The sequence below is a fragment of the Ambystoma mexicanum genome, chromosome 3p (assembly GCF_040938575.1).
Source record: "Ambystoma mexicanum isolate Mex_15411 chromosome 3p, UKY_AmexF1_1, whole genome shotgun sequence".
Classification (NCBI taxonomy): Eukaryota; Metazoa; Chordata; class Amphibia; order Caudata; family Ambystomatidae; genus Ambystoma; species Ambystoma mexicanum.
This window is the reverse complement of record NC_090925.1, coordinates 1,076,327,386-1,076,900,321: the sequence shown is the minus strand read 5'-3', so window position 1 is coordinate 1,076,900,321 and position 572,936 is coordinate 1,076,327,386. Positions and strand designations below refer to the sequence as shown.

At 45.8% G+C, this 572,936-nt stretch overlaps 1 protein-coding gene across 2 annotated transcripts; it reads right to left on the bottom strand.

The window, feature by feature from the left end:
- Nucleotides 1-85,947: 85,947 nt before the first annotated feature.
- DPYSL3 (dihydropyrimidinase like 3) lies at nucleotides 85,948-492,145 on the bottom strand. Of its 2 annotated transcripts, none has more exons than XM_069652430.1 (14): nucleotides 491,659-492,145; nucleotides 215,908-215,996; nucleotides 210,634-210,818; nucleotides 205,926-206,090; nucleotides 203,591-203,652; nucleotides 203,065-203,145; nucleotides 180,756-180,824; nucleotides 153,251-153,371; nucleotides 148,218-148,374; nucleotides 112,401-112,542; nucleotides 98,256-98,426; nucleotides 97,141-97,320; nucleotides 94,482-94,641; nucleotides 85,948-91,530 (listed from the first exon to the last, which is right to left on the bottom strand). In XM_069652430.1, the coding sequence occupies exons 1-14, from the start codon at nucleotides 492,010-492,012 to the stop codon at nucleotides 91,439-91,441; spliced, it is 2,028 nt and encodes a 675-aa protein (XP_069508531.1). In that variant the 5' UTR covers nucleotides 492,013-492,145; the 3' UTR covers nucleotides 85,948-91,438. The 2 variants fall into 2 exon arrangements, with proteins under 2 accessions (XP_069508531.1, XP_069508532.1); XM_069652431.1 differs by lacking the exon at nucleotides 491,659-492,145 and adding an exon at nucleotides 271,250-271,505.
- Nucleotides 492,146-572,936: the final 80,791 nt, after the last annotated feature.

Genomic DNA, 572,936 nt, shown 5'->3' with positions numbered 1-572,936 from the left:
ATAAAAGATCTAAGCAGACGTCTGTTTCACCCCCAGCATAAAACACATCCTTGGTAACACGACGTACAGGGAGGGATAAATTAGAGATCAGAAAGCCAGGGTGGCGACCTTGAGTGCGAGAGGTGTGGTATCAATGAAGCCCAGAATGTGTGGTTCAGCGTGACTGTATTTCATCCTCACTTCCCCCGGCACCAACCCCGAGTCGCCCAGGTGCATGCCACAGTGTTGCAGTAGTAGGTTTGGCGTGTTAGTATAAATCTAACATTTGAGCGATCCGACCTTTACCAGACAGGAGGATGAGCCCAGCTGACCCACGTGGAGAGCCTAATAGATGGTGAAGAACCTAACCAATAGTAGCCTGGCATCGCCTATGGAGCAGGCCCATGTATATGTTCTTGCCAATCAGTGGCACCAGTTTTTACTGTATATGATGACCCAACACAGCTTTTTAAAACTTCTGCTTTTTCTCAGACTAGGCAGAATGTTCTCGAGCAGCAGAGTGCTAATGCTGATATTTGCATTCATATTATTAAACCTTCTTATTTTTGCAATGCTATCTCCTGGCCTTTTTCCCTAGTGGGGTGTATTTATTCTGGAGTGTGCGTAAAAAGGGACTTGCCTTCATTTGGTGACCATTGCAACATGATTCCATCGCCCTTCTGCCTGCAGAGGTATCAGGCAGTCTCTCCAAAAGGGCCATGCCCACCTACGGGCACCAGTCCCAAAATGCGTACGCTGAGTGGCCTTGTGGGTGCTGTTTTGCAGAATCCCGCCTTCTCTTTAGAGCGGGTGCTGCCCCAAGGAGAGGTGAAGGTCTGTTGTGGATCCCCATGAATGGAGGCTTTCGGGAGAACGTGAACATGTGAGCAAAGCCTGCAAGGGATAACAAAGTAGGGTTGGGTATGTGGAGCAGTGTGAATAAATTGAACACACAGTGAATGAAATTGAGTGTGTTTTGGTTTTTGGATTGTGTTGATTTTGTCTGGCCATTTTTATTAACTTTTTTAAGGATATTAAGGATAAGGAAAAGGGAATTCAGGAGTTCCCCCACCTCCGAGTGAGAGGGGAAGGTGGCGCCACATGCACTGTTTTGACTAGTGCAGCAGAAAAATAAGGAGAAACATAGGAGCTAGGTATATAGAGCTCGGGAAAGGTAGTGGTTAATGTTTTAGCTTGTTTTTTTGGTTTGTTTTGTTGGTGTACTTTAAAGTGTAAAGGAGGAGGTCCAGGAGGGGCGTGTATGGTATGCCTGTGTGGGCGCATCAGGCGAGTTTGTAGTGGGTGTGCAAAGAAGCTTTATTGGGGAATAGTGGGGGGGAGTGAACTAATGATTTTTCTGTGAGTCCATTGACAGTATTGACACGTACTAAAAGACCAGACGAAAATGTATTTGCTTTTAACGTGTTAAACAATTTTCTGTTTTGATTGTGGTGCAACAGAATAGGTGTAGCCTCAACGCAAAACACACGCCAGACATGACTATGGGGACAAGCAAGCCCTTAGGGGATATATGTAAGGCTTTGCCCTTACCTGAGAGAAAATTAAAAAGCACCACAACCAATGAATGACTGAGACTAAAGGGGAGGGGATGTCTCATTCCTGGCCAGAGCAGGGATCCTTTGACAAATGTGCACTGGAATACATGTCTACCTTTCTAACAGCAAGGTATAAGGGGAGACGGTTACAGAATAGGAGGGATGCATTAAACCTCTGGAAAATGTCAGAAGAAACAAAGGATTCAAAGGTAGAAAAGGCTGCACTGGACAGTAACAAGGAGACGGGCGCAGGGGAGGGTGAGAAGAAACTGGAGATTGAAAAGGGGGATATACCCACTAGCAACTTGCCCAGCAGAAGGGTATACCAACCCGACATATGTGTCGGCAGGCACCATGGTGGCCGCACCTAGCACAGCCCCATCCCCGCCATATGTCTCACCTCCGGAGGTTAGTGCCCACACCGAGGTGAGCGTGAGAGACCTAGAGGTAGCAGTATGTGAAGCGACTATGGTGGGAGAGACACAATGTTGCCTGCAGGGGCACCCCAACAGTCACCCTGGGACGAGTGGAAGTCAGGTGACTTCCTATTTAGAATAGACATTGTGCCTATAAGAATGGCCCACGTAGAGTGGGACGGGAAACAGGCAGCTTGGGATACGAGAATGTAGGGTCCCGAAGAGGGGACAAGGAATACTGGAATTACTTTGATGGCACTAAAGAAGAAGGAGAGGGAAGGGGCGAACATGCACCCAGGCCACACTGAGACTAGAGAGTCTATGGAATGGAAGGTTAAGAGAAAGATTTGGCAGAATAGCATTATCACAGAAAAATGGAAGTGCAACTATGTGTGGGAAAGGAAAACTAAAAATGCAAATGCTGCTTATACACAAAGGCGCTGGGCGAACACACTATGTACCCCAGGCACAAATGAACTAAAACACCTCCTCAAGGGGCTCCCACAGCTCACAGCGGGGGTGGGGAAATGGATCTATGCATTTGGAAAAAACACAGCAAGGGTACCCTTAGCAATAGGGGACATGAAGAGTTTGTTGGTAGCAGCAGTAGGAGACCAAGCGGAGACAGTGTGAATTAAAGCTGGGTACCCGCGAGTAACGTTAAGTACCGATGCCCATGATGGAGCATCATTCAATAACATTAGGGCATGAGTATGGGATGCACTGCAATGCACATTCCCAGTCACCCCAAATTTACAATTAATAATGCAGTGCACAATGGGGAATGAGGAAGAAGCTGCACAGTGTATTCTTAGGGTCCAAGAGATATGGAGAGCAGAGACAGGCAGCGCCTGGGATCAATCAACTTCAATTTTTTATTTCATAGTAAAAAGAGAGCTTCCCAACGCAGTGCAGAAAGCCCTTGACAAGATAGCTAGGGTGGAAGCAAAGGGGTGGCCTGAGATCCAAAGCATTATAGTTCACCATTGTAGGAGAATGAAAGAGGGGGGAAAATAAACTATACAAAGGTGACAGGCAGAGGAAGCGAAACTAGTTCAAAATAAACTGGTAAAAGTGGCTACAGTATTGATAGGGCCACCCCCAGATCAGAAGGGGGAGGAAGGGTGTGCTTCTAACGCAACCCAGGCAATAATAGCAGCAGTTTGGGCTGAAGGAGGACAAGGGCAGTGGGGAGGAAACCAGCAATTTTCTGGACCCCACTGGCAAGGAGGACAGCAACGAGGACAAGGTGTGTTCCAAGGGTCTAGAGGAGGGGGATTTGGTGGTTCAGGACCCAGAGGAGGGGGGCCTGGGCAGTGCTGGACATGTAGGATGTGGGGCAATTTTTATCACAGCAGGCAGGGAAGGAATTACAACCACCAACATTATGAGTGTCACCACCTAGGTAGCCCCTAAGGGCTCACTTCCCGAATGACTTTGATACCCTACAAGATTCATTAGGACTGCACACAGTTGCCCCCACAGATCCCCAGCCCCTGCCATCCACCACACCAGCAACAAGCAGCACAGCCATATATGCCTGCCCTAACTGGCAGCCAGCAGAGAACAGACACACTTTTGGCACTGCACCGAACGGCACAGCAGCCCCATTTCAAGGTGCTACAGTAGTAGGGGGAACCCTTTTTTCATTGCCTGGGACAGACAACTACCCTTTCTAGCACAGTCCACATAGAACACTTGCATGTTCAGTCCTGTCAAGGACCCTGAATCCAGAAGAGGAACTGTTGGTAGGGGGAGGGATAGGGAACACACAATTCACCTTTATGGTGGACTCAGGAGTGGAGAAGTCATGCTATCAGGAAAATCTCTCGACATGCAGGGATTCTCTGGGGCTGTTTCTATAGTTCTTTACACAAAAGATCTAAATGTCAAGGTGGGAGGGAAGGGGGAAGGTTGCACGAGCCCCCTCCTATACTCTGAGAGATCTCCTGTAATCTTGCTTGGTAGGATCTGCTTAGCAAATTGAACATGACGATTTCATTTACAGACCGAGGTATTGTCTACGCCACACCTGGCAGGTGTTCCCTAAGCACATTGCTAGTGATATAAGCTGTGGCGAGTGATGTGGCAGTGTGAGGTATCCCTGTCAACCCTGACATGTTGGTTTAAGGCATCAAAGTACTTGCACAAGCTTTCCCCCAGATTACCAGAAAGGAGTGGAGAGTACCCACTGACTTCATTTTTCAACCTGTTGTTCCCCCCTCAGCTGGTTGTTGGCACAATCCTATCATTAGATTTGGAAGGCCTTTTAGTGTCTGCAAAAAGGATTGTAGTGCTAAGCACTGACCCCCACGGGTGCCAATGGTGCCCTGTATTATGCATTGACCCCAATGTGCCCTTAAGAAAATTGTCATATGAAGAACTTTTTGGGAATGACAATAATGATGGAGAAATTATCCATGAGATTTGTATACCCTGTGAAATCATGTTGCAATACAGGAAGGTGCAGAGCACACTGATGGCACCACCCCATTAAGCCAGGCTGATTTGCAATATGTCCTCACACATTTATGGACCAAAAAACCCCACGATGTAGGGATGCTAAAAGAGGTGACTCCTGTAAAAATCACACTTAAAACCAGGGGTTGTACTTCCATGGGTAAAACAATACCCATTGTCCAGAGAGGCGGAGGAAGGGATTCGAGAAACACTGCAGGCCCTGTTGCACCAAGGGTTTATGGTACCCTCTACCTCACCAGGCAATACGGCCATATACCCCATTAAAAAGGCAACAGAGGTAGTTGGACGATGAGCCAAGATCTCCGTCCCATCAATGGCATATTACAGAAGGAGTTCCCACTTGTCCCTAACCCAGCATCCATTTTGTGCAGCATCCCCAGGGAAGTGACCCATTTCACTGTGGTCGACTCGAAGAATGCATTCTTCTCAGTACCTCTTCACCCAGAGTCACAGTACCTCACAGCCTTTACCCTGGCCGGAAAGCACTATGAACACAATTGTTTGTCCCAAGGGTATTGTGAGAGCCCTATCATTTTTAACAGGCTAGTACATGAAGACTTAGGGAACATCCAAGTACCTAGTGTTAAGACGGATTTCTGAACTCTGTCCTGGTGGCGCAGAAGTTCAGAAGGCCAACCTAATTACTTGGAACAGGGTAACCTCTGGACGAGCCAGACCAATCAAGGTAGCGATCGCGGCGGTCAAGACTAGGTCTCAAGAGGGGTGAGGGTGACTGAAAGCCCGCAATGAGCACACAAAGCAAGAGCGCTTACAAACTACTCCAAACAGGTGTTATATCAAAAATATAAACACATTTATTTTAAGGCCTTTAAAACAACGACCGTAGCGAGAAAATCACAATATCACAATATTAAACCAACACATACCATATCAACACAATATATATACAAATACTACAGTCACAAGCGTTATATGCACGAAATGTGTAGTCCACCTAAGAGGGAAGGAAAACAGGCAGTGCGATAATGCTTTAGACTTAGTTCGCCTTCAGAGGCACCTAACTAGATGGAAGTCCAAGCCCTGCGAAGAGTGGAGCCTTGTGCTCAAAGTACCTGCACGCGCTGGTGCCAACGGGCAAAAGGAGAAGCTCTTCGGAGGAAGTCAGGCAGTTCGGGTTAATGCACAACAGAAGAAGAACAGGTTCCGCGACTCAAGCGCAGCCTCCACAGCGAATAGAAGCAAAGCGCGAGTACGGACGAAAAGGGTGCTGTTTTTACACAGCGGGGAAAAGCAATGGGCTACTGCAGGAGGGCGACCAGATCCTAGCTATACTACTCACCGGTCCCCGAAGCAAGCAGACCCAGGCTTCTCCACGTTAGTTTCAGCAGCTGGCAGGTTCAGAAGAGCAGGGAACGCCTCGTAGTCGTGTAGAGCAAAAAGACGTCCCAATCGACGAAACCGGCACAGTTTGTTGCCGCAGCAGGACAACGGAGCGGCCGTGCGTACCTGAGTCAAAAGTACACTCCTCCCTTCAGACCTGGGAACGCCAAGTGCACGAAGCGTGGGAGAGTGACAAGGACTCGAGATACTACACAACCTGGCGGCGGTTACAGAGCAGGACTCCCTTGTAAGCTGGTCAGTCAACTGGATGGCCCAGAGACGCTTCCGAAGGCTTACTGCTAGGAGATGATGAAGTTGCCGAGAATAGCTGGTCCTGCTATTCCAAAGGTCGAAGCACCAGTACAGGCCTTCTGGTTCGATCAAAGGAGGAAAGGGTTTCACAGGATAACAGCAGTGCAAAGGAGGATTCCTTCAGCGGGTCACCAGCGATTCCTCGGTCCAGCCTCTTGGTTGCAGGATACTTGGCATCCAGTATTCCTTCGTTCGTGAGAACTCAGGAGATCGACATGGTAGTGGTGTTTCTAGCCCCCTCTTATCCACGGTTCCCTTCGCGCCAAAACGGAGGGGAGCCAATGGGAGATCCGCTCATACACACACACCATTCGTGGACCAATCACGGACCACGGTGGTCCCAGGCATTCACACCACCCTAGACTCTCTGGCACCCAGGATGTGTATTGGGACCAGACACCCCAGCCCAAACCCTGGAGGCACACAAACGACATGTAGAAGCCCGCGAAAGCATCCGTGTTTCGCGTGAAAGTACATGCCCAAATAAGGAAGGCCCCGGGTCGGCTCGACCCGGGGAAGGTGAAGGGAGCAAGACGGTCAGTGGACAAGACAAAGGAGCCTCGTGGTCTGGCCATTTTGGGAGCCAGGCCACCATTTTGGGTTCAGTGCGAAAAACGCGCTCAGAACGCCAAAAGGAGCTCAAAATACACAAAACGATCGCTGCCACCATTCCAGTCCCTGAATGACTTGCACCGATCAAATACCATCCTAAACGAGTATCTAGGGCCTGTAGAAGGCTAGAGACCCAAGAGAACTGTAACTTAGCGTACAGTGCCCTCTTGTGTCATGTTGCACTAAAGCTGCAACACGATAAAAGAAACTACGGGAAACAGCGTTCCCCGGTACTGACTGTCTTAAGGGCATGTCAGTTTCCCCGTAAGAAAGGAGCGAAAGCCCAGAGGAGTGCGGCAGAAGGCTGCACTTCTCTGGCAAAGTCAAGAACAAGGTGAAAAACAACAGCAAAAAGTTTAGGGGTTGCCACATGGAAGGAAAATTACCTACAATTACGAAATCTTTCCTAACACCTAGCACGATAAGTCAATTTGTAGATGACCTACTGGTCTGCAGCGACAGTGAGCAAGGCTGTCGAAGGGACTCTATCGCATTACTATAGTTGCTAGCAAGGAAGGGGTACAAATTGGACAAGGCAAAACCCCAGTACTGCCAATTATAAGTGCTTTACATGGGGCAATTCATTTCCAAACATGGAAAAAGAATTATCCCGACAGAGCAGCAACAGTGCGTGACACTCCCAAACCACTCACAGTAAAAAACATGCAAAAATTCTTAGAATTGTGTCATTATTACAGGACGTGGATTCTAGATTATCTAGATTATACAGCATACACAAGGGCGCTCTTACAGGGCCTCAAGGAAGCACAAAAAGAGAGAAACAGAATAGATTGGACACCAGAGATGATAACAAGTTTCAATGACTTAAAAGAAGTGATTTCGAGAGCGCCTACCTCGCCTCCCCAGATTACATGCAGGAGTTTTACATTTTTTCACTCTCAAATCGTACACTCATGACAGCAGTACCTTGAAAAGCACAATGGGCCATAAACCACTGGCTTATTACAGTGGCACACTCAATCATGTGATGCAGGGGCAGTTTGTGTGTGAACAAGCTCTTGCAGCAGCAGCTTTTGCAATTGAAAAGAGCTCTACAATTGTGATGGGGTGCTCAGTAACGCTGCATGTGGAACACTCATTATTCGTGATTCTGGTTAGCTCAAAGTCCCACACACCACACAGAGAGCATCATCTTATGAAATAATATTGTCAAGCCCCCACGTCCATGTTGTAAGATGCGATACAGTGAACCCAGCCAAGTTTCTCACACAACCATGCACCGCCAAAGTATTGCAACAGCATGAATGTGCATCTTATGACGGCGAAGACGATGATAACCACAAAGCAAAAGACAACCCATCTTCATTGGTGGAACAGCATAAATTAATCAAAAGACAGGTGAGAGACATGTTGGGGCAGCAGTGGTATGCCTAGAGGAGGGAGTATATGAAACACTTGTAATGATGAGACTACCCAAAAAGTATTCATTAATAGAAGCCATGTGGGCCTCTAAAGGGTGTTATGTTACCATCTATTCAGACTCTGCCTTTGTAACTACCAGAGCACATGCAGGTCTGTCGCGCTGCAAATGAAGGGGGTTCAGGAGAGCAGATGGCTCACCAGTACAGCATGCTGCCCTGCTCAACACACTGACTTCCGCCCTCGCAGAACCCTCTGTGGTGGCGATCGTTAAAGGCGCAGTACATACACACAAAACAGACAAATTCTCACTGAGAAATGCAGCCGCAGATGCGGCAACGAAAGCCACAGCATATCTCCCCGTGCCCACATCTGCTGAGTATGCTGTAACCACAGTAAGCACCAGAACAGACACAGAAGCATACACAACTCTCTCAATCGCACAGATAATTGAGTTGCAGCATAGAGCACCCCGCGAGGAACAGGATATATGGCTCAAACGTGGGTTCATGCAATCACCCACTAACCTGTTATGGAGACAACAAGTACAGGAAAAGTAGTGAGGTGAGTAGAGTTATTGCACACTGTGTTTGAGCAGTTCAATTACCTGTCTCATAGCTCTACACAGCACATTGCAGCAGACATCCAAGAAGATCTGTATGTCCCCAACATGCAGGAACACCTCTCGACTATGGTCATTCACTCTACCCCATACCAAGTGTTCAGTACAGAAATGATGTTCAGAACGCTGCAAGGGACTCTGCCCTGCCCTGTCAGCCCATTCTGTGAACTGTCCATTTATTACACAGACATGGGGGAACGATACAAATGGGCATGATATCTGATTGTGCTGGTGTGTCCATTCCCCAGGTGGTTTGAGGCTGGCTCATGTGCCCACCCAGATGCCAAGTGTGCCGCAAAATTCCTCGTCAGAGAGGTCCTCCCCTGCAGGGGAGTGTGTGATGTTTTAAGATCATATAACGGCACCCATTTTTACAATGTGCTCTTCAAGGAAATAACTACTCTGTTTGGAATCAAACATCGGATGTGTTCAATTTACTACCCACAAGCGAATTGGGTGGTAGAAATTATCAACAGACTCCTTAAGAGCAGGCTCTGCAAACTATGTAACACCCTAAAAAAGGACTGGGTGTACTGCTTGTCCCTAGAATTGTTTAATCTGCACACACAACCCAGTAAGGACCACCACTTGTCCCCCCACAAAATAGAAACCAGAGTCAGCACGCAGCCCCGGAGGGGTAAAGAAACGTGGAGCAAGCTACGTTGGCAAAGAAGACTACAAAATTAGACACGGCGGCCATCAGTGACCATAACATTGCAGTGAGTACATTGCACACCAACCTTCCATACTCCCACTGCAGCAATGCAAGCCTTCATCAGATACCAGTGGGCTCCCAATTACGCTGTAACCACAAGGAAAATAAGGCAAATGGAAAAATAAAGTGGGGAAAGACCACGTAAGGGCAGGGGCAGTAAATACAGTATGAAATATGGGCCTACTCACCCATTATCACCCCAGTGGCGAACCCCTCAACATAGAGGGAGACAAAGCATAGGCTCACCCACAGGGCCATCAACAATAGCAACCAGTTCCCAACCAGAAGGGCGCCAACAGGATTACGAAGAAACAGAATACTGGTGCGGACATGGGCAATGGGCCATGCAATATCAATCTAACAGCACATAGAGCTCCAGTGAAGGGAGTACAGGCAAGGGGGGGGAGTACATAGCAGGCCGCAAGGAATGACCAATAAACCCGCAACCGGGCCCTCTGTACCATGAGACAATATGTGGCATCAGTGCAAGGGCTTGACGAAATCGAATCTAGAAGGGAAATCACCCCCCTAACCAAAAGGAATGAGTATCAACCCTAACCTTATGAGACAATCACAAACCACAACAACAGGAGGGTAAAGGAACACCATACCAGCAAGGTCTCATCAGGCGCAGGGGAAACAGACAGATGGTGCCCTGCCGAACACATAATCACACACAACCAAATATTTAAATAGGAGACCGAGCTCAATAAGAAAAGAACAGGGAAAAGACCATCACGCCAGCATTTATGTCGAAATCTAGAGCAAAAACCACAACCCCAGCTCAGTTCCCCGCCCCCTCACCCAAAGAATACAGAATAGAATCTTGAAACAACTCTGGAGTGCCACGACAAGTAAAGGGGAACCCACAAGAGAAACACAGCACACAGAACTGCAAGACATGGGGGACAACTCAATGACCAAAGCGGACATGCAAAACTGCTTCAAGTAATTACAGTCCATTTTTGCTTTCCATTCAATTACATTTCCAGACGCTAGCAGAAGACATGAAACAATCCATCCAAGAGGTGAAGATGGACATTGCAAAGCTGGAAGAAAGGACAGAGACACTGGTAAAAGTAGTTAAACAGGTGGAAGAAGACACACAGAAATCAGATGAAATAGTCGAACAACTTGTGCGCATCTCCAATAATCTCGAACTCCAATGTGAGGATTTGGAAAACAGATTGAGATGATCAAACATCAGAATCAAAAACTGGACGGAATCAGTACAGGACAAAGACCTCCAGGGAACAGTCATCCAACTCTTAGCGGAAGTCTTGCTGGAGGAAGCAGAAACACAGATAAAGGTGGACAGATTGCACCGTGTGGGACCAAGAAGATTAACCAAACCCGGAACCAGGCCAAGAGACGTGCTAGCAGCCATATCCTCCTACACACAGAAAGAAAAATAGTATGAAAAACAAGATATGCAGGCCCGATGCAAATAAATGGTCAAGAAGTAAAGCTGTACCAAGATCTAGCACTATCAACATTAATGAAGAAAAGGAAAATGGGCCCCATGGTTCAATATCTAATGGCCAACGGTGTCCAGTCAAAGTAATGTATACATAGTTTCGAAATGCAATATTTTCGAAACAAAAGGATCAGAAAAAAAAGTTTGAATGCCTTTTTTTTAATGTATTCTTTTTTTTTTTGGTTTCGTATAGAAAACAATAGTGGTATTTCCCCAAAAAACAGGGGTTTGGACCCCCCCAAAAAAAACAAAAAAAAACATGCATTCAAATATTTCATTTAGATCCTTTTGGTTCGAAAGTATTGCATTCAATCCTTTTGAATTCAACCCTTTGACTATAAACCATGGTCAACCAGGTGAAATACCAATGGACCTTCCCGTTTGGCTTTCTCTTCACCTGGGAAAGGAACCAGCTCGGATAACATCATGCAAAAAATTGGAACAGATCCTAGGAATAAAACAGGATGACAGGGATGGCCAGGCTCGGGCAGAGGGAAGACTAAAAGGCCCCAACAAGCAAGAAGGATGGAAAACAGTAATACGGAAAAGCAGGGGAGGGAGGAGAAGATGAGGCACATCGAATCTCTGATGAAGTATGAAAAAGAGCATAAAACAAACACAACATTAGGACAAGCCAAGGGGCGATGCCTCACCCAGAAATCCTAAAGACAGGGCCAACAGTGAAGGAGGAAGGGCGTGTATGGAATCCGAAGTGGAGGTTGGGCTCCCCACAACTCGAACCTGAGGTGGATAGGGGGTGAGGTGCGCGGGACACTTCGTCTGAACTTTCATAGGAACCTAGCCCCCCTCAGGGGGGAAGGAAGTTGGGGTGGGGCTGGGGAAGGGGATTGGGCAGGGGGAAAGGGTAAAGTACCAAGGTTTGTAGGGATGGCAGTGGAGGCACAAGCAGAAAAACACAGCAGACAAGAAAGGCACCAAAGGGGTGAAGGCCAGGAAATAGACGATCATGGATAGCAGGACCTTGAGACAGATAAAGATCCTGACACATAATGTCAGGGGGAGGAACACCACAATCAAAAGGAATAAATGAGAACGACAGGCCTGGAGGATAAGAGCAGACATTATTATGTACCAGAAAACCCATGTAAAGAAAGGTGACAAAACACAGGTCAAGATAAGGGGGGCCTCTCAAACTCACCAGGCCAACGTGGAAGGTAAGAGGGTGGGAGTCCTAATAGCCATACAAGACAGACTTAAGGCACATGTCCAGAACTCGCTGGTGACAAAGAGGGGTGCTACCTCTTTTTAAAAGTAAAAATAAAGGCCGACATATATCCCTAGCATCAATATACGCACCCAACACAGGGCAAGATGGATTCCTGAAAGGGACCCTTGTTGCATTAGAAGAATTTGCTACAGGGGACATTATCATGGGGGTGATCTCAATATAGCATGGGACCCCAAACTAGACAGAAGCTCGAAAATACAGTCGGGCACAAATGCTCCTTCGAAGGCATTGAAGAAAGCCTTGGAGACACTGGCACTCCATGATATTTGGCATGCTGGGAAAGGGGCCTCGCTTCTCTCATATATATAATTCACAGTCTAGAAAAAACTACTTCTGGACCTCAACAGGTTTAGTGGGAAAAGTAGCAGACATAGAAATCTGTCTGATCACCCTCTCGGAGCACAATCCGATATTAGCGTCATTTAACATCAACAGAACTGGGGGTGGGGGTTATGGGCCTGGAGATTTACATCCAATATCCTCCAAGACAGCATACTGGTGGAAACAATAAGGGAAAGATTGAACTATACTTTGCCCAGAATGACACAGGTGTTAACCCACAGGTAGTGGTATGGGATGCATTTAAGGCAGTAATGAGGGCAGAATTAATAGCCCTGAAGGCACAAAGAGACAAACAATGTATCCATTTAGAAGAAGTACTAGAGGGGAAACTCTCGGAAGTGCAAAAAGAATTGGTGAAGTTACCAAGCAGGAAGGCAAAACTAGCCCTGAAACACATACACTGCCAAATAGGGATGCTACAGAACAACAAAGCAGAGCTAGCACTCTTATGAACGAAAGATGTACTATATCTGCGCCAACAAGGCGGACAAACTCCTTGCAAGACAACTCTGCGATAAGGGTCGTACTACAACCATACTGAAACTGAGGGACACGCAAGGCAACTTGAAAACGACCAATGAAGAAATGGGAGAAATAATGGGAGCCTATAATCAGGCCCTATATGAATCGGAACACCCGAAGACAGACAAACAGAAGGTCTACCTCGACAACATTACCCTACCCCAGATTTCGGAAACTGACAAGCAGATGTTGGATAGAGACATCCAAGTAGAATAGGTCATTCAAGCAACCAAGAAACTCCCGAGAAAGAAAGCGCCGGGCCCAGACGTCTATTCAGAAACATTCTACAAACCATTCCAAGTCATACTGGCCCCAAGACTGACCAACTTGTTTAACAGCTTCAAAACACAGGGAAACATAACAACTCAATGAACGAGGTGAAATTGGTCATTTTCCCCAAACCAGGAAAGGACCTGACCCTACCAGGCTCATACAGCCCAATAGCGTTAATTAATCTGGACGCTAAGCTCTACACAAAGATTCTGCCGGAAAGACTCCAGCAGCTGCTATCAACAATCATAGGACCATATCAATCAGGATTCATCCCCAGGAGACAAATGGCAGACAGCACATGAAGGGGGAGCCATCTAATCAAAAAGATCAAACATACCAGCATCCCAGCGATACTTGTGTCGCTAGACGCAGAGAAAGCGTTTGACAGAGTGGAGTGGACGCAGTTGTTCCACACAATGGAAATCATGGGCTTCGAACAGACCTACATGCAGATGATCAAAGCAATCTACAAAACACCCTTGATGAGAATCTCACTCAATGGCACCCTATTGAACCAAATACCCTTAACCAGAGGCACAAAGCAAGGATGCCCACTCTCACCTCTGGTATATGCAATTTTCCTAGAGCCATTGCTGATAATAATTCACGAGACACATCAAATAATAGGCATAAAAATGGGAGGAGAAGAGCACAAAATGATGGCCTTCACAGACAACATGCTCCTAGCCTTGTCGAACCCAGAACATTCCCTCCCAGAGCTCCTGAAGGAACTGGACCACTTTGGGTCAATCTCCGGCCTAAAAATCAACAGACACAAATCCGAGATCCTGAATCTGTCGGCAGATCCAGTAATGGTGGACAATTTGGCCCGAACAACTCATTTGAACAAAGTGAAGGATCGCATCACGTACCTGGGGATACGATTAACACCCTCAAAAAAGCAGCTCTACCATACTAACTATCCAAATCTTTTAGCAAAACTAAAGGCAGACTTAGCAAAATGGAACCCCCTCAGCATCTCACGGTGGGTCAGACTGACGGCAATAAAAATGTCGGTCCTACCAAAACTGTTCTACTACTTCCAGATGGTCCCAATAAAAATTCCAAGGACATTCTTCAGGGCACTCAACAAAATGGTATCCACCTTTATATGGCAGCACAAAATTCCAAGAATAGCGATGGCGACCCTCAAAGCGCAAAAGAACGAAGGCAGACTTATGCTCCCCCACTTCTGTATGTATTATGAAGCAGCACAACTGCGAGTCATAAAAGAATGTATTGGGCAGCCCCCCCAACATATCTGAAAGCAACAGGATAAAGCAATGGTGGGCGCCCCCGTTTCAAACCTGTTATGGCTTCATCAAAGATACAGACACCCGAACAGGAAAATCAGCGAAGTGATAGGAGTGGGAATTGAAGCATGGTACAAAGCGATAAGAAGGGGAACTCTTACAACATATTCATCACCCTATACCACAATGTTTGGGAATCCCGACTTCCAATTTGGAAGGGAGCAGAAAGCCTAACGCAGCTGGATACACGCAGGGTGCACCAAAATATGGGACATGTACAAAGACAAGGACATCATGTATTTCAGGACTCCCTACAAAAGGTGGGGATAAAACCCACAGACGAATTCCAATATACACAGCTAACACACTGGCTACTACCACCCTGAACAAAGATGCAGCCGCAAGACAGCTGACTACATTCGAAATGTACATGACAACGGACACAGGTTCCCGCAAACTGATCTCAAACCTATATAAGCTTTTAAATGAACAAGGAGAAGAAATCGAATGGAAATATATGAAGAGGTGGGAAAAGACAGTAGGAGAGCCAATAACTCGGGACCAGTGGAGAGACCTATGGAATAAAGTCCCGAAACGGACATGCTCCAAAACAGCTGAGAGAAATGTGGCAGAAGGTTATCATACAATGGCACAATACCCCGGAGAAACTTCACGCAATGTTCCCCGCCGCAAGCGACACCTGCTGGTGAGTATGCTCGGCAATAGGAGACTGGAATCACATATGGTGGAGCTGTCCAGCGATATCAAGCTTTTGGGAAGAGATAGGTGTGGGACCCGAAACAGAGGACATATACAAAAACCCAGCAAAGATGGGTGATGACACTGATCATAGCACCAGATCGTAAGATGGGAGCTGATCCAGCAGGCTAACAACACCGAACAGGGGTGCAATGTCACAAAAATGGATCTGAGGGCCCTAAGACTAATGAAAATCCATAACCGGTATGTACTGGATCTCCTGACAGCCATGGAAGGAGAAGTTTGCAAAAAGATCGGGTTCATGTTGCACATTTATCTCTTTTGAAGATCCTGAAAATGTGACATTGTCACACGTCATTGCAGCAGTACATGAACTAGGGGTAAAGATGAAGAATGCAGCAGGTGTTCATAAAGAAGATTGATTTACCATGGCCTTCAGCTGGGTCCCATCATGGCTTAGAACATTGGTGAAAATGTTGGTACCCATCATCGTGTTCTACTTGGTGATTTTCTTGACTGCCAATTGTGTCTCTGGTGCTGTGCCAAAGCTGTGCCTAACAGCGCAATAATAATGGTTACTATTGGTAATACTGAAGTACCTGGTGATACAAAGAAAGTAGAAATACATACTGATTAGACTGACCACCCCGTTCACCACATGGTCCTGATCCCTGTTGGAGATGTAGTAGATACCTTATACCACACAATCATTGCTCCTCCCCCTGACCCTGAAAAATACAAAGAAGGATTGGTTGACGTGGATGGGTGTGGGGGATGCATTCACATGACCTGTCAGTAATAGGAACATCTCCATGGGAGGAAGCAGTAAGGTGGGAAATGAACATAAATATAGGGGAGGAAAATTAGTTACGTTAGAAGTAATGAAAGGGGGGAATGTTGGAATGGAAATTATTATATCCCAACCCCCTAAGTGCTTTCAGGTGAGGCGAATCCCCTATGAGATAGTGTAGTGTGTAAGGGGGAGAAAACCACACTCTGAAACTCGGTGCAAAAAGCAATATAGCGTGAAAATTAGATGCATGGCATTAGGAGACACAGAGAAAGAGATGCCATTTTGTATTTATGACAAACGCACAGGCTTGCATAACCACACTGCACCAGCTGAGCTCCATGTAAAGATTACACTAGGCCCAACATCATTAATGCAGAATGAATCTGTGCTACAAGTTCTTACTTAAGTCCACTTCCCCCATGTCCCTTCACTGTTGCACACATTTAGGAATGCACCCTGAAAGAGCGTGAGACAGCACCAGACTCCATGCTGCATCCATTCATCACCAATAAGCTGCCAGCTGGCCTCTAACCCCCACCCAAAACAGAAAGGTAATGGCTGGAAGGTTTTGAATTAATCATAACCACGGGCAAAGCTCTGGGCAACCCTCCAGATCATCGTTTTTCAGCCTGCCAAGCCATTACAGAAGCGGAAAAAACATACGCAAATCAGGCCTGGTCCTACCCCAAAAGGGGCAGTCCAGCCTGAACTGCTAGGTCACATCCCTTCTGCACGAGACCACAAGCATCCCCAGACATGTTTCAGCCTTGTTGGGCGTCATCAGGAGTAGCTTGGGTCTCTAGGCCCGGCAGACTCAGGACCCACGTCTGGGCATACCCGTCCCACTCGGGGTGACTTTAGCAAAACAGAAAGGTGATGGCTGGAAGGTTTTGAATTAATCATAACCAAGGGCAAAGCTCTGGGCAACCCTCCAGACCATTGTTTTTCAGCCTGCCAAGCCATTACAGAAGGGGAAAAAACCCCACCCAGCCAGCCCAATGCCAACCCCATAAAACTGACCCGACCCCCAGACCCCTGAATTGTATGATAAGCAAGCGACCCCCCGGTCCAAGCACAAATCAAGCATCCATAAAAGATATAAGCAGATGCGACTATTTCACCCCACAGCATTAAACACATCCTTGGTAACAGAAGGTGTGGGTCAGCATAACGGTATTTCATCCTCCCTTCCCCCTGGCACCAAACCCTGAGCCGCCCAGGTGCATGCCACAGTGATGGAGTAGTAGGTTTAGCGTGTTAGTATAAATGTAACATTGTATTTTATGAGCGACCCGACCTTCACCAGACTACAGGATGAGCCCAGCTGACCCACGTGGAGCCTAATAGACGGAAAAGAAACTAACCAATAGTAGCCTGGCATCCCCTATGGAGCAGGCCCTTGTATATGTTCTTGCCAATCAGTGGCACCAGTTCTTACTGCATATGATGACACAACCCAGCTTTTTAAGCTTTTGCTTGTTCTCAGACTAGGCTGAACTTTCTCGAGCAGCAGAGTCCTTTTCTGATATTTGTATTCTGTATTATTAAACCTTGTTCTCCTTGCAACGCTATCTCCTGGCCTATATCCCTAGTGCGGTATGTTCACTCTGGAGTGTGCGTAAAAAGTGATTTGCCTTCAAGGCATAGAACATATGCTTTGGTTCAACTATGTTTGCAAGTAAATTCTTCAAAATGAATAATGTAGACTATTGTCAGGTGTTGTGTCTTCTCAGTTCTCTAGCTGGTATTTTCCATCCAGTGGATTTGTGGCATCTAAATACGGGATCTCTTATATAATCCTTAATAGGTATTTCTCTTGAGATTGGGAAGGTTTACCCGGCACCTCTCCCAGACTATCTTCGGAATGTGAATCATCATCTGGGCTTTCGAAAAGACTTGAAGACACATCTTTTTTAGCCTTGTCTTTGGTTTTTAGTTCCTAGATTCCTTTGGGCCATAGTCTTGTGTTTTATACATATTATAGCATTACATTACACCTGGTCCTCCACCTCAGGTTCCTGCGCTGTGCCAGGCAACTCTGAAGTCATTGAGTCCCATGCTACCAACGTAGGGTCCTTACTGGCTACTGGTCACTCTTCTGCAAGAATAGGTGGCTCAGCAGTCTGTGGCACTGGACCAAGGGCTACCGGCCACACTGGTGCCTCCAACAAGCCCTCTGGAAGCACTCCAAGCCCTAAGGCACTGAGAGTCTTCAATCTGGCATCCTCTTTAGCCCTCGATCTGGTAGCCGCTGTGACTATCTTGGGGTCAGGAAGATCATTACCCAACAGACATGGACAGGGATTGAGTCTTTCACTGCTACTTGGTGCTCTCTGAGCTGGATTGTATACCGGGTCCTAAGTCTTTCGGGTCCGGGGCATCCTCCTCTCACCCTCCCCTGCTTGGAGCTGGCTTGGAGCTGAAGCACAGACTCTCCAATTGGCGAGCTTGCTGTGATGAGTCCTGGACCATTGGGGGCACGAGTCCTTTGGGAGCAAATGGGTAAATGAAGTGACCCTCGACCTTGGGATTATGCAGTGTTGTGGGATGAATCACTTTGGAGAGCTGTGAGGTCGATGAGTTTGGGAGTAAAGGAGTGGCTGCAGCTGGAACAGCCAGGTACGTTGAGGAGATCTCGAGCAAAGGAGTGGTGGCTAGAGGAAGCAGTGTGGCTGCAGCAGCCTGGTGGGCAACAGGTCCCTGGGCCTTGGTGTATTAGAGAGAGAGAGGAGGAGGAGGGGGAGATGGGAAGAGGGTCACACTGGTGGCCCTTGAGATCTCAGGGAGTTGCGGCAGGGCAGCCTCCATCAATATGGCCTGGATTACTAGCAGGGCCATGGGGGATTAGTGGGGATCTAGTTCCCCCCGTCACGCTGCATTTTATTGCTTCTCACCTTTGGAGAATCGGAGGAGTTTAGGCAGTGGTGCCGCTATTATTCTGAGTGGGTCTCGAAATGAAGACACTCAGGAGGAAGCCAAGTAAATCAAAAGAGAAATCCTCTTCCTCTATAAAGGACATGTGGCAGACTACTGAAGCGACCCCTTTGGGGAGGATGCTCCAGTGCGGTTGTCTGTGGGAGATGATTTCCTAACTGCTAGCAAAACCGATATAACTCGGCTGTTACAGACTATTCAAAAAGATATGGCGTCCACACTGAAGGAGCTGAAAAGTTCTTTGCAGGAGTTGTCTCGTAATGCAAAAAGTGCCAAACAAGGTCCGGAGGAACTGGAGGATGCTTATTGTGAGCAGGAGAACAATTGCTCTAGAATGGAGCAGGGAATTCATGACCTGGAAATACATTGAATAGTTCTGGAAGAAAAGGTGAAGGACAGTAAAAACAGGTCACATAGAAATAACGTACGGATCAAGGGTGTCCCCAGAGAAGTAGCCAATTGTGACTTGGAAGATTATGTTTTACATTTGTTTGCTGAAATCCTGGGTGATACTGCTGTACCCTGGAATGCACGCCTAGGGTAATCTCGAATTTTTAACAACAGAACATGTTGGTCTCGGATGTTCTTACTACGGGACATTTTTTCAAAACGAAGGAACTGTATTTCCAGAAGACACAGGCGCAGGATCGTATCTCCTTCAGGGGGAGCACCAGAGACCTTTTTCAAGATCTGGTCCCCATAACGATTCAGAAGCATAGGCACATAAAACCAATTACTCAATGGTTGCATAATGCGTCAATTACAAATGGATGGGGTTATCCCTTCTGGATCACCTTCACATATGAAGGGATTCAACATCAGTTCAGCTCTCTCTGGGCAGCGGTGGAGCTGCTTAAGAATCTGCAGTATGAGATTTGACTGCCAGACTCTGGTAGTTCCTCTGCTTCACAATCAGACTGGGTTTGCGCAGGCTCTCGGAAAGCTAGATGCAGGGATCACCGGAGACCATCCATGGGTAAAAGAGAGTGGAGCCCTGACTCTTTAGCAGCAACCTGAGAGGCTATAGGGGTTTGAGTGATTGGGACTGGAGCCTTGTTTGCTGGGTTTATGGGGTGGAGAATGGTGCGGTTCATGGTTTTGGTGATAGTGGCTTGAACAAGCTGAGATGTTATGGTTAGTGTTGTGTGTGTATGTTATTTTGCAGTTGTATTGGGAACACACACCCTACGTTAGGTTGTATACCTAATGTTTCCCCATTACAGGGCGTTTGTCCTTTTCATTTTGTTTTACAGTTCCAAGGCACGGTGGATTGCAAGTGTGAGGATGTGAGTTCTTGTTGGGCAAACTTTTTTTTGACATGGAAGGACAGGCAGGAACTTTCAAGGTGGCATTGATATCTTGCAAGAAGGGTAGCCTGGTTTGCAAATTGAAGTCACATGAGCAGTCACCGCTACTTGATTTAGGCGGAGGTTTGGTATGGACCATTGGCAGGTGTGGGCTGAGCTCACTTAAGGAGATGTTTCATGGGATAGATGGTGTTAACAATGGTTTCTCTTAAAATAGTCTCCCTGAGCGTTCAGGGACTAAAGCAGAGCAGATTGGCCATGTTTACGTAGTAGATTGTTTCCTCATCAGTTGTTTGCGTCCTGTCAAGTTAAGAAAAAAGGGGGTGGCGATTTGAATTGATAAGACACAGAATTTTAAGAAATTGGCAGTTGGGGGGGGATTTATAAGGCTTCCTTGCACCTAGGGGAGTTGGAGCTCTCCTCTTATCATTGCATGGCTCTAATCAGTATCAAGAAGCTTTTTATTACAGGCTTTTTTCACACATTGCTCAATTTGTGTTGAATGTGGACGTGGACAGGTATAGCGTTAGGTCTAATCTGGTTTCGCGTGGGATCGAATCTCTTTTATTTGCAATTGTGGATCTGCTGGATGTTTGGTGGTATTTTAACCCCCAAATGAGGGATTGCATGCATTTTTCTCCCTTGCAACATAGCTATTCTAGGCTAGATAACTTCCTGGTCATTCGGTCATTGGTACCATTGGTTGTAGCCCCTAACATTGAACTTAGATTGATTTCAAACCACGCCCAATTACAATGCATTGGAGGTGCAGGGTCCCTACTCCCGGAAGTCCACACTGTGGACGATTAATGATTCGCTTCTGAAGGATATGGCCTATTGCACAACGGTGGCGGACAGGATCTTTCACTATTTTCAAGAGAATATTAGGTCGGGTATCTCGTTTGAAATGATCTGGGAGGTGTTTAATCCCACAGTAAGAGGAGAGACTATTAGCTTTGATTCTGCACAGAAGAAAGTACTGATGGTGCAGAGGCTGGACATCAACAAGGAGTTCGAGACACAATTTAAACAGGGGTTTGAGGAGAGTATTTAGGCAATTACAAACAGCGAGGGCTGAGTTGACGGCATCATGGGCTTCAGTCATATCATATACAGTATTGAGAGCTAAACATTTGTATTTTAGTGCCTCTAATAAAGCTGTACAGCTACTACCATTTAATTGTAAATCATTACACAGTAACACTGTGATAAGGGGGCTCCAGGGTGACAGGGGACAACCCCAGGAATAGGAATTGGCTACGATGGATAACCTTGCATCATATTACTCTGCAATGTTTGCGGAAGAAGCTTTCGACTTGCAAACTCTGCAAGCTTTTCTCTACTGGGCGAACCTTTTCGAAGATGTTGTTTAGGTACAAAGAGTTATTATAGGCCCTGATACAGTAAGAGGAGGTTTCCCAGGTCATTTGTTCACTTCCTACTAATAAGGCACCAGGGCCAGATGGATTTTCTGTCCTTGTTTATAAACAGACGGAATTATGAAAAAAGACCGTAATGGAATCTCCGCCCTCCATTGAACAAGATACTCATGTGGATTCAATGAGAAACGTACACTTGTTGTGCATAAAGAAATGGAGCTTTTTAATTTGATCTGAATGCAAAAAGTAATTTGATGTTGAGGCACATCTGGCGTTTGAAGAAAGCAAGGATCAGAACTGAATAGTCTTTGTGCTTGAACGGTTCAAATAACCCTCTACACGTGTTTCTCCAAATTGAATTGTTTATTTCTTCAGGAGGGTTTGTTGGTCTTAATATTGGTCAATAGCTGTGGGTAAAATACAACATACAAACAATAAATGGAATCTAATATTATTAATAACATAATTGAATATTGCAAGTCGCTCTGACAGTAAAAATGTATGCTTGACAACAGTGTAATGAAGTTCTTACTTGGGGTCCAAAATGAAAAGATAGAATACTCAGAACTACTATACTAGACCATCTGAATGTTGCACTTCCTTAAAATCCCTCCTTACCCTCTCCATACATAGAGAAACAAGGAGAAATCCATCTTCAACAACCAGTGGAGCACAATTCCTAGTACTCTTCACATATGCCTGCCATGGCTCAAATCGTGTCCAATGGACAGCATCATGTTTCCTTGAATGTTACAACACATCAAGAGCTCTTATTCTATGTGAGTACCACTTTGTCAGCCTGTTCCTTGTGTAACTGTGTCTAAACAATACATGTATTCAATCAGTATGACTTAGCAAGTTTGCACCTTCCGTCTCTCTATCTTTTCATTTTGGACCCCAAGTAAGAACTTCATTACATTGTTGTCAAGCATAAATGTTCACTGTCAAACCGACTTGCAATATTATGTTATTAATAATATTAGATTCCATTTATTGTTAGTATGTTGTATTTTACCCACAGCTATTGACCAATATTAAGACCAACAAACCTTCCTGAAGAACCAAACAATTCAATTTGGAGAAACAAGTGTCCAGGGTTACTTGAACCTTTCAAGCACAAAGACTTATCAGTTCTGATCCTTGCTTTCTTCAAACCCCAGATGTGCCTCAACATCCAATTACTTTTTGCATTCGGATCAAATTAAAAAGCTCAATTTCTTTATGCATAACAAGTGTAAGTCTCTCATTGAATCCACATGAGTATCTTGTTCAATGGAGGGCGGAGATACCATTAAGGTGTTTTTTCATAATTCAGTATACTTTTAGGACACTGGGCAGCCTCAGTGACATAACACCCATTGCTCCAGTCCCCCCCCTTATTTTTCAAAAACACTTCCTACAGTACCTGCAACATATAGAAATTGCCAAAGGCTGTTCAAAGGCTGCAAGTCTTTACTTTTTTATAAGCAGTTTGCAGACTTGTTGATACCGCACTTGGCCAGGCTATTTAACAGCATCGTTGCATCGGTTGTTATCATTCTTACTATGGGTGAATCTGTGCTATTGTTTCTGGGTAAGCAAGGTAAAGACCCCACGTAAAGTGAATCATACAGACCGCCTGTGGTTCTTAATTATGTTGACCGCGTCTAAACTAAGGTTTTAGCCAATCGGATAGCGAAGGTGCTGCAGAGTATTATACACCACAATTAATCCTGATTTTTCTTGGACAGTCAAGTACACGATAAAATACTCAGGGCAATAGATGTGGTGGAATGGGCACATCAGGTCAACCAACCTCTCGAAATGCTGTCAGTCAATGCAGAAAAGGCATTTGGCAGGATCAACTAGCCCTATCTTAAAGATAGTGCAGGGATTTGGGTTTGGTGATACTTTTATGATTAGGGTCCTGGCTTATTTTGTCCACCCCACCATGAGAATTAAGTTGAACATGGAGCTTTCTACTCCACTCTCCCTGTTGAGAGGAACTCGCCATAGGTGTCCTCTTTCTCTTTTTCCATTGATTCAAAAGGATAGGCAACACAAGAGTATCCAGGGAGTAGTAATTGACGGTACCCACCGCCAATTGGTGTTATATGCTGATGACCTCTTGTTCTCTAGGGGTAATTCTTCACTTTCCTTGCCACACACATAGTGTCCCTCTTGAAATCTTTTCCAACAGTATCTGGGTTTAAGATCAATTATACTAAATGTCACATCATCAATGTATCAGGACAGCCTAATGCAGTGGTGGGTTGCAACCAGATTTAAGCTTCTAGTTGAAACCAGACACTTAGAAATATTTTGGGGTGTATCTCAGTCTGAAATATGAGCAGTTTTATAAGTATAATATCCTGGGGATGTGTAGAATGCTGAAGGAGGATTTGGTGTGATGGGGGAAGTCCGAAATGTCATGGCTGGGAAGGATAGCGGCAGTAAAAATGACCCTCATGCCAATGTTGTTGTACATCCTACAGGCCCTGCTGATATTAATCCTTAAGAAAGCCATAAGGGATTTGCAGACGTGTGCTTTTTAAATTCATTTGGGCTAGAAGGTCCCCTAGGGTCTCAGAGTCTCTCAGCATAATATGGTGGCTGCTAAGGACAATGGGGGATGTGGGATACCAGACGTGGAGAGTTACTGTCATGCAGCACAATTGGCCCTACTATTATATAGTAAAGCAGAGGATTTAGGTGTTAAAAACTGGGTGGGTATTGAGCAGGCAGGTCTGGGGGTTTCATTACAGCAGGGGTGCTGGTTCTCTCTGGGGGTCAGAAGAGGCTGTGTAACAATGCTCTGGTCGACTAAGGCGATGATGAAGCTTTGGGATTGGGCAGTAAAGAAATACACTCTCACAACATTTCGGTCACTCCTTACTCTGATCTGGGGGAATCCAGAGTTCCCGTCTGGGTTGCATACTGGTCGGTTTACTCAATGGGTTGAGGAGGGTTTACAGCACTTAGCAATTATTTGAGGGAGGGTACTGCAATGTCTTTTGATGGGTGCAAATAGGCTTTTTTATTGACGATGGCTGATAAATATGGATATTTGCAATGTCGAAGTTGGATTAGCAATGTGAGAATTACGAGACAAGCTGGCAGGGATATGACTAAGCTGGATGACTTGATTTTGGAGAACTCACCGGCTAGGAGGATTTCATTCTTATATAAGATACAGACTAGTAGTTGGTTTGGTCCACTTCACATGTATATGTCCAAATCGGAGGAGGAGATTGTTAGGCAAATTGATGATATGGAGAGTTTCAAGATTTGGTGCAGAGCAGAGGGGTCATCCAACTGTGTGCAATTGAAGGAGAATGGCTACAAGATATTATATTGTTGGTACCTCACCCCGAAGAGTCTCCGCCAGATTAACCCAGAGGTTCCAACATCATGTTGGAGATATGGACGGGAGATTGGCTCGTTTTTCCATGTCTGGTGGGGGTCTTATTCTCATTCAACCCTTTTGGAAGGAGCTGTTTGCCCATGTAAAGGCTATATGGGGGTAGACCTTCCGCTGCAGCCGCTGGTAATCTTAATGAGGAATGAAGATGAGGGAGGTCAATATAGGTTGTTGTCGAAAAGCTCTAAATTGGTTTCCCCTTTTTTGGTGGCAGCCCAGGTCGTTGTAGCTCTGAACTGAAAGTCTAACGTCACTTTGAACACCAGAGAGTGGGGGCTGCAATGAGCAAAATTGGGGCCTCGTTGGAAGGCGACATCTGGAGATTTGGGGTCCTTTTGTTCAGTTTGTCCAACTGCCTGATTAGCTGTGGATACATCACAAACCCCAGAATTTGGAAGCTTTTACACTGTTATAGTTGGGCAGGTAGTGATCTCAGAGTTCGTTACATTGGTGAATATGCATGCTGGGTAATGATCACTCCTGCATTGTTCTAATGCCTTGGAATTGTATTGGTGTTTATTTGGCGTGTCATGATGTCACTCACTGTGCTGGTGACTTTGTAAAAGGTTACGGTCATAGATTTGTTTCAAAAGCTGTACTTGCATGTCCGATTATTGTGACCAATAAAACTTTGAATGAATGAAAAATGGTCTCGAGTAATCATGATTTCTTGGGCCTTCAACTTCTCTGCACTTCGTTCCCTCAACATAGATTGGCATCCGTGAGCAGCCAACTCTTCAGCCATCGCCATCCATCCAAATCTTCCACCTTGTTTTCAGCCCAACTTCCCAAAGAGCCTAAAGTGACCAGTTAACCAGATCTCAGTTGGCAGTGCCTTTATTGTGTCACTGACTGTTTGACTTATAAGGAGAAAAGTAAGTGCTACTTTACCGCCCTCCTTGGCCAAGGAAATAAGAAGTTTACACAACATATTTCTATAGTAAAGGCATTATTCTTGGCTTTCGCTAATGATGTGATGCCTTCCCTCACCATTTGGGAGGATCTTCCTATCTTTAAGTCAAGAGTCTGCAACCCGCAGCTCTCCAGATATTTTTAACTACAACACCCATAATTCCTCATCATTGACTATGCTGGCAAGAGATGATAGTAGGCGTAGTCCAAAACATCTGGAGAGCCAAAGGTTGCAGACCCCAGCTAAGTTAATTTTCTCCAGTATTTCTCCGCTGTTGCCTCCGCACACTCTTCTTCTTCTTACTCTTCTCTGAGCATCGCTCCACCTCTTATTTCTCCTTCACTATTGTTACATCATCCTGCTCCCATCTCTTTATTTACTGCTCTCAGATTCGTTCTGATCCAGCCATGTTGGCATGTCATCCTCATATCACCCTGTCAGAAACCCTTACCCCAATCATCGGTCAGTTCTGTCCTGGCTGGGATCTCTGTCCTTGAAAAGGTCATCACTTGCTCCTTTCCTTAAGAAACCTAGGGGTGGATTTAGAAGCGGGTGCAGTACACTAAAGTGCTTCTCAATCAGGTGCATCAAGTGTTCTTTAGATTTGCAGATTGAACAGCGCTCCCTACAAAGGAGTGCTATTCACGGTGGTTAAAGTGCTGGTTGCGCTGCACTATGAAATTGCCATGGCACCCGTCACTTGTTAGAATATTTGCAACATTGAGTTGTGCACTTTATTTTGAGGCTGTGGATGCAGAATGTGCGGCCTTTTGACGAAGCAGTGCACTAGTAAACATGTGGCCCACGTTCTGCTGTCACGCATGCTATTGCCATGTTACTGACAGACAGCTAGTCTACGAAGAGCAGGAACAGGAAGTACCCGAGAAACTCCTCCCCTGGTGTCTTTAAACAAATAGGCGGAGTCCTTTATAGAAATAGGACACATTCGTGTGATCTTGTTCCATGTATTTGAAGAAATTCATTGAACAGGGAGTACATAGAGTTGTGGCACTGTGACAATTAATTTCAAAGCACTACTCTGTGTTCTGTAAACATTGGAGATGGAGCTTGAAGCGTTTTTTGTCTCCCTTCCCTTTTCTTCTACGTTCCTACTTCTCCCCAGGTGCAGTAGTATAGAGCAGCGCACGCATTTATATGGTGCTTCCCCAAGCACGCTCCCGCCCCAACTTTCAATTAGGTGCGCCAGAAGGCCGCACAGATTGTCGCACTTTGATACACTGCATTTGCAGCACTGAACACCCTGCTGCACCCCACTCAATTCAGCACTCTAGCCTTGTACTCTAATTTCTTCTAATTTTCTCACAAGTTCATTACTTCCTCTCACAACTAAAATGACAGTACATCAAGATGCCTTTATCCTTTGCATCCATTTAGATTATAGCGCTTCTCTCGACCAATTCCAAGCAGTTCTATGTTCTTAGATCAGCAGGCTATTTTTGCAGTTTTTTGCTGAAAATGTTTGGCTGAAAAAAACGTATCGAAATCTTTTTAAAATATATTTTTGGGGTTCGCCCCGCTAAGTCCTCTGTCCCTATTTTGTAGTCCCTATACCACACACCCAATACCCCTTATATGCCATTACCCATCCATCCCCTATAATTTTCAATTAGTTTTTCGGCCAAAAATGTTCGGCAAAAACGCTGCGGAAAAAAGCCTGGTGATGTTATAACGTCTTACCTTTGAAGCAGTCGTTCATCCTCCTTTGGGTGATTAATTGGTGCTGGTAGCAGTTCTGTGGCCCCAACCTGTCTACTGATGGCAACAGTGTCACTGTGTTTCTAAATGCATGCTCACTGACTAGTGTAGTCTGATGGGCCGCACTCTTTCTAGCCTCTCAACATTTACATTAGGTGTTACAGATTGGCTCAAGACCACAAGTCTCGAAAACGATTCAACCTTTTCTTATAACTTAATAAGGGGCTCACCAAGGGCCATCCTTCTCTCTTGTCTCCCATATGTGTTCCCCTCCCTAGCCCCGGTGGCCTTAAACCCCAAGGTGTTCACTAGAGATCGGCAACCCATACTATGTAATAACTCTCTGGCTAGTTGAGATGTCCAAAAGTCAAACACCTTATCGAGCTGAACTCCTACTCCCATTCACCCTCCTTTCACTCTTTCACATCTCCAAATAACTCTCTGGTACACTTCATACACTCTTCCTTAGTCTTAAGCACTCGCCTTATGCCTAATCTCACACCCAAGTATCACTTTCTCTCGCCAACCAATGCCTCACCTTGCCCACACCTTCTATGATCTCTTCCATTCTCCATTGCACTATCCTTCTTCTGCCTGGTCCTTTCACCTCACTCGAACAGCCCACGCTGCCACGTCCTTTCTGCCTTTTTTATCCAACTCTTTCTTCGGGATTGGTCCCGTGTTTCGGCTGCTTGCCCCTGTCAATTGATGCCTTCCTTTCCTCACCCTGGAATGGCTTACAGGAATCAGACAACATAAAATGGACGATAAGCGTATGTGGGTCCGTCGGCTAAAGGCAATGATGGCTCGCTACAATTATAGCAGCCTGTACATTTCAAAGTGTTTTCCCGCTTTGAATGGAGCATCTGGACTGCCGGTCTGACGGCTGTGGCTCTCTGCAACATCCTCGCTCTCAACTTCTTCTCTCTCCACTGAGCTGCATCGTCTACTCTCCACTGGAGGGACTTCTGATGGCTGCAATCCTACAGGAAAAAAAAGAAAAACACTTGCTTGAATGTTGCACAGCAAGTATGGGGCAAGTAGACTTAGAAAATTCAAGCAGCCACATGTAGAAGGGACAGTGACTGGGGCCGTCCATTTCCCTTATCCAAATTTCAGGACATGACTGGCTCTGGCTGCCCCAGGTTGAGAGGGGTTTCCATCACCTCTTGATAGGGTCAGGTTCCCGGAAGGCCTCTTGCACGCCTTTGGCTTCTGTTTATTTCTCACCCAGATCCTTCTATGGCTGAACTGGGACCTTTGTGCCAGTTGAGAGGTTACATGTAAGCCATTGTTAACAGGATCAATAGCCACAGATTCAACTGAAAACAGATTAAAACAAGGTGCTCATTATAGAGACCAACAACTCCGATGTCAACTCTGACAGCCAACTCGGATTGTTGGCCATGGGGTGCAGGATCTCCCCCAATTCCTGTCGCATGTCCAGTTGAATTGTTTTCTTACTATGCCAGTGCTTTTAACCGCCCATCCAAGATGGATACTCTTACTAATGGTTTGTTCCCCAAAAACATATTAAGTGCATCCATCCTTTCACCCCCCCACAGCACCCCCATGTGCCAGTCATTTCTGCTACTGTCTCATTATTCTTAACTACGGCAACCTACTTCTCCCCCTTTATGTAGACAGATGTCAACTGATCAACTATAAGACAGTCACGCAAATTCTAGGCCCGCTGATGTCATCACGTAACAGCTTTAAACCCAATCCAAAATTGGCTCCCATTCAAAGATCGGATTGACTTCAAAGGCCCTTCTGTTGACCTTCTGCATTCTATGGCAGCTGTCCTATGTTTCTCAGGCCCGATCTACTAAAGTAGTTTTTCCATAGTTGTTCCCACGTGAGGAATTTCCACCATGATTTTGAGTTATTCAGGATCGGCAATCAAAACTGTCCTTCGAAATTGCAGTGAAAACGGCATACTCCATTCACATTGTAATCGCAGTGACAAGATACACATGTGAGAATATATATTCTAGAAATCCTACTATACCTTACCATATCATACCATAAGAGAAACACCAAAGAACACTTTGTAATATGTACCCAACCACCAGGATGTAGCGTTCCAGTCTGATGTCCGGTCCTTTCACTTCATGTTATTACTTCAGTCACACATATGACCTCAAAGTGGTTGTGATTTGATGGCTTACATCTGGGATGAAGTCTCCCGCCTTTCACTGGGGTTCTGGATGTGTTGGGTTCAGCCGAGGTTGGATGCCACTACCTGTGGCCTGATGCTGGGACCTGGCACACCATATGAGGGATCCCCTGGACCCCAACAGCACCCTAGTTCTGTGTCAGAGGACGTTTACAGGTATGTGCCCCTGCTGTGCTAGTCCCTTTCTGAGATGCTCCAGTTAAGAATTAATTTCACTGTTACACAGTCTGTTGTTATCCTATGGCAGGGGTCTGCAACCTTTGAATTCCAGATATTGCGTACTACAACGCCCATGATCCCTTACCATTGAATATTTAGGCAAGGGCTAATGGGAGTTGTAGTCCAAAACATCTGGAGAGCCAAAGGTTGCAGCAACCTGCCCTATGGTGTCTGCAGATCAGCCCGCAGGAGATGGGAGTGGACTTAGATCTGCTCTCATAGCCAGATTGCTGGTGCCTGCTATGGCAGTGTGCAGGCAAGCAGAGACAGCGCATTGGCAAGAAACTGTGAAACCCCATGTGCCCATTCTGTCCCACAGCAAATAGAGAGCGCATGTCCCATTCGAGGCATAGGACTATGCTCTTCAGAGATTTGTCCACATTCCGCCATTTTCTTGATCTTTGCCTGTGGGTGCAGTGGGATAAAGTTACCCTATAGGCCAATCAGTCTTCAGTTCCTTATCACATGCAGTTGCACATGCTTAGAGGAAGCATGGCCCAGAAGGTGGGGCAGAAGCCTAATAATGACTGCGCATCCACTGATTGGGGAGAGGAGATAGAGAGTGAAACACAGACATGTGGAGGAGAGTGGGAAGGAGGTGGTAGCATTGTGGGGGAAGAATGCAGACAGAAAGCAGCGTAGAGAGAATACCCACAAGATAGCTGAAGGGAACAGCAAGGCGCTGCATGCAAAACGTTGTGAGTATGTTGGTAGGAGGGTGGCCAGAGAGGAGGAGCTGTGATGTGAGGAGTGTGGAGGAAGGAACATAAGAAGGAAGGTGCCAGTGTTCTGTAAGGAGGGCGGTAGACTCAACAGCCTGGAGGTGGTGCTCAGGGTGATGGAAGGTATATCGAAGAGGATGTTAGCTGGAGCTTTGAGGAGGAAGTTGAAAGAGAGGAAGAAGGAGAAGACACTCCCAAGGAGGAGGTTAGAAAGTGTATCAAATGCAAGATAAAAAGGGGCAGTATAGAGGAAGTGGTAGTGAACCAAAGGAATGAAGTTAAAGCGAGGAAAAAGTAGACGTTCCACAGGGTTCCTATATGAGTGGGTGAGGATAGAGCCAAGGAAGGAGACAAAGAGAAGGAAGGGTAAACGGAGAAGAACATTGATGGGGAGGCCCCTTGGAAACAAGACTGTTGCAGACTGTGCAGGAGGTGCATAGGGTTATGGTTTCAGTGGACAGAACCGGGATCCTAGGGAACATATATGGTACATAAGAAGAGACGAGGCTATCTATTCCCTGGTGGATATTTTATGGACTTTCCAGCCTGCAAAATCACAGCCCCGGTCCACTGCCGGCATAGATTGTTGGCACATGTTGACTTGGAGGGCTGAGAGTAGGCCCTTCCACCGTATATCCCGGATGAGAAGATGATGACAAGACCCCACCAATCCAGCAGACAACAAAAAGTGTCAGTGACACTTAAACGGCCCAGGACTCTAAATGGCTGCAGCCGCCATAATTGGGAGGTGTGACCAAGAGTACTGTTGAGATTTACTAAGTTGAGCTACAGGAGTTATTAACATAGGCTATCAGAGGGCCCTGGATAAGTTTGCATTGTAGGGGAAGCCATCCTGCATTTGATACAGAATATTATTTTATTTTGTTTCGCGTTGCCTGTTTGTCCCAACCTTGTACATATCCCTACGAGGCCCTGTTTGAAATACATACCTTTGAGTCTGCCTTCTGTAGACCCTTCTTGGCTTCATGGACACTTCGATATTGATCCGATATTAGGAACTTTACAGACTTTGCTTTTTTTGTATAAGGCTTCATGTTTCAATGTTAGCAACTCACTACTAGTAGTTGTGCTTTGATCACTAAGTCATATCTATATTTTGTATTTGTATTTTATTGGCGGATTCAGAAACCTGTTCTTTTAACAAAAACCTTACATAAGGCATCCCATTCTGCTGGCCATTCCCTTCTGGCGTGCAATTCCAATTCTATGGTTTTTTGAGGGTATAACGAAACAGAACCAGAGTGGATTTGTCGTGAAAACATTTTGACTTTGCAAGATTAACAATGGGGAAGATTTGGGAAGTGGGCGACACTGAGAAGCAGTCCTAGGAGGCGGGTATAGAGGGCGGAAACGCAGATCCAGGCAAGGGGAAGGGCAGCAAGGAGGAGAGGTCATGGAACCCATACCCAGCCCGGGAGAGGAAGGGGAAAGATGGAGAAGGGGGCGAGGAGAGGCATAGCCAGCCCAAGGGAGGAAGTGGGAGAAGAAAGGGCCAGCTCAATGCCTGAATAAAAGCCCTCTCTTCTAGGAACTGATGCAAGTCTCCTTCCCTTGCGTGAGGAAAGGCCACGCGAGTGTCTCATCTTTATCAGCTTTACATCGAAGGAAGCCTGGCTAAACTCATTTTCATTGGGATATAACATACTTCCCATGAGACTGGCAATACGTCCTCCCTTTTCTGGAGGTAATAACACAAGCATGAGACAGCATCTCATGGGATTGATGGTTTTCATCTGCGCAGCTTTCTAGATTTTGCATTAATCTTTCTTTTTCATAAGGGTGAGCAAGATTGACAACCACAAAGACATTAGTCTTAGTTAGGGGTTCATTACAAATCAGGAAAACACACATTTCTTCACAACATATGGTAACTCCCTAGGCTATCCTCTACCTCTGTGTTCCCTGGCTCAGGATGAACAAACACCCTACAGTTGATGATCAGGGTGGTGGAAGGTACCTCGAAGAGGAGGTTAGCAGGAGTCTGGAGTTCAATGTCTTCTGTTGGTTTGGGTACCCTCTGGTGGGTGTCATTTCCTTCTCTGCTTGTTATCAAAACAATGGACATGTTTTTGGGATCCCGTTGAGTTATATAGCAGGTCTACAGCCTCATCTCTTGAGCCAAACCTAGGGCCTCATCACAAGTCTGGTGGTTATCCAGTGCAATTACCAGTGTCGGAAATAGCGCTACCCCTGGGTCGTGCAGTGAAATAAACGTTGCATCACAACCTGGAGTGAACATGCCTCCATCTCCAGCGGTAACGCTATTAGCGCCCAGCGGTAACTGCATGGAAATTAGAGCTACCGCTGAGAAAGCAGCGCTAATAGCGCTACCCCCGGAGAACCCGGCGCTATTAGTGCCACCGGAAATTGCATCACCGCCGGAATGGGAAGCATCGTGGCGGCCATTTCGAAAAACACAATCCAATAAATATATCCACTTCCTGCAGCCATCTGGCCCTGGTAAGAAGTACAAATGTATTAGAACCGTTAGCCAAATATTTGAACAAATTGATACAACCTTTAATCCAAAATAGTCCCACTAACATCAGAGACACCACAGACTTCCTGTCAAAATTGGCAGGTATTACATTTTTGTAGAACATGACATCCTATTTACGATGGATATCACGTCACTCTATACTAATATCGCTCATGAAGTGGGCATTGAGGCCATGGCGTGCCTTCTACTACAGACAGGATGACGTGGAAGTGACAAAGTCTTCATTTTAAATCTGCTGAAACTGATACTGAGGAATAACTTGTTCAGATTCAAGGATGATTACTACTTACAGGTGTCGGCACTAGCATGAGGGCATCGATGGGCCCATGCTATGCCAATACCTATATGCTGTATCTTGAGACGGAACACACGCTCAACTCAAACAGATGGTTGACACATCTCACGGAGTATGTAAGGTAGACAGATGTCATTTTCGGGATATGGAATGGATTGGAGAAGGAACTGGAGGAATACTTTCAGATGATGAATTTGATGCATCCACGCATTCAATTCACTACTGAACACGGCAAGTCCAAAATACACTTTTCGTAAGTAGAAATCTACAGTACTGAAACAGAGTTACACACCTGTATTTTCACGAAACCCACAGACAGAAACAGCGTGTTAATAGCCACTAGCTGCCACCACAGAACGACGATAGACAGTGTCCCTATCAGTCAATTTATGCAATACGGAAGAAACATCTCGGAGGAGGGGGAATACGGAAGACAAGTAGAAACATTGAAGCTGTAGTTTCATCAAGCAGGATATAAAAAAAGAACACATAGAACAAGTAGTGGAGAAAGTAGCGATGATGCCAAGAGCGTCCTTATTGAAATCACAACAAAGAGGAGTAAAATCATTTGTATATGTTACCACTCACTCGCTACAAAGCGGTGAAATCAAAAGAATAATAAAGAAAAACTGGCCGCTATTGAAGATGGATCCGACCCTTGAAACAACCATAATGGCTGTGCCTATATTTGCTTTTCGTAACAGCCAGGCACTTCGTAACACACTGGTGAGGGCAGAATTAACTGAGAAAAAAATGCCAGGAACGAAACATAAAGGCACAATACCGTGCTTGAATTGCCAGCATTGTGATAACATCATAAAGGGGAATGAAATCAAACATCAGTATTCTGGGAAAGTTATTACATTGAATCACTCATGCACTTGCGATTCCTGCAATGTGGTGTATGCATTGAAATGTCCATGAGGATTGTTTCATGTAGCGATGACGACATGCAAAGTAAAAACACGATGGACGGAGCATAAAACTCATATAAGAACTAAAAGCTTAAAGTCACCAGTTTCAACCCATTTCGGGGAAGCAAGGCACAATATTGCACACATGATATGTGTAATTCTAGAGCAAGAAAAAGTTAGCAACAGAGGTGGAGATATTAACAAGAAACTTCTACAAAAAGAAATAACATGGATCGAGGGACTAGACTCCCTCTCACCGAGGGGATGAATTGTGAGTTTGATTTGATGTGTTTCTTGTGATGAGACATGTTGCCCTATACTGGACATCTAACACATGTAGCTTGGTGGGGTGTTGGAATTGAAATGTTACTCTAATTTGCAAAAGCCGGAATATCATGGCCAAAATGAATGTGAGCCATCACTTTGGACAGATGGACTGAATTCTGAGATGTAACTGTTGAAGAGGGCCACAGCCACTTGGAAATCGTATAAGTGGGGAACATAACACATGTGAAGTATCTATATAAGACCCGACCCTGACGTGCAAGGAACTTTGATATAATGTGATGTAATGAAGACCATGTTGATCAGAAGGTGACAATATCCTTGAAAGGGTTCATCGCATCCTTTGAGGACCTGACTACTCGTTTTGGCCTTCCCAACACTGAAAAATACTGCTACCTCCAACTAAAGCATGCACTGCACACACATCTCCCCCTACTATCTAACATGCCAGAGCGCAGACCAGGAATATAGTACTTGATCACATAGCCAGTAAAGTTACTTCCGTCATGTATAATGCTATATCCTCGTTTTCTACACCTGAACTCTGCAACTTGAAACTCAAATGGGAGGGGGATGTTGGTCCAATACTGCCTGAGGACTGGGTGACAGTGTTGATGTATCCACAGGAAACCACCATTTCTGCTAGACTCTGATTGATACAACTCAAAGTCTTACACACAGTGTATTATCCACGAGTAGCTCTCTATCATTAGAACCGGGCCACTGACCCTAACTGCTTATGCTGTTTACACGTAGAGAGTACCTTTTTTCATATATTGTGGGAATGTACCCGGATTCAGGTATACTGGCAAAATTGTTGTGATAAACTGTCCGCAGTCCTGGGTGGCACCATCCCGAGAGACCCTAGGATGTTGCTGCTTGGTATTGAGGAAGAAGGGGATACAGCACGCTTTGAGAAACTGTTTCTTTCCTCAACCACAGGACTAATCAAACACAATATAGCAAAACTATAGGGGTGCAATATGGCTCCGCACTTCACACAATGGGTAACAGATGTGAACATTTGTATGTTGATGGAACAGCTTATCTATACAGTCAGAGGTTGCCCTGGGAAAGCAAAAAAAATATGGCAGAAGTGGGAAGATGCACAATAACTAAACAGACTCTGATCAAACTCTGCATAATACTGGATATGGGATGAATGTATGCTGTGGGTAACGCACAATGTACTATTGGAAGGTCCTGGATCTGTGTCTGTTTTGTTTTGGTTTGGTTACCATGTAATGTTCAATGTGTAAACTCTACTAAGTACGTTCAAAGCTAATAAAATGTTTTATTAAAAAAAAAGAAAAGGTTAATCGTATAATCCTACGAGTAATCAACCCCGGTTTGTAATACCCTGTAGTCACGGTCTATGGAAATGTGGTCAATATATATCCCACTCTAGGAACTTGGATATCATTTGTCAAAATATAGGCCTTCAGTTTGAGAGACTGTGAGCTATTATGTTGGACAGACGGCGAGAATAGCCATTATATTATCCTACAAGTAACCGATCTGGGTTTGGAATGCCTGGTAGGCACATCCTGTGGAAATGAGGTCGACCAGCATCCCAAAACTACTCAGTATTGTATGAAAAGTGGAATGATAGTGTCGTGATGGTGAAATAATTCATGAGGACATTGTCAATGACTGCCCCCCCTCCTCGCCATACAAAAAATGTAAACTTAATAGGGACATTGAGGAGGTGAGCCCAATCTGAATAGTAGCCTCATGGGAGGTAAGCCACAACTAAAATCCACGCGTCCCCAAGCAAGATGGCTGACATGCGGTGTCATGGATATCTGAGCGCATGCGCACAGTGTCCTTGACAACCGAGTGTTGATCTACATGCGAAGCAGGACGGGCCGGCTTTTGCTGTCCAGCGCTCCATGCCGAAGATTCTCCACAGAAAGTGTCTGTGAGGTAAGCTCACACTAATACTCTTTGAGACCTGCCTGACAGTATTCGAGCATAATTATAAGTTTACACTCCACCTCAGTACGAGTCCTGCAGGTGAATGTTATGCTTTAAAAATGCTGCAGGGGTCTCACGAGGAATACAGTATTGGGGAACCTGCATGTAAGGCCAGGGTAATATATGTTACGAGACTTTTTTAATTATTTTACATCCCACGTAGTAGAGTTGGCTAATTGTAACACCGGCCGTAATACCGGTTCTGTATAACTACTGAAGTGTGTTTCAGTGTAAATTAGCCCACGCGAGCTATGTTATTAGAACAACGAATGTTGCAATAAGAGACCTCTTATGTCTCCTGGGTTTAACCTGTGCTGGGTTGACAAAGAACCAGTTCTACCTCTCTCACCGGAGTTGGTGAATCAAGAGGTCAATACCGGCTGGATACTGCTGTATTCATGCCCAGGTAGATATACTCTAGACTTCCCATAAGGCCTAACATAGGCTACATGTTCTTGGGTTAATTCCTGAAAGTGATGTATGTTATTGTTTCATGTAGGTTAAACTATTTTATGAAAAGTGAAGAATATTGTGAAAAGAGACTCCAGAACCACGCCTCATACTGCTATTGAAATAGAATCCTAGAAGGTTAGTCAAATACAAACTCTCGTAAGGTACTTATACTTGGCTCTTAATGTATCACCAACACTAAAACAAAGATTATTATTGATTTCAGAAATACAGATGAAATTGAATGAATGTACCATCAATAAGTCATTGTTGAACAAGCCCTGATGAAGCATGTTATATCTGAAACGCGTCGGCGAAATGTTGAATGATTGGACTCTGATTAAGACCATGTATGGTCTCATCACTGCATCTAGGGAAAGGAATCTGGTTGTCTCAGAAAACTAAAAACTCTAGAAGCACAGTTTTATGAAAACCTGTCAGTCTGAAGTAAATTTGACTGTATTTTTGTTTGTTGAATTGTAACCATGGACATTGAAAGTTCTGTTTGAAATTGTATTTGAATTTAAGTAAAAAATGTTTATGACACTTGGAGAACGGTTGTACTGTTATTTTGATCGGTGCAACAGAGAACATCTCCTACAAGGAAAGTAATTGAACATTAATATGCATTTTAAGTGTTTATATGCTACCAAATAAAACTAGGAGGTCATTTGACCCCATTAGAGTGCATAGGTGTTGCCTGTTGCCAACAACAGGTTGTATGAATGTTGTGTTCTAATTTGAACTCCAAGGGCCAGGCGACAATACCCCCTTGCACCAGAAAAGATTGAATTTCATTCTTATATACATGAACTTTATTTAACACACATATCTATCAGTTTCGAGTATATTAAATAGGAGTGACCCTCGACGTATCACCATGTTACCCCTTTCTAAGAAGTACAAATGTACCAGGAGAGGATAAGAGGCAATGTAGCCGAATATTACCTTTGCAAACCGAAATTTAGCAAGGGGGAGCTGGTGGTCCTCACAGATGAAGTGAATGCCCACTGTGAGGAACTTTACGGCAGTCACCAACTGAAGACCACTTGGCAGCGCAGGACAGCCATCTGGAATTCCATCTGCCAGAAGGAACAGCAGTTTCCAGTGTACCCCGTGATGGAGAGGAGAGTCGCAAGCGGTGGAACGACCTGAGGGTCAGCGTGCAGGGAATGCCATCCGAACACCTGTGGGAGTCCCTGGCAACTGGAGGAGGCACTGATGAGCCATTGGTCCTCATCGCCTGGGAGGAGAAATGCAGCTCGATGCTGTACCTCAAAGAGATAGAGGGAGTCGGCAGTGTGGAGGCAGCTGCCACCAGCCACCAGCCACGAGGCAGGAGGTGAGTGCAAAAATTTTGCATGCAAAAATGACAGCCCATCATAGGATGCTGCAGTGGACAGTGGCCCAAGTCAGCAGACCCTGACGCAGCGCATGCCAACAGGGCAGAGTAACTGGGTGGCCCATCATCCACCCTTCAGAGCAGCCATGGGGCAGGGCACCAAGGGAACCCCTGACCATCAGAGCAGAGGGAAGGGTAGGCAAGTGCACCAAACAAATGGCATGTGCACCACAGCCCTATTGACGCACCCTGTGCCAGTGGGATTGAGGTGCGTGAGTGACCACAACACTGTGCAGCAGTCACATCAGCATGTTGCGGGCCGAGTAGACCTGCCCCATGTTGGCATGGCAGACAAGCCACAGGGTAGTACACGTCCCACACACCGACATGTGCCCAGCCTGCCAATCACCTTGCATCTCAGTGCAGCCCTTCTGGCTGCACAGCAGTTCTTTATAGAGCCATGACAATGCCATATACTAAGTCCCTCCCCCATCATGTGAGTGCCACCTGGGGAGGGGTCTTGGGGCCATGAAGGACCACAAGCATGCATGTCAGACATAAGCTGCCCAAGCATGGACACCCTGCCCTATCCACACACAGGCCAAAGACCAACAGGTCATGGGTAACGCACCTATTGCTACAAGCAACCCCATGACTCTTGGCCCACATGCATCCCACCATGACCAAACATGCTCATTTGGCCATATCTGTGGGGACAGAGCCTGTACCATAGCAATTGTGGATTGCATGCCAACGCACATGGGGAACCATAACTGACATTTCCTATGTCCCCTACAGGCACACAGACATAGCCAGAGGCATCAGAGAAGGTGGTTGCAGGCTCATCAGGAAGCAGCGCTTACAGGCCCTCAATTTCTGCCACCACCGCCACCACCACCCCACAAAAGGCCCAAACAGGACATAACGAGGCGGATGTCCCAGTGCATTATGCTGCAGCAGAGCAGGGTCAAGGCAACACCCACACCACAGGCCACCAGGAGCAGTGGAGGGCACACTGCACCCACACCCACAGCAGGAGGCACAGACACTGAGGCTATACCTGCTGGCAGGGCAACTGAGGAGCCACAGCGGGAAACCAGCCCGATGTTGCCACCTGCAAAAGGTTCATACTCCCCAGAAGGCCCCCCACGCCGCCAGCACCAATGCTCTCCGGAGAGCCCTCGATGCCGCCAGCGGCAACAATCCCCAGAGACCCCTTCATGCCACCAGAGCCAACTCTCCCCAGAGAGCCCTCCATGCCACCAGTGCACACGGACACCAGAGCCGGATGTTGACACTCTCTCATATGGCTACCCTGAATTCAGCCCTGGGCCAGTGCAGGGCCCATCACCCACAAAGCACACTCCAACATGCAGCATGCTGTTGCAGAGGCTCAAGGACATGGAGCGCAGACAGTGGGAGATGGAGGAGATTGGCCACATGCACTCTGCACATTAGGGACAGCATCCAGGGGACTTCCCTGAGGGTTCTACATGCGATCGCACGGAACAGGGCTGAAACAACAGCCAACAGGGCCCCCTTGACACTGTACGCTCAACGGGTCAGGGAAATGACAGAAGGCATCTCTGCATTAGCAGAGGCCATCCGGCAGAGCACAGAGGGGCAACACCAAAAAAACCTGGGAACAGGGGGGATTTTGTAATGGGGAGACGTTGGCGGGAGGGTGAGGGGGAATTGTGTGATGGGCAGTTGGTGGTGGGAAGGGAGGGGGATTGTGTGATGGGGAGTTGGTGGTGGGAGGGGGAGGGGGATTGTGTGATGGAGAGTTGGTGGTGGGAGGGGACAGGGGAGATTGTGTGATGGGGAGTTGTTGATGGGAGTGGAGGATTGTGTGATGGGGAGTTGATGGTGGGAGGGGGTTGGGGGGATAGTTGGGGCACTTCATTACATAAAAGAACATTTCACTACATCAATGCAAGGACATTCCTGATTGTGTCATTGTCCTGTGTATTGTTTGGGTGGTATCTCACAGTCGTGCATGGCTTGGGCCATGTGAAGGTGTCAAAATAATGTGTCCATCAGTCCCTGGCATCCCACTCTCCCATTCCTCCATGTCATCTCTGGCAATGCGTGCATTCGCCTCAGCCACAGGCACTGCTTCCTCATCCTCTGGGGGTGGCATGTCTGCATCAGGAGGTAGTGGGACATTTTTACTTAGGCAGATGTTGTGCAGCATGGCACACACAAGCACAATTTGTCCCACTTTCTCTGGAGCGTACATCAGGGCTCAACCAGTGCATTTGAGGCAGCATAAACGTGCCTTCAGGGGGCCAGGTGTATGCTCGATGCACACACAGTTCCTGCTTTGAGCGTGGTATTAGGCAATATGCTGCAGTGTTTTTGGATCAAGCACAGGAGTCATTGACCAGGGCAGCTGTGGGGATCTGGAGGCACCTGCATGGGGGAAGACACACGCATTAGGCACGAGATAGGGTGTAGGGTGGACATACACTATATGAGCTCAATATACTACTTGTGCGTTCACATGGACCTTCGGTTCATGGTATGAGTCTATTCCATGTCTGTACATGCAGTAACACACATGTCAGGCATTGTTGGTGCTCCACGTGCACCCACTTCCCTTGCAGCAGATGTTACATAAGGTGTCTGTCAGTGACATGTGCAGCGGGCATGGTGGCTGTCATTCGGCAGTGTATTTCCACCATGCATGTGGCATTCTGGGTACCCCATGGGCCCTCCTGTGGCATGTGGTGCCAACGGGTGGGCATTGTGGCCTGGCCACACATTGGTGCATGGCTGTGTTACTGGCAGGTATTTTGTTGTGTGGGGCAATGTGGCCATTTGTCAGCATTGATCGGGTTAGCTCATGTTGCCTTGGTCATGTTGGTGCATATGATTTCTACTCTATGTGCACTACTGCTTCTCCGTGCAGGCAAGTCAGACATGTGCATGCTGTCTGGCCTGTTCTGTGACAATGGTGGGTAAGGGGTGAGGTACAGATTTCTCGTTCACTTGTCATTCTATCCTTTGTGTAGTCATTTGCACCCACCCCCCAATTTGGGCGAGTGATTCACAGCGCATGTGTGCTGGCTTTTCTAGTCACCCACTATCTAGGTGCCTTGTCCTCTGTGCCACTCCATGTATCCTGGCAGTGTGCTGTCCCATATTCGTATGCCCATGGCATCATGGTCATCATGGGTTAAACCAGTGTAGCGGGATTAGCAGTGGGTGAGATAGCAGTTGGGGTCGCAGGTCGCCTGCACCTTCAGGGAATGGTTGTGCTTGCGGTTTTAGTACACTGCTTTGTGGACCTTGGGGGCCACCAGCGCAACAGGGGTACAGTCCAGGGCAGTGATCACATTTATGTTGGGCAATGGCATATAACTGTATCTTCATTGAGCTGGGCTAGGGTGGTGGGGATGTGGCGTTGCACTTGCCACAGGAGGGTTTCAAGCACCTGGCCTAGCACTGCACAGAATGTGGGCTGTGCCATGCTGTGCATCATGGCAACAGAGTGCTGGAAGGTGCCAGTTCCAAGGAATTGTAGGACAGATAATAGCTTCAGCAGTTGGGGCACAGCTGTCCAGATGTTGATCCTGCTCCCTATGTTGTCCTGTATTGTGGTGGGCAGCTCTGTTATGGTCTCCCTGTTGAGTTCTACAGGATGACCAAACTGGTTGTCGGTGAGGGCCTATCCCTTGGTTTTGGTCTATGCCCTTCTTGGGCTCTACTCCTCCTTCTCCCCCCCTGTACTACCTGTGCCCTGGTCTAGTTGTCCTGCCTCTTTACTTACAGGTGCAGCATGAGCAGCTGCCTGTCCCAGCTCACAGTGGCTAGTGGCAGCATGGTGTTGGAAACAGTGTTTTGGGTAGGGGTGTGCCTTTTGTAGCCCTCTGGGCTGGATTGGGATCACCTGTGGCTTCATTTCAGGCACCTGTGTTAATTTACCTCCAGCTGAAAGCTAGAGGTAACAGCGCTGTGTTTTCAATGGTATTAGCGCTGTTTTTTGGCGCTAATACCACTGAACATGGACTTGTGATGCATCTGTTTTTGCGCTTCGTGTGGCCGGCTATAATAGCGCCAGATGTAATAGCGCTGTCTGTAATAGCACCGGCTTATTTTACAGTCAGCGGTATTTGCGCCGGTTTATGATCCAGCGGAGCGGTATTGGCGTGGATAATACTGTTACCGTCACTTTTAAGTGTTACCACCAGACTTGTGATGAGGCCCCTAATCTTTTGTCTTTTATTGCAACAACAATTAAAAACATGGCTCCTTTGCTCCCCAAAGAAAATCATTAGGTCAAATAAAATATCTTTCCTCTATGAGACATTTCTCAGAAACAATTGTCAATTTCACAGTCACTCTCAGTGTGGGATGTTTAAATGTGCCCACACTTCTTTCTTGGTTCCTAGTTGCATTGATGTGTATCTTCACTCTTTCCCTTTGGTGTCTTGTTTGTGGGTTTACCTCTCTGCCATATTTCCGGCCTATGTGCACTTGCACCTTAGGGCTATGCTGCTGCAGAAGGGAGAGTTTTGTGACTATGGACCAGTGTGTCTGCCAAGGTTTAGGCGATAAACATTGGTAGGTAGTCTGTGTTCGGTATCGCACCCATTCTTCTGGCCTGGGGTGTCCACCTCAGAGTCCTCACACCTCGTCTTCATCACCCTCCTTGAGAATTCAGCATGACCCCATACCTACCTTCCCTTTCAGCCAGTGGTCAAGCTAGGTGGGAGCGGTTAGTGGGACTCCTCTCCTTTCTTTAGTTGCCTGCATGAGACAAAGCCCATTCCAAGGCCCCATCATAGCCCTGCTCCTGCACTAACCCAAATGCATCTTTTGACTTCAAGCAACTTAAAGTGAGAATGCTGCAGACACAGCTGTGCTTGCAGTTAATGAGAAGGTGGGAGGGGTGGTTTTAATCTTTAGCATGCCTCTTAAGAGTTGCAAACTGTGGGTGATTATAAAAGGGGGTGGGTGTAAATCTGCATGCTGTGGGGGACAATGAATAAAAGGCAATGGGGGTTGCTTTAAATGCATTTTGCATTTTCTTTCACAGCGATTTTTTCAGCCTTCCCACAGTGGTGGGGGCAGAATGGAGGGAATGCGGGACCCAGGTATGGGGTTTGCGTAGCATGTGTGAGGGGGTGTGAACATGGGGTTTGTGGAGAGCGGTGCACAGGCCATCAGGGAACATAGTTCCACTACTTCTTTTCGTACACTTCGACCACTGGTTTCAACTTCCACTATCTTACTTTGCAGACTCTCCCAGCACCTCCTCGATGCCCCACGATGTGGGTACCTCCTCCCCCCCACACTTTCCATTTACCAGGCGAATAATGTGCCCAGCCTTTCCATCTCTCTTCCTCATGCCTCCGTTGTATTCACAGTTTCTCCTTCTCCTCCATTACCTGTCTTCCACGCTCCTTCTGTCTGTCCATCTCCACTGTCCCCGAACTGTCTTCACCATTGCTGTTCTCTTTCGCGGTTGCTTCCCCTCTTCCTCTTCTCCTTGGTATTACTCCTTCTTATTCTGCTTCTTACTTGCCTCCTCCCCCTCAATGACCACTGTGTGGTTTTGCTCGGTCCTCAAACCGACAGAGGCACATATCACGCAGGAGCCGTTGTAGAGATAACCTGCTTTATTAACTGCCAGGCATGAACTCCCGAAACCCCTCACACCCCTCCCACACCCCAACGTCACTTCCCGTGTGGCGGGAAGAAGGACCGCAACGGCGGTCCGCCCACCTAACGAGGTGGACGGGCAGTATGCCCATAGGAACAAAATGACATCTCCCCCCCTTTTTTTAACGTGCAAGGTCCTTGCCCCTTTTCACTCCATTTCCTCAATGAGTCTGTGAGGTTTTATCCAGCTTCTCTGTGGCCAGCCTGACCTTCGCGGGGTCCACCCCATCTTGTCATGTTGTATTGTGCTGTCTTCGCTGTCAGAGGCCTCACCATCTCCCAGATAGGGGGCGTGCCACCCTCTGTTATCGCCACTGTCTTCAGCTCTGTCCTGTACGTCTTGTGGGAGTGTTGTCCGAGGCTTGAAGTGTGATACGTTCCGAGTTACTGAGGATTTGTCCCTCCTTTGTGCTGTGATCATCGTTCCTTTCCTCTGTGTGACAGTCAGCGATTCTTTTGCGAATGTGGCGTCCTCCTTTCTTTGCTTTGGCTGTTGCATCCACACTTGGTCCCCTGGTTCAATGTTTGACTCTTGAGCTTTCCTCTTATGGTCAGCAGTCTCTTTCATTTTGGCTTTTGCTGTGTCATCTTTGGCTCGGGCCTCCTGTTGTAGCGGTGTGGCCTCTGCTGAGTGGGTGTCTTCCAGTAGCCTTGTTTGGACCGGTCGCCTGAACATCAAATCAACCGGGCACATTCCCGTCGTGCTATGAGGTGTGTGTCGTTTGGCATCAAAGTAAGCCATGTCCTCCGCTCTTGTGATGGCGTCCCGTATCTCTTCGAATGCCCTCTGACAGTCCGTGGACCATGTGTAGGGTTGGTCCTTTCTCGTTAGTAGATGCAGGGGGTTGCTGATCGTAGCATAGTCCTTAAGGTATCTGGAGCAGTAGCTGGCCAGTCCAAGGAACGACCTGAGCTCGGTCGCGGAAGTCTACCACTAGTTCCTCCCACACGTGTCCTGGTAGGGGTGACATGTGTAACGGATTTGGATGTGGGGGTGGTGCCACTTGTGCGCACGTCGGGCATTTGCCCACTATGTCTTCCACCATTGCGTCCAGTCTGGGGAACCACACTTTCTGCCTTAGTAGCCTTTTGGTGGCTACCACCCCTCGGTGACTTTCGTGCGTGACATGTATCGTCCTGGCTCGTAGCGATTTCAGGAGGAGTACTTTGCACCCTTTTAGTACTACGTGTTCATAAACTATGGAGAGTTCATCTCGGACTTGGTCTATGTGTTTGACGTCATCTTGGACATCCTCCGATTCCTGCTTCGCTTGCTGCCGCATATGTGCTCTCCTTTCTTCTTGTATGCAGTGGCGTATGATGCGTAGCGCTGGGTCCTGCTCCGATTGTGTGATTACGTCTGCCCATCCCACGGGCAGTGGTTGCAGGTGATGGACAACGTAGTTGAGATATTCATCTGCAATGGATAGTTGAGGACTGGCGGGTCCAGTGGGGTGTCGAGACAGATAGTCCGCCAGGTTGTCTTCTTTGCCCGGGCGGTGCTTGATGGTGAATTTGTAATCCTGTAGACGTAGGCCCCATCTGGCTATTCTCGGGGGCATTCTTGATTTTCTGTCTTCTCTTGCATACGAGTTCCTTCGGGTTCTATCTTCTCATTTTGGTCCTATTTGTTCTTCTTCCCCCCTTCCCGTGGGAGGGCTGAGTCGTGAGCTTCTCCTTCTTTCATGTTGTCTTGGTCTGTTGGTTACAGGTCCCGGCGCATTTTTGCAGGCGGCTCTGTATTGGTCCATTCCGCCGCAGGCGGCACATTTCTGTCCCATGGCGGGGCACTCGCCCACGTGTGGATATTCGTATCCGCATCGATAGCACATGCCGTCGGTGGGTTTGCCGCTCTGTGAGGGGGCGGCAAAGAGTTTGTTGATGGTGTCCGGATTGGATGATGGTTGTTGGATGGCGACCTTGCCTAGACTACCCAGCTGTGACTCTACAGCCGCCTCCATTCTGGCTAATGCAAGGATTTCTTCTAGGGATCTTTGCTTTTGGAGCAGTTGTTTTCTGAATGATTGTGACGTGCAGCCGGCTATGACCTGGGATCTCAACGCCTCTTCATTGGAACATTCATGAAATTCACAGTATTTCAGCTTGATGCGCAAGCGCATCACAAAGTTGCCCAGCGATTCTCCTTTTTCCTATCTGCTAGTGTGGAATACGTGTCGCTCATAGTGAATATTGGTGTGGGGGGTGAAGTATTCAGAGAGTTTTCCGTGGAGTTCATCAAAAGTGATGGTGTCTATGTTCATCAGCTCTCCTGCTATGTCCCTGACCTCTGGGTCTACCGTCATGAATAAGGTGTTTTTTAGCCTTGCATCATCAATTAGACCAATTGCCCCCGCATAGAACTTAAAGTCCCTCAGCCATACGATCCATCTGGGTCCCAGATTGGAGGTGTCCCTGACATCAAATGGGCCGGGTATAGGCAGGTTTTGTGAGTTGTTACCTGATCCTTGCGCCTGTTGAGGATCATCCGCGATGGCTCCTGCACCTCCTGATGACGATGCCGCAGGGCTTGTAGGAGACGACATGGTGTAGATGGCTTGATTAATTCAGGCCGGTGCTTACGTACTGTCTGGGGCTCATCTTTGCCCTGCGATATCTTGAGGTGCTGATACGCTTCAGCCTGCCCGCACGTGCAGAGTGCAGCTGCCGTTCGTGACGGACTTTCCTCCTTTGTAGGGTTTCCCATCGTTTCCTGGTTCCCGCGCTGTCGCAGGCAGCGTGTGATGGATGGGGGGGGCAGGGCTGGGTCAGCGTGCTGCGCACGTGCTGGGGGCCGCCCCATGGCTAATCGGGCACTCCTGTGCTCCATGTCTGCTGGGGCCGGCGCTCGCTTCATCTGCGGCGCTTGAAGTGAGTCCCTCCGCCGGGGCCTCTTTCCCGAGAGGAGCGCCGACGCGCCGCTCGACCGCGGTCCTCTGCGTGCCTTCCCGGGCCTTCGGGCCTCAGGGTTGGAGGTGCGCCGACGCGCTGTACACCGCTCGACTGCGGGCCTCCCTGGCACGGGTGGGTGTAACACACACTTTCGTCACCAGATGTGAGGTTTTGCTCGGTCCTCAAACCGACAGAGGCACATATCACGCGGGAGTCGTTGTAGAGATAACCTGCTTTATTAACTGCCAGGCATGAACTGCCGAAACCCCTCACACCCCTCCCACACCCCAACGTCACTTCCCGTGTGGAGTGAAGAAGGACCGCAACGGCGGACCGCCCACCTAACGAGGTGGGCGGGCAGTATGCCCATAGGAACAACATGTCAGCCACCTCTTCTTGTTTTTCTCTCTTCTTCTCTCTAGCCGACTTTCTCCAGTCTCCTCTCCCCTGCTCCAACACTACACCCTCCAAATGGCCTGTGCTTCATATAAGAGCTTAACCCCGCCTCCAGGGACTGCCCTCACTGAATTATATTCTGGTGCATATATTTTTGTGCCTCAAAACTGTACAGTTTCCACCTGTTCACGTTTTTATTTGTTCTGAAGCTCAAGATGTTCCATTTCGATTGGCTGTAGCAGCGCAAACTAATCCTTTAAAGAGGCTGGCCGCCATCTTCATACTGTGCCCTCATTGAATGGGTTGCTGCAGTGGAGCCAAGAGCTTGGCAACGCTTTTCCACACTGCCTCTTGTTGGCAGTCCTTTGTAAGTCTAAATGACTTTTGGGCATGGAGGCTTGTGCATATTGGTTCGTCATTCACTGATTTCAGGGTTCTCCACGCGACGCCCCTAACACAATATTCTACCATATTTAATGTCAGTGATCATTTCTTTCCAGCTCTGTACTTCGGGGAACACGTCTTATTAGACTGGTAAAAGGCAAGGGGAGGGTGACATATCTAAAGGACACATTCTGATGCTGGATTTTTCTTAAAAGGACAGGGTCACAGGCTTGTATCTTGGTGATAAGCCCCTGCCGCAGCACAGGGGGATTGATGGAGCGATCCAGGTGTTTCCACCCACTCCACCGCCCTCAGAAACAATTATCGGGCAGCGTCACATGGACTCCATGGCCATTTAACCTTTCACCCTAAGAGACAGACATGGGTTCGTTCTAAAATTCCCAGCACTGATGTCTATTTTCTTGGTTGATCCACCCCTTCTTTTCTAGTCTTCAGGTATCTGAAAGGTGCTCTTATATGGTTTTAACCAACTTCCATTCTCCGCCTGTGTGGGTAGGGTCTTCGAGCCGGGAACATATCACTCGCGTATGTCCATTTACATTGTGGTCTTTTCATGGTGCAGAGCACGTGTGTGTACCCCAACACATTCTAAGATCTGTTCATCGCCAATGTTTGTTCTCACTGCTGAATACGAGCATTATTTTAAATCCTTGATATCCGGGTGATCCAGGACAGGAACGCTACCTGGTTTAGCCTGAACTCCCCAATTGTTACAATCTTAGACTACGACAAGACAGACACAGATCATGCCCACTCTTGTGCATGTGAAGAGTGCAGGCAGGCTCCACAGGGATCCGTGACGGGGCTGGTAGCCGTGACTGATCAGCAGTGATCCGGTCTGCGTATTCGCATGGAACGGGTGCTCTCACAGTAACCAGGGGATCTGCCATATTACCATGCAAACCTCGACTCTGTTCGGTTACTCACCAAAATCGTCGAGTTTCCTAGGGTTGAAACCAGTCTAGGTCACTGTTGCGATGTATTCATGTTGTCCTGTTAGTACTAGCAGCCATCTGCGCAAATGTGGAATGTTGATGAATGAGGTGATTGGCAGCTTGGGAGAATGTTGCTGTGTAAATGTTGATGAGTGTTCTGTGAGTGGCAGTTGGGCCCAAGCTGTGGGTGAGTGAGGATGGCCGGTGGGCGTGCTCCTAGTCTAGTCCCTGTCCTGATGTATTTGTATTTGTATTTGTTGTATTTGTATAGCGCAGACCAGGCCCGGAGGCAACCGGGTGCATATCTAAGTTGAACGTTACATGTATGACATATAATCACAGTGGTCAACAGAATTGTCAAAAAGTATACAATTGACGTTACAGGTCAGGGTGACAAGCAAAAGCATTAATGAAAGAGTACAACAAAGCAGGGTAAGTATACACTTAAAGAGTAACTGGTGCTGTACACATGTATATAAATAAAGCCGCCTGGAACTAAACCCTGGCTCAACAGGTGGACTGTGTCTTGGCCTTGTTACATCATTCTATTACAACAGTCACATTGTTCATCCTACCACCGGTATAAGAAAGGCCCCAACGTGTGCTGAGCCCATTCGGGTTTGGATAGGATCTCGGGGATCCGAAATTCTCCATGAGATTACCAACCCTCCCAGTTACTGTTTAAAGTGGCATGGACGACGTATCACAGTGTAGCACAGGCACTGGTAATGTGAGCCTCACCGTGTAACAACACACCAGTGTTGAGGTTGTGAGAATTACTGTCGAGCCCGCCCATACAGCGAGGTATGTGTTCTCTAGAGGTGAATACACATAGGTGCCCACAGAAAGTATTCCTTTTTTTTAATTAGTAATTGTTTCTGTGAGAAATTATTTGGTATTAACAAATGATCTCTTGCGTGACTTTTTTCATGTATTAACCAAAATCATTCTGAAAAGATCAAAAGTTTAGAAGAGCTTCCAGCCTTTCTCTGCTTTTTTTCAGTTGAAACTATTTGTGAGACCTACTTTGCTATTTACGTGGTTTTGTCACCTCCTGGTGGTCAAAATAAGCACTGCAGCCATAGTTTGGGAATTTGACCAACGCCATGGATATAACACTACTTTATATTGTGGTATGTTAACATTTTGTCATGTTATGTTATGTTATGTTATGCCATGCCATGGTGTTGGAGCGCTGCAGGATACAGGACCTTTCAGCAGACCATGGTCTGAGAAGACAAGAGACAGGAGCAGCGCAATGCAAGCAGCTGAATTGGTAGTCACTCTAAGGAAAGCAGAGAAATCCAGTGTGGAGACGTTGCGTGCTGAAGTGTGGATGGAAGAGCGGTAAGAAGTGTATTGAAGATAGAGTCTATGTGACAGGAGGACCGAATATTTTGTGGGTCTCAGCTGTATACTATGGGGCGCAGCACAACGGAGGGACGTAACAGGAATGAAATAGTGTATGAACCCCTATGGCAACTGTCAACAGTTGAGGGAACTGCTAAATGTTGCATGCTGTGTACAGCTGGGCCAACTATTTTGTGGGATCAACTACAAATGGTTGTCTTCACATGTGTCTGTTGCATACATTTCAGCTCACACGTGTTTGTCAGATGTCACCACCCGTGAAGTTAGTTAACACACATGCTAAGCCCCTTACGGTTCCATAGATTTCAATGGGCTCCCAAATAGCAAAGACAAAATCATCTGATTTTCTCTGCCTCGGTAACTCAGAAGGTTGAGGGGAATGCAGTGAGAGTACACTCGCCTTATTCGAGATGGAGGATCGATTTTGTAAACTGCCATTAACATTGACCCGTGGCCACCTGGGAATTCTCAGGCGTCTGTATCTCTCTCCTGCTTTCCTGTGGCACCGCCTCTAGAAGGAGAATGCGATACACCCACGTGTGGGACTTGCATCTGGCAAGAGCGGGATTCACCAGACATGGCTTTCTCTCCTTGCTTTGCTGAGGAACAACAATGTACTAGTACTGCAGAACCAGAGCGTCGTTTGGCTGACATCTAGTGGCTGACTGCGAACTGCAGTTTCGGCGCATTATAAATGTGCGCACAGTAAATAATTGAAGCTTTAAATGGAGCAAAGGTGGAGATACATTCTGCATCATCTATGAAAAGAGCCTGTGCAAATGCGATTCGCAAGGATTTGCTCATAGGCATCTCGGGGATGCTCCAGGCATCTATCTCCAAATTAGCTCACGCTGTAGGCTGTGTGATGAATGTGCGTATCCTTAACGATCAGGCCCAGGTTGCTATGTTTTGTTTTAGACTTTTACATAGATTATACCCTCCAGGGTAGGTGTTGCCACAGCATGCCATCCAGTTATAAAATCACGTTGATGTTTATTTGAGTACATCAGCCATTATTTTCAGGTTTTGCCATCATTTTTGTAAAGTGTTTTTTGCATTTTTGAGCTTCGATGTCATTGGACTGGACCAAAGTCCCATGATTTCAAAATCACAGTCTTGTGTGTTTATTTTTATTTTTGTTGTTAAAGTCGCTCATTTATAACGCCTTCATGACTGATTCCAGCCCCTCGTCATGGGACCCGGTATCGAACCTGGGCTGCGGAGTGTTGTCTAGTTTGCAAGATAGGTGCCTTGCCCCTGAGCTATTCACCAGCCCCCTTAATCATACAGTCGGAAGAATGCCTATCCATAAACACTTAGAATAAACCTGGGTTCGAGCTATGAAACCTCAAGTGGTGTAGGCGTTTTACCAGCTTTCAAGAAATATCTAGACCCCTGATATTCGGTTTCATGTTAAGGGTAGATGTTAGTGTTTCTGCCATACTGTAATGTGATTGGATAAACTGCCTGCCAAGTCCATGCTATGAGCCAGTGGGATGTGAGGGTGCACACGGGACCATTCCTGAGGCCTCATCTGGAGTATTTCCCAGGTCTAAATGGCCCATCAGCTGTATTGTGCTCAGTTCTGTGGCTCTAACCTGAAGACTCGTGTCAAGTTCTGGCAACCGCATCTGTAAAGTTGTGCCTAGTTCTGGTTCCCTGACCACAAAAGTGATGGGTGGAAGGTTTCGAATGAATCCAAACCACTGGCAATTGCTCTGGGCAACCTTCCACACCACCGTTTTTTAGCCCGTCTGCGCCATTGCAAAAGGGGACCAGCCATGTGCAAATCAGTCAGCAGCTGCCGCCACCGAAGGTAGCAGCCCAGCCCGAACTGCTAGGCCAGGTCCCCTCTGCACAGAAAACCAAGCAACCCCAGACATGTTTCGGCCTTGTTGGACCTCCTCAGTGAGGTGCAGCCTGGTTCCCTGTGGCGCAGCGAGCAAGGGACCCACGTCTGGGCATACCCTCTCTCACAAGGAGAAACAAACTGACCACAAAAGTGATGGGTGGAAGGTTTCGAATGAATCTAAACCACTGGCAATTGCTCTGGGCAACCTTCCACACCACCGTTTTTTAGCCCGTCTGCGCCTTTTGTGGTCAGTTTAGTTCTGGTTCCCACCTGATAAGTACTGGGTCCAGTTCTGGGGGCCTCCTCAGGTGCTCTGCGTCTATCTCTGCAGGCCACACCTGCATCCGTTCACCAGAACACCAGAGTCAGCACCTGTAGCATGCTGTCCATTTCTGGAAGTCGCATATACAAGGAGCACTCCTGGCATTAGATGCCACGTGTCTGCATGCGTGCAGACACCCACAGCCAAGCCCACCTGTGGAGGGAGTCATCCCAGATGGAGAGAGAGCATCAAAAGATGGAAGGCAACAAGAGCTCCTCCCCCCATGAGTGGGATGCAGGAGATGTTGACCTGTGGGGACCTGTGACTCTGTAAATAGAGTACGGTGCACCACGACACAGTGTGTGTGGTGTGTGGAAAGACAAACAGGCCCTTCACGTGGCCCACCTTCACCCACATTCGCTCAACATTAGTACTAGCATGTGAAATTGGTGTGCATCCAGAGGGTGACAGGTTGTGATGCAGAAGTAAGCATAGAACGTGTTTACTTACACCACTGCAAAATGATATGCATTGCTTCCCCTACAGAGCACGCCACAGAGGGGCACACGCGCCATGTAACTACCAACACAGTGCATGGCTGCACATGGTAACTTCAGAGGAGACACTATGTATGGGTTATCTGGATGAACAAACTATGATGGTTTGGATGCATGCTATTAGTATATACCTGAAGCAGCAGATTAACATCATAACCTCGACCCCACCACTAATAAAGGGGTGGGTGTCTTGTCATTTTGCAGAAGTGCATTATTTCGGATCACTGCCTGTGGGTAATGCTGCTGGCAGGTCCAAACCGGCCTGCCTTAACTGCCATACCCCAACAGGTGCTGGGTGAAATGATTGTGAATGTTGGCAATTACACAAGCATCGCAAAGGAGACCGCCATCGTCAATAACATCAAGTCAGAGATATACACCGTGGCAGGACTCCCCAATGTTGTGGGTGTGATTGATGGAACACATGTGGTTTGCATAGCGCCAAGGCATATGAGCATATTTTGGAACTCTATATGAAGGTACCAAAGTTCAGGCCGCATGTAATGCAAATGTGTTAGCCACACAAATCTGAGCAACATTCCCATGATCAATCCAAGACTCTGTCATAATGCAGAACAGAATTCTTCCAATCTTGATGTGGATGAAATATGACCAGCAGGAGAACATGACTGGTTGTTTAGTGTCAGAACATCACAAAACACAATATAGATGTTATAACAATGAACATGTGTCATTCCAGAAATGGCAACTCCACATACGTGTGGGCCCTATTTCCACATGTGATGCAGTCTATGCCTGCAGACCATGGGTCCTGGCTCCTATTTGCAAAGCAGAAACACCTGCAGGCCACAGCTACAAAGAAGCACTCTTAAAAGCATGCAACATGATTGACGCATCTTTGCATTCTTCAAGAACTCTGGGCGCTTTATGCATCATACACGAGGCACAAGCACGCATGTGCCAGGCAATGTGTCTAGTATAATACTAATGCATGCCTAGACTTGTGGCCTTACCACAGGATGGTATGGAAGACATTGATAATGAAGAAGACAAAACATAGGCTGAAAGAGGTGAGGGACCACTCACACAATCACAGGACAGTGCATCCCTCAGATGCATTATCATTGTTATAGGTAGGTTAGGTGCAAACCAATCATGCTGTCACCCAGCGGGAAGGAGCCCCAGTTCCAGGAAGGGCATCCTGTGCGCCATGTGACACTTTGCTATATCACATATCTAGTGACTCACATCGGAAAGTTGTAAAGGGAAAAAAGGAACACAATGTTTGTTGCCACTCATGTTTTACTGATCATTAGCACCCTGGAAGGGGGCACTGGCCAATCAGGATGCTCGCTGGGAATGCGGGCTGTATTGAGGCGATAGTACTCGAGGCAGAGGGGTGACCCTGTTTGTAACAGCCCGCTGTACAAGTAACGGGCCTGTGCTACACGAGTGTCCCTTAACATGGACGATGGTGCCGTTAGCAACAGGGTCAGCCCACTGCCAAAGGTAACATTGCCATTAGCACCTGCGCATTTACCTACGCAGGTGTTAATGGTGTGTATTGAAAGAAAAAAAAGAAACGTACCTTTTTTGTTCAGCCCAACACCGCGTCCTGGTTCACAGTCCACTTTCAAAGTCGATGACGTTGATGTCATTAACATTAAAAACAGACTCTGGGAACCACAGCGCTGTGCCGAGCCATGTAGAAAAGGTATGTTTCTTTTGCTTTAAAAAAAACACACACTCATAGTCCCTGGGTAATTAACTACACGGGTGCTAAGAGGTGAGGGGGGAGGGAGGAGTGGGCAGGGAGGGGAAAGGACGTGGCGCTGGGCCATGTAGAAAATGTAATGTATTTTTTCTTTCAATGCACACCATTAGCAGCTGCGTAGGTAACTACACAGGTGCTTATGATGATATTACCTTTGGCGGTGGCCCGACACTGTCGTTTCGCTCGGGCCCTTAACTTGGGTGGTGGGCCGATACTGGCAGAGTTGGCCCACCACCTCAGGTAATATCGCCTCATTATGTTCAAATGTGAGGCCACCATTATGTAACTTTAGGCAGACGGTAATGGTAACAAAATCAAAAAAGCTATTTATTCAAGCTGCATGATCTCATCCATACATGATGCCTGCTCGTATCACACAGGGCAGTGTTGACCCATCAGGGGCTATCAGCTAACCAAACAGGGGCTTATTAGGATCCCATGTCTATGCAAGTTATTGCAAGTGCATGCAGTGTAGAATTGTTTAGCTGAAAAAATGTCCACTGATGGGCACATTTTCATTCTGGCAGGACGCTCCTTCTAAGTGGCCTCTGGGCCTCATACCAAATCTCTGTTGTGCTTCGATTAGAGAGGCTTCTGGCCTGGGGCTGGGATGTGTCCTGTGGAGTCATGCTGGACACTTATCATGTTGAGAAGGTGGTCACTGCAGCTAAAGCGGGACCCATTCGACCGATTGGTCCTTGCAATCTGCCACAAATGGAAGATGGGCCTGCATCATAGGTTTGGGCTCCATAGAGAGGTTTCGGATACATTTACCAGTCCCAACAGAAATTCCCTGCATCACAAAACTGCATTTCAGCAGTTACCCAAAAACGGCTGTGCTTTCTTTCCCTGGCACATGGGTGGCGAGGGTTGTACACTGCCACCCCAGATAATGGCTGCATTTGTTTTTGCCTCAAATCAAAGCCCAAGAAAATGACCTATAGGCAGAATGGCATTACATTTGCTGTTCTGTTTTCTGAATACTAAAGCTGCACACGTGACATCTAAGACGGCTCTGCAATTTGCTCTTGATTTCATTTTAAAACATCACAAAGTTGTGCTCTTCATAAAAACACACCCTGCATGCTTTATTTCTTAAACACTGCTAAGCAATGAGGCAGTAGATCTCAGGAACAGGCATCGCTACTGAGAAATCACAGGAAGAACAAATAATTCTGTGTTTATCATTCAACATGGCTTGTGTTTTCATATTCTAGAAATCTTTGCACAAAAACACAGTAAAGGAAAGGAATGACGCAGTGTCAGTTTCAAAGAGATGCTGGAAATATATCTCTTTGTGTTCAGAAACTGACCATGTCTATAAAAGCCTTCCAGAAGATTGAGTAAAGTGAAACTATGTTCATAAAAAAAAACACATTTGGAAAGTGACAGAAAAGAAAACTCAACCCACGTATAAAACGGTGCTTTTGCGAAGCAGGTGAATGTCGTTTTACAGTGAAATACAATTACAACTTGTGCTGACACAGAAATGGGAATAAAAATGTGGGAAACCAGCAGAACAGGTTGGCAGGCATTTACTTCAAAGGTGCCCTGCCTCCCATGGGACATAATTGTGAACCAGCCCCCCATGGGTACATGAAAGGCCCAGAGGTGTGGAAAGTCGCGACCTCGTCAGACTAACAGGCATTTCTGCAGCAAGGGACAATGGACCAAGGGGATCTAGCCCTGTCACAAAGAAGTGTGAATTCCTTTGACACCTCTCCTCAGCTTCAACTGCCTAAAATCAAAGGGCGCCATGGAAACCCTGTTGTTCAGACTGATACAGAGGGGGCAGGTTGGATGTGGAGATTTGAAGGACCACCCATACAGTGACAAATACCCTCCATATACTTTAAAGAACTTTTTACATTAAAACATTTATGTCCATACTCTGAATAAGCATTAGTGCAAAGTTAGGTCAGTTTTATGGGCTTTTTAGACACACAGAATGATACTGGGTGTGTCTTTGGAGCCTCTGGTGAACTAGAATGACAGAAATATTGTATTTCGGTGTGAATCATAAGTGGTACAGACATGAAACTTGAGTAAAATATGCCCAATACTAATATACATATATGGAGCCAGTTGCAGAATGTTGTTTTGTTTCCCCGGAAAACAGTGAAATTGTGCCCAAAGGGTAAAGCAGCATCACACGGAATTGGTGTTTTTTACCGGAATAGTCCTTGTGAAATATGGGATCTGCCTATTTGATTTGTATAATGGTGACTATTGAAAATATGAAGTTGTATTCCATAACTCCTTTTGTGAAAAATGTGGCTTGTGGGACAAAAGGGTCATAAATTGCATACACCTAAGGGGAGGTCACTTCCTTCAATCCAATCAGCTCGGAGGGAGGTGGCGACATTAATAGCTTGGCCTATCCTACTCAAGTGGTATGTCCAGATTACTTACGCCCAGATTGTAAAATTCTCTGATGTCATACTGCCTTTATAGAGCTAGGCAGGAGGACTTAGAGAGATTTGAAAATTCAAGATTCAACATTCAAAATTCACCCTGCAAGATTCCAAGACTGCAGAACCAGTTCCAGTAGTAGCTGATCCACAATCACCTATCCAGGACCACTGATCCAAAACCACACATCCAGAACCACCCATCCAGAACCAGATCCATATCATAATTCAGGGAGATAAAGGCTGCTGATCTCTTTGGGAAAATCCAGCAACCAGACCCTCTTCCCAGCTGATGCATCCCACTGCCCACAGTGACCAGACCCCTGTTTCCCAGCTGTTCCCAGAAAGGAGAGCCTAGCCACTGCCCAATGACCAGATCCTTGACTCGTTGTCCAGACACCCGGTTAGCTATCCAAATCACCCAACTCAAGTACATTTTGTAAGTATCACCCACCCTAGTACCCAAAACTGCATAACCCGCTCTGTTACCTTGCAATCTGTGCAAATCCTATAAAAATCCCATAAGCACCCTAGTAATTTCCCAAATTGTCAGCATCTTCTGTTTATTGTGTCCATAGAAGAATCTGTGCTAGTCTTGATGTGTAGCGTAATTCTTTTCAAATTATTTTCAGTCATCTGTGAGATAAATTAATTAATTCCCCTATAAGGAGGTACGCGGCGTGAGCTGGTTAACATTGCAAATTAACCCCCGTGCGTGCTGTGTCTTTCATTAATAATCTAGCTGCTAAAATATAGTCTCAGTAGAACCTGTCATTTTCCTATCAAAACCGTTTTTTTGCGTGTGTCATTGATTTCCATAAAAAAATCTGATTTTCAGTTCCTATAGAGAAACCCATACTGTCACCCCATAAAGAGTCATCCTTCACTTCAGTATCCTATCTGTTATGTGCTTTTGTACCCATCATAAAAAACGATTTCCGATTTTGATTGTTTTAGCTATTTCCTTAGCTGTTTGCTTGTTTGAAGTCCATGTAGAAAAATAAATTGTAATTTTGCCATGTGTGATTTTTGCTGCATTGCTTTCCTTCCCAAAGTCGATTTTCTCACCTGTATCCATGTTGCTTTATTACCTTGCCCAGTAGCTTGTAAGCTGTCTTGCCTCTTTAGTACAGCCACACATATTCCTGTCCTATCTCTTCTCCCGCACATGTAAACTGACCTCTATTTATCCAGTGAACGCCAGCTGTGCCATTTTGCTCCCTTTTCAAGGTTTTCATTTTCATTTTGGCCTCCCATTCTGGGGAGGTAGGTCAAATTTCAAATCTGATTATTCTCTCTTATTTGTGACTCCTTGCTACTCCTTTCCACCCACAGAATTTAGTTAGCAGGAGTTTGGGGCATCGGGGGTTTGCAGGGCGAGTATCTAACACTAGTGCTATCTATGATTGTGTCAAAAAGTGATCTTGCTTCCATTCATATTTACATTGATCTATCTGATGTATTATAACATGTTGCTGTATATTATCATCACACTGGTGATTGCTGCCCTAACTTTGATTTGTTTGATTTTGCATTTGAATTTTAAACACAATTAATATTTCGTTTTGCACACCGGCCTGGTTCATGGTCCATTGTGACACGGGCTGTTTATCAAGGGGGGTGTGAGACGGGGTGGGTGCCTTCTCAAAGCAGAATAAAGTGTTCAATAAAATTAAACATGTTTTTATTGTGCGCCACATCCCTTTCCAGTGGAATGAGTCCTGGTCTGGAGTGTGCCGTGTCGTAAATCCATTACAGAGGGCAATGTCAAGGTGCATACCCTGCAGCAGGATGACTATGCAGTTATGGCGCAGGTGAAACATCTGCAGGAGGGCATAAGGATGGTGTTCTACCACTGCAGTCCATTCTTGCCTCCCATTGACTGCTTACTGTCCTCCCTTGATTACTGGAGACCACGTTTTCAAGCTCTTTGTTGCATTTTAATACCATTTAATGAAGAAATTCTTGGCACCCTCGATGGTTTTCATTACACCTCAAATAGGAGCTGAGCTTGCTTCTCGTATTTTTGTATCTTCTTGAGTACATGGCAAGACTCTCGGTGGCCCGACTCTTGCCACTGGGCCAGGCAAGCTTTTCCAGAATCTTCCTTTGCCGTCAGCTATTATTCTGCTGTGTCACACTTCCAACCCTTTCATTCACTGGGTCCAAGTTTACTAAAGTGCGTTGTGGATCATCCAGATTCTAAATATTCCTATGTATATACATTGGTGCATTCCCGCAATCTATTCACTACGTAGCAAACCTTATGATTACTTTGTCTACTTGTGTTGCTGCGTCAGGACATTTGTAAAATGGTTTTTCATTTACTTTTGTGTTTCTCCGCACATGCAATCTTCATTTTGCTGCCGAAATGTTGCATACTTCATTACTTAGTCAACAGGTTCTATAAGGTCTAAATTCGTACTTCATTTTGTCATGGTTTTATAACACCGCACACTCCAGCCAGGGACTCCTTCCCTTGACAATGAATGTGACGCACAATAAGAACGCTTTTTATCTATAATAAACCACAGATTCGTTTTGAGTAGACCTCCAACCCGTCTTGCACCCACCTTCACCAACACCCTGTGTCACAATGGACTAGGAACCAGGCCGGCGTGTTTCAATAAGATATTTATTAATTTATTATTTAATGGAAAAGGAAAAATATTCAAAATGCAATTTCACAGCAGCCACCCTAGTTCAACATTCTAGCACAGTTCACATGAATCTTTAATGGAAAAACAGGAAAAAAAGTTTTAAAACATGTAATCGCACTAAGGTTAAGCACTCCCCCTGCAACACTCACCCCCAAACATCAGCTAACTTAATTCCTTTTGAATGGAAGGCAGTGGCAAGGAGTAAGAATAGAATAAAGGCCACCACCCAAGATGGGAAGTCAGAAAACAAAATGGAAACCCGATTTTAGAGCAAAACGTCAGAATCGGATTTGGATGATTACTCGGACAGCAACTTGCAACCGCGGTGGGACAGCTAGAAAGGAAATGTGTATTGCTACACTTTTAAGCGATATGGACGCTCAAAGACTACTACTCAGCACACCAGGGGAACATGGAAACAAAGTAGGAAGATCAATTTCGGGGAGAAGGCAAATGCAAAAGAAAATACACATGGCAAATGTAAATTTGTTTTCTACAAAGGATTTGTAATGACAGACTGCTAAGAAAAGAGTTTAAGTTTCAAAATCGGAAATCAGTTCTCAAAGACAAGGACAAGGACACATGCAGGTAGGATTCTAGACAACAGGGATTGCTCTTAATGGGACTGCGGTTCAGGTTTTCAATGGGACAAATCCAAGCTATGAATTTGGGGTAATGCAAATTCAGTTTTTACTGACAATGAGACTGTTTCTTCGAGACTATATTTTAAAGACTATACTTAGTAAAAACACTCAACAAAATTGTTGATTTCGAATGGCAACAATATTTAACGTGAATTTCAATGGGGGAATTAATTGATTTATTTCGAAATGATACTAAGGACTTATACAGACAACTGAAAGATTTATCATAGGATTCTGGGCAGCCAGTGGGATCTCAGGTCACTCTGGACAGCTAGGGCAAGTGATCTGGTCACTGCACTCTCCTGGATGGGATTCTGGACAGCTAGGCAAGGGTCTGGTCTCTGCATTCTCTGGACGGGATAAGCTAGGCAAGGGTCTGTTCCCTGCACTCTCCTAGATGGGATCAGCTAGGTAAGGGTCTGGTCTCTGCATTCTCTTGGATGGGATCAGCTGCCTCCTTCCTCTTCCTCCTGTCTCCCTGGATTCTTGGTTGTGTGTCTCATGTGTGTTCCTGTGTCTAGTACAGTCCCCCCTTATATATCCCAAATGACATCATTCATTTTTACAATCTAGGGGAGTATACTAAAATTAGCCCTACCCCCAGGATTGGACAGTCTATCATTCCTCTCTCCACCCCCTGGCCTTATTGGTTCAGGGTAGAGAGCATCATTTGTCTGTTTGGTCATTTATGACAGTTCTTTGTTTCACAGGTCCACTGTTTAGCAAAACTGAGTTATGCATCATAACTCCAAACTTATACTAGCCACCGCCACAGGTAGTGGATAGGTGGTTTCAGTGGGCCACGGGGAATTAGACAGTCCAATCGCCAAGTCTGTGTGAGGTAGCATAGCCCTTTGGTGCATTTTTGCCCTTTTCATGGAATGCCTTATAGTTAAAATTCTGCAATGAATTAGACATGTTCATAACCTCATTTGTATGACCATAAAGAAGGAAACCCACAAGACACTATATTAGCACCTTCTATAATTTCTGGGAAGAATAAAGTATTAGATATGGGCAAATAGAACATAAAAGGACAGGTCATTGCGTAAATATTTTCACAAAAGTAGTTTAATCATACAAAAACATTCATAAAACCCAAATGTAATCCGTTAGAATTTTCTAAGGCAAAAGATGATCAATCATTTTTCAAATTCATTAATAAATTGACAAATGATGTCCCTGTGGTCACTCTGTTCTTTTACAGAGATAAATGATCTCTCGACATGTTTCAGTTCACAATATCTTTTGTACGGAACTTTCATCAAGAGGAAATAGTGTGCATCAAATTCCTATTCTGCATCCATCATGAGTGAAGATAAAACCAATAATTCACAACCTCATTTCCCATCTATTCACCAATATTCCTCTTTGTCCCATTTATACATTAGCCAGAAATGAGCTTTTACTGGCAATTTCAGTCTATAACGTGCTAGAAACATGTACTTAGTCTCTTATCATCCGCCTGTAAATTGCATGGAAAAATAGCATAAAATTACATTTCTTTCTGATTCTGAGTGCTGGGAAAAATGCCTAAAGTAAATCAGTCTTTTAATGTCAATTTGGATGATCTTCACATATGGGAGAGTGGTGCTTCATTCCCCACAGCAAGTGTCTTCCCCTGGCTCAGCTTGCAACAAAATACTTTTATGGCACCCTTTTCAGTTTGTCCTTGGAGTGGGTGCAAAAGGAACTTGCACTTCTTGGTCAAGCTCTTAGTCACACTTGCTTCTTTGTCCCCCCTGCCAGTGCTGCCTTCTAGTCTGGCAGAGCAGGGAATTATAACGTCCTCATCCACCACATATGTCACTAAGGAATAGTTCACTTATGGGTGCGATTTCCAGTGGGAGGAAAGACTTCCAATTGAGTTTTTCCTGCCTGAGCCAAAACTGGTTTGACTGGTATTTCTGAGCCTCTGCTAAGTTGATTAAAGTCTTGTGGGGGGAAAGCAAAATGTACATGGCTTCATCAACCCCCCATGACATATTCACTGATCATTCTGTGGGAGCAAAGGTACCCTTTCACAGTGGCTTTTAAGTAATTTTCCTTTTTCCTCTTTCACACTAGCCATTTTTTTCTAATGTTTAAAATGCAGTTCTGTAAGACATGGGATAATTTTAATTTGTCTTTCTCAACTGGGTTTGCATTTGTAGTTGATCCATAGACATGGAGGGGAGACCCTCTGCACAGGGTTCTTTAATTTGACACTGGAGAAAAGAACAAACTAGGTTGTTTTCTTTGATTTGCAGTGTTTTGGAATGCTGCCGTTCACATGAAAGGGAAACAAAAACTGTGTCGAGTTGCAATGTAAATTCCTTTCCCCTCATGTGAATGAACAGTAAGACAATGCTGTTTTCGGAAGTATTGCTTAACTTTTTGGCATTCAGATGACATAAAGCGAACGCATGGCCATTCTTCAATTCAGTACATAACATTTTGTTATTCAGACGAAAGAGAAGAAAAACGCAGGGCCGTTTTTCGATGCAGTGTTCAATTGCTTGGCACACACGTGCCGCGGAAAGCAAAGCACAGGCATTTTTGGTGGCACTATTTAATGTGGTTTTTCAAGTGACAGGGATTTTTGTTAGGGCCTGTAAATGCACCCGATAATTTATAACTCTTCTGTGTGTGTCACCTCAAATTCATGTGCTGTCACCAGTTCTTTCTTCATTCTTTTCACACTTCTTCTGGATCTTCTTACAGAAGATCATCATTTCTTCGTGGATACACATAGGGGTTTCTCAATGGACACCTTGTTTCAAGGACTTTTCACTGTATTGGCATTTTCGCTGGTAATGCACATCTCGCAATTTCCGGTTGCCAATATATAGGCAGAATAGGGGCAGAACTTTCGGTAGAGGTACTTGGCTCCTCCTCTACACTCCCCACTCTGGGTGATTCATCGACCACTCCCCCATCAGTCTTCACATCCAGACATCCTCATCTGAAGACATGTTTCTTTGGTTTATAGTCATAATATCGAAAAAATAATGTCGAATTACAAAAATGTCGAAAAAAAATGTCGAATTCAAAAATGTCGAAAACACATACATATAATAGAAAAAGTCATTAATTTGAAAATAAAATGTCGAAAAAAAATCGAAAAACCAATGTTAAAATAACTATGTAAAATGTCACACATACTAACGTTTTTTATTGGGGGGGTCCACCCCAAACCCCCCATCCCAAACCCCTACCCCAACCCTCCACTCCTCCCCATCCCCCCCCAACACCCCCATGGATATACCTTTAATTTTTTTAAAAAAGTATTTAATAAAACATTAATTAAATAATTAATTATTAAAAAAAACATCCCAAACCCCTCCCCCAACCCTCCCCTCCTCCCCATCCCCCCCACCCACCATGGATATACCTTTAACCATTTAAAAGAATTACGTTTTATAAACTATAATTAATTAATTATTTATTTAAACATTAATTCGAAAAAAAATCGAAAAAAATTCGACATTTTTGTAATTCGACATTTTTATTTTCGAATAAATATTTTCGACATTTTGACTTTCGAAATTATTGTATTCGACATTATGACTGGACACCGTTTCTTTGGAGTCCATATCTTTACTACTCCTTTAAGGCATCCTGTTGTCTTTACATGTTCATTAATATTCCGGGTCTTAAGACTTCACTTTCCATTCGGACTGCAGTAAATCCATCTTCCCACATACTTCTTGTGGTTTCTCGCATACAGGAATTTTGTTCCCTCAGGTGCGTGAATACTGGCCTTTACATAGTCTCTGATTTCTTCATCTGTCAGCTCTTTTGGTTTGAATCCAGACTCAACATAAATCATGATTTTAATTCCTGTTGCTTTCTTTGCAGTCTTTTTGCACTGTACGAGTATAATTCTAAGCACACAGAATCCAAACATGATCATTACTAAAAGGGCTCCAAGGAACTTAAAAATGTTTGACATCCATTGTGGAACCCATGAGAAGATTGATGCAAACCAGCTGTCATCAGCAATGTCTTCCACTTCATATTCTATCTTGACGTGCAAGTTTGTCAGCATCGTTATGGCCCCTGTCAAGGTCCCATTCTCATCATCATGAGAAGGTATGAATGTGCAACATGATTCTCCAATTTTAGCACAAACACCTCCATCCATAGCTGTAATCATGTCCAGAGCATATCTCTTCTGAAGAGTCATCAGTCGTATGGCTCTCAGCTCTTCCTTGAGAGCATTGAATCCCTTTAGGGTAGTGTTGATCATCTGCAAAAGCTCCCATCTGGTTATTTGTAACTACTTGGCATTTGCCATAGTCTGGATCCCGGGCATAAAGATAACAGTGAAAACATAAGCAGTCTTGCTGAATAGTCTTTGTTCATACGGAATAGCATCAAAAGCTTCCATTGACTTAGCTGAGAAATAATGTTCTCTCTTCATTTGATCAAGGAGTTCAACAGATATCTTCTTTCTCAGGTGAGCATCTGCATTCAGAAACTCGCCAATATTCAGGTCACTCTTTTGAATCACTAATGCTGGGACATGAATAATCACCACAGAACATAGTCCTTCGCAAACTCTGTGCAGCTTCATCTATGCTCTGGATCCACAGGGCCAGTAGTGATTCGCTATCACTACGGTCCCATCCTTCATTCCTGGCACATAGAAAATTCTCCCACACTGTTGATTTTCTCCAACTTTTCTTGTGCCATTATTTCTGAAGCGCAGTTCTGCACTAGCCAGAGGCACTATCTGCAACGGGCCTCCTCGGTTTTTGACCCATGTCAGTAATTTCACAAACCTCAGCCAGAGAGTGTTGCATCCTTTTTCCACTCGATCTGTAACTGGTTTATGATGTCCAGTTATGCCTCTGCATATAAGTATGCCTTCTTCCCAGCATTTGGAGAAAGTACTGTTCCCCAGATCTGAATCTGTCCTCTTTCCTTACATCTTTGTATTTCTTCATCAGTCTGTCCTTGGCAATTGAGCTTTCTATCTATTTCCCATCATATTCCTGCTCCTTTCATGCCTGGCTGTTCATATCTAATCACTTGATCTCTGGTGGGTGCTCTTGCTCTTGTATTTAAATCTTAAACATAATCATCTTCTTCTGGCGCTGTCCATTCAGTTGCCCATACCAAAGATGCTGTTCGACCCTGGAATTTACCTCTTGTATGGCACAGTGCAAGGTGAGTTAAGCAATGCGCTGTTTGGACATCTATCTCTATAGCTATGAATATCTTAGACTTTTCCATAGCATAAGGTTGGAGAGCACAAACATAGCAATCCTCCTCAGAGGTTCTCTTTCCTACCTCTCTCATGTGTTGATACCACATGTTGTTCCCCAAATGTGCTGTGCTGTCTAAATAATCATTTATCTCATAATCGTCCTCTCTTGCACTTCTCTTAGGTCTTTTTCTTGCCAGGTGAGCTCTCATAAGCATTTCATTGAATACAACAATATACATTCTTCCTACATAGGGAACCATAGGAACACTTGTCAGTGAAATAGGTGCCCTTATATGTCTCACTGGTGTAGGGATAAGCACATACGGTCTTGACTTGCTTACAACCTCTAACTATGCATACGTCACTGGAGTGGGGAGAATCAAAAGGACTTCTATCCTTCTGGAACCCACACGATATGCAGCATGAATCAACAAAAATAGAAAAACAATAACAGATGCACCAATACATAAAGCACCACCATTGATCTCTCTCCACACGTCGTTGAGTTTGCTCACTTTCTGGAACCTCATTATACTCAATAAATCTCATTGTGCCTGTGTACCTATTTTTTTATAAAGAAAAAAACCTTTTTACTCAGGCCGCCTCGTTAAATGCTCAGGTATTTATCTAATTTGCTCAATTATTGCTGCCAATAATCTTCTAATTGCAGGGCCATTTTTAGGATCCTGCACAAAAGTGTGCACATCAGTACTGCGCCCAACAAGAGCAGGATGAGCTCTGAGTATAAAAACAAAGACAACAAGAAGGAGTCTATGGACATCACAATCAGACAGGACCATTTATGCGTCCAAAGAGAAATTCAGTGAGAAACGAATCTGGGAACTGCACCCTTTTTCAATCATCAAAAAGGAATTCCAGATCTGGCATTTTTCATTTATCTCAGCACTTTCTAAGGTCCAATTTCAATTAATTCCTGTGGCTCAAGAACAGTAACTTTCTCACTTCCTGCTAAAATATCTATAAGGAGTGTCCAGGGGAGCCACAGTCCAAATGCACACTTGCATTTATTTATTCCACAATCGTTGCGTCCTTCTTCCTCGTCATAGATCGAGTCTGCACGCTCTGAACTACTTAGTCTTGACTTGCTTCCGAATAGGGTGGGGGTGTTCTGGTTTCACCAGCATATGGCTTCACATCGTTAAGATGTATCCAGGCACGTCTTCCTTGAACCTTTACTGCAGATGGAGTAACATTCTCCACGATAAAAGTACCACTAAAGCGGGGCTCATGCCACTTCCTAGTGAAGTTGTGGATTAACACAAGATCTTCATTAAATAGTTTTGGTACTGATAAAAGTTGTACATATTCGGTTGCTGAATGGTCTTCATCTGTGTCCTGAGACCGACACCCCTTACGCTTGAGTTGATCTGAAATAACAGAGCCATGTAGCCACCATACATGTTAAATACGCATGTAACTAATTTCCTAACAATTCTGCAGTTGTCTGGGCATCACTCCTAGTCCTCGATGGAGGAGTCAGAGGCTTTCTCATTCGCCTCTCTGTTACTAATTCATGAGGTTTGAGGTGGTGGTCTGACCTGGGCTGATTTCTCAATGCATATAATGCAAGGGGCAGACAATACAGCCACCCCTTCTTCAGTGTTTGTTTCAACTTGGCGATTCTCTTGGCTTGCGGGTGATAAGCAGATGAAAATGTATGTTTAATACTAAGCAATAGACTAATTTGCTCAAACACCTCATTAACAAAATGGGCCCCATTGTCTGATTTTTGCACCTCACATACTCCCCATCTAGGAAATACTTCTCAAACTAAAAAACTGTGTAGCACAAGTGTCATCAGGGTGTGTACATGGACCAGCTACAATCCATCTTGAAAAGGGACACACCACCACTATCATATACCTACATCTACTACATACTGGCAGCATATCAACATAGTCAATATGTAAATGCTGAAAAGGGCCATTCGGTCAAGGAATCTCTCCTCTAATTGTTCACAATGTGTGCCCAGCAGTAAACATTGGACATACAATGCAATTTACTACATAAAATGCAATGTCTTCTAACAGGCTTGGTACAAACCAGTCTTCTGCAATATCTGCAGCGAGACTCACTCTAGTTAAATGCACTGCGTAGTGCAGATGTTCTAACACGACCCTTAATAAGGCTACAGGCATCACTGCTTTACCAGTTCTGTCCTGTTTCCACAATGCTTCAGAGGGGATAAAGAACACCCCCTCCATGTCCACAGCTCCTTTTCTTCCTGTGGAGCACTACCTTGAACTTCCCTCAATTGCGTTCTAGACAAATGATAAAATCCTTCATTTACAATCATAATTGTAACAATTTTTCTTTCACATTAGGGGTATCAAAACAAAAGATATCTGGTGAATGTGCAACCCCGTTGGCCTCTTCGCCTGTGGCTTTGTTTCCGTGGGAAATAAAGTCAGTTCTCTTAGTATGTGCTGTGCATTTAACTATTGCGATGGCTACTGGGAGTTGTAGTGCTCTAATAAGCCTGTACAATAATTCAGTGTGTTGCACTGGAGTGCTGTCCGCTCAGAGTTAGCCACTCCTTTTCCAATGTGCTAATCCTGCATGTAAAGTTGATGCCATATAGGCGGAGTCACTATACACTGTCACTTCCTGCCCTGCATGATTCTCAAGCGTGACGATAAGCGCCACCAATTCTGCAGCTTGTGCCGAAAAATGAGATGGTAGTCTCGCACTTGCTACTACTTCAAATCCCCCATTAGCACAATGCCTTACCACAGCTGAACCTAAATGCCTTTCTCCATCAGTTTGATCAATTTTCGAAGACCAGTCAATAAAGAGAGCGTCCCCCCCTGCCAGAACATTCTCCTTTACCCTCGGGATTCCGTCATAAAACTCCTCATAATTTGAGCAATCATGCACCTGCTCGTCCTGTGTTACAGGTTTGGCTACAAACATGGCAGGGTTCATGATTTTACACCTATTTTGATTGCTGTATTCGATATAACTACCTGATATGCAGAAGCAGAGACGTCAGTGTACCCTTAGGTTTCTCCAAAATAGCTAGCAAAGCATGCTCAACAAATAAAATCAAGGAACACCCCATCACAATGCTTGCAGACTTCTCAATAGGGAACCAGCTGCTGGCAGCGATTGTTCGCAAAGAAAAGTGTCCTCCCATAACTCTAAAATCCCAATATAATATGCCAAAGGTTTATACCCAAGTGTGGTTCCTTGTGTAAGTACTGCTGTCATAACTGTTCCAATCATGTGTGAAAACAAAACAAACTCCTCATAATAATTGAATAATTGGGAATTTCTAAAACTAGAGCTGTAAATATTGCTTTTTTCAACTCCTCAAGGCCCTCCTCCATTTACTCTCTCCATTCTATCTTCTCATTATTCACTTGGGCTTTCTTTAAAGCCTGCAGAAGAGGTCTTGTATATGAACTATAATCAAATATCCACACTCTAACATAGTTACACAATCCCAAAAACTGCTGCATTTGCTGTATCGTGTGCCGTTTTGATGTTTTCATTATCGTCTCTGCTCTTTCAGGTGTAACCTTCTTTCCCTCATCTGAAATCAACTGACCTATGTACAACACCCTCTTTCTGGCAATATTGTAACTTCTCCTTATCTACCTTGTATCCTTTGTCTGCCAAAATAGTCATCAATCGAATTCAATCTTGCCTACTCTCATCTTCTGTCGTGCTACAAACTAAAATATCATCTACGTACTGTAGCACAACGCTTGGCAAATCAATATTGCTTAGGTCCATCTGCAGGACCCTATTAAAGATTGATGGGGATTCACACTACCCCTGTGGCAAACAAGTACTTTTCAGCTTAGTCTGGCGGAACGTAAATTACGTGATGTCTTGAGAGTCCTTATGCAACAGTATTGAGAAAAATGTATTTTTCAAGTCAATCACAATGAAATGAAATATCGTGCCTCTGTGGGAATACTACATAAAATCGGCACAGGATTCTGAACTAATGGAAACTCTGCCTCTACAATCTGGTTAATTGGCTTCATGTCCTGAATTAAATGCCACAACCCCCCTTCAATTTCTTTTCACAGGATACACAGCAGCACAGTGACTCTGAAATCACCAAAATGCCTTGTTCCATCATAGCCGATATAGTCTTAAAAATACCATCATCTGCCTCTCGAGAAATTGCACACTGCCTTGCTCAAGGTAAAATTGCTCCTGCTTTCAGCTTAATCTTATCTTCTCCCACGCCCTCAATAGACCTACGTCATAAGGGCCATGTGGTCCATAAGGAGGTTGGCACCTTTTCCATATCCTCATCGAACAGCTCCACCATCTACCTTTAAACTTAAGCAGAGGACGTCATTGCAGTGTGCACATGTAGGGGTACCTATGACTGGCCATGATATGATATAATATGATAGGTTATTTATAATACACGGGAATCGAACCTGTGTTGCTCTGTGTCGGCTTGCTTCCAGGGCGAGCAAGTTGCCCCTGAGCTATCCCGCCGAGACCATGATCTCCACTCACCTCTTTTGTTAGTTCTATGGGCATGGGTTTTATTTTTTCCCTCCCTCTTTATGTCTTCAGTCTCGTGACACTACAGGACACTTCACGAGATGCACTTGAAACTCGCGCCTTGAAACCCTTGTGTATAGGCGCGTTATAAATGTCATATCATATTATATCATATCACTCATGGTCATCCAGGTTTAATGAACAACACCGTTGTTCATATCGATCTATGTTTGAGAGCACATTCATTTCTTCTTTCTTCATAGAGTTATTGTGGTTGTGCTTGTGCTGAGGTTTGGAAGGTCACCTACATTGATATGGCTAGTATGTTGATACAGGTAGATCTTCTGGCACACACGCATAGTCACGCATTTTCCAGTTTGGCATGCATTGGTATAATCCATTGTATGCTGATGTGCCATCGCCCAGGGGATGTACCTACCCTGCAGTGTCATAGCATGATCCAGGGAAGCATGCACAGAAATTAAATTGTGAGTTCTTCAAAATATATTAGCTGTGCATTTATGCTGTGATGCATGTTTGTTTCCTGAATACCCGGTCTTTTACACTGGGTAGCATACATTTCTGGTGGATACGTTTTACAATACGAAGGCTATTGGGAAAACCAGCTAGTCTATAGCATGTTGTGTTGGCTTGGTGCACAGTCGCTGCAGCCCTGTTGAAGGTGGTGCATGTGACAGCTATTTGCTGCATAATTTGGAAAACATGAAAGACGAAATGGGAAAAAGAAGGCTGCTCAGAAATGCACCAGGGAGTTTTCCCATTGGCAGCATTGTGTTGCCAATTGTTTCCCTCTTTGAGGTCCTATTCTGCCCCTAACAGTGTAAGTGATTGTTGCCATGGCACGGCTGTGATGAATCAACGTCGGGATACGAGTGGTCCAGGGGCAAATATCGGTTTCTAAACCATCAATCAGCCCCACACCTCTAGTACACCAGAAGGGATCTGAACAGATTGGAAACACAAGCAAATTATAAACCTCCTTGTCCAATCTTGGTAACGTGGATGGAATGGCAGGCTTATCTCTGAAAGGTCGTGAACTGTTGGTTTGTTGCAACACAGCAAAAATCTAATTATTACCCAATGATAAAAGGGACTGTCCAGTCAAGGTTATATCAAAACTGTCGACCTTATTTATATCACAACAGGCAGTTCTATCAACACTACGAAATACAACCCACCCTGTAAAGGAATGCAGATGACAGACATTTTCAAAGAAGGAAAAGGGATGCACTCTGGATACGGACAATATGGTAGTCGGTATGGTTAATAAAAATCAACCGTTAAAGGTTACTTGGCTTCAGCACAAAAGGAGCAATGCTTATTAGTATGCCTCTAGGGGGCTTCTGGGAAGGACCAGGGGGACAAAAGCACAATGTACCTTGTGCTGTAGGTGTTCCTGGTGTTTGACAGGGTTGAGTCAGCTTCAGTGCACTTTGCAGGCTTCTGTGTCAGAGTTCGAGGTGGGAGTCAGATGTGGGTATCTGGCTTCCCTTATGTAAAGGGGAAAAACGGCTGCAGGCTGTCTGGCACGGCACTTCAGGGCCAAGTATCGCTGTCTCAATGCTGGTCGGTGGTTCTGAAATACTGGTCAAGATGTCTCTGATGTCCTTAAGCGACTGCAGAGTAACAATGATCAGCATTGCAGTCGGTTGAAGCTAGAAGGACTCGGCTGACTCAAAAATGTCCTTGAATGGGGATGTCAGTAGATGCTTGTTGAGGCACTTCTCCCAGCTTCTTCAATAGGCTTGTGTCGCCCTTTAAGGTGGACGGCCCACAGCTGTGGAATGTGTTACAGGCAGTTGCCTTGTCCTTGGTTTCAAGTTCAGAGACCTTCTGGCACTTCCCACCTAGGAAGCCTGCTACAGAGCCTAGCAGGGCCTGTTGTGTGCTGGCTGGGTACAGGTTCCTGAGCAGCTGGAGAGTCTTCTGGATTTGATATCTCCCTCTGTTGCCTGGGAGATATTTAGGGGAGGGATCTTGCTTCCCTCTTGGAGGTCCTGGCCTTTCTTCACTGGCAGAAAACGAAAGGCAGACTGTACTTTCAGCCACTGTCCAATGCTGAGTTCTTCTTGCTACTCCTTGCAAAGTCTTCAGATGATCTGCCAAAAGAGGGGTTCAGCACTCTTTTAAATCCAAATGGACCACAGGGATTAGTGTTGGCTAAGCCTACCTTAATGAACCAACCTGGGTTCCCCACAAGCAATCTCCAGTATGAGTGAGGTCATAACCAGAGTGCTTTGCGACAGAAAAGGTAAAGGTGTGCAAACATGTAATACTAAGTCCGACCCATCTTCCAGTCTGTTTTGGATCAAAGGGTCTCTCTAGTTAATGGAGCTGTCTGTGGTTCCTGATAAAAGCGATATTTCTCTCTTGAATCTTCAGTGAGACTAGACTCTCTGGCCCCTGCAAAACACATTCTCGAGGTTGATCAACCATCATTCAATTTCATTTAAAATTTCAAAAAATCCCAGGTGAATGCACTCCCACCTTGTGGATGATCGAATTCCTCACAACGACCATGGATACTAACGGTATAGTAATCTGTCTCATCCATTGGCCTGAGTCGGGATGACCTCTGTCAGTTCCAACGTGCCTTCTCTTTGCTATGATGGCCTGCTGTCCACTCCCCTGTTCTTCAGGGGCAGAGTGGCCCCAGAGTATAGGTAGCAGGATTCAGATCAAGCAATAACCTTTAGCAGGCTTTGGATATTCCTGTGGTACCCCTGGATTTACAGGTTTGCGCTACTCTATTGACTCTACTGTCTTCTGAAAACTGTTTAGTACATTCGTTGCCACCATTTTTCCATAGTGATATGCATGGCTGCGCTTTTTATGTGCAGAGGGATTTTACCAATAACACTCCTTTCATTTGTATGATCTTATTTTGCGACTATCCACAACCTAAAATCGGGTGCTCTTTTTTGCAAAAGTATGATGCTATTACTGCTACTTTTGCATATTCCCTACAATGTAAATGAGAGGTTTTAATGAGTTAAGATTATACACTGCTATCCAAGCAAGGGACTTTGGGTGCCATGACGCTCTTGGCTCAGGATGAACTAGAAGAGTTCCTGACAGATTGATCAGCAGTCAAGTTTCTTCACCTAAATCAGGGGTCTACAACCTTTGCCTATCGAGATGTTTCAGACAACACCCATCAGACCTACCCAGCATAGTCAATGGGCAAGGAACATGGAAGTTGTAGTTCAAAACATCTGGAGAGCCACAGGTTGCAGACCTGTGATCGAAACCAAGATGTGTTTTTTCACATTTATTTTATTTATTGGGCATTTATAATGCATCTATACAGAATGTGTCTCAAGGCGCAACGAGACAAGAAGGAGGTACAGGGATGATAAAAACAAAAACGGTCCTACTAGGCATTGTGACATTCAGATTTTGCAAGTAAATAACAGGAAGTGCGGGGGAGAACGGACAGGGAAGTGCCGGGCGGATGGCAAGTGCCAAGTGCCAGGGGAGGCTAGGTGGACAGAGCCAGCGAAGAGAAGAGATTGAAGGGTAAGAAGGTCCACTTGCTAAGTGCGAGGAACTGGCTGAAAGGGCTTTAGAAGGGGGGAAGGCCCAGCAAGGCTAGTGTCGGGGGGTGGGATCCCAGAAGGCCAATTGAAGGTTGGGAGGTGGGTCAGGAGACGCCAAGTGCAGGGTTAGGCTGGTTGAGGGGGGCCTCGTATCATGTAAGAATCTGAAGGAACCAGGCAGCCAGTAAGGAGGCAGAGGAGGACATTAGTTAGGGGAGCGGAGGGGGGGGACAAAAGGAGGGTATTGAGAACCTTCCAGAACTTAAGGAGATCTAGCTCAAATCTGAGAGGGGCCGGCAGGCCATTCCAGAGGGAGGCACCTGTGGAGGAGAGAGATCTACCCCCACTCTCACACTCTCAGCTTGGAAAAGCGTCTGATCTGCAGAGAGTTGGAACTAGAAGACTAAAGGGTTCTAGTAGGGAGGTATTTAGGGAGAGAGAGTTGGATTTAGCAGGGTCCCATGCCCCAGAAAGCCTTGTGGATGATGCATAGGTTCTTGAACATGATCCTCACAGCAACCGGGAGACAGTGGAGAGATGTTAGGGCTGGAGACATGCGGTCCCTGGTCTTGAGGCCAAGGATACATCTTGCAGTACTATTCTGGATTAGCTGAAGGGGGTGAAGGGAGGAGTTAGGTAGGTTGAAGAAGATGGTTTTGCAATAGTCCAGCCTGGAGAGGACCAGAGATCTGGAGACATTGAGTTTCTGTGGGTGAGGAAAAGGGAGAATGCCTCTGAGGAGGGGCAGTTGAAAGTGGACCTTCTTGTCAAGGTCAAGGTGATGTGAGGAAAGAAGGAGGGAGAGGAATTGAAGATGACACCAAGGGTTTTTGCCTCGCAGGAGGGTGAGGGCAGGGGGCCCATGGAGGGCTGCCACAGTGTAGGAGGAAAGGAAGGATCTGGGGTCCCAATGAGAAGGCTGGCAGTCATACGGTCATTAAAACAGACATTATTAGCAGTACACCATACCTGAAGAGCAGACAGGCAGTCAAGAATGAGAGATGAAGAGGGTGAGGCAGAGGAGGGAAGCTTGAAGGAGAGCTCTGCATCATCAGCATAACACTGGTAGTAAGAAGAGAAGGCGGAAATCAAATGGGCTAGAGGGGCAAGATATTGATAGAGGTTGAAAAGCCAAGCCAAAAGGATAGAGCCCTGAGGGACACCATAGGTGGAGAGTGAGATGGAGGAGAGAAAAGAGCCCAATTGAACCTGGGAAGGACGGTCAGAGAGGATGGGGATCAGCCAGTCCAGACCCAGGTCTGGGATGCCAAGGCTATCACGGAGCCGATTAAGAAGGGTGGCATGGTTGACCATATCAAAGGCCGACAAGAGGTCAAGAAGGAGGAAAACAGAAGGAGAGTTGGAATCGAGATTAGAGAGCAAGATTTTATGGGTGTTCAGGAGTGCAGTGTCTGTGCCTCTGGCAGCTCTGAAGCCACACTGGTGGTCGTGGAGACAACCAACAGATTCAGTGTGGAAGATAAGATGGGAGATGGCCAGCTTTGCCTCAAGTTTGCCCGGGGGGGGGAGGGGTGGAGATAGGGCTGTAGTTAACCAGCCAGAAAGGGTTGGCAGAAGGCTTTTTGAGAAGAGGGTGAACCAGGGAGTGCTTGAGGAGGAGCAAAGCGAAAGATCCAGTGGCAAAGGAGTTATTGCAGAAATCAGCCAAGGCTGGAGCAAGGGAGACAATGTTGTCCTTGATAGTTCTGAAGGAACAGAGGATCACCTGTTTGGGTGACACTTTCGTAGAGCGCGCCTGTCTAGAAACTGCGTCAGGTGATATGGGAGACAAAGAGGAGAATAGGAGGGAAGTGGGAGTGGTGGCATGAGAGTGGGTAAAGGAAGAAGGGTGTACAGTCGAGGAGAGTGAGGATAGGATGGACTGAGTTTTAGGAATGAAGTGGGAGGCCAGTGAGGTGCAGAGGGCCAGGGAAGGAAGAGGAGAAATGGAGACTGCAGTAGGAATGGTAAGTACCCTGCAGATTTTGAAAATGTCAGCTGTGTTGTTGGTGAACCCAGAGACGCGGGATTGGATATGGACCCTCTTCTTTGAGCAAATGGAAATTCTGTATTGCCTTCGGAGCAGGGGACAGGCCAGGTTGTCTGAGGATGTGCTTGAAATTGCTCTGCACTTGCAATTCCGAGATGCCTGGTCAGAGTCATATCAGGTTTTATGCTTGGATGCAGGCTTCATACAGATCCTCATGAGAGCAGCAAGGATGTCCAAAGTATTGGAGATGGAGAGTTGAAGGTTAGTAAGGGCTGAGTCATAGTGAATGTCGGTGGAAGGAGTAGGAGGGGGAATGAAGGTGGCAGCAAAAGCAGCAACTGACACTCACTTCAAAGGACAAATGAAGGGGAATGAAACTGGCAGTGCGAGCGGAGGCTCAGCTGGGGGACACAGGAGGTCCAGGTGAGAGGACAGGAGAGCATAATCAGACCAGGAGAGAGGAGTAATGAGAGGGTTGGAGATTGAGATGTATGCAGGGATGAGAGCATCCAGGGTGTGTCTGGCTGAGTGTGCCGTACCGGAGGGAAGAATGCAGAGCGAAGGAGAGTCACAGAGGTTGCGGAAGAATCCAGAGGCTGCATCAGGGGAATCTAGGTCAATGCTGAAGTCTCTGAGGGGAAGCTTGGAGGTGGAGGCTAGGAGAGAAGAGGGAAGGTCAGACGGCTCAGAGGAAGAGGGAGACCGGGCCAGGGGGCATATAGATGGTGGCCAGAGTCAGGATAGAAGAGACACTAAGCATACAGACAAGGCATGTGAAGGAGTAGTATGTCTGAGTGGGTATGATAGTAGCAGGGACCCATTTGGGAAGATCAAGGCCACTCCGCCCCTGGACCGGTTAGGCCTGGGTTTAGAAAGGATATTGTAGTGCTTCGGGAAAAGTGCTGGCCGTGAACCACATCTCTGTGAGAGCAAGGACGTTGATGTGTTCAATGGGGTGGCAGATATCAGAGGAGTGTTTGACAGCAGAGCGAGAGTTGAGGGTAGCTAAGTGAAGCAGGTTGCCACTTTTGAAGCTCTTCCGAGGAGGGCTACAGAAGTGTGATACACCCGTCAGAGGTGGCAGAGGGGTGGTAGAAGGAGGAGTGGCAGTAGAAGGGAGGAAGTTGATGAGAGACAGAAGAAGCCTATTAAGAAGGAGGAGGTTGGGTTGAGCACCCTGGACCATGACAGTGCCATTTAGGTTGACATTAATGATGGCCATAGAGGAAAGGAAGGAAGCCAAGAGTATGTCCCAGTGCGTGCCGTCATTAATGGGAGAGGAAGAGAAAGGGGAGAGCACTGAAACTATATGGGGAGTCCAAAGGTCAAGAGAGTGAATGACAAAGAGCATGTCATTGACAGTCTCTCTGGAAGAAGCATTGATATAGGTGTCAGCAATTAAAGGCATATAGCAGTTTGCATATTCAACACATAGGGCCTCATTACACGGTATGCGGTAACCATGGCGCTGTTAGCTCCATGTTTGCCGCCGGTATTTTACTGTGTCTGCCTTGATGGATGGCGGAATTACCGCCCTACTCCAAGGTGAGCGGGGGTGGTAATTCCCCATTCACCAAGGCACTTCCCCATTCCCATTTTTCCCCCATAGGGCTCAATGGGAATGGGGAAGGAGCTAATTACGGTACCGCAAATTGCGGTACCGTAATTAGCACCAAGGTCCCTTTGCGGGCCCGTTCCTTAATGGCTGGTAAAACCAGCCGTTGAGGTCGGGTCCCGCAAAGGGACCTCATAGTAAGGCGATAAGGGTTTAGGTACCGGTGCGCTTACCGGTAAACCTTTACCGCATTCCATGTAATAAGGCCCATAGATATTTTATTAAAGGTAAATAAATATCTGAAAAATAAATAATAAACACCTTCATTCATTTAAACATGTCTTCAATACCCGAGATCTATTCTATCATGACTCGAAAACTCTTCATGCGAGTCCTTGGGTTGTAAGTATATGTATTTGCTCTGACACTTCACACTTTTGAGTTCTACTGACCCCAAAATACTTTCCTTAAGAAAATATACAAGTTTTATTTTGTAAGCACTTCACCCATCCTATACCTATAATGCTTTAAAGATGTCTGTGCATTGCAGACTCTGCATGCACACAGCTCCAGCTCTAAAATCCATCGAGACCAGAAGCGGCACAGTTCTTAGACCCAATGGAGTATACGATGTTGCTGCCATTTTATCATAACGTCCAAACTCTGAGGCATTCCAAATATATATGGTTCATGAACTCAGAAACCTTGAGGTGAATGATGGCAAAAATAAATGGAACACCAAGCCTGGGGTGCACCTCATTCGTAGTTATTCAAGCAAACATCCTTTTATCACTGCCATATTTGTCAAATATTAATGCTTGTGCTCATTGTTGCCATAATGCGCTTCCATTTTAAGCAAAACAATCAGGAACCCTGATTGGTGAAATGTGTACCTGTCTGCCTTCTCATAGGGGTATTGCAATAGAAAATATTGAATTTGTTTATTCTCGGTTTTGATAATGTGCTTTGCTCAGTAAGACAAGCAAAACTTTCTTGTCATGACAACAATATATACTGGAAGTGATTATTAGAAACAAACATGGACAGCTCTCTCATTTTAAAATTCGACCATGTTAGTACAAATAAATAATGATGTGTGCTGACCACTGATTGGTTGGTTATGTTATTGTACATGTCCATTTGCTACAGAATGCACAAACTTTAATAAATCACACAAAATAGAAAATAGCAAATGCAGATGTAAACCCTGCTGTCTGGTCCTTTGATCTTCTACAACTTCTGCCAGTGTCCCAAGCATCCCGACTGCATTTCCACATCCTCCACTCCCTCCCTGTATGGACAGTAGAGCCACATCCCTTCAGGGCACACGCAATAACAATGTATGTCTCCAAATCCCAGGCTGGTTTCCATCTCAAGAGTTGCCTTTACCACTGCTGATCCCATTCTTCTTTTAATCATTATAGTCAAAGCATATCCTCCTTCTACCATCCTTCACGATATCTGCATCTCTGTTCTATGGTTGTGCTGTTGTCAGCAATGGATGGGGTAACCGCTAGCAACCAGGGAGTAAGTGATTTGATGGGGGATCATGGGTATGCAAAGCACATAGTGCTGGGGGTTTTCAGAGACCACCCATCCTCTCCAAAGCTATCTTAAAGAACTATCACTTCAGATTACTTCTGTGAGTGGTGCCCGGCCTGCACACCGCCCCAAATAACAGCGCTGAATCATTGTTCACTCACACTGTTTAAATCAAATTCAATGCAATAACACTTTAATGCCATGACCTCCATTTGAGGAACACATTTTTAGAATTCAGATGGCCTTGATTATCATTCCAAGTTATGCGCTCGTAAGGTATGTGATTAAAAACTAGATAAAATTCAGTTTCTAACCCCACCCTCCCTCCTTTACTTAAGTGTCCTCCTCCCTTTGTCTTGGTCACCCCAGTCAAATTGAAGTCCTGTGTTTATGTTGTTTATGTTGGTAATTCATCTCAGTTTTGTTATTTGGAACATCCTTTCACTCTAAATATACTGCCCTATCTCTTCCCCTCAGAAAATTCTTTCCAAGAATGTATTACACCTTCCCTTATATTACACACCACAAATGATTGCTAAAAGACAGCAAGACTCTCCGGCTTGCTACCACTCCACTCCTCCACTTAGTCCCGACTTCCATCATATCCCAGAATGCCTTGAGGTGGAGGGGGCTGGAAATCAGTGAGATGCTCACAGTGAAGCACAGACAAAGAAAGGAAGAGATAAGGGATTCAAGTGAGTGCAGAAGTGAGATTGATAGATCTCTGTATGAGTTGCTTACATTTGATAAGCTACATTTTTATGTGCTACTTTAATTGAAGTATATGGCTTGCTCATCAGAAAATAACCTTTTCATGAGGGCTTGTATGTGCACGGGTTTTCATCAACGGTGGCACAGAATTTGATGAAAGTTCTAGGTCGGGTGCAGTAGTAGTCTCCTGAAGGATTGTGCCAAATTCTTGCTTTTGTGGAAGGTGAGTCATGCCAAGTCGAGTACAATTGTATTTGATCAGCAGATTCGTTTTAGCAGCAAGTTGAGTATCTTGGAGGGTGATGATATGGATTTTGTTGGAGGAACATTTTCCAGTGTTTGTCCAGTTGCATCACCTTTTAGCCAGGAGATGCCATCTGCAAGAGATGCTGGGCATTAAGAGGTAGTGCTGGGAGATACTTATTGAGGGTGCCATATGCATGTAGCGAGGTGAAATGTGGCTTTGAGAGTAGATCGGATATGAGCAGGCCAGCAAATATTCCCTTCCAGAGCCCAGGCTGGAAAATGAAGCCATTTGTAGACTTTTTCTCAAATATGGCCTCAGATTCATGTTATGCAATATGTGCATGTTGAGTGAAAGTCGGGCTATACTTTGGCTCCCAAGGAAGCCCAACCATGACTGTAAGGGACGTCGGGTGTAGTACTAGGAAGCTATAACCCTTTATATAGTCTGGGGTAAGTGAGGAATCCAAGAGAAAATTCCCCATGTTGGGCACCCACTATGCAGCGGCCAGACCAAGATGGTGGCTCATCTCACTGTGGCAGATAATGCAGTGTTGAAGAGGTACTGAATAGAGAGTGGTCCTTTCAATGTTGCGCCTTGTCAGATTGTCAGACTCAATGTGCTTTGCGAAGATGTGATGAATAAAAGCTAGAAAGAAAATATGCTGTTCTTCTAAGGGCCTAATTCACAGAAGCGTTTATAATGCTGCAATCCCATGGGAAAACACCCTGTGAATCAGGGCCGAAGTCCGCTAAGCTCCCATCTTCCATGAGCTGCATTCTTAGCTTTTCCATGTATCGTTCGCTACTCTCCCTTTGCAGAGAGTGCTGTGAGTACATGCATTTCTTGAAATGGCTCTTCCAGCTACGAGTGCCCAGTGTCAAGAGTCAAGGGGCCTCATTATGAGGTTGGAGGTAGCCATGATGGTTTTACTGACATAGCTACCCTCAGACTCGGCTCCGGCACCCGTGAAAGGGGACTCACCCGGCCATTCCGACCTTGGCGGACCCGGTAATTCCCCTTGCGCGGGTGCCGGAACCGGTACGTCCCCATTCCCATTGAGCCCGCATTGGGCTCAATGGGAATGGGGAGGATGGCAGCAGAGGCACAGTTCATAATGTTACCATCACTTCCATGAAGTTCTGCTCGCGGGTGCCGGTACGGCCACCTCGTCAGACCAGGTTGCTGCAAGGGCACCCTCGAGCAGAACTCCTAGTATGGCGGTATGGTAACAACGGTGCTGGTAGCGATACCGGCACCGTTGTTGCCTTACCGCCGTACTCCTAACATGGCCCAAGTTCTGGAGCGTAAGTCTCTTGTGGGCATGGCAGCGATAGTCCCTGAACCTGATTCTTTCAGCATAGCCTTCAGCAGTGGACAGAAGTCCGGGTTATCCCAGTTTTCTGCTGGAGTCCCAAGATGGGTGAATAGAAGGGTGTCACGACATCTCTGCCCTTGGAGAAATTGTCTGTCAATGACCCAGTGATTGGCAGCTGCCACTGGGGCGGCAGAAAACTAACGTATGACTTATGTTCATGAGCACGTGCATTCCTCATTGTGGAACAATGAAGTATAACAGCTTCCAAATTACATTGGAGATGAATCTTCAAAGCCAGCAACTATTGCGCACTGCTCGTAGGAAGCAAGTCCCTGAAGGGTCCTGCCTGGACATTGCCTACTGAATGTTAATGAAAGCTCCTTTGCTTTCTTCCTAAACAGTTTGGCTAGGTCCTGTTCGTGTGTAGGTTTGATACAGCTTATTTTAGCATTAGCATCCCGTTTAATGTCTTTTCCTCATTGCCGCAAATCTCCAGCCCAAGCACCTTAAACGATTGTAGTTAATTGTAAGCCCTCCTCCTTTAATTTGTAAAGTTGTCCTTGAACATTGACAATTATAATTACATCTTTTGCCTGAACACTTCTGTCCATCAAATCAGAATGCCACAGATTCTCAACTTCTGCATTCCTTGCGTTTCTTTTAAAAGTGTGAGTCTTTAATTCTTGCGGGTATCCCTGCTGGGCTATACCCGTTTCACCTTTATTATTGGGATCACTGCTGGTTTAGTGGTCATGTGGGGCTGAGTAGGCAGTTTAGCCTCTGCTCATCTCTGCACATCAATTCATCGCAAGGTCAGAAATGAGGAGATGATGGTTCAAAGGAGAAAATACGCTTGGAGAGAGAAGGACAAAGAGAGGAGGCGGTAGTGTGAGAAATGGGGAACAATTCAGAGGAAGGAAGAGAGAAAAGAAGAGGTGATCAATGAGAAAGGGAAGGTTGAGGGCGAGGAGGAGGAACAAGAGTAGGAGAAAGATCAGGAGGTGGTGAAACAAGAAAGTAAAGTGAAGGTGACTAAAAAAGAGGGAGAGTATAAACAGGAAGAAGAGAAAAGGCAGCAGATAGCCAACAGTCATAGAGAGGAAATGGATCCAGAAGAAGTTGACAAGGTTGGGAGTCATCCCACAGGAGGAGAGAGGGAGAAAGATACAGCGCATGGGAGGCTAGAAGACACAAAGAGGAACACCAGACATGGCTGAACCATGAAGGGAAGGGAGGCTGGAGGCAGAATGAGCCTGCGGTGGAACTTTGAGGATGTGGTGGCCGAGAGAAGTGAGGGGGGCATGGGAGATCAGGGCAGAAGAAGGGAAGTAGTGGTCCCCTTGGGAATTACATTATCACGGAAGGTCAAGGAAGCAGAGGATGGGAGGACTGTGGGAAGGAAAAGCTGCTTCCGTGATGAACTCGTACACCACACCCAGTTTCTGAGCTTAAGTGGCCTAGCTGGAGATGAAAACACTGGGCCCTTTGCTAGAAAAGGTCTCCTGTGATCCAAAAACCTAGAATCAGTAGCAGTCTATGACCAAGGAAAGCAACAACCAAGAAAGAGGACTATTTAAATCTCTAGGCTTTGAATGACTGAGAGTGCTCCTGCTGTATCCCTGGACAGGGCGACGTTGTATCACAGTAAGATAACCTTTAATGAACACACAGAGACGTGTTTCTTTATTGAAATCAAGGAAACACCACCCTATGTTCATGTTTCCTTATCTTTACTTAACCCCAGTGGTTGAAGTGTACGAAAAGAAGTAGTGGAACTATGTTCTCTGCTGGCCCGTCCCCATTAGCCCCATTGCCATGCATCCTTCCCCATGTGCCACACAAACCCCTAAACAAATGCGTCTGCTTTTAAGGGACCGTTCAGTGCAGTACAAGTTTCAACTTCTTCCTACACTTTCATTTTAAAACAAAACCATTCCAGAACGGTTTCTTTTTCAATTAAAAGTATATTAAAAGTAAAACCTAACTTAAATAAGCAGAGGAGTGCCGCTCCCAATCACTCCCGCGCACTTCTGGCACTGCTTAACGCAAAGCTTCCAGGGAGCTTTCACTTTCACTAAGAGATGTTTTGCTTTTCTGGGACTCATGTGGAAGTCCTCCAGTGGTAATGTTGATTTCCCTCTAAATAACCCAAAAGCAAGAGGCTGCAACACAGAAGCCAGGTTCCCTGCGAATTCCCAATAGAGGCTGCAGGGGGTGCTTGGGGACTCAGAGGGGCTGTGGATGTTCTATGTACATTATTTGAATGCATCTAATGACCATCCTGAATCCATATTGGTAGTAACATATGCCTGTGTGTTGCTGCTCCTGCTCTAACAGAGCAGCTGTGCAGTGTGTGTGGCTTTATGACTGGTACATACATGTTGAGACTCATCATCAAGCCCTGTTGCATCTTATCTGAGCCCTGGATTAAATGGGCCCGCTGGGGCTGGTTACCCGATGATGGGCACATAAAGGGGTTCATATTTTGGATATGGTTCTTGACATGTTTCCCCTCTAGAAATTGTTGACAATGTTCACTTAGTCACAGAAATCTTTTCGAGGCAATGTGTGGTTTTTTCTATTCATAGTCATATGTGGCGGACATTTGCAACTTTGCAATTCTTGTAAGTTTGCATATGCACTTGGTTACTTTGTTCTGGGTAGACGCAGTAGTGAGCACTTTGCACTTTTGAAAGCATTTGAAATCCAAATTAAATAATTAATACCGGCTGAAGGATGAATGGACTAAATGGACTTCTTATTATAATGGGGGCTCCCAGTTTTCAGTCTTTGCTGATTTAGACACAAATACAGACAGAAATCACTCTGTTTCCTTTCTGTATTTCTAAAAAATGGATCAAAGTAGACATTCCTGTGCCCTGATTAGCTCTACAGGTTGTCATTTATGCTTTGGAGACCAAATGGCTGTGCAAAGGAACACAGTTGAGATGCAGAAAAAGTGTTGTTTTTAAAAAATAAATTATGTGGAAAAGCCCCAGTTGCAAATTATTATTTTTACAGAGTGAATTTAAATGTGGTAAATACTGATAAAATGGAGAAAAGATATAATGGGAAAATACTGTCAGAAATGTTGTAAAAATAAATACCAAAAAATACGAGCAGCCTTAGTTATATGCTCAGTGCCGTGGAGTGCCCCTGTTCATTTGAGGGTACAATCCACAATGACAGGATCCCGAGGATGCCCCCTCTCGTCTTGGGCAGAGGCGGATTTAACGGTCGCCAAGCAGACAAATAGCGAGCGGGCCCGTGTGCTAGGCCCCGCCCCTTCCACACAGCACAGGGCCCTTTCTGCTGTGACGTCAGTCCAGCTCCTAGAAAGCCGGGATATCAACTTCGCCTTGGGAAAGGTTGTGGTCAGCTTCACCCCACCTCCTTTTCTCCTTCTCGGCACCCCTACCATTTCCTCCCCTTTTCGGATGCTTCAGGAAAGCGGAGCGCCGATCCACTTCCCCCTCTGCTTCCTCCCCCACCCACAGCGGGCCCGGGTCCGAGACCGGGGGGGGCCCGCGAGCCGTCAGCCATTGGTGCACCGCAGGCGCCCATATGCATGTGTGGACCAGCTCTGTGACAGCATGTTTTACCAGCATAAGTAGAAGACTGTGGTCCAGGGGTGGGCAAAGTATTCACAAAAGAAGTAGAATCGCCAACATTCGCCTAATGTTACACTTCGGCATACGGGCAAATTCTTCTCGGTGTTAGCTGCTTTGGGTCAAAGTGACCTTTGACACGGTTCTGCCTGACGCATAAAAAAACATGAAACGATAAATATCCCTTAAGGAAAATTCATGAAATTGCTGATTTAACCCACCGCGCAAAATGGTGAAGAACATTCATTCTGCAGTTTGTAATGGCATCATTTCTCCCAGCCCTGCTATTGCAATGCCACGTTGCAATATATGTATTTGATTTCTGTAAGGACCAGCATGCATGCAAGTTGCTTCAGGGGGCAAAAGAGGTGGTGGAGGGAGACAGAAAAGGGTAAGTCGAGGCGATGAATCAGCCTTTTGGGAAAGGACATGAACATTAACGGCGCTCTTTGAGCGGCACATCTCGGCCTATTTATTTATTTATGGATGGATGTATGAGCACAAGGGGCTCTTTAATGGGTTTATTACAGACGGTTTTGGAATGCCACCCATTCATCCTTCTTTCCCCTTTCCTCACCCTCTGTGTTGGACAAGGCGAGTTCCCTGGTCCTTAGGAGGAGAATGGGGAGGTGTAAGGAAGGAGGGGTGCAAGGGTTCAGGTGCTAGCACCTAGGGTGCTCTGATTTGCTGCCGTTAGATGCAATGAGCGGTGAGCCAGGTAGTGTTCCCACCAGGGGGCATAATGTTTTGCCTGCCGAGAGCCAGCACCTCTGCATGGCTCCCAGTGAGGGAGAGATGGGTGAGCAGATGTACGGGCCAGCCCTTGAGTGGGTGAATGAACACACGGAGGAGCAGTGAGGTTGTAAATGGACTGATCAGAATATTGTAAAGGGCTCTGTAATTCCATACTCTACAGTACACCAACCGCTATACAGATCCGAGGTTTTCACTCTCCAAGCCGTGCAGCAAAAGCTTAACACTGTGCAATTCTTCCGTTTTGCAATGCACGGCTGCAGCATCACCCGCACAAACAGAATGACATAACTTTTCTGCTACAAGGACGCGTATGTTCTCTAGGTTTAGAATATTTAGCATTCATAGCAAAGCCTGCAGTGCTGAGGAGGCTCAGCGGTTTCCAGTTAGTCAGACCACTAGGTAACTGTAATAAAGACAACTTAATAAAAAATAGCTTTTGTCCCCAAAGTTTGCCATTGTGCACTTGTGACCACAATTAACTCCGCCCACCTAGGGCCCTGTATCAGGTGCTGCCCACGGGGCCCCTTGCCTTAAATCTGCCACTGGTCTTGGGGTGAGAACGCAGCCGATGGATACAAGTTGAAGCAGAGAGTTGGTGGACAGTGTTTTAATAACCAAGTACTGTAACAGGTAACATTAAGAAGTTGACATCCCACACCCAAACCCTTCCCCATCCCCCCAAACACACCCCAACACAGTTGTCATGACATATATAGGATTCGTCAAACTTTACTTTCCACATACCGCTATACAGCTGCACGACTGGCACAGTGAGGGCTTCGGGCTGTTTTGACCTGGCAGGGTGTACTCTGCCTTTTATGTTCACCGGTAGCTTTTTGGGAAAGTGTGCTTTATATAAAATGAAGGACGACAAGCTGGATGCTGTGATGCAGAATGGAAGACGTTGGGACCAGCCTGAAGCGCGTTTCCAGGAAAACTCAAATGTTATCATTTTGTGGTAGAGGGTGGCACGAGGAGAATCCTGAATGGATAGGGACTGTGTTCTTGTATCTCAAAAAAAGTGTCTAGTCGTTATTTTACCTGATGTGCCCTATGCTGTTTCAGCGCGTCTGAGATTTTAGGGAAATTATGATGTTTATTGTTTGCGTTCCAAACCCTCCCTTTGCTTCTCCAAGAAGATGGAGTCTTTGTTTATCAAATTGAGCAGGCACGCGACAAAAGAATGAGGAAAAGAATGAGGCTGCTACCGTTCTGAATTCTCGCTTCCCTAAAATCCTTCTTTCTCTACTCAACACATGATCACCATGGGACAACCTTCTGTGATATTAATATGATATTTGTTATATAGCAGTTCATGCCAGATTCCTCCTGTTTCCAAATGCTGGAACAATAGATGCAATGAGCAGCCACTTTGTTGACGTTTGCAGGTAAGATGCCTGCTGTGATTCCAACTTGTCATTTCAGGCTGCAGGCAGATCAATCAAGCAAGTGCAGAAGTTGCTGTGCCACAGGCTGGCATCCATTCTCTCAGAGCATCACAGCCAGCATCCAGGTAACCAGAGCAACCAATTTCCACAGGACTTCTGCAAAAGCCTATGCTTCCAGTACACGTATGGGAATCGTTAGGTTTCACCATCAAAATGTATTGAACAAGTGTGGAATCACTGGTGATTCTATAGTGCCTGGCAGTTTTAACTGTTTTCTTTACCATCATCAAGTGAAAGTCAGCAATAAACATAGACAACAGACTTGAATGTATCTTTTTTCTATGTGCATGTATGTATTCGCAAATAATGGACAATCGTGATCTGGTACCGGGCACACATTTAAAGGATCCTCTACTGAGTGGATGGCACAGCATCTAAGGAGCACCAGAAATCTGCAAATGGAGTGTGTCTAACAAAGAGCCTGAAGAGAACGGCTTGTGAAACCTAGTGCCCTGTTGGTGCCCTTCCACCTGTACTCTGTATATATGTGTTTGCTAGATGGTCCTCTCCTCCCGCCCCCATCAGAGAAGCAAGAACTGCTCAGCTTGGCTTCATGGTTCTTGCTTCCTTGGTGAACTTGATGAGGGACGAGTTCTGTCCCATGTTCCTGCGCCCCCAGAAGTTTTTTGGTCCTTATTCTTATGTAAATAGCTTCTCTCTCATGGAAAGCAGTGCGCACCTGACTGTAAAATGGCTATGTCCATTGGATACAAGGCATGATGTGGCACTAAGCTTTTCTTGCCTTGCTCAAATTGTGCCACCCAGTGGATCAGACACTGTATAGAAGAGATGGCGGCAGACATGTAGTCATTCCACTCAAGATTCCACGCACGGCCTAACATGGCCCATCTTGTTTCGACTAGCAGACTTACTATTATCTCTTTACTTCTTTAATTAGAAATAGATGCCATGCAACGTGCTCGTTTGAGTGCAGCAAATAGAGGTTTACGCGCTACAGACATATTTTCACGGGACTGCAGGCAGTGGCAGCTGACCTTCTCAGGTTTGCTTAACTCCTTCATGTCTGGGCAAAGAAACGGGGGAACAGGTAGTTCAGGTACCTCATGATATGATATGATAGGTTATTTATAACGGGCTTAATACCCATAGATTTCTACGCGCGGACCCGGGGATCGAACCTGTGTTTCTCCGTGTCGTCTTGCATCCAAGGCGAGCACGTTGCCCATAGGCTATCCTCCCGAGTTTGACCATGTTGTTTGGTTTGACAATGACAGATAGGGCACATTTCACTAATGTGGCTATGTGGCTATTGAGAATTAGACTTGGGCTGTGCACCCAGGATAGGTATGAGTTTCATTCACCTAAATTTATGGATTTTGCTGTTGAACTTTCTCAGAAGGAAATGTCACAGGGAAATACAAGAGTGCACATTTTCTCCATTTTCATATAGCACTCTAAGCCACTTTCAGCGCTGCGTTATCCCTATTTCATTTAATGGGCCTCGAGTCACTAAGCTCCGGGCGAGCTGGGCCGGGTTACTAGCATTGGAACTTGTGACCACAGGTTGCACACAGGTTTAATGCCCACACTTTACTCACGTGCCCAGCTTAACAGCAGTAGCTGACAGGTGTCTGGTGGCCAGCTAACACTCTGATCCACCCTCCGGCATCACAATCCCAGGGGATCAAACCAGATGATGGTATATTCTGGCACAGTGCAACGAGGGTATGCACTTATGCCATAATGAGGTATTCGGACGCAAAGATGGCATGTTCTGGCATAGAGATGGACATTCTGCCGCAATGCTGGAATACTGTCAGTAGGCCGGATGGAATAACCTGGCACATTGATGGATATTCTGGCACAGTGAAAAGCATGGACAGGCTAACACGCTGCGGGTGGAGGGGGGCCTGTTACGTGTGAAGCAGGCAACCTGCATCAGTTTCTTGTTTCAGGAAAACAGATGTCCCTATGGCTGACCCCCTTCTAGACCGCAGACGTGGGCAATGGGCCGCAGTGTTTCTTGGCGTCAGTGCCTCTCTCCCAGGTCTCGAGATGCGTGAACGGCCTTTGGATTATGGGCAGCGCAGGCTATGGAATGTCTTCGGGTATTAGTAAGACAGACAGACTAGGGGTAGTACCCCCTCCCCTCCCGCACCTCCTCTTTGCCCAGGTAAACTTATTTCAAACCCACTCGTGGCACAGCCCTGATATCCGCAAGCCGAGGCGGGACGTGCATTTGGTATGTTCCTCGGACGCCTGGGAGCACATGACCGTTCGACAAGAAAAAATGGCCGAAGATGCGCAGTAAACAAAACAGAGCCCTCCTGCGGGCTCTTCAGAGTAACAGGGCTTAAGCACCTGTGCTCCACTAGAGGTCGCCAAGAGACCAGGATTTGAGACAGTGTTTAATGAACATCTGTGGTCAGGGACCTGCATTTATTTTACCTCGCAGGACCGGCGTTAAAACGTGAGATTTTACAATATGTCAGGCCGGCGCTATGTTTCGGCTTCTTGTGAGTTGACTGTGGAAGGCCATTTTATTGTTCTCGCTCGATTGGAATGTGTTGTGGGCGGCTTCTGCCGCGATTGGACGAGTGTAGGGTCCCCTTCACGTTGCCACGTCCACCCTGTGTAGTGGATGTCATGTTAATATCACACTTTGAGGTCTGTGCAGATCTTGCCATCTGATTGACGTCTTTACTCGTCTACTTTGTCCAACTGCGGAGCCGTCCTTGGCACCAAGCTGTGTCTTAGTTTTCCAGGCCTAGTGTGGATGAACCTGAACACAGCCAGGAAGTGTACAGCCTGATGAAGGCATGGGGCAGGCCAACATTGTGCTGTGTGGGTGTTGGGTGTGAGTGACACGTATTATTATTAATATTATTACAAAGAGCAACGAATGACCCTTCACCTCCCGACCAGCATTTCAAAAGCACTGGCCTATTGGGAGATCTCTGAATTACACTGTAGGCCAATCTGCCTTTGAAAGCTGCACCTAGTGTCTTGTGTGCCAGTCGTTGGCAAGCCAACTTTGGGACTGGAGAACGTGTCTATCAAAAGGAGAGAAAAAAAACCCAGTAATGGACAAATGCTCCTTAAAAAATAGCATAGTCTTAGAGTGTTCAGCATAAGAAAATTATATACAAATAGTCAGGGAGGCAATGCTACAGCGTTTACATGTACAGCGACTGCTTTACGTGTGCTTGGGTGCCGTCAGGCGGTAATTATGGTGTACTGCAGGAAGACCCTGAATGACGCACAAGCACGCGCCCCAGAAAAAATAGAAAGGCGGGCAAGGAGAGCTCTTTGGAAGTCGTCTCGTCGAGGTATGTCAAAAGTTCTCCCAGTCAGTAGAAAAAGTGGACTGCAAAAAGTGGGCGAGGGGAAGTCAAATGTCAAGTGATAGTAAGACAAACACACATACACCCTCAGTCAGGGACACCGTGTCTTCACGGAGACAACAAAGACTTTGAGGCCTGAGGCATTGACTGGCACTTTTTTGTTCTACTGTGCCTCCCTCATTTTTTACTCATAATTACAAACGCCTCCTTGTTTTCAAGCTTCTCTGTTTCAGGGTGATAAAAAGACGGGCTGGAAGTTTGCACAAAGCTAGTTTGGGGGTAGCGGGACAGCAACACTGGCTGAAAAAAGGCAAGCCACAATTCTCAATAAATGCCTACCTCACTACATCTTCCAGCCCCGCTACTCTAGGGCAGACATGCTGTTGCTAGTGATTGCGGCCTGGTGCCTGAGACAACATGGCACACGCAATCTGATGACAGAACCGGCAGATTGAATAGGGCTGCCTTTGCACACAGGTACCAGGGCTGGCCGTGCTTTTAAACTGCCTAGTTTGGTGGAATATGTATTGTTGTGTAGGATTGGCCCCTGGTGCGAAATGTGATAAGAGGCCATTCTGTTAGAGGTGGGGCTAGATAAACGAACCCCTCGCATTCCCCCCAACAATTAATAACTCACCATACACATTTTGAATAATGTGTTCATTAAACAATATCTCGGTGGTCTTCTGCATCATAAAAGGCTACTTAGTGCCTTAGTGGCACATGGAAATCCACCTAGGAACGATGAATACCTTAGTAGCCATTGTCAAGGAATCCACAACTGTTCCATGCACACAGAAGACCACAGTAAGAGGCGCACACCCAAATAGCACCACCTCACCAAAGTTTGCACCTAAAATGACCTGATGTGCAGTTATGGCAATTGAGAGCGCACGGTGAAACAAACTACATCTGCTTTACTTGTCAACTAAAGAACCCAACTGTAGACTGAACAAGGAGCTGCTCAGCCAATCGCATAGACCTTTTGGCAGAATGCCCCCTCGTATGCTGCTGGGTTCCATACAAGGAGGTCAAAGGGCATTGCTCGGTCCCAGGACAGCCACGGAGCACCCGAGCAAACCACAATGAAAAAAAAGGCTACATGTTAAAAAAAACACAAAAAAACAAAAGTGACATCCTTAAAGCTAGGTTACGAACAGTATTTGTGACAGATAAGGCTTGAGGCTTCTTGATTCTTCACACTGAAGTTGGTTTCACCTTTGATTTTTGTATTTTTGTTCCTTCTTAAATATCATTGTACCAATGTGGCTTTATTCACCCACACCCCGCCCCGCCCCTTCCCCCCGCCCTTCATCTCGCTTCGGTATATTTAGCTCAGGGATGTTATATTGGACCGGCCACCGGGGGGCACCACAATTCGTCGGCTGGCTACTCTTGCTCCGCTGTCATCACCCTGGTTACCTGCAGGAGAAAACAGTGAAAAGAAAATGTTTACTGGGATGCAAATTCGAGATTGTTATTTATTTGCAAACATTCCAAAACATGCACGTACACATTTAGATGCCTATTTCTTCCCAGTGAAAGTAACCTATCAAGAAATTGCAAGCAGCAAGTGCAATGGAAAGACTGTACGGCCTGATACGGAGTCAGTTGTCTGTCAGGCTTATGGGTTAAAGGTTCTAATACCGTGCACTGTTGCCACCTTCGCGGTTTCTTGGCGCCCTGGCGGATTTATGAAACAAGGGGGGACGATGGGGAGTAAGTTAGTAGGTCAAAGTGGGATAAAAGAGCAAGGGAGCTGTGATGTGCTGTCGGCAGCTTCCGTTCGATTGACACTGTTCACTGAGCGTTGGCGTGATTTTCAGTTGGTAGCCGCCGTGTGATGTTGGGCGAGGCTTTGTGTGGTTTGTTTCATTGTTGTTCAGCATAAAAAAGTGACTGACCGAACCTGACCATTATTTCATATGCTGGTCTGTTAGCAGGTCTCTTGATCATCTGATGGTGGCCCATTATCTTGGTAGAGTGATGTAGGGAGGAAGGTGAGAAGCATTTCATGATGTGCTTTCGTCATACTGAGGGGTGAGTGTGTATATGTAAGTGTGGGTTTTCCTCATACTGTGGGTGAGTGTGTTTGGGTAAGTGTGGGTTTTCCTCATACTGTGCAGGGCTACTAAGACTTGAAACGTGTACCACCTAAGGGAGCAAAGAGGGAGCTAGGGGAGCTGCAGAAGGGGTGCAAAAGATTCTAGGTAAGGAAGAGAACAATCAAGCACACCACCTTGCACCTGCAATTTAGGGGATCTAAAGAGAAAGCAAAGGACCTGTTGGTGTTACAGAGCCAGACACATCTATGGACCATGCAGTGGACATGATGCGATATGCGTGTTAAGGCACACCTTGCCATTCTGGCCACATGTTGGCTGTGTTCAGAGCTGTTCATGGCAGCTGAGGAGGGTGCATGTTTGCTTGTTTGATGCACAACAAACATGTTACTTTTATGTGGAACTCATTCCGGTGTCAGAAAATGAATGGATCAATATGAGCCTGCCACACAATGCCTCCTGGAGTGTGTCTACATCTTGAAAGTAACTTAACTCAATAGCCAGGACCTGACCTTGATCCAGGCCTGGTGTGGTCTAATCAATCAGTCTTGGCTTTTAAGCACACATCAAATTGCTTTGTGGTACTGTTTTTCTGGACTGCACGGAATGCAAAATACTATGTCCTAACAATAGCAGGACCTACCGAACATGATTTCACAACTTTATTTCAGCATGTAAAATTAAAAAAAAAACAAGCATTGACAATGCCAACAGTTTGGGCTTTTGTTTAGGCATTGGAAAAGCACTTGCCAGGCACAGCCATAGTGGTATTAACTATCCATTGGTGGTAGCAGGTGCAAAATGGTGCGGGTACCTGGGCATCCAAGAGCAGTGTTTGGCAAAAGCTTAAAACGTATGCACAAGCCAGAAATGTTAGCTTTGCCAATGCTTGTTTTTAACAGGACTTAAGTGAAGGACACACAAAGGGTTAATAAATCGAGTGGCTGAAGGAAGGCTTGGCAGGACATTTTTATTATACCAGTACCGTGTTTACAACTCCAATTAAGTCATTAACTCTCAGAAGACTGCTTTGAACAAACACTGGCAGGCACTTTCAGTGCAAAGCCCATTGGTAAGGCTTGATTAAAGTGAGCTCAAAGCGTTCCCATGAGGAGATGATTTGGGCGGGGAGGGGCAGGAATGGGTGGGAATGGCCTAAGGGATTAGTGTGGCGTTGGGCAGGCAATGGGAGGGCACAGAACCAAACAATACATAGAGACTGTGTCCCTCTACTGATATATCATTCCTCTGTGCCCCTCATTATATGCCATTCCTCCCTATCTGTACTCCAGTGCAATAGTTTTGGCTTATAGGCGTCGCAAGCACCACCTAATAGCCCAAACATGTTTTAAAATGTTTTTAACAAAGAGTATGGATGAGATAAAAGTCTAAGAAAAATGAGCATTTGTTTTTCTGCATTACTAGTTGTAGAATGTTCACACCTGGAAGTTAAATGTGCATACAGATTAATGTTGTGGGTCAGAAGGGAAAATAGGTGCATGTTCATCTCTGCATGTATATCACTTATACAGCCGACACCTTCACTTATATAGCAGAAACCTAGCTACCAAGCAGCAGATCACAGTTTAAAGAGTGGCATTGTGTCAAGGACAAGAATCAGGGTTGATCCCGTCGGGGCAAGATTCACATGTGAACATGTGATGCCTGCATGCATACGTCTGATTCTAGCAGGATCACTTCTGTCCATTCTTACACATTCAACAAAATGAGTGCTATTTATTTGAGCGATAGAAGTATCTGTTTTTACAAAAAAAACACATACATATACAAATGCCTATAGTTTACAAGGCAATGAAACCAGCCTGTACATGATAACAGTTTAGAATAGTACAGAAACGCATGTAAAAGAAAAGACCCTGAAAAAGAGGAATATACCTCTATTTTAAGGAGTTTGGGCTCAGGGAGAGAAAGAAAGGGATTGGCCACGTCTAACACTAGTTTGTCCAATTGGGGGTTGGGGACCCTACTTAGCACTCTGGTCTGCTAATTCCATAGGTGGCAAGTGTGTAATTAGGATGCAAGCCATCCCCTATATGCATTGTGTAATGAGTTCATGAACTTTTCATGAAGTCCAAGCATGTCTCAGGCCAGGGCAACCTATCTAGACACAAAGATGAGGGAAAGATGCTAATTAACAAAAAGGCACAACTCCAAAGGTGCATTTTCTTTTAAAATAAAGGACGATCTATGGGGATGGCATAGGGAGGCATAACAATATCCCAGGGCTCCTCCCGCCGCACCTGGGCATGTGGGATTCGATTCTAACGCGAACGCTATCCATCAACTCACCAGCCAGACTGAAGGCGGAGTGGTGGAGATTTCGCACAGGAGGGGTCTGTCTGGTCGGGGATCCTTTGGTGGAGCCGGCCGGCGTTCCTCCTTTGGGCGTAGCCAGGTCGAAGACCGGTCCATCGTACATTCCCCTTGGCACAGCGCGGAGTTCTGCCAGCTGCAAAAAGGAACATAACGGGGGGTTAAAATGCATCATATTAAGAATACAGGAAGGATGTCAACAGGCGTGGGTTTGAATACTTTGAAGCCGTAAAGCAAGAGAAGACTGTAGTGGGCGAAGCCTGTAAACAGAGTAGTGCAGGTTTAGCCAGGCCGGTTCCTTTGAAAGACCAACAGGGCAGAGAATCAAAAACAGATACATGGCAAAGAAATGTGACATGTGGCAAAAGGCCCACTGCCCACCAACTTCATGGACGCCTGTGTCAGGATGAGGCCCATTATTGTGCTGCAGGACTCTGTGCATGAATAGGTAGCACTAACCAATGGTCTGGTTATGTTATGTGTTCTTAAATAGCAACTTGTCTAAGACTCAGTTAATTCCCTTCACTCCTTTTTCTTTTCTCCATCCTCTTCTTCCTCCTTTTTCGTCTCCTCACCCTCCTTCCCCCCTTCTCGTCTCGCCCACCCCCTGTCCACCACTACCTTCCTGCTCCTAGTTTTCCCCTTATTTCTTAAATTCACAATTGACAGAGTTCTTAATTCCCAGGCACGCATCATGCACATCACGCATCCTGCTGCTACTATTTCCACCTCTTGAAGCAAATGGAGCCTTTTCCATCGCCATCAAACTTCCATGTAAGCCCTAGTGTCTTCCAGGACAGTGGGGGCGCTGTTCCCTCGGTTTCTTCTCTTGCACAATTCTCGATACTGCTGCTTGTCTTATTTCTGACCCTAGTGTGAGCATCTCACGCCCAGTCTTGAGTGGCACTAGCTATCGCTCCACCCACTGCTGTGCTGTGTGCATCACCAAACACACCCCTGCCATGAGAGACCTCACCTATCCAAAAACGGAAGCTCTCCAGTGGTTGCAGGTATGCACAAAGTCGAGGTGTCTTGTGCTTGGAACTCTCAATAATAACCTGCAAAACATGTTCCTATCAGCCTGTTCCCCCAACCCCCCAGGAACTCTCACATAACGCATTCATTTGCACCCATAAGGATCTTCCATCAACGGCGCCGCTGGCCCTGCTAGGACCAATGCATTCAGACAGGAATCACACTTAGCAGAGCAAGCCACATGTCTTTTTGCCTGTGTATTACTCCCACCCTTCCCTATAATCTAGACAAATAACTGTCTTCCATTCCCTCAGTGCCAATCAGTCTTCTCCTGTGTTCTCTTACAACTCTCCATACTCCACACATTGATCTGCCTCATCATTAGACCCTTATCCTTCGACTTTCTGGAAATTATACACCTACAAATTTGAGGCAAAAATCCTTATGCGGTATACCCATCCTCTGCAATGGAATTGTCCGTTCCCGGAAAAGCCATACTATTACTGGCCACTAGATGGCGATGCTGTGCCATCAGCTCCCTGTCTCCAATGCCATAGAGTTTTCAGTAGACTAGCCTTTAAACAGTTTGGTTTTGAAATCGAGTCGAGATACAGCATCTTTTAACTGGATCTAAGACCCGAATATAATCATACTTGCCAGCCCTACAGATTTAGGCAGTGGGCTACTGCTTTTTAAGCAGTCCTACCGCCTACAGATTTCAGTGACAGATCCTACTGCTTTTTATAGTGGCAAATAATGTACATGACTATAAGGCAGGCTCCAGGACAAAGCATGCAATACATGAATTAGTCTGTCTGTACAGTGTCTGGTAGGTGATTACTTTGATTGGGCTCAGACCAATCCACTGACCTGACAGCTACGTGACTGTCCTGCACTCTGGCCGGGACAAGCCTTAGGTGAACCACCAGCGAAGGCAAGCGGCAGAGTGTAACTCCATCACACAGCATCTGCCTATCAGACTAAGGGGGGTATCAGTCACCAAGTCATTCAGTGTTCAACTTGCAATAAATATGTACTTGCTGGGCTGCTGCTACAGAGCAGTGGCAAACGTCGCCCACCAACTCTGTGTAATTACCTTCTGTGAAGTTAAGTAATTGAATTTGGTGTTAAGTTACCATTCAGAATTATACATTTTTAACATTTGAACCACATTTGAACATCTTTCCATATCGTGCTGTTTGATGGGTTGTGTATTTTAGAATACTTCAATGGTGCCAACAATGTATGTTATGTATTTTCCCGTGATGTCATTGTTATGGGAATTATTAATTTTTGAAACTTCAAAAATCCTACATCTTTCTGGTCACAGAATGTTGGCAAGTATGTAGAATGTGCACCTGCAAGAAATCTTTATTGCTCAGGAAGTGCAAGAATGATTCTGCAGTCAGTCAGAAGTTTCACCAGTCACCTGGACTGGCCGGATGGATTGGTCTTTCCGGAAATTGAGACGCACCATGACTGATGAAATGCGGGCAGGCCTGATGATGACAGTTGCAATGTAGCCGCTATACCTGACACGTGACTTACTGCCTCAGTATTGCTTGCTTTTGCAAGGCAGTGTGTTGTGAGGGACTACCCAAAACTTCCCCTGGAGCGGGAGCTTCTTGGTAGAGATGTAATGGTTGACTCTATGCCTTACCTTGCTCCTGGCCTTGATGCGCTTGTATACAAAGTCTGGGAAGGGAGTGCATGGGACAAAGCGCCCGCTGCCCTGCGTGGCGTGCAGGTTCCCCTCCTCCAACACGATCTTGCCCTGAGATATCACCACCAGAGGGGCACCTCGAAGCTCCATCCCTTCAAATATGTTGTACTCGGCTGCCTGAAAATATGGGAAAAAGAGAACACAACTGAAACAAGAAGAAATCATTTGTGTGCTTTTTATGAATAAGACCTCCAATTAACAGCACCTGCCAGGCCCATTTGTGAATGTCGTGCTAGTTATACTCCATTCACAATGTTGCCGCCATTTCTGTGCAGAACTTTCCTGTGTACCTTGTGAGCCTACATCTGACATGAGGTTTATTTACATCTCTCTGTTACATCTCTCCTCTACAGCTGCTCTTCCATAGTGTAAATGTGTGCATAGTGGAAACACAAACTTGCTTTTCTACTGGTCGTATCTCTCTAGCGCCACCTTAAACCCCCATGGGTCTTTGCACTGTAAGCCCACGCTGCAGGACAGATGGACCCAGGAGCACAAGACTGCTCAGCCAGCACCCAAACCCTCTGAACGAACGTTCGATCCCGCCTCGTATTCAAGCGTCTACTGCAATGCATTCTGGTCCCTGAAGTTCTGATGTTCCCAATGCGCAGTTTCAATGGCAAATTCGATATGAGCACCAGATTGTGAGCACACCCTTCAAATTGGGCCTCTTAAGCGCTCCACTGTTGGATCCTGGGCTAGGTGCTGAGTTTCTTCAAACCAAATTTGTTCGTTATATCCCGGAACGCAATCTTCGTTCCCTGAACACCAACCTCTTGGTGGTTCCTAGGTATAACCGGGAAAGACTCGGTGGCAGAGCCTTTTCCATTGCTGCGGCCAGGCTGTGGAACACCCTCCCACTACCACTCAAGTCTACCTCTAACCATCTGGCTTTCAGGAAAGCTCTGAAAACTACTTTATTTTAGCTTTTTGACTATTACTGTTCTTCCTGTTTGGTAGCTTCCTCAACCAGCGCCATGATGCCCTTGGGCGACCATGCGCTCTACAAGTTCAGGTAACATAACATAACATAAGCGCAGATTTGTACTCACGGATTGGTGGCTTTTGGCAGAGACGATTTTGACGGCATCTGAATCCCAAATGACCAGGTCGGCGTCTGAGCCCACGGCGATTCTCCCTTTCCGTGGGTACAGATTGAAGATCTTCGCTGCGTTGGTACTCGTCACTGCAACAAATTGATTTTCATCCATTTTGCCAGTAGCCTGTTCAGATAAAAGACAGGGTGGCATTTACTCAAAATCAATCTGTGCCCATGATGTAACCCTAGAAGTAATTAAGAAACCAGGTAGGCCGTAATACAGCAGCAGATGAGAGGGCAAATGGGAGAGCCAACATTTTATATTTTAGGGCAAATACCTCTTATAGGCATACAGGCCTACCTGCAAACCTTGAAAACCTAAGCCTTTGAATGGACAATTAGGCTCGGGGGAATTTACCCACACATCAGCCTGTACTGATGACTACTTCAAATGTGTGATCCTGGCCTTTACCTTAGATGTTTCCATATCGTGTGAGTAGATTAATACACCTTCTTTGAGTCCAAGTTTTATATTTAACAGCTTTGATTGTTTTCTTTAAAAAAACGCCCTTCCTTATAGGCCTATGTGTCAATCTATGTTTTCGCCAATCCCAGCTAATGTTAAATCACTCGTGACATCATTTCATCCTGTGTCAAAATGCTGAAATGATGTCACATGAGATAGCTGACACTACCCGCAAATTGCAGTCGACGAAAGACAATTAACGGCTATTGGGATAAATAACGGTGACGATTTGTAATAATAATAAGAATATATGAACAATATTTTAGATGAAATAGTCCACCCTTTTTATAAAATCTAAAATATAACGTATATTAATCCTGGGAAAAAACGGAGCTAGAAATAGGGAATGATAGATATACAGCTCCTTCAAACTCTTTTCTGATATATATCTGGACAAAATAATTTGCCATTTGATGAATATGCACGAAACATACACCAGAGAATCATTTTTTGGGAAAGTTTAGTGCATTTTCTTCAAGGGGGCGTGCAGGCAATTTTAGAGGGGTCTCCTAAAAGGCATGTATTCCCAATGTTTCCAAACAGCACATATGTGTTAGTGCACATAGCTTCAACTGCTGAATGTATGCCTGTCAAATCTTTGCAAGGGAGGGGTGGGGGGAGGGGGGGTCTGGTCCCAAATACTTGCTTTGGCAAATGTTGTTCAATCTATTTAATGGCTTCTTTTAAAAGTGCCCAATAGTGAGCAAAAGTCAACCAGTGATATCCAGGCTCAGCCGAAAGGATTAATTCATCCTCTGGCTGGCTCAGTTGCGTTCTAGCCGGAGAAGACTCTTCTGGGGGATGACCACCCATGATCGTGGACCTAGAAAGGGGCCCTCCAGATCAGCTACTTGTAAAACAGCCAACCTGGTTACATAGGGGTACATTTTTTTTAGAAAGGTCACTGTTGTGCTTTCTGTACTTTTTGCTTTATCGAGAGGACACTACACTGTATATCTTCTGAAAGGGGGTAATTTTTAGCCCTCTTGGCCCCCTTGACGCAAGGCAAAATTGGGGTGGGGGACAAGGGAGGGGCAGGGGATCACGGTGGGGTGCATTTTTGCCACTGGTTTAGCAGGCATGGACTCAGGTCCCAGACTCGATCTATGGACCCAGAGTTAACCTATGGATTAGCAGGACCTGGGCATATCCTAAGGGTATGCCCCAGGCAAAGTGGTACGACCATAGCCAAATGCGCCAGTGGGGGTAACGTTGCAGTGAGCCTGGCCGCAGGTTATGCCCAGTGACCTCTTCAGGTGGCTTGGCAGGACACCCTTGGCAAAATTGCCATTGGCCATGTCCCATGAAATGGTATAAAGTGGCTCCTGGGCCCGGCCACAGGCTTGCAGCCACACCCAGTAACATCTTCGGGTGGCTTGACGGGGCTTGGTTCATATGTTGCTTTAACAACGTTTTTTCACTGCATATATGTAAACTTGTGTTCTTTAATGCTAGCGTTAATGAGAAGTGAAAGAATGTGAAATATCCATTCAGAAAGGTGATTATTATGCAGGAATAAGGAAGACCAGTTCTAGATATGCCTTTTTTCAAGAAATGTAGAGCCTACAAATAATAAAGTCCATCACCCCCGAGGTCCGTTAAGTTATTTATCGGTCAGAAATACTAAAGTGAGGTACTTACATGGAGAAATTAAAAAGGCAGTTGCTAGTGATAGGCTTTGTTTTTCAAACAGAAATATTGGAGCCAAGTGCTGAAGGAATAGGGTGAGATGGTCTCTTTTAGCTTTTAATCACATTCAAGTGATAAAATAAATGACCAAATAGTCCCTTTAATCAATCATTCAATCAATCAATAATAACCTTTATTCAGCACAAAGCCATTAAAAGGAAATCATCATAATACATTCAAAAACAATGCATAGGATACAAAAATACAGCAATACATTTAAGAACAGATTTGATCACCAAAGGACACATAAAAAACATTAAAAAAGGAGTCTATTAAGGATAATAAAAAGTGCACAATACATTCAATTAAAGGTTAAATCTGCCAACAAACATTTCACAAAAACAGGGGGAGAGTAGTACAAGGCCAGATCTCGCAACCCCCTTAGTCTAAAGAGCAAAGCGCGGTAGATATACTATGCCACTTTATATACTCTTCCCAGATCTTCAGTTCTTTTACACAAGTCCAAAGCCTCTCTGAAAGTTCGAACACCCGAGGATCTCAGTAGAATCTACAGATTTAAAATTCTAAGGTGTCGCATTGCAGAACAAAAAAACATTAAATGTGTCACAGATTCCTCAGAATTATTGCATAATGGGCATTGACTCAGGTCAACCGGAGCCCATGTCATAGTGAACCTTGCCACCTTCAATGCACCAGTCCTAAAATTCATGAACAAGGTTCGAGCAATCAGAGGATCACTTAGGTCCAGATACTTCTCAAGTCCAAAGTTGAGCTTAAGTCTCACAAACACCAGAGCCACCTTTAACATTCTGCAGGCAGTCACCATTTTCTCTTTATGGCACTCTTCTTGTAATGTTCTCTTAATGTTCCCAGATTTTGTGTTATTAATCAATGAGGGGTTTAGCCGAATATCATGTTCCTTCAGTTCATTAAACCCTTTCCTAACTTCCAAATTACGCTGTTTCTGGAATTAGGGCTTGAAGAACAGCATTTTCATTTTTTGTATATTCAAAGACAAACCCAGTTGCTCACATTTATTCATAAATTAAATTAATGTTGATCTCAAACCCTCTGGGGAGCTAGACAACATAACAGCATCATCAGCAAAAAATAGCACAGGGGACCTTCTGTGGACCAGTTTTCGAAAGTCTTTGCCTTCAGCAAGCAATGTGTGGATGACTTCCTCTACAAAGATGAAAAAACAAGAGTGAAGCCAAGACACATCCTTGTCTAACTCAATTTTTAACATTAAATTGTTCTGTTACCACTCCACCCAGACCAACTCGAACAGTGGCTTTATTTTCCCTATACAACATCTGTGCCTTGGATATTAGTCCTCGGGCATCTTTTTCCTCTACAAAACTTGCCAGAGAAGGTCCCTCGGCACACTATCAATTGCCGTCCTGATATCCACAAAAATGGCATAAAACTTGATCTTTTTCAGGACAGCATATTTTTTAATAATGTTGAACGGGAGGAAACTCTAATCAACTGTGCCGATTCCACGTCAGAAGCCTGACTGTAACGTGCTTATCACCCCACTTTCTATTACCCAGGTCTGAACATATTTAAAAACCACCTTTGCAAATATCTTGCCAGAACTATCCAGCAATGATATTGGGCGTTAGTTTTCTGGGTTCTCCTTCACACCCTTTTTATAAATTGTGACGATTTCCGCCAATCACCTGGAGTCCAGCACAATGTTGGAGGTAGTACAGGCACCAAACAGGTTCCACAAAATTGGTGCCCATATTGACTGTTCTTTCTTTAAAAACAAATTCTATCAGCACTTGTCAGGGTCTGCAGCCCTCCCAGACTTCTGCGAGACAATTGCATTTTCTACATATCCGATACTAAACAGACAGTCCCCCATGTTTCCACTGACAAAGGCATCAATTTCTCCCACAGGGGCTATCTGCCCCCCTGCATCATATAGAGCAGAGAAATGGTCTAACCATTCCCTGGCCGTTATGGAACACTGAATGTCTGTGTCTCCCCTGACCTCTATACCCGAGACCAACTTCCAAAACGCTACATAATCTTTTACCCAAAAAGTATTAGCCAAAGATTCCCAGTTAGACTTAAGAAACAATTCCTTCTTCTGTTTAATGATCAACTTATACCTGAGGCGTTTCAGAGGTGAAACGGATCCATCTACGTGGGTACCCTGTTTTAGTACATCTGTTAGCTCTTGTTTAGCTAAGTCACACTCTGCATCGTACCATTCAGACCTTCGCACTGCCTTAGATCTGATTTGCCTGGTAGTTTGGGTAAGAAAAGGAAACATAGCTTTAACCATCTTCTCAAAACAATCTATAACCTAAATCCCATTAGTCTCATGAGAGCATACCTTCTGTAGGAGCGGCTACATTGTGCATATAGTTGCGAACTAAAGTCACTCTGACTCAATTTAGACCATTTGACACACTTACGTCAAAGATCCTGTACAACCACAGGTTGGTTTAGTGCCTCCTCTATGTGACCTGTATCAATTAGCCGATTCAATGTAATCATTACTGTCAGCGGTCTATGGTCGCTGTCAGACTCATTTAAGACTTTAAACTTCAGAATCTTAGACCATGCCCCTGCCGACACAAAGATATAATCAATCAAAGAGGAGCCAAAAGGCCCCTCACATATCTTAGCAGCCGGTTGCTCGAAAGGGAAACGTCTGTTACATGCACTTAACTCCATCTCATAAAACATGTTGCTTACATCAATGGCCGCCCCACTTGTCCTCTTGGCATACAGGGCCTGCACAGATGGGAGATCCATGCCTTATCTTGCTCATCCCATGTACCCTCAAGTTCCCGGAATGGCTCCCACTGCATGTTGAAGTCCCCGACAACAACTGTAAGTCTTTCTTTAGAGCCTATACCCTGTACTTGCATAACACAGTCAGAGTTCTGAGAAAACAGACGAGGAATTTGGCATATTATAAAAATTAAATCTAGACATGCATAGCCCTTTCTCAGTTGTTAGTACCAAATAATGCAAATCTGGAGATCATACTATACAGCTTTTATCCTATAGTTCAACCTTGTGTCTATCCAGATCAATACTCTACTACTAGGGCGTCCCCTTGATCCTGTACTAGCCAGTACACTATAATTCTCATAACCCTGGAGGTCCACTGGGCCTAATGCTGGGGTTTCTTAAAATAAATCTGAAATTGCCTAATGAACGCAACACAGCCTGGTATATATAAATGTTTATGCAGGCCTGCTATATTCAATTTCCATTCCCTATCCTCGTTCCCTCCCTCCTCCCTCCTCTCCTCTGACCCTTGATTGAGTGAGCAGCCCATGGATCGTGTTGTGTTGGGTGTACCTAGCCTGTGCTCGGCGCGGCTTTACTTTCTCATAGAGAGCAGATGAGCAGTTATATACAGCAGCTGCAGCTTGCCGTTGAAAGTATTTTTACGTGTTCGCACCATCTTTCACTTGCCGCATCGCAGGCTGCCTGCTCTTGTGCTTCCTGTTCCCTTTTCTTCTTCCCCTACCCCGACCCCTGATTGGGCGAGCAGCCCTATGTAGCTGTTACCACTTCCCTTGCCGCATTGCAGGCTGCCTGCTCTTGTGCTTCCTGTTCCCTCTGCTTGTTCCCTCCCTCCTGCCTCCCCTGCCCCGACTGATGATTGGTCGAGCAGCCCTATTTAGCTGTTACTACTTGGGCAGCCCCTCTGCCCGTTGCAGCCTCCTCCCCCTGGCAAAGTGTCCCAAAGCTAAGGGCACCTCCAATGAAGCAGCTCCAGAGGGTGGCTGCTGGTGTTTGCTGTGGGAGCATGCAGCGCAGCCGTCAAGCAGCAGTGACTGTCAAGGAAAGTAAAATCTGTGTGTTTTTTCATTGCTGTTGTGTTTAATAACTATGCCTTTATCCCCTCTCTCTACCATCTGGGTGTTTTGCAGTGCGCGTAGTTCAACTTAAATGACTGTTTTTACTGTTGGTTCTATTGGATACTGCTGTGGCCACTGCCCCCCCCCTTGTCAGTCCATCTCTCTTGCTCACCCCCCTGTCTTTCGTCTACGCTGTGTCCTGTATTCCCCTTCAGGTGGGTCACCTGCTTGTGCCTCCTACTGTGTGAACCCTCCCTTCCTATACATCCTGTGTTGTGCGGCGGTGGGATGTGCTTCTTTTCCTCTTTCTCATTCTCTCCTCTTTCCTCCATGCACCCTCTAAGGTGCTCCCAATTTCCCCCATCTTCTCAAACTGCTATCCTATCCCTCTTACTAAGTTTCGAAGGAAAAGTTTCTTTAAGGATATCCTGGTCTCCAACCCAGGCTTGCCCATCGCTGATACCTACATCAGCGCTTCCTCCAGACAGACTTTCACTGACATCCTCTTTGTTGTTCCCTCTCCAGGCCTATGGACCCCTGATATGATCTCTGTTCTCTCTCCTTTCTTCTCCTCTCCCATTAATGGCGGCACCTGATGGGATGTTCTCTTGGCCTCCTTCCACTCCTCCATAGACATTGCCATCATTAATGTCTATCAAAATGGTACCGTCATGGCCCAGGGCTCTCAGCACAATCTCCTCCTTCTGGATAGGTGCCTCCTGTGTCTTATCAACTTCCTCCCTTCTCCTGCCACTCCTTCTACCTCCTATCTGGCCCCTTTGCAACCTCCTTCTCCCTCCTCTGCCTCCTCTCGGGCACACCTGCACCTTCTCTCTGGCCATAATGCACCTCCGCCTATTGCCTCTGCCCACCCTCGAGGCCCTCTGCCACTTCTGCAGGGAGTTCCCCAGTCCTGTACCCCACCCCAGAAGTCTTTAAAAAGTGGAATCCTGCTCCACATAGTTACTCACAACTCTTGCTCTGCTGTCAAACACTCCTCTGACATCTGCCAGCTCCTCGAACACCTTGATCTTGATGTCCTCGCTCTCACCAAGACATGATTCATGGCCAGCTCTGTCACAAGCTTTGACATTCTCCTCCCGGAGGGTTACAAGATCCTCTCCAAGCCCAGAACCAATTGACATAGAGGTGGGGTGGCCTTGATCTTTCCTGAATGGGTTCCTGCGTCTGTCAATACCAAGCAGGCCTATTCCTCCTTTGAATGCCTGGTCTGCAGGCTCTCTATCTCTGCTGGCCTGTCTCTAACTGTGACCACCATCTACAGGCCACCTGGCCAGGTCGCTCCCTTCCTATCAGAATGGGCGGACCACAGCTTTTCTCTTCTTGTCTCCTCCTCCTAACCTGTCCTCCTCATAGATCTCAACATCCATTTGGATGCCTCTGACCCCTCCTTTGGGCTTTTCCACAACCTTTGAGACCCCCTCTCCCTTTCCATTCTACCCTCTGGTCCGACACACTCTCCCAGACACACCTTTGATGTTCTCACCTCTTCAGACATTCCCCACCAAAACCCTCTCACTACTCCTCTCTCTTGGACTGACCACTTTTGGCTCTCCTCCCACCTGAAGCTTCTTGTCCCCCAGGCGAAGCCCAACCCAGCACTGCCAACTTTCTTCTCGATCATTTGGCCCATGAAGCAAGTTTCAGTGGCTGCCTTTGCCTCCACTTTCTCTGCTCCTCCTACTCCTGCAGCGGACTGCCACTCTGACACATCCCTTCCCGACCTGCATCTTTCTATCTCCAACACTCTTGACAAACTTGCCCCTCTGATGAGGATCTGTCTTAAGCCTACCTCCAAGTGCAACTCTTGGTATGACTTGGCCACCCTGAAACTTAGGTGCAGGATAGCTGAGCGGAAGTGGAGGGCATCCGTGGTTTTCTCTGACAAACTGGCTTGCCGTCTGCTCCAAAGGCAATACAGACTTTTTGTCTTCTCCAAGAAGAGGGCCCATATTCAAGCCTGTGTCTCTGCGGCCTCTAACAACATGGTCAAGCTGTGTAAAGTCTGCAAGGAGCTGGCCAATCCTATTGTGGCCTCTGCCTCTCCTGTTCCACTCTGGCTTCTCATTTCACCACTAAAACCAAAAGACATACTGTCCTCACTTTCCTCTTCCTCCCTCTCTCCCTCTACCTCTTTCAGGACCCCTTTGGTCACCTATCCCCCCTCTTCTCCTTCTTTCCTCCTTCTGTCCGATAAACTAATGATGTTTCTAGACAAGTCTGATCAATGAAAGTGTCTTCCAAACATGTGCTCCCCTGCTCTTCCAAAACTATCAAGGACCACATTGCTTCCCTCACTCCAGCCTTGTCCGATTTCTTTAATCACTGTTTCTCCACTGGATCTTTCCACTCTCCCCACAAGCCCTCCCTTTTGCACCCCCTTCTAAAAAAGCCTCCTGCCGATCGTTCCTGTCCAACAAACTATCTTCATCACTCCTTTCCTGGCAAAGCTCCAGGAAAAGCTGTCCATCTACCAGCTAACCCCCCACACTGAATCTATTGGCTGTCTACCAGCTAACCCGCCACACTGAGTCTGTTGGCTGTCTACATGACCATCAGTCTGGATTTAGAGCAGCCAGAGGTACGGAAACTGCTCTTCTTAAGCCCCATGAAAATCTGCTCTCTTGACTGCATCTCTCCCGCTGCCGTTAACCTCCTTGACCTTTCCTTTGCCTTCAAAACAGTCAATCACGCCATCCTGATTAATCGACTGAGAACCTGGGTATCACAGATCAGGCGCTGGCGTGGCTAACTTCTTCCTCTTGCACTGACCCTCCCAGGTCCAACTTGGGTCCTTTCTCTCACCACCTCTCTCTCCACCTGTGGCGTCTCCAGGACTCTATCCTATCACCTGGCTTTTCAATGTCTACTTGGCCCCTTTGGCCCACCTGATATCCACCTTCTCTTCTAACTTCCAGTGTTATGCGGATGGCACACAGCTCTCTTTCAGGCTTCCCTAAGTCTCCTCTCCTTCCTTGATCATTCCTGACCGTCTATCCTCGATTCAGAAATGGTGCACCTCCAATGATCTCTGCCACAACCCCAGTAAGAATGAGATTCTTCTCATGTGGATGCCTGCTCCAGCTTTCCCTCTCACACTCTGGCCACCCTCCATGGGCCCTCTGTGCTCACCCTCCTCAGAGGCAAAAAACCTTGGGGTCATCTTCAACTCCACTCTCTCCTTCTCTCCTCACATCACGGACCTTGCCAAGAAGGCCTACTTTCAGCTGCCCCTCCTCAGAGGTATTCTACCTTTTCTCACCTTCCCCCAGAAGCTCACTGTCTCTATAGCTCTGGTACTCTCCAGGCTGGACTACTGCAACAGCCTCTTTCCCAATCTGCCTACCTCTACTCTTTGCCCCCCTTCAACTTATCCAGAACACGACTGCAAGACTTATCCTTGGCCTCAAGCCCAGGGACTGCATCTCTCCAGCCCTGTAATCTCTGCACTGGCTCCCAGTGGCTGCAAGGATTAAGTTCAAGACCCTTTTGCATCATCCACAAGGCTTTCTGTAGCCGGGGCCTGCATTATATCCAACTCTCTCTGCCTAAATACCTTCCTTCTAGAGCCTTTCGCTCAACTACCTAAAAATCTCTGAGGGTCAGACGTTTCACCAAGCTTAGAGTGGGGGGTAGATTTCTTTCCTCCGCAGGTGCTTTGCTCCGGAACGGCCTCCCTGCCCACCACATTAAGTTCTGGCAGCTGCTCAAGACCTTCCTTTTCTCCTCTGTATTTTCTTTCCCTTCCTTGTAACTTTCCTGTCTGCCTGCCCTGACTGGTTGCCAGGCACTCTCAGAGTCTCACAGGGTACCAGGCCCCTCCATGACTAGTCTTCCTGCACTGCTTCCGGGCCTACTGCACCTGTAGGGGCTGTAGCTGTAACTTCTACAGCCCCCTGCATTCCATGCACTTACCCAGAGCCGCGCTGCCCTGGCTGCACTTACTCAGAGCCCTGGCGCCCTGATTGCACTTTCCCCTTCCCCCTCCCCTGCAATTCCCCCTCTCCCTTTCCCTCTTGCACTTTTATTGTTGCAGTTGCACGATCCAAATGACACAAGGCCTAGTAGAATCAAGGCCTAGTAGAATCGTTGTCCGATCTTCCCTCTCGGCCCCCTTTTCTTAGAAACCTAGAAACACTTGTGTACAGGCGCGTTATAAATACCAAATCATATAATATCATATCATATCATGACAACAAAGCACATATGCTTCACAGCCTCCTTCCCCTCCTGAGGACATGCACTGTTTTTGCCATTTTCGCCTTCTATAGCACAATGGAATACAGTTAGTTGGAGGATTTAGAGAAGCAATACTCTCCAAACCTGTACCTTTGGTCCCCTGTATACCACTAGAATCAAGTAAGTCAATGTCCTGTACTAAATTCCTAATCCCAGCAATCAGGACATTGACATCATTGACGGGGCCAAACATTTTAGAAATGTTCCTCTGCCGAAAATGAGGAGGTTGCTTTCCTCTTACACATGTTAAAAGTATATTAAAAGACCCTTAGTAAAGCCCTTCAGTACAATAGATAACGTGCATTATGGGGAGTAAGATATAAAAATTTAAACACATACATATATTATATCCCTCCCTTCTTTTCACCAACACTTTAATAGACCTTAAAAATTCTTCGAGATAGTCCTTAAAAATACAAATCAACCTTTAGCGTCCCTTATGCAATCCTCGTACAGAGATTTAAAATGCGTAGATACCGAAAATACTTAAAATATTGCAAAGAAATCAAAATATATAAAAATGTCAAATATGGTAGCCCTGTGCTGCTTATACAAGGTCCCACGAGCAGCAGATCTCCCCGGCTGTGCGATTACACACACATCCGTTCTAACCGCTACATAACTCTCAGTACACACTGCTGATAAAAGTCTCTCTTCCCAGGGTGCCTGGTTGTGTTGACAGAATCCTCCAGCCAGCGTGGTCAACCCGTGCCGCTAATGATTGCAAAAAACTGGGCACTTAATGTGCCCAATAGTCCTGGTGCAGGTAGGACTAATGAAACAAGTGATACTGGTCACTGCTTAAAGCGAAAGGTAACAATATCTCGGGAGGAAAGCTCAGCGGCAACATGCTTGCCCTGGAAGCAAGATGATGCAGAGCAACACCGGTTCGATTCCCAGGTCCGCACTTAGAAACCTCTGGGTAGTAAGCTGAGTTTGAAATAACCTATCATATCATATCAAATGTACACAGTGTACGCAATGTTTGCAAGGGATTATGCAGGCGCTTAAATGTGCATGAGCAAAGGTGTACAGAGTGAACAAGATGTGCACAGGAAGTCCAGTGGTCAAGCTGTCTATCATAGTCCCCAGTTCAACACCGCAGTTACCATAAACGTCAATCTCCTGTGATGCGGCAACCAAACCTCACCTCAATCAAATAGCAATAATGATTAATGTGTTTAAATGCTGCGGGAAGTGTGCACTGCCCTGACCGAGGAACTCTTGGATAGTTTATGGGGCACCCTTAGTTCGGCACCCCATCCTAGGGACAGTGGCAGAAGCAGTAGTTATTGAGCAGTTGTAGGCGACGTCTATACTGCTGCCAATCATATATGCATTGAGGTAATAAGGTAGAATACTGCCAGAAACAACTGCAGAAAGAAAACCTCTAAAATAATCACACAGTCACACACCACCCTCTAACCTGGTGCTTGGCGTCCATACTTGGAGGTTCAGGGGCTGGCCAGCCTTCAGAGGGGACGATAGAGAGACAGCCTGTATAGCGGATTCCCCCCTCTGGCAACCCCCTCTGGGTGTATGCCGCACCTCTCCTCCTCCCTTGGAGGCGGAAGGGGCATCCCCGGGCCCAGCCGCATCCAACTTTGGGCTTCGGGAGCATTTATTAGGCGAGGAGGGGCTGCTGGGCTCTTTTGCTTTTTTGCAGCCCCACGCCCAAAGTCCCGCCCTCCCTCTCCCTTCTATTAAGGCACCCAGCAGCTGTTTCCCAACTAGGTAGAGGTAAGGAAGTGAATGCATTGATGGGGTTGTAGGAATTGCTTCAATTGTAAGAAATTGTGAAATCTGAGGATAACATTTACTTTTCAGTGGCAGGTGGAATGTTGTAGGTTAACAAGCGTTGTTGTACATAAAACTGTGCAATTATTTTGCTAACTTTTCTTTTTCTATCACAGGCGGAGTTCTGGGGTGGACCTAGCCAGGGAGGAGCTTTGATGCTGCGGTTTTGGCAGCGGGCGGTACCCGATGGCCGCACTCGAGCCAGGTTCGGGCAATGGGCACTGAGTCCCTTATTGACAGTTGAGATTCCTCGTCAACGAGATTCAGTGGTTCCGGGATATTACTGCTTGGCAGTTGCTAACCAGAGGCAGACATCCACTACTCTGCAAACCCGAAGTGTCAAGTGTCATCCGGTGACAATAAATCTTGTTGCAAGCCCGTGAAAAACCCAAAGGGCTACCTTATAAGCCTAAGGAGATTAATTTTCTTATGTGGCTGGGACCGCCCCAAATTTTTTATGACTCCAATAAATGTGATCTTGTGTTTCCAAAATATATACAAGTGTCTCTGTAATTATGATGTAGAATGTAACCTTTGAATCTATGTCTTGGACCCTGGGAGAAGGGGGAGAAGCACAGTGGGGGATGGACCCGCTAAGGCTTCCAGCATTATCAAGCGTTACCAAAGCAAACACCAAAGGGCTTTCAGAGTAGATATCGGCTGAGATTGCAACTCCTTACCCTCGAAGCGGACACCACAGGCTTTGCTACTGCTGGCCTCATGAGTGAATTTTAAAGCTGGGGGCGTGCTTCTCAGGTGCCTTCAGTGTGTGGAGTCATCAGAACCCTTTCCTCCAGAGAAACGCTGCAGCACCAACACCGCGCCCTTGCGTACCGCCTGCTCCCGTGTCAGCTCGGGTAACAGAGAGCAAGAGACACGTTCTCCAGGCACTGGCAGCGGGGCAGGCGCTGATATCCTGGGTTAGGGTGCCGTTGGAAACCCGTATCCCACGATAGATATCAGTGCAGATCAGCATGTTGGCTACGGGGGTGGCATAGGGGAGGCCCATGTCTATGTCACCATGGCAGGTGGAATGCTGTAGGTTAACAAGCGCTGTACATAAAACTGTGCAATTATGTTGCTAACTTTTCTTTTTCTATCACAGGAGGAGTTCTGGGGTGGTCCTAGCCAGGAAGGAGCTTTGACGCTGCGGTTTTGGCAGTGGGCAGTACCCGATGGCTGCACTCGAGCCAGGTTCGGGCGACAGGCACTGAATCCCTTATGGACAGTTCAGACTCCTTGTCAACGAGATTCAGTGGTTCCGGAATATTACTGCTTTGCAGTTGTTACCAGAGGCAGACGTCCGCTACTCTGAAAACCCAAAGTGTCAAGTGTCATCCGGTGGCAATAAATCTTGTTGCAAGTCCAGGAAAAACCCAACCTTATAAGTCTAAGGAGATTTATTTGCTTATGTGGCTGGGACCGCCCACATTTTTTATGACTCCAGTAAATGTGATCTTTTATTTCCAAAATATATATAAGTGTCTCTGTAATTATTATGTAGAATGTAACCTTTGAATCTATGTCTTGGACCCTGGGAGAAGGGGGAGGGGTATAGTGGGGGATGGACCCGCTAAGGCTTCCAGCATTATCAAGCATTACCAAAGCATAGGGGAGGCCCACGTCCATATCATGCCCTACAGAGATTTCGGGCAGCAGTTTCGTGCTAAGAACGCGTCACCTTCTCAGTTTAGTCCTGGTCAGGGTTATCACTTCAACAAAAAAGCTGGACTGTTGGATAGACATTTAGGGTGTTATGATACAAAGAAACGGTAAAGAAGTGATTCAAAGTTCCTTTTCTAGTGCAGACATATCAATGACCTTTTAAACCCATCTTTTGTGTTCGCTGTAAACAATGAAAGCAACGCAGTGCCAGACTGAGCCTTAGGTGTCATGATGCACAGTGAAATAAGCGGCATCCCAGGCAGGCCCATTGCACTCCATCACATGGAGGCACATACTTAATTGGCCTTACAACATGCCATCAAGCACATATTTGTAAAAGTAATCCCAGTAAAATGTGCGCACGCCCCTTTACAGACACCCCACCTCCCCAGAAATGGCCCCCACATGGTTGTTCCATGCTTACCACAGATTTGTCCCAAATGACAGACATGCGCTCCTCGATGCCGTTGGTGCCCTCGGGGATCAGGGTGAAGTTGTCCTTCCCTATGGCCTTCTGTGCTGTGCTGAAGGTGCAGTGCGCGCTCCCCACCACCTGCAGGTCACCACTGTGGAGAAAAAATGAGATGAGAGTTCAGCAATGAAGGTGGAGGCTCAAAGCTGGTTTCATTTATTTATTTATTTATTTATTTATTTATTTATATCGCGTCAGGGCAAGCTCGGAGGCGCCAGGGCGCTCACTAAAGACAACAAAAACACTGGTTGCCAAGATTCTGGAACACGTTCTAGAGTTCACTTGCATATCTAGCTGCAAATTATCTTGCTACTTCCTCATCACAGTACCTACGTGTGAGTGGGCCACACACACCAGACACCCAATATACATATAAAAGTGAATCACTCCTTTTGCTGGAGGGTATTTCTCCTTCCTTGCCCTATTACTTCACGTTACTTCCTCTCGCCAGATACAAAGGATCTATGGCCTGCAGATGGGTGATCAGACAGAAGTGGATGATCGTTCCTAGTGTGCAAATTCTGCACCACTCCCTCCCTCCCTCTCATGATTGATTGACTGATTTATTATGTATTAGGAGCCTATACACAAGTGTTTACAATGTGTAACCAGGAAAGGGAGGGGGAACAAAGGGAAGACAAGACAAACAATCTTATTAGGCCTAGTGTCATTTAGACCATACAAGAGCGCAACAAGAAGTGCAGGGGGAAGTGCAACTGGAGCAGCGGGGCTCTGAGTTGAGTGCAAGGAAGTCTGGGGTTACAGGGAGCAACCCAGCCAGTTAGTGCAGGCAAGCCAGTCGGCAATGCAAGGTGGCGAGGTGGCAAGTGCATGGGGACTGGTCGGGGGGGGGTCTGGTGCCCTGTGACTCAGAGGACACCACGCAGCCAGTCTGCAGATGAATGAGTGAGGAGCAAGGGTAGGTTGGCAGGGGAGAGGGAGTGAGAAAGAGGAGGAGTAAAGGAAGGTCCCGAGGAGTTTCCGGAACTTAAGGAGATCCTCAGACCTGTACATGGTCATTCAGAATCCATGTGCTCCCTCACAAGGTTAAGCTATAGCTCCAGTGGTATAGGTTTCTGTGAAGGCACTTTAAAAGCCAACCAGTAAATTCAGCAGGCTACTCTCCATTATGCCCTCAGTTCCTTCAAACCTACATCCATGTATTTAATAAGTACATGGGCTCATTAAATACATATTTAACTAGCTAGCAACAGAGATGTAGTCTCTGGAAGACTAGAGGTGGGGCGATATAATAGGCATTTAAAGAGCTCAGCAAAGTAAATAGAGGGTAGGAAGTGAGCATCTTCCAACAGAACTATAGCTCTAGGTCCCCTGAACGTGACATACGATTGGTCGAAGGAGGGTGGACACAGAGGTAACACGCAGATGTTTGTCATCAGAAGATAGGCGACATATGCAAGTAGCGAGTTTCGAGCATCATTGATGGGGTGCAATCATTCACAGTCTTCACAGTCTGGGCCGAACATTTAAAAATGCTGTGAAGACAAAGACAGACCTGGTGACTAATTAGCCAGGGCACTACAATTCAGACAAGTAAAAAGGTAGACTGGATGGTCTTATGGCCCGTCCATGCCTTGGTATCTATGTCTTGCTCTTGGGGCCGGCCTGAGGCATGGGCAGTCTGTGCGGCCGAACAGGGACCTGCAACCATAGGGACCCCACAGCCATAGGGGTCCCGCAGGCACCAGCTGCTTGCTTCCAGTATAGAAAGGAATATTTTTTTACAAAAGCAGCTGTCCTAACCTCTTTGTAAGAGGCTCAGCTCACTTTCTGTCTGTCCTGGTGATACAACGTGTCACCTTGCCACCTCCTGCTGCAACTCTCTCCAGACAAATACCCCCATCCCTGCGGCTCACTAAACGGTGAAGGCCACGTAAGCACTGCTCATTACTTTCTTACTTAAAGCAGAGCATTTAAAGTGGGAGCGATTTACAAGTGATGACCTATTTAAGAGACCATTGTTTTGAACAAGATGTTCTTAACGATCCCTTGTTAAGAACTACAAAGGGACATTTCTATTTTGAAAGCACATGCAAAGCACCAGTTAACTGTCTAAAATGTGTGCCTTCCTCGAGGACAATTAAGCATATGACACAAAAACATTTGAAAGGATCTGCCTTATTTTGACATGTTCATATTTACCACGCCACAAAACGTTTATTTTAGGTAGAATGTAACATTTTCCACAAATTATATATTAAGCATGCCTTTTTTAATTTTTTTTATTTGTGTTTTTCAGCACAAAAGTACCTTTACACAAAAGGAAGAGCAACTGTAAGCAAATTATATTGCAATCAAAATATATACAAAATAAAGTAGAACTATAACAAGATTAATCTTGACCATTGATCACGCTCCCAAGCATGCCTTTGTCAAACATTGAAACACAAACAAGTAACCTTTTCCCACATTACCTTTTGTTATGAGTCTTTAAGTCTTGAAAGTACATTTTCAAATAGTGTGCAGGGCTGTTGGAGGAGGGTTTCCATTTTTTCACCTGTTTGGTACTCTTCAATCGCCCAGGACGAAAAAAGCCACGGGAAGAGCAGTCCCTGCAGTTGGTGCTCTAACCTCACCCCCTTGGAACGTATTGTTAAAGTTAAACAGACAATGTTGATATTCTGAGGTCTGTACGGCGCTGTGCGATTGGCGTGGTGGCGTGTATGGTGGAGACGACTGCCTGGAGCCGGTGAGGGAGCTGGAGCTGGAACAAAGAGGGCAGTCTAGTGTTCAAGTGGGAGAAACGGGAGAAGCCAGTGGGTGATGCGGTCAAGCTTGGAGTCGACGCTGCACTGGGAAATTTGGTTTTCCTTTCCCTCCCTCGTTTGGAGGTGAGAGGGAGTGAGAGGGAGTGTTGCAGAACAGCCTTGGATAAATCCAAGCTTGCTCACCTCGTACATGCTAACCCTCCCGATTTAAGCGTGACACTCCTGAATTTTCGATTAAAAATGTTGCTCTTTTTTACTTACTCCCACCTAAATTAATGAAATCCTCAATGCAATCCTATGGGGAAATTCCTTTCTCCCGTATTCTGTCGCAAAATCTCCCTCCCTGATGTTTGCATGTATGTCACCGTGCCTCCTGGGCAGGCGGCTCAGTGTTTGTTTGTTTGTTTATTTTATTTATAAAGTGGTTTGACTCCCCATGAGGTTTTGTGGCGGGGGGCTGGTTGTTGCCGCTAGCTGCTGTCGCGAATAAGGCTCCAGAAGCCTGGAGAAACATCAGCAGATAGAAGGTTAGGCAGATAGAAAGGTGCTTCAGAGAGGGGTTGGGGGAGGGTCGGTCTAAGCTAGCTCCATAAACCACTTTGGTATTCCTCTAGCAGTCAAGTTTGGATCTCATATTTTTCTTATGATCTTACACCTTTAATTCAACGCAACTTTTTTAATTGATGTTTTAAAATTGTTTCTGCTTAGTGATCTTGCTAATTTTGCTGATGTTAACTCATGTTAATTGTAGATCTTCGATATACTCATTTAGTGGTGTATTCCTTGCATTATTCACCCACTATATGTATTTAATGGAATGCATCGGTACATGTATTTGCTGCACCTTACTGCACTTTATTGCAACATAAGGGACATTATTCAATACTTAGTCATTTTAAATATTTACTGAGCAACTTCAAATATTTGAATATTTCTTGGGTATTTATATTTAGTGGAAAATAGGGTTTAGGCTCCCTTGTGTATACTAAGATGTCAAAAAGGAAAGCCACCTCCCAGATATCCCCGATGCCTCAGGGCTGATTGCGTGCTATACAAATTAAAGAAATAAATAATCTCCCGGCATAAATTACAAAAGGTGCGCAAGAGCGATGGCTTCAATTAAAGACGTCAACCTCAGGTTTTGAAATAATATGGGTATTACTCGATGACACTGATCAAGGAGAGAAAGGGGCTAATTCACGAGCCCCTCAGGGGAAAGGAACTGGAGGGGGCAGTGGAGGGAGCTAAGGGTGGGTTAAAGGGGAAACTTCCACAGTGTAATCTATCACAGAGTAAATTGTCATTTTCTAACCTAGAGACTAAACTCAAAGTGGGAGATGGGGGTGAGAGGAGGGAAACATTGTATGACTGCAAACTAGTTGCCAGTCAGAGGCTATATCATCAGCACGGGGTGTTGAATTACACATTTCCTATTGAGATTCTCCTAGCAGCTGATAAATTGAATTCCCCCCACTGGCAGATCCGGTGGATGGGTGCGCCAATGCAGTTGTTAGCCCAGATAAGGGACAAGCAGCCCCGCCACCTCCACTGATTGTGATAATTTGAAAACCACTTCCAATTCTCAACCGGTTTCTGCCATTGGTTGGGTGGAAACAGAGGTTGCTGGACAATATACTAAAGACCCTGCGCCCCAGTGTGATGTCTGCTTGTAAAAGCGAGATTCCAACACCAGGGGCAGTGTGAAACGCTAAATTCTAAGGTCCCCACTTTTCTGATAAACGAACTGAAAGGAGAAATCAGGGATATGAAGCGGTCCATGGCCACAGGGAGAGTAGTATCCCCATGTCAAATAAAACAAATTGGGGATCCCTCAGTTAGCAAAAACCCCAACCTGAATGCTGTCAGTAAAGTAATTGAGAACCACGTCCAAAAATGATCCCAGCCCAATTCATGGAATACCCCACAGGCCGCATGTTCATAGGCACCCTCAAATATAACAGGGTTGGGGAGTGGAGTTTGACGGAGCACCCCATACAGCAAGACAGAGTGGTTTTAGCACAAGCAACCAACAAGCACATAGGAGTGCCGGCCCTGGGGAACATGTCATATATCTAACAAATGTATAAACATTGAAGCATGAGGGCAAGAAGAGAGAGATAGTGTCATTTAACAAATGCACTCACTTGTTAAGACATAGAAAACCTCTCTGTGATAAGATCTGATATCCTGAATGCAATATGTTTATGTCAAGATCCGCAGTTGCGGTTAGATTTGATCAAATGAAGCCTGAGGAATGATCACTTAAGTTTGGTCTGCTGTCAATAGAGGTGAGAGTGATTCAAGCACGTAAGTGACTTGAAGAAAGGGTTAAGAGGCAGACCCCTATTTCATAGTCCAAGGCAAACCCAAGCCCCCTCGCTAATGACCATCGCACAGGCTCCCGCCTCGTTTTGAAATGTCTCACCCTACCCACCCAATTGCCGGGTTGGAAATACCACTCAAGATGAGACCGAGTCGTCACACAATGAGGTGAATCTAGCATCATGGACTGTGGCAGGCCTTCTGAGACACCTGGTCCATCCAGACTGGGTACAAACTATGAGCGAGTTTGATGTATTTTGTTTCCAGGAAACTTGGGCTCTCAATTTACCTATGTTGGAAGGTTTTTCCGCATTCCAAATCCCGGCGTTTAGATCAAGGAGTGGGGTAAGGCATCCGAGTGGAAGGCTATGTGTTTGGATTAATCTATCACTAAATGCACAGGTTACTGAACTAGAGACCCATTCCCATGATTTGCAATGCCCGACATTCGAGCTTAATCACGAAACCAGAGTCTGCATTTGTAACATCTATAGTAGACCATATGGTAAAAGGGCGAGGGCAGTCTTAAACATCCTAGAGAGGCTGATATCAGAAGTCGACCAACACTATGGGGGTCAGCTGAAATTGGTGGCGGTAGGGGATATGAATTTGCAATTCGAGCCTCATGCGGAATTGCATGAATTTATCACCAAGTAGGATGCAATTTGGGTGATCCCCGAATGTACCACCCCTATAAAGAAACTAGTCTATAAACATGCACTCCACGGTGCAGAAATATTGTTTTGTGTGGGGCTGCGAGCATGTAATGGCCAGGTTCCCCCAGATGTTCCCCCTGATCCAACGTACCATAGCGGTGATAAGCACAGTCATATTGACTATGCTGTGGTAAACCTGGATACATGGGCCTTGGTTACATTTTCTGAGGCACATGGGAAGAGTGATAGTGATCATAATCTGCTTGTTTTGACTTGTGAAGGTACAGAAAAGAGCAGTCAATTGCAGCCAAAGTGCTTGCCATATTTAACAATAGACGGAGGATGAAATGGGGAGAACCGGCACTTGAAAACTGTTTGGATGAGACATACTCACAGGCGATGGTATTGAGTTTGTAAAGGGTGCAGGGCCTGGAAATGATCACACTGTATTTGAGTCCATAGTCAGGATTATAACCATCTTTGGCAAATGACTCACTAAAGACATGAATGATCTCCAACTAAGAAAAAGAGGTTGGTATGACCAGGATTGGAGGTCTTCCAAATCCAAGTTATGCGATGCTCTAAGAAATAGATCATATGAGTTGAGAAATGAAATTCAGATTCTTGGAAAAGATTATAGGAAAACCATGAATGGGAAGAAAGCATCTTATTATTTCAACATGGGGCTGTCTTTAAAATGCTCCCTGGCTGATAATGGGGTTTGGAAGTGTGGGAAAATCCTGACGATGGGTGCAAATGAGCAGCAAAATCTTCTCCACGGTGCAATCCAAGAAAGGACGCGGTTTGACCACTTCTAGGGATTGTATCACGAAAATTGATTTGATTTCTTAAAAAACCAGAAAGTAGTCAATGGGTCTGCCCCCTGGTGTTGGGATATACCACCACTTTCAATGACACTGGACGAAGTCGCACATGCTGTAGCTTGTCTGGTAATGGTCAAAGGCCCGGAGCCCGAAGCTATGCCGGCAGACGCATACAAGAAAAGACAAGAAATATATGTGCTTTACTTGCATACTTTTAATGCAATCTTGCGGACTGGTCTTAAACCACTGGCATGGAGCCTCTATGAAATTGTACCAATATTTAAAAAGGGCGATCCCAGGAAACTATCGGCCAATATCTCTGCTATGTGTTTTTAGCAACATTTCTGGCAAGGTGTTGCAAATGAAATTGGAAGCATGGGCGGCTGACCAAAATGAAATGAGCCATTTGCAGGTCGGCTTTGTGAAACATTTGATTACTATTGATCAGATGTTGAGATTGAGCCTGATCCGGGATAAGTATGCAAGGCTAAACATGCACTTGCCACTGGGTGGTCACACTTTTTTGTCCTATTGTTCTTATTAATTTAATTTATTTAATTTATTTATTTTACTGTTGATCCTATGTATTACACTGCCCCTTCCCCGTTCCCCCCGCACTTTTCCCTTTGCCCACTCCACGACTTGCGTGATCTCAATGTCACTTGGCCTAGTAAGATCGATGTCTCTGTCCTCCCCCTGTTCCCCTCCCTTGCGTTGTCGCGCCTTGAAACACGTGTGTATAGGCACGTTATAAATGCCATATCATATCAAACAAGGGCACAATTTATCTCCTCTTTGTCGATTTAAAGGGTCCTGTTGAATTTGTTGAAGGCAATCATCGAATTGTATGATTCCACAGCCAGGGTAAGATAGGGCCTGGGGGTAAAACCCCTGACACCTTTGGAGTAATGAAGGGTGTCAAGCAAGGATGCACGTTAGCCACATTACTTTGTAATTTATTTTTGAAGGGAGTGCTGGATGATTTCCCGATGGGGTTATCAGACGCCTCCATGTTGGCAGGTCAGAAAATAGGAATCCTTTTTTTTTTTGTTTTTGCTGACAATATTGTTGTCCTCGCATGCACCCTGATGGGCTTCAAGAAGCAGATTGTCCATTTTGTTCAGTTTTGACAACAAAAAGGTTTGGAGGTGAATGCCTCCAAAACCAGATCTATGGGGTGTGGCAGAAGTTCAGGGTGGCGTTCACATATGATTCCTGAAATTAATGAGGCCCAGATAGAAGACGTTTGCAGCTTTGAGTGTCTTGGTGTAAAAAGGTCCTCTAATGGAATGTTGTCACAGCACATCGCAAAGGTTCACGTGTCCATGGGGAGAACATGCAATGGAATCTTGGCCTTCTTCAACAGAGCGAAATGCAGCTCTGTGCCACCTGCTGTTGAAATGTGTAGAGCCCAGGTTTTAGCAGGTGCCCTCAAAGGAGCAGAAGCGTGGGGGGCAAGTAAGAATAAAATGTTGGCAGTGACAGAAAATCATGAGGCTCCCGAGCAGCACCCCAGATGTACCACTGCATTCAGAATTGGGTCTTTTTTGTTCATCAGATTTCATTGCCCTTAAGCCCATTCTTTTGTGCATATGCATTTGGGTGTGGGAATGGAGAGATTTGCTGTCTCAAAGTCATGTGATTGATTTCTCTCCAGTGTTTCAAGCATATAAAAGAGCGTGCCCTTAGGTTGCACCTTGAGAGGCTCTGGTATCACCCTGAGTCAATTGCTGCTTCTTGTAAATCAGTAGTTGTTGCGAATTACACTCAACCTTTTTGGGGTGACTATATTACAAAATGTCTAAATTTAGCTATGGGGTACGAATAGAGAATGCATTTCTCTTGGAAGATCCCATGATGCGCATTTAACTAATCAAGATGCTGCTTGGTAATTTACCTTTATCCTCAGTGGTTTCCAAGTACGATGAAAATGTGACATCTATGTGTCCTTTCTGTCCTGCTGAGAGAGAGTTGTTGCAACATTTCCTTTTTATTTGCCCACAATATGATATAATTAGGAAAAGGAACTCAAAAACCTGCATGTGGGATTGGGACATGTCATCGATGATGGTTGCTGAACATCTCTGCCAAAGTTTAAAATCTGTGGATGTCATTTTTGCTGTTTCCGCTTATTAGTTCATTGCTTGGTATAAAGCACAAGTTCTCGTCGGCTTATCATCCAGAGGGGAATGGGATATGTGAACGGATCAATGGCTTGCTTAAAGAAAGGATAGCCAAGTTGAAGCTCACATTAAAAAAGGGATAGCTGCGTTCCCTGCCACTGGCATTGTATGCACTTCGGAATCAGCCAGGCTCTGACGATCACCTCACGCAGCACGAGATAGTTACAGTGCATTGAAGAAGAGGCTTTTCATTGAGAGATGTGCAATAGTTGTATTTATTTGTGATGTGGAAATTATTGTTTTGTGCACCACTTTTATCTGACTTATTTTATTCTACTTTGATGTTGTGCAACTTTTAGGAATTCATTTCCAGATAAAGTTGTTTTCATGGTGGTGATTTTTTAAACCAGTCACAGAGGGAGAACCTATATACGACTGTGCGAATTATGAGGAATTCTATGATGAGATCCCCAGGGTAAAAGAGAATGCCCTGGCGAGTGAGGAGATCGTCTTTATTGACGGGTCTTCAAGAATCGACCAAGAAGACGGACAAAGGTATACAGGCGTTGCCGTGATAAAACACCTAGCGAATGGGGAGTTTCAAGTACTCGTTAGTGCACGAATACCATCTCACTATTCTGCGCAAGCTGCAGAACTGCTGGCACTGATACTCGCCATTGAGAATCATGCAGACCAGGAAGAAACTGTGTACAGTGACTCAACCTATGTGACGTCCACAGTACATGCAGGACTAGCGCGATGGATAAGGAGGGGCTACCTCCGAGTAGACGACACGCCAGTGCAACATGCAGCCTTATTGGACAGGCTGATAAAAGCACTACAGCTCCCAGTGGGCATAGCGGTCGTGAAATGCGCCGCTCATACCAAGGAGACAGATTTCGTGTCACGCGGAAATCATGAAGCGGACACAGAGGCCAGGTGCATGGCATCCAAAACTGAAACAATCATGGACGTGGAGTTGGCACGTACCCATGAACGAATGATGGAAGCGCGAGCCACACCGGAGGCCTATAGCAATATGGGGCAGACCCAGCTAATGAAGGTCCAATGAGAGGCACCAAAAGAGGAGAAGAATTTATGGAAGCGTCAATGGTGTTTTTTAAACCCCTCTGACGGGCTGTGGAGGCAAGACAGCACTGGTAAACCAGTAATGCCTGTCGCACTCCTGAAGGTAGCATTAGAACAACTGCACTACCCCATCTACATGACAAAAGAAAATCTTGCTGCAAAGCTCGCAGAAGACTGGTTCACGCCGAATTTAGCGGAGCATGTTGCATTTTTTATGGTGAACTGCATTATCTGCAAGCAATTCACCGCTGGGCACACATTAAAAGTAGTGAGAGGAATCATTCCCAGACCAAATGGACCATTCCAGCACTTACAAATCGACTACATCGATATGATTCAAGTGTGCAACGGGTACAGGTATTTAATTGTGGTGGTGTGTCCCTTCTCTAGATGGATAGAAGCAGGCCCCTGTACACACCCCAATGCTGCCTGTGCTGCTAAGTTCCTGGTGAGGGAAGTGTTCCCTAGATGGGGGGTGTGCAAGGTAATGAGATCAGATAATGGGGCCCACTTTGTAAATTCAGTGTTAGAACATATTAGTTCATTGCTTGGTATAAAGCACAAGTTCTCGTCGGCTTATCATCCAGAGGGGAATGGGATATGTGAACGGATCAACGGCTTGCTTAAAGAAAGGATAGCCAAGTTGAAGCTCACATTAAAAAAGGGATAGCTGCGCTGCCTGCCACTGGCATTGTATGCACTTCGGAATCAACCAGGCTCTGACGATCACCTCACGCCGCACGAGATAGTTACAGACAGAAGGATGAAGATCCCTCTTTCCCCCAGAGATAGAACTAGTTGTGATGCCCAGCCGACTAGGGAGGTTCTGGGAACAGAGATGCAAAAGTACCTGAACTGTTTGACATCCAGTACCTCTGTCATTTCAGGCCAACTGCAGCGACGGCGAAAAGGGGGTGGCGCAGCACAAAACGCAGCAGGGAGGGCTGAAGCAGACACCGAACAAGGTGTACATGCGCCCCTCGTCTTCCCTGGTGACAGCGTTCTGGTGAAGAACTTTACCAGGAAAAGGTGGGACGAGCCAGGATTTAATGGCCCTTTCATTGTAGAAGACTGCACGCCCTCCGCCGTCAAGCTCCAGGGCAGAAGGGCATGGATCTTCCTAAATGACATTAAACCCTACATAGGAGAGAGCCCTCCTGCTGCATCCAACTGCAAAGAAGCAACAGACAACAGGGAAGAACCTCAGCACGTGCAGACAAGATCCATGGCGAGGAAGAAGGACGCATGAGCAGAAAACCAAGACAAGGAACCCGAATGCAAGTGTGGCATAAAACTGGACAGGTTCACCAAGCAAAGGGGAATAAGGACATAGCGAACACTCTGTACATCCCAGTGGCAGGGTAAAGGGAAGCACATCCAAAGCCACAACAACATTGATAAAATGAACTGTTGAAAGCACGACATGCCCAAAGTGATACAAGAATCCAGACCCTGATAGACTGTAACCAAAACCTTGCCTGAGAGTGCAACACAGTATCCTGAAGCAACCAGTATCGAGACTTTAATCACAGAATTCATGGTACATTCCAGCAGAAATCTCAAGTGGGATGTGCTAACCTACTTTCAACTCGTGGAGTTATCATACCTGTCACTCATAGGGAGAGGAGCCAGTGTCACAGACTTTATTCGAGATCCCGCAAACAAGAAGGTTATCTGGCAACTGCTGACTGTCATAACAGAAGCCTTCATCAAACTGCCCGAGCACAGCGAAGAGGACACTAATTCTCCCACCTCAAGTGATCATTGATGAACTTACATATACCCTATTTTTCCGCATCATAGAGGAATGCCCAGGACTCGTCGGGAGAACCACAGATACCCTAACCTTTATCAGAGATCCAAGAAACAATGAATTTCTCAACCAAGTATGGTACAAATTGAATTACGTGGTTGCAATCCACGCAGCAGGAAAGTGTAAAAACTGTGCGAATCAAAAGAAAAGCTTGTGATCAGGACACAACCAAACAGGGCAAATGTCCCTATCACCCGAGGACACCCGGCTGGTGCACAATGTCCTGTTTAGATTAGTCACAGACAATCCAGAGATGGTGGGGAGGCCTGCAGATGTTGGCGTCATCACTTTTCTTAGAGATCCGGCCAACACCCCACACATGGGCACACTCCTCCAAGGCATAATGCTCCAGGTGGAGCTGTCCAACTTGCAGCGAGAATTCCTAAGGAGATTCCAGTGAGACTTTTAGCCGAGGGACAGTTCGAGGAGACAAAAACTGTTAGTGCTGCAAAAAAAGGCCTGTGATCTAGAGGTTAGAAAATCAGAGCAAATGTCATTAACACCAGAAGACAGACAATATGCATACCGTGTTTTCTTCCACCTCATTGAAAACTTTCCAGGACTAGTGGATAGACCCAGCAATGTTGACATACCCGCATTCCTCAGTAATCCAGCAAAAAACACGCAACTGAACAGGCTCCTGAGGGCTATTGCAGCGCAACTAAATAGCAATTATGGACATCCACTGCTGAGGAGAGCCTTAGAAGGAGGAAATCCAAAATAGAACTTTGTCGTCATCATTTCACTGTGTAGCAGATAGAGAAGAGAGACACTGTTCCTCAACTTGTTGCCGAGAGACCGAATAAAAGGAGCAGACACAAGAACTCCGCCATCGTATTTTTCCTGTTCTGCATCCTTCTCATTTTTTCTATTTTTTCATATAGTGACTTCTGCTTTTATTTTTGTTCCTGTTGAACAACATCTTAGTTTGCGAATTTGACTCAGTTTCTATTTTCTCCACATGATCATTTTTATTTTTTATTTTTGTTCCTATTCTTACAACTTTCTTTTTGTACGATTAACTCATTATTTCCTATTTTTGCCACACGTTAATTGTATTATTTTTAAAACAAATATATTTTTATTTTTATTTTTCATGTTCGCTTTTGTTTTTATTTTTTATTTTTATTTTTACAACATTTTATTTTTGTGTGATTTCTAGCAGTTCCATCTTTTCATTCCTTCGCATTGAACAGGTTCCAGCATGTCCTCAGAACCAAAACAAATTCGAGGAGTGCACTGAGACCTTACCTACTATAGATATGCATTACCTACTATAGATATGCATAATAAATGTGATGTATCAGAACTGCTAGCCTAACCCTTTTCCTTAGCCTAGCACAGGAAATGTACTGGGGACCCAGAGACAACCCACGTCACTTCCGTGAGGGGGGACATTGGAGAAGCCCTCGTCACTCTGATAGTAACGAACTCTAGAAATAAGAGACCAGAGCAAAAGAAGGAATAAATAACTGACTATGAACTCATTCGAAATGGGGGCCCAGAACAGTAACTTGGTTTTACCCCCAACAGAAGGGTGCCCCGCTTTCCTGGAAGAAAATGCTGCAAACTTTCACTCAGAACGATTATGTGTATATGTACAGTGATCATAATTGTTTTTCTATTATTAACAATCAGAACTGCTTTCTTTATTGGTGCACGAAGTGTCCCCCTATCAGTGCACCCACCAGATAATGAACATCTGGGGCCTACAAAAGCACCCAGACCCTACATAGTGATTCCAGTTCCAAGAAAAGCTAATGATGAAGCAAATGATTTAAAATTTAATATAAATGCAGTGATACATATACACACGAGGTGATGAATGAGAGAAAAGGCTGGAGACAGGGTCAGCACGTTATGAATGATAATGTAGTACTGGCCACGGCATGCACCCACACTCAGAATGCACACAAACAAGGGCAAGTGTCAATGGCTACAAGGCCTACAACGAAGGCAGCAGAAAAGGAGAGACTGCCTGCCGAACTTTCAATTCCTGAGAATAGTGGAGATAACCAAGAAAAGCCAAGTGAAATGCCAAAGAAGGAGGGAATAGCAAGATCCCTCAAAAGAACAGAAGTGGACACAAAAGAACTCACAGAGAAGACCCACATGCTAATAGAGTATTTTTTCCCATTCATATTCCAAGCAAAGAAACTACATGAGGAGCTGAAAAACAGAACTATAGAAACTGTAAATGCAGGCACACCTGCTCCAACGCAAGGAACAAGCCGCAGGCCTACAGCACAGCCACAAGTTGGGAGGTTGATGAACCAATGGTAGTTATGGGAAGTTTATGGAAGAATGCAAAAGGGAAGGAAAGGAAGCACAAATCCTCCCCCTACCACAGCGTTGCAGTCGAGGCAGCCTGCTCCATCGAGATACCCGAAGTGGAAAAGCAGCACAGATGCATTCAGAGACGTAGTCATAGCAAACTACAGAAGAATGCTGAGAATCAAGAGAAGCCCTCATGAAGATAACAATGAACTTAATGACTACCTGGACAGCACAGCCCATCTCGGAAACAACATATGGTACCAACACATGAAGGAAGTAGGACGAAGGCAGTCAGAAGGAGAATGCTTTGTCTGTGCTCTCCTACCATACAGCATGGGAAAGTCCAAGATTTTCGTGGCTGTAGAAATTGATGTCCCTACAGCACACTGTATGTCACATGTAGCAATGTGCAACACTAGAGGACAATTTATGGGAAGAGATGCCTCGTTGATATGGGCCAACGAAAAGGATTACCCAGATGAAGATGGCTACGTCCAGGACATTAAAACAAGAAACCGAGCGCACACCAGAAATCATGTAATCAGGTACGAGAACCCTGGTGTCAAAGGATCAGGGATGAGATGGGAAATAAACCCAAGACTGAAGGTTCAAGGAAAAACTGCAGAGGAGGCTCAAATCTAGAAGAAGGGAGGCCAAATGCAGAACTGGGGGTCAGTGGTCTCCCCAGATGGATGGGAAGACGGAGTAGTAATCTGCCGAGCGTGGATGGACCTTGGAGCCTGCAAGGAAGCAATAGAGAATTCACAGAGGTTATGCAAACCTCTGTGGCCAAAGCTAGTAAAGTTACTAACATGGGTCGAAGATAGAGGGGGACCCCTACAGATAGTGCCACTGGAGAGCCCGAAACTATGCTTCAGAAACAATGGCACAAGGAAGATGGGAGAGAATCAGAACTGCGGACGAATCTTTGAAGCTCCAGGAATGACACAAGGAACCGCAGTTATTATGGACCATTACTGGGCGTGTGGATCCAAAGAATACATAAGGCTGCCAAAAAACTAGGGAGGCATATGTACACTAGTGAACGTCCATGTTCCCGCACTAGTGATCCCTAAGAATGACCTGAAGTTGGACAGTTTCCCGAAAGCAGATGCTCATCTAAGAAGAAGTAGATCTGTGGAACTGATATCCAGGATGAAGAGGGAAAATTACTTTTCTCCCAAATCAGAAGAGGCATTCCATGCAATCCCGTACAAACATAGGCTTTTCAGCCTCACCTTAACGGTATTCACAACACTACTCCTACCCCACATCCAAGTTGGAGTGAATGCTAAATGGTTACAGATAACCAGGTGGGAGTTATTGCAGACCATCAATACCACTATAAAAGAATTCATCACGATCAAAGAAGAGCTGCGAGCAATGAGACTGATGACCCTCCAAAACAGATATGTGCTTGACATGATCACAGCAATGGATGGAGGTATTTGTGCAAAAATCAGAGAATCATGTTGCACATTCATACCATCACACGAGGAAGAAAACGGAATCCTAACAGAGGCCATAAGCATGCTGACAAGCCTGAAAAACCAGATGATCGATGAAAGTGACGAAGTAGACGATGACAGCTGGCTTGGAGACCTATTCTCATGGGTCCCACATTGGATGGCAGATATATCCAAGTTCCTGGGAGCTCAATTAGCAATGATATTGCTAGGATTCTGTGTTATCAAGATAATCATACCACAGTGCCAGAAAACTGCAAAGAAAGCCATAGGGATGAAAATAATGATTGACTTCAAACCAGGATGGAAGCCCAGAGACCTGACTGATGAAGAAATAAGAGACTTTGTGAAAGCCAGCAAATTTGCGCCAGAGGGCACAAAGTTCACATACCCTAAGAAACGAAGAAGGTATGAAGGAAAATGGATCTACTGCAGCCCAAATGGACAATGTCAGCTAATGACATGGAACAAAGATGAACATGTGAAGACAGCAGGGAGTTTGAAGGAATGATAAAAATATGGACTCCAAAGGCTCACACATTCACACCATCATGTACCAACGCAGAGGACGATGAGCATGACACTGAAGAAGCAAAAGAAATGAATGCAAAGGAGATTGCAGAGGTGGTCGATGAACTGACCAGAGGGGGGAGTGTAAAGGAGGTCCCAGACATGGCCTGCACCCCTTCCCCTCATTTCAAGGTACCAGGAACACGCTCGCCAAGGTATGTGATGTATGAAGAGCAAATGAACCTACAAAGAGCTGCAGTGGGGCTCTGCCCAGTATACATCAGAAGATCCATACCGGTTGAAGCACCCATAACCAGACAACCCTGGGCAGCACGGTACTCTATCAGACAGCCATACCAGCCGCTGATACGAAATGAAGAGTACCTACACATGGTCCACGAAGAGACCCCAAAAGCCTTAATGGAAGGCCAGTGGAAATGACACAAGGGCCTGAACAGATTTGAGAATGAACAAGAGTAGCTATCGAAGATAACACGCCAGTGCGAGTAACTACAAAATTGAATGGAATAGGCACAGAGAGGAGACAATGTTACAACGCCAGGAAACAGTGTTACGAGACAAGATGGAAGCAACCGTCCTGTTAAACGTGTGTAAATAGGCTTGAAACGCACGGTGCTAAGAAATCGATATTGCTTGCAATAATTAGTAGAAGATAGAGCGGCAGCGCCAACCGTATATCTACCTCAATAAGGCACATTATACAAGTGCGACTCCATTTTGTAAAAGCAGAAAGGTACCCAGGCGGCCATAGGCCTGCCAGGCCAAGTTTCAAAACCCAGACAAAGGCAAGAGAAGGAGCCGAATCGAAACTCAACAAAGAGCGGCTCATGCCTAGGAAATCGAGGTCAAACGGAGAAGGGGAGGAGAGCATCATCTCACAATACTCCAACTTCAGAGCATACCATCCTGCCTCATGAAGGTCAAGATAAGGGGGGCCCATGCAGGTGGTTAGGCTGACACAGAATTAAATGCACTAAAAGCTGGAAACTGAAGCAGATTCATGGTGAACCAACACGTGTCCAGCCAGGCGCGAAGATGTACCATCGACTGATGTCATCCAGGACCGAGGATGCCATAACTTTTCCCGATAAGAGACTACAGTTTCGAGGCCATCCTTATCCAACTAATTGACACGTCGCCCTAAAACACTGATGGATGGAAGGGAGGCAGGGTGAAACTTGGGACACCAGGCACAGGGGTGTCCATTCTGCATGCTGCTAATTAAAAGTGGAAATGTATGTCTAGGGGTGTAACCTGCCCCATCACAATGGACCAAGTTATCTTAAGTCCTATAGATATTGTAACCAATAGGACGTCATAGTTGTAGTGACGTCTATCTCGCGTGATGTAGAGGGATGGGCGTAGACGCCCACCCGATAAGAGTTATCCAATCCACATGCCCTATTATCATATACGGATATAACACCTATACTTAAGTTACCGTTCCTAACCAATTATATTGCATGTCGAGTTTTGTAAAGTTAGACGTCAATGATGACGAACATTGCCTATAAGAATCTCTGTTCAATTGAAGTTCGAGGAAGTCGGAGCGAGACCGGTGATCGCACTACAGCTGATTCCCATTTGTTTCCCTGGTTGATGTATGTATCATTAAACAGACTTCCCTTTTGCCAAACTTCTGAGTCCTCATTATTCAGTCGTGTCAGAGTAAGTGAATCGTGAACCCCTGTCCTCACATGGTGCAGCTATCTTGTCTTACAAGTTCTAGAGGGTTAGTGATGACCAATGGACCCATCAGCGAATTCCTCTCCTCGTGAACAGAACCTGAATGGAGTTTAACTTTATCTGTAGCTTCTGAAATAAAAGCACATTGCTAGTTTGGACAATATGGTCAAATGTATCCACAATAAAAATAAAAACAATTGGGAAATGCCTGCAAACATAGCAGTTAACTTAACTTAGCATATACAATCATATATGTTTGCAATGCTTTCCACAGTCAGATGGTGTTTTCTAACAACAATTTCAAAGAAACCTTTTACAAACTATGTTTCTATCCATTACATCTGGAAAGAGATGTGTTCAAGTTCCTGAATTGCAGACTGGTCTCAAATCTCTGCTTCGCCATCTAACCCAAGTGTCTGATCTCGGCCAAATCCTTTTATCTCACGATTCCTTATCTTCCAAAATTAAATGTCTATTTAAGGTATTAGGCTCACACACTCTGCTACTTAAAAAAAGGCTCACTACTGATATTTCCACATAGGTACATATTAATAGTGACAACTCATATACTGGACGTCACTGATTTTTTCCTTTCCTGCCTTATGGCAACATGTTTTTAATTTAACTTCCCCTGATACCGTTGCATATTGAAGACTCAATCTATAATATTTTCTGTAATATCACTGATTTCACTATGTATGCAAATAAATGAGGGGCCCACACACCTTTTTCCAGGCCTGGCTGAAGATATGTGGGGGCCCATTTCAACATGATGGTTGGGGGCTCGCTGCTAAGAACAAAAACAATCCGAGGCACCCGTGGGATGCATACATCACAATGGCGACACAGATATGGTTAATAGCCGCCGATTATCACGGGACGGCCAGCCAGCAGGGAGCTTAAACACTAAATGCCCACTGAAGAGCTATAAGCCTATCTTTGTCAGCAAGTGGGTGATATGGAGGAACCAGTGTTAGAAGGCAATGAGGTGATACCATGTATGTATATCCCGTGGAAATTGACAGCCATAAGGGCTCAAGGAAACGCAGCTTGTAATACGAGTGTTGCAAAGCATACTTTTTAAGTCCCAGAACTAAAATTGAGAAATTAATATATTGCTGTGTTACAAGAATTATGACAGGCAGCATGGTGGCAGCTTCTGAGGACCCCTGAGGTGTGAGGCCCCTTTCATTTGAAAAGGTTGAAAGGCCATAGCACTGTCCCTGCCTTTTGCTACCCAGGGCCCTGCACATCCTAGAGTCACCCCTTCTTGCACTCTTTCCCAGAGAGACAAGTTCGGAAGGAGAAAGGAGACACAGGAGCAGTTCAGTAGCTGGTCTCACCGATGTACAGTGCATACACCACTAGATGGCAGGAGTGCCTCGCTACTCAGATACATACATAACACAAAGCACTACAGTCAAATTCTAAGTGGCAATTGTGAGGAATTCGACCATCTGCACAAAGGGTGTGCACTCGCCTGGGCTTTTTTGATATTTTTTACGACAATTGAATGTTGGTAGATCAACCTCAGAAAAAGTGTGGGGCTAATCACCACACATAGACCCATGTACTCTGGGTGAATACACTCTACAGGTGCTGCCCCCCACACCCGTCCTAATTAGAGTACATAAAAGCACATCAGGAGGAGGAGGGTCAAACCTTCCTCCGGCCATGGCCAGCCTAATTAAATATCAAAGGCTCCATGGATCCACCCTGTACATTGTCAGTTCTGTTGGTGGCAGCGCATACTGATGAGAGTTAATTGAAGCAGGCCTGGAAGAAGCCTGGTCACAGAACTAACAAAGGACAGGAACACCAACACCCCTTTGAGATGCAACTGTGTCAACCTGAAGCCAGCTCCTGCCATAAAGGATCAATGACAGTGAGCTGTCATGTCTGGTAGATATGTTTACAGTAGGCAACCCCCAAAGGGAGCCCCATTCAGAGGGTAGAAGTATGCGACTTGATGGAGACAGAAAGTCTGTTCTCGCTACAACTTAAAGAGAATCCTGCGCTTTGTTAAGGAACTACAGAGAGCTCAATTAACCAGAGAGACCCTTTGATCCACAACAGACAGGAAGAAGGGTGGGACTTAGTAGTACATGTTTTCACCCCTTTACCTTTCCTGTTGTAAAGCAGGCTGGTTATGACCTCACACATAACAGAAGATTGTTGGCAGGGACCCAGGATTGGTTCATTAAGGTAGTCTTAGCCTGCACCAATCACTGGGGCCCATTTGGCTTTAAAAAGAGGGTTGCCCTTCTTTTGGCAGATTAGTGAAGACTTTGTAAGGAGTAACAAGAAGGAATCATTTCGACCCTGGCTGAAGTTACAGTCTGCCTTACAGCTTCCACCAGTGAAGGAGGCCAATATTTCCAAGAGGGAAGCAAAATCCCTCCCCTAAACATCTCCCAGGGAACAGAGGGAGATACTGAATCCAGAGGACCCTCCAGAACTGTTACCCAGCCAGCACACAGTGTGCCCTGCTAAACTCTGCAAGCAAGCTTCCTAGGTGGGAAGTGCCAGAGAGTCTCTGAACCGAAAGGAGGACAAGGCTATTGCCTGCAACACTATCTTTTGCTTTGGGCCGTCTACCTTAAATAACAACACAAGCCCAGCGAAGAAGCTATGAGGAGTGCATCAACAAGCATCAGCTAGCGTCCTTCTGAAAGGACATTTATGAGACAGTTGAGCCTCTCGAACTGCAACCGTTGTGGGTTGTATATGGTAGTGTGCTAGAACTGTCTGTAATAATAATAAAGTAGATATTTTTATACAACAATTTGGTAATAATTGTATTTTCGCTGTGTTGCAACTAACCAATGATCCACAGCCTTGCAGAGATAAGCCTGCATTTACCTCCACATTACCAAAATTGGACAAGGAGGTTTATAATTGATTTGTGTTACCAATCTGTTTGGATCCCTTCTGGTGAACTAGAGGTGTGGCGCTGATTGATGGTTTAGAAACCGATATTCATCCCTGAACCCCTGGTGCCCCATAAGTTGATTTGTCACAGGAATATTTATTGGTTTTGCTATGTGTTACCCTTCTCAGGCTCAGCGACCTTAGTCTTTTTCTTCCCTCTACACCCGAGCTTTTAGAGACTTTTACCTTCAGTAGCCTGCCAGAGGCGGATTTACTACTCGGATGACAGACAAAAGGCGAGCTGGCCTTGCCGTTTCCTGGTCCGACTCCTTCCCATCTCATCACATCAGCCACAACACACATGCCCACCTCCCTCCTTGCTGGCAGTCAGGCACATTGGAATAACAAAGAGCAGCTTTAGCGCTCACGCACAGGGCCCAGTTAAACATTTGCCATGGCTCGTGGGGAGGTGATTTCAATATGATTGAGCCCCCTTGCCTACATTTAGAGGGTGGACAGAGTAGGCAGGCACCCTTGGGTTGCTTAAATAAGAATGATTACAAAGGAATGCCCTTTTATCTCACGGGGCAGGCAGCCAAAAGCCAGCTGAAACACTAAACTGCCACTGAAAACTTTGTAATTGCTCTGCCAGCAAAGTGTTAACGCAGATGAAACCAGAGTAAAAGGCAAAGAGGTGTAAACACTGCTGGGCGCTGCTATCAAAGGCAGTCTGAAACCTGCTGCCAATCACACATTTAAAGTCTTCAGTTAAGGCAGTGGTCTTCAATCTAGCGGGCCCAAAGGATATCAGCGGGGGGCCCAGACTATTTACAATAAGATTAAGATTAATGTTTTTTATTATAAAAAAGAATTGAGGTGACTTGTTTTAATAAAAAATACAAGCAGTAGAAAATCTGCCTATATTTTAAAGAGCCTGGGCCCCCCTCTGAACATCCTTTGGGCCTCCTGGTGGGGGAAAACGCCTAGGTAGAGGGACTTTTATCTACTGGGGGGCGAGGAGATTGGCTTGGTATGAAAAAGTTTAAATGCCACTGAGTTAAAGTGACAGCAGCAAGAAAAGGGCAGCCTGTAACATGCCCACAAGGCAAAGTGCACATGTAATGCTATGAAGAAATATGTTGCTGTGCCAAAATAGGGGCAGCTGCATAGGTCCCCCCTCCCTGAGGCTCTAGAACACAAACATAGCACAAGAAATTCACAACACTGCGGTACTGTTGGGTATACAAGTCACTCATGTGTTCTAATTTGTCTTCCAGACCTGTCCAGCAAAAGATACACAGAACCCTAATCTGCAAGATATGGATTGACATGAGCAGTAGTGACATCACAGTAAATATCATTACAAGCAATGACATCAGTCTTCAGTACTCTAGGACACCTTTGGTAAAGACATTAAAAGAAGTTTTTAAGTGTAAGCCAAGAGAATAATATGCTGTGCAATATATAAATATTCACTATCATAAATACATAACAACTGAAATGTTTAGTAAACCATGAGGGTTTTCTTCATAGCAAAAATTGCAAACTAAATCACTTCTAACGCCATTCAATGTCAGCAGAGCAAGCAAACTGAGATTAAAAGATTTGCCCTGGATCACACATTTTGTTAAAGTGGTGAAATCAGTATTTGGACCCACACTTTGAATTAAGCAGTTGACTACATATATTCACAGTGATCTGTCACATACATATTTTTTATGGTTTGGGTTTCCAAAAACGAAATTATTAGTTGTTCTATCAATGCCTTGAAAACTACACAAATCACAAAAGGAACGAACCTGACATTGCATATATTGTTATAGAAATAGGTCAAGCAAAAAGACATGTGTATCTTTATTTTCACTACCTTGAATGTGCAATAGAGGTAGTAGCTTGCAAAATAATGTGGACCTAAAAATATAATTTGGTTTTTAAAAAGGTATGCACAGTGACGGAGAATTCAATATAAGGTAACATGCTTGAGCCATCATTTTACACAGCATGCAGCATTAGGCTCCCCTCTCATGTATTATCACCAACCAATCACACCTTTTAAGGGACAACATTCCTTACCCGGGTGCCCCTGTGTCTGGATCATCAACCTGTGGTAGCCAATGTATTACATTTAGAAGTGTTTTCAAGGGTAGCTAATTTATTACACTCGGAATATTTCTGAGGATAGTCAATGTAGTGTACTTAAATGAAAAATGAATTGTGAGGGGAGACAATGTACTAACCACCCCTGCCTCCTCTCGAACATACCTGATAAGTACCACACACGCCCTTTGGCCAGCTAAACTACACACGAAAAACACAAAACACACATTCAACACAACTAACATTTGCAAACAACTAACAATCCCAGACAGTGGGCCTTACCCCTCTGGATACAAGCCAGTAAACACACCCCAACATGCACAGACATCAGTTTCTCCTGGTACAACCTCTATGCTATCCCTCTCCCCTCAGTAATTCACTCCGCCCTCTTTCTTACAGAGACACGCGAGCGCCTGGAGACCATACTAATGGTGTGCGGTACAAGTCAACTTAAAATAACATAACATTGGCCTTGTTGCAAATGTGGCTGACTGTTTGGGTGCCAGAATTAGGCCTAACCACAGGGCTCTTAATCCCCCACACCACATGGTGTGGATTCTACACATTAATTTCCCTGTGTGTGGTGAACTACATTTAATGATTTAGTGATGCGTGTGCTTTGGTTTCACAGGATATAATTATGGTGTCAACTGGAGAGGCTGGGCTTTTCGCGTTCCAAGCAGTGCATGCCTTTCATGCAGCCAGCAATCACAGGACCACACAAGCACCCGAAATCCCAATGACTTCTCAGAGTAAACCTTTAAAACAGAGGGGACTTCACTTCATTATGACGTACTCTTGAGCAGCAGTAGTCTCTCGGTGTTCATGGTTAACATATAGGACAAACGTTCTGTTTTGGAGTGGTATATAATGATGATGCATTAATAAAACATTAACTTACTAAAAAACAGAATTGGGTAAATAATTGCTATATTATAATGCTGTGTATTTTTGTTGCAGGTTTTACATTAGAAATACAAACAACATATCTCTACATTTACTGTTACTTTGATATATTACGTTGTGCCTTTTAATTAACTCAATTTATATTTGTATCTTGGATTATTGGTTAGCAAGTATTATAATGGTTAATTGTTGATGATTAGATCCTGTATTTATCCATTAAAAAGCCTAATAAAAATAAATTGCTTAATAAAAAAAAATAAAAAAAATAAAAATAAATACAAACATCTTTTTTTTACAAACAAATCAAATGAGCGCGGATATCATCTCGGGAGGATAGCTCAGGAGCAATGTGCTCGCCTTGAAAGCATAACGACACAAAGCTACACGGGTTCAATCCCTGGGTCCACGCTTAGAAACCTCCGGCTATTAAGCGCGTTATAAATAACCTATAATACCATTTCATACAATGATTTACTGCACATGATTTTTTATAGTGCAGCTACTGAATATTTTGAGTAGTGTTCTTTAAATATTTTTCTTAAACTAGCATCATCAAGGTAATGTTAATGTTAAAGGATATTTATACCGCACACTATCACCACCGAAGTGGTCCTGTGGCGCTCAAGTGAGTGTATCTAGCGGGCACACACCCAACCAGGTGGCTATAAAAGTATTGTCCCAGAAGTATCTTTTATTTAAACAAATGGGTCCAAGCGGTGCGCTTTAAAGCTCAACCTATGGCTGAAATTCGAGAACATCAAGCTATAAGATCCATGAGCAGTACTATAGAGGAAGCAATGAAATATGACTCTACTGTAGATATAAGGTAATTGACAGTATAGAGCACAGGGGCATTTCACCCCAGCAACACATACATGTGTACCACAAACACTGGATGCATGGTGGACAAATACACATTTGTGTCACGCCAATTAAGCAGTGCGCGCTAAATTGCATCCCTTCCACCTTGGGAACATGTCAAATCATATATTGTAATAGCTGGCCAGTGCTGTTCCTCTCTGCAGCTGTGGATCTTGGAACACAGGTCCAGAGTGTGCCAGTGCTGGTGTGACTCATTGCAGTGTGGGTGCTGCTTGGGGAAGGTTTTTTTTTTTAATTTAAGACAATAAAGAAACCTTGTTTTGAAGAATCAAAACATGAAAATGCCACGACTTATAGACCCCAGACCTTCCCCTTGCCGTGACAATGGCCCCAGAGCTACTCATATCACAGACTATGCCCCTTGAACTTCTCTGATGTGTCCATTGCCCCTGAACGGCCCGTGTGATATCCATTGCGTCAGATCTGCCCTTTGTCATGCCCATAACCCCTATTTTTCCAATTTCCACAGGCCTGCCTGTGTCACGTTGACTGCCCCCAAAACTGTCTCTTGCAAGTTCCATTTCCTACTTTAACACCCAGAGGCGTAGCCAAGATTGTCTAGCAAATGGGGCCTGAAGCTAATGTAGTTGGACCCACTGCACTGACCAAAAGATCTGTAAATGCCCACACAGCGCTTCTGACTGGACATTTACAGATTTTGGGTGGGTCTAGCCCCTCAGGCCCTACCCTGTCCATGCCTCTGGAAAGCACTTGTTAACATGGAGTTAAAAATAATGGCAGCCCATTGTGGGTTCCATTCACCCCCTGACCCCCACTGGGCACCCTTTTTTCCCTCCTCAATGTCCCTTTTCCCCACATTAGGACCTGCCTTTACACACCCCACCCTCCACAATTCACGGCCCTCTTCCCCCATGACACCCTCCCCAGGCCTGACTTATTCCCTGCCTCCCCAGGGCCCACTTTATCCTACATCCCCAGGTCTCTCTTGAGCTACCGCCACTCACCCAGCCCCTCCTCCTCTCCACAGGGACCCAGTCATCCGGCCCTACCACCCCTGCCATCCCCCCCTCCTCCTTTACCCTGCACTTCCTCGCCTCCACAGTCCCGCCTCTCTGCTTTCTTCCACCCTCACCTTCACCAGGTAACCTACTCCATGCCCCTCTAGACAAGTCACCCAGGCCCTTCTCCTCTCCACAGGGACCCAGTCATCTGGCCCTACCACCCCCTTTAGCCTGCCCCGCCTTGTCCTTTACCCTGCACTTCCTCACCTCCACCCTCCCTTTACCATTGAACTCTTTTCATAACCACTGAACCTTTTAGGAGGAGTGTGGGTACCGACAACTGTAAAAGTAGATTACCCAACTATTCTGTTTATGTGCCAAAAGTAGGACTCGAACCCAAGCAACCAGCACTGTAACGCAAGCACTTAACCTCTAAGCTACTGCAGTTAGCTGGTATTTGGTGGAGCTTGGGGGCCAGATGTTCTGATGTTCTTTCCTCGTTGGCTTAAGTGAACATGATTCACAATGCAAATGTGTATGCTCACAGGGGCTTGCAGGAGAAAGATATACACGCCCAAAAGCTACCCTCAGAAGCACAGCCACCAATGCCTCAAGTGGTAAGTGCTTGGGCTTGGAATGCTGGAGACCTGAGTTCGAGTCCCATGTCTGGTATCTCCGTGGGATGTTTTTTTTTTTAAAAAAAAGGTTTTATTTAAATGGGTATGCATTGCGCTGTGTGATCAGATAACAGCTAATGCCACTTCAATAACTGCATTCCCACTAACAGTTGTGCCTTTGTTTTCTGAACTCTGGCCTTGGTAACACCCATACAAAAGCATGTCTCTCTGGCCCCAACTGACTGTGAAAAATGAGGGGAAAAAATGTAATCTAAGGGTCATGGTTGATGAGATAATTACACTGGGACTCAAACAGGACACCTTCTTGAGGTGCTTTGAGGTGACCACCGGCCCCTGCATAGCAAGCAAACCTGTATGAACATCTCACCAGCAACTGAATGTGTCGCCTGTAGGTTACACCTAGGAGGCTGCAGTAGGTGCATTAAACCATTGGGCTGTTCACCCTTCTTCCTCTGAGAGCAGGAAACTGAAGTTCCATATTGCCTTCCTTTGGCACATTACATCTATCTTTCACCCCAATGAAGAGGATGTTGTGCTTCACAGAGAGATGATAATCATTATGAGGTGTGAGCCACTAATAGCTAAGCAGGTCAGTTAAATCTTTGCCTTTGTCATTGGGGTGTATTGATATGCGCAGATCAGTCTTTTGTCCTCTGCTACTCCATGCTTTCTTATTGCTGCTTCTTCATGATTTTTAAATGTAAACACTCTGTTCTCATAAGTGAAAGCTTTGAAAGACTGTTGCTGTAGCAAGCCTTTCTCACTCTTTGCCCTGTGGGTGAGAGGGCTGCTTTCTGCCTTCAACTTCCTCACTTTTGGAGTGACTGGCTCCACCACTGACAATCAGGTTCTAATCCTGGAGGGAAACAGGCAGAGGTCAGTGCCCTGCGTCCTCCACGCGTCCCTAATGCTCCCAAATGCGACCACAGTCCTTACGGGCACAGCCCTATGTCCTATGCAGCCCCTCTGGTGCAGCCACCCACACAATTTGGGGTTAGAATCTGTGCTCTTCCACATAGGCCTGACCACCTAGGCCCCAGAAAGTGTCACAGCTTACTTTGTAAACCTTTTTGTTTTTTTTTAAAAACAGTTTTTATTAAATTCAAACAAACAAAACCAATACAAACCAAAACTCGCAGTGCAGTTATCACTAGTACAATTGTGCACAATGTTCTTCGCATAATTCAGTCACTGCTCCCCTTATCCAACCCCCCCCTTGCAAGCATATTCATTCCAGTCACTCTGTATCCGCCCCGCGTAGCAGGGTTTCATTTCTCGCGGATTCTGTCCGATCTTGTATCGTTCCAAATAGTTCCGCTATCAACAATCTCCATGCCATCAGGGTTCCCATTTGTTCCTCTCCCCCAATGTTACTTGCCTCTTGCCACACCGTGGTCTCTGCCTACGCCCACCTCTGCAACCCTTTCCACCACACCTCCACCTGTGGCCTATGACAGGTCTTCCATTCCATGGCAATCCTTGGTTTTGCTAGCACATACGCTAGATGTTTTAGTTTATTGACATGTTTAAGTTTCTGTGATCTGGGGAACCCCCCAGGTAAGCAGGCCCAGGCTGAATTTATGACAATAGTGATCCCCTTTTCCACAAGTCTCCACGCCACTACACCCCAGAAGCGCTCAATTACCGGGCATGACCAGAACATGTGTACCATGTCAGCCTGTTCCTCGTCGCATTTAGGGCATGTTTGTCCTCCTGCATTTTCAAACCTAGAGATCCTCAGGGGTGTCATGTATGCCCTGTGCGTAACATATAGTTGTATCAGTTTTAATCTTGCGTTTCTGGACACCTTCTTATGGTACCCCAGGGCACGTTCCCACATCCGGTCCTCTATCGGAGCTCCTACTTCTGCTTCCCAATCTATTCTTAGTTGTAGTAATTCTTTCCCAACTTTAGACGTCATCATTTTGTACGATCTAGAGATCTCATGCCCACCTTCTGCAACATCATATATCTTGTCTATGGTAGTGTCTAGTTCTTCTTCTAGTATCGTTTCAGGCCATGTTTTCTTAATTCTCTGCACCATTCTAAGATATGTGATATATTGGCCCAGGTGTAACCCCACCTCCTCTCCCAACTCTCCAAAATTTATGATAGTCCGCTCTCGCCAAATATCTCCCATCGTTACCAGCCCCACAGATTCCCAGTGGTTCCTAATTTTCCTCCGTAGCTGTTCATCTCCTCCTGTCAGTGCAACCAACGGTATCTGCGGGGAGCATGGGATTGGGTTTTCCATCATCTGACATGCCCAGCGCCACATCTTCCATCCAAGCATCATCATTTTAGGGTGCTCTTTCATTTCTGTTTTTGGCAGCCAGATCATCTCTTTTAGATAGAATGGGGCACAATCTTGACCAAACAGCCTGGATTCAGGGGTCGATTCATCTGAGAGGCATTTGGCGACATATTGCAGTTGACCCGCTACATAACAGACCTGGTAATTAGGCAGTTTCATTCCACCTTTTTCGTAAAAGTTCTGCAGCTTCCATAGTGCTACTCTGTTCCTGGTGCCATGCCATAGGAAATCCCTGCACATGCTGTTAAGTCTAGTGTAAAACTTCTTAGGTATCAGGTAGTGAATGTTCCCAAAATAATGCAGGAGCCTTGGCAAGACCACCATCTTGAGCATTGCCCCTCGTCCCATCATTGCTAGAGGCAGCTTCACCCAGAATTTCATACACTTCTCAATTTTCCCTACGGCTACTTCGGTATTGTGCCTATGTTCTTCTTCCACTGTGTGGTAAACATCTATCCCAAGATACCGAAAAGTACTAACAGCCAAGGAGTCTGCAGCACCGGCAACCGTCTGACAGGGATTCCCCGATAGTTCCCCAGCGGGAAGATGATAGATTTCTGAGGATTCACTGCTATGCCCGACAACCCCGCATACCTCTCCAACACCTCCAGGATGTACTGGAGATTCTCCTCCGGGTGTCTTAGGTACAGTGGCAAATCATCTGTGTACAGTGAAATCAAGTGTTGCTCCCCTCCCACCTCGATGCCTATAGGTTCATACTGTTGTCTGAGGTATATCGCCAAAGGCTCCAAAGCTAATATGTATAACATAGGGGACCATGGGCACCCCTGTCTGGTGCCTCTTCCTAGTTTCCATCTTTCAGATATAACCGCTTCTGTTTTGACTCTGGCCAATGGTTCACTGTATAGCATCTTTGCCCATCTTATGTATCCAGACCCCATACCATAACCTGCCAAGGCCGCCAGCAGCCATGGCCATTTAACAGAATCGAAGGCCTTCACAGCGTCTAAGGACACAATTGCTATTTCACCCTCATTCCTGCTCACCCATTCAATAACCCGATGAAGACGTCTGTGATTGTGAGTTATGTTCCTATTCGGGACATAGCCCGTCTGGTCGGGGTGTATTAGCTTGCCAATGACTCTTCGCAATCTATTTGCCAAGACAGCCGTCAATATCTTACTGTCTTGGTTCAGCATTGACACTGGTCTGTAAGAGCCACAGCAATGCCCAGGTTTGTTGGGCTTGGGAAGCAGTATTATAATCTCTTCTCTGAGCGACTCTGGCAGCCGTCCTGCCTCAAACGCTTCATTTAGCATATTCAACATCGGGGGGAACACCTCCGCTTTGTAAACTTTATAAAACTCACTTGGAAACCCGTCTGACCCCAGGGTCTTACTAGTAGGTAGCTGCCTTACTACTTCTTCTAACTCCTCTAAGGTAATCGGTGCATCTAGCTCCTCCCTTTCTTCAGCACTTATTGTAGGCAGACCTATGTCTTCTAGTGTTTCTGTTATTTCTTCATAATTGCTTCCCTCCTCATCCCCGTAAAGTTTCCTATACTATTCTGCAAACTCCTGATTCACTCCCTCCTGGGTGTCAACTACACTGCCATCTTCTCTTGTTATCATCCTAATGGTGGGTCTGGGGATCTCTCTCTTATATAACCATGCCAAGAGCCTCCCTGTTTTATCTCCTCCCGCATGCTGTCTTTCAATGTATTTTTTATAGTTGAGGTTGCACAGTCTGTCCCACTGCTCCGCACATGTCTGTTGTAATTTAAGAATCAACTCCATGTCCCTTCCAGTGACCTCTCTATCCCTCAGCACCTTTTGCAATTCCCTTTCTGTCTCCTGTAGATCGGCCAGGATCCCACCTTGCAGGCCTTTAGATTTTGCTATGGCTACGCCCCGCATCACCACCTTGAAAGCTTCCCATAGCGTGCTCGCTGAGTCCACACTACCCGTATTCACCTCAAAATAGTTTATAATCTCTTCTCTTATGTCTTCCCTGAAGAGGGAATCCTTAAGTGGCTCTGTCCGAAGCCGCCATGTTGGAATCCTTGCTCTCGGGGGGCAGTACTGCCAGCCGATAACCAGGGGCGAGTGATCTGAGTGGACCCTCGCCTTGTACTCTGCCTGCGCCGTTTCCATCAGTATGTCCGACATGGCAAAGACATAGTCTAGCCTCGTGTGCGACTGTTGCGGGGTGGAATAGTGTGAGTACTGCCTTTTTGGGGATGTTTTGTGCTCCACACATCTGCCAGACCAAAGTCATCTAGCAGCATCTGTAGCGCTTTAGCCGCAGGGGCGGGTCTATCCATCTTCCGATCCGATCTATCTATCCTAGGGTTTAGCACACAGTGAAAATCCCCACCACAGATCACTGCACTCCCCATACACATACTAACATTAGTACTCAGGGTCCTAAAATATGTTGCTGTATTCTGGTTTGGGGCATATGTATTCACAATGCTTATCTCCCTATTCTCCACCAATCCCCTCAATATAACTATCCTCCCGTCTGTTTCCGCAGTTTCCTGCAACAAGTGAAATGGGACATGCGGCGCCACACATGTGAGCACCCCTATAGCATAGGCAGAATATGTCAAGCCCGTCACAACCCCTTTCCATTTTTTCGCAAGCGTTCCCAACTTTTCTCGTGTCAAGTGTGTCTCCTGCAGCAGTGCAATATCTATCTTTTGTCTGCGCAGGTACAACATAACCTTGTTCCTCAGGCCCCTGACATTCCACGTAATTATTTCAAGGTCCCCCATGGCTTGTTGGAATCCCCATTTTCCCTTCCATCATTGCAGTCCAGTTCCTTCTTCCAATTCTGTTTATATAGGCTCGCTCCCCTGTTTAAACTACCCTCAACCACAAACACCCCAAACACCCCTCCTCCTCCTCCCGTCACCCTTCCCTTCCCCAACTTTGCCCCCCCCCCAACAATTGCCCTGCTCCATTCCAGGATCTCAGGCCCCCCGCATCTAGCCCTTTCCGGCAATAGCCTGTACTTGAAGCTCAGTGGGGTGAGGTAGCCCTAATGACTATCCTGCTACTTCTACTACTACTTGGGGGGTAAGGTGCCTGTGTTCTGCCGCTCCTATTTGCCACAATATTACAACATGCTAATATCCAGTTTGGTAATACGCTCAAGGCTCTATATTCCAGTCCAATGCGCTTCAATAGAATCAAGGATATCATAACCTAGCTTCCACATCTCTCATCGCCACTCATCTCTTAGTGTTCGTGTCGATTCTCTACTGGGATACCTCACAATGTGATATACCAGTATGCATAAATTGTTTTAGTCACTTATCTTGTTCTCCTTGGGCTTGTCTGGCATCTTGTTCTGGGCAGCCCTGTAAGTCCACCCATGCTGCCGCCTCCTCTGGGGTATCAAAGAAAAACATTCAACTTTTGTGTATCACTTTCAGTCTCGCAGGGTATAGAAGCATATATTTGATGCCAGCCGTGCGCAGCCGTCTCTTCACCGCTACGTAGCTGCACCTTTGTCTCTGGACTAGCATCGTATAATCAGGATAAGCTGTGATATTAGCCGAAGCTCTATCATCGTACCCCCTTTCCTGAAATACTCCAATATTTTCTCACGATCTTTGTAATTCAGAATCTTGGCAATTATTGCGTGGGGAGGGGCTCCATGCTTTGGTTTCCTCGTGAGGGCTCTATGTGCACGCTCCACTGTGAATCCTTGTGAGAGTTTGTCAGCTCCTATTTCTTGCAGGATCATATTCTCGACATAGTTTGTAGGATCCTGGCCTTCTTCTCCCTCCGGCAGACCAACCACTCGAATGTTGTTCCTTCTCGCTCTCCCTCCGCCTCCTCCGCATGATTCTCCAGGTTAGCCACTTGTTGTTTTAGTATGTGGACTTCCTTCGCATTGTCAGTGCTGGTGGTTGTGGTAGTTTTGACCGCGCTTTCCAGATTGCTTTTTCTGTCTGCCAGCGCTCTGACATCTTGTCGCAGCAAGTTGACGTCTATCCCCACCGCGTCGATCTTAGCCTCTAGGGAAATCTTTAAGTCCGCCATTGCTATCCCCTAAGAATCCTTTAGTTCCGTTATGGCTGCCAATATCTGGTGATTTTCAGTCCCCGGGGAGCTTCCTGTGGGTCCGCATGCCCTCTCCAGCGTCGACGCAGCCTGGGAATGCTGCATCTTGGTGAACGCCTCCATCGTGGGCTGCTTGCTCTTGCCCTTGATCATTCTTCCTATCATATTGTGATCTGGGGCAAGCACCTCACACTGCTCTGTCCGCGGTACCGCAATGCTGTTGTTCAATTTTGCAGTGTAGTCAGCAGGTCGCCACTGGTTCTGATTATTGTTCCGAGGCGTCTGCAAGGATTCCCGCACACTGAGCAATGCGCCCGAGTGGGTTATGTCCTCCCACGTATCAGTTGGCTCATCTGCCACGCAACGCAATTTATGTCCCTGTGTATGTGGGCTTCACCGTCCATGGGCCACTCCCACACCCCATCAACCTCTGGTGCGCGAGTCTCCCCCTCACGATAGTTCAGACCAGTATCAGCCGTGAGCGGCCGTGAGCGGCCAGGGGTTCTTTGCTGCAGTGCCCTCGTCCTTATATTTCCATTAATGCGGCCGTGACTCCCCCATCAGTTGTTACAGTATATGGGCATGCTTGTCCTGCAGATGTAATGCACAGCTAGCAATTAATGTCTGCATGTATCTAGGCTCCACCTTTTACAAATTGCTCTGCACCCTACCAGCATTTAGTGCGAGAACCCTCCTCTCTTGAGCAGTTCAGTCCAATATTGGCCATACACAGTGAGGGGCTCTTAGTTACAATGCCCTCATTTTTATGTTCCATCTACATTGCCGTGCCTCCTCTCAGTATTTATTGCAGCGTAGAGCCTGACTTTTTTCCAAGCACACCATTCAGCAAGCCTCACCTCTCCTCCTCATAGTTCAATCCGGCTACCAATGTGTATAGCCATGCCCGGCCCGACAGCCCCACTTGCAAGGATGCCTTTATGTACTTCAAAAGTGCCCAGCCTGTACACATGGGATCTTTAATTCTTGCCAGCACAGTGCTCGGCGGCGGCACCGGTGACGAGTCCTTTGTTCACGAACCACTTCATTGCACAGGCCCGTGTCCCCACAGTCCCCTCACATGAGGGCGATAAGAGGCCACCCGCTTGATAGTTGCTGCTGAGCGGGGCCACACGGCTTCAAGCAGCGGCCACCCCTGCACTTATGTGCTTATAGTAAATCCGTCTTGCTTCCAATGCTCCTCCCGCTCTGTTCATCTAACGAGCCATCCACCGCTCATTCTCCTCAGTGCGCGGCCCCCCTGCTCTCGTACCATTCAAGTCAGCGGGCAGGGGGGGCCGTTCTCACGGCCGTCACAGTGATTGGGGGGGCGCACAGGCACCCAATGCCGGTCCCATTGTCTCCTGCTCACGCAGTCACTGTGCACGCTGCACGGCATACCCACTCCTACAAGCCCCACACTGCAGCACGCGGCACCGTCTTCAGTCGCTGTTGTTTCATAAGGCCATGGGTACAATGTATCCATTTCGCTTCACTGCCGGATCCATCCCACAAATCGCACAGTCACTGCAGCTGACCCTTTGTTAGTCGCCATTTTGGATACATAGTCGCAGGGCCGTCAGGAGCTTCGTTGTCACTTTCACCGCCGCTGCCCGTACAATCAGTTCAGCATTTTCAGCGATGGCAGAGCATCCCTTCACACGCCCGTGTCGTCATTTTCAGAGTTGCTTGTAAAGTTTAAGCGCATGTTGTCACGGATCTGTGTCGGATCTCTGGAGCAGCTCTTCTCAGGCACGTCCCGTTACATGGCACGTTAGCCACGCCCCCTTACTTTGTAAACCTTAGTGACGGTGGCCTAGGTGAAGAAGATCATGCTGGAATACTGATGCCTTTTTCCTCCCAGAAGCCACCCGGGAGCATAGTAAAATGAAGGGGTGTTCCTGCTCAGTGCCCTCTGTTTACCCTCTGCCTAAGTGACATTAGTTCTGTGCTCTCCAGGCAAATATATCCATTCGGGAGAGAGCTAGGAATAGGATGTCTCTTTCTGCAGGCACAGTGGGGCAGACTCAGAGAGCTGCATGCCTGAGACATCTTTCCTTGTCCCTCGCTCATTGTTGTGTTCCCTAACTTCTAACTCTCTGCCAGGCCAGGCCCTGTTTCTTTTACTGCCAACCCCCCGACCCCTCGTCTTCCACCTACTTCCCGCTCTATTATGACTTCTCCTTATTTGCTTTCTTCTATGGCACTTTGAAAAGGAATGCAGGCCTAACTAAGCCAGATGAAGGAAATCTACCAACAAAAGATGCATTCCTCACTTATGGGAGGTGCTGTGAGATGGGTAAGAAGGGCTGGGGTATGATTGGGTTGTTGAGTTGGGAAGCACCAGAGGCGTAGCCAGGATTGTCTAGCAAATGGGCCTGAAGCTAATGTAGTTGGGGCCCACAGCACTGACAAAGATATCTGTAAATACCCACACAGCGCTGCTGAGTGGGCATTTACAGATTTTGGGTGGGTATTGCCCCTTAGGCTCTACCCTGTCTACGCCTCTGTTAGCAGCACGTGCCTGGAACGCATTACCCTCTGAGCTTCGGTTGAATAAGCACCTGGTAGCGTTTCGAAGGTAATTGAAAACGTTTCTCTTTGAGTAACTGACTTCTGGCTCTCTTTTCCCAGGGACTGTCTCTCTGATATAGCTCCTATCCAGGTCATGTTAACTTGTTGAACCTGGATCCACTCTTCGGCCTTGATGGCTTTTGTTGTCCCGTGTCACATTGTCAATTGTGTCTGTGTATTCACCCTGGTGCCTGTGGGCTTTCGACACGATATCAAAAAATAAATAAAATGAAAAATGAAACATAAAATTGCTAATGTCACGTATTTGCACATACAACTGCCCCATGCTGGCTTCACTGCGTGGGCCAGTCCCATATGAACACAGACATAAAACCCCTGCCTCCCTTCGCCCCCCCACACACACAGAAACATGTTGTCTCCCTTGATCTGGTTCCCATCATTGCCCACATAGGTGTAGGCACGCCACACATGGGCTAGGTTGAGAGCTCACACAGTTCAACGCTCGACTCCTCCCTGAGCGGGGCTGGAAGCCTAGCGCTGCTCAAGGTGGCAATCACTCCATGCTGGAGCCTCCCTTGTGCATCAGGATTGGATTGGATCAGTGAGCTGGCCCCACCTCCAGCCCGGGACAAGGAGTGACATAAAAAAAGGACAAAAGCTATTCAGTCTTCCGGAGGCACTGTATCAGGTGCGCATAGGAGAACATAATACTGCTGATGTTATTTGGCAGCCCTCGGCTGTGTGACACCCTACACTATGCGGAACATGGATGAGTGGTAGGGGCACACTTAGTGCACTTCGGCCCCTGATCCATGACCAGTAAAGTTCAGGGCTTCCAGAATCCTTCTGCCCCAAATGAACTCGCTGAACTTCGATGTTGGTCCAGTAAAATAGAATGCCCCTCAACAACCAAGTTAAATTAGTGAAAGCCCAGCATCTAACCACGGTTACAGTGTGAGCAGGACAAGTGAATTTGCAGTCCATCACTTCAGGCTGCGGAGAGGGAGCTCTACCCACCTGGCCAGTAGCGAATTGATGTAGTCTGGGGTCGTCTCGTCCGGGCTCAGAGGCGGGGAGGTCACAAATGCAGCTGCCTTTGCCCAATTCTTACTCCAGTAGTGTGTGCCGTCTGTGCCAAGGCTGGCAGTGATCGGTTCTCCATACACCACGCTGCCTGCGGCGGAAGAATAAAAGGGAGAGGGGTTAACATAGACTCTGCGGAGTGGAGAAGGCCTGAGCTAGATATCAGCCCATGCAAGGAATACATACAGTTGGTTGTAGGTCAACTGGTAGAATTTAAATGGTCGGCAGGACAAATGGTCGACACCAAAAGGTCGACAGGTCAAATGGTCGAATGTTTTATTTTTGTTTTTTCACATTTGTTTTTTTTTGGGGGGGGGGGTCCCCCTCCCAACCCACTTTTTTTTGCTAAAATCCCCTTTTTTTCCCTAAACGAAAACCTAAAAAAAAATATAACTAAAAAAAAAATGTGACCATTTGTCCTGTCGACCAAATTGTGTCGACCGTTTGTCTGTCGACCATTTGTCAATCGCCCATTTGACTAGACACCCATACAGTTGCGCCACCCAATTTATTGCAACAGAGGATCTGTTTGCACAACAAGGTGTGACTATGAATTCTAACAGCTGATTAATCCCTGCAGCTGCGCCTGCGGTGGAACACTTGCAAGGACAAATGTACAGATGCGCACTGGGCTGTAAGTAAACAGGGAGATTCCCTGATAGGCCAGGTCCTAGGTAAGGCCGGCCACGGTGGGGAGGAGTTAGTCGATGTTAAGGCTTGACTCTGTTGCCATCTATTGGTAGCCTCCCAAAACATTCTTTTGGAGAAAAAAATGGCCTGCCCCCTCATCTTCAGGAGAGTCTTAAAGTCGAGCAGTTGCTTTAGCAGGAAAGCTGCAATCAGGATGCATGTTATGCAGTGGATTAAGTGGGATGCTAAATTGGCGGTCAGGCGGGTTCTCATTAAGGGCGTGGCCTAAGTATTTGTACTTAGGCCACGCCCCCTCACGAGAGCCCCACCCTTGTCAATGGCGGAAAGGGAGGGCTGGGGAAAGGCTGGGGCACACTGGCATCATTACCTTTAGTGCGGCCAGCCACTCTGGCTGGGAGCAGCAAAGGTATGACACCATTGTGCCGCAGATCTGATACGCAGCAGGCAGCCCTTTCACTCAAGGTGGCGTGTGGTCAAAAACAACGGGCTCCTTGAATAAAAGGGCTGCCTGCTGCATGATGACTCTGTACTCTGAAACAGGAGGAGGGCTGAAGGGCCCTGCCTCTCCTTTTGTTTCCCAATAAAGAGTCATCACGCATCATGGTGCCTCGTTTCAAAGGTTTCATGCTGCATAATGACTCTTTACTTGCAAACAAAAGGAGGAACTAGGCCTTGCGGCCCTCCACCTGTTTTGGAGTTTAGGGTCATCTAGTAGCCGTGTAGGAGAAGCCACTGTTACACTGGCTGTCTGCAGATGTCAGTACTTCCAAAGTGCTAACACCTGCAGGCAGTCTGTGTAACTGTGCAGAGCTTCAGCTAGACGGCTGCCCGAGGTGTCGGCATGACTGGGGGGTAGCCCCGGCTTACTTTAAGCCCTGATGGTATATCACTTTCTAAAGCTTTTAGAAGAAATGTTGCAGGGAAAATAATCTGAACATCATTGCAGCAGCTTTTTTACGGTAGTGAGACTAAGAAATTGTAGATAAAAAGACCATTACATCCTTCAAGGGGAAACTTGGATATCTCTGTCATGAGTTGGTGCAGAAAATAAAATATAATTCTGATTGCGGCCCAGAGGCTTTAGCGCAGAAAGGCCACGTACCCAATACTGCCAGCAGGACACCGGCGGCAGGACATCGCTGGGAGAGGCAGTCGTTAAGGTGCGAGGCAGGTAAGTGATGTGGGTGGGAGTAACACAGGAAGGGGAGGAGCAGAGAAGAGCGGGGTGAGGGAGATGGAGCATGGGTTGTGGTGCCGTGCACAAACTAGGTGTGTGGGTGGACCCCACCACCAATTGCAAAAAGTGCAGGTAACATTGGGGACATGATATGATATTTTATTTGTATTGCGCCCATACACAATTGTTTCAGAGCACGACGAGGCAAGGGAAGGGAACAAGGGACGAACAAAACAACGATGTTAGTAGGCCCAGTGACATTGAGAACGCACAAGTGCAGGGGAAGTAAAATAGCGATGTTGCAGCAGTGTGGCCTTAGGTTGGAGGCCTGCCAGAGCCTCACTCTACAGAGTGGGGGCATTGAGCATAGACCCACATTTCTCAGGTCTGAAAACTACAGGCAACATTCTCCCTAATGCATTATTGTTTTTACATATTGGGGCACACGCGTCATAAAATGCACACGCGTCATAAAATGCAACCACAGAGATTGTGGTCTCATGCTCATATTGTGATACTTGCACAAAGGGCAGTCGTCAAACTGTTGGAACCACATGCTGTATGCTGCTTTCCAACATGGGCAAAGAAAGCATTATGCCACATGGAGGATCAAGTTCCTCACAGGCAGACAACAGACACAAATATCGATCTCCACTATTATTATAATGCCCAATTAGCATTTCGAGCCACTTTCCATGGCATGGTGCAGTAGCGTTGGGGAATGACTTTCTCTACATATGCAGAGAACACTGCCTCCCATGGTGCGGGATAGACTTAGGACTTAGTGATTAATGGAAGTGTTTTATAATGGCGCAATCCCATAGGAAAACGTTCCATGAATCAGACCCTTAGGGTGTAAGAATGTCCTTAATATCTTGGTGAAGGGTAGCCATCTCTCTAGGTTACCCTTGATGAAGGTAGGTGGGGTGCTCTGGCACCATAGTGCTCGGGAACAATAGTGTGAATGTTTTGTGAAGACGTGCGCTTCTTCACAAGTTAAACATTTGAAGCAACACTCACATCCAGAATGGAATTACTCCAGCATTTTATTCACCATCCAGTTAGTCGTCGGAACTATTTATAAGTGACAGATGTGTTTTGGCCGACACTGCTTTTTCAAGGTTATTACTACAGTTCTGATTATTATTTCCGACGTGTACCAGCAAACATAAGATATTCGCAATGGCTAATGTACATTGATGCCTGGCCATAAAGGGTATGAAAATGTTAGAGTCAAAAAAACACTCAAAGTAACCAAAAGAGGAACATACCTCGACAGTCCTTAATTTCGTATAAAGAAGTGCTAACAAAATAAATATAAAATGTGGTAGCAAACCAGATAAAAAAACAACACTGCTAAATAGGGCAACAACTCAGAGAACCTTGTCAAACTGACAATGGAATGCTCTTTGCTACAATAATTTGTATAAATATGTATGTTAAACTTGGCAAGACAGAAGGAAGTTTGAGACTCCTTGTGTATATTTTATGTTTCTATTGTTTTGTATAGAGGTTTGAATATTGCTGTCATAGTTTTGTGATTTTATGACTTAATGGAAGTTGGACATTGTTGAGAATATCTTCTGTGTTCATTATGTAAAACGGACTTGTGTTCCTAAATGTGACAACAGCCCTGATGCGGCTTTATGAGGGTGAAACTCCTCCAGTTGTTAATACATGTGGTTGATCAAATTGATGGATTACAAGCCTTTTGGGGGAGATTTCAGCTTTCATTTTTTCTCATGGCTTGTTTTACCCCTACAAGATGGTGAACTGGGGCATCTGTGGTTTGTGTGGCACTCCCAGGGCAGCTCTTGGTTCCTTATCTGCATATTCACCCTGACAGAAGTTGTAGGAGATGGAGAGGCGTGCCACGCACCAGGAGAAGGGGTTGTGTGAAGACCTGAACAATTTTGCGTATGCAGTTTGCTAAACTTGCTTTCTTCACCCCTACCTGGTTCAGTCACCATAGTGCCCCAGAGGTCGAAGTGGGTGGGAGCGGTCGGGAGCGGTGCTCCTATACTTTTTATTTTTCAGTTTCACTGTTCCTATTATTTTATTTTAGGAAGAAACCGTTCTGGAATGGATTCGTTTTAAAATAAAAGTGTAGAAAGAAGTTGAAGCTTGCACTTCAGTGCACTGCACTTACTTAACATTCCCTTAAATAGCAGGTGTCTGTGTTTGGGGGCTTTCAGTGGTGCGTTGGAGGGGCGCAGCAATGGGGTTTGTGGAGAACGAGGGTAGGCCAGCAGGGAACATAGTTCAACTAATTCTTTTTGTACACTTCGACCACTGTAATGCCCCAAATAATGGCTTTGTATGCGCAGGCTGGGTGAGGTTTGCGTAGGCTTGGGTGAGGTTTGAATAGGCTTGGGTGAGGTTTGCATATGCGTGGGTGAGGTTTCTGGAGGCTGGGATGAGGTTTGTGCAGGCTTGGGTTAGGATTGTGCAGGCTGGGTGAGGTTTGCGCAAGCTAGGTGAGGTTTGTGCAGGCTGGGTGAGGTTTCTGCAAGCTGGGGTGAGGTTTGTGCAGGGTGGGGTGACGTTTGCACAAGCTGGGGTGAGGTTTGCACAGGATGGGGTGAGGTTTGCACAGGCTGGAGTGATGTTTGAGCAGGCGTGAGTGAGGTTTGAGCAGGCTTGGTGAGGTTTGCGTAGGCTTGGCTGAGCTTTGTGCAGGCTGGGTGAGGTTTGAGCAGGCTCGGGTGAGGTTTGAGCAGACTCGGGCGAGGTTTGTGCAGGCTCGGATGAGGTTTGCGTAGGCTTGGGTGAGGTTTGTGCAGGCTGGGGCTACGTTTGAGCAGGCTTGGATGAGGTATGTGCAGGCTTGGGGGAGGTTTGTGCAGGCTGGGGTGAGGTTTGCGCAGGCTGGGGTGAGGTTTGCTCAGGCTCGGGTGAGGTTTGTGCAGGCTCGTGTGCGGTTTGGAATTACACGCCTCGATGAGTTACCTCTATCCTCGCTCTGATTGGCTAGGGTATCAGGCATAGGAAACCCCTCTTTGATACGCTTGCTGGGCTGTTTATTAGCTAAGCAGAATTCGATATATGCTGGTGTGTTTCATAAAGCTGTGGGGCCAGCTGGTGGAACAGGAACATGGCGTACCTGCTGGTTCAAAAAAGGCCCGGCTAAAGCCCTCACCTTTTTTCCTGGCTTGGGAGATGATGTCGACAGCACTCTTGCTCATGACTTTCGTCACATACAGGGGGCAGTTTGTTTGACTCGCAATGGTGATCGCTCTAAAGACGGCTTCAGCCTCAAGCTGCAATAAAAAAAAAACACATTAGACTGAGAAGTCGCCCAGTAGAAATGTTGCAAACTCAGAAGTCAAGTAACGTTAGATCTTTAGACCATCCATGCCCTGTGGCTCAAACCACGTGTTACAGACGGGAGGGACCCCCTATTCAGACGGGAACTGGGGGATAAACTAGCATCCAAAGAGTTGTTACAGTTGGGAATGGTTTTAAAAATTATTTTAGAAAAAAATAATATACAAATGAATGTGTTCATGAGATGGAGGCAATCAATAATATTAATAGTATTGATATAATATTCCACTGATACTGAATATCAACGTTTTTTTAAAATTGATGATATAGTCATAGATATGTTTGCTAGTGTTATAATATCAAATTGAAAACAGCATTAGAGATACAGATATCATTAAAAAATGCACAAAAATTAATATAGTATCAAATTCAGAAAAACATTAGCAATACAAATATAATAGAAAATTGCACAGCAACGGTCGAAAAGGCAGGACTGGTCATAAACATAACATGAAAAACATGAACAAAATAAAGAGAGCCAATTGTCATGATTAATATTCAATAAATATAAAAAATAATGTAAGTTGGTCTGCAACTGATACGTTTTTTTAGGAGAGGTAAACATACGTTAGCGTCTTCTTTAACTAAAAGGTTGACATGAAAGTATGTTTCGGCGCAAACTTAATTGACCACCTTCATCAGGAACTAAGATTCTTCTGACAGTGTAAGTTATTAAAAATACATATATATGATGTAATTAATAAAGCATCTTGAATTGTAAGGTAGTGTTTAGATTTCCTAAAATTAAGGGGTGAAGAAACCATGTGGCTCGCCGTTTGTATGTTATTTCAGGGTAGAGCGATTGAAAATGTGGCAGTTCCTTGACTGCAAAGCAGTAGAGCTCAAGAGCATAATTTAGAATCTAGAATATAAAATATATGGTATTTTGAGAATGACATTGAAATATACAATGAATATGCATATAGCATATCTATGGTCACGCTGGCGTGTATTGACGTGGTTCTATGAACCTTTCCCACATTTTTTTTTGCCAAATGGTGCACTTTTTGGCAGCAATACAGCCTTTTGCGACAGAAAGAAACTGCAAACCCATTCTACAAAAATGCATTCAGCTAAAGTGGGCTAGACCATTGGCATAGCTGCTTAGTGGCTGTAGGGTCTCACAGGATGGGAGTACGGAGTACTTTAATGGCTCAGGGATGTGCTTGTTTCTTTGTTTCTCCTGGAGAATACAAGAGGGAACCCTCATAGTATTATTTCCACTCGGTTAAAGAGTGAGGCACCTCCGATCATCCATGAAACGTGTTCTTCCCTGTAGGTCAGCATGGCATTCTCTGCCATAGTAGACAGATGGAACGAGTTGCAATTAACAATTAATCAAATGCGCCCAGGGCTGTCGACCTATAGTAAGTCTAGATAGAGAAATAAGAATGTAAGAAATGACATCAAAAAGAGAAATAAATAAAGGCTCAAGGCAGACAGGATATTTGGTAGGCATGATGGGAATGTTGGCCATTATCTGCCATTGTATTCTATGGTTTCTGCTACGAAGACAACATAGTTTGAGTGATCCTGCAGAAGAATGTCTATTTTTACAGTTGCACAACTGCCACGTGTCGCGATGTTGGATTCACACAAGTTCTCCTCATCTTACACACACACACAAGGTCCCCATCTGTGATGTAGATTACAGGCTATTCTTGACCAACCCAACTTTCCACAAAAACACGGAAAAGCCCCCCTGAAAGCCCAGCAGACTCTTATTTTATTTATTTCATTTTTTACTTTTATAAAGCGCACAAAGCAGCCCTCGGGCATCATGGCGCTGTTACAGGCAGTGCTTACTTAGTTACATGATACAGAGAAAGTACATCCAACCTGTGGTTCGTGGTTACAGTGAACTTAAAGCCTGACAGGTAAAGGTTAAGCGTGACAGGTTTACATCAGCAGGAGGGCTCTACGGTTCAAAGGTTACAGTGGAACCGGTTACCACTAATACCTTCTAAGTGCAGGTAACGAGGGGGCAAGCCCGGATGTGTGAGGTGAACTAGTTGAGGAGCCTCATTTGAGGGCTCTGCGTAAGGGACATGTGCGAGGTTTCATTCCTTAGGGGGGTTGGTAGGGCATTCTATTGTTTAGGAGCTATGAACTGTTACCCTGATTTGTATTTCAAGCTTCACAAAAAAAGGTTCAACATGCCTCCACCCGCCATCGAATTAGATACAAATGTCAAAATGGTGGCCATGTTGAAATCTCTTTGTTTTAAGTAGGAGACACCAATTTAGCTCAATACTTTCCACTTTTTGGGTTATGTTGATTAAGGTTGTGTAAGTCCCATGCCCGTCCTTTAGCACTGTTCGCCGCTATTCACTGTGAATACCATTTTTTTTTAAGTATCTCAACTGTCCATCTGTTAGGGTTTGGCTGAGTCTTACGTTTTAGAAGCAAACTAACGTCTACTTAAAGTTCGCTGTCTCCTTTTCTTCCCACCTGTTCTTCCTTCATCCTCCTGGTCAGGGATAGATTTTCACACCCAAGGAAAGGTTTATTTCGCATTTGCTCGTCAATTGCGACTGAATTATGGGAATGTGTTTGAAGGTTACAGTAACAAGGTTGGTTATATTTCATAGGACTACTAGGGTAAAACGACCTTTGTTCCCCAGAGCTAACTTTGATAACCGTAAAGTGAGTTGGATGGCCGGCTTGTCCATTAATCCTCCCATCATGATCTTCAATTGTTAGTGGGTAGCAGGGTCGGACTGGGACAAGAAATAGGCCGGTCACCCAAAAAAAAGTGGCCCACTCCTCACCTCAAAAAAGTGGCCCACCGCTCGCCTCACGACAACTGACCTCTGATGACATCACCGTAAGTGATGTCATTTGACCCCACCCCAAAGTGACATCCCAGGAAGGGATGAAACAAAACCTTTCACCCCTTGACAAAACAGGAAGTGGCATCAAATAGCATTGTTCCTAAGTACACTAAATTACTGTGAATCCAAGCAGACGTCCAAGGCCAAATGATAATATGTTATTGTATAGCACTTATGCTTAGCTCTTTTTTATAGAAAAATATGCATACAATATCACCCAACCTGTGTTGGTACTCACGTATTGTCATAAGAAGGATGAAAGGATTTTTGAAAAACAAAGAAAAAAAAATGTGGGAATTTTTATTTTATTTTTTACATTTTTTTTAATTCCAAACCGGCCCAGGCATGGCCGGAAACCGGCCCCCACTGCCCAGGGATGATTTCGGCCTGGCCAAGGGCCGGAAGGCCGAGGGGCCAATGCAACCCTGGTGGGTAGGTCCGCAATGTCGCATCTGAGCAGTAACTCTGTGACTGGTGGGCCTACGGTGTTGCTCTTCCAAACCCAACACCCAGTCACCCTCTCCATCCGTCCTCCTGCTCCCGCATCAACCGAATAGCAGAGCACTGCGGGCTGTTGTGCTGCTGTTAGGTACATGATTGTTTTACCAACAACAATAGGCAGCACTTAGAATCTCTGGCTATGTTCTGCCGCCATAATAATGGGGGGTGGGGCCGTTCAATTGCAGGAGCGCCTATGGACGTTGTACTTGTGAATGTCTGAGTTGGGTTTGACCACCTGCCACCACTTTGATGGGTAGGTTTTGGTGACATAAATGGTGTTGTAAACCTTAAAATGTCAATAAAGTGTTCCCAAAGGACAATCTGCCGGTTATACACACCAGCATAGCTTACTGGGCTGCTCCAAACACCACATTCCAAGCTTACCTGCAGGGAAGAACATACCCACATCTAATCCCACTGCCCGCCGCGGCAGATCTGTATACTGCCAACAGTCCTTGCGTACGTTTCTCCCACCAATTCCCCATTACTGCCCGGCGGATTTAAGTTTTAGCAGCGGGCACCTGCACACTCGTGCAAATGCATACACCACAAAAAGAGTGGGCATTACCCCAGGAAGTAGAAAACTCTAACTTGCCTGTTCTACAGGCATATAAAGCTATTACTTGCGTACACTATTAATGCCCTTTTAACTCTTTTTTTTTCCTTCTTATGAAAGAGCTGGGGGTGTTGTATTAGCTTTATAGACCCTGCCCTCAGCTCGTACCAGATCTTGTGGGCCCTGATGGGCTATGCTCATCTTTTAACTCAGTTTTAAGGGCCTATAATGCCTGGTACTGCCCTCGGTTAAGGTAGGGTGAACCCCATCAGTAGTTTACAGAAAGCGTTGACCGACAAGTCGAACGGACGCCAGCAACAGAAGAACAAAGAGCTGAAGCAATTGGAGAGTTAAGGAGGGTGATAATTTATTTATGAATTTATTTTAATTTTTATAACGCGCCACTCACCCATAGGTCTCAGGGCGCACATGAAAGCACAGACAAACAACTGAAAAGGATGCACAACTATCTCAGAACCCCTGCGCCGACACACATGGCAACCTCTTTGCTTACTTTGGTGGAGTTTAGCACTGACGTGTCCAGCACTTATGCTGGGCTGGCTCCACTTCACAGCGAAGTGAAATGGATATGTTTATTGGAGGAGACCCTTCCCGCCTGAGCCCCTCATTAGCTCACAGCCCACCCGCCGGCACGCTGGGTGAATATGTGCTGAATCGGTGCTCTTCGGTACTAAGCCCTGCGCTGAGCAGGCCACCATCTTCCACCGGGACTTTGCCAAAATATGGGGTCATGGTGGTCCTCATCAAAATGCTGAGACACGTCATTTTCTTTTCCCATTGCACTGGTTTATGGCCGCCACCCTAGGATGGGCACCACTCCACCCAGTCCCTCCACCTTGAACCATGCTTTTTTACTACTGTCACTCCTGTCTGTCTTGACTTGACTTTTGACAGCTACTAAGCATAATGTGCTTTCCCTGACTGCTTATGGTTGCTTGTCAGTGAGAGAGAGAGACAGACCTGACAAGGGAAAGGCCGGGTGACCTGGGCCTTCTGGTATATGCCTGCTAAGATGACTACATATATGTTTGCTGTAACCAATAAACAGCCTTACATTGGGGTTACGTCAGTGAGTCATCACTGCGTGCATCCTTGAGTAACACATTAATTGGAGACGAGGTAAACCAGCCGCTGGGAGGCGGGGGTGGAGGGGTGTGGCAGCCGAAAATACAGCCACCGCCCCCAGCAGATCATCCATCCACCCTGGGGCAGGAACAGGAATTCAACGAGAATTCCATTTACTAACAGGGTAAGCAGGCCAACAAGAAGTAGTATGGATAAGTAACAAAGGAGCCAGTGGGGCCCATAGAAGACCACTCAAGTGCCAGCAAGCACTAACTTCATAGGTCAGGAACAGTGAGTGAAGCGCTGAAAAGTGAGGGGCAGGCACTTTCTCTGGAAATTATGTATTTATTTATTGTTTATTTATATAGCGCTTATACACAGGTGAAGTGCTTCAAAGCGCTCCAAGGCGGGAAGGTAACAAGGGAATACAGTCATCATTCTTAGGCCTTGAAGATTCCGAGTGATCTAATCAGAAATACTAGCATACTAGGCCTGATGACATTTCTCCTAGTGCTAAATTCGGGGAGCGGGGATGGAAAAAACGGTGGGTGGGGGGGGGGTTAGTGGACAGACAAACTAACTGGTCCTAGTACATTTAGGTCATGCATGCACAGAGGTGCACAGAAAGGGGGGTCAAAGGGTCAGCAGGGCCCTGAGTTAAGTGCAGAGAGGTTGCCCCGCTCAAGGAGCGTAAGCTGAAAGTGCAGTAATGTTGAAGAAAGTGCAGCAGCACAGAGTCAAGTGCAAAAGACTGGCGGGGGAGCCTGGGACCTGTAGGCTCTGGAGATGAACCAAGCAACCAGTCAGCAAAAACTGAACAGAGTCAGTGAGGAGAAGGAGGGTGGAGAGAAAAGAAAGGAAAGGAAGTTAGCAGGGTAGAGGGAGAGAGAAGGAGGAAGAGAAAAGGAAGGCCTTGAGGAGTTTAAGGTGCTCTGGCTCAAGACGGAGAGAGGGAGGGAGGCTGTTCAAGAGGGAGGCACCTGCAGAGGATAATGATTACCCCCAAATCTCTGTTTGTGAAAGTGGCTCACCCACATAGAGTTGAAGGAGGATGAGCGGAGGACTGTAGAGGTTGTAGATAGAGCGGGACCCGGCCCCAAAAAGCCATGTGGATTATGCAGAGAGTGTTGAACTTGATCCTTGCAGCCACAGAGAGCCAGTGGAGGGATTTCAGTGCCGGAGAGATGCAGTCCCTGGGCTTGAGGCCAAGGGTAAGTCTTGCGGTTGTGCTCTCTATGAGTTGTGGAGGATGGAGAGTAGAAGTAGGAAGATTGAGAAAGAGGCTATTGCAATAGTCCAGCCTAGAGAGAAACAGGGCTCCCTAGGTGATGAAAATCTGAGGGAAAGTAAGAAAAGGTAGCATACCTCTGAGTAGGTGCAGTTGGTAGTTGGACTTTTTGGAGATGTCTGAGATATGAGAAGAGAAGAAGAGTGTGGAGTCGAAGATGACCCCAATACTTTTTGCCTTATTGGTAAGTTAGGGTGCAGAGCTAAGGGAGGCAGGCCAGTGAGAAAGTGGGAAAGCAGGAGCAGGGGTCCCAATGAGGACGATCTCTATCTTATTGGCATTCAGGCATAGATCGTTCGCAGCACACCAAGCCTGAATCACAGATAGACAGTCAGGGATGAGCGAGGAGGAGGAGGCCGATAGCCTGAAAGAACGCTGTGTGTCATCCACATAACACTGAAAGTTATAGGTAAAGGTTGAGATCCTGTGGGCCAGGGGGGCCATGTAGATATTGAAGAACCAGGGGGAAAGGTAAGATCCCTGGGAGACACCGCAAGTAGAGAGAGTGGTAGAGGAGAGAAAGGGCCCGAGTTCCACCTGGCCGGTCAGAGAGAAAGGAGGTGAGCCACACCAGCGCCTGATCTGTGATGCCCAGGGTATCACGCAGACGGGTAATCTGGATGTTGTGGTTTACCGTATCGAAAGCAGAAGAGAGGCCGAGAAGAATGAGGACAGAGGGAGAGTTGGAGTCAAGATTTGAGAGTAGGTCTGAGATAGGCTTGCAGCCAGGAAGGTGGGCAACCATTTTTAGGCATACAGAATGCCTGGCAACATGTTCGAAAAAGAAGATTAAATATAATTGCCACAACTCAGTTAGTAACTCTTAAATATAGTGCATTAACAGTTTGACTGGTATATCAAAGTTTGTAGAATGCGCAATGGAGCTGGAGTGAATATGACCAGGCATTATGCTGGGAGCGAGTGCAAACTGAAACAACAGCAGGTACGAATAATACCAAATGCCTACAGTTAGGACCGGGGCAGACACGCACATTCAGAGCTTCTACACAAGTTAAACATTACAAGCAACACTCACATCCATACAGCTGTTTATTCACCACTCGTTTATTCTTCAGAACTATTCATAATTGACAGATGTGCATAATATTGCACATTGCACTGTGGAAGGGAGCACATTTGGTGCATCCTGTGAGAATGTACTAGAGCACGTTGGTAAAGGGTGGTACATGATGCACACCTGTGCATGACAAAGCACTGTGGTTGGGAGCACACTTGGTGCATCCCAAGGGTATTTGCTATGAGCACGTTAGTAATGGGAGGCACACGATGCACACCTGTGCATAATATTGCACTGTGGAAGGGAGCACATTTGGTGCATCCTGTGAGAATGTACTAGAGCACGTTGGTAAAGGGTGGCACATGATGCACACGTGTGCATGACAATGCGCTATGGTTGGGAGCACACTTGGTGCATCCCAAGGGTATTTGCTATGAGCACGTTAGTAATGGGAGGCACACGATGCACACCTGTGCATAATATTGCACTGTGGAAGGGAGCACATTTGGTGCATCCTGTGAGAATGTACTAGAGCACGTTGGTAAAGGGTGGCACATGATGCACACGTGTGCATGACAATGCGCTATGGTTGGGAACACAATTGATGAATCCTAAGGATATGTGCTTCGAGAATGTTTTTACAGGGTGGCGCGCGATGCACACCCATGTATAATATTGCACTGTGGTTGGGAGCACATTTGATGCACCCCGTGAGAATGTGCTAGAGCACGTTGGTAAAGGGTGGCACATGATGCACACGTGTGCATGCCAATGCGCTATGGTTGGGAACACAATTGATGAATCCTAAGGATATGTGCTTCGAGAATGTTTTTACAGGGTGGCGCACGATGCACACCCATGCATTATATTGCACTGTGGTTGGGAGCACATTCGATATATTCCAAGGGTATGTGCTACGAGCATGAGGAACATCCGACCAAATGTTTTTTACTGCAGTAGGTAAGGAAGCAGCAGGGTCTACGTGGTGAAGATGTTCTCTCTATGGGTTACCTCAGAATCTACATGATGGAATACCTCCTCCACTCCACCCCTCTGCACGCGCACCCCTTTTACTTGTCCTGGGGCAGGCAGGGGGGATTGATCACCTACATCTCCACTAGGTCACAGGAGTTTCAGTCAGGTCACACTGGTATAAGGGTGAAGGATGGACATGGTGATATCATTGTGTGTGCTGTTTGTTTAAATGGTGTGAAGGGGGAGGATGTGCTGTAGCCTGCACTTCCCTATTAGAGCAAGCAGGCTCATGACATCACAGCACTCCCATCTGCCAGCCAGAGGAGTGTTCCATGTAAACAGTTGAGACAGGGACCTGACAAGGGAAAGGATGTATGCCCATTGGCTGCTGATATATACATGCTAAGATGACTACATATATGTTTGCTGTAACCAATGCACAGCCTAACATTGAAGGCACCGTCTGAGAGTTATCACTGCATTCATTGTTGAACACAATACCTCATGCAGGCAAAAAAAACCACAGAGACGTATGATAGCAGGTCTTGCATGCGTCATTATTTGTGGGACGTGCAAAGAGTGTGGCTTGCTTCTCTTCCAATATAAAGAGCCCCTGGCAGGGCTTGGCAATGCATAGATCTGACGAATGTGTACAGTTTTCAGACTTATGGAGATGAACAAAAGGGGGAAATGATCCTGGTCCGATCATATTGTGTGTGCTGAAAGGGGGGCGGAGGGGTGTAACTGGGATGGAAGAGATTAGCTGGTTCAAAAAGTGGACTCTTGGGATTAGCAGTGAGAGCCGATACATCAAGGGTGGGCAACCTGTGACCCTCCAGATGTTTTGGCCCACAACTCCCAACAGCCCTAGAGAGCGTAATCGATGGTGAGGGATTGTGGGAATTGTGGGCAAATATGTAGAGCCATAGGGTGCCCACCAATGGGTTATGTTTACCACCCCTACAAACAGATGAGGATGTCTTGCAAAGAGGAGAGGTTGCAAGGTAGCAATGGAAAACTACCCACCAGGGCGACCTGAACGCTGCTCGGCAAGCAAAGGCATTCTGCCAGTGAGACTGAGTGCTGATGAAGAAAGATTGAATGCCAGGACTGTTTACCAATGAGAAAAAAAACTGCATGTCAATGTCAGTGAAGAAAGACTTTCTACTAATGAAGAAAGACTGCTAGGGAAGAATTACTGCGAATCAGGAATTTTTGCCTGCAAGTGTAGTAAAACTAATGAAACCAGTGAAAGCTATTGATGGCACAGCTTTTTCTTAATGAGGACACGCTGACAGAAAGAGAGAGAAGGTGCCTGTCTCAATGTTGGAAGGCTTCCCGGCCAATAACGTCAGACAACCTTCCAACTGGGGAAGACCACCTATCTAGCTTGGGCGTGAGATGTAAAAATGTGTAGTTACTGAAAACTCAAAGTCTCTAAGCCACGCTTATGTATTTGTATAGCTCACTAACAGCCCAAAGGCATATTGAGGCGCTGTTTCATGAAGATTACTTAAGGTTACATTACATTAGTTACATTGATTACATTAGTTACATTGATATTCTTTGCTCAGGATTACAATGAGCGTGCGCTAGTGAGTAGATCTGTGTGCTATGCACTCACCTGCTCTATGCTAGGGAGTAGATCTGTGTGCTATGCCCTCACCTGCTCTATGCTAAGGAGTAGATCTGTGTGCTATGCACTCATCTGTGTGATCTGTGTGCTATGCACTCACCTGCTCTATGCTAGGGGGTAGATCTGTGTGCTATGCACTCACCTGCTCTATGCTAGGGAGTAGATCTGTATGCTATGCCCTCACCTGCTCTATGCTAGGGAGTAGATCTGTGTGCTATGCACTCACCTGCTCTATGCTAGGGAGTAGATATGTGTGCTATGCACTCACCTGCTCTATGCTAGGGGGTAGATCTGTGTGCTATGCACTCACCTGCTCTATGCTAGGGAGTAGATCTGTATGCTATGCCCTCACCTGCTCTATGCTAGGGAGTAGATCTGTGTGCTATGCACTCACCTGCTCTATGCTAGGGAGTAGATATGTGTGCTATGCACTCACCTGCTCTATGCTAGGGAGTAGATCTGTGTGCTATGCACTCACCTGCTCTATGCTAGGGAGTAGAGCACTCACCTGTTCTGTGCAGCTGCTGAGCAGTAAGGGTATTTCTCTGTCCAGTGTATCTACGTTTATCTGTATTTTTATTTCAACAGTACTATGCATTTTTGCATAAACCGTCTTGGTGCTGTTAAGATTGGGCAGAATATTGCCTCTCTATGATCACCTGGAATATTACACAGTCTTGATCTGTTGCCACTTTGTAAGGAATTATCTTGGTACATTCTTGCTCTGGATACTAGCTGCAGGCGGTAAGATCAGAGGTCTGGTACTCAATAGTCGATGTCATACATAGCTGAGCCAGAGTAACACTTAAGCGTCATGGCTCAAATCTTATTAATGTGTTTATCTTCTTTAAGACCATGAGTGGTCTGAAGAACATCTTGCTCATTTTGGGGTTTCTGCGCCATGACTATTCCCCTGAATGTCTGAACTGCAGTCCATGTTTTATTTCACTAACTTCTAGACAATTCCCAACTCCTGATCCTGGAGTTGCAATGACACAATCTGACAATGTCCTGAGAGCGGAAGAAGGAGGTCTGTCATCGAGTGTCGAGTGGGCAAGTGTGGTCTAGTAAAGAACAGGTCTGACTCCAAAACAAGAGGATGTCTTCTGACAAGACAAACCTGTCTTTCAGTGGTGGAGGAAGAGGGGGGCTTGAGGGCGGCCATCCCCAACCCTGGGGCTCCTCTCAGAAAGGATGCACACCTTCTGCCGTCTGCAAAATACAGCAATGATATGATAGGCTATGACATTTATTACACGCCTATACACAAGTGTTTCAAGGCGCGACGAGGCAAGGGAGGGGAAACAGAGGGAGGACAAGACAACAATCTTACTAGGCCTAGTGACATTGAGATAGCGCAAGTGCAGGGGAGGGGGAAGGGGAAAAGTGCCAGGGGAGGGGGCGCAAGTGCAGGACACAGGATCAAAAACATGTAGTGCGGCCAGCAGGTGGCAGTGCAAGGGTTAAGTGCAGACAACAAGTGTCTGATAAGTGCAGGTAAAGGGACTGTAGGGTTGCAGATACAGACCCAAGTGCAAGGGTTGCCAGAAGGCAGTGCGGGTGTGCAGATGGGCGGGCAGGGACCTGGCCCCGATGTTCAGAGGGTAGCCGGGTGATCAGTGCAGTATCAAAGAGGAAATGTGATGCCCAAAGAGGCGTCCTTTGCTCTCTCTCGCACAAAACCTGCCCTGCCAGCTGATGTCTTCTAGTAAGGAACACTGCCTTTCAAGAATGACTCCCATCTATTATCAGCACATCCTAAGGCAGGAATCTGCCGCGTGTGGCTCTCCAGATGCTCTGTCTGGGCTTTGATTGCCATGTTCCCGCACCTTTGACTTGGTTGGCTAAGGCCAATGAGAGCTGTTGTCCAAAACATCTGGGGAGCCAAAGGTTGCAGAACCCTGGCCTATAGCAACGTACACACTGTGGGCAGGTGTGGGAAATGAGAGTTCCGCTCACTTACCTTTGTGGTTAGTTCCTGTTCCCGACCACCAAACAGGGCAGTATTAGAATCCGCAGGGATTGAAACTGACTACTCTAAGAAGGCCCTCCTTGATGGCAAGCCTGCCTTGACAGAACGCCTGCTTGCCTCCTACAAAGCAGGAGAAAACCTGCATGGTTTGTTATCTATGTGCCATGCGAGCTGTTGTGTGAAAGGTTTAGGGGCTTTGTGGGTAGTGACCCGATGATGTATGTATGTCCGGTTTGTGTGTAGGGTGTGTGAGGGTCATGACTTTCAGCCAACATACGGGGCATCGTTGATTGTCCTTTTCTATGGTATCTAGTGCTTCATAGGGGAAAAGCACACCGCTGACACCCTCACTAAGTGAGCCAGTGTTAACTTGAGTTAGCATCAACCACACACTGCAGGGTGCAGCTGAAGTGTAATCTTGATTGCGCTGTACAGTGTACCAGCTGGCTTTTAGGCATGTTTTCCACCCTCGTTTTACTATTAGCAAAAGGTCGACTTGCAGCTGAATCGTCATTAAGCCCCTGATTCATGGAATTATTTGTGTGAAAAACGCAGATTTGCGCGCCTTTCTGCCCGAAAATCTCCACACTTTAAACAGGGATTTTCGGGCAGAAAGGCGCGCAAATCTGCGTTTTTCACGCAAATAATTCCATGAATCAGGCTGTAAAACTTTTAGAGTGGAAATGGCACAAATGCATAGTCGACTACTAGACGTTCAAAACTTTAAAAGATATAAGCACAACCCTGATCTGAAGCAGTTATGTGTAACATCATTTTTCAGGGGGAACAAATGCTCGTACCCAATGGAGCCATTTTTTTTAGACAAATTAAACTATTTTAACTGTGATCTTTTTTATTATCCACTTCTTTGCATCTGATAATTCATGCAAATTGAAAGGTGCATGTATGCCTTGATTGATCGATCCTGGGAAAACCATCTTATGTCACGGGATAGTGCTGTGCTCTTTTCTCAACCTTGGTGTCATTGCTTTGGCCAGTGACTCCTCGTTCTGTTCATGTAGGCCACTTGAGTGGACGATGTCATGCACAGGGTAGGCATCTGCCAGAGGCCTCTAATGAGCTTACTTTCAGGTCTGCATTTCTTACACAAAACGTGTGCTTGCGTGCAGTATGAACCTTTCTTCTTCACATTATGAATAATAGTCCTTAACAGTGAGTCACACAATGACTATACTCGGGTGACCGTATTACACTGTTGGTTTGTTGGAAATATTGTAAGCATTTTATTATAGAAGAAAAATCTAGATGACATTTGTGAGGCCTCTATCACTTATTGTTCTAGTATGTTTATAAATGCATTCACGAAGGAGAAGATACAGCTACAATAGAATAATTCTGGTTTGCTTTAATGTTTTCTTTTGTAAACATTGCCAAGTTGGTTTATTATCTGATTTGTGCACATGCCAAGTCAGCTCTAGGAAGAAAGGTATTATTTTAGTACATAGAAGTCAAACATTCACAATGAGTTGCATCTTCCTGTAGGAAAATAACTGCTAAATGATATGGCCAGGTGCTGGAACTGGAGACTAGGCTGAAATCCTAGCTGCACTATTTAACTAGTGTGTGATCATACACCACTCGTTCGGTCTCAAAGTAACTAAACTATTCAAATTGCCAACCCATAAAGATTTTAAAAATGTCAGCTCCAAAGAGTGATTTAGTTCTCATAGTACATTCTTGAAAGATGTCCCCAACATAGTTTAACTATCTGTAATGTTGCTCCATATAATAGTGCCTTCCATATATTGCACACCAAAAAGAAATGTGTTTCTTTGCTCACACATGGCAACACCACTTGAATCCCGTAGCTATCTCGGCATGCGGGAACCTTCTTAGTAATTTCTAACCTGTATTCTCTATCCATGATATGTTTTGTGTTTGTGTCCCTGTTGCATCGAATCTGTCTCCTGTCTCTGTGTTTGAGCCCCTATAAATTCTGCAAGGCTGCTGATCTGATTTCATGCCATGCGATGAAAAGTCTATCTTTTTTAAATAGCTACTTCTATGTGTCTTACATCCATACTTCAGCTGTATACCATTCTCGTGGCTGCTACTGTTACAACGTGCCCTGTGCCGAGGCATGAACACAAACACTTGGTTACATGTCTTTATATCGAAATATTTTATATCGAATGAACATATCTCGAATATTTTTTAAGGAAAAATTGTATAGTGAATGCGATTTTTAGTGGTTTTTTTTTGGGGGTCCACCAAACCCCTGTTTCACACCCCTAAAAATCCACCCTGACCGTTTCCCAAAAAATATTGAACCCTTTACCCCACCCCTAAATGCATTCACTATACAAGTTTTCAATATAAAATATCCGATATATGTTCGTTCTATATACAAGATTTGATTTAAACACTGTATACCAATTACTTTTGCCATGAACAACTATTATTGAGCTTGAAAAACAACGTTTTCTTTTTTTTATTCTGATCTGAGCAAGGATGAAGGGCATAAAAGGACTTGGAGGGAGTGCCCAGGCACAAGACACATCAAGTTATGGGTTGTGATCACGTTGGAAGGGGGGAGCAACCAGACATTATTTGACCCCCTTTATTTCTTTGGTTTTGGGCAGGGTCACAAATGTTTAGGTACCCTGTCGCAAAATCGTTAAAGATGGCCATGGCTGCCTGACAGTAATGTGACTGAATGCAGTAAGCAGTGAAAGCATGCAAGGATTTACTGAGGTGAGATATGTCCATAGCGACTCTGCTGTCACGATAATGTAAAGTGTGCTGGGTAGAGATCAGGGCTCAAGAAGAGAGAACACGCGGGGGACTCAGTCCCCCCCAGCCAAAATGAGAAACATTCAATGTCCTCTTTGAATTTGTGAAATAAAGCCGACCACAGTCGTTGGGTTTGCAGGCCGCCACCTGATGAAAAGTAACAAACAACTAAAGGTGAAATGTCCCATTCCGGTATTGCAAGTCCCAGGGAAAACATTTGTGTTGGTTCTTGGAGTTTAAAACATGCACACCTTTCAATGTTTTCATAAACACTATTAGAAGAAAATAACCTCTCTTGGTTTTGTGTGTGTGTGTTGATTTTATGAAAGGCAAATGCCATTCGTCCTCTGCAATATGTGTGGCTATGCAAAGCCAATTTAATGAAATGCGCATATCTCACCTTGATATGGCAATTTTTGGCAATGTCACATCCCATTACGTTTCTTGATGAGTCCCCCCACTTACATTTTTAGGAATTGACCCCTGGTAGTGATATGCCAACAGAGGCAGCCCAGAGTGGCAGGAAACAGTGGGGGGGAGAGGAGTTCAGGGAGGAGCGTAAAATAACTATTTAAAATCATTTGCCTTTTTTTTTTTATTCGGCAACGAGGAAAAGCAAATCAGGACAGCGAATTCGAACTCAATGCTTCGGTATTGTTGCCATTCCATTAAAGTGGGAGGTATTCATGTGTGTTGCAAGTGTCCTTTCCATGCTCACCTTGAAAGATGTTTGTCAAGCACATTTCCGCTGAGTTTCAAATATTTCTTGCAGTTCGGGTCTTGCCCTAGATGTAACTGGGGGCAGAGGGAATTCAGCTGCCTGGAACGCTCTCGCCCCCGTGTCTTGTTATTGCAGGCCTGCCACGTGGGGGCACAGGAAATCATCGAAAGAGATGCGTTCGCACATTCTGGAACGGGGTGCACTCAGCAGTCTGCTGCACATCACGTGGCAAACACGTTCACTGCCCGCTCAAGTGTCAGGCAAATCGCACGCAGACTTCCTAGAGAGCAGGGACGGCGCCAGGGCCTTTCAACCACTGCAGTTGAAAGGGGCTCAGGTCTCTGGTGGCCCACAGCAACTGCCTTAATGTTGTCAGTTAGCAGTCTAATGGCACGGCAATCCATGACTTTAATTTGGGATTTTAAATGTACGATTTGCGCGTGCGCACACAAGCTACAATTTCTGATGTCCTTCAGAGGCTGTAGCCTCTGTGCAGAGGCGTAGCCAGGATTGTCCAACAAGTGGGGCCTGAAGCTAATGTAGTTGGGCCCACCGCAGTGACATTCACATCTGTAAATGCTGATACAACGCTGCTGAGTGGGCATTTACAGATTTTGGGTGGGCCTTGCCCGCTCAGGCCCTACCCTGTCTATGCCTCTGTGGCACCTTTTTTCCCTGCATTAGCCCTCTAATGACAAAGAAAGACTAATCACGCCGACAAGCAGGGAACTACAAAAATAAGCGTCCTTGTGAGGTGACTTATTTATCACAGCGAAGACCCTGTGACACGGCGAAGACCCTATGAAACCAGCCCAACTGTGACAAGTCCACACAGACCATGAAGAATCCAAAGCCACGACTACATACTCAACCCGAGCGGATGGAGTAATTACGCTCAAGCCTCGGTATCCAAACACGACTACATACTCAACCCGAGCGGATGGAGTAATTACGCTCAAGCCTCGGTATCCAAACACGACTACATACTCAACCCGAGAGGATGGAGTGATTACGCTCAAGCCTCGGTATCCAAACACGACTACATACTCAACCCGAGCGGATGGAGTGATTACGCTCAAGCCTCGGTATCCAAAAATCTATCAGCAAGAAGAAAAAGACGACCAGGTGACTTATAGTGTTTCTGCTCCCTCCTGGCTGGTCGTCTCATGATAATCAACCACTTTTAACCCCATTTTCTCCATTTAAATGTAGGCACCGCATGGGTGGCTCAGACTTTTGTTCTCCTTTCTAAGCAAGAGAGGCCCCCCAACCGCTGTGTTGAAATGGGCCAACACAGCCTCTTCAGCTGGCCGTGCTACAAAGCAAAGGGGTCCAGCGTTAAAATCCTATGCAGCCCTTGCCTCATATCATAGGAAACTTTATTTGGTCAAATGGAATGGTATCCGCAGAAACATTCGAATGAAAAAACAATGAGGCAGAAAATGCTGAATTTTTGTATTCACATTTTTTGACTTTTTAGTAAATGAATAGATGGGGAGTGGGGTAAGGAGCTATATTATGGTAGAGGGGGAGAGTCGGGGGATGGCGGGCTGCGTGGGGGTCAACCTGCATTTCAAGACGAAAATTTGAATACAAATAATTCGCCATTTTCTGTCTCAGTATTTTCGTTTCGATCTGTTTATAGACAACCAAATGGAATTACACTTAGAGCGTCAAACTCGAGAATAAGGAGATTCCAATGCGAATAGCTTACCACTCCAGCCGCCCGGCAGGCTATTCTCAGGGGATTTCTCCTGTGCATCTGCCTCTTGCGTCCCATCCTTGCAATAAGGAGAACCTCGACGGCCACAGGTCCGGCTAATCCTGAGGAGTCCTTCTGTCGATCCACCAGATGCGGTGATCCCTCAATCACCCTGTGTTTGCAACGTATCGCCATTTTGCCAGGCATCATGCAAGAAATGGATAACACTTGCCTACGACCCCGCTCAACCCACTCTCACCATCCGTGACCCACTCCCACGATGAAATCCACTGAGGACCTCACAAATGATCATAATAGGTTGTGCACGGATCCAGCTGTGGAGTCACCCAGTGCTTTAAATGGAAAACAAAAAGTGCAGGTACGAAGCCGGACATTCCAGTGCAGAGCATCCGGTGCCAGAGGGTTCAGAGCATTACCTTGGGCACAGGTCCCTTTTTGGCACACCCTGCTAGTTGCAGGCAATGCCCAGTGAGATTAAATTGTGTGCCAAGGAGCACACACTTTGGTAAAGAGGTGTATCTGAGAATTTTACACACAAACTTTGTATGTGTGCGTTACGTCATGTTATGTTAACTAATGTATAGAGAGCACTTACACCAAAGATATCTTGGTGCTAAATATCAAACAGGCAGAGCAGAAACGAAAAAACAGGAACTAAAAGAGAAACGTTTTCGGGGCACGTCTAAATGCTAGATGGTCTTGGTGGCCCTAAGGGATTGTGGAATAAAATGGCAGTACTTGGTAGCAGCAACAGAAAAAGCTTGGCCACCGGTTCTAGCTAGTCTAGAGCAAGGTGTCTGGAGCCTACATCTGTCCTGAGAACATAGACATTGACCTGGAGTGTAACGCTGAAACTTGGCTTGTAAATGTTCAGCCCCTTGACCATAGAAGGCCAGGAGCACAATGCAGAGAGACTTGAAAGCAACCCGCTTTTCCACTGGAAGCCAGAGTAGCTGACGCAACACCGGAGAAATGTGAGGTCCATACGGGCAACCAGTGGTCATCCTGGCCCCAAGATTCTGTGAAAGTTGTAAACGATGAATAAGATATTGAGGTTGAGTCAGATAAAGTGAATTGCAATAGTCAAAATTCTCAACACAATAGAAATTATAATTTGGGCATGCAATGCAACAGGCAGAAAAGGGAGTACTTTCTGGAGAATTTTCTTCTGAAAATGCCCCAACTGACACAAAGCACTGACTTGGGCTTTCATAGAAAGAGGAGAGGTAAACTTCACACCCAAGTCCTTAACCATGGGCACAAGAACAGAACAGAACCAAGAAGAGGACCACAGGTCCACAGGGAGGTTGTGGAAGAAGGGCCAACCACCAGGATTTTGGTCTTGTCCCCATCCCAATTCAGCCAATTGTTGCCCAACTGACTCCAGGCACACCTTAAGATGAGAATAGTGATCAGATTTCTTCAGATTAAGTTGAACAAAAATCTGGGTATCATCAGCATATGAGTTGCAGCGAAGGTTGTGGGAGTGGATGAGACCGACCGAAGGCTTGAATACTATCGGGACAAGGCCGAACCCTGTGTAACCCCACATGAAAGAGCTGTAGAAGAAGACCGGAAAGGAAGAAGAGAAAGAATGTGGCTTCTGCCAAAAAGCAAAGAAGAAAGCCAAGATTGAACCGGGCCTGAAAGGCCAGCGATGGCTAAATAACTCAGCAGGGTGGAGTGATCAACCGTATCAAAGGCAGCTGATACATATAAGGAATCAGATAGCTGAGCCAAGTTGTCCATAGTTGACACAACTACACTCTTGGTGCCATAAAAAACACAGGTTTTGGAGAAAAAGTCACAAAATCACAGTGCTTGTATGAATAAATATAAAGAGTGCACATAGGCTGCAGGTGCCTGAGAGGTGTGGGAGTACTGCCAAGTACAACCCACTGTTGTGGAAACAATTAGAGCATGGGCAATTCTCAGTCGCACTGCGCCCAAGAGTGCAATATAGGCATGTGTTGCAAGTAATTGAAATTGACAGGGACAGAGGTGCCTCTTAAACATGTTTCTGTAACACACAAAATACCTGCAGTAACTGAGAGTTGTGACAAGAAGGTTTGAATATCTATATAAAAATAGAATTTCAATTGTTTTGCATATCAAACCAGCAGATATCATAGCTGTAAACTGAGCTTTAGAAGGGAAGTTTAATTATTGCTCGCTTTCATTACCTAATAAGAGATTTGGTTGGTAACCGGAGCTGTGTGTGAGTTTTCAGTCGAAAACGTTCCATCCCAAATCTGCTTACTTAAACCTTTACCTATTAGAATAGGCACTGCTAGTAACAAAGAAACATCTTTCAAAGGTAATTTCCCAGGTTTTCCAAATCAATCCCTGCTCCATCAAAGGACACCAATGGAAACATGTGAAGCCCACCTAGCGTAACAGTGTTCTGCGCCTTGTATGCTGAGAGCACAGTAGATGCAGGTGTGTCTCTCCTTTTGTTCTGCAGGGTGTGCCCTGGAGGAGAAATTATGGGCACTGCGGGGGGTAGAGAGAGGAGGTGGGAGAGGGCGTAGCTTCCTCCAAGTAAGGCTGTAGAAGCTTAGTCCTTTAAAATGCCATGAAGTGAAATGAAAAGCTTTCATTTTCTCCTTGCAACATAGTTGAGTACTGGTACTCTCAAACAGGCATTGAGAAGTGCAAGTACTCAAATGTTTAAAAATAAGAATTGCAGGCACTGAGGACCGGATAGGACGGGCCCATTTAAAGCACTGGAGTCACTGCGGTCCTGCAGCGGTACAGCAGCCAGGACCCGACTCACCCTGGAGAGTAGGTAGAAGTGGGAACGAAATACAGTGGGAGGCATAGGTGGACGGGCCAGTGAGAGACACCAAACGCAGATATTGTTTAGGAAGGCATAGGCCACATTTATTATGTTTTTCTCCAAAACGCGACACAACCATACATGAATGACATCATATGAATTGCTACGTCATAAATCACAAACTTGAATGTGGGGCACTGGTCCTGGCCATCGCCCCCCTATGTTCCAGAGAATGGGCCAGGGGGTAGTAGGTGTCCCCAGAAACCGACCAGACACCCAGCTCCATTCCCCTGTTTAGAGTACAGCTCACCGAGCACCTGGCATGACTCCTCACCGCTGTACCAAACCTTGAACCCTAACCTAAGTCAGCAATACATCTCTCTTCCAGTGACCCCAAATGTTGATACCATAACTCAATTCAATGCAATGTGCCCCACCCTACCGCCACAGTGCCAGTGGCTCACCCGGCTCACCCTGGAGAGTAGGCAGAAGTGGGAATAAAATAGAGAAAGCTGCTTATTGCTTTCGCTGAACATTGGGGAAAGCTCAGAGTGGCTGTGTAACTCTGCTGGAAAAGCTCTGCGCCTTCATTCACTACTTTCTACCAAGTTGCCAACCAGACCCCTAGTAACAGGCTAATCTTTATCTAGTCAGTCATTGCATGCCGAGGCTTAAAGTTCAATTTATCTTCTTTAAGGAATAGGCCCAGCATGTCATGTTATGTTACAAGCATTGAGTGCAAATGGCTGTTGGCTATCAAGCCCAACACTTGTCAAAGGTAACACAAAACATGTGGCCCTTGGGAAACAATTCTGCAGCTGAGCATCTGAGCAGGCCACCCTTTCCAAGAGAAAACTGTTAGTCGGTCCTCTGTGCTGTATATCTCGTGCATCTCAACCTTTTTCAGGCTAGGGTATCGTTCATTGAGAACAGTCTTTTAGTCTGTTTGAATTCATTTTTAACCTATTTCTTTTTAATGGGGAAAGAAAGAAAAGAAAAGAAGAATACTAGGAGGGCTTGGTTACTAGTAATTGACCAAGTTTGAACTAGAGTAATCTCAAAATTGTATAGGATTTATTGCGCAAACTAAGCAGGGAGAATCTGTGAGGGCTAATTTATCTCCAAATGAAGACAGAATTATAAAAACGTGTCCTTTCTCAGATCAGAAAAGCTGTTTCCTTTGGGGTGTGGAGTGCCCCAGTCACTTGATTTACACCCTGGATGTTCTATTTCCAAACTGCTGTAGTGTTGGTTTTAATAAGTCACGTAACCAGTCTATGTCCGATGGGGGTAAAATCCATTGGAGGGATTCCTGCTCAGAAGCCGTCCAGTACCCGGCCCAGGTGTATCCGTGCCCAAGGCCTGTACCAGGGCATTGGGGGATAGCATGTGCTAGGTAGTGCCTTGACCATGTGCCTCTCAGTTATGGTATATTATGTCATCCTGCATCTGCATAGCACCTCTTGCCATAGATTATGGCATAAAAGTGATTTTTGCCTATCAGAGAGGCAAAGGAGGAGTTTGATAGAACATCTAGCAGTGGTAGCGTTACATTGTATGTGATATCTGAGTCTGTTCCCTAGTCATTGGCCCTAGTTAATGTCCTATTGGCCGGCTCCCTCATCAAACAGTCACTCATACTCGTGTATCTTCAATCCGCTGCAAGGGCGGCCCACCCAGCACTCCGTCTGTCGCCTGTATTGAATCGCACGTGCATCTTTTCTGTTTGAGCGGGCACCCAACTTTCTTTAATCACAACACAATAAAAGAACCCTTCCTGATTCCTTCAGAGTTGAAAGCATGTATTATTAAATCCCGCCTAAATATTACAAGCCATAACATCATATGCAGATTTCTTTTCCAAGTGTCGCTCTTCTTAAGATTTACATTTCTAGCTCCTCTGACACGGGACTTTGATCAGCAAACACATTATGAGCTTTTCCACGACTAACAGTCCTCCGAGAGCACCCCTTCTAAAGGCTATTTTTCCACAATCATATGTGTTAAACTCTGAAGATCGTTGGTCTTTTCCTGCCACAAAATACGGCTTTACCCTCAAATAAATTGTGCAAAACCTCAAAACTAGACAAAGTAATGCCTGTGTGAAATTCTGTGAGCAAAAGTACGTTTCACAGAGCGACCTGAGCAGTCATCGTGGCAAAAGTAAGCCACCGGAACAGAGCGTCAATGCCACCATGCCCTCACAAAATGGCGTGCAGGGATGAAGTATCCTGATTGGGGAGGGCGAGTCACGTGCCTTTGCACCACAGTGCTGAAACACATGGCTCAGCACACTTTGTCACCGCATCCAGGTTTCTAAACATGTTTGCGTTGGACGTCAATATTTTTGTGTATCATTTCTGTCAGCTTTGAATGTTCTCACTAACAATGTTAAACAGTTCTACACCCACGGCCTGATCGTGTTCTGTTTTTCAAAGGCTACTTAATGTCTGTGAGGATGATCAGTGCCCTGCTGTTAGGTAAAACGTACACCAGAGTAGAATCGGTGGTACACCGACTATTGGGAAGATTGACATGACCTGACTGACCTACAGACCCATGGCAGGAAAGAACACAGACAATACACAGGTGCGAGCAGCTGGACAGTTAACAAAGGCCCAGCAATTACTAGTGTAAAGCCTTTCATTGTTAGCAACTGCATTCGTATCCATACCTTTCAGGCAATTCAAATGGTAATGGAGTGTTAGTTGCATGGCAGAGGAGTGATTAGAAGGATGGGCTGCAGGAAATAGTCTCATTAGAATGCGAAAAGAAGATAGGTGCCCCCACCCAAGTTAAGTGTGCCTCTCCCCCACCATCTCTGAAGTCCTGCTCTGAATATTTCAAATGTTAACTCCCACCCCCACCTCCCTGGAAAGTGTTGCCTAGTTGCACCCCTGAGTAGAATATCCATGGAATGTAATTCAATGAAAATCTATTGTGTTCACACATCATTTATGTCCAAGATGTTACACTTTTCCCTTTACATTTCAGTTTTAGATTGTTGTAATTACTCGCTATGTTGTGTGAAGGTGCACATGAAAAGTGCCCATGCGCCATGTCCTCACGGCAGAGTGGCATATACCGGTGACGTTGACATTAAACTGAGTTGCTATTTAAGCAATTATCCCTGAGGCGGGTTTTGGGGGCATTCCTGGGTCAGTTACTTAACGAAGGCCCCAGGGCATTACCTGATTCGGTAATGCCACCCATGAAAGGGGATTATTGCTATTGGTAGCCCGGCCAGTTGTCCATTCTCAGTTTCCATGTCAGCCATTGGAAAGAGTAAAAAAGTAAACAAACAAAATTTCCTCTGAGGAAAGGGAAAAGGGACTACATGTAGTTCCTTCTCCCTTTCAGTGGGGGCCACTCAAATAACAGGAAACAATGTAAAAAAAAAATGGCTGCCATGGAAAGGCGAAGGGACTCCCTTCTTCCTTTCCATGGCGGGGTATCGCGGATCGGGAGCTACGCGCTGGAAACAGAAGTGTTTCCACTTCCAAAGAGGAGCCAAAAAAGAGTGAAGGGGGTGGGGGAAAGGGAAATTTGTGAGAGGGGGAGGGGCCAAGAAGGGGGAGAGGGAGCGGAATACTTACCCAATTCCCCAGTGAGGGGAGATGGCGGCCGCCAGCCCTGAGGAGGCTCAGGGTGGCAGGATTACCGTCTGGTAACATCCGCTTTCTGATCCTCCCCATTAGCTAGGAGGCCGCCACACCCCCATCGCTGGGTACTAGTTCTGAAGAAGAAAAATAAGCAGCACAATGTTTGAAAAAGATGTTCCATATAGAAGTGAAAGTATACACAGTCGGGCTGTACGGTTTAGAACTGTTGAGACATTTTTAATGTGCGCTGGAGCAAAGCTAAATTGGGGGTGACGCCTGATTGTCTTGTCCAAAAAATACAGATTCATACGGACTTGTGACTACCCCATTTACTGAGTTTTTTGTCTGGGATCCCCTAGCTTGGTCCCTCGGTGACCTCTCGCTGGCTCCTGCTGTGCTCGGCAGCAACTTCTTTCACTACCGCCACCTGCTAGTGACAGATTCTTGAGAGATTCCGCAAGAGATCAGAACCTTTCCTCATTCTGCAAATAAGAGGGTGTCCATCAATGTTATGTTATAACGTTGCTGTATAAATAAACATAGCACCTCTTGGGAGGATGTGGTAAAAAAACTATGATGCTGATTAATACAAAAAGGATTTAACTGCAGGAGGGACGGACTAGCCCTAAATAGTTAAACACCCTTTGAACTAGAAAGCACAAAATCTCCACTCCTCTTTTCCTAATAGTGACGCTGGGCTGCTAAACACCCACAATTCTTTAGAAGGGAGGGACAAACTGGTCTATGTGCAAGATAGACTGGGGATGTTGAATGGCCATTAGGGCTGAGGCAGGGTTAGTCAATGGTCAACTGTTCCAGGTGTGAGAGACTATCCCGTCCTATGGGCCTGGACGATTGTTAAGATGGATTTCTGAACTCTGACCTGGAGGGGCAGAGGTTCAGAAGGCCTGCCTAGTTTCTTGGAACAGGGTAACCTCTGGACAAGCCAGACCAATCAGGGTAGCGATGGCGGCGGTCAAGACTAAGTCTCAAGAGGGGTGAGGTTGACTGAAAGACCTCAATGAGCACACAAAGCAAGGACACTTACAAATTACTCCAGACAGGTGTTATATTAAAAATATAGACACATTTATTACAAGGCCTATGTAACATCAACCATAGCAAAGAATCACAATAATACTAATGTAAACCAACACATCACAATCAATACAATATATATATACAAGACCGAGGGGTCTAAGGCGTTAGGAGCACGGAATATGTAGACCACCTAGATGGTGGGGGGGAACAGGCAGTGCAAGTAATCGTTAGACCCAGTTCGACATCAGAAATACACCTAACTAGGAGGCAGTCCAAGTCCTACAAAGAGAGGAGCCTTATGCTCAATAGTACATGCATGCGCTTGTGCCAATGGACAAAATAGGGTCTCTTCAAGGGTCTCTGACAGTTCAGGAAGGTGAATGAAGCGATGAAGAACAAGTCTCCACTACTCAAGCAAGACCTCCACTTGCGGGCGGAGGCAGGTTGAGAGTGCGGGATAGAGTCGCTATTTCACAACGGCGATAGAAAAGAAATGGGCTCCTGCGCGAGGGGCCACCGGTTGGGGTATGGACTTCTCACCGGTCCCCGACACAGGCAGATCCAGACTTCGCCAGTTCAGTTCACGTTGCTGGCAGGTTCGGATGCGACAAGCAGAACGTCACGACACCGTGTAGATTCCGCAGTAGCAGGATGCAGGGTTGAGGGGGTCACAAATGCAGCGAACGTGCACAGGTCGTTGCCACAGCAGGGCAACACAGCAACCGCGGTTACTCTGGTCCGGGCGCACTCGTCTCACTTCAGACCTGGGAATGCCAAGTGTACGAAATTCGGTGTGAGTGTGCCGTGGACACAGAGCTAGCAGTAAGCCAGGTTTCGAGGGCTTCCCCGAAACGGCGGCGGTTACAGAGCAAAACGTCCTGCGTAAGCTGGTCAGCCCACTGGTTGGCCCAGGGACACTTCCGAAGAGGCTTACTTGCAGGGTTTGATGAAGGTCCCGAGAATAGTTGGTCCCACTATTCCAATGGGTCAAAGCGCCTTTGCAGACCTTCTAGGACGATCAGATGCAGAGGGGTCTCGCAGGACGACAGCATGCTCAGGGTGCCAAACCTTCTAGCGGGTCAACAGCGGTTCCTCGACTCGGCTTCTTGTTGCAGGATACTTGGCTCCTTATCCCTTGTTCAGTGTGAACTCAGGAGATCGACATGGTAGTGGTCTTTTCAGCCTCCTCTTATCCAAATTTCCCTTTGCTCCAAAACGGAGAGGACCCAATGGGAGATCTGCTCACAAACACTCACTCCATACGTGGACCAATCACGGACCACAGTGGTCCCAGGCATTCTGGACACTCCAGACTCTCTGGCACCCAGGATGTGTATTGGGAACAGACATCCCAGCCCACATCATGGTGGCACACACACAAGGCTTGCAGAAGCCTGCGAAAGCTTTGGGTTTCGCGGGAAAGTGAATGACCAAATAAGGACTGACCCGGGTCTACTCGACCTGGGGAAGGTGAAGGGGCAAGATGGCCAAAGAACAGGACAAAGAACCGCGTGGCATGGCCATTTTGGAGCCAGGCCAACTATTCGTGCCAAACGCGGTAAGCGCGGATAACATGGCAGAAAAAGGGTTCAAAACATAAGATAAACGATAGCTGCCACCAGTCCCATCCGTGACACACCTGCACAGTTCATAATAAGTCCAGCAAGAGTTTCTAGGGCCTTTGGAATGACTAGAGACCCAAGAGTGCTGTAAAGTAAGTTACATTGCACTCTTGTTACATGTCGCACAAAAGCTGCAACATGAGGAAAGGACTAAGGGAAACAAAGTCTCCCAGTACTGACTATCTTAAGGACCTGTCAGTTTCCCCATAAGAATTGAGCGAAAGCCCAGAGGAGTGCGGCTGAGGGCTGTGCTTCTCTGGCAAAGTTTAGATCAGGGTGTAAAACAGCAGCAAAATGTTTGGGGGGTTGACACAGGGAGGGAAAATTACATTCAAATATGAAATCTTTCCTAACAACGATGCACCGACCTGTCAGGAATTGTTATGATTTTCCTCAAACAATGACTAGGTCAGGTCGGCAGTGGTGCCAGTGTTCAATCAAAAGGAGAATTCTACAATCCGTTTTTAGTTTTGGCTATTAGGTGTCATTTTAAGGATTGCCTATGGTCCAAAACTATTGGCATGGAAAGTGAAAATAGGAGAGGGAAGGAATGTGAAGAGGAACAAATAGTCTGTGGATGTTGTTTGGATTGTATCCACCCACTGACTATACATGGCCATGCTAGTCCCTTTGGCCATTCCCACCCACTGCAAACCCCCACCCTCTTTGATTCTAAGGCAATGCCAATGCTAATTCTTAGCATTTAAAAATGTAATGGAATAATTTCAGTTCTAACCCAGATCCTGGTGTAACAAGTGTGCCTTTAGCCACTTCATTGAAAAGCAATATGTGTGTTCCTTACTTCTGACTTTTCACTGAATTTCAGTTAAAAACAAGCACTAGCCAAGCCAATTGTGTTGATTCTTGTGCAGGCATTAGACAGGCATTTGCCAGGCATTGCCATAATATGCCGCACTAAAACCCCTTGTCAGAAGCTACCATCTTATGGTCATGTAGACCATCATGGCAGTGCATGTAAGATTACAATCATAGGACTACTCACAAGTCAAATGGTTGGCTTTTCCAGTGCTTGGTCCATTGGGGACAGAGACCAACTAAATTAAGCTGCCCACAGAGTAGCTTCCGTTGGTATTATATGGCCCGGGTCTTTGGGGCAAAGCAGATGATTTAGCACAACTTGGCATGCTAACACAAACCCTCAGCCTTGAACATACAGTGATTTGTCTGTGAGTATCATGAAAGACGTACCTCTTCTGGCCTGCTGAGCACGTGCCCCTCAGGGCCTGTTATTCCCATCTCGATCATTCTGCCTTGTTCCTAGAAAAAGCAAAAAAATAGTAGTGTCTGTTTAGTGTTAATGGCTTAGATTCCAGCTCCAGCGGACAGTCCGGAAGCGTGTCCGGAAGTGCTAGCAAACAACAGTCAAACATAACAAAGGCACAAAGCCCCCAGAAGGCAAATCTGTCCATATAACATTTTTGTGTTTTGTGATAGTTAAGTATAAACCGAACCGCTGAATGAAATGCCATGAAAACAAATATCCGCAGACCTCATACAGGAAGTGCAAACTCTCGCCAGATGCTAAGCTGGCAGAGTGCCTCCACACTGATCGCAGAGACAGGATGTTCTATTGCACATGACATCATTGGCCTTTCGGTAGTTTTGATGTAACGTGTAGGGTGACAGGTTTTTTCTACGAATCAATTGCAGCAGAGGTCTTTGTCTTGCAGTAAAAAGATCCATGAACACAGGAGGGGGGCAGGGGAGAGGATGTGTGCTGGAATGGGAAGGGGCATGGAGGAAGGGGGCGGAAAGGGAGTGTGGCAGAAGAGGATGGGGCAGGGGAAGTCATGAGCGAGACCATAGGGTGAAGGGGGTATACCCCACTGTGACAGCAGAACGCAGCATGTGGTCAGATGAGATTGAAAAGGAGTGGGAAGCATGAAAGGCGTGTGAAAAGGGGATCCCCTCCACCTTCTAAACAACATGTAGGTATATATCTATGTTTTAACTGTATATGGTAAAAAAAACCTTACCATATAATACACATAACAATGAATTACACATAGTTAAAATAGGAAAAAAAATCAAAAACATAGCTATACATTCATCTCTACTACATCCAATATCACAAGAAACAGACAAATACAATTTCAAATACCATCCATATTTATTTATAGAGAATTCAAATAACCAAGAACCGCGATTACTACCGAATTAGAATATCCACTCATTAAATATGTCCATAAAGTTTCACAATTAATAAAAACAGTTTTTATAAATAAATTGTCTAAAATATAAAAGACGCTTATATTTTAAAACCAGACAATATATTATTAAATGTTTTAAAGATTATGTGGCGCTTAGATCTCTACAACACCTACAACTGGCTTTGTCTCTAGGCCTTAAATTTCTTCTAGATAAAATTTCATGAGTGGGCAACAAATTATAGCGAAATCTCATAAAATGTGCCCGACTGTTGTTATTTGGAAATAGATTCAAATACTCTGGTAGGCAACCCATTTTTTTATGCTCATTTTTTAGATGTGCCAGAGATTCATAGCTGTGCGGTTTATCTATCGTTAACTTCCAATCCTCAACATAAAGTGGGCGTTCAATATTCATAAAATTCCTCGGAGGTCTGCCATAGTGAAACCCAAGTTACATAAAATATCCGAGCAAGCTTTCACCCAATTAATAATGGTTATATCCTTCTTTTCTCGAATCAAGTTTTCAATGTTGCAATAAAGGGAGTTTTCAGGCGGGCTAAGGAATTTCCAATTGGCCCTACCCACTAAAGACTTTGATCCCGACTCGTATCTGACTGTTTGGTAAGCCTAAAACCTTCCTCCAGATCAGAGCTTGCAGATATTCCAGTTTCTCATGGACCCAAAATTGCATTACATCAACTCCATATAAAGGTTTGGGTACAACTTTGCCCTCATAGAAACAAATCAGTGGTAACATTGAAAATGTGCCAAATTTGAAATTAATTGCACACATTTTCCCCACAAGACATTTAGCTTTATATTACAAAAAATTCCAACATACGTGTTTTGCCTGGCTTGTTAAAAGTTGGAAACCCCAAAGAAATAAAATGTTCAGTTACACCTAATGTTTCCATATTTAAAATCCAGCATAATTCGTCCTACACCTTGCTGAAGTAAAGTGCATTATCTTAGTTTTTGTGCAATTCATTTCCAAGAAATGTTTCTCGTAATAAAGTGCAAATGCTGCTATTAAATATTGAAGTCTGTGGTGGGTGCAATTAAATAACATAACATCGTCTGCATAAGCCATCCAAAGATATTTAAAAGAGGATATCTTAATGCGTCCGATGACCGCTCCTCCTCAATTTCTGATATATACAGGTTGAAGAGGCAGGGTGCCAAAATGCAACCCTGCCTCTGACCCGTATCATTATATATTTTTTAGAGAGGGAGCCTTCATAATAAATCTTGACCTGTATATTGGTCTTATCATGTAAAAGAATGAGCTGTCTCAGTAATCCAACTGGAATTCCCCAATTCTCTTATTTGCGCCACAGCAGATTCCTATTTACAGAGTCAAAAGCTGCTAATAGACCTGATCATACGATTTATCCCAGGCAAGATCCTCCCTGCACTTCAGAATAAAACGATTAATAGAGGTGCCTTGCGGTTTCCTGAATCCCACCTGTGGTTTCTTTAATCTATCTATTTCCATTGACCATGCTTCTAGATGTTGTAACAGAAGTGACACGAAAATCGTGCTGTCGGCGTCCATGATCATTATGGGTCTGTAATTAGTTGGATTACTGTGATCACCGCGTTTATGTAGAGAGAGTGCAAAAGAAGTTTGCCAGGACAATGGCAACTTATTGGACTCAACCAATTGGGAAAATAAGATAACCAAAATATTGGTCCACTTCTCTGGAGCAGCCTTAAATATTTGATTTGTGAGATTGTCTGGGCCAGCAGCTCTAGTTGAGCTAGCTGTTAAATGAAGTCGTATAAAACCTTGTGAGTAATACGTAAGGGCCACCCTGACAAATCCATTGTATTTCCGAGGATTATACACAGAGTTGAGTTCCTCCTCTTATAAATCATCTTAAAATGTTGGATCCAAACAGACTCCGATATAAGATTTACCGGTACCATGGTCTGACAACTTCTCCATTAATAATTTGACAGAAATTCAAGCTATTCTTTTGACCTAGAATCTTCAGCTTTCCCCCCATCATTTTGCACTAAAATACAACAGTGAATAATTATTTTTCCGTTTTTATACAAACCAATTTTGCATGAATAGCCATATTTGTCATGCGCCCGACCACATGGAGACTGTGGCGACGGTTCTGTTTGAGTGGTCATTAGGTTGTCACACGCCTTTCTTGCCCTTGCATAGGTGGCAGTCTAGTGTTTCTCACGTTTTTCACGTGGTGACGTCGCCGTAGCTGGGAAGCATTACTTCCACGTTTCCCCGGCGGACGGAGTGTTGCAACTTTGAGCTATCGCTTGCTTACTTTGTTGCTGTACGCTTGTGTGTATTTTCATTTCCTCTCTCTCTCCCTCTCTCTCTCCCCTTCGGGGTTCCTTCCCTCTCCCGGTTTCGTTTTTCCCTCCTGTCTATCGACGTGCCTTCGTTCACGCTGCTCTTCCGCTGGCCTCGGATCCTTTACATTCAAGTCCGCTTTAAGGCCAGGCTCCCCCAGCTTACCTAGGTTTTCCACTCTTCCTTCCTTCCTTTTGAACCGATTCTTCCGATTGCTCTGCCTCATCGGAATCCTACATTCGGCCTGTTCCGGACTGCTCCTGATTTCCGGACTCCATCTAGGCGAATCTCTGGCACATCGATCTCAGCAAGGGTTTTTTTGTCATTTGGCGTTTTCCCGTATTCACCCGCCTTCGGTGACGGGGCCGCAGTGGCCACAGTTCACAGGTGGCCGCTGTGGCTTCACACCGCGGAAGGGATTCAGCTTCAAATTGTCGTCAATACCGAGAAGCCCCCAGGTACACCACGGATTCCAGCTCATCAGGTGAGGAGTCGGAGGAGGGAAGTGGAACAGATGGTTCTGATATCCATTGTGACAGCTTTGACAGTGTGCAACGCCTAACAATGGCTACCTCAGAACAAATCCAAGAGCTTGTCGGGGCTATACAGAAGCTTTCCCAAGAAGTACAAACTTTGAAAGTGGAAAACCAGACACTACAACAAATCTACCAAGAAGTCCATACTTTGAAGGCTGAAAATGTTGTGCTCAAACAACTTATGACTACAAGAGAGAACCCGCAGGGCCTGGAATTGCCCCCTATGCCTTTGTCGATGGGTCCTCCACGAAGATGAGAGAATTTCTCGACTCGTGTAAACTGTATTTCACGTATAGACCCGTCCTTTTTGCTACAAGCAAAGCTAGAGTGGGTTTTATTGTCTCGAATATGGTGGGAAACGCTTTGTCTTGGGTCACGCCGTTAGTGATAGGAGAAGATCCCGCCCTCCACGAATACAAGGAATTTTGCACCTTAATCAGACACACCTTCGAGCGTTCCGAAACCACCTATTCAGCATGTGAAGAGATCTTGGATGCGCATCAGGGTTCTATGGATGTGCTGTCTTACATCTCCAATTTCAAAGCTTTAGCGGCCCAGACGGGCTGGCCAGAAGAGGCACAGTATGCGATCTTCAGAAGGGGTCTGAAGGAGGACATCAAAGATGAGCTTGCTCGTATGCCGAGACCCCTGACTCTCGCAGAACTATTCTCTGCCGTTCTTCAAATAGAACACCAACTGGCTGAACGAAAGAACGAACGGCGCAAATACAAGAGCCGGTCATATTTCGGTGGATCTCTACCAAATGTCCTTCCCTCTTCCTCCACTCTCCCGAAAGATGAACCGATGCAGATTGGAATGACCCGAGGCCCACTTACCAGTGAAGAACGACAACGCTGCCGAGAAAGAGGATTGTGCGCATATTGCGCATCGGAGAAACACTCTATTAATAATTGTGAGGAGCTAGCATCACGTCGGTCGGGAAACGATCATCCTCGGAGTTGAGAGGGACAAACTACCGAGGAACCAGATATTCTTCTCATCCCTATGTTTCTCTATCAGTTTCTTCTCCTACACAAAACATTTCCGAGGATTCCCGTTTGATGATGATTGTGGTTCAATTGAGATCAATGGAAGCTGGGTGGAGGCTTTGGCCCTACTAGATTGTGGTGCAGCCGGGAGTTTTGTGGATGTCCACTGGGCAACCAAAATGGGAATACCACGGATTGAAAAGCTCGAAGATCAGAAAGTGGAAGGGGTCGACGGTACCCCGTTATCTTCAGGCCCTATTACGCATTCGACCGGCGTGTTACAATTCAAGATTTTTCAACACTCAGAGAAGATCGTATTTGACATTATAAGGGCTGCGCATTTCCCTATTATCCTGGGAATCTCTTGGCTTCGTCGCCATAACCCTCAGATTGATTGGGCAACAACTTCCTGGCTTTTGAATCGGAATACTGCAAGAAACAGTGTAGCCTGCACTAGTGCGCTGTGAATATTCAAGCTACCAACCCGACTTCAGCTCTTTCCATTGGGGTCCACTCCTTACCGACGGAATACATCCAATACCAACAAGTCTTCCAAGAGCAGTCCACATTGGAGCTACCGCCTCACAGACCAGAAGACTGCACCATAGACCTGGTTTCCGGAGCTTTGGTACCATTTGGGCGCATGTTTTAGCTCTCTAATAATGAGAAGCAGGCCCTTTGGTTGTATCTGGATAGTAATCTACAAAATGGACTGATACAGCCTTCAAAGTCCCTTGCATAGTCGCCTCTGTTCTTCATTTCCAAGTGAAATGCCACCGAATTGAGACCCTGTATTGATTTCCGTGGACTTAACAAGGTCACGATACGGAATAGATACCCGATGCCGCTCATATCGGACATCCTTGAGGTAGTACAAGGAGCCAAGATCTTCACTAAACTCGATTTACGGAGTGCGTATCATCTCCTCCGGGTTCGAGAAGGGGATGAATGGAAGACTGCTTTTCGGACACCCTTTGGGCTATATGAATATCGGGTGATGCCCTTTGGGCTAGACAACGCGCCAGCAGTCTTCCAAAGGTTCATGGACCGCCTGTTCTCTGACATGATGTTTGTCTCTGTCATCATATACTTGGACAACAGACTTATATTCTCCAAGGATACTAGACAACATACCATCCACATCTCCGAAGTACTGTGCCACCTCCAAGACAATCATTTACGTGCCAAACTTGAAAAGTGTGTCTTTGGCGTTGATACCATACCCTATTTGGGATACATTCAATCTCATGAAGGGGTTTCTATGGACGAACGGAAGGTAGCTGCCATATTGGAATGGCCTTCGCCAAGTTCTGTAAAAGAGGTCCAAAGATTCCTGGGTTTGGCTAACTACTACCGCAGATTCATTCAGAACTTTTCATATGTAGTCCCCTGCATCACTTCTCTTCTAAAGAAGAGTTCATCTCCGTTCCAATGGACCTGTGAGGCAGAAGAGAGTTTCACCCATCTCAAGACTCTCTTTTGTTCTGCTCCGATTCTCAGACATCCAATTCAATCTTAACCCTTCATAGTTGAGACAGATGCCTCCACAGCAGCCATTGGGGCAGTTCTTCTCCAAACTTTCGAAGGCATAGAACATCCCATCGCCTACCTCTCGAAGACATTAACTCCAAGTCAAAAAAACGATTCCGTACTGGATAAAGAACTGCTGGCTATAAAACAGGCTTGTGAGACCTGGAGACACCTACTCCAAGGAGGTATTCATCCCTTTACCATTCGTAAGATCACAAAAATATTAAAGTCCTTGAGTCAATGGAATTCATAAACTCAAGACAAGCGGGTTGGGCAAATTTTTTTACTCAGTATGATTTCCACATCACTTATCACCCAGGAAGACAGAACATTTTGGCTGATGCTCTGTCTAGGAAGGATGCCAGTAAAACCCCTACTTCTGACCCAGAGCGAATGTTCCCTGATCAAATTCGTAAGGCAACCATCAACACCTTTCAACAGCAAGTAAGACAAGCTACAGCGAGTGAACAACCTTTCATCACTAAGGATTTCAAGATGAAGGATGGGCTCTGGTTTAGAGGACAGCAGCTCTACTTACCCACAGACGATCTCCGCAAGAAAGTGATCCGTCTCTGTCATGACGCTTGCACTGCTGGACACAGAGGAATGTCAAGAACACTAGATCTTGTCCAGCGTTCATATTTCTGGTTCCAGATGCGCAAAGACATGACTGAATACGTTCAGAAATGCTCAGTATGTGCCCAAGCTAAGTATCATTCCAGCAAACCCATAGGACTGCTAGAACAGTCCACCATCCCTACACGTCCTTGGGGTATTGTCACTACTGACTTTATAGTTGATTTACCTCCTTCAAATTCATGCACCTGTATCATGGTGACGGCAGACACTTTTTCTAAGATGGCGCATTTCTCCCCACTACCCAGAATACCATCGGCTGAGGAGATGTCACAGGTCTTTCTTCGGGACATTGTCCGTCTACACGGACTGCCGGACAAGATTATCTCAGATAGAGGTCCACAGTACACTTCTAAATTCTGGAAGGCTATAAATCACCATTTGGGCATAGAAAGAGCACTCTCTTCTGGTTTCCATCCACAGACCAACGGGCAGACAGAGAGGACAAACGCTACCCTAGAACAATATCTTTGATGCTTCTGCAATCAGCAACAAGATAATTGGGTGGCGCTTTTACCTACCGCAGAATTTGCCTATAATAACGCCAAACACTCTGCCATCACGATGTCTCCCTTTTACTGCACCTACGGTTTGCACCTAAGAAGCATTCTTCCTGTGGCACATGTACAATCTCAGCTCCCAACCATAGAGACTATCCTTACTACCATTCAGGAAGCCCATTCCTCTGCTTCTTCCAGTCTCAGAGACACAGCCATATACTACAAGAAACAAGCGGATGTTCACCATCAGCAGGGCCCGGATTGGAAGGTTGGTTCAAAAGTATGGTTATCCACCAAATACCTCCCTCGGTAGGCCCATCCTTCCAAACTTTCTCCCAGATATTTGGGCCCGTTTTCCATCCTAGCTAAGATCAATCCTGTCTCTTAAAAACTGCATCTTCCCCCCAATCTCAAAGCATCCATCCGGTGTTTCATGCTTCTCTACTCAAACCTTTCTTTCAATCTCATGTACACTCCACATCGAACCATGCACATCTTCGAGCCACCACAGAAAGTGACGAATATGAGGTTTCCCATATTTCCGATTCAAGATACCATAAAGGGAGCCTGGAGTACCTAATTGGATGGAAAGGATACCACAGATCGGAAGATTCCTGGGAACCTTTGGCCCACATTCATGCACTGAGACTACTCCGGAGGTTTCACACCTGTCATCCAGGCAAGCCAGGGGGGGTCTCCTTCAGACGGGGGCAGACTGTGGCGACGGTTCTGTTGGAGTGGTCATTAGGTTGTCACACGCCTTTCTTGCCCTTGCATAGGTGGCGGTCTAGTCTTTCTCACGTTTTTCACATGGTGACGTCACCGTAGCCAGGAAGCATTACTTCCACGTTTCCCCGGTGGATGGCGCATTGCAACTTTGAGCTATCGCTTGCTTACTTTGTTGCTGTACGCTTGTGTGTATTTTCGTTTCCTCTCTCTCTCTCTCTCTCTCTCTCTCTCTCTCTCTCTCTCCTCTTTGGGGTTCCTTCCCTCTCTGAGTCTCGTTTTTCCCTCCTGTCTAGTGGCGTGCCTTCGTTCACGCTTCTCTTCCGCTGGATTTAGATCCTTTACATTCCCGTCCGCTTTAAGTCCAGGCCCCCCCAGTTTACCTGTGTTTTCCACTCTTCCTTCCTTCCTTTTGAAGCAATTCTTCGGATTGCTCTGCCTCATCGGAATCCTACATTCGGCCTGTTCCAGACTGCTCCTGATTTCCGGACTCCATCTAGCCGAATCTCCGGCACATCGATCTCAGCAAGGGTTTTTTTGTCATTTGGCTTTTTCCCCTATCGACCCGCCTTCGGTGACGGGGCCGCAGGGGCCACAGTTCACAGGTGGCTGATGTGGCTTCACACCGCGGAAGGGATTCAGCTTCAAATTGTTGTCAATACCGAGAAGCCCCCAGCTACACCACGGATTCCAGCTCATCAGGTGAGGAGTCGGAGGAGGGAAGTGGAACAGACGGTTATGATATCCATTGCGACAGCTTTGACAATATTACTGTTTTTTATCTCTCTGATTGTGCATCTCATTCCTTTCTTTTGCCCTATTACTAGAGGGTCAAACTGATGCAAATGTTAATGGAGGGCGGAGGTATATTAGAAGCAAATTTCTGATTAAAAGCGTCCTTAATGTATACATGAAATCAGTCATGATTGAAAGTTCTCAATTTCCAATCATACATACTTATATTCCAACATTGACATATAATTTCATTAACATTATATGTTGATTCAACAACTTGACCCTTCTTCTACCATTATTCACTATCAGTGGGACTCCAGCCATAAGATCACGTTTTTCAACCCCAATCACAAACTGCGTCCTCAGCATATTGTGATCAATTCAAGTTAATGTTAAGATTTCAAAATGTAAACAGCAAGAAAATAGACCATGGCCCACAAAAACATAGTCCAGGATGAATTCCGATTCCCCACGCTTCCAGGTATCCTGGGCGGGAATGTCACCACTTACATTTCCATTCAACATCCTAAGACCTATAGTGGTTAATTTTAAATACCACTGTTTACCATTAATTTCTTTTAAAGAACTCTGATTTAGAGTAATTAAATCATTAGTCAAAGCGGACACATCAGAATCAGGATGTGTGGAATTAAAATCACCAGCTATTATGATAATACCATTCCAATTATTATTAATCCAATTGTATAAGAATTTCTCTTATGTTGCTAAAAACTCCAACACATTACAAATGCCACATACCAATAAATGTTGACAACCAAAAATCTAGCAGATATACCATCAAAAAGAAACTATAAGACAACACCCCTGGCACCTCTCTGGGTGTATAATTCTCTACTGTCCCACCCCACAAACTGTGATTTTACAACAGATCTCCTGATGTACTTCCTCCCATACATTTTACAGCAGCTTGGGAACAGTATAGCCGTCCAATAGAGGACAGCTCAATAACCATGTTTCTTGCAGCACTATTACACTATGACTTGTTAACATGGTCCCCAACTCAACGTTAGTAAACAATTGTTTGTTCGCACGTGAATTCCATGAGATCAAGTGCAGATCTTTACTAAAGATGAAGCAGTTTTGATGATGAATTTACAACCTTACTATTCAGGGTTCAAGAAATCCATGACCAATCTTCCTCTGGCATTGTATTATCTTTAGTTGAGGAGATCAATTGGATTTTCTGCTCTGATTCCATACAGTCATTTACTGAGATCCTCATATCTTGAAGAAAATGAAGCTGCTTGAAATTCCCTGAGTTCCCTGTTAAACCATTCGACGACAGTACATAGGGGATGATGTCGTATCCCAAATATCTTAATGGAATCGACTCCCTTAAAATCACATCATACACAATCCTAGAGGCTATATCCATGGTTATGAGATCTAATCTCCTATTATCAATGCATTCAACACTAACGATACCCCGAGTGGATATAGCCCTATGATTTGGGATTTTCAGAGAAAAGGGGCAATATATTAATTTTGTTCAAAGACACTGGACAGGTATCCCATATTATATACTCCATGCAATAATCTACTGGGACGTGATGTACTGCTAACACTTTCACCCGTTCATTTGAATAAATTGTCCCCTGGCCCTTTAAGCATAAACAACCCGATAGTGGTGCTTTCCATATCTCGTTAGTTGAGAAAAGAGCACCCTGTAATACACTAAATGGTCTGCTTGTTTTGGCTTTAATCTAGTTTCATCATCAGCAACATAACCACACAGATTATAAGAATCTGACACACCCTTCTCCATTGCATTTTCCAGCACAGAATCATTAGGTACAAAGGGGGGAATTGTATTAATGAATTCAACTCCGTGAGTCACCGACATTGGAACACCATTTGCTGCAGAGTGACTTATATCAATACCTGCACTTTGCAATGACAGACAAAAACATCGTATGTTGATCCTGGCTATGCTTAATATATGTTTTCTAGGCACAGACACATCTGTGCAAGGTACGGCGTGTGTGTGTGCGCGTCTGCCATTCTCTGCATGAGGGCATTGCATGCTGCTAGATTATCTGGTGGAGATGATGTTGGTTGATCAGGTTCCTCCAGCAATCAGCAATTCTCCTATATTGTATCAGGTTCAAAAGTGTCTTTGTTAGTGTTACCACGCCCCTGCTATGTCATCTCCCTAGTCTTCTGTTCCATGGTGCACAAGTGGGTGACATGGTAGTCCTAACTTATCCTATAGAGCAAAAATGTTAGTTTGCCTATGAAAGGGTTCTCTGGTTCTTCAAAAGTAGGGATCGTTTGCTATGTGAGTGACCATTGATGTGGTGGCGGTTTCTAGGCCACGATAACAAATCACATGGAAGATATTGTTAGTGTTGGTTGATGTGTCAAGGTTCCAGGTAAGGCCAGCACTGATGCCTGTCGTGCATTGTTTGGAGCCAAAGGTTTTGGCACAAAGCCATGAATTGTGGTCTTATGCTCTGTTTTTTTTGCTGGACTTTGGTCACTTTGGCTGCGCTTGGCACCTTCAGGCTTGACTTGGGATTTACTGAGGCCAAATGTTTGGCCAAAACCATCAGTAATGGCGTTGGAAGAGTAGCCGTCACCAGGGATTACGGGTTTGACATTCATTTTTTTTCAACTGGGTTCGGTTGGGCACGTTTGTATGCTTTATTAGCATTGTGTGCTGTCTTTTTGGAGTAGGAGCTGCTCACTCTGTTCCTGAGAAGGTCCTCAGTGCAAACGTTGTTATTGTATGAGCGTTACTGTGTGTGATTATACAGGAGGCTTCCAGGAGAGAAGTAGTGACTATGGGCCTCATTACAACTCAGGCGTTAAGGGTTAACGCCGTCGTCAACCCTTAACGCCTGATTCCAATTTTAACGGCTGCTTTCAGCAGGCGTTAAAATCCATGGCGCTAAACCGCCTTGGTGCTAATTACGGCACCGTAATTTACGGTGCCGTAATTAGCGCCTTCCCCACTCCCATTATGCCCTATGGGGCAAAAATGGGAATGGGGAAGGGTAAATGGGAAATGGGGATTTACCGCCCCACTCACCTTGGAATGGGGCGGTAAATCCGCCATCCACCATGGTGTAAACGTAGTTTACACCATGGTGGTAAAGCTGGTGTACTTACCGCCTGGGTCGTAATGACCCCATATGTTTCTTCACACAGGAAAGATCATGGCAAAAAAAAAATCTCTACACAACAAACGTAAAATGTATGCGCACTGTTACAACTATGTCTGACAACCAGAAAGGTTAGAGCCACCTGTGTTTCAGACACAAGGGTAAATAAAGACGTTCGAGACTGCAAAGACTACTATTGTTAAAATAACTCTAGCCGTTGTCTGGACCAACCGCTAGAGGGCAGGAGTATGCACAGCACGTGATCCTCCAACAATTGCATCCTGGATGGTCCAGCCTTTCTGCAAGTGCACCATTACAGCGATGTTCGCAATTATGACGTGCCCAACCTTTTTGACAGGTGGTTGGTTACCTGTGGGTGTTCATCCATCTGGGTGCTTGCGTTGAGCCTGAACTTTCAAACGCCATCATGTGAGGGGGAGTGTGGCGACTAGAACACCTGCTGCAGACACAAGCACACGTCGTCTTCTGAGTTAAGAGAGGCTCGCCCGACGTAGCCTTGGGGCCGTGCCAATCCGGAACATGTTCTTTAACTGCAGTACTTATTTGGGTCTTAAAAAAAGCCGCTCGAAACGTGTGTTTGGCTAAGACTGGGTTGGGCAAAAATGCGAGCGAGTGTTTGCTGTGCAAACAGGCAGCCAGGCTGCTTATACTGATGGCAGGACGGACTCCAAGTTGTAGAGTGTAGTGTTTTCCCCTGTGTAAAGAAACCTCGGTGCTCAGGTCTGGGGCCTGGTGGCAGGGGACCCCACTCACTCTCCTGTTGGATGGGTGCAGGTTTGACGTTTTAGCCCTAGGAATAAATGGCGTCTGATGTAGCCTGTCAGAGAATCTCGCGGCCTTTTACTTTCAAAGAGATAAGCAGCCAAATATCACTAGCACATCAGTGGCAAGAGGTGGTAGGGGAGGAAGACAGCTGGGAAATGGGAAGAGAAAAGTGTGCTGACAATACACAAGGTCCAAATCCAGGAACTATGAACTGAAATCGAACCTCGCATGACAAGCAAAGCCATGAACTCAGGGCCATGTATGAAGCGCATGGGAGGCATTGCAATAAAACAGCATTAAAGGAGGCAAATAACTGGAGACTTCTGAGGGCAGCTGATGAATAAAAGTGGAGTCCGAGCCAGCCTGTACCTGACCTTCTATAGCACATATAACCACCCAGCCAGTCTCTGTACCTGACCTTATATAGCACATAATACCACCCCAGCCAGCCTCTGTGCCTGACCTTATATAGCACATACAACCACCCCAGCCAGCCTGCACCTGACCTTCTATAGCACATATAACCACCCCAGCCAGCCTGTACCTGACCTTCTATAGCACATACAACCACCCAAGCCAGCCTGTACTTGACCTTCTATAGCAAATAAAACCAACCCAGCCAGCCTGTACGTGACCTTATATAGCACACACAACCACCCCAGCCAGCCTGTACCTGACCTGACCTTCTATAGCACATACAACCACCCCAGCCAGCCTGTACCTGACCTTCTATAGCACATACAACCACCCCAGCCAGCCTGTACCTGACCTTCTATAGCACATACAACCACCCAGCCAGCCTATGTACCTGACCTTAAATAGCACATACAACCACCCAGCCAGCCTATGTACCTGACCTTATATAGCACATACAACCACCCAGCCAGCCTCTGTACCTGACCTTCTATAGCACATACAACCACCCAGCCAGCCTATGTACCTGACCTTACATAGCACATACAACCACCCCAGCCAGCCTGTACCTGACCTTCTATAGCACATACAACCACCCCAGCCAGCCTGTACCCGACCTTCTATAGCACATATAACCACCCAGCCAGCCTGTACCTGACCTTCTATAGCACATACAACCACCCAAGCCAGCCTGTACTTGACCTTCTATAGCACATACAACCAACCCAGCCAGCCTGTACGTGACCTTATATAGCACACACAACCACCCCAGCCAGCCTGTACCTGACCTTATATAGCCCATACAACCACCCAGCAAGCCTCTGTACCTGACCTTCTATAGCACATACAACCACCCAGCCAGCCTATGTACCTGACCTTATATAGCACATACAACCACCCCAGCCAGCCTGTACCTGACCTTCTATAGCACATACAACCACCCCAGCCAGCCTGTACCTGACCTTCTATAGCACATACAACCACCCCAGCCAGCCTGTACCTGACCTTCTATAGCACATACAACCAACCCAGCCAGCCTGTACGTGGCCTTATATAGCACATACAACCACCCCAGACAGCCTGTACCTGACCTAATATAGCACATACAACCACCCAGCCAGCCTCTGTACCTGACCTTCTATAGCACATACAACAACCCAGCCAGCCTATGTACCTGACCTTATATAGCACATACAACCACCCCAGCCAGCCTGTACCTGACCTTCTATAGCACATACAACCACCCCAGCCAGCCTGTACCTGACCTTCTATAGCACATACAACCAACCCAGCCAGCCTGTACGTGACCTTATATAGCACATACAACCAACCCAGCCAGCCTGTACATGACCTTATATAGCACACACAACCACCCCAGCCAGCCTGTACCTGACCTTATATAGCACATACAACCACCCCAGCCAGCCTCTGTACCTGACCTTCTATAGCACATATAACCACCCCAGCCAGCCTCTGTGCTTGACCTTAAATAGCACATACAACCACCCCTGCCAGCCTCCGAGCGCAGCTGTTTGTCTTCTTGTCATGTTAAAAGGCAGCTGGAGGTGTGGTTTGATGACCCGGTGCCTTTATAGAAATGGGTCACACTAGGATCTGGTGGGGGACCTCTCCAATGTGAGAACATCATGAGGCAGGCTTAGCATTCACAGGTGGAGGAAGTTCAGGTCTATTACAGGTAAGAATAGTCAGGCTATGGACTAGACCCCCCAGGGGCTGCTTCCTGTTGCTTTCATAACACAGCACAGTCATTCCCGGTGCACAGACACCAGCTCTTGCCATAGAAGGCGGTGTAGATTTCATTTGGCATAGAACTCCTAAGACTGCCGAGTAAGTCTCTCTATATTTCGTTAGTAAGTATTGAGAGAAACTAGACACAGGTCAAGGACATTATGTGTCTGCTTTTGTGCTTTTGTGGGGCTGCTTTAAGTAATGAAAATAATTATTTAATGATTGGGTCAGGGCAATATCCTTATAGAAAAAACGCCTGACCGCGTTCTGTCGTTATGCAAATCGAGTTACTTGTGTAGAATGGATCACAGCAATCAGAACCGCCTCTGCACTTTTTTGAACCTACACCAGAAGGGACCTAATCAATTAAACAAAAGATTTCTCCAGCACATAAGACTGTGAGGTGTATTTGAGCAGGAGGCGACCTTTGCTTCGTGCCATGTGATAGAAGTGCCCTACCATGGCACGCGAACTCTAAGATTCGGTTCAGGTGCCATTAAGATCCAATTCAGGAACTATTTTGGGAACTATGTCTAGATTCATAAATTAAGATTCAAGCTTTGCCTGGTAATTGTTTGTCAGCCATGTGGGGAGGTTTCCATCAATGCTCTTGCCAGTTTTCCGCAAGGCGACAACTTGATGAAAAATGTTCTTCATAAATCATAAAAGATCTTTCCCAACGATGCATCGGTCAGCAAACACCTGCAGCTAATGAGCAGGCGTTTCCCAGTGAGGAGTGCGCATGGCCACCACCGTGCTGGGGCGAATCAGCTTTATTGCCAATACAATTAATGTTTTATGCACGCTTCTACCAGACCCTATCATTTCCACGTGGCATTGGGCAAAAGAGGAAAGGAATGATATTTTTCTTTGGCTATTGTACCATCGGCATCCAAGCTGGCTCCAGCCAAAGTAAGGTTTTGAAAGCTACGCTCAGCATAGTGTGTTCGATTAAAATCCCAAAGCTCTGATGTCATTCAAACCAGTTATAGACTTCCTTGGATTATGGAGACTATACTCAATTGTTAAATTATGATATACCATAAGAACAGATAAGTACCAGAGAACCTTGAAAAAATGGTAGGGACAATGTTTTTTTAAGTCCAAATTCTGTTCTATTATTGTTTAATATTTGTCCTACGGTTTTGTCAACATATTGGCATTATATCATAGGCTGCATTACAATTCTAATAGAACTCGGTGTGAGGTCTGCATGGTTTTCATTTTGACTCTGGAGATCCACGGCTGGTCAGACCTGCGGGGAGCAATGGCCACTGCAAACATACTTGTAGTCTAGTGGTCAGGAAAGGGTACCGGTACACTGGTACTGATACCCTTATTTCTGGGCCTCCAGGCTTGTAATGAGGCTCACTGTCTGTCACTGCAATTATGTTCACAACATATTGAAAAACCATTGGTTCTGCTGACAGTGAACACAAAAGGCTACATTGACAGTATTGTGTTTCATTGGAAATTTACTAGCCATTACAGAATTATTTAAATTGCCATTTAAAACACTACTAAAGTCAGAAGACATGATATTATATGGGACATTTATAACTTGCCTGTACACAAGATGAGAGTCTGACTGTAATGTTTTTTGTCAGACAAGGTGAGCCATGACTGGTTGTTTGCCTGCCTCATGCGAGTTATTACCTATATATATTTGTTGGGAAAGCCGAAATGCAAGGCATATTATATACGTGGATGCCAACTTTTGACCAATAAAGAGGTTATAAAAGACATGCTGAGAGTGATGTAAATCTCTGAAGTAACATCCGAAGGCGAGTGCTCCTCGAATGACTGATGGCAAGTCAGTTACATGGATGACGTATATGTATGTATATATATATATATATATATATATATATATATATATATATATATATATATATATATACATAAATATATATATGGTCCACTCTGACAGTATATTGCCAACACATGTCGGAGTAGCAAGAAGCTAATGTGATACCATGGGCCAGAATCATGGAAAAATGCACATTGATCCTGCATAGGGAGCACACCGAAAACGACTTTGCATGTCCCTGCACACATAAGATCTTCTTCGTGCTCTGTGTATTCATGGAATTGTTCCCGCAAAGTAACCCTATGCGCTGGTTCTGCCATCCAGAACACCCACGACACGCTCCCACGGATAGAAATTCCAGCCGTGTATACAGACCTTTACACACTCCTCGACTGCAAAGTAATACACCAAGCAATACTGCATGTGAAACCCCACAACCGAGGCAGCACCCCGGCAACATTACATAGGATAACCCATAACTATTCCAAGCAGCCCCTCAACATCACGTACGATGTATCATAAAGGTAGTGATTTCCCAGTAAATATGCATGCAGCCCTCCGTAAACTGTGTCTGCAACCCGGTACACTGCTTACACGCACTCCTAACTTTGATCAGAACCTCAACTTTGTGCATGTACCCCTAAATCCAAGATCCAATCTCACCTTTGCGCAGTGATTCCTATGTGCATGGGTTTTTAAGCCTGCCTTTGGGTGGCGGTTAGCTCGCAAGCTTTGCGTGGTGATTTCCCTGATGTGAGGATGTGTGGTCAGATCAATGAATACGCTTGGTTCAGCCCAGTTGTGTGCTTGCAATTGACTTGTGCGGGACTTCTCTCGACAGACCCACATTTTGCCCCGTTCTTCCTCATTCTGCATGTTTCACCTGCTACTTTGAGCTCTGTGTAGGCCCAACCCACCCTCAGCATGGAATATCACGCAAAATGCTCGACTCCATGCAGGGACGCGTAGGACCTGCGCGAAGGCACCCACAGCTTACACATTTTTCCAGCAAAGTCGATTCCATGAATCGACAAAGGCAAGGTTATGCACACTGAATGCATGTATCCCACAAAGTAGTCCACCAATCAGCCCCCAAGTGAGTAATGGTACATAATTCACTGATTGTGACCCAAAGTTTCTGATTGTGGATTCAGCAATATCACTCTACTTATGGCGATCTATCCTTTTGGAGAAGCCACTGTCTATCCACTTTTCAGCAGATGTGCAGCTCTGATTACAAGAGCCCTCCTTATCCTCTTGAGATGTTGATTTTTCTGATCTGGACAAGAAGTGTTGTTTTGTGGCACCCCCTTGAAGATTTGTGCTATGGCAGTTCCAACAACAATGAACCTGAATACCTCTCCTTTGTGCAGAAGCTATCTATGTAAAGCTTGTATTATTGGGATGTCTCTGAAGCACCATGCCCCTGGAGGAGAGCTTTGCTCACAGTAGTTGTTTCTCAAAGTGGGACACTGAGGGACCCATCCCCATCTGGCCGTTGTCTTAATTTTCAAGAACACTGATTTGGTGCTAAATTAATAAATATCTTATAATGCGCTTAATATTGGAGACCAGTCTCTAAGCGCAAGACCAGGGTTCAAACGTTTGCTGTTAGTTGCTCTGTGTTATTTAGCTTCTTAGAAAAACACGTTGCCCCAAGCTATAGTCGCGGCCCTATATACTGTCTGTGCTATCCTTTAAGAAATCAGACTGATTTATCACACTGTTTCCCTTGACTAATGTGCTATATAAGTTGCCACCTTTTTTGACTGTCTGGTTTGACGATTCCCAGTACTGTTTGTGCCTTGAGGAGACCATGAAAGCTTCTGGACAGTTTGAGTGTTGACCCTCTTTTTGTGTACATTACACTGTACTCATAAAGTGAGGTGTTGCGGCATTCCAGCAAAGTCTTAAAAGAGCCCGCTATTGCAGCAGCGAATGTCAAAATTTTCCATTGACTGTTTTTCAGTGGATACTCTTCGACTCTGGACTGTGGGCACCCATATTGGTCTAATTCAAAGTTGGCTTGCAGCTAAGAGACCCACAACCAGCCTCAGAATAGCATGAACGTCATTATCACTTAGCTTTGCTTGCGACTAGTTTGAGCTTAATCGTAGCCTAGAGCATTCAGGAGAAGAAATACTCAACCACCATAAAACTGAATGCACACGAGAACGGGCTACTGCTACACATTAAGAAAAATATGTGTTCTATTGTTTTAGGAATTGTTACAGATTTCCTATTCTGAATGAATTTTCATGTTGGACCTCTCTGCGGCATTCAATACTATGGAAGTAAGGTTCTTTGTTAATAGGTTAGACTTCTTGCCCCACCTGTACCCCCAAATCTTCACTGGTTTTGCTCTTTTCTTTCCTAAATAACACAAAGGTTATATTTGGGATGGCTTGACGCTCCTATATTCAGACTCACTTGTAAGGGACCTTTAAGACAAGACCAAAATAATCTTTTGTGACCACATAGATTCACAATAAAACTGCAAATCAATAATTTTTCCATTCTCTTCCTTTCTCAGACCCATCGCACAAGCCACTAGCCCACTGCACATCCTTGGTGCCTGGCTCTATCTAACAATTTCCTTCACCCTCAAATAACAATGGTAAAACAATGGAACATTTCAAATCTGCAACTTAAACTTATCCTGGTTTTCAAGCCAAAACTTAGTACAGCCTCCATTGCAGGTGCTGTAGCTGGGATTGTTCTCTCCCCCTCCGTAGTGTATTAATACAATACGCCATCAACCAGCTACAACTGATTCAAAACTCTGCAGTTTCTTTATCTCTTATGCATCTCATGCTTATCTCTTATGCATCGAATGCTTCTAACATCTTTCCCTTGGGTGCCCTTATTTCGGGAATCCTGATAATCTGTCTAACTCGTCTACCCTTCTGTAACTACTTTCCTTCTTCCCTCAGATTGTATGGCTCTTATGAGTGCTTGTTCCCTATACAATAAAACAACTTCTATCTTGGAGATTTTTATCTGGTTTAACTTAAACTTGTTCTGCCTCAGGTAAATATGGATTTCCTTCTTCAACAATTCTATTCTGCTCACACAACTTTTCAAAGTACTTTATCTCCTACTCCTCGTACATCAGAAATTGATGATGCTACGGCTATTCTTTATTACTCCTCCTAGACATTTTATTTTGAATATCACTTTATTTACCTTCTTAAACCCGATTGTCTCTAATGCATCATAGTTTTCCTAGTTTACTGCCCATCTAGTCATTTTCTCATACTTGTGTGAGAAAATTGATTCCTGGCTAACATTTCCTCCTCGGTCTGGCTGTACAATTTTCATCCTTGGAGATTGAATCCTCACCTTCTCAGTACTCACTGATTCATTTCGCTCGATCACAATGTCTTTTCACCTAACTCAACTTTTCACCCATTTGTCTCATTCTATTTGGTTCTTCTCTTCACTTCATATCTTAATATTCCCCTAGCTCTGTGTTTCTTTTACTCACTGTTGATCATTTGTTTTTGTACTTTTCCTATAACCTTCCTGCTTCCCCCTCTTATTTCTTCTACATCTTCTTTTCTGCATTGTAATCATCATCACTTTGCTATTCCACAATTTGTTTCTAATGTTCACCAGTTTCTTAAACCACTTGTTGACTTCTCTCATTTGTATCCCAACTCTTCATTTACTATTCTTCTGTCCTCTGCTGTGACATCTTCTATTCACTCCACAAACCTGCTTAATCCAAGACCACTCATAATACCTTTCATAAATTTGAAAAATTAACATCTCATCACTGTAATCTTATTTTCTCTTCTGAACTTGGCATCTCATATTCCTAGTCCCACTTTGATCTATTCAGTATCAGCTTCTACTTTGCCTCCAATTTATTTATAAAATTGATCATTGATATTGATATTTTATTTCTATCGCGCTCATACACAAGTGTTTCAGAGTTTTCAATTGACATAATGTATTCTCTCCTGTATCTCATCCTTGCTTTTTTCTAACGTCTTCCTCTTTTTGTCTGTCTTTTTCCTTGTTGCTCCTCTTTCTCATTCTTCTATTAGTCTCTTGCTTGAAACAGCCAATTCGACAGCTGTCCCTCTGGATCCTCTGTCTTCTGTCCTCCTCTCGTCAGTGTATCCTCATTTCCTTCCATCTTTCATTGTTTTCTTTACCTTTTCACTTTCATCTGAACACTTTCCTCTTTCTTTTAGGAATGTAACTTGGCTGGCAATTATTATAAAACCTTCTCTCAATCCTTCTCTCCTCTTGAGCTGTCATCCTTCTCTTCCTTTCTGATCTCCTTGGACATGCTGTGCACTCTCAACTGTCTCTCTGCACTGACTCTAACTCTTTTCTCTGTGTAGCCCCTTCTCACGCTACTGACACTGCTCCTTTGGATGTCACACATGTTCTCACTTCCTGCTGTCACTTGAAGCAATCCACCTACTTATTCTCTTGGATTTATCTGTGTCTTTTGATAGAGTGGCCCACTCTATGCACTCTTTCTTCACTCTGTATTTCTGTCTCTGCTCCTTTTTGTTTTCTTTCTATCTTTCTTACTGCTACAGTGCTCTTTCTTGGATTCTTGACCATTCTTCTGCTCTTCCTTTATTTGTTGGCATCCCCTGAGTCTCAGTACTCGGAATGCTACTATTTTTTCTCTATACTGTCTCTCTCTCTTCAGTTATTCTATCCTATGGATGAAATTGCTATTTATATGACAAAGACAAACAAATCTTTGTCCCGTTACCCTCCTCCACTGTTCAAATACACATGTCCATCTATGACTGTCGCTATGGTAATAAGTCTTGGAAGCTTGCTCATTATTTCCACCTCATCTTTCCCAAGTCTGATATTCTGGTCTTCCATATCCCTTCCCCCAACACATTTCCCTCTCCCCTTTTATTCATTTTCAACTGGATTCATCGTCCTTTACCATTCTGCTCACACCATTGGTGTCATTTTCGAACCCTCGCTTTCATTTTCCTCTTACATGACTTCCTTCACTAACAACCTTACAACTTATCCCACTTCTCTGCTAATCATGGTCTTTCATTTTATGAAACAAAAACTAATTTAAATGACATCATGATTTTGACATTTTTATGGCAATACAAAATTATGTTTTTTTATATTGATGAAACTGCACATTTACACCACTATTGGTCAATTTAACCACTCTGATTAAATTAAAGGTTTTCCCTAAGGGAACAAGGGCCTGGGGCACAAAAAAGGTGCCAATCCCTACTAGTAACTACGGCACCTGTATATAAAATCTAAGAGCAATTTCCTCCACTTTATCAACACATATATGTGCACCCGAAAATAACTAATTGAGTATATGTAGATTGTGAAAAAGCAAATTTAAGCTATTCAACAAAGGAATTGATGGTGGTGAGAAAGGACAACACATTTTTCCTTCTATAAGATGCCGATGGCCTCACGAGAAGATACGATGCCTTCAGTACAACGGTTCCTCTGAGCAACTTTTACTCACTTGTGCAATGATATCGCCATTCTCTGCGTGAACCTGAGCAATTGCGCCAAGACTTGCCAGACACGTGAAGATCTCATACATCTGTAAAGAGAAGGAAAAAAAAGGTACTTTTCCACACAGCCACTGAGCATTTATTCTCAATGAAGAATTAGTCGGTAGCTTCACGGGATCCACATTTCTAACAATATTGGGAGATCAATCAACCCACTAATAGAACGGCCGCACGCAAGGAATTAAGGCATTTTCTGAGCATGGCCCTCTCAAGAGACTTATAGCAAATATCTCAATTTAAAGGAGCTTTACATTAACAGTAAAATAAGTGTGAATCAGGAAATATTGATAGCACACAGTGGGGGGGGGGGCAGAGTTAACATTTTTATTTGCCCATCAAATCCCCACATCGCCTGAAGGGCTCAGCAAAGGGATGAGTGAAAGGAAGTGACATCCTAATCCCTGTTTATTTTGAAACTGCCATCAAACATATGAAGAAATAACATAAACAAATAAATATGATTGGTGACTTTACCTCTGTGTTTGACATCTGATACAAGTCCTTGTATGCCATGTACACCATGAACGAGTTCACCCCTACACAGGAGAGAGAAAATGGTTCAGCAAACTAAGAATGCTGATCACCAATCTGAGTGTAAGCCTCAGCCAATGAGCGAACTCATACTGCAGATACGCAGACCGACTACAAGATGCTGAAAATGTCATACAACCCGCCACCCACCTAGCAGGAGGTGAATGGTAGTGTGTGAGTTGCGCTGAAAAAGATATCTCCATGTGAGTTGCTTATGTGAGAAGCGTTGCATGTACTTCAAATGTCCTCAATGTCTATGGTCTGCTTCAAACCGATGACGCTCTAACACATGAGTTATAAAATAAGACATTGACTACAGATATTCTACAAAAGACGCCACCGGTCACATGCAGCACTGGGCGTGAAACCGCACACTTCGGTACATTTTGACCAAGGGTGTTCAAGTCCAGTTCGTAGATGTCTCAACAACCCAATATAGTAGCATATAGTTGTATTTACCAGAGGGAAGACGCCAGTTGCGGTGTGCACCTTCATCTAGCAATGTTTTTGATGGTGATCTGGCATGCATCTATCTCTGTGTCAGACGGTGATGTTTCTAGAAGGAATGCATGACCCTCCACAGAACTGTCCTACACATTTCTGCTAAGGTAAAATCACCCTACGGGTCTGCTCTGGGCGAATTACTTCTTGCAATGAGAACTGGAAGGACCCGGCAGGGGGCAAATTGCCAGTGGGCAGAACAATGGATTACAAACGTTGATCCATCCATCTTACTGTTTTTCTATACATCTTCCTCTTTGTCCAACTTCTCTGTCTGTCCATGCAACTATCCTTTCGCCTGTGTGTCTATCTCTTTGCATACCTAGCTCTTCAGTCTTTGTGGCTTCATCTGTGCAACTTTCTGTTTGTCTATTTGACTGTGTGTTTATTATTTTTTTCTATATATATATATCGGCCTGTCCATTTGCCTTTTCATCTATTTTTTTGCTTAATAGATCTATATATTGATATCTTTGAATGTATCTCTCATTCTGTTTGTTCGCTTGTCTATCTCACTGCCTATCTATCTATCTATCTATCTATCTATCTATCTATCTATCTATCTATCTATCTATCTATCTATCTATCTATCTATCTATCTATGTGTCTGTTTACATCTCTAGCTAGCTATCAATGCATCACTCTTTCCAGCCACCCATCTGTCTAGTCTAGGTGTGTGTTTGTTTTCCCTCTGGAGGATCATTTGTCCTGCTGGTCACCTGTCTCTCTGTCATTTGCCGACCTGCCTGCCTGTCTGGTATAGTATGTCTATCTGTGTGGCCGGCTGTCTGTTTGATATGCCTTTCTCCTTGTCGATTGAGTGCCATTGTGTAGTCTGTCTATTTGTCTATTTCTTATCTGTTACCCTTTGAAATTTGTTCACCATTTGCCTGAGTTTTTGTGCCTCTCTTTGTTCATATAACCATCTCTAGTCAACCGTTTGGGTGACTGTGTTAATTGATCAATCAATTGTTTTCACCTGCTTCTCTATCATCCTGCTCAATGTGGTGTCACTTCCTGTGTCACCTGTCTGTCTAGTCTGTCTGTGTGGTCATCATTGATTCTGGCAGTCTATCAGTTTGTTCATGCACCTGTCTCCATGTCTATCCGTTGGTCTTTCTAGACACATCTGTCTATGTCTGTCTGCATATGTACCTTTTGGTCAATCTATCTAATGGTGATGTTTATTTATAAAGTGCCTATACACAGGCAAGTGTTTCAAAGCGCTCAAGGAGGACGGGAACAAGGGGAGAATACAAGAGTCGTTCACAACCCTTGAAATTCTGAGACGATAATAGTCTGCACAGGCAGAGTAAGTGCACATAATACAATTTACAGTCGCGACACAGCAAATAGGCCTGACGAAGATTCTGCAGTTTTACAAATGCAATTAAGGGAAGAAGACAGGGGAGAACAGACAGACGATCTTCAGGCACGGTGCATTCGGATCATGCAAGTGTCTGAAGATCGCCAGGCACTTGCACGATCTACTGCTCTGTCAAACTGCCACACAGCCTGTGTTGGGCTCTTTGTTACCCTGTCCCCCAATTCATCTACTACGGCCCATGTCTTTCACACAGCCCCAGTCCTCTAGATCTGATACAGTAGGTTTCCTGAAGTGTGTCAGCTTGTATTGTGTAAAGTACGGGGAGCCGACAGGCGGAACCTATTCGACACACAGTCCACAGCTCTTTCCAACAATAGAGCATTCCCCAAGGCAGTGCCATCCTTGCATGCCTTCCGCCTCCGTTCACAAAACCACTTTACGAGCAGTCACCTTTCTGTTTGATGAGTGTCTCCACCTCCTGCCGCACAGCCTCGTTCCAGTGAGTGATGTCGACGTGCAGGGCGTAGTCGCAGCAGGCCTTGGCATCGGCCCACTCCCGCCACTTCTCCAGGGCCTCCGTCAGGCTGCACTCGGGCTCCGGGATCACATGGTCAACTGGGCACGGACAAGAGAGGGAGAGATGAGGTTACTGCTGGGATCCTGAATGGGGCTCTTGTGCTCAGTGCATGGCCAGAGGAGACAGGCTGGCACCGAGCAGTGCATTCATAGACATCAAGAAGGGACAACCGAATAGGCCCACATGTACCTGGGCACACAGCCAGAGGCGGAAGGGACAATAGAAAAATGAACAGGCTGGTCAAGTAGAGGTGGGGGATAGTTACATGTCAGGATGGCTTGACATGTTCATGACTGTGTCCAGCCCTAACACCCTTCTAGGGGCCCCAGCCTTTTTTCTCCCAGTTTCTTCATGGGATTTACATGCATACAAAGTGAAGATTCCTGCATTTTACCAAAACATACACACTAATTGTCTGTGAACATAAGTAGCATTTTTCCAACAGAGAAATGGCAACATATCACCTTATCCCAGTCATCTGCTAGAACTAGCTTACAAAGTGTAGCCTCCAGATTAGTTTTAACAGAGATCTTTCAGTTTAAAGCCACAACAAACAATTGTGTGTTAATTGCCGAAAAAACGCATTTCCCTGTTAAAGGGAAATAAAATGGCTTAAAACCTGCAAACCCCCCTCCCCCTTCTCAAGCCATGCCACCGTTATTCTAAGTTTGCAGACTTTGGCTAAACGAGTATCTGCCAAATTGCTTCTGTGACATTATAAACAAAGCAATTATTCAGTTCTATTTTGGCATGTCCACATACTCAATTGAGCAACATCTGCACTGCACTGTCCCTTTAAATAGATTTTATTTGTTTAAAACAAAGGACAGCAACTCTTTCCTCTCCTGCCATACAGTGGGTTTCAGAGCACTGGATAATGCTCCCATTCATATAGCTGACGCCTACAGAAAACGGCAAGGACCCGGAAGTGCCGTACGCAAACCAACTCAGTGGATAGGTACGTGCAGGGAAACAATGCAGGCCAGCTGCAATGCAGATCAAGTGCAAACCGATGCTTAACGGGAGATAGCCCTGATGCCTTAGCTGGGGGTGCCGCTGCTGCCTGGCAGCATCGTGGCACTTTTAAGGATTGCTGGGTGGTGGAATGGCTCAACCACTTAACCCTGTGTATTGCGAGCAGCAGCTCTGCGGCACAATGCAGGGTGCATTTGCTGCCTTGGGCCTGCACCTACATCTTTGCATTTTTTAGGATAGCTTTGCGGTGGAAGGCGTCAGCGTGCTATACATGTTTCACGTGAGGGATAGTTCCGCTGTCTAACACATACACCAGTAATATATGTGATCCTCGCGATGCCACTGCAGTCTAATGCATACGATTTAGAATGACATGATGGAACAATTTGGCACCCCTATATCCCATGCTAGGTGCGCAGTCTCTTTAGCGCTGTCTAACATGATGCCCCTGCTGCGTACATATCTCCCTGTGACGTCTGCGTGAGTTAGGTGCTCGATAGTACACAGGTCTAAAACATGAACACAACAAGAGAGAGAGTTGGTTTTTATAGTTTGAGAGATCTGTTTTCTAAGGCACACGTCTAAAAAAATACACTTAACATAAAGAACAGCCCTAATTTCCCTATAAAAAAGGTCTTGGAGCCCATCTACCAAGGACAAACACAGCCAAATAACGTGTTCCCTGGGTAGGTGCCCAGTGTGGCGTGTCTACAGCCACGTTTTAGCTCACTGCACTCTTCACACAGGAGAAATCCCCATTTGCGTATCAGTCTGGTCCCACCCACTTGGGCAGTCCATCACCAAAATGCTAGGCAATTCTCCTCTGAACAAGAGAACCACCATCAACCCCAGACAGAGAATTGCCTAACATTTCGGTGCTGGGCTGCCCTTGTGGGTGGGACATGAATATTTCTCCTCTGTGAAGGGTTCAGTGAGCTAAAATAAATGGTTTGTAGGCCCTTCTGTGTGGAAGAAAATCCATAGAACAGGGTATTTGACCCATGTTCGTTCTCGGTACAGGGGGCTTCCAAACTCCTTTCTAATTTCCCTACAGCCATAGTGCAACGTGCGGGGTAGCTCAGCTCAGACACCGGTCAGACCATATAAAAAACCTTAAGAGAGGGCATCCTTGAGTCTAGTCCACGAACATGCAACCCCTAACTTGGGTGATAGCTCTGCTATGTAAAGCATCAGCATGCAACTGCTGTGGACCCTCAGATATAGCTATGTTCCTCCAGGTGTGACCCTCTAAGATCTTTGCACCCACACTATTCAGGTTTGATATAATATAGCATTTATAACGCACCCATACACAAGTGTTTCTAATGTATTTCTAATGTATTATTCTGCACTACCAGATTAATCTGAGGGGTATGATTATGATTGGTCATTTATACCGTGCTTAATACCCAGAGGTTTCTAAGCGCGGACCTGGGGATCGAACCTGTGTTGCTCTTCATCGTCTTGCTTCCAAGACGAGCGTGTTGCCCCTGAGCTATCCTCCCGAGAAGAGTTTAGTTGTGATGACCAAGAAATCAACCTGCATCATCCTTGCAAAGCGAAGAGAACACTCTTCCTTTTGCAGCCTGAACCGTAAAGATGTGCGCACCTTGAGAGAGGGACCTGCTATACATGGCGCCAGGTTGTAAAACAGCTACAACCTTAAGTGGGGTTTGAATGCCGATGAAAGGCAAATGTTTTGAAAATGCAACCAGTGTTTGCATTCAGAATCAAGCTTGCCACAAAGAGTGGTGCTAGTCTGACCTAACCAAATATGGCTGATCCTGGGTGGGACTGCTTCCCGGCAACTTCACGCGGTTACAGTTTCCAACAGTTGGCACTTCGTGGCGTAAAAGAAATCTGAAAGCCCTTGGCTACTGGGTCTGAAAAAGCTGATCTGGATGCTCGGTGCTGGCTGGAGCATGAAGCGGCCGTGCCAAGGTGGGCACTGTGCCCAGAATCCAGGCAAACAGAGTGTGTTTGTCTACATTAGGGCTGGGCTCAGTCATAATAGGGAAAGGCCAAGCTAATAGTGCACCACCTGAGCCACAGGAATGAAGGAGGGGGTGGGCCTTGCAAGCAGTGAAGGATCCCACCATCTTAGGGGTGTCACAAGATGTCCCTTTGCCTAATGCAAAAGAACCATTGGATCTGTCCTGCCACTGGCTTCTGTCTGAATGGATCACCCACAGGAAGGGAAAGGTATAGATTGTGGATCCAAGAGACCTGGGATCTAGTGCTGGCTTCATCACCTGGACACATTATATGAGCCAGCATGGCCACACTTCTCCATGCCCAATGGCCAATAACTGCCACATTAGGAGCGCTTAGTAGTGGCGTAAAGACAGGTTTCAATCGGTATGTGAATAACTGGACATTGGGGCGTGAGTGGACTTACTGGCCCGTGAATGTATTTCGTTGCCAGTCAGATCTTACACAAACATACACTTGGCCTTGCATGCTTATAACTACCCGAACCCTCCGAATGAATTCCTATACTATACAAACCACTGAAATTTGCCTCAAATCCCCCTCAGACAAGACCTTTACTCTCCTGCATTTGGCTTCCAAATCTGCAAGGCAACTTTTTATCTCGTATGCAAATCCTATCGATTTCCCCGACCACCTTACTTCACTGCGACCATGGCTGATCTGAAACAACCACTTGGCACCAGTCCCCCGCTCTAAACCTAGGAGCCCGATCTTAAACAATCTGTAATCTCTTATTATGTCGTACTTCCAGTATGACTGGGACCTCTGTTAAACCTTCAAATACTAACATAAAAAGGCACCCTTCTCCCATCAGTCTTGCCTCCCAAACAATTCCACTCCCTGCCTACTTCAAAACCTAGACTTTTATTATATAGGAAGAGACAGCAGGAGCTTGTACGTCAGAGAAGAACCACAAATGTCACAAAAGCCCTGGCCCTTGTGGGGTGAGGGAGCCTGTGCGGCGTGTGCAGTGCAGGAGGGATACATTCGAATGTGCAGGTGCCTGTAATGAGGAAGGCTTCAGCATGGCGGGCTGCCATGAAGGGGGGTAGATGCGTGATGGGAAGCCCAGTAATGAGCGCATTTCTCCCATCTACGTGTCAGATCACAAGGGCTTGGACCACCACGAAGAAGTCATGAGGGGGAGATGAAGGGCCTGATTTTGTAAAGTGTGGAGTTCTGCAGCCACTCCGTTTGTGCCTTATTGGCTATATGCCTTTGGAAGGATACGCTACTGTCAACAATCCATGATAATCACCAAAGAGTAGGGTGAGGCCAACCACCCCAAAATGTATGGGTGAGCTTCATAAATGTACATCGCCGGATTTAAAGCATGAAAAGACCAATAAATACCGTAGCAGTCTACCATGTACATGCAAAGAATATATCCATTTCACACTGATCTATAGGGTATAGATAAGGGAGCTCTCCCATTGGCTTACCCAAGCCTTTCCCACACTCATAAGAGAGCTCCCATGCACCGCTGGTTGGAACTGGCCTATCCAGATCACACAGGGGAAACTCGCTACACCAGCTTACACTGACCTTCTATTTACACAGAGATCGCCCCAAGCACAGGCCTACCCTTCCCTTACGCTCACCCCGCAAACTCACTTATCATTGTGGTTCCACCAGCCAGGGCGCCTTTTGTCCCCTGGAAGAAGTCGTCCACGGCTGTCATTCCCCTGTACGGCATCTGTAAGTGTGTGTGCACGTCAATGCCTCCGGGAATCACCATCTTGCCATTTGCTTCAATAATTTTCACCCCTCCGGGCACGATCAGATTGTCTCCAATTTGTCTGAAAGAGCAAACGAGAATTTGACAGGTTAAAGTGTTAAACTCCCGCATGCAAGCTTGTTAAACCCTCAACATAGTTCAATGCAGCAGGTGTGAAATATCCAGCCCTGGATCTGACGACCAGATAGTTTCTTTTGGCAAGTACATGCGTCGGTATTAAACCTGCGTCTACTGGAAATGAGGTCTAAGAACTAGAAAGATCCTGCAGCTGTTACCCCCAAGGATGCCAAAATGTTGCAATCCAGCTTAAATCTTCCAAAGACTAGAATGAAGTAGCCCTCTCGGCTGATCCAGCCGTGGGGCTCCTCAGGTGTGCAGCTGCACCTGGAGATGTTCTAAAGGCATCACTGCCTTTGATAGGTGTGGAGCGATGGGCATAAAGGATCTACATGATTTTACCGAACTGAAAAGTTTGACCCCCAAAAGTCCGATTTATTTTTCAATTTTCCGCAAATATATATATGGGGGAGACCCCCCCACAACCTACAACCTTACCCCTATACATTTTTAATTCACTTTACCCCCCCCACACATATATATATGCAGAAAATTGGGGGTCAGACTTTTGGGGTCGAACTTTGGGAGTAGGTAATTTTGTACAATACCGGGCATAAACCGGTCATCTGACTTGAGGAGAACCATCTCCGGTTCCGGAAGCACCTCAAGACCTTCCTCTTTTCTTCTGCCTTTGCTCCCCCTCTACCCTGCTGATCTGTTCTCTCTTGGCACTGTGCACCCTGCCACCCTCCCGCACTCCCTCCGGGCCACCCCTTGCACTAGGGTCTGTATCTGTACCCATACAGCCCTCCCCCTTTTTCTTCCTGCACTTATCAAACCTACCCTGTGTGCTGCCTTAAACCTAGCACTTGCAAAATGCTGGCTGCACTACCACTGTTTGTTGTCTTTATTATTTATTTATTTTTATTTATCTGTTTCTCCTCTGCTTCGCACTTTCCACTTCTCCCCCCTTCCATGCACTATTCCCCTCCCCCTCTCCCATGCACTTGCGCGTTCTCAATGTCACTGGGCCTAGTAAGATCGCTGTTTTGTTCACCCCTGTTCCCCTCCCTTGCCTTGTAGCGCTCTCACGATAGAAATAAAATATCGATATCAATATCTGGATGACCAAGCCCGGCCGTACACTGAAGTCTGCTCCAGCCCTGCAGGCCTTCCAGAGCACTGGCCAGTTGAAGCATCTCCTTTTATCAACAACAATTTATGAGAGACTCGGGGTGCATAAGGATGTTGGGATGATACCCTGGAATGAACTACTACTGTCAAAAACAAAAGATCCCAACACCACTTTACTGTTTCTTCAGGCTTCAAGCTACACCACAACTCAATTATAACCACAATGGTTTTCTTGGCAGAATACCTCTTCCAGGAAGCTCTCTATTCACTTTTTTAGACACATTCACAATATTGTATTCAGTACACAGTTTAATAACACATAAAAATAATTAAAAAACATTAATACAAAAATCAATAAAGTGACGTGTGCTGAGCAATACCTAATACACTAAATATTCCTTCCAATAAAAAAACGCATCAAGAGAAAAACAGCAGGTCTTAAAATGCCTACCTACTCCATCACATTATCCCCTACTAGTAATAACCTTCTAAATACATATGTCTCCTTGGGTCAGGTTACCTCTGAGAAATGAAATTTCAAATTTGAATTCTTTTTTAACATATTTATTAATGCATTTCAATGATACAATATGCAATCGTAAACCATAGTAATGTTTATGTGTACATTACACAATGTAGGCGCCTCACCTAGCCACCCAGGTAGGGATATGAACTAACCACAAACACTTGCTAGACAAAGGGGATAGTTGTATATTGTGATTTGAATCTGCCTTCTAGCAGCAGTGCTCAGTAATCCAGTGTTCTGGCTAGGAATGCATGCCATGTTAACATGTTCATTTCCCACTATCTTAAATGTGGCCGGCAGATCATGTAATGAGGCTTTTGGTGGGACTTGGCCAGTTGTTTCACTTCATTAAATTGCTTCCTGTACTTGGCCACTGTCTTCCCACAGTACATTCTGTAGCTCTTTTGCACGTTTAATTACCAGCTCTTTGACAGGACGACGCAAGACACTGACTATGAGGTCTCGTGTAGGTTGGCCAGGGGTCCAAGGTGTGGTGGGCCCGCTCTATTTTCATCATTTTCCCCGGGGAGGGCGGGGCTCTCGCAATCTCAGAAAATGTTTTTGCAGAAATACAATCAGTCGCCCCTTTTCAGCATCCTCAGGGACACATTTCAATTCTTGACAGACTGGCTTACTTGTTCCTGCTGACTACTAAGGCTAGTGTTTATTTTGATTTATTTATTTATATGTTTATAAAGCCATACACGTCCGTAGGCCCGTTGGTTCTATTGAATGAAAGCATCCATTGACCAAACCAACTGACCTCCATAGAGTTTGCCATTTGTGTTACTCTAAAAGGATGCAGCATTGCATTCGCTAGGCTATCATCAGCAGTGTAGGCAGAGCCATAGACAACCCTCCTTCCCCACTGATAGGCAAGGTTCCAGCCTAAACCACACAGCTCATGTGACTGAGAGTCGAGGCGCCCTGTGAAAGGGCGACCATTTGCCCAGGAAACCAGAACAGATCTGAATGCTGACATGGAATAATTACCGCCCGGTCCCTTGTTTAACCAACCGGAAAAGCAATGGATGGAGAGTTGTGGATCGATCATAAGCACTGAGAGTTCAGCAAATCAATTCCATCGCTTGAAGGCACCTGTACCATTAAAAAAGAGAGCAGAAATATGAAAATAAGTATAGGTTCTATCTAAACCAAGGCAGTCCACCCCAACTGCTGCATCCCATTCCTGCATATCAGGACCACAGCCAACCCCAGAGATGTGTCATGCTTGCTGGATGCCATTAGTGGTTCCGCACTTGTACCAACATCTGAGATTATCAAAGCCACTTAGGGAGACTTCACAAGAAGCAAAGGAGCTGGATAAGAAACTTCAAATCAATAATAACCATTCGGTATTTCTATGGAGAGCGTTCCACTCTATAATTCCTTAGCTTTTCTGCACTATTTTAAATAGAGGGAAATAAACAAAACCCAGACTTGCTCTCAACCCCTTAAATCTATTAGTGAGACCACCTAAACCAGCAGCATTTGGTTATTTGGGACCTGCAGTCCCATACTTGTAACAGGAAAAGCTCAATTGCAAATACTAGAAGGAAAAGATGGTTGTTGGCTAAAAATGCGCAGAACTGACAGAAGGTGTTGTGATTGAGTACCACTGATGAGGCCAAGAACTGGGGTAAGATGAACATTGGTGGTTGGGGAAGGTCATTGGGTAAGTAATGCCAACCCCTGAGGAGGGACACCAGGGGTCCCCCAAGGCCTCCTGCCTATTCCCAACCTCATAATTGTAGCCACTGAGAAACACCCTAACACGTTTGAAAAGATAGACCTCACTCACTCTGAGGGCCATGGGCGTCTGGAGTGTGATTGCTCCTCCAGGTTCTGCTGCTGGAGCACGGATCGTGATCCACGCTGCATGCACATTTGCAGGTTTACCTGTGATTCATAACTGACATGAAGAAGGAGGGAATCCAGAATGCACATGAGCCCCAACCTAAAGGACGTGAGAGAAGCACACACTAGGGAGCCACCATGGCAGAGTCAAGCAGCTGCCATGACCGGGCCGCCTGACTCTAAAATGGCGCAACCCCTCTTAAATCCACAACCCTCAGAGCTGGGAAAAGTCAGCATTAACGTACACATTAGTAGCTACACTTGGGAATGGGTTGGGAAACGACACTCACCCAATACCACATAAAAGTTGGTAACTACTGCTACACTGCAGCCGTTAGACACCCACTTACCAACAGGATCAGCGGTATAACAGGGGGCTTGGATTAAGCAAAGGCGTGGGAGTTCTTAGTACACCCACCCCGTGTTTTGAGACCAACATTAAACTTTTTGTTAGCCCTTTCAAAAGTCGCCTAACCTTTTTGTTGATCCCTCGGACTACGACATTGTCAAAAATAACATGGAACCCCTTTGCAGCACTGTTGGAAATTCTTTCTGGAGGAATGATCCTGAAACCCCACAAATCAGCATAGAATGAACCCAAAGATTTGTGAAATCGCCTGCCATTACCTTTGGGGTGCCTTAACAGATGCTGCCCCTCATCTGACCCACCCCAGCGCAGAAGAAGAATCATGCCGTGTTCCGGGACTCGGTCAGCTCAGCAAACCCTGCGCTTCCTTAGATCCATACGACTTCTGCAAAGCAGCAATGCACCAGGCAAGCATGCAAGCCCATCACCTTGATATCGCGGATCCCGACTAAAGACGTCCACATTTAGGAAAATCCTGGAGATATAGGTTCAGCCAGTATGATGGCTCTCGAGGCTCTGATCCAAGGGAAGCTCTTCTACATGAGAGCCTGGAGAACCTCTACAGGGTTCCAGGAATAAGCAGTCAGGAATACAATGACACACGTGTCAGAGAATCCATCCCTTGCATGTTAGCATATTAGGGTCGCATTTCGAAGTTCCTTCCACCCAGTGGTTGGGGGCTGTTTTCAATTCCCCATATGCCAAACATATGCCAAACAAAATAGCTCTTAAAGCAGAGATCTGGCACCCTTCATTGATTGGAGGATAGGATGCTTGCACGATGCACGGTTCACAACCCAAATGTGCTACAATTTGGTGTAGCATGTCATGGAGCGCCTTGGGCATTTATCATTTACTCTATAAACTATCAGCTGTCACGGGACAGACTTCATCCGTGGTCATCCCCTCTTCAGGGAAAATCATGTAACTGCGCGTGTGTGGATCTGCATCTCCAGATGTGCCTTTGTAAATGTGTTTAACGAATGCATTCACTTAGCAAAAAAACGGATTTGCAAACATGCAAGCCACGGTTGCATTCAATCTACCCTTATATTCTTTTTTCTTTTCTATGATATGATACGAGTCTCTTGCATTAAGAAGTGTCCTCTAAATAGATTCCTTGCAGGTTCACAGCTCTGCTGCCATCCACCAATCAGCACCCACTCCCAAAGGCAGAGGCAAGAAGGCAAGTTTGGATTTGTCACTTACTTTATGCAGCCATCTTCCATGTAGAGGTCTGCGTAGAAGGACTGGTCATCGTTGACTATCCGGCCCCCTTTTATTAGAAGACGGTCACTCTGTGGAGAGAAGAAACGGAAGTTAACAGGGCAGAAACTTATTTTTGGTCTTCAGCCACACTCACATGCCAGGATGTGGCAGACACCGGGCATGTGGCAGAGCGCATTGCACTCTGGGCTGGCCTGGCCAGGTCGCGCCTGTCAGGAATTCTCCTGTGTATATATAGGCTAGTTTGCCTCTGCTTCCCTCCACTCAGCAGGCAGGATTTCTCACCATAGGATGAGTGCACTCTATGGGAAAGGTTCTTGGAATGAACTCTAGCTGGCTTCCAGGGTTCGAGAGGGGTATTGGCAGATAGGAAGGTAAATGCGGTGTCAAGTGATTATCCCAAAATGTGGTCAATCTAATGGAACACATTGGCAGAGAAAGGTAAAAATAAAACTGTTGATTAATTGACCCAAAAAGAATCCATCCATCAGGAAACTAGCCAAATAAGGGATGCTGCACATCTGGCAATATTAACATTAAAGTTTACTTCTATCCCATTTCAGAAGATGAAAATACATTTGCACCTGGGAAAGGGCGCTCAGCCAATCAGGTGGCTAGAACAGCAGGTGAGAATACACAATACCTGTTCGCTGAACCAGCCACCCGGGTGGCCTTTTTAATTTTCTTCAATGCAGAGAGGCAACAGGAAGCCTCTGCCTGTTGCCTCCCCACCCCCAAAATGACCTGATCCCCCCCCACCTCCTCCACTTATCTGCAGGACCACAGCATTGCAATCCGGTCCCAATGCTCCTCCCGTCTGTCCAACACCATAGACAAGGAAAAGGGACTTGGTCCCTTTTCGAAATAACGGCGGGTATCTTTTTTTTCCATAGGGAGATCGGCTGCGCAAGCAGTGCGAATCTCCGGATGAAAAATTAAGAAAGCCATTGGCAAACCGGACAAACCCAGGGTGCGAATGGGTTTCATGCCCTGCTAGGACGGCAGGCGAGGCCTTTAGTGGCCCACAGCCCGAGCTGAGGCCTGAGCTTTGCTCGGGCCTGCCTTAGCTCGGGCTGGCAGGCTGTTGAAGGCCATGTCCGCCTTCTGGCAGGGCATGAACGGCATATAATATGTTATTATAGTTGCAAAGTGGTCCCATAACATGTGTAGAAAGTCACCCAGGCTTGGCCTTTCAACCCTCAGTTGGCAATGTGGGACTCGTAGTCCCATTCTTGTAATGTGGAAGATTCCACAGGCAAAAATCCAGAACTTGCCAACAGAGCAGTGAAAGAAATGGAAGCCATGTGCCTCTGCTGTGTGATTAACAATTCTTATTGGTAAAATGTTCATGAAATGCCCTACATTAACATGAAAGCACGACATAGCGCTGTGAAGCCCTGTCACTTTGCTGATGAGATCACTTACTATGGTGAGTTAGTGGGTCCTGGCCTGCTGCTAATGCCGCAACATCACGGATCAGGCAAACCCACCCTGTGGACATTGCCACAAAAGAGGCTCTCATTAAATTAGATGTTTCAAGGCAGTATTTGTGTCCGAAATCTTATTTACATGAAACTGCGTTCTATGGCTTACAACATGATACAGAGAGGGAGTATCCTACACCAGTGCAGGTAAAGTTTAGTGCAGTTGCAGTCGATGAAATTATTGGCTTTGCAATTTAAAAGTTAATTATATTAATATAAGGTCGTGTTAACTTCCATTTGCTAGGTTGTCATCCAGGTTGGTATTGATGGGAGACTACTGTAAAATCCCCCCACCCTATAGACCCCTCCACTGCTATTGCAGCTGCACCAGGCATGCAGCTTTGTGACTTGTTGGCTGCCACTGCCCACTGAGGGAACAGGGCTGTGATGCTGAAAGGCTGCTTGGAGCTGTGCCAGCTGGTGCACAGGCCCCTCGTTCTATAGGGGGTTCATTAGCACAGAAGGAGAAGACATTATGTTTTGGGAATTGTGATGGGGCATACAGTAAACACTCTTCTCTTTTGTGCAGTCGACATAAAGGGTGCCCAGTCTACTCACTAAACTCATGAAAGGCACCCTTCAAACTGGGTAAGCACCCGGCAACAGCAATGCAACAGGCAGGAGTATACAATGACCAGGACAATCGACACACCCCGCATGATCCTAGGCGGGGGGACCCCCCATAGAGGCAGGTGTTGAACATGTGGGCATTAGAAAGACCCCGGCCGCACCCACTTCCACAGTCCCTAACAGGTCTCCTGATTACGTGAACCGAGTGGATCCAGGCGGATCGATTCGACCAGAAACCCCTTTTCCATGGCTACTTCTGCACCACGAGGAAAACCCTAAAGTACATGGAGGCGGGCAGTCATTTTGAGCGGCCAAGAATAAAAGTCGACGGCCATTACAGCGGATCCCTTCGGAATCCGCCCGCTCTCTGCGCTTGCAAAAGGCCAGGCAGAGGGTCTGGGGATCACTTGACACTCCACCTGCAGCAAAATGTGATGCGAGTGGAGACACCCGCAGATTCCCTACACAGGGCGTTTAAACACACGGAGCAGTGCTCCGTGTCCCATCAAAATGAGGCCCTCAGTGCGCTATTTGAATACAGCTTCCATCAAGCTCGTTTCTTCGATGCATGGAGTTTGAAAGCCATTTATTTGCATATGTGAAATTTGTAGCACATCGGAAAGAAAAAATGAGGTCGATCCGTATTGTTTTTTTTCTTTTCTGCATAGACCCACGTATTGCTGCCAGATAAGGATTGCCGGCCCCATCATCTTGCCTGCTTTCCGCCTGACACAAGATGCCAGAATCTATTTGGTTTCCAGCTATGCGTTAGTTCTTACATGGTAATGTATTCAGGGCTGGATTGCTGAAAATATGTACTAAGGGGCACTTTTGGTTCCCAGTCCACCCCTGGATGTTATCTCTGTCTCCAGTTTCAGAGCCAGGAAGCACTCTGTTAATGGGTGTCTCTTTAGAGTTGTGCTCATCACTGCACCAAACCACTAAACTACAGCCAGATTTTCACAATAGACAAAACCAATATATATGGGCAAATGCATATGGTGATTATTTGCATATACACTGGTCACTCGGGAAACTCAACTGGATATCTTATTTTGTTCTTTCCCTGCAAGGATTCTCTTCCTGCCGCTACCACAGCAATCCTGCTGCCAGATGATTGCAAGTATCTACCACCTGTGTGTAAAATGACTCACCATTACTCCAGAGCCAATCCCAGAAGAGTGGTGATCCCCTTGTTTTACAACCACATCTGCGCTGCAATGAGCTCGCCGCCTCTACACTCCCGAGCCTCTCCCAGAAGATCATACATTGGGAAGATCCCCTTGTTTTACAACCACATCTGCGCTGCAATGAGCTCGCCGCCTCTACACTCCCGAGCCTCTCCCAGAAGATCATACATTGGGAAGATCCCCTTGTTTTACAACCACATCTGCGCTGCAATGAGCTCGCCGCCTCTACACTCCCGAGCCTCTCCCAGAAGATCATACATTGGGAAGATCCCCTTGTTTTACAACCACATCTGCGCTGCAATGAGCTCGCCGCCTCTACACTCCCGAGCCTCTCCCAGAAGATCATACATTGGGAAGATCCCCTTGTTTTACAACCACATCTGCGCTGCAATGAGCTCGCCGCCTCTACACTCCCGAGCCTCTCCCAGAAGATCATACATTGGGAAGATCCCCTTGTTTTACAACAACATCTGCGCTGCAATGAGCTTGCCGCCTCTACACTCCCGAGGCTCTCCCAGAAGGTCATACATTGGGAAGATCCCCTTGTTTTACAACCACATCTGCGCTGCAATGAGCTCGCCGCCTCTACACTCCCGAGCCTCTCCCAGAAGATCATACATTGGGAAGATCCCCTTGTTTTACAACCACATCTGCGCTGCAATGAGCTCGCCGCCTCTACACTCCCGAGCCTCTCCCAGAAGATCATACATTGGGAAGATCCCCTTGTTTTACAACCACATCTGCGCTGCAATGAGCTCGCCGCCTCTACACTCCCGAGCCTCTCCCAGAAGATCATACATTGGGAAGATCCCCTTGTTTTACAACCACATCTGCGCTGCAATGAGCTCGCCGCCTCTACACTCCCGAGCCTCTCCCAGAAGATCATACATTGGGAAGATCCCCTTGTTTTACAACCACATCTGCGCTGCAATGAGCTCGCCGCCTCTACACTCCCGAGCCTCTCCCAGAAGATCATACATTGGGAAGATCCCCTTGTTTTACAACCACATCTGCGCTGCAATGAGCTCGCCGCCTCTACACTCCCGAGCCTCTCCCAGAAGATCATACATTGGGAAGATCCCCTTGTTTTACAACCACTTCTGCGCTGCAATGAGCTCGCCGCCTCTACACTCCCGAGCCTCTCCCAGAAGATCATACATTGGGAAGATCCACTTGTTTTACAACCACATCTGCGCTGTAATGGACTCACTGCCTCTTCTATATTAATACCCTTGATAAGTTCAGAGACATCTTTGATATCGCCCGCTGCCTCCTAAATTCCATGCTATACCCAAAGTCACTTTATCAATCTTCAGAAGACCTCTCACAGTTTTCTGGACTACGTCGTATCCAATATGTGTCCATTAATACATGCAGCCTATATAGAGTAGGACAGGTATATATTTCTATAATTATGTCATGAAACCACCATTTTCTGAGGGCCACTACTCTCCTTCAATAGCTTTGGCATTCAGGGTGGAACACTGTACACACAAGAAATAGTGATGCAGCACATGCGAGTACAGAGATAAAGACATACAACTGATATGTATTTGGGTTTTCTCTCATTGAACGCTTCCCCACTTGCTGAATTTGTGGGAAGCAAAGTACAAGTGCACGAATTTTCCCACACACAAAATCTTCAGTAGCCACAGCCATACATGTGAGGGTTTCTGGGCTTGGTCCATCGTTTGTGTCAAGGCAAAACTGCAGCATAGTACGGAAAAGTGTCCAGGAGTGTGAGAAGCACCTCAATGTGCCTTAGGCAGTGCAGTGGTCCAGGTGAGAGTAGCCGGGAAAGGATGTATTGGCTAAATCGCCAATAGAAACGATTAAGAAAATGACGGGTGGCGGGTTGAGTGAGCAGATGCAGGTTGGTGTGGGAAAAGCAGATGGCATGCCAAGGCCACCATAACAGAGACACAGGCAGGGGACAGGCAGGCCCGCAGAAGGAGTGTGGAAGGAATAAGAAAGGCAGCCGGCTGTGGGCAGTTGGGTTTGGGCGGGAGGAATCACTGATGTGGAGCATTTCGGCACTTGAATATCGGCCAGTGGATTTCTCACGGGGCAGATATCGAAGAGTAGGGATCCGATAAAAGACATAGAACCCCACATTTACGAGGCACCTAAATGTTAGAAATTCTTATTTCCCCAGAGCGCAGCCTCTATAACTCACTGCTGATGTGAACATTGCCTTGTGCTTGCATCATACCATTGATTCGCACATATGATTTCTGGCTCATGGGGCCTGGTTATTACCATATAAATAATGTTTTCATACCCTGCTGCTTCTCCACCATCGTGTGCCTTTCCTCCTGCGACTCCAAGTGACCTTTCTTTCCCCTTGGATTGTCCCAAATTAGGACTTCTCCCCACCTCATGCCGCCAGCGGGAAATTCACCCAATCTCCTTTCTGTAATCACTGGGTACTTGCTCCAAACATCCAATTTCACATAAGCTCCTGTTGTAAAACTTTATTTATTTGCCTTTTTACAGACCCTGGGTACTTAGACTCTTGTAAACACACATATCACTTTCTGGGGCTCCACTTCAGGGAGAAATGCCTCACAGGGAACTGTCCGACCACCTCTGGGGCTTTTCAATGCAAATAAAGGTCTGTCTGGAGTCCAGGCAGTGCCCGCCCCGCCCAACTTCTGCGAGTTTGTAGAATGAGTCTTTGGAGGCAGGAATCAGTATGGTGGGCCCTGGAACTACGAGACGATGACGCAGGGTGCCCATGAAAACAAAAATGTTGGGGAGAGGGGAATGGTAAATGGCATGGATAGCCCACCTCTGCCACCCACTCTAAGGTGGAGCTCCAGTGAGTCTTCCATGCAGTTGGGTGGGCGATGGAAGCTTTGAAGCAAAGAGACATGTTTGCGTCTGATACTGCAACCACGCGTCATGTGCCAATGTGTGTCAATGGGCCTCATTACCACCCTAGCCGTAAGGCAACAACGGCGCTGGTAGTGCTGCCGGCGCTGTTGTTGCCTCACCGCCTCATTATGAGTTCTGCTCGCGGGGCCGTCCTGTACGCCTGGTCAGACCAGCCGTGCAGAGCGGCACCCCCTAGCAGAACAGGATGCTAACAACGGTCCCGTCATTAACCGGACCGTTGTTAGCATCCTCCCCATTCCCATTGAGCCCTTTGGGGGCTCAATGGTTATGGGGACGTACCGGGTCCGGGTTCAGTGAATGGAAATTACCGGGCCCGTAAAGGTCGGAATGGCCTGGTAATTCCCATTTTTTGGGACCCGGGTTTGGGGGTAGCCATGCCGCTAAAAACGGCATGTCTACCTCCAAACTCGTAATGAGGCCCAATGTGTCCTTTAAGGAAAGGAAGGGAGTGGGTGGTGGGTTTGTGGAATGAAGGTTGAGAGAGGCGATGGACATAGGTAGCGGTGGGAGTTCAATGTGGTGGCAAAGGGGTTCCATTATATTGCTAGAGATTTTCCAATTTATGCGTTCTGCTTTTAATTGCATAATAAATGATCTTCTTTCTACGTAATGTATAGACATATGCTTCTGCGATTATTGGGGTTCCCTGCGTCGATCTCTCCACTCTTGTCGTGAGAGAGAGTAGTCGGTGGGCTATTCCCTCGCTGCACGAAGCAGAGATAATAGCAAGTCCTCACCGACCATGTTGCAAGCAGCCAACAGATCAATAGGCAGAGCAAGGTGAGGAGTGCCTTGCCTGCTGCTGCCAACACATCCCTCCATGCGCCTAGAAACGCGCTTCTGCCCTGCTGTGTCTAGGGCAAAAGCCTGATTGGAAGATATTGAAAATCTGATTCGTTTGCACTGTGAGAAAAGCAATAGGGAGCTGGAAGATTTCTCTTGGTTGCACGGATTGTAAAGTAGTTTATTTTTAAGAGAAGGATGCAAAGGTGTGTTTCAGTGATGTAAAGAACGGTGACTGCAAGACCGATGCATTGACATTTCTAGTAAGGACAGGGACCAGATAGCAGAGAGGGACCTTACTAGCCCACGGTGGCCAAGGATGAAGTTTTGCACGAGGAGTGTGTCTTGTGTCTTAGTAGTGTTATTCAAGTATTTGCATTAGGCTGATTGTATGGTATTAACATAATTGACCTAAAAACATTTGACCTAAAACATTTGATCGAATTTTTATGACCTTTTTTCGGTCAAATGTAATTATATATATATATATGGGTCGTGGGTAAGGGTATACATTAGGTTGAGGGGAAGTGGGGAGATTGCGGAGGTCTCCCCCCCACCCCCTGGCATTTTAGACCAACAAAAAAAAGGTGAAATAAATTAGATCAAATGTGATTAGGTCAAATGTTTTAGGTCAAATAGACCCAAACCGATTATATAGCGATGGCCTTTGCCAAGAAGCATTCTCAAAATCCTGTTGGCTACCAGAGATGTGGGGAGTGGCAGTGATAGAGAAGTAAGGTGTTGGGATGAGATGAAAACTAGGCAGAATCGAGTTATATTACAAAGGGTGATGTATTGGATAATTGTTAATGCAGGTCTGACATTACTCCAAACCACTAATATGGGAAGGGAAGAGGTAGGAGGGTTAAGAAGGGGAGACAGTTTCAGAGTGGGAAGGAGAAGGAAGGATGGGGATTGTTGGAGAAATTGAAGGGAAACCAAGCAATGTGTTCAACGTTATCATGGGCCTTGCGCTTGCTTTAGTGGCTAAACCAGGGCTGTGTTAGGGCACGGAAAGACCAAGTAAAGCGCAAAGAAACAATCCCTACACACTTGGGCAAGAGGAGCTTGATGAGGCTTTCTATGGTGTCTACTCGTTATTCATAGCGTTAGTGTCATGCGGGTGTGCATGCTAAGTGGGATTAATTGCCACTGGAACTCAAGTAAAAGGACTCAGGAGAAGCAAGGGCTGCCAACAAGGGTTGAGTGCAATTAAGGCTCATTAGTGCCCCCACTCACAGGCACTAAACTTATAATGATCTGCCGCAGGACTGGGTGACGTGTTCTGATACCCGTTTGGATGTTAAGCTGCCATTTGTGAAGCAATTAGTGACCAAAAATGAAATCTGGTATCAGAACAACCGAATAGAAAAACACAAGATGGCCACCATGCTGCGTGCAGCTGACATGAGTGACAGGTCGAAGAGGAGATACAAGTCAGAAATCAGTTAGGTTACATAGTGGGTCATTACGAGTCGGGCGCTAGGGGATACCGGGCACCGGTAAGGAGACTGGTGCCGGTAATCCCCTACTGCCCGATTTCAAAGTCCCCCAACGGGAACCACAAGGGACCTCCCTTATGGGTCCCGTTAGGGGACCAGGCCGCTAATTACGGGCCTGCCATTAGCAGGCCCACAAATAGCACCTTCCGCATTCCCATTGAGCCCTATGGGGGCTCAAATGGGAATGGGGAATGGCTTGTTCAATGGGGATTTACCGGTCCTGCCAGGGTCGGACTACACCAGTAAATCCCCATTGAACAACACCAGTACCGGACCCGTTATTGGTGGGAGTCATGGCGCAAATAGCGCCATGACTACCACCAATCTTGGAATGAGGCCCATAGTGTGTGACTGCCGATGACTCTAGAGTGCAGGAGAAGAAAGGATAAAAGGAGTGAGTGTGACAAATTGGATTATGCTCCACAAGAGTAAAAGGATGAGTAGGGGCAAAAATGCCCAATCAGCCCTTACATGTCTACAAAACAAAAGCCAATGCAATAATAAAGGTAAAACATGCATATTTAAGAGATATACCTCCTTCGCCTTTTGTGGTAAAGTGGGACGGGGGAAGGCTATACACTCAAGAGTGGTGTGAATGTTAACCATTAGCGACCAAAACAACACAGTAATACAGTGCAAAATAAAGGAAATGTCCAATTAAGGTTCAATTACACATCATCTTCCACAGTGGAGCTGAGTCACAGGAGCTGGCACATGTGTGATATCCAATTGGGTGTGGCTGGCATGACCATAGGTAGTGGCATGCCCATGCCTAAACTCAGGCATATTTCTATTTTAGGGTTGATCCTGCCACCTTCGCGGACTGCTTATGATCATCACAGTTTTGGTGCAAGGGCATATCTTAAACGCTGTCCCTGAGCTGCAGAGACTCGGCTGTCACTGCAGCTCTGAAATGGGCAACTGGGGCCCCTGAACCTGCTCTGTGCCACCAATAAAGCAGGCTCTGGAAATCAGGGTACTGATGCAGCTGGATCCACATGCTCCCTACGCTTTTGGCATGGAGGTTATGAAAGGGTAATCTGATCAAGAGATTACCCTTTCGGAGACAGATTTACCCACATAATTTTATTTAAAAATGTTTGATAAAACCAAGCCCTTGCACACTTGCCAGATGGCAATTTCTCATAGGTAGGCAGCAGATGAAAAGGAGGCGGTGGCACAGATATGTCATAGCTTAGAAAAAAGGGAGAGTGTGCATTTAAATGACCATACACTTGCTTCATTTAGACAAGTGTGGGCTTGCATGTGTGACTACATAGCGAGAATGGGAAAAAAAGAGCAGTGGGTGGGATGGGGCACAGCACAAGCACAGAGAGACAAAGAGAGGCCACGGGCTAAGTCTCAGCATACGAGACCCTAAAGATGCCAGGCAATTACAAGTAGTTGACCCCTGGATTCCATAAGCATGGGATTTGGCATTGTGATGTATTGCAATGACAGCTTTGTACACACCTTTGTCAAGTGGACGCAAGGGGTTTTTGCCATTTCTCTGTGGAGTCTCCCTGGAACAGGGCAAGCTATTCCCATCACCAGCTTCTTGGCCACTGTGTCGAAAATGAAGCTTCACTGACTTTCTTCAAGACTTGACATCTATACACAGAAGTGGAAACTGTTCCTGTGCTGGGCAGCTCTCTTGAGATGTCACTGCATGCGGCACTTTGGGAAAGCAGTTGGACACGGTGCAAATATGCAATTTTGAGGTGAACAGAGTTAAGTGGACAGATTCCTGAAGCAGCACCGCCAAGACAGTGCAGAAGAAGCAGCATTGTTTCCAACACCAACAGCCAGCCGTTTACATTCCCATTCAAGATGGATAGGGAAAGAAAACGTCTTGCCAAGCAAGTTTTAGTAGCAGGTGAAACTTAACAGATGTGCTCAGAAAAGGGAAAATTTGATTACATCATATGCCTCCTGCACGGAGAGGACGTGTGATAGATGGCCAAGCATGGCATAGATAATGCCAGTGTCTGGTATTTTCCATTAAAGACCTATCACCTCATCGCTTTATTATGAGGTCTGGGCTTCCCCGTTCCAACGATGACCCATTCCTCCTCACCTGGAATGGGATTGTAATCTAGCACCTTGAAGCGTCTCTGTACTAGATGGAATAACCAAATGTATCAGACCCAATAACCGGACAGACTCAAAGAAGATGGTAAAATACTGCTTTTATCTCAATGAAGGAAAGCAGGGTGAGTCAATATCCATCAAGTGGATTCATGCAGGATCACAATGTGTTTTGGATTATACTTAGTTTATTTAATGCTAGATGTATCATCTATGACGTCATCCTATGGGGCATATTACGTGGTGAATTTTGTATCATCTATGACGTCATCCTACGTGGCATATTACGTGGCGATTTCTTTGCATGGAATTAGGCCTTTACCTATTGTTTTTAATATCAGCTGGCTGTTTGTGCCTTTGTAATGCACCAATTATGTACATGCTCTATACAATTAAGAGTATATTTTACAGAAAAAGGCCAATCTGCCATGAGCATGGTCAAAGATTGTGTCATCTCTGGCGATGCTATAGGAGCACAGACTAAATAATGTCACGCCCACTATTTTGTCCAAATGATCCCACTGCATGGAGCTGCAGGTTAAACAAAGATGAAAGTAGAGCTCCTGCTGGGGGCGGGCCAGGGGGTGTGACAAAAGCCAAAGAACCGAGAGAGGAGAGAGGGGGAGGAGCTGGGGAGAGGGAAAGTTTGTATGTTCAGCTTTATTTATTTATTAAGCACACTGTTCTGATTTTAAATAATACCATTAGTGCCTGTCAATCTTTAATCTCTGTTTTTGTGCATTACTCAAAATCAGTGTTGCAGACAACCCAACATATACACACGGTTTTGTCATATTTTAAAAAACAGCATCTTAATCCCATTCTGTTTTTTTTTTTTTCGGCCACACTTTTTTCCTACTTTCCTCCCTGACTGAACTTCAAAATATCAAACACATATACAGCCCCTGATAAACTTGGTGGTTACGGGCAACCTTTAAAGGAGTTATGGACTACATGTAAGAAAGTTCATTGAATGCATGAAGGGTGTTCATATATAAGCCGTTACAGTACTGACATCCCATGAAAGATGCATATCGGTTAAGCATCACACATGGGCATAAGGCATATTTCCCATTCCCTTCCCTAAGGCATGTTATGGCAGCCCACTTCATTTAGGTAAAGGGGGACGAATATTCAGAGATATGGATGCAGGTGAATAAGCTCATTCAATATAAATAAATATGTATATATTTATTTATTTAGGTACACACATATAGGCATCATACTACAGTTATGGTGAAACCTATGATTCAGTAACTTCCAGAGAATTCTCTATGGAAGAATGCAATATTTTCCGGTTATCCCAAGGCTACATTTTGTCGCAAATCGCGACCATTGAAAGCAGATCACACTGCGCGTGCACTGGGTTCAAATATGACATTGCTACTCGTGGGATGAGGAAATGCACTATCCCTCTTGCCCCTCTCTAAATGTGCCCAAATGCTACAGTTTCACCCTCCGCACATCCACCCTGAGGGCAAGCTGATCCAAGCCACCCCCTGAAATAATTTTGACCACTTCCCTAACCCTGTGTCGCACTTCAAATGGTAAATCACATTCTTACGAGAAAAATACAATCCCTAGCACACTGAAAATTCTGAAACTTCCAAGCTGCTGCCGCTTACCCACTCACCCCCCCCACGTCCACTGCAAAGGTAAGCATCTTCTTCTTCCCAAAGTAACATTTTAAGCACATTGTAATTTCCCTTTCTTGCGAGAATGTACAGGAAAACTACACACATCAGTGAAAACAATAGCGGGTTTTCATTTCTGGAAATCTTAATTTACTGCAACGCACCCTGGGAGATCTATAAACAGATATCGGTGCCAGAAAACCCCACTCTCTATCAAAACTTAAAAAACCACTAGACGGGATTCAACCAAACCAACAAAAGATACATCTGTACCGCTTTGTGCCTCTCCGGAAACTAATTTGTAGCAAATCCATCCAGCTGTATAGTCTGTGTGCCTTTTTAATGGCTGCACATTATCACTGACCAAAGCAAAACATTTAAAACATGCTGTAGAACTTTTAAACCGTTGCATGAATTTGTACCAAATCTTTCAGTTCTGTGGCCTTCAGGTGAAAAAGCATATTTGGACATTTCATACAGGTGCATCAAACCAGTTAAATGTCATTAGCCATAAAATGTTCAGAAAGTCAGTGGTTCATATGATTCACATTAAGTAACGGGCACAACTGTTGCCCTATCATATATGTGATATTATACTATGCCCCAGTCCTCCCTCGGGCTGTCATGAACTTGGCAGGGACCAGGGATGTAATTTGGGAGTGGTTGCAAGGGGTCGCAGCTGCGACCCCTGTCATCTCCCCTGCAACTTGCTCTCACCAAATACTCCTCCTCCAGACCTCTACGCTCCGCGGGCTCCAACTCTCTGTGTGTCAAGCGCTTCTCTAAGCAGCGAGCTGGCAGCCGATCTTTTTCTTCAGCTAACTCCTTCCTTTGGAACAGCCTCCCCCTTCCTCTCAGCCTTAAGCCAGATCTTCTCAAATTTCGGAAGCTCCTTAAGACTTTCCTCTTCACCTCCTCCTTCACCCTCTACCTCCCAAGCGAAACCCCACAGTCACTGAGATTGATGGCCTGGGCCCTTATGTGTCCTTCTGGGTCCTGGCCTTCTGGCCAATTGTCTTCAGCCTTCCACCCTCACCCAGCACTTTCCTTTGGGCACCCACTGGCCTTTGTTGTCTCACAGGCCTGCACTTATTCTATTGGCAGGAGATCACTCTTATCAAGTGATCTTTGCCTGGCACTTAACTGTTGCTTGCAGCTGGCACTTGCCTTTCGTGGAACTCTTAGCACTTCCACCCGGCCCTTGCCTTTTCTCTCTCTCTCTCTCTCTCTCTCTCTCTCTCTCTATCTCTCTCTCTGCACTTGCATGTTCTGAATGCTCAGAGGGCCTAGTAAGACCACCTCTTTCTTGTTCTATTTTGTCTTTTGTCCCCATGTTCCCTCCCCTTTGCCCTGTGGGTGCTTTGAAACACCATTTTTGATGTATAAGCAACTTATAAATGCACAATAATTAATAAAATCAATACCCCAGGCATCATTCTGAAAATTCTGGAGCTTGCGCTTTTTAAAAAATAGTTTGTTGTATTTTTTTTTTAAAGCCCAAGCTCCAGTGACTGGGCAGTGGGCACTGTGCCACTTTGTCTGGACTGGAGTGTCAGTGTTCTCTGGCTCATGGTTGCTAAGCAACCATGAGATCGTCCGACATCCGTGCCCTCAGTTTGCTGCATTATTTCACGGCGTGCGCGCAGGCTAGTCTCTGAAAGAGCCTCTGCCATATGTCAGCCGGGGACCACCAGGCAGCGACGCCCTGTCAAAGATATCCAGTACTCATGTCTGGTGAGTGTAAAGCGATGTACAGAATGCATGGAGTCTAGAACTCTTGTCCGAGTGAGTGAAAAGCAGCCTGTTACAGGATGTATGGAGTCCTGTCCTAGTGAGTATAAAACAGCCTGTGTTAGAGGCTGGAGTCTTGCACTCTGTTCGTAGTGAGTAAAATGGAGCCTGTATTACCAGATGTATAGTGTTGTGTACTCAGTCACAGTGAGTATACAGTGGTCTGAGTTACAGGATGTATGGAGGCCTGCACTCCTGTACAAATGAGTATAAACTTGAGTATAAAGCTGTCTGTTGCAGGATGTATGTATGGCCAGTGTTTATAAAGCACTCTGTTACACGATGTTTGGAGCCCTAGCCTCCTGTCCGGTCCCTGTGCGTATAAAGTGAGTGCTGGAAATGGAAACATTTATTGGGGGAACTGTCACTTCGTAGGAGGTGTGGGTCTTTGGGAAGGGGCAGCGCCAATGGGCGTGGGCCCGGCCAGGTTGCGCAACACAGTATCTCTATATAGAACCCAATCCTGACAATTTGCGTGAAAGCAAAGAACATTATGGGACCAACATAATGTCCACAATTTTAAATGTTAAACATGTTTTATAGTGAGTGATTCATTAAGAAAACCTTTTCAATAAATATTGGACTCTTCTGTTTTGATTTGTCACAATATTGACCCTAATAAAGTGATGTCTGTAAAATGCAGGACATATATACCAGTTTGAAAAGCTGCAAAACTTTATGTGAGGCTTTGGCAGTTTCAATATGAACGCGTGTTCTGAACGCTTGTTGAAGAATGGGTTGTGAAGTGGGAGCAGCCTGCGCTTCAACGAGCAGACTGCTTTCAGAAGACTCGGCATGAACGCTGCTCCGTCTTGTTCCTCCCCATTTCCTGCACTGTATAAAGTGGTCTGTGTTACAGGGCTGTATCGAGGCCTGGAACTCACATGGATGCAGGCAAATCGGTGCCTCTAGATTATCAGAAAAAGGATTTAGGCTTCTGTGAACTGGTCTATATATACTGCATTTCCCTTAGCTCACCGTCCCATTAATGTGTTATCCGGGGAGTTATAGCTCGGACTCACGGCATGGTATGTCCCTGCCTATACCTTGATGCAAGACTCTGCTCTGTGAAACGAACTTCTCCCCCAGTCATTACTGCGGATGTCTGATAGCATCTGCCCCTAATTGGGTGGTTACAAATTGGGTAGGGGTGGACCTGCTGAGCTCCAATCTATTTTCAGACACAGTTGGTTAAGACCCCCTCCTCCACTAGGGTGACCAGATTTTCAAGAAGAAAAACTGGGACCGCAAGTGGGCCAACAACATAAATGAAGGACTACCCCCTCACAACCTCCATTTCGCCCACCCCGCATTTTGCCCCTCAGCCCGCCCCATCTCCTTTCTCCCCCAATCCCACCCCACAGTATTTCCAGCACTGATCCTGCTTATAAAATCTGAGGTATTCATGTTAATACAAAAGGAGCTATTGCTCCGATTGTTGTGAAAGGATTTTCTATTTATTTGTTTCTTAACGTATCTCCTTAGCACAACCAGTTAATGCATGTCTGGTGCACCTAAAAGGCATAGTATTGTTGAAAGGCAAAGGTGGGGGAGAGAAGGGTAAGGATGAGAGTTTCATCAAAGCACTTTCTGTTTGGATTTTGTTTTCCTTGGAATATTTCATTATAAATCATTGGGTTTAAAAAATTGGCACCTTTTATACTTTGCCAGCATAGCTATTGGAAATTCTACTTGCTCCAGTTATTTTTCCAGTGTTGATTACTTTTTTGAAAAGCAAACAACCATTTGTCTTGTGCACTTTCTTCTAAAGGGAAAGGTCAATTGAACTCAGTTTGTATATTTCACTTTAGGATCTGTTCATGTACTAATGTGTGGTAGCTTTCGATGTTTGCTAAGGAGGGCAGAGATTCCCACATTGAGTGACGCAAGGGATCTGTACGCATCCCAGCTTGAAAACAACCCATTTTACAGCATATTTTACAGCAGGAACTGATAAAAGCCATATAATTTAAACACTGTGAGCTATCCAATTGTGACGTAATATGCTGTAGAATCAATTGTGCAGTTAAAAAGAAACATGTATGAGGATATCTACTCACAACCTCACGAGTCCTTTTAAAGAAATAGATAGCTCTACAATGATCAGGTTTACTAGTGCACCATGACATATCCCTGCTGCTTCTAAGCACTGTAATAAGTCTTACTTTCATAAGAAACGTTACCCCACAGCCAAGGCATAACCAAATGCTCTGGTATGCACATTTAAGGAATAAACTGTTTCCATGTCAGTAATTCACTATGTTCGTACGTTCCTGATGAACATGAGTAACTGGGTGTAACAGCGCCTCGATGCCATAGGGCTGCTGCGTGCTTTATAAGTGACATAAATAAATAAATAGCTAGTAAAATAGCTCAGTGGGCTAAGTGCTCACTGCGGGGGTCTATGTGTGTTCTACCCGTCATAGATTTGAATCCTAGCAAGGTCTACTCAACCATACATGCCACTGACCATATAGCTCAGACATGTAAGGTTAATAACATACAAGATCAGCTGCATATAGCAGTACAATGTTGTGATGTCAGCCTCTTGGTCTGCTTGATGGTGTATGGATTCCATTTCAGTTTGTTTATGGACATTTGATTGATTATATTGCCTCTACAAACTTGACAGCATTGTTTTTTCAAAATTCCCTACCAAATCCAAGGGAATTACAGATGGTCGAGATTTGCTGTCGCTTTTGCTGCATGTTGCTTTGCCTCTTTTTTCGTTAGACGCATGTTGCATTAGTTTAAGTGTAATCCTGACCATGCGTTGTCATTTTCTTCTATGCTAGGGTTCTGCATTCTGTAGCACAGGACTGAGAGCAGGATGTCCGGAGCTGAGCAACACCAAGCAGGAGCAGCTCATATTGCCTTGTCTGGAACCTCGAGATGGCCGTAACTGCAGGCAAGCCAAGGTACGTGCAAATGTTTACATTCACAGTAATTTGGTTATATGGGCCTGTACACACCGATATTAACTCTAAATATGGTGATTGATTCTTGTATGAAATGTAAATTATATTACAGTAATATTGTAACCATATTTTTCTTTGTGTACTTAGGAACACTACTATGTGATGCCACATCCTGTTTTGTCAAGGGGTGAAAGGTTGTGTGCCATCACTTCTTGTGATGTGGGGCGGGATTAAATGACATCACTTCCTGTGATGTCATCTGAGGTCAAGGGTCATAATATGTCACTTCTGATACCCCTGGAATGTTGGCAAAAAGACGTCCCTAGCAGGGAAGGGACTCCAAGATGACACAGATGATATTCGAGGGTAGAGAGATAGCAGTTACAGGAAGACTTCCCTGAGAGGAGCGAGAATTGGCTGCTGTGGCTTATCTTTCACCTTCTCAGCCCAGGTGGTTTCTCAAGTAAAGTACTCCTGGTTCCCCTGCCTGTAGCAGCCTTACACATCATTGCGTCACTTGTGTGCTTTTGCACCGCTTCCATCACGGCACAGGAGGAAGGCATTCAGCCCCAGGACAGTTCCATATGGTTCTATCCAGGAGGGTGTTATCCAGGGAACCTAGGAGGGTGACTCCCAGGGAACGTATTAGGGTGACACTGGTGGAACCAAGGAGGATGGCACTCAGGGAACCCAAGAGTGGGGCACCCATGTAATGTAGGAGGGTGGCACCCAGGGAACCCAGGAGGGTAGTACCGAGGGAACCGAGAAGGGTGCACCGAGATAAACTAGGAGGATGGCAAAACGGAAACCAAGAGCGTGGTATCCAGGGAACCCAGGAGAGTGGCACCCAGGTAAACTGGGAGGTTGGCATCCACGAAACCAGGTAGGTCGAACCCAGACTGGTGGTACCCAGGGTTCCCAGTTGTCCGACAACCAAGCAGTCCAAATGAGGGACAGTGGGATGAATGATCAGTCCAAAAGGGTTGCGCAGCCACTGTCTGCTATGGATGAAGTCTGAAAAGCAGAGAGTGGCAGGGCAGCACTTATTCTAAGCCTACATCCCACCTATAAGGCGCGGGGGCTTCCATGTTCCCTGCAGATCTTAAAGTATGCATCTCCTCCCCTAGATGTGAAAGGGTGAAACAGGTTCTCGGGAGTAAACAAAGAGAAAAAAAGGGACGTGTTTGACAATAATATGGAGTGTATCTCTTTTATTCTAAAGGTGTGATTGCCCCTTGAAGGATGTTGTGAGTGGGCCTGTTGCGGACCTATACTCGAAGTAATTTGGGTTAGACACCTCCTTCAAAGGTTTGTAAGAGCGAGGTAATTCACCTTGTCTGGGCTTGGACTTTGCCGTGTTTTGATCTGGAAAGTCAATGTAGGCTCTCCCCGGGCATATAACAATGCCATTACATACCCTCCGGCCACGGTCCGCACTCGAAGGGTGTCTGTGGCGACCTAGACGGGCTGCTCTTTAAAATCCCGTGAAGGGGCGTAGGACTGACTGGGGATGTCATAAAATGGCGTGCGCTGGGTAACAGCAGGGTGTGGTAGCAAACCAGGGACCCCAGCCCCTGCACTGGGTCATTCCAGCGCTGGAATGGTCGCAGACTGATGACTTTGGTTTATATGTAGATATCCTGAACAGGCAGGATGGGCTTTGATATGAAGGCGGTTGTTTGGCTGCCTTGCCTTTCTACGTTCACAAGGACATGGATGACATATCGTTTTATGCAACCACTAAGCCTTGTGATCAAAATATGCTTGTCAGTATCTATAAACTGCCTTTTCTTTGGCTCTACGCGACGATCGTGGGGGAGTTTGGGGACGGGGGCGGGGGGGTACTTTCCTCTTGGCCGGCGCATAATGAGTGGTTTGGAATGTGTGCGGGAAGAAACGTCCCTGCAATGTGTGGGAAAGCGGCGCACCAGGACCGGACTCAAGGGAGCAGCGAACAAATCTTTAAAGTGCAATTACTGCCCTGCTCAAAAATGGTAACCACAAAAGCAGGCGCACAAAAAAAAAAAGAACCTTCAGCTTTGTTTTCGTAGGCTGCTGGGTCTGTGAGATGCGTGGTTTTCGGTAGTGTGCTGGCTGCAGATGAACTAAGGGCGTGGAATTTGCTCTGGTGAACAGTACCAGGGTGAGGGTGATACCTCAATGAGGCACAGGCGTCTCAACCTAGGTCAGGTGGTTGAGGAGGCTGTCACACTACATGCTCAATGACTCCATGTTCCTCTGCTGAAATCAGGTTCGGACTTTCCTGTGGGGCAATAGGGCAATGCCCGAAGTGCCAGCCCATGATTCCATGATCAGGATGGACCAGTTTTGTTGGCCAGAACGGCCACTTTCTTGGCCAAACTAGGCCATTTTCATAAGTTAGTACACTCGTTTTAAGCATATGCTTTCAAATGCATTGTTTGCAACATATGTTACACAAAACACCCCCTTGGAGAGTAGCCAGTCTGTTCTGCATAGTCATGAATTGTAACGTGTGGTTGTGCGCCGCTTTTCCCATTGGTGCCTGGACTGATTTCATGTCCCAGTCGGAGCTTGTGTGAAACTGCCACACTTTGGCAGTTAAATCGTTTTCTACCAAGAGGGCGCCTTGTGCTTGGAGTCTGGACTGAGTCAAGCAACTCATTTCACCTGTGCCTCCATTTTGAAACCAGCTATTTTAATCATTCCTGATCTGGTAAGAACCAAAGCCGGCCAGCTGTCGAGCGTACTCTCCAAGGCACAGGTGATCAGGGACTCTGAACGACCCAGTTCAGGGACCACATTAGGGTTGGAGGATGGGGGTGAGGGGCAGGTGGGGCATTTTGCCCAGGGCTTCTTAGTATAAATTGGTTTTCACTCTGCCTTCAAGACAACATGGCAGTGTAAAGCGTTTTTTGTTTTGTTTCAGTGGCCCGGCCGCACGTGCCGCCTTGGCATTTTCTTTAGCCAGAGTGCCCTATCTGACCGGGGAGCTGCTTCTGCTTTCTCCATGCGGCCTCCCGTTCCTTTGCAGATGGCTCTCGGTTCCTAAGACCCTCAGGCTGTCCGACCTGCCGGGCCGTCCTCACCTTTTGAACATCAGACGAGGAGCATAATTCAAGGCAAAGAAGCTGCATGTGTCCACCGCTGTCTGACGCCATCTAACCTGGCGTTTGCCAGATTGGTCTCATACATCTCACATGCAGCAGCTCATCACCTCTATTTCTATGCACAAGTATCTTCTGTTTCATCAAATCTGCCACCTTCTCAATTACCCATTCACAGTGTGTTTCCTTCCTTGTCTTTGACTCCCACCTTTTGACAACAGCACATAGACACTGCTAATGCTTCAATACACCTATTTTACTCCATTATCCTTGTAAGGTATGTTTCCTCCGTTGTGCTAATTTCTCCTCTAAAAGTGAACCATCTTCGTTGTGCCCAACACGTCTCTATAAACCCTTATATATTCTCTTGTTCTCTAATGAGCGCCAGTTGCTTCACCGAAAAGTAAAACAAAGCCTCATAAAGAGCACATGCATAAAATGACTGGTCCCCCAGAGTGAGCAAACCAAATGTAGACCTAGATGAACACCAAGAAGAGACCAGCCAATCACCAAGAAGAGACAGCCAATCACCAGGAAGAGACCTGCCAATCACCAAGAAGAGACCTGCCAATCACCAAGAAGAGACCAGCCAATCATCAAGAAGAGACCAGCCAATCGCCAAGAAGAGACCAGCCAATCACCAAGAATGGACATGCAACACTGCAAGAAGAAATCATTCCAAGAAGGGACAGTTCCACATAGGGTGTATATGAAGAAATAATCAGCCGCAATAGAGCTCACCTTAAGAAGAGACTGGTCCAACATGGAGCAACAATGGGAAGAGACCAGTCCCATACATAGGGGAGCCAAGACCAGGCCATGTCAGACATACTGCAAGATGAAAATTAACTCGGTAAGGCACACTCCAAGATGAAACTGTGCTCAAAGTTGGATCCCTCCATCTTTTAGGCACAGTGCGGGGTGCCAGTAGCTCCATGCAAGTCACAATCAAGGATGGATTCAACCACAGCTACGACCCACTCCAAGAAGTATCCAGGCCCATTTAAGTCTCACTCCATGGTGAAACTATTCACAAGACTCACAAGTTCCTATACGGTCACCTTCCAAAATGAAGCTGGCCCTATAAAGGAACAGATGGAGCAAGCCCCACATAAGGCACACCCAGTAAAAGAGTCCAACATCTATAGGGCCCCACAAAAGCTAAGACCCAGCCAACATAAGGTACTCTCTAAGAAGGAACCAACCCCACATGGCCACATCCCAAGGCACGAGCAAGCATACAAACGGCACACACAAGGGTGGAACTCAGCTAAATCCTAATAAGGCGCCACATCCACAGTGGGCACATACCAAGAAGGCACTCGTTCGACATGGGGTACAGCTCCACGTAGAGAGAAATTGAGGACGGTACCAGCCACACATCAATCACTAATTGACAAATGGACAAGCTTCACCTGGGCAACACACAATAAGAGATCAGACCACACTGGCTGCACCCGTGCTGATTTGCACACATTCAACTGATGCAAAAAAAGGCACAAACGTGGTGGCCATCTGCTATACAATAACTCTTCATTGATTGATTGAAAGACCTGCGCCAATACCAGTCTCTCCAACTAATATAGACCAACTCAGATCACCAACGGCAGCCATGTCAACCAAGGCCAAGAAGAGACCAGCCAATCACCAAGAAGAGACCAACAAATCACCAAGCCAGTGCTCAGAACTCAGTGCGCTAATCAGACCTTTCATAAGCAATATGGTGCACTATTTAGCGCCACGTCAACCAATTCAAGCCAATTTGGTGCACCAAAAAGAAACTTGCCAACCAGTTTGGCATAACTCAAATCATCAAGTCGACCAAAGAGTTTGCTAAAACTTAATGCACCAACCAGAGCCCAATCAGCCAATACAGCATAACGCCTAGTTGCCTCTGGGCTTTGTGCGCTCTACAAATGTTCAAATAAATAAATAACACAATGGCTCAACCAGATCCTGTCCACCAATAAACCATAACCTCATTTGCTATTAAAACCCTTGCCTAAAAATACATATTCTCAGCGTTTTATGATCATATTCACCAAACAATGCTGCATAACGCCATGCCTCTATCTGAGCCTCACCAAACCATACTGTAAAATGCAATTGCCACATCTTGGCTTTGGCAAACACTATCAAATCAGTCTGATCGCTGAGACTGACAACAAATGAGAGCAAACCCTTTCAAATGAAAACCACTGCATTCTCTATGCCACGGGTGTGCAACCATTTGCGCTTCAGATGTATTGGACTGCAACTCCCATCAGCCCTAGCCAACATAGTCAATGATATGGGATCAAGGGATGTGTAGTCCAAAGCATATAGAGAGCCAAAGGTTGCACACCACTGCTCTATACCATTGAGTGATTCCACTTCAAAACTCTACAAAACTGGAAAGTAAAAAGAGAGGAGACTGGAAAGTGCAGACGGCGGCCAGACGCCTGGAGCAATGAGGATCCAGAGTATCAGACTACACGGGTACTACAGCTAAGATATCACACACCTGCACTTAAGTACTCAAGTACCCAACTCAACGATCTTCTGGCTGACTTCCATGTGATCAATAGAAATGCTGGCGAGTGAACTGATGAGTGAACAGTGGCGAGCCACTGCTGAGGCGGCAGGTGCTATGCCCGCATCCTCGTCAATCAAGGGCATTGTCCAACTTGTCTCTCTGCTCGTGTCCTTCCTTTTGGCCCTGTCTGGCCCACAAGTGCCCCCCTTTCTCAGACTTGAAAATATTGACTGTAGCTCAGTGAGGCGTTGCATGTCTTTTGTCTCACCTACAGCAGGCGCCATGCATACCTATGCACAAATCAGTGTGTCAGCCCCAACTCAAACTATTGTGATGACACGCATACCAGCCACACCCTGAACGTCCCCGCTCATTCCGGGGGGCCTGAGGCCTGAGTAAACATGTCAACCTGCCCAGCCGGTGCGCCAATCCCAGCTGCAGGCACTTGCTTCGGAGGCCTTGTTGCAGCTGGGATTGGCGCATGCTACATATTGTCCCAGGACACGCATGTTCTGGATCTGCAGTCGTCTGCCCCACCCCCCTATTTCTGGTCATTTGCCGTGCAGGCGTTGACATAATGGCTTGTTGCAATATCGAGGGTATGCTGCTTCCAAGATTTGACAATGAATTGCCTTTGAAGAAAGCATGAAATGTATCCGAATTTCTCCCTCGAAAATCATTCGCATGGCCTTATCATGTTATGCAAGTGTTGTAAAATAATGGCGCATTCATGGCTACAAACCCTCTCGGCTTACTGCACTGTTCACAGGGTTCCAGTGGGGGGCGCTGGTGTGGAGTGGTTAGTATTCAACAGCAATGGCTGTTTTAATGAATGTATTAATAGTAAATACTCCAGAAAAACGCAAATGCTCCATTTGGGAGATCTGGCGGCGGCATTGCTTTTGGGTGCCCGTGGGTCAGACAGAGATCTTGGGATGCAGAAACGGACTCACGAGGGATGGTCTTGGAATGCAGAATGATGCAGAGTCCGTTGAGCTGCATATGTTAAAACAAGCCAGGAAAAAAGCAACAAGATCTGGGCTGGCCTAGGAAGTGGGGGTCTTCTTAGGAGGCCACCCACTCTTGATACTCAAGTCCCACCCTCAGAGGAATACAAACTAAGAGGCGTGGGATGAAGAGCTATAGCAATATTCGTAAGGCACCTGCAAGAGCTGTCCAGGCGAATCTTGCCTTTCCAATTTCCAGCCGTTAAAGAGAGATTCCCAGCGTTTTGGTTCTGTTTGGCACGCGATTATAAAACATAGAAAATAAATTAAAAAAGACTTTTACTATGTAGAGAAATGTTATGCAATGGTGCAGGTGAACGTGTTTACACCTCCCAGCATTAACACAAAAAATATATATTTGGCGCTTTAAGTGCTGTCACATGCCTTCAACTTCAGTTCACATTTTGAAGAGGTCCCCTAAAAGGGGTGGCAATGGAGGCATCTCTGGTGCTTTCCTGAGCACCCCTTTTCAATGTGATGATGAGAAGAGTGAATAGGGACTCGTGAGCTTCATTGTGCATGGTCCAGCAGGGCTATGATCAGCTGCTGTACCCATTTGCATCCTCCAAAAAGGGATGCAAAGGAATCGCCTTAAAAATGGCAAAGCATAGCATAGAGAGTTTTTCTAAAGTACAGAATGTGGTACGTCCGAAAAGCTGTATGTTTTACCACTGGTGGAATGTAAAGTGTTAATCGTGGGAGACTAGTTCAGTTTCTCTGAAAAGTTACTCCAGAGATTTATTTAGGGTCCAGGAGAAAGATCTTCAAATAAGTTAGAACGTATGTGCAAAATCGAGAAGAAGCCAAAGGGAACATTTGCTGAGACCCGCAGCCGTGCTCGTGATTGGCGGCATCATTTTAATGTGGGTTCTTGATGCCCTTGCTTTTCGGTGGTCTTTTGTATTTCCGTCTTGATTACACCAGTCCCAGGTATCTGTGGTAAAACCAGTCTCAACTGTTAAAGAAGAAAGCAGCTGCAACCCTTCTCACACTAAAACCTATGAACAGTGGTCTACAGCAACCTCGGGCTCTCCAGATGTTTTGGACTACAACTCCCTTGATCCCCCATCATTGATTTTGCTGTCTAGGACTGGTCGGAATTGTAGTCCAAAACATCTGGAGAGCCAAAGGTTGCAGACCCCTGGTCTACAGGCACCCAGCACTACAGTGCTTCCTATGCAGCGAACTAAATTGAAGATCATTATGCATACAATTGGCAGATGTTGCAAATTGTATTGTAGTTGATTAGCAATCCAACTTATTTGATTAGCAATCTATCGTGTTATCTTTATTTACAGTGTCAAAGGAAGTTATTGGGGTTCACAATAAAGAGCATGCAGCACGTTTGTATTCTCCTGAAACCAACGTAAGACAATGGAGGGACCAAAGAAGAACTGAGATGCAAAGGTAATCTGCACGAAAGAGCAGCACCAAGAAAGAGAAACACAACATCAAATGCTGTATAAGCGGTCTCTGGGCTCACTCCTGGGGAGTGATCTACTCGGGAGTCCTCTGGTGTGGTTCAAGCATGTTTCCTCGAGTTATTGATGTGAAAAGAAAGCCAGAGCTGGTCCTAAGCAGAGTTCCTTATGTTGGAGCAGGCTGGGACATTGTGTAGATAGGTGGTGGGGAAGGACGGTACTTGCATGCCATCAGTATCATTTTCCATTGCTTTTTTATCCAGCTAACTAAGGGTTCGGGATAGGCAGCATTGGCCGGAAGTGATTCAAATCCTTCATCTGATAGCACAGTGAGTAGAGCACTCGTTTTGACATCTGTGCAGAGCCTGCTGATGCAGGTTCGAATCCCGACAGGGTGAAACTCAGCCTTTCATGCTTCCGAGGTCAATAAATGAGCACCACACACCAAGGGTAATAATAAGCTGTGCTTGGCTACCTGAGGGTTCGTAGTGATATATACATGCTAAATTATTATCATTACTATATCAAATTGCAAAACGTCAATAAAAATAGATAAAAGACAAGCTCATGTTAACATAGCCTGTGCTGTTGCTCTGAAAGTAAACATTTTCATGTTCAGATGGCGGCCTTGTAAATGGATGCCTCACTGTGGGTGTGGCTGGACCGGTCTGGCACTGTGAGCTTCGATGCATTCAATCCAGATGCAAAGTCCTAGCAATCATAGGTTAAAGAGACAATGTAGTGAGGGCTTTAAGTGACCCAGGTCCCAGAACTGGCAAAGCAGCAAAACACCCTACAACACAGGTCCCAGCATGCCCTGTTTTTCGGGCCACTGGTAGCTGTAGTCAAAGGTTCCCCCCTTTCAATTTGCTGATGGGCTCCTGTTGTTTGCCCACTTGTGTCTAGCCCCCAGCTGCTGATGAGCTATGAGTTCATAGTGGGGGGGTATGTGGGGGGGGCACTGTGACACACTAAAGAAAACACCAGTGCATGTGCTAATTTGGGTGTTTTACTGCTAACGTACACTCATTTGGAACCGTTCACATTGAAGTGCCTTTCAAAGTCCTATGCAGTTCCTTTTCCATGTTGTTTATTTACCTTTTTTAATTTCCCAACAAATGGCACCCATCACAGCCCATCATGCTGGGCCATCCTGCCAACTTGCCCCTCTCAATAATTTTCTGACTTCGGCAATGTTGTAGGAGATTTGATTTGAACATTTAAACCAGGAAAATAATCATAGCTTTCCTGCTCCTCCAACATTGTGTGATATTGGGCAGATCATGTCAGCCCTGTGGGCCTCATTCCACTAAATTGACACAATTACCATGAACCATCATAACTACACACTGCATGTAAAAGGACAACCGTTGTCAACTCTTAATGGGGTAAAACCATGATACACGTATATCATGAAACTCGTGAAAAATGCAGAGTAATGATTTCCATTCTAATAACGTTTGTCATTTTTTCGCAAAAGGATAACATTTTTGCGGCTACCGTTTTCCTAGATCTGCTGTGGGTACCATAATTTCCCAGAGATGTTTCTAGTATATGTCTTAATTTTCCAAATATATTCCTCCAAAGTCCCTTTAAAAGCAGGAAACCATACACTGCAGGAGATTTCAAGTCAGGAAGCTGACTGGCTGTGTTCAGTAGTCCTAGTGGCTGAAATAATATTTTAACAGCATAACTCAAAGGAAACTTTTATTTTTAACAAGGGGTATAAGAAGTAGAAATTAAGCAGACATGTTTTTTCTTTAAGTCCACCACTCGCTAAGCCTGCCTTAGCTGTTTTTCAGAAAGAGTGTGTGATACGCATAGGACCAAGGCCACAATAAGACCAGTCTGAACATCTGTCTGGGGTGTCAACAGTCAAAGGTCTTGTGGCAGAATGGCTTAGATCCAGGTGATGTCAAGGACATGTCATTACAGGAAGTGACATCATGGGAACACTGATGTAGTAGATGTCACATCAGCACCCACAATGCAGAGTGTCTAGGTGTTAGAGAGGGGGCTGATTCTGGCCAGTTGCACTAGGGGCTGCTGGGCCCCTGCTCAACCAGATCCTGACCCTTGAAGAGTTCTTGTTTGTGTTGAAGTGCTTTGGGACTGTTTCTAAGGAACTATGGACATGCTTCCATGAAAAAAGAGGAAGCAAGCTTGAATTCCTTTGCAGGCGATAAACATATGTAAAATCACAATGACGGGGAGAGTATCAACATTTTGGGCCTCATTACACGGATGGCGGAGAACCATGGCGCTATTAGCGCCATGGTTCATGCCGGTAAAATACCGGCACCACCTTGGTGGAAAGGGGAATTACCGCCCCATTCCAAGGTTGGCGGGGCAGTAATTCCCCCTTCCTCCATTGCCCTTCCCCATTCCCATTTTTGCCCCATAGGGCATAATGGGAATGGGGAAGGCGCTAATTACGGTACCGCAAATTGCGGTACCGTAATTAGCTCCCTGGGTCCCTTTCCGGGTTGGTTTTTATCGCCTGCAAAAAGCAGCCATTAAATTCCCCAACCCGCAAAGGGACCTCGTAGCAAGGATGTAAGGATTTACCGGTACCGGTAAAATACCGGTACCGGTAAACCCTTACCGCCATCTGTGTAATGAGGCCCTTTGTCTGCAGAGTGTGCCTCGGTACTGCAGCTGTGCGTGAACTTGAAGGCAGGTAAGAAAAACAACATGTTGATGGATGCATGCTTGAGATTGTAGCAATGTACAGTGTGTGTGTGTGTGTCCGATTTTGAATGTTTGTCCACACACATTTATGTTTGGTGTGTGTGTATGATATGTGTGTAGGCCTGAATGCGCTTGGAGGGGCTACATCATATGTATAGTGGCAATGCAGACTTATTTTGTTTGTTCAAATTCATCAAAGTGCTGTTTTGGGAATTCTGTTATGGATTTTCGCCGCAGCTTCATGAAAGTGATTTACAGTCACCATACTGGCATAGACTGTGGTCACAGCTTCATGGAAGTGGTTTACAGAGTCCATACTGGTATACATTGTGGCCACGGTGAATTAAAATTTCAAATACTAGTATAGATTGTAACCACAGCTTGACGAAAGTGATTTACAGTGACCAGGCCAGCACATAATGTGGCTACAGCTTCATGAAAGTGGTTTGCAGTGACCATAATGGTATACATTGTGCCTGCCGCTTCATTGAAGTGATTTTCATAGACTATAATGGCATAGAGTGTTGCTGTGGCTTCATGACACAGATACCAGCATAGATTCTGGGTACAGCTGCAAGAAAGTGACTCACAATGAGGGCATATGTTGTGGACACAGGCATTATGAAAATGTTGTCCAAGGCTCCTATGTACTGTGGGGGACATGATATTTACTAGATTATTTTCATGCATTTCCCTAGAGAACCAATTGTAAATGGTATACATTTTTTCATCCATTCTTAAGGAGGTAAGGCCAAAGAATGTGTGATTTGATGCACCTGCTGCAGAGAGATGTATGTAAACTGCAGGTCACACGTTGCCATCTAGGAAGAGCTGGAAAGGCCTTGTATCCTTCTGAGTCAGATACCATTCAGTTGCATCATGTCATCATGTCATGTTTGTCCTCTCCTGTCTTTGTTAGGGGGAGGGAGGATCAATGTTGCTACCATGCTTAACTCTGACAATCTTCACCTGACCCACTCCCAGAAGGCCCAAACCAGAACATGTACTGAGGGAGGTGCAAAATTGAAAGATCTGGAAGGGGGTGCAGTGAGTCTTGGTCCCAGGTAGCTATTGCCCGCACTCAAGAATAGTGTGCACCCCTCAGCCCAAAGCACTGACAGAGTAGCAAGTGCAGACCTTATATTCGCAGCACTTCTACAGTATGTGTGGTTTTATTTTCCCAACACAAAGGCTGCGAGCACTAGAATGCAGAGTGATGTGAGCCTAATAGCAGGATTGGCTGGGAACCTCACACCTGACAGGGCTAATTTGAGCTATCTGTAATTTGCTGTCTGGATTATACTTGTAAAATAATGCCACCGGATTTCAGCAATTGATTTATAGAACAATGCAAAAGGTTATGCCTACGGTGAGCACACATTGATGCTTTTTTAAGTAAAGGAATTGTGGATATTTTCTGGTTGTTTTAAATTAAAGAACAGTGTGTACTTCATAATTCAGTCAAATTATTGTATACATTTGTAAAGAGTGAGATTAAGTGAGATTAAGCAAGGCGTGTGCTCCAACATGTGGGAATCCGGCTTTGAGAACTACGTAGCCCTATCCCACTTCTAATGGCCCATCCGTGTCCTGCTGTGTCAGCTGCAGGCCTCTCGGTCCATGACTGCCCAAAACAGGCAAAGTGCTTCTGAAAAAAGAGGACATGGAACCGCACGTTGCTCAGAATAGCACGTGTTATGATGGGCTCGCAGTCAACAAGGGGGCACTGAATCCCCTCTAGCGTTTTACACAGAGGGTGGATCCTGTAGCACCTAAGGCACTGGATGGCATCAAGTTACTCAACAAACACAGAATCTGGCCTAGGATGGAAGCAGAAAATGACACTGTGCACTGGGCCTAGAATAACAGTGCTGATGCCTATGGCTGCCTAGTTTTGTGGCCCAGAGGATTTGTGTTTTCGGGGGCTATGTTTCCAACTGTGGGATGAAAGACTACATTTCGTATCCAGGCTTCCCCACTTGACCAAAACTATGCAATCTGCAAGCAAATCCCTTCATTACTTCATCTCGAGGCAAGGCGGTTTAACCTCTGAAAATAGGAGTGCTTAGTAACAGCCATAAGGATAGAATTAAGCACCACAGAAAACAACCAAACATTGACAATAGTGAAGTAGAGCGAACTCCCCTCCCCCACCACTCATCTCTAGAGTCAGCTGGGGGAGGTAACAGGGTGTTAGCAGAGAAATGGCAAGAGAAAGGAAAATAGCCCAACCTATTAATAGTGCATAACGCCCTGACCTCCTGCTTATTTGTATGTTGTGCAGAATGTGAGCATTATCAATCGAGAGCCAGGCTAGCCCCGGTGTGCAGTCATTGTTTTGCATAATGTTATTGGAAAGAAAGTACTAACAGTACCACAATGCACTGCGTGTTCCAAAAGGGGTTTGCATGTATGCAGGCTCCTTCTATACTGCTTAATGCTGAACTAAGACTGTTTCAAAGCCCTGTAGGAGAGGAGGAGAAAGCAAAGGGTGACTTGCAGAGAGTTTGGGAGAGGGGGGGTTGAAAGGGTGAGTTTGGAGCAGAAGTCACGCTGGGGAAGTGAAAGTGCTACAGGCAACCGCCAACCCTGCATTTTCTGATTGGCTTGGCAGTAGGGTTCACACAGAAAGTAGCCTGGCATGTAGATGGATGGGGCTAAATTGAGAACCTGTGACATAAATGAGGCCTGGGCTTAGAAACAAATGTGTTTGTTTAATGGTTTATTTATTTATATGGCGCTCCAAACCCCAAGGCATCTAGGCGTGTTACAGGTTACTTATAGTTGCATGGTACAAAGTCATTTAGAATCAGGTACATGATGAGGCAGTTACATGAATTTACGAGCTTGTTTACATATCCGCTTATTAAGTGATCCGCATTAGCAAATCTCAAGGTGTGACTTTTATTGGGAAACCTGTGTTAGTAGTGATTAAGGGCAACATGGGAGGAACATTTGTGGCAAATGGTAGGTTTAAAAGCGCATTGGGCCAGAAACATTTCTCAAAACTACCAGTTCCATGGCGCTCTAAGTTATCGAAGTGGCCGTCAATGACCCAAAAAAGTGTCCAGCTGGCACCTCCTCGGCACATTGCCTACTGCACCATATGGCAGTGCACGCCTAATTTACAGACAGACCAGTGTGCTTCGTTTACTGGGCTGGGGGTAAATCGCGTGCCAGGCTCTTTGTTGGTCTTCAAGCCATCACGAGATTTCGCCCCGCTCGCAACACAACATGGCCGACAAACACTTCTCATTCCAAGACGGGGATAACAATGCAATGGACATGAAAAACTGAAGGGGAAATGGCAGATGAACCTTCGTGCATTAGCTGCACAATGACCTCACGTCTATTCCCGGCCTAGCGGGACTTGGGGCGTGGCTTCGAAAAGAGTTTACGACGCGTCCAGATGCGGAGCTAAGGGAAGGAGTGGTGCGTGCACGGGGCGAGGAAATGCCTGGGACGCGGGGATGTCTGCCAGCTCACAGTCACAGAGGACAACCCCGGCCCGGCCACCCACACAATAAAGCCTCTGTTCCTGTTGCCAAGGCTGTCTGGCCAAGTGCCCTGCCAGCCAGGGAATCACTGCCGGGCTGTGGAGAGGCGGCTTCACGCTCGGTCTGCGACGTGGTGACACACGTGGGCCAAGCATGCGCAGGTGTCTCTTACCTTCCGCCTGACCCTCAGAGGGAGGCACTGGCTTCTTCGGCGGGACCTTGATATTCTACTTGCCATGATTCTTGGCGTATTCGTTTTTTTTTTCTTTTATTTGTTTTAACTAGTTTATTCGTATTTGCAAGACATGTATTCCGTAATGCGTTTCACGGGGGTAAGTGACACATATAAAGATGTAGGATTTATGGGCAAAGTTGAAGAGTAGGGCGACCATATCGGTTACATATTTTATTGCACAATTGTTCACTGCAGATTTTTTTAACCACCATTTGATTTTATCAATGTTTGGCTGCCAAAGGAGGGAGGGGAGAATGCAACGCCCTCTTCCACATCCCACCTACCCATCACCCTTTTCTCACACCATATTACTTCACCCAAACCCACCCCCTGCATTTTGTGGCAACATTGTATAAAAAATGTCGTGTAACATAACCTGTGGCTAGTTTTGTAGAGGAAAAAGACCGGTTATCAACCATTTACAGTGCTGGAAATTGACACATGTCTTGGGAGGATAGCTCAGGGGCAATGTGCTCGCCGTGGCAGCACAACGACGCGGAGCAACACAGGTTCGATCCCCGGGTCCGAGCTTAGAAACCTCTGGGTATTATGCACATTATAAATAACCAATCACATTATTAACTGTCTGCCGCCCCCCCTCCGCCCAAACCCCATAAATAAACATTTCCCTTTCAGGAAATTCGTTATTAACACCTGAAAAATAACCCGAGAGGACAAGCATTTCCTATAATGTTACAAGCAAAGTATAAAAGGTGCGCATGTCTTAAACCTACAAAGCTGTACTCAAGTATTGTGTGCAGAGTACACTCCCAACATGCATATTTCAGGATAGCTTGACCAGATGTTTGAGTGGTCTTGTGGGTAAGTCTCTCAACCTTGGTCCTGATGACATGAGTTCATATCCAGGCACAGCAACTCTGAAAACACTGAAACACTTGAAGGGTGCCAATGTAATTTTTCGGGGAGACATATTTAGCTGGATTCGCGAAAAACCGGCCCAATGACCAGCGCTGGCCATTTACACTGCACATTTTCAACAAGCTCATGACATGCGCTGTCTGGCCTCCAATTTTACTCCTGCCTAAACAAAACACTAATATTTCTCTGTGTCTGTGTAAGGCACAGCAAGAGATAACAAGTGTACCGGAAATTGCAGCTCTGAATACACAGGTGGGGTGCGTATGGATTAGTGTTGGTTTTAGGTTTACTTATATGGTGCAGTTTATGCTCCAAAAAGGGGTGTCTTAGTGCTGCGCAAGATTCTCATGGGCTGGGGCTCTAGACTAGTGACTGAAGGAGGAAAAGAGAAAGTTGGTTAACAGAAGCAAATAGGCAAACACAACTCATTTCGAAACAACGAAGGTTTTAATCTGTATTCTACAGCACAAGAACACCTTCTTATAATGAGTTTGAAATGTGGACCTACAGAGATGAGGAAGACCAGTCAGCTCATTTGATTGGTCAATACTTGGTGGCATGGATAGATTTCATTTAGAGAGAGAAGAGAGACAAGCATCCAATGTCCCTCCTTCAGAAAAAAATGTCTTACTTTTGTGATTTTAATCATTTAGGAATTTAAGTGTAAGCGGTCGCCTCTCAAGAAGTTACAAGGAGTAGCTCTAAATTACTTCTCACTTTCTCTTCTTTTTAAGAGGAGTAAATCAGAGCTACCCCCATCACTTCTTTGAAAATCAGCACTTAAACGAGGAACCTGCACACATTCACTTTTTAAAGTCAATGGGCAAATGGGATTTTAAGAGTCCCAAAAAAGTCACCATGTTTTATTGTCTCTGGGGAAGGAATGCTAGACCGTACTGTGTGAACATAATAATTATAATAATAATAATAATAATAATAATAATAATAATAATCATGTATTATTTATAACATGCTTAATACCCAGAGGTTTCTAAGCGCGGACCCGGTGATCCAACCTGTCTTGTTCTCCGCGTCTTGCTTCCAAGACGAACATGTTGCCCCTGAGCTATCCTCACAAGACAAACTCCTCCCAAGTGAACACAAACTCCTCATACCTTAACCCCTCCATCCCCAACCCAACAAAAAACAAAAAATAACCGGTATGTGACTAGCATAGGTCACAATGCTGGTTATGCAGTTTGGTGGGTGAGTGCAATGCACCGAGCTCTGAGTGGAAACTGCAGGCCCTGGGGTTACACTCCAGAGGACCTGATCCAGCCTATTGGCTTCCTCATGTCTACCTTATAAGTTCTCTTGAGTTTTAGAAATGGGCCATACTATTTAAGCACAAAGGGACAATTCGGGTTTTACTGGGTGCGATCCAATTGGTCAATATCATCCTGTTTCACACTCACATTAAATAAGAGGATGCATTCTGTTCCTCTGCTCCCCCCACAGACTCTCCATGCTTGACACATGCAGATTTAGTAATATGCCATATTCCCTCAGCTCCTAAGTCCTCGAATAATGGTTACTGTCATCATCACATTTAATTGTACTTCATTTTTTTTTTACCGCAAACGAATGCAAAGCTAAGCAAGCCGTGTTTGGTACAAATATACCGCACAGATTTCTGATGCAAGCATTTAACTTTCTGAGCTGTCTTACCCGCCTATGTCTCTTTCTGTCAAGTCATGAATGAAAGGACTGGTACTCGGCCCGCCTTTCCATCTTTATCTGTCTCTGTCATACCCTTCCCACACCATGGTGCCACACTGGGGCATGTTGGGCATGATGTAGAAATATAAGGTAATTTACCGTGTGGTAGAAGCCTAAAGACACACCACATCTTACGGTAGAGTCCCTTTGGACATGCTGAGGTCCTGCCTCAATTTAATGGACCTGCACGCTACCATCCTGCTTCATACTCTTCTCTTCCCCCACAGAGCCGGGCATACTATTACACATCGAACACTGACCTCTTCCCACACTGCACATGTGCTCGGATTGGTGGGCATGCCATCGCCATGCAACAAATCAATCACCTCTTTCTGAAAGGTCCCAGTTTCAACTTCTCCTTCTTGAGACAAGGCCTCCAGAACTGGGCTGTCTGGGCACATAACCAAAGGTGTGGCCTCCACAGGGAATTCAGCATTGTTAACACGGCATCCCTTTTATCCTCACAAGTGACTTACCTCGAGGACACCACTACCGAGACACTGTCCAAGGGGTAACCCTCCCGAGACGCCGCCATGGCCAATTGATGCTCAACTTTCCCTCTAGGCCCCCCACTGACTTCCATACTCTAACATGCTCAAACTCTAAGCTCAAAAACACTATATGCGTTCCAATTAGTCCACTCACACATTGCAATGTAATAATATGTGTTTGTTTATAGTAGATGTATAAGGTGCTTCCTGGGAATCACAGTCACTTTGAGGAACTGGGATAACCCCCCCAGCCCCCAATAGACATGAACCAACAGAATGCCACATCTCTACAACCAAATTACACATCACATTTCCGGCCATGGCGTCCAAGCAGCATGGGCACGCAAGCCCCCTCTCCCTTCTCCGCCCCAGCACACAAATGGCTCTGCGCCCTCATTGCATGGTACTTAGATACAAGCCTGCACGCAACGCTCGGGGTACTTTTGGTCTGCATGCATCAACACAAGACAGTGGAAAAGTAAGTAATGTGTGGTGCCAATCCCAATCTCAAAAGGTAACTTCTGAAAGTACCACTCCACAAAATAGCCACTCATGCCATAGCTATTTCCCCCTGCCCCAGGTGCGCCACATGCTCCCACCCAACAGCACCCCAAGAGCTGAAACACTTTTTGTTCTCCGAATTTTAGCTCCAGAGATCTGGAAGTTTAACCCTTTTTTTTAACATGCCTCGCTTCCTTACAAGGGGTTGGCAGACACCAGAATGGCAGTAGGTCATTTTGTTGGGCGAATTTGTGGGATGGCAGGAATTTCCCCATCCCTGCAGGGCCAACATGGGTGAACGTCAAACATTTTCAGCTAGATTTCCAGGAAATTGGAAAGTTTGCAGGACCCCGACCCACCGGAAATTCCTGTGGTTTGCGTTTTCCCCACAATTAGTACACCCAATCCTACTTCTCATCATGATTGTATCCTAAAGAGATGACTTTGCAACTGTCTGCATTGAAGATGATATTCTTCCAGATTGCTTACCAGACACCTCTGGTTTTTTACTTTACATAGAGGCTATCAGCAGTAGAACAGATCATTCATTCATATGTTGCAACTAGCAAAATACTAGGTAAAGTAAGATATTTAATAGCTGTTACATAGTTATTGGTTTTAAATTTATGATTTAGTTTTGACTTTTCCTCCGTGATATACTTGTATGGTTGAGTGTTAGGGGCATCACAAAATGGCTGTTCAGAGAATAAGATGGATGCCATTTTGTTTTCATGTGTGTGTGGATAGTTTGCATTTGGCTTTATTAAGGTATTTTGCTTCTCTGCTGCGCAAATACAGTGCCAATGCTGGTAAAGATCAGTGTGCCGGTCTTTATCAGCCATGTGTCCGTCCACCAATGCGACAGAGCTGTAATAGGCGCAGCCTTGTTACTGGGCTTCCATACATTAGCACATGGTGGGAACAGCAGGTGGAACCCTGGCATTGGTGGGAAAAGAGTCACATGGCCGTGAGCGGCGGCAGAGATGGCAAGGCCTTTAGTGATGTAAGAAAATCTTGAGGAAAGCCGCGTGGGAAAAGGAAGGCTCATTTAAGCAGTGTACTCATTCCCCACTGACGGGCCCTCACTTTCAGAGATTTCCCCAATGGCTTTGTATGTCAGTGGAAGGTGGGCATGTTGGGGGCCCAGTCACCACATCCTGTCATTTTGTGTTAAGACACAGCAGACACAGTGGCCAATCAGACAGCGTCTGCTCCTCATAGGAGCAGGGACCATTCCGCTAGGAGCGTCCTAGACAGCAAAGAAGTCAGATAGGCCTAAAGGGAGGTCGGGACATTTCCCTGGTAGAGGCGGTGCTAGGGGGTGGGGCTGAGAGGGATATAGCCCCGGTTCTTTTGGCTGTAGCCCCGGATAGAAGCACAGGGGTTAGAACCAAAAAGGCTAGCTAGCCCCGAGTCCCGACAGTCCCAAAATTAGCATAGCCCCGGATCTTTTCCAGACCTAGCAACACCACTGCCTGATGGTCTGGTGCTACTCACGGCTAGGAAGACAGGAGAAGGAGCATGCAGGTCATGCTGTGCCGGCCCACTGGGCGCTCAAAGCCATTCACCCACCGGGAACTCTGGTCTGTAGCAAAACCAGCAGGAGTGTCTTGGATAAAGTGCATTAATGGAGCCAGCAGTCAGTCCCGGGTCACTGGCCTGGTCCTACACATTAACCAAACACACGCCACATATGCCTTCACAGAGCGATAGCCCAGCTGTCCAGAAAGACTGCTGAGCTGAATTCGCTGAGTATCCCTGGTAGAGCACCCATTTGAAAGATGGCTGAATGACCCACAGGACAATGGAGCGTGGGGCTGCGGGGCAGATCCTGGTGAATGGCACCTCGAAGTTAGAAGAACAAGAGTCTGGGGGTGGGGAGGTACCATTCAATGAGCCTCCTGTGAACCTAAAATAGGGGAAACTCCCAGGATCTGCAATAGCCAGGCCTGCATGGGGCCTAGGAGGTAAAGAGCGTGTCACTTTACAGACAAGGGGCGATGGAGGGGCGATGGAGGGGCGTGCTGTTTTTGGGCACTTCTGTAAGCAACCTGGCCATGGCTCCGATGTGGAGGGCTTCCAGAGCCGGGGTTCGATCTGTTGTGACCAGTTACTGTGGAGCGACTTTCCCCTATGGGAAAATGGGGTCTACCCACTTCCATTCCTTAACAAAAAGAGAAGTGGCAATACTCGGATTTGCATATTAATAGTGCAGACTGCTGTGTCTAGGTGAGGTTGAAATACTGTGTTTCCAAATGAGTAGTGCAGGCTGTTGCTTTTTTAAGAAAACGATCACAAACAACAACATCACTCCGACTTGCCCTCTGTCGGGCTCCTCCCACTTCTGCGGAGTCACACTATACTAAACTTTGCCCTCCTCGGGAATCTTGTGTGGAGTGCGCCTCACATGTCATATTAGATGCTTGTATCGCATATGTTCCCACCTTCGAGTTTCCACAACGTGCTGAGCGACAAAAGAAGAGGGGAGGCGGAGACGTGAGAGTAATAAAGGGTCAGCGAGCGAGCGTAGGGGAAGCATACAGGTTGAATCCCAAGAGCCAATAAGGGAAGGGGATGAGAAAGGCGACCAGTGACTGGCTCAAGATAGGTGGACAGTTGAACTCAAGCATCAAGGCAGGTTCTACAGTGAGGCAAATCGAAGCAGACGCCAAGAGCTCCACTAACAGAGGGGCCCCGGGGCACCATATTGGTTCTTAAACAGCACATCTGGGCCCATTGCAAGGAAAGGGCAGTTCCAACCTGGCACTTCACCCAAAGTAACATTCACCCTTGCAACAGCTCTGCAAACGGACAACGGTATACAAGGTCTGTCTTACAAAACGGCTCCAAGGTAAGCAATTAGTGTAATTATTCTCACGGGCTCCTGTCCATTTGCACCGTTATTGGTTAGAACAGAGGGAAGTCTACGCAGAATGCACAGGTCACCAGTTTTGCAAATTGAGGAACCTCCTCTGTGAAACGCGGCCGCCTAAAGCCTAACATGCGTGCAACTGCTAGAGGGATAGCTATGACCAACGGCTCGGCCTTCAACAGCTATGCGTGTTCCCTGGGAAGCAGTTCAGGTTATGGCGGTGCAACTTGAACACACGGTGTGTTGTGGGCGGCATCTTAAGTGCAAGGCCATTATGCAAGTCTATGCAAAAAGGACGAGCATACTTGTCCTTGGCACTTAAAGGGTTAACACAAGTCATATTGTGGCTCTGTTGCCTTTGGTACTATCCTGTAGCATCACTGTAACACAGGGATGGCACTGCTGGCCAAGCTGACAAGGCCACCTGAGTGATGAGGCCTGTGTGACCTGAGCGACAGGTGTGCAAGGCGACAAGCACATAAATAACATCTGTTTCACCTCAGGGGTAGATTTGCCGCCTAAAATATGAACCGGATACATTCGTTTATTCTAAGCTGTCAAGGCCACTGGCAAATAGCAACTTTACAGCCAGAGAACAGCTGTGCTGCCTGAGATCCACGTAGCGCACGAGGAAGCCCTGCTGCCAGAGACACAGTAGCAAGCGCCTGTATGGCCTCGTGTACAGCCCGGGCCTCGGAAGTGCCACCTCTGTGTAACTAGATACCCGCCCCTCCTACTGGCCTGCAGGATAATCCTTCCTGGAGTACGCTGACTCAGCAACACCTGCCTTGTGAGCTGTGGACTATTAGGAAGAGCGCTGATATGTTTCACCTGCAGTAACCGATGCAGACTGTGCCACGTCAGGCATCTGCCTGAATCAAGCGTACTGAGCCAGTGCAGCTCAGCATGCTAAGGCAAGGCCTCTGTTACGGTAGTGCCCTAGGCCTCAGTCGCGTGTGCTGTGCAGGAGTATGTGCACAGACCCTGGTGCTGTGAGCTATGCATGCACTAGGGGTAGATAGTCTACGACTTCAATCTTAGACCGTGAAGACATTGTTCGTGATGGCTGGTTATCAGTCAAACTGTTTCTGTCATCTCTGTGGCTTGGAGTTGTGCATCAGGTCATTTATATTTCAGATGCAGCTGCACAGCATAATCAGCTCCCCGGCTGTTTTAGCAGTCTGTATGTATTTCTCTGCTTGTAACCTATCTGCACCACAAGACCAATGCTTGCTGGTCAACCTTTATATAAATTACGGGACAGAATGGGTTTATGTCTGAAAATATTTAGAGCCGAGATAAAATTATGCTATCCGCGGAGCAGGACTGCACCCATGGACCCGGGCACAGTGTCTGGCATCCTTCCCAGCCGTAAAATGTCAAGCAGCTGCATTTATCAGATCACATGTTCCACTTGTACCAGACACTGCAGGCAGATGCTGCCAGATCTATTTATTTTTCAGAATATCATAAGGTACAAGTCTGTGAACGTTTCGAATACGTGGAGTCGTCGCCGCGCTTGCCTTTGTTCCAAAAATCTAATTATAGCTGTGCAATCTCATATGGTGTCCATCTTTCGTGGAATATGGCGCCAGGAACATATTGCTTTGCCAATGAGGCCTGCTCCAGACCAGTTCACACATATCTACGTATCTGGATTTCAATCCCATGCTCCTATATGAGTACATACCTGCAATAACACATTTGCCGCATTACAATGTCAATTTCATCGAAAAACAGTCATTATAGTAATTTGATTGCAATGTGAAATTGACCATTTTAATACTCCTGTGTACTTTTTTGTTGTTTCAGCAACTCCCAGAACCTGACCAAAATACATGCGTGTGGGGGGGAGGAGGTGGGGAGTGGAGTTGGGGTGAAGTGACAACCCACCCATGCACTGTTCAATCACTGCACCTTGCCGAGTACCCTCACAATCTTTTCTCATCCCAACCAATATCCCTGTTCTGCTATGAGTAAATTCCTTTTGGCTGATAATCCAGTGTTGTGAGTTGTGGATTATGACATCATCTAAATGCTCCATCTCAGGAGACCCGCCTTAGTTAAATTAAGGCAGATTCAAAATATCCCAGGGTAGAGGGTGGAATGTCCCCAGAGGATGGATCCACTGGCCAGAAACGTGTCCAACACTGTGGCTAGAAGACCCCATTCAGTCTTAGCTGTGCAGTGAGAAGCTACAGGGGGCAATACATGGCCCTGGCAGACGCTCTACACCTACTTTGGCAAGTTGCAGATTGTTTCCAATGCCCAAAGTTAAACCATTCTATAATTTGCCCACACGTATGAACTGGCTCTGCTTTTATATGGCGCTACACATGTTGCACAATTCACTCTACTGTTATCATCTGTATGCTTGTCTCTCTCATAGCTTCCCTCCTAAAGGCGAAAACAGAGCCTTATTGACATGGCACTGACAAGTCAGGCGCATGGCAATAATATGCAGGAGGCTGGCTGTAAGCATTGTCAAAAAATGTGATAGAAAAGGGACACACCAAGCACCCTGTCCAGCAAACAGATGTCCTGGTTCATTTACTGGCCGGGTGTGCAAGAATGGGCTGTGATAGGCTCAAGAAGAGATAAGGCAGTGCTATAGCCTGCTAAGAGTAGAGAAGAGGGTAAGACCCTTACTTCAGAACTCTGCCTGTAACGTCTATCAGCGGTACAGGCACGCGCCCTTCTGAAGAGGTCCATGACCGCAAGTCCAGGGCTTGTACATGAATTCCCTCAGAACCACCAGAAGGTTTGCCAAGTAAACATATGTATAATGTCCCCAAATTCTTTGCAAAGATCTGGCCAGCCCGGATCCTGGCAGATCACCTATTTCTACAGAGCCAAGTAGTGGATTCCACAGGATGATGTCAATCCAGGAAGCTTTGCAGACAAAGCCCTTTTTGGAAAGCCAACGGAGCCTATGACATGAACACGGCAAAGGGCAAGAAACCTCACTCTGCAGAAAACTGCTGTTGTGGGAAACTGTTGACTTAGAAAGGTGCCCGGTTGGCAATACCCAGGGATGATGGACCCGACTATGTCTTGTGGCAGAAAGGCACATATAACATCTGTAAGCGTAGGTGGACTTCTGGATCCAGGAAAAGGTGGGAGAACTTGACATGTTCAGAACTCACATGCAGGTGTGTCTACATGGACACTGTGCACTTCGGTGTGCTCCAGGAGCACGAGTTTGAGAAGGGGTAGGGGTAGAATTAGGGTTCGCCCATCTAACCACTCAGGCAGCTGTAGGGCCATCCTTCAAACGAGAGATAACTGCACAGGAACGTCTTGCTGGCATGCAAACATTATAACCATCATCCAGAAAGCAAACAGATTAGGATGTGGAATAGGCCACTGCCATTTTTGCAGCTATAGATTGAGAAATTTCAAAATCAGAGTTGCTGTGGCCTTACGTTATTGTTGATGGCAGCTAATTACAACAGGGTACTTTGCAGGGGCCTTCAACCTTTGGCTATCCAGATGTTCTAGAACTAGAACTCCCATCATGCATAGCGAGCATAGTCAATGGTGAACAAACATGCGTGATATAGCCCCAAACATCTGGAAAGTCACCCTTGGCAGGCATCTAATAAATCTGACCCACCGCCCAGTCAAGCAAGTCATCCTGTCTGCTACAGAGCAATCCCCGAGTTTACGATTCAACTATGGTGCACAAGGCCCTACATATAACATTTTGACTCAAAGTCTGAATAAGGCGGCAACACTGGACACATGCCTTGAAGCGGGGAGCAATGAGCTTTCATACAAGCTCCCCTGAGCATGAGCGACTTGCAGTGCAATCCCTCCCTCGGGTCAGCACACAACTCGAGGGTTCATGCAGATAGTTGGTATCCACCCACATTTTTCACAGGGTGGACCCCATTTCCTTTGGGTATTGTTGAGGCTGGTATTAGAAATGAGCTTATTTTCTCCTTTGAATTGAATGAATGGTTTAGTGTGTATTGGGCTGCTACAAACAATACTGGTGCTGGGATTTAAACCCAGGTTGCCATGTTCTCTGGCCATGCACTTATCCACAAGCCCACATGAAAGTGTGACCAATCACATGTAAAGACCTTCATTTTGGGATTGGACGTTGCTGGGAGAAATTCGATACAAATTTTTGGGTTTAAAATACGCACACCTTTTATACTTTGCCAGAAACGTCTTTGGAAAATCTCATCTCTCTGGTAAGTGTCGGGTGTTGATGTTGTATTCTTTGAAGCACCAACACTAAGGCCCTAATTCATGGAACTGTTTTATAATGGCAAAACCCCATTGGAAAACATTATGTGAATAAGGGCCTTTGCTCTGCTGTGTACTTTCTTCTATTAGGAAAGACCAATTATAATAAAGGTGTATATTTCCCTTCAATGTGTGTTAACTCCCTATGATGTGACGCCCCATTGCATGCGAAAATGAGCCCTCCATAGTTTTTTTTTTTAGAGGTGTCCCCGCATTCATGTTCATGTTGTCCGGAGACACATTCTCATTGTCAAGGTTCAGAAACCATAAGAGATGGACAAGTGATGAAGTCGAAACTAAATTCTTTATCAAAACAAGGGCTGCATAGAAAGACCAAGAAATGCATACATGAATCAGACTTCTCTATTACCACATACAGGGAAACAGGGCATGCGCATTGATGACCATGGAGGATCACAGCTCTTTTGACAGGGACTTGCACTATTATTATTATTTTTATGGTATTTATTGAGCGCGGACCAAGCTTTGAGAAGCAACAGAGCGCTTCACAGAGGTGTACATCAATGCAGATGCATAACAGAGAGCATTTCAGAGGTAACAGTAGAACAGATATACATCGGGGGTAGGATACAGAGGGGGACAGAGGAGGGGTACAGCTGTACCAGGTGGCGGGGAAGAGAGGGACGAGCAGCCTCAAGTGAGTCAGGTGGCACGTGGAACAGCATGATGGCCTAGATGTTGAGGAGGAGAGGCTCCCTGAAGAGGAGGGTCTTGAGCTCTTTTCTGAGTTGTAGGAGCGTGGGGGCGAGTCTGATGATGACCGGAAGGAGGATCCATAGTTTTGGGCATAGGATGAGACGGCTTGTTTTCTGGTGCTTTCCTTTTTGCAGTGGCAGATTTCAAGTCTGCACGTGTCCCGGATTCTGGTGGTGCTCTCTCTGCCAGAGAGGCAGAGTTTCTTCGAGAGGTAGCGGGGTGACTTAAGGGCAACTGACATATAGATGATGCTGATGCAGCAAGACTTGAAGGTGATTTGTTTGTGCAGTCGGAGCCAGTGAAAGTCGATGAGGGCCGCTGTGAGGTGGTCGTATCTGAGTAGACCCTTGGCGAGGCGTGTGGCCACATATAGGACACTTCTCAGGGGCACAAGGGAGGATGATGTGAGGCCTTCAAGGAGTGCACTGCCCCCATCCAAAAGGATAGGACCAGTGCTTGAACATTGATTAAAAGCTGTCCGGAAGGAGGGCTTGACTTTTTGCAGGAGGGACAACTGATACCAAGCTGCCTGAATTTTCTTAGCTATGTGTGTCTTGAAGGAGGGTGTTTGTCGTTGTGGAACCCGAGGGACTTGGCGCAGGAGGTGAGCTCAGGTGTGAAGCCCTCAGAGGTAATGGTTGATAGCAAGGTCTGGGTGTTCTGTGTTGTTGGTGAGTAGTGGGAATTCGGTCTTGGAGGGGCTGAGCTTCAAGTATGCAATGGACATCCAAGACTGTATCAGCGAGAGGTAGGGTTTGAGCCTAGGGCTGTCCTTGATGGAGTCAATCTTTAGGTATAGCTGTGTGTCATCGGCATATTGGTGGATGTTGTGTGTGGCTAGGAGGTCTCCCAGTGGCTCCATGTACAGGTTGAAGATCACTGGAGAGAGGATGGAACTCTGCGGGACTCCACAGATGACGGGTAGTATTGGCGATCTAGAGGAGTTCATCTGAACAAAATGCTTGCGCTTGGTGAGGTAGGGCTTGAACCAGCACAGAGGCATGCAATGGTGGGCTAGGCTCTAGAAGATCCCCTCCCCTTCAGCATCCCCATTTACGCCACAGGCCCAACTTTATGTCTGGCATCCATTTTATGAGCCCATGTACAGGGGTCCTGAAAATAGTAGTCACTTTTTGTGGGATAACAGACCCTCTTGAAGTCTAGCGACAGGGGCCTACCAAATCATTAGACTGTTCACTAAGTTATGGGCGACAGATCTGGTGATTGCAAACCAGTATGTCTCAGGCCCCGCTGATCGACCCAGCTTCTCAGTCAGAGCCCTACCCGTTACAATGAGTAATCTTTATCAAACATGGTATTATTTATTTACTGTATTTTTATTATTTATTGCACATGAGCCAAGCTTCATGAAGCAGTGTACATCAGTAGGGGATCACAGGCATGTGTTTGATGGTTATATGGGGGACCGTCTTTATACGATATCACGTATTACAGACATAGCATTTAGAGTTACAGAGTAAAGTTACATTTTACAAATAGTGTAGAAAATGTAACAGAGAAGAAAGGTTGTTTGCAGGATGGAACAGGGATGGGTTGTAAAAGTTGGTCGTGAGGATAGATACTGAGCTGGGAGCGTTCCATAGGTTTATCCTTTGGGGTGTAAAGAAGTGCTTCTCGAAGAGGAAGCTTTTTAATTCTTTTTCAAAACTGCATGGGGCTGGAGGCGAGTCTGATTCTGATGTGTGCCTGGTTATTATACTGTCTGGGGCGAGTCCATGACGTTTGACACAGCTATTTCAGAAGAAGTAACATCCCGTATCATTGGGCTTTGATACGTTGATAAATAATATTGTATTGGTTTGTGTGTGTGTATGCTTGATCCTAGCCAGCCCATCCTCTCCATCTTACATAATGCCCAGTTAGCACATCATGGAACGCTTCAATCCAATACACTTAGCACATCATTACTAGTGCACGCTAGCCACATGTATCATAATACCTCATACCCTATCATAGGAGGTCATTTGCAATTGCCATTATGCCCATTTGCCACATCATGGCAGATTTCCAGAAATCTGATTTAGCACATCACTGTGACTAATGTGCATAGTGCACATACTGCATATAACTTAAGTTCGCGTAGACCCCACATCATAGCCAAGCTCAGTCATGTCCATTTAAGCGATCGTTGCTCAGCCTTAATTCCTAGTTCTTAGCAGGTCTGAGCTTCTGTTGCCAGTGCTGGAAAGAAGGGAGGTCAAAGGTTTATGTGGTGGTGAAGGGCCCTGTCAGTCAGTGGGGCTGCACCCAACAGACACCACAATAAAGACTCTGTAGTGTCTGATAAACAGCCTGTGGTGGACTGAATGGCCAGAGCAAACCCACCCTAGCCAGCCTGCAGGAAGGGTCTGGGTGGTGCCTCTGATGGAACGTCCCTCGCGAAACTTCATTATGGCACACATACATAACACTGGAGCAGTAACATTTCCAGTAAGCTCCCAATGTGCACCCTCCCATAAAAGAGCACTGGGAAATCCCAAATGAGGCCCCGGTGCAAAGCAGAGTAAGCTGTAGTTGGAGAAACCCTACGTGTGCATCTCAAGCTGAAAAGCTACAGCACATGCCCCTTCACCTGCGTCATTGGGATGCCGCCGCACCGCATCACTCTTCCCAGGTCCTAATGGGACTGGGCACACTTGGTCCCCCCCACCCTCCACGCACTTCCTGTTTCTGTTCACCTGCATAATCTGAATGTACCATGCCTAGTAAGATCGTTTGTCTTGTGGTCCCTATGTCTTCCCCTCCCATGCATGGTTGCGCTTTGAAACACTTGTTTTATAAGTGCATAATAAATAATCAATCAATCAATCAAAACCCTGCGTGATTACTAAACAATCCCCTTCTAGTATACGCTGAATGAGATTCTGAAATGCTTTTGCATTAAGCCTTTTTATCTCCCTGGGAAAACCTGGTACACCTGACATACCTTTAAGGTCCCCGAAAGCCGGCTCCCCAATAGCTCCTGTGCAGATCTCAGTGCAATAATCCCTGAAGGGTATACGATGCTTCATATAGGTCACGCTTCTAGAGTCATAGAGGCAGTGGTGTACCTTTAATCCATAATGATGTTCTTCATTTTAATTAATTGGGATGCCCGACTGTTGAGCCAGCGTGCATTCTTCCAGCCAAGTCCTCTCTCCCAGACTCTCGCATCATCGATTCTTAGTATTTTATTGTCTACGAACCAGCCTTAAAAGTCTGATGGTAAAATGGTCAACACCGTTGACAATCTTTCGATCAGATCCCCTCCAACATTAATCTTCACCGATTTCAACATATCCCGTAAAACACTCTTGCCATCTTGACTTGGCTCCATTGTCCGCCATCAGGTGAGTCCAATGCTGACCAATGCCACCCATGAGCGTGGTTATTGGCTAGACTGCTTTCATCCAAAAATCCAGCTAAAAAGGACCACACCCTGTCCAGTAGGACGGTTAGACTACTTTATCATGAATTTCCGAAATTCCACTCTCACCAAAACTTCTTCTGAAGTCACATTTCTTTTCCAAGAACCCAAAGGGCTTGTGGAGGGCTGTTCCGTCCAGGGTCATTCAGATCCTCCGATGCACCTCTGGATAAATACACTACGTGGCGCACCTCTGAATAGATACACTACGTGACGCACTGATGCACCTCTGGATAGATACACTACATGATGCACGTGATGCACTGATGCACCTCTGGATAGATACACTACATGATGCACGTGATGCACTGATGCACCTCTGGATAGATACGCTACGTGACGCACTGATGCACCTCTGGATAGATACGCTACGTGACGCACTGATGCTCCTCTGGATAGATACACTACGTGACGCACTGATGCACCTCTGGATAGATACACTACATGATGCACGTGATGCACTGATGCACCTCTGGATAGATACGCTACGTGACGCACTGATGCTCCTCTGGATAGATACACTACGTGACGCACTGATGCATCCCTGGATAGATACACTACGTGACGCACTGATGCTCCTCTGGATAGATACACTACGTGACGCACTGATGCACATCTGGATAGATACACTACGTGACGCACTGATGCACATCTGGATATACACTACGTGACGCACTGATGCACCTCTGGATAGATACACTAAATGACGCACTGATGCACCTCTGGATAGATACACTATGTGACGCACTGATGCATCCCTGGATAGATACACTACATGACACACTGATGCTCCTCTGGATAGGTACACTACGTGACACACTGATGCACATGTGGATAGATACACTATGTGACGCACTGATGTACCTCTGGATAGATACACTACGTGATGCATTGATGCACCTCTGGATTGATACACTACGTGACGCACTGATGCACCTCTGGATAGATGCACTACATGACGCACGTGACGCACTGATGCACCTCTGGATAGATACACTACGTGACGCACTGATGCATCCCTGGATAGATACACTACGTGACGCACTGATGCTCCTCTGGATAGATACACTACATGACACACTGATGCACATCTGGATAGATACACTACGTGGCGCACTGATGCACCTCTGGATAGATACACTAGATGACGCACTGATGCACCTCTGGATAGATACACTACATGACGCACTGATGCACCGCTGGATAGATACACTACATGACGCACTGATGCACCCCTGGATAGATACACTACATGACACACTGATGTTATGTTGCATCTTTTGAATAAAAACGTGTTAGATTCACCAGCTGAAACTGCTTCACTGAAAATGGCACATTTTGTAAAATCAGAAACTGCCTTTCTTCTAAATTTGATCCCAAAAAACAATAAAAATGAGTATTATGGGGAGTCAGAGAAAACGACATGTTTCATACCCCCTAAGGAGTACAAAGGTGCAGTTGAAACTGCTAATGTTAAAATGTACTCAGATAGAGTGGAATTTTCAGGCTGCCCCAAAATAGGCCTTTCTGTGTTTAAATTGACCAAGAAACCCCACTGTGATGGACAGGTCTATAACACTGTTGTTAAACCTCTGCAATTCACTAGCATCCTTTTATAAAGCTTGCAACACTCCAGGCAGCTATGGCACCCTGCAAATGGTCTTTTCCAGACATGCCCACTCTTCGTGAGCTCATTACAAGAAGTATTGTCATGCCTGAATTGTCTAACTTTTACCCCAGCTCTCAATTGCCATTCATAGGGCAGCTACTTGAGAAGATGGCGGCCTCTCAGCTTCTGTGTTTTGATGGAGCAAATGCACATGTTTATCCTGCACTCCGTCTGCCCTTACACAGCAGGCATGCTTGTTTGGATTGCGTGTGGGAAGGGAAGGGGTGCAGCAGTGGGGTTTGTCGGGAGCTAGTTCGTTCACCTCAAGCACTGGCAGGAACAAGACAGAGCAGAGCTCCAGCAAAGTGTGTCAGGAGCAGGGCTAACTCAGATATGTCCTCAAGCCAAGCTCTCACAGCCCACGCTTGAGAAGACTTAGCTGGAGACTGAGTGCAGAGACATTCAAAGCTTCACATGCTCTTTAGTACTTGTCCAAATTGGTATATATGTCTTGCAATTTGCAGACCTTTTTGTGTTAGGGTGAGTTTTGTGACTAATAAACAGAGCAGAGTCCAACTTTCATTACTCACTCAAAAGGGTTTCTTGCTAAACATGTTTCAAATGCCAAATTGTGGGGATTCTTATGTTCCTACAATGCTCTTCGCTTTCATGCAAATCATCAGGCTTGGGTACTATGAAGAGATACTGTGTTACGTGACCTGGCCCTGGGCCACGCCCCTCAGCCCCGCCTTCCCACGGCCCGGCCTGTCACCCAAGGAGGGGAGGGTTCCCGCAGTAAATTTGTTTCCATTTCAAGCACTGGCCTCAACAATCATAAAACCCTGAAATAAGTTCTCACAACGACCTTGTGTCAATTGACCGACTGCTGTGTATTTGAGATGGGCTTTCTTAGTTTATCTCGGGGATTGGGAAATGGAAGCTATTTGGGTAATAATTTGTGATTTACCGTAGGGCTTTCTCAGGCCGAAGAGTTTGGCTAATTGCACTATATAATCATGTACTCGGAGACAGGCTTTTAAAAACATACCTTACTTTGCATCATTTCAATTTTCTCTAAAGCATATGCACTTGTTTATGTTACTCTGGGTGCTGGCGTGCCAGACTGCGCCTTCCCCTGAGGGAAAAACACAATTAAGCATCTGAGCTCTGCGTTCTGCACAAAGCAGATCTTCCTCACTGCAACAGGTGCACGGGGAATTCACAGAGTCTACAACTCTTCCAGACAATGGCATGGAACAACACACAGTGAGATTGTGCATTGGAAAGCGTGGGTCAAGCCTTTAGGAATCCAGGAGGAAGGACGGATAGCTTGAGTGTAACCGGTCACCGTGCTGTCTTCAAGCACTGATTGATGTAAGCGTGTTCAAAGATAGGACATCTGGGGTAGATAAAGGCTTGCTCCCCTTAGGCCACCCTCTAGTGATGCTCATATCATAACATTCTGTTGTGAACTCTCATCAGTGCCTGCTCCCACACAATCCAAGATAGGCCATAGGCCAAAAGGTCTGACATGGATGCGAATTCCCCATCCTGTTGGCCAGGACTATCCCTGTCAATCCAGATGCGCACCATGAAAGCTTCCGGATAGACCAGCTGAATAATGCCCTGTTTAGGTGGGGATATAGGGCAGAGTATGAGTGGCAGAGGCACACCTGCCCTTCTCTTTCTCTGGCATTGCCCAGACAATCACACAGAGCAAATGAGGGCTGTAGATGCCCGATGTCAGGGCGCAAAATCCAAGCACAAAGAGATAGGCCAAGATCACACCATGCATTGAGTCCAGGAGTGGGTGAAATTCAATCCAGCAAATGCCATTTTGTCGGCACAAATAGGCCAGCTACTCCCTCTGCACTGGGTAGCAGATGCCCAAATTGGCACTCTGTTACTCCCTGCCCCGCCTCCAAGCTTCCAGAGGGTTCCTTGAGTGGGAGGGCCTCTGGCTCCATCTGTAGCTATGGGAATCAGGTGCACAAGCCCATTAGGTACTCTCGCAATAACGAGACCCCAGAGACCGGCACTCGGCCTACACTGGAGCCGAATAATGGGTTTACTCAGGGATTGGGAGCACTTAAACGCTTGACATTAATCGCCTCCAAACACCTTGAGTGCATGGATGACCCCTGAGCCAAAGCATGCAATGGTGGACACGCCTACAGGGAAGTGGGGGCAGTACCTGACTGGCCGGCGCGTTTGATAAAATGATTTCCACCCGGTTGAAATGTAATATCCAAAAACATCAATTTTGCTTTGTGCTAACCGATCACCTGGTCGCCGAGCAACCCCTTACCTGACCAGTTTCACTAATTTTTTAGTCATGGATTCCTGGCCGAACCCAATTGGTCATCTGCTCTGTTCTGGGACGTTGCCTGCTCCCACAGCAAATGTTAGGAAAGTAGGAGTCTGGCTGGATCCTCTTTTATCTAACGATGCCCAGGTTCAGCCATTAAGGCAGTCTCCCGGGCTTAAACCTGAGAAGATTTCTGGACTCCTTTTCCTTCCCCCTATAAAGTTGATTTAATCAATGCGATCGTCTCCAGTTGACTTGATTTTGTGTAATGCTGCCAAATCGTCCTTGCCAAAGGGTGTCAGATTATCCAGAATGATACTGCTAAAGTTCGTCTGCCTTTGGGCCGTAAAGAACCTATCTCACCGGCTCTACGCCAGCGACATTGGCTTCCAATAAAGTGCCATATTCACTTTAAAACACTCTGTTTAGTACATTGGACCAGGGCCTCCGTGTTGCTTAGCAATGATTTCTACACTACGTTCCCAGAAGTCATCTCTGTTCAGCATCAGTCTGCTTATTAACAATCACAACCTTTAGATACAGTAGATGGGGCGGCCAATCTTTTTCAGCGCTGGCAGCCAATCTGTGGACCACCCTGCTGTCCCGTGCCTGCCGGGCCCAGAGACCCAAGCTACTCCTCACTGATGAGGCCCAACGAGGCTGAAACATGTCTGGAGATGCTTGTGGTCCCGTGCAGAAGGGATGTGACCTAGCAGTGCGGGCTGGACTGCCCCTTCATGGGGTGGGACCAGGCCTGATTTGCATATGGTCTTTCCCCTTTTAAGATGGTCTGGAGGTCTGCCCAGAGCAATGCCAGAGGTTAAGATGAATTCTAAACCTTCCAGCCATCACCACTTGTGTTTTGCTTAGAATTACGACTGAGCAGACCATGCAACTTTTAGGTGCAAACTGAAAACGTTGCTCTTCCCTCTTTAATTAATACCAGCTTCTCCAGGAAGCTTCCTGTCCGGCGCTTAGATGCCGTGTTCAAAGATTCTGCGCTTTACAAGATACACAACATACCATCCCATCCCGATTACAATGGTACCAGGCTTTTTCCTTCTGCAGGGCCTATCCCAGATCTGGTGGCCACCTGTGCTGTGAGACCAAACCCTGTTTGGAGGCTCATCACTACACCGAGGGCTAACCTTGCCCCGAGGTCCGCCTCTATTCTAAGGCACACCCCTCCCCCAAGGCCTATCCAGCTCCCAAAGCCCATCACAGCTCCCCACCTGCTAATTGTCAAGAACCCATTGTAGTTATAGCGGGATAGAAATAATCACAAATTAAATTAAAGGAAAATAACTCCCATCCCATCTCTGAGCACCTGTCCTACGTCGAGGTCTATTTCTTCCTTAAGGCCCATCCCAGCCTTCAAGCTCTTCCCCACTGTAAGGCCCACCCCCGCCCTGATGCTCATTTCTGCTCCTAGGCCCTGATGGCTTTGAGGACCAGTCCTGCTCCTCACCCAAAATGCTTTGTTGGTAATTCGGTGTTGATCCATGCAATAATACATACAACACTGTAAACAATAGGGCATTGTGTCACAGCGCCTCGATGCCTTTGGTCTGTAGTGCGCTATACACATTCAAATAAATAAATAAATACATACATAAATGATATGTGGCCATTAATAGACCAATGACAGAGACGTGTTCTATAGGAGTTTTAGACACAGCCATTCCTGGCGAAGCTATAATATACAACATCGCGACAACAGGCACACACGGGTGTTTGATTAACGTATTTTAATTAACAGATGACAGGCGATATGCTGCAGACTCGTCTGCCGCAGCTCTGAGAACGGCCATTTAACGTGCGCAGCGGGGGGCGGCGGGGAATGAGAAAGGGCGCGTCCCCGCCCCTGTTCAAAATCCAAACACAAAAAAAAGGGTTTAGGCAAAAAATGCGGCTTCCTTAGAGAGCCGACAACATGTTCCTTTGTCCCTTTTTCCAAAGATGGAGTAAGAGGTGGACACCCCCCCTCCACTCCCACGCCACCCCACCCCACCGAGGCCCTAATTAGATGCGCCAGGAGACAAAGCCCAGCTGCACTGCCAGCCTCGAAATCCAGGCAGAATGCAGACAAGGTCCGGGAGGAGGGGGTGCCCCAGAGCTGCGCTGCAAGGCATGCACAAAGGCATTGAGGCAGGGGTGTGAGGTGGCTTAGCGCTGCATGCCCAGGTACAATTAAGGGATGCAGGTGTGCACGGCATGCATGCGCGCAATGCAGGCAGGTCCTTCCAGGGGGGTGGGGGAGGGGCGGTGCTCTGCATGCACAAGCACAATCCAAGCAAGGTCTTCCCGGGGTGTAGGGGGTGCACTTCACTGCAGACCACACAGAGGAACCAGGCATGGAGGTTCTGCAGGAGCGTAGGTAATGCATTGCTGCGCTGCACTACATGCCAATCAGGATGACAATGCGAACAGAGCTTTGCGGAGAGGAAGGGGGAGTGAACACTTCTGTACGTGCCACGGCAGAGCAATGCAAGCGCGGTCCTGTTCATGAAGGATAGGGCCAAACGTGCACTGCATGTGCATGAACGATGCACTCGGGGCCTTGTGGAGGAGCCTGCAGGCAAAGGCCCAATTAGTCAGGACCATAAGGGAGTGAAAGGGTTCCCACCATTGCACGTTATCCAATGCAGAGGAACAGTGCATGCAATCCTGCAAGAGGGGAGGGGGCCAGCACTATACTTCATACTTTGGAGGCAAACAACATATGCTGGACTTGCAAGGGGAGCCTGGAGGGGGCACAGCGCTGCAGGAGCGATGGAGGCAGGGCCGTGCAGGACGGGCAGGAGACGAGCAAGCTCTGCATGTCACTGAGAGGGAAGATCCAGGCATTGTGCTTGTGTGGGCGAGGACCAGCAATGCACTCCGTGCAAAGAGCATGATACTGACAGGAAGGCGCACAGTGTGTGCACTGCAAGCACAATGTAGGCAATGGCCATCTAAGCGAGAAGAGGGACCGGCGCTGCGGTTGCCATGCAGAGGGAAAGAAGGGCGTGCCTGCACTGAGAGAAGGGTGTGGCCGTAGCACTTTGCTGCATGCCACGAACAGTCCCAATGCAAGGTGCGCTCCCCAGATTTCCAGCATTGCACTGCTTTGCATGTTCATCAGTAAAGCCGACGGGGTCCAGCGGGGAGGGAGGTCCCAGGGAGGCCAGCACTGCACTGCAGTCCAAGTAGAGGGACATATTATAAATGGATCTGCAGGGGAAGAGGGGGCACCACTGCACTGCATGCCACACACAGGCACAATGCAGGACTTGCCCTGCAGATGGGAATGGAGTACTGACAGGCACTGACTTCCAGTTCCATATGCATGCACATGCAACAGCAGCCCTTGGATCTGGGGTGCACAGCCGAGCACTGCATGCCATGTCGGGACAGAAAGAACCAATCACAGCTCAGCAATCCACGCGCAGCGCGATGCGCAGGGCCGCGCCATATCAGTGTGCCAATGGGCAGCCAGCACACAGAGAGGGCTTGCAGGAGGCAAAGGCGTTGCTATGAGGGGGCTATAACCATGAATCGTTTGGTTGTAGCCCCGGATAGAAGCTCTATGGTTACAACCAAAAAAGCTAGTCGCCCCGAGCCCCATCAATCCCAAAATTAGCATAGCCCCGGATCTTTTCCAGACCTAGCAACACCCCTGCAGGGAGTGCCTGAAGAATGGTGGGTGCGGGGTTCTGGCGCACTGCATTGCTCCACAGGGGGGAGCAATGCAGCATCTCCTGGATGGGAGGGCATCTGGGGGCCCGGGAGCGCCCCGCCAGACCTCATTAAATCTTCAGTGGCCTACATTCGGAGCCTAACGCAGGGGGACACTGCACCCACCCAGCCAAGCACCCCCGCAGCAGGGTGTGCTGGCCTTCATGCCATGCCCATCACACAAAGCCATGGGGGAGGGGGCCGTCCAACCACTCGCCCAATGGCTGCAGGTTATTCCTAATGAAATGACATGTGTCCACAGGGACGAGCTGCTCCTTTCCACAGCCCCCTCCATCGGCGGTGGAGAGAGCATTCAGATGTGTGCGTGTTGGGGGAAGAGAGGGGTTCTCATAAAGGGTGGCGGGCCGAGATTTCCTCCCACCCGTTTCCTGGGTGACACACCTGGCATCAGTGTTCCGATGGCAATGCCCCCCGAGCCGCCAATAGATCTGGGCAGGCGGCGAAGCAGGTGTGGCTACCAGATAAAATAGCCCTTGCCCAGGGGGCGGATCGCCAATCCAGGGCCATTGCAATGTTGACTAGCTATCATTCAATTGACTAGCTTCTAAGTTCAGCGGCCAACCCCTGCAACCCCCCCCCCCCCCCGGCACCTCTTCCTCGGCAATGGCGGCGCCGAGGTCCTGCGTGTCAGGAAGATTATCAGACGATAATCCCATTCCATCCGTCACCTGGGTCATGTCGCGACTTCCACCCCAGGACACACAGGTAATCCCCGAGCAAATGCACGCCAGCGCCCAGCCTTCAAGTGCAGAGCGACAGCCCCCCTACCCGCCCTGTCTCTAGACAGCCTGGCTGCACCCCTTCCGTCCCCCCTACCCCCGGCCGGGGTCACGCACGGGGCTGCGGTGCAGAAAACACAAATGCTCATTTTTATTTTAAAGTAAACTTCAAAATTAAATATGGGGTTATCGAATCCGGCCTTACACATATAAAAGGTGGCTGGTGACATCGGCCATATAGGATGGGCATTCAGCCTAGAACATTGCAAGCAGCCCCCAGGGGGCATAGCCCCCCACACCCCCCTTTGATGGGCATTGAATCCATGCACGGTGCAGCAATGCAAGAGCACCCCGGCAGCCCGTGACAGTGGGGGTGCAGACGCAGGAGGGGTGTGGGCAGAGGAAGAGAGCAGAGATGGGGAGGGGTGATGGGGATTGTGGGCAGAGGGGTTGCAGAAATGAAGGGGACGGGGAGAAGGGAGTGGCAGCGGGGATGGATGATGGGAGTAAAAATGGGGCAGGGTGGCGCGCGGCGTAGATGGAGATGGGCGCGGTGGCGGGATAGAGATGGGGCGCACGGTTGACCTGGAGGTGGGGCGGCTGAAAGAAGGGATGAGCTAGGAGAGGAGGGTGAAGGGATGGAGGCAGGAGGAAGGGATGGAGACAGCGGGAATCCGAAGGAAGCGGGCGTCTACATCAGGGGCAGACGGCATCGGTCTGGGGAGGCCAGGGCTGCCGGGGCGGGTGGATGGGGGCAGGGGCCGGGTGGGCACTCACGGTTATCCGGGGGATGTTCTTCTTCCCTTGGTAGGACATGGTGTCTCGGTGGCACGCTGAAGAGTGGCGCTGGCAGGCTGGCTCCTCTCTCCCGATCTCCCGCAAGTCTGGTGGCGGAGGCGATGCTGCGGATCAGGTGCAGCCGGCGGGGGGCAGGGGGGGATGTGAGTTGGGGGTTGCTGCTTGCTCCGACTCTGCCCGCTCAGACAACAGTAAATCCCTTCTTGCAGTGCCAGCTGGGATCCAGAGGCAGAATGGCCGTTCGGCGGCTCCTCCCCTCCCTCGCGCTTCCTCCCCCTGATTGTGCTGTTGATGCTGCTGCTGCTGTTTTTTTTTTTGAAGTCTCTAGTCTCTTTCTTCCAGCTGCCTCACCCACTTTGCTGCTCTGCAGCTTGCATTGCGGGTCTCTGGTCAGCAGAGGGCGCTATAGGCCCGCAGTGCCTGCACCCCGACTTGGCCCACGTCACTGCGAGGCCAGACCAAGAAATACAACAAGCCTCGTGATGGCAACAGATTCTTTTGGTCCCATCCCAGTGACTATCCCCTGAAAGTACCAGCAACAAATAACGCCACGCCTAAATGCTTAAGGCGCACGTTCGTTTTTCTTTGGACTCGCTGCCCATGGCTAACCAGACGTGCTCCTTCCAACGAGCGCACCCTAAATCCCATGACGTTCTCGTTTGTACAGCCAGGGTTGGATGGGCCCCTACGGGCCGAAATCATCCCTGGGGAGTGGAGCCGGTTTCTGGCCATGCATGGCCCGGTTTGAAAAAAAAAAAATGAAAAAAAAATAATTTGTTTTTCAATGGTTTTTTTTTCTAAAAACCTTTCATCCTTCTTAGGTTGACAAATACGTACCAACACAGGTTGGGTGATATTGTATGCATATTTGTTCTATAAAAAAAGAGCTTAAGCGAAAGTGCTATACAATAAAATATCATTTGGCCTTGGACGTCTGTTTGGATTCACAGTAATTTAGTGTACTAAGGAACAATGCTATTTGATGCCACTTCCTGTTTTGTCAAGAGGTGAAAGGTCATGTTCCATCGCTTCCCGTGATGTCACTTTGGGGTGGGGTTAAATGACATCACTTCCGGTGATGTCATCAAAGGTCAAGGGTCGTGAGGCGAGGGGTGGGACACTTTATTGAGACATGGGGTGGGCCACTTTCTTTTGGGTGACTGGGCCTATTTCTTGTCCCAGTCTGACCCTGTGTACAGCAATTGTCATACACTCTGAAGAGTCTTTTGTTCTAATGATTGTATACTGGCCGTTATCTGAAAATAAGAGCTTTTAATACAACAACCTCTCTTAGGCAAATGTCGATGTCGGCCATGTTAGGTTCCACGGCCCTGACCTGTGCATTGCAACAACGCACAGCCAGCTTTAGGCATGTGCCACAAGGGCCTTCGCACGGGACGCCACATTAGCCTGCCTGCCGCGCTAGCTCGGCAATTCTTTCAAGGACTCCCCCGACCTGGAGTGGTGGGTGAAGGTGCGGCAGGGGCCCTATTTAAGTGAAAGACGTCCCGTTCTTATGCTGGCGCCGGGCGCTCCAGCACATGAGCAGGATGCTTTTTATGGCAATAGGGCGCAGCTGCTAAGCCTGAAAGGCTGCCCCATGCTGGTTTAGCATTGGCGCCCACTTGCCCACTTGAAGTGATTAACTCCCTACTCCATCATGGGAGCGGGGAGTGAATCGAGTACAACTGTTGGTTTAGCATTGGCGCCCAATTGAAGTGATTAACTCCCCACTCCAGCATGGGAGCGGGGAGTGAATCGAGTACAACTGTTGGTTTAGCATTGGCGCCCAATTGAAGTGATTAACTCCCCACTCCAGCATGGGAGCGGGGAGTGAATGGAGTACAACTGTTGGTTTAGCATTGGCGCCCAATTGAAGTGATTAACTCCCCACTCCAGCATGGGAGCGGGAAGTGAATGGAGTACAACTGTTGGTTTAGCATTGGCGCCCAATTGAAGTGATTAACTCCCCACTCCAGCATGGGAGCGGGAAGTGAATGGAGTGCCACTGTTGGTTTAGCATTGGCGCCCAATTGAAGTGATTAACTCCCCACTCCAGCATGGGAGCGGGGAGTGAATGGAAAGCTACTGCTGCTTTAGCATTGGCGTCCAATTGAAGTGATTAACTCCCCACTCCAGCATGGGAGCGGGGAGTGAATGGAGCGCCACTGCTGGTTTGGCAGTGGCGCTCTATAAAAAAAGCAACTGCAAATTTGGCACATCGCACCCCCATGGACCCATTTGGGAAGGGGTGTCCTGGTAGGGGTGCCACATTTGCCCCAGGCACTGTCAGAGCTAAGGCCAGCCCTGCAGGCACCCAACACACCGTGCTAACTTACAACTGGAACACGCACCTGCTCATGAAAAATACATACAATATGATATGAGTTATGGGCTGACAGGTCACCTAGTCTCCCAATTCTCTACTAGCTAACAGCACACATATCCTACATAGTCTCCACCTTTAACCATGCTAACTGTGAGCTGCTGTTACCCCTGCCTGTGCCGCATCCTTCTGGATCAATTTATGTTTTAGAATCCACCACATCTGGCAAGAAAAGCACTCTCTGACTCACCCGATAAACCCCTGTTCCTTGCATGCGTCCCCAGACAGGGCCTCCAGCCTCATCAGTAGGCAGCTACTTAGCGGAGGACACGCCAGATGAAAGAAATGTATGTCTCGTGTACTGGTTACTTCTTTTAAGAACGGGACGACTATACCTGCCTTTCACAGAGGGATAACAAATCGAGTAGTGGGAGGGCTATTGATCCACAGAACAATATCTGAGGATGGGGTCTATGAGGTGTTGGTGCTGCCGAAGAATCGTGAGCAGCCAAGGACCCTATAAAAGACATGTGGCCTGTGCAAGTAAAGGCACAGCCTAACAGTCGCCTAGGACGAAAGGGAGCAAAGCCTATTTAATCATCAGTCAAAAACAGTCACTACAATAAAGATATTCAAATAAAAAAAGGAAATTAAATCAAAATAGATCAATACAGACTTCAATTGACCATAATGAAGCAAACCCATGAATGTTAGGTATTAATTGTATCCAATCATGCAAATGGAAAGACTTGCATTTAATAGATTATATCAAAAACAAAACAATGTATTCTTTGTATTATATTTCAACTTAAAAATAGTACAAAACAATGGGTCTACCTCCAAATGTATGAAACTGATGATGTGATTCTAAGCATGTGGTTATAGTGACACCCACTGGCTAAGAGCAGTAAAGAGTCCTGGCCCACTTAAAGCCCCAGCTTTATTCTTCATTTACTGTAACACCTACATGTTCAAATGCCTGAGCCTCCATGTCCTTCACCTATGCACATCTTGGCCTGCCCCACTTGATTGCGCACAGGTTTTTCACTGGGCCTGCTTTTGCTCCTGCCAAATGGGTGGCATATCTTTGCCATGCTGCCCATTATGCAAGTGACCCCCTAACCCCCTTGAAATCATCAGTCAAGGCGTGAGGTCCACGATGTGAAGAGAAGTTACCTTTTCTATGTCAAGGTTTGGCCCACGCAAATAAACATGTGTAATATACACTTTCCCGGATCACAATAAAATGAAAGAGTGTCCAAATGACACAAAACCTCAGTAAAGTACACCTTCATCAGTTTCTGCAAATACTATCAGCACATAGCGTCCAGTTTCGTAAAATGTCCCTATTGCACACTTTTTTGTTTCCTCAATAAACCCCATAGGCTTACAATGGCCCAGTAAAATACAGAACTTTGTATCCACAATCCCACCAGTGAGCATGCATTAACCAACGCTGGCAATGTCCAGGGATTTACGTGAGAGGAGGAATCAAGGAGTCACACATTCTTTTTTAGGGGGTGAGGTTTAAGGCATGCTGGGCAAATCAACCTGCTCAGCTTTTTCTCCAGCTTTGCTAATCATTTCTCATTTTAAAGAACCTCCACGGAACGCATCAAACAGATTCCAGCAGCAGTCGCTCAACATGCTGAGCGAAATGTCCAGATTTCTGCATCATGACTCATCATTTAACCTTTAAAGAATCCAACATTGGATGTGGCCCTGGTCCACCTGAAGATTTCTGCAGGGCCCATTTCTACATGATGGCTGGGGGCCTCCTGCTTAGACTGAAAACAGTCAGAGGCACCACTGGGTTGTATATTTTACAATGGTGACAAACATAAGGTCAATAGCCATCAATTATCATGAGAACGCCAGCCAGCACGGATCTTAAACATGAAATGCCCACTGAAGAGCTATACACCCTTCTTTGTCAGCAAGTGGCTGATATAGAGGAACCAGTGTTAGAAGGCAGTGAAGTGATACACTTCTCTATATCGCGTGCAGACCCGTTTCCTGGGGCGTTCAGGAAGCGGGTGACTGCCCGGGGAGCACGCCTATACTTGGGTGTGAGGAGGTGCAGGAATGGGCTCACTCAGACTGCAGCCTCTGAGCCGCTGGAGAAAAAGTTAAGAATTCCTTTGTTAGAAACAAAGGAATGCATATTGCGAACACAGCCTCTGAGATGCTCTGGAGAAACACGCCCTTTTGCCCTTTGTATTGACAGAACCTTTAAAGTGGGGGTAAGTTATAAGTGATGGCTCATTTAAAAAGCCATTGTTTTTACACAGTATGTGCTTAACATTTCAGTGTTAATAACTGAACATGGGGTATTTTATTTCTGAAGGCCAGAACAAAGCGTCAGTTAGTTGACCAAACCTACGCATTCTTCCAAAATAATTAAAATGCTGCACAGAAGAAGTTTTAAATTATGTTCTTTATTTTCATGTCTTTTTATCTGACACAATGAAACTTTTTTGTGTGTATATTACTTTTTAGTTATTCTAGTAGCCGCTTTGGGGCATGGACTGAATGCATCCACTCTGCATCAAAGCTCTTTTCATTTTCTGAAGAAGCCAACCATTGCTGAGCTGTGAGGAATTCGATCATCCGCAAGTTTAGTGTGCGCTCGACTGGGCTTTTTTGAAATTTTAAATGAAATTGAATGATGGTAAATCAACCTCCGGAAAATGTGTGGGGCTAATCTGCACACATTTTCCTATGCTCACCGCACAACATGCACATAGACCCATGTCCTGGACGGAGCCTACATGTGCAGTTCTCCCTGTCTTATTTAGTTGGGATGTGACAGGTAGAGTACATAATGCATCTCAGAAGGGTGGGGGCAAAACTGTCCTCCTGCTATGGCCAGCCTAATTACCTATTAAAGGCTCCATGGATCCGCCATGTCCGTTTGTTTACCCTCTGCAGATGGTGGCTGCAATCAACATAATTAACATATGAATAGAGTATACTTCAAAGAGGCCCACATGGGGCCTGGCTGCAGAGGTTGAAAAAACACAGGAAAACCCCAACAACGTTTGATATGCACTGTGTCAACCTGAAGCCAGCTCCCATCTCTGGCTTGGCAGAGATCAACATTCTGATCCCGCTGCAGCTTCAAGGGAGACCTGCCCCTTTAATCAGGAACCACAGAGAGCTTAAAACCAGAGAGATCCTTTGATCTACAACAGACAGGAAGATGTGTGGGACTTAGTATTACATATTTTCACCCCTTCACCTTTTCTGTTGCAAAGCACTCTGATTATGACCACACACATTGTGAAAACAAAATTGAGATATCGAGGCTGAGTACCCCAAAAGGAAATACACCAAACGCGGGTTACAAAGGACAATACAAAGATCTTTATTTTATACTGAACAGTTTTAAAGGTTAAAGCAACAGATAGCTATCGGCCCTCAGTACAACAAAGCAAACTCCAGCGTGGTTCAGTGTGCTCAGTGAGTGCGCCTGTACTTTAGAATAGTCACACTTTATATACTGTCGAAAACATGATGTTCAGCCCTCCTTCAAGTTAATATAAGTTAATACATCACGGATCTAGGGTTCGTGCCGAGTTCACGCATCTATACATTTAGAGTTTACCTTTAATACATTCACTTAACAAGCCACAATGGCAACAGTATGTCTTCGGATTTCTTGTTAAACCTTCTCAAATGTCTATACAATGTAGTTTAAACAAGTGTTCACAGTTCAGTATTAGAATACATTGTTCAACATGTGCTCGCGGATTAGCTTCGTTGGCACAGGTAAACCTCTACACACAGGTCAGCGATGGACAAGGTCTCAGTTCATGACCCCAACATGTGGCCTGCAGGCAGATTACATATTAGCTTATACACAGAGGCCAAGACGGCCATGTTACATTCGGAATGACACTGTCCACCATTTTAGAACACAGGGTGACTTCCAAAGAGGGAATCTAAAATGGCGGATAGACCTAAAATGGTGGTTTAAACTGATCTAAGGTCAAGACCTTGCAACGCGGATTTTCTTCGCAAGCGGCTTATAAGCAGCTTGGCGTAGGCCAATATATATATATATTCATACAGTATAGGAGGCACAATATGATTTCCCATTCGACAAACCTTCCTTTTGGCCTATGCCAAGTGCTAAAACTATTTCTGGTCACTTTATGAACAACTCCACGTCTCAACGTCCATACACCCTGAATCACTATCAGAAATATCAATTGCCATTAGATCGGTTATCAGAATTTCCTTCAGAACATATTCTTTGGAGTTCTTGTCTGGGACATATACCTTGTGTCCTAATGTACCTATCGCCTATGCACAACACCCCCCCTAACATCGAACATATACTAGGTAAACACTGTATACAGAAGCAAAGAAACAACAGAATTCCTAAAATGATCAGTAAGACCAAAAGTACCTTCCAACCCCAAGATCGCAAGAAGTCCCAGAACCAAGCACTAAGATCCCAGTTTCCCTCAGGAACATGCACTTCTGAACTAAGGACATGCAGATTTTGTATTGCCTTGAAGATAGTTGGGGAGGAATCTGGCACGAAAACACAGCAAGTGGACCCCACCAATTTACACACTCCACCACTTTCAGCCAGAATGACATCTAATACCATCCGGTTCTGAAGTGCTATTCATCTTATTGCTTTATACTCTAATGTCATATTATAGAGTATGTCTGTGGTCCGGTTGTTGGTTCTCTCCAGTACTCTCGCTAGTCTCCTGATGTCCTCGGAGTTCGCTATTTGTCCCTAAAATGGCACAAAGGATTTCGCTATGTCACCCAGAACCTGTGCTGGAGTGTCACCATTCTCATCTTGCTGTGGACGAGCCTTTGAAACCTCTACCGTACTGGCTATGAATACCCCAGGTGACAAGATCCCTAAATAACAAGTTCCCTGCCAATCCCTGGGTAACCATGGATATGCTACATTACCGCATACAAAGTTCTGTCTTCCCCAGTCAAATTCGCAACGTTGGCGCAACCTTTAAAATCTCCCATTGACTGAGTTCCATTCCTCTGTATGCAGAAAGAAACTGAATCGGGGCTATGGTTAACAGTGTAAGAAGGAGGCATGGCATTCTTATTGCCTATCGTAGCCATTTTGAAAGAGATCAAAGAATGGAAAGGACGAGACAGTCTATCAGAAGGCCTAATAGAAGCATCGTTGAGCTTGCTCCTATTCGCAAAGAGCGAGCATCCCAGGGGCGTAAGAACACATTTCTCAAAACTATTCAAATTAGTACCATCAAAGTTCTCCGAGATGCTACCGTTCCATCGGCCAAAGAACAATGCTCTAAGAGAAGCATAACAAGCAATTGTCAAGGGTAAAGGATGAATATACCAACCCAGCCCCTTATCCCCATGTTGCAGTAAATGCAAACAGATCCAACAGTTGGATTCATTAAAAATGGCATGTGTAGCATTCATGATGAGTAACAATATATTGTTGTAATATCTTTGTCTATGCTGGGAATCTCTAGGAGATAAAGTGTGCAGATGTACGAAAGGGGTAGAAACAGTGGGGACATTTTCAGTTGGTAACAGGGTCTCAAATGGACGCACTTCTTCCAGGTACCAATAGCTCAGAACAATTACTACCAAAAACCCAATCGACATTATAAAAAGACAGCAGTACATCTTCGGGGCCCAAACAGTTTGTCCATTCTCATAGCTGGTCACATGATCGTTTATCAGTCCTGTACGAACGGTAGCGGTTGCAGGCATTGCAGTCTTCAAATGAAAGAAGAAAAAAAACGGTGTTATTTGCTGGCGACCTCCTGGCCGAGTGACTTCTTAGTCCTTCCAAAACCCTAGCCAATAGCATCTCCTTTTTCAATCAATTACTTGGTCAAAACCAAGTCCCTAATGATTTTTCTTCTTTTTTTTCCGAGAGCACAGCCGAACCGTGCTGTAAGTCTATTTCCTTGGACGCAAATTGTACCTTGTTGTCCATGGTACTGATTGATCCAAGAACAACGTGTCGTCACTTCCCGTTGGAAGCAACGTATCAAGAGCCGGTGAAGATACAAGATCCAGAACAACAGTTTCCGTAAGCGAAACCTTTGGAGAGTGTGGAGACAGAATGGCTGTTTCCCCAGGCCTCATGGGCTCAGAGAGGATCTCCGATGCACTCTCAATGCTGCTTACTGCTTCGGGATCGTTGGTTGCAGTATCAGTGAGGGGTTCTGTTTCTTCCTTATCGTATGGCACTGGGCGTGGAATCCTCTTGACATGCGTCGTGTGGATCCAGTTTTTCCTGCCTGCGACGCGCACCGCCGTCTGTGTGACCAGCAAGACCTGGAATGGGCCCCGCCACCGAGGTGCAAGGCAAGAGGATCGCTCAAATGCCTTTGTCAACACCCAGTCTCCGGGCTGAATGCTATGACCTGGGCCCTCGTATCGTACAGGTAAAGCCTCTCGCACCTGGTGATAAATCAAATACAGGTTTTTAGTCAACTGGCTACAGTAATCTGAAAGAAGTACATTTTCAATATTTTTCAATGAACGACATTTCGGAAGATTCCAGATATTCGCAGGTCTCCCCATTACCACCTCAAAGGGGGAGAGCCCAGTCTTAGTTTGAGGGGTTGTACGCATGGCTAGTAACAAGATCGGTAAGGCGTCCGGCCATTTTAGTTTGGTGCCGGCACATGTCTTAGCGAGCTTGTTCTTGATGATGCTGTTGTGTCTTTCTACTAGTCCGGCACTCTGAGGGTGTCTGGCCGAATGGAACCATTTGTCGATTTGTAATCCCGTGCATATCTGCAGAATTACAGCAGCAACAAAATGTGGACCATTGTCCGACAAGATGACTCTTGGTAGCCCGAACCTAGGAAAATACTCCTTTAACATAGTTTTTGCAGAGGTCATGGCTGTAGCGTCTTTTACAGGGAAAGCCTCAACCCATTTACTGAAAGCACAAATGACAACTAACACATATTTCAAATTGTTGCACCGTTCCATTTCAATAAAATTAAAGTGTATAACTTCAAATGGGACAGAAGGTGGACCAAAACCTCCCCTGGGAGTCGATGTTCCCTTTCCTACATTGTGCTGTTAACAGATCATTCAGTTCTGAACATATCGCTGAGCTATTTTTGAGATTTTGTCATTCGCTTTTTCTTCTGATGGATTGCGTTGAAATGCTTCTCCAACATTTTTGTAAGCTCCCGGGCACCTATATGTGTAGGGCCATGAGCCATGACAACCATCATCATTACGTATGCGTCAGGAAGTAGCCATTTCTCTTCAACCATATCCACCCAACACCCATTGTTATCGAGTTTCCCCAAGCCTTCAGCCCATTTCTTGGACTCCTCTAGTGTGGCATCGGCTTGGATGTCCCTTACAGACTCAACACCCTCATCCATTACATAGGCATTCACTGTCTCCCTTGAATTGTACATATTTAGTGAGAAATCGGTGGCAGTCTGTTTAGCTATCTGATCAGCGAAAGCATCCCCTTTTCCTATATCATCTACAATCCTTTGATGCGCTGCACATTTTACAACAGCTAACTGAGTGGGAAGTGCAAGTGCTGAGAGCAGTTGAACTATTAGGGAGCCATGCAGGATCTTTGTACCGTGTGAAGTTAAAAACCCTCTTTCTGACCAAAGTCTACTGAAGTTGTGAACCACCCCATAAGCATACTGACTGTCAGTGTATTTGTTCACTGTAAGCCCTTCGGAAAGTTCACAAGCTCGGGTCAATGCTATAATCTCTGCAGCCTGCGCGGAGTTATGCGTGATTCTCTTGGTTTCCACGACCGTGCTTAATCTGGTGATTGAATAAGCAGCTGTGGATGTACCATCCGGAAGTTTAAAGCAGGAGCCATCGCAAAACAGCCCCCCTTGTGGATTATTCAAAGGAGTGCCTTTTAGATCAATTCTACCCTTTGTCTCTTGTTCGGTAGTGTACAGACAGCCATTTGACTCTTCGTCACTGCAAGCAGTACCTTGCGGGAAAGGTAAGAGCTCAGCCGGATTAAGAACAAAACACCTTTTCATTTGTATGTGAGTAGCAAACAAGATCAATTCATATCTCGTCAACCGTGCGGATGTGAGGTGTTGCGTTTGAGTTCTGTTTAATAGAACATCTACAGAGTGAGGCACCATCAGGGTTAGAGGATGGCCTAGGACCATTCCCTCGCTCTGTTTTACAGACGCAGCAGCAGCAGCGACAGCTCGCAAACATCTTGGCAAAGTGCATGCTACAGGATCAAGGGCAGAAGAGAAGTAACCGAATGGCCTATTCTTCGCTCCATGTTCCTGCGTTAATACAGCCAAAGCACATCCATCACATTCATGCACAAACAACATAAAGGCCTTTTCATAGATTGGTGTGCCCAAAACCGGTGCCGAGCACAATCCAGTCTTGAGCAGATCAAATGCTTGCTGGTGCTCCATGTTCCACGGCAGTGGCAAAGAAATGCCCTTCTTCATCAAAGCCAACATCGGCTTAATCACTAGTGAGAAACTGGGTATCCACAACCTACAGTAGGAAGCCATACCTATCAAGGCTCTGACTTCCCTCTGTGTATTTGGGACAGATATGCTAGAAATGAGTTTTATCCATTCAGGTGTCAATCTTCTTTCCTCCTTTGACAGGAGATAGCCTAAATAGGCGACCACCTGACAACAATATTGAAACTTTTTAAGCGAAGCTTTGTGTCCATGTTTAGCCAAGTGCATAAGTAATAACACAGTGCCTTCCTTACAAGCGCTTTCTGAATCGGCAGCCAAAAGTAAGTCATCAACATACTGAACATACTGAAGCAGTGTACAAGTAGAGGGCAATTCAAGGGTATCGAGCTGTTCTTTCAAAGCCCTACTATAGATGCTAGGACTTTCCGTGTAACCTTGCGGTGCACGGGTAATGGTGAAAGAGCGTCCCACTAAGGTGAACACGAACAAGTATCTACTGTCCTTATGTATAGGGATACTAAGGAAAGAATTCTTAAGATCCACAACACTAAAGTAAGTAGCTGAAGCCGGAATAATAGTTAATATTGTCATCACATCACGCACAATTGGAAATTGCAGAGCGACAACCTTATTGATGGAACGTAGATCAATTATGAAATGAAATGGAATTGCATTATCGCTTTTTTTGTACACGGGCAAAATTGGACTAATGCACAAACTACCTGCAATTTCCTCAATCACCCCTCGATGCACAAAATCGGAGATGATGCATTTCAAAGTTTGCTCACCCTCAACTGAAATCTTATATTGTGGAATACGTGGCAGTTTTACTCCATGCTTCAAAACTTTTTTAACATGCTCGATCTGCAAAACACTGACATCATTGTTGTCAATTGCTCATAAACACTCTGGTACATCACTGAATTCTGGTGGCAAAGGTCTGGTTAAGAATTGTGAGACAGAAAGTTGCTGTGGTGAAATCGTCAAACGCACTCCATCAGAAGAACAATGAATTACCGCATTTAATTCCTTCAACAGATTCAACCCCAGCAAATTCTCTCCACAATTTGAAGTCAAAAGAAATGGACAGTGGTCCATGAAGGGACCCAAAGAAATAGGTACCGGTAAAGAAACCGGACAGACAACTGGTGTGCCAGAAAACCCTACAGAAACGTTGGTTTGCCCTAACAGTGGAATGTTTGGAACCCGAGAATGATCAATGGAACACTTCTGTGCCCCTGTATCTATCAAGAACAGATGTTTCCTATTTCCCACTATCATTTCAACGTAGGGACCTTTCTGGTTAACGGGAATAGGCGTAGGTTCCAAACCCTGCTTCGGGCAATCCGAGCGAAACAGAATATCGTCAAAAGGAATATCTTCAGAGAGGTAAGCGGCAGAAGGATGATTGAATATGTTTCTAGTATCCACACTTGGTCCCTGATTATCCTGCGAAAAAGGTTGCTGTGGATCCTGTTCAAACTGACCCCTACCAGTGCCCCCTACACCCGGGCGACCTCTGGGTCGTCTACCCATATTTCCAAATGTGTTAATTAACCTTTGTCGAAGGACCGGACATTGTGCATGCCAATGACCCTCTTGCCTACAATAGGCACACTGGTTAATGTTCACAGGACCCAAGGGCGCATTTCCTTGTGGAACATACTGACCTCTAATCTGCAAACTACCCCCGCTAAGGCATCTAACAATTTGCTGTAACAATACTTTAGTCTTCAAATCGCCTTTTCTCTTTTCGACTCTTTCCTTTTCATTATTGACACAATTCTCATAGTACTGAGCCATGTGCAGTACTTCTGACTGAGACTTCACTTGCCAAGCGCTCTCAGAAGACATCATTTGCAACTGGATGTCAAGCAGCAATCCACGCACAAATTTGTCTGCGAATAATCTTTTTCCAGACTCTGTGCCTAGGTCTTGTCCACTGAAATCCGAGAATACCTGTTCGAACTGATTAAAGAACTCGGTAGCACCCTCAGACTTCCCTTGGACACAGGCCGTAAGCTTGTCCCAAATAATTCTCTTTTCGGAATATGGTTTTCAATTTCGCAATGATTTTATCAGGTAAAGTTAGTATCACCTGAGGCGGTCTCTTGCCAGCTGGTCTTTCTCCATCGAGTCTGATTATGTTAGCCCATGTATCTCCTAACTCTGGTACGTCGTCTATAGTCCTAACCCTTTTCCATCAATCTACGGGCAGGAGTACAGGAAACAACAAGTCAATATCACTTAAGGTGAATACTGAGGATTGCAAGACAGACTCTATTTCTTTATAGAATCCTGTCGGATTTTTCCTAATGTCGGGAATAGATTGTCTAATAGTGTTCACTTCCTGTCTCGAGAACGGGACGTGAACAAACTGTGACACATAATGTGCAGATATTTCCACAGCAGCTGTACCCGCTACAGCATCAGCAGGGATCTCAACCTTTGGGACAAGTGTCGGAGGAACCTCTCTCATAGGCAACTGAGAAGTAGGCAACTTCGAACGCTTACTAAGCAACAGAGCCAAATCGAGCGCTAGAGCAGCCGAAGAGGTGTTAAATGAAAAAGCTCTTTTTATAAATACTCAATAACTCTGTGGGACAACACATCTTTCTTTTTACACATTCATCCTGCAGGTACTCTACCATTACCTGTATCACTTTCCTCTGCATTTCTGGCGTATACTGACTATATGTGTCATATACTTCAACTGGAGTTATCGACATGTCTGAGATCCATCTAATCGCATCTTTCATACAAATTTGTGTTTCCTCGGATATCGATTTTCGACAACGAAGGAACCGCTTCTGTACGTACATACTATCCTCATCGTCATCCTCATTCTGTAACCTTTCCAACTCCTTTCTATACTCAAATATCCTGTCAACATGCTCTTGTACTTTCTCCACAGTGTCTCTAGAGAATGCTAAGGTATTCTGATCCCTCAACCCTTGTGGGAGACCTGTATTGTTTAGTCTGTCCCACATTACACATAAGTGAATCCCTAATCCTTCAATAGAAACATTTTTCTCAGGAAAATTGTCCATATTAGAAAGTGTAGCGAAAACATTAGCTCGATCATCTCTCTCCATGCAATGTTTAGGCCATGAAATCAAGTCTCGTTTCTTCTCTAGAGGTACAGTATTGCGAGTGACAACCCTCGATACCGCTCCCTGATCGACTACAAGCGGTGCAGGACCACTTAGAAGATGACAAGCAGGCAAATTTAATGGAGGTACTGTTACTGGTGCAATAGGAAGAGGCGGAGGAGCAGGTAGAGGAGCAACAACAAAAGGAGGAACAATGACTGGAGGAAGAGGAACAACAGGAGGAGCAGGAACAACTGGCAGAGGAGGAGGAGCAGCAATAACAGCAGGAAGAGGCAAAGCAGCAGGAAGAGGAACATACGGAGGTGGCGTAGTTGCACCAGGCCTTCGTTCATTTAGCAATTTATCAAACATTTCGTCAGAAACATGAAGGTCTTTAGAAGGATACATTTTCTGAATGCTAAGTGAGAAAGCCCTATCCATATTCCTAGCCGACTCAGACTGTTTATCTTAGTCATATAACAATGCTTTTTCGGCATTCGTCTTATGACGACGCACATGGTTATCCATACTCTTAAGTTGTAGCAAAGCTTCTTTTTTCCAATTCTGTAAAACATCGAATGCTGCAGGTCTAGTCTTTTTCTTTAATAAAATTGACTCTAAATACTCAATACGAGGGATTTCAAATCTACCATTGATTGGCCACTGAAGTTTGGAAGCATGTCTAGTTTGTATGTGCCAAATAACATTAAACACTATACTACCAATGCCATGCTTACAGTTCATAGTACAAGCCGGCGACCCCTCCTGTGGTGCCGGGTGGCTAAATTCCAAAGATTCTCTATCACTGCGGAATAACACCCTGAAGTAGGTAGACAATTTCCCACGCATATCAAAACACTGGTGTTACCTGGTCAATAATTGTATTTGCAGATACAATGCGCCAAAACAAATTATCAGGACACTTAAGAATCGGGTCACGACTCACCTTATCAATCCTAAGGAGGTCCGATCGGATTTCAAAGATTCTTTTCTAACTAATATTACCTCTGTTTGGTGATTTCGGCAAATCTGCCCGCCTCGATAAGTGGACCCTCGTCAAGATGCCGACTCGGACCACAAGCTCACCGTACAGGGATCGGGTCGTGCAGTGCTGCTGAGGTGTCGCATCTCTTTCGAAAAGGGGCCCCTTTTTGTTACACCGTCCGATCCCGGTCCGATAGCTTGAGTCAACCTTCAACGAGCTGGCATCAATCTTGAGGGTCCCTATTCGGGTGCCATCTGTGAAAACAAAATTGAGATATTGAGGCTGAGTATCCCAAAAGGAAATACACCAAACGCGGGTTACAAAAGACAATACAAAGATCTTTATTTTATACTGAACAGTTTCAAAGGTTAAAGCAACAGATAGCTATCGGCACTCAATACAACACAGCGAACTCCAGCGTGGTTCAGTGTGCTCAGTGAGTGCGCCTGTACATTAGAATAGTCGCACTTTATATACTGTCGAAAACATGATGTTTAGCCCTCCTTCAAGTTAATATAAGTTAATACATCACGGATCTAGGGCTCGTGCCGAGTTCATCCATCTATACATTTAGGGTTTACCTTTAATACATTCACTTAACAAGCCACAATGGCAACAGTATGTCTTCGGATTTGTTGTTAAACCTTCTCAAATGTCTATACAATGTAGTTTAAACAAGTCTTCACAGTTCAGTATTAGAATACATTGTTCAACATGTGCTCGCGGATTAGCTTCGTTGGCACAGGTAATCCTCTACACACAGGTCAGCGATGGACAAGGTCTCAGTTCATGACCCCAACATGTGGCCTGCAGGCAGATTACATATTAGCTTATACACAGAGGTCAAGACGCCCATGTTACATTCGGAATGACACTGTTCACCATTTTAGAACACAGGGTGACTTCCAAAGAGGGAATCTAAAATGGCAGATTGACCTAAAATGGCGGCTTACACTGATCTAAGGTCAAGACCTTGCAACATGGATTTTCTTCGCAAGCGGCTTATAAGCAGCTTGGCGTATCAATATACATATATTCATACAGTATAGGAGGCACAATATGATTTCTGTTCGACAACATACAGGAGATTGTTAGTTGGGGACCCAGCATTGGTTAATTAAGGTAGGCCTAGCCTACACCAATCACTGGGGCCCATTTGGGTTTAAAAGAGGGTTGAGTCCCTCTTTAGGCAGATCATCAGAAAACTTTGCAATGAGTAACAAGAATAGCTAATTGGACCCTGGCTGAAGGCACAGTCTGCCTTATATCTTCCTCCAGTGAAGGAAAGCCAGGATTTTCAAGAGGCAAGAGGAAAGCAAGATCCATCCCCTAAACATCTCCCAGGGAACAGAGGCATACTGAATCTAGAGGACCCTCCAGTAGCTCCAGAACTGGTACCCAGCCAGCACACAGAATGCCCTGCTAGATTCTGCAGCAAGCTTCCTAGGTGGGAAGTGCCAGAGTCTCTGAACCAAGGACAAGGCCGTTGCCTGCAACACTCTCCTCAGCTTTGGGCATCCGCCTTAAAGCCTAGCAAAGAAGCTAGAAGGAGTGCATCGACAAGCACCAACCAACATACATCTTAAAGGACATTTATGAGCCCCTTTAGCTGCAACTGACTGCACCGCTGACTGTTGTCATGCTGTAGTTGCTAAGGTTGTCCGAGACACCTCGACCGGGGCTTCAGAAAACACCTAGGGCTCAATCGTGAGTGGACATAGGGTCCACAGTATTTACCAACCGTTAAGGCTAACCTGGTATCACAAAGGAACGGAACAGGGTGTCTTTCCTATCAGGGAGAGCCTTGTGTGTGTGCTTTGTGAATACACATGATGTACATGACATTTTGTTAAAAAAATCCTCCATTTCTGTTCCTTTCAGATCCACCAACCAGCACTGAGACAACAATACCTAACCCCGAGCCGCCATGTGTGCCAGCCTGCAGCCGTCCGCCCAGCCTCGCTCGTCGAACTGCCTGCCGCCTGAAACCTGCAGCTGTCTCCCGCCTTGAACTCAGTCGCAGGAGCTGCAAAACGCACTGAAACCGACTCGACCCTGTCGAGCACCAAGATCTTCTACAAGCACATGGTACATTGTAGTTCTGTCCCCCTGGTCCTTCACAAAGGCCCCTAGTGACATTTTACGAACCATTGCCCCCTTTGTGCTGAAACCAAGTATCCTTGAACTAGTGCAATTAATTACTTTACCATATACCCTCCTGTCAGTATCCAGAGTGCATCCATTTTCCTTCTTGAAACTGTCAGTCCTCTTCATTCCTTTGCAGGATGGGTTGTATTTTGTAGTGTGCTAGAACTGTCTGTTGAATAATAATAAAGTAGATATTTTAATACAACCTTGACTGGGCAGTTCCTTTGATCATTGTGTACTAATTGTATTTTCGCTGTGTTTTGCAACTAACCAACGATCCACGACAATGCGGAGATAAGCCTGCCGTTCCGTCTACATTACCAAAATTGAACAGGGAGGTTTAGACTTTGCTTGTGTTTCCAATCTGTTCGGATCCCTTCTGGTGTACTAGAAGTATGGGGCTGATTGATGGTTTACAAACCGATATTCATTTCTGGACCACTGGTGCCCCCCAGAAGTGGATTTGTCACTCTAGCGCACACCAGAAGGCACCTCAGTGTGAATTGGCACCTTGATTGGGAAAGCAGGGTTCATTGGTGTCAACATGTAGACAGTATTCCATGGCAAATCAATGCTGTGATATCTGTGCAGCAATGAAATGTGCGCTGAATAAGTCGCCACCCTGTTCGTTAATGGTGTCTATGCAACAGCACCTATGACTTTTTTTATGATATCCTCCGTTTATACAATAGCACACTGGAAAGTTTTGTGTATGTGGCTCTGACGAGTTCGCCATACCGTGCCCCAATTTAAACACATAAAGCAAACAAATAAGTTGCCTCAAATTGTACATCGACTAGGCCAAACACCCTTTCTACACTGCAACACCATGATTTTCATTAGCTGCTGGCAAGCACTAATAAGAGATGCTAATGCCATCTCTGTTAGATAAAGCATGGGCCTTCTCTTTTTGCAAATATAACCCACGAGGCCTGCGTAATGGTGTGGAGGTAATGGCTGAGGAACTGTGGCCCCTTTACCATGCATTAGAACCCGGATTTATTTAAACGCTTCATCTGCTTATTACTGGTCAGCCTAAAGTTTGTAAGAGGTACACTCCTTTCTGTGCATTGTTTATTGGGCGTCTCTTGTAAGGTATCTTTTCCTGTCTATAGATATAATTCCCTAAAGATGTCTCTGTATTGGGGGCTGGGCATGCTCAAATTGAGACTCATTCCCTCCTACTCTAAAATTCTCCAGAAACAAGAAGCAAAAGATCCCTTGTTCCCCATTTGAGTGACTGATGTTGCAGACATGCTATACTCACATCCAAAAATGTAAGCTGTCTGACGGAGTATGTATGGTTCAAGGTTACAAACATTTTAATGTTATGGTGTTTGATGTGAACAGTGATGTGAGCACCAAGCCATGTGTCTGTTATGCATTTAGAGTTTTGCACATACAACCCATTTATCAGGCACTTGCTTATCAAATCACTGTTATATTCCTAAAATGCTCTTGTGGTTTAATGCAAAGCAGACAGGAACACTCATTTGTGCTATTTGTCCCATTTCCCAATCTCATAGAGGCATTTTGAAAGAGTACAAAAGGAGTGTACCAGACTGTTGATCTTGGAATGATAACCTTCTATCAGAAAATAATTCATATGGTCAGTCTAGTATTGCCCCTTGAGAAATACAAGTGAGGTGGTATGAACAGAACACCTGGAACTCAGGGCCAGTGGTCAGTGGGCCCTCAGACAGCGGCAGACTGGTCACACCGCAGTGTGCCAGTATAGACAGTTTGAAACTGCATACAGGCAAGGCCTTCCCTAAGAGCTGGTGACAAAAGAGCGATTTACTTGGGCAGCAACAGCTGTGTTTTCACATTACATTTCTTCAGTAAAGTACTTGAATTACAATGTAATGAAACCAGCTTCATTTATATAGCAATGATTTACTGATAATGAGGAAGGGTTTTGTCGTGCAACACAGAGGTGTAGTTTGGGAGTGATGTGTGCCAGTCAGGGGCTGGTGCATTCTAGTGTTTCACCCTGGGCACCAAGTTGGCTAGAAACTGCCCTGCTCATGTGGGTAGCGATGGCCGAAACGGCTCCAGGAAATGCAGCTTATAATGCAAGGGCTGCAAAGCGCACATTTTCAGCCCCAGAACGAGAATAGAGAAAATAATATATTGGCATGTCACAAGACTGCTGATTGGCAACATGGGGGTCGTTGCTGGGGTGTGGGGGCTGAGGCTCGAGGACCCTTTTATTTGAAAAAGTTGAAAGGTCCTGACACCGTTCCTGATGTGGTGTGTCCAAGCTGCTGGCCATTCCTGGGAATAGCGTATGCTCCAGTGGGAATTGTAGGAGTTCAGATTCCATGCACATTCCATGCACATTCCATCTTTGGTCTCTCTGCCAAGTCTCCACCAGGGATTTCAATTATGGAAGTTTTCATTTGTACTGAAGCCGTAGGCATGCCGCTGAACTCGCGGACCCCAGCCCCAAGTGACCAATTTCAATGGCTGCAGATCTTATTGTAAGAATGGCCGCAGCAAACTCTGGTTATTCCTCGGACGTTCAGGAGTCTTCTTTTGTCCCCATTATGTGCCCCTGAATTCATCGTCCAGGCCCCTATTTGTTTTATTTTTTATTTACCCCAGTAGATTTTGATGCCCTTTGCTACTCGGAAGATTCTGCTAATACCTTTCTGCAAATGTCCACATTGATCTCTTGAATTTAGTACTTCTACAACAGGCCTTCTTTATTCCAACCCGATTGCATAATCAGATATGGACATCGCACAGGCAACTTGCTCTTTTCTAAACCTGCCTCAGTGGTTAGAGAATTCAGGGGAGTGTCTGCAGGTTCCCAGGTCTAGAGCCAATTTCAGACACTGCGGCTGAGTCTCACAGAGCCCCAGACCACTTAAAGCGCTGACAATTCCACAATATGTGTCAATTATACAGGTTTCACAATACTCCTACTAATACTGCTATGTATCACTATAAATACTTATAAGTACCACGAGTGTCCAAGCAACGACTATATGTTAGGTGATCTTATCACACACTTTATTTTGCTGGGCATATCTAAGCAGCAGTGAAACCAAGATGAGACTTTTACACTCACATCAATTAGTAATCTGTTACTTGCAGGCTTCCATTCATGGTGGGCAACGGTTAGCTGGAGTCATTGCCCTTTTCTACAAGATATGCCGATAAAGATTTTACAAATATTGTTATGTTAGTTTATCATTTGATTTGGATATTTTTCAGCTAATGTCTACAAATCAGAGCAATTTTCAGACACTGCATCTGAGGCCCATGCAAAGCCCTGACACTGGCACACCATGTATCCATTGGCCAGTTTTCACAAAGCTCCCAGTAACAAGTAACTCAGCCCCAAGCATCCCTTCATGGATGTTCAAACGTATGGCTGCAAGTAGGTCATTTTATCACATGCCGGGCATAACCAAATCTTTCACATAAAGCACTGACACCAAGATGAGATGTGTACACTCACATCAATTAGCAGTCTGCTACTTGTAGGCTTCATGAGGGACAAAGGACAGCAAGAATCAGTCCCCTTTTGTATAACAGCTTTCTGTAAGTATTTCTAAAATGTTGTCATGTGTGTGCATCTTGCGATTTGGATACTTTCCAAAACAAATGTACACAACATAGAGGGCCTACCTGATTCACGGAACGTTTTCCTATTGGATTGCGCCATTATAAAACACTTCCATGAATCAGGCCCAAGCTTTTTAGTTCTTGAAAGAAAGAGATTCTCAAATAATTGTGCATTGCTGTATTACGAGAACAAAGAAGCGATGTAATCAAATGCTGGTATTGCGGACTAAGCCCAAATCCTAACTTCTTTGTTTACCCGAAGTGTGTGATCCTGTGAATTCATTTAATCTCATATGGCATTAAGTGTCCAAATTGTAAATCCATAAACCTTTTGAAATGGTCACTCCCTGAATGCGATTTTGTTATCGGAGTATGCTCTTCAAAAAAGGCCCACCCATGGTTTAACTCGCTATTGTGTTGCTTCACCTCTATTATAGTGACCATTCATGCATTGCATCCCACAAAGCCATTTGTTGTTTTGCTCACTCAAGGAAACACTACTTGAATACCATGCGCCTCTTCAAATCTCAGTCCATGTTTGATATGTGGACCCTCCTGGTAACGTCTCATCTGTATCCTTTGTCTGTGTTATGCTATGTGTACCTTCCTCGCTGTGTCCAGTCTGTCTTCTGTGTCCATGCTTGAGCATGTGTACATTCAGTCAGACCGCTCATCTGTGTCTTGCATCGAAGACATTTCAATGTGTACGGCCCTTAAAGTTTCAAATCACTGTAATCTGTTTGCACTTGAGCTCACTCACATAGCTTCCTCGTGGCTCCCAATCCGTGTGCCACGGGCATTCCAGGGAACATGTACCTTCTTGGTAGCTTCTAAATACATAACTCATACCAGAAAGCAGGGGAGTTGCTAGGTTTGGAAAAGACCCGGGGCTAAGCTGATGTCGGAACTGTTGGGACTGGGTGCTACTAGCCTTTTGGCTGTAGCTCCTGAGATTCTATCCAGGGCTACAACCAAAAGATCAGGGGCTATAGCCCCCTTAGCCCCCCCCCTAGCAACACCCCTGCCAGAAAGCATATGCTCTGGTGCATACATCTTACCCATTATGTTTAGTATGAGTTATGAGTACCAGTCCATGCTGGGGAATGCGTACCGTTTTCATTTGGCTACTGAACTATGATCCCACAGCCATACTATACCCGTATATTTTCCTTGCGGCTGGCATTGTTAACATATGTTCTATTGTGTTCAGTACAAAAGAGAAGGTGGGTGAGGCGCGCACTCCCGGTCCTGGTCAATTGAACCTGTTGTAAAAAATATAAGTAGCTGGGTCAAATCCCAAAATGGACAAAAATTCACAGGGTTAGATCCCTTCTGCTGCAAATCAGGTACTTAGTAATAACAGGGTTAGATCCCTTGCTGCAAATCAGGTACTCAGTAATAACAGGGTTAGATCCCTCGGCTGCAGTTCTGTGGTCTGTAGTTGTTCTCCTCCTAGCGCTTTCTTATCTCAAATAATCATCAGGGAGGCTGTTGAGCAGGTGTGTCTAATTAGACTCAAAGGATTCTGGTAGCTGTAGTGAAAACGTTTTTTTCTGTTCAGGTGACCAGCAACCGACACCCCTCCAAAGCACAAGTCCTTCCCAAATTTGGGGGAGGGGAGAGAACCATCTTTATGATTCTCCAAAGTGGGGCACAGTCACCCCGTGGCGCTGCCTCTGGAGCCCGGGACTCCCATAGCATTCAGTACAAAAGAGAAGGTGGGTGAGGCGCGCACTCCCGGTCCTGGTCAATTGAACCTGTTGTAAAAAATATAAGTAGCTGGGTCAAATCCCAAAATGGACAAAAATTCACAGGGTTAGATCCCTTCTGCTGCAAATCAGGTACTTAGTAATAACAGGGTTAGATCCCTTGCTGCAAATCAGGTACTCAGTAATAACAGGGTTAGATCCATCGGCTGCATTTCTGTGGTCTGTAGTTGTTCTCCTCCTAGCGCTTTCTTATCTCAAATAATCATCAGGGAGGCTGTTGAGCAGGTGTGTCTAATTAGACTCAAAGGATTCTGGTAGCTGTAGTGAAAACGTTTTTTTCTGTTCAGGTGACCAGCAACCGACACCCCTCCAAAGCACAAGTCCTTCCCAAATTTGGGGGAGGGGAGAGAACCATCTTTATGATTCTCCAAAGTGGGGCACAGTCACCCCGTGGCGCTGCCTCTGGAGCCCGGGACTCCCATAGCATTCAGTACAAAAGAGAAGGTGGGTGAGGCGCGCACTCCCGGTCCTGGTCAATTGAACCTGTTGCAAAAAATAGGTAGCTGGGTCACATCCCAAAATGGACAAATATTCACAGGGTTAGATCGCTTCTGCTGAAAATCAGGTACTCAGTATTAACAGGGTTAGATCCCTTGCTGCAAATCAGGTAGTCAGGTGTGAAGGACTTGTGCTTTGGAGGGGTGTCGGTTGCTGGTCACCTGAACAGAAAAAAACGTTTTCACTACAGCTACCAGAATCCTTTGAGTCTAATTAGACACACCTGCTCAACAGCCTCCCTGATGATTATTTGAGATAAGAAAGCGCTAGGAGGAGAACAACTACAGACCACAGAAATGCAGCCGAGGATCTAACCCTGTTATTACTGAGTACCTGATTTGCAGCAAGGGATCTAACCCTGTTATTACTAAGTACCTGATTTGCAGCAGAAATTATGTGTTCCCCTGTTATGGTTATAGGTTAAAGGGTCGAAATACAAAGGATCGAATGCCATTTTTTCGAGTCAAAAGGACCGGAAAAAATGGTTGAATGCATTTTTTTATTTTTTATTTTTTTATGGGGCGTTCCCCCCAATTCCCTGTTTTCTTTAAAAAAAACATTCTTTTAACTATATTAAATTTAAAAAAACATTTAAAAAATGCATTCGAAAAATTGTTTTTAGATCCTTTTGACTCGAACTTTTTGTCATTCGATCCTTTGTAGTCGATGAAATGACTGGACACCAACTGTTATGTATTACAACACATCGTCTAAGTATATTCTATATTGGTGCTATGTAATAGCTAATGATCCTCAAACGTACCGAGAAACATCATAATACCAGAGAAGGGCGTCTCAGGCACTGCGTTGACATGCGAGTCCTGAACACTGGCATTGAATGTGAACACCAATCAGGTCCAAACATTGAGGACATGATCATTCGGCTGAATAGTGCAACGAAGTCCATCAAGTTAGATTTCAACCAGGGGTACCATCAGCTCCCTCTCCACCCATCCTCTAGAAGGATTACTACATTTGCAACTCACAACAGTTTATATAGTTACAAAAGACTCAACTTCGGGATCTGGTCGGCAGCAGTGATTTTCCATGACACCATCAAGCACATCCTGCTTCCATTCCCCCATCCTTCCACTACAGTGATGGCATCCTAGTATTTGGACGCACCCAGCCTGACATGATCAGGCACTGATTAGAGTCTGCCAGGTGCTGATGGATGCAGGACTCGCTCTAAATTTGAGAAAATGTGAGATGAACAAACCTGATCTCAAATTCTTTGGCCACATTTCTACTGAATATAGTATGATCCCTGACCCTTTTAAGGTACACACCATTAGCCAACTACTGCCACCTGCAACCCTGGCCGACCTGCACTCCTTTATGGTCATGGCAGATTATTGTCCCATTTACATCCCTGACTACGCCACTACTATTAGAACCTGCTGAGGCAACTACTGAAAGCGGAGGCCACATTTCAATGGACACGACCATGCCATGTGGCATAGAATGCTATCAAACTGTCCCTCACCAATGCGCATCACCTGGCTTACTTCAATCCTAAGAAACACACTAAAATCAGTATGGACACCGGCCCTGTAGGGTTTAGCGCCATCCTTGCTCAGTTCACCCTGGAAGCATCACAAGAGAAGTGCATAGTAGCATAGTGCAGGGCACTCTCCAAAACAGAGGTGGCTTACTCACAAGTCAAAAAAGAGAGCCTTGTGGCTGAGTGGCTGTTTGAGCATGTTCACCATTTTCCCATGTCAAATACTGTGCATGGTTATGGATCGCCAAGCGTTACTCTCCTTGTTCGGTAACCCCTGCACGCTCATGCCTCACACATTGAACTGTGGGGTATGTGGCTTCAGGAATATGGCTATAACATAATGACTTGGCTGGGCAAGGACCAGGGACATAATTTCATGCCAGAGGTAGAGGATGTGACATCACATGACCCATGACCTCTGATGACATCACAGTAAGTGATGTCATTTGACCTCACACTGAAGTGACATCACGGGATGCAATGGAACATGACCTTTTACCCCTTCACAAAACAGAAAGTGGCATCACATAGCATTGTTTCTAAGTACACTACGAAAAATATGGTTACAATATCACTATAATGTGACATACATTTCATACAAGAATCAATCACCATATGTATCGTTAATATTAGTGTGTATAGACCCATATTACCAAATTACTGTGAATGCAAGCAGGCGTCAAAGTCCAAAGAATAATGATGTGTTATTATATAGCACTTACGCTTATGCACTTTATATAGAACAAATATACATACAATTTCACCCAACTGGTGTTGGTACTCAGGGGATTTGAAGTAACTGGCGAGTGTGCACACAGAACTAGCTGTCTCTGCTGACTCACTGCTCTTGAGAGGTACACGGATGTCATTCCAGCTGTGTTGCTAAAGTCTCTTAGAAGTAGCACATGAGGGTCACTGGGGAGTGGCCAACACCAAACGGTTGTTGTGCCATCACATCTGGTTTCCCAGCATCATACCATGGTAGGACTGGGGAATACAATTGTCTCAGGTACCAATGAAAAAGTGGCCAACAGTTGCAAATGGCAATTTATTCTTTTTGTGACAAGTATTAGTATAAAAGAATCAGGATGAGAGATCCCAAATACAGCTGCGTGTTTTTGAACATACAGTTTTATTTCAAACCAATTTTTTCACAGATTTCTTAATTATGTACAAAACTTTCGATAAGCACGAAAGTGACAACGGACAGATGTGATTATATACAACGGAAATACAGATAAGTATCAACCTCTGAAATATCGAGGTCAAATTTCTGCACAAGGGCACAGGCACAATTGACAGTAGGGTAAACCTACGACTGAACAAAGTGCAACCCGGGACAGTAATTGGTCCAGGGGGTGATTAACAAAAAGTGTACACAACACTATCTACCGAACATACACAAAAGGGATTTATACAGTTGTGTCACAGGTGATCGACACTGGAGTGTTTCGGCCATGGGGGCTGGTTACAAGCCTGTCATAGTGTTGACGTTCATTAGGATGGACACAAGATGTAGTTCTATCCGTTTTATCTGTGGGTGAGAGTGAAGCTGTGAGGATCTCAGGATATTTGAGTGATTTGAGAATTATTTAATAATTGGCTAAATGATGCTATGACGATACATCATAAGGTGTATCAGTATACAGCTTACCTTCTGCTGGTATTGCAGTGGTGATGCTGTGTATTTACAATCCTTAATCGTTTGCTGGACTGTTGGGTGCGTATTGCACTCGGGGGCAGCTGTGGGTTCCTGATCGGTAGACTTGATTCAGGATCCAGAGGGCTGGAGGAGGCCCTAGGTAGGTCCTGATTCTAAAATGGGGAAGACCACAAATTGTTAGTCTAGCCTAAATGACATGTTAGTAGTCGCAATGGTGAGTGCTTGTGTGACCTGGAGGAAGACATTGAGTGTGTCGCAGCCAAAAGTGGCAACGGGTGAGGACATACTCAGATGGAAATATCTGAATGTGGATGAAGATATCCCTGATGGATGGTGCTTGTGCGAGCTAAAGGCAATAGGCACATGGGTGTAGTCAAAAACACGGTTGGTGGGTGAGACCACAATGTTTGGTCTCGCCTAACCACAGTGTTGCGAGCCGCAATGGATGGTGCTCGTGTTGGCAGCATGTGTGTCTAGATCCAACAATACAATGGAACATGGGAACGTTTATAAACGTGACTGGAGGTGGTGGTGCCCAGGACACAGAGTGGCTAAGTTCACGTGTGTTGGAAGGAGCTCTGGGCCGATGTATGGTGATGCGGTCAGTTCGAGTGTGTCTCCCAGGGGAGATGGGTCAAGACCGCAATCACGCTGTGCTGTTTGTGCCATATTGAGATCACCTTAAGAGGGCATACTGCATGTGTGCCATAGCCACATGATGAAAAAGAACTAAACCGGTAGCCTACGTGAAGGTGAAAGAGCACGTAGCCAAACATGCATGGTGTGATCATGTGACAAAAAAGTGAGTGTCCGAATAGGGGTTCCACTGCAAAAACGAGGCAGCAAGTGCCTACGGTTTGCTTGAAGGTGCAGGCGTCACCGAAGTTACACATCATGTAATGGTTGCTGTGGGGTTCGGGACGTGCACCTCATAAGTATCCGCCCACGGCAGGGTGGGCAGCCAATGGGGTTGAGGGTGTGGGCGTCAATGACGTGTCGCACAAGTGGGTTTGAGTCAGGTCCAATCCCTGGAGATAACTACCCATGTGACCAAGTCGTGTGTCCAATCGTGGCCGGGCCGCAACGCGAAAGTGAAAAAGGCTACCTCGGGTAATGGAGAGGAGGCGGAGTATCCTGAAGAGCGGTACGAACTACCAAAATCCCAGAGAGTCATGGGAAATGTAGTCATAAAAGTGCATAGCGGTATATGGTAGTACCTCTATTGTACCGTGACCAGACTTAAAATGTTGTTGGGTAAAATAGCCTGATGCATAATAGAACCTATTGGTGTATTGACAGTATGTGGAGGGCGGAGAGCTCCATGAAAAGTGGCATGTTCCAAAACAGTTTAAACATATGCAGAAACGGCAACCCAGTACAAGCCCATCAATGGCTAATCAAACGTTCACAAGTAGTCAAAATAGCGTTCATATATAACTATGTACCACGTGGGTATTACATGCATTACATATCTGTTCTTGTGGCATATGTGTCCGAATGAGTCTAGAGTGTAACAGATTTAAAAATCATATAGACTCATGGGAAGGTGCCAGTGGAAGGTCATTGTGTGGCTTAGCCGGTGTTGGTAGGTTGTGTGACACAGGTGTCGAGGAGAACAGTGGGGTGCAGGGTAGGAGGAGGGTTGGCAGTGTTGTGACCTTTGCGACACAGGATGAGGGCTAGGTTAATATCACCTCCGGGTCTATGCGGCTGTAGTTGTTGTAGGACGGTCCACGTGAATTGTTCGTGTGTGTGGCCTTTCTTGCTGAAGTGTTCAACCAAGGGTTTATCTTGTACCAGATTTTTGATGCATGATCTATGTTCATTAATCCTCTGTTTAATGGGCCTGATAGTTTTTTCCGATGTAGATGAGGTTACATGGACATCTGATGGCGTAGATCACATGTTTGCCTTCACAATTGGTGTGGTTCTTCATGTTCCACATGAAATCCTTGTGGGTGAAGGTTTTGCTAGTTTCGGTGTAACGGCATGCGACGCAGTGGCCGCAACTGTAATGTCCAATGATGGGAGGTAGATTGCACAAAGTAGTGGGCCTCTTGGTGGGTTCAAGAAACGTGTGAACCAGAGTGTCTCTGAGGTTTCTGTTTTTTTTTAAAGCAAATAAGGTTTCTTTTGCTAGGGTTGAAAGTGGTGACACAGACGGTCCTGTCTATGGGATCTTTGGTTTTTGTGTTTAGGCAGACTGTGCGGTCGGTGTTCGCCGCTCTTTTTTTGGCCATTTTGATGGATTTTCTTGGGTAGCCCCTTTGTCCTAGAAATGTTTGCAATTGTTTTGCGTGTAGTTCGAATTTCTCTTTGTCTGTACAGTTCCTGCATATGCAGAGGAATTGCCGGTAGGGAAGATTGTATTTCAGCCCTTGGGGGTGGTAGCTGGAGAAATGAAGGAGGCTGTTTCTGTCTGTAGGTTTCCTGAAGAGTTCTGTTTTCAGCAGGTCCCCGGACCGGTATATGTGTAAATCGAGGAAATTGATGGCTTGAAAGTCCCAATCTATGGTGAACTTGATGTGGGTGTTCCGTAAATTCAGCCAGTGGTGGAAGGCCAGCAGTTGATCCTTGCTGCCTTGCCAAATCAAGAGGACATCGTCGATGTAGCGATGCCATATTTTAATGTGGTCTCTGTATGGGTTGTTGCTGTGGTAGATATGGTCCTCCTCGTATTGGGCCATGTAGAGATTCGCCACGTCCGGTGCGAATGTGGCCCCCATTCTCTGGCCTTTTATTTGTTGATAGATTTGTTGGCCAAACAGAAAAAAGTTCTCTCCCATGGCTATGCGAATGCACTCAAGAATGAAATTCGTCAGAGTAGTTGTTGTGTCGTTCCTTTTATTGAGGCAGATGGCAAGTGCTTGCAGTCCTTCTTGTTGAGGGATTGAGGTATACAGGGCCTCGACATCCATGGTGACAAGGATGGAGTCGGAAGTGAGGCTAGCGGTTTCTAGAATTTCTATGGTTTCTGTGCTATCCTTAATGTAGGATTGCATTTTTCCAATGAAAGGTTTCATGAAGTGATCAGTGTATAGTGAGAGTGGTTCTAGAAGAGAGTCACATGCAGAAACAATGGGTCGGCCAGGTGGTTTGGTGGCATGTTTATGAATTTTAGGCAGAATGTAGAAAGCCGGTATCATGGGGTGAGTTTTATTGAGGAAACGGCGTTCAGCTGGGCATACCCACCCTTCTTCTACAGCGTGTCTCGTGAGACTGATGATTTCTTCTTGTAGGCGTTGCGTGTGGTCCCTGTTCAGTTTTATATACGACGTGGTGTCAGCTAAAAGTCGCTGGCATTCATTGTTGTAGTCTTCGGTGTTCATGACCACAATCCCACCACCCTTGTCGGCTGGTTTTATGGTTATGGTTTTGTCCGAGTTAAGGTCGCAGAGGGATTGCCTTTCTTCTCTGTTCAAGTTGTCCTGATAAAAGTTTTTTTTGTGTCAGTCCTGCGGAAAACGTCTTGATGACTATTTTCTCGAAGGTATCAAACTCTCCTGGGATGGTATGAGGAGGAGGCGTGAAATTGGACCTGGGTTTTAGTCCCGTCATGTTGTCTTGTGACATCTCTGGTTCTTGCGTGATGCCATTCTCGGAATTATGTTTTTCTGGTAAATATATCTCGAAGAAATATTTGAGTCTTAGGGTACGAACATTTTTTTTTGTGAAAGACTGTTCGAGAAGTACCCGAGAGGGTGGTTTTTGATCAAATGTGATGCAAATTTTGCTTTGCATTTTAAAGAATATTTATTCAGTAATTCTGGTCAAACCAACTAGCCGCATGGTGAAGTAACTTATCAATGTGGCCCACATGGGCGAACAAAGTTGCCCACTTTAACCAATACAACTTGCCCACATTAGCATTTTGTGTTTTTAGTTTCCGGCATTGCCCTATTGCCCTTTAGGCCAGTCCAAACCTGAGCTTGCCAAATAACAGCAAGAGCCAATATACTGCTGCCACTGGTAGTTAGGGATCTACTGTACATCATCTAGCACACAGTGGCTGTTGACTTTTATGACCTGAAGCAAAACAGGGGTCATATGTTCTGCTGTACATAGACAAGTACTCCAGATTCCCTATCACCAGCGTGGTATCATCAAACAGTTTCAAGTCAACAACCCAAGCAATGGACGAGGTGTTCAGCAATTGGGGCATTCGGACATCATCAAATTGGACAATGGCCCACCATTCCATGGCCATGATTTTGCCAGGCTTGCAGCTCACTTGAGCTTCGGCATCAGTAAATAACACCTTTGTGAACCCATGCTAACAGAATTGCCAAGAGGTCGATATGGTCTATCAAAACGATGGCCCAAAAAGCATAAGTCGACAATATGCCTCTCCAAAAGGCACTATGGAAGATGTTGAGGCAGTACAGGACGACAATCAACAGCAGTAACGCCGGCTAAACTCATGATGGCAAGGCCCCTTAATACAAGGCAAGTGGGTCATATAGTGCTAACAAGTGAGGGTGATGTTGAGATCAGTGAGAGAAACAACAAAAGGAAGTTGGCAATGAAAACATGCACAGATCAACGTAGAGGTCCATCAGAAAAAGACTTTGATGTTGGAGATGAAGTCCCTGTTCAGCAAAGACAAATGAGGAAGGCGCATTCCCGATACATGACTGATGTCACTACCATCATGGCACAGAAGCGATCCCAGGTCACCGTAGCTCTGGAGAACAAGGCGGTTACGAGAAATGCATCATATTACCAGACATTCAAAGGATCGGAGGAAGAGAGTTTTGCAGCTAAAGGGGAATATAGGACATCAGAAGAAGTGGAAGAAAGGAGAGCAGCTGAAGAGGCTGGGCTAAGCGCAACACCAGACTCGCAGGTATCCCAGGTACAATCAGGGAGCGTGATTAGTCGACCTTGCCGATGGGTGGAAACCATATAGAACTAGACAAGTAAAAGGCAGAAGATGTTGTGGCTTTGACGGGACAGTGTAAGTGAAGAAGGAGGGCCCGGATAGGTAGGGGGCAGAGAAAAGAAAGGACATGAGGAAAGGGGAGTTACAAAAGGGAGTACAATGAGGTTGTTACATATCTTGGCTCCTTTGTATCATTGCCTCTGTCCTGGGTCGCAAAGGTCACAACACTGCCAACCCTCCTCCTACCCTGCAGCTGCCTCATGCTCCACCTACTGCTGCCCGCCCTCCTCCTGCTCCCACTGTCCCTCCATCTCTTCCTCCTCATGCCCCCATCCTCATGCCCCCATCCTCCTGCCTCCCCATATTCTCCTTCTCTTACACTGCGTTTTCCTTACTGTCTTCATTCTCCTGCTGCCCCTCAGCCTCCGCTATGACTGGTAACCATTTGCAGTTGCCACCCCCTAATGCACACAGCCACCCTCTCCTCGGCTAAACACCCAACCATTGGCACATCCAATAACAACAGTCTGGGTGAGGCCCCCATGACTCCATGCTAATGTGAACCTCTGTCATTTAGGTCTCCATCTCCACACACTCTTGCTGTCCATTGCATGGCAGCACTCAACCATGCCATAAATATTTAAAAGAGCAAGAAGGCCACAGCACCTTCAAACCCAAAGGCAATCACCTCACCCTTAGAGGAGGTTTCACCCTAAATTGGCTGGGCAGTGCCCACTCTCCTACCGCATCGTTCACCAGCGCCATCTCCCCTCCTTATCCAAAAACGAAATGCTCCCAAAGAAGCATTTTCTCGATCCATTGCTAAAGAAAAAACAACAGTCATAGCAAATAAGGTGTGAATAGCAGAACCAGCTTGTTTGAGAGACTAAGGGAAAGGGTTCCTCGAAAGGCTTTCTTGGGGGGAATTCACGCTCACAAAGGTAAGGGATTCACAAAAGGTATCACAACTGTTTTAAGGAAGTGTTTCGCAACAGGTTTCTTTTTTTTTAAGCAGAGAGAGGAAAGGAAAGAGTTTTTTTTTAGTTCAGTGTGTCAGAAATGTTTTTGCAAAGGATTTTTAGTTTTTTCCATTGTTTTGAGTGAAGCGTGGCACCTGGACATAATTTAGCGGTGACCAGGGGTAGCAATTGCTACCCCTAGTGATCTCCTTGACTCCTTGGGTACTGCCCTTGTCACCACTGGCCTACTGCACTTCACAATTAGATGCCATAATGTGGAAACACTATTGAATTGAAGTAAATAATGTTTGTTTTGACAGTATGAATTTTGCGATCCCATGCACCTTTTCAGAACTGCAACAGCTTGTTCAATGGTAGCCACCACCACAAAATGTTCCTGCGGGATTGCAAGCTTTTCCCTCTGGCATAAAGTAAATAGGAATAGTGTACATTAGCATTAGCATAAGTGAGCATGAGATTGTGTAGTTGCAATTTGCTTAAATGTTATTTCTTTTTCTTAAGCATGACACATTCATCTCTATGTATTTTTAAAAATCTCAGAAATATGCTTTTTTTAAATAAGATATGTATAAAGGGATGGTGATAGCTCAGCGAGTTAGGTGCTTGCTCTGTTTAATTGTGTTCACCCTGCTACTCGTTAAATGTTTGAATCGCAGCAGATTTGAATCAGTCTTTCATCCTCACAATGTTAATATATTGAATACCATTACTTAGTAGCATTAATATCTACTAATTACAGTGCTAAATAAGGAAATATTATTTTAGCAACCGTAGTATTGAAAACAAGCAAATAAATCACTCGTGTTTACCCGACAAATTTCGCTAAACATTTGATTTATATTTTTGGGTGAATTAGAATGTTATAAGGTACATTGTACTCACATGAGCAACTGGTTCTCTTCATAAAAGAAAACAATGGAGAAATCTTAGTATGTTTATGTAAAAGAGAAGATAATATGGTAAGAGATATGGAATACTTTGTATACTGGAGACTGAACTAGGACACCAGGGTCAAATCCTGGATTCTTCTCTTGACCAAATAAATTATTTGATCCTGGAAAAGTCACTTTTCCACATAGGCTCTTAGTTTAGTAAACTGCATAGATTGAGATCACCTAAAAGTGATGCAGTGTCAAGCAACACACTGAATCATTTAATAAAATGCACCATTGTAACACCCACACAGCCCAACCCTAACTCTATCCCCACCACCTGCTGAAACCCCATAACCAGTCATCATGCCCATTCTGGTTCCCATATGACATTCTGGACTATTGGACTTTTTTTGTCCCAAATACGCCACTTGTGGGGGGAATAGTTGGCCTAGAGGGACGAGGCTGTACCTGGGAAAATGAACCTACACTTGACATACAATGAAACTCCGGGGTATGTGAGGCTGTACCTTACATATGATGACAGTACATGTCATAGCTTGGCAAATGATAACAGCACTTGGTTTTATGAATGGCTACTTTGCATATGATGAGTATGCATGGCATATGAGGAATTGCCTGACATAATATGTGTGGGGTTTAATCACAGCCCCAACAGATATAACTGAAAGGCCAGGTCAGGCCTTACTGCGAAATGCATATTTTAATGACTAGGCCCACTTTTGAGAATCCTGCCTTAAAACTTCAATACTGCTAAATGTGCTAAGCAAATCTAGATTTAGGTATTTCTGCAGTTGACACAAGGAACATTGTACCATGGAAAAGGCACATCACTTTGTTGGCTGAGAGTCAACAGCAGCATTTAACTTCTATCTGCCACAGAAAAATGAAAGGCTTATTCTCCATGGGAAATGTGGCATTCACCAGCCCAGAAATGGACTCCATGTAAAGGGCTTTCTTTACATGTGCGTTTGCAGTTAAATCAAGACATGAAGAAAAATGTTTGCATGCTAAAATAAAAATATCAGGGAAAAAACGTGTGTGATGGCGAGACACAATGTATTAAAATGAACAACGGGCCTCTCATGCACAATACATGCCACAGAGTGAACCAGATATTTTTATCTGGTGAAATGAGAAAAGCTTTTGTGGGCCCAGGAAATAAATGGCTTTGAATTTTGATTCCTGAGCCTGTTGCTATGCAGAACCCTTAGGTAAGGATCAAAGGATCTGACAGGCTTGTTCTCTGGCAGGAGCAATACAAATGACCATTAGCCCTGGACAGAGCAGAGCTAATGGATTAATTGCCGACTATGTCAACATTGCTGCCCAACAGACTCTGAATCATGTGGTTTCAAGGAAATAAAACCTAGAAATGGGGACTGTGATGTGAAACAAAATATTCTATATTTTAATCATGTGGCCATATACTTACATTGTAAATGTTAATTTATTTCATAATTGATTAACAATTATACTTATAGATTTATAGACTTGGGACTGTTGTCATTCTAAAGCTAATATCACAGTGGTTCTTTGGGGGTAATTCACATACAAATCTGAATTTTAGAACTTTGGTACCAAGTGAAAATGATAACAGCTTCCCAGAAAGTGGGGGAAAGCTGAAACTCAGGACAATGGTGGCGAAGTGGATCCCTTAACTGGTGCTAAAGCCTGATGATAATCACTGGTATTCTTTTCATGTAAAAGAGGAAATATCACCAATTGTGCATGCAGCATGGTGTGAACACGGGAGTCATTAGATCCAGTCTGCCATGATTTGCTGAGTTTAGAAATATATTTATTGTTGCAGGTCAATGGAAATTAAAAATAGATGCCATGTTGGAACTTTTTGGGTGAGAAATCTGAAAAGTTTAAATGATAACTTTGGTGGGTGGATTCATCCTTGGTATTAACTCTACTTTGCAACTCCAAGGGCCTATCAGGACATAGAGGGTTTGGACATTGGGGAGGCGAATAGAATAAATGTTCAATGAAAATTCAGAACAAATAAATTAACACCTCCTAATCTCAGGATTTTAGGGGTGTGGCTTATCCAGTAAAAAGCCCTTGCAGAAGAGGAGAGGACAGAACTGGGGAGATCCTGCCTAAAAACCATCTTGGAAGGAGAGCTGCCAAACATCTTGAAGGAGAACTGCCCCAGGAGGTATCCTAAGACAACTGCCTACAACCAGCTTTGGAGGAGAGGCATTGACATTGAGAGGCCTTAAACTTTGCTGGGAAGAGAGAAACTGCGGAAGCAACCACACCCTGTGGGTTCGCAAAGAAGCCTGGCTGTCCTTCCTGAGCGCCCCAAAACAGAGGTCCAATGTAGGTACAATTGATCCACTTGGAACTAAATGAGTGGGGGCGGGAGGGTCTGCCTGCCTTAATCTTTTCCCTTAATGCGGGTGGGGAGCAAACTGTGTAGACCCTTAGCATATTCAATGGAATCTTAATTTAATTAATTCCCAAATAGATTGACGCGGGGAGATTGGAAGAGTTCAAAACTTCCAACCTTTTTCCTAGCGGGAATAAAGTTATAGTCACATAAAGTAATTGGGGTGTCCTGGCCACAAAAAACCGAAATTGATAATTGCCACCATTCCCAACCCTTGCCTTTGAAACAGAAAGGTGTCCTTGACACAAAAAAAATGAAATTCCCAATTGTCACCACCCTTTCAACATTGTATTTAACAAGGGGGGTGCCGAGCGTGTACTGCTTTTGGGTGATAAGGAAACCGGGTGACAAGGAAACTGTTTATGTAGCCTGTGTTCCATTTACCTGAAACTAAAAAGAGAACGTTGTTTATGTGTTGATGTTATCTTTGGTGCCACAGAGAAGGAGGTGTGTGTAACCGTTTAGGGCAATATTTCCTGAACCTTTACTTTAAATAAATATACATTATTTCTCTACACTGGCCTGGTTCTTGGCTCATTGCTGGCACAGGGGAGGGGGGGGTCCACAGGTCTCTAATAAGTAGGGCGTATTTGGATCCTAAACTAAGGCCCTGATTCATGGAATAATTTGCGTGTAAAACATGGATTTGCTGCAATTCTGCCTGCAAATCCCCATTCGGCAAACAGGGATTTGCCGGCAGAATGGCACGCAAATCCCTGTTTTACACGCACATAATTTGATGATTCAGGGCCTTAGAGTATATTGTGGGTTCTCTTAAGTGGGGGGAAGGAACTCCCTATGTTGAGTGTGGTCTCCCTATAAATCGTCGCATATGGCACCATATGAGTTTATGAGGCTACATTTACCATATTGCAGTAGTGAGTGACTGTGCATGCAGGCTATATTTACCATATTATGACGATGCCTGGCCTCTGAGGCGTTAACTGGCATGAGATTTCAGTAACTCAGCATATGTGACTTTAATGGCATAAGAGGGCAGTGCTACTGCACTATCGCAGTTCAGCTGCGGGTGCACCTGTCACACCATACTATACCCATGGCATATTACGACAGCACAAGAGTTAATATATTGAGGGAAATTAAAACTGCCTTTGTCCACTTTAGCACTTTTTGTTATTGTGTTAATCTTACACTTATTGCAGGTTTTAGTATATACATGTATAATGTCTCTAGCATAGAGGTCATATGAAAACTCTTCCTGAGCTGTCATCAGTGTCAAAGGGCATGTGATGACACATCCTGTGATGTTATCAGGTGTGTAATGGCACTTCTGCTGGATTTAGGGGTGAAGTGCGGATAAATGAAAGGGTTTGTACATGTTTCACACACAGTGTCACAAAGGTTTTCATGGAGCCCGACGAGGCCTGCCTAAATGAGGTTTGTGGCTTTGATTTGCTGCCCAATCTCTCGCCCACAATCCAAACTCATGGGCTGCCTGGCCCCCAAACATATTGTCCAGCCTGGCTTGAGGGTTCAGTGAGGATCAGGTGTATACTACAGAGGCGCAACTGATAAGAGGTGGAACCTTACCCTCGTTTTTGAAGGACGTACTATCTCTTATCTCAATTCATGAGTTTGGTTTTGGTGTATTTCTGTGTTCTGAAACAAATTCTCACACAGGAGAAAACATAGGGGACCAAAAGTCTGTGACGGTCCTGGAATTGGGCCCTCTCTCCCCCTGTCCAAATAGTTTTATATTTAAAAACCCTGTGCTTGGGTTGGTGAAAGGGAGGGTGAACACATACATTTTCCCAACTGCACAGAGATTCACATAACAACAAACTGTTACAAACTAAAGAGACATTGGGGGTCATTCCGAGGTTGGAGGTAAGGGATTACTGGCGCCTGTAAGGGCACCGATGGCGGTAATCCCTTACCTCCGTATTCCGAGTTCCCTTTGCGGGTCCCTCTTTACCTCCTGCTTTTAGCAGGAGTAAATTACGGGACCCGCAAAGTGACCTTGGAGTAAATTACGGCACCGTAATTTACGGTGCCGTAATTACCTCCTTCCCCATTCCCATTGAGCCCTATGGGGGCAGAAATGGGGATGGGGAAGGGCTATGGTGAATGGGGAATTACCGGTCCATCCAACCTTGGAATGGACCGGTAATTACTCCATTCACCATGCCGGTATTCCATGGAGTAAATAGCTCCATGGTTGCCAACCATGGAGCTATTTACTCCATGGTGTAGTCCTAACTCGGAATGAGGGCCATTGGGCCTCATTCCGAGGCTGGAGGTAAGGGTTAACGGTCACCGTTAATGGCAACGGTGACCGTTAACACTTACCACCATATTCCGAGTTCCCTTTTGCGGGTTGGCATTTAACGCCTGCTTTTATCAGGCGTTAAAAATCCAACCCGCAAAGGCACCTTGGAGTAAATTACGGCACCGTAATTTACGGTGCCGTAATTTACTCCTTCCCCATTCCCATTGAGCCCTATGGGGGCAGAAATGGGGATGGGGAACCGGTATGGTGAATGGGGAATTACCGGTCCCTCCAACCTTGGAATGGACCAGTAATTACTCCATTCACCATGCCGGATTTCCATGGAGTAAATAGCTCCATGGTTGCTTACCATGGTGCTATTTACTCCATGGATAGCGCCAGCCTCGGAATGAGGCCCATTATCATAGTTTTGTAATGTTACACTATTATTTAAACCACATCTTTTACATTACAGGGATGGGACGGAAGCCCCAGCCTTTCAGGTAACAGCGACATGCATTCACGGATTTGCCATAGAGACTGGCCGTGAAATGGATCCGCAGCAAGGCCTGTAATAGCAATCAGAGAAACAGATGGCTTGTTTTTAACATGCTTAGATTCACAGCCAAATCCGCACAATATATATCCAGTAGCAGTGCTAGACATGCAAATAGTTTACTGTGGGATACCACCAGTGTGGGTGCGGGGAGCGAATTTTGACAGATCATTAGGAATGTGGGCTTAGTCCTACTTCTATGTCTGTGCCGGTGCCGGTTTTTTATTTTGAAACTCTGGACACCCTACAAACTATGGTAGTATGTGGCCAATTTAAGAAGAAAAAAAACAGTTACATTGTTGCTTTGGCTATATTCCCTTTCAGCCGAAAAATGCGACGGAACGGCAGATAGAGGGCTTGAACATGTCAAAAAGCCAAGAATCCCAATAAAGATAGGACTGTAGTCTTCGGCTTTCACAGCCGACTGCCCCAGAATCCTGCACTGCCTCGGCTACTAACAGGGACAATTATGAACACTCAGTGGTTCAATAGTCCCTTCCCGTTTCCTTAGGGGGTGGAGCACACCCTCATTACTAGGGCAGACTACATGTCCTGCGGACCCAATCAATACCAATTAGTCATGCCACCTGCTCTGCCTGCACCCACCCCCTGCTCGAAGCAGCCGCAGTGGCTAACATGGGGTCATGGGGTCAGATATTCCAAGGCGTTGTTACGGGTGTTGAACATTCACACGCTTCCACATTCAGGAAACACTGGCCCCATCTAATCCTGCCACAGAAATGTACGCACTTCGGTATCGTAGCCATCCTATAAAAATGACAATATTTGGGAATCTCCCTGTTAATGCTGGCCGCAGCTGTTACCCAACATCGGCCACCATGTTACACTTCACAGGCAGGGTACAGTCAAATAAAGCCCGTGTTTCAATCTGACAACAAAGAGGAGCCTGATACTGCTCACGGTGAAATATTCTGTCGGACAAGACAGATGGCACTAACGCACCATATAACAGAGTGGTGCCTCTTAAAGACCATAGAGAACAAGCACTGGCAAAGCCAACAGTTTGTGCTTTTATTTAGGTAAGGGATAGGCATTTGCAAGGCATTAATGTAAAGGTGCTAACTCGTCATAAGATTGCAACAGTTGAAAACTGGAGCAATCACCTGGGTGTATGATGTCAGTACCTACCAAATGCCTATCTAATATCTCAATCCAAAACTGTTTTCTTTGTCATTGCCTGTGTTTAACTGGAAGTGGTATAAATCAACTAGCTAAAGGTACACTTGAAGAAGGCATTTGTATTTCACCAGTAGATATTTACAGCCGTAATTAAGCAATTAACGCTGAGTAGACTGTTAGAAAAAAACACTGGCAGGCCAATGTTTGATGTTACTGCTTGATAGCGAACTCTCAAAGAGATTCCAGGAGGGTATTTTTTGGGCTAGCAGGGGCAGGTAGAAAGTGGGAACGACCATAGGGAGTAACATCGCCATGGGCAGCCTATGGTTTACATCAGGGGTGCACACCTGATTTTGACAGAGGGCCGAAAGTACCTTACATGAGGGCTATAGTGGGCCGAAAAGTAAATGTGGGCAGGGCGGTAGGCGGGGCATGGCAGGAGGCTTTTTCAACCGCCAATTTCTATTAAACACATGGAAAAAGAATATGTTTTTGAGGGGTAACGATTTTTATTTGCATTTCAAAGTTACATTTTGTACTACACATTTTCCATTGTTATAATTTATTTCTATTTAGTTATTGTATCTCGTCTGTTTAATTAAATTATATATATTTTATTGACTCTAGATTGGACATTCTGTTATTTTGGACTGCTATAGTTTGCTGTTTGGGTTACCCAAGAGCAGTACGGCCTTCGTTGAGTCAGGTTTCCTCAAAAAGAAAAGGATGAACATCTCCTAACTGTGCCTGTTTTAGCTTTATTATTGGGTTCACTCTTGGAGTGTGACACTATGCTCCATGGCCCCCACCCACACCAAACACTATGCCCGATGACCCCCTCACCCCCAACCAAACACTATGCCCCATGGCTCCCTCAACCACCAACCAAACAGTATGCCCCATGGCACCCTCACCTCCAACCAAACACTATGCCCCATGGCCCCTCACCCCCAACCAAACACTATGCCCCATGGCTCCCTCAACCCCCAACCAAACACTATGCCCCATGGCACCCTCACCTCCAACCAAACGCTATGCCCCATGGCACCCTCACCCCCAACCAAACACTATGCCCCATGGCTCCCTCAACCCCCAACCAAACACTATGCCCCATGTCCCTCACCCCAACCAAACACTATGACCCATGACCCCCTAACCCCCAACCAAACACTATGCTCCATGGCACCCTCACCTCCAACCAAACACTATGCCCCGTGGCACCCTCACCCCCAAGCAAACACTATGCCCCATGACCCCCACACCACCAACCAAACACTATGCCCCATGGCCCCCTCACTCCCAACCATCATTCATATAATTTATTAGAAATGTTCCGTACTGCAGTGGTATGGTCTGCTGGTTATATGATAATTGTTTTTTATAAAGAGCAGTGTACAGTTTACACTTGGTGCTGTAAAACACCGTCAAACCAGGTACATGTCCCAACCTAATTACCATAGAAAAATAAGTGTTTTGCTATTATAACAAAACTCTGGTTTAGGATGTGGCAGCTGCTGCTGAAGAAAGTGCTCTCGTAGGGATTCGAACCCCCCACCCTCCAACTCAGCACACACACTCTCAAGCATGCACCCATACAGACCCGAACCCCCACTCCCCAAATCAGCACACTCTCAAACATGCACCCATACAGACCGGAACCCCCCACCCCCCAACTCAGCACACACAATCTCAAGCATGCACCCATACTGACCCAAACCCCCACCCCCCAACTCAGCACACAAACTCTCAAGCAAGCACCCATACAGACCCAAACCCCCACCCTCCAACTCAGCACACACACTCTCAAGCATGCACCCATACAGACCTGAACCCCCCACTCTCCAAATCAGCACACTCTCAAACATGCACCCATACAGACCTGAACCCCCGACCCCCAACTCAGCACACACAATCTCAAGCATGCACCCATACAGACCCTAACCCCCCCCCCAACTCAGCACACAAACTCTCAAGCAAGCACCAATACAGACCCAAACCCCCACCCACCAACTCAGCACACAAACTCTCAAGCAAGCACCCATACAGACCCAAACCCCCCCCACACCCCAACTCAGCACACACACTCTCAAGCAAGCACCAATACAGACCCAAACCCCCACCCACCAACTCAGCACACAAACTCTCAAGCATGCACCCATACAGACCCGAACCCCCCACTCCCCAAATCAGCACACTCTCAAACATGCACCCATACAGACCTGAACCCCCCACCCCCAACTCAGCACACACAATCCCATCTGGGGGGGTGTCGGATGTGCATGAATGTTTGTTTTTTAATGTTTGTGTTGTGTATGACTTTTCAGCAGTGCAAAGTCACTTTTTTCAGCAGTGCAAAACATTTCATGAATCGGGCCCTTAATATTGAGACCACAATTATAACTGAGTTCGGCAGCCGCAATCCGTTGACTGTGATGGTAACATGCAAAAAAGTGTGAAAGTTCACACTGTGTCCGACAGTGTCTGCTTTTTTTAATCAAATGACAAAAAAGCATTCCTTGCCGGGAGGCCCTCAATGTGTGGAAACGTGGGTCAAGATCACCTGAGCGCATTTCAAACATGTTTTAATGTGGTCTGCAGTGGGGCAGGTCATTTCCCCAATGTAATGTTTTCATCCACTTCAGGCAGATTCACACCCTGGTTTTAAACGGGCGGGAGGGGGAAATGAAGACGTAACTTTGAGGCGTAATCCTTTTATGTCTCGATATCCACCAATGGCCCATTTTCCTGCTGACACAAGATGGGGCATGGGCAGGGAGAGAAGATAAGCTCCCTGCTGTGCTAACCTCCTCCATCACGTGTGAGCACCTTATTTTATGCTTGCATCCGATTTTCATGCAGGTGTAAAACAAACGGATTCCCCTGGAATCTGCTTGGTTTTTGTTCCTGGGTAAAATCAGGCAGATTCTATATAGATCCATTAGTAAGCTCTGCTGGCAAAGCACATTTGCAGGGAGTGTTTACTTTTCTACGCGGCGGAGGAACATGGAAGAGTAAAGAGATCGCATGAGGGGGTGCTAACGCTGAGGTTCACTGCATACAATTGCTGCATCATGTACAATGAGGCGGATTCCATTTTATATCTGATTCTCTGGGTGGCCTTGTGTACTGCCCAGATGAACATGCCTTTATTAAGGGAGCCGCACACTTTAGCTGGGCAGAATAGGCGCTCCGCTAGGCTCCGTCTACGGTGTGCGCGGCAGATGAGCTCAGCTTTAGCGCCATGTTGGATGCATTGGGCTGTCTGCAAATTTCTGGATTCTGGAAGAGGGGCAGGGATTCAGAGAATGCATGGGTAGGGCCGAACAAGAGTCAAGCCAGGTGGTCGGGCTAGACTCTAGAGCCAAACACAAGCCGAGCCAGCATAAGAGTGGCCTTGCAATGTCTCCCCACCTGCTCCAAAACAGCACAAGACCACCAAATGACATGCCGGCCTCCACACCAACACACCAGCTCTGAATAACGTCCTGTTTCACCCAACCATCCTCCCCACAACACAAGATGCCTAACTGGGATACTGCCCTATCCCCACAATTATACCCAATCAAACAAGAGCCCTACGTGGCCTTCTGCCTACACTCTGCACACAACACAAGACCCGGCACCCTGACATGCAAGCAGCAAAGGTGGTGCTACAATAATGTGCTCTGTTTTTTCTTGCACAATGGTAGGGATTATGACGCACGTTTTTATGCTGTGGTAGTCGAGTGTTAATTACGCTTAAGGTTTTGATACACTTCATTGGGCTTACTGGAGATATTAAGAAGAGATGGAATAATGCATTAGCTGTCAAAGTGCTATAGACTTCTTCATTAGATAGTGAAGAGTGCCAGTTCAGGGCTGCTATCTGCACGGGATCCCTCTTCCTCCAACCCTTCCTTCGGGAGCTGCCCCAAAAGTGTCAAAAACATACAGTCCTACATATGTAATTCTCTAGGGATGCCTGTGCACTGGGGCCCCGGCATGCACATGGCTCCATAAAGACGGAGAGCAATGCTCCAAGCTAGCAGTCATTACAATGACAGATATCCCAGCCACTTTATCCTCACATCCAAATGACGTGGGTGTCCAAACTAGTGCAGGGTACATGTTGTGAAAAATGGAAATGCGCACCTAGCCCTGCGTGTAGTACGTACTCCGTGATTCAACCATATAACTGTTTATTATCAAAGACATATTCCTAAAATATCAAAATCTGTGATCATTCATATGTTCCCAAAACCTTTTTGATTTTATGCAAAGCAGTCAGGAATCCTCATTGGTGCTAGCAGTCCCCTACCCCTTTCTCGAAAGTGTACTACTGGAAAAAATGTATACTTTATTTTAGGTTTCTGTAATGTGCTTTGCGCAGTAAGATAAGCCTAACATTCTTATGACTGCAATATATAATGGCAACGATCATAAGAATTTAAAAGGAGACAATTTATGATTTTGGTACAGTAAAATAATTTCCTTTTTAAAAGATTTTGCTGAGCATATGCGCAATCTTATGCCTCCTCATGTCCATCCTTCTAGGAAAAGGTTACATTCAGATAAAAACCTAGGATCTGTTTCTTCAGAGAACACCACAGGAAAGGTTTAAGTGTGTGTGCTGACCACTGATTGGTTGGTAGTACTGCTTCCCTGTACATTTGTTTGGTTGTCCATGGAAAAAAACGAGAAAAAAACAAAAATCGAAGAAGAAATGACTGAATCTTTTTTGGTCGAATTACCAAAATATGTTTAGGCTTTTTTAGCACTATTGTTTACAAATAATGCGGGGGGGTGCCACCTCCCTCCCCCCAACCCATTCCCCCTACCTCAGATTATAGCCTTACCCCACATCCCCATCTATGTTTTAAAAAGAATATGCAAACATTTCGAAAATAATCGGCTGAAAATATTTCGGTCATTTTTTCCTCGATTTCTTTCTGATTCGTTTTTTTTTCCTACGGATACCCATTTGTTTTAGTATGCACAAACACTAATAATTAGGGAAAAATTGAAAATAAAAAAAGCTCAGTTGCAGACACTGAAGCCTGGCAATTTAAACCCTAGCATCCCTGCACAGCCCATCCACAGCCCTCTCACCTTCGCCAGACACGAACAATGGGCCGTCACTGTGATGACAGCATTCCTGCAGGACACACGCGATGATGACGTATGTCTCCCAATGCCAGGCATCTGTTACCGCTGCTGTCATTCTACCTTTAATTATAAAAACACAGTGCTCCCCTCCCCCTTCGAGACATCTCTATTTTAGCTCTGGTCGCAATGCTGTCGTGGTTCTATCAAAATGGGAACAAACAGTGTATTAGAGAAGAATGGGGCGCGGAGAGAACAGGGTGCACAGGGTCTTCAGAACGGTCTGTTATCCCTAAAAGCAGCCTGAATAGAGCTTCATTTTGGACTGCTGACCCTAGTATCTCTTTACATTCACATCTCCCCAAATTACAGCTGAAACCAAGAATACAATGGCACATTTTAAATTCAATGCAACACTTCTTTCATTGAATGACTAGCATTTGGCAAATAGATTTTTTTTTATTCAGGTGTCCTTATTAGCAGTCTAGGCCATGGAGTCATTGCAAGTTATGACTCTATAAACTACTGAGCATACTCTGTCCAACTCTGTCCCCGTGCTTCTGTGTATTCCTACTTTTGTATCGGCAGATATTGTCAAATTCTAGTCCTATATTTATGTTGGTTGCCTCTCCCGATTATTGATTTAGAAAATGTGGTCACCAGATATAAGGCTCTCCCTTGCCTGACAAAATCCTTTGCTGAGCCCGGCCTCCTTGCTCTTAACAGTGAGGGAAGGGAGTGTGAATGTGTCAGGATCACAGGTAGGTGTCTTGTAGGGGAGGAAAGTGGGGGGGTGGGGTTGCCAGGTGCACTTGTAGTATTGGTTGGGGATGAGCGGCAGAAGGTCAGGTGGGGGTCTTGTGTTGTTTGGGAGGAGGGTGGGAAGTGGGCAGGATGCCAGGTAATTTTGCTGTGGAGGGCATGATGCCAGGTGGGGAGGGTGCTTTGTTGTGGAGGGTAGGGTTCCAGGGGTCAGTAGGCTTCTTGTGTATTTGGGAGGAGGATGGAGAGGGGGCAGGATGTCAGAAAATGTTTGTATGGTACAGGGAGAAGAGGCTGGTGGGAAGGAGGCAAGGTGCCAGGGGACAGATTATGAAAACATTCACTTTCTGCAAATCACACAAAATGCAGGTTTTGCTACCTTGTATTGCAGTCACTGGAAACATGGTACTGCGAGGTAACCATGCACTAGCCTGTGACGTCACTCTGCGCCATTTGACGAAGAAGTCTAGGGAGTGTGCCGTGAATGATGTCAAAACACATGAGACATGCACAAGCTATCAAACAAAGGGACATTCCCGAATCCTCACTCACGCTGAAGCGTGAAGATACTGGGATAAGCAGAGGGGCCCCGTGATTACTTCACTGGGCTGCCCCTTTCAAGGCCGGGCACTATATGTCTGCATTTTACCTGACACAATGAATCCAGCGCTTTTGACTGGCTGCAGCATCACTGTCAGAATACTCGCTCTTTTCAAACCATCTAATAATAATATTTATTATTGTCAGTGTTCAAAAAGAGCTACTCATCTTGCTAAAATGGCTACATAAAAACCCCTTCTTCTTCGTCTTCTTCTTCTTCTTATTATTATTAATATTATGGTCACTTTTTATTGCTTTGAAACGGGTGCAGAGTTCACCAGTGGAGGTCATGGAATGTGAGGGGATGGAGTCAAATGTATTCCATCCTGCAGTGAGGTGGTGTGACAAAATGGCTACTGCTCTGCAGTACAGGGATGAGAAGTGGCTAAACCGCCTACTCAGCTCCACATTATTAATAAACAAGCACTGATGCCAGTCATCTGAGAGCCAGCCAGGGATTCTTGGTGAACTGGCAAGTATGTTATCATGCCACAGAACTTCTCAGCGCACCCAATTTGACATCGATTTGGAATTATTTTAGAAAGATGCAGGAAAGAACCTTGACAGTTATTTTTATTTTTTCATGCTAGTACTTTCATTTCAATTGGATATATAACAAAGTCCTATGTCATTTTCGCCGTATGTTTTACTGGCCTTGTTGACAAAACGCGTGTCATGTCAGTTCGGAGTCCATGAGGATTAGAATTCACGAGGGCCAATCAAAAAGGGCCTGGGAAATGTAAGTACCTTACTAACCATGATTTATGTTTACGCCTACATGCAGGGTACTCCTGATTTTTCTATTTAGCATACATGTCCTTACAATTAAACAATAAGCATCAATTATTGATGGCAAGAATTGTTCATGAACATGCATGTATACTTGATTTTAAAAGTGGGAAATACATCATTTATGAAAACCCAATTTAAACCCCCCTATTTATTCCTAACATTTGCCAAGAGAACATTCCTGAAGTGCACCAGGTCAGGACCAAAGACTTTTACTAAAGCAATATAACCCAAGGAGGGTGGGGGCATTACCGCTCAGCTAATGCCCCCCAGGGCGATAGTTAAAAGCCCAAGTGAAGTGAGGGCTTTGAAGTAGCCCCAGAGGCATTAACTGACTGGTAGTGTCTCCCGTCTGAGTGTTCCATTGCTATTAGTACCCCGGCACGCTGTACCAGGGTACTAATTATATTTTTGCTCGAGTTGAGAATCGGCATGCAAACCGTTTCTCAACTCAAGATTTAAAAAAGCAGAAAACATGGCCACCATGTATCGGCGAGAAGAGACTACATGTATCCCTTTCCCTGGCGGCCATTAAAAGGATATTTAAAAAAGTAAACAAAAAAAATGACCACCATGGAACGGGTAGAAGGGACTACATGTAGGCTCTTCTCCGTTTCCATGGTGGCTAATCGCATGGCGGGCATGCGTCGGGAACAGTACTGTTCCCAGCGTCAGCGAGGTACAGACCAGCACAGGTGAGGTTGTGATAGGGTGGGGAGCGGATATGTGTAAAAGGGGGTGGAGTTTGGGAGAGGGGCAGGAGAATGCAGGAGCACACTTACCTCCGTTCCCAGCAAGGGAAGATGGTGGCCTCCTGCTCTGATCCGGTTCGAAACAAGCTCTTTCCCTGTGTTGTAAGGACCCCAGTCTGAGCCTCCTCATTGGCTGGGAGGCCGCCAACCCCCTCGGCGGGTGCTAATACCAAAAAGAGAATTAGCAAAGCTTGTGCTTGCATTTTATGCCTCTTAAAATCTCCCCTGGAATATGCTGCTTTGCCGGCTGGACATCATCGTTTGCATTTGGTGCTCTTAGTCAACTCTTGCACACCTCCTAGGTACACTCAGTGTTCCATAATTTGTGTGTGTCAGTGAGGTGTAAGTAGAACACATTGCACACACACAGTACTACATATGTATGAACATTGCACTTATGTATATTTGTAGGAATGAGACTCATTGAACTCACGTGCCAATTAAGCTTGTGTCGTGGGCGTAGGCAGCTTTGGAGGCAAGATTTCTATTCTGACTCAGCCTCGCGGATGTTATCAGTGCATCGCCATCCCAGGCACACATAGGGTAAGTGTCAGAATACTTTTGCCCATGTGATGGTCACGGTTCACCATCACAAGGCCTCCTAACAACACCGCTGTCTTCAGTTCTCGGGTTAGTACATAGTTATTGCCCTCTATCTTTGCTTGCACCCTTTCCTTCGCCATCATCTGCTTAATGGGACCCTTTGTGGATGGAGACATGAACATTAGGTCCCCGGATATGGAAGCATTCCTCGTGGAGCAGTCTGTCTCTAGATAGGCATCACCCATGACTATGCAGTACACAGGTTTTAGAATCCTTGGGGGTGTTCCCCGTTGAATGTATGTGATACCACTAAACTAAAAAGACAAAAGTATATTTTCTGAAAAATACATGGCGAGTGGGTGGAAGGTCATATTGATTAGCACCTGGTGGATCCGAAACAAGCAAATCAGCTTCACCAAAAAACAAGAGACTTTATTTACTCTCAGAGCTCCTGGCTGGGATCTCATTAATCGGGGGTTCACTTGTTCATCCTTCGCCTGGAACCCTGCTCTCCTGCCAAACTCAATCACCCTGCCTGTTTCACCAGCCACCCCTTTCCTCTCCCTCTGCACTGCCTGACCTCTTAATGGCGCACTAGCAGGACAGGCCCCATCATCATTGTTGGTGTTCCGTCGTTCATGGCACCTTCCTGCTCATTTAATGGAAATGGAAGAGGTCCTCCACTTGGAGCCACGGCTTCCATTTACATCGTCCATGTTATTATTCCTGAAAACTTGGACCCATGTTTTATCCATATCAACTTGCCCTTAGCGCAGACATTTGGCCTGTGGAGCTAATAGTATTAACTCCCTGTTCTCAGGGCTTTATGGGGTATTAATGACCCTTGGCTCTCGTTAACATCTTCTCAACAAGCCTTCTCTGCCTACACCCCTAGACTATGGCATCAGATTCGCCCCACGCTACTACAATTAAAAAAGAACCTAAGACCCCCCTCTTCAAGGAGTCTCTCCTCCTCAACACCTAGGCCATCCCGTCACCCCCACACCACCTGACTTGCTAGATGCCGTCCAACGCTCTCCTCCCACCGCCCTGTACAGCTGTACCCCTCCTCTGTTCCCCTCTGTATCATACTTGCGCTTTATATCTGTTCTGTTGTTACCACTTAAAAGCGCAGCGTAATACATCTGTAATGTTGTATACCTCTATAAAGCTCTCTGTTATGTTTCTGTATTGGTGTATAACTCTGTAAAGTGCTCTGTTGCTTCTCAAAGCTAGGTCTGTGCCCAATAAATATAATAATAATAATAATAATAATAATAATAATAATAATAATAATAATAATAATAATAATAATAATAATAATAATAACGCCCAGAGTGAATCACCCAGCATGGCACTCAGTAGGTGATAATATTGCTTTAGTACGAATCCCAAAATGGGGAAGTCTGAACCACTATTGCTGCAATCAATTTACAAAAGGCGCAAATACATTACATATCAGCCTACTCCTGTAAAACGACTACTTGCACTACTTCCACAGAGAACTGCAAGTTATTGCATGTATTGCACCAAGTAAACCTATATGCAACACATATGGACTTCACAAACATGTATGAGATATCCTTACAGAAATCTGCTTGTACAACACATGCTGTAAATCTTCTGAAGTTAAGAAAAAGGTTTCAATCCTAGACAGTGCAGACAGCATTTGATCAGTGACAACCCACTTGCCTGCAAGGATAAGAACATTATTTCCATCTAGGAGTCAACAATAGTTTAGTGGAAGACCCAGCGGTGCCCGTGACAATTAGGCCAAAACAAATAATATGCTCTAAGATCATTTATTTCATTTTATTTGAATTGTTGTCCAGCATTGGCCGGGGTTGGCATTGGGTCTTGGAGCACCTTACAGGGTTCAAAGGTTCAGAAGGTGGTAGGTGAAATTGAAGTCCTAACGTTTTTCAGGACAGGTTTGGAAGGAAGGATAGACAGGCGATGGTAGGGAAGGGTTGTGTGGCTTTTTCAGAAACTGGTGTTGGAGGGTGCAGTGCAGATGTGGAGTGGTAGGGAGTTCCAGCTCTGGGTGGCCAGTGGGTGAATGCTCGTTTTGTGTGCATGCTAGTTTGCAGAGTGGAAAGCATAGGATATGTTGGCTAGCGTGTCTATTGTTTGTGTGGGTGATTGGTTTCAGTTTGTTGTGGAGGTAGGATGAACTTTTTTTATACAGTGCAGAGTCCCTTGGAAGCAATTCTCTGGCAAATGGGGAAACAATGAAGTTGGGAAAGAGCAGGGTTGATGTGTGAGTGTTTTGGTAGTTGCAGGATGATTCTTGCCACTGCATTCTGTAGGGCTCGCAGGGGGGCATGGGTGCTGTTGGAGATTCTGGTGAGGAGACTGTTCCCATAGCCCAGAACTAGTGCTTAGACTGCAGTGCAGAAGTTGTGAGGGGGAAGTATGTGTTGTATGTTGCACTGAAGGTGCAGTTGTAGGTTGCATGCATTGATGATGTCATCTATATGGCACCTGAAGGTAAGGCGAGAGTTGATGGTAAAGCATAGAGAATTGACAGGTGTGGATAGGGACCTGTGTACGTTGTCAGTGGTGAGTTCCTTGATTCACGGTGTGAGAACAGGTTTGTGCCTGGGCATAGATCCGGAGGTATTCTGTTGAGGGGCTGAGATTGAGGAAGTGGGTGGACATTCAAGACAGCTTTTGAGGATGTGGAGTTATGAGGGGGATTGGATTTAGAAGCACATCTGTGTGTTACCTGCATATTGGTGGAAATGGATCTTGTGTTTGCTGAGGGCCTGCTTAAGGAATTCTTAATATAGATTGAAGAGGAGACAGGGAGAATCCTTGTGGAACCCTGTACTTGACTGACGTGCGATAGGATCTATAGGCGGACTTGGAGACAAAGAGGTGAACCAGATGAGAACAGTTCCTTAGAGTTTCATCCTGTGGAATAGGATGTTTAGGAGACTGGTGTGGTCGATGGTATCAAGGACTGTGGGGAGGTCAAAGAATATGTGGAGGGTTGCATGATGTTGTGGAGGTAATCAAGGATGTGAATGTAGCGGTCTGGATGCTGTGGCTAGGTGGGAAGCCAGATTGGAAGGAGTTGAGGAGGTTGTTTGTGATGATGTATTGTTGGAGTCGGCTGGTGACAAAGCTTTCCATGATTGCGGTGAGGTATGACAGGACAGTAATCACACTGTAGCTCCCAGGGAGCGTGGAGCCAAAGGATTTTTTCTTGATATTTGCCCTGTTCTGAGTGACTAGGCGATTGTACCATGTGTGATACAGGAGTTGATGATGTTGAGCCAATGTGGATCCAGGGTGGTGATGCAGTTGGATGCGGCTTTGGGTAGGCATATATTCCCCAGAAAATGTGCTGTATTTGTCTTTGCTGGGAGGGTGATGAGGGTCTGAAGGTCAATGAGGTGGAAAGTGTTCCATTTGATGGCAGGTATGGGAGTAGAGACGGGCGTGGGATTCCAGGGGAACTGCTGATATGTATTTTAGAGTTGAAGTAGTCTAGGGGAGAGTTTTATACTCCAGTGGATTGGGGTGTAAAAGGTGTGGGTGGTGGTTTGGAGAATGATTTGGCAATGCTGAAAAGGTTTCTGTGTGCAATTGGGGGTAGATTCGGAGTTCCTGGTGGTATTGGGCTGGTTTGGCATTGAGTATGGTCATATGGTATGTGTTGAAGCAGTGTTTGAGGGGTTTTCTGGTAGTGAGGCATCAGTTCCCATGCTTTTCAAAGGCACCTGATTCCTGTTTCTTGGTGAGGAGAGAACGATTGAACCATGCTTTGTTGTAGGGGTTAGGACGTTTTTGTGGTTTGAGGGGGGTGTTTTTTTGAGTGCCTTGTGATGGTGTTGTAATTGGTGAGGAGTACGGCGGGGTGTGTTTGGGGGGATGATCTAACATTCCCATGGCCTAACTACAACGCAGGACCTTTAGCGTCTTCCTCACTAAACCCATTTTCTAAGGCTCCTCTTTTTTTCATTTACTGGATGCGAACCTCCATCTAGTCCTCAATTCATTGTGTCACCCAATTCAGGTACAAAGCTCTAAAGAACGACCTCTAGAACTATAACTTGAATGTCCCTGAATGTCCTGATAGTACCTTCATGATGTAGTGGGGCTCAACTTCAAATTCTATTTCAGGATTGTCTGAATCCCGTGTGCTGAGTTACCTCTTTAGAAACTCCCTAAGTGAATCCTCTATACACCTACACACCAACACACCAATGCTATGTCCTTCTGCCCAGCTTCGATTTCTCCATCTGCCCATTATTTATCCATTCAACCACTCACACCTCTCTAACCTTCCTTCCTTCCTTCCTTCCTTCCTTCCTTCCTTCCTTCCTTCCTTCCTTCCTTCCTTCCTTCCTTCCTTCCTTCCTTCCTTCCTTCCTTCCTTCCTTCCTTCCTTCCTTCCTTCCTTCCTTCCTTCCTTCCTTCCTTCCTTCCTTCCTTCCTTCCTTCCTTCCTTCCTTCCTTCCTTCCTTCCTTCCTTCCTTCCTTCCTTCCTTCCTTCCTTCCTTCCTTCCTTCCTTCCTTCCTTCCTTCCTTCCTTCCTTCCTTCCTTCCTTCCTTCCTTCCTTCCTTCCTGTAAAAGCTATGCTCTGGGTGGATAACTCACTAGTAAAGCAGCGCTCTCTGAAAGGAGCACAGTCTGAATTTCCAAGTTTGAGTGCTGAGGCAAAGCCGATTTAGCCTTCCTTGTTGCTGAGCTCAATAACCCAAGTACCATAAAAATGGGGGTAATACAAAGAACTGCTGTCCCAGCGCCCAGAAACTGGAGGGCTTTATGCCACAGTCCTAGCTGCATCACAAGCAACATACAATGATGCCCAGCTCCATTTGGTCTAGAGTTAGTTGGATGCAAAATATTATTCTATAAATTGTTATGTCGCTGCAACTGCGACCCTAGATGGTCGACCCCAATAGATGAAGAAAATTAGCCTGCAGAAACATGAAGCATTCCGAACAGGACATCTTGTGCTGGTTACTGTAAGGGCGAGGGGAACTGGGGTGCAGAACGTCATGCCAGTTCTCCCTAAGTAAGGATATTGTTGCTCTGCCCTTACCCAAGCATGTAACATCTTACCCAACTTTGAGACAAGTTCTGACATAACAACAGCATTGCTTTCCTTGAGGTCCGGCCCCTTGAGGAAAGAAAGGAGAACTCAAAAGCCAAAAAGTCTATGTGTGTAAAGTACTTAAATCGGCCACATTTTCAAATGATATGTGCATCTTGGCACTACCCATCTCTGGCAAAGCTGGGCTCATGACTTTGGTGTACAGAGAGGGGTCAGTTTCGATCTGGGCTCCTGCCACTGCTCCAAGCATAGAGGCTAAGATTGAGTCAGACTCTGACATCCAGGGTGGTCCCACATGACATCTGACTGCCGCTCGCACTCCGCTGCATAGCTCTGTCACTCCGTGCACAGCACACTGTGCTTAGTAGCAGACGCAATAGGGATGTGGTCACCAGCAAAAGAGGGAAGCATCTCTCACTGCTGCTTTAACACATGTCAAACTGGAATCCAGGACATTGATGGCAGGGAGGCGAAGAATTGTCTCGGGAGGATAGCTCAGGGGTAAAGCGCTTGTCTTGGAAGCAAGACGACATGCAGCAACACGGGTTCGATCCCTTGATCCGCACTTAGAAACCTCTGGGTATTAAGCAGGTTATAAATAACCATTTACAATGTACTTTCGAAATGATACAAGAGGGCGCTATGAGAGATACTGTAAGTAGATATGCACAGGGATATGAAAAATATGTGCACATACAGAGAGGAAATGCCTGGGACAATAAGGGTTTCCACTGCTCCACAGCCTGCATGGCAACATGGCTTCGAGGAAACCTCAGATGTGGGAGGAGGATGAGAAGAAACAGTACTGGGTTCGGGGAGCTGTGTTCTAGAAGGTTCTGTGAGTGCAGGACCAGCATCCTGGACACCTCAAGGTGTATTCAAGACTTGGCCTCACAAGGACTACTTATTTTTTTATGGGGGACGTCACTGCCAACACAATAGCCTGGGAAGGGCGGGGTAATTTCTTTAATAAAAGGGCTAGACGATTATTTCGGGTTAAGTCCTCTGGGGCGTACCTGGAACGCAGTCCATTAACTTTTCCGGCGCCAGACTCATTCTGCTCCGGCAGATAAATAATTCCCTCGCCATGAAATCCCCGCGCCAAGCACTGAGGCAATGCGTCACTGAAACAAACAAAATGAATTCCATATGATCGACAACATCTTGCAGTACCAAACAAGAGGGCCGGGGGAGGGGCACAGACCTAAGCAGGAATGGAAGAATGCAGCATTGGGCCTGAGGTAGTGAGAACCAAGCCCACGGAGCCAACGCTGCAAAGTGGGCTCGCCTCAAAACTAACACGCTTTATTGTAACAAGACATCCTTGACCTTGCTGGGAATTAGCGCGCCTGTGGAAAAGGGTTGCTTTATTAGAAGTAAATGCACGCTGGAGGCAATGGGTGACTCAACGGGTTCGGCTCCAACTTAAGAGTCTTTCGCTTGAAGGTCTAGCGGCTGCACCCTAACGTCATTACTGTGCTGTTCCGCAGCGTATTACAGGAAGGGCCCTCGCCGCGCGCGACTCTCATATCCTTCCAATTATGAGATCGCAGAAGGGTGGGCGGGGCCTATCAGAGAGTCAGCCTTTCCTCCCTGGAACCTTCTTTGCTTTGGTATTCCCTCTATTTGTGGTATGTTAATAGCCTTATATAGTGGGCCAAATCACCTTTGCAGTTGTTTCAGGGCTCCTATGTCATGATCAGGACAAGTCAATGATCTGAAAGCAGCCCAGGAACCAGACGATGTAGCTGGTGACCCAGATAGCAGAATCTTGTTTCTAGGAAGCCATCGGTGCTATAAATAAGCGTTCCAATTGTTGCAAAAGATAACACAACATGTAAAGAACATTTGCAGCCTGAGTCCAGTTCCCATTAACCACTGATCAAAGTGAATGGGAACGGTCGGGAACGGCGTTCCACTGCTTTTAAGTGTTTCGGTTTACCATTCCTCTAATTTTTACGACACTATTCACCATTCTATACAGAGGATTTGTCCATTCATGTTGCTGTGCAAGTGTAAAGTTATAATATGAGCCTTAGTCGCTAGTTACTTAGACTACTGCTATGCCCCGGCTGCAACACCTTGTCACATGTTGCACTAGGCATCCGCCTGCCCTCCCCCTTGCTAAGACCACAGTTCCACTACTTTTTCCGATACACTTCTACCACTGCATGTAACAGAAATCGGCCACTGAAGCTTTTGGCAGTCTATGCACGACGGTCAATGATGGGATGGGTGTAGAACTCACACCAGCCTCTCTTGCCCCAGATGGGGGTCTTTCTAGAGCATTGGTCTTCAAATTGAGGAGCTGGCCCCCGCTAGGGGGAACCGAAGGTTGGCAGGAGGAAGGTCAGGGGGGTGGGGCTTGGGAGGCAGACTGTTTAAAAATGGATTAAGATGACTGTTTTTAATATACATGAAATTCGGGCTGGGGCAGCAAAGGGACACTCAAAAGAAGCACTAAACAACACAGAGAAAGGACGCATGCAAGACGCAGACAGAATATGCAACAAATGAAACAAGAAACTCTGGTTCGTATCACACACCATAGCGGGGGGAGACAACCGTAGGCACGGCACCCACCTGCACGCATCTGCAATCTCACGCTATTTGAAGACACATCGCACAACACCTCTGCCAATGGAATGCAGCTAAGTCCAAAGTCGAAAATGTGGTCTAGCAGGGCACATAATCAGTCTCCTGGACTAGCATACTCTCCCTAACAGCTACGAGCACCCATCCACATGCCAGCTTGGCACATAATCAGTCTCCTGGACTAGCATACTCTCCCTAACAGCTACGAGCACCCATCCACATGCCAGCTTGGCACATAATCAGTCTCCTGGACTAGCATACTCTCCCTAACAGCTACGAGCACCCAACCACATGCCAGCTAGACATGGGTCGCTAAAAGGGACTTGTCCACCCTTACCTACCTTTGTATTGGCTAAAATGCACACAAGCATTCTATACTCCTCTGACGATTCTCCCATTCCATGGACTTCGGTCCCCCAAGGGGCGTTCCACCTATAACGCTTTTAGACCGTACTAATGATATGATATGATATGATATGATATGATAGGTTATTTATACCGCACTTAATACCCAGAGGTTTCTAAGCGTGGACCCGGGGATCGCACCCGTATTGCTCTTGTCGCCTTGCTTCCAAGGCGAACACGTTGCCCCTGAGCAATCTACCCGAGATAAATGCCCAATTACCATACATATTAAATTGCATTGCATACAATATAAGCAGATTTTCTACTTCTTATATATTCTATTAAAAGCAGGCACCTCAATCCATGTTTAAAGATCTTTGTCCCTGAGGACAACCTTGGTGTCCCCTATGGAGGCCAAACCCTCAAGAGAGGGCTCAGGATGAACATGTTTGAATGCCACTGCTCTAGAGTAAGTGTTTGGCACACGGCAGTGGAGTGTAGTAGAAGCTCCTTATGCCAGTGCCGGAGCCTGCATCATGTCCCTGGAGTAGACAACACATCCCCGTGTCTGGAACCTCTCATGAAATGCTACATTTGCATTTCAAAATGAAAGAACGAGTTTGACGAAGTGTTAATATCGGGTTTGGTCCATTCAAGACTCCATACCATGCTGTGCTGGATTTCTCCAGCATTGGTAATGCAGTGCCTCGTTCTAGATTCCTCGTGTTTCTAAGCTCTGTCACAGTAGGTGTTCTTTTTAACTGAATAGATGGTGTCTTTAATGTTGCGTGCTATTAAACAAATAATGCACTGCTGCAGTATTTAAAAGGAACTGCTCAGCAGAAGTGAAGAAAGTACAACCCAGAAAAGTCACTGTTTCTCCATTGACATGTGGACTATTTCGGTGAAAACTCGGGGTTGCAAATGTGCAATATGAAAGGCTCTGCAAGCATGCTATTGTCATCTGTCCTCACACAGACAACTCTGTCACACATGGCCCCGGCATGTGCTGTCAGACATGCCACTGAGGGGAAATACGATATTATGGGATGTGTATATAATCTCAAAAGTGTGTATCGCTTGCACAATGTTAAACCGGGAAACCTTAATATGCATAGAACAACGTTCACATGGGTTAAACCAAATCATGATTCCATAATCATTTTAAAAATGAATTAATCAACAAGAACAAACACCCAGAAGTAAATCAATGCCCTAATAATGTACACACATGAAACATACATATATTACTAATAGCAAACATATCAAAAACAATTGTGCACACAAAGGTGTTTAGTTATTATAAAGACATAAAAACATACATAGAACCATGAACACCTAGGGCCTCATTACAACTTTGCTGGTCCGGAACAAAGGCCGGTAATTCCGGCACCAGCAATTGTTCCGGAGCGGCAAGGTACGTGTCTGCCGGTGGGGGAACGGGTCTCCCTGCAGGCCTGACCAGCCGGCAGATCAGACACCCACCGACAGATACATGACTGAATCACTGGCACCACAAATGCCGGTGACGGTAATTCAGTAGTTCCCATCCAATGGAATGGGAATGTACCACTGTTCCCATCCCATGTAATATCCCAGTAATACTGGGATATCAGGCACCAGTAACAGTAATGCAGGTTTGCTGGTAACTCAGCCAAATTACTGGCCGGTTACCAGCAAACCAGTAATGAGGTCCGTGATGTTTAAATTGAACCTTATTACTATGTATTCAATAATGCACAGATGTCATCTATAATACAATCCTATACAACATGACATTATAACTAACCTGCCAAAAATGAATAAATATGCACACTCCTCACACCTCCAATAAGGATGTTGAACAATGTTGCATCTTTAGTTCACACCCACAAGTCACCATCCTGAAGGGTGTTCTCTCTTTTTAGTGATACCATTTGCCTGAATGTGTCACCAACCGGTTTCATCGTCAGGGTCATTTAATATACTGGTCAACAGGATGATCCATTTTTCGCCTTGAGTAAGATGGATACATTTAAATTGCTTAAGCTCAAGACATTTCTACATTGATTCAGAGTGCCTGCCTATTCTTAAGTCATGATCAGCACACAGTCCCAGCAACATATGCTGCTTCTGTTGTATAATGCTTGTAAAAAATCATATGCATATTTCAGCAAACGGTGTCCAAAAGACACGGCAGCGTGTGCCACCGTATCACACCGTTACCTTGGTGAACAAAAGTCTTTCTAATCTGTCTGTGCTTAATGCAATAGGGCGCAAGCCCTAACTTGCATACATTTATCAAAGTTAAAAGATATTTACAGAGAATATGGGCTTTATTTAAATAATTTAACCACTACAGCATGTTCTGAAATCCACATCGCAAAATGTGCTGTAATTTCACAAAGAATATAATGCATGCAGGATATGTTTGTACACTATTAAATTAGGCACAGCCATTGTAAAATGACTTCCATTTTGAAAATAAGTCTTTTAACTATGTCTATGCTTAATGTAATAGGGTGCAAATCCTAACTTGCAATCGTTTTTCATAGTTGAGAGTTATTCCCTGGGTGCCAGGGCATTATTTACTTAACTATTCTTTATCAAATTACAACACATTATGAGATTTCAAATCACCATCACTAAATTATCTGGAATTTCACTAAGAGCTTTTATGTGATGCCCATATAGCTAGTAAATGCAAACATTTCAAGACTGAAAAATGTGCACACTATTGTATTAAGCATAGACATAGTCAAAAGACTTTCCAATGATGAGCAGAATTCATTTTACTATCCCTGCTTAATATAAGTGTGCTTGTGGGGAATTCGACCATCCGCATGGTGGGCGGGTGCTCGCTTTTATTTTTTTAATTGTTTGGTAGAGCAACCTTATGAAAAAGTGTGGGGCTAATCAACACACATTTTCCTAAGCTCACACCATGATGAAGGTTTTACTCCAAGTTGGACACCGCCTACAGGCACAGTCCACCCCTGTCATATTCACCTGGAATGTGACAGCCAAAGAGGGCACAATGTCATCTGAGGACGGGGAGGACCAACCTTCCCCCTGCTATGGTCAGCCTGATGAACTGACAATCTGAAGCCACCTCCCACCTCTCAGTATCGATGGCAGTGAACTGTCATGTCTGGGTCTGTTGTTCCAGTAGGCCAATCCGCTAGGGGAACCCCAATCCATAAGGTATGAGAATGTGGTTTGCAGGAGCCAGAGAGTCTGGTTTCTCAGCAGCTTCAAGGGAGATCTGCCACTTCAACAAGAACCATACAAGGAGGACCATTAACCAGAACAGACTCTTTGAAAACAACAGACAGGAAGACAGGTGGGACTAAGTAGCACAAGGGAGTGAGCTCACAGCTCTTTCCGTTGAGAGAAGGGTTGCACCGTATTAGTTCTGGGGCACATCTTATTCCTGTTTTCCCCCTTTACCTTTCCTGTTGCAAAGCACTATGGTTATGACCTCACAAATACAGAAGATTGTTGGCAGGGACCCCAGGACTGGTTCACTAAGGTAGGCTTAGCCTACACCAATCACTGTGGCTCACTTGGTTTTAAAAGATCACCTCTCTTTAAGCAGATCACCTGAAGACTTCACAAGAACTCATCTGAATACAGAGGTTCAAGTGTGGCCCTCATGACCCCCACCCAACTCGCAGTCCGAAGGCAGTGAAATCATAGGTGTACATCACTCTTGGGTCCTTCATCACCACCGTCGATATATCGCAGAGGTGAGAAATGTTACTCGCTTAGACAGCCATTCAAACCATCCCCGACTGAGAATATGGAGGAGAGACAAACAAGTTGACTGGCTACAACCGTGAAAGTGTTTGATGTCATCACTGACATCACAACGTAGGTGCAAATAGACATGAAGCATATAGGCATCCATGCACAAAGCTACATGCAAATACATTTGTTTTTCGCAGACAGACATGAAACATATGCTTATCAGTCACACAGATAGATGAGTGACACACACACATATATATATATATATATATATATATATATATATATATATATATATATATATATATATATTCTTTGCTAAAGCAGAAACAGCAAGATGCCAATAATACATATATCCAGCTTGCACATGCTTAATTGCAACTAACATGGAAAGCTATAAGAGCACATATGGTAGCTATAGGTGCACTGAAGTGAATAGGGAAGGAGAGACAGACTCTGAATACATGAATAGGCTGACAGCCTGATTCAGCTGAAGGAGGGCAGACAGAGCTTCCAGTGCAGAGACAGTGCACATCCTAGACAAGGACAAGCAGAGACAGAAGGTTTCCAGTTTGCCAAGACGATAACAGACCTGCAAGGACATTGGTTTAAAATCCTCATAATTACAAGCAAGAGAGCTCCATTTTGCGGTATTTCCACATGTGACCTGGAAGAACAGGACAATGCTTATTCACTTGGGTTAGATGGAGGGAAGCTGTTCCCATCGACACAGAGGTGAAAAGATACAATTGCTACACAGGTCCGTAACTGGATGTACTCTCTCAGGGCTGACGCGATTAGAGATGGCAACATGGAGGGAACACACAGCACCTTTGTGATCGTTCCCATCGCCTTGAAAAGGTCCACTCAGTCGGGTAGCTGTCCAACATCCCAAGGATGGTAAGACACGTTTTACACAATCCATAGCCACCTTTCACGTTAAGACGTATTATGTTGCAGTGGCCAGTAGCTTCTCCACTTTCCTGCAACTTTGTATTTGTTACCTGTAGAGGTGGTCCTAGGCGAAGCCACCAGATATGGCGATCCAATAACCAAACTAACCCCTATGCATCATATATGTAGTTTCCCTAAACTGACCAATCCACATCCCTGATAGGTTTTGGAGGACGTAACTTGTTTTTGAGATGTCACTTATGGGTAGAACAGTGTGACACACCTTTGGAGGATGAGAGCTCTGGAAACAACATGCTGTACTAGTGTCATCCCTGTACGTTTTGATGGACAATAAAGACAGTACATTTTGCCCTATGGTTGAGCCTTCCATTCTTGTTTGGGGGATTTTGTTGGGGCCCAAGTATCCTCTTGCTGGTAGTCAGGGTGTTTGCTAAGAGCACTCATGCCACTCATTTACAAGTGGCAGCAGAGGATGGTCGCTAAGACTTTTCTGCATTAAGCCTGCCTCATTCCGCTGCATGACTGAAGGGCTGCCCAGCGACCCGCGAGAACCGACCCCCAATACCACGCATGGAAACAAGTGAAGAGGTTGACAGAACCTGCACTGGAGGAAATTCCTGCCAGTCGGTGTCCGAGGGGCTTCAGTGGAGCATGCAGTGTAAACATAGACTCAACTATATTGCAAACATGGGGGAAGGGGAACATTCCGCTTAGTGTTGTGATTGCATGTTTTGTTTATTAGTGTAAAGGTTACCCGTTCGTTAGGCGGTCAGTTTAGGCAGTCAGCTTAGACAGTCAATTTGGTTTATGGATGAAAAAGATCCGAATATTAAAAAAAGGTTACCTAAATTCAAGGCACAAGGTTGGTTTATGGATGAAAAACATAAACAAATACAATAATATTATACCAATGGGTTAGGCAGTTTACGTTGGTTCATGGATGATTATGTACGGTTACCTGTGTATAGGTATTAGCAGGAGAAGCTATCTGATATCACAGAAGGTGGTTAACAAATGTATCTCTCTGAGATGTGCTCCTATATGCAGCGGTATAGAAGAGGGACCATGTGATTTTTGAGGATACCGTTAGTCGGGAAGATGGCCATGCATTATGTCATGTTTGTTATTGGGTTTATGTTGTGGAAAGCATACTTATATAGTGAAGTATTAAGGGCTTTTCCTGTAGGCAGTTGGTGACATGACCTGTGAGGTTGTTGAATAGGACTCGAGGTGTGCAGGAGTTGGTGGATTTCATTTGATTGAACTGTTGCTTGAATCGATACAAAGTGTTATGCCATTTGGGAGGTGCTCGAGGAGCATATTAGTACAGTCGTGGTTTGAGTCTTAAAGGCGGAAAACACAGTGTGCCCGGTGTGCGGAACAGGCTCTTGTTCATGGTGGTGAACTGGAGAAGCTGTTGAAACGATGTTTGTGTTGTTACAGCTTGGAGAAATGTGATCAAAAAGTAATGTTAATTATATAAATTGCAAATTGACAAGGTAAATTGAACGTGTGAAAAATCACGATTTGATGTCAAGAAAGTATTGATGAATACAAAATAGAGTTTCAAAATGAGGGACACACCATTCAACATTTGTGCAAGTTAATCCCGTGCTATCAAGACAAAATACGCAAGTATATTGTGGAATGGACTCGCAATACCGAGGGTAAAGTGGTGAAGCCATGGCCCAAAGTTGGAAACTTTTCCAAATGTGTGCATCAATATATGACCACATACTTACATGCAGCCTATAAGAGGAAATCATTAAATAACCAGGTGGCTATTTTAGAGCTATGGAAAATGTATCAGGATGAGCAAGGGGGCTCGATCCAAAATCAATGGGTATTGAGTCAACGCGATACCGAAGGCAAACCGCTGTCAGTTCCCCCTCCTCCTACTCAAACTGCAGACATAGGCCCAACAGCAGAAAGTCAAGGATTTTACCCCTTAAGGGAGTTGAAAGGAGCAGCCGGATAAACCAATCCTATTTCGGTACCTCCAACATCTAGTAGCGAAGGCACACTTAGTGGAGTGAAGCAGGTGAATAAAAAAGGGCAGGTTAACAGTGGCGAATGTAAGGAGCGCAGTGAATTGCAAGCAAAACTGAGGGAAGATGACGTGGGAAAGAAAGAAAGAACAAAGCCGAGGTCATGAGGCGATAGTCCCAACAAATGAATGCGTAGGTGGATAGATATTGCTTAAACTGGACGGGAAGACCACAGGCGAGATGGGACATGCGGGAGAGGAAGTTCTAAATAGTAAAGATACGGATGAAGAAGCTAAAGAATGGGCAGAGATAATGTAGGCAGTACAGAGAAAAGAAAGGGAAGAGAATGAAGAATGTGACAAGTTGAGAAAAGAACGGGATCGAGCAGAAGAAAGAGAGAGGAGAGAGAGATGAAAAAGCATATAGAGCTAGAGGAGACAGCAAGGAGAAAGGCTGAAGACAATCAGGAGAGACAATTGCCAACAAAGAGGGTGAAAAGAAGGCTGGAAGTCGAGCGACTCATTAAAGAGAACTGACACAGAGAAGAAGAGGAGGATTGGAGACATGAGCAGGAAAGAGACGAAAGTAGGGAGAGACATTCTAAGAAAGCAGTGGACATTAAAATGGACTTGACATGTCTGAATGACAATGACAGGTAAGGGATACAAAGAAGACAAGGGGAACTTTTCAGGAGCAGGAGAGACAGTTCGGTTGCTCCAAAGACAAGTATGGGTACGAAAGGAGCTTGTTGAGGGGGGCATGCTGTTTTTCAGATCAAGTGAAGGGGAAACAGCAGCAGAAACCAATGATAAGGAGGCTTAGTTTCGAGGAAGAAACAGGAGAAAACAGTGAGGATAGCATTGGGACCATGGGGTCAGATGAAGATCAACAGGAAAACGACGATGACGAGGGGGGAGAGGCCTCGCCGCCACTCCAGTGAAACAAGCCCTGACAGAGACACATTGTGGGGAGAAGGGGTAAGCATGGGAAGAGAAGCTGGAGAGCCCGAGGCACGACTGGGACGTCCTAGGGACAGACCACACAGTGCAGACGAAATAACCCCTTATGCACAGATGCTCAGAACCCTGTCAGGATGGAAAGGAGCAGAGATGACAAGGGCATTTAGAGTCACTAAAGACAGAGAGATGTGATGGAGCAATGAGACGAGTGCAGTTCCGGTTACTAGAGAAAAATACTCCGGAGTAACAGCACAATTGTTCACTGTTCAACAACTGCTGAGCGGCAGTATGACAAACTCTAAGAGTACAGTACCCAGACACATCTGATATAAGGGCAATCCAGACACGGAAAATGTGAGAGGATGAAGATCCACTTCAATACATTCAGGAGATTCAAGAACATTGGGGTTATTTTATCACATTTTATGTCACGGGTTGCCAGAACAGGTACAGAAACAACTGAAGAAGTTAGTGGGGATGGAGGCTAAGCCATGGCCGGAATCCAATAGTGCACTATTGTCAGTTATTGCAAGAGAATGCAAGAAAGAAGCATGAGAAAAAGCAGGAAGAAGCAACGTTATTGCAGCAGAAGTTATCGAAGTATACAATGGAAGGGGCGATGCTGACGAGTGGAGAGGGAGTAGTTACTTAGATACTCCGAGTATACAAAACAGACCACAGGAAATAGGAGGAGATTTTGTATAAAGCAGTGATGCAAACAACTGGCCAAGGGGACGGGGAGGAGTGCAGGATACCCGATGCAGCAGGGTGGAGATGGATTTAATGGTAGCAGCCAAGAACAATGGCAGTTCCAATACGATGCTGGCTATGTGCAAGGATAGGTCACATAGCTAAAATGTGCAGAAGCAGGGGCGGAATGCAACCGAAGGGGGGATGCCACATCAGCTGACACATCAGACAGAACAAGCCCACAATTATGCCCATGATCACATGCAAGTGCTGGCATATGCACCACTCCCAGCACACACAAAACATGCAAGTGCATCCATATCCACGTATATGCACCACAAGCACAAGAAAATATGCAGCAACCTCAAGAAGCATAGCAAGCGCCAAGGCAGCAGAACTTTGAAGCAATGACACACATAGACTCCACGAAGCAGACTCCTAAATGAAAACTGGGAGAGGTGACTGTAGTGGGGGCAATCCATTTACAGGAACAGGAATGTCATTATATCCACAATAGGACAGCCCACAGACAAATGTGACATGTTCAATCCTATCTGTTAAACCCAACCCGAACGAGGAACCACGTATAGGGGTGACACTAGGTGACAAGACGTTCTTCTTTCTCGTAGATACACAGGCGACTCAATTCTGTATTAAGGAGTGAAGATACCCAATGTCAGGGATTGCCATGAATGCACAGGGATACTCTGGGGCTACAGATTTGGTTTCTTTCACTGACGGACTTCTGATTCCCATAGGAGAACACAACCTGAATATGCCATTGTTATATTCCCGACAGACACCAGTAAACATAATGGGTAGGGACATGATGAGCCGACACAAGATGACTATTTCATTAAATGACCAAGTATAGTGTGCTCGACACCAGGATATTACAACATGAGTGTGAGGGAACTCATTCAGGCACATTGCGGGCAGACTGTACAGAGTGGGGTGCCAGCGAATCTTGAGCTTTTGCAATATGTAGTGGAAGTGCTTATAGCATGGCTTCCGGGGATACAAGGCAAATTGTCACACATACCCAACAAGTTCTTTTTCAGACCGGAGGTTACTGTAGAGGAGCAGGATGGACAGGTGATACCAAAAGAACTAGAAGTGGTTATAGTGAAGGATAGAGAGTAGTATTTGCATGGGATTGACGACATGTAAGGATCATGTAGGACAGTAATCGCAGTAGGGGAAGGCCACAGGCTTACTGACTTGACAGATGAGGAACTGTTTTGAGATGACCACTCAGATCATGAGACAGTGTTTTTTATGAGCTTTATACATTGGGTGAAGATACATTACAGGGAGATACATACCCCAGAGAATCATGTTGCTGCAAAAGGCACCACCACCATTTCCCGAGGAAGACTTGGGGTGAGTACCCAGTGTCCTATGGACTAACAGTCCATATAACGTGGGCCAGTTAAAAGGGATAGAGGCTGTCAAAATAAAGATTAAGCAGCCAGGGGCTATTTTATTGAGGGCAAGACAATATCACATATTATGAGAGACAGACGAAGACATTTATGACACGATCGCTGCTTTAGTAAAGCAAGGCATTTTATTCCCTTTCTGAGTCACAGTGTAGCACAGGTGTGTACCTGGTGAAGAAAGCGGCAGGGGGATCATGGCGTTTTATTTAAGATTTATGTCTTTTGAATCAAATTCTTGAAGCAGAATTTCCATTGGTTCCCAAACCAGCAACAATTCTATATAGTGTTCCGCCGGAAGCTACACATTTCACGGTAATAGATTTGAAGAATGCCTTCTTTTCTGTACCACTCCACAAAGAGTCACAGGACTTGACTCCCTTCCTATATAGAAACCAGAAATGGAAACACACACAATTACCACAGGGGTACTGTGAGTCACCCTTTTTCTTTAATAGGGTCCTTCAAATGGACCTTAGCAACATACAGATGAGAGTACCGTCTTTCAGTATGTAGACGACAGTTGGATTTGCAGCAAATCTGAAGAGCAGCATTGAAATAACTCAGTACACTTGCTGACAGTTACAAAGTAGACAAGGCGATATTAAAATATTGCCAGAAGGAAGTGTTGTACAATGGACAGTTGATATCGCAGCAAGGCCAAAAGGTAACTCCAGAAAGGGTGGAGGTGAAATTCAGAAAGCTGATGCCAAAGACAATGAGAGAAATAGAGCTATTTGTGGGTCTCTGTAATTATTTCAGACTCTGGGTGTTTGACTACAACACATATACAATACCCCTATTTAGTGGGCTTCATGAGGGACAGAGAGGGGGCAGTAGCCTATTGTGGATACACAAAATGACTGACGAAGGCAATATGCACAGCTACAGTGTTAGGGATTCCCATTTACCATAACAGATTCTATCTGTTCTCACACTCCAACAGATCAGTGATGACTGTGTGCTCACGCAAAAGACAACCTTAGGCAAAAACCAATGGCTTACTATAGTGGGCGGTTGGAACCAGTGATGAGAGGACATTATCTGTGCAAACAAGCTTTGGCCGCTGCTGCATTTGCAGTAGAGAAGTTGGCAAGTATCACAAAGGGGTGCAGCACCACACTTTACATGGAGCATGCCCTCTTTGTGATCCTCGAAAAACCCAAAAGCACATTGACCACCCAGAGAGCATCTGGGTACAAGGTAATCATCTTGAATACAGTGACAAGTGTAGTAAGATGCAGAACTGTAAACCCAACAACATGTTTAGCCGAACCAGTAGAAGAGGGAGACTATGTGCACGACTGTACAGCATACATGGAACAATATGATAACATTCCTAAAGTGGGGGAGAATGCCCTTGAGTGTGGAGAAGTACTTTACATTAACAGGTCCTTACGATACACCAGGCCACATAGTTCAGGCCCTACTGGCAGATTATTCACTGAAGAGCCGGCCCCGTTAACAACGGTGCTGGTGCTTCAGTTATTCCCGTCCCATAGAGTCCTATGTAACACCATAGGAATGGGAACTTACTGTTCCTTCACTGCCCGTAATAGCCCAGTAATACTGGGATATCGGGTGGCAGAAACGGTAAGCGAAGGTTGCCGGTAAACTACGGTACTACCGGTGGCTTTCCGGCAACCTCATAATGAAGCCGTAAATGCGTATCAAAGCAGACACTAAAACAACTATCTTTCTCTCCCTGTCTCTGCCTTCTCTATCTCTCTCTCACAGTGCTTCTCTCTCCTCCTCTTTCTGTCCCTTTCTCTCCCACTCCAGAGCCAAATGACTACTGTGCCAGTGCAGGCAGAGTAGTTGCCAGGTGACCACTGGTCCATTTACTTATTGTTTAGCTTTTAACTTATACCTCTGCCTGTCGAGCACCAAGTACACAAACAACAAAGGGTACATTGTGGTTCTGTGCCCCTGGTCCTTCCTAAAAGGCCCATGGAGACATTTTAAGATGTTTTGCCACCCTTTGTGCTGAAGCCAAGAAACCTTAAAAAACTGTTGTGGTTATTAACCATACCGACTACCCCCTGTCAGTATCCAGAGTGCATCCCTTTTCCTTCTTTAAAATTGTCTGTCGTCTGCATTCCTGTACAGATTGTGTTATATTTCATAGTGTTGGTAGACTGTTTTGATAATAATAAAGTCAATATTTGTATACAACCTTGACTGGACAATCCTTTTATCATTGAGTAATAATTGTATTTTTGCTGTGTCGCAACTAACCAACAATCCACAACCTTTAGAGGAGATAAGCCTGCCATTCCATCCACATTACCAACATTGGAGAAGGAGGTTTATCATTTTAATTGTATGCCTGTTTATGCCAGTCTGTTGAGATTCATTCTGGTGTATTAGAGGTGCAGGCCTGATTTATGGTGTAGAACCCAATATTCACCCCTGGACAACTGGTTCCTTGGAATTTGATTCATCACAATGCTCAAATGCTACCTTTTATGATGCACACTGTGGGATATAATCAAAGACCTCAAATAAACAGAACTGAAGGGCCCACTTGGAAAATGACCTGCCAGCATTCAAAAATCTGCATGCTGAAAATGGGCCTCTTTAGGCAGACTATATGGGTGTCTTTCTGCAGTTGAAATCCAGAGAAACCTAAAACAAAAATGTAATACAAGTGCAGATTGGAAAAGCACATCACATTTCTGGCTGAGAAATAAATGCAGCATGTTTCACTGACACTGTCACCCATCAAAGAGTGGTGCACTGTGACATTTCTGGCCCACTTTTCAGCATAAAAACAAAGAGAACATGATTAAAAGTGTATTTTATTTATGACTGAAAGAAACAGCCCTGCACTTTCATCTGTCATCTTAAAAAAAAACAATGCTCTGTGAGAAGAAAGAAGAATCCATCCATGCAAAAGCAAAGTGAACCCTAATCAGTAAAACGCACAGTATGTCAAAGAATAAAGGCTGATGTTACAAGTATGCCGTATGTGAGTTCATTTTAGCCAAGTACAATCAGTGGGTCTCTGGGCAGAAGTTGCAAATGGCTTCCGCTACTGCATGCCTGGTTCATGCATCCCAAATATTTACAACTGCAATAAAATGTGACCTGCTTGAAGGTCACAAAACAAACAAATTTTCCCCAGACCTGCTCCCTCTGAAGCCTCAGCTCTGTGCAGGACAATTTCATAGCCAGTGCGTGACTGGAATGTGGGAGGAGCTACAAACAAGGGAAGCTGAAACTCTGCAAAACAAATACAAGAACATAGGAGGTATTCAGTTTGAAATGGTGGTCCACTGCAGATAACAGGACAGAATGCCATATGTCAGTAGTACCTCTGACAGCACAGGGCTGGCCTAGCTCATTATCTGAAGTAGGGGATCTCTATGTAGCTGAGCCCTCACAAGCATTTACGAACTGCAGCCTGCTAACTTCAAACAACAAATAGGATAATAAAAACACAGTCCAGGAAGCTCTGGTCACATGCTGGCCAAGAATGGCAAATGGCCTGGAGGAGGGGGAGCTCATATTTGCAGACATATGAAGGTTTCCCATTAGTTTAAATGGACTATCACAATTGTTGCATTTATCAGCAACCAGTCTCACTGTATGCATGTATGTTTCATTTTTTAGATAATTTCAAGGTGATTTGTTGAAATAAAATGTGTCCACCTGCGACTTAACAAACTGTAATGGCAAGCTAAAATGTGTTTCTGGCTGCTCTGAACATGTTCCGAATGTAAGAATTGGGGAACTGGTGGAGGGTAAAATTAGGCATTTGGAGTGTAAATTGCATGTTCATAACTATTATGCTTTTTGGAAAAATGGCAGAAAATTGTCAAACGACTGTGTAACATAGTGCCGACCCGGCTGTTTTATTTTATTCCCCATGGTTAGCTGAATCAGAAAATTTATACATTATAACAGTTACTAGTAAGTCACAAAGTTTTGCCATACAACTATATTTTTGCCAAACGTTCACATGAAAACAAAAAGAGGATTTCAAATGGGAGTTGCCATATTTCTGCTCTAGAGTCCTAAACCAATCCTTAGAGAGAGGCTGGACTTGGGGGTAGAGCGAACGGTAACTGTCCGATCCCCGTTGCAGTAATTCTTGCACGCCCCATATTGAAATCTTGATGGTGTCATCACTGGAATATAAAGAGGATGCACTATGAGAGGAGGGAAGAGCTGCTAAAAATTACCATCTGACAACCACAAGGAAACACCAAAGGAGATTGCTGAAATTGCATCTGGGTGTAGCTGTATATTGCTGGGGAGGCCTACACCGGACTGGACCCTATGGTGAAGAGCTGAGGGACCATCCTTGAGAGTGGTGTGACCAGACCCCTGCCCTGTCCTACAAGAGGATCCTGAAATGCAGCTGGCTTTCCTGAACTTTAAGCAGAGGTTTTAAAGATAAGTAGAATTGAGCCATTTGAAAAAAAGGTGGGGGAGTTGGCTTGCCTTAAATCCTTTCCCTTTATAGCAAGCAAGGGGGCGGGGGAGCAACACGGTATAGATCCTTTCCCTATTTAACTAAAGATATTAATGTAAATAATTCTCCAATTGGTGGAACACCACAGGGTGATTTGTGTTACAATTCGAAATTAACAAAGCTCATTCCCAGTGTGTGCTGAAAGCTATAGCCTGTGATTCGATCATCCTATTGGTCCAGCTTCCCCCACACAGGCATTTAAGTGGAGGGGGATCTGAAATCCAAAATTCCTAGAAAGCATCCCCATCTTCTGTCCAGCTTCCCCCACACTGAGCTTTGAGTGGAGGAGGGTATGAAATCCAAAATTCCCAAATAATTCAAATTTTTCTGTCCGACTTCCCCAACACAAACCAAAGTACGGGGTCTGAAAAACCAACTGCTAATCACCCTGTGTTTATTTTAAAGCAAACGTGTGGGTGACATAATCTGTAAAATCAAACTGCTAGCCTTTTCAGCGCACAGGAACATCGAAATTGCACAGCATAGCATATGTAAATTGATTTTGCTCATTGACCAGTGTTGATTATTTCTTGAAGTGAGCTCTGAAGGAAGTAAACTATTGTGATTTGTGTTTTCCCCAACCAATTTGTGTGATTTATTTATGTTATGTAACAAGAAGTTTAATTGTAAGCCACAAAGAATGGCATGTGTCATTTTAGTGTGATCTCCGTTTTCAATTATTCAGATAAACAGAAACATATTGCCTGTACACAGGCCTGGTTCTTGGCTCATTGGTAGCTCAGGGGGAGGGATCCCAGGGGCATTATATAAGTCTGAAATAGGGCCGAATAAAGAATCAACATTAAACAGTTTATTGTGTGATAACTGGCTTGGGCAGTGAAGGAACTCGCCATGTTGAGGGTTGTCTCTCAATAAACTGGTACAACGCAGACCATCACTCCCCCTTTCCCTCGTTTGCTCCTACATGCATATACACGGCAGACCAACACATCTGCTCCCAGCTGGTACACTGCCACCGCACAAATGGATCCCTCTGCCAACAGGATTCAATGGGAACTGTGATTTTCCCAGTGAATCCCTTGACTGGGAGATTTTCCACATCTTCAGGGATAAAAAGAGTGCAGATCCCCATACAAGGCTCACCAACTTCGCTCTCGGTGCCTAAAAGTAAAAACCCAAATGGATGTTCACCGAATCGAGAAGCCCAGCCACGGTTTCATAATATCTAAATTGAAAATGGATTCAAAACTCTCATTTAATTTTTTCCCATGAAGAATAACATCATATGTTTTGGTCATGTTGAAAACCAAATGGATTAAGTAATCAGCTTTTCAACTAGGCCAGTCCTACAAATATATGACAGTATAAAAGAGCAATACTGAATTTGTTTTAACAGAGTAGTCGTGAACCTCATCCACAGAACTATGCCAATGTGCATGTCTGCACATGTTTATAACGCATTAATGTCCCGGGGGCATTTCAGCACTAAGTGGTGGTAAATGCAGATACATAAGAGAACCTATGGGCTTTTTGGGCCAAGTTCCAAATATGAGCTTGCGTGCAATTGAAGAGGATGCATCTTTAACTGCTTTGCAAAGCTATTAAAGTTATGTTGAGTTTGAATTCCAGAGATAGATTTTCCCTGTGCTCGGACCCTGTACACCATGGTGTTTCCTCCTGCCGAATTCATTTTACACCGGGGAGCGAGTAAAATATGGTCTTCGGATGATCCCAGGGCTTGTTAACGAAGATATGGACTATTTCTGATCTTAGGTTAGATAGAGTAGTGTGTTGGATACATGCATTGGTGTCCTAAAGCAGTGATCCTTAAAGTAATACATGCTTGCGCGAGTAGCCAATGAAGGTTACGTAGAGCTGACGCAGTGCCAATAAAGGAAAGGGGCAAGAACAGGAACACTCTACCATCTGACACCAGACTGGAAGATCCAGTCTTCTGATTTAAACAGAGACTAAAATCCTGGCTCTCCTCTCAAACTGAATGATTGTCTCGTTCCAAAACATCTCCTCGTCCAGGCCTGACTCCTCTTATTACCTGGGGCAACTCTCTGATCTAGCTGTTTCACTCCTGAACTACAGTATTTTCTTTTCCATTAGACTGTGTACTGTGAATGTTAACCATGTATCTTGCACATCCTCATCTTAATTTAAGTTAACGGTTTCCTATCCTTTGCCTTTCCAGCCCTTCTGTCAACATATCTTACGGTTTTCCCTGTGTCCTTGTCGTCAAATAAGCACCTTGAAGCAGTCATCACTGCAATGTGGCACTGTATAAAACCCCAAAATACAAAACTAAAAAAAGAAATAAGCACAATAGTGGGAATATGATTGTGTAACACTTTTTTGTTGTGTTTGCATTTGATTGTAGTCTACGTATGGCTATAAAGTTTTTCAGTTTACTCTATAGGCTACTTCAGCAGACATATCTGAAAGGGGATCTCAGAAAATTCCCAGGGATTTAATCTATGGAAGCAAGGCAATTGGCAATCGGGGAGATCTTTCCTTGTATTTTATCGTTTAGAGGGTGTGCTCAACTACTGCTCATTTTGTTTTTTGGCTGTTAAGCCTGCACCAGTTTGCGCCCAAACCCTTTTTAATACTGGCTTTTATGGCATTACATGTGGAACAGTCACAAATATAATCAATGGAAAGTTTAAGATCCAGTCCTTAATCAACACTCCTTCTGTTTCTTCATCCTCTGCAAACCACTCTATAGAGTTCAGTCAAGAGCTATTCCCATTCTACACTGATTATGTGGAATCTACTTGTGTTGCCAAGTTCACATGAACGGAGCCCCTCTGAAACTCTGCCTCTTCCCAGCTGTGAGGCATTGCTTCCTCTCATTACTGCCTCTGCCATGGTCCTCCCTGCCTCCAGGAAATCTATGTAAGTCACTCATCTGTTGAGAAATCTTTTCTGGACTCCATGGTACCAGCTAACTACTGACCCATTCAATTGTTTTCTGCCCGCTAAAATTCTTGAATTTGCTACCAAGCTTCAACTCCAGACCTTCGTTCAAAATTCTGGTACCCTTTACCCCTTTCATCCTAGCTGAATACTGAGTCAATTGCCCTAGTGGCTTTGGTAGATATACACCTGATGATTGAGATTGGTGGTGCTGTGGGCTATCTACAACCTTCGACAATGTGGAACATGTTATTCGCACCTGGGGAAGGGCGCTCAGCCAATCAGTTGACTGGAACAGCGTGCGAGAATACACAATCCCCACCCGCTGTTCCAGCCACCCAAGGGCCTTGCCTGGGTGGTGCTTTTTTCCTTTTTTTTTCTATCTTGGGGAGGCAACAGGGAGGCGCTCCTTGTTGCCTCCCCACATTAGAAAACCCCAATTTCCCTTCCTCTCGCCCCAACTTTCCTGTGAGACCGGATCCTTGAGCTCCAGTCCCTGGTGCTCCTTCTGTCTGGTCGCTGCCAATAAAATAGAGAAAAGGACTAAGTCCCTTTTTGGGTGACGGTGGCCATTTTGGAATATGTTTTCCAGGGCCACCGTCATCCAAAAAGGGACCTAATGCCTTTCCCCATTTCAATGGCGTTGCCCATTTTTTGGGGATTTTTTTTTCTCCAATAGGAGATGGGCTCACGCAGAGCTCATCTCCCATTGGATGAAAAAAAATGAAAACTATGCAACCCCAGTAAATCCCCGGGTGCGAATAGCTTTCACACCCCGCTGGGGGGCAGAAATGCGATTTAACGGCATGCAGACCCAGCTGAGGCCCTCGCTTAGGTCAGACCTACCAAAGCTCAGGCTGGTGGGCCGTTAAACCCCATGTGCGCCCCACAGCTGGGGTGTGAAAGCTAGATTCTCCTTAATTGCCTGCTTGATTGTGGTATCAGAGCCAATAAAATAAATCAGTGGGTTGAGCACTCACTGCTGCAATCTCTGTGTGCTCTGCTGGTCATTATTTCAACACTTGGGGCATCTAGTCTCGTATTTATCCATAGATGTAGGGCATTGGCTCCCTGTAGGGAGACATAAAAAAATAATATGTGTTGCTGGTGTCTCTTATGTTGACACATTGACTCTATCTAACTAGTGTCGCATTAGTATCTGGGTGTAAAAATAGATTTGGACTCACCACTGCTAATTACTCTGCTTACTGTGAAAAGGAAAAGACACCCATCTTAACTTGGGCTGCTTTTTATGCACTCAAACAGAGGAATTAACTCAGTGTAAAGGAATGGCTGGAGGTTGTGAGCCAAATAGCTGTGTTTGAAGGCAATCCCACAGTAAAGAGTAATGTTATGATGGGCCATAACCAAAGGGTACAGCCCACCCCCGAGGCCATTATTGGTATTACCAACCACACGAAGACCAGAGCAAAATAAGAGTGGGTGCTAATGGGAAAACAACATTTGGGACCGCATGATCAAACAGAGAGGAGGGGGGCAGTGTGCTGGCTGGGGCGGTGCTGTGGACATGGATTAGAGATGGACGTGAGGCGGAGAAACATGAAAGAGGACACGGAGAGGCAGGCGACTGAGGTCGGAGAAACCAACTGCAGGAATGAGGATAGGACGGGGGCATGTGTACTTACAATGGAGCCGTATGCAACTAGAATGAAGCCATGTGTAAGGGAAATGGAACCTTTTGTACCTTTAGAGGAGCCGTATCTGGGGGGAATTGGACATTTACGTGGATAGTCGAGGGCCTGGCTGGGCTGCAACATCAAAGCCTTCGGGGGTGGTCCCCTGCTGCTGGCTTAGGGCTGACGTGATGCAATGGATCACAGCCACACCCTCCCCTCGCCCCCCACATTCGCGATCAAGCTATGAGCTGCCTCGGCAGCAACACAACCATGCTTCTTCTCGTTAGTGCTTCTTGGGACGCCTTCCATCACACATGACGAATTGCTCACACTATCACAACCATGCGATCACACATTAGCATAACTGAAACCTGCAACTAGTTTTGTAGCACCTCCCCTCCCAACCACCCCATTTAAGTTTAAAGTCATGATTGCAAAGCGATTGCTAGATACTATTAGGCACCCATACAGAGCCCAACCTAGAAATGCTTACTGGATATATAGCTGCCAGAGTTCGGTGCCAGCTGCTGGGACCTGTGCAGGGCTGGACTGGGAACTAAAAGAGGCCCTGGAAATAATTACTGGGGACCAAAAGAGGCCCCGGAAATAAAGCTCAAAGTGGCCCTGTATGACACCTTTTCAGCAAGCCCAATGCTTTTCCTATGAGAAAATGTGGAAATACCACAGAAAAGAGGCCCAGGGTGCAGAGGCCCACCGGGAAATCTCCAGAGTTCCCTATGGGCCAGTCCACCCCTGGACCTGTGTTCCTTTCGGTAATTATACATTGTATATCATTAAAATGGGTACTATGTGCTTCGCGTTATTCTGCAGCGGGTGTGCTACTGCACTCTGTGTGGCAGTGACAACAGGCTTTAAACCCAGTTTTTGGCAGGTCTCTAAACGCGGAAGGGGCCTCAGAAAAATAAAAAGAAAGAAAAAAAAAGAAAATGGGTAATATTAGCACCAGTGCAGCGAAGCTGGGTAGCAAGCGCTATATAAAAACATGAACAACAGTCACGTCTACATTTGCAATGCCCCTTTCTCAGGTCCTCTGTGCATTTTGTTGTGGTTCAGGGCAAAATGTTTGAGAGAGAGAGAACATTGTGCAATTACCGGGTGATAAAGGCATTTGGGTGTGGACGTTTAGCGCTTGAGAGCGCAGGGGCGTTCACAAGGGTGTGTGTGTGTGGACGGAGTTATTTTAAGGGTTTCACCCCGGGGCTAAGGGCTCAGACTAATCGTGCTGCTCGCGACGTCCCACTCCGCCCATGTAACCGGGCGTAACCAACGTCAAACTCTGTGTAACTGTACACAGAACACCTGCGTAGATGAAGTGAAATTGGTGTAACTGGAAGCGAGACCGTTCATAACCATTTTGAACATATTTGTATCTGAAGTGAAACCTTGTGGAATTGGTTCAGCGATGCTAACGTACGTGACGGACGGGGCCTCTGTGACCAACCCTTTACCGCTGTCTCCCTCTCGGCCTCTGTACAGCAAGCAAGGCCCTGAGCCGTCTCCAGGAAGGCCCTTTCCAGTCTCTTTGTTTTTGTTTTATTTTGGCCCTCTTTCATCCAGGGTTCCATGGCAACCACTGTTTGTTTGGGGAAATTGCACCTCTTCGGCATTGATGGGTTGTCCGGCCTGGGATTACCACGGGCTTTCTGCTTCCAAAGAAAGTAGGAAAGAAAGCGTTTCCAGTGACTCTCCAGCGCGCGGGGCGGTGGTCTGAGCTCCCCCGGCGCGCGCGGCACTGGGGCAGCTTGAGTCACGTCTGAACCGAGAGGCTGTGGCAGGGATGCTGCCAGCATGACTGGCTGGCACTCTTAAACAGGAAAAGGAAACCTCATGGTTCGAGCACGTGTGGGCCCACGGGCGGGGCGAGGAATCGCTCCTCTTCTCTCGCCACGGCTGGACGCGGTTAATTGGCCTCTCAACTCATTTCATGGGCGAATTGTGTGACTCCTTCCCAGAGTGCTCCTAAAGCTGTCTACGGGCCAAAAAGTTGCCATGAATGTTTCAGACCGAGACAGAGGCCATCCATTGTTAAAAAATATATACTATAATCATTTAAAAAAAGGTTTCTTAAAATGGATTCTTGTAAAAGCAGAATTTGACAAAATGAAATGATTCTCAGTTAAAAGTAACCGATTTTGCAACTAGAATTCAATTTGATTAAAACAAATAAGCCCTACTTGATTGGGTCTGGAATGCATTTGCCAAATTGCTGTTCAGTGAAGGAACACTTTTACACAATTTGCGAAAAGAAAAACATACGTTCCCCCAGTCCTGTTCTTAACAATTAGGGGTGTCCCGAATAGGGTATTTAGTATTAGCCCAAATACCGAATAGTTTGTCAAGTATTTGGCTGAAGCTGAATATGGATCCAAATAGTTGTTTATTCAAGTTAGCCTGTACTAAACCTAAAAAACACACTAAAAAATGATAGCTCTTTTTTAAAAGCTCTCCCAAGTGTAATATATTTCAATGAACGTATCACCCTTATTTAAATCATATAAGCCATAAAACAAAACATTAACAAAAAAGTAGGTACCAAATATACGGATGAATTTCGCATAGTTTCGGCAGGATATCTCAGGGGCAACGCACTTGCCCTGGAAGCAAGACGACACGGTGCAACACAGGTTTGATCCCTGGGTCTGCGCTTCGAAACCTCGGGGTATTAAGCGCGTTATAAATTAACAATTACATATGCAAAGATAGTGCTACTGAAAGTGACCGGCTTCACGGATGCAAAGTGCTGGGGTGTAATGAAGAACATAGATACTGCTTTTCCTGATTGCCACTGCGAATCTGGCACGTTGCAGTCTCTTGGGTGTTTCGAACCTACCTTGCTTTATGCCCATTCATGCAAGAAATAGGTGGAGAGTGAAGAGGGGACTCACTACACCATAGGTCAATGTGGGAGAGGACTCGCCCAGGGAGGCAGATAGGCTTGAAGCGAGGGTAATCGCATGTAACATAGCCTGGCATGCTGCTATATCTTCCCAAGCCCAACAAGCTCTAAGAAGGCACTTGCCTGTCCGGCAGTCACTCAATTCTGTCCAATCGGAATCCACGTACGCTTTGCCCCGCCCCCTTTCTAGCATGCTAGAGGATACTAGAGGATGCAAGGCTCTATGACTTTGTTTTATGTCTCTCACTCTTCAACCCTCTACCCCCCAACACCGGCAGAAGAATTCTCTCATCTCTCACATCATTGCTGTTGGTGCAGTCGGACCCTCCATCTTATTATGATTTTGCAATCGAAACAATGACTGACAAATTAGCCTTTTTTTTTTAAAAAAAAGCAACATCAGCCACTTCGAAAACTCACCAGTGAAAACAGCAGTTTTGAAAAGCAAAAACAAATTCTGCATGTTTTAAAAATATAGTCAAGCTAAGAGGGAGAGACAAGAAAGAAAGGGAAAAAGGGGTTGACGGGCCAGAGATCCAGAGAACAGAGAGGTAGCAGTGGACGAGAGAGTTTGCGTTGCTGGGCCAGAGACGCAGCGGGGAGCAGATTGGGAGCGAGAGCGCAGGACGCAAGAGGCGGGAGTGAGAGACGGAGGAAGAATGAAGGACTGCGGACTGCAGGAGGAACGAGTATAAGATGCCACTTGGGTGCCCGATTGGGAGTGTGGTAGGGACTGTAGGGTGAGTTGCAGGGGTGGACTGGGAACTTAAAGAGGCCCTGGAAATAATTACTGGGGACCAAAAGAGGCCCTGGAAATAATGTTCAAAGTGGCCCCATATGACACATTTTCAGCAAGCCCAACGATTTTCCTATGAGAAAATTTGGAACTACCACACAAAAGAGGCCCACCTGGAAATCTCCAGAGTTCCCTATACGCCAGTCCACCCCTGGTGAGTTGAGACTTGGCAGTTTGAGTTCTAGGGAGTATGTGTGTAAGTGCCAGATTGAGAGGTTTGGGATTGCACATTCTGATGGTGAATTAGTGAGTGCAAGGATTGCTGGTGAGCATGGGGGGGGGGTGACTGAGGAATTGGAGACGGTAGAAGGGGGATATTTGCACAATTCCAAGTGATAATGATCAATACAGTTAAAGATATAAAATAGGCATACAATTCATATAAATAGTAGAGCAAACCAAGCATTCTTCTGTCCGTCCTGGAACATCTGGGACTGTGTCCAATAATTTGCTAGCAGAGGCAAGAGGTGCAAGTGACAACCAGACTCTCCTGTACCTCGCACCCACTGCGTCTTTCTTGCACCCTGGCTCTCTCTCAGACCCACCAATCAATAAAAAGACCTGCTGCAAAAAAATTGAGCAAAAATAGTTCTGTGCCACAACATTTCCTTTTTTTATGCCGCAAAATGTTCTATTTCATGCTACAATATCCTGGAGGGTCTGCAGAACAGCTGGTCATGTGACTTGCAAGACTTTTCAATGAATAAGTTCTTCCATGAGTCCCGACATGGGTCGGGAAATGTCTGCATCGTGCACTCCCTGACACGTACCGGACTCATCCCCAGCCCTATTGACCTAGAAGGAGCAGGACACCTTTTAGAATGTCGTCCAATTTCCGAACATCCTCCCCTGCTACCATGTACAGCAGTATAGCATAGGTCTTTGACTAAGTCCCAAACGAGCAGTTATATCACTCACTTATCTGTGCGCCCTCTGGCAGACTGGCCCACAGGGGAACATGAGAGATTTCATAAAATGAAGTCAGAAAGCCCTCTTAGGTGGGGTACAGTCTCTCTGTCTGACATAAAACGACCTTGTTTCTTCTGTTTTTGACCACATGTATTGAATTGGTAATGTTGATCCATTGGCATTTCCCATAGCAACAAGCCATATTCACCTCTCACTCAGTCTCATCACTTCTTCTCTCCAATAAGCACATAGGCCCATAGTCCTACATTTAATAAGGAACGCTGTCAGGCAGTGCTTACTTTCATTCTCTTTTACAATATAAACTCCATATTTTCCTCTCTGAGTTGTTACATTGCATTCAATTGAGAAGACAAAGTATTCGGCTGGAGCCGAATAACAAGAAACTATTCGGCCGGTGCCAAACAGCTAGATTTCAGATGGAATTCACCTGAATAGTTACTCAAAGCAGAAGTCCGGTACAGGCCTATTAACAATTTGCCATGTTGTTTTCGCCCCCATTATAAAAAGTTGTGTTATCCTACCTGCTCTCAGCCACTGGATGGTAGAAGGAGTAAAGTGCCCACCATTTGACCAGGCCGGGTTATGTCGTCTTTTATTGAATAACTACTGTTGCCTCCTGTCACTAAGAAATAAATCAGAACATAGGCAATAGCCTGCCACTTCCTTCCACCAGAGGGCAAATTAGGGCATGCTTACCATTAAACTACCATAATAGGACGCGCAAGTCATCAATCACTTCGAGACACTTGAAGGAAGACGACTACATCTTTACAATCAAAATGCCTGAACATGCTTTCTTGTCGGCTGCACTCCCCCACTCGAGCGCGACCTGTCCTGCTAATCTACAGTAGACCTGACGGCAATCATTCCTACCTTTTTGCCCCTAGAGGGCAGACAATCACATTTTCCATTAAGCTACTTGATCATAAGGGGCGCTATCGGCTGTACCTAACAGCTGCCCCTAGAGGGCAGAACACTACATATTGTTTCCACCAAGACCTCTGAATTCAGATAGAATACCATCTCACCTTCTACCACTAGAGGGCACACAATGGCATTTCTACTACCGAAGCTACCTCACAAGAAGCGCGATTCCTAGACGCAGAGCAGTGTTTAGATGAACCATGTTTTCCTGTGTTCTTGAAGTTCCCACTCGCCCTCTGGGGTTCTTGGCATATCTCTCATATTAATTGGGAGGGGCACTACAGCTGCTGTTCCAATTCTGGCCCATTCGATAGACTTTGCAACTACTATGCACTGCAATGCTGCTCACCTGTGCACCACCACAGCTGACCCAAGCTAAGAGGAGCAAGGGCTGGTGACTTAGTGACACCCAAAACATGTATAAATGCAGACTTTCTATAACTATAGGATACAACATGAGATGTATGTAAAAAGTAGAAATGGCGGTGGGCGGGAGGGGCTAGATTCTATCCCAGATTCATCACGTGAACACATTGTGATCCTGGGCAGACGCCTAATTTTCATGGGCAACATACATTCCAATTCTCCACATCCCCTCTAGCTGCTGTTCGTATTTACAACCAACAGAGGGCAGATCGTGACAAATGCCAGCCCTTCGTGCGTAGAATACACTCGAAAAGCAAGTGGGGGTTTGCCTTCTATTCAGCCAAGAAGTATAATCAATGGATGTGTATTTGCACCATGATTGCCAGTGCCAGGATGAAGTCTATTGCATGGCACGGAGGCTTCCTATTATACAATGACATGTATGTTATCTCGGCAGTAGGAAAAGTGAACACACAAGAAAGAAAATAAATAAGCAAAGAACTTGCCTGCAAACTACCAGTCCCATAAACCTTCTGGGGAGTTCGAGAGTGTACTGCTACTTTTCCACCAATCCATGAACTGCCATTGATTTAAGTACAACCTCAACTATTAGCATCTTTCCTTAGTAACAGTGCTCACACGAGATAAGTTCCTTTTCTCTCTACTCACTTATATTGACTTTAAACTTAACTTAAATGTGTGTACAGACTGAAGTCATAGCAGGGCCCTCAGGCGTGTTTGCCACTGAGCAATCTTGAAAGGAGTTCTGGTTTTCTATGCAGGGTTGCCGCTGGAAGCCACCACTTTTGCTTCCACTTTTGAGAAAAGCACCTTCCGGCGTGAGACAATGCTTCCGTGTAAAGTGCTGGCTGAGCTTAGAGTGGCCGGCGGTTTTTACTTTGGTAGATGCAGTCTGCTGCTCATATGCCCGTGGCACAGCGCTGCAGATTATTTTCCTGGGGTTACTTAAATTAGGAAAATATGGATCCCTCGAGGCAGCCTGGACTTTCCCAGGACAGCTGACGCCGCACGTGCCGGTGTAATAGCTAACAATACTTCGGAAGACGCATATGGTTGGCGTAATGATTCTATGAATGTTGCTGTTTGCTGTTGCTATTGATGGATAATTTGATACGAAGGTGGAAGCTCTATCTAAAGTTTGTATGACTCCCTAGATAAGACTCAGGCTAGAATAAATGAGGTCATACCCGGTGCAGGTGCCCAGAGGGTCAGGGCACGGGAAGCCCACAATGTGGGATTTGCTCCCACTTGGTATAAGGCCCCCCTCTAAGAGGAAGCACAGCTTACACAAGGGGTGTGTGCAACGATTATCCTCCGCCCACCGACCCCAGGTCAACCAAAACCGTGGGGTTGTCCATTAATGATAGGCCCGCTGGACAAGTGGAGACTCGTAATCTGGTTTAGAGAGCCGAGTTGGCTCTAGGCCTGTTACTTGGGGACACCGGGAATAGACCCTCTCCTATTTTTCCCGGGTTGATGATGATGCTGATACTCTGTTTGTCGATGAGGATGGGGACAATGATTACATTGATCCAGGGAGGTGCCTTCTGGTCTCCAAGATGCATTGAGGGATCCCCTGTTCAACTGCTGGTCTATCTTGCATCTTCCTTCTTGGGAGGGATGCCCTATTCAGTTGGCGGTAGAGGTTGTGGATTGTTATCTCCTTCCTAAAGTAGAAGTCCCTGCATCTCGAAATACAACTGCTGGCATCCACACCTTCCTGTGGCTCTTCTATTAGGCCGGCCTGGTACCCCTGTCAGGGTATGGATTCCTCGCCACTGGTCCCTCATTAAAGTTCTCAATCTTGTGGCATAAGCTAAATGGCTTGGACAGAGTTTCTATTCCTCGGATATAAAGCTATTAGGTACAAAAAGCATTGTCTACTTTGGTGACGACAATGAGCCCATGGCCCCGCAAAGTAGATGGGTATCCTTCCAAAGATCAGCCATAAGCTGGGGGGTCTGATGGACTCACCTAATACTGCCGCAGCTAGACCTAACCTCTTTGGTGGAAGTTTTGTCAAGGGTCCAGGCAAATAGGTAATGCTTTCACTGCAAAAGATCTAGGACAGGCTTCTTTGCATTCAATGTTACCCTTTGCGTCTCTTTGAGGGCCGGGAGAAGCACAGGTGCACTCGTTCCACTGGTTTTCCGGAGCTTCAGGCCTTTCCTCCCAGTAGAGATCAGGGCAGAAAGAGTTGCAGTACCCAAACCCTCCTTTTTATCCATTGGGGTCAGGGACATTGCAGCAAAGGCTCAAATAGTCAGGGCGGCTGTGTTCAATTCTCCCAAGGGAAGCCATTTTCTAGAGCTTCAGTCAGGTAATTCTCTGGGGGTGGGGGCCAAGAGGAGGATTTGTCATTTTTTGGAACACTAGCTGCACTTTCTCAAAAACAGTTCAGTGTCCGGCTAGAGTTTGTTCAGCCTTCTCACTCAGCATCATTGCCACAAGAGAGAGATTTCAGTGTTGGCCAAGGGACATGAACTGATCTCTCAGGATGTGAGACAGCTGTTGAGCAAGGGCACTATTGAGAGGGTTCCTTTTCTATGTGGCTGACTAATAAGCAACATCCTCTGGTCTGCAGAATGGACAAGGGGTTGCGCCTGGTGACAAGTATCAGCAGCCTCAAACGGTTCAGCGTCTATCCTCACCTCAAGAGTTAGTCCATTGCCCACTTGAAAGACTTCCTACATCTGGGAGGCTGCCTTCTCAGGATAGACTCTTACCTGATGCTACAGATCCTCAGGGGTCACAGGAAGATCTTATGGTTTTCTTGGGAGGGGGTTTCGTATTGGTTTGCGGTCTTCCATTTTGGACTGTCTTCTGCCTCTTGGCATTCCTCCAAACTCCTCAGGCCATTGGCAGCCTTATTGGAGCAAAGGGAGGGAGGATGAGGATTTTGATCTATTCGGATGATTTTGTTATCAAAGATAGGTGCAGGGAGGTGCCTGTGAGATATCTCAAATTGATGTTGGACCCGTTCTATCGGCTGGGTTCGCAATCAGTTGGGAGAAGTCAGAGGCTGTTCCCTCCCGGACTGTACTATTTTTGGGGTTTCAGTCCGATTGCATTAGCTTACAATGTTGATTAAGCCTTCTCCTTTCTTAGGTAAAATGAATCATCAAGGAGTTAAAAGGGATCGTTTCTCTCCCAGGTATTTCAATTGGGTATTCGGTCAGGATCACAGAGGCCCTGTCTCTGTCAATACAGGCTATTCTCCCAACAATGCTATATTACATGGCCCTCCAGGGGTTAATAATTCAGGCACTAGGAACAGGTTTAGACTATTCAAATTGGGTACCAATTCCAGCAGAAGTAAGGGCAGGGCTTTCTTGGTGGTTACCAAATATGTATGCGTGAAACGGAAGGCCTACCTTTTCTGACGACTCAGGTGCATAGTTAGAATCCAATGGAAGCGCGAGCGGTTGGTGCTCCAGGCGCAGTTCTTTTTGGACTAGGGGGCTATGGTCACGTCAGTAGTCTCATCGGAACATCAATTTAGAGACTGTAGGGGACATTTGTGTGACATGTGCCTTCTTGTGGAAATATTTCTGCTGTCCATTACATCAACAGGATAGGAGGACCAAAGACCAGAGCTGGTCTGATCTACCAGTGATGAAATGTTGGAAGTTTTGCCTCAGGTTTCACTCAAAGGTACATTCAGAATACATTCAGGGGACAGCCCATCTCATGGCGGATTGGAGTTCTCACCATGGGGTGGACGCCAGCAGCTGAAAGTTAAACCATGTTAGCTTTTCTCTCCTAGCAGCCGGGGCCCATTCCAGATAGATCTCTTTGCATTACGGCTCAACAACCAACTCTTCAGGTTATTTCAGTTTGTCACCAGGCCCTTTCGCTGTCTAGTTTTGGACCAGTGGCACCCATTATTCATGCCCCCTGTTTGTAGTGATTTCCAGGAAATTTCTACACGTTGCGATGCAGATGGCAGACATGTTAACCGCTCCATTTTGGCCATCTGCACCTTGGTCCCAGTAACAATGGTGTTGGTCTGGGAGGTGCCATTGCTGAATGACGAGGGGGGGTGGCATCTTCGGCAATGTCAGTTTCCCTTCATCCTATAACGTGATGCCCTCCCCCTGTCTGGCTCTGGGATGTCAATCTGGTTCTCTTGATGTGTAGGGGTTTGCCGGATAATGGTGCAGAACAAAGGAACTGTTAATGTGAATGGGTCTTGTACCGTGCACTGTTGCCACTTGCGTGGTCTCTTAGCGATGCACTATATTCTAAGTGTTAGTAAACTGGACCCACATGGAAATCAAAACCCGAAGCACCGCCCCTTCATAATTCTTAAAATTATATATATATACACATTTTAATAACCAAATGCAAATGGATTCGGTGCGATTTAATTAACTTTATCATACACATTTTATCAGCATCAGAAAGGGGAACCGGTGAGTTGGAATTTAAACCTTTGACAGGCAGCTTGTCCGGCTGTTTTCTCACTGAGCTATCTTACTGTTCAAAAACGTTATACCGAGCCCTGCCTCTCGGCAGTTAGTGATCAGAGGCAGCAAGTAGTACCCGGCGTGTCCCTTATGGATGTAGTTCTCACTTCGGCCACAAGAGGGCTCCCAAACTGGCTCCCTGGTTTTTTCTGCTCCTGGTAGTTTGGACCTGAGTGGCAGCAATCTCCATAATAGAGGCGTTGCTACCCAACTAGATCTGACCAATAAGTAGGAGATAGCCTCCCACGTGATATGATGGAGTTTTATTTTAGGAGGCGATGGAGAGCATGCAGGGGGGGCAGAGGGGGCAGTGGGAGAGGATAGAGGAGTAACATGGCAAGTTCTTAAGAGTAAAGACCAAGGAATGTTAGAAGCAGCGGCTTCATGGAGAGGAGTGTGCAGGTTTCTCCAGGTGGTGTAAGTTAGGGTTGTTGTGATAAATAGCATTTTGTGTCTTATTTTCTTACTGTGGCAGTAAATTGAACAAAGGACCACGGCACATGTTACTAGCAAAATGTGCCAGCGACAGTTCCACTTTCTACATAGATTATGTTAGTTTATTTTAAATATACCGTCAGTGTGAACACCCGTTTACTACACATGATCATTGGCCAAGCCTATAGGTCTTGTCTGCCCGACATCAATTTAGTCCTTCACGAACACATTTCACACCACGATGAAATGCCAGCAGTAAAGTTCACACCATTATGAGTGGCAATTATTAAAATACTAAACATAAGAGAGGCCCATTCTTCAAATAGAACGAGCTGCGGAAGCAGCGCAGCTCTGTAAAGGTTGGACCATATAAAAACACGATGCCTCGTCCCTAGACAGCAAAGCCAACCCCTACAACACGCACAGCATGTTCACCTTCCAGCAAATCACAAAAGGAGGGAATTGCGGAATACCCCAAAGGTGGATGTTTATGCACACACAGTGCCATCTTCCACTGTCCACAGAAATAACGTCCGGCTACACTTGGCATTGCTAAGGTGACACAAGTGACCCAAAAACCCCAAAGTAACAGAGAGGGGAAATGTGACGCAACAGTCTTAATTAGCACCTCCCGGAGCAGTCTCTGTAATCAAACCGACGACGTGCAGCTACGCGATACTTGGGAGTTCAATTCATGATGGCGGATCTGGGTAGGCCTCGCCATTAAGTTCATTGGGCAGAGGGGCCACCCGTTTGAAAGCCGCCTGGGCTGCCCCTGCCTGCTTAAGAGCTGCTTCACTGCGAGTGAAACCGCTCTCCCCTCCCCTATCAGTAACAGGCTCGCCTTAACAGAGGCACTCAAATAATGGGTCATTAGCTGCGCCACATAAACGTTTGCCCACGTTCACACCTGTAAGGGGTCCACGGACTCGCCGTCGTCTTTACACGAGGCTCAGATGTGTTATAGAGTGAAGCCTTTCCTGCTGAGATCTAGGTTTCACAATCCCATGCACAGAACAAGCTCGGTCAGAGGTAAAAGTGCGTGTGAGAGTGTTTGTGAGTGCATCTGCTGTGTGCGTGAGCGTGTGTGTGAGCATGTGTTTGTGCGCGTGTGTGCATCTGCTGTGTGTGTGAGCGTGTGAGTGTGTGTGTGCATCTGCTGTGTGCGTGAGCGTGTGTGTGTGAGCATGTGTTTGTGCGCGTGTGTGTGCATCTGTTGTGTGTGTGAGCGTTGTAGTGTGTGTGTGTGTGTGCGCATCTGCTGTGTGCGTGAGCATGTGTTTGTGCACGTGTGTGTGCATCTGCTGTGTGTGTGAGCGTGTGTGTGTGTGCATCTGCTGTGTGCGTGAGCGTGTGTGTGTGAGCATGTGTTTGTGCACGTGTGTGTGCATCTGCTGTGTGTGTGAGCGTGTGTGTGTGTGCATCTGCTGTGTGCGTGAGCGTGTGTGTGTGTGAGCATGTGTTTGTGCCCGTGTGTGTGCATCTGCTGTGTGCGTGTGAGTGTGTGTGTGTGCATCTGCTGTGTGCGTGAGCGTGTGTGTGTGAGCATGTGTTTGTGCGCGTGTGTGTGCATCTTCTGTGTGTGTGAGCATGTGAGTGTGTGCGCATCTGCTGTGTGCGTGAGCGTTTGTGTGTGAGCATGTGTTTGTGCGCGTGTGTGTGCATCTGCTGTGTGCGTGAGCGTGTGTGTGTGAGCATGTGTTTGTGTTTGTGCGCGTGTGTGTGCATATGCTGTGTGTGTGAGCGTGTGTGTGTGAGCGTGTGTTTGTGTGAGCATGTATGCATGCAGTGCGCGCGTGTGTTTGAGAAAGAACATTCATCCACAGACCTTTGCAGACAGGTTTCTGCACATAAAATGTATTTTTGCAGTATTTTGCAGTATTCTAGAACATTGTACTAAGATTTTGTAGTTTGCCAGAGGTACAGGGATGTCATTTGGGGGCCGCCAGGGGTAGCAGCTGCTACCCCTGACTACCCCACTGCTACCCGTAGACCTGTCATTGCTACCCGTGGGCCACTGGACAAAGAGGCAGTGCCAAGAGCTGATATCTGTGTTGCACCTGAAAAAGCAGCTGAATGTGCCACCGCTTGCTCACCTGGAATCTAGATCTCGTTAGCTGGAGAAATAACAGGGATGCAGGAAAAAGCATGAAGCCGCCATCGCTAACAGGTTGGCAGTCCATTAGTGAAGAATGCCTGAATGGTTGGGATCAGAGGCAGCGCTGTCTGTGCAGCTCATACCCAGTACTGCAGCTACAGGAAGGGAGTGAGGGCTAAGTCTAGCTAGCATGGAATGGGTAAGAGCAGCCCGCAGTACTCAGTGACAGCACAGCATGAACGCAAATCTCATCAGCATTTTTCCGTTGTTTGCTTTGCACATACAGTGAGCCACTGGGCCTGTGAAGATAGGGGTGTACCCCAGTGGCTTCTGCCACATATCCTGCCTGGGCACTGGGTGACCTGACCCAGATGTGTCAGACCTGCATCACAGGCACACTGTAGATAGAAGCAAGGTGAGATTATTAATTTACATGAAGTCCAGCTCCACCTTTGAAATAAACCATCTGTTAATTCCTCAAACAAAAACTAAAAGATATGTTTGGAAGTACAGCTAAGGAGCAACGCACTTTCTTTGGGAACAAGAGAATGCAGTGCAACCTGGGATTGGTTCCTGTTCCAGTGCTTAGAAGCTGGAGGAGGCTGGCATTAAGCAAGATATAGAGGACCAACAAGAATAATAAAAATGGCCTTTTCTAGGGGTGATGTCATGGAGCTGCTGCTGCTGTTTACATTTTAAAATTTAAAAAACCTGGAATTATTGTGACCTGCAACACATCCTTCCCCTTTATCTCACATCTAACAAATATAAACTGTGGGTTACTTACCAAATAATCAAATAAGAAAGGCGATGGTTGGAAGGTTTCAAATCATTCATAACCGCTGGCACAGCTCTGTGTAAACCTCCAGATCATTTTTGTGGTTGGACTTGTGTTGGTCAGTTAATGTTTCAAATCTGCAGCCAGACACTTGGCAGGCAGTGGATGTGTGATATGATATGATCGTTTATTTATATAGCGCCTATACACAATGTATTTCAAAGCGCTTCAATGCAAGGGAGGGAACAAGGGAAAATACAACATTCTTACAGGCCATGAACAGTAAGGATATGAAATTAACTATCGTACTTGGCCTGACGACATTTCAGATAGTGCAAGAGCTAAGACATAGATAAGGAAGGGAGGGGGAGAGTGGGAAGGAAATGGAAACAGACAGGCGACTACCGTACTAGGCCTGACGACATTTCTGGTAGAGCCGGAGAAAAACAAAAGGTGAGGGAGAGGGGTGCAGAAAGGGAGGGGAGGAACAAAACAAGCGACTATTATACTAGGCCTGACAACATTTCAGATTGTGCTGGAGGCGTGGTGGGGAGGAAAAAAACAGTAATGGGAGGGTGGAGGAAACAGACGAGGTTGCTATCATATTAGGTCCAGGGACAATTCTGATAGAGTAAGTGCATAGAAGAAAGTAAGGGCAGGAGATAAGAAAAGGGAGAAGGGAAAGGAGGAGAGAAAAGAGAGTAAGCAGTCAAAAAGAGTGAGGAAGCAAGAGTGGAGAGCGAATATAATTGCAGAAGTCATTAGTAACACATAATGTTGCAAGCCAGGATACAAGATGAAGATGGGAACAGCATGATCCAGGGCCACCATGAGTACAAGATGCAAAGGAAGTCCAGCATGAGAGTTGAGAAAGAGTGACGCACCGTGAATGAATGAAGTCCATAAAAGTCAAATCCAGCATTGGCCACAAGACAGTGATGGTGAAGGAAGGCACCAGGTGGGCGGGGCTTGCTAAGTGGTGAAAAAGAGCAGCAGACAGGAAGGTACCAGGTGGGCGGGGCTTAGGCCAGGTGACCTAGATCCACTTGTACCTTCTCCCCATCTGCAAAGGAAAAGAAGTTGGGGGGCTCCTTAAGTAGGGAAACAGAGCGGCAAGCAGAAAGGCACCAGGTGGGCGTGGCTTGCTAAGTGGTGAAAAAGAGTGGGAAGCAGGAAGGCACCAAGTGGGCGGGGCTTGCTAAGTGGTGAAAAAGAGCGCCAAGCAGGAAGGTACCAATTGGGCAAGGCTTCCTAGGTGGTGAAAAAGAGCAGCAGGCAGGAAGGCACCAGGTGGGCAGGGTTTCGGTCAGGTGACCTAGATCCACTTGCACCTGCTCCCCATCTGAAAAGGAAAAGAAGCTGGAGGGCTCCTTAAGTAGGGAAACAGAGCGGCAAGCAGGAAGGCACCAGGTGGGCGGGACTTACAAAGTGGTGAAAAAGAGCGGGAAGCAGGAAGGCACCAGGTGGGCGGGGCTTGCTAAGTGGTGAAAAAGAGCAGCAAGCAGGAAGGCACCAGGTGGGCGGGGCTTGCTAAGTGGTGAAAAAGATCGGCAGGCAGGAAGGCACTAGGTGGGCGGGGCTTGCTAGGTGGTGAAAAAGAGCGGAAGCAGGAAGGCACCAAGTGGGCGGGGCTTGCTAAGTGGTGAAAAAGAGCGGCAGGCAGGAAGGCACCAGGTGGGCGGGGCTTAGGCCAGGTTACCTAGATCCACTTGCACCTGTTCCCCATATGAAAAGGAAAAGAAGCTGGATGGCTCCTTAAGTAGGGAAACAGAGCGGCAAGCAGGAAGGCACCAGGTGGGCGGGGCTTGTTAAGTGGTGAAAAAGAGCGGGAAGCAGGAAGGCACCAGGTGGGCGGGGCTTGCTAAGTGGTGAAAAAGAGCAGCAAGCAGGAAGGCACCAGGTGGGCGGGGCTTGCTAAGTGGTGAAAAAGAGCGGCAGGCAGGAAGGCACCAGGTGGGCGGGGCTTGCTAAGTGGTGAAAAAGAGCGGCAGGCAGGAAGGCACCAGGTGGGCGGGGCTTAGGCCAGGTGACCTAGATCCACTTGCACCTGCTACCCATGATGAATTTCTCAACACGTAATTAAAGATACAAATAACATGGCGCATGTAGGTATGGGATAGGTACTACCTGGCCATAAGACCACAACAGCTGTAAAATAGAGTGATTACTTGGCATATGATTTCAGTACCTGGCAAATCCCTATCTAATACCTCAAGCCAAAACTATTGGCTTTGGAATTGCTTGCTATTAACAGGACATCAGTGCAAGGGGTAGATATGAATAAAGTGACTGAAGGCACACTTGGTTAAGATGTTTTATTTACAGCAGTAGTAATTTGCAGCTGAAATGAAGCCATTGACTCCCAGTAGACTGTTAAGAAATACACGGGCAGGGTAAATCTTGATGTTACTTCTTGATAGAGCCAGCCCAAAGAGATTCCAGGGGATGTGTTTTGGGCATGGAGGGCAAAGAGTGGCTGGGAATGGCCATTGGGATTAGCATGGCCATGGTCAGCCAATGTGTGTTTAAATTACCAAACCACACCCACAAGCTGTGTGCCCCTCCTCACATGTCATTTCCCCCCTATCTGTATTCCAAAGAAATAGTTTGTACTTAACAGCCACCCAATAGCCCAATCTGAAAAGGTAGATACAGTTGGAATGCCAATAGTGTCAGACGTTACATTTGTTGGATGGGAGAAGACAAAAGAAATTGACATGAAAACTTACAGTAGTGCTGAGCATGATTTGTGTCCAATTAATCGCAAAACAAGTGACATTGACGTGAAGATATTAGTAGGTGTAATAATAACATGGTATTACATTTAGTGCATTGGAAAGACTTTGGAGTTCATCCAGACAGTTATGGCAAGCAGGGAGATTGAGGGCGTCTGGCCTTGCTGTTTTTGTACTGTTAGTACTGTGTTTATGGTAACATTTGCAGGTGGCGAAGGTTAACTAAGGGGGCTAATACCGGATTAGTGATATTCCCAGTTTGAGTCATTGTGGGTTATTTACCATTACGGCATGTGGTATCCAGAGGGACTCACAGGCTCCCCTGAGTTTCAGGCACTTAGAGTGGAAAAACCAAGCCACAATTGGGAATTCTGGAAATTCTGCACATACTATTTCAGAATCCATGTCAGTTTTTGAATAAATAAATTAATTAAGCAATAAGTTGCGATCTGCGGGGGAGGGGGCATTACTGCTTGTGGTAATGCCCTGGGGCCCATAGTTACAAGCCCCAGCAAAGCAATGGCCTTAACAAGGCCTGGCGCACTACCTGGGGCATTACCTGAAGCAGTAATGCCACTCCCAGCGAGGGGCTTATTGCCATTAGTACCCTGGCTCGTTAGACCGGGGTACTTATAGATTCTTTCTGGAAGTTGTGAAACGCTATTGTCAAAACTGAAAAAAAAGATGCTCGCCATCAAACAGGGAGAAGGGACTACGTATGGTGGCATGTCGCAGATCAGTAGTGTACACACCGGGAACACTACTGTTCACAGTATAGGACCAGAAAGGTAAGGGGGCGGGAGGGGTAGGGTGTGACATCTGTGGCAAAGGGGAGCAGGGTGTGTGGGAGGGGCACTTATCTTGTTCCCCAGCAGGCTCGATGGTGGTCTCAAGCTCTGCAGAGCCCCAGAACTGCAGGATTACTGTGTGATAATGCCCCCACTCAGAGCCTCCCCATTGGCTGGGAGGACAAAGCCACACCCCAGTACTAATTTCAATTAAAGCTTGATGAGAATGCATTTGGGACAGCATCGATTTGCCCCACTCCTGTCATGTGGAGAAGGACTGTGCAGAATGGTCAGCAATTAGCCGCCAGCGCATTGTGCATTTCTAGGCATAAAAGTGATACAAATGTGACTCTCAAACATGCTCACATTTTTACTCCATATGTGGCTCTTGCGCAGCTCTCTGGACTGAAAAAGAAGGGAATTTCATGCAGCGGGTGAGCAGTCTCTTTGACATTTGGGTGGACATGCATTTCCATACCATAATCAGGTGGTGTTTACCACATGGTCCATTTATTGCATAATGTAAATACCAGAATACCCGTAAAGAATATAGTGGGCAAACGTAGGTGGCATCCCAAGCACTCCCTGTTTTTGCTCTTCGGGCCATGCTCATAATGAGCTCCTTACTGGAAGGTAAGGGGCATAAAGCAGTTAAGGGCCAATGGTCTTGCAGAGATGCTCTATCACAATCTCCTGTAGCCATGGGAAGGAAGAGAATCAAGCTGCATATGTGCAGTGCAGAGACAGGAGGCAGGCAGGAGAGGTAGGCCAGGAGAGACAGGAGGCTGCCAGGGGAGGTAGGCCAGGAGAGACAGGAGGCTGCCAGGGGAGGTAGGCCAGGAGAGACAGGAGGCTGCCAGGGGAGGTAGGCCAGGAGAGACAGGAGGCTGGCAGGGGAGGTAGGCCAGGAGAGACAGGAGGCTGGCAGGGGAGGTAGGCCAGGAGAGACAGGAGGCTGCCAGGGGAGGTAGGCCAGGAGAGACAGGAGGCTGCCAAGGGAGGTAGGCCAAGAGAGACAGGAGGCTGCCAGGGGAAGTAGGCCAGGAGAGACAGGAGGCTGGCAGGAGAGATAGGTCAGGAGAGACAGGAGGCAGGCAGGAGAGGTAGGCCAGGAGAGACAGGAGGCTGCCAGGGTAAAGGTAGGCCAAGAGAGACAGGAGGCTGCCAGGGGAGGTAGGCCAGGAGAGACAGGAGGCTGCCAGGGGAGGTAGGCCAGGAGAGACAGGAGGCTGCCAGGTGAGGTAGGGCAGGAGAGACAGGAGGCTGCCAGGGGAGGTAGGCCTGGAGAGACAGGTGGCTGCCAGGGGAGGTAGGCCAAGAGAGACAGGAGGCTGCCAGGGGAAGTAGGCCAGGAGAGACAGGAGGCTGCCAGGGGAGGTAGGCCAGGAGAGACAGGAGGCTGGCAGGGGAGGTAGGCCGGGAGAGACAGGAGGCTGCCAGGGGAGGTAGGTCAGGAGAGACAGGAGGCTGCCAGGGGAGGTAGGCCAAGAGAGACAGGAGGCTGCCAGGGGAAGTAGGCCAGGAGAGACAGGAGGCTGCCAGGGGAGGTAGGCCAGGGGAGACAGGAGGCTGCCAGGGGAGGTAGGCCAGGAGAGACAGGAGGCTGGCAGGAGAGATAGGCCAGGAGAGACAGGGGCAGGCAGGAGAGGTAGGCCAGGAGAGACAGGAGGCTGCCAGGGTAAAGGCAGGCCAAGAGAGACAGGAGGCTGCCAGGGAGGTAGGCCAGGAGAGACAGGAGGCTGCCAGGGGAGGTAGGCCAGGAGAGACAGGAGGCTGCCAGGGGAGGTAGGGCAGGATAGAAAGGAGGGAGGCGGGAGAGCTAGGCCAGGAGAGACAGGAGGCTGGCCGGAGAGATAGGCCAGGAGAGACAGGAGGCTGGCTGGGGAGGTTGGCCAGGAGAGACAGGAGGCAGGCAGGAGAGGTAGGCCAGGAGAGACAGGAGGCTGCCAGGGGAGGTAGGGAAGGATATAAAGGAGGGGGCGGGAGAGCTAGGCCAGGAGAAACGGGAGGATGGCAGGGGAGGTAGGCCAGGAGAGACAGGAGGCTGACAGGTGAGGTAGGGCAGGAGAGAAAGGAGGGAGGCAGGAGAGGTAGGCCAGGAGAGACAGGAGGGAGGCAGAAGAGGTAGGCCAAGAGAGAAAGGAGGGAGGCAGGTGAGGTAGGGCAGGAGAGAAAGGAGGAAGAAAGGAGGGAGGTAGGAGAGGTAGGCCAAGGGAGAAAGTAGGGAGGCAGGAGAGATAGGCCAGGCGAGACCAGAGGCAGGCAGGAGAGATAGGCCAGGCGAGACTGGAGGCAGGCTGGAGAGGTAGGTCAGGAGAGACAGGAGACAGGCAGGAGAGGTAGGCCAGGAGAGTCAGTTGCCAGGCAGGAGAGGTAGGCCAGGAGAGACCGGAGGCAGGCAGGAGAGGTAGGCCAGGAGAGACAGGAGGCTCGCAGGTGAGGTGGGGCAGGAGAGAAAGGAGGGAGGCAGGAGAGGTAGGCCAGGAAAGAAAGGAGGGAGGCAGGAGAGATAGGCCATGCGAGACCAGAGGCAGGCAGGAGAGGTAGGTCAGGAGAGACAGAAGGCAGGCAGGAGAGGTAGGCCAGGAGAGACAGGAGGCTGGCAGGTGAGGTAGGGCAGGAGAGATAGGAGGGAGGCAGGAGAGGTAGGGCAGGAGAGAAAGGAGGGAGGCAGGAGAGATAGGCCAGGTGAGACCGGAGGCAGGCAGGAGAGGTAGGTCAGGGGAGACAGGAGGGTGGCAGGTGAGGTAGGGCAGGAGAGACAGGAGGGTGGCAGGTGAGGTAGGGCAGGAGAGAAAGGAGGGAGGCAGGAGAGGGAGGCCAGGAGAGAAAGGCGGGAGGCAGGAGAGATAGGCCAGGCGAGACCGGAGGCAGGCAGGAGAGGTAGGTCAGGCCAGACCGGAGGCAGGCAGGATAGGTAGGTCAGGAGAGACAGGAGGCAGGCAGGGGAGGTAGGCCAGGAGAAACAGGAGGCAGACAAGAGAGGTAGGCCAGGAGAGATAGGAGACAGGTAGGAGAGATAGGCCAGGAGAGATAGGAGGCGGGCAGGAGAGGTAGGCCAGGAGAGACAGGAGACAGGCAGGGGAGGTAGGCCAGGAGAGACAGGAGGCAGGCAAGAGAGGTAGGCCAGGAGAAACAGGAGGCAGACAGGAGAGGTAGGCCAGGAGAGAAAGGAGGAGGGCAGGAGAGATAGGCCAGGAGAGACCGTAGACAGGCAGGATAGGTAGGCCAGGAGAGACAGGAGGCAGGCAGGAGAGGTGGGCCAGGAGAGACAGGAGGCCATCAGGAGAGATATGCCAGGAGAGACAGGAGGCAGGCAGGAGAGGAAGACCAGGAGCTACAGGATGAAGGCAGGAGAGGTAGGCCAGTAGAGATGAGGCAGGAGGCAGGAAGGAGAGGTAGGTCAAGAGAGATGAGAGGCAGACAGGAGTGGTAGGTCAGGAGATACAGGAGGCAGGCAGGAGAGGTAGGCCAGGGTAATCTAGCGGCAGGATGCAGGCAGAAGAGGATGGCTTGGGTAGTCTAGAAACAGGGGCCAGGGAGGAGAGGTGGGCTAGGGTAGTCTAGAGACAGGCAGTAGAAGTAAGCCAGGGTAGTCTGGAGACTAGGGAAGGCAGGAGAGGTAATCCAGGGTAGTATAGAGGCAGGGGGCAGGCAGGAGAAGTAAGCCAGGGTAGTCTAGAGACAGGGGGCAGGCAGGAGAGGTAAGCCAGGTTAGTCTAGAGACAGGGGCAGGTAGGAGAGGTATGCTAGGGTAGTCTGGCGACTGGAGGCAGGCAGGAGAGGTAAGCCAGGTTAGTCTAGAGACACGGGCAGGTAGGAGAGGTATGCTAAGGTAGTCTGGCGACTGGAGGCAGGCAGGAGAGGTAAGCTAGGGTATCCTGGAGACTGGAGGCAGGCAGGAGAGGTAAACCAGGGTAGACTAGAGACAGGGGGCAGGCAGGAGAGGTAAGCTAGGGTAGTCTGGAGACTGGAGGCAGGCAGGATATGTAGGCAAGGGTTGTCTAGGTGCAAGTAGAAAAGGTAAGCTAGGGCAGTCAAGCGACAGGAGGCATACAGGACAGTAAGGCCATGGTAGTCTCAAGATCTTGTTCTCCATGCAGGTATTCACCGAAGAAGACATTTTTTTAAAACTCTTTTGTAATGTGATCGGGCATAACTCGAGAAACAGACCTGGCAGGGACACAGTAAATATATCCGTATTCTGAGGGCCACCTATAGACGGGGTTGGTTTGGTTAGTTGTTTTAGCCAAGTTCGGTATTTCTAGGAGGGGGAGTGTGGAGGGAATATTATATGGCTTTCAAAGAAGTCTGAAGTCTCATCCTGCCAAGCTGCTCGGGGCATGCCAGTTTGCCTGATCCTGACAACATGAACTCTGATCATCATCTTCCTGTCCTCTCATTCGCCTCTTCCCATCTCATTAGTTTCAAGTGAAGGACTAAGTCCAGTGCCCATTCACCTGCACCCAGATGACACTCACCCAAGTGTCCAGTTCATGCCCAGCAAGAGATGCCAACTCTGAAATATTCCTTCCAAAAAGGGAAATGTCATTGAGTAGCCAGAAGGGCTGGGGCAGAGACAGCTGCATCTCAGGCTTTCTTCTTTTAGGAGTCAGTGGTCAATTCTTGCTATACCAATACGCCAGTCTGCCTCTGGCCTGGCTAATCAACTAGGTTCTCACGTCCTTGTCCTCTAATATTCTCCCTAGGGGGATCCATGGAGCAGGGCAGTTTCTAGCCAACTTGGTGCCCAGAGTGAAACACCAGAAAGCGCCGCGCCCCCCTCCTCCATCCTTACTCTGGCACACGTCACTCCTAAACTACACCTCTGTCTCGTGCGACAAAACCTCTCCTGAATATGAATAAATAATTGCTATATAAATGAAGCTGGTTTCATTACATTGGCCCTCATTACGACCCTGGCGGATTTTTTCCGCCATCGGCGGACTTTTCCGCCATGGCGCAAAGTCCCTTTACGCCATGGCGGATGGCGGACTTACCGCCCCATTCCGAGGTCGGCGGGGCGGTAAGTCCCCATTGACCCATTTACCCTTCCCCATTCCCATTTCGGCCCCATAGGGCTCAATGGGAGTGGGGAAGGTGTTAATTACGCCACCGTACACTACGGTGGCGTAATTAACACCGAGGTCCCATAGCGCCATGGATTTTTACGCCCGCAAAAAGCGGGCGGAAAAGTGACCATGGCGCTCTGGGAACTCGTAGTTGGCGGTAAGGGGTCGGCGCAGCTAACGCTGGCGTAAACCCCTTACCGCCAGGGTCGTAATGAGGGCCATTGTAATTTAAGTACTTTACAGAAGAATTCTAATGTGAAAACACAGCTGTTGCTTCCCAAGTAAATCGTTCTTCTGTCACCTGCTCTTAGGGAAGGCCTTGCCTGAATGCAGTTTCAAACTGTCCGTACTGGCTTACTCCGGTGTGACCATCCTAACGGGGTCTGAGGGCCCACTGACCACTGGCCCTGTGTTGCAGGTGTTCTGTTCTCACCGCCTCACTTGCATTTTGCAAGGGGCAATACTAGACTAACTATATTAATTATTTTCTTGTGGAACGTTATCATTCCAAGATGGACAGTCTGACATACTCTTATTGTACTTTTTCAAAATACCTCTCTGAGATTGGGAAATGGGACACATAGCACCAGTGAGGGTTCCTGTATGCTTTGCATTAAACCACAGAGCATTTCAGGACTATAACAGTGATCAGAGATCTCTATATTGGATAAACGCATCTGTGATGAAAGGATTGTTACATGTGAATCCCTAAATTCATAATGGCTCACATCACGGTTCACAACATTCACCCTAACATTAAAACTTGTGTAACCATGAACCATACACGCTCATTTGGACAGCTTAAGGTTTTGGATTTGAGTGTGAAATGGCTGCAACATCAGCAACTCAAATGGGGTACAACGGCTCTTTTTCTTCCGAAGAATTCGAGATGGAGCAGGGCTGGGTCTCAGTTTGAGCATGCCCAGCCCCCAATACAGAAACATCTGTTGGGAAGTATATCTATAGACATGACAGGATACTGTAGAAGAGAGACCAAATAAACAACGCACAGAAAGGAGTGTACATCTTACAAACTTTAGCCTGACCAGTAATAAGCTGATGAAGCGTTTCAAACACAACCGGCTTCTAATACATGGTAAAGGGTCCACAGTTCCTCATTCACTACCTCCTAACTATTACACAGGCCTCAGGGGTTATTTCAGCAAAAAAGAGCAGCCCCATGCTGGAATTAGCATCTCTTATTAGTGCTGGCCTGCAGCTAGTGAAAATCATGGTGTGGCAGTGTAGAAAGGGCGTTTGGCCTAGTGGATGTACAATTTGAGGAAATGTCTTTGATGGCTTTATGCGTTTAAGTGTGGGCACAGTATGGCATGCTCGTCAGAGGGACATACACTCAACGTTCCAGTATGCTATTGTATGGATATTGAACACATCACTCAAAAACAGGAATCTGTGCTGTTACATATGGGAGGGCCACATAGACGCCATTAACCAGCAGAGTGGTGGCTTGTGCAGCGCACAAGCTGCACACATATCACTGCATTGATCTGCCATGGACTACTGTCTGCATGGTGACACACAATGAACTCTTCTTTCCTAATCAAGGTGCCAAGTGACATTGAGTTGCCATCTGGGGTGTTCTAGGCAGTCAGTGGCTTGTTTAGACAAGTAAAAGACCTTTGAGATGCAGCAGATGCATTTAGTCCATGTCCCAAAGCAGCCCCTAGAATACCTAAGCAAGAAAATGAAAGCTAACCTTCCCAGGAATGCACCATATGTAATTAAAAAGAGATATACAAAAACAAACACTTTGGTGTGTGAAGTAAAGAGACATGAAAATAAAGAAAATAGTTTACAACTTTTTCAGTGTGACATTTTAATTCTCTTTGAAGAATGCAAAGGTTTGGTCAGCTAATATTTGTCCTGGCCTTCTGAGTAAAAATGCCCCATGTTCAGTGCTTAACACTGAAATGTTCAGCACATGCTGTGTAGAAACTATGGCTTGTTAAATGAGCCATCACTTTCCCCACTTGAAAGACTGTCAACACAAAGAATGAGGGGCACAGGGTGCGCGTCTCCAAAGCATCTCACATGCTGCATTTGGAACATGTCTTCCATTGTTTGTATTTTCCGAACGCATCCCCGTCATCTACAAGTCAACTGAGAGCAGCCGGCCGAACATCTCAGAGGAGAACCCACCGGCACAGCAGGCTGATTAATCTTTTTTTCCGGCAAGATCAGAGCTTTTTAAGTGAGCCGGGTGGGCCCCTTATTGCACCCCCCCCTCCAGAGCTATTTATCTCTGCGCCCCAGCCGTTACCCGCTTGCCCGGGCCAAGAAACTGGGCTGCAGGGACCCACCGATAACGGAGTTAAAGCTCGGATCACAGCTGAAATGCGACCCATCCACGCCCTTAGGCACCTATGTGGAGCAAAAAACTCAGCATTGCTAGCGGTGTCTCGCTTTGTATCCCATGGCAACGTTTACTGCAAAATGAAGCTTACAAAAATAGGAAGATTGTGATTTTGGGGTGGGATCTGAGGGTGTGAGGGTTCCCAGTCTGCACCCATTCACACACCAACCATTGCAAGGAGAATTTGGTAGTGTCTAGCTGACGGGGGTATACCCAGGGTCATGCTGGCGGGCAAAGTACATACCAAGGGCCAGAAAGGGTTGGAGTGTGTGTGTACAGAGAGAAGGTCGTTTTACTAGGTTTTACAGTCTAAATACTATATTTAAAAAAAGTACGTATTTGCTCTATATGTTTGTAGTCTTTCTTGTTGCAGTCTAGATTTCCACATAAAAACGTCACACTGATGTAAGTCGACGGTGTAAGCCACTTCCCGCCCGCCAAGGACAATTTCTCTGAATTGTTTTTTGCAGCATTCTTTGCTGCTTTTTTACCACAAAAATATAGATGGTAAGTTTGGGTAAGGTATTTAGGAAGTGGGGGCAAAGTGCATGGAGTGGGGAACTCCCCCTGATTTTTGTGGTAAAAAAATAAAAAGTGGCAGAACTGGCCAAAAAGAATTCAGAGAAATGTCCAATCGGCCAAAAAATGCAAAGTATGTTGCTAGAGCCAGTCCGGCTTCTGCTAAACGCCTGCTCAAGCTGTTCCTTCTCTGCCACAGTCTAACGAGATTTCATGCATCTCAGTTCCTCCTCCCACTGCCTCTGAGTCTCGGGGCACGCGGGATTTCCCACACGGAATCACACCGACGGCCATATCTCGGCTTCAAAAACGTATCATACTGTACAACCCAGGAGCCGATAGAATATCCTGGGGGACGACGTTTGAATTGCACTACAGGGGCAGAACTACCTCTCACCCCCCACACCCCCACCTGTACACGAGCAATTGACCGAGAAAAAGGAGGGGGCACGACCCCCAGGATTTTTTTTTCTAAATAACGCATTGAAATTGGGCATTTTACAGAATCTTTTTCAGAAAAAATCATGTTTGAAAAGCCGTAGTATTTACTGACAAACATTCCTGCACATATTCTATCTCAGCATCAGCCACTTAACTTGCTAAGATATCTTTCCAGCATTGATCCTCATGTCTCATCATGCATCTTTTAAAGAATGTAATAGGTGTGTGGGTCCCTGGTACTGGTCAATAGAACTGTATTGTCAACAGAACCGTTCTTGTAAATAACGGAAAAGGAGAACCAGGTCCTTCATCTCCAGCGGGAAACTGATACAATGGACAGGAAGTTCCTGCCGCAATGCTGAAGAAAATGACAGCTGCCCCTTTGTCTCTCTGTACCTATGGGGAAGGTAGCTCAGGCGGGCGTGGGCCTGCTGCAGTCAAATATGTGTTCACATGGTCACATCCTTGCAGGGCATTGTGATCACACTCCCATGGGTCCGATATATGTGCACTATTGTTTTGGAGAACATTATTAAAGCAACCCCAAGTGTCACAATGAATCATCCATGTGGTGTGTGCTTTATGAAATGGTCAATGCTGTTATAAGGGCATACAGAGCACAATTCCATGGTGTTACTAGATGGCATTTTTTGATCAGCTTGTTGATGATGCAAAGACGAATACAGAGTCAGGTTACATTCCACTAACTACATTTATTTTCAAGAGGCCACGTTCCTGCATGTTTGATCTCTGCATATGTATGTTTGTAATGTATTGAGCACTATCCTAGCTAGAAGCAAGAGAGCGCGAGGACAGGGAGAGCTGGGGGAAGGAAGTGGGGGGTGGGGAGGACGGTGTTGTCCTGGGATCAAACCTTGAAGCGCAAGGCCTTCCACTGCCTTCCTGAAGTGCTGGAGAGACAGAGCCAATCGTACGTGCGCTGCATGTTATTTCAACGTTCTTCTGGAGAAGCTAGTCTGCAGGATCATCACCCTCTGTCTTGCTCTAGAGTGCCCTTTGCACCCTACTTCCGGTCTAGTCCCTGAAACAGGAAGTGTCGTATGCTGCACAAGCTGTGACAATAGGCCTTTCCCAGACTGAACACAGAGGTTAACCACCTCCCAGGCATTCCTAATAGCAGGATTTGGATCAGTCCATTTCAGTGCACTTCAGGAGAGAAAGGGTGCCCTTTTCTAAGTTAGGGGACTGGACTGCCTGTGGCACAACGTTAAATGCGGTTGCAGAAACAGAGTGTGGAGGTGCTAGGTCTGTGGTTTGACTGCATGGGGGGGGGCAGTGTGAGACGAGAAGCTGACAGAATGGAATTGGCAGAGTTGACTGACAGCTGGCATCAGGACACGAGGAGAGGACTGAGGAATACCTTAACTGGGAGATGACGGTCCACAAGATATGATCAGGCAAGAATGGGAAGGAGTGAGCATCTGACTAGGGACCTTCTAGTATTTGTGAAGGCTATCATTGAGGCTTGTGTGTACTAGAGAACTGGAGTGCATCGCTCTATGACTTTATGTCGAAGGCAGGTCGATAGTTAGTATAATGGAAGCAACCAAGTCTCTGTGGGATATTTCAACGTAGTCAGATGACAGAGCTTAGTTTCTTATTTCAGTTTTATTTACTCACTGAACATAAAAATGTGAATGAAGGCTCTTTGGCTTAATAGTAACAAACTGGGACCCGGACAGGTCTGAAAATATTAGACAATGAAAACTATTAACTATTAATAGGGATAGATTCAAGTCTTCAGGTATTATGGAAAGACTAGTGATGTTTCATTAAATAATTTGTGCCCGGCAGGATGTCCCACAGTTTTGGGACCCAAACAGAAAAGGAGCGTCCTTCCAACTGCGAGCAAGTGCAGAATGGAATCAATAAGGGATGCAGATGAGAAGAACGGAAAATACAAGAGGGTTCATATTTGTGAAATTGAGTGATGGTAAACATGAGGACACTCTTACGGTAGTCACTGTGCACTACGCAGCGGGTCTTCAGTGCCACTTTGTCCACCTATCGTACACAAGGGCACTGTTATGATGAAGAAATGTGGTCTGGTTTTACGAAAAGTAACCTTCTGAAGGCTGAAGTAAATTGCATTGCAGTAGGCTAATCTCGATGAAATGCATGCTTTGTTGAGAACAATGATTTAATTAAATTGAATAATATTTCACTCTCCCTCGAATGTAGTGAATAAGAAAAACACGACTTTTTCACACTGCATTTATCAGAGCGACAAATGATGACCATTCATCTAATTTTACTGCTAGATTTCTAACCTGCTCTCCTAGCACTGGGGAGGGGGCACATTCTCCACGCCAGATGAAGAATCCCAGAGTGGGGCATTCAAGTTGAGGGCAATGACCTCTTACCAGGATTAAACTACGTCTGCTTTCATTCATCTAACTCAGGTCTTGAGGGCTGGAAACCCAATGGGTTTGCAGAATATCTATCCCTCGTTAATATTCATGAGCAAAAATGTGCATCCATTTATAATCATTGAATGCAAATTTATCTCATGAATATAAATCAGGGATATCCTGAAAATCCAACATGGATCCTACCCTCGAGGCCTGGAGTTGGACAAGCCTGACCTAACTCATCACGTCTACCATACTGGTATCTTCTGCACCCAGAAAGCCTACACATCGGAGAAAAGCCTGGGTGTCACTGGTATACATGTATAATGTAAGTTCAAATGTAAGTTCAAAAAGTTCAGCAAAGGACATGAAGTAAAGTTTGAAAAAGGAACGATGTGGGACTCCACTTGATAATTCCTTAGATGTGTACACACATCGAAGCAGGCCCACGACTCGGTTCTCCCAGCAAAGAAGCATCTATCCCAGATTAGGTCTACTGTCATATGCATATTCCATTCAGATGACTCAGGATAATGCCATGGTCAATAGTGTATGAAACTGTTGCCAGATCCAATAGAATCAGTTCTCTTACATCATCAACATCCACTGTCCTCCTGATACTATCTACCACAGCAACCAGCATTGATTTACTGCAACTACCTGGTTGGAATATCAGGTGTTGCTTGCGCAGTAGGGCACCCTCTTCCAATGGCTGTAGTTGTTCAGTGACTGACGTTTCGATCAGCATACCCAGGAAGAGGAGCTGGAATATGTGGCGGTAGTCACTTTGATACAATGGATCCAGGGAAGTCTCCTTCATTAGTGGTAGCAATTCTGCAAGCTTGAGGCTAGAAAGTCCCTTTCTGGTTGTTACAGAAAATGTGCAACATATCTGAGGGCTTTCGAGGCGGTTTAGTGAATGTATGTGACTCTTGGAGTAGGTCCAAGATCGTTTGGCTATCCCGAAGATCTGCAGCCTTGCAGTGCTTCGTATTCATCTAGGCTCAGTTGACCTGACATATGTTTAAAGGCAACACTGACTAAGAGATGTGGCCGGTCAGTTCTTTGAAATGGTACTTAGGCACCTGTAATTTTAGCCTGCAGAGTGTCCAGGAAGCTCGATGGCCTTGTAGTGCTAAACAGTTCCCTGAAAAAATTCCCTAGAGACATAAGAAGGGTTTTGTTATGTTCTGTTGATTTATACCATGGACCGCTGCCATTTCCCCGGTCTACAGGTGCTCAAGTGGCTCTGTAAGAAAAGTGGGTAGGTTTAGTTGGTGGGCGAGAGAGGGATATAATAGAGGTTGTGCTCATCTGTTGGAGCACACAGAACCAGGAGGAACTGGTGTTTGTGTGTGCAAGTTTTCTAGGTGTGATTTGCTATTTGCACCAAGCTTGCTCTGTCCAGAAGGGTGGCATCCAGTGTCTGATTGTTTGTTATCTGCAGGTGTTGGGTTTGTAGCATGATTATAGAGGGGTGTGTGATTTGCGTATTTTTGGTGGGTTGTTTCACTAGCCCTCTTGGAGTGTGTAGTATGTGTGATGTGTGGGGATGTGAAAATGAATAAGGGGTGGTTAGTTGGTTTCTGGTGTTCTCTGGGTGTTTAATAGTTTTATTGTTAGTTCTTAATTCTGTATTGTCAGGTTTTTGCTTTAGTCCAGGTGCATGCTTTGTAGGGTCGCATGTCTATTTTTTATCTCACTGAATTGAATAGCCCGGTTTTTAGTTGTTTCGGGAATGTACGGTGGTCTTCTGTTATTCTTATTTCCTTCGGTATTGAGTTCCATAATTTAGCCTTTAAATAAGAGAAGGCGGTTCCTCCGAATTTCCTTTTCTCTAAGTGCCTTGTTTCTATTTGGAGGTCGTTGCTCGATCATAAGGCTCCTCCTAGTTGGTAAGGGATTAATTTAGTTTAGAGGAAATCAACTCCTTCTCCTTGTAGGGATTTATGAGCAATGCAGAGGGCTTTGAAGTTAATGCATTTCTTTACTGGTATCCAGAGTAGAGACGTCTCTGGCCTGGTGTGATTTGGTCTCTTCTATTTAATCTCAGGAGTAGTTTTGCTGTGGTATTTTGGATACGTTGTATTTCTTTTTTATGAGGCATTATGGAATTCCAAGGTAGAGACTATTTTCGTAATCTTTTCTTGATAATACCAAATAGATGATCACAAAAGGTATGTGTGTGAAATTGAGGTAAGGGAGGATCCCTCTTATTAAACGCAGGAGGTAGTCACATTTTTTGCTATTGCGCTGACTTATGGTTACAAAGATAGGCCGTTGTTCATGAAGATTCCTAGATTTGTTATCACTGTCAATGTCTCTGGTTGGGTTCCCATGTTTGGTCGCCAGGTCCTGTATGCCTGTGTTACATTGTATTTCGGTGGGGAGACTATTATTTCTGTTTTGGTTGGATTAAGCTTGTGATTATTGTTTGTCATCCAGGTGATTATGTCAGTCAGTGAGGCATTTGTTGAAGGTGTTTTCAGGATATCGGTCGGAAGTTATTTTGAAAATGAGTTGGGTGTCGTCTGGCAAGGTGTATGCTGTCAGTCCAGGGATTTGAATGAGTTTCATTGGGGCGGTCATGTAGATGTTGAAGAGAAGCGGGGAGAGGCTTGATCCTTCTTGTACACCGCAGGTGATATTTGTAGTGTTTGATGTAAATGCCAGTAGGTATGTTCTTTCAGTTTAGTTGTAAAGGAACAATTTAAGCCATTGTAGTGCCGAGCATTCAATGCTGCATTCCTCCAGGCTCTTTGTTAGCTTTGTGTGTCTGATTGTGTCAAAGGTGGCTGATATATCCAGTAGTATGAAGGCTCTAGACAGTTATTTTCTCTTGAGTATTTCCTGATAAGCAATTTGGAGAGCTGGTTAATCTCTACCTCATTTAACCTGGGATGTTGGTCTCAGTCTACGGTTTGCCATCCTTATTGGCTCACCACCAGTGCACCTGGTTAGACAAAACTAAGCAGAGCTAAGCTAGAATTGTTAACCATACAAACACCTCACATAAACAGAGATTGAAAAAAGGAATGTACGGACAACCAAACAACCCACTTCAATGAATCAGAACAGAGAAACCCATTGCACAACTTAATGGAACTCTGCAACAAAAGCACAGATGACTCACCCATGCACCCAACAAAAAACAGGCTGACCCAAGAGAAAGCCGAAGAACCGATGCTCAATGCTCCAACCCGAATGTGAGAGAGGACTTGACATGAGAACCCTAACAGATATACTGGAATCTAGCAAACCCGACACCTCCCAGCTAGAATGAAACAGGACTCAGTGGAAGATAAGCTTGGCTCCTGGATCACAGACGCACTAGATCAATTAGCACTCACGCCAAAGAAAATATCACAGAGAGATGGTTCCCAGAAGAACTAAAGGAACTCCAAAAAAGCACAGTGTAAACTGGAAAAATTATAGAGAAAACACTACAACCAATCAAACAAAACTAACTGCCAAATACAAATTCAAATATACAAATCAGCAATCCTGAAAGTCATAAAAGCATACTACAAAGCAAGAATCTAATTAGCAACAAACCCACAAAAAGAAATGCTCAAAATCATCAAAGAAATGAAAACCCAACTTCTTGCAACAACTTCTTCGTAACATCGCAAACCCTATGTGACATCACAACCCATTTGACAGCAAAAATTGAAGCAATACAACGGACCATTGATGAAGGCCGCAGTACCACAAACAACCTACCAGAAACCAGCATTCTATCAACCACCACAACACTCAATCCATTTGAACCGATAAGTGAGGAAAGTTTTGACACACTAATAAAAGACAACAACATAGCTCGATCCCCCAGAGCCCCATGCCTAATGGGTATCTACAAAAGATTTTGCAACCACAAAACACCAGACTTATACTTCCAACTACTAGTGAATCTATCCATAAACACAAGAATATTACCAAAATAATTCAAATCAGCGTACATCAAACCCCTTCTAAAAGATGAGATGGGAAATACAGAAGACAACAGACCGATATCAAATCTACCGCGAAAATCCTAGTGAACCACGTCTACAAAGAAATCCTCAACCATGTGCAAAGCAACTGAATACTTTACCAGTCCCAAGTCGGCTTCAGACCTATGAGAGTAACTGAATCAGCACTCCTCTCCAGATGGGATATCTTGTCTGAGAGGAGGCCACAATCTCCCTGGAATGGTGTCTGGTGTTTTCAACATATCCCTAGGTTCCTCTATAACGGTGTGCTGACCCTCATGTGTACTGCTGCTCATACCAGAGACGCAGACCCTTCTTTTGGAGCTGCCCATCTGGCCACTGAATAATGAATGGAGTATGCTGTGATTCTTATAGCACAAGTCAGACTAATGGTGCATTGATGTGTAAAGAGTGCTGGCTGGAGTGTGCATTTAAGCCCTACGGGCTTGACTCACAGAGCGTTTTCCTATGGGATTGTGCCATTATAAAATGTTCTGTGAATCAGGCCCTTAATACTTTCTGGCTGAATCAGTTTTACCAGTAACTAAGGGAAACGCATGGCCGCTGAACACAGAGCCCTGGAGTGATGCGCGGTCAATGTGTATGATCGGAAATGGGATTGTTTTCAAACACGTCACGCCTATTATCAGACATTCTGGAGGCGCTGCTTGTTTTCCTAGGGACAACAAATCACTCCGATTTGTTTGAGTCGCTGCACGTTAATAAATGATGTTAATGTAGCCCACCTCACTGGCGTGCAGGTTAAACACAGATATGGAGAGTTGGTGGCCAACCCACCAAGCAATCTTCATCCCAAAGACAGCCACTTCTTTTGCTCTTCTGAGTCACAGCCAATATGAAGACATGGAAGAGGCTTCACCATCCCCTGACCGGAAGTTATAGAGAGGAAGCCCGAGTGATCCACATGCGAGATCAGGTACTGCAGGAAAATGCACCAGGAAGATAAAACTGCCAAACTGCCACTGAGCAAACACCTTCCTGGTCTGAATCGAAGGGCAAATGCAGTAAGGAGCGATATGCAGACATTTGTTCATTTTATTTCTAACGGAAATTTAGAAAGACCGCTCTTAGACTGCTACGAGTGGTCTTTCTAAATTCAACATTACATTGATTGTTTTTTTCTGCCTTCATGGTTTGGTTGCACTCCTATTCCACCCTATTGCAACACTGCTGTTTCCTTTTAGTGCTGGTCCCAAGGCTTCGTGATCACCTACTGTCCTCTTGTCGATGATGTCTTGTTTGCAGGGACATTGCCATTGTGCCAATTGTTGGTATTTCCTATGAAAGTATAGTCTTGTTTGAATGGCCCACATGCCGTGTGGGTCTTTTCGTGGATGGCAGAGCTGGACTTTTTTGCTGCAATAATTATTTGGCACCAAAGAAAAAAGGTGTGTCCTCAACAGGATATGAGGTCATAGAGACAGTACTTACTAGATTGGACTGCATACTCATGTGACCTGGAGCTACTTGTTTTTTTGTAAAAACATATAACTACCAGAAATTCAATGTTTTGCAGGTAAATGTAATTATATCTGCATAATTACTTGCTGGAAGTTGAAACTTAAGTTTCAGAAGCATTATGTTTGCTTCCATTAACTTCATAGCATTCATGTTCATCTGTACTAAATAGTATGAGGAATCTACATATGATTTTATGCAAAGCCACCAGGAACCTTCATTGCTGCTATTTGTCACTTTCACATTCCCCATAGCGGTATTTCAAAATGGTACAAAAGGAAATAATCTATATATGTGTTCAAGTTTTTTAATACTTAGGTTCACTCAATAAAACAATTCTAACATTCAAGTTTTCCCTACAATATATACATGAAGTGATCATTAGAAATTACCATTGCAATTTTTTTTAAATAGACAGATTAAAATGTTAGTCCAATTAGATCATTTAATCCGTGGCCAATGATAACCTTTCTTCCATAACTGCAGCTATAACTGCAGTTTTTGCAATTGTCTGCCGTTTTTGCATAGCTGCGATTATTGAAAAAAACAGCAAATTCCCATTTCCCCATAGCAAGGCCCCCCCACTCCCACAAACTCACATTTGCCCCTCAACACTCCTAAATAGCCCCTCAAAAACTTGTTGTACTGTGTGATACATTTTCATTTCCCAATCTCGTCTTTGCTTGTAGCCACGGGTATCAGACTGAATACCCTAGAGTACGGGGAAAGGGTTGTGCTGAAAACTCGGTCCCTAACCCACCTCCAACTACCAAATTTCACATGCCGCCCACACCTCTACCCTGATGCCATTTGACTATTTTTCACCTCTAAATGCAATTTTTCTGCTTTTAGTATCTGGGTACCCCCGTGTATAGCAGTGGTTATCTCTCGCATCTAAAAAGCCGCTCTGCCTCAATGCATCATGGGGATATAGCTATAATTTTGGAACCCCCTTCTCTGTCAAATATAAAAATAAACTATTGGACAGAATAACCCCAAACCACAAAAGGATCGCGAGACAACACTTCGTGCCAAGTTGTTTCGGACCTGGTCCAAATCCGTCCAGTGGTTTGGGCTGTGCAGTGGGGCAAACATTGACCGTTTTTGTCTATGGAAAAATGAATGGGGAGTAGGCCAAAAGTGTTTTTTTTTGTTTTCTTAATAACTTCTTTATACTTTAACCAATATTTCCCACCTTTCGAGTTTCGGTTGTGCAGGGAGAGCGGACAGGGGGTTGGGTGCACAAAATTGTCTGCAAAATGTAAACTAAACTCGCGGTATTAGCAATTCATTGTTTCGATTTCCTATGTAACTCATGACTTACCTTAACTATTCGGGGCAGCAACTGCCACCCTGTAATATATATAGGATGTCCACTCATTGCATAGGCCATCTGGACCAATGCCAGTACTGCAGCTCATCCTCTGCGACCTTCACCTTATATGGATGTCCTTGTTGCATTGTGATAAGGGATGGACTATCTGTCTTCGTTTTATCAGCCGCAGCATATTTTATTTTTAATGTCCTAATGGATTCAAGAAGCAGCTCCACAACACGAAGGCCACTAACATTATCTATTGAAGCAGTCCAAAGCTTAAAATGCAGTGAACAGATACAAAATGGAATGCCATGGCCTTGATATAAGATGGACGCTGCCTTGCATATAAGCACTACCTATTTAGAAGAAAAAGTACTAAAGTGCCATAGGTATAAGCTGTGCCTGCGTGGATTGAAAGCAACCACGTCTGCAGGCTCTTGAGACAATCCATGGAAAATCTGATTTCACTACTTTTAATTGTTTAAAAGATAAATAAACGGCCATGGCTAGTGGTTTTGTGCCTAGGTATTTTCAAATGTTTAGGGTTTTACGAAGTGGTTTAATCTGACAGAGAGCAACATGTTCTGGGCTTTTCGCAGGTAATGGGCTGAGTCAGAGCAATGCGACCCGAACCTCATGATGGGCTCAAGCTGAGGAAGCAGGAGAAGAGAGCAAGGCTAGGTAGTACGTAAGGTTTGCTGCTGGTCGTTAGTCCATGTGGGAACCGACGCCATAATGTCATGTAAAGGCAGTGCCCATGGGTGAGGGCACGTGCAAGCTTAATACCAATTGTTCACTATCACTATTTCCTTGTGTGCTCTAGTGACGGGTTAGTGGCCGTTGGAACCTTGGAAAGTTTAATACAATCCTGGATCTGCTGGTAGCACAATTACTATCTAACCCGCTTGAGCACACATCTTCACTGCATCTGTGCACAATCAAAATATAGGGCAGCCCTCAACCAAGCAGGCATTTCCCCTACTTTTTACAGGATAGGTGATGTGTTCATGCTTAATGTGTCCACACAGCAAAGCCTATGGTCTCTTGGCGCTATACCAGCAGTCCTGCTAGCAGAGTAGTTCAATAGGGACTTTAGGAAAGACTGCCACAGCCCTCTGCTCCCTGTGCCTGCAGCATCAAGACGCTCACATTCCATGCAAGAATTAGCAGGTTATTCAACATCACTACAACCTGTTCTTGGGTGCACCCCATTCCACGCCTTCTTCATGTTTAGCCATTATATGTAAAAAAGGCGTGTGTCTATATACTTCACAATGCATTCAAGTACTTTGATCGCGCCCTTCTACTACCACTAGCTCGTAATTCCATGACCCCTGCGGACCCACCATCCTCCATGCTACTATTGAGGAGAGAGATTTACAAAGGAATGCCCCGCCACCACTACCAAAAAATCCTCCAAATTCCACCCTATATTTCCCATGACTTAATCACGCAATGGCAACTTAGCCTATCCCCATTCAGACTTTCACGGCTTTCCGCCTCTTCCTTGATTCTCAGGAAAACATGTGTGACTATCTAGACAGCGTCCAAACACATAGGCCACTGGAGGTGCAGCTCTGCCCCCTGTTCCTTAAAACCACCAATGTAATACTTAAGCTCCCAACAAGACCCCGGCAAAATGGAGCCTTTCTCCCTCAAGATACAGATCTGCTTCTCCTTGAACGAATGCATCAAGATATATAAAGTGACAGGTCTAGGCCCCGCCCTCTGAGAGCAAACAGAAGTCCAGGAGCCAGAGTTCGTGAATGAACCTTCAGCACAAGAGAAAGGCATATCAGCAAGGGGGAGTGCTTGAAACTAGAGCCAGAAGCTCATTAATAGACATGCATAATAGCCCAGCAGTTAGGGGGTTAGACAATTGAGAAATTGAATGCAAGGAGTACAGCTGCATGCTGGAACTTGGGTTCAAAGATTAAAGGCAACCGCGTGAGAAATTGTCTGCAAAGAGGAAATCCCCATGAGAGAGCGTTTGAAAGGTCACCTTTTTAGAAAGCCTGAAGCAAACCTGTGCAAAAGAAAAAACACAAAGCGACTCTGCATGCTTTATCAACAACACCCTATAAGAAAGCCTAAAGCAAACCTGTGAGAAAGTGAACACAACTCGCAGTGGTGCAAGCTAGAGTGAATGCTCTCCAAAAGCCCCATCAAGAATGTGTGCGCCGAGAGTTATGAGGAATCCTGCAGATTCCTCACAGAATCCCTGCCTAAAGTCCCCTCCCAGGTGTCCAGGGGAAGTCAGATGCTTCCTCATGCTAAGGTGGTGTTAGCCGGGCAGATCACCTGGGAGGAGAAGGCCACCAAGGGAATAGGGTGACTAGAGACGTAGTACTCATCTTCTTTGGAGGCCGAGGCTTCCATAATGCCAGAATAGCTAATGGTGTGCAGGCAGAGCAAGACTTCCCTTTCCAAAGCACCCAAGGTGTTAGTAGCAAAAACCCTTGTGGTCAACATAGGAATAGAACATATAAGGATCACAACATCAATACCGTTACCTCTGATGCATGTGATTCCCCCTTTTATTGTGAACTATGAAATCAAGAATCAACCATTAATTACTCTAAAGCCCTTTCCTAGAAGTACATTCTGTAAACAGAGTGAGTTAGATGAGGTTACAATTGAAACCTTTGATAAAAAGGGGAATAAGAACATTAGGGACTTCAAGTCCCATAACGCCCTAGATACTGGGATGAGGACGAGGGGCTCAGAGGGACAGAACTGCAGTATGTAGTCTAGTGTTTCTAATGGCCCACACCTGAGCAGGACTTTTTAATTATTTAAAGCCCCTTCAGGTGCAGGCCATAACGAGAAGCAGTAGGAGAAGTAGGCAGCAGTCGTGTATGCAGCCAGAGCAGAGAAATGAAGATGCTGGGACCACTGCTGTGTGTGTAATGGATTCTGGTGCTTAGGGAGTTTAGGAGTGAAAAGCCTGAACTGCAGAGGTCGCACAGTGGGAAGCGTTGTTGTGACAGGCTACCCCGTGAAAGAAAGAAGCTCTCCATATTGTGTGCCTAACTCCTGCAGTTGGCGAGCATCGGAGAACGCGTGGAGCAATGCAGGCTGCTGTGGTGCAAGGCGCGGGACTGCTGGCAGCTTACAAATGTTTGAAATGCTGAACCAATGAAAGAAAGCATTTTTGGTATAATACTCATATTGAGAGGAAACGAGAGGAGGAGGTTTGCAACTATCATTGCCCAAGTAAAGAGGAGGCAATATTGAACCCAAACTGTAACTGACATTGCCAAAGTAAAGAGAAGGCAATATTTAAGCCAACTAACAACCAGAATTGTCTAAGCCAAAGAAAGGTCTTTGCAGATAAAAGGGGATTCTGCTTTCTTAAAGAGAACAACCTGAATGAGAAACCTTACCAGAAGTTACCTGGTGTGATAGTAGAAACCCAAAGGTGGCAGGAGAGAAAGCCCTCCTTGTGGAAGGTATCAAGGGCGCTAAGAACATAACTTGCATTGCATGTGGCAAACAAATCAGTGGAACAAACAGCATCAATGAGTGTTGTATCCTGGTGGAAGAAGTTGTGAATGCCAATATTGTTGAAAGTCAAAAACGTTGCTAATGTTTGAAGTATTCATAGAGTATTCATATTAGTGGTAGGAGTTGTATCCTGGCTGGCATATATAACAAAGGGATTGTTAGTGGTAGTCCTGGTAGGTTAGTGGACCAGGAAGAAGAGATTGAAGTACGGCATTGTGGTGAAGGGTTGTGGTGGAAAGAAAGTGGCAGTGGCAATGATGAACTGTGGTAAAACCATCCTGACAGAAACATTGTTGTTTATAAAGAAGAAATGAGAAATAGTTGTCTTTTCCAAAGAGGTGATGTGATTTTGGAATATTCACCAGAAGTGTGAAGGCAAATGGCCTCATCACGAGTTTGGCGGTAACCCTTAAAGGTGGTGGTAATGCTATTACTGCCACATTTAAGGGTCTGCCAAATCAGGGGATTGGCAAGATTTACTCCCAGCTCTAAGATGGGGGTAAATCTGCTGCGGTTTTGCAGAATTTTGGCACAATTACTGCAGCTGTAATACCGCCGACGGTAGTAGCACTGAAAATTCCCCATTGGGCTGAATGGGGAATGGGGAATTCCCGAATGGGCCCAATGGGGAATGGGGAATTACCGTTCAACCAAACTCATGATCCAGCGCTAATAGCGCCAGGGGGTTGGCAGTAAATCTAATAGCCCTGCCGGTATTCCAGCGGTATAACCACCGGCATACTGTCCAACTCGTGATGAGGTGCAAAGACTTTTTGGTTTGATAAAGAAGAGCCTTCGGAAACTTTATTTTGCAGAATGATGAACCTTGTTTAATCATAAAATAATCCAAGTGCCAAATAAAATCCTAAAAGAGGACAGGAACTTTGTGTTGCCCTTGAAGCAGACTTGGCTATTGTAAAAGAACTTTGCTAATTGGAACTTTTATTTGGAAAATCCTGCACTAATCCTGGGCAATGGGATCCAACCCTAGATACAAAGATAATTGGTTATAAAGTTTGTATTTGAGTATAAATGTTATTTTGCTCAGTTTGAACAGTCATATAAATACCTGTATGATTGTGTTGTATGTATAAGTGTGAGGGATAGATACCTTTTGATGTTAGAGTGTTTTCCTTCAGTCTTAGTTTTACAGGCAGGGACATCCTCGCTAGGTTAGGGAAAGCAAGCCGCTTGTCACACCTTTGTAATTTAATAAAATGGCTACTTCTGAAAAACCTTTATCAAGTTGTCAGCCTCGCATTTCTGACCCCTCACACAGTGAACTGCAGCATTTTGGAACTTTGAGTCAACTACCCAAAATCCACTTTGAGGTTGTCAAACACACAGAACTTGGATTGAAAGTTCGCAGAACCACACTGAAAACGTGTCCTCCAGAGAACTATTGCATGATAGAACTTGGAGTCAGGAGTTCAAAATCACCTTGCAAAGTCTTGCAAAGCATTGCTACAGAGAAGGGTTGCATTGTTGGACTTAGAATGAGAGTTCCAAAATCACCCTGAGAATCAGTGAATTCACAGAGACTTTTTGCATGAAGGGACTCGTAGGTCATTCTGAGGTTCAACGAAAACAAGCATTGCAGCGACCAAAGAGACACAGGGCCTCATTACGATTTTGGTGCTAGCCATGCCGCTATTCGTGGCATGGCTGCCGCCAAAATCTGTTCCGGGTTCCCAGAATGGGGAATTACCGGGCCATTCCGAGTTCGGAGGGCCCGGTAATTCCTCCCTCCAGGAACCCGGGCCCGGACCTTCCCCATTCCTATTTCAGCCCCAATAGGGCTGAATGGGAATGGGGGAGGGAGCTAACAACGGGCTGATTACGACCGTCCCGTTGTTAGCTCCCTCTTCCCCTCGCGGGACCCGCTCTGCACGCCTGGTGAAACCAGACGTGCAGAGCGGGTCCCACGAGGGGACCTCGTAATGTGGCGGAATGGTGTTAATGGGTCTGCATCCTTTTGCGGCACCCGTTAACCCATTCCGGCACTCTTGTAATGAGGCCCAGAGAGTAGACTTTCAAACAGCCTGTCAACCTGACATGGTATTATTAAAAACCTTTGAACTCAATGTGGCAGATTCTAAAAACATTTTAGTAATGAGATGCGAACACGGTGTGAACTATTCACAAAGGATGTCTAATGTTCATTCCCACCCCTTTATGCCTTTCCCCAATTACGGGTGCCTTTCTGTACATTTCAATGTGAATCCCAAGTATAGAAATAGAAATGGGATTTTCTTTAAAATGCACATAAATTAACCACATTCCACTACAGCTGTTTGGAACACAGGTCTGGTGAATGCATCACACGTTCACTCCTGAGCCTGTTGTGCAGGTTTTATAAAGTGGACTAGCCACAATTTGAATCGCTGCAGTCCCATTTGTACTTGTATCCCTCAAACAGTCACAGAAATGCTTTGTGGTTTGTTTTTATTTTACATTCCACAATGAACATTCCTTTAAGGGGATGTTTTTGTGAAATGCGTTCACATCACCTATGTGGGTGCTGAAAGCATATCGTACACAAGTGTCAGGAGTATGCTGCTGCCACCAATGTATATAATGCTGCTGGCCAGCACGCCGTTTGTGCTGCTGCCCAGCCCCTCTGAGGTGGGCTTGTCACCTCTGAGTATAAGGTGGGCTGTCCATTTTTCAAACTAGCACAAGTAGGGAAGTGTATCTTCTTTGCTGTTATTTTTTTTTGTGTGATAGTTTTTAAGAATCTGCCCTTATGCCTTTGTCTGGTTTCATTCCACGCCGCCACATGGGCCTCACTTCAGATAAGTTACAGAAGAATAGACGGTTACATGTAATAATGTCCAAGCAAAAATGTCCCCAAACAAAAAAAATCGCTGTTTTTTGCGGGGACATTATTACATTGAACATGCAGGTTGAACATGCGGGGGGCACCCCCATGCAACCCGATTTCTTTTTTTAACAATGGGATCAGGGGACCTCCCTGCAACCTGTCCCCATCCATAATGTCACCATATGTAATGTCGCCAACGACATTTCCCGGCGACATTATGTATGGGGACATTATTACCTGATACCGAATAGACTTTGCAATGGGCCCTTTAAATGTACACACTGAAAACAATCCAGAAATCTTTAATTTCTTCATTAGAGGGTTGTATCATTGGGCCACCCCTTTCATTATTTGTGGTGAAAAGGAAATCTTCTTCAAATAATCCAGTCAGGATAGTTATTAAACGTCTTTAAAGGCAAACAGCATACATAGTGAAGCAGACATCACAGTACCGTACTCCAGGGCAGATCCAAAGTGCACGAACACCCCTCCCCACAAAAGATTGGGCCTCATTACGGGTTTGGCGGTAGCCATGCCGCTATTGGCGGCATGGCTGCCACCAAAACCGGGCCGGGTCCGCGTTCCCAGAATAGGGAATTACAAGGCCATTCCGAGTTTGGAGGGCCCGGTAATTCCGCCCTCCAAGAACCCGGGCCCGGACGTTCCCCATTCCCATTTTAGCCCCCATAGGGCTCAATGGGAGTGGGAGAGGGAGCTAACAACAGGCCGATTACGCCCACCCCGTTGTTAGCTCCCTGGTCCCTTCGCGGGACCCGCTAACGATGCCTGGTTTTACCAGGCGTCCTTACCGGGTCCCGCGAGGGGACCTCGTAATCAGGCGGAATGGGAATAACGGGTCCGCACCCATTAGCGGACCCCGTTAACCCATTCTGCCTGACTTGTAATGAGGCCCTTAGTATCTTATACCTTTCATTCTCATTAGCTTAAATTCAGAGTGGGGACTTAACTTGTCACTAATTGTCAACTCTCCAATTCCTGGGTGAGTGGGGAGGGAAGTTCACCCCTGTCACATTTGCAAGTAGCTATAATTGGAGCAGGTCAGCCTTATCTAGTTCTGACTACATTTGAGAAACCTTCTCTTTGCAAACATACTGGTAAAATGTTATACATTCTAACAAATTGTCTTGGAATAACTAAGCTAAAGCAAAATTGAAATACGTATGAAGAAGTGGATCGGTGCAACATACATGGTAATACTTTCGCTAGGCAGGTCTGTCACTTAATACATCAACCAGGTCTATTCTACAGATAGCAGTAAAATATTTCTTTAAAGTTACACTTTCTCTACCCTCTTATCATACTTGTTAATTCTAAGTCTGGATTATACATTATCCTATTCATGTTACTCCACATTATATTGGCACATACGTTTCAACAAATATGTGGACAGTAATTACATACCTGCCCACATAGGTGGACAAAAAATCCCCCAGGAGTTTGCGTGTGACCTCAAAACCAAGGGCTGCAGTTCATTGTCTTGCAAGAGAATAATTGGATGCCAATGTGGAGATGTCCAGCCAGAAGAAGAGCATTTTCCTTCTTCTCGCATTCGCACTGGCATTATTCAAAAATTGATTTAGGGGGTCATTACGAGGTTGGAGGTAGCCATGGTGCTATTAGACCATGGCTACCCCCTTAGCGCATTCCGTGTCCGGGTTCCCGAAATAGGGACTTACCGCGTCATTCCAACCTTGGAGGACCCGGCAAGTCCCCATTCCGGGAACCATTCCCCATTCCCATTCGAGCCCCCATAGGGCTCAATGGGAATGAGGATGGAGCTAATAACGGTACCGCAATTTGCGGTACCATTATTAGCTCTGAAGTCCCTTAACGGGTCCCTTCCATAACGCCTGGTAAAATCAGGTGTTAAGGGAGGGACCCGCTAAGGGACCTTGGAATAAGGTGGTAAGGGATTACCGGCACCGGTGTCCTTACCGGTGACGGTAATCCCTTACCACCTACCTCGTAATGACCCCCTTACTCTACCTTTCTTCACGTTTGGTGCATATAACTAGTGCAGTTCATTAGGCATATCCATATCAGACCACAACCCTTTTACCCTTTTATGATAAACACAAACGGGGTATACAGAGCGAGATCAGGAAAGTTTGATTGCTTGAGCAAAATTAACATAGTACTACTACACTACACTACACTACACTACACGTTATTTAGGAAAGACATGCCAGCATTTGTAGAAGATAATTCTGCGCCATGTGTGGTTATGTGGGATGCCATTACGGTGGTCTCTAGGGGGGTTACTGCTAGCAATTGCATTTATAGATATCACAAATCAATGTCACAGTGCATGAATTTATTTCCTTGAGCATGTCACTATTTTGGAATTGAACACTGCATATTGATTTGGGCTGGTAACTCAGAAGGCAAATGTGCAGAGGACATGATGTTAATTTGAGCAGTGATTACATCTTGCTACCAATCTTAAGCGAGGAAGCAATGTGCTCGGATGAGAAGGGATAGAACTCCTGCTAGTCAAGGGGAGTGTGGGCAGATTGTGGCGATTTAAGATTGAGCAGGATCACATATTAGTGATCCTAAGGTCACTTTGCCACGTTTTAGGATTCACTATACCCTGAGAATGCCCAAGACTGCTATAATTCTATGAAGTAATATCAAGCCAGTGTAGGTGTTCCTACGCTGCTGAAAAGCACTGTAGAGTTTCTGGCCAGACCCATTGTGGAAGTATTCTCTGATTTAATAGAATATACCTTAAAAAAGAGTGCTTAGTCTAGGGTTATCCATATATATATACAATGCAGTAGGAATGCTTAGAGCAATCAAAAGCAGCATCACTGAATACTGGAGTTATATGCAGTCTAATATAATGCAGAAGCACATATATTAATGGATTCATATTCAGAGCATGGGAATTAACCTACACTAAATTCCAGAGTAATGGACTACGTCCATATACAATGCAAGATTATTAGAGAACTATGGCTCATTTCCACAGAGTACCAGAGTAATGATCAGAGCAATAGAATTACTCCATGTACAATGCAAGATTACTAATCAAAGTGCTATGATTCATCTCCATGGAGTACCAGAGTAATGATCCATGGAGGGCCAGTGATGAATATCGGTTTCTAAACCATCAATCAGCTCCACACCTCTAGTACCCCAGAAGGAATCTGAAAAGATTGGAAACACAAGCAAATGATTAACCTCCTTGTCCAATTTTGGTAACGTGGACGGAACAGCAGGCTTATCTCTGCAAGGTTGTGGATTGTTGGTTAGTTGCAACACAGCGAAAATAGAATTTTTACCCACCGATAAAAGGGACTGTCATGTCAAGGTTGTATACAAATCTCTACTTTATTATTATCACAACAGACAGTTCTAGCACACTACAAAATACAACCCACCCTGCAAAGGAACACAGAGGACAGACAGTTTCAAAGAAGGAAAGGGGATACACTCTGTATACTGACAGGAGGGTAGTCAGTAAAGTAAATAATCTCAATAGTTCAAGGATACGTTTTCAACACAAGGGGAACATTGGGTCGTAAAATGTCACTAGAGGCCTTCGTAGAAGGACCAGGGGACAGAACCACAATGTACCTTGTGCTTGTAGAAGTTCTTGGTGCTTGACAGGGTCGAGTCAGTTTCAGGGTGCTTTGCAGCTCTTGCGACAGAGTTCAAGACGAGAGACAGATGCCGGTATCAGGCGGCAGGCCGTTCAGTATTCGAGGCTGGAGGGATGAGTACATGCTGGCTTACACGGCTGCTCAGAGTCAGGAATCGTTGTCTCAGTTCTGGTTGGCGGGTCTGAAGCATTGGTCGAGGCATCTCAGATGGCGTGAGTGACTGCGGCATGACAGCTTTCAGCAGTGCAGTCAGTTGCAGCTTGACAGGCTTGACTGCTTCGAAAAATTTCCTTTAAGGCGGACACTGGTTGATGCTTGTCGATGGACTCTTCCTAGCTTCTTCACTGGACTTGTGTCATCCTTTAAGGCAGATAGCCCAAAGCTGATGAGAATGTTGCAGGCAACAGACTTGTCCTTGGTTTGGTTAAGAGATTCTCTGGCACGTCCCACCTAGGAAGCTTGCTGCATAGCCTAGCAGGGCCCGCTTTGTGCTGGCTGGGTATCGGGTCTGGAGCGGCTGGAGGGCCTTCTGGATTTAGTATCTCCTTCTGTTCCCTAGGAGATGTTTAGGGGAGGGATCTTGCTTCCCTCTTGGAAAGTCTGGCATTCCTCACTTGGCGTAAGCTGTAAGGCAGACTGTACCTTCATCCAGGGTCCAATGCAGAGTTCTTCTTGTTACTCCTTGTGAAGTCTTCAGATGATCTGCCTAAAAGAGGGGCTTGACCCTCAATTAAAGGCAAAAGGGCCACAGTGATTGGTGTAGGCTAAACCTACCTTAATGAACCAATCCTGGGTCCCCACCACCAATCTCCTGTATGCATGAGGTCATAACCAGAGTGCTTTGCAACAGAAAAGGTAAAGGGTTGAAAACATGTAATACTAAGTCGTACCCATCTTCCTGTCTGTTGTGGGTGAAAGGGTTTCTATGGTTAATCGAGCTCTCTGTGGTTCCTGATTAAAGAAGCAGGTCTCTCTTGAAGCTGCAGTAAGACAGACTCTCTGGATCCTGCAAACCACCTTCTTGTACCTTACAAATGGAGTATCCCGGTAGGGTGGACTTCTGTAAACAGGCAGTCAAAGACATGCCAGTTCACTCATTGATACTGAGGGCGAGAGCTGGCTTGAGGTTGACCCAGTTGCATATGAAAGGTTGTTGGAATTGCATGACTCCTTTTTTAACCTCTGCAATCAAGCCCCATGTGGGCCTGTTTGAATTACCCTCTAATTGGTATGCAAATCTCTGCCACCAGTTGCAGGGCCTAATAAAAGAGCAGGGTGGATCCTTGGAGACTAATCAGGCTGGCCATGGCAGAGGGAAGATTTGGTCCTCCTGCTTTTGGAGATGCATTGTGTACTCCTGGTTGCCATTTCCCAACTAAATATGGCAGGGGGCTGTACCTTTAGGCTTTGTCCATCCAGATTACACAGGTATATGTGCTTGTCGTGCTGTGAGCATAGGAAAATGTGTGTGGATTAGCCCAACACATTTTCCAGAGGTTGATCTACAATCATTCAATTTCATTAAAGATTTCAAAAAAGCCAAGGTGAGCGCACACCCACTGTGCAGATGGTCGAATTCCTCACAGTGATGCTCGGGCTGAACTCCTGCAACATGCCCGGAGTGAGGTATCCATCCATACACAATTCCGTAGAAAAGTGGGTGAGAACAGAATCCACATGTGGAGGATATGGGAAGTAATGCCGGCCCTTTTAATGCAGCCAATGCTCATAGCACCAGCTACAACTGGAAAAGGTAGAAACTAGTCACAGTGTGACAAAACAAATTCTGGGATATCAGTGGTGAATATCGGTTTCTAAACCATCAATCATCACCACACCTCTAATACATCAGAATAGATCCTAACAGATTGGTTTAAACATTCATATCATTAGAATGTTAAACCTCCTGTTCCAATTTTTGGTAACGTGGATGGAACAGAAGGCTTATCTCCTCTAAAGGTCGTGGATCGTTGGTTATTTGCAGCGAAAATAAAATTATTACCCAATGATAAAAGGAGTGTCCAGTCAAACATCTACTTTATTATTATCACAACAGACAATCTAATAACACTACTGAATACAAAGCACCCTGTAAAAGAATGCAGAGAACAGACAGTTTCTAAGAAGGAAAAGGGATGCACTTTGGATACTGACAGGAAGGGAGTTGGTCTGTTTAATAACCACAATAGTTTTTTACAAGGCTTCTTGCCTTCAGCAAAAAGGGAGAAAGGGTCTTAAAATGTCTCTAGGGGCCTTCTGGGAAGGACTAGGGGGACATACCCACATTGTACCTCTTGCTGAAGTTGTTCTTGGTGCTCGGCATCGTCGAGTCGGCTTCAAGGCACTTTTCAGGCTTCTGCGACAGATTCGAGATGGAAGTCAGCAGCGGGTATCAGGTGGCAAGATGGTTCGGTGAGCGAAGCTTGGCGAATGGCTTCAAGATGGCCGTCCACAGTGACTCAGTGTCAGGAATCGTTGTCTCAGTGCTGATCGGCTATTCTGAAGCACTGGTCGGACATCTCGGGTTCATTCACCGACTGCGGCTTGACAGCGGTAGCTCGAGGCTTGACGGCAGTCAGCATTTCAGATGGTTGCGGATCGACAAACCCCTCTGGCCTGAGAATGTCCTTTAAGGTGGACGGCGGCAAGTGCTTTTCGTTGCACTTCTACCCGCCTCCTCAATAGGCTTGGGTTTTCCTTTAAGGAGGATGGCCCATGACTAGGGAGTCTGTTCCAGGCAGTTGACTTGTCCTTGGTATTGTATTCAGAGACTTTCTGGCACACCCTGTTCAGGGAGCTTACTGCAGGGCCTAGCAGGGCATGCTGTGTGCTGGCTGGGTACCGGTTCTGAAGTGCTGGATGGTTCTTCTGAGTTCTTTTACCCCTCTGTTACCTGGGAGAAGTTAAGGGAAGGGATCTTGCTTCCCTCTTTGGCTGTTCCTGGACTTTCTTCACCGGTGGAAGCTGCAAGGCGATTATATCTTCAGCCAGGGTCCAGCCCTCCCTTAAACCCAAGTGCGGAACAGTGATTGGTGTAGGCTGAGCCTACCTTAGTGAACCAATCCTGGGGTTCCTACCAACAATGTACGATATGTCTGAGATAATAACCAGAGTGGTTTGCAACAGGAAAAGGTAAGGAGCCCCACAGGAACAAAGGGGGTCCCAGAAACAATATGACTGCACCCTTCTTTCAACAGCAAGAGTTCTGGGCTCACTCCCCTGTGGTACTAGTTCCCACCCACCTTCTTGTTTGCTGTGATCAAAGAGTCTGGTTAATGGTTCCCCATGTGTGGTTCATTGTTAAAGTGGCAGATCTCCTTTGAAGATGCCGAAAGACCAGACTGTCTGGCTTCTGCGAACCACATTCTTGTATCTTATGACTGCAACAATAGACTCAGACATGTCAATACGCTGTCATTGATACTGAAAGACGGGAGCTGCCTTCAGGTTGACTCAGTTACATATAAAAGGTATGTTGGGTTTCCTGTCTCCTTTGTTATTCTCTGCAGCCAGGGCATGGACACCTGTTTAAAGTGCCTGTACTGGTATGTTAATCGCTGCCACCAGCTGCAGGACCAACAAAGGAGCAGGGCAGTTCCATGGAACTCTTGTCAGTTAATCAGGCTGTCCATGGCAGGGGGAAGCTTTTTTGCCCCTCCTTTGGATGACGTTGTGCTCTACTCTCCTGTCATATTCCAGCTAAATATGACAGCAACGGACTGTAACTGTAGGCTATGTCCATGCTGGAGTTGAGATGTCTATGCCATTGTTGTGGTGTGAGCGAGGGAAAATGTGTGTGGATTAGTCCCACACATTTTCCTGAGGCATGTCTACCATCATCCATTTAAAAAGCCCAGGCGAGCCCACACCCACCATGCGGATTGTCCATGTCATCACACACAGCAATGAAAAGTATCAACACAGACAGAAGGGTGGTATCAAGGCAAGAGAAGGGAAGCAGACAGGGCAAGTCCCGCATGTAAGATCATGATTGTTTGTATTTATACATTGCAGTAGACGAGGAGTTGCAATCAGAAACACATACCTAAAAGCAATCCTTACAGCGGGTGGGAGCCTTACATAAGAAAATGATATGGGAATGAAACCAGTGTATGATGGGGGTCGGCTGTAGTAGGGAATAGGGATGAAAGACAAGGGACATTGGGTATTAATGTAATATACACAGGGGTATAAAAAAGAAAAAATCACATGTTACACCTGCATGGTGTATTGTTCATAGCCGGGGACTAATTGAGGAAAAAAGGATAACAGGATGTCACCAAAATCATATAAATGTCCAACAGCTGTCATTCAAGAATTTCTATCATGAGTTAACAATAGAAATAAATCTCATGTTAGGTTTATATACAAATGAGGATTATTCAATCTGCAGGATCTGGGCATTTGTGAAAGGGTGCTCTTCTGAACACACAATCATACTCCAAGCCGGCACTCATGAACACCGCCGTGTTTCCCTAGCTTTCACCTCAGCATTTAGAAGGAATGTTCCTGTGGGACAGTCCTAAATACATGCATCAACACGGGGTTTTTTTTATCTCTTAGTCCAATGGTTAGAGGGGCATTCGGTTTCAATTGTTCATCACATGCCTATACTCTGCAGGGCCCCTGGCTCCTATTAGAATGTCCTTTGATCCAGATGCCCAGTGGGCAGTAAGTTATGGCAAACCCCCTTACAATATGTGAGTCTTTCGGTTGTGCTTCACGTCAGGTAGGATGGGATCTCTAAGGTTGAAAAAGGTTGAAATTATAATTGTTTTTTTAGAACGCGCTTAATAACCAGAGATGTCTAAGCACAGACCAGGGGATCGAACCTGTCTTTCTCTGTGTCGTCTTGCTTTCAAGATGAGCGTGTTGCCCCTGAGCTATCCTCCCAAGACGAAGTAGACTCGGCTTGTAAGTGGGTTGCTTAATTTTTTATGCTTTTGAAAAAGTGCATCTACAACCATGTAAGCGTGCAGCTGGTGAGTGTGTGTGTGTGTGGGGGGGGGGGGAGGGGTAGGTAGGTTGGCATGCCCGGCTTGTGAAATTGATGTAACAGGATCACTTTTTGACAAAGTCTGTCAGACACGCATACAATGGTTCTGTTTATAGTGTGGGGATTAAGCACCCTGAAACCGGTTGTGTTATCAGGTGTCAGTAATTGTGGGACATTAAGTATGGCTGATCATTAATTTTCAAGCTACACCCTAGGAATCCGATCAATCTGTCTGAATCTTCTCAATACAATAGGATAAAAAAGGTTTCACATTAACTTAGCTGGACTATAATACAGCATGAGCTTCCTCTTTATCTTTGGCAGGAGGATTTCTGCTTCAGATCATTCTTGTGGATTAAATGTGAGAATACCGAGGGGGGCTCCCGCTCACATGCTAGTTCACACTCTAGTCTCTACGTTCTTATTCTTTGGCTCACTTCCTGTTTTCTCCATGTTTCTACAGGTGGACAAACAGTCAAGTGGGGACAAAGCCCCGGCCCGCCCTTTTCAATTTAGGCCGAATTATGCGAAACGTCAATATTTGCATCAATGTAATCTTTGTGATAGGTCAAATGCAGATATTAGGCATTAGGTATTAGGATATAAGCCCCGATCCTGGGCCAGAATATTATACCCATTCGGACTTAACACAGCACTGATGCTTGCGGTCTTTGCAGCGACAGTTCAACGGACATGTGCGTTCTTGGCCTACCAAGATGGCAAAATTACATTTGATGCAGGAAAAACTTGACAACTGCTTTTGAGAGTCTTGCACCATAATTCCCTTGCAAATTCTCACACAAGCCCTCTGCCTTTGAGTTGCAGGCCTTTCTGCATTGTGTTCGAGTGTATCGCTGGCCTTGCATGCTGCCATCTCATCAATTCTCCAGAACTCCACACTAGAGTCCACCCAACTATGCTGACTTTCCTTTATGAGCTCTTAGCCAAGCTTTCAGCCTGAGCACGCTTACTCATCTGGAGGTGCTTAACGACCCCCCACCCTCGCTCCTCCCTGTGCAAAACGCATTATGTCACACTCTTTTTGTTGTGGACGCTGACATGTCTTTTTGTTGTGGACACTGACATGTCTTTTCGGCTTCAGATGATAGCGCTGAGTAGAGTGTGGTGTCACTTCCCCGTTGTGCCCAGGTAACAAGTTCCTCTGGTTAAGAAGGCCAGCCTCGCTGCACTGTGAAAACCCTGTGCATTTCATCATTTTCAGCAGCAGGACTCCTGCATATTCTTAATCAGCAACGGTGCTAGAACCCCACTTCCTCGGTATGCACTCAAAGTGTGAGCTCCAGAAGCTGACATGCATGCGGATACTTGACATGCATTTGTTTTTGCCACAATCAACACTTGAGGTCTGTGCAGGAAATGACGTAGAGAAATGCATATTGTTAAATTGGTGTGTGGGAGAATTGATTTTGCATATGCTATTGAAATAAAGATAGGGTGAAGTGGAAAGTATACAACGGATTCAATGGTGCAAAGCAGGGGTCTGCAACATGTGGCTCGCCTTTTCTTTGGACTGCCACTGCCATGATACCTTGCCCTTGAGTATGCTATGCAGGCCTGCTGGGAGTTGTAGTTCAAAACCTCTGGGGAGACAAAGGTTGCAGACCCCTGGTGCATAGGTTTCCCCTTAAGGCGCAACTTAGAACGTAAGTTATTTGGACGTTTAATGAAAATATAATAGCTGTCAGTTTCAATTATTTCTGCAGTCGTTCTGACACAGGGCCATCTTAAGCACTTTTGGGGCCCTGGGCACGGACATCTGTGGGCCCCCCCTCCACCAAACCAAAGGAATTAAGTGATCAAGAATATCTGTCCCGCCCCCGAACCCCCCTGCCGCAAATCACAACCCATAGGTTGATATGCTGCCTCACAGCATTAAAAATAAGGAGAAACAAAAAAAAACACAACAATCTTACTAGGCCCAGTGACATTGAGAACGTGCAAGTGCATGGGGAAGGGAAAAGGGGGAAAGTGCAAGGGGAAGGGAAAAGGGGGAAAGTGCAAGGGGAAGGGAAAAGGGGGAAAGAGCAAAGTATGTGAGATAACAAAATACATGCTAAGTAAATAAATAAATAAGGTGATGACGGTGGTAGTGCAGCCTGTAAGTGGCAAAGGTGCTAGGTTAGTCAGATAGGGTGTAACTGATAAGTGCAGAAGAAGAGTGGGTGGGGAACTGTATGGGTACATCAGACTGATAAACAAGTACCATTTGATGGCCAACATTATCAGTCTACGGAGAGGTTACTTTGGTTCTAACATAGATGCAGAAGACTTTTTATCAATAGAATCCAGGAAGGTATGCAGCCTGTAGTATGAATGCAGGACTGTATGTAAAAGGTACATGTAACCCAGAATAGACAGAACTCACATTTGCTGCCCCACAGAATGCAAATCTGCTCAAGCATGGATAGAGGAGACCAATTGGTAGGAAGGAGAAAGCTATACATACCATAGCTTGGATAGGGGATGCAGATTAGAAGCTACCAGGAAGGTGTCACTATGCAGACAGACTGAGATTATAAGTGGGACATGGTTTTCAAATAGTGTTTCCATTAGAGATCAAAGAATAAAATGCCCGTGGTGTGCAATATATCAATGCTCACTATTATAGTGGAAGCAACACTATAGCCAGTGAAACCACGAGTGAGGCTGTTTTGAGGATCATACCCTGAGTAGGAAATCTGTCTGAAGGGCTGAAAATTTTGAAATGTTTAGGGACTGGCAATTTCGAGAGGCTAGGCAATACAAGATTAAATTAGATGCCCAGCATTACATACACTGGTTAAGGGGTGAATCTGGGATTTGTGCCAACTCTGCAATTTTGTCATTTGAACACTTTCACTACCAGTTCTTACCATGAACTACAATAATATCATTTTTTTAAATTGACTTGGAAAGTACACCAATCACATTGCTAAACATGACAAGTTTCAAAAACTAAACTTTATAGAAGGGTGTAAGAGCTTCATTATCTTCATCACCAAGAGAAGTAACTAAGTACCAGAATACCAATCAGTGAAATTTAACAGATTTAATATGGGTTGGTATTTTGTATTTTTAAGCTTTACATAGTTTCAAAACACTGGCTTGTGAAATTGTCATTTATAAAAATGCAGAAAAACCTTTGACTTTTACAAAAATGCAAAGCGTTTTTTGTGTCAAACGAGCAGACTTTAAAATATGCTTGCCCGATTTCTGCACCATCTGGTCCACTCTCTTCTGTCTACCACCCCCTCCACTCAAATGGCCTACATATGAAGAAAGATCTAGTAATGGGCTAAACGATGCCCCCAGCATGCAACGAGGCAAACTTCACAGAAGACTGTACAGTAATGTACGAGATATTAAATGATTTGACCAGGATCACTGTATTGTCTGCTGGCAAAACCAGGACACAAGCATGAATGCTTGGATACTTATTCATCTCTTGGACTAAAAGTTTGTGCTCATTGTTGGAGGTGATTGCGTAGGTTTTACAATACCCCATCTAAACAAACCAATTTCTAGACCTTCACCATAAGGATGGCATGTTCGTTTCTATAGAAACCCCTATCTGGTGAGGGCACAATGCTGATAATAACACCTGTTGTGCTGCAAGACCAAGTACATACGCAGGCAGGTTTATACACTTCAGACATAGGAAAGGCTCAGCCATGCCTTACAGGAAATGTGCTATTCAAATCTTGCATAGGCACACATATCTCTGAAATGAGTGCTTAACACACTGAGCTAACTTCTGAACCATTGTGGCACTCAATTTACCAAAATGCATTCCAAATTTGGTTATTGCACATGATCAACATAATTCCCACAGGAAGGAAAGAATGCTACAGGAGTTGTGCCACAAGGCACAAACACACAAACTATATATATACCACAGTGAACAAAGAAAGCATTACATGATGAATTGATTGCGGCAGAATGTACTTGCCAAAACAGGCGGTAGGTTTAGAGCCTCAGCACCATGCCATAAAATATCCTGATGTGTGATATTTAATTCTGGTGAACAAAGGAATCTTACTTCTTTAGGTCAGGCAGCATTGTGGGTCCCCCTCCAAGGTGGGGGCCCTGGACAAAGTGAACCTTTTGTCGTCCCATAAAAACGTCTCTGTTCTGACAGTATTTGTTTTCAATAAAATCTCCTGATTAATAGGTTTTGAGGCTATCAGAGGGACTGAATAGGAGTTATATTGCTTGGAAATGAAGAATGGGCATGGTTGGTGCGGTCACGGGCATCACAGGGTATATACTCTGTTCTAAAAGGACAAGATTATAGAAAAGGGGGTGAAGATGATTCTTACGTGGAGGAACTCATGCGGCAACTTTTTAGGGGTGTTGTTTGCCCTTGCCATTTTACCCCATTTCCAGGCTTAATCCGGCAACAGTGGAAGCTTTATTGTCCCCTCAATGCACAACAAATATTACAGAAACTTTGCACCGATGCAAGTGCAAAGTTTGCACGGTATTAGCACTAGGGTAAAGTTTGACCTATTTTTCAAAACACTGGGACACATTAAAAAATCATTGCACCTCGACAAGTACAGTTTAGCATATTAAAAGCACCAGGGTTAAAATTAACCTGAGCTAAAAAGATAACATTGCAATGCATTTTTTCATCAGGGCAAAGTTTGCCCTAGTGCTAATACCATTCCGTATTAGCACTACGGCAAACTTTGCCCTAGTGCAAAAATGTAGTGAAAGTGCATCTTTTTTGCACTAGGGCAATTTTTGCCCTGGTGCTTTTAATATGCCACACTAAAATAGGGCAAACTTTGCCCTAATGCTAATGACGTGCAAACTTTGCACTTGCACTGGTGCAAGGTTTCTGTAATCCGGCCCCAAATGTTTGTGTTACATAAGGGTTTAATAACCTGTGTTCATTATGTAAGGTTGTAGCCCAATTATTACACTGCATACCTGGAAGCACACACTTGCCTTCGACAAATATCAAATCTAGCTTCTATTGACTTAGGCAGGGCGATTGCTTCTTCCATGTATATCTTAATGTCAATAGACTGATCGTCCTTAGGAAATACACATTTAGAACTACTTGGTAGGTTGTGTGAAAGGAACAATAGGCGCAGGAGAACAACCATTTTACACAACTCATGAGACTGAAAGTGGAATGCTGGGACTTGTCCCTCCATTTGAACAGTCTCAAGTTTAACTTACAGCAACATTATTTATAAGGTATTACCCAGATATATCGGTAATTATCTCCCATCCTAATATCCTTTAGGGGCTAAGAAATAGTTGTGGCATACATTAGTAGGTGGGTTGTATCATAATTGCAAAATGGTATCGATTTAGAGATCATAGTAAGAGAGATAGGAGCAACCCTGCCTTTCACATCTACAAATATGTATCTCCCTTAATGGATGAAATGTGCCATCAATTTAGTAGTATATCTCTTATGCACAGCCTTTAATTAGCCCAGGGAATGATTATTCTACCCAAGCACCCTCTGCCGTTTATGGGACATAGCTGCACTACGCTTTTTTTTGTGTTTGATTCTTAACCACATTACAACAACATGAAGTGCTGGGGCCCTATGGCTGCCGTTACAGAACGGATCAGCACTCCACCTCAGGTGGCGAGGCAACACAGTTCTGCTCTGGACAGCCTGGACATGTTTTACTGCTTCCAATGCAGCCCGCCACACTGCCATGCTGCCTGAATCCTACTATCTTACCTTATTTAAAAAGTTTTTTTGTTTGTATGTGTTCTGTGCGTCTGTGATTTTAATATAATGAAATGCGCGAGTACAAGTTTAATTGAGTGTTTGCATGTTTCAATCTCTCTGTATGTACTCGTGTTTCTAGGAGAGAGAGAGAGAGAGAGAGAGAGAGAGAGAGAGAGAGAGAGAGAGAGAGAGTGTGTGTGTGTGTGTGTGTGTGTGTGTGAGAGAGAGAGAGACTGACAGTGGGTGTATGAGGGAATGTGACTGCATGTGCTTAGAAGGGGAGGAGGCCAGATGCATCCCATCATGGAAATGTGTGCATGCGGGTGCAGAAGATTTATGAAAGTGATTTACCCTGGCAATACTAGAATACATTGTTGGAGCGGCATCATGAAAGTGATTTCCAGTGGGAGTTACGGCATATATTGTGGGCACAGCATCATGAACATGTTTCCAGAGGGAATACTGGCTTATGTTGTATACAGTGCACAGTGGGAATTCTGCCATATATTGTGGGTTCAGAATGATGCAAGTGTGCTATACTACCACTGCTGGCTGGCATACAGGTGAGTGCAGCATGATGAAAATGTGACTGTGTACTGTTGATGACCCAACATCTATCAAGTGTTTGTATGTGTTAGCTTACAGGACCAATTCTACAATACATAGCCTTTTAGCCCATTTTTCTCAAATTGTGCTGTTGAATTAACTGTTTCGCCCATTGCTTCAAAACATTTCTCAAAGGACGGGCCCTTCCTGAGCCCACTACTTTTCTCGGGTCTCCCTTGCTACGCTTGGTCACATGGGCTTATTCGGGGGTTATATTAGAAATGTTCACCACCCGCCACACATTTGGAATGCCGGTGCCCCCTGGGGATGAAGAAAATGTGCCAAAGGTCTTAGGTGCTTACCAACGTACAGATGTCGCTAGGATGCCCGCCTGTCTCTCTGATTGCTCTTATAGTTCGTGAAAATCTCAGTCTTGGACACCAAATAATAGAAGTTCTCTTTCGTTTTCTTCACCCCTCTTCTTCCATAAGTGTTTGGGCACCAGAGCAAACCTCAATGCTTAGTAGGGGGCACAGAACTTCCAGAATGAACGGAAAGTCAAGTAATGATACAGAGCGTCCCAGGAAGCAGGCAGACCGAGCACCAGGTCATGTAGTTATGCAAAGATCCTTTGGTTTCTAATGCACCAATCAAAGCTCGTGCAGCAGGCCGAAGCCGATGATGATTCAGGGCTCTGAACGGGTTTAAGGCTGCTCATACCAGTCGGGAACTCAGGCTGCTTTAAATATGAAAGCCGTAAATATCCCAATGGCCATTCTACCTTAAAATAAGCCTGACTTACCCCCACTTCCCCGTTTTTCACACCTTCCTTTTCAGAGCCGCCAGAGCGCCTGGGGACCACTCTGGTGGTGACGGTGCGCAGTACCTTTAACATTAACATTTACAGAACTTCGCCAAAAATCCTTTGCCTGGGTTTTTTTTTTAAATTGTGAAACTTATTTTGTTTGGAATCGGTTTCCCTGGGTACCTGATTCAGTTTAGAGTGAGGTTCACTCTTGCAGAGTAGGCCGTGAACCACTGTAGCTGCTGGTCCTGCGCCTGCTCATAACGCAAGGGCCTTTATCTAGGGCGGCGGTCCATTATCCCCCAGTGTGGCCTGCCACTGAAGACATTATTTCAATGATATACCCATTATAACCTACGCGTCTAAGATATGCTCTGGGTTGCTGATGGTTACATTTGTTGACACAATACACAGATTTTGCGACAAGAGCAAAGATTTTTTTTTAATATGCTGTAAAAAAAAAAAAAGCTGCTCCAAGATGGCGACCATGAATATGGCAAAGGGAGCTCTAAGAGAAGTGATGTTTCCATGTTGATGGCCAGGCCCTGAAGAGGGATGGATACACGGATCCAGTAATTGTAACAATCATATGATGAAGTCTTGATATGGGGCCTGCCGTTGGGGAGGGGAGAATGATGCAGGTAAAGGAGAGGGAGGCAGAAAATGCTGGCGAGATGCGGGGAAGGTGGCGAAAGGGAGCAGGTGAGCGACAGCTTGCTCAGCACACAGGCAGTGCCGGCCCAAGGTCTGCCAGCGCCCTGTGCTAGATTTGTGCGCCCTCCACTCCCCGTCCCACCTACCACAAATGCAGAACATCAGGGGGCTCAGTCAGTGCTTTAAGTGGGGTAAGCAATTGAGGGGGGGCCCTCATTCATGGGCGTGGTCTAAGACTTGATGGGCGTGGCCTAAAGACAAACATGTAAAAATGGTCTGGCCTATATTACTAAATGCATATCGCAACACAGTCTGCTTGGTAGAAACTAAATAGATAAATCAGCCTGTCCACCCGGCACACAGTGCATAAATTAATAAATAAACTGGGTCGTGTATGGAGGTGAGACCTTGTGACCCAAGAACTGTTCCCGCTCAGCGCATGACCAGGTTTATTTATTTATGCATTGTTTATCGGATACACCTGCAAACACCTCTACCACAGCTTTTCCCTACTTATCTCTCTTTTTCATCAATCTGGTCGATTCTCTCCTTCCCAGTTTCTTTTCCTCTTTTATCTCCCTCTCTCTGTTGTTCCCCTCTTTGCATCGCTTCTTTTCACCACTTTTCGTTTCGCTCCTTCAACAGACATGGTTTATTTATGTATGCATTGTTGGTCGGATACGTGTATCCAACAAACAATGCGTAAATAAATAAATTAACCACGTCGTGCGCAGAGTGGAACAGACCACGACCCGGTTTATTTATTTATTAATGGATTGTTTGTCGGATACGAGTATACGAGTATGCACACGTGTGTCCATGTACACATGCACACAATGGAGATCTGGCTACTGCAAGTCCATTCCTTGTGAATGCCTAGGGCGCTGCCAGCAGAGGGGCCCGTTAGTCTCAGTTCATTCATAATATGGGCCCAGTGCATGTCGGATATAGGGATGCACACAATATCACTCGGCATAGGGTGACATAGATCGTTGCACTGGCCCCTGGAGAAATAGCAAAATCTCAGGGCCAACTTGATTTCAAGCGCACGTTTCAAGAAAAAAGTGTGAAGTAATGAAATATTAGAGTAATGGTATTTAGGTCAAAATGGCAAAGTTGGAGACCAAATAGAATGTGTGTGGCCAGAGCAAGAAGAAAGTGAGCACGGTGAATGTGCATGAGGCTCTGCGTCTGTCATCAAGTTCACGCTTTATGTTTTCTGGTGGTTTCGGAGTGGATCTCACAATGCCAATTGGATTGATTCACAAAGCTCAGGGCAAAAAGTTGTTGCTTACATAAAGCAAATATTGTATGTCTTTTTTTCTAATTCACATACAACACTTTGGAACGCAAGCATGATGTAAACATTACTCACATGATCGCATATATCCAGGGGACAAGCTTAGGGGCGATGAACTTGCTTGGGGAGCAGGATGATGTCGTGCACCATGTGAGAAGCGCTAAGAAGCCGGGAGTCTATTGTGAAGCATTATATAAATCACTAGTAATAATATTTGTTTATTTTTTATTTCATTGTTTAAAACATGGATCTAGCTGGAGAGCAGTGTAGTGCTGTGCAGGGCTTGGCTAGCTGGCATATGGTCTGGCATCTTTTAACAATAGTGCAGTATGATATATGATATGATATGATTTGGTATTTGTAACGCGGCTCTACACAAGTGTTTCTACAAGACAAGGGAGGGGAACAGAGAAATGACAAGACAAACTATCTTACTAGGCCTTGTGGCATTCAGATTGTGCAAGTGCAAACGAGAAGTGCAGGGGAGAAGGTGCAGGGCGAAGTGCAGGGAAGGGGGAATCGCAGTCAGGGTAGCAGGGCTCTAAGTTAGTGCAGGTACGGCAAAGGACTACACGGGTGTGGGCCCAGACCAGGAGTGCTGAGTAGGTCAGGAGGCAGTGCAGGGTGACTGGTCAAGGGGGGGTGCATGGTACCCTGTGTGACTCTGAGGGCAACCAGTCAGGATGAGCAGTCAGATAGATAAGCAGGGGAGAGGGAGACTGAAGGAAGAGGAGAAAAGGAAGGTCTTGAGCAGCTTCCAGAACCTCAGGTGGTCCGGCTCAAGTCTGAGAGGGGCAGGTAGACCATTCCAGAGGGACGCACCTGCAGAGGAGAGAGACCTACCCCCCACTCTCTCACACCCTCACTCAACCCTGGCACGAGAAAGCATTGTGGTGGATGCAGAGGGTCTTGAACTTGATCCTCATGCCCACCGATTTCAGGGCAGGAGCAATTCGTTCCCTGGGATTGAGGCCAAGGATATGTCTTGCAGTCTTGTTCTGGATTAGTTGAAGAGGGCGAAGAGTAGAGTTAGGAAGATTGAGAAAGAGGCAGTTGCAATAGTCCAACTTGGAGAGAAACAGAGCTCTGGAGACAGTTTCTGGCGGAAGGAGAGGAAAGGTAGAATACCCATGTGCAGCTGGAAATTGGCTTTATTGACAAGTTTTTGCCTCATAGGAGGGTGGGAGGAGGGTACCCAAGGAGGGCGGCCAGAGAGAGAGAGAGAGAGAGAGAGAGATAGAGAGAGAGAGAGAGAGAGAGAGGGAAGGAAGGTGGGAGCAGGGTGTCACCCCTGAAGGGGTATGCGCAACCCCTCTCTAACCACCAAAGTCGAAGGGAGTACTACCCTCCCACCTTGGTTGTGCATGGGTCCCTGATGTATATAAACAGGTCACCACGAGACAGTCAATGGGAGGTAGAGGGTTAGGGAGAGGATGTGGATAGGTAGGGAGAGATTAGGATCACCACAAAGAGGGTTACGGATGCAAAGATGGATGCGTACAGGGAAAGCAAACCATACCATATACGTGCAAATTCCAGAAAGTCTAGAGCCTTTCCTGCTTGAGTCAGATGCTTGAGTCAGATGCCTAACACCTGCAACCCTGTTCTTTTTCCTGCTACCTGTCTGCCTCCTAACTACCGTAAACATGTAAGCACATAAAATGAAGATGATGTAGCCACACAACACATGGAGATGTGGGATGTTCTGACCCATTGGCTCTGCCCTGCAACATCACTGTGTGCTGCTTTCATCAAAAACAACAGTATGGCCACCAAAAAGCCTTATGTGCGCTAAAAATCTGTGAGAAGTGCGCAGGGAAACCTGAAAAATAGGCTGCCAAATCTATGTTTGCCTATGTCAGTGGTAAATCCAGAAGTGTTTAAAATCCATTTTCCCTTGGCTGTTGAAAGTGCAAAATCATGGCTCCCAAACACATGAGAAAATCCAACATCCTTGTGAGGTGTTCACCATCACCTTATTTAAGGAATCCCCATAAGCACAATGTCAGGAGAAACACCTTTCATCATAAAAAAATCCACATTCAAAAGGTGCTTGGTTGGAAAAATGTGTCAGATATGGGGGCAGTACCGCCGCTCGCCTGTGTCAGATGCTCTCATTACTTATACTGTCAGTTTAAAACTTGTGTCTTAAAATCAAATTGTGGAAAAGAAGAGACTTGCCATCAAAAGCAATATGGGTTGCTACAATTCCATTTCTATGTTTTAAAAAGACTGGATTGAAGAGATTTGTGTGGCTATTTGTAGAAAATGTAAATTGTATTTTAGAAAGGACCATTTTAAACTGTTTTTTAAAAGTGGACTGATGTCAGCTACACTGGACTTCAAATACATTCCACAGCTTCTCCCCAAACAAAGGAATCTTCTTCCTGCTCTCTGCTCAGGAACTGGCATTGAGCTGTTAAGGGAAGTGGTAGGAGATTGTGGCCTGTTGCTCTGAGTAGGGACAAAAGGCTACGTTGACTGAAAGGAAATGCAAATTCGGGCGTCAACAGAAACCAACTGCTAAGGAAGATAGGCTCAGGTTGCTCTTGGCCCAGTGAAACCTTGGAGGCAGAGCTAGACTGATATGTGTATCTGAAACGTCAAGGAAATATCTTTTTGGAAAAAGACTCATAGAAAACTGTGAACAATTTGGAAAAATCAGTATTTTATAGGTTGTTAATATGAAAATGATGCTCACAATTTGAAACTACTCTGAACCCTGTGCGATATTCAGAGACCGGACTACTAAAATGTTGATATTGTAGCAATTGTGATCATGATAGGAATATGAAAGTTTACAGGATTATGCCCAGATGTCATGCGCATGTATGTGGAAAAATGTGCAGAGATCTGACACTGGGTAACCAACTAAAGGCGTGAAAAACTGTCAGTTTTGAACCAAAACTCTCAAGAAGATGGGACTCGGGCGGATACGTGCTTTATTAAATATGTGATGTGAATATGTATTATTAGCAGGTTGGTGATATTGTAGATATGCTTTCTATGAAAAATAGATTTTCTGTGTAGAAACATAGAGGAGGTTTTTCCCTGGATTGTAAATTGCAGCATCACTATGACACTAGGTTTCTTTCTCAAATCAGGAGAGCGGGAATACTCTGACCAATCAGATTTCTAGAGGGTGGGCTTAGTATAATCAGCCTATGGGCCCTCTGGGAAATACATAAATAGGGACTGTGTTAGGACCTAGACACACACACACATTCACCCATCAACTGATTTACTGGCGAGGCACTCTGCAGGAGAACCCAGATCCAAGACTCCAGAACTCTGAAAGCAGAAGGCCCATTCCAAAGCTGAACCCTTCTCAGCTGGCCTTTAAAATCTTGCAACCTGATTTTAACCCCAGACTTCCAAGGGGCACATCAAAAATTTAACAGCCTGCCTGTGGTGTTTTCTGCTTCTAGCCAAGAACTTTTGCCAGACCCAGAGATCCAAACCAGTAGAGCGGAGCTGAAACCAGATAGCTGTAACCTCTAGAACCAACCCGTCAGATCCAGTCCAGAGTGCCGTGCAGAGACCAGAGTGCTTTGCTAACTGCAGAACCGGGTGCCTGAATCCTGTCTGGTGGGCTAGCAGAATTCCAGTCCAAAACTTTGACCAGATCCTGACCGCCCTATTCCAAAACCATAGTTGTGAATATTTAGCATAGAATTGTCCATAGCCAATCTCTCATCCTTAAGTAATCCTATCCAACCCATTCCAACAAATCCAGAACTGCATTGTAGAATCTCTTTTGTCTGTTCTGAATCTTTCCCTCATCCATATAGTCCTTTGTTAATTGCAGTGATAATATCATCTTTGCGCTAGTATATTTGCTGAAGAAAGACAAGTGTCTCGGTGGGTAAAAGTCAGAGCGGAGGCACCCTGTTCTGGTGGCTGTACCGTTGGGTATCTTGCATCTTCATAGCCTCCTTAGTGCTAAGAAAATTATTGTTTGTAATATTCAATAGCGCATCTTTCATTTGAAAACCTTGACTCTTTCTGAAAAGAATCGACCTCTACTAAAACCTTCATAACTTCTGAACCGTACATGCTAGAAATTAAATGTAGTTTTTCTGTAATCGTGTGTCTCGCGCGCTGAAAAGTTTGCTGCGATTCTGCATTTGGCTCAATTTCAACACATGTAAAATAGCTATTTCTTGCATTCAACCTCTGAATTCAGTTTCCTATCTGCTAGTTATCCAACCATCATTGCTAGTGTTTACCTGAAGCTATCCAAAGCGGCTCCCACTAGTTTTGATTCCCATTTAGAGAATTAAATCAATTTTTAGCATTTTTCCCATTCATTTAAACTCACATTCAAAAACAATTGACCTGTTTTGAAATCATTCCTGTTTCCCTCTAAGCTTGCTGGGGAAATTGGGATTAAAACTGCATTTGTAGAGTGTTTATTCTGAAACCTGTTTTCTCTCCTTCCATCTCTATATTGCATATTAGTGGGGATTGAGCGGTATCAGGGGGAAAGAGTGATTACATTGCATTTGATTGAATTCATATCAAGTTCTATTTCTGTGCTGTATTAATTTTCTATCATTGCATTTGACTGAACCCACAAAAAGTTTTATTTTGTGCTACAGTATTCTTGTCATCCATACTCCTACTGATTAAAGAGATTGTTGATTGTAATATCACCCAACACTGATCATTGTATACATATTAATCGTGTGATATCTAGATATTGTTTAAATTCATAAAAGTGTGATATATATCTTGTTCAAATCCATCAAATAAATCTTTTAACTTTGCAAAACAACCTACTTCTTGGTTCAGTGAGACCGGGGGGATTCAAAGAGAGGGGTGTGATATAAGGGTACAACAATCAAAAATAAAAGTACTTTAGACATAAAAATATATAATTAAGGGTTCCAGCTGGGCATCTCATGCTAGGCATTGACTTAAGTGGAGTGCTGGGTTGAAACCTCTTACAGAGAGCAACTCTCCTACCATTGACCATGCATGATAACACATAATTCACATAAGACAAATGAACATGAATGATTCAGCATGAGTAGTCTTCTCATCCTTTGCCCTACTTGATTGTCTGATGGGAAGGGTTCGCACAGAGACTCACCTCGTTGGGAGTTTTCCCCAGCCACTGTCCAATCCAGTAAGCTCTGCCATATTGTGCGATTGTTCGGTTAGCAACCTGTGTCAGACTTTCCTGACACCCATCCCGACATTGAAAGAAAGGTTCACAAACAAAAGCACAAGAAATACCCCTGTTCCTTCATAGAGATTTAGTTTTGTAACACTGTTTACACATGAAGCCCAACCCTATCCAGCCAACACACTCTGGCTTTGCATTCAGGGCTTGTAGTTATCTTTGACTCAGGAGCGTCATGCGGCGACCCTGAGTGAGTAGCAGAAGGCGAGTACACATGCTCTGGTAGACAGCGCAACATTCAACGCCACAACCTGGGGACACAAACACTTTGCAGGATCACTGCCACGGCCCGGGGTACCAAGATACCGCTATCCTGCTTTGTTTCTCTCCAAACCTGCTTCATCCACTACGGCCTCACCACACCACACATAGCCCATACCCCTGAAGGTCTTAACAATCAGCGCCAAGCACGGGCAGGTGTGAGCCTTTTCAAGCTCGGGTGGCAGGTGCTGTATGCACGCTGCTGCCGGGCTCCCTGGGAAATTAAGTTTCTGGGTCTCCCTACACTCTACATCCTCCAATTCTTACAGTACCTCCTCTTCTAGATGTCTCCATAGGATCTGGTTTCTCCAGATGCTGTTTGTGGAACAACTTAATCAACCCTGGAGAATGCACTGCCTCTGCCGGCTCCCAGGAACGATCCTCCTGACCATAGCCAACCCAATCCACCAGGTAACACAGGTGTTTGTAACGCATCTTGGAATCCAGTATTGTTCATACTTCATATTCTTCTTGCCCATCCACCAAAATGATAGATGGTTGCTTGGGCCACGTACAAGGGGCTACAGGTTTAAGTAAAGATACATGAAACACAGGATGTTTTTTCAAAGTACGAGGTAATCTTAATTTAACAGCTGAATCAGACACACTTTTATTCACCACATATGGTCCAATGAACTGTGGCATATGTTTGCGTGGACCCACCATATGAATGTTCTGAGTAGAGAGCCACACTTTATGTCCTGACTTATATTTAGGGGATTCCTGCCTTTGCTTGTCAGCATACCCCTTGTATGTGGCTTTAGCTTTTTCCAAATGTTGGCGTGCCTTTTACATGATGTTTGAAAGCACCTGTTATCGCTCCATGAGTGCTGGCATATTAACTGTCCTGGAAGATGTTCAGGACCAAATAAACATGTTGGGCTACATTCCCAAGGAGGTATGTTCAGAGTTATTGTAGGTGAATTCAGCTACCCAAAGGGCGTGTACCCGGGAACTTAATCACTCAGCTAACAAGCATCTCAAGTACTGTTCCATGGTTTGGTTCACCCGTTCTGTTTGTCCTTCTGTTTGTGGGTGATAACTGGTGGGTAATGCACAGTTGATTCCCAGCAACCGACAAAATGCTCACCAAAATGGTGAGGTAAATTGCACACCTCGATCAGATACAATTGTGTGCGTTAACCCGTGTAGTTGTACTATGTTGTGCAAAAACAACTCTGCTACTTTGTCAGCACTCGGAATTCCAATACAGGAAATAAAATGCACCTGTTTAAAGAAATAGTCAATAACCACCAGAATAGTGTTATACTGTTTATCCGTATTATCCTTAGGTTTTTTTTTCTCACAAAATCTATAGAAATATTCTCCACAATTACTCCAATTTCACAAATCTTTCAAAGTGTGGCTTTTCTAACAACACCTGACCAAGAACTAATCCCAATGGATGCTCAGACCGTAACTCACTGTACTGAAGCTCTGAAACTCACCATGCTTAAACTAAATCACTGCCACAATCCAGAGTCTACTCTGCCTAAAGCACTGGTTTCCAAGGCTGCTCGGCCTACACCCACCAATCCTGTTTTCACTACCACCCCTTTACACCACCAAAAGCATTATTACCACTGCTAAAAGGCGCCCTGATTAATGCAAGATCCATCCCTGCTCATGCATTGGATATATGTGACCTCAACACAATGCTACACCTTGACTTCCATGCTGCATCTGGCCCAACCCTGGCCCTAATATCCTGCTTTCGTGTACCATTCACAGAAGTGACAGGCCTGAAGCCAGAGGAGGTGGGGTAGCATTGATCTCAAAAGACTCCCTTGCTATTAGGCAATACAATGTTGCAATGGAGGGTAACTGTGTTCTGCTCTCTGTTAAACTGTCCACATCGCCCACCAAATCCTTATCCCTCCATATTGTCTACCGCCCACCTGTGAACTTTGAAGAAGACCTCTTTCACTCCCTTGGCTACAACATAAAACCCACCACAAGAGCTATCCTTTAAGGAGACTTTAACTTAGGCTTTAATGAGCCCTTGTGCCTGAATGCTGCATCAAACCCACATAAAAGGATGCACTCTTAACTGGATAGCCAACCATAACTGTCAAGTGGCAGTCGCCGGTGTCCCCCACTGCCCTTGGTCTGACCATCACATTGCTTCCTTTACTATCCCACCCTCCCTGTCCATCAAACACACTCACCTCCCATTGCCTCCAACTTGGGCCCAGAGCTCCCGAAAACTAAGCAAAGACAACATCTCCACCCTGCTGGAAGCTCACCAACCAGAACACCTCGAGCACCTAGCAAAGGACCCCAGCACTCTCGATGACCTTTACTTGAAAATAATGACTACTGCAGTTGACATAGTGGCACCTCTTGCACCGCGTAAGCCTTAGCTCGTGGGCCACATTAATTCCTGGTTCACTAACGACCTACAAGAACTTAGACTCAAATAACACCAGGCAGAATCAAACTGGAAAATGTTCCCATCAGTCACCAAATAATTGCTATTCCGATCCATCTCAAGGCAATATAAACTAGCTATCATCTCCAGAATTGCCAATGCTAAGTCCAACACCAAACAGCTTTTCACTATACTTAGGGAGTTTGAAGCCCCAGCCACCTCACTGCCAACCTTCACTAAAGACAAAACGTGGTGTACAAATATCTAAAAAGCCATGTGCAACAAAATTGACTCCCTACAGAAGAAAATCCATGCCAAACAATCTCTGCTCAAAAGTTCAGCTCTACCAACACCCGCCAAAAGACCATTAATCCCCACTCTCCTAGACCCCATACATTTAATTTTTGCAATGTCGCTGAAATGGAAGTTGCAGCCATCCTCAAGAGCTTGAACTCATCTAGGTCTAAAGTGGACATCTGCCCTGCCACTATCGTCAAGGATTGTGCTGAAGTCCTGATTCCCTTCATCACCACCTTCATCAACGCCTCCTTCTGCTCTGGCCAAGTCCCCACTAGCCTGAAGGAAGCCTGGTTTCTTCCACTATTCAACAAACACACGCTAGTCCCCCTACCCACCAACAACTACCGCCCAATCACAACAGTTCCCTTCCTACTAATAATCCTTGACAGAGCGGCATACATTCAAATTCAGTAATAACAACCGCATTTTAGGAATGCACTAATCGGGCTTCCGACCAGGCCATGGAACAGAATCAGCCCTCCTACACTTGGGATGAGGGAAAGCAGGCCCTCCTTCTTCTCCTGGACCTTTCGCCTGCCTTTGACTTGGTCAACCATAAAATCCTTTGCCACCACTTGACCTCTGTTGCCAACTTCTCCCCAGAAGCCACCACTTGGGTGGCATTCTTCTTTGCTGACAGAACTAGCAGAGTATTTTCTGAGACGGCTTGTGTCCCCCTACAACCCTCTCATGCGGAGTGCCTCAAGGTTCATGTGTCTCCCCTACACTCTACAATATATTCACCAAACCCCTCTTTGACCCTGTCAGCATATCACACACCAACTATACTGATGACACCCAAATCCTCCTACCCCTTTCTGGCAACTATACTGAAGACTCACTCACCGTAAACTTAATCTAAATGACCACCCGAGCCTGGATGGTGACAAACGGCCTCTATCTGAATGATGCAAAGAGGGTACGCAGTAAAAAAATCGCAGCAAAAATGTCACCTTTACACAAAATCATGACAAAAATGCTGTGGTTTGACCTAGTAAAGGTGTACCCCATTATACCATTTAAGGAGAGTGGGGGTTGCATGGGTGTCCCCTGCTACCCTTATATGGTATAATGGGTCTGGGGATTGCAGGGGTGTCCATGGCCTTTTTGCTGCGGTTTTTGTATAAACGGCCATTTTTGCAGCGATTTTAACACATGGAACCGAGAAGACAGAGATCCTGATGGTGAGGCCACCAGCAGTAATCAACAAAACTCAAACTTTTGTACTACACTTTCAACATTGATGACCTCCAGATCCCGGTCTCCTCCTCAGTGAAGACCTTGGGCATCCACCTTGATGCCACTCTCTTATTGGCCCTACCCTGTCTACGCCTCTGTCTACTTGACATGCCAGGTTAACACCGTTGCCTCTTCCACGGCTTACACTACTATGCTGGTCAACGCGTCCAGACCATTTTTATCTTCAGAGAATTGCCTCACCATTGCTAGAGTTACCATTGTGTTGAGGCTTGATTACTATAACACCCTTTTTGCCGGCACCTCCTCATTTAATATCCGTAAATTAAAGGTGATGCAGAACAATTCCATTTGTGCAGCCCTTAACATTCCCAAACGCGAGCATATCTCAATGGCCAGAAAAGAGGCCGACTGGCTTCCCATCCGAGAAATGATCATCTTCAAGACATTATCCATTACACTTAGATGCCTCTCTAACTCAGCCCCTCTATACCTATCATAAAAGTTCTTGAAGGTCCAATCATCCAGGCCAGTGATACTGGCTTACGCACATTGGCTTGTCCAACCGAAGTTCCATCAAGCTAAAAGTGGTGGCACAAGCTTCCCCATGGTGGCAGCAAGACAATGGATCTCTCGCCATCGCAGCCTGCGCGCTGAACAATCTTACTGGGCCTTCAGAAAGGCCTTAAAAACGTGGCTGTTTGATTAGGCCACTAACAGCCGTTTTGCCCGCGAGCCCTTTCTTGACATTCATGTGTGTGTAACTGGTTGTAACATCGTCTCGATGCCCAAGGGTTTTTGCGCGCTTTGTAAATCTAAAAATAAATAATCATTACATTATGTTTTAGGTCATCTACAACCTTACAGAAAAGGCATCCTGCTATATTCAAGCCAGATGTCCTCTTTGCGCCGAGAGAAGCAGTCGAGCCTGAACTGTTAGGTCACGTCAAGTGTATTCCCCCTGGACAGAAACAGCAGCAAGCCAAAAGGTACGTCACCCTTTTGGAACTCACTGGTGAGGCGTGCCTTGATAACAGGCTACAGACCTCATTTCCCTGCCTGAAAATATGCCACAGATGCAAGAACATGCGCAGAAGCAAACTTTCCACGGATTTTACAACTTTGTTCCATTGTCATACAGTTGCCCAACAAGGAGCTGGAGGCATGGCATGATACCCGCTCCTTGCGTTTCCCCACTCCGGCATGGAACTCGAATGCGTGCCCTCTGACATCAGCACGTTGGAGATGCATAGCTCCTGCAGACCCTGCCTGCTTTTCTGTACTTGGGAAGAGCAGACAGAGTTTGTAGGCAACTGCTGTTATGCCGTCCGGCCGCCATTACTGATGTCCGTGGACACATTGTAGATCTGAACGCTGCACCAGGCAACGATTGGGACGGAAATCAGGGGTGTCTCGTGCTTCCACGCCTAGCACTGCATCATGCGGCGAATAACGAGAATCCCAGGAAATAGATTCTTCACAGGCATCAAAAGTATGCAACAAAAGCTTTAAAGGGGGCTATGAATGAAGCAATGGCTTGTTGAAATCAACAGAAGCAACAACAACACACAACACACACACAATTCGGACCACTACCCCATGAAAACAAATTCATGCGTGGAATCTTATGATCATTTTTTGGCACATAACAAATAGATGACTTCACGTCACCCGACTATAGTTTTTCAATCCCTGACTTTGTTTTTTTTGTTTTATAAATTTGACATTTTAGCCCAATTATTTGAACTGAAGCAAAGACTCCCTGAGTGCATTTGTTCGGTAAATGAAACGCGAGGATAGGGGATGTGACTTCTTGGACCCATGCTAGTATCTGCCCACCCTTTTTCTTACATTCTAGGACCATTCCACACAAAATGTCCTCCTTGTGACTGGCTCTGTCATTCTATTGATGTCTTGCACACCCTGTGACCTGCAAAGCATTTGGCGGTTCGAATCTTGTAGGGAGAATCTATTAAGCATATACACGCTTTTATATGCGTCCTTATGCATAGTTCACAGTGACAGTGTAGAAGACTTCCCAGATATGCAGTGTTGTTATATGTCCTGCTTCCCTTGCCCTCAGATGTGTCATTTGGGGTAGCCAAGGGTCTCAACTGCGACCCATGAGGTCTGCCTTGCGGCCCCATTTTTTCAATGTAAGCTTCTGGGCTGGCTGTGGCCAGCACCATGAGGCTCTTTGTTTCTGGAGTGGCTGGCATTCTTGTTCATGCCTCTTAAAACAAAAAAAACAGGGGGTTGCACAAGTGTAACACTTTGAGCAGTGACCCCAAAAAAGAAATCATAGGAATAACAAATGTTTTTTCTTTCTGGAACTCTGTACAATAATTGCTAAGTTTATTTCAAGCACACTTCAGGGGGTGAGTCACTGATTTAATATGTTCTTAAACACCTCAACTCAGCCTTTCATCCTTCTGAGGTCAATAAATTAGTACCAACACAGGATGGGTGCTATTTTATGTATATTTGTCCTATATAAAGCTCTTAAGCGTAAGTGCTTTATAATAACACAACATTATCATTTGGCCTTGGACGTCTACTTGTGTTCACAGTAATTTGGTAACATGGGCCTATACACACTGACATGAACGATACATATGGTGATCCATTCTTGTATGAAATGTATATCACATTATAGTGATATCGTTCCCATATTTTTCGTTGTGTACTTAGGAACAATGTTATGTGATGCCCCTTCCTGTTTTGTCAAGGGGTGAAGTTTGTGCTCCATCGCTTCCTGCAATGTCACTTTGGGGGTTGGGTCCAATGACATCATTTCCTGTGATGTCATCTGAGGTCAAGGGTCATGTGATGCCACTTCTGCTACCCTTGGTGAAATGTTGTCCCTGTTGGTATGTCTTCATCTTTGAACCAATTATAAGGATTTGTCCATCTCAGTACTTCTCAAGAGTTACCCATCCATCAGTAGTGCTACAAAGAGACCCAATCCGTGTTGGGCATTGGTGCTTGGTATGTTAGCCGCTTCCCACAGAATCTTTAGCCGGAAAAGAATAATCTTGATTTCTTTTAATACAACCATGGGTTGCCCAAGCCAGTCCTAGAGGTGGGTACTCCACCCTTAAAACAAAGTTATATCAAGCCTTCTTAAAGCACCCTTTGTTATGTGTCAACCAACAGATTCATTTTACATGTGTACGGCTGTGGACGTTGCCACCTGCGGTGCTGGGAGGTTGGAGGGATGACAGTCTCATGCCCTCATAATCCCTGCCTCTGACACCATATGAAAACCTCGGCCTGCTGCTGCCATTCTCATATATACCTGATGATGTCACCTGCGTGTCTCCAGATGACATCACTGAAGCATAAGGGAGTAGCGTCAGTGTGCTGATGCCCCACGCTCTGCTCCTGGCATTCACTAATTGTGTAATCGTGTGTTATTTTGCGTTGTGTTGTGAAGCTTAGTAACACATAACCAACTACCAAAGAGGCCACATTGCTCTATAAGCATCAAGTGAGCCTAATGCTGTAGATGGCATGCAGATCCATTGTCAATGATGGGGTTTGACTTAGGCAACGAGTTCGAGGAGGTGGTATCTACAATAGAAACCCTGCTTTCCCTTAACCTGGTACTGCAGAACCATGGAACAACCACTGATACCGAATAGCAGACTAAACAAGCGTGTCTCGGGAGGATAGCTCAGGGGCAACGTGCTCCCCTTGGAAGCAAGACGACACAGAGCAACAGCGGTTCAATCCCCGGGTACGCGCTTCTGGGTATTACGCGTGTTATAAATAACATATATCATCGTATAGATGTGGCAAATCCCATCGAACTACCTATAAATAACCATATGAACCTACGTCTCCTCAGACCACGGACTACACTGAGGACCAATTAACCCTGGCAGGCAACCCCGTGGTCCCACAGCATCTAAAATGACCGCCAATCATTTGTAAGAGCCCCACAAGGCTTGCATCACAGCTGGGCTGGAGCCATTTTGCGGCAGCAGATAAAGTTCAAAGTGGAAACATTACTTCTTGCAAGCGACCCTCCGCCTGCGCTACCCATCTCTGCCCCCAACTATCATTGCTAGAAAAGGAAGCCTCAGACAGCGCTTCTGCATTCCCTCAGGCCCCAACACCAAACGCCGAACACTTGACCAGCGCCACATGACTACCAGAAATGCTGAACCCGTCAGTCATACCTGCCACCCACTTCATGTCGCACTCCCGCTAATTACAGTAATAAGAAATGATTGCACGGGTGAGGGCACTGCCACCACCCAGAGCCTAGGTCAAGGTGTGGGGGAAATACTTGTTTGTATTTTCGCCTGTGTTCAGAAACCTTTTTTTAATTTAAGAAATATTCAACACAAAGAGCTGGATAGTAAGATATCCAGAATCATTCGCACCCACAATGAGCATCAGATCGACATCATAATCAATATCAAAAACGGAACCCAAAACCAAAACAACAACAAAGGGTTGTTACATCGTTTCTTAGTTAGTAGCATTGGTTTAAATGCAACTTTGTAGGGGTGTTTTTGTACATTCGTTTTAAGTGGGTTACAAGGAAATCAGAGTTCATGGCCTCACTCAACTCGACATTGTTGTAACTCGCTGCAGAGACACTTATCAAAGGACTTCCTTCCCTGCCCACAACACACACTGTAAGCCGGTGGTAACACGGCAGCATGCTGTCAGAATCTGATGGTGACTTAGTGATTCCAGAGGCTACGGTTAGGTTGTTGCGGCAGTGCAGCCAGTGCCAAAGGCGTTGGTCCTCACCCATCATCTGTTACCAATGTACATGGTGTCATGTTTTCATCTCGGAAAGAGGCCTACGTCCACTGGTAGGCGGGCGTACGGCATTTTGCCAATAGACAATCTCCATGCCCCCGCCCACAGATCACCTCCTTTGGAATTTCCGTGATGCTTGCCTGTTGTAGAAAGGCAATGTGCGTATGTCCGGGTGAAAGAAAACGAAAGCCAGGTGTACCTTCTAAAATTAAACACACGAATGGGAAAGGACTGGGTTCCCCACCTGCCCTGTGCACCTCGCTGGGTCCGATATCAGCCATCTCTTCAGACACCCCCCTCCACCCTACATCCACAGCAGGTGGGAACCCCCATTGCCGTAAAGCACTAATATTCATATGCAAGTCCTGCATGTTGGGAAGCATCACGCTACTCACACTGCTGCAGTGTTGATCCCTTGGTCCACAGTGTGTAGAATGTAGATGATACAATAACGAGGCTCCGGACCTGGGAAGGGGTCGCTGATTGACATGATGTGATAGGATATGATGCAGCATTTATAATGCGTCTGTACACAAGTGTTTCTAGGCGCTTAGATGCCTTAGGTTCGGTGCGCTGTACAAATTGCAAAAATAAATTGATAGGCGCGATTGATAGGTTCCCTTAACTTTTCAGACCAGTATTGGGCGGCCCTTTCGCAACTCAATAGCCTAGGACCGTATTCCTCCCATCTCATGTGCAGCTCACTCTCCAATAGTGCACGTCAGTGGTGTACTTCTCGTGCTTTGCACACCTGGCGCATAGTACGCAATGCTTGACTTTTGTCTGCTAGCCCTGGGACATGAGGCTGGGGCACTGCTTCTGAAATGTAAGTTATTGAGACCCGCACAAGCATGACAGGCGGTTCAAACAGCCATTAGTTGTACTTCACCAGCAGTCCAGAACTGAGGGCAGGTTTTGAGTAATCCTATTAAACCCCTAATGAGGACGATTTATGGCCTTGTTGATTGAGCCTGTCTAGTAAGGAGGCTCGCAATCAGATTATGTCTGTCTGCCTCTGCAGATGTAAGGCGCGATCCTACAACGGATGGCGGATGGGCACAGAGCTATAGAGGGAGAGACTCGGCGGAGGTCGGGACAGAGTGAAAAGGAAAGAACGCACGAGAAAGGGGTGAAGGAAGGGAGGAAGGAAGGGAGGGCGGAAAGGGGGGAAGAAGAAGGAAGGATGTAAGGGAGGGAGGGCGGCAAGGGGGGAAGAAGAAGGAAGGGTGTAAGTAAAGGAGGGAGGAAAGGAAGCATGAAGTGAGGGAGGTAAGAGGAAGGGAGGAAGGGAGCAAGGGAGGGAAGATGGGAGGGAAGATGGGAGGGAGGAAGGAAGGAAGGAAGGGAGGAAGGGAGGGAGGGAGGGAGGGAGGGAGAAAGGAAGGAAGGAAGGAAAGAAGGAGGGAGGAAGGAAGGAAGGAAGGAAGGAAAGAAGGAAGGAAGGAAGGAAGGAAGGAGGCAGGGAGTGAGGGAAGGAGGGAGGAAGGAAGGAGAGAGGGAGGAGAAGGGAGGGGGGAAGGAAGGGAGGGACAGAGAGAGGTGAGGAAGGAAGGAAGGAAGGAAGGAAGGAAGGAAGGAAGGAAGGAAGGAAGGAAGGAAGGAAGGAAGGAAGGAAGGAAGGAAGGAAGGAAGGAAGGAAGGAAGGAAAGAAGGAAGGAAGGAAGGAAGGAAGGAAGGAAGGAAGGAAGGAAGGAAGGAAGGAAGGAAGGAAGGAAGGAAGGAAGGAAGGAAGGAAGGAAGGAAGGAAGGAAGGGTGGGTCTGTTTTCTGTGGGCTTTTTGTGTGAGTGTCCTTAGGCTGAGTAGTGTGGGTTCACTTTGCTTCTCTTACCAGATCCCTACCTAAGAAATAAATCACAGACAACTTATGTGTATGGAAAAGTTGTAGGCCGTAGGCATTTTATTTTCTTATAGAAAATACAACACAACAAAATAATAACACTGCCATATGCTTTTGGGCACCTTGTGTCCAGTCCCGAAGTTGTCCAAGGCTCCTCCTGAGTCCTTGTTATCCCTGAGCCTTCATTCCTGGGCACATGCCGCCTACGACGTGTCTTGGACCGTGTACCGAAAGAGTACTCGGCGTTCCTTCTTCTGTCTCCTCCTTCTTTTCTTGGACCGTGTACCGAAAGCGTACTCGGCGTTTCGGCTCCTGCCTGCACCCCTCTTCTTCCGTTATTATTGTAGGGTGGGTTGGGTGGCAAACGTCTTTCCTTCCCCTTCTCCAGGCACTAAGAGCCTACCCGAGAGAGGTGAGCTCTTACCTGGTTTGTGCCGCCTCTCCTTTTCCAGGCTTACTTATACCCCCCCGGCCCTTTGTTCCTTTCTGGGAGCGGCCGGGTTACCCCCCTGACCCTTTGCTGTTACATTTCGCACCTTCCCAGGTGCTGTTTACTGCCCTTCCTGGGCTTTTGTTTCTTGTGGCGCCGTTCGGACGCCCCTCCCTACGCTTTCGCGCCATTTTCCCCCACCCTGCACCTAAACTCCCAGACCCTCTATCGTCCCGCATTTAATGCGGCCCGGGGCCTGGGTCTTAGGCTGAGTAGTGTGGGTTCACTTTGCCGCTCTTACCAGATCCCTACCTAAGTAATAAATCACAGACAACTTATGTGTATGGAAAAGTTGTAGGCCGTAGGCATTTTATTTTCTTACAGAAAATATAACACAACAAAATAATTACACTGCCATATGCTTTTGGGCACATTGTGTCCAGTCCCGAAGTTGCCCAAGGCTCCTCCTGAGTCCTTGTTATCCCTGGGCCTTCGTTCCTGGGCACATGCTGCCACACCTGAGCGGGTGTTCCTTACGCCCGCTCAGGTCCCCCCCAAAAGCACCTTATCTACAACCCCATTCTTGGAGTGCCCTAAAAATGTTGTGGGAAAAAAAACCCATCCCTTTCCTTGATAGGTGCACCCCATCCTGGTGAAACATGTCCGGATTGTTCCGGTGTAAGCCATGTCTTATGAAATGCAGCCCTGTGCTCTTGCAGTACTTTTCTACTGATTTATTTAGTTTCTTTCTGGCTATTTCGATTGCGTGCCTCTTCTGTGCCCCATACCAGACCCTTCTTGGTATTATCTCTGACATAAAAATCTTGGTTTTCCACCAGCTGCGGGCTATGCCATACAGCGACTCGCAGATGTTCCTTTGTAATTTACCCCCGTTTGTGCTCACCAGGTCGTTCCCCCCGAAATGTATAACCAGGTACTCGGAGGGGTCCCTGAAACCTATCAGGTCCTCAGCCTGTTGTGGATGTCCTCCCAGTGCATCCCCGGGAGGCACCACCAGGACATAATTGTGTTACTGAAATGTAGTCCTTGTTTCACCTCTTCCAGCCACCTGCCCGCCTGGGTCACGAAAGAGTGCCCCACTATCCATGTCGATTTGTATGGTCCGGCCTCTGTGGAAACGGGGGAGATAAGTGTCATATCAGTTCCTCCCTTATGTATTTTTTAAAACATTGCGATTTCCATCCCCCAATTCTTCTCACCCCCTTTGCTCCCAGGCCCCCTGCCCACACAGAGGTTGCTGCCCCTATCCTGAAAGAGTGTGTCCCAAATTCGGCTGGATCCCATCCTGCTTTCGCCACCGCCTGTTTCAACACTGCCTGAAACTGATACCTGCTGAGTGCGCTGCCGTCCCTATGAATTAATATCTGTCCGTCGACATCTGGTCGCCGATCTAGAAATTCTTGGGTGATGCATCTGGGACAGTGGTCCTTCTCTCTGATGCAATTGAGATCTATTGCTCTCCCCTTCCCCGTTTGGTCTGTCTTAGATTTCCTTAGCATTATAGACATCCCCTTGATACCCATACTAACGTCTTTTCTTGCCAGGCTGTCTCCTGCCCCCGTATTCCTGGCCACCAGTTCCCCTGTTCTGAAAGCTCCAAAGTATGCTAGCGCAAATGCTGCCCTGAACAGCGCGGTTTCGTACGTGCTGCTGCATGTGTCTTGCAGCACCTTTAACAGAATTATCAATTTCCCAAAATTTACCGGCCTTCTGCTATCTGGTTTATTCCCCTCTAAGTTCGCCCATCCCCTCATAGCGTATTTTATCTTAGCGCTGTCGGCCGGGCCCGGTATGCCCGCCACTTTTGTGGTATATGCCACCGCCGCCAGGTGCGCTGCTGCCCAGCTTTTCTTTTTCCCTTTGGCAAATGCCCCTTCGAGAAATTCACACATTTTTTCTGTTGAAATTTTTTCCACCTTTTTTCCACCTGTTTCCACCAACACATCTTTTACATGCTTTTCGTACTGCTTACCCGTTTTGTACGTCAGGGCATTTCTGGTCAGCTTGTCGATGACCCTTTCTTTTCTCCGATCTTCTCCCACTTCTTTTGAGTCGACCTTGTGGCCAACCGTGCTTTCCTTTCTAGTGCCTCCAACGGGACCCATGCCTTCCGCGGCGTGGGCGTTCTTTCCTTGTCGGCGTCCGTGTAACGCTCACCTGGTTCCCACGGGGGCGCTGGTCTAGTCTGGATTGCTGTGGCCTCTTCTAGCGTGATGCGCAGGACCAAGAACACCGATTGGACAGGACCTCCAAATCGTGCTTGCCTGGCCCGTAGGAATATCCTTCTGCAGATGAGAAAGGCGATTAACAGTCTGCAGAATAGTGTGCTAGCTCCTCCTTTCCCCCTTCCCCCTTCATTCCTCTCTAACTTCCTCCAAACCCCGGTTTAAGCTCACCTTATGGTTTGGAAGGATGAACTCTCCATCCTGCTTCTGGTGCAGGGGTGCGTGTTCGTCCAGTTACTTCACTGGTTTTCAGAATGGCGCTGGCAAAATCCACTTGACTTTCCTGAGCGATGCGCCGTAAGTATGAAAGTTCAAGTGAGGCCCCCTTTATGTTGTCTTTCTAACCTGTGATCTGTCCTTTATTTCAGGTGCAGAATGAAGGCGATGCGTCGAGGGGTTAAACTGCCGAGGTGAGTAGTGATGAGGGCGATCCCTCTAAATGTTCTTTATATTCCCCAGAAATGTCTCTTGTCCTTTCCCCATAGGGGCCGGGGTACGGTACCTGCCAACGGGGCGGCGCCGACACGAAATGTGGAAGAAAAGCCAGTAAGTATTATGGCTGTTAATCAGGCTTTCCTTCTGTGTTCCTTCTGCTCACCTTTTGTTTCTTCCTCTCTCCCCTAGGTGCAGAGATATGGCGTCCGATGCTGACAGCCGCGATGGAGCCGGGAGATGTCTCGAGGACAGGTGAGTGAAGCGTGGCGCTGCAGCGAGCAACGCGATGCTTTTAAATGGAAGTCTTTCTTCAGGGATGCTGGCGAGAAGATTCCGGATGCAGGTAAGAAGTTTGAAATAGTCCTTGGTTTTCACTTTTCTCGTCTCTTCCTTCCTTGCAGGTCTTCCAGGTTCGAGGCGGGCGTGGCTGGAGTCCAGGAGCAGGAGCAGACACGGTGAGCGTTAAGCTGCAGGAAGCAGAACAACGCGAAGCATGAGCTGCTGTCTGGGCGTGGCTTAAATAGCCTCCAAAGAAGTCCCAGGTATGTATCCTTCCCCAACTAGGTATGTATCCTTCCCTGGCCACGCCCTAGTGAAAAAATAGTCCCTATGAAAAAATAGTCCCTTTCAGGTCTCAGGGAGGCCTGAAGCATGCAGCATGGTCTGCATCAGGTAAGTGCACAAAACACCTCCCTTTATTAGCCTGGCGATGGCGCCAGGACTGATGTCCAACATGAGCCTGGCACCAAAGGCACCAGGACTGAGTCCAAAGAGCCCCTATAAGGGGCCGCTGGGCTTTTACCCGAGGGCATGATGCCTGCTTCCGGGGGTGCTGGGCCTGGCCTGGTGCTCCGGGGGTAGGCATCATGGCAGCACTCCCCCCCAAGGCCCCTCCCAAGGTCGTTCCTTCTGGAGGTTTCGGTTTGTTTGGGAAATTCCGATGGAACCTTTTTACCAGCCGAGGTGCATGTACGTGATCACTGGGTTCCCAAGACCTTTCCTGAGGCCCGTACCCTTTCCAATCAATTAGATAGAAAAGTTTTGATTTTGAGATCTTAGAATCCAAAATGTTCTTCACCTCGAATTCAGGCTCCCCATCTATCTGAATCGGTTCTGGTGGCTTTGTTAATCTGGTTCCTGGGTGCACTGGTTTCAAAAGTGACACATGAAAAACGGGGTGAATACGCAGGTTAGCTGGTAGATCGAGCTTGACTGCCACTGGGTTGATTATAGCTTTGATCAAGTAAGGGCCTAAATACCTTGGATTAAAAGTTCGAGGCCCCTTGAGTGAAAGGTGTTTGGTAGCCAACCATACTTGATCCCCTATTTGGTATGGAGGCGCCTCTCTTCGATGCAGATCCGCATTCTTTTTGTATTTCCCTTTCGCATGTTGCAAATGTGCAGTTGCATCCTTGAAGGCTTGAGTAATCGTAGAATGCAAATGGTCCACTGCGGGCATTTCAAGGCTTAGAGGTGAGTCCAAGTCTGAAGTACGATGGTGATGTCCATATAGGGTATAAAAGGGTCTCTGACCAGTTCCAGAGTGTATCGAGTTATTGTATGCATATTCTGCCACCCATAAAATGTCCTTCCAATTACCCTCCGATTGGTGCAACATACATCGTAGATATTGTTCAAGGGTCTGGTTCGTTCTCTCCGTCTGACCATCGGTCTGTGGGTGGTGGCTGGTCGAGAGTCTTACGTCGATTTGTGCCAGTTGACAACACTTTTTCCAAAAATGAGAAATAAACTGGCTTCCCCGATCGGAGACTAGTATGGACGGGAATCCATGCAAACGGATGATATTTTCGAGGAATTCTTTGGCAAGAACAAAGGCTGAAGGTAATCCTTTCAACGGAATAAAGTGGGCCATTTTGGAAAATAAATCCACCACGACCAGAAGAGTATTGTAACCATTACAAGAGGGCAGGTCCGTGATAAAATCTAGTGACAGGGTGTGCCAAGGTGTTGGTGGAATGTCTAAGGGCTGAAGAAGACCGGCGGGTCTTGTCTTTTGACCTTTGTTTTGGGCACAAACTCCACAGGACATCACGAAAGATTTAATATCCTTTCGCCAGGAAGGCCACCAGAATTGTCGTTTAACCTTTTCCTCTGTTTTGGCAATGCCAGGATGTCCTTCCATCAGGGTATCATGATGACGGGAAATAACCAGTTCTTGCAATTCCTTTTCTGTCAAAAATAAGCGTCCTTGGAAGTAAGGTAAGCCATCCTTGACTGAAAAGTTAGACCCCCTTTTGATCCAATCCTGCAAGGCTGAAGAGTCCAGGAATTGTTTCACTCGTGCTTGAATGTCTTCAAGGGTTTGTAAAGTGGTTATCCCCAAAATTCTTTGTTCGGGAATTATCGGCACAGGTTCTGAGTTTGTGTCTATTTCTTCCATTCCAATTCGGGATAGAGCGTCCGCCTTACCATTCTTATAGCCGGGGCGGTAGGTGATTACAAAATCGAACTCAGCAAAGAACAAAGCCCATCGGAGCCGTCGAGACGATTGAGCCTTGGCAGTTTTTAAATATTGTAAATTTCGGTGATCAGTGATCACGGTGATGGTATGCCGGGCGCCGAGGAGATAATGCCGCCAAGCCTTGAAGGCGGACTTAATGGCTAATAGTTCCTTATCGGTGATCGCATAATTTATCTCCGGCGGCGAGAACTTTCTGGACCAAAATGCTACGGGGTGCAGTTGGTTGGTTTCAGGGTCTCTCTGAGACAGGACAGCTCCCATGGCTAAGCTGGACGCCTCAGTTTCGACTATATATGGGAGATCGGGACGCGGGTGCTTCAAAATAGGTGCGGACGTGAACTTAGCTTTCAACTCCTGAAAGGCCTGTTCGGCTTCCTCGGTCCATTCAAAACGTTTATTTTTTCGCAAGAGTGCAGTGATGGGTTGCACAACACGTGAAAACTCTGGGATAAACCTGCGATAAAAGTTGGCAAAACCAAGCATGCTTTGGACACCTTTCACCGAACTAGGTGATGGCCATTTGAGGATGGCATCCACTTTCTGTGAATCCATTCGGACCCCTTTAGGTGTCAGGATGAATCCGAGAAACTCAACCTCGGTGGTATGGAAAACACATATTTCCAGCTTGGAAAACAGTTTGTGCTGGCGCAGTTTCTCTAGGACGGCCCTGACATGCTTTCTGTGATCAGATTCCGAAGAGGAGTACACAAGAATGTCATCGATATACACGACAACACAGACATCGATGAGTTCCCGAAGGACATCGTTCATGAAGAATTGGAAGGCTGCAGGCGCGTTGCACAACCCGAAAGGCATCACCTGGTATTTGAATAGTCCATATTTTGTATGGAAGGCCGTTTTCCATTCATCACCTTCTTTTACTCGTATCAGATGATAAGCCCCCCGGAGATCTAACTTGGTGTATACGCAAGCGTCCTTCACCTGGTCAAGGAGTTCAGGGATCAGAGGCAGAGGGTAACGATTTTTAACAGTTATCTGGTTCAATGCGCGGTAATCAATACAAGTTCTAAGGTCGCCTTCTTTTTTAGGTACGAAGAACAAAGCTGAGGATGCCGGGGACTTTGACGGGCGAATGAAACCATTGGCGAGATATTGATCTAAATATTGTCTCAAATGCAGATTCTCTGGTTCAGTAAGGGCGTAACTCCTGCTACAAGGGGGTTGTGCACCGGGCACCAGATCGATTTGGCAATCGTACGATCTGTGGGGAGGTAACGTGTTGGCCTGTTTCTTTTGGAAGACGTCCTGAAAGTCTTGGTACTCTGGAGGTAGTTGCACGGGGACAGAGGTTACTGATGCTAGATTAATCTTTGGATTTTCTGGGTAGCAGGTTTGTGCACAATCCGGGAAGGTTATTCTCTTCGCTCGCCAATCAATTTGAGGATTATGTGTCTCTAACCAAGGGATTCCGAGAATAAGCTGAAACTGTGGAGCCTTGATTACATCAAACACAACTGCCTCCCGATGGCCATCCGGACCTACAAGTGTCACCTCAGCTGTGGAATGTGTTACCGGTCCAGAGGCAATTTCGGTTCCATCTACTGTGGTGATGACATCTTTGTTGGTTTTAGGACGCAGAGGGAGGTTTATCTTAGAGACCAATTCTCGATCCACATAGTTTCCTATAGCCCCGCTATCGATGTATGCCTTTATAGCATGCAACCGTTTAGGCTGTCCCGGATCTACGAGGACCATTGGCACAATGAAATGCGAGGTCTGAGAGTTAGTTTTCAAGCTCGGCAAGCGGACCCCTACGCTTGCCGGGCGTGGTCGTTTCCCGATACAGAGTTTCCATGGATTTTATCAGCGGCTCCTACCACCTTCTTGGGCGGCTTAACCGGGCAATCTCGTAGAAAGTGTCCAGAGGACCCACAATAAAGGCATAATTGCATCTGTCGTCTTCTTTCCCGTTCTTTTTGAGTTAGGGGTCCTTTAACACCTCCGATTTACATAGGCTCCGAGGCATCAGCCCCCTTGGGGTTAGCGTGGGTCTTGGCCAACACCCGGGTTTCAAACTTGGACTGATCTGCTTTTCTGTTTTGCAGCCTGTGATCCAATTGGACCACTAAGTCTATATATTCAGTGCATTCTTGGGGCGGATTTACAACTTGTGCCAGGACATCTTTAAGTTCTCCGCGTAGACCTCGATAGAATAACGTGATTCTTTTATCCTCTGGCCAACCAGTTTCCACAATTAGTCTATTGAAGGTTGCAACGTAGGATAGAAGGTCTTGATTCCCCTGTCGCAGAGATAGAAGTTCGTCATCCAGAGCCTGTCCCTGGGAGTGTTGAGCAAATACCCTTTCCATGCTTGTTTGAAATCCTTGAAAATCACGAAGAATCGGGTCTTGAGTTACCAGTGGGACTGACCAATCGGCAGCACAGCCGCTGAGATATGACAACACAAAGGCTACCTTGGTCTGATCATTAGGGAAGGCCCCAGGTCTGCATAGGAAGTGCAAATGACACTGATTCATGAATACGGCGAATCGTTTGGGGTCCCCAGCAAAGCATTCAGGTGGGGCCAGCGGCATGTTTCCAGGTAGATTAATCTGCACCGGGTTAATGGAAACCACAGGAGCGGGGTTCCCCCCGGAACCGGGTAAAGGAGTTTGTCCAGCTTGACCTTGCAAAATCTGTCTAGCCAGGTCATCAGCTCTATCCTTTATTACAATCACTTCCCTCCTGAGGGCACTAGTCTCTTGATGAGCGGCGTGTACTTCGGCCCGTAATTCCCCGAGTTATTGGGCCAACTGGTCAGTTTCGGAAGTTTCCATAGCGCCTGGGTGGGAATTTGTAGGAAGGCTTTGCGTTGTGTAACGCTCACCTGGTTCCCACGGGGGCGCTGGTCTAGTCTGGATTTCTGTGGCCTCTTCTAGCGTGATGCGCAGGACCAAGAACACCGATTGGACAGGACCTCCAAATCGTGCTTGCCTGGCCCGTAGGAATATCCTTCTGCAGATGAGAAAGGGGATTAACAGTCTGCAGAATAGTGTGCTAGCTCCCCCCTTTCCCCCTTCCCCCCCTCTAACTTCCTCCAAACCCCGGTTTAAGCTCACCTTTTGGTTTGGAAGGATGAACTCTCCATCCTGCTTCTGGTGCAGGGGCGCGTGTTCGTCCAGTTACTTCACTGGTTTTCAGAATGGCGCTGGCAAAATCCACTTGACTTTCCTGAGCGATGCGCCGTAAGTATGAAAGTTCAAGTGAGGCCCCCTTTATGTTGTCTTTCTAACCTGTGATCTGTCCTTTATTTCAGGTGCAGAATGAAGGCGATGCGTCGAGGGGTTAAACTGCCGAGGTGAGTAGTGATGAGGGCGATCCCTCTAAATGTCCTTATCATTCCACAGAAATGTCTCTTGTCCTTTCCCCATAGGGGCCGGGGTACGGTACCTGCCAACGGGGCGGCGCCGACACAAAATGTGGAAGAAAAGCCGGTAAGTATTATGGCTGTTAATCAGGCTTTCCTTCTGTGTTCCTTCTGCTCACCTTTTGTTTCTTCCTCTCTCCCCTAGATGCAGAGATATGGCGTCCGATGCTGACAGCCGCGATGGAGCCGGGAGATGTCTCGAGGACAGGTGAGTGAAGCGTGGCGCTGCAGCGAGCAACGCGATGCTTTCAAATGGAAGTCTTTCTTCAGGGATGCTGGCGAGAAGATTCCGGATGCAGGTAAGAAGTTTGAAATAGTCCTTGGTTTTCACCTTTCTCTTCTCTTCCTTCCTTGCAGGTCTTCCAGGTTCGAGGCGGGCGTGGCTGGAGTCCAGGAGCAGGAGCAGACACGGTGAGCGTTAAGCTGCAGGAAGCAGAACAACGCGAAGCATGAGCTGCTGTCTGGGCGTGGCTTAAATAGCCTCCAAAGAAGTCCCAGGTATGTCTCCTTCCCCAACTAGGTATGTATCCTTCCCTGGCCACGCCCAAGTGAAAAAATAGTCCCTATGAAAAAATAGTCCCTTTCAGGTCTCAGGGAGGCCTGAAGCATGCAGCATGGTCTGCATCAGGTAAGTGCACAAAACACCTCCCTTTATGAGCCTGGCACCTATGGCGCGAGGACTGATGTCCAACATGAGCCTGGCACCAAAGGCGCCAGGACTGAGTCCAAAGAGCCCCTACAAGGGGCCGCTGGGCTTTTACCCGAGGGCATGATGCCTGCTTCCGGGGGTGCTGGGCCTGGCCTGGTGCTCCGGGGGTAGGCATCATGACAGTCTGGTCTCAGCTCCCTGAATTTTTCCCACTGAAAGCGAGAGATTGCATCAGCCACCACATTGTCTTCCCCAGCGATATGCTTCGCCTTTATGCATGTATTCATTTTTAGGCTTTCCAGTGTGATTGCCCTACTTAATTCTAATACTATCATGCATGACGCACTTCCTTTGTTTAACACGTGCACCACTGCCATGTTATCTGACCATACTGCCAACTCCTTGTTCCCTAGTTCTTCCCCCATGCGCATAACGCGACCCATATCGGGAAGAGCTCCAGCAGCGTTATGTTCTTTGTCCATTCTGCCCCTTGCCATGATTTTGGCCACTTCCCTGCATACCATTTTTTCCCCAGTATTGCGCCAAAACCAAACCCGCCTGCTGCATCGGTGAACAACACCCTTTTACCTTCCTCGTTCACCGGTGAGCGCCATATTACCGCCCCTTTGAAGTTTTTCAGAAATTCTGCCCACACTTCCAGATCTCTTTTGATTCCTCCCCCTAGCCTGACTCTGTGGTGCCCTTAGGTAGCACCTCTCGTTTTCAGCTCGATACTTCTCTGGAACACCTTTCCCTGCGGTATAACTGCAAAGTTCAGTTTTCCTGCCAGCGCTTGCAATTCTCTCACTGTCGCTTTGTTTCTTCTTTGTAGTTCCTTTATTGCCTTCAGCAGCTCTGTCACCTTGTCCTCCGGGATCCGACACCTTCCCCTGTTTGAGTCGATTTCTATACCTAGGAATTGGACAATGTGTGTTGGGCCCATTGTTTTCTCCTCCGCCAGAGGGAAACCCCACTCGCTTGTTATTTCCACAAATTTGTCCAGGGTTGCTCTGCATAGCTCCGAATCTTTGGGCCCGACAAATAAGAAATCGTCCAGGTAATGCACCATCATGGACTCCCTCATCTCCTGTGTTACTGCCCATTGTAAAAATGAACTTACCCTCTCGAAATATGCGCATGAGATGGCGCACCCCATCGGGAGGCATTTGTCGATGAAATATTCCCCCTCCCAAGCATACATAACCACCTTTGTGATCCGCAGTTGACTGGCAACAGGCGAAATGCCGATTTAATGTCTGCTTTCGCCATCCATGCCCATTCCCCCGCTTTCCTGACCAATTCCACTGCCTCCTTGAAGTCTGAATATGATACCGTTGCCTCGCTCTGGGCGATGCCGTTGTTCACCGAGGCCCCTAGGGGGTAGGATAGGTGGTGTATCAGCCTGTATTCCCCTTCGTCTTTTTTCGGCACCAGCCCTAGTGGTGAACATATAAATTCTTCGATTGGTAAGGCCGTGAAAGGGCCCTCTACCCTCCCCAGTTCTACTTCTTTCCTGATCTTACTGGTCACTATATCCCTGTTTCGATTGCCGATCTTAGATTCCTAGGAATGTCTTGCGCTCCCTGCCCGGTAAACGGGATGTTAAAACCTTCTCTAAAGCCTTGTCTGATTTGTTCTGCCGCTTCTTGGTCGGGGTATTTCTGGAGCCACCTTTCCATCCTCTCGATTTTTACCGGCGTGGCCCCTTTCCCGCCCCAGTTCTTATTTCCGCATCTCATCTCTTCTGCCGTTTGGAGCTGCAGCCCTTGTGCACTTGGAGCTGCTGTGGTCACCCTTGCATCTCTCTCACTTGTGGCTGAACTTGCACTTCCATCCCCAGCTACAGGGTACCCCCTTCTCAAAGCTCCTGCATTGACCTGATTCTGCTCATGCTGTCCCCGTGCTCCCACTGCCCCCCCACCCCTGTGTTGTCGGGGGCAGGCTACTCTGCCACCCTCTCTGTGACCCGTAACTTCTGCTCCGAAAACTCTGGTCTCTGTTTCTGTCATAGCTGGATTCGTACTTTCTGCTACTGGATCTATAATCCGCTTTGTAATCATTCTGCCAATACTGCCTGCTCTGCTGTCCCCCTGTGCTCCGCTCCTTGGAATCCCATTTCTCCTTTAGCACGTTAAATATGTAGAGGTTGAAGTTTTCTTCATCCCAGCCCATATCTGGAAAGCAGTCCATCTCCTTTCTGAACTCGTGGTCATACTCCAGCCATGCGTCCCCTTCAAACGCTGCGTGGACCTTCAGCACCCTCTGTTGATATGCAACTAGTGCTACCCCGTCTTCCGGGAATTTTTGTAATATAATTGTAGACATTATGGTGAAGGCCGACATCCAGTTGTCAAAACTCCTCACTACTGGCACCCTTTTTTAGTAAGCTTTTCTCGTACTCCTTCATGTCCTCAAGGGCCACATTCATCCCCCTCTTTTGACAATCTAACAATGTAAAGATATCGATCAATTCCTTCCTCCATATTTTTTCCTTTACTTTATCATTTATGTACGAAGCCATTGTTTACATCGACCTGCCCTGTGCATCTTTACCCATGGTTGGCCTGCCATATTTCGTAATGAGTGGCTCCTCATTTTCTGCCGCTGCCACCGTCGGTGCTGCCCCCGGTGGTGTGGCCCCTTCCCCTATGTTTGGCCCTGCCGGTGCACCTTGTGGTGTCGGGATCATTGGTGCTCCTTGCGGCACCAAGACTACTGGTGCCCCTTGTGGTGCCGGGACAAGGGTTTACCTGGGCTCTGCTGGTGCCCCCTGTGGTGCCGGCACCGGGGCTTCTCTGGGTTCTGCCCCTGCCCCCACCTACCCCTCTCTGTCTTTCCCTGCTCACCACTCCTCTCCATTTAACCCAAGCCTTTAGATGATCCCTTTCTTCGTCATCACTGTTTGATTCATCTGATGAACTCCCCTGCTGCTCCTCCATGGATTTCTTCCCCAGTCTGCTCTTCTTGTCATTGGTTCTGGGTGACTTACCCAAAACCGTGACACAATTTTTTAACATTTTTACTATTTTATTCCCCACATTATTATTCACAGTACCTTTCTTTTTATCTTTTTTCTTTCTCTTGGTCGGTGCCTCCATCTGTCCCTCTGATCTCTTCGACTCCGCTCTTCCCCTTTTCTGTCCTTGCGGAACCTCGTCTTCTCCTTCGCTGCTGCTGGGCTCTATGAACAGCAGAGGTGACGTTGCCTTTTCCCTTTCTTCTTTCTGCATTACTTCCAGCACCCATTGTGCCCCATACTCCTTCTCCGCCTTTCTCGCCCATTCTGAGAACTCTTGGGCCCTTTTCGCTCTTCCTTCCGCCATCCTTCTCGTCTGAATTCTGTCGGTCCGCTACTCGTTTGAACACGGCAAAAGTCCTTTGCTCGTTTGTAGCTGGTACTTCTGGGTTGCTCCTGCTCCGGCACCATTGTAGCCACTGCGATCAGAATGAAATTTAGAGAGGTAGAAAAATGTGTGAGCCCTCAAGAGCAAACGTTTTTCCTTCCCCTTCTCCAGGCACTAAGAGCCTACCCGAGAGAGGTGAGCTCTTACCTGGTTTGTGGCGTCTCTCCTGTTCCAGGCTTACTTATACCCCCCGGCCCTTTGTTCCTTCCTGGGGGCAGCCGGGTTACCCCCCTTACCCCTTGCTGTTACATTTCGCACCTTCCCAGGTGCTGTTTCCTGCCCTTCCTGGGCATTTGTTTCTTGTGGCGCCGTTCGGACGCCCCTCCCTACGCTTTCACGCCGTTTTCCTCCACCCCGCGCCTAAACTCCCAGACCCTCTATCGTCCCACATTTCATGCAGCCCGGGGCCTGGGTCATTGGGTTTGCTGAGTGTGTCCTATGGGTATTTAGTCATTTGCTGGTGTTATCTGGATGTCTACTGGAAGCGATGTGGATGCGTGCTTTGGGTACACGTTAAACATTCTTCTAAACATCAAATAGGCATCCCGTCGTTGTCCTTCGAGTGACCTATGCGCGCCATGTGGCTGTCCTGTCACTTGTCTGTCTTTAATGGTTACTTATTGGAGCCCTGTCATTACCCTATATGAAGTAGATATTCTCTGGGTGTACTATGGGAGGCTATGGGGTGTCCATTAGTGTCAATTGAGGGTTGTTTCGTACATTGTGGGTATCATTTGGGTGTTTGGCAAGTTCCCAGTGTCCTGTGAATGCCCTGAAGGCATACAGCAGGAGTCTGCAACCTGTTGCTCTTTAGGGGGGTCTAGTCCAAATCATCTGGAGAGCCAAAGGTTGCAAACTCCTGGCACACAACAGTATGTTTATTTTGGATGTAATGTGGTCGTCCTCTTGGTGTGCAATTACTGTTCTTTGGAATACCTTTGGGTGTTCTCATTTTGAAGTTGGTGCCTAGGTGGGACATTTACAGTGATAAATCGCCCAGAATCCGAGTTGACGGTGCATACCAGTGCTGAGGCATTCAGTTAGGGACATTTAATTACATTTAGTACCCCCAGTCTTAGGCACCACTAAAGCTAGTCATACTAAGCATGAGGTCGGTGATAGGTAATCTTAGTGTTTAGTGCATGAGAGAAAGACATTAGGGTCCAGTCTCGAAATACAATTTAAAGATGGCCGCCCTATGAACAGGGCACGGACAGCTTCAGGTTACGTGTTCTACTTTATATTTTGCAAAAGAAAACACACTATCGTAAGCAGAAGCCCATGTATGAGCAATGGAGCAGTGAGGATCAGAGAGGCAAGACTGTGTGTGTGCATGTGTGTGTGCTTGTGTGTCTAATGATAAAAAAGCTCACATTTTTTTCTTCAAATATTTTATTTCCACGTTTTTGGGCACAGATTGTGTGGGTGGTCACCCTGCAACTTCCCCTAAAACCCGACCAATATTCCTGACCACAACTCACCACCTATATTTTGGGGCTTTAATGTGATAAAATAATTTTACCTTTTTTTGCTCAAGCATTATACCTACTACCGTGGGCGTGTGCATGCGTTTGTATAGATATATAATTCATAGAAAAACATTGTTAAAGGGGAATTTTGGTTAATTGAAACTAATAAAAATCACTTAATTTCAGAGATAAATGTTTGTTAAAGGGATGTAATGGTTGCTGTGCAAAATTGAAAAAAAACCAAAATAAATCACCAGTTATGGTAAGCTATGCAACCATAACTCACGTCCCCACCATGTACTGCTCAGACTTACACCTGGTGGTTGAGGTGGGTGTGAGCGGTTGGGAGCGGTGCTCCTCTACTTTTTAAAATTAAGATTACTGTTCCTATACTTTTATTTTAAAAAGAAACTGTTCCAGAATGGTTTCGTTTTAAAATAAAAGTGTAGGAAGAAGTTGAAGCGTACTCCCTTAAACATCAGGTGCATTTGTTTAGGGGTTTGTATTGAGTGTGGAAGGGGGGTGGCGATGGGGTTTGCGGGGCGCGGAGACAGGACAGCAGGGAGCATAGTTCCATTACTTCTTTTTGTACACTTCGACCACTGCTTACAGTCAGGACATCAAAGATGACATCACAAATGGCATGCAAACATGGTAAGTGGTATTATATGGCTAGACAGGTCTGCATTGTTGCAGTCAGTCTGGTTAGACTTTAGGCATCGCCTTTACATTGATGCCCAGTAAAAAATGTGCTCTCTTTCCCCGCATCCAAAAATCATTTGGGGTGGAGGGGAAAGGAGAGAAGGGCCCAAATCAGAGGCCTGCTCACCGTGCTTGTGAGCAGGCTTCTTGATTCATTCTCAAATCACTGGCCCGTCTTTGCTACAGATGTGCTCACCAGCACAATGAGTGCCACCCACCAGGCTGGTGGGTGGCAAAGCAGCATGCTGATGAGCGGGCATCTGATTTGAGGGCACTCCCTCCTCCTGCACGCCCAAATCAGAGTTGTGTATTTTTTTCTTTAATTGGTTATTTATAACACGCTTAATACCCAGAGGTTTCTAAGCACTGACCCGGGGATCGAACCTGTGTTGATAGCATCGTCTTTCTTCCAAGGCGAGCACATTGCCCCTGAGCTATCCTCCTGAGACACACTCATACACATACACTCATGCACGCATATGCATTATTCACTTTCTCATTCACACATGAACCCACACAACATACCTTAATTGACGTACATAAATATAAACTCAATCATCATACACGCAGCCATGCACACAAATATAGACTAATTCCTCATATACACAGCAATGCACACATTCACATTTTATTTTCTTACCTGCAAGCACGCCTGTCCAGAATCCACTACCTCAGGTCCCATGACGGCCAGCTCCAAGCAACATGACAGGAACCAGTAAGTGGCCTGGAGGACACCCTAACAGCTCTGCACCCCCTTACACATTCATAGCTGCAATACAACAGCCTGCATCCCCAATGGGCCATGTAAGGATGGGGAAGCAAACTGCCCCAGCCTTGCATGGCCCATTGGGCATGCGCGCAGGCGTGTGATCAAGAAGCCAGCCCAGGTGCACTCCCTCGGCTGCTTATTGCAGCTGAGGGAATGCTCAGTGTTTTTACTGAGTTGACTTGGTAGTAGCTCATCCAAAATGTGGAGCTGATGCCCTTTCACCCATTATGGATGAGCCACCCCTAGCCCCCTTACTTCTCAGCACTCCGAAGTGGTTTTTAGTGTTGTGGGGTTGCTTCACAAATCACTTATAAAAATGTTCTCAGAGTGACTGAGAGTTGAAGGAAAATATCTAGAGTGTATAGTTTGTGTGACTTTCACACTCCTATAACCCACATTATGGGAGGGAGAAGTGATGTCTCTTAAGTGGCTCGGCACTGGCTGCCCACTGATGCTTACACTATACCCCAAAAAATTGTCACTGACATCGGATCCACAGATGTAATGGGGGTCCCTGCAGTGCAGGGGGTTTCCCACTATTCAGTAAACTCCAGCAACTATGAGGCTCATTACAGGTTTTCCGGTATGCCGCAGGTTTTACCAGCGGGATACTGGTAAACTGTAATAACGTTTCCGCCACTTGAACTGCCGGAATTACCAACAGATTCCAAGCAGATAAAACACAGGTAAATCCCCATTCCATGGAGTCTAAAAGGACTCTATTGGGGGAATTTGCCGGTGTTACAGGCACCAGTGTGTGGGGTACATTTACCAGCCAAGCAGACTCCCCTACCTCACCAAACTACACTTCAGCAGTCACCAAAATAATGGGTGCGCTGTCTCACCAGACATATATGGGGCAAGAGGAAACACAGAACACCTTGAGAATTGCTGCCTGTAATTTCTTCATTTGCACCAGAGAAAAGAAGTCAAAGGCAGCGCTGCTATGCTGCCAGCTCAGAAATTTCCCATTGAAAAAGAACACATTTGGCATTTAAAAATGACTGCAGCACTGATGCCCTGTCCACCCTTTAGACTGTACACAATTTGGTTCCATTCAGAGCCTGCTCTGTTCCTCCATATTCAGGTTGTGCTCCAGCAAATGGGGCCATTCCTCATTGAATGAAAGGCTGTGTCAGGCAAGAGCTGTGAAATAGCAAAGAACTGCACTCCAAACGGTGCAGCAATAGTTTGACTATTTGGCAACAGAATATCACAGGTGAACTCTTCCAAAAAGGACCCCTCTATCTCCTATCTCATGTCAGTTTCAAAGGACCTTTTATTTGAACAGATGCCTGTGCATTAGAAACATGACTAGGGCTTTGGAAAGGTTTAGAAAATTGATGCGAGGAAGGCTGCATTGTAAAGTGACAGCCCAGGAACATTAACCCATGTGTAAAATGGTGTTTTTTACAAACAAGACAATGGGCCTCATTACGAATGTGGCGGAAAGGCAACAGCAGTGCTGGTAGTGCTACCGGCGCCGATGTTACCTCTCCGCCACATTACGGGTTCTGCTTGCTGGTGCCGGACTGCACGCATGGTCTGACCATGCCTGCAGACTGGCACCCGCGAGCAGAACTCGTGATTGCACCGGCACCATTATTAACGGTGCTGGTGCAACCATGCCCCCGACCCCCATTCTGCCCTATAGGCAGAATGGGGATAGGAAGGACGGCCATACCGGCACCCACAAATGGGCAATTACTGGCCCATTAATTTCGTAATGGGCCCGTAATGGCCCATTCGCGGGTGAAGGGGCCGGTAGCGAGTATGGCGGTAGCCGTGCCCTTAATAAGGGCACGGCTACCGCCAAACTTATAATGAGGCCCAAAGTCGGTTTAAGAGTGAAATGTTGAATTAACACCCTGTCCTTGCAAAGAAATGTGATGGGGGTTTGTTTTAAAACATATATACGATATTTAATTCCAACAGACTTGCTTTCTGGTTTAGGAAAGAAAAATAAATAAATAAATTTGCTGTGAGGCCAGCAGAACAGTTTTTTTTTGCAGGCCCTGGCTTCAAAGGACCTTGCTTCCTGGGAACAGGATCTACCTCTCCCCAAGTGGACCAGCCCCTGGGGCATATCAATAGGCAAGAGTGGAGGATCTTGCACCCTCGTCAGTCAAAGCGGCAGTGCTCCAGCCTTGGACAAAGGATTTCCAGGACACATAGGTCTGACTTTCTGGTGGCACCTCTACTCAACTCAAACTGAAGAACTTCAAAGGCAAATCCATGGCAACACTGGACTAAGGATGACTGGAGCCTGACAGTTGGCTGTGGGTTGGGAAGAATTCCCTTATTGCGAAGATAAAGCCAGCCCATCTGGGGCAAAAGACTTTTCTTATTTAATAAACTTTAATACTTTTAATTTTGCAACTGGAAAACTCAGTAATGTGAAATTTTAACAGTTTGAATGTAATTTTTGTGGCATTAAAATAAGACATTGTAGCTTTCCCTAGCCTGTTGCGGACGCAAAAGGCAGAAAAATGTAATTCATGGAAAAAGTATACATGGTACAACTTTGGAAATTAATGCAAACATGCTCTATGATAATATGTACACATATATAAAATTGAAGAATTTTAGGTGAAACGGTTCCCAGCTGAAATTGTGGAAGATTATTAGAAGGACTAAACAACATCATAGAAACCTGGGAATTGGAATGACAGGATCTGTGTAAAATATGGCCTTTGCCTACGTGATTTGTAAAAGTGCCATTGCTGTCAAAATATGCAATTTATTTCATAACTGATTTTGGCAAAATTAACTTTGGGAGGGCCATGCCACATTGTAAGCACACACCATAAAACTGATGTCATGTCCCTGAAGTACAACCGGCTGACAGGAAGGCAGTGAAAATAACCCCTGACCAATCCAGTTGTTAGAGGCATGTCCAGCCAAAGTCTTCCCCCATAGTATGATCCTGTGAACTCATCCTCCTTATAAAAGGTGGAGGCTCAGAGTGACAAGGGAATGACTCTTCTAATTTCCAGCTTCAGCATATCCAGAGATCCAGACATTTCATACCCACACTGCAGATTCCAGATTCCACTGCCAAGAAAGGGATAGCTGATCCAGACCCTCCTATCCAAACCACCCTTCAGAATTAAACCCAACAATAATCCCACTAATTCAGGGAGGAAGGGGAAAGGTGGCTGGATCCTCATTGGGATTATCCAGCGCTACCTGCTGGCCCTGCTACGTGCTTTATCCAGCTGATGTGCCACTGTGCCATAACCAGACCCTTGCCCCGCTGTTCAGATACCCGGATGGCGGTCCAGGATTCCATATTCAAGTGCTTATTGTAAGTATCACCCCATCCCATAGAAAAACGTAGGATATCCCATTCTGATACTTTGCCCTTTGTTCAAACCCTATAAGTAATCCTGAAAGTACACTAGTCACTGTTTGAAATTATCAGAACCCTCTGTGTATGCTGTTCCTTGATTTCCAAGTGTGAGCGTCATTTTTCCCCATTCTTGTAGTCCATTGCATAAATCCTTAGTAATATTTGGAATAAACTAATGAATTCCCCCATAAGGAGATGCGCAGCATGAGGGGGGGTCAAGACTGCAGTCTGACCTTTCCAACGGGCAGTGTTTCTCCTCTTGATAATCTAGTTGTGAAATATAGTTGTAATAACACTTGTCATTTCCTCTCCAAACCGATTTTCCCTGTCAACTGCTTCCACTTTTAAAACCAAATTTCCTTTCCCCTTGAGAATCTCATACTGCTATTCATTTGGAGTTCCCCTTTCACTTTCTTATTATTGCTGTGATGTGTATCTGTTCCTAGCAAAAAAACTGCATTCCGATTTTGTCGGTTGAATTCGTTTTTCGAGCTGTTTTTTCATTTAAACCCGTGAAAATAAGAAAAATGCAATTTCTCGACGTGTGATTTGGCTGCACTTTATTTTTCATTCCCAAGTCGATTTTCTGAACTGTATGCCTGTTGTTAGGACATTGGTTTGTAGTTTGCTGGTGTTCTTACAGCTCTGATAATGTTACACTCATTTCTACCTCATCCATTCAACCGCGCATGTAAAATAACCATTGAGTAATTTTGCAGGCTATTTGGCTCTGTTTTCAGGGGAGCTAAATCCTCCTATTCAGTGGGGGTAAGTCGGATTTTAATTTTGAATATTGCATAGTGTACCTGACTCCTTGCTACATCTCCCCATCCATGCAAAGTTTGATTAATAGGGTTTTGAGGGAGTGTTACAGGGAGAATGATGAACTGTGATACCATTTAGAAATCCACTCAAAAGTTAATTTTGCTTCCTTTCAATTGTGTAGTGTTTATCGTACATGAAAAGGTCTAACTAAGTGCATTCCATTAACTTACCGTATAATTATCACCCCACTGGTGATTGCTGCCCAATATAAAATTTGTGTGATTTCATTTGGATTTTAAAATAAATAAATATTGTATACCACACACCGGCCTGGTTCATGGTCCATTGTGGCCACGCAGCATTTGTAAAAGGGGGTGTAAGACGGGTTGGGTGCCATCTCAATCTGAAATCTTAGTAAATAAAGTAAATGTGTTTTAATTGTGCACTGCAGGCTGGGCTTGTATCAAGAGTCCTGGTCCGGTGTGTGATGCCCAATTAGAATCCTTAACAAGTGTAACTGGGCCAGTAATACTGGCAGTTTTTTGCCAATAGGGTGGTGGATATACCTCCAGCTCTGAGCTCCACCCTACCAGCAAACATGCTGATATGCATTATTACCAGCACTTTATTTCTGGACCGGCCAACTTGTAAGGAGGCCCCATCTTTCATGTTTATGGGTGTCAGGAATCGCATGTTGTAAACTACCGCATTTTGCACATGGTGCCCATTTCCATTGTGTGCTACGCCGCTGACGATGCCATGAGAAATGCAATTGCAATTATAAAAACGTAGCCCACTGTCTGATCACTGGCTGTCTTGCCAGAGCTCCTGGAGAGAGAGCTATAGAGGCAAAACAGTGCAGCTGTTGGCAGCAAAATCCTGCCTCAGCATGCTCTGTGTCTCGTGTCTAATGGACTCGACTTTATAAACTGGTGAACTGGAGGGATGATGCAGAGTTTTCCATTAAAAGTGATAAACATCCCCACATAATGCAATCACTCCTCCAGAAGTGCTACTCCAACAAGCCCAAATGCCTGGTCTAGTATCCTAATGCATCATTGCCATGACCTCACTCCATTCTTCTTAGCTGTTGGGGGAAGTCACCCGTTCCAACACACAAAAACGCAACTGTGCGCACTCTCCGGGTTGTCCAACTCCAGTTCTCAAGGGCCACAATCCTGACTGGTCTTGAGGATATCCCTCATTAATATTCATGAGAACAACTGTGCATACATTTGCAATCATTGTATGCAAATTTATCTCATGAATATAAATGAGGGGTATCCTGAAAATCCAACATGTTTCTGCCCCTTGAAGCCTGGAGTTGGACAATCCTGGCTTAGCCCCATTCTTCTTTTTTTTAATTTTTTTATTAATCGCATTTGGTTAAAATAAAAACCTTTTACACTATACAACAATCAATTTATCATGAAACACCTTGTCAAACTGAATCCATATTAACATTAATAACATGTCAAACAAAATGATAACACGTTACGTACCCCGTGTGTGCTGCGATAACTGTGCCAAATTCATTATTCCCAGTGCCGTGTCCTAAAATGCAACATCAAGGAGTGCCTAAACTTCTCTCCATAGATAACAGGCTGCGGCCACAATCACCAATCGTTCCGCTCCAAAGATCGTGCTCCCAAACTGGTCGGACTGAATACCTTCCTCACTGGTTACACTGGTGCGGGTATTTAGTTCACAGCACTGTGTCAATATATGTCGGCTCGTTTCTATTTCCATCTGGCGCAAAATCCAAGATACTCGTTGGTGGGGAGGCTATTAAAACGAAGGTAATCAATAAATCTCCGTAACTTGGGGGGACACAGCTCCGTCAAACAGGAACGAGGGATACGACCCGTAAAAACCTTCTGCATACCGCTTCTTACTTTGGAGAGTATCCAGATTTACACAGAGGACCCATTTCCCTGTTTTGTTTTTTTAATACAGCGTGCACACTAGGGAGGGTAAGAGCACGATCTAGGGGTAAGCCAATCACGTGCAAGTGGGCAAGTGCAGAATTTTGCAGATCTCAAGCGAACCGATTCTGTATACCATCGGACAGGTGCATCGCTATCAGACCCAACAAGGTATTGCTAGTAGTAACCTACTGACGGAGCGTAAGGGGGCATTTAGTACAGATTTAAGGGATAGTAACCTAAGCTCAAGGCATAATGCTGCCACAGGTACAGTACTGGGTACACCTAGGATGGAGGGCAGGCAGCAATTTGCCCTCCGCAGCTTCCAGCCAAGTGGAGTGAACGGTTGGCAATGCTGCAAAACCGTATAATAAGCCATGTATGATGCTTTCACAATATATACTGAGTAGCCCTTATATATTAAAGCCTCTCTTGATGGCAATACATGTTTTGATCACATCCAACTTCCTAATGGCGCATGGCATAATGTACTCGCCATAGTATTGGAGGACAGGACGAGATTTTATTGGATAGTCAAGATAAAAATACCTATCTACCATGTCCAGTGTCACTTTTGGCAACTTCCAGGAAAAGGGAGGTGTGGATCCACCCATTATCTACCTATCCATCAACCCATCGATCACCTTCCGCCTACTTCCTGATATAGACCAAAGAGAATAAATGCCTACTCTATAATCACTACAGTACAAAGTATCTGAGTCTCACGCGATTACAATGGTTGTGTGTAGTTCAATGTTCATCCTCAGACATTTTTCCTGCAAGTACAAGCATTCCAGCTTGAAACTCAAATGGGCCTCATTACCAGTATGGCCGTGTAGTAAAAATGGTGGTAAAGTGGTGATAATCCTTTTACGACCACATTTCCGCACCGCCGTACTATGGGTTTGGGGTTAAGCGGAGGAATTATCCGCCCAACCCCATTTGCTGAATGTAAATCCTCCACTTCACCGCTTGGTGGATTTACCATCCTGTATTACTGCTCACAGCAAATCCATTGAAAACTCCCATGGAGTCCAATGTACATCAAAATAGGGGCTTTACGCGACCCTACCACCACTCGCAATTCTCTGGTAATTCCATTGGGTCAAGTGGTGTTAATTTGTCAAGAATTCCTCGTATTTACTGCCGCATTACAAACTCATAATGAAGCACGGGGACTCATTACGAGTCTGCCAGTATTCTGGTTTTAAATCTGCCGGAATATTACCTCTGGAGGTACTACCACCTGATTACAAGTGGCAGTTTGCCGGTGTAAATCCCCATTTAATGGAGTCCATAGAACTCCATTGGGGTAATACCGGCGAGAGTAAAACCGGCAAAAATCCCCAATGGAGTTCTAAATTGCCACTTGTAATCAGGTGGCCGGTATTCCGAGGATTTAACACCAGAATACCAGCGATTTTTGGAGTTAAAGTGGATGTGTAACTCTTCCACTTTAACTTAAATATCGCCAGTATTACCAACCAGTAATACCGGCAGTGGTAATACCAGAAAACTTGTAGTGTGGCAGTGTGGGAAAAATTAAGCTAAACGGTATTACGTCCACTTTTTTCCTGCACCGCCAAACTAGTAATTAGCCTCACTCTGTCTATAATGCTGTTCTCATTCATTTGCATCCTCAAATTAGGATTATGTGCAGTAAGTCTTTTTGGTGAAGAGCCCAGTGCATCTTAGTCACAGACTACAGTGTCTTCCTTATCTACTTCCTTAGCTATCACCTAGTTTATTGTGCAGTCTGAATCCTGTTTGGAACTACTCTAGATTGCTTCATCCACTGAAGACATAACTTACTTTACTGAATTCTCCATATAAAAAAAATATTAAAAAATCAAAAAGGTGTTGCTGTCATAGTGAGATACTGTGAAGTTTTATATGAATTAATAAGAACAATTAAGAACTCTTGAAGTTTTATATGGTCATATAGTTTCATGAAAAATTTCAAAAAGTCACACAAATATGCTAATTGATTTTCTCTACCAGTCCATTAGCACCTGGGTAACAAAAAGCTGACACTTGAGCAATATTAACTCTAGTTGCGCGCAGTATGACTTCTTATGATCCTGAAAGCCCGATTTATTTTTCTGATCGAAGTGTGGGTGCATATAAAGAAAGTTAAGGGCTCATAAGAAGATATTTCGCTTTGTGCATGCAGGACATTTTGCAATTATCACCCAGCCGTGAGTCCAGGTGTTTCTGGCAGGGCTGCAGAGGAGTGAGAGCAGAAAACAAGAGAACATCATTCCAGAATGCCATCTGAGCAACGGTCTCTCAGCGGCCGGCCAGCACTAGTCTCTTTTCGCTTTTCATGGGAGCAAGAGTCACAGCGAGAAAGAGCAGTATGCTAGGAGAACAGACGAGACAAACCTGCAGTGGGAGCTGCAGTGGGAAGGGGGTAATCAGACATGATTTTGGGGGAGGGGCAGAAGGAGGACTGAATGGTGAGTGAGTGCTGTGCCTTCAGTACGTGCACCACTAGAGTGTGTGCCTAGTCGTGTGTAACGTTTCAATAAAAAGAGGTGAGCAGCATTCTGACTCCTGCCTGTGTAGTCTACTTTGGTGCAGCGGGCACAGCGACCATAAGGCAGAAGACCTGCCACACAGATACCTTCATATCAATGGGCCGGCGGCCTCACGACCTTAACAACTGGCGACGAAGGTGGGATCAGGTCCGCCCCAAAACCGCAGGATTGTCGGCCTCCCCAGACGTCCATCAACATGTTCCTCACACTGCTGGTCTCCCCAGCGCATACTTAGATGGTGGCCCCCACTACCGAACCGCGTGACTGCCTCCCCAGTGCTCAGACTTGCCCCATGCCTCCCACCAATGGCACACAACGTCGGACTCCCCGATGGGTGCACTTAACGGCTGCACGTCCTGTGGCCGATCAGCTGGGCCTCCCGTGGCGGCCAACCTAGATTCTTCTGCCGACAGTAAGTCCGCTCGACACTCCACATCTCCCAGGAGGCGACACAGAAAAGGGCTTTCCCCATAAGTTGCCCAACTCCCTGGCATGCCACAACATGGTGCCCCAAAGAAGGGAGGCAGCATTTGCAGCAGACCCACAGTGGCCTGCACATCACAGACACACACCGCTGGCCTCCCCTGTGCACACCTGCCAGATGTCCCTGACCGGCAGGCATCCGACGCTGGCCTCCCCGGCATGCAACATCAAGAGGCTCCCTTGACTGATGCCCCAGAGGCGGCTCGGGAAAGGAGCAACAGAAGACACTGTGTAGTGCTGGCTCTGGGTTGCACTATCCCGGTGCCCCTTAGATGGCTGGCTTTCGGATTAGCCTGCCTGGTGCCCAGACTCCCTGGCTTTAACCACAGACACGAATGCTCGACGTGCAAGATGGACCTTCATCAGGCCCAATTCCCAGAGGAAGGGCATTTCCACGATGCTCCCGGGCAGGCAGCACTCTGCCACAAGGTCGTCCAACAAACCCCTCCACCACCTCAGAGAAATGGACCTGGCCTTTCCATCTGCATATAGCAGCTCACCTGGCCGCGGCACTACCCATAAGAGATCGCTTGTGGAGCCATGTCTGAAAAGGGACTGGAGAATACCAGGCGAATGGGAGCAACAAGGTAAAGGCCCTAGAGGGCAGGGCCCCTGAGAGATAAGAGGGCACGAGGAGGCCCGATCAATCCGGACACCCTAATGCGGGCCCATCCCGCCCTTTGAATCCCCTGGTGGTGGCCTCATCCGCCCTACATCGCATCGACACCCCGCGCCGTCCCAGTGCATCACGGGGGTGAACAATGATAACGCCAGAAGCCATGATGTGTCACCGAGGTGGCGTACATGGTTCTTTACACAGCTTCTACATAAAAGCACTGGCCAAAACTGTGAAAGTCTCTGCAACCAAATCAACTGTCTGCCTGACATGTCCACACACTGCCTGTCTACACGGGCGCGCCACCAACTGGCGCCAAGGAGGTGGGCCATACTGACGCCATCGCAGTCCGGAAGAATGAGTCCACGAGGGACCACAACAACCAGCCGAGAGCAAAGGCAGGATTGTGAAGTCGTGCGCCCACCCAATTGACAATGGACGTGGCGTATTTTATATCGTCCTTGTTTTGTTGGGGTTGACATGGGATGTTGCGATTACAGAACATCACCACTAGGGTGTGTGCCTGGTCATGTGTAAGGAATCAATACATAGAGGCAAGTGGCGTCCTTCTTGCCAGTCATGACGCAGACTACTACTACCTGTGCAGCCTCATTTGCCCTCGCGAATGCAGCAACCACAATGAGCCGGCCACCCTGAGCCCTTAACACTGGGTAGCATGCCGGTGGCATACAGGATCCGTGGTTATATGCTCATATTGCCTGGAGTCCGCGATCCTGACTGGCTCCCTGGATTACAACATTTCAAAGAGGGATTAATGAATCTTAATGTTGCAGTTGTATACACTTGTCGACACACACATGTCCATTTTGGAACATTATCTTTTAGAAGCTTGGCAAGACCTCGAGCAAGTCTACTAATATCACCCAGAAATGTAACAACAATTTCAGAACTCAGACTCTCCACCTGTGATAAATAATAAAACATATTGATATATGGGCTGCTCAAGGAATCGAGTATGGCCTGCTTTGTGACAACATCGTTTTTTTGGGGTAAACATTGTATTAGTTTCATAACAAACAAACAGTGCACCTTAACATGCTGCATAAACTTACTCAAACCCCAACATAGTTAATACACTACTCTTCATAATCATCAGTTGGTAAAAGTAGACAATATATGCAATTGGTCACCCTTCTCTTGAACCCCAGAACTTATACACCACCATGGATGTAATCGTGTGACTGCATGGCTCACATTACCTTGGAAACTATGTATCACCAACTGAGGTGTCAGTGGTTTGTGGTAAATGTTACCCCAACAACAAAGGAACACTTCATTCTGTAGGTCATCACATCTTCACCAAAGCAGAGAAATGCACATGCAATGGCAGTCTACACCAACCCCTACCATTGATTTAAGACATTCTGAAGGAAAATAAGAACTCCAATAGAAATCCTATAACTTTATAATGTTTGTGTCAAATGCTGTTAAGGGCTGCAGGGGGCTCTCCATTTGGTAAATGACCATGCAAAAGTGAGTCACTTCTTTGGTTCTCTGGTTGTTCCTCACAGGCTTAGTAAGATTAGAACACTGGGTGTACCATTCCAGAAACACCTGGCAGGACATCCGAAGAATATATTGGGGATGCAACATGAAAACGTCCAAAAATAAGAGCGATTGGTTCAAAGCAGTGTGTCTACGGGAAGTTTGGTGGACCCTTGAAAGAGTAGGGACCGTAAAAGCCAGTGTGTTAGAAAACACCTGCAGATCCATTGTCTAACGGAAGTGCGAGGAGGAAAGAGCTTGCAGCAAGAAGCTGAGGAGGTTAGACATCAGTTAGCGTGAGGGTCAGTGGCTAGGCCAATTGACAGGCACATATGAGCATAGGCCCAGTGTGGAGGTGAGCAAGATAGGTTTTTGTAGTCGTTCCTTGATCCCAAAACAGTGAAGTGAGCACTAGCCCCACCTGGCAATCCGACACCCTCTTCATCTGCCTCAGCTACGCAAGACTCTGTGGACCTTTCTTGGACTAGGCATAGTACTCCAGCACGAACACCTCAGATATCTCACCAATCTACCAAACAAATGGGCTACTGGAAGAGACCACTCACAACAAGACACCCTTCATCAGAGGAGTGAGGGCCTAAAGAATATGAGTGGCCTTGCAGAAATACCTGGACAAAGACTGTTGTTTTCTGGAGATGTGAATTGGTGGAGAGGGGAAAATAACTCTTCCGGAAATTTGTTTCACACTTTGGGGTCCATTCTTTATAACACTTGCTGAAGGACTGGTCAGAAGAAAGAACCTGATGGACTTTGGATGTCAGGTGAACGGTTAACAATCAATTTGGCAAACAGACAGTGCTGAGCCATAAGGGCATCCTGGAAAAGACTTTGTATAATCCACTAAATCTCTGGCCAGCATGCTGTGATACTAGAGGGGCACAGCCCTGTGTGTAAGGCACGTACGGTAAGGAATTCCTTGGGTTTTGTAAAATGTGGTTGTTATGCTGTCACTAAATAAGCTCCATTTTATTTTGGCACAAACTCCGTGTACTGTGAAGTACTAAAGAAAACCCTATCTTATGAAACTTAATTCACGTTTTTGATCTTGTTTTCCCCATGTCTGCATGACAGATATAGGGGGGCTCTGCACTGTTTGTTGAATTCAGGAATAGGCATGAATGCCCAAGAACAGAGAGAAGTTAAAACAAGGAATGCAATGAGAACACAGAGGGGGAAACAACTTGGAATACAATAACTCCGACCCAACCACAGAGGGTGTGGTTTACTTTCCATGAACATGGAAAACGGACTGGTAGAACAGTCACTGTAATGTGTGATAGGAGGGATAAGGAAAGGGGGCAGCTGGTAAATCTGGTGGAGAGGAGGTCAACAGTCACACAAGTGGCTTGCTGATCTGGACACGTGAGGCGCACGAGATACGGAGGGTCTGAAACCACTTGGTGAATCAGGCCCAGTGTGTTTAAAAGAAGGGGCAGACGGGATGGGGTTTCAGCAAGTGCTTGGGAGAAAAAGGCGGCCAGGGGCAATGCGATTATCATTGGCGAGGATTTTAGAGATGATTTATGCAGAATAGTTGGATTTCTTGCAGAGCCAAAAGTCCAGTTGAAGGGCACTCTTGTTGTGTACAGGGAACACCACCACCAGCGGTACAGAATGTCGCTTTACAATAGAGTTTTCTTGCAGTTTGGTGTCTTTTGTCAGAGCTGCATTCAAACTTGATGAGGACATCAAAAGGCAGTCAAACGAGATCAGAAACCAAATAGATGAAAAGGGCACAGTTCTAGAGGAGGAAATGTGATGGGCAGCAGCGTTAGCAGGGATGTAAGCTGATATTTGATTGGATAATAGTCCAGAATAATAAAGCAGTGGTGTGTGGATACCTTTTCCACATCACAGAGCATTTCAAGAGGATTTGGTAGTTTTGCCAACACACGCATTGAAATAAAGAGCGTGAATCAGAGAGAATCTAAAGATTAGGCCTTACAGAAGGAGAGAGGGATGCTGTTTTGTCCCTCCTATCTAGGCATATTCAGGAGAAACCAAGATATGACTGATTGGAGTAGGAGGGATAGGACAGGTTTCGGTGAGAAGTTTCATGCCCAAGTCAGGTTGGTTTTGAGTTGCAGTGGGGAACTTCTGATTGGTCGCTGAGGAGCACGAGCTTGGGATTTAATTAATAGGAAGAGCTAGAACATGGCGGATATGTATGTAGACTGTGATTGCAGGGGTTCTGGGTAACAGGAGTAGACTGTCTGCAATGGGGAATCTATAAGGGGTGAACGCCTTTGAAAAACATGACACAATGGTGCAAAGAGAGGAAGAAGAAGAAGAAGAGGAATGCAGAGAGTAGAAGTTGAGACTTCCAACCATCTTTCATCTTCATATCTTTCCACCTTACACTATTCACACAATCAACTTTTTCACGTGACCACACTTGCATGCAAACACGCAATACTAATGAGCAGCATCATTGCTCACTTCTCTGCCACTATCACCCCCCCCCCCCCACACCAGTGGATAACGGGGCATTGACTGACAACAAATGATACACTTTGGGCTCTCCCTTCTGGATGAAACACACACCCGAGATTCTCTGCCACTGCCCCCCTAGAACCCAGCAACGCTCAGCCCTCAACTTCCGCCCTGCAAGCGTGCGCGCCATACGATGTGTATCCGCTTCTCTGTCCCACTTTTCTTGCAGGCCATGCACAGAAGGCCTCCAAAGTTGAAGAAGTGCCCTATTGAAGACCCCTTGAGATGAAGGCACTGCTATCAAGCCATGCTTGTGTCTTCTAGGGTGGGGAAATCCAGTTGACTAGCGTTTTATATAGTAAAGATGCCTAGTGGGGCAAAGGTGCATGCCCAACAGTTCTACAAGATATGAGGAGAAAGCTTAGTGGAAAAGAGGGCAGGATGCAGGAAGATGTGGCACGGATGCCCAGGCAACCAGGAACCATCCGCTATCATTATACATGCACCAGAAAGCCAATTCCAACGTGGTATGTACATGCTGATGACAGGATAACCGAACTACATAGTCACACCACTGGTACATGTCTTTAATACGCACGCCAATTACCATATCACACTGCTACTCCAGCAATTTGGCAGATACAAACATCTTCTTTGATGTCATAATTCCCTGGTGGCAGTCGTGCTGTGTAACCACCACTCTCCTGTTTGGGCAGTATAAGGAAGTACAATCTAGGGGCGCACTGTCTGGAGGAAACACAGGGGCGAGACAATCTCTTCACTGGGGCAACGGGAAACGAACAATATCTTTGATATGATACGATAGGTTATTTCTAAGCGCGGACCCGGGGATCGAACCTGTGTTGCTCCATGTCGTCTTGCTTCCAAGGTGAGCACGCTCCCGCTGAGCTATCCTCCTGAGACTTTGGAACTTGGAAAATGGCTGAATGCAATCTCTGATTACTGGCAATGCAAACTCTGGTAAAGTTGAGTTTGCTGGGATTGTGCCGCAGGTGCCTCTCGCTCAGTCCCAAGCTACTGCACAAGCTGCCCTTGTGAGCTGACACTGGGATGATATGCAATGAACCCCAGGGACTGTACCATATCAGGACGCCACATTGCTGGTGACAAGACACATACATCCTGAGGGGGCGACGACGGTATAGGAGGTGGAGGATAAAGAGGATGAGTAACTAAAGGGGTTGCCTCTTTGATAGATTGGGGGTGATGTTGGGTAACCCCCCTCTTGCTACATCATCCGAGTGAAGAAGAAGCAGAAACGACCTACATCTTGGCCTTCTAACAGGCACAGGAAACCTCGAATGGGACAAAGGTTAGACTAAAACAGAGGAGCTAAAGCGTCACCATGAAACTTTATTGTGAAATTGACAAAAACATTAATGAATTGCTTTTATTAAATGTGTTCTCTGGGTTCGTCAAAGGCTTTGAAACTGAGCACTGTCCATACTGACAGGATCGGTTCACTGGTCAACCTGGGCTTTAGCCGTCCTTGCTTTGCTAGGACTACGCTACTTTAAGGTGGTAATGTAGGCTTCACACTGGGGCATTATTGGGTGCAATAAAGGACCAATTTTCTCTACTAAAAAAGGCCCTTATTGCATTGATCATTTGGCAGCAGAAACAGATTGGCCAGGAAAGGCAGCTTACAGCGGAAAGGGTTCTGGTGCATCTGGGCACTGTAGGAGCGGCACACAGTGATATGATAGGTTATTTATAACATGCTTAATACCCAGAGGTTTTATAAGCGCGGACCTGGGGATTGAACCCGTGTTGATTCATGGTGTCTTGCTTCCAAGACGAGCATGTTGCCCATCAGCTACCCTCCCAAGACACAGTGGAGAGGCAGAAAACAGATTTGAAACCAATATGTATGAAGTTGGTCGGATCCAGGGGCTGCTGGTCTCACGGCCTGGGCAGGGATGCCACTTCACAGGGGTGAGGCAGACAAGCTGAGGGGTTCCTGTGAAGGATGCTCTGAGGTGATAGGATACCAGTGCTTGGATGGCTGCTTAATTCTCACCAATCCAAAATGGCACCAGTGCTTTCCCAAATCCAGGCTGACACTCAACTGGAAGCTCAGGGAAGAGGTATTCTTTCTTGAGTCATCAAGGGCGTAGGCAGCAGAGGAGGCAGTCAGCTGAATCGATTCACCACCTGGCAAAATCACAGATTGATTGGGCCTCTTCTTACGGTAGGTGTTCAAACCCTTACTGGCTTCATCTTTTGCCCTCAATCTATTGTTCTTGGCTTGGTTTTTAGAGCAGTTCTGAGATCCTTCAGAACGGTGTCTGATCTGTCTAATCTCGTATTCTAGATCAAGGGTTGAGGGGGGGGTCTATCAACTCCCGAAGTTAACAGTGTTGGCGCTTGTAGTCTACCAAGGCTTCTTCAGAGCCTCCTCCTGGCAGTAATATGGTAAGGGATTATGGGGCGTGCGCTCTGTGCTTTCCCTACACAGAGTTTCAGTGTCTGCTCTCTTAGCCCCATATGTCTTCATCTACCCAGAAGGAAGAGCAAAATGCTCCCTAGCACTTCATAAACTTTAAGGTCTGAGTTCTGCATCAGGTGGGTATTTGCGAGTTAAGTATTCCGTCTTAACGCTACAAATCCAATCAAATGTAAATGTTACTGGTCAAAGGTGCCTTAAAATTCACCATTTGCCGCTCATTTTTAAAAATGGTTCCTAAATAGAGAACAATCCTGTTATGTAGCTTTCACATGTTTATATGTGTTTATGAACTGCATGATCTGCTCCCAAATGCACTCATTTTCACTCACTTTTCCCTTATTGGAGAACCCCTCAACGCTTCTATAAAGAAGTATTTAAATCCTAACAGGTTCTTGTCAATGTCTCTTCTACAATGTTCATAAAAGTACACCATTTGCTAATAATTGGCCCAGAGATTCAGTGCGGGAGACCCCCCTATCCTTCTGTACAGTGGTACTAAAGTCCTTCAAACTGCTGACCAATGTTGCAGGTGTAATGTACTTTCCTAGGTGTGCCACACTGGTCCACCACATAGATTCAAGAACAACACTCTATTTGTTGTGAATCTCACTATTAGTTAAACTGAGACCATGGGTGGGCATAGGGCGTGCGTATGCTACAGTTGCGCAGTTACACCGAAGATGGTGGCAATCTCAGAGGACGGCAGCAGTTTTGCAGGAGAGCCTTGTCATTGCCTGCTACGCTTTTGACTCATCCGTTCAAGTCGGTCTCATTTCAATTTAATAAAGGAATCAAGTTTTTGCAACACGGCATCAACAGGAAACCCACAGCATCCAGGCTTCACGTTTGCAGCGCTGCCACTGCATGGTTGGTTTTCTGAAAGTCCTCTGACTAGTTCTCGCTCTCACTATTGTGCTGAAGTCCAACAAGTGGGCAGAACAGACATTAGGGGTGCGCCTCCTAAAACTGCACCTGATGCTGAGTAAGAGCTTCGCTGGACTGTATTATGAAGATACTGCCCGGTCTGGAGAGCAGGCTGCAGCACCAAGTGACCACACTCATGAGTGCAGGCCTACTATTAGAGAAGGGCAGTAACACCTGCCACTTTGTTAGTGGTTGCCAGAGGGCCCCCCACAGCCGTTTAAATGGGTTTGGGTACCCCTGTACCCTACCCGGCCAGGGAGCAGGGTAACATATCATAATGTACATCACCATGCTGCATGGCGATAAGCCAGCAAACCCCAAGACAACCCTTGCAACCTCTCAAGAGAACCCACAAGGGTGGAGGATAGTGTCCTGAAATGCACCTCTCCACCCTCCATTTTGGGCTACATTGAGCACTGTACTCTGAGTTGTATAGCCCAGGCATATGTTCTCATGGGGGAATGGGGAAGCCGTCTTTGGCATGGGAATCACTGCAGTACAAAAGAGGGGCCAACTCCCCATATTGTTTCTGCTGACAAAAGATGTTCTTCACTTAATTCTGCATCAAGAGGGACTGGAAGGGCCCTCCTCTAATAACACATAGCATTGCAATTCAAAAAGTGGTGCAAACCAAATATGTGGTTTGATTTACGCAGCGTGGTTCTCTCGCACAGTGTGTGTGCAATGTTACCCTGATATGCGCAGGAGATCTTAGCATGAAACTCCTGAACATGTGACACCTCTGTTCAAAGGCCCTATACAAGCAATTCCCTAAGGATGTCTGTGCATTGCAGATTCCTTAGAGAACACATTATGCTTTATTCCGAGTGTGGTGGTGTAGCAGCACAATGGCAGGAATGGAATGGAGTCTACATTGCCCTTGGAGTTTTAAAGCCTCAGGAATGTATCTCCTCTAGAATGTATAGGAGAAGTAAGGTACGTGTCTGCGAGCCAGGTGATGAGACGCATTAGAGAATCCATCCCTGAGACGAAAAGCAAAATCTAATGAAAATGGCTCAGTGATATACCACGTGAGTCACTAGACACTTTATTCCCTGAAGAATGTCCAGAATAAAGATCCATACAGACAGAAACATATGTGTGTAGGGAAAGTCTAACCGTAAACGGCTGTTTAGGCAAAGGATAATTTAAACATTTGGCGAGTTACAACTAAGGAAAATCTAACAGTACACATGTCTGTTTAGGTAGAGGGTAATTTGAACATGTGTGCAGTTCCAGCCAAGGAAAGTCTAACAGTACACATGTCTGTTTAGGTAGTGGGTAATTTGTACATGTGTGTAGCTCCAGCCAAGGAAAGTCTAACAGTACACATGTCTGTTTAGGGAGAGGGTAATTTGAACATGTGTGCAGTTCCAGCCAAGGAAAGTCTAACAGTACACATGTCTGTTTAGGTAGTGGGTAATTTGAACATGTGTGTAGCTCCAGCCAAGGAAAGTCTAACAGTACACATGTCTGTTTAGGTAGAGGGTAATTTGAACATGTGTGCAGTTCCAGCCAAGGAAAGTCTAACAGTACACATGTCTGTTTAGGTAGTGGGTAATTTGAACATGTGTGCAGCTCCAGCCAATGAAAGTCTAACAGTACACATGTCTGTTTAGGGAGAGGGTAATTTGAACATGTGTGCAGTTCCAGCCAAGGAAAGTCTAACAGTACACATGTCTGTTTAGGTAGTGGGTAATTTGAACATGTGCGTAGCTCCAGCCAAGGAAAGTCTAACAGTACACATGTCTGTTTAGGTAGAGGGTAATTTGAACATGTGTGCAGTTCCAGCCAAGGAAAGTCTAACAGTACACATGTCTGTTTAGAGAGAGGGTAATTTGAACATGTGTGTAGTTCCAGCCAAGTAAAGTCTAACATGTCTGTTTAGGTAGAGGATAATTTGCACAGCATATGTGGAGTTTGAACCAGAGAGGCTGGGCACAAATTAACGTTTACTAATTCAATGGCAAAAACAAAGAAAAGAAAACAGATAACAGATGTGTTTGTAGAGTGGTTTCTCTTATATAAGAACACTGTTAAGACAATTCACTTTTTTTCTAAATGTGAAAGTTATTCATGTATATTGTTTATTTTTTTAACTATGAAATAGAAATCATGTGCATTTTTTTTACATATATATTTTTTTGTAGTTTGTGTTGATTCAGCTGGGAGAGTCTTTCCTCCCGGTCTTTGTGTGTGATTTAGGAATGTAAATTATGTCTTTTTTACGGTATCACCATATTCCGACCAGGCAGAAAAATTCGACGACAATCCTGCAGCACTTCTAAGTCTGTGGAGGTTTAAACATCCAGAAAAAAAGCGGCTTTACCGCCGGCAGTAACTCGTCCTAACACCAATGGAGTTCCATGTGGTTCCATAATGGAGAAAAGACCAGCTCGGAATTTGGAGCATTTACTTCTAATTCAGAAGCAATACTGCCATTGCCAGTGGCAGTAACAGTATCCAAGTGTGTCAGATTTACCAAGCGATATCCTCCAAACTTGTAATGAGGCACATTGGCCCCAGCGATCGAAGGAGAATGTCAATGGGACCCCACCGATTGATAGATGTCACAATCATTTTATTCCCATATCCAATTCTTGAGGTTCCTGAATTAGTATATATGGTTCAGGGTTACAAACACTTTAATGTTAATGCGAGTGTTGAGAAAAATGAAATGAACAGCACTATTATGCACTTAGTGATTGAAGCATAGAACCCATGTTTTGACAGACCTATGTTCTAGGAAACATATAAAGATCGGTGCTCATACTCATGTTCCTAAATTCTCTTTGGTTTTACACACAATGCAGCCAGGAACATTAATTGGTTCTATTTGCCCCCTTCCACTTTCACATAGGGATATTTCAAAAGATACAATAGGGAAAAATATAAATGATAATTCTAGGTTTTGTTAATGTGCTTTGATAATAGGTTATTTATAACACGCTTAGTACCCAGAGGTTTCCAAGTTGCGGAGCCGATCATGTGTTGGTTCGTGCCGTCTTGCTTCCAAGGCGAGCACGTTGCCCCTGAGCTATCCTCCCGAGACAATCCCGAGATATCCTCCTTTGTTCAGTAAGACAAGTGTAATGTATCATTAGAAAAGAACATACTATTTTTTTTAAAAAGAGACAGTGTAAAGTGTTACAGCAATTCAATAATTTCCTTTTTAAGAGCTTCTTTTGCTGAGAATGCACACCATTGTGTTCCTCCCAAAATGCTGTTCTCTCTTTGAAATGGTAGAGTTCATATTAAGACCAGTGATCTGTTTCTTCAATGAGCACAAAGGAAATGTTTAATTTTGCGTGCTGGTCACTGATTGGTTGGTAGAGTTGTTGAAGCATGCGTTACAGTATGCACAAACATGAATAATGAAACAAAAAATAGAACATAAGTGCAATGACCTACTCTGCAGCCTGGTCCTCTGCTTCCGTACCAGGCAGGTCCAAACCCCAGCATCCCGTGCTGAACCTATCTGCATCCCCTTCACCTCACAGTTTTGAGGTTGCACCCTCAGATTGATGCTGGCATTCCTGCAGGGCACATATACTGACACAGTATGTTTCCAAAACCAGGCTGGTCCCAACCTCAGGCAATGCATCTGTCACTGCGGCCTTCGTTTGACCTTTAACCATGAAAAACACAACACGCTTTAGCCCCTCCTTCAAATAAATGTATGTTGTTTCTCTATTGACACTTACAGTCAGCAACGGCTGGGGTGGCTCTAGCAAACGGAGAGCAATCATTATGTTAGGGGAGGAGGCAGGTAAAGAGAGGACAGGGTGAAGGGGGTCTGCAGAAACACCCCTTTACCACTTAGAACCTTGATAATAACGACCACTTTGGACTACTGCTCCCAGTGGCTCTCTGCGTACACATTTCCCAAATAACTTGGTGATGGAATCGTGTACCGGCACCTTTTGAATTCCGTCCAATGCAACAGTGCTTTAAATGCATGACTTGCAGTTGGGGAAATTGTTTACAAATTCATATTATCTTGATTGGCATTCTAAAGGATGTTATTGCTGCTGAGGTTATGACATAACAAACTATTCAATGTCCGACTCCATCCCATGTGCTACTGATATACAGTCCTACACAGCAGAACTGGTGCCAGAACTCTTCCCGTCTGATGATGAGGGCACACTTTTGATTTGATTTTTGTGAAACTTCAAATGTTATGCACATCATCCATAAAGCCAAACTGAAGGCCGGTGTCACAAAATGACTACAACCATGTAACTATCACACAGATTTTTCTGGGGGGTGTCTACGTGTTGAAAGGGGTACACCTCACTGTGCGGGATCTCTGGGTGTCCCATGAAAGGTGTGAAATAATCAACCCTTCTGGGCTCACATAATGTTGCATTCTGATACTTGTGGTCCTGGGTGTATAAACTGTACATGAATTAAACATGACTTATGCTTACAATTGCCAGGATTTGCAGAAAATGCTTTTAGAGCAGCGTCTCAGCATATGTTTTACCAAATAATAGTGCGATGAAGGTGATGCATGAGAAAAGGGCAGTGCCAGCTATTTTTCATGCAGATTACTGCTGTGTGGGTGTAGCGATAACTTGTACCTATGCATGTCTGAATGCAGGTAGATATGAGATTCAAATAGCACACACATATCTAATTAAGCAATAGAACCCGAGGAGGGGTGAATTACCGGTCTGGTAATGCCCCCATCCGAGGGTTCTATCCCTGTTTGTATGCCGGCACGTTGTACCAGGATACTAATGGTATTTTTCTGCAGTTGAGAAGCGGCGTGGAAAATGTTTATCAACTCGAGAGAAAATAAATAAATAAATAAATGGCCTTCATGGATCAGGAAGAAGGGACTATAAGTAGTCCCTTCTCACTTTCCATGGTTGCCTGTCACAGAAAGGGTAGGAAGAACGAGGGACACGGCGCACAGGATGAGAACAGCTACGCCTTTGTCAGGCTGGTAACAACCAGACGAGGGCCAGTCAGATTGATTGTTAAAATCTGTTGGTCCCTCGCCAGGTACTAACAAGCAATAGATAACTGTACCGTAAAAGAAAAGAGAGAGAGAAAGAGAGAAAGAAAGAGAGAGAGAAAGAAAAGAAAGGAGAAACAGAAAGAGAAAGAGAGAAAAAAAGAGAGAGAGAGAGAGAGAGAGAGAGAGAGAGAGAGAGAGAACGAGAATATGTTATGGAAAGGTCAGGGTAACCATAACTACCAAGTTTCCCAGTTCCAGAATCTTTGAGCCAGACCTGTTTTTTTCACACTGCATGCTGGGCCTTGAATGCCCACCCTTGCAATGAGTTAAACAAAACTTCAAGTTCCAGCATGCAATTGGAAGCAAAAACCAGGACTGTCTTCAAGTGTGACGTATAGAACTGGGGAAACCTGGCAGGGAGGGGTAACGGGTAGGGGAAGCCAATTAAGAGGGGGCATGCCATGGTGCCAGGTTCACCAATAAGTATCTCTCCAGAGAACTGGCAGGGTATTTTCTGCCTTCCATTTTTACACGGTTCATGAATGAGTACCTTTTTTTTAATGGAGACCCCCTCCATTTTCCCGCCTGTATATGGTACAATCCCCCTGTTGTGTAGCTCTGGCTACTCCACCGCGCGGTACACTCTTGGCGCATGGGCAGACATATAAAACATGATGTTAAAGGCGAAGAAGGTTGTGACCATACGGTGAAAGTCGGTTCATATTATACACGGACCAAGTGCAAACTTAATGGGGGAAACCCTTTTTTTTATTTTTAAAGTGCTGTGCAGTGTGTGTCAGAATACTGCGCATGAGAAGCCGAGACAGAGTTTTATTTACAGAAAGCGAGGGAGGCGCCAGCCATCGGTCTCGGCTTGTTTAGGCCTGGCGCTTACAGAATAAACAGCGGAGGGTGAGGCAGATGTTACAGGTAAGTGCAAAGAGCACACACTATATATACAAAACAGCAGCCACAAACAGAATCCAAATGTGCGTAGGCCTAGTAGGGGAGAAGGAAACAAAACAGGGGAATGTTGCTGCTGTTCATGTATGACCATTGTTCCATATAAAATGCAAAATAGCACAAATGCAAACTTAACAGCATTACCCAAAAGCGTCATCGTAAAACGCAGGAAGAAGGGCCCAGGAGAGGCTCAAGGGGAGTTCCACAGAGGGATGGGGTGACCCGATGACTCCATGCGATCCTGAACACAATGCCCCAGCCATGCGCTTTCCCTGCTCCATCATTTGCATTCTTCCAGTTGGCATCTCAGTCACGTGAATTGAACAACGTGGACTCAAATGAAACCAAAGTATAAGGAAATGCCAGGACTGGAGTAGGGTTTCTCTGGTGGCATGGAGTCGTCTGGCAACTTTAGCACTTAGATAAGGGTAAGCCAGGGCCGTCGTGAGGCAGGGGCAGGGAGGCAATTTGCCCTAGGCCTCGCGGGGTAAACGGGCATAGGAGAGCGGGGAGGGGAGGAGGCCTCGCAAAGTCATTTGCTCTCTTTTATCATCGTGCAATCTGACAAGGCGCCTCGAGCTGCTGTACCTTCTCCCCTCCAACTCCCATCCGTGTGTTGATTTCTTTCAGTGGCTGGGCCATTCACCACCCCTGGACATCAGACCGCAGTGGAGTGGAGCTGCAAGTGTCAGCCACGCGACCTGGAACTGGGCTTAAGCAAGAGCCTCGCCGCCGTGGGCCTCATGTTCTATTGGAATGCAGCAGTTCACCACCTCTTGCTATGGGGAATCTCTTGCTTTGGGGAACCTCTTGCTATGGGAACCTCTTGCTATGGGGAACCTCTTGCTATGGGAACCTCTTGCTATGGGGAACCTCTTGCTATGGGGAAACTCTTGCTATGGGAACCTCTTGCTATGGGGAACCTCTTGCTATGGGGAAACTCTTGCTATGGGAACCTCTTGCTATGGGGAACCTCTTGCTATGGGAACCTCTTGCTATGGGGAACCTCTTGCTATGGGGAAACTCTTGCTATGGGAACCTCTTGATATGGGGAACCTCTTGCTATGGGAACCTCTTGCTATGGAAACCTCTTGCTATGGGGAACCTCTTGCTATGGGGAACCTCTTGCTATGGGGAACCTCTTGCTATGGGAACCTCTTGCTATGGGGAACCTCTTGCTTTGGGGAAGTTGAACGCCTGTTTTGTTTCATCAAGTTTGTCACCTTCCCAAATCTTCTTAATTCACATTGCACATTCCACTTTGGAGATTAAAAATGCATTTATAATGATTTAGTACACGTATATTACTGTGTTGCCTTTGGAAGATGTGTATTGTCTAGGGTGACCAGACGTCCCGGTTTTCCCGGGACAGTCTGGGGAAATCACCCTCCGTCCTGGGGTCCCAGGAGTGTTTTCATTTTCCAAACCCAGTCTGCGGTTTGGAAGGCTGGGTGGCGTCCTGGTTTTTGCCGGGACCCGATTTCGAAATCCTGAAATCGGGTCCTGGCGCGACATGTGTAAATGGGGGCGTGAATGTTTTTCCGCCCCCATTTCCTCCCCCTTAATCTCCCTGGCGCTCTCCTCCAATGAGAGGAGTGTGCCTGTGAGCACACACCCTCAAAGTCCCGCAACAGGCCAGCGACATAGAAGTAGAACTATAGTGTTATTGTAGTCCTACTTTTATCTCTATCACCTGTCCCATTTCTTCTTTTTTTTATCCGGTCATCCTAGTATTCTCTTCTGTGCTCTTTTCTTTCTTCAAAAGTGAACCATGTTTGATTTTGCCTAACATGTTTCTGACCTCTTACATATTGTCAGGTCTACTGATGAGCCGTGCTTTTTTCACAGAGAAATCAAGCACATTATACACTATAAAGTGTGTTGCGAGGGGGATTATGTCGAGGATTGTAAACCATACAAAGTTATGTCAAACATTTTAACGGATATATGTGATTTTACAGAAGTAAAAATCAGTGGTACTTTTTTTTAATTTGTGGGTGTCCCCCAAACCCCCCACCCAATTTGCCTACCCTTTTTACCCCATCCCCAACCATTTTAACCCCTTACCCCACTTACCACTCTGAATTTTTTTTCGGTAAAATGACTGAATACCAATTTTAACCCACTGGATAATAAATATTCTAGTGAGAGGCTCTGTACGTTTGCTTGATATGACAATTTACAGTTTTGCAGAACTGTTGTAGGAGCAAGGTGTATAATTTGGAAACAGGGTAGCTGGATACGTTACTCAATCAACATGATGCGATTCTGAGCAAAGGATCTTCTCTCTCTGTGCCTCGGTCCACTTAGGTGTCAAAATAGGGAGTGCACAGAACAGTGACCACCTGAAGAAGAGTTATATGAAAACTGAACAAGCATTGGTAAAAGCACTCATTTTGCCTTTGGTATATTTATTTATTTGCATTTTTAAAGCGCTCACACAGCCTGGGGGCATCGAGCTGTTACAGGAATTTGTCTTTAGTTGCGTATTTATAACACACTTAATACCCAGAGGTTTCTAAGTGCGGACCTGGGGATCAAACCTGTGTTGCTTCGTGTCGTCTTGTTTGCAAGGCGAGCACATTGCTGCTGAGCTATCCTTCCAGGACATAAACATGTGACCGACCTTCAAGCTAAGCACTTCGATGCCAAGATTTCACCATGTTCTTGTATTGCTTTCCACAAACGACACTAAGCAGAGGTCAGTACTGTAATCTGTTCAGGACGCAATCATATCCGGGTACTCAGGTATAGGCATTGCAAAGGTTGTCTATGAGGAGTGAGACATTGGGTGGCTGCGATAATGAGGCAGTACGGGGGGCGGGAAGGAACAGCGAAGAAAAGCGAGAGAAAGGGGGGAAGTGGTTATTGAAGAAAGAGGGGAGCCGTCATGGAGCTGTCAGCGGGTGAATGATGAGGCAGAGGAAAGGTATTGCAGTGCACTTGGAGGGACAACAACCATCACACGACTATTCATAAAAGTCTTCAGGAGATGCACAATAAGTCAGATGTCAGCAACAGGGTCCAGTAGAAACTATTTGGCAGCAGTAGAGTGAATTTACAACATGATGCTCTGTCTTCAAGAAAAACACCTGAGACACCAGACGCAATTACGACAAGGGTGGAATGACACATGTGGCCATATGTGAGCTGCTAGTAAACTTCCAATTAATATCTAAGACATGGTTTCTACTGCATCCAGTAGAAGCACATGGGTATTAATAATGGAATTCGCCTGATGAAATACAATTACCCCTGGACCTTTCTTGAAATGAATTCAGGAGTTGCTCTGGTATGGCAAGCGGATTCTACAGGATCCAGTTGCTGACATATACTTTACTTGACACTCTATCTAGAAGTGGAAGGAAACACATAGGCTCTCTTTTTATGCACATCACAAAACATGTATTCATGATATGTAATATCCACACTGTGATAAGCATACCCTTAAACATGCTTCCACAATAAAAGGCCTTGCTGCTCCTAAAAGTAATGGGAATACGTACTCTTGGAATGCCCCTGTACCTTCAATAGGCATTATGTGAAAGGCATAACATTTGATGCACGTGTACCCCCTGAGCATCTTTCTAGTCAGTTTCCATTTTCACAACTGGTTCTTGCTTGCAGCCTTCAAAGGAAGTCTTTCAGGTATAGCATGGAGGCGGGGGCGGGGGTTAGGGGGCGTGGGTAGGGGAGGGAAGTAATGATGTGTCATGTTGCTGTAAAGTCTTTCATGTGGATGTGTATGGCTGTTTCATGTGAAACCACCATATGCTGCAGCAGGAGCCAGTAGAAACCAATTGCTACAGACAAATAAAATGCCCGCCAAGGTTTCTCACAATAAGGGAGTTGTCTGTATGGAACACTTTTCTATGATGCATGCTTTTATGACATAAATATTTCCATTTGGAAATCCGATCCTGTACGCCAAATCCAAGGGTTCCAACCATGTCGCTGTATCATTCCGGCAGGAATAAGAATGCCACCAGAAGGGATCTGCCAATAGCATGGGGCAACCAACCCTTGCCCATGCTGAAGAAACTTACTGTCCATGGTCAGAGTATTTTTACTCGTATAACGTTGTGGGTTTTGCAAAGTCCCAAAACAATCTGACACAAAACTGATGCACCACAGAACAAAAAAATCCAAATTGGGGACTATTTGGGTTTGGGTTGGGGGTATTTGGGTCCCAATGCGACATTTTCCTCCTCTTAGCAAAGCATCAGGCGGTGCAACAATAACAGGGATGCATAAAGTGAAGGGGGGGTTCTCCCGAAATTGGCACCTATCCGGCAGAGGCGTGTCTGCCCGCTCTAAAGAAGGGTTCTTTGTAGAGTTGGAGAGGGAGTAGGGCACTGCTTATTGACAACTGGGGGCGTGGGGGCAGTGATGAGCTTGACACCTGCTCATTGCATACTCCTGGCTTTCAAGTGAACCTCGATTGGAGCCTGGCCCTCATTGCACCTTGGTGGAAATTCCAGCCAATTGGAAACCCATGCTTTTCACCGGATCTATTTGGTGGCATGTGTGTTTTTGGTCATCTTTCGCACTATCGAGGACACCCAAAGAGTGGATTCCAGTTCCATCAAGGAACTGGTTGTTGGTGTTTAATGGTGGCTGGTGGTCTTGATTGATGGACATTGATATGGAACTAGTATGTTAATGTTAATGTTAAAGGATATTTGTATCGCGCACTATCACCACCGGAGTGGTCCCCTGGCACTCTGGCGCCTCTGAAAAATGGGGGTGGGGGGCGAATTAGTGGGAATAAGCTGGAAAAGTGCAACAGAGCAGTGATGTGCTGTTGGCAGCCTCAGCCCGGTGGGTCCGTTGGCTGGGCTTGGGGTGTTATACGGTCGGTAGTCGTTGTGTGCTGTTGTGCAAGTCTATGTGTGGTTTGTTTTGTTGTTGCAGTGTAGTGAAGTTTGTGCTGATTGCTGTTTTTTAGGCTTGTGGTTGTGTTTGGTTAGAGTTTGAGAGGTGTCTTCACTCATCCGCCTCCAACTCCCTCAGGGTCAGCCGCTTCTCCAAGCAACGAGTTGGGGGGAGATCTCTCTCCGCAGAAGGGGCCTCCCTCTGGAACAGCCTTCATGCCTCCTTGAAACTTGAGGAGAACCATCTCCGGTTCCCGAAGCACCTCAAAACCTTCCTCTTTGCTTCTGCTTTCATTCCCCTCTCCCCTGCTAAATCACTGAAACTGTACTGAATCAGCAACAGGGCCACTCGCCAAGCCACTCTCCCCTTGGCCCAGGCACTCTCCCATGCACTGCCTCCCTGGCAACCCCCGCACTACGGGACTGTCTCTGTATCCCTACAGCCCCCCCTCCCAGCACTAGTCTGCACTTATCCTGCACTTGCCACCAGCTGGCCCTTATTATTTATCTTGTATTTACTAATCACTTTGTACTGCACTTTGCCCTCTCCCTTTCCCCCTTGCACTTTTCCCGTCCCCCCTACCCATGCACTTGCGCGATCTGAGTGGCACCTGGCCTAGAAGGATCATTTGTCTGTCTCCCCTTGTTCCCCCCCTTCCTGCCTCGTCGCGCCCTGAAACACTTGTGTATAGGCGCGTTACAAATGCCATATCATATCATATCATATATGCAGCCTTCCCTTGATAATTCTCCAGAACACGGCTTCGTTTTCTTTTATGTTGAGGTCATGAAAAGTAAACAAATTCTGGTTCTTCCATCCATAAAGTCCAAGAAGGGTTCTTGCAACTACTGTTGTTGGCGCCAGTGCAGAAAATAGTCAAGCGGTGACACCATATCTTTTGCCCAGGTCCTCCCCAACTCCTGTGGGTGCCCCAAGGAGAAAAGAAAGGAAGGTACTTGTGTTAAAGCGGGATATTGCTTAGAAGAAAACGTGAAATGGATACGTATACCAAATAATCAGAAATGTAGGTTTTATATCATGCCAGAGACAAGCCTCAAGGCGCAGGACAGGGAGTCAAACCTGCGACCCTCTGCATTGTTTTGCTTTCAAGACAACCGTGTTGCCCCTGAGCTATCCTCACATGTAGCTTTAGTTGGTGATAAGTGAATCCAAACATAGCTGTCAGTCCAGCCGTCAAGGCCTGTCAAGGCAGGATGACCAGACGTCCCGGTTTTGCCCGGACTGTCCTGGTTTTTGGTGCTCTGTCCCCCTTTCTCAAGATTATGTTCCCATTGGAAACGGCATGGTCCCGGTTTTTGGTAGTCGGTCTTGATAGCTGGCAGGCATGAATGCACAATCTGACACAGAAGACATTCTGCATTTTACAACTTAAGATAGTGTTAGTTTGTGATAAATTGATTATAATATGTGTTTATTTGAACAGTGACGTCTTAAACCCCTTTCTCCTCCAACCTCTACTGAAGTGTAGTGCCTTGACAGCTACTTTCAAGAGTCAGTCCTACTTTTATGTTAGTTGCCCTATCCCGGTTATTCACTTTTTAAATCTGGTCACCCTATGTCAAGGTCTGTAAGGGGTGATGAAGGAATATCGGGGGTGCCTGATTACTCCAATAGAGTAACTAGGTATACAACTGATAGGAGTGAAAAGCCATGGGTCAGGGATGCGACGAGGAGTAAGTAAGAGACAGCGCGTGCTTGAGCATAAAACCAGGAAAAGCACCTGGGTGTGCGCCTGGATACCTCGCTGAATAGCGCTTCATGATGGGCTGCTGCCTTCATAGCGGGGCAACGCCAATCACGCATTAAAAAGTGCAGAGGAAGTGGAACAAGGGAGGGAAGCCATTTCGCTTCCGCACAAGGCCCGCCCAGTTCAACTGTATGTGTTCCACTGGGCCGCGTGGAGCAGAGATGAAAATGATATCCGTGAATCTGAAAAAAGGGTCACGAAGGGGGCACAGACAGAGGGACTGGATTATGAGGAAAGGCTCAAACAATCTTTTAAACAAACAAAAAACGAGTCTGGGAAGTATTTGATTTCACTTTACAAAGACTTTGATCACACAAACAAGAGTTTTGTGGAAGGGTTTTCCAGGTAAAAAGCTTTAGAATGAATTCACTATGGAGGGAGAGAAACTTAATGGCGGTCCCACGATAGGAAAGGATTGCGCACAGAGCTAACATTTCCGCGATGGAATATGTTCTCTTCAGAGGCAGCTGCTGGGCGATAATCAATGTTTTTACATTCATGTGGGTGAATTCTTACAGTAACATGGCACTGGCCCGCCATGGTCTTAATACTGCCTGCTCATTGGCTGGGATGTAAGAGACCACGAGGTAGGTTCAGCAAAGTGTGCAGTGAGTGTGTGTTTGCCATTAGATGCAGTGCCTTCCCAGTTTCTGGCAATTGAAAGATGTTGAAATGTGGAGCGTTTGCATGTTGCAACCACTCTAATTGGGACAATAATATTCTGCACGTGGCCCCACGCTACTGCTTTCATTGCCATGCCTCACCCGGGACATAGAACCACCCAGCCACAGATATAGATCCCAGATAAACTTTGGCAGTTGTGTGAAAATCCAGAGCAGATTCTGAAAATACACGCTACGCTGCATCCACCTGTGTCAAGGCCCAGCAGAAGGCAAGCTATTTGCATGCAGTTGTGTTTGCCCGGATGCGTCCATGGCATTCTGCGTGTGTAGCAGACTGCACTGTGGCGGGTACTAAGGAATAACTCGGCCATGGAGCACTCTGCCCAGTGAGCCCTGCGGATCCTGCTGCACTGGTGCCCCAAATGGAAAGAGCTGGAGTGCTCCCAGCTGCGAGTCATTAGCTCAAGTGGGGCACCTGCTGGATGTCTACATGCCCAGCTCTCTCGCGGGCACATCTGGCCCGAAAAATAAACCAGGCGAAAGGAAAGCCACGCGGGAGACAGAGCACATTTAGAAAATAGAATGTTGGCACACTTTGCAGTGGGGGAGGGGGGATGGTATGGGAGTCTGCCTCAACTTGCATTGTTTTTCTCACCGCTGCTCATCTGCGCATGGTCTTTCATAAGCGCAATGGAAGCCATTCTAGGTAGAATTGCATCCTGAGATTAAGTCAGGTTGCAATTAATCCTTTTGCTATCAGAAAACGTTTAGTCTCTTTACTGTCCAGATACTGCCACCAATTTCAACATTCGTCCTCTGCGGTAGTTCCGGACTACTCTCATTAGTGTGGGCACTTAAACTTCCCATGAGTGTCAGAGAGTTCATTGGTGAAACCAGGCCCTCCCACTGATGTTGGGGTAGTCTCCTATAATTAGTGCCAAGGTCCTCCCACTGGGGTTAGGGTAGTCTCCTATAATTAGTCCCAAGGTCCTCCCACTGGGGTTAGAGTAGTCTACTATCATTAGTGCCATGGTGCTCTCACTAGCATTAGGGCAGTCTCCTATCATTAGTGAAAAGATCCTCCCACTAGAGTTAGGATAGTGGCCTATCACTAGTGGCATGGTCCTTCCACTGGGGTTATGGTAGTCTCCTATCATTAGTGCCATGGTCCTCCCATCATTGTTAGGGTAGTGTCCTATCATTAATGACATGGTCCTCCCACTGGTGTTCGGGTAGGAACTATCATTAATGCCATGGTCTTCCTACTCGGGTTAGGGTAGTCTCCTATAATTAGTGCCATGGTCATCGCACTGGCGTTGGGGTAGTCTACTATCATTAGTGCATTGGTGCTCCCACTACTATTCAGGTAGTCTCCTATAATTAGTGTCATGGTCCTCCCACTAGAGTTAGAATAGTCACCTATCATTGATGACATGGTCATCCCACTGGTGTTAGGGTAGTCTCCTATCATTAGTGCCATGGTCCTCCCATCAGTGTTAGAGTAGTTTCCTATCATTAATGACATGGTCCTCCCACCGGTGTTCGGGTAGGAACTATCATTAATGCCATGGTCCTCCCACTGGGGTTAGGGTAGTCTCCTATAATTAGTGCCATGGTCATCGCACTGGCGTTGGGGTAGTCTACTATCATTAGTGCATTGGTGCTCCCACTAGTATTCAGGTAGTCTCCTATAATTAGTGTCACGGTCCTCCCCCTATAGTTAGGATAGTCACCTATCATTGGTGACATGGTCATCCCACTGGTGTTAGGTTAGTCTTGTATTATTAGTGCCACGGTCCTCATATTGGTGTTAGGGTAGTCTGGTATTATTAGTTAAATAGTTCTCCCACTAGAGTTAGAGTAGTCTCCTATCATTAGTGACATGATCCTCCCACTAGTGTTCTGGTAGTCTTCTATAATGAGTGCCATGGTCCACACATTGGCAATTGTGTATTCTACTGTCATTAGTGCTGTGGTGCTCGCACTAGCATTTGGGCAGTCTCCTATCATTAGTGACAAGGTCCTCCCACTAGAGTTAGGATAGTTGCCTATCGTTAGTGATATGGTCATTCCAATGGTGTTATGTTAGCCTCGAATTATTAGTGCCATAGTCCTCCCACTGGTGTTATGTTAGCCTCGAATTATTAGTGCCATACTCCTCCCACTGGTGTTAGGGTAGTCTCATATTATTAGTGCAATGGTCTTCACATTAGTGTTTGGGTAGTCTCCAATTATTAGTGCCGTGGTCCTCCCACTAGTGTTCAGGTAGTCTCCTATAATTAGTGCCAAGGTGCTCCCACTGGCGTTAGAGTAGCCTACTATCATTAGTGCTGTGGTGCTTGCACTAGCATTTGGGTAGTCTCCTATCATTAGTGACATGGTCATCCCACTGGTGATAAGTTAGACTCGAATTATTAGTGCCATGGTCCTCCCACTAGTGTTAGGGTAGCCTTGCATTATTAGAGCCATGGTCCTCCCACTAGTGTTATGGTAGTCTCGTTTTATTAGTGGAAAAGTGGGTGGGTAAAACAAACCAAAAGTAGAACGATGCGCTTGCACCATAAATTAGGTAAACAGGGGGCTGCAGTGGACTGGATGTTGAGGATACCTTGCCCAGGTATACCACTGTGAAATACGAAACAAAGAAGGGGGGTTTTCCAGTCTTGCTGCGCCGACACCAAAAGATACTACAAACTGCTACAATTGCAGGTTTATTGTGGTTTGAAAACAGCCTGACACGTGTTTCGAGCGATTCTTGCTCTTCATCTGAGGCTGATGGGTTTATACATAATACATTTAAGCAAAAATAAATTGAAACGTACAAACAATTATGTATCATTGCGAAATTAATTTAAAGAAACATAAAATACAAAACACATGGAGGGGCAGGACGACAAAAAACAACCAATTTTTGGGGGAAATATCCATACAATAATACAAAAAGACACATAACAACCATAATCAAAAAAGTTCAATTAAACACGTAAAAATTTGGAGGGAGAGAGGGAAAAATTAAATGAAAATTCATTTATACCATACCATTCAATTTTGATTGCAATTGTTGTTGATACATACGTGATTATAATTGATGAGTCCCAGTTGGGATTAGAGAGATTTATAGGCGGAGAATAGAGAGAGAAAAAAGAGAGAGAGAGGGGAAAAGGAACAGAGCAAAGCTATTAGAGCATTGTTAACACAGGCTTTTGAGGTCTGAAATGACCAATTGGTTAAGATAGACAGTGCTAAAAGATACCTTAAGGTTGTTTAAATGAAACCTTGGCTTGCAAGTGTTATTTCTGTTAGAATACAATGAGAAAAAGGAGGATTGGTATGTTTACATGCTTGCTATACTTAAAGTAAAAATAGTATCCCAGTGTTAACTATCAATTCTAACATACCTTATTAATTCTATAGCTTCGCTGTTGCAGAAATCTCTTCAGTGAAGAGTTTAGACTGCACAATTTCAACGAAGGAACATCCATTGGGGAATCCCAGTAAGGAGTAGGTAGAAGGAGAGCAAAAAAGAAAGGGGATAAAAGGGTACGAATTAGAAAGCTTTTCACATGGCGCGTGCCTTCAACCATGCCTCTGGTGCTTGATTGACTAGGTGCGCTCATTCCAATATGACTGTAGACCTAGGGACTGTATGCAATTAACTCACCCTGGTGGTCTAAAATGACGGAACGAACAAGCCCCTCTCGCGCGTCCGTTCCTGGTGATTCTTGATATTTTGTGCGAACTCAATGGGAGGAGCCTAAGCGCCGGCAGCGTCCGCGGGCGAACTCGCCATCTTGAAGCGGTGTTATTGCTGTCGGCGCATGAAGGGAATGCCCCGGACATAAGACATTTCCCAGTTACTAATTAAACTGTGAGCATTGGGCGCAAGGCAAGGATTAATAAGAATACACAGTCCGATAATTGCAATTGTTGCAAAGATTTCTTAAGATTGTCGGCCTAATTATATATGTAGGGAGAATTACATATAATTGTGTGAAAAAAGATAATCGAACTATTTTAAGCGATCCGATTGAAAAGAAATGTATATATTGGACTAGCGGCAAGATGTCGGGTCCACGCCAGAGTGGCTGAACAATAGAAATGAAAGTGATAAAAAGGGGACAGTTAGTCCAAGCAGTGCATCTCTGATTAAAAGTTTAAACTCTCAATGCTCTTTTCCATAAACGCCTGAGAAATATAGCAGGATAATCTGAATGTGCATTTCTTGGATTGCTATAGGTGTTAGCACGAATTGCATAGTGGATTACGGATATACATGTAAAAAAGACCAAGTATAAAAGTGCAGGAACAATGAAAATATTGCATGTTTTCCAGTTCTAAAGACCTCCAAAGGTAAATTGTAAATGTGGAACCAATTTAAAGAAAAGAGTTTATAAAAAAACTGCAAGCTCATGATCTGAGTTAAGACCAGAATAGACTGTCCTGTATTTACAAATGAGCCTCGCTTCAAGTCTACGCAGATTAAGAATCAAGTTGCCTCCTCTTGGGGGCAATTCTGCTTTAACAAGCCCTACGAATCTAATGTTTTGCTTCAGATCCAATTGATGTTCTTTTTGCCAATGGCTGGCAAGCGGAAATTTAGCATCCTGTCTGGCTATAGTAGATAGATGTTCTCTTATCTGCGTTTTAAGTGGTCTGATGGTGCTACCAATGTATTTTTTATTGCAAACACAGATAATACAATAAACTGTAAACTTGGTATTGCAATTAATGAAAGTTTCAATCCGATGTGTCTGACTAGAATTAAATACAAGGTTGGAGGTCTCCAATGCATATGGACACATAGAGCAGTTGCTGCATTTATGGAACCCTTTAAACTGATCTTGATTTAACCATGTTTGAGGGTGTTTTTCATTGCGCATAAAAGATGGGCTGAGTGTGTTCTTAAGGGTGACCCCTTTGCTGAATGTGAGGTTGGGCGATGGGTCAATCCAATTGGAAATGTCCGTATCCAGATGCAAGAGGTGCCAGTGTTTTTTCAGAATTCTGTAAAGAATGTGACTGTCTTGGTTGTATCTGGTAATCGGGCGAATCTTGTGTATTCCTAATCTAATCGATGCGTTTTTTGGTTGGAGTAGGTCCCTCCTGGCTAACCTGCTGACATTTTCCTCTGTGATTGATATCTGTTAGATATTATAGCCTCTTTGGGCAAATCTGTTTAGGATAAGTCTTTTTTCAGAATCATAATCATTAAGGTTTGTGCAGTTGCGTCGAGCTCTAATTAGTTCTCCCTTTGGAATATTAGTGATGACATGGTTTTTGTGGCAACTGTCTGCATGTAGGATTGAATTGACTCAAGTGCTTTTGCGGAAAGTCTTGGTTATGAATCCAGAATCGCTGTTAGTGATTGAAAGGTCCAGAAAATCAATAGTGTTAGGGCTGTAAGAGCAAGTGAATTGGATGCCCCATGAGTTACCGTTCAAGTATTTGACAAATGAAAGTAATTGCCGCGAATTGCCTGACCAAAGCATAAAAACATCGTCAATATAACCTTTCCAGAGGTAAATGTGAGGTTTGAACTCGTGATTAATGTAGACAAACTGCTGTTCAAAGAAATGCATAAAGATGTTAGCAAGCACTGGGGCGAAGCTGGCCCCCATAGCTATCCCAATGAGTTGCTTGTAATAGTAGTTATTGAAAAGGAACACATTATTTTGAAGTGTGAACAGTAAAAATTGTTTGAGCATCTCAATATGCACATAAAATGAGGCAGAAGATTGTCTGAAAATGTAGTCCACACTTGATATGGCCATATCATGTTTGATAGAGGTGTATAATGATTTAACATCTAGAGTAACCATTAGCAAACTCGGTTGAAAAGTTACCTCTGTTAAAATTTGAAGAACATGCATGGTATCCCTAATATATGCTGGTGTAGTGAGCATGGCAGGCAAGAGACATTCATTGATATATAGTGACATGGGCTCCAGGACACTCCCTCGGCCACTAACAATGGGTCTGCCCTCCGGTATGTTAATGAAGTCCTTATGAATTTTGGGCAGAAAATAGATTGTAGCCATTATTGGGCAATCTACTGTGAGAGATTGTTTTTCCGTGTCTGATAAGACACCTTTTTTGTACCATTCCAGAACCAACTGATTGATTGCACATGTAATTTGAGTTATCGGATTGGACAAAAGTTTCTGATAACATCCTTCTTGCTCAAGGTGTGTTAGTCCCATGTTGATGTAATCCACTTTATTCATAACTACCACATTGCCGCCTTTATCTGCTTCCTTAATTATAAGTTGTTGGTTTTGTGACAGTCCTTGAAGAGCTATAATTTCTGCTTGACTAAGATTCGAAGATTTGCCAGTTTTAGAATGCCTCGGTCTAGTCTGATCAATGGTTTTGTGAATGTCTTTGATGATGGCTTGATAGAACGTATCAATGATGTTATCTTGACCAAAAACCGGTGTAAATTTGGATTTTGATCTTAATTCTTTCATATGCAGGTTTTGTTGTTCAATGTCAAATTCACTTAGTAATTGAGAAATGCTGGTTGCTGATTGGGAATTTTCATCTTCAATTGACATCAGGATGTGCGTGTTAAGCATGGTCTGTAATGTAATATCCGATGGTGCTGGAACAGATTCTTTAGGTTTGTAGATTTTAATCTGTGTAGCGAAGAATTTCTTGAGTTTTATCTTATCGACGAATTTGAAGATATCTATTTGGATGTCGACAAAATCATTCGTTTTGGATGGTACAAAGGAAAAGCCTTTGTTAAGCACGGAGTGTTCAGCAGGTGATAGGAGATGTTTACTCAAATTGCATACCAGATTCAATGGTTCAAGTTCCTCAACTGTTGTTGATGAAAGGCTCTTGTGAGTCTGCGGGGTGCTGGTGGTGCGTTTACGCCGATGTTGTTTGCCGCCCCTGGTGCCCCTATTGGAATGTTTGGGGTTGGCATATTTGATGAAGCTGGAATTTGAAAACGTACTGTTTTTTTGTTTGCGTTGGCTATTTGTGCTTGACGGTTGCCTTTTTTGTACCGCTGGATCTGTTCTAAAAAAGCATTTGGTATGGTTGAGGGGCAAGTCAAATTATCTTCCTCTATAGGATTTGATACTGATGATTCGGTTTGCGGGGTGTCATCTTGAATGGGTATCTGCACGTCAGTTTCACTTTCAGGATCTGAGCTAGCTGCCGAAGACGCTACACTGCTTGATCTAGATCTAGAGATTTGATCATATTTGGGCTGATATGTATATACTCGGTTGTCCCGATAGTCTCTGTCATCTCTGGAGAATTTGCGTGATTTGCGCAACTTGACTTCATCTTGATGTTTTCTGAGTATATTGTAAAGAGTTTGAAAGTTTTTGTCTACTGTTGTTCTCGGAGCAATCAAAAGGTTTATTTCCTCTTTGGTTTTGTCAATCTCTTTCACAAGACGAGCATGTTCTCATGTGGCGTGCTCAATCAAAAGCTTCATCATATTATTGGAGCTGGTCTCTAGATTACTTTGCCAGTCTGCAATTAGGTCTAAGTCTTCCGGATCCTCAAAGTCAGGTAAGATGACAATTCTTAAACCCTGAGGTATTTTGTTTTCTCGTAGATAATGGCTAAGTGTGTTTTTTTCCCAAAATGTATTGATTTCCTTAATACTGAGTCTTTCCAATTTAACAAAAAGGGAACGTAGGTCCGATACCTCTTTGGTAATTCTTTTGAAAGGGTTTAAAGTGTAACCTTGTGGTGCAAATAATGCTTTAATATCATCTTCTCTAGTGAGGAGGTATTCGGCTTGTTCTGCCATCACTTGTGCAGCTGCACGTTCTAAGAGGTTTGAAAATATAACTGGAAAAGTGGGTGGACAAAACAAACCAAAAGTAGAACGATGCGCTTGCACCATAAATTAGATAAACGGGGGGCTGCAGTGGACTGGATGTTGAGGATACCTTGCCCAGGTATACCACTGTGAAATACGAAACAAAGAAGGGGGGTTTTCCAGTCTTGCTGCGCCGACACCAAAAGATACTACAAACTGCTACAATTGCAGGTTTATTGTGGTTTGAAAACAGCCTGACACGTGTTTCGAGCGATTCTTGCTCTTCATCTGAGGCTGATGGGTTTATACATAATACATTTAAGCAAAAATAAATTGAAACGTACAAACAATTATGTATCATTGCGAAATTAATTGAAAGAAACATAAAATACAAAACACATGGAGGGGCAGGACGACAAAAAACAACCAATTTTTTGGGGAAATATCCATACAATAATACAAAAAGACACGTAACAACCATAATCAAAAAAGTTCAATTAAACACGTAAAAATTGGGAGGGAGAGGGAAAAATTAAATGAAAATTCATTTATACCATACCATTCAATTTTGATTGCAATTGTTGTTGATACATACGTGATTATAATTGATGGGTCCCGGTTGGGATTAGAGAGATTTATAGGCGGAGAATAGAGAGAGAAAAAAGAGAGAGAGAGGGGAAAAGGAACAGAGCAAAGCTATTAGAGCATTGTTAACACAGGCTTTTGAGGTCTGAAATGACCAATTGGTTAAGATAGACAGTGCTAAAAGATACCTTAAGGTTGTTTAGACGAAACCTTGGCTTGCAAGTGTTATTTCTGTTAGAATACAATGAGAAAAAGGAGGATTGGTATGTTTGCATGCTTGCTATACTTAAAGTAAAAATAGTATCCCAGTGTTAACTATCAATTCTAACATACCTTATTAATTCTATAGCTTCGCTGTTGCGGAAATCTCTTCAGTGAAGAGTTTAGACTGCGCAATTTCAACAAAGGAACATCCATTGGGGAATCCCAGTAAGGAGTAGGTAGAAGGAGAGCAAAAAAGAAAGGGGATAAAAGGGTACGAATTTGAAAGCTTTTCACATGGCCTTCAACCATGCCTCTGGTGCTTGATTGACTAGGTGCGCTCATTCCAATATGACTGTAGACTTAGGGACTGTATGCAATTAACTCACCCTGGTGGTCTAAAATGACGGAACGGAACGAGCCCCTCTCGCGCGTCTGCTCCTGGTGATTCGTGATATTTTGTGCGAACTCAATGGGAGGAGCCTAAGCGCCGGCAGCGTCCGCGGGCGAACTCGCCATCTTGAAGCGGTGTTATTGCTGTCGGCGCATGAAGGGAATGCCCAGGACATAAGACATTTCCCAGTTACTAATTAAACTGTGAGCATTGGGCGCAAGGCAAGGATTAATAAGAATACACAGCCCGATAATTGCAATTGTTGCAAAGATTTCTTAAGATTGTCGGCCTAATTCTATATGTAGAGAGAATTACATATAATTGTGTGAAAAAAGATAATCGAACTATTTTAAGCGAACCGATTGAAAAGAAATGTATATATTGGACTAGCGGCAAGGTGTCGGGTCCACGCCAGAGTGGCTGAACAATAGAAATGAAAGTGATAAAAAGGGGACAGTTAGTCCAAGCAGTGCATCTCTGATTAAAAGTTTAAACTCTCAATGCTCTGTTCTATAAACGCCTGAGAAATATAGCAGGATAATCTGAATGTGCATTTCTTGGATTGCTATAGGTGTTAGCACGAATTGCATAGTGGATTACGGATATACATGTAAAAAAGACCAAGTATAAAAGTGCAGGAACAATGAAAATATTGCATGTTTTCCAGTTCTAAAGACCTCCAAAGGTAAATTGTAAATGTGGAACCAATTTAAAGAAAAGAGTTTATAAAAAAAACTGCAAGCTCATGCTCTGAGTTAAGACCAGAATAGACTGTCCTGTATTTACAAATGAGCTATAGAATTAATAAGGTATGTTAGAATTGATAGTTAACACTGGGATACTATTTTTACTTTAAGTATAGCAAGCATGTAAACATACCAATCCTCCTTTTTCTCATTGTATTCTAACAGAAATAACACTTGCAAGCCAACGTTTCGTCTAAACAACCTTAAGGTATCTTTTAGCACTGTCTATCTTAACCAATTGGTCATTTCAGACCTCAAAAGCCTGTGTTAACAATGCTCTAATAGCTTTGCTCTGTTCCTTTTCCCCTCTCTCTCTCTTTTTTCTCTCTCTATTCTCCGCCTATAAATCTCTCTAATCCCAACCGGGACCCATCAATTATAATCACGTATGTATCAACAACAATTGCAATCAAAATTGAATGGTATGGTATAAATGAATTTTCATTTAATTTTTCCCTCTCCCTCCCAATTTTTACGTGTTTAATTGAACTTTTTTGATTATGGTTGTTACGTGTCTTTTTGTATTATTGTATGGATATTTCCCCAAAACATTGGTTGTTTTTTGTCGTCCTGCCCCTCCATGTGTTTTGTATTTTATGTTTCTTTCAATTAATTTCGCAATGATACATAATTGTTTGTACGTTTCAATTTATTTTTGCTTAAATGTATTATGTATAAACCCATCAGCCTCAGATGAAGAGCAAGAATCGCTCGAAACACGTGTCAGGCTGTTTTCAAACCACAATAAACCTGCAATTGTAGCAGTTTGTAGTATCTTTTGGTGTCGGCGCAGCAAGACTGGAAAACCCCCCTTCTTTGTTTCGTTTTATTAGTGCCATGGTCCACCCACTAGTGTTTGGGTAGTCACCTATCATTAGTGACATGATCCTCCCAATGGTGTTAGGATCGTTTCCTATCATTAGTGACATGGTCCTCCCACTAGAGTTTGGGCAGTCTCCTATTTTTAGTGCATTTGCCCTCCCACTAGTGTTAGGGTAGTCACCCATCATTAGTGCCAGGGTTCTCGCACTGCTGTTTGGGTAGTCTCCTGTCATTAGTGCCAGGGTCCTTACAGTTAGGGTACTCTCCTATCATTAGTGCCACAGTCCTCCCACACTAGTGTTTGGGTAATTTCCTATTATTAGGGCCATGGTCCTCCCACCAGTGTTAGGGTAGTTTTGCATTATTAGTGACATGGTCCTGACGCTTCAGTTAGGGTAGCCTCATATTATTAGTGCCATGGGCCTCCCACTAGTGTTTGGGTACTCTCCTATTTTTCGTGCCATGGTCCTCCCATCAGTTTTACGGTAGTCTAGTATTATAAGTGCCAGGGTCCTCTCACTGCTGTTCGGGTAGTCTCCTATATTTAGTGCCATGGTCCTCACACTAGTGTTCGGGAAGTCTCACATCATTATTGCCAGGGTCCTCTCATTGCTGTTCGAGTAGTCCCCTGTCATTTGTGCCATGGTCCTCCCACTAGTGTTTGGGTAGTCTCCTATTATTCGTACCAGGGTCCTCCCACCAGTGTTAGGGTAATCTAGTATTATAAGTGCCAGGGTCCTCTCACTGCTGTTCAGGTAGACTCCTATAATTAGTGCCACTGTCCTCCCACTAGTGTTTGGGTAGTCCCCTTTCATTAGTGCCACAGTCCTCCCACTAGTGTTCGGGTAATCTCCTATCATTAGTGCCATGATCCTGCCACTAGTGTTTGGGTAGTCCCCTTTCATTAGTGCCACAGTCCTCCCACTAGTGTTCGGGTAATCTCCTATCATTAGTGCCATGATCCTGCCACTAGTGTTTGAGTAATCTCCTATCATTAGTGCCATGATCCTGCCACTAGTGTTTGGGTAATCTCCTTTCATTAGTGCCACAGTCCTCCCACTAGTGTTCGGGTAATCTCCTATCATTAGTGCCATGATCCTGCCACTAGTGTTTGGGTAGTCTCCTATTATTCGTGCCAGGATCCTCCCACCAGTGTTAGGGTAATCACGTATTATAAGTGCCAGGGTCCTCTCACTGCTGTTCAGGTAGACTCCTATAATTAGTGCCACTGTCCTCCCACTAGTGTTTGGGTAGTCCCCTTTCATTAGTGCCACAGTCCTCCCACTAGTGTTCGGGTAATCTCCTATCATTAGTGCCATGATCCTGCCACTAGTGTTTGGGTAGTCCCCTTTCATTAGTGCCACAGTCCTCCCACTAGTGTTCGGGTAATCTCCTATCATTAGTGCCATGATCCTGCCACTAGTGTTTGGGTAGTCTCCCGTGTTAGGGTAGTCTCCTATTATTCGTGCCTTGTTCCTCCCACTGGTGCTAGGGTACTCCCCTATTATTAGTGTCATGGTCCTCCCTTTGCCGTTCGGGTAGTCTACTTTCGCTATTCCCATGGTTCTCCCACAGGTGTTAGCATAGTCTCCCATCATTAGTGCCAGGGTCCTCACACTAGATCCTTGAGTTATCATGGCCAGTGTCTACTAAGAGTTTCTATCGTTTTCTGCTCACCAATTAATGGATTTCTCCCTTGATTCTTTATTTGCAGGAAGAGATGAACACATTATGTTAATATCAGTTGTGATATAGTGCATTATGCCAGATGCTTCTAAGCAGTGTGAGGATATCTGCTATTTTTACCCACTACTCAATTTATCGACCTTGGCAAGGATGGCTGGGTGAGTTGCCCTATCGAGTTTTGAATTGGTGAAGTGAAGGATTGCGGCACGCCAAAGTTGAGCGCTTAACACGATAGTTAAGAGCCAATAGACAATAATCAGAGCATCCACCTGCCCATGGACCCCCCAGATCCCTCCAGGGGGGGAATTTCATAAAAGAAGGTACAATTGTCCTCCTTGTTACTTCCCTGCAAAATACATCAGCTCATTCCAGGCCCCACTGTCGGTCCCTGCTACTTCACCCCAAGATTTCTCAGTTGTGACCAACTTTCCTCCTTCTGCGGCCCTCCTGAGTGTGTGGAGAGTGTGACATGAGCGTGCAGAAGATAGCCGAGGCAGTGCATTGTCTCACTACCAATGTGCACACTCTGTTGAAGGGTGCCTGACAGGCTGGAGAGTGAGGGAGAGGGGATGCAGAGTGACCTGTTTGGGGTGGTGGTGAGGCTGTGAAGGCCAGGCTGTGTGTGTGTGTGCACAGGGGCCTCAGTGTATGCTAAAGGGCTGGGCGGTCTATAGAATGTGCTTGGGTGTGGCTTGAGATGTTCAAGGCATGAGTGGGGGTGTGTAGGGTATTGCAAAGAGTAGATCAGTGCATGGAGAGCATGAGTGAGGGCGTGCAAAATGATTACGGTCCAAGTGGAGCTTGGTGAGGGCCATTAATAAGTATCAACGTCAGCATTATTTTTCATGACCATCATATTGTGAGTCATTGGTTCAAGCACCTTATAATTCCCGAATATGTACTTGATTTTAAACTAGCAGTGCATGCAAATCCAAGGCAGCACACATGGGCAAGAACGCCCAGCAGCAGCTTGATCTTTGCATAATTTCAGTCGGATGTTTTGGCATAAAGCAGGCCATATAACGACTCCTCCCAAACAAATGAATTCAATGGTGACTAGCACATATTCATGTTTCATCCACCATAAAAATGAAGAGATGAAACTGTGGCCCACATTACTAAACTACGAGTGTGACTTGTTTGAATAGTGTACCGTGTGAACTAAAACACCTCTCTCACATTTGGAAGGTAAGGCACAGCAGGTTTAATTGAGTTACACAGGATCACACGTTTCAGTTAAGCACTGAAGCTGGGATTTAGGTCCAGCCTTTAATTTCGGCAACTGACCACTTTGTTTTGCATCTCTATGTATAAAGCAAGCTGCAATTATTTGAGAATATTTGGGTTACAGGGACTGAAACAATGTTCTGGTTTATTGACCTGCTTTTCAGTTTACCACACAAATCAAGATAGATCAGACCGGCATACATATTTTAAAATCTATATAAAAACAAAATACGCAAAAAGAGTAAGATTCTCGCTTTCATTTCCCATTGTGAAAGGAAGACTACAAGTAGCATAACGCAAAGTCTTATGACTGAGCCTAAAACAGCTCTGGATTGTGCTACCTTAAAGCAATACAACCATCTGTGATAAGGTCACCTGCTTATGGTCATTATTGGTCCGAGGCGTGCATGCAGGTGTAAGAAATGAAATGCAAGTTTGTGAGAGACCATGATGACAGTTGATCTCTTTACTTGTACCTTCAGTTTATATTCTCAGAATACTCAGTTAAAATAAAAATGTTGCACCACTTTAGAGTACGTTAAACAGCAAACTGAATCGTTTTTTGGGATTGCGTTATTTCTAAATGATAGCAAATACATATGTGCAAGCGTGAACACTCTATTTTCAAAACATGATTACAAAAACGACAGAAATAAGACGAATAATCAAGAAAAAATATCTCATTAGGATCACAGCCATGAGTTCATGAGCCAGTCCTGTGTGTCCAAAGCGTTCCCTCCAGTGAGATGGCAGTTTCAAGTCCCCCTGCCTGAAAGAGTATGATGAAGTCATGAGGCCAGATTATAGAAACTTTACACCAGTGCAAGTGCAAAGTTTGCACAGTATTAGGACTAGGGCAAAGTTTGCCCTATTTTTCAAAACACCGGGACACATAAAAAAAAACATTGCACCTTGACAAGTGCAGTTTGGCATGGTATAAACACCAGGGCAAAAATTGCCGTAGTGCAAAAAAGATGACATTTCTGCACCAGGACATTTCTGCACCAGGGCATTTCTGCACCAGGGCAAAGTTTGCCCTAGTGCTAATACCGAACGGTATTAGCACTAGGGCAAACTTTTCCTTGATGCAAAAATGCATCAAAAATGTATCCCTTTAGCACCAGGGCAATTTTAGCCCTAGTGCTTTTAATAAGCCCAACCACTTGTCAAGGTGCAATGTTTTTTTTTATGTGTCCCAGTGTTTTGAAAAATAGGGCAAACCTTGCCCTAGTGCTAATACCGTGCAAACTTTGCACTTGCACTGGTGCAACGTTTCTGTAATCTGGTCCCAGGAGTAGCCCACATGCTAACAGAAACAAGCGCCCAGATTAATTAGACTCTTTCGGGCAGGGCCGCATGGCCAAGGAGCCGCCTGGCTGATCCTGCACAGGCAACCCCGGTTAGAAATAGAGAAAAGACGTTTGATACTGCGGTTGCAAGACAGGATTCATGGAATTATTTGCGCCGAAAATCGAGGATGTGTGCGCGATTCTGCCCGCAAATCCCTGTTTAACAAATGGGGATTTGCGGGCAGAATGGCGCACAAATCCCAGATTTTCGGGGCAAATAATTCCATGAATCAGCATCTTTTCTATTTCCACTGTGGGCCAGCCTCTGAAAGGAATATGATGTATTCTTGTATTTGTGCACCCCTTTTCTATTTCTAGTGGTCCGTGCTAAAAAATTGTGTTTTCTCTAGGTGTAACTTGGGTTCCTTGCACGCAATAGAAAAAGAAAAATAACAATTTCCCTTTCGAGCGTAGTTTGTCTGGGAAACAGGCCCCACTGGCGTGCATGTCTGGCCAAGCCCACCTGTGGCACTGGGGGATGTTTTAAAGCCTTACACCCGATGGTAAGTGGAGCATTGCTGTGGTCAATATGTGTTCTTCCAAAACAATGAAAAGGTTCTCTGCTACGTCGAACCTCGAACGTCTTAAAGAGTTTTGCGTGACTATGTTTGATCAGGGTGAGTGATGACAAATGGAGGGTCTGATGCACATGTTGATATACACAATTTGGTAATTTCGGAGAAACATTTGCACTTGGACAATTCTCATTTACACATATGCAGCCTGTAGGTATTGGGAAGGAAGGAGTACATTTGTTTTCTTTTTTTTAAATTTGTGTTTTATCCAAATTTAATTTTTCACAATTACACTTCTCATATTCTTGTGAAAATGAAGATGAAACAAAAAGAACAATACTATAAAATAAATAAAATAAAATAAATTAAAAAAAAAGGAGTAACTCCACTTCCAAGTCTACAAGTTGGGCACGTCAGGGACTTCCATTCTTTTCAATTGAAATGGGCCTCAGCCTCGGGGGGGGCGGTGGGGCAAGTATATGCCTGCATGTTGTCAGACACCTCTCTAATTCAGGACATTAAATGTACACTTTCCAGTGTGAAGGTTATAGGGTGTCTTTGCTGGTGCCTTCAGGCATCACCTCCGTCTGGCCTCTTGTAGTATCCAGCAGTTTTCTTTCCCCCTCGTTGCCTTTTTAATTCGGTTTTGTCACATTAGCATGTTACTGACAAGGAGTGACTAATAGCTTTTCAATCGACATTTAGGGCCTGATTTACAGAACGTTTTTTAATGGTACTTTCCCACTAAAAAAAGCTTTGTAAATCAGCCCCTTCGTATTTCAGCTCCCCGCTGGCTGCCTGTGCCACAATAATCTGCAGCTATCAACCCCCTCGCTGTATTCCTTTATGTCTTCATTATAATGTAAGCGCCCCACAGGTTTTTCAGAGTGTTTTTCCCAGCTGTAGGCCAGGAGGCCCCTAATATCAGGTTGAATCGGGCCCCACGGGTTCCAGCTGGTCCTGAGACACCCCTATTCACAGAGAAAGTTTAGTCCCAAGTGTCCCAGCTGACGATTTCTGTCCAAAGTGGACGTCTGGTTCTGGGTTTCGAAACAGCACACTTGACGTCTGTTCAACAGATGCATCGTCCTCTTACGCCACACAATGTTTACATCTAAAATCTCACAATTTCTCTCTGACAAGAAAAAAGAACTCACAATGCAGCTGCACAGTGATATTAGTGGTTCAAAGGCTACTTGCCTAACAGACAGCCCTTTCCTTTCCCTAATTATTGACTCAAAGCCAGAAAAAAAGCAAAACGTAACCCAGATTTCTCAAACGTGCCTGCCACCATATTGTTATTATAATGTAGGTAAACTTTGCAAGGCCTGGGAGCCATTTTGGAAAGCTAACACACGGATTCTGCAAACAGCACAGATTTTTGTAATCACCATTGCGATCACCAAAAAGAGCAACAAACAATCACGCTTCCTCTTTTTATTATTTTGCTGGCAGAATGTACGTGCTCACACTTGGCAACTTGGAAATGGCACTACTGCGTCTTCCCGTCGGGGGTCGGGAGTCTGGTGTTTTCCTAGAAGCTAGTGGGTGACTTTACTCTGGAGCTGTTCAATGAATTATTAAGAGGCTGTTGGACAGAACCAACTCCGGTCCCGCCCCCATGGGATCTCCTCCCGACAGTACAATGGGAGTGGGTGCAGCACCGACAGCCCTTCCCAACTCATTAAAATGAGTGCACTTACTTCATCCTCCGCTGATACACAAGGACCTCCTGCTCCCACCGACGCCCCCCCCCCAAACAATGACGCCTCCGTGCTCTGCCGGAAACCACGGTTTACAGCAACAGAGCCCGCGCTTCCTCCGGTAGTGGCCACTGATTAGGCCCGGCCAGGGGGAGAGGAACATTTTGCTCATAATGAGATTAGTAATTACCAGAGCCAAGAGCATGGAGATAGAAAGGAGAGGGGCACATGGCGGTGGACTACAAGCGTCTAATGGAAAGCCTCGTTGGAGCTGCGCCTCTTTACACGTTGCGCAATGCCCCCAGGTGCAGTGCAAGACCAGGGCATTTCCCCAGGAGAAACTACAGGGCCAAAGGGTTGAGTGTGCACTGTAAATAGGGCCTGTTTGGATACAGGGTATGGAAGCCTGTGCTTGGGGGCCCAGAGTGTGGGGTTTATGCACAGGTAATTGTGGCTACAATGGGTTAAGCCCCCAGGCAGATATAATCACAGATAGGTGTGTCTCGTGCTAGATTCCTGCCTGCAGGAGTTCTGCCAGTGGCTGGTTCTAGTAGGGCTTGTGTTATTATTTTATTTAAACCTAGAATGAGCTGAAAATGGGTCCCGGCACATGGAAGGGGAGTAGACAGGGAGGTGGGACCTTACATGTGGAAGGGGGAGGGAGCAATTCACAGATTGCTTACATAAGCCCAGGGGAGAGGGGTGAAACATGGCATTTGAATCGTCCTCGGTGACTAGGCCCAAGACGAGAGGATGCTGAGTTGGTCAGTGCTTTGGTTCACCATTCAGGGTTTGTTATGGCGGGAGATATTGTTTGAAGAGGACTGTTTTGAGCTATTGTCTAATGGCGGTCGCCATGGGGGTTAGTCTTATATGGAAGGCTCTGGCATTTCAGTCCCTGGCAGTCTAGTTGAAAAAGGACCAATTTCCAGTCTTTAGGTTTTCATCCCAGTGTTTTGAACCCGTGGAAGATGGCCGCAGGCTTTCTTGCCGTCGAGGAAACTAGTTTTTACCCCGGGGCGACCTCGACCTTTTCTAGATGAATCTTTGGAAAACTTAAACTTTGGGAGATCCTACGTTTCATGTAACATAAGCAGCCTGCACTACTCTTGATAGTTATCGCTGTGAGGGTGTCTGTGCGCGAATGCGCATGGTCATGAAAAGCGTGGATGGTGGAGAAGTAACCGGCGAAAAGCTGTGAATGTTGGGTGAGTCTCGATGAAATGGCTGGAGCAAGTCATGATGCAAATGGCTGCAACACTGTGCCAATGGCCTACAGCGAGGAGTCAGGCAGACCTGTGTGGAGGACACGCCTGGCACCTGTGTGTGAGGCAACCTTTTCTGGACTTCTGCTTGGAAACTGGTGGGGCAGTATCAAAAAGGTTCTATTTTTCTCTGTAAGAAGGGCTGGCACCAGGCTCACCGTGGAGATTGGACCTACGAGAACTGTATGGCCTTGAGGAAATTGAGGGGCTTCAGCACAGTGGATGAGGTTAGAGGTGCTACCATTATGGTTCCTTTTCAGAAGCCGCATTAGATCTATTGCCTTGTTTGACGTTTCGGGGGGTGATAGATTTGGATTTTGTTGGGGGTATGTTTCAAGTAGGTGGGGCCGGGGGTTCATTCATGATTGGATGATCACCAGGCAATTTTTAAGTCATAGGATGCATTGGGGGCAGTGGCCTAATGTTAAAGCTGTGTGTGATTGCGTTCCTAGCCTTAGAGTAATTGTAATTGGTTATTTATAACTTGCTTAATACCCAGAGGTTTCTAAGCGCAGACCCGGGGATCGAACCTGTGCTGCTCCGCGTTGTCTTGTGTCCAAGGCGAGCGCGTTGCCCCTGAGCTATCTGCCCGAGTTACAAGTAGGACTTCCAGGTTATCCAGGAGCATTCCACAAGGGAGGAGTGAAGGTGAGGTCTGCGCCTGGATGCCCACGCATGCAGTGGGAGTGGTGAGAACATGGAGTGGTTTACCATGAATAAAGCCACTGCATTTTTGAGTTGAACCCTTGCCACTTGCAGAGCATTGTCTATTACGTACCAGGTGTAGATTTCAGTGTAGCAGTGAGGCTTACATCCAGAATGAAGCCCCTGCGCTGTGATCCAGGTGGCCTAGGGTTCTGTCAATCGCGAGTAGCCGCTCCACAGGGATATACTCCATGGGACTTGCGTCCATATTGACTTTAAAGGATTTTATTTTGTTAGTTTGGAGGCAGTTGTTGCTGCAGGGAGTTGGATTTTCAGAGGTGTTCCTGCAAGCAGTTGTGTGTGCAGGGGTCTGTATCTCAAGCTAGATATGTCTGCCGGGTGTTGAGTACACAGGATGAGAACATGTAAGGTTTCCGGTTGCTGGGGATACATGTCTGTGTGGGGTCTCATGGGCCAATAGCTAGGTAGATAGAAGTTCCTTATGCAGAGAGGTGTGTCTTCCACAGGCTGTATCAGTGGAAAGCCGTATCCACTTGGAATTGTGTGTGGGTGGAGTTGAGTCTGCAGGTAGTTTCATGTCTACACAGTTCTGCATCATGTGTACCACCAAAAACTTGGGACTAGAGCGCCAATGATCCCTCACTATTAACTATGCTGCATAGGGCTGATGGGAGTTGTGGTCCAAAACATCTAAAGAGCCAGAGGCTGCAGTCCTCTTCTATGAGGAGTTGCATCTGCCAGGAGTTGCGTCAAGAAGGTGTTTCAGCTGCAGGAAGTTTGCGACTGAAAGTTGTACCTGCAGGGTCATACTTCTGAGTGGAGTTATGTCTGCAGGGCATTTCCTTTTCTTTTCAGGCAGAACAAAATCGCTTGTACAGGCCCCTTCTGACAAAACTACTCCTGTAGAAAGCAGTGAGAGTGGGAGGCAATCTGCAGCCCCTCCCCCCTACCCTTCACTCCCCTGATCGGCCATTTCCTTTTCACAGAAAGTTATAGCAGTACAGAGGTGTTTCCCTGTGACCTTTGCCTATGCATTTTGTCAATTGTGCTTGCAGAGACTTGTGTATCTTGGGCCCGATTCATAGAATTTCTTGCACGGTTCGAAGTGACTTTGCAGTGCTGCCAAGTGACTTTGCACTGCCAACACAGACACTGATTCATGGAACTGTGCAAAGTGTATTTTTGCTGTACAAAATGACTTGGCACGGACTTTGCACTGCAAAAATACTCTTTGCACAGTTCCATGAATCAGGGTTTGTGTCGCCAGTGCAAAGTCACTTTTCAGCAGAGCAAATTCACTTTGAACCGGGCTAAAACTTCCATGAATCGGGCCCTAACTCTAGAACATGCATAATCCGAGTGTCCATTAAAGTAGGAAGTTAAGTTATGCACACGAAAGTGTAAGGTCTGGTAGAAGACAGGGAAAATCATGTCATGACGAAACAACTGGCAACAGGATGAATGGTTACTTGTGTGCCATTGTCTGAAGTGCAGACATTCTTATTTTCTCTTGCCACGGGTTTCAGAAGTCAAGCTCCTAAAGTACTTCTAGTCAACTACACTCTGAGCCAGTTGCACTTGACCTGAGGCAATGCAATGACATCAGTACAAGCAGAGACAGGCGCCTCCCCTGTTAGTCTCACTAGCATGCCACCGGACCACACACAAGGTCCCTCACTAGCATGCCACAGGACCACAAACAAGGTCCCTCACTAGCATGCCACCGGACCACACACAAGGTCCCTCACTAGCATGCCACCGGACCACACACAAGGTCCCTCACTAGCATGCCACCGGACCACACACAAGGTCACTCACTAGCATGCCACAGGACCACACACAAGGTCCCTCACTACACTAGCATGCCACCGGACCACACACAAGGTCCCTCACTAGCATGCCACAGGACCACACACAAGGTCCCTCACTAGCATGCCACAGGACCACACACAAGGTCCCTCACTAGCATGCCACAGGACCACACACAAGGTCCCTTACTAGCATGCCACAGGACCACACACAAGGTCCCTCACTAGCATGCCACACAGGACCACACACAAGGTCCCTCACTAGCATGCCACCGGACCACACACAAGGTCCCACACTAGCATGCCACAGGACCACACACAAGGTCCTTCACTAGCATGCCACACAGGACCACATACAAGGTCACAGTAAAGAACGTGATAGATCAGACTCAGTCGGTTGGATCCCTCTGTCTTTTTCCTATTCCATGGACATCAGAAAAGTAAACTCTGCATCCTGGTGCACAACAACAGCGTGACACAGACTGCCGCCCTCAGATCGATAACAGACTGGAGCTCAGACGGATCAGTGTAGGATTAAACCCCAGTGAATGCGGTCCCCACTGGTCCAATTTCCCCCACCTACCCGCAACTGACTCACCTCTCCACCTCTTACGACCTCACGCTCCACGCACAAACCACCTTCGCACGTGGCGCCGATCTGCCTGTTAACACCACAATCACCTTTGTGCCGCAATGCCACTTCTCGCTACTTCCGCTCTATCGCGCCTGCAGCACTGACTTTCATTGACTGATCATGGGTTCTCCCTTCTGGATAAAACTCATACCCAAGTATCACCACCACAAACAACTGAGAATCACACTGGCACGCAGGCAGAGAGGGATGTGGGTACTAGTTGCCAAAACCTGGAAATCTCTACCCCCAGCAGTAGAGCCGAACCCTCGTTCTGGTCATTTAGAAATATGGTAAAAACGTGGCTCTTCTCCCAGCTTAATTAAGGACTACAAACCACTATAGCACACATCCCCTGCTTATCTGAGTATCTGTGCCTCCATATGTAACACTAGGCACCACTCCTGTTTCTGCTAACTCTCTATTTCCGCACTTAACCCTCATGCTAGATAAGGCCAGCTACCTTGATGTGTAACACAAGATAACCGCCTATCTCTATGTGTTGAATTACCTATATGTCTGTAATTTGAGTTTTGTATCACATGCATGTAACTCGTTTTTTTCATAAGCAAAAAGCACCAAGATACCCCAGAGTTAGGCGCGCTATATAAGTAACTAAACTAAACCTAAAACATAAATAAGCCACCCCAACCCCCTACCAGTGTTATCCCCTTACTCCACCACATCTATGTTTCCTCAAAAATGCAGTGTATTTTTTGCTGTTTTTGTTTCGTTATAAATTCCCTTTCTGTTATTGTTTTCTCTGTAATCACTGGACACTGGACTTGGGTACTTCCGGCATTCACACTTCAACACCTCAAGGCTCGTCTCTGCCTCCCTCCCTACACCACTAACACTCCCACCCACCCTTGCGGGGTAACACACAACTAGGCCTCCAAAATGCCACAGGTGCACTAAACAGACCCCTGTGCATCACATTACAAGGACTGGGCTAGTGTAGATTCATATTTTAAGAAGAAGAAATCACAGCACATGAAGTTATTAAAAGAATATGCGTTGCCGTATATTTTATATTGAGATGTACCATTCTCAGCACAGTTGTTGTGAGATTATCAATGAACACAGAGGAGTTTGGACAACAAGAGGAGACACAGTGTGGCTTTATAACGGGACTCAAGGTCAGGCTTTTTTTGTAGTTCAAAACATCTGGAGAGCCAAACGATGTCTGACCCCTGCCTTAAACGAAATGTGTTTGTAGGGAGCTAGCCTGGCAGAGATGTTTGTCCCCACTGTGTTTTCCCTGCAGGGAGTTTGGTGCCCGCAAGGCAATGTGCTTGATGGGATTCGCTGAAGCATGGCATGCATGCTTGCAGGGAGTTCTTCCCACAGGCAGTTGTGTCTGCAGGAGGTTGTGTCTGCAGGAGGTGGTCTCTGCAGGAGGTGGTGTCTGCAGAAGGTTGTGTCTGCAGGAGGTGGTGTCTGCAGGAGGTTGTGTCTGCAGGAGGTTGTGTCTGCAGGAGGTTGTGTCTGCAGGAGGTTGCGTCTGACAAAGGTGGTGTCCACCAATAGGGGCTTTCAAGGGGGGTTTGTAGCTGAAAGGAGTTTTGCACCAGCACTGAGTTGTGTTTCTGCTGGAACTTGTGGCCGCATGGAGTGGATCCGGTGGGGTAGGGGTCAGGGGTCCACGGGGACATGTGCAGAGCGGTGTCTTTGCAGGGAGCAGAGGCCCTGTGTAGCAGAGTCTGCGAGGCACAGCCTATGCAGGGAATGTGTCTGCATGGATTCTGCACCTGCGTGAATTTTCTATCTGCATGGAATTGTGTCCGCAGTGAAGTGTTACTGCAGGGAGTTTTGGTTGCAGGATGTTGGCATGCCCCAACAGACAGATGAGTCCACAAAGAGTTTTCTAAATCCCTTTCGGACAGACCTACAAGATACGCCTACTCCAACATGGTCATTGGCCCCAAAGCACTGAGGTCACGCGCAGGAGGTTCGAGCTTTCCTTTCATCGCAGCTTCACAATGGAACGCACTACCAACCCGTCTAAGATGCATTGATTCTCACACAGCCTTCAGGAAAGCCATTAAAACATGGTTGTTTGTATAAATTAGCCTGCCTGGCTGTGTAACATATCACCCTTGTAATGTCACCTGTTGTTGTTGCACACCCGCATATTCCTGTAACTAAGACATCTTCATGCCAGAGCGCCTTGATGCCTAAGGGCTGTAGTGCGATTTACAAATCCAAATAAATAAAATAAATAAATAAAAGGAGGTGTGCCAATGGAAAGTTGAATCGCTACTCGCCAGGGAGCTCAGAAAGCAGAGTGATAGCCCCACAGGGAAATGTGTCCTCAGCGACTAGTGCCCACGTAAGCTCCCAGAGTAGTGTCTGCATAGAGTGTTGCGTCCACAGCAAACTACTGCCCCGCAGGGATGTGTCAACTGCTGCCAGTCGCTTTCAGAGAGCTGTGCCAAAGGGAGCTGTGTACTGCAGCTGTGTAGGCAGGGAGTTGTAGCGGCACCGAGTTGAGTTAAGCTTGAAGCCGAGACTGTAAATATTTCTACTTCAAATGCCTTTTTTATGCGTTCTGTCCTTATACAGTTGGGCTACCAGGCGATTGTGATCACGATGAGTTGTGCATGCAGGGAGATGTGCTCGCAGGGTCTGGATTCCACAGAAACTAGAGTCTGCAAGAACGCTGTCTGCAGGAAGAGGCCTGCACCTGCATGGAGATGCAACTGCAGGATGTTGCTGTGTGCTGAAAACGGGGCCACGGGAAATACATTCCACACGGAGCTGTGGGTGCAAGGTAAGTGCCCACAGCGAGTTGTGAATGCACTGAACCCTACCAGATCTGCACTGTGTCTGCAGGACGCTTGGAGGCGGCCAAGGGCAGGTCTGTCACCGGGGAGCTGGGACGTTGTGAAGTGACGTCACGGGATGTCAAAGTGACATATGCAAATTTCATGCAGGCGTGTCTTTCATGATTGTAAATACCACACACAGCAAAAAAGCATCAGCCAAGAGAACAGAAGTGCATGTTACCTTGCTGCATACGTATAAAGCGTATGCACCTTTTAAATGTGAGAGCCTGTAACAAAACATGTCCTGTATGGTGAGATGTTAATTTGAGAGATTTTGCATTTCCACACCCAATGATTGCCGTGATCTTATGCTTAAGTGCCTCCTTTCAAAGGTGCGAGGCCAGGGTTCGATCCCGGGTGCAGCCTGTTGATATCATTATTGTGTATATTATTTCTTGAGCACACAGGAGGGGTCAATGAGAGTGGCCGGGCGCCTACCACGAGCGTGGTCACGCGACTGGAGTAACCTGGCCCATATGGAGCTTGCATCCCAGGCAGGGCGCTGTGTTTGTTTCGAGGTCCATGCTTGCTGGGAGCTGCATCCACAGCCAGCGATGTGTGCCTGCATGCATCTGCTCTCGGATAGGGCTGGGCCTTGCATCAGTTGTGTTCACGGGAGCTGTGCCTCCAGGAACTTGTGTCTGCACTGTACACTGGGGAGTGGCGCTTGCAGGGAGGTGTGTCTGCCGCGCGCTGCCCCAGGCAGCATCGAGTGATTCCTGCTGGAGGTTACACCCGCAGGGAGCTTTTCCTGCAGGGAGTGCTATCCGCAATGCTAGGTCTCCTCAAGGAGGTGTACCTATATGGAGTTGCCCCTGCCCGCGGGGAGTTGGTATGCGCCTGCAGCGGGCTGTTTCCAAAGGGAGGAGTCGTGTCTGCAGGGAGTTGGGGCCACATGGATACATATATGCGCGCTGCTGCGGGGAGCGCCCTACCTTGACGTCGCCCAGGTTCTGCAGCAGCTCCTTCCCTGCTGACGTCTTGATCTCGACGCCCAGGGTACCGTTGCCGGTAGCGGTCTGAGGGCTCAGTGCCCCTGGCGTTCTCTGCGGGCTCTTCGGGGGGCCATCAGCCTTGGTCGGACTCCGGGGGCTCCTGGATGACCCCCTCTGTCCGACAACCAGCGAACCAAAGTCCAGGGTCTTGGATTCATAGGCCCCCTCCACGCTGCTGAACATCCCCCCGTACTTCACACGGGGCACCTGGGCAGTGGTGCCCGGCCGGGCAAGATAGAAGGGCAGGTCTTCTTCCTTGTCCCCGTCCTGGACCTTCCTGCTGCCCGAGGACATGGCTGCGGGCGAGGAGTGACAGAAAGCGGGTGTTGGGTTGACGCAGAGAGCGGACGGGGTGAGGGCTGGAGCCGAGAGGGAACGGGGCTAGAAGGCTGGAGTCAAAGAGCGTGACAGGGGGGAGGCAGAGAGCGTGACAGGGGGGAGGGAGGTGGGTGACACCGAGACAGACAGTGAGCGAGACTGGGGCTGATACTCCGAGCCGGGAGGGAGAGTGCATCCGAGAGAGGGCGAGGAGGACTTGAACTGTGAGAGAAGGAGAAGGAGGAGGGGAGAAGTTGCACTCTGTGAGAGGAGGCGAGAATACAGGCAGAGGTGGGACTGGGGCTGTGAGAATGAGCAAGCACGAAGGGGGGAGAAAGAGGGCAGTGGCGGGGGGGGAGGGGGCGTACAATCAGGATCAGGACGGGCGTGGGGACCACGGGGCACAGAAAGTGAAGAAAAGCAAGAAGGATAGAGTAGGGAAGGCAGCAGAGGAGATGTCAGTGAGGGGGGCTGCTCTGGCGAGGAGGTATAGCAGAGAGAGAGGACGTGGCGGGTCTTGTCAGCTGAGAGGAAGAGAGTGAGGCGAACGCAGCAGAGAGAGAGAGAGCGGTGCTGCTGGCAGAGAGCGGGCGGGCAGAGAGCAGGGCAGGCGATGGGCAGCAGTACTGTGGTGCAGCGGAGAGCCGGGGTCGCCGGAGCCCAGGCAGACACACAGAGGAGCTCTGAAGAGAGCAGGCAGAGCAGTGGCAGCCTATATACGGGAGGCGGCACTGCTGATCCTGGTCCCATGACAAGCCCAGGCTGCGGGAAAAAGGCAGAGCATGATAAGAACGACAGCTTCAGGGACATGGGCGCGCACACACACACATTGTTCCAAACGAAACAAATACACTTCATTAAAGGGACACAAATCACTCCTCTGCACTTTTGTTCCCGTGCTCGCAGTTCCTCTTATTTTTATGAACACAAAAAGTGTGCCTTTGAAGCCAGACAATATGAAAGTGCTTGCAAGCAAGTTTGAGTTCTACCCCCATACACATCTTCTCTCTCACAAGCAGACGGAATGTCCTCCCTGAGGCAGGCTGGGTCTCTCACCCCCGAGCCTGTGCCTTGTTGAAGATAAAGAGGCGACTCAACATCATTACTCCAACTTTCCCTGATGAGTCACTGAAAGGAGCCTCCCATGAGACCGCCAGTCCAGCTTCCGAGCAGGAGGAAGGGCCAGGTCATCGATGGCGCAGTACTGAGCGGCCTTCCGGGCCTACTGACCCTTCAGCCGCCTTCGACACCGTTGATCCCCCAGGCACTTGTCAACATTGTCACCAGCGACAGATCCGCCCAGCGCTGCTTCACACAGCACCTGGCTTCATTGTTGCTGTGGCTATACATATGCATGCTGACTGCATCAGTATATGACAGTATTCCCATAAATGAACATACTCATGTTTTCTTTGCACGCAATGCCCATAATGATACTGCACAAAAACATGTACATGCTGGCTATGCCAATATTTGCCAGTATCCCCATGGGAGAACAAACTCCTATTGGCTTTGCCAGTAGAAATGCCATTCAACAGAAAGAAAATATATCCAGACTTGCTTCACCAACGTAGGCCAGTCTAGCCACATAATACCACTTATCGTGTTTGCTTTACTCTTGATGCTCAGTAAAAAAATGCTGTGCCATAGTAAGAAAATATACCCAAACTGGTAACACCAGTAAGATTTGCCATGGCACAGTAAGAATATATGGCCAGATTGGTGCTACAAACGTATGCCATTCTAAACATGTATGCTTTATTCTTGAGGGCCAGTAATAAATGTCATGCCACAGTAATAAAATGTATACAGACTTTTGCCATTAACATAGGGCATTCTAGCCACGTTGAACCGGGACAGCTGACCCAGCCCGTTAAGACGAGGTAGCAATACTTTGAGATGATTGGGGATGCAGAAGTTACTCAAACATCACTAATCAAAACAACTCAGGAAGTTGGCAAAGTTGACTGTGTTATTATCAATTATCTAAAACAGGGAGTACAACGGACATCAAGGGACGTCTCGAAGCATGGTCTCTAAATGCTTAAAACAAAAAACATCATACTTATAGTAAAAGCTTGTCATTGATGACATTAACCGAGGTACTCACTAACATCATCCTACGTGGCAAACTAAAAAAACCTAGTGGCAAATGTGATGGGCTTAGAGGGAACATCTAGGTATACGTTCCATACTAGTCTAGAAAGTGATAGGTTCTTCAACATCAGGCGGGACTACTAATGTTAAGGATATTAAAGGTGCGGCACACTCCAGACCAGGACTCTTTCTAATGGTCAGGGATGCAGCGTACAATTAAAATGCTTTTAAGTTTGTTATTTTCAGATTACATTTTTGAGAAGGCAGCCGTCTCAATCCCCCACTCCACCCTTAACGTATACCCTGTGTCGCAATGGACCATGAACCGGGCCTTTGTTTAATAATGAAATGATTTATTTATTTTGAATTTTTTAATATAAATCAAACACATTCAATATAGGGCAGCAATCACCAGTGTGGTGATAATTACATAATAAAATTATAGGATACACATAGTTTAACCTTCTAACATAAGATACACAATGCAGAAATGAATGAAAGCATGATTACTTTTCGGTTAGTATTTACAAAAAGCAACACAGTTAGGCATTCTCCGTGCAACACTCCCTCAAACCCCTGTTAATCAAATTTTGTGTGGGTGGAGAGGAGCGGAAAGGAGTTAAGTATACTACACCACAATTAGCATAAAAATCCGACCTACTACCCCTGAATGGGAGACCAAAATCAAATAAAGGTCCCTTGAAAAATGCGCAAAATGGCACTTGGAATTACTGAATGGTGATTGTACATATGCGGTTGAACGGATAAGGCAACAATATGTGTGGCTGTACTAACAAGGCAAGAAAACTTACGAGCTACAAGGCAGTGTACTAAACAATGGGAATACAGTTTAGAAAATCGACCTTCGAAGGACAAACAGTGCAGCAAGAATCACACGTGGCAAAATTGCATTTGCTTCCTTTCACTGGTTTAAAATATCAAAACGGCTCGGAAAATGAGCTAAACAGACATAATTGGAAATCGGTTTAAAGGCTAATGTACAAAGGCACATACCAGGTATGATACTAAAGTGAAAGGGTGACTCTGGATGGGGACAGTATGGGATTCTTTGTAGGAAAAATAAATCGGATTTTATAATGAAAGCAGTTACACAGGCAAAATCGTTTTGAAAAGGAAAATGACAGGTTCTACTGAGACAATTCTTTTAGTGGCTAGATTATTAAAGAAGGACACTGCCCGCGAGAAGGTTCATTTGCAATGTTAACCCATTCATGATGTGTGCTTCTTTATATGGGAATTACTTAATTTATTCCAAATGGTACTAAGGACTTATACAGCAGACTGAAATGATTTGGAAACAATGGCGCTAACACATGGAGATTAACACAGATTTTCCTAAGGACAAGATACACAGAGGATTCTAACAATTAAAGGTTTTACTATGTTATTTATAGGATTTCTATGGGATTGGACCTACTACAAGGTAACAAAGTAATTATGCAGCTTTCTTTGGTTACTGGGGAAGGGTGATACTCACAAAAAGCACTTGAGTGGAATAGTTTGGACAGCCAGCCGGGTCTCTGGACTGCGTGACAAGAGTCTGGACACTGCGCAGCGGCGGCTCTCCTCTAGGGACACAGCGAGGCCACCAGGGTCTGGTCTCAGTGGACAGGGGGGTGCCACAACTAGGCAAAGCAGGTCTGGTTACCTGATAATTCCAAAAGGGTTCAGCAGCCTTTCCACCTTTCTCCCTGAATTATTGGGATTTTTGTAGGGTTTAATTCTGGATAGGTGGTTCTGCCTGGATATGAGGTACTGCATGGATCTGGATCAGCTACCCCTGACCTGGCAGTGGAGACTGGAATCTTGCAGGGAGAATGTGGAATGTCTGGATCTGCAGATTTAGATTTATGTATGCTGGATTTTTTTGAATGTCTTGAATTTTGAATGTCTCCTCCTTATATAGGCCGGATGACATCAGGGGATTTTACTATGTTGGCAGAACTAAGCTGGACATAACTCTATGATGGGATAGGTCATGCTGTAAATGTCACCGCATCCCTGTAATCAGATTGGACTGAAGGAAGTGACTCATATGCATTGTTATACCACAGATAATTTTGCCAAAATCAGTTATGAAACAAAACACTTATATTTATGAATGTCACCCTTATAAAAATTAGATAGGCAAATACTTTATTTCAAATGGAATATACTATTCCAAACCCCAAGTTTGTATGATGCTGTTTAGTCCTTCTGGCAATCTTTTGCAATTTGTATGGAAACTATTTCCCCTAAAAATCTGCAAATAAATACACAGAAGCTTATCAGTGTCGGACATATTTGCATTTACGTTTCATAACTGTACCATGTACACTTTCCCCGTAAATGTCACTTAAATGCTGTTTGCTTCCTCCACATGCTAGGAAGATCCACATCGTCTTAATTTCATGATGCAAAAATTACATTCAAGCTGTCAAAATCTTACATTGCTGCTTCTTTAGATTACTGACATAAATGTCCTTATATGAAAAGTCTTTTCAATCACATGGGCCAGCTTTGTTCCCAAATGTGGGCAGTCCTTTAAACCCCCAAGCCAAATGTCATGCTCTGGTCAGCTTTGCCCAGAGGTTGCTATGACTCCCCTTTGATCCTACGTAGTTGAAGCTGAGGAGAGGTGTCAGAGGAATTCACACTTTAGTGACAGGGTTGTCCATTGTACCATGCTGCAGCAATTCTGCTCCACCTGACAAAGTCACCACTTCCCACAACTCTGGGCCTTTCATGTGGTAAAGGAACTTACTTTCCCGTGGGACTGGCACTTTAGAAGTGCCTGCCTTGCAAAAACTGGTTTGACAGAAATTTCGGGGCCTAGCCAGGATGTTGAAGTTCTTTTTGTGGGGAAAAAGAAACTACACAGAGTACAATGTACCTATATTTTGACAGCTTTTCTTCGCAACATATATAGTTTTGTTTCTGGGCATGTTACAGTATTATTTCCATTGAGCTTGTACAATATCAACTCACTGCTTTGCAGAGCAGTGCAACACAGGGTTCATTTTACTTTCCCTGGTCATTTACAAATGTGATTTTTCCTCAGATCTTCATTCTGAACATTTCCCTAGCTCTGGTCTATTTCTTATTAACAGGGATCTGTTAAAAAAAAGGGTTCTTCGAAACTGACATAAGCAAAGGGAGAGAGAGCTTCTTGTGAAGAGATTTGCCTGTGTTCATTTGTTGCAAAAGTAAATGCCTTGACACACAATATCTTTCAGGGAGGAATGGTCTTCCTTTGATGGTGTTCATCCTGAAGATAGATGGGCATCGATATGTTTTACTGGAACCAAACTGGGTAATGTTGGAAGATGGAAATAACACCAGTGCAAAGTCATTTTAAACACAGAAAATGTTCTCTTTCAGTTGGAAGTCAGCCAGGCTGCTTTTGAATTCTTCTTTTTGGGACACATGAAGAAAATAACTGCAGCAATTCTTGGGGTGTTCTATGTTCCATCTCACCCCATATCTGCTCAGCAGAGCCAGCACAGCCATTACTTTTGCAACTTCTAAAACACAGTTTTGGTGGGGCAGAGGAGATCTTCTGGGCTGGTAAATGTACCCCACACTAAGCCCATCCTTCAAACAAGTCACTATGAACATCACTAAATACATGACATCCTATTGGTTATTCAAACTATAGGGCTCTTAATTACGCAGCCCCCTAGAATTGGTTGGCACTCTTACATCCGTCAGTACTTTTCCACCCACGTTAGCAGCACGTAGGCTGGGCTTCCAGGTGCTGGTGAGCTGGTCATAACCATAGCTTTTCACCAATTACCATATCATCTATCGTCACCTCAGTAGTTTGCTTGTCAGTTAAGGCTTGAACCTGACCTTAGAAATGTTCTTTGCTCTAGAGAATACAGGGGAGTAGAGGCACACTGTGCCTCTCTGCCTAGGTGTTGTTTGTCATGTTTGTCCAAGTTCATCCCTTTACGTGACTGAAGACCACTCATTTGAGCTCTGTTGCATTTAAAATACTAATATTTAATGAAACTCTGACGTCTTCCTTGTTTTCGTCCATGCCTTCTTGTAAAGGACCGGTGGGGGGTGTCTGTACTTCTGCTCTCTATATGGTAGAAGAGAGGCACAGAAGACCCCAGCAAAGATTCTCTAGTACGGTAGCAATGGACGAGCAATCAAGGCCTAGCTTCTCAGGAGGTGATGCAGGCTGGTTCTTAAGTACAGTGTAGTCCCCAAGCCCCCACAAAGGAATGTCCACACACTGTATTGGTTAGAACACAGTCTTTATATAATCAATATTCAAGGTTATGTACACTTATCATAATAACTCACTTTGTACTTAGGAAAATCAACAATGGCAAATATATACAATTCTAAAGTGGTACCACCCTTTGTATTAGATCTTATTAAAGTGCATCAACAATACTGTAACAATGTCACACAGATCAATAGAGTGAAACCAGCAATAGAGAGAGGAGAGAAAATAAGATGGTTGAGCAATAGGCAGAATACTGGCCCCTACCACTAGACACAGTTCTGTGTGGAGATCCCCCCACCTGGGCAACCTGTAAAATAAAGATATAGCACAGGCCCAGTCCATATATTGTTCTGCAAGTCTTATTCCCTCCTATAATGTTTTTACCCCCCCAATGTACCTGGTGGAGTCGAGTTCTTCGAAGAGGCGTCGACAGATCCTTCTTGAGCGACCCCCTTTCAAGCGGGAGACACGGATCGTCGAGAGGCGTCGAGAAGCATCGAGGAACTCGGCGTTCGGCGGCGGGGAATCGACGGCCCTTCTTGAATGCCTTCCCTTTCAAGCGGGAGACACGGGGCGTCGAACGTCCGTCGACAAACAGGGTAGAACAGCGTCGATGAGGTGGCAGCTTCATCCGAGCGGTGCTCGTCGGCGTCGGAGCATCGGCATCCTGCAAGGCAGAGGCGTGCGGGGCACCTCGGTGACAATAGTTCTGGACCGCAAATATTGTGGAGACGGAGGCCCAGCAAAGGCGTCGAGTCGTTCGAGTCTTTGTGGTCTTGGGGTGGCGGGAAACCCACCGGCAGGTTCCTCCTCGGCGCGTTGGTCGTCCTCGACTTTCTCCGGCAGGATAAAGCGGTCGACGGTGCGGACGAGGGAGTCCTTCGATTCGAATGTTCTTAGGCAAAGGAGCGGGCGGCTCCGGTCGTCGGCGGCACGGCGTCAAGTGGTTCCCACGGCTGGGCAACACAACTTCGACGGGCCTCCAGCGGTTACACAAACCTGCGAACCCTGGTCGACGGCAATGGACTTCGACGGCGTCGATGTCCGGGTGCTTCACTTCGATCTCCTCGGCGATCCCGTCTCGGGTCGGCAGCCTTTCGAGGGTCTGTCTTCCAGGGCGCTTCGGCGAAGATGGAGCGGTGCTCGATGGTCCCTCGGAGCACGGGAAGAGGGCGCCTTACCAGGTCCTCTCTCGGGTCAGTCTTCGACGATTTCGGCAGCCTTCGGATCAGTCGAAGCAAATGCCGCAGCAAGTCTTCTTCTTCCAGCTGGACGTCGAGGATCAGCAGTTCCAGTTACTCTTGGAGTGGAGACTCAGCTCCAGAACGCTTCTAACCGCTTCTGAACAATTACCAGTGGTGAGAGGTCCCCAGATATACTATTCTGTCTCTCATCCACACTGCTGGCATACACTCAGCAGCCAATCATACAGAAGGGCATTCATGCAGTCAGTCAGCCAATCAGGCACACAGTGCATTCAGGCCACACTCCTCCCTTTCAGACACTCACAACAAGGAATGTGGATTGGGACAAGTACCCAGCCATTCAACTCTACATACTGCATTCAGGCCAGTTTCGGGCAGGGCTGTCTCAGTCTTTGTCTCTCATGCCAGAAACCAGACAACCACAACAAGGAGTGTATATTGGTCACACACTCCATTCACCCAGGTCCCACCCACAGGAGGTACCCACAACATACAGTCACTGGGAAGGCTCCAGTCAGTCTAGCTGGGCCTTCACAACAACACCATATATGGAACTTTCACCCAACAGCCAGTCAGGGGGAAGGGACAGAGTCAGGGCTTCCCAGGACTTTGGGAAACAAGGTAACAGGCAATAGAAAGCAAGAGGCCACAGGGGCCATCTTGTTTCCTATCAGGAATCAACTGATCCCAATGGCAGGGCCTGGGTATCCCAAAATGGAGGACACCCAGAGCACCTGTCAAATTCAGCATGGAGCTGCCACCAGCCCATACCCTGCTCTGTGGGCCACCCACAGGTGCCCAAAAACATACACTACGGGCACAGGGTTGTACCCCTACCCATGGGGGCCATAAGGGTATCCCATCGGTCTGTTCACCAAACCAAAAGAGCGAGCTGCACTGCCAGGAGTCCCACATGGACTCCTGGGCAGAAAACATGACAGAACACACGATAAAAAGCAGTAAAGGACAAGGATTCAGAGGCCCTGTCCCTCTGATGCATTTCCAGCATCACAGTCGCCCCCCCCCAGACTGAGGTGGAGGGTGTCTAATCTCCCACGGGATAGACACCCTCATCCAGATGGTCAACATACCTTCTGGAAAGGCCATCTGCATTATCGTGACTCTTCCCTGGTCTGTGCTCTATGGTGAAGTCTAGCCCTTGCAGGCTAATGGACCACCTGAGCAATTTTGGATTCTCACCCTTCATCTGCATAAGCCACTTCAGGGGCTTATGATCTGTTTGGACCTTGAAGGTAGACCCCGTAAGGTAGGGCCTAAAACGCCTAAGGCTCCAAACTATGCTAAAACACTCCTTTTCAACAGTTGCCCACCTAAGTTCTCTACCCTTGAGTTGTCTACTGATGAATATGATAGGATGTTCTCTCCCTTTGTCATCTAACTGGGACAAGACAGCTCCAATTCCGGTGTCGCAGGCATCCGTCTGGACGATAAAGGGTCGGCTGTAGTCAGGCGCACACAACACAGGTGCCCTACACAGACTTTCTTTCAAGCCATCAAAGGCCCTCTGACAGTCTTCGGTCCAATTAACCTTCCTAGGCTGTTTGGGTGAAGTTAGAGCTGTCAGGGGTGCAGCTATGGTTCCATAGTCTGCCATGAAATTGCGATAGTACCCAGTGAGGCCCAAAAAGGCTCTCACCTGGGTTTGAGTAGTGGGAGTCTCCCAGTTCTGTACATCCTGTACTTTACTGGAGAGAGGTTGGATTTGACCCCCTCCCACCTCATGACCAAGATAGGTAACTTTCCCCTGAGCTATCTGGCACTTGGTGGCCTTGATAGTGAGGTTAGCCCTTTTCAAGGCCTGCAACACCTTATCCAGATGTGTCAAATGCTCTTCCCAGGTGGAACTGTAGACGGCAATGTCGTCTAAGTAAGCCACACAAAAGGCTTCCAGCCCACTGAGCGCATGGTTGACCAATCTCTGGAAGGTGGCAGGGGCATTCTTCAACCCAAAAGGCATGACCCTAAACTGGTAGAGTCCCTCAGGTGTTGAGAAGGCCGTCTTTTCCTTGGCATGGTCCGTCAGAGCTATTTGCCAATAGCCTGAGGTAAGGTCAAAGGTGCTCACAAATTTGGCAGCACCTATGGTGTCCACGAGCTCATCAGCCCTGGGCAATGGGTGCGCGTCAGTTTTGGTGACGGCATTGACTCCTCGGTAGTCCACACAGAACCTCCAATCCTTGGTACCCGCCTGGGAACTTGCCTTGGGGACAAGGACCACTGGACTGGACCAGGGACTGGTTGAGGGTTCAATAACACCCAGATCCAACATCTTGGCGACCTCAGCCTGGATGTGGTTCTTGACGGTATCTGACATACGGTAGCACCTGCTTTTGACAGGCACACTTTCACCAGTGTCAATTTCATGCCTACACCACGGTGTAAGGCCTGGCGTCAGTGAAAACAGAGAGGCATACTGTTGGAGCAAAGCCCTGCAGGCCCTCTGTTGCTCTGTTGTCAAATCCGGAGAGAGATGTACTCCCTCCACTGAGCCATCCTGAGGGTTGCTATGCAGCAAATCAGGAAGGGGCTCACTCTCATCCTCTTCTTGCCCTGAAGCTAGCAAGAGACATGAGACTTCTGCTCGCCGGTGGAAAGGCTTGAGCCTGTTGACATGGAATATCTGAGGGGCTACCCCAGAGGCTCCCATGTGAACCAGATAATTGACTTCGCCCATCTTGGAGATGATCCTGAAGGGTCCAGTCCACTTGTCTGCCAAAGCTCTAGGCTTGGTAGGCTCCATCACAAGGATTTCCTGTCCCAGAGTCCAATCCACTTGCGAGGCTTTAAGGTCATGCCAGTACTTATTCAATTCCTGGCTGGCCTTGAGATTTGCTGTTGCCTGACCCATCATCTGTGTCATCCTCCGTCTGAGGCCTAACACATAGTCCCCCACTTGCTTGGCGGGACCTGGAGGGGTGGCTTCCAAGCCTCCTTTGATCAAGGCGAGGGGCCCCCTCACGGGATGTCCAAAGAGTAACTCAAAGGGGCTGAAACCAACACCCTCTTGAGGTACCTCTCTGTAAGCAAACAGCAGGCATGGCAGGAGGAGATCCCATTTCCTCCTTAGGGGTTCTTCCAAAGCCCCTAGCATGCCCTTGAGAGTTTTATTAAATCTCTCAACCAGACCATTGGTCTGGGGGTGGTAAGAGATGGAGAACTTGTAGGTTACCCCGCACTCTTTCCACATGGTTTTCATGTAACTAGACATGAAGTTTGATCCTCGGTCAGAGACAACCTCCTTGGGGAATCCAATACGGGTGAAAATGCCCAGGAGAGCCCTGGCAACCACCTTGGCAGTAACAGTCCGAAGGGGTATTGCCTCAGGGTACCTGGTGGCATGATCTACCAAGACCAGGATGAACCGATGTCCACCTGAAGTGGGAGGGTCAAGGGGACCGACGATGTCGATGCCCACCCTCTCAAATGGTGTGCCAACCACTGGCAATGGCTGCAGTGGGGCAATGACACTGCCTCCAGTCTTGCCAGACAACTGACAAGTTGGGCAGGTCCTGCAGTGGGACTCCACCTCTACTCCCATCCGTGGCCAGTAGAAATGGGCAGAGAGCCTCTGCTTAGTCTTCTTGGTCCCAAGATGACCAGCCAAGGGCACCTCATGCGCCAACTGCAGTAGGAAGGGCCTGTAAACCTGGGGTACCACCAACCTCTTGAGGGCACCAGGTTCAGGCTTAGTGGGCTCACTAACAAGGAGCTCACCCTCCCAATAAATCCGGAATGTCCTAGGCACTTCTCCTTGTGCCTGGGACAGGGCCTGTTTCCTCAGTCCCTCGAGAGAGTGGCACTCTCTCTGTCCCTTACAGAAGTCTGCCCGGGAGGGTCCCCCTTTAGCTAACAAGCATTGAAGGTCGGGATGATCCTCCGGGTTGAGAACCTCTCCCACAGGAAAGTCTTCTGTCTCTTCTCCCACAGGAGTTGAGTTTGGGTCTTCCACTGGACCCAGCCCGTCCAGAGCATGGATCCCAATGGGTGCTGTCGGAACAGCAGGAAGAGAAGGTGTTCCCTCCAAAGAGGTGGCCTTCTTGGTCTTCCTTCTTCTTGCCTTAGGCCTCACATTTGGCTCGGGTACCTGACCCACAGCCAGACCCGGTGTCACCTGTGACCTAGTGACTGCAGCAGCAGTCATGGGAAGACCATCCGAGATCAACCCCAACTCTACTAGATCATTTCCTAACAGAATGTTAGCAGGGACATTGTCCTGAACCAGGACAGGAAGCTTTGCTGTCTTGTCTCCAATCATGAGTGTGACTAAGGCTACAGGCGATACTTTGGGAGGCCCACCAGCTAACCTGGTGGTTCTCAGAGGAGCACCTACATAGTCCTCTGGCTTGAGCAGGGTCCTGTCCACCACTGTCATGCTTGCCCCAGTGTCTCTCAAACCAGTAGAAGGCTGGCCATTCAAGAGGACACTTCTCAAAAACCTACGGGTGTTCTGTGGGATAGTCGCCAGTACTTCTGCATACTGGTCCCAGGCCCCAAGGGACACTAAGGAAATCTCTACCGGAGCACCAAATGTGATCCCGGTAGAGGAGGGGAGGACAGTGGCCTCCACCTCAGACACGGGGTAAGGGTAGGTCAGGCTCACAGCCTGTACTCCAAGTGCCTTACCTTTACACTTGGAGTCACCCCTTTTGTGATCCAGAGCCCCACAGTCCCAACAAGCGCCAGGAGTGCGGGGTACGGTACTGGAACCACTGGGAGCCTGCTTTGCAGCAGGTGGACCACTACTCTTATTCCCACCCACAGATGACTTATCCCCACTAGATTTTTGGGTCTTGGGAGAGGAAGGTTTAGGTTTGCCCGACTGTGACTGCTTGTGGGACTCCTCAGCTTTCTGAGAGGCCCCCTTTTCTTTGTCCTTGTCCTTCCCACTGGAGTCCTTAGGGGACACCCGGTGGGAGACCCACTTGTCAGCCAACCTAGCCAGCTTAAAGGGGTCCAAAATGTTCTGGTCAGCCACATACCGACTCAGCTCTGGTGAACAGGCTTCAGAAAAATGCTCAAAAAACAAGAGGTGGGACAATTCAACAAAAGTCTTAACCTTGTATCCATCGATCCACCCCATCATGTTCATGTGCGCAGCACTCACCCAGTCAACCCAAGACACATTCTCTCTTTTCTTAAAATCCCTGAACCTTCTAAGGTATTGGGTAGGTGTCTTGCCAAACTTGGCAATCAAAGCAGACTTCATACACTCATACTGACCCCTTTCTTCCACACTCAGCTTCAGAATACAGTCATATCCAGTTTGAGGCACTCTGCTTAACAAACACTTAGCCCAATCTCTTTTATCAACATCATGAATCGCACAAGCCATTTCGAACGCTTCAATCCATTGGAGGATATCTGAACCCTCCACAAATACACCAACCAAATCTTTCATAAACTTGGTGGCTGGGGACCTGACACTCTCACTGGTTTTAGCTGAAGTCTCCACTCTAGCTTTCTCTAGCCGGATTCTCTGACATTCAGTGTCCTGACTCTTGAGTTCAAGGTCCTTATTTCTGAGTTCAAGATCCCTATTCTTGATCTCCACTTGTTGAGCCAACTCCTCTTTCTTAAGTTCAACATCTATTTCCAACTTGCGGTATTGAAAGGCCAATTTCATCCTTAATAACTCAAGCTCCAAGGAATTGCTGGGGTTTGGAACAGAGGCAGCAGGAATGGCGGCATTCCCAGAAACAGATTCAGCAGAAACTCCAGGGGCAGATTCCTCATTGGTTGCATTCCCCCCCTCATCAAGAGTTTCACCATCAGTCTGGTAGTCTACCAGGGCAGCTATCAGCTCAGCCCTAGACTTATCCATAAAGTCTAACTCCCTGGCTTCACAAGCACTCTGGAGAGCCTCCAAGCTCATCCGAGTCAATTTGCCATTTCCAATGGACTCCATTGTTTGTAATGCAGTTATCTTGTACACAACTAAACCTTAATTTAATAAAGTGCAGATATCCTTTGTAAGTGGCACGGTTATACACTGATTCTTAAAACCATAAGCATCCCACCGCTTGCCACCAGCTGTAAAGGACCGGTGGGGGGTGTCTGTACTTCTGCTCTCTATATGGTAGAAGAGAGGCACAGAAGACCCCAGCCAAGATTCTCTAGTACGGTAGCAATGGACGAGCAATCATGGCCTAGCTTCTCGGGTGGTGATGCAGGCTGGTTCTTAAGTACAGTGTAGTCCCCAAGCCCCTACAAAGGAATGTCCACACACTGTATTGGTTAGAACACAGTCTTTATATAATCAATATTCAAGGTTATGTACACTTATCATTATAACTCACTTTGTACTTAGGAAAATCAACAATGGCAAATATATACAATTCTAAAGTGGTACCACCCTTTGTATTAGATCTTATTAAAGTGCATCAACAATACTGTAACAATGTCACACAGATCAATAGAGTGAAACCAGCAATAGAGAGAGGAGAGAAAATAAGATGGTTGAGCAGTAGGCAGAATACTGGCCCCTACCACTAGACACAGTTCTGTGTGGAGATCCCCCCACATGGGCAACCTGTAAAATAAAGATATAGCACAAGCCCAGTCCATATATTGTTCTGCAAGTCTTATTCCCTCCTATAATGTTTTTACCCCCCCAATGTACCTGGTGGAGTCGAGTTCTTCGAAGAGGCGTCGACAGATCCTTCTTGAGCGACCCCCTTTCAAGCGGGAGTCACGGATCGTCGAGAGGCGTCGAGAAGCGTCGAGGAACTCGGCGTTCGGCGGCGGGGAATCGACGGCCCTTCTTGAATGCCTTCCCTTTGAAGCGGGAGACACGGGGCGTCGAACGTCCGTCGACAAACAGGGTAGAACGGCGTCGATAAGGCGGCAGCTTCGTCCGAGCGGTGCTCGTCGGCATCGGAGCGTCGCCGTCCTGCAAGGCAGAGGCGTGCGGGGCACCTCGGTGACAATAGTTCTGGACCGCAAAGATTGTGGAGACGGAGGCCCAGCAAGGGCGTCGAGTCGTTCGAGTCTTTGTGGTCTTCGGGTGGCGGGAAACCCACCGGCAGGTTCCTCCTCGGCGCGTTGGTCGTCCTCGACTTTCTCCGGCAGGATAAAGCGGTCGACGGTGCGGACGAGGGAGTCCTTCGATTCGAATGTTCTTAGGCAAAGGAGCGGGCGGCTCCGGTCGTCGGCGGCACAGCGTCAAGTGGTTCCCACGGCTGGGCAACACAACTTCGAGGGGCCTCCAGCGGTTACACAAACCTGCGAACCCTGGTCGATGGCAATGGACTTCGACGGCGTCGATGTCCGGGTGCTTCACTTCGATCTCCTCGGCGATCCCGTCTCGGGTCGGCAGCCTTTCGAGGGTCTGTCTTCCAGCGCGCTTTGGCGAAGATGGAGCGGTGCTCGATGGTCCCTCGGAGCACGGGAAGAGGGCGCCTTACCAGGTCCTCTCTCGGGTCAGTCTTCGACGATTTCGGCAGCCTTCGGATCAGTAGAAGCAAATGCCACAGCAAGTCTTCTTCTTCCAGCTGGACGTCGAGGATCAGCAGTTCCAGTTACTCTTGGAGTGGAGACTCAGCTCCAGAACGCTTCTGACCTCTTCTGAACAATTACCATTGGTGAGAGGTCCCCAGATATACTATTCTGTCTCTCATCCACACTGCTGGCACACACTCAGCAGCCAATCATACAGAAGGGCATTCATGCAGTCAGTCAGCCAATCAGGCACACAGTGCATTCAGGCCACACTCCTCTCTTTCAGACACTCACAACAAGGAATGTGGATTGGGACAAGTACCCAGCCATTCAACACTACACACTGCATTCAGGCCAGTTTCGGGCAGGGCTGTCTCAGTCTTTGTCTCTCATGCCAGAAACCAGACAACCACAACAAGGAGTGTATATTGGTCACACACTCCATTCACCCAGGTCCCACCCACAGGAGGTACCCACAACATACAGTCACTGGGAAGGCTCCAGTCAGTCTAGCTGGGCCTTCACAACAACACCATATATGGAACTTCCACCCAACAGCCAGTCAGGGGGAAGGGACAGAGTCAGGGCTTCCCAGGACTTTGGGAAACAAGGTAACAGGCAATAGAAAGCAAGAGGCCAGAGGGGCCATCTTGTTTCCTATCAGGAATCAACTGATCCCAATGGCAGGGCCTGGGTATCCCAAAATGGAGGACACCCAGAGCACCTGTCAAATTCAGCATAGAGCTGCCACCAGCCCATACCCTGCTCTGTGGGCCACCCACAGGTGCCCAAAAACATACACTAGGGGCACAGGGTTGTACCCCTACCCATGGGAGCCATAAGGGTATCCCATGGGTCTGTTCACCAAACCAAAAGAGAGAGCTGCACTGCCAGGAGTCCCACATGGACCCCTGGGCAGAAAACATGACAGAACACACGATAAAAAGCAGTAAAGGACAAGGATTCAGAGGCCCTGTCCCTCTGATGTATTTCCAGCATCACACTTCTGAACAAGATTTTCATTCCTTCACACGATTGTAACTAATTTCTGCTCATCCCAGTCCAATAAGACCTGGGTGTCTTGCCTTTCTGAGATTCACTTCTGTAATTTCATTCTTTTTCAACTGCGACACACTGCAAAAGGCTTTCCTTCTCTGGTCCAGCTCTGCTATACCATGTTGTGGAAACATTAATTATTTACTTACTCCTATATATGTATTCATTGGCGCATGCCACAATCGTTTCACTACACAGCTAGCCTCAAGAATACTTTGTCTGCTTGCATCTGTACAGATATAAAATGACTTGATATCTCCATTGTTTCTGTAGCATAAGTTTCTTCATCTCGACCCCGAGATATCACTTACCTTTGATACTTTCTTGACGCCTTTTAGAATATCTTCACCCTCTCGCCCCTGCATCTCTTCTCGGTGCATCAGTATTACTTCGTGTGACGTCACCAATCTGCTATTTCCATTAATTGGTCCTGCTTCTTCCGGAATCTCATTCAAATGACCATCGTACTGTCTCGTATGCAAGTATGGCTTCCTTAATGTTAATCTTGCCTCCAGGATTCTCCTTGTTATCAGTATTTTCACTGGTACTGCACGTGTCTCAAACTCTGATTCCCAACATATAGGCAATATGGGTCATATGTTTGAGGTGGAGGTACTTGGCTCCTTCTCTACACACCCTCCCCCAGGAGATTCATCGACCACTCTCCCATCATTCTTCACATCTAGACATCCTTGTCTGAAGAAATGCTTCTTTGGGACCCAGATCTTGATTACTCCTTTCAGGCATCCAGCTGATTTCACATGCTTAACCTTGTTCCAAGTCATGAGCATGCACTGACCACTTGGACTGCAATAGATCCATCGTCCCACATATTTCTTATGGTTCTTTGGATATAGGAATTTTGTTCCTTCAGGTGCATGGATGCTGGCTTACACGAAATCTCTAATTTCTTTATCTGTCAGATCTTTAGTCTTCTATCCTGATTCAATATCAATCATGATCTTTATCCCTATAGCTTTCTTTGCAGTCTTTTTGCATTGTGCGATTATTATTCTTACCACACAGAATCCAAGCAACAGCAACACTATCAGGGCTCCAAGAAACTTGAAGATATCTGCCATCCATTGTAGAACTCAAGAAAAGAGCGCTCCAAAACGAGGTATCATTAGTAATCTCTTCCACTTCGTACACCATTTGGACTTGCAGCTTCTTCAGCATCTCTATGGCCCCTGTCAAGGTACCATTCTGGTCATTAGAAGGTATCAATGTGCAATATGATTCTTCAATTTTTGCACAAACACATCCATCCATAGCTGTGATCATGTCAAGGATGTATCTATTCTGAAGAGTTGTCAATCGTATGGCTCTCAGCTCTTCTCTGATAGCAGTGATCCCTTTATGGTAGTGTTGATTGTCTGCAACAACTCCCATATGGTAATTTGTAACCATTTACTATTTGCCCCAACCTGGACACTCGGCATAAAGATCAACTTAAATATTGATGACGTCTGGCTGAACCGTCTGTGTTCATATGGAATGGCATCAAAAGCTTCTATTGGTTTACCTGAGAAATAGTTTTCTCTCTTCATTCTATTTATCAGTTCCACAGATCTCCTCTTCTTCCTTAGGTGAGCATCTGCTTCTGGAAAGTTGTCAATGTTCAAGTCACTTTTAGGAATCACCAACGTTGGAACATGAACATTTACTATGGAACATCGTCCTCCCAAGGTCTTGGGCAGATTCATATAAGCTCTGGATCCACATGCCCAGTAGTGATCCATTATCACTGCTGTTCCAATGCTCATTCCTGGTGCATCAAAGATTCAACCACAGTTCTGGTTCTCTCCAACTTTTCTTGTGCCATTGTTTCTAAAGCACAGTTTTGCACTTTCCAAAGGCACTATCTGAAAAGGTCCTCCTTTTTCTTCAACCCATGTCAGTAGTTTAGCCAGTTTAGGCCATAGGGGCTTGCATCCATTCTGCACTATGTCACTGGTTGGTTGATAGATACCAATAACCACCCAGGCTCTGCAGATGACCACTTCTTCTTCCCATCCCTCTGGTGAAAGCACCGATCCCCAAATCTGCATCTGTCCTCTGTTCTTCCATCTACAAATTTCTTCTGCAGATTTTCCTGGACTCTCCAGTCTTCTGTTTACTTCCCATCTGATTCCAGATCCTTTCACTCCGGGCTTTTTGTGTCTGATCATGTGATTCTTGGTATGAGCTCTTAGCCTTGTCTTTGTATCATGAACATAATCATCTTCTTCTGCATCTGTCCATTCAGTTGCCCATCTGAGATAGGCTGTTCGGCCATGAACTGACCATGTGTACGGCAGAGTGCTACGTGTGATAGACAATGTGCTGTCTGGACGTCTATTTCAATAGCTATGAAGATGTTAGACTTCCCCATGCTATAAGGCAGGAGTGCACATACAAAGCATTCCTTCTTCGAGGTTCTCCTTCCAGACTTCGTTCATATGCTGATACCATATGTTATTCCCCAAGTGTGCTGTACTATCCAGATAATCATTTAACTCGTGATCATCCTTCCTAACACTTCTCTTAGGTCTCATTCCTGTCTTATGAATGTCTATAATCATCTCATGAAGCATATCAGCATAATTATTTCTTACTGGACCAATCATAGGAACATTTGTCAGTAAACTCAGTGCTTTCACATGTGCTATCTGTGTAGGTTTTCTCCTAGAGGATCCTGTCCTTTGCCTTTCCTTTCAAGCCTGTTTCTGGTGCTCAATGACAATCTCTATAACACCCGTTTCTAAGGAAAGGTGTCTAGTGACATTTGTCATAGATCCAATAATTTTTTTCACAATCTACTGGAGTGGGGACAATCACATAAGGTCTCAGGGGCCTTGTAGTTGCTACATTTGTACCCTCCTTCAGAATAGGAAGATACACAGGAATCCTTGCCTTATTTGGATCCAAATAATAAGCAGTGCATACTGTAAGCGAGATAAAGATCACAATAAACTAAATGCATGTATAAATGATGTATAGGTAGACCCACTTCATGCAGCAGTAGCTTCTTTCACATCATGGAGGTCTCTTGTTGTCGGCCATAATATTATTACTATTGATGCTGCCCATTCTTAATCTTTGTTTAAGGAAGGAAAAATAAACTTTTATTCGTGCAACATCAGGCAGTACTCTGGCAATACTGTAATCTCCTCAACAAACTCCTAAAACTGCTGGCTTATTGCAGGACGATTAACAGGGTTCCTTATGTATAGAAAAGAGTTGTCCAAACAAAATGTGGATGCCTCTCCAGCAAGAAGTAGAAGACTACATGATATGATAGGTTATTTATAACGTGCTTAATACCCAGACATTTCTAAGCGAGGACCCGGGGATCGAACCCGTGTTGCACCGTGTCATCTTGCTTCCAATGTAAGCACGTTGCCCCTGAGCTATCCTCCAGGGATGAATCCCAAGACATATATGGATCTCTTCCTCCAAAAGTCTCATTCAGGACGTTCTCAGTGTTCGCTCAGAAAATAGATTAACTTGCTCAATTATGTCACGTAGCAAGTGCCACTGTATTCCTTGGATCTCTCAAGAAGGTGCGAACATCAGTTTGTCTTCCAACAAGATGTGGGCATTCCTCAATTAGGTAGTGGAAAACCAACCCTACTAGTCTATGAGCATTTTCATCAGATAGGGGCATTTGTGTTTTCTCCATTGTACTCGGGAAGCTCGAGAACTAGCTCTATTATGGCTGCAAGCAATCGCCTCATGAAAGGAGCATTCTTAGATCTTGCAGGAAATTACGAATGTAAGTAGTTATCCCCACCAATGAAGGACATAAATGAAGAATGTAGAGAAAAATAGCAAGGATGATCCAATGGACGTTGTAATTAGGCACCACCATGGGCGCTTCAAAAGAGAAATGCAGAGAGAAAGGAATCTGGGAACTGTTGTCTTTTCAAGGAAATCCAAATCTGGCATTCTTTCCTTCCCGATCAAGACTTAAACATGTCTCAGTCCAATGATTTGCAAGCTCCTGTGGCTTATGAACAAATAGCCTTCTTTCACTCCTTTTTTGGCAGCTCAAAAGAGTGTTCCAAAACAAGCCACAGTCCACAGTATTCTGTATCTGTTTATTTGACAATTTCTGCGTCCTTCTTCCTCATCATAGATCTCGTCTGCACGTGCTGAGGTTTTTCCCCGATGCTTGCTTCCGATTGAGGTGGGGGTCAAAGGGGTTCGCCGGCATAGATCTTTACCTCTCCAAGGAATATCCACACGCGTCTTCCTAGCTCTTTCACTGCTGATGGTGTTACGTCCTCCATGACAAATGGGCCATTAAAACGTGGCTCGTGCCATCAACGCGTAAAGTTCCTGATCAGGCTCTGATCACCGGGGAAAAGTTTGGGAAGACGTAATACTTCAGATCCGGTTGTTGGATTGTTTACATCTGTGTTCTGAGCCCCACACCCCTTCTGTTTGAGCTGATCTTAAATGACAGAGATACTTGTAGTAATACAGATTAAGTAACCAAGTAACTCCTTTCCTAACATTTCTGCTGTTGTCTGGGCATTAGTTCTAGATGGAGGTGTGAGGGGTGTCCTCATCTGCCTCCCTGTCACTATTTCATGGGGCTTAAGAAGGTGGTCAGAACCTGGTTGATTTCTCAACGCATACTATGCCAATGGTAGACAATGCAACCATCCTTTCTTCAAGGTAAGCTTCAATTTGGCTATTCTTTCTTTAAGCAAGCCTTTGAGTCTCTCACACATCCCGTCCACTTGCGGTGATAAGCCGATGAAAACTTGTGCTTTATACTGAGCAACAAGCTTATCTCTTCAAAGACCTCATTATCAAAATGATGGCCATTATCTGATCTTAATACTTCACATATTCACCACCTAGGAAATACTTCTCGTACTAAAAACATCACTGCACAGGTGGAATCAGGATATGTACATGGACCAGGTTCAATCCACCCTGAAAAGGGACATACTACCACTATCATATATTTGTATCAATTACAGACCTGCAACATGTCAACATAATCGATATGTAAATGCTGAAAGGGGCCATTAGGCCTCGGGATAACTCCTATAACTGTTTGCAGCATGTGCCCAGCAGTAAACGTTTGACATTCGATGCAGTTCAAAACATAAAATGCAACATGTTCTAACAAACCAGTCCTGTGAAATTGTTGCAGTGAGGCTCTCTAGAGACATGCGGAGGCTAGTGTAGCTGTTCCAACGCTACCCATAACAAGGCTACCGGCATCACCGGTTTACCAGTGCTCTCCTGTCACCACAATGATTCAGAAGGAGTTAAAGAGCACCCCATCAGCGTCCACAGGTCTTTTTCATCCTGCAGCGCTTCCCCTTGAATTTCCATTAACTGTGTTTTAGACAAATTGTTATAGCAATCAGGCACACTCATCATTACCACCATACCTTCACTCGTATCAAACTTCATAATATTGTCTGAACATGCAACACGTTTCGCTTCCTCCTCTGCAGCTAGATTTCCACGTGAAATAAAGTCTGTCCTTTTAGTGTGAGCAGGGCATTTAACGACTACAACTGCTACTGGGAGTTGTAGTGCTTTAATACGTCTGTTCAATAAGGCGTCATGCTGCACTGGAGTGCCGTCTGCTCAGAGGTAGCCCCTCCTTTTCTAACATGCTAGCCCTGTGTGTACCGTTGAAGTCACGTAGGCGGAGTCACTGTACACAGTTACTTCCTGGTCTGAGTGATTCTCGAGCGTGACAATCAGAGCCACTAATTCTGCAGCCTGTGCCAAAAAGTGAGATGGTAGTCGTACACTTACCAATACTTCAAACTCCCCATTGGCCTTGTGCTTCACCACAGCGGCACCTGTATATCTTTGTCCATCATTTTGATCGATTCTAGAAGAACAGTCAATAAAGAGAATCTCCCCAGTTGCCAACGCATTTTCTTTCACTCTCGGGATCTCATCATAGAAGTCCTCATAGTTCGAGCAATCATGTGCATGTTCATCTTCTGCCAGTGGTTCTGCTATAAACAGGGCAGGGTTTGCTATTCTATATCTGACTATTTTAATCACTGGATTTGATATGACCACCTTGTAGGCTGAAGCCCTTTGAGAAGTCAACTTACCTTTTGGTTTTTCCAAAATGGCAAACAAAGCATGTTCAACAAATAATGTCATGGGACATCACTTTACTATGCCATCAGCCTTTTCAATGGTGAACGTGGCGGCTACCAAAGATTGTTCGCAGGGAAAGTGACCCCCTCATTACTGGTTCCAGGATCCCACAATAATATGCAAGAGGCTTGTACCCCAACGTGATTCTCTGTTTGAGTACTGCCGTCATAACTGTGCCAAATAAGAAAAATTCCTCAGTATAATTGGGAATCCCTAGAACTGGAGCTGTGCAAATTTCCCTTTTCAACTCATCAAACCCTTATTCCATTTCCTCAGTCCAGACAATTTTTTCCTGAGTTGCCTGTGCTTTTTTCAGAGCCTGCAACATGCGCCTTATATATGAACTATAATCAAAGACCCATGCTCTCACATAATTGCATAGTCCCAAAAATATTTGCAAATGCTTTATCGTGTTTGGCTTTCTGTTTTCAAAATAGCCTCAGCTCTCTCAAGAGTAACTTTCTTTCCTTCATGCGAAATTAACTGACCTATGTACAACACTTCCTCTTGGCAATACTGCAATTTATCCTTATCTACTTCATATGCTTTCTCTGCAAGAATAATCCTCAATTGAACCGAGTCAAATCTGCACTCTTCCTTTGAGATGTTACAGACCCATATGTCATCTATGTATTGCAACACAACACTTTGCAAATCAACATTGCTTAAGTCCATTGGTAAGACTCTATTGAAAATTGATGGAGACTCACAGTACCCCTGAGGTAATCTTGAGCTTTTCAACTTAGTCTGACGAAACGTAAATTACATCAGATCTTGAGAAACCTTATGCAATGGGATTGCAAAAAACACATTTTTCAAGTCAATCACTGTGACATATTGTGCCTCAACAGGGATACTACATAAGTGTTAGGGAGAATTCTCCTTCTGGGGCTAATTTCCCTCACCTAGTGAGTCCCCCAGCAGCTTTGCTGGATTTCTGGAGCTTTTCATTTTCCACCTGGTAAGAGTGTACATCCCTTTTCACTCTTACATGTGTTTTGGCCTATGTGTTTTTACTCATTGTGTGAACTTGGGCACTGGAGCACACCACTCCAGGTGCCCCTGTTCTTGTATGGGTTACACATCACCCTCAGTGTAGTAACCCAGGATTGTCTTTTAGACTGCCCTCTGACTCCGTTTCGCTGGGGCTGACTACTGTCCCCGAGAGAAAGGTAAAGTTGCCATTTACTTTACATAGTCACTTTTTCCACAGACCCAGTACACCCCATCTTACATGGAGTACTGGAAAGGGCTAATCTCTACCTCTTTTCTGTCTGTACCTCCCTGAGCATTGTTTAGCTCATTTAACATTTAGACTTGGCTGTTGGCAGTGGTATCGACCCTAACTTTTCTACCGCGATTATATCAGATAAACGTGGTAATACTTTTGGCTATTTTAACAGCCTTAAGCATAAACCCGCTTGACCAAATCGTCTTTCTTTTCGCTCCGGTTGGGTTTATTCACCATTTCTTTTTGTTAAAGTCCTTCTTGTGTTTTACTTTGCGCAGCAAACTAGGTTCGCCTTCTTTGTTCACCGTCTTTTCACGGGCTTCTGCAGAGAAGCCCTCCTCTTGGCACCTGGGTGTCTAGGTAGACGGAATGTAGGGAAGGGGTGTAGTCACCCCCTGCACAGGGTATCCTAGGAAACCCAAGTCGCACTTTGCAATGATTGGCTGAGGTGGTTTTCCTGGCTGGAGAACCCCCCTGCTATGTGTTTGACAGCCAGGCTGTGTGAATGGGGGTTTTGCGCATAAAAGGCAGGTCTCTTGGGCTAGAAGTCAGAGTCGCCTCTCGAACTACAAGGAACCAAAGAGAAGCCAAGAGAACGGCGGTTGCTGCAACTACCCCGTCCCGGTTAAGCCCTGCTGCAGTCCTGAGTTATCTACCATTCTACCACTAAGAGAAGATCCAGTCCGGAGTCTTCTTCCCTTGAGCCTGGTGGGGATAACCAGCTCATCTTCTTCAGACAGAGGTCTCTGTCATGGTCGAAATCGCTGCACACTGCTGTAGTGGTGAGGATAGCCACCTGCCGAGCCTCTCCTGTTTTTAAGGAGCGCACCTTTTATTCATTGTCGCTGCTGCCAGCTTCATCCCTGTGTGGTGCAGACCCCCTTCAGACGTCTTCCTTCACAACAAAGCTCCAGGAATTGTGGGTCTGCGGGAAACCAACAGCAACAACTGCCAGGGCACCAGCTGCACCATTGGAATAAGGTACTGTGTTCTGCTTGAGGAAACTGGATGAATCCCTTTTCTTCATCCTTAAGGCTCGTCCTTGTCTTCCCTCCTTCTTATAACGTTTGCTTCTGAACATTGACAATATCAAAGTACTTTTGGGCTACGCTGAATCGTGAACTGTCTAACGGTGAGATCTTCGGCAAAAGGTCTCCGGTGTCACTTAATCCTGGCTCCGGCTCTTTGACTTTTGAACTCCTGTTTCTGAGTGTTTCTCAATGCTGTCTGCCTAACCTAAATATTGCATGTGATTTTTGCCTCCAACTTCCTCTGGGCATCTCAGGTGCTAACTGTGTTTTTGCCCCAGTAGCATTTCATGTCCCGGATACGCTTTTATTTAGCTGACGGAACTGTCAAAAAGTGATTGCAACCGTATCCGCGGTATCGCGTTTTGTTCATAAAACCGGTTCATTCAGACACAGGGTACTTAACTTGAGACATACTGTACAAAGTGAATTGGTTAGTTGTAGTATATTTAACGTGTGGATTTGTTTAAAGGTTAATAGAAGTGGTGTGTTTATAACTGATGGTTTAAAAATAAATGTACTTATATTTTTTACCTGAAACCTTGAGTCAGTGTTTGCTTGAGTCACAGTAATTGTGATCCCTTTGTGTAATCTCTGCTACTGCTCATATTCTCTTGAAATAAGCCTGGCTGCTCTGCTACTGCTACCACTATAACTAAGTAGTATGGGCTTGTACCAAAGGTAAAACTTGTATTACCACCTGTGGTCTTAATTGTGTGTAATGGTCCCTAAGGGCACTGCACAGGATTCTGCCTAACACTGGTGTACAGCGGTGAGGATTTGAAAGTAGAGTGATTACACTTAGAGGGCTGCTTTTGCTTGGGTTCAACTAACCACAAGGCTAACACCACTAATTCTATTTAACTGAGAAATAATTTCAAATATGGAAAACTACAACGAAGAGAGTCTTTTACTCTGTACTGCTAAGGTTCTTAGAACCATGTAGAGAGATAAGAATCTCTCTGGTAAAGGAAAGAAATCTGAACTGGTTGCAAAGTTAATGGGAAAAAGTCTGGAGAGTGGGTCAGAAGGGCCTGCCACTCCAGCCAATGTGGAGTTTGATGTTTCTGATTCTGAGAGTGTTAATTTAGAAGAAGTAGGTGAGTCCTTGTTAGGAAACCCTACAACTCCTTTGCCTGCTCAGAATGCACAACCTCTGTCCACAGGGACCCCCACAGGTCCTACACTTACTCCTGAATTTATTGCACTTGAGAAAATGAGACTTGAATTGGAAGTGAAACGTATTGATGCACAAACTGCCATGAAACATCAAGAGTTAAGGCTCAGAGAAATGGAGCTGAATCATGAACTAGAAATCAAGAAACTGTCTCTAGAAAATGCTTCTCTCCCAGAGTCTTATAGGTCTTCCAGCCCTAAGAGACCCTGTATGCCAAAGGAAATGATTGGTATGTATGAGACTAAACCTGATGTTTTGGATTGGTTAGCACTGTTTGAGTACAATCATGGGATTCAAGGTATCTCAGGGAATCAGTTGATTCCCTGGCTTTTCTCTAGGCACCCCCTGTTGCAAGTGATGCTGTAATGGAGTTGGGGGAGGAAGATAAGCAGGATTATGAGTGTGTGAAACTAGCATTAATAGCTAGTTTTGGGAAGACCCCTTCCCAGTATCTTAAGAGGTTTAGAACCCTCAAAAAGTATGATGGTACCCCTTGGGCTACCTGGGTGTGTCACTGTTTGAAAAAACTTAGATGGTTGGGTTAAGGGTTACAAAGTGAACACTTATGAAGGTTTGAGGAATCTTGTAATGTTGGAGTCTATTTTTGATGCCTGTTCTCCTGAGTTTATACAGCACTTGGCTGATTCAAAGGAGATAGATCCTAAGAAGTTAGCTAAGGCTGCTGACTTGTGGGTTGCCAACAGGGCTACTCACAAGGATTCTGGGGCAACTCAGAAGAAGGAAGAGGCAAAGCAGTCCAGGAAAGACAACAAGGAGAATTCCAATAATTCAAATCCAAAAGAGGGCCACAAACATAACCAGGGTAAGCCACAAGGTAAACCGAATCAGGCAAGTGTACCACCTGGTTCCACACCAGATGGAGGTCAGAGCAAGCCTCCATTCCAGAGAGAATTTGGGAAGTGCTTTGTTTGTGGGTTGCCTGGCCATGTGTAAGGAGATCCCAAGTGTAAGGGTAAACCTTCAGGGATCAACACTGACTCCTTGGCCTTCTCCCAGGTGAATGAAGTACCTATGACAAGTGGAAACTTTCAGCTACTAGCTGATGAGCCCATGAGAGTCTCAGCTAGTGTTTCATTGGTGCCCTTGGGTATTTGGGAACAACAGAACGTAGATGTCTATAACTCAATCCCAGATAATACTAAAGAGTATTACAAAGATAGTGTTCTTGTGAATGGTCAGGAGACCTCTGCCATCAGAGACACTGGAGCCAGCATAACTGTGGTTGATGAATGTTTTTTTCAAGGTGGGGGATGTTGCTAAGGCACCCAAACACCTAACCAAGATAGCGGGAGGCCCTGTGCAAATGGTTCCCCAGTTACCAGCTATCATCCAGTGTAATGACATGACTGTCAGGATACCAGTAAGTGTGCAAAATAATGTACCTGAGAGGGTCCTGTTGGGTAATGACCTTTAAACTCTTGGAGTTGTGTCTAGTATCCCCAGGCCCCCCAGTAGAAGGAAGCAGGAGCTCACAGGGTCTGCAAGGGAGAGAACCTTAAGAGGCTCTCCTGGGGACATGATAGAGGAAGCTATCACCCCACATCCACAGGACTTACTTACCGCCATTGCAGGACAAGAGAAGACAAAAGGGAAACCTAAGTCTACCAGCAAGAAACCAGCAAGCACTCCTGTGCCCAGAAGGACATCCCTGAGACTGTCCAAAGTCACACCTGTGACTCCCACATCAGCTGAGGCTGAGTGTGAGGTTCAACCCTGTCTGGTCAAACTAGATACTGAGGAATCAGATCTAGAAGAGGATCTTACATTGGCAGGAGGTCTTGACCCTGTTGACCATCCTGAGCTGCAGTCTTTACTGGCAGAAGGTGGACCCAACTGGGAGGATTTCAGCAAGGGACAAGGAGAGTGTCCTACCTTGGAAGGTCTTCGCCAACAGGCCACTTCTCAGCTCAATGGGACTGGGCCTGGGAAGTATAGGTTGCACTGGGAAGATGGCCTCTTCTACAGTGAACCAACTGAGTCAATCCCTGGAGACTACAAAAGACTGGTAGTACCTCTAGTGAACTGACTCCAGTTTCTGCAGTTAGCCCATGAGGTACCTTTGGCTGGTCACTTAAGTTTTAAGAAGACCAAGGAAAGGCTATCTCTGCACTTCTACTGGCCTAAAATGGGTACAGAAGTGGACAAATTCTGCAGAAGCTGCCACAGTTGCCTAACCTCTGGCAAGAGTGGGTCCAAGAATGTGGCACCCTTAGTGCCTCTCCCAGTGGTGGGAGTTCCTTCTGAGAGGGTGGGGATTGACATTGTTGGTCCTCTTGACCCTCCCACATCTTCAGGCAACAGGTTTATCCTGGTTGTAGTGGACCATGCCACTAGATTTCCTGAAGCCATTACCATGAGGACTGTTACGGCTCCAGCTGTGGCTAAGGCCCTACTTGGTATTTATACCAGAGTAGGTTTTCCTAAGGAGGTGATATCTGACAGGGGATCAAATTCTATGTCCCACTACATGCAAACCATGTGGAAAACCTATGGAGTTACCTACAAGTTATCAACTGCCTACCACCCCCAAACCAATGGGTTGGTAGAGAGGTTTAACAGAACTATAAAGAGCATGATAGGTGCTTTAGAAGAACCCCTTAGAAGAAAGTGGGACCTTCTACTGCCATGCCTTCTCTTTGCTTATAGAGAAGTCCCTCAGGAGGGAGTAGGATTTAGTCCCTTCAAACTTCTCTATGGCCATCCAGTCAGAGGTCCATTGGCCCTGATTAAGGAGGGTTGGAGAGTGTTCCTTCCCCCAAGCCAGTCAGAGTGTCTGACTATGTGATAGGTCTCCGGAGGAGAATGTCACACATGATGGCAGAAGCAAGTGATAACTTGAGGGCTGGTCAAGCTCTGGTCAAGCATTGGCATGACCAGAAGGCTAACATGGTTGAGTTTACTCAAGACCAGCTTGTTCTTGGTATGGTCCCCACAAGGCAGAGGGCATTGCAGGACAAATGGATAGGACCCTTCAAGGTTGTGGGCAAACCTGGAGAAGTGTACTATCTGGTGGACGTAGGCAACCCTAAGGAGGCTCTCAGAGTCTTTCACATTTAAAGGCTCAAGTCTCTAGACCTGACATAGGAGCTCTGCTTCTAGCTTCAGCTCTGGAGGAGGAGGAGGGTGAATCTCTGCCTGACCCCCTCAGAGGCTTACTTTTAGATGAGCAAGTGGAAGGAGTTAATCTCTCTCCCAGTCTCACATATGACTAGCAGGATGAGTGCAAGTTACTGTTGAATCAGTTTGCCTCGCTGTTCTCACTTTCACCAGGCTTGACCCCTTGGGGCCAGCATGACATACACACTGGTGACGGTTTACCTGTCAAAAGCAGGGGGTACAGAATGTCAGACAATATCAGATCCCACATAAGGAATGAGGTCAACAAGATGCTTGAACTCGGGGTTATAGAGCCCTCTACTAGCCCATGGTCTAGCCCAGTTGTGCTTGTACCAAAGGCAGGATCCAAGGAGTTGAGATTCTGCGTGGACCATAGAGCTCTAAATGCAGTCACCACGACTGATGCCCATCCTTTGTCTAGGAAAGATGAGCCGGTGGACAAACCTAGTGCAGCCAAGTACCTCAGCACATTTGACCTAATGTCAGGCTATTGGCAAATAGCCCTGACAGACCAATTCAAATTGATGCCTTTTGGACTAATGAATGCACCTGCTACATTTCAGAGGATGGTCAATCAAGTTCTGAATGGGATGGAGGACTTCTGCATGGCATACTTGGATGACATTGCAGTGTTCAGCCCTACATGGAAAGAACATATTGAACACCTAGGTTATGTATTGCAGGCTCTGGAACAGGCCCATCTGACCATAAAGGCAAGCAAATGTCAAATTGGTCAGAGTTCAGTGGTCTACCTTGGACATGAGGTAGAAGGAGGTGAAATAAGGCCATTGCCTAGCAAAGTACAAGCTGTACAAAACTGGGCCACCCCTACTACTCAAACCCAAGTAAGAACCTTCCTAGGCCTTACTGGGTAGTATAGGAACATCATAGAGAACTATGGGACCGTAGCTTCTCCCTTGAATGTCATCTCCTCTCCCAAATTTCCTAAAAAGGTCAGGTGGAATGAGGAGTGCAATCAAGCCTTTGAAGGTCTAAATAAAGCCCTTTGGCAAGCTCCAGTCCTAAGAGCTCCTGACTACCACCAACCCTTCATTGTACAAACTGATGCTTCTAATGTAGGTATAGGTGCAGTCCTTAGTCAACTGGATGAGAAAGGTAGGGAACACCCCATTTGTTTCATCAGCAGGAAGTTGAAGGATCCGGAAACAAGGTGGGCAACAATAGAAAGAGAATGCTTTGCTATTGTGTGGTCACTGAAGAGTTTTAGACCATACTTGTATGGATCTACCTTCATCATTCAGACTGACCACAAATCCTTGAGATGGCTGATGCAAATGAAAGGGGAAAACCCAAAATTACTCAGATGGTCAATCTGCCTGCAAGCATTTGATTTTTCCATTGAGCACAGAGCAGGAAGTCACCACCAAAATGCTGATGCTCTCTCTAGGATGTTTGTAACCGACTAGAGGTATGAGATCCATCCAGAAGTGGATTAAATCCTCCTGTCCCTTAGTCTGGGGTGGGCGAGTGTTAGGGAGAATTCTCCTTCTAGGGCTAAGTTCCTTCACCTAGTCAGTCCCCCAGAAGCTTTGCTGGATTTCTGGAGTCTATTCTTTCCACCTGGTAAGCGTGTACATCCTTTTTCACTCTTACATGTGTTTTGGCCTATGTGTTTTTACTCATTGTGTGATCTTGGGCACTGGAGCACACTACTCCAGGTGCCCCTGTTCTTGTATGGGTTACACAGCACCCTCAATGTAGTAACCCAGGGTTGTCTTTTAGACTGTCCTCTGACTCCATTTCGCTGGGGCTGACTACTGTCCCCCAGAGAAAGGTAAAGTTGCCATTTACTTTACATAGTCACCTTTTCCACAGACCCAGTACACCCCATGTTACATGGAGTACTGGAAAGGGCTAATCTGTACCCCTTTTCTGTCTGTACCTCCCTGAGCATTGTTTCGCTCTTTTAACATTTAGACTTGGCAGGTGGCAGTGGTATCTACCCTAACTTTTCTACTGCGACTATATTAGATAAACGTGGTAATACTTTTGGCTATTTTAACAGCCTTAAGCAAAACCCGCTTGACCAAATCGTCTTTCTTTTAGCTCCGGTTGGGTTTATTCGCCATTTCTTTTTGTTAAAGTCCTTCTTGTGTTTTACTTTGCGCGGTAAACTAGGTTTGCCTTCTTTGTTCACCGTCTTTTGGCAGGCTTCTGCAGAGAAGCCCTCCTCTTGGCGCCTGGGTGTCTAGGTAGACTGAATGTGGCGAAGGGGTGTCGTCACCCCCTGCACAGGGTATCCTAGGAAACCCAAGTCGCACTTTGCCATGATTGGCTGGGGTGGTTGTCCCGGCTGGACAACCCCCCTGCTGCGTGATTGACTGCCAGGCTGTGTGAATGGGGGTTTTGCGCATAAAAGGCAGGTCTCTTGGGCTAGAAATCAGAGTCGCCTCTGGAACTACAAGGAACCGAAGAGAAGCAGAGAGAACGACAGCTGCTGCAACTACCCCGTCCCAGTGAAGCCCTGCTGCAGTCCTGAGCTATCTACCCTTCGACGACTAAGAGTAGATCCAGTCGGGAGTCTGCTTCCCTTGAGCCTGGTGGGGATAACCAGCTCATCTTCTTCAGATAGAGGTCTCCATCATGGTCAAAATCGCTGCACACTGCTGTAGCGGTCCGGATAGCCACCTGCCGAGCCTCTCCTGTTTTTAAGGAGCGCACCTTTTATTCGTTGTCGCTACTGCCGGCTTCATCCCTGTGTGGTGCAGACCCCCTTCAGACATCCTCCTTCACAACGAAGCTCCAGGAATCGTGGGTCTGCGGGAAACCAACAGGAACAACTGCCAGGGCACCAGCTGCACCATTGGAATAAGGTACTGTGTCCTGCTCGAGGAAACTGGGTGAATCCCTTTTCTTTATCCTCAAAGCTCGTCCTTGTCTTCCCTCCTTCTTATAACTTTTGCTTCCGAACATTGACAATATCAAAGTACTTTTGGGCTACGCTGAATCGTGAACTGTCTAATGGTGTGATCTTCGGCAACAGGTCTCCGGTGTCACTTAATCCTGGCTCCGGCCCTTTGACTTTTGAACTCCTGTTTCTGAGTGTTTCTCAATGCTGTCTGCCTAACCTAAATATTGCCTGTGATTTTTGCCTCCAACTCCCTCTGGGTATCTCAGGTGCTAAGTGTGTTTTTGCCCCGGTAGCATTTCATGTCACGGATACGCTTTTATTTAGCTGACCGAACTGTCAAAAAGTGATCGAAACCGTATCCGCGGTATCGTGTTTTGTTCATAACACCGGTTCATTCAAACACAGGGTACTTAACTTGAGACATACTGTACAAAGTGAATTGGTTAGTTGTAGTATATTTGACGTGTGGTTTTGTTTAAAGGTTAATAGAAGTGTTGTGTTTATAACTGATGGTTTAAAAATAAATGTACTTATATTTTTTTACCTGAAACCTTGAGTCAGTGTTTGCTTGAGTCACAGTAATTGTGGTCCCTTTGTGTAATCTCTGCTACTGCTCATATATTCTTGAGATAGGCTTGGCTGCTCTGCTACTGCTACCACTATAACTTAGTAGTACAGGCTTGTACCAAAGGTAAAACTTGTATTACCACCTGTGGTCTTATTAGTGTGTAGTGGGCCCTAAGGGCACTGCACAGGATTCTAAATATGTAGGGTATTTTGTATAGATCTGGGGCCTAGCGGTAGTTTCTTACCGCCAAAAAGAAAATAATTCAGTAATAATCACTCTTTGCATTCAGATTACATTTGGTATATAGTACTATAGTATACAAACATTATTTCAGCACACTGATACATTTAGTGGTATACATTATGTTGGGATGCGTTATTGGTGGTATTTATGGGTGAGCATAAATCCTTTGTTTTTTATATGTGACCACAATATCCAGAACCCCTTATTTTTGTTTAGTTTGTTCGTGTGATCACTAGAGAGACCTCAGGCTTGCATTTCAGAAACACCACATTTCCAATTGGAGTGCCACCATGGGCTGTTCTCACTGACTTATCTACGGCAGCAAGCTATATGTGGTATTTATCACCAATTTATTTACGTTTGATGAGCTATGTCCAGGGCCTCTCTTCCTGCCGACTCATAGACCTTCGGCAGCCGGCTATTTCATCTTGTTATTATTATGTTCCATTCAGAAAACATACACACACTCATATACTGAATGGATTCATGCACACAGCTACTGCCATGTCTTATCTTTTAGCAGCTTTTAAAAATGACAATTGCACTGTGCAAAGATCTTCCCATATTACGAGTATTATAATGATAGATGCACAAAGGACAAGATAAAATGAAACACACTTCCCGCCTGCTTTCAGATAATTTTTTTTGTATTATAAAACTTGCATTTCAACACGGGCTTACTCTTTTTTTACAGAAATAAATGGAAAGTTCACAGTAGAAACATTATCTGTAACACAATGAAAGGAGAGTGGCGAGGAACAAGAATTCAATTTGCAACATTAACATGTGGTTAAAACACAGGAATCTCCTCTTCTACTCTGACTGAATATTTTCGCACACATACGCACAGCTCCCACACTTCAGCGAGATAATTACCAGGCTTATTCAGCATGTAACTTCTTTGGCTGGTCGCCTTCTGGAGGGGTTCACCCAGCAAGGACAAGCATTTGCTGTCGCTCAAACTGGGGCTTGTTGACTGGAAATCCCAGTATCTGTAGCAGTATTGAATCTGCTTTAGGAATCAGGCATCCCCATCTATCAACCCAGTCCTTCTCCGAGCTGTGTCAAAATGTCGTCTCTCTAGCTTCTTCCCTGAGATTATACAAGAAAACTCTGGTTATCTCCTACCAAAGGATCCTAACCAATAAAATTCTATCATGTCCTATCCACCCTCTGCACACAATAGAAATCTTTTACAGTAAGCAACTGTAACAAAACTGATTTCCTGCTATTCGAATCCTTGCTTCCTGCAAATACTATGGACAAAGCAGCACAGAAAAACCAGAAGAAAAAAAAAATTTGCACACAGTCTGAAATGAGTTTCAGCCTGCCTCATTTTGCAGTGTAGAACACATTATATTATTAAGAAGTTAGAATCATGTTAGTACGGTTAATTATATTAGTTTATTAATCTTCAAATGTTTCTCTTGCAACATAGGCATTTCAGATGAAAAGAAAAAAAATGGTGTGCATTTTGAATATGAAAAATAAAATGCGCTTTTAAATGAGAAAATGGTTTGTTTTTAACCTGTGTAGCCTGTCTTCATTTACATATCCATATGTTGCACTGGCAACACATAGCTTGAAGCAATTGCATTAAACCCATGCAGTGGCGCTGCATAAAAAAAAATGCTCAATAACACATGTCTTGCTGTACCACATTATATCAATGCATCAAACCCATGCAGTGGCGCTGCACTTCAAAAAAACATGCTATACATTGATCCTGTGCAGTGGTGCTGCGCTCTGTGCTCCCAAAACACGCTGAACAATCCTACATATACCCTCCTTTTTTTTAAACTTGGCTATGATCCAAGCCAATTTTAAAAAAACAACCTGCTTCTTTTCTTCTTTTCAAAATGTAACAATCCAATACAATTAACATTCTTGTTGTGAAGATGAAATTGAAAAATCACTGTTCAATCAACATAATATTAAAATTCATCTGAATTCATCAATTCTTATAAAATGTTCTACATTTGCCTTCCCAATGGAAGTGTCCATAGTCCAGTGTTTCAATTTTATACTTGAAGTCAATTGAAAATAATAAAATAAAACAACTAACTAAAACAAATAATTAACATAACAGATTAAAACAATTAATTAAAATAATAAATACGTGGAACTCCATATGCCAGGACACCTGTCTGCCTCTTTTGGTTCATTCGGGTACTCTTTCATCTTGGTACTCTTGGATCCTTTTCTATAGAAGTCATCTTTTCTTTGGCATTCCGGTTATTTTGTCTTCACCTCCACCCGGAGGCAGGCATCTTTTGGTCTTCATCCAGGGGACTCCAGGACTCCATCGTCTCCTGTGACCTCCGGTACAAATATGTTAATATTCTAAATCAAACAGAAAAGAAACAGATTAAGTATATAGCACAATACCAATTTCACCCTTTTGCCAAAATAAAACACGCCTTCTAAAATATTTCACCCTTTTTCTTTCGCCTTCTGAAATTGAACACAGGTTATAGAGAACAAGCATACATAAAACAACATTCAATATTTAATGCATTTTCATTCTGCACACCGACCATGAGCTTCCATTATTTTTTAAAAAATGTATTTACTTTTTATATTATTTATATTTTATATATATTTACATATATTACAGTGTTTATGTACCATTTCAACCATCTTTTTTTTAAACTTCTCTGTCACTGCCTCCTGACTAGACATAGTCACTCCACCTTTTTATGTTCAAGGGACCTTATCTGTTTCTACATGCTCAAGCTGCCTGATCTCGTGTCTGGGATGGCATGTCTTAATCTGATTTACATGCACAAACTGTTCAGTTACTGTTTCATCTTCAGTCGTTAAAATTGTATAAACTACAGGAGAAACCTTATCTATAATTCGAAATGGCCCCTGCCAGGCTGCTAGAAATTAAGAATTTTTCTGTTTACTTTTTCCAAAATGAAACTTATACACCTGATCCCCTACACTGTATTCTCTCACTGATGTTCTTTTATCGTAGTATGACTTTGCACTGTCAGCAGCTCTATCTAGAGTTCTCTGCACAAAAGCAAATGCATGTTGCAAATGCTTCCTCAATTCATCAATGTACTCATGAACTGTGGTTGCACTCACAAGTGTCTGCTCATGTGTTCTGTATAGTAGGTGTTGTGGTAACACCATTTTCCTACCTGTTAAGACTTCATGTGGACTAATACCTGTTGCTTTGGCAGGAGTTGATCTGATTGCCATCAAAACCAACGGTAAACGTAAATCCCAGCTGGAACCTGCTTCTGCCACAAATTTCTTTAATATGTCCACGACAGACCTATTGCTCCGTTCAACTCCACCTGAAGAGGCTGCCCGATATGCGATATGTAGTTTCCTTTTCACACCCAGTATTTGCCATACCTTACTCATTACAGTACTTGTGAAATGACTTCCTCTGTCTGACTCAATTCTTTGTGGCAACCCAAACCTTGAGAACACATGGTTCACCAGCAATGTGGCTGCTGTTTGCGCACTACAATCTGGTGCAGGAATACATTCAATCCACTTCGACATCAAACATATCACACTTAAAATGTAACGGTTTCCTCTGCTTGACCTTTTTAAAGGGCCTACATAGTCTATTTGCAAATCTGACCATGGAAGAGTTAGGCCTCTTTTCATCAATGGGGCTCTATGCATTGGTGAAGCAGGTTTAAATTGGGCGCATACTAGACATCCTCTAGTATATAATTCCACATCTTGGGACATATGTGGCCAGTAAGCATCATCTTTTAGTATTTCCAATGTTTTTTGTGAACCTCTGTGGCCTGCAGTTATTGCATCATGTGCATGTTGTAGCATTAGCCCTCCGAATGAAAGGGGTACCACCCACTGTATTTGTCCTGTTATGGACTCTCTAATCATGAGTCCATCCTGCAGTCTAACTCGTTTTTTATTCTTTAATAGCACCCTCAACTCTTCTTTTCCCATACAATCATTTTCTGTTAAAGGGTTTTGTTCAGGATCTATCAAATGATTATAATAGATTCCCAAAATTCGATCATTCTTTGCCTCCATCAAATCTTAGTCTGGCATATCATGACCCCACTGTACCACTGGTTGATCTACCTCCTTTGGTGCTTTAGAACGTGTTATTGCATCAATTTGTATTTCACCCAGTAAATCATCTATAGGTAGCAATTCTCCCATCACAGCCCCAATTTTAGCCAGGTGGTCTGCCTTATCATTTCCCTCCTTATCCTCTCCGGGTGTTTTTAAATGCCCACAAATTTTTCTCCATTGTATTGTCAAATCATTTTCTGACACCAATTTGTCTATGGCTTGTATCATTTTTCCATGTTTAAGTGGCTTTTTGTTGTATGTAACCATGCCTCTCGCTTTCCAGCCAGGTAAATACTCCACAAAGCTATTTCGTGCATAGTCAGAATCAGTCACCAGGACAATTTCACTGAATTTATTATCAACTGCAGTAGCAATCGCTTTATAAATGGCCACCATTCCGCCACTTGACTGCTTCTAGCTCCAATCCTCATCCCTACACTGGGGACACCTTCACATTTCAACCAGACATTCCCTATTCCTGACACTACTTGTTTATTACTGTCATTTTCAATGTGAAAAGCACAACCATCTACATATACAGTTGGCAGATCCTTGCATGTTTTTTCATCAAAAGCTTTGTGTGGTGATTGCTCAAATTTCTGCAAACTAGGTTCCACTTCCATTTCGTTTAATACTTGTTCAGCTGCACAGTCATGTAAGTCAGCTAACCCTTGAGCAATTGGGCTCTTTTTATTTTGTCCATATCTCACTTCTACAGGAAAACCTTGTAATGCCAGCATCCATGAAGTGATTCTGGACTGCGCTAGATTACCTGACCTAATTCTTTTACTCTCTAAAAACTCACAGGTTGATGATTTGTTTCAATAATCATCTTTTCTCCTTGAACAATAGGGCGGAAATGTTGTAGCGCCCACACAGTGGTTAATAGGTGCTTTTCACATTCATTGAATTTCATTTCAACTTGGGAAAATGCTTTACTTGCATATGCAATGGTTTTGTGATTCACATCATGTTTTTGTGATAACACTGCTGACATACAATGTTCAGAGAACCCTATTTCTATAAAGAAATCCCTACCCTATATGGGATATGCTAAACATGGTGCCTTTACAAGACATTCCTTCAATTTAGCTACTGCCTCAGACTGCTCTTTTTCCCATATCCAGGGTGTATTCAGTTTAAGCAGTTTAGTCAATGGTTGAGTGATTTCAGCATAATTTTCAATGAACCTTCTGTTATAGCCTGTCATCCCTAATAAACGTTTTACCTCTTTCACATTTTTAGGGTCCTTTAGTTTTTGTATGGCCTCTATTTTCTTCTTTTGTGGATTTAGCCCATGTTCAGTCACTTCATGGCTTAGAAAATTCCCTTTTTTCTTGCACCATTGTGCTTTATGTAAAGACACTTTGGCGCCTGCTTTCTGCAATTGGCCAAGCACATGTCTTATTTCATCAAAATGGCTTTTCAGGCTTTCATTTTTTATCAGGACATCATCCACATAAACTATGGTTCCTCTTTCCGCTGCATCTGGCATGGCCTTTCTCAAAAATATGCCAAATTCACTCCCACTATTGATGTACCCGAACGGAGCTCTAAGCCAGGCGTATTGAGTCCTGTCAAATGTAAAGGAAAATAAATTCTGTATCTCCTCTGCCCTCTAAATGAATATCCTGACAACCTTTATTATTTACCATAATTTGTACAGATCCTTCACCAATGTCTACCAATGGAATGTATTTAGTATTTTTAGTATTTTATTTATTTCTATAGCGCACCAGGCCCAGGGGCATCCGGGCGCTTAACTTAGTTACAACAAGATGAAAGCATGACAAGGCAATGTGACAGAGTATTACAAGATTATTACAGGAAGATATACAAAATTTACAACATATACATTCAAATGAATATCGATAAGGCAGTGATTTACAGGATAGTTAATAAGGGATGCCGAGTAGGTCAAAGTGCAAGTAGGGCAGTAAGCTGATGTTAGCAGTCTTGGGCGGATAGCCATGCTTTGGTAAGGTATTTGAATTTCAGGAAGGAAGGTTCTGCTCTAAGGTCATTGGGGAGTGAGTTCCAAAGTTTGGCTGCCAGGATGGGGAAGCTGGTTCCACCAGATCTTAGGAGATTAAAGCGCGGGATGACAAGGCAGTTGGCTTGGGCCGCTCTGCGAGGTCTGGTGGAATTGTGGAAAGAGAATCTGTTTGCCAGGTAGCGAGGGGCTTGGTTGTGGAGGCATTTGTGTGTGAGAGCCAAGGACTTCAAGGAGATGCGCTGTGGGATAGAGAGCCAGTGCAGGTTGCGCCTGGTGTCAGATATATGCTGGCGCCTAGGAATGTTAAGGGCCGCTCTGATCGCATTGTTTTGGACAATTTGTAGCTTATTTAAGTTGCGGAGATTAGTACCTAGATAGAGGGCATTACAGTAGTCAACCTTGGATAGAACAAGGGTCCTGGCCAAGGTTACGCAGTTGGCAGTGGTTAGGAACGGGCGACAGGCGGTGATGAGCTTGCAAGTAAGCGCTGCTGCAGATGAGACTGCGTTGGATTGTCTAGTCAAGGATAGGGTTGAGTCGATGTAAATCCCAAGGGTTTTCGTGTCCTTAGCAATCGGGATGGTATTCCCATCGATGGTGAAAGACTTGAAGGCAGGGTTAAGTTTAGTGAGTTTTTGTGGTGAACCAAGAATGAGGAGCTCTGTCTTTTCATCATTTAGGCAGAGGCCGTGCTGGGCCATCCACGCTTGGATGACCTGGTAGATGGCGTTGATGGCAAGGGAGTCAGTTGTGTAATCGCCTGTGATGGGGATGAGTATCTGTGTGTCATCAGCGTAATTGGTATACGTGACGCCCAAGTGATCCAAAATATCGAAAAGGGGTTTGGTAAACACGTTATATAACGTGGGCGAGATACAAGACCCTTGAGGCACACCACAGGCGACCGGAGCGGGTGGTGCGGCCGCAAGTGGGGAGAATACACGCATAGATCTATTATCCAGGAAGGATCTGATCCAAGTGGCGGCATTTTCTGAGAAGTGTGCGGCTGATTTGAGGTGATGGCAGAGAATTTTGTGATTGACGAGATCAAAAGCAGCAGAGAGGTCCAGGAGAAGTAATAATGCCAGTTTGCCTTTGTCTTTGAGATCTTCGATCTGCGTTTTTAAGTCAATAAGGGCGGTCTCAGTGCCATGGCGAGGCCGGAAGCCTGATTGCCTGAGTCCCAGAAGGTTATTAGATTCAAGGTATTCCTGAATTTGTAGGTAGGCCGCGCGGTCGAGGATTTTTAGTAAAAAAGGTACAGTGGTAATTGGTCTGTAGTTTGTGGGTATACTGGGATCGAGGGTAGGTTTTTTCAGAAGCGGGATGACCCATGCATCCTTAAGATTGTCCGGTACAATCCCAGAGCTAAAGGAGGAGTTGATGAGCGTAGTGATGAAAGGTGCTAGGTCGTGAGCAGCTTCCTTGATAATAGGTGCAGGACAGAGGTCACCCTGACAATTGGACGGTTTAAGGCTAGTGATAATCTTTTCCACTTCGAGAATGGAGAGTGGAGAGAAGCTAAAAGGAGTCAGAGAGTCTGTGATAGAGGGGTTTGTGGTAGGTATAGGGATCTGTAGAGGGTTGGATTGAAGGCTAGATTGTTTGTTGTTAATTTTAATTTGGAGAGTGGCAATCTTACCTAGGAGAGCTTCTTGGATTTTGGAGCACCAGGTGCTATCTTTGGTACATGTGTCAGGTGGGGTAACAGGAGTTTCAAGTTCTTTTAGAATTTTAAACAATTCTTTGGTGTTAGATTTGGCTTGCTCGATGCGTTTGTTATATGTGTCTTTTTTTGCCTGGAATATAGCTTCCTTGTAGTTAAGGGTGGCCAGGAGTACGCGTGATTTGTTAGCTAGAGAGTGATTGCTTCTCCAGTGGGATTCTGCAATTCGTTTTTCTTTGCGTAGTGCTCTGAGATGGGGAGTAAACCAGGAGTTTAGGTGGGCTCGAGGTTTAGATTTTCTCAGTTTCGAGGGTGCAATGGTGTCTAAGGCTGTAAGCATGGCCCGGTTGAAGGTGTCGACCAGGGCCGTAGGGTCAGAGCATGATGGATCCAGAACATTAAGAGCTGGAAGGAGGAGGGGTAGGAGTCTATCGCAGGTAATGTTGCGTTTGTTACGGGTGGCCATAGCCGGGGCAATGTTGTGAGGGAGGCTGATAGGTTTGGACTCAATATTGAATGTAATTAAGTTGTGGTCTGTCCAGGCGCACTGTTGGTTAGAGGTGATGTTGATGGGACAGTTGAGGGCGGCTAGCCAGTCAAGGGTTCTGCCCTTGTTGTGGGTAGGTTGGTTTAGGAACTGAGTGAATCCAGCATTAGTGAGGATGTTGTCAATAGACGAAGCAGCGGTGTCCTTGGGGTCGTTGAGGCCTAAATTGAAATCCCCCAGTATCATAACCTGGGAGGTAACTTTGGTGCTGTGTGTGAAGATGTTGGAGAGGTCCTCCGCGAAGGTAGATAGTGGGCCGGGTGGCCGGTAGAGTAGATGAAAGGTGATAGAATGGTTGGGTGTGAGAGCTAGTTTAGCAGACAGTGCTTCCAGAGTGGAGGAGTGATGTGTGGCTGAGAGGTGGAAGTTCAAAGCGTTTTTGTGGATGATGGCGATGCCACCTCCTTTAGATTGGATGGAATTACGGTCATGTCTGATAATGTTGTAGTCAGGAGGGATAGCGAGGGAGAGAAGAGGACCTGAAGCTGGGTGGAGCCAGGTTTCAGTGATTGCTAAGAAGTCGAGGTCAAGGTTGAGGATCAAGTCAGCTACTTCTAGGGCGTGAGCCGGGAGTGATCTGGCGTTGATTAGCGCGCCTTTGATGTTGTTTAAGTTAGGGGAGTTGGAAGATGGTGGTAGATTAGGTGAAAGTGTAGGTGGTGACAGAGGGAGAGGCAGTTTGATGCGGTGAGCTGAGTGATGGGAAGCGTGGGTGAGACGCGAGCCAAGTCTAGCATTTCTCAAGGAGATAGAGCAGGGTAGGTTAGGTAAAGGTCTGGTGGCGAAGTGCTGGATCCAGAGGGCTGGGTTGTTAAGATAAGGGTTGGTGTGGTGAGTGTGGGATGGCATAGTTGAGGTAAGATGCAAGTAAGAGTAGTAAATAGAGGTGGTGGTATGGTATGGTGCGGTGCAGCCAGGGTGCAGTATAAGGATGAGAAGGGTAGGCAGCAGTCTGGTCAGTAGTGTACTGAAAGAGTACAGTGGTGAGTTTGCAGTAGTTAGACTGTTGGTGGGGGGCATGTTGACCTGGTAGAGTCTAAGCGCGCGTAGTATGGTAGGGAGAGCGAGGGCGACCATATGACATTTACACAGTAGCACTGGTCAGTTAATGACCATAAGGCACGACACAATTGCAGTGGTCAGTTAGCGACCATAGGCACAACACAATGGCAGTGGTCAGTTAATGACCATAAGGCACAACACAATGGCAGTGGTCAGTTAATGACCATAAGGCACAACACAATTGCAGTGGTCAGTTAAAGACCATAAGGCACAACACAATGGCAGTGGTTGGTTAACGACCATAAGGCACAACACAATGGCAGTGGTCAGTTAATGACCATAAGGCACAACACAGTTGCAGTGGTTGGTTAACGACCAAAGGGCACAGCCAGTATCAGTCATGAGACATACCACATTAGGGGCAGAAAGTGACTGAACTAATGAGAGGTGGCAGTAACGCAAAGAGGCAACAGAGTTGGCGGCATAAGTGTATGTAGCAAACAGTTATCGAGGTGAAGAAAAACCGAGTCTAAATGTATGTGATTGCGGAGTAGCAGAAGACATACCAGAAAGCACAGTAGTGTAGACTGAGGGTAACCCCTCTACTCACAATGGATTAGAGGTCCGAGTAGACATTGGCTCCAAGGCTCCGGAGGCGAACAGGGGCCTTAGTGCGGGCCTTTGTTGAGAGGCCGGCGTTCCCGCCTGCCGGCGGAGGGGCTAATTATGAATGGGGAGGTCAACAGCTGATTCGTGCGGCCAGAGCCTCGCTCTGGTGCCGCGATGCGCCCGCCATTGCTGGGCCAGGCGGAAGAGTCTGACGGAGTCAGTCGATTGCAAGAAGCGTTGCGCTTTAGCAATCGGCGAGCAACTGGAGATCAATGGCAACCCTAGCCCTTGAGGGAAAATCGGTGAGGCAGGGTGATCAGACGCACGGCCGAGCCGTGTGTAGCTGGAGATGCTCCTCGGCTCAGGAGGCTAGAGCTCCTGCCCCTGATCCGAGGTGTGCTGCTGCGGCTGGAGCGGTAAGGGCAGAGTTCCTGGCCCCTGGCTCCTGATGCTCCAAACAGGCACCCAACAGGCCTTAGAGTGGCCTTGGAGCTGGCCGCCGGCGTGATCCGCCTGCCGGCGGTTACAGCTGATGTTAACGAGGCTCAGCCTCGGTTTCAGGCCGCGCTGCGCCCGGCATGCGCGAGTCAGGCGGCGTGTGGGGACAGGGTCAGGCAGGCCCTGTCCGTGTTCCTCGTGGTTCCTCTGCTGGGCTGGGGTGCTGGGGGGGCTCCTGCCCTCGCCCCACGATGAGGAAGAGAATCCAGGCCTTGCTGTTTTATGGATTCATTCAGACACACAAATGCATCAGAGTCTTTCATCTGCTGTCCATTTTTGCATTTCAGTGTTATTGCAAACTGTTTTGTAAATGCAGGAATAATAGTATCTTTCCTCATTTGTAATTCAATTGCATAAGGAACCAGTTGTGCACAATGATAATCCCTTCTTTTGTCTTCAAATTCAGGTGCCGGCCCACCGAGGCGTGACCATATTTTTGATTAAGGAAATCTAACACCATACACATTCTGTGCATGATGTCATTGCCCATGTAAAAGTCATTTTGTGCTCCACTCACTATCCATACATTATGGTAAATTGTTTTCTGCCCAATGCTAATTTTAAGCATGCATCTGCCTGCAATTTGGTTTTCAAAGTCTGGACTGTCCAACCCAGAAACATATTGGTTTTTAATCCTAAATTTCGGGATCTTTTCCCTCTCCATTATCTTTTGCAACAATTTCTCATTAATGAAGCTCCTCTCCTGTTTCAGCGCTAAAGTGGCTTTTATTGTTTTAAAACAGTCATTTATACCAACATGAACCCATGGTTGCTCATCTTCCATGTGTATTTTAGCAAGTGTGGTAATGTGTTTTTCTGAATCTGTTTTAGGAGCAATATTCTGTTTGATTATTTTCTCTTTTAAATAAAAACGTAATGTGTGCTCATCTATGGCAGTCTGCCAATTTTTCCTTGGGTCCAAGTATATTTGTACAGGTAGTTTTTCATTGTCGCTCTGCATTTTGTCTTGACAGATTAATATAACCGTGACACTAGGTATGCAACTATTCTGGAGATATACCTCCACAGCATCATTTGTTTTGGCAACGGTGTGACATTCATTTATGTTGCTGTTTTGTGATTTTAGTTTCTTAGGTCTCAATGGTTTTTTGGTTAAGGACCACAGCACTCCATTCACCCCATCTATGAGAGGAGACAATCTTTTCAGGCAACCTGTCCCCATCAGAAATGGAATTTCACAAATAGATGTGATCAATACCTCTTGTTTCATTCTGTGCTTTCCTATTTTTATGTCAACCTCAGTTACACCTATGATGGGCACCTCCTCCCCATTAAGGTTATGCACTGGACCTTGATTTTCCTTCACTGTGATCTGATTCTGTGGGGGTCTCCCTTCATTGATACTCTTACCAGCTCCTTGGACATAATTGTGGCCTGTGCGCCAGTGTCAATCATAGCAAATGTTTGGCATTTTTCTTCTACAGTGATGGGTGCATAATATCTGTCCTCAACTTCCTCTAATACACATAAGAAGTGTGAATTCTTACTGATTTCAGGGCTCTCCTTTCCCAGGCCTTTTTCACTTTTGGCTAAGCACATTGGTAAATGGAAAGACATTTTTCCTTCCTTTTTACCCATTTCTGCGCAAGAGACTTTATTCATTTCTCCATGTTCAGAGGTTTTCTGGAGTGTAACCACTGTTCGCCCACCCATCTGGGTATCATCAGGGACCACATTACAACCTTCCAACTGAACATGTGTAACAACATCATTTAGTAATTTGTCATTGTTTAATTCTGTGCATTTGTGATCATTTAGTGTGGTACCAGCCCTTTCAGCTTCTTCAAAAATATGTGGCTCAAAGAATTCCTCAGGTGATTGATTTGTACCCTCCTTTTGAGTATTTCCTTTTTCTGTCTGTGTTTGTGCACCGTTTTGACTGTCCAGGGAAGGAGCTATAGCATCCCCACTTACTCCCTGTTCACTGGTATTCCCCATGCATGAGTCATTTTTCTTAAATCTGTCTCTTTGTTCTCTTGGAGTTTCAGGTTTTCTTATTTCATTTGTACAAATCTCCAATGTTTGATTTAGCTCTAGGTTAAACCGTACCTCTCTTTTAGAATTATTTGCACTTTCTATTACTTGTTCATTCATTGGTGCTTTCACTTTTATATCATTGGGCATCTCAGAGTCATTATGCAAACTTACATTAGGGCAATCTGTCTTTTTGGCGTTGTAGGTATCATGAGTACTTAGTCACTTTTCAGAAGAAGCCCCCCGGTCATTGCTATGGCCATCAGCCCCCTCTTTGGATGGTTGTTTTTGCGCTGTATAGAGCTTCCCTATTTGCTCAGCTAACATTTTCACTTGGGCCTCGAGGCACTGGAACCTTTCCATCTCTCTAGAATCCTCTTTCTGTGGCCTAGGTCGATATTGGTTGTTTTCCCCCTGATTGGATCTATTCTGATACCTCTCAGGTGAGTGATTTCTATTGGGATGGTTCCTGAACTCTTGATTCACTTGTGGAGAGGAGCGGGGTGCACTCATCCTTTGGTTGTAGTCCCCTGGTGGGGAATCATTGTACTGACGTGGAGTATAATTCATGTTCTGTCTCATGTCCTGTCTCTCATGTTGTGGGTACTGACCCCTATGTTGATTCCCATTATCTTAAAATCGATCCACATATCAGGGTCTATCCTGATTACCATATATCATGGTGTTGGGATCAAATTTGCTCTGTGTCCCCAATGTCTGGTAGGGACCATCATTTCTTTGATCTTGATTTTGTCTCTGGTTATTGTTCATATTGGACATATTAGGCCGATAGCCTGCCCGGGGCCTATCTCCTAAATACCTAGTGCTGATGTAGCTCTCCCTATTACTAGGATCATGTGATTGGAACATTGGTGCAGAGTGTGATGACATTTGTTGATTAACCCTTTGTTCAGGTGCCGAATTATTTTTGCCTGGACTTTGAGCAGACTCAAGGGACATTTTGGCTGACCTGATTTCCATCACTGTGGCTGAGGGTTCTTTAGATTTAGGTCTAATATCTTTCATTTTATCACTTTCTCTACCCTGACAATAGAGTACCTCATATAGTTTTCTGCTTTGGTGTACAATCCATTCAAGGGACTTGTCACCGTCAAATTCACGGACCAATTGTGATGTGATGTCTTTCTGTAGCCCATAGAAGTAGGCAGTTTAAAACTCATTGGAATTGGGGTCAAAAGATACATCAAAGTGAGAAAATGCTCTTTTTAAGTCCTGTAAAAATTGGCGAGGGGATGTGTTAGGCCCAGCAGTGATTGTGTAAGCGACTTTCTTTGCCTCCTGCAATGACTGAAAAGGAGAAAAATGACGCATAATTTCCTTTTCAAACTCCACCCTTGTCATATTCTGCTGTTCATTTAATCCCCTTATGATGCTGGCCGTCGGGGCATCTAAGGTTAAATGAAAATATTGACTGTATTGTTCCTTAGGTATCTGGAGGGCTTTAAATATGTCATGAACCGCTTCTAAGTGATCCTCTATGCAGCATTCCCCTCCTTTTTAAATGGTTTGATCAGGGCTTTAATGGATTTCATTATCTTTATGGGGCTACTTGTTGCAATACATGGAATTGCACCACCTTGTGATTCAATCCTGGTTTCAGGTGTATGGGATTGGTGGCTGCCCCCAATGGGAGTATCAAATCCCCCAAGGGCGCTGCAACCAAGTTCAGTCACCGGCCCAGTACTCTGGAGCACTAGCTCTTTGGGCAGAACTAGAATTCACCTCCACTCCATTGAATGTAGTACCCTGCCGCCTCTTCTGGGACCTGGCAATGCACATTTGTTGTTCTAAGTCTTTGCACTTTATAAGGAGCCTGCGTGCTTCATTTTGCAGATAGTTGTTTTCATCACTCATTTTATTTATTACCGCCTGCATGTCGCACATTTGCATTTGGCATTCATTGAATTCTTTGTTTCTCTTGTCTTTTTCTTGAATCATTTTAACCATTTCTTGCTCTGCACCTTGGAGATCACTTTCTTTTTCAAAATTTTCTTTTTGTAAAATCTGCATTTCTGAAACAATCTCATCTTTATCCTGTCTAATGTGGTCCACTAAGGCTTTTAAGTGTACCAATTCTTGCTCACTGGCCTCAAATTGTTTCTTGCTTTTGGACAACTGAGCATCAAAATCTCTGCATTTTAATTGCATGTCTTTTTGGCATACATCCAATTCTGCTCTTAACATCTCCTCTTTTTTGCTTGCCCCATCTGAATCAGTCTTTAACCTGTCAATTAGCTGGTTATCATTTTCTTGCATTCGCAGGGACCTATTCAAAATAAACCAGATCTTGGCGCATAGCCGTATTAAACCGTCTTTCTCTGCAGTTTTATCGGCTGCATTCAATAACCTTGTAAGGCAGACCTGAATTATGCTGCCTTCTGCAAAAATATTGTCTAGTTTTTCTTTCTGCACCTCACCCTGAATGCGGTCATGCGATTCCAAGGTAGTGTTCGATGACCACATCCCATGTGCAAACAACTTTGCCTCTAAATAATGCACTAGGTCTGAGAATGTGGTTTCCCTTTGTGACATTCTGAAATTCGTTTTTAGTAACACACTGTTATTATAAAATGGGTTCCCTTAATGTACAGATGGCAGTGTGAGACACACTTGCCATGCCCAGTAGGTGCTCTGTGATCACTTTCCCGGCCTGCAACGCACCATAAATATGTAGGGTATTTTGTATAGATCTGGGGCTTGTTTGTTCGTGTGATCACTAGAGAGACCTCAGGCTTGCATTCCAGAAACACCACATTTTCAATTGGAGTGCCACCATGGGCTGTTCTCACTGATTATCTACGACAGCAAGCTATATGTGGTATTTATCACCAATTTATTTACGTTTGATGAGCTATGTCCAGGGCCTCTCTTCCTGCCGACTCATAGACCTTCGGCAGCCGGCTATTTCATCTTGTTATTATTATGTTCCATTCAGAAAACACACACACACTCATATACTGAATGGATTCATGCACACAGCTACTGCCATGTCTTATCTTTCAGCAACTTTTAAAAATGACAATTGCACTGTGCAAAGATCTTCCCATATTACGAGTGTTATAATGATAGATGCACAAAGGACAAGATAAAATGAAACACACTTTCTGCCTGCTTTCAGATAATTTTTTTTGTATTATAAAACTTGCATTTCAACACGGGCTTACTCTTTTTTTACAGAAATAAATGGAAAGCTCACAGTAGCAACATTATATGTAACACAATGAAAGGAGAGTGGCGAGGAACAAGAATTCAATTTGCAACATTAACATGTGGTTAAAACACAGGAATCTCCTCTTCTACTCTGACTGAATATTTTCACACACATACGCACAGCTCCCACACTTCAGCGAGATAATTACCAGGCTTATTCAGCATGTAACTTCTTTGGCTGGTCGCCTTCTGGAGGGGTTCACCCAGCAAGGACAAGCATTTGCTGTCGCTCAAACTGGGGCTTGTTGACTGGAAATCCCACTATCTGTAGCAGTATTGAATCTGCTTTAGGAATCAGGCATTCCCAGCTATCAACCCAGTCCTTCTCCGAGCTGTGTCAAAATGTCGTCTCTCTAGCTTCTTCCCTGAGATTATACAAGAAAACTCTGGTTATCTCCTACCAAAGGATCCTAACCAATAAAATTCTATTATGTCCTATCCACCATCTGCATACAATAGAAATCTTTTACAGTAAGCAACTGTAACAAAACTGATTTCCTGCTATTCGAATCCTTGCTTCCTGCAAATACTATGGACAAAGCAGCACAGAAAAACCAGAAGAAGAAAAAAATCTGCACACAGTCTGAAATGAGTTTCAGCCTGCCTCATTTTGCAGTGTAGAACACATTATATTATTAAGAAGTTAGAATCATGTTAGTACGGTTAATTATATTAGTTCATTAATCTTCAAATGTGTCTCTTGCAACATAGGCATTTCAGATGAAAAGAAAAAAAATGGTGTGCATTTTGAATATGAAAAATAAAATGCGCTTTTAAATGAGAAAATGGTTTGTTTTTAGCCTGTGTAGCCTGTCTTCATTTGCATATCCATATGTTGCACTGGCAACACATAGCTTGAAGCAATTGCATTAAAACCATGCAGTGGCGCTGCATAAAAAAAATGCTCAATAACACATGTCTTGCTGTACCACATTATATCAATGCATCAAACCCATGCAGTGGCGCTGCACTTCAAAAAACATGCTATACATTGATCCTGTGCAGTGGTTCTGGGCTCTGTGCTCCCAAAACACGCTAAACAATCCTACAGTGCACTGCACAGGATTCTGCCTAACACATAAGATTGTTGCAGGATTAGGAACTAGAGGGAATTTGGCCTCTACAATGTGGTTAATCGTGCGTAAATCCTGAATTAAACACCACAATCCCCCATTAGATTTTTTGATAGGGTACACTGGCGTTTTACATGGTGACTATAACGTCACTAAAATACCATGTTCCATCATGGTGGATATCATCTTGAAAATACCTTTGTCTGACTGTCGAGACATGGGATACTGTCATGCCTGAGGTAACATTTCTCCTGGTTTCAATTTAATCTGAATTTCTCCAGCACCTTTCAATAGGTCTACATCATAGAGGCCTGTTGTCTATAATGAAGCTGGCACCTTTGCCATATCTTCATCGAAAAACTCGGGGCGTTTCAATGCTAGCATCATATTTTGAGGACCCTCGTGTTTAATTGCTCTTACCCAATTAGTAATACTCATTTGAAATACTACTTCATCATCTGACGGATGGTCTCTAAATATATCTTAATCAGTGACGTCAATCTATAACCTTCCCCAATGGTAATGACTGTGCACCATCATCTTCCTTCATAATCAGTTCTATCAAGCAAAGCCATTTCTCCCCACACTATGGCTGATTGTAATTCAAAGGGAAAAATGCGTCCTCCCTCTGCATCCAGAGGTATCTTTGGCCTGAATAAAAACTCATCAAATGGTCTGTCCTATTGTGGGCATATGCTTATTCCGGTACCTGTGAAAGGATGTTCTCCTTCAACAGTGACACCCCCTATCCTAGTGACCATTAGCTGTCCTGTGCATTTCTTTAGCTGCTGCTGTGCTGGCACTGGCAGCCCTCGGCATAATATATGATAAAATACAGGTATAGATTTCCCCCAAGGCTCACAAGTCTCCAAAGACTACTGCTCTTGGTAATTTTGAATGTACACAAGAGGATCATCCCCTTCCTGCATCTTTTTCTTCATTATAGCTCCCATATCTGATGTGTCCGGATACAGCACTCTGAGCACTTTCCAGACTGCCGTTCAACAGTTATTAAATGGTGCTCCATTGTAAGCCGTATCTGCATAGTGACACTCGAGTATCCTGCTCTCGACCAAACATCGTATGCTCTCTCCCCAAGGATAGCGGCTAGAAGACCTTCAATGTCTCCTATAGCTAACATGTTTACTCCTGTCATTTTTTCGAACTCATGTATGCATTTCCCAGCGCCAGAAGTCAAACTCAGGAGTTTACACCTTAAATTATCTTTATCCGTGTGTGGCGATGGTATATATTGTGGTCTGGATTCTCCTTTCTCTAACAAAGGAAACTGTGATATCCCAAATTCACACTCATCCCCCATCAGTCTGTCTTTCCATAGCAGGGACAATGGTTCCCCACCTCCTTCTTCCTGGCACTGATCTTCACCTGCTCACATAAGGTGGTGACTCTCCCCTCTCACTATGGCATCACCCTCTAGGTCGATCTAGTCACGCCAGAGATTCTGATGCCATTGATTTGGGTAGATCGAGATCTGACCATCTCACTTCTTTGTCCACTGGAGAACATCCCTCGGGACCACACGCGTTACCTCCCTCCTCCCCACGGAAGGTTTCTCTGTCTTCGTCTGACATATCCTGTCCCCAACTTGTGTGTCTTCCTTCCTCTTCATCTCTATTCAGAATTAGTCTGTCTAAAGACACCTCTTTAGGCTTAAAACTACACAAGCCTCCCTCCTTCCCTCCCTCTCTGTCGTATAACTGTGTACTCTCGAGTCGATCGTTTTTACCCTTTCCTTTAGATTCCTGCCTAGTCCTCATATCATGATGGACTTTATCAATTGCGTCCCCAATGCTGCTAGAGTCAAACACATTCTCTAAATTTGCTCTAGATGGACCTGGCATCGGTTCATGTGCAGGGAAGAATTCTTCTATGTCCTCCCATGCTACTACTCGATTAGGTCCATTAATTCATTTTCTACACGCTCAATGTCGTGTGCTCTCGGTCTTCTCTTTTGTTCTATCTCATCATCAAGCTCAATTTGTTTCCTTGCTTCTTCTTTCCCTCTTTCTTCTTCCTTTCTTTTCATCTCTCTTCTCTCATTTGCCCTTCATATTTCTTCGTCTCTACGTCTTTGTATCCTTTTAACCCTTAATTTTTGTTCTTCCTGTTCCTCTCTCTTTCTTTCTAGCCTTTCTTGTCTTTGATTGCCCTCTGTATGTTGTCATATTTGCTCTGTTCTTCTGCCCTTTCCTCATCTTTGTCTATCCTTCCTTCTTGCCTTATCTTTTTCAATTGTACCTCTCTGTCCCTATCTTTTTTGTCCTTTTCGTCTCGATCTTCCTTTTTGCCTAACTTCCTCAATGCTCATCAAGTTTGAGAAAAATCTGGCCACCCATTCATTCGTTCTGTATGAGCGCTATCTCATCAGCCTTATCTTTTTCTCCCTTGCATCTCTAACTAACAAACTATACGGCTCTTAATTACGCAGCACCCTACAATTGGTTGGCACTCTTAAATCTGTCAGTACTTTTCCACCCATGTTAGCAGCACACAGCCTGGACTTCCAGGTGCTGGTGAGCTGGTCATTACAATAGCTTTTCACCAATTAGCATATCATCTATCATCCCCTCAGTAGTCTGCACGTCAATTAAGGCTTTGAACGCGGCCTTGGAAATGTTCTTTGCTCTGGAGAATACAGGAGAGTAGAGTCACACTCTGCCTTTCTGCGTAGGTGTGGTTCGTCATGTTTGTGACTGAAGACCACAAATTTGAGCTCTGGTGCATTTAAAATACTACTATTTAATTAAACTCTGACGTCTTCTTTGTTTTCGTCCATTACCTCTGAACAAGAGTTTCATTCTTTCACACAAATGTTACTAATGTCTGCTCATCCCAGTCCAATAAAACCTTGGCTTCTTGCGGCTAATCCAGCCTTGCCTTTCTGAGATTCACTTCTGTAATTTTGTTGTTTTTAAACTCCGACACACTGGAAAAGACCTTCCTTCTCTGGTCCAGGTCTGCTATAACACATGGACACATTCATTCTTTACTTACTCCTATATATGTATACGTTGGCACATGTCACAATCTATTCACTACATAGCTAGCTTCAATAATACTTTGTCTGCTTGCGTTTTGCTTTGTTGCATTTGTACACGTATAAAATGACTTGATATCTTCATCGTTTCTGTGGCATAAGTTTCTTCATCTCGAGCCTGAGATGTCCCTTATCTTTGATACTTTCTTGATGCCTTATAGAATATCTTCATCACTCTCTCGTACCTGCATCTCTTCTCGGTGTGTCAGTATTACCTCATGTGATGTCACCAATCTGCTCTTTCATTCATTGGTCCTGTTTCTTCTGGAATTTCATTCAAATGACCATCATACTGTCTTGTATGCACGTATGGCTTTCTTAATGAGAATCTTGCCTCCAGGATTCTCCTCTGTATCAGTACTGCACGTGTCTCAAACTCTGGTTCCCAACATACAGGCAATATGGGTGAGATGGTTGAGTTGGTGGTACTTGGCTCCTTCTCTACAATGTAATAATACTTATCATGCTTGCTGTACCTTTAATTCCCAGTAGAAAATGCTGCTGACCCACAGGAAGAATACATGGCCAGACCGATGCCATCAATGTAGGTCTTTCTAGATACATAATAAGACGTATCATGTTTTCTTACCTTTATATTTCTCTGCCCCAATATCCCTTCCAAGGCAGAGCCCACACACAGTCATATCCGCATGTGCACAAGCAGTCACACACTTATACAACCTCTCTCAATCATGCACATGGCACCCACCAGAACACTTCACTCACACAGATATGTGATTGTGTGTATCTGTGTGATTGCAGTGCTCTAGTGGGTGACGTGTGAATGAATGAGAAAGCTGCATGGGTGTGTAACTGCTTCTGTACATGTGCATGTGTATGTGAATATGTGTGGGCTCGGAGGGGGCATTGGTGCAGGACAATACCAAGGTAGAAAACACATTCTTGCTGGCAACATGCAGTTCACACTGTCAGTAAGGACATGTTTTCTTTCCTTGGTATTGCCCTACTCCAATGTCCCCTCCAAACCCAATCCAAACACACACATTCATATGCACATGCACCTGCACACAAGCACTCATGCACACATACAACCTCTCTCACTCATGTACCTGACACCCGCCAGGACACTTCCCTCACACAGATATTCTCTTATATACATGCACACAAGCCGTCATGGCCCCGTACAGCTTCTCTCAATCAGTGAATGATTGAGAGAAACGGTTTGGGCGTATGACTGGTTGTGCGCATGTATACATGAATATGTGCATCTACCTTAGTAAGTGTTCTGATGGGCGCATTGTGAAAGATTCATTCACACAACGCACAGCAGAACTCATGCATATACACACAGTTATATCAACACACACGCACACACACAAACACACACACACACACACACACACACACACACACACACACACACACACACACACACACACACACACACACACACACACACACACACACACACGAAGTCACACACTCATATAGCTTCTTTCAAAAATACAATATCTCTCTCACACAGACATACATACAAACCACCACAACAATTTTTAATTTTGAACAGTTAACCTGAGCGGGCCAAGGCAGTGATCGTCTCTGTAAGGTCTAACGTTAGAGGAAGAGGGTTAGGAGACACCCTTCACTCCTCCTCCTGCCTTTTCCTCTATCAGGCAGAGGGCAGGGTCAGCATTCTGACCCCGCCCCTGGCTAGAGACAGACAGGCAGATGGAAGGGTGATGATGCATTCAGGATGCCTCCAGGGCTGGATTCGCCAGTGCCCCAGAGGCATCTTGAAAGGTGTGACGTCCCCCGTGGACTCCCTAATGCCTTTCAGAGAGCTACACATGAGTGAAGCCAGCCTTCACCCATGTTAAGTTCTGCATAGGGCCTAAGGGACACTACCAGTCTTTGCATTTGCAAATCATTTAAATGTAAATACACATTTGCATTATTATGGAGCAACATAAAATCACTCACTTACTTTATGGTAACTGATGATGTTTATTGCTGTTTGCTTGATTGTGACATATGAATTTGAATTTTATGAAATTTAATTTAAATGGTGTATGTATTCTTTTTGGTCTTTTTGCAGAGATTGCTTGTTGTTCAAATGCAAATAAATAAAGTTAATGATAAAATCGGTAAAACCGGCAGGCTGCCACCAAACTTGTGAATTTTTCCGGCCCCTGGCAATGGAGAAATAAAGGGCCATTACAACCCTGGCGGACCCTGTATTTCCCCATTACCAGGGGCCGGAAACCTTTACTCCCCATTCCCATTGAGCCCTATAGGGTTGGAGAGGTCAGAATGGTGCTGGTGCATCCAACATGCTATGCTCGTGGGTGCCGTTCCGCCCAGTACTGGTGGGTGAAAAGGCACACGCAAGCAGAACTTGTACTTTTCCGATCTGGTAACTACAGTACCGGCAAGCTTACTGGTACCAGCAAACTTGTAATGAGGCCCAATGCCTATAATTTGCAGACCAAGGGGGTTGCAATGGGGGCTAAATACGCCCTGCTTTGGCAAACGTATTTATGGGCCACTTTGAAATCACACATGCACTTGAAAATAAAGATTATGATAATCACATTATTATATGGAGAAGATATATTGATGATATTAGTATAGGGGGAATGGTTCCTAACAATTGTTCAATGAATATGTACAATATCTTAAACGATTTTGGTATCAAATTAATGGGACTGTGTAACAATGCTAGCATAGATTTTCTGGACTTGCACATTTATATTTCCAAAGGAAGAATTCAAACTTATAATTTTTGGAAAAAGCAACCAAGGTTAACTCAATGCTCTATGCTAGTAGTTGTCACAGCATATCAACCATCAATAACATACCGGCAGGGGAGTTCCATAGAGCTCGTAGGAACTGCAGTGAAGAGCTGTACTTTGAGAAGAAATGTCAATTGCTCTTAGAGACATTTCAGGCAAGGGGGTATTCAAGGGTGAATGTTAGGCGAACACATGACAAGATGAAGAACCTGGATCGAACTAGAATGATGGAGACAGCCTCTGATAGTAAGTTAGAAAGAAGACAACCCATTGACATTATTACACCTTATTCAAAAGATTAACATGTCCTTTATATGTTAGTACAGAAACATCAGCAACTACTTTGCCTGGACAAAGCACTTATGCCTTTCATTAACAATAAATCTAGTTTTGTTTTTACTAGGGCACCGACTATTAGAAACAAACTATGTCCGTCCTTATTGGATACTGCTAAAACTCGAGTACTCTGTGGAACTGACTGGCTTAAAACTACAACAGGTTTTCATAAATGTGGCACATGCAGCATGTGCAAATATGCACACAAGGATCCAGATACATTCATCTACAAAGAAGGCAATGAAATAGTAATCAAAGACTTCACAAACCGTAAAACAACACATGTTGTTTATGCCATAATATTCATCTGCAATAAGCTATATATTGGCAGTACAATAAGACAGTTACGAGTGTGTATAAGAGAACACCTCTCTAGCCACTCTAATCCAGAGCCAAGGTTACCATTGGCACACCACTGGCAGGAATGCCACCAATTGGATAATAAGAGTGATTTCAGATTTATTGGCCTAATGAAAGCGTGGTGGAGACCTTAGACTCACCTTAAGACAGATGGAGGCAAAATGTATATGCAGACTTCTTAGTACAATAGAAGGGCTCAATTCAGAGCATGAGATGTATGTATTTCTGTAAATAAATTGGATTAAAGTCCCTGAACTAGCTTTACTAGAAAAACCTTTCTTGTAACACATGTACAAACTGTCACAGATACCGTTATATGACTCATGTCAGAAGATGAAGTACTTGCTATGTTTAGATTATGTTAACAGAATGGCCAAGCACTTTAAAATATAGGCAGGTTCGTATCAGCATGAATGTTTAGAATGTTCACAATGCTTTAAACTATGCACATATACACCCGCATGTTGAAAAATGGCATCTGTGCCATATTACGAACATAGCTACCAATTGGATGAACATTAAATTAACTTTAATTTAAGTATTTAATTTGTTGTGGAAGAAGACTAGTGTTTCTGTATATAACAAAGAGTAGAAGCTAACACTACAAATGTCTAATAAAAATTTAATAGATGTATGTGGACAGATGAAGCACCCAAAAGCCCCCAAAAGATTTATTTGGCCATCCCAAGTCAAAGACTATGATGCAATATAGGCACTCATGTAGCCTGTAATTCACAAGCCAACATGGCAGACCTTGGAGAACTCAAGACCACCACTAATTACTGAATATATCAAAATCTGGGATGTTCTTTTCCGATACAGCGCAAGCAGCTTGCCGTATGTTCTTCTCTGACCAGCAGATGCGCGTTGCTGCATGATTTACATGGAAGCTCCCAATAGGTTTACAGTTGGGATGACTTTCGTCAACTCCCAATGTAAGGTATAGTGAGTCATTGGGCCTCATTACGAGGTGGGAGGTAAGGGATTACCGGTACCGGTAAGGGCACCAGTGCCAGTAATCCCTTACCTCCCTACTACGAGTTCCCTTTGCGGGTCCTTCCTTAATGCCTGGTTTTTGCAGGCGTTAAGGACGGGACCTGCAAAGGGACTCTAGAGCTAATAACGGTACCGCAATTTGCGGTACCGTTATTAGCGCCTTCCCCATTCCCATTGAGCCATATGGGGGCTCAAATGGGAATGGGCAATGGCCCTGGTGAATGGGATATTACCGGTCCCTCCGACCTCTGAATGGACCGGTAATTGCTCCATTCACCAGGGTCGGAGTCGGTAGGGTTTTGGAGGCAGCCATGGAGCTAATAGCTCCATGGCTGCCTCCAACCTCGTAATGAGGCCCATGATCTCTTAACATGTTCGGGACTACTTTCATGACCTTCACCCGTGATGCCATTACTGGGCTGACAGATTTGTAGTCCAATGTACTCCGGCGATTACCGCTTTTCCAGGTGTAGTTCCCAGGTCTACCCTTATCTCCCCTTCCATTCACCATTTCCAAAGCCCAATTCTCATAAAAATTCAGCCAGCACAATCCTGCAGGGTTGCTTACAGAATGAGCCATTGTGCTCTTAGTTTCTAAATCAGGATTTGATGTATACCCACCCCCCCCTATCATGTGGCAATTAAAGTCTCCCAGAACCACTACAGCTCCATTCCCAGGAGTTAGAGTCCAATGTACCAGGAGGTCAGGCATGGCTTCGCGTAGTCGCCCTCTTATATCGAGAAAGGTTGAGTATAGGTGCACACCTCTGGTTCAATAAAGATTGTTTGGTAGTTTGAAGTTGTATTCAGATAATTTTAGGTGCTGGGGAGGAACTGGAGTCATGGCACAAAACCCGACACATAAAACGAAAAAGAAAAGGATTCAACCTAGCAATCCTCCCGTCCCCTGCACAATTTTGGGTGTTTGGATCAAGTCCAATACTGTTATTTTTATACATCAACAGAATGTTTAAGGAGGAATACTTCATAAAAAGAAATGTCAATAGACAAAATTATACAAAAACATTTTTTATATATCACAAATAATGTGGTTCAATTCTTTCGACATGAAATTTACAACATAAAGAAGCACAAATGGTATCAAAAGATCACATCAAGTTTGGAGAGAACATTTTTTTTTTGAAAAGCGAAAAAGGATTTTTTCTGAAGAAAGAGATGTATACGTATGGAGTCCAATTCACTTGGCGACGCGTTTCGAGGATACTTTCCTCTTCTTCATATGGCCCAAATTGGATTCTTAACACAAAAAGAAAACATTCATTCAGTTGCTTGTAAAAAACAAAAAACTATTATTCAATTTCAGTGAATTATACAGTTAAATAGTGTACATATGTAATATTCCATGACTTTTGATAATACTGAATGTCCTCGTTAACCAAAATTCAAAATTACATAACTTATTCTTATATAGTGATTAGGTTAGTATAATGTTGTTCATGAAAACATGAACATTGGCTCGGTACTCATCATTCTGTGGGACTGGCAACAGAGTCATTCAATTGCTGTTTTCAGAGTCACCGGTTTTAAGTAACCGTGGGTTGTGATAGAAGCATGAATATTGAATAGAGTAAGGAATGGTAAAAAAGAAAAATAAAGAGGAAATATATAATTAACTGTGTATATTACTGGTTCCAATCTCAAGCAAACAAAGTGTTAAGAGGGGATGACTATTGTCGATATTCAGAAAGCGCTATGTTTGAAAATGAAAAACTAATGAGCAAATATATTAACCTGAAAAAAAAACGAATAGACGTACCAAAAAATGAAACGTGATGAAATAAAGATGAGCGGTGAAAGGGTCATGGTATAACTCAATATGATGCTAGCGGATGGTGGCAGCATTCAGAAGTCCAACCTATGTATATGGGTTTAGGAAATGGATCAAGAGGTCAGTAAAAGAAACTGGCACAGACAGTTCTGGTAAATAAATAAGTAGTTGCTATAACAAGTACCTCAATGGTGCGTCTAGCTCAGTAGACAGGTGGAGGAATATCAATTCAGCAGTATTGCTGTACAGACGGCAAGTCCAGGTCACAGTGAGCGCTGCAACAAGCGTGCAAGGGCGCCTGCAGAGTAAGGGAATGTGCCAGTTTCTTTTACTGACCTCTTGATCCATTTCCTCTTGATCCATTTGCTCATTAGTTTTTCATTTTCAGACATAGCGCTTTCTGAATATCGACAATAGTCATCCCCTCTTAACACTTTGTTTTCTTGAGATTGGAACCAGTAATATACACAGTTAATTATATATTTCCTCTTTATTTTTCTTTTTTACCATTCCTTACTCTATTCAATATTCATGCTTCTACCACAACCCACGGTTACTTAAAACCGGTGACTCTGAAAACAGCAATTGAATGACTCTGTTGCCAGTCCCACAGAATGATGAGTACTGAGCCAATGTTCATGTTTTCATGAACAACATTATACTATCGCAATCACTGTATAAGAATAAGTTATGTAATTTTGAATTTCGGTTAACGAAGAGATTCAGTATTATCAAAAGTCATGGAATATTACATTTGTACACTATGTAACTGTATAATTCATTGAAATGGAATAATAGTTTTTTGTTTTTTACAAGCAACTGAATGAATGTTTTCTTTTTGTGTTAAGAATCCAATTTGGGCCATATGAAGAAGAGGAAAGTATCCTCGAAACGCGTCGACAAGTGAATTGGACTCCATATGCATACATCTCTTTCTTCAGAAAAAATCCTTTTTCGCTTTTCCCCAAAAAATGTTTCTCTCCAAACTTGATGTGATCTTTTGATACCATTTGTGCTTCTTTATGTTGTAAATTTCATGTCGAAAGAATTGAACCACATTATTTGTGATATATAAAAAATGTTTTTGTATAATTTTGTCTATTGACATTTCTTTTTATGAGGTATTCCTCCTTAAACAGTCTGTTGATGTATAAAAATAACAGTATTGGACTTGATCCAAACACCCAAAAGTGTGCAGGGGACGGGAGGATTCCTAGGTTGAATCCTTTTCTTTTTTCGCCCTCTTATATCAGCCCCTGGAGCAATGTACAGGCTGATTAGCAGAATTATTTCCAATTCATCATGATAGTAACTTTCCACCTCAACAGCAATGAGATTGTCGTCGAAGTCAGTGTTTTTACAGCATGACTTTACCGTGTGAGCTACATCAATGAGTAGACCCCCATAAGGTCGCCCTTGTAGGCCCTTCTTAGCTAATGATTGATAGATCAAATAGCTATCTAATATCATGGGTGAAGTAAACCATGTTTCTTGCAAACATATGCACGTATGAGTAATGATGTATGCAAGTGAGCCCACGGGAGAGAACAAATGGGAGAAGCCTCTGCAATTCCACAATATTATTATGAATTCTCAGCGCTTTAGGGCAACCTCTGAAAGGGATGCTGCTAATCATTTCAGTATGTTCTGGATATCATTCATTCCAACCTTCTTCCCTATAAGGAGCTGTGGTGCTCTTTCGCCACTCTTTACCTTTTCTTTACCCTTTTTGGGCCAGTTAGGATCTTCTTGATCCAGATCCAACATCCAATTCAACGTCGACCACCAGCAAATTCTCTTTGTAAGCTCTAAGCAATTAGGCTGTTGCTAAGAACTTAGTCAATTGCTGATACATTTGAGTTTATTTCTTCTAGCGGCTCCACATATTCAAAGTCATTAGACTTCAGCACCCTCAATTGTGGTACTGAGTGTAGCCTAATTAGGAATTCAGATCTCTTTACCCATCTGCATTCCTTTTCTTGGTATAGATTCTTAATTAGGCAAATTCGATTGCCAGATGTCTCAGCCATATTCACTTTCTTTGAGACAGATGGTGTAGATGCTTCTTTCAGTAGTGAGGCTGGTCTTTGACTCTTGTTAGGAGTGGAGGAATTATTATCCTCATCCTTGGGTTGTGGTGACACAGTTTTGGATATTTCCACTTCCTTTGAGTCATTCCCGTTATCTGGAATGAGCCAACTCATTAGGCAACACTCGGCATTCTCAGTACACTTTCTGGCTCGAGCGGCTCCTTTTTTTAGCTTTTCTTGATCGTTTTTCAGGCAGTTCAGTTTCAGCTAACGGTGATGCTGCCACACACAGTGTTTTGCTCATGGCAGCCCTTCTTGCCAAGCGACGTTGTTTCTCTGAGTATAATATAGCTGAAGTGTCTGCTATATTTGAATCTGTAGCTGGCTCAAGATTAGCCTCCGGATCTTCGAGAATTTGTGCTGCTTCGGATAAATTGCTACCAGGTTCTTCTCTATTTTCGTGAACTGAGCCACTGATTGGGGCCATGTTACTTGTATTTTCCAAAATGCGTCCACACATTTTCAATAATATTTGTAAGGCAAATTGCAAAGCCGCCATAGAGGACTGTATCTCTGCTAAGTCGGACAAACATGGGAAGGAATTACCGGTTGCTTCCAATGCTATTTCAGGTGCAGTTTCTGCCAAATGAATCGCTAAATTGGGTGAAGCCGATAGTCTGGTAGAAGGGAGAGAGGGATTAGGAGACTCTTTATCATGTGTCTCTTGCTGGTTGTCAGAATTATTGCTTTGTAATTTTGTTAGTGCTGGAGTCATACCCCTCTGCATGCTTAAGCATAGCTTGAGCAGAGAATCATTATCAATATCCCCAAAGCTCATCATATCCTGGGGATTCCTACCATTGTGGACCCATGGTTCAGCTTCTTCCAATGCCGTTGAATTGATTTCAGGCTGAGGGTTAACAGGGGAAAAAGCCAGTGATTACTCCTTGGTTTGGCGAGATTTGATTTTTGGATTTTCTGCCTGGTCTCACATTCTCATCTACACACTCCACAGCACTTGTTACTTGTGCTTTGGGGTTACCCTTCTGGTTGCGTAAATTATACCTTGGTTGTGAGCTCTTCTTATAGATGGCATTTTGATCTCTAGTAAAGCATGGTCTCAATATCTCAACACAAAAGGTACCTCTACCGTGACCTGTCCTGGGTTGAATAGATAAAAGGGTGAGCTAAAGTTGAAAGGCTCAGTTGCGTTACGTGGCCAGTATGAGCCGCTTATGTGACTGTATGAGGTTAGGATCAAAGGCAATGCACCCACAGTCTCCCTGTCTCTCGCTGCTCGCAAGTGAAAACTAATACCAACTCTATATCAGGATTGAGTGAACAATGGTAAGCTTTGCCTTTGATCAGTTGATCCTAACGTATCATCTGGCGAGCGGATCAAACGAGCGGGTCAAAGGCAAAAAGCCTGCAGGTCCCACTAGTGATCCTGATAAGCAGCCCCCTTGGCCAGACCCCCTGTCTCCTACAAAGCCAGAGTACCAGAACATGGCAGAACACCCACTGAAACGCTCCTGTCTCTGCGGGCCACACTTCAGCTCTGCGGATCTGAGCACAGCTAAGCGCACACCGCTGTTCACCTTGATAAGCTTTAGGTTTTCCGGTCACCAAAAACACACTGCAGGCCCAGAGGTTTTCAAAAACGTCCTGCTGTCAGCGCCCAATGTCTGAGGAGTTTTCCTCCTTCCTCCTCATTCCACATTCCTCATTCGTATTAGAGGAGAGGACCCACTGACACAGGACAGGAACCAGGGCAGAAACCAGAGACCAAGTGTCAAGCTGCACTGCAGAGCTTCTCACGTGAACGCCAAAGCCACAGCCACTTCCAACATCAGCTCAAGTGCTATATTCACTGAACAACTATATACTGAATATGCAACTATTTCAACAGAATGACAACAGCTCTCCCAAGGGGTAAGCTAAATTAAGACTTTATAATACTTCAAAAAGCCATATTTGGTAACAATTGAGACTACGTAGCTTATGGCGAAACCACTTTGATTGAATTTTTAGGCAGCAGTGAAGAAGAATTCTTGGTTAAATCCTATAATTACCTGCTCAACATTTTAAGGAATGAAACTTATAGTCTTATGGGTACATGTATGCCCATACTAATCTTTAATCGATGGAGGGACAAGAGGAGATTGTGCAAACAAGCTAATGGCATTCTCCCAATACAAATTTCAGAACATCTCAACTAAGACATCTGGTGAGTGTATATCTCTCACTCTTGTCAACACGATGGGATAACAATGGTAAATAAAGCAAATGAAAAATGCACCAGATTAAGTAAAAAGTAAGGTATAGGGACACCAGATTATTACTTATGTACTCATAGATGGATAGCATCTTGCATGGGTGTAGTAATAAGAATTTGTTGCCTAGTCAATGGCACACCTTAATATTTTTACATTGGGTCACTGTTTATATCAATGTTAGCTTTTGGATGTTTGGGTGCTTCAAAAACCCACAGAATCCAACTTGATGAATGATAACACTAGGCATGGCTCATTTATAGAACATGTAAAATGTTAAATTTCATACATACATGATGCCTTATATGATGTATTTTAACTTTACTTTTTTTATATGTCTTTTGTTTGTATCTTTTTTCTCTCCCCCAACATTGGCTGTGCTATGTATATTATTGTTGATGTGATAATGTAAGATCCAGCCTTGAAAAAGACCTCAGTTGAAACACGTGTCGGCTGTGGCCACAGCAATTAAAATTCTTTTCTGATAATCTGTTTTTGATTTTTGAATACTATCAGACTACTAAGTCCAAGAAGACAGAATATTAGTATATCCTATTTACATTCCCAAATGTTACTAGATCAAGTTTGATAGGAAGTCATTTTGAATGATTAGCTATGGACATCCAGTACAAGCCATGGAAATGCAGATGGCCTCAGCTGGTACTTTCACCTTGATGATGGACCAGACCCTCAGTAGGGTGGTGGTGCACATCTTGAGGCTGGGGGCATGTGTGGAATTCAACCATCCGCCCAGTGGGTTTGCGCTCACCTGGGCTTTTTTTAAAATTTGATATGAAATTAAATGATGGTAGATCAACCTCAGGAAAATGTGTGGACTTATCCGTACAAATGTTCCTATGCTCACCGCAAGACATACACATAGACCTGTGGATTCTGGGTGGACAAGGCCTACACGCGCTGTCCCCCCTGTCATAGGTAGTTGAGATATGGCAGCCAGGTTTGCACCATGAAATCTCAGAAGGAGGAGGGCAAAAACGTACCTCTGCCAAGGCGAGCCTTGGACCAAGACCGTCCCATCAGAGCAGACATTAATGATGACCTTAGAGGAGTGGAAGGAAGCCAGGAGTACGTCCAAACGGGTGCCGCCATTAATGGGAGAAGAGGAGAAAGGAGAGAGCACAGAGACCATATGAAGGGTCCATAGGTCAGGTGAAGGCACGACAAAGAGGATGTCGGAGAGAGTTTCCTTGGAGGAGGCACTGGTGGAGGTGTCAGCGATAGGGAGGCCTGGGTTGGAGACCAGGATGTCCTTTTTAAACTTCTTCCTACCAGATTTACTGTGGAGAGCAGGATAGTCGATAGAGAAGCAGTTAGAAAAGATAGGAGACACGGAGAGCACCATAGAGTAGGTGGGATCGGGGGAGAACTGGCAAGAGTAGGCAGACAAGAAAACAAGCAGCAATAAAGTTGCGCAATAGGACAGATTCTCAGGGTTAAAAAGCTCACAATGCTAACTTTAGAACCAGTGAGAAGCCGCTTAAGTTTGAGAATCCTGAAAGGGGAGAAAAAGGCCTAGTTTTTCACAGCGCAAAAATTATTTAAATACAGAAACAGTGCGTATTACAGCAACATGTGGAGAAGCCGACTAAGTTTGAGAATCCTGAAACGGGAGCAAAAGGCCCAGTTTTCACAGCGCAAAAAATATTTAAATACAGAGACAGTGCATATTACAGCAACAAAGGGGTCCGAACAGCCGTGTTTCAGAGTCTGAAGGTGGGGAGGCTAGTAGGACTGACCAGGGAGACTGACTGGCAACTGGCACCCCCTGCAGACACCTGCAGACACAACAAGAACTGCAACCGTGGGAGCCGCCCTTTGCCTAAGGGGCCCATAGCCGTGGGGCTGCCCTGGTAACACCTGTAATAAGGAGGGGGGATGTGAACCAACCAATCAGGGAGGGTTGGGAGGAGACAACCTGCAAACACCACGGAAGGGGAGAGGGGCCAGGGGCGCACCCAACGAGGAGAAACAAGGAACAAGACAAGCCTTTACAAAATATAGCGGCCCACAGAGGGGCTGAATACCTTAGTATGGAGCCTGCATTTCACCCGCTCAGCCCTGGATGTAAGTGGCGAGCGCAGTGAACTTCTAGGCTACCTAGCTTGGCCCGGGATGGCAAACAGCCAATCTGGGAGGGCTGGGAGGGGTGGGAGGTGGGAGGGAGGAGACAACCTGCAAACACCACGGAAGGGGAGAGGGGGCAAGGGGGCACACAACAAGGGGAAACAAGGAACAAGACAAGCCTTTACAAAATACAACGGCCCACGGAGGGGCTTAATACCTTAGTATGGAGCCTGCAGTTCACCCAATGTAAGGTCCAATGCCTGGGTTGTTTTCTATGTGACTGTTTGTTATGTTGGGGTGTGTCTGTGTGTTGTATGTGTATACTGCCTGTTATTTAAGGTTGTGCACACTAGCTTGTATCCGCACGGGTAAGGTCCAATGCCTGGGTTGGGTCCTATGTGACTGTTTGTTGTGTTGTGGTGTGTCTGTGTGTTTTATGTGTAGAATGGCTTGTATTTAAGGTTGTGCGCTCTCACTTGTTCTATCCATATGGGCAAGGTCCAGTGTCTAGGTTTGTTTGTCGTAAGCGTTTGTTACTTGTGTTAGGTGTGTGTTAGTGTATAGGTTGATTACCCAGTGGGTGTGTACAGTATTTGGGTGGTGTGTTGGAGGAAGCAGAGCGGGGTGGTTAAACATTAGCTACTCTTTAAGTTCTTCTATGTGGCTAGTCCACACACATTCTATGGACTCCGGCGCAAGACTAACCTTCACAATTCTATGTAAGTGTGATGGGTGGCTAATGTTCACAAATCTAAGTGTGATACATGGTTAATCTTCACAAGTCAATCTAAATGTGATGACGGGTGGCTAATGTTCACAAAGGTATCTAAAAGTGCTGCCTGGCTCATCTACACAATTCTATCTAAATGTATGTTTTTTTAATATCATTGTCCTGATTACATAGCTTGTCTTTCCTTTTAGCTGCACGAGTGTAAGCGCTCTTATGACGCTGTCTTTTAGTGTGCTATACAATCCCAGTTGATGTCATGCCAGGATGCCAGGAAAACCCAGTCAAACACAGTATGGAGACACTGCATGGCCTTCAGCTACTCACCGTCTCCGAACCCTTCGCCCTTGCCCCTTCTTATTCTGTTACCACTTTTCACTTTTCCCCAAACCATCTTCAAGGCAATGGCCTCAATTCCCAAAAGCAAAGAGGATTTTATCAATGTTTCTCTGGCCGTAGGCAATTATCTTGCTAGCTGTACCTAAGCTCTCCCTTCTACCGTTCACTGCCAAGGCTCTGAAGTACTCGGGCGGCAGGTGCGCTTTAGAACCTGCAATCAATACATATATTTCTATCTTTGTTTATTTAAAGATGTATGAAGTGCAAATTATTGTCTGAAAGGTTTCCAGCTCTTTTCTGAACTACAGCAGTGGCGAATCACCAATATGGTGCAGAGGAGCGAGTTTTACAAGCTCTAGCGCTAGACCCTGGAAATGCTTGTCTGTCTTTACAATCTTACTATAGGGGATACGGCTAATTCTTGATTATTGGTCAGTTTATCTGGCAGACAAACTGCATATTACATCCTCCATCAGATCCCAAATGGATCAGTGTATATTCCGGTGGGCCTGCTAAGAGGGTACGAGTGGACTAGCCTACAGGGAACTCTGGTGATTTCGCGGTGGGCTTGCTAGCAGAGCCAGAGGTGGGCTGGCCTACAGGGAACTCTGGATATTTCCAGTTGAGCCTGCTAACAGAAACAGTAGTGGACTGGCCTACAGGGATCTCTGGGGATTTCCTGGTGGACCTGCTAATACGGCCAGCGGTGGACTGGCCTTCAGGGAACTCTGGAAATTGCCCGTTGTGCTTGCTAACAGTCCAAGTGGACTGGCCTACAGGGATCTCTGGGGATTTCCTGGTGGACCTGCTAATACGGCCAGCGGTGGACTGGCCTTCAGGGAACTCTGGAAATTGCCCGTTGAGCTTGCTAACAGTCCAAGTGGACTGGCCTACAGGGATCGCTGGAGATTTCCTGGTGGGTCTGCTAATACGGCCAGTGGTGCACTGGCCTACAGGGAACTCTGGTGATTTTCCAGTGGGGCTGGTAACAGAGCATTCCCAGCATCCAAGTGCGAGAGGGAACCGGGGCTTTTACAGCAGTCGGAAATATCCTACGGAATAAGAAGTATACTGCTTGATTTCATAACATACTTGATACCAAGTACTTTCAGCTTTCCTTTGACATTCATCAACTGATCCATAGGGGTATTTCCCCCGCCTGCCTCTGCCAGCTCACGAAAGTGTGGACATTCTACGCATTTTGTGTTTGGGTCAATTCACAATTGAAAAAAATGCATACACAGTCTTTTGCACATTACGCTTGTCTGAAACACAACCTTTGTATTTCTGGGCATGCCAGTTGTTGTTTCCAGAGTGCATCTATTATTCAAAAAGTTGCACGCTGGCATGTGGCTCTGCTGCAGCACTTTGCCCCAGAATACGGTCTTCTGGATGACACCCAGATCATTTTCAAGATACCCAAGTCACTGCCCTCCTCCCCGCCCTGACCTCACCTCTTGCCTCTCTACAATCGACCACTGGATGATGGCTATCCACCTCCTCCTTAACCCAGGCAAAACTAATCCTAATATGTGGTAAAACATCTCTCTCCCCCAACCAACTCCTTGGACACACTTCCTAGGAGACCCATCCACAGCATCCACCTCTGTAAAGAATCCGGGATGCATGCTGGACTCTGACCTATCATTCTCTCACCACATCAACACTGTGTGCAGAACCTGCCACTTCCACCTACGCATCCTCAGGAGACTCTTCCCTTGTCTCTCCTACCCAGGCCGAGTCTGTGGAATCCTTGCCATCATCCTCTCCTGCTTAGATTATGCCATCTCCCTCTTTATGGCCTCTACAGTGCATCAGCTCAGGAAATTCTAACAAATCCAAAACTCTGCATCCAGACTCCTCCTCCTCGCCCTGTCACCCAGAGAACACATCACCTCAGCACTTACAGTATTACAGTGGCTTCCTATCAGCTGGACATGTGCATCACACACCACGCCATCCATAATACTTGCAAATAATTCATCCAGGACAAGCTCACACGCTACCAACCCACCAGAATCTTAGATCTGGTTCTGCAGTCCTCCTTCTATTCCCCCCATTACAACTCCAGCAGAATGGGAGGCTCTGCCTTCTCCATCCAATCCCCCACCATCTGGATCTCCTTTTCAAAACACATCCACCTGCAAAGAAGACTTCCTCTCCTTCAGAAAGTCCCACAAAACATAGTTATTCACTGCGGCAACCTGAGGTTTCCTCCCTCCCCCTCTCTCTCGTCATGGCACCAGACGCCTCTGTAACAGTTTCTTTACATCCAGGATATTTCCCACTGCAAGGTAAAGTACAACCCTCAAAACAGTCATGACGAATCGGATTCGCTCAACAACATCAAATGCAAAGCGCCAAGTGAAGCATCGAGGTACGTAGTCAAACACTACTATGTGTACACCAGCCACAGGCATGGCAACCCACCCACATGCACCCACATCCATACCCCCACCCCCGCAATACATAAAGCGCAACATCCATCAGACTGTAGCTACGACCTACGACAAAAATCGACTTGCAACAAATTTCGGTCAAGCTGATCACATAGCGAATCTCTTGCACTCGCTAATCCTCCTGACCTTCGACAGCACCCATCCATATGCCTGACCATCTTGTGTTGCTTAATGTAGTATAGCCAGCCCACTTAACCAGTATCTCAGCCTAATGTGCACTCGCATTTTACTCATTCCAACAATCTACGCGCTTGGACTTTGGTCCCAGAGGGTGTTCACTCACAAGTGCGTTGAGGCCATTCCTAATGGGATAAAGGTGCCATATAAGTGGCAAACTACTAGTACTACTCCTATTTCCTGCTCGAAGACCAGGCGCAAGGGAATATGCAAAGAACACAGGTTTTCTTTATCACACAACTGCCTGCCATGCGTTCACATACGGCAGGAGCATTTGTATTCATTTTTTTTAGATTTCCACCCCAGAAATAGGGACTTTTCACCAGAAATATATAACAGCAGCATACATGTAGAGGATGCCAATGTCTATATGAATGTCACATATGTGCCAGACTTTCAGCTATGCAAATGGATGTGCTTCAAGGAAAGTTTTGTTATATCTCCCGCTCTCCTACGCAAACCGGCCCCCTATGTGAATAAGGAAGGCTGCATGCAGTCTCTGAGGGTTGCTGGAACACATCCTGAAACTAATTTTCATTCTTAACTACTCTATTGATCTGTAAAGCTGAGATGGCCATCAATATGAAAGTCTAGCGATTTGGTACGTGAGGGTTATCGTGCAGAAGTCCTCCAGTGCCATTGATATTAACCAGTTTTGAATGCTTGTATAATACTTGTTTTCAGAAAGAGCAGACTTTGGGGTCATTACAAGTTTGGAGGTAGCCATGCCTCTATTAGGGGCATGGCTACCCCCTTACCGGCTACCGGGTTCGGGTTCCTCGAATGAGGAATTACCGGGCCATTTCAACCTTGGAGGACTCGGTAATTCCTCATTCAAGGAACCCGGACCCGGTACATCCCCATTCCCACTTAAGCCCCCATAGGGCTCAATGGGAATGGGGAGGTTGCTAACAACGGCCCGTTAATTACAGGCCCGTTGTTAGCACCTTGATCTGCTCGCGGGACTCGCTAAAGGCGCCTAAGGAGACCTCATAATAGGGCGGTATGGGGTTGATGGCTCCGGCACATTTACCCGTGCCGTTAACCCCTTACCGCCTACCTCGTAATGACCAATGTCTTTATCCAGGCCTACCTGTAGGAGAGTCAAACCCTTCAGGAAAAGGACATCATCCACTAAGGACATTTACTTATGTAATGATGTGTCACCAGCATGCTAGTAAATAGAGGCCCTTTGCACCACCTGTGGACTAATTAAGCAATGGAACCCAAGGAGGGGGCATTGCCGGTCTGGTAATGCCCTGGGCTGTCAGTTACAGGCCCAAGCAAAGCTAGGGCCTTAACGATAGCCCCGGGTTATTACCAGACCGGTAATGCCTGCCATCTGACGGTTCTATTGCTATTCGTATCCCAGCACGTTGTACCAGGGTATTAATAGTTTATTTTTCTCGAGTTCTGAAGCTGCATGTTAACCGTTTCTCAACTCAAGTAAAACTACAAAAAAGATGACCACCATGGATCGGGGATAAGGGAAATGCAGGCAGTCCCTTCTCCCTTTCCATGGCAGCCATTTGGACACCACGGTCATGCCGAGAAGACTAGTGTTCCCGGGCCAAAGAGGGAAGAGGCGGGAAAAGGTAAGGGTGGTGGGGGTGCAGGGTTGAATATGTGGAAAGGACTGTGGGGTGGGGAGGAAGGGGCAAGGGATGCAGGGGGAGCACACCTACCTCCTACCCGGCGAAGGAAGATGGCAGCCTTCCTCTCTGAGGAGGATTGGAGCGGGGTCTTTCCCGGTGTGTTACAGAAGGGAACATAAGACTTCATGCAACAATGATTGCAAGCCTGGTATATGGGGGCGTTCCCTCATTTCCATGGGAGTGTGGTTCATGTAACTGAGTGATTCCACTGGCAGTGGGCATCATTTGTATTATTAAAGCATGCACATGTGCTGCACCCTGGCAGAGGCTCCAACGCACTGCTCACCTCACATAGCATATTTGAATGGGAAAAGGAGGGACACAAGGATCACAAAGGGGGCGCCAATGCAAGAAGTGCAGTTATGGACTGTATTCCCAGCCAGGTTCTCTTCAAATAGGCGCTCGGCTCTTCAACCTGGCTAATGAGCTGCGCTGACATCATTATTGAGGGTGAAGGCGATCTGCAGCCTAGAAAACAAGTGTGTCAGTCCCGAACTCTGTGGGAGAACTTGAGAGCCCCCTGTTCCTACAGCTATTGGACACAGAGGCTTGTGCTGTTTCTGGAGTACCAGGCTTTTTAACATGACCCCTGGACATCTTTCCTATCAACAAATTGACTTTACTCAGATAATACAGATGAAAGGCATTCTAAAACCTTTGCTCCCAGTCCCAGGTGCCACACTGAGAAGGATAACAGGGTGCCTGCATTCCACTGTGCCAATGATCACTGAAAGGTAGGGGTGGACAGGCCTACAGGGAGCTTTGTGAGATTTCCCGATGGGTCTATGCACCACGGTGCCCTTTGGGGTGAATACCCTGGTTTACTGCTTCTTATCCATTCACTGCACCCCCTTCCTATCATCTCTCCTTATCCTCCACGTCGCTTTGAAGTAAATCATTTGTTATAAAGCTTCCTGTGTGATATTCCACTCTCTTAACATAATAATCCCCCAGAAGTGCCAAATGTGCTTTAAAATTCATTATTTCGATCATTTGTGGGAGAACCCATCAAACTCTATTTAGAGGGATTGGGCTTGCTAGCAGAGAATGATATGGGGCCACTTTTAAAAAAACAATTCCAAGGCTACTTTTGTAACCCAGTTCCCCCCCCCCCCACCCCACTGCTGAAAGGTACAAGCGGGTAACCTAATGGGCTGAGGAATTGTAATCTGGCAAGGGTGAAGAATTCCTTGCTTTTTGCATTTTTCTTATGAATAAAATGATGCATGTAATTCCATACATAAAAGAGAAATCTGGCAATCAGATTCCCCTTTTTTCTTAAACTCTGTGGCAAAAGCATAGTGTACACGTATGCCCTGCTGCATTGGTAGCCTGATTTGCTGCACCTGTTCTTCAGCGGCACAGAGCAGGTTCACCAGACACAGGTACCCATCAGACAGCTTTAGTGACAGCTAAGTCCCGACAGCACAGGCGTGGAATTTAAGACTTGCACCCCTGTACCAAAACCCTATGATTATGAGTTACTATTCTTGTGGCTCTTTAAATATAAGCCATACCTGAGTTATAGAATGGTGGATGGTAACTCTCATAACTATTACAGCCACAACAGTTTAAAATCACACACGTGTCATCCATGTGAGCCCAGCTGTCAAAGCACTCTGCACATTCTTCCCAGGCAAGACTGTCTCTGCTGCTGCTGGCAAGACTGTAACCTTGGGGATTTTAGTGAGTGCAGGTAAGACCCTCCCAGAAGACAGTCACCCCACAGGAAGCTGGCCTAGGAACAGGAATCAAAGGATCACACCCATTCAGACAGGAGTAGCTACCCCCCAGGGATCTGCATATCTGGACACCTTTAATTCTATTGAGAAGGGAAGGGGCAGGGTTTAGTATAGACGGAGGGAACACTTTACAACTGGATGAAGGCTCCACCATCTTGTTTCTCTCAGACTCTATCTTTCCTTCCTGCCCCACATTTCATGTAGCAAAAAGTGCTTTCGGTGTGATGTCAAAGTCCACTGTTTCAAGGACATGTATTAGACCACCTAAAGCAGGCGAGCTTTACTCCAATCACTGGGGGCTTTTACCTTTCAAAGAAGGGGTCTCCACCCAATTCTGAGATTCACTTTAGAGCAAACATCTAAGAAGAATTTCATTGGATCTCTGTTGGGAGAGTTGGAATTCCAGAGCCCCTACACCAGGTGAAGACTGAGAGTCCAAAGCAGAGGCAATCTTTGTTTTCTGCTGGTGGTGGAACAAGACCGGCATAACTACCAGTGAAAATGCTGTCAGCAGCTCCTCATGGTGAAATCCCCCTGAAGGAGTGTACCAGCCTCCCTTGCTGGGAGCCCGAGAAAAAAGATTGCACTTTTTCCTGAGACACCATAGTGGAACTCACAGCACCCTGAGAACCAAGACAGCCAAGAGCACTGTGTTCTCTGGAACCCAACAGATCAACTGCCATCGGACTGGGTTCACCTCATCCCAAAACATCAGGTTCCTCTGGTGCTGTCTTTGCTACTCGCCAAACTCTTTGGCCTCGAACTGCACGTTTAAACCTGTTCTCTGTACACCACACTAGGTGAGTTCATTGTTGCCTAAGCTTGAACAAAAAGCTCTTAGTTGCATTTGCCACCTTAAAACCGCTGCTTGCTCTGCCAGCATCTTTGCAGCTAATCGTCATCACCAGTCGGACCTAACCTGGTGGATCCTTGAGCCCCGAACTATCGGACTCTGCAACCAACCACTCAAACAGAAGCTGCATATCCAGTTGTCAGCGTCTTTTCTAGCTACCTGATCGAGAAACCGACCCTGGTGGCCCTTGCACTCCAGCAGCAGTTCTTCTAGCGCTTCATAAAACCGATATGGCTGCCCAGTGCATTCAGTCACCGGCCTCTGTGAACTAACCGTCCAACCATCACTTGTGGTCCTCATGATCCTCTAACCTACATGCATCACCTTCGAAACCGCAACAAGCCCCATTCAACCGCTACTCGACATTAATCCCCACCTAGGACACCTCGACCACCACTGTTAAACAGCCTCAAACCGTTGGAACAGCATCACACAGCTTGGTTCTCTGTACTCAAATAACCAAGCAGATACTATTGGCCCACAACTGCCCCCTTGGTTCATTTTGGGCCCTAGAGACTTGTTAGATCACTTGTGCACCTTTTTCCTAAGAATTACTTTTTACAAAGAACATTGTGGTAGTTGAGATTGTTTTTCACCTCTGTAGTCTCACCCAGTGTGCTGCATTCTCTATTTTCTGTATATTTTCCATTCATTCCTCAGTGGTGGTTTTTTGTACAGTTTTTCTATTTAGTGTTTGTGCAGATGGTGTGTTTAATTCAAGTGCATATACCTTTATATGACCTTGATTCGACATTCCCTTTATTTTGAGCTGTGATACTTTCTGTCTGGGTCACTACTGAATCACATTCACACCCCTCTTAAGAATATAGCCTTCTCTCTGCCCACATTACCACAAACGGCAAAAGAGGTATATCCCTTGACTGTGTCTATTTTACTTTTATGTTTGAGATCACTGTTGGTCTGTAGATGTGTGAGAGCTGTGCAGGTGGTTTATTTACTACTGTCCCCTATACATCATTTTGTCACACTGGCTTTTGAGCATCGAGCAGCAAGAATACACACCTGTCACCATGAAGGTGCCAGTTTCCCTGAATTATAGGGTCTGCATGGATAACTGTAAGATGTTATGACAAGAAATGTCTGCCTGGAGCCTCCATCTGTCCAGGCCCACTACTTGGTTGTGGGTATGCGGTCAAAGGACTGTTCAGTGCAGTTGTGATTTGGGATATTGACTATGTAAGCTGTGCTACTGAAAACAGTTTGACCTCTGGAGGGTTCCAAAATCGGCGGGAAGTCTGCGCATGCAACAAAATAGTGACCCAATGTCAGGTGCGAGCTAGGCAGAATGCTGATCTCTGCTACAGTGTCCAGGAATCCTGTATTTCCTACTCAGATTTGCCACGGCACACACATTCCCCCTGCTTGCAGTGGTCTGTTAGGATGACCCACTCTGGATCTGTGTTTTCCTTTTAGCTATTTTGTCAGGATCGATTCCTGGGCCCTATTCTTAGCTCTTAGCTTCTTCAAGAAGGGTATTCTCTGATCTCTCCTTCATATGATCTTGTAGGATTCTTATTGGTGGACCTGGGTTTTGCGATTAAATCTTACTTTTAACCTCTTCATCCTCCCATTACATTTGTCATGGATATTCTGCCAAACAACTCCTCGTACCATTAAAATGCCCTGTGCACCTGAGGAAAGGGTGCTCAGTCCATTAGGTGGCGGGAAACGTGGGTGAGAACTCAGTGTACGACTCGCGCTTTTTCAGCCACCTGAGCCCTTCCCAGTTGCCACCATCTTGTTTTTGCAGAGGCTACAGGGAGCCCCTCCATGTTGCCTCCCCCTAAAGGAATCCCATCACCTTCCCTCCTAGCCCACTTACCTGCTGGACCGGAAATCTCTGCTCCAGTCATAGAGCTCCGTGCCATATTCAGCCACCATTGGAAAGGGCTTCTGACAATGCCTTTTCTGTTACTATGGCAGAGACCATCTTTTTTTCCCCCTATAGATTGGGCTTGCGCAACATGCGCAGAGCCCCACTCCAATAAAAAAGAAACCTGGACGAACCCTGGGGTGGAAATAGCTATTACCGCCTTTTCGGTGGTGCGTAACTGGCCAGTAACGGTCCTGAACCCTTGTCAAGGCCTTTGCATTGCTCTGGCTTGCCTATGCTCAGGTTGGTCGGTTATTACCAGCCAGGTATGCTCTCCACTATAGGGGTGATTGTCACAATCATGTTCACTTTCCATTAAGTCAAAGAAAAGATGGAGTCGACAGGGCTGGACTGCCCCACCGGGACACCGGGACATCCCCCGGTAGGCCTCAGGCCTGCAGGGCCTCTTTTTGAGCGGGAGGATACAACTCGTTAAACACATCAATCGCAGATTTTGCCTCGGCTCCGCATGGGTGGTTTGCCTTGAATTGGCTGCCACCACAGTGCGACTGAGGCAGGCGCTGCCATTTTTTTTCTTCCCAGCAGCTGGGCTGGGCCAGCCCCGTGCCTGTGCATGATGGCCTCCTGGGCTGGGCACCAGAGGAACCGCACGTGCCCCTGGCCCCCTGCTGCAGCTCAGGCTGCGTCACTGAAATGTGTAACAGACAGACTGAACAAGGTAGGGCCCAGTCACTTTCTCGTTCTGCGCCCTCTCTTTCTCTCTACACCCCCAGCCCCTACCTCTTCCGCTCTCTTTCTCACTCTGTCTCTCTCCCCTTCTCGCTCTACGGTTCCTTCTCTCTTTGACTCGCACTGCCTCGCGCTCTCCCTTGTCTTATGTGCTTCTCCTAAGATGTCGCCTCCATGTTCCCCTGCGCTGGAGCTCTGCTGCCAAACTCTCCTGCCAAATGTTTTGTTTAAAACCCGAAGATTGTACTGGTCCTGTCCTTCCCGAACCCTGTGTGTCCAGAGCTCAAATTTCACAGGAGGTCTGTCTGAGCCCTGCACTCCCCCAGCAGCACCCCTTCTGCTCTCCCTTAGGCTGTCCACTCCTCCTCTGCCCCTCACACCGGACCACACATTCTCCTGCGCCCGGGGTCACTCTCGCTCGCTCAATCCCATTCATTCAAGACCTGTGTGGCTGGAGCAGTCAGCAGGCAAACAATCAGCAAGACGCTGGCAGCAAGCACTATATCCTGTGCATTTCAATGAGCATGCACCCAGCTGTAATAACGGGTGCATGTTTTACAGAGAACACATGGGCTCATTTTACAAAACATGCATAAGGTGCTGTTGCGACCCCTGCATGCAATTTCCAAACAGAGTCCAAATATAAAGTGTAAAAACAGGCAAACCCCCACCTTTACTCTTAGGACAGGTTTTGTAAAAGATGTGCAGGCGGCCTGCACATTCCGCCTTGCAGATGGGGTGCAATGGACTCCTACCCGGTTCCATAGGAATGCATTATATTAGGCTAGCATGCAGTACGAGAAGAAAACATATGTGCAATCCTCTTTCTCGCTCCACTTGCAGAGCCTTTGTAAAACTTCCAGCAGCGGCATAGCAGGGCGTAAATGGCGTTCCGGCTCGTTCTACTGCTCGCCTCCGACCGTTTGTGCAATGGGAGCATTTACGAACACAACCTGCTGCACACAGAGGTGTCCATTTAAGAACGGGGTACAGAAAGGCCCGTGTGCTGGGCTTCGCTAATGGCAAACCACGTGACCACATGCGCTGCACTTCATTTTTGCCTGCTATTACGGTTCTTCTGATCAAGTGCCAACAGTTATCACCCGGGCACACAGGTTGCAAGTTCACCAACATCGCTAGAGGACTAGATCTCCTCCCACCACATAAATAATGCTGAAGCTCTTATCTGAAGACTTTGCAAGCTCCTCACACTGACGCACACACTCTCACACACTCCAGGTTCACGCTTCTACCATTAGGGAAGAAGTTAGCATCACTGCAAACTAATCTACAGACATCCTATCAAACGTTTTAAAGGACTTCCCCTTGAAAGTCTTCAGTTTCTTTGTGCACTTTTAGTCGAACCGACCAATTGCATATACATATTTATGCATATGTGGGGGTAGGAGAGTAGGAGATGGGTGTTGGAGGCGTGGAGGAGGGAGAGGGGATTTAAAGGGCAGGTAGATAACACAACAAAAATAACGGGTCTAATTCAGGTCGACCAAAAGTGCACAAACAAAATGCATACTTTAAAATGAAAGTCTTTCTAAGCATGTAGAACCCTTTTTCATGATGATGTAATGCCATCTTGTATGGTGCCCTTCTGCCATTTTGGTGGCTTGGCTGCGTTTGGCCCTGTAAGGGATGAGGGTTGTTAGTGGGATAGAAGCAGTGGTGGCTGGTGAATTGTTTCATTGGAGGGGTGTTCATATTTCCCACAAATATGCCAGAGCAACCAAGCGTAGCAAGTGGGCCCGAAACAACCAAGGGGGACTTGGGGTTGGGGGTGGCTCTCCCTTCGAGAACACATCTCACAGGCCAGAAAAGATGCACACTGGCTGCCTATAAAAGAACGCATCCTTTTCAAAACACTGACCATAACACACAGGTGCCTCTCCTCCGATGCCCCACCTTACCTCTCAAAAAGAATCACCCGCAACCTTTTCAACAGACCCACTAGATCTCACCTGGCCAACCAGATCTACGTACCAACTTTTAAGAGAACCAAAGCCGGAGGTTCCATTTTCCAACACCCGGTCCCCAAAAATTGGAACACATTGCCCACAGCTCTAAGAAATGAGACCTCATACCTTGCCTTCCGCAAAATGCTAAAAACCTCACTATTCTGCAAAAACATTACTTGTCTTTGATAAGTACATGCCGCTATATGTACCATCTGTTTTTTGTCTAATTCTTGTAACCTGAAGTATTATGCACCATATGTTAATTGTCTAACTGCTGTCCTGTCAAGCCGAACCCTCTGTAACACGGGCCGCTGCCATGCTTTATAAATGCAAATAAATAAATAAATAATATTTCATATTTTTATAAGAGTGATGCGGGCCAGACATGAAGCCCTGATGGGAACATATGAATGTATAACTGGTAAAAGTGTTAGAAGTATGCCTTAAAAACAAGCATTGTTAAAGCCAACTGTTTTGGCTTTTGTGTAGGCATGGGATAGGCATTTGCCAGGTAGTGCCATAATGGTACTAGCAGGGCCTGTGCAGGCTGTATCACTACATGAATGCAGAGAAACAACAGCAAATGGTTATACATTGTTACAGAGAAGGGAGGGCACGCACACTTCGGCAAGTTGCCATGCGCTGCCATGGCGCCAGAGCCAGTCACGCCCGCCACACACTCACGGCTACCACTTGTTATTTATTCATTTTGCAGATATAACGGAGCATATGAATGGTAATGTATCAATTTTGTGGTAGTGCTTATTTACTCTGTTGTGCACATGGTGCCTTAATTTGTGTGGCCTTGAGTTGGCACAAAGGATGTGGCAATGCCAGAGCAAGCACGTAGATCAAAGTTTTAGTGGGAGATGGTATGATTATACATTGGCCTTTTATAGTAGCAATTTTATACTTATTTATATTATTTAATTTTATATGAAGAGAAAGGCATTATAAATGGGTGCACGTTCCTGCTCTGTCACATTCAAGCAATAGCTCAGTCGGTCATGTTGCTGTTTCAGGTTAAGGTAGCCAGGCCACCTATTCCTCTGGCATTTCTTGCAGTGCATTGCTGGATGACCGATTGGTAATTGGGTGGACTCATTGATTATCGTATGCGTTTCTCATCTGTTTTCTTTATGACTCGTTGCTAATACTTGCACTTTAATTTTGGCATCATGGTTATTGGTTTTCTCTGTGGCCAAGGGGCCAGACTTGGGGTTTAAAGGGCCGGTTATTGGGGCGATAATCGGCAACCTTTGGACACATTCTACAGGAGCAAGGAATTGGCCCACGAGTTTCAATTGCCAGCGGGAGGGGGGGAACAAAAGGCAATCGGAAACCAAAGGGATTGAAAGCAAAGCGATTATCAGAGAAGGCATGGGTACTTTCACTGCAGTCAAGTGGAAGGACCCCATGTTAGTTATTGGCCTGGTGACACTGCGCAATATTCTTGCATGGTTAATTTACTTTAAACAGCGAATAGTCTTCACAGGGAGCGTTATGTCCTGTGCAGGGAATTACAATCTGCGAGTGTGCGGCATGCAATGCACCGATTTGACTGCTGTGTACAATGCAGGCATGAGTCAGTGGGTTGTGGAGATTGATGGAGTGAGTTGTGTAATTACCCACTAGAGTGGACCTAGCATCTGTACACATCTTTTGTATCTGGAGTTGTCTGACTTAGTAAATAGTTATGTTTGTGCTACGCTTAAGTTTATCAAAGTATTCTTGTAGCTTCTTGACATCACTGTCCTGTCTCGCTGCTGTTGTAGTTGGTGAAATCCCTGCTAAATATAGGTAAAGGCAGAATAGAGTGGACTTGAAGCTAGGACCACAAACCAGGATATCTTGTGTGACAATCCGGCAAATTGACCCAGCTAAATATACATTTTTTGTAATGAAAAATGTAGCTATTGTTTGAATGTGGGGTTGGTGGTCAGCAAGCTGTCACACTCCATGCCATCCACCTGCTGGGAGGTGAGAGTGACCTCGTACTGGTCCTTTTGACTCATCACCTTTCTTTGTGCATCTGACCTTTCTACAATCACTCGTTCCACCGGAAGTCGGAGCAGCCTTGCACTTTCCCGCTAGTGACAAAATGACTGCTGCCCGCAGAAGTACAAGGATGAGTAGTATCTAGCCCGCCTACTCAGCCCTCTCACTTCTACAAAACAACAGTGATTCCAATCAAAAAGGTGAAACGGGCACAGGTAAAAAAAAAACACCCCCTTCGCCGCATGTATGGTGCTGAATGAGGCCCCAAACTCTCCAAACACATTGGCATTGGCGAAGTGGAGCCACCGAAAAGCAAACCACTATGGTTGAAGGCACAGGTGCCGAGCCACTTTGTCGGAACATTGTGGGTGCTTCATTGGCATGACTCACTGCTCTAATACCAAGTCAACCTTTTATGTGCCACCTATAAGCTGAAACTATTGCATTAGAGTACAGCTAAGAAGAAAGTGCATACATCTTGTTTGGTTATTTACCCACCCATTCACTGCCCATGGCTGTGCTAATCCCTATGGCCATTTCTACCCGCTTTCTGCCCCTCTGCCCCTCTTCACCCAAAACACGTCCTCCTATGCTGTATTTGAGCTAGCTTTATCAAGCCTTACCATCAAACTGTGTGCCTAAAGTACCTACTAGTGTTTTCTCAAAGCAGTCTTCTGAGAGTTAATGATTTTATTGGAACTGTAAAAGCGATACTTGAGAAATAACAATGTCGACCAGGTCTGCCTTCAGCCACTCGATTTATGAGTACAATGCCTGTCCTTCACTGAAGTCCTGTTAAAAACAAGCATTGGCAAAGCCAACAGTTTGAGCTTGTGTATCAATATTAGGCAGTCACCAGGCTGTGTTATTATATGCCCACGTACTCTCACCACTTTGCAGCTGCTACCATCAATAGACAGTAAGCACCACTACGAATGTGCCTGGCAAATGCCTTTCTGATGCCCACACAAAAGCCAAAACTGATGGCATTGCCAATGCTCGTTTAAGAATGTCTTTTATCTGTGTGCACTTAACAGCACGGGAATGGGATGAAATGGATTAGGGACGCATGTTGTCTGGGCACCTTTAGTACCAGAATTAGTTTTTCATATCTGCAAAATCTGTAATGTCCCAGACCCCTCTATCATTGAAGATCTACTTTGAGAGATCATAAACTAATTTAAAACTAACTTTTTAATCCATATATCTTTAAAACATGCTTTAAATGCACCCATTTTGACTCATTGTATTCAACATTTTCTTGGAGGATACTGCCAATATCCTCATAGAAGGGTTGGGCTCACACGCTGTGTTCGCTAGTTCAGCGCAATATGGGGCCACTTTGAAAAAATTTTGCAGGGCCACTTTTCGTTCCCAGTCCGGCCCTGGGAGTCGAGCTGTACAGCAAGTGTCAAACATCTGTAATTGTGCCTACATGATTATGAAAAAAAGTGGCTTAACCTGAGATAGCAATGTGTGTCGGCCATTGAGTTAACACAGTGACTTTCCTAACATCAATAGGACAAAAAGAGGAGCAACGATCCTTTAGGTTTAGCATACACAAATGTTGTTTGGCATCAGGAAAT

What these genes read in the sequence shown, in the direction of transcription:
- DPYSL3 (XM_069652430.1), bottom strand. Translation starts at nt 492,012, where the DNA reads ATGTCCTCGGGCAGCAGGAAGGTCCAGGACGGGGACAAGGAAGAAGAC. An exon ending in AGAACCTGGGCGACGTCAAG is followed by an intron (nt 215,997 to 491,658) that starts GTAGGGCGCTCC and finishes TTCTCTCCACAG; the next exon opens with AGTGACCGTCTTCTAATAAA. An exon ending in GCATCAAGGCCAGGAGCAAG is followed by an intron (nt 94,642 to 97,140) that starts GTAAGGCATAGA and finishes TCCTTTTTGCAG; the next exon opens with CTGGCAGAACTCCGCGCTGT.